Raw genomic sequence first — 576,716 nt, 5'->3', positions numbered from 1 at the left:
AACTGAGTCATACAGATAGTCCCAAATCAGATGAGGAGAGGGCCATGATGGCCAAGGTTCCTTATGCATCAGCGGTTGGGAGTCTTATGTATGCTATGATAGCTACTAGACCAGACATTGCATTTGCAGTGGGAGTTGTTAGCCGCTATATGGCTAATCCAGGAAAGAGGCATTGGGAGGCAGTTAAGTGCATCATGAGGTACATGAAGGGTACCAAGGAGATGTGCATCTGCTTTGGTAAAGGAGACATGCGTGTACTTGGGTACACAGATTCAGACTATGCAGGGCATGTGGATAGTAGGAGATCCACTTCTGGTTATGTGTTCACTTTTGCAGGTGGTGCAGTGTCGTGGATGTCTCGCGCACAGAAGTGCGTTGCTTTGTCTACCACAGAGGCTGAGTATGTTGCAGCCACAGAGGGTTGCAAGGAGGCTATATGGCTTGATCGGCTAGTGGGAGATTTGGGGATTCATACAGGTGTACCGACATTGCATAGTGATTCCATGAGTGCTATTCAGCTAGCACGGAATCCGGTCTTTCATGCAAAGACCAAACACATTGAGGTCAGGTACCATTTCATCAGGGAGGTACTTGAGGACAAGCGCATAGAGCTTGTCAAGGTTCATACAGATGATAACCCTGCAGATATGCTGACAAAGAGTCTACCTAGTCAGCGGTTTGAGTATTATCGTGTATTGATGGGCATTGGATAGTATGCTCACTGGTTGTTCTCCCTTAAAGGCACATTGTCCTTTAAGTGGGAGGTTGTGGGGGTTAAAGGTCACTGTGCCTTTACCCCGGTTATGTACAATACTCAAACACATATATAAATGAATGAAAAAGAAGATTAGGGTGGTTCTGCACCCACCAAAACTTGTGTGGCTCTCTGTCTCTCTCTCTCGTTCTTTCGTTCTTGCTTCCGTTGAGAGCACTCTCAGAGTGAAGGTCATGGGTCTAAACCATGGGTGAGAGGTCTCCCCACCCATAAATGCTCAACATGTCCTTTTGTATACCTCAAAGTACCATTGCCCCACACAAAGGAGCAATTGGTACACCTCAAATCCCTCTCTAATCCCTTGAAATTAGGAAACTCTAATTGGAGGCCCTTTTGAGACCCCAAATCTCCCCTAATGGATAGAGAAGAGGGTGAAGGCAAAGGAGAGTTGGAAAGAGAGGCTAGAAGAGGAAGAAGGCAAAGAAGGGGCTAGAAAGGGAGGGAGGGATAGGCTGAAAAGGAGAGGTTTAGGGGGGGGGGAGGGATGAGAGGAGAGGGATTGAAGGAGGAAGGGAGGGGTGACATAAAGGGGATGAAGGGGTGGGAGCAGAGAAGAGGGAGGGGGGAGGATGTAGGGGTTGAGGGGGTGGAGGTAGGGGGTGGGGGTACGGGTACGGGTACGGGTTGAGGGGGAGGAGAAAGGAGGCGGGGGTAAGAATGAGGGGGTGAGGAGAAAGGGCGAGGATAGAGGGGGGGGATAGAGTTGAAGGTGCGGGGGTAGGAGGCAAGGGTAGAGGGCGGGGGAGGGGGCTGAGGTACGGGAGAAGGGGGGCGGGGAGAGATGGGGAGGAAAGGGGACTAAGAGAAGGAGGCAAGGAGAGGTTGTCTTTAGCAAGCCAAAGGCTACAGCCAACGTCGACCAGCCTATCCTATAGCTAACTAGGGCTTGAGGATAGATTTTGAGGGTTTACGTTTGTCGCTAGTGCAGGTAGTTGGCCCCATGTTAGAATTTGTTAAGTCAAGCATTGAATAAACAAGCATGTAGATTTAAAACGTTGTGCGCAGTTAAACATGCAATCTGTTGCATTGGTAACTACCTACAGTGTTATCTCTGTGCCAACATAGACTTAGGTAGAACAGAATGTGTGTGTAGAATGACTTAGGTAGAACAGAATGAACTCCTACATGCAACTTTTACATGTAGACCAAGGCGGATTCAATGCTGACCAAGAAGAACAAATGCCACCCCAGTCACCACCGGCCTACACAACCATTTATGCTCTTTCCCAGGAAGCAACATCTTACTTAGAGCAAAGGGATCTAGGAAGTTTGCATGAGAGCCTAAAATCCTAGGAGGACAGTCCTACAATGACTACATACGTCAGGGACTTTCTCCATTCTTACCACTCTAGCAATCCACATGCTGGCAAGTACGGTACAATCACTGTACATCAGAGCCCACTCAGCATTATCCTTAACAATACAGTCATTCAAAGGGCTTTCTCACTCCCAACACACGATGCCAAAATCCCTACATGGCCTGCCGATGCAAAGTTTTTCGAAGTATAGCCTCTCCTCACCAAGGGCACATTGTTCCATAGGGACGGCATATTACTTTGCACCATCTTTAACCATCGCCTCAGGGAAGCAACACAATTCCTATCCACAATCTTGGGGGTTAAGTGCAGCAAGAATCGATCCCTTCCACTCTACACATTTGTTTTGCTGAGTAGGAAGCTAAAGCAAGACTGGATCTAGTACTTAGTCATCTTCTTTACAAAAAAACTAGATGGTTCGTTAGGCCAAAAATGGAAAATTCCACACTTATTGGCTATAATCATCAAAAAAGAGCTACAAGAAAGAGAAATGACTCTGCCCCAGTCACCAAAACCAATTGAGGAGTTGGACATACCCTTACCACCAGTATGGGAGCCGTCACCAACTTCTCCTACTATCACATTGACAAGTGTAGATGCCTTAGAAGAAATACCTATTCTGGAGGTCGGGATTGAGGAATTGCCCCATGAGATGCTACAGCTCAGTGCACAACTGCAACCAATATATCTCCAACAACAGTAGCAACCAGAGCCTAAGGAAAGATCACATGAAAGCCTGAGGCTACATCATCACTAGAACTGCCCATCGACGCCATGCCAATCGATGAGACACAAGGGGAGCTAGTGCCAAATCAACAGTATGACTATGGTACACAAGTGACTGAAATGCCATTGGAACAACCTCCCACAAGTACTACAGAATCATCAGGATGGCTACATGGGCACCACTTGTATCAGCAATATCGCCAGTCCTCATCATTATTTGTCATTCTCCAACATCAAGCTAGCCAAATGATCCAAATGTCAGAACTATTCACTAGCTTGGCCAACAAAGAATATGCAAGAGAATTGGACAGACAGACTGCAACAAAATTCGAAGACCAATTCTAGGCAATCGCCATAGAGGTTAAGACACTTCAGGCACAAATAGATGAGAAGGAGGTAGAAGAAATGTGCATGAACAAAGCTCTCCAAGCTCAAGAGAAGGCAGTGAGGTATGTGACCTCCAACCTCCACCAAAGTCAAACACAGCTGACAGCAGCAACAATACAAGCAACAGCAATCCTACAGACCTACTATAACTCCTTAACCTCCACACATGCTCAGCAGATGGAGGTAGTGGCACAAGATTGACTCACTCTAATTCACAAAGAAGAAGAGCTCCAGGATTGCAAGACAAGCTGGAAGACATGAAACAATCTTTGGCACTACAGCATTGACGAACTTACAAGGGAATGCAGAATCTTAAAGGACCAACTTGCTACAGCTAAAGAGACCAACACTTCACAAGCACAAGTCTTGGACCAATGGTCCAATACCACTGAAGACATTCCTCAATAGGCAAAGGTCACCTTGCAAATGAGAAAGCTTAAGGAGGCATATACAACCATCTACCAGAAATACAAAGAAAAAATGAATGAGATGCACTCCCAAAAGATAATCATCTCCAATCTTGAACTCCAACTGCTAGTGCACAACAATGAGACAATGGAAGACAGCACCAATAAAGCCCCACTACAATGCACAACAGTGGTATACCAAGAGCTTGTGGCTGCTCTACAAGTGGAAGATCACCTCAACGCACACGTGCTTATCCAATGGAAGCAACTCCAAATCAGGATCATATCTACTCATCCAACATTCAAATGGGAACATTCCATAGGGACCAAAACTCTGCGCATAATTTGCCAAGACTTGTTCGAAGATGAGAAAAATATCTTCTGCCTGTCTACACATGCCGGGTTTATAATACTCAGGATGGATGCTTTCATTACATATGTATGCCTCATGGGTAGTCCTCCCCTCAAGGTTATTGCTAGTCTATTGCCATTGCTACAAAGGCCATCACTATTATTTGCAAGGCATGACATAACCGACATCCCACCCATGCAGCTGATGATCCCATCGCACTAGCAAAAAGAAGTGTTGAAAGATGATAGGGCCTATCTCACATCCAACTTCCCATATCTAGCCACTCTCTCTACCAACCTCATAACCTCACTTACCCTTGCTACTACCACCCTCTTAACCTTCCCCGAGCTACATCCTAACATCTATTCCCTCTATTGTCTCTTTGCTCATGCCTCTCACCATTTTCAACTAACCCAAAAGTCACAAACTTATGAGCCCCTCACACCTAGCTTCTTCCCTTCCCTTGCTAATCCTGCCCTTGACGATTACCAAGCTGCTCAAACCATTTGCCCAATTCTTCCCCCCCTCCCCTCTACCCCCCCTTCCACAACTAACACTCTTCTATATTTCTCCCCCATGTCCCCAGATTCTCTCCCTGCCCCGTCATCACCTCCGACACTACTTATGCTTCCATTAGGAAAAAAGGAGACAGTATTTGATTTTGAATATTGTACTCCCATGCCCAGTTCCAATGATGGGTATGATTTTGATGAGATACCACTTCCCAGTAACCCCATCAAGGAATTTTGGAGCATATATCCTGATATGAAAACTCGAGGTGGATGGACCCTGCACAACTTTCCTACTACCAACCTTCGCCAGCGTCAAATTAGTGAAGGTTGGATAAGCAAGTTGGATCCACAACTTGCTTGGTGCCATCCCAAGCTCTTTGATGTAATCTTCTTGAAAGAGTACCTACATGCACCTCCATGTCTCAGAACCCATCCCAAGTTCTATGCAGTTCCACGACATAAAAAATGGAAAGCCAACATACACACTTTGGATGAAGATCGAACCATTAATTGGCCAATGATCGAACCATACTCTGGTATAGAATGGAATATCCAAGGCACAATGATCCAGGCACTTCAGCAGCATGAGCAAATAATGCGCGGCAACATTGATCGCTTCCTTCGCCTAAGTGCTATATTCTGCAAAACATTGGAATTCATTCTGGAGGTCCCATATTACCTTGATGGCCATTTGCCTCCACTCAGTTTCAATCCTAATGAACGGGTCGATGCTCAAATTACAAGCCGACTCTATCAAAGAGTGATCTTCGTAGAAGCATGCCACATATCTCTGTTCGAACAAACGATGGATACAGGCTACCTAGAAACTGAGCAAAAATTGTATGGTGCTAAGGCTTTACAGCAGGATCGATTGGCATGACACAAGTTCCATAGCCACTGGACTAAAGGCATGGCAATCCAGCTACATGCTCGCAATAAGCCATAACCCAAGGACGGGTAATAAAATGGATCTGGGAGTATGTTGTCTCTATGCCAACATGGACTTAGGTAGAACAGAATGTGTGTGTAGAGTAGCGGCAAAGCTCTGCTTATACTTGCATAAGGCTAGAAATAATCCCTCTTAGAAATCCAACTTGCATGTTCTACATGCAAGTTCTACATACGAGTTCTACATGCAAGTCCTACATACGAGTTCTACATGCAACTCCTACCTGCGAGTTCTACATGCAACTCCTACATGCGAGTTCTACATGCAAGTCCTACACACAACTCCAATATGCAAGTCCTACATGTGATTCCTACCTTCATGTTCTACATGCGAGTTCTACATGCAACTCCTACATGCAACTTCTATATGCAAGTTCTACATGTACAGAGAGAATATCTTACAATTCCTACATACAGAGAGAGAAGCTCTCCAACTTGTATAAATACCCCATAATGGAATGAAGCCCACACTCTTTGGGGCATTGTGTTGAGTTCTACTTTGGTATTCCAAGCAATTGTCTCAAGTGTCCATGCTTCCTTGTACTCCATGTCCAAAAGCATGTCCTAACCTTGCAACTCCTCCTCCCCTCTCCTCCAACCTTGCAACCCATCCTCTCCCTCTCCTCCTCCCTCCTCCTCCTCCCTCCTCCTCCTCCTCCTGCCTCCTCCTCCTCCTCCTCCCTCCTCCTCCTCCTCCTCCCTCCTCTCTCTTCTTTCCCCCATGCTCTTGTACCTTCTTCCTCTCCCACTCCTATGCTCCCCCTAAACCCTTAGTTCCTCAACCCTTAACCTCCATGATCTATGAGGGAGATGAGTTCTCCACCATGTACTCTACCTTGAATCTTGGATCCTCCTTCTAACCCTGGAACCTCTTCTAAGCTCTAGAACCTCCTAAACTTTGGAACCTCCTTCTAAACCCTGGAGCCTCCTTATGAACCCTGAATCTCCCTCTAACCCTTGAACTCCTCCTAAACCTTGCAATCCCCACAATGAAGGCAAAAGCCTTCATTACCTCAACCATGATGATGCACGTTCCTTTCACACATGCATGCACTATGTTTGCTTACCACACTTAAGCCTATTTCTCTCACCAGAATACGACTCGAGGTTCTAACCTACACATATACTACAACGACAACCCCGATATATCTGTAGGTGGACAAAAAGCCTCGAAACCTTGCATACTGAGAATACCTTGCTCTTCCTGCAGAAGCCGTGGGAAAGAGCCAACATACGGGCTATTTGAATATTCAATCAATCAATGGAAAACAGAGCTTCTTCGGATCTATGCTCCTCTCTATCCTCTTGACGTCTAGTCTCTCTCCTTAATTATGTATATCGTTTGTAATTCTCACATGGTATCAGAGTGTTTTGACCTATCTTGAGCCTAACTTCTACTAAGAGAAAGACATGCTCTAGTTCGATGATGAAGGGTGAACGTTGATATTGATCGGCGCTGATAGTTGATGCTCGTGAAGCTTGTAGACAATGAATGACGTTGATTGTTGACTTGAAGATAGATTGAATTGAAGGTTTTTCATTCAACAATTGTCATGGAGCCATTGACCCTGCGATTGGTTGATAGGTTCAATGGAGAAAACTATCACACTTGGAACATATGAGTGAAGGCAATTTTCCAAGCAAAGGATTTGTGAATGATCGTGAGACTCGAGACAATAAAAAGCCACTGAAAGAGAAAAAAGACAAAGTCAAAGACTGGGAACAAGAAGACTCAAAGGCAAAGCACGAATTGTTTCATCAATTGGAGAGCACACAAGTCCTTCATGTGAGCAACGTCAAAACAACCAAGGAAGCTTGGGATGCACTTGCATCCCTATATGAAGCGAAGTCCATGGCGAAAAAACATACTTGAGATGCCAATTAATCAATCACATGGATGGAGGAGATTTTATCACTACCCATTTGGTAAAATTCAAATCTTACATTGATCATTTGGGTTCAATTGGAATGACCATCAGTGAAGAAGAGGTGTGCATCATGTTCTTCAACACACTACCTAAATCATATGATCACTTCAAGGTGATGCTGAGCACTGTGACAGAGGAGATGAAGTTCAAAGAGTTGAAAAGCATAATACTCAGGAAAAAATTTGCTAGAAGCAAAACAAATCAAAAGATACAAGTGCACCAATGGCATTATTTGCAGGAGGAAGTCGTTTCAAGAAGAAAGTTCAGCAAAAGCTAGTGTCGAGTGCATGGAATGAAGGCAGCACTTCTCAAGTCGACATGAGCAAGCGGGAGTGCTTTACTATGGCAAACTTGGACATTTTGCTCGAAATTGTAGAAAGAAGATGGAGGATTTGAAGACCGGGAGGGCTGAAGCAAATGCAGCCACCATGATGGAGAACGACTTAGCCTTGAAATTCTTCTAAAATCTGATTACTGATATGATTGACAAATAGATAGTTAGATGGATAGTTTATTGGTTGGATGGAGATCATGCTTGTCTTAAGGGAGGGTGTTAGAGGGAGGTTGTTAGAATTTGTTAAGTCAAGCACTGAATAAACATATTGTCGCATTTGTTAAGCGACTCAATAAGCATGTAGATTTTGATGGGATATCTCAAGGTGTATGCCTCAAGCACACCTTAGGTTCTATGTGTGTGTGCTAGAGGCACAGTTAGGTGCCCATAAGCACTGTTAGGTGGTGGTAGATGCCACATAGGATGATTGAGAGACTTTAGGAGCTGATTGAGGAGATGATTGTGGAGCTTGGTGGCTCATGTAGAGGTGCCTACATATGGACCTCAACCTTCTTCATTCTATAAGCAAGCATTCTCTTGTTTCATGTTCAGCTTCAGGCTTTCCTTTCACTTCTTCAACATGGTATCAGAGCACTATGATCCTCCTTGAGCCCATTTATGCCATGTCATCATCTTCTTCTTCTTCATCTTCTTCTTCTTCACCTTCACCATTTCTTCCCCAAATTTGTGAGAGCTTGTTCTCCCTCGTCATTTCACCATTCTCCAAGTCCTTCTGGCTAGAGAGGCCCTTCGTATGGGCGACCTTCCACCTACAAGGAATTAGAGAATGATTGTCGTTGCTGGTCGCCATTCCCCGAATTCTGTCAAAGCTCTCTTTCGCGTATTCTCCTTCTCTGCTCCACCTCTTTCTAATTCCTTTTAGGGAAAGCTTTCCCATACTTTGGACTATCTTGTGTTCAAGTTTGAGCAGCAATGGTTGTATATTCAAGGAGAACAGAGCCAAAAACCAATCGACATTGATGACGTTCCAGCCAACAACACCATGCAACATTACGTCTGACCTCTGCACTAGAGATTTGCCCATATGTGCTTTCATTTGAGCCAAAAAGCCCTATTTTCTTTGCTCTAAAGAAGGAGATCTAAGCCCTCCAAGATCAGGCCTTTGTTTTGGACAGTTTTGATAATGTTGTGAGTTTGGTGCTACATTAGATGCTACTTTGGCATTTCTGATGTTTTAAAGTGTTGAATAGCATCAGTACAATTGTGGCTACAACTTTCCTTTAGGTGCTATACCTGGATTTGCCTGGAATACTTTCATTTAGCCACCTCTATGAAGCATGCAAGTTGAAGTATCATTTTCATTATGATTTTTATGGAATTTGGTTACAAGTCTTTGCTACACTAAAGGCTTGTACTTTGAAGCTTTTCAACTTTTTCTAGCCTTGAAGAGAGTAGACACTGCCCATTTTGGGTTAGACCCTCTCATGGCTACCTTCTTGAATATTGATGAGTTCAATGGTAAAGGCTTTCACACATGGCAGATGAAAGTTAAGTTTGCATTGATGAGGGAAAACCTCTGGGGGCTTATCAAACCTGCTTCAACTTCTTCTTCAACAGCCTCTAATGTTGGAGAATCCTCAGGTCCTACACGCCCAGCACGAGATCCTACTAGAGAGGAGAAAGCCTATGGCATTATTGCTCTTGGCTTAGGAGATGACTATATTCATCACATTTCTGCTTTGGAGTCTCCTTTTGAAGCTTGGCAGAAGCTTGATGTTATTTTTGGTGCTAGCTCTCACATCTCAAAATTGTCACTTAAGCTTGCTTTCTTTGAATTGAAGATGGCTAGTGGCACTCCCTTGGCTGCCCATGTCAATCACATGCGGAGTCTCATGACTCAACTTGCTTCTATCAACTCTCCAATCACTACAAATGATGCAATGGCAGTATTGCTCAAAAGTATGCCTGAAGATTATGATCATGTTGTTACCACATTGAAAAATCTTCCTAATCCTACTCTTGAAGGTCTTATTACTGCTCTTCAAGAAGAAGAAAGGCACAAGGAACTCCAGAGAGGCAATGACATAGCCTATGCCATAAAAACTCAAATGGGCAAGTTTCAACCTTGCAAACATTGTGGGAAGACTAATCACCTCTCAAAAGATTGCTTCAAGATCAATCCTCGCAAATATTGTGACAAAAACAATCACCATGAAAAGTTTTGTAAGGCCAAAAAGGAAGCAACTACAAAACCAGAAACTACCAATTTACTTTTAGTTGATGTGCCTCCACAAGATGAGGCCTCCTATGTGATTATGCTTTTTGAACAAACTCCAGATCTCTCTTTTTATGTTGAGTCAAGGTACTCTGCATGGATAGTCCTCCAAAATGAATGGAATAAACTATTGTGTTCTTTGTAAACACCTCTGGTCACCATATGATGTAGGCCATGTGTATGTGTTTAGCTCCATGGTACCTCTTATAGACATTGTGTACATGTACATGTAGTGGAGATAACCATTGGAGGGTCTTATGTATCCCTTTGTTTACTTCACACCCTTGGGAACCCTTGCTAGCATGAGATCCTAGCCATAGATTTATCCTTGACCACCATGAGATGGCATGAGAAACTATGAGACTAGATGTATCCTTGACATAGCCTGAGGCATTCCCTTGAGGGGGGGTTTGATGGGATATCTTAAGGTGTATGCCTCAAGCACACCTTAGGTTCTATGTGTGTGTGCTAGAGGCACAGTTAGGTGCCCATAAGCACTGTTATGTGGTGGTAGATGCCACATAGAATGATTGAGAGATTCTAGGAGCTGATTGAGGAGATGATTGTGGAGCTTGGTGGCTCATGTACAGGTGCCTACATATGGACCTCAACCTTCTTCATTCTATAAGCAAGCATTCTCTTGTTTCATGTTCAGCTTCATGCTTTCCTTTCACTTCTTCAATAGATTTCAAACGTTGTGCATAGCTGGACATGTAGGAGATGCAATCTGTTGCATTGGTAACTACCTACGGGTTATTTGAACGTTCAATCACTCAATGGAAAACACAGGTTCTTAGGATCTACGCTCCTCTCTGTCCTCTTGATGTCTAGTCTCTCTCCTTAATTATGGATATCATTTGTAATTCTCACATCAATCAGAGCGTCTTAATCTGACTTCCGCTAAGAGAAAGACATGCTCCAGTTTGATGATGGAGGGTGAATGCTAATATTGATCCGTGCTGATAATTGACGCTCGTGAAGCTTATAGACGGTGAATGACGTTGATCATTGATTTGAAGATAGATTGAATTGAAGGTCTGAGTGCATTGTTCATTCAACAATCATCATGGAGCCATTGGACCCTGCAATTGGTTAATAGGCTCAAAGGAGAAAACTACTACACTTGGAAGATACGAATGAAGGAAATTTCCAAGCAAAGGATTTGTGGATGATCGTGAGACTAGAGACAATAAAAAGCCACTGAAAGAGGAAAAAGACGAAGTCAGAGACTGGGAACGAGAAAACTCAAAGGCAAAACACGAATTGTTTCATCGATTGGAGAGCATGCAACTCCTTCACATGAGCAATGCCAAACCAACCAAGAAAGCTTAGGATGCACTCGCATCCCTATATGAAGCGAAGTCCAGGGCGAACAAAACATACCTGCCAATTAATCAATATGCACATGGACAGAGGAGATTCCATTGCTACCCATTCGGTAAAATTCAAATCTTATGTTGATCAATTGGGATCGATTGGAATGACCATCGCTGAAGAAGAGGTGTGCATCATGTTCCTCAACACACTACCTGAATCATATGATCACCTCAAGGTGATGCTGAGTGCTATGACAGAGGAAATGAAATTCCAATACCAACAGGCCCAAAAAGTCAGAAATGAAGGATCTAAAGAATTAAACATAAAAGCAAAGAGAATAAAACAAATTAAGAGGAACAAGTACTCCAAACATAAGCACAATGAGAAAATTGTAACCATATCCAAACCGCATATTGTAGATTAGTAATATGGATAAAGATATGTTTTGTAGATGTATGTTCATCAAAGTACTCCAAAGATAAGCACAATGAGAAAATCATAACCATATCCAAACCGCAAACTGTAGATTAGTAATATGGATAAAGATATGTTTTGTAGATGTATGTTCATCAAAATTGTATTCGATATGTGATCCACATTAATTGTTTTGTGGAAGAAGCAAAAAGAAATCGTTCACGACAGATGTCATGAGAAATCTATCCATCGTCACTGATTTGGTAAGCATGAAAGTTCATTGAAATTCACAAAAATTCATAGGGTGGAGTCCGATCCACCATACCCTATGACACACACTTGGTCATGGTCTTTTGTATTTGTATTGAAGTACCCACATTTTTTCTACATACCATCTTGAAGTTAGTGGTATCTTGGTATGTCTTTTAAATTTTGATCTTGGCATGTGTGTGTGTGTGTGTGTGTGTGTGTGTGTGTGTGTGTGTGTGTGTGTGTGTGTGTGTGTAGATTTAATAATCCCATCAATAAATGAACCATACAATTAATTCAATCATTTGGATGTGTGTGTGTGTTTAGATTTAATAATCCCATCAATAAATGAACCATGCAATTAATTAAATCATTTAGATAATAAAAAGATAAATATAATAAATGGATTGAAAATTTTTTAGAACACCAAAATTGACATAACTTTGATCTGAGTAGCAGGATTGGCAATAGAATTTTTCCTTATAATGAGGTTGCAAATTTAGGCAAAGAAATAGTACAAACGTGTCGAATCCATCAACTAGTCCAAGCTCCAAAGTCAGGGTCCACTTACCGACCACTATCCAAACCAACCAGTTGTTAGAACAATGAAGTTGAATTTGGGTAGACAAGTAATGCCTGTATCCCCTAGCTTGTTATCACTTTACCAAAGAACTTGAGCAAACCTTTTGGAATTTTAAGCTAAAAAGGAACCCTAAAGCAATTTAATAAAAAGGCGAGGGTTTACATTCTAAGAAATCCGATAAAATGACAAAAATCCAAAGGGGGATACACCACACCCGAGTGTAGAAATGTATGAAATTACTAGTTAAAGAAGGGGGGTAAACCTCATCCCTAAGTGGTACTTGAGGGCCAAACAAATCAATTGTATTAAAGATAGGGGGTAATCCATTCCCACGAAAGTTTAATTAAGGAAAAAAATAAAGTAGACAACTAAAATAATGAAAGCTTTAATTGCAAAGAGAATCCACAAGGAGGGTAATCCACATGGGGTACTCTGCACAATTGTTTGTGAAAATAGAACCAAATTAATTTTTGGAAGTGGGGGGTATTCCATGCTCATGCACTAAAAAGAATTTGAAAAGAAGCAATCAAAATAACTAAACTTTACTGAAGTCAATTAGCAATTTTTAAATTACTAAATTATGTTTAAAAACTTAAAAGGGATTAATAAGCAGTTGAAATCATAGCACTTAAAGCAAATAAAATGGATAAAGTAATTAGTTTAATAAGGGAAATCATTAAATTGAAGCAATGGAGTTAATAATTTTTTTAAAAAATAATCCATTGTCCTGCTAGAATTAGCTATCGAAAATAAATAAAGTATTTATAGGTTAGACAATAATTTTTGCATATAAGAACCAAATTTAACTAGTATAACTTAAAGGTTAAAAATGAAAATTAACATTAATGTAAATAGAAATACATAAGATTAATGATACCGTATCAGATTAGAGTGCGATTTTGAAGTCTTGAGGACTTTTTTAAGATGTATATACTTGACTCTCTCATATTAATATAAACCCGTATTTTTCACACAAAAGAAAATTAATAAAATGCACTATTAATTTAAATACAGCATTATCTTAATTTACACAGAAGTTAGCTCAATTTTAACAAGGGTCAATGAATGAACCAATGAACCATGGTTAAGGGTTAAATTTTAGATAAAAGGTGGAAGAAGGATTAAAATATAAAAGAGTCAAAACGTAATGGTTATAGATAAAAGAAAGATTAAAAAAGAGGAAAACATAATTATAAATTGCATTATGTATATATATATATATATAAAGGATGTTGCAAGCACTAAAAGAAGGATGAATGCCAAAACATGAAGTAAGAGTCAAGAAAAGCAATGCAAAGGCCATAGGATACAGCAGTGTAAGGGCTCCAAACAATATATGACGTCCAAGCAAGAAGTCGCGACTAGCGAAAGTTAGCAAACCAGTAGCAACAAAAGCTTAAAACAAGCTTGCAAGGTAAAAGACAACCTTGTAGGCTCTATAAATGGCCAAGTGCAAAGAACTATCAAACAACTACGAAGTTAAAGCTTACGAGGCGAGAGCAAACAAGAACATAAGAAATCAACTTAACCCACTGAAAGCTTGCAAGTTGAGAAAGTGATGAACTCAAAGGAAGAAGCAACTAGCGAAAGGTTGCTTACACCCAACCGAAAGGCACAACGGTAATCAAAGGGTTGCCAACCAAAAGAGCATAGAGAAGTAGCTTTAAATGGAAGGGACGCTACGTGCTATGCCACCAAGCTAAGAGCAGAAGCAAATGAAACTAAGAGTGTACCATAAGTTGAAGAGTGGTGTTTGTGCACCAACCTCTTGAGAAGAGCCACCATGAGCAGACAAACAATAAATAATGAGCTTAGTGAAAAGTGTGAGGAGGAGGCCAGCGAAATTATGTCCGTCATCACCAAATAGAAGAGACTAGTCTCGTAAGGTAGCTTCACATGTAGAGTAAGAGAACATTAGACAAGAGGATGGCCATGTAGAGGGAGGTGTGAAGGAGGCCATGAGATCGTAAAGGGAGGCAAATGGTGCAGGGAGAGCAGACTAGTGTACGTGACACCAAGAAGGTGAGGAATATATAGAAATCAAGGTAGTAAGTCTAATGAGTAAGAGTATTTATAACAGCCAATGTCTAGAGTAAAGGCAATGTAAAGGTCGACATGGGTGGTGGTACAAAGGTGGGTTTGGGGGTCTAGTAGCTTAGGTTAGGTTTTAGAGATCTAAGTCTATGTGTAGTCGAAAGTAGAGTCTAAATGAAAATACTTGCATGTGTAAGTCGAATATTTATAACTAAATAGAATGGAAAGGGTTAATTATAATTTATTAATCAAATCAAAGAGGGGGAAACAATCGACCAGGGATTAGTTAGGGGGAAATAATTGGGGGAAGACTTAGGTCTAAGTGTAGTTGAAAGTAGAGTCTAATTGAAAATAAATGTGTCTAAGTCGAATATATATATCTAAATAGAACGAAAAGGGTTAATTATAATTATTAATCAAATCAAAGAGGGGGATACATTCAACAAGGGATTAGTTGGGGGGAATTAATTGGGGGAAGAAAGTGGGTAAAAAAAGCAAAAAATAAAAAAGAAGGGGTTTAAAATGTAAATAAAAAAGTTTAATATATATATCTATATCATAATAAAATTATAAAAGGAGCCACGCAATTTTAGGGCGATAATTACACACAAAAAATATAGAAGGTAAAGAAAAAAAGAGAAGAAGAGGGGGGGTTTATAAAATGAAACATTAAAGAGGAATTAGAAAGGGAATATAAAATCAAGGGGGCAAAATGAAAATTACAAAATAAAAAAAGGTTACTATACATATATATATATCTCTTAATTAGAGTCATTTAATAAATTTATAAAAAGGGACTTAGGGGTTTAGGTTAATAGTAGGTAAAGAAAAATGAGAAGGGGAGGGGGGGTTTATGGTTTGTAAGACTCAATAAAATGGAAAAAATGGATCTCTGTGTGTGTGTGTGTGTGTGTGTGTGTGTGTGTGTGTGTGTGTGTGTGTGTGTGTGTGTGTGAGTGAGTGGGAGTTCAAGAGGGGGCAATTTTTATGGGTATCATGTATAAGACATGGGAAGTGTGTGTGTGTGTTTAGATTTAATAGTCCCATCAATAAATGAGCCATACAATTAATTCCACCAATTAGATAAAAAAGCACTGGTTTGGAAAAATATAATAAATAAATAAACCTAAATTGTTCAAAGTATAATATTGCACTACAAAACTTTTATTTTAAAAAAAGAAAAATAGGAGGAATGGCAAAAGAAATTTTCTAAAGATGAAGAATTAACGTGCTTAAAATTATCCAATGAAAATGAATTAATTGTATGGTACTAGCCCGACCAAAGGCTAGTTGGGAGATCAATGTGTGTGTTTAGATTTAATAATCCCATCAATAAAGGAACCATACAATTAATTCGGTTGGAAAATATAAATAAATACAACTAAATTGAAGTACCTTTTAACAATTTTGCAATCCAAAACTTTAAAAAAAAGGAAAATAGGCGAGCTGGCAAAAGATTTTTTCTTTATAATGAGTTTGCTGACTAGAATTAGTACAAAAAAGTTGAATCCGTTAGGTAGTCTAGGCTCTGATGTCAGGGTCTACTTACCTGCCACCATCCAAGAAAAATGAGGTATTACAATATCATCATTTCAAATGGGTAGACAAGTAATGCTTGTATCGACTGGCATGTTTATTGCTTTACCAAGGAATGTAGACAACCATCTAGATTCACAAGTAAATTTTTGAAAATACCATAATGCAAAAATAGCATTACATGTCACATGACGGGTAAACTATATCCAACCTTTCAAATTCTCATAAATAAATGAATAGCCTCCTATAACTAAAGGAAATTTTACCACAATCGATAGATATAAAAGAGAAAAATTGAAACCAGCCATGGGAACCACCACACAAAAAATATTAATGAGGGAGGTAGTCCACACCCTTGAATGAGAATCAAGCAAATTAAATTATCAATAATTTACAAGGAGGTTAATCCTCATCCTTGAAAGATTAACCACAAATAATTGAAGGGAACACCTATAGAAAAAGTATTAGTAAAATTAAGAAAAAATAAAGTACTTATTTTAATAAAGGTAATAGTGTGAAAAAAAGGGGGGTAGTTGGAATGTAAATAAGGATTTTTCTTAATACGATAAACACAAGAGTCTTATAAAGAGAGCCTTTTATAAAACCATAAACAAAAGAGAGAATAATAAAGAGAGCCTAATATAATGAAATTAAGCATATAAATTTAAGAAATACTAGTGGAACAAACCAAGGATTCTAAGAAGGGTTTAATAAGAAGGGAAAACTTTAAACATGAAGAGTAACATAAAGAGAGTAAATTATAAAGGGAAAAAATATAAATAAAATTAAAATTAAAGGAATTTAAAGAAGAGGACGAGACTACGGGGTATTGTAGAATGATAACCTAGTATAAATATGTAAATATAAATATATATATATACCTATAAATACTAGTAAAACATGAGATTTAGAGCTAAAAAGTATTACACATGTAAGAAACCAAATAACTATATAAAGGTACAAGAAAAGAGAGTTTAATCATATAAATAACCAATCCACTATAACCATGTAATAAGAATAAACGTTAGTGCGATAAATACAATTAAGAAAGACTCTTTATTAAGAAAGACAAAGAGTTAGAGGGATATAGCAATAAGTAGAAAGGGGAAAGTGCCTAAGGAAAAAATGTTAAGGGTATTAGAAGGATAGCAAATAAATGAACCTACGTATACATATATATATATATCAAGGGAAAAAAAGTTAAAAACTAGTTTAATTAAGTTACAAACCGAATTAACGGCTCTGCGTAAAGCAAGAACAAAGCGTACACAACTCAAGTGCTTTGGGAACAACGAAAAGCAAGGCGAAAAGAAGGGGAGTCAATCATCAAATTAGGGCCAAACCCAAACCACACACGAGGAGCAACCGAGGAGCTACCAAGCCAAGTAGCGACCCTATCAAAAAACACGAGAGCTGTGCCAACTTCTTTGACTGTGCAATCAATCGATGGCTTCCAAGAAGGCTTCCAAAGCTATGAACAATTATGAACTGTCGTTACGTACGAAGGCGTGAACACATCTAAGAGACCCAAGAGCAAGGAGATTTAGAGAACACAGTCGAGTCGGAAATCTGCCCAACTATAGCGTTGGAGAGGCGACTGATTGCCGCAACGTACGAGGATGAGCTTAAGAGGTGGGTTTTTTTAGCAATAAGACAGGGAGACCGTCGTTACTGGCGAGGAGAACCTGTGAGTGTGTGTGAGTAACAGCAAGTAGACGGACTAGAAAGAGAACATACATTAAAGCAAGCTATGAGAACCGACCAACGCAAAGGGCAACACGAAGCTTGCAAGGGAAGTAAGAGTGCAAGCACTAGAGATTGTAGCAAGCAAAGGAAAATCCATAACAAGATGAAAGGAGACAGAGAACTAATAAGGTGGCAAGAGGAGCCATTACAAACCAGGCATATACCCGCTAGTAGTCGTAAGTTCAAAAGCACTCAAGCTGGTCGTTGGTCATCATGCAAATAGTAAGAGCACTTTATTATGAAGAGCAAGCATGGTAAGGGCAAATCAGAAAGCTTGGAGCCTGAAGGAAAAAGTAGTAAAAACCTGAGAGAGCATAAGGTCCACGGGAGCTAGGAGGGAGCGATGAGGATCGTTAAGGCAGATCGAGACGCCCGTAAGTCACTGAGCAAGTAAGGAAGGGTACAATACGAGGGTAGGAAGTATAATAAGCATCACCTTAGCCGGAGGAGATACAAACGATGAGAAGTCCGAGACATGAAGGCAACCGCGGGAGATTATAAGGGAGGTACGGGCTCACAAGCTGTGTGGAGATCACAAGCTGTGTAGAGAGGGAGAAAAGAGCAAGTAAGAAGACCAGGGGAGGGTAGGAAATAAAGTAAAGGGAAGCGTTACAAAGAAAACCGCCATGTAAGACATGGGCGGTGGCACGAGAGGGAAAATTTAAGTTCACATAGGATGGTTTTAGGGCTACATAGGATGGTTTTAGGGCTAGGTTGTAGCATAATTAGGGATAATTAGGGACGGTTGACAAATAAATCTAGCAGAGTTTTAACAAAAGAAGTTAATAAATGCCAGGTAATGAGACAATAAAGAAAAGGAAAAAAGAATAGGAAACACTAGAATAGGGTGTCAATGTTGAGTGTTGGGGGAGGGGACAATGAAGGTTAGCATTATTACATGAAGGTTAGCATTATTACGTGTATAGGGTAACAAAAAAGGGGGATAATAGGTTTAAGGGGGGATTTGGTTAAAAGCAGGTAAATGGAGAAAACGAAAAATGTGTGTGAGTTTTAAAAACCAAAAAATAAAAAATAAAGGAATTGAAAAAGTTTTAATAATGTGTGGGGGGGGGGGAAATTTTATATGACTAAATCAAAGAGAAAAATATGCTGGAGAAGGGGGAAGTATGGAAGTGTATGAATGTGTGTGTGGGGGGGGGGGAATCCTAGGGCAATTTGTGTGGGCTTAAGAGTGTGCATTTATGGGAAGTGTGTGTGTGTGGGCGGGGGGGGAAATTGGGGAAGCAAGTAAAAGGATAATGTGGTGGTTAGAGTCAGGGAGATGTATGTGTGTGCGTGTGAAATTTTTTTGAGAAGAGTGTGTGTGTGTGTGTGTGTGTGTGTGTGTGTGTGTGTGTACATTAAAATATAAATGATGCAAAATTACATTTCTAACTTAGAAAGCACATGCATACTCAATCAAACTCTCCTTTGAAACTCAAATTTGAACTCCTCGCCTTTATATATATATATATATATATATATATAACGTAAAGAGAATATAATTCATCATCCTTTCAAATAAATATTCTTATACCAAGAGGCCCAAAAAGTCAGAAATGAAGGATCTAAAGAACTAAACATAAAAGTAAAGACAATAAAACAAATTAAGAGGAACAAGTACTCCAAACATAAGCACAATGAGAAAATCATAACCATATCCAAATTGCATACTGCGTGATGTATGTTCATCAAAATTGTATTCGATATGTGATCCACATTAATAGTTTTGTGGAATAAGCAAAAAGAAATCATTCACAATGGATGTCATGAGAAATCTATCCATTGCTTATTTGGTAAGCATGAAAGTTCATTGACATTCGTAAAAATTCATAGGGTGGAGTTTGATCCATCATACCCTATGACACACACTCGGTCGTGGTCTTTTGTATTTGTATTGAAGTACCCACATTTTTTCTACTTACCATGTTGAAGCTACTAGTATCTTGGTATGTCTTTTCAATTTTGATCTTGGAATGTGTGTGTGTGTGTGTGTGTTCTCACTATAAAAAAAAGTGTGTGTGTGTGTGTGTGCATGCGTGTGTACGCACGCGCACGCGCACATGTGTGTGTGTGTGTGTGTGTGAATTAGAGATCTTATTATTCAATCAATGCTAAAGGTTTCAGGTCCTTTTTTAGGGGGACTTTAAGAGTATGTATGCCATTATAGGTGTTCTAGGGTTTTAACTTTTTTTAAAAGGGGGCTTCCAAGAGGATTTATGGCATTATACGTGTTCTCGTAAGAGGAAAAAGGGGGAGGCCATGTTGTATTTAGCCTCTACAATAGCATAGAGTGGTCTTTCTAAAAGTTTCTATAACCAATTGCAAGTAGTAAATCACATTTAGAGCATTTTGAACATCACAAAGCAACAGGTTAATAGCCTTTTGACTTTGCTTTAATCTAGTTTCATAGAAGTTTGAAAGCCACTAATGAGGATTGCACATCATCTTTTTGGGCATCAAACACATCCAATTTTGGGTATACACACCCTCATATGCATCCTCTAGGCTAGAGCTCTTGCTCCTCCCCCTCTAGTTGTCCTCTCCCTTCAACCCCTCCCCCTTAGCCCTCCCCCTCTCAGCCCCTCCCCTTCAGCCCTCCCCCTTAGCCCCTACACCGCCTCCCTTCCCTCCCTTCCCACCTCCCCCTCTCGGCCTCTCCCTCCCCACCTCCCCCTTCCCCACTCCCCCTTCTGATCTCTCCCTCCCCACCTCCCCCTTCCCCGCTCCCCCTCCCGGTCTCTCCCTCCTCACCTCCGCCTTCCCCACCTCCCCCTCTCCCTCCCCTCCTCCTCTCCCTCTCTACCCGCCTCCCCCTTCCCCATCTCCCCCTCTCCCTTCCCGCCTCCTCTCCCCCTCTACCCGCCTCCCTCCTTCTCCCCTCCCTGCCTCCCCCTTCCCCGCCTCCCCCTCTCGGCCTCTCCCTCCCTGCCTCCTCTCTCCCTCTGCCTGCCTCCTTCCCCCCCCCCTCACCGTCTCCTCCCCTCCCGTATCCCTCCTCTCACCTCCTCTCTGCCTCCACCCTCTTTGCCTACTCCCTCCTCTCCATCTATCCCCCCCCCCTCTCTGCCTACTCCCTCCCCCTTCCACCTCCCTCTTCTCGATCTCCTTCTCCCGGCTGCCTTCTCCTCCCCAACAACCCCTCTACCACCTTCTCCCTCCCTCCTCTCCGTCATCGTCTCCTCCTCTCGGCTGCCTCCTCCTTCCTGATGACAGCCCTCCCTCTCATCCTCCTCCTCCTTCCTTCTCAACAACTTAGTACGGAAGGAACTTTTCCAAGTGTTCGAGTCGGCTTTACCCACCTCGATTGGCGATGGCTCTACCTTCAGCCAATCTTTGTCCACTCCCACCGTCGTGAAAACAATGATTTTTTCAAAAGACGAGTTGCATCAGCTCAAAAAAGACGCAGATCAAGAGAGTTTGACATCACTCTTTGCTTGCATCCATGGGTCCCACCCTTCTAGATTACAGGCCATGGACTGGATGCTCTTTGCCCTACTTGGAGACCTCTCGGGGCACCTCACAGATGTTCATCTGCTTGGGCGAGGATTCTTCCAGGTTGTTTTTGACTCCTCGAAGGTAGCAGATACAGTGCTTTAGGCTAGTACGTTAATACTGAGCTCTAGGAGGATTTTTTTGACCCCTTTCTCCTTGGGGTTTGATCCTATCGAGGAGGATAGCCAGACGACGTCACTCTTCATCAGATTTTCCGGCCTTCCTCAAGTGTACCATTGACTTTTGCATTCCATTAGAGATAGCTTTGGGATGGTTATTGAGATCCCCCCTCTCTCTAAGAGGGCTTCCTCAGTAGCTGTAGCAGAGGCAGTCAGGTCGGATGGGGTATTGCGTGTTAGGGTCATTGTCTCTGACCCTAACATCTCGGATGATCACAGTATGCTTTAGCGCCCAGATGGCTCCTTCTTCAAAAAGAGAGTCGAGATTGTAGGGAGACAGGATTAGTGTAGGACTTGCAGGACCCTTGGGCACTTTGCCCGAGATTGCCCAAGGAAAAGAAAGATGAAAATACCTAAAAGATCCACAAGTGCATCTCATAGGTCCACTCGACCTGGACCTTCCTCACGACCAACTCCTACCGCTTCACGCGCTGCTAGACCTTCGACTTCATAGTGAAGATGGTCAGCCTCTCATCTTGAAACTTCTTTAGCGCATCCAGAACCATTATTTGCAAACTTTATTTATCCCACAAGACATTGAGGGTGGCTTAAAGTAAGGGTGCCCTTTTTTTCTTTAGTAGAACTAAAAGGGACATGTCTAGACTACAAAGGCACTGTAAGGGCAAACAATTGGTACCTCAAATAAGGTCTTTGAAGATCATATTTTCATCCACATAACACAATCTACAAGTTTGGGAGGGCTTGATTATGACTTTGCAAGTGGAGATCTTGGGTGGCTCAAATACCTCAATTTGGGACATGATGCCACATTTGAATTCATAATTCGATCGAATTTGTTCAGGTGGCATTGGACCCAATTGGGCAAGATTGCCAGACATCTACTCATGCCTAGATGAAGTGGTTGCTCGAGTCCAAGGTATATGTTTCTAGCATAAGCTTGGACAATCAGGTGCCAAATTGAGAGGGATTGACAAATCTCCAATCAAGCACTTGGTCAAGTCCAAGGTCATACACGTTTATCACATAGGGATAAGTAGGTGATGAAATTGGCAAGATTGCCATGTGGCTACACATATTTAGATGAAGGTAATGTGGGTGACCGAAGTACTTTATTTCAACCAATTTGCTATCAAGGTGAGTTGCCCAGACTTGTCATCTTGAACAAGGTGGCAATAATATGTAATTAGTAGGCACACAAACCATGCACCTAACTAGGCAAGATGATTTACATGTGCACTAAACTTGATATCTCTTGAGTTTCATGAATTTTTGCATACTCCATGCTTTCAAGAATTAGACATACAATTCGGTTGGTTAGTTTAACATCATCTTTGATAGATTGTTCAATGCTTCAAACATTCTTGGCTTCTCCTTTGCTTATATATTAAAGACAAACTTAGAAAAAGTTTGCATCACAACCTTTCTATGGATATGTGTATTCTCTAGCAAAATCTCAAAACTATAGTACAAATTCTACCACTTTATCACCAATGTGATGTTCTCAAATCACCTTCCCTTCTTCCCGAACAATCCAAGCCTTTGCATTCTACACGCTTAAACAAACCTTAAGAATAAGAAAGAGAGAGGAGTTTACATCTAACGACCACAAGAAAGAAGAGAAGTTAGATAAACCCAACCCAAATATCCCTTTCCTTGCAAGTTACATATACCAAAATTTGGTGTGAGATATGCACTTCAATAAATGAACTATCTAAAGAGTGTCGTAGAGAAGTCTTTCCCTAGACACCAGTGTATCACTACATTACGTTTTACCTACCTCGAAGGTCAACTCACAAGAGGTCTGTACCATCCAAAATGATGGCCTCGAAATATAGCTTTGTGGTGTTGAAGCCCCTTACCAGGACTATGGCTTAAAGATGTTCTTGTAGTGAATTGAGAGATGACAACACGTACAATGGCATTCTCATAGCACAGGACTACATTACCACACCCCAATACCATTGACAAAGTTACAAGATAGGCATCTCTACCAGGCTAGGCATGTGCATTGAGGGAAATGGAACAAATTGCTCTGTTGCTTCATTATCCAGAATAATTAGATGGTCATTCTGCATAACAAAGGCAGAACACTTTATCCAGACCAATAAGGACCATAAAAAAATCAGCACACAAAATGTAATTTAAGACTCAGTCTATCTGCGATAATCATTCAGGCTACAAAGAGAGCAGTTCTCTACACTTTTGGATTCATGTAAAATGTCATTATACTTGCAGATCTTACTTGAATGTGCTATTGTTTCCCTCTTCGGCAATCAATATTTTTAGTCCCCTGGTGTATGAAGATATCTCAGGGAAGCAAAGTTCAACAAAACAGAATGAAGACTTGATGCAAGTTCATTGATCAAACTGTCAAACAACAAGGATGACATCACCTCTTGCTGCTGAAAAATACTCAGCCCTCACGTACAAGATCCACAAGAGGTAACATCGAGTGACAAAAAATAATTCTCAGAGAAGAAATGCAGCATCTAGGCAGCAATGAGATTGAGTGGCAAAAAATAAGCTCCTCTAGGAAGAAATGCAACCTCTTATCAGGAGCAGCTTCACCTAAAAGAGCTGAACAGTGGCATTGTGTTGCTTTTCAAAATGATATGAAGAAGCTAATGCTCAATCCGAAACAGTCATGGCTTCAGTGAGAGCGCTAACCCTAGCTTGGCACTTTTATCCAGCGCTCTCGTGTCCAGCTCACCAGACAGGGTTACCAATGATTTGGGTCTCCACTCGTGCTGAATAAGACCAGCTAACTTTCCTTGATGATTCAGTCGAGCCTTCACATATGTGAGTGGGTCCAACACATATAGGCCACCAATGGTGAAAGAGTTTTCACCCTTGGAGATGCTGTGCGCAATCTCACCAGCCACAGTTGACTTGGTTACAGGACTCAGAGTGTGCACGTATGAGAATGTAAGAGTATCACCTTTGTCAGCCCTGTAAAATCAAACCTTGGCATCAGAGCAGTGGAAGCAAGAACTCAGTATGCGAGTCTTGTAAAGAGCAACATGGTTAAAATGGGAAAAGGCACAGAGGCAACAAGAAAGAAGCTGCAAACAAGACTGAAACCATGGCCTTATAAAACATCATAGTAAACTTTCAAATGTGCATATATCTGGAGAGAGTAGTACAGAAGTACGGATGCTGTGAAATCTGGCTTTGTATAGCTCAATCCTGCATTGTACTTTGTGAGGTTTCCTGCAGCTGTATCAAATGCAACCTCACCACCCAATGCAAAGTCGCTAGAGCCAACCACTCCCGAGAATTCAGCAAGGGGAGCTGGAGTTAGACCAATGCTAGAGCTGACACCAGTGTAATCATGGACATACTGAAACTCCACCTGATGCAGACACAAGAACCTTAAGTGAGCATTAGATGGATCATCCATGTCTTAACAAAAAAAAACAAAAATGTGATTGATATAATAAGCAAGACCAAAATACTTTGCTGACGTAAGAAATGTTGTACCTTTCCTGACCTTTGATCAGGTATAGTAAAGTTAAGGATGGTCTTTAATCCAGGAGCAGCTTCGTCCCAAGTAATTGTTGCAAGAATCTGCGTGAAAAACAGTAGATAGAAGAATGATTGCCTAGTCGCATATTTCAATACAATAAATGCATATATGAAGTTCCAATCACATCCAAGAGCAATCATCCACCATAGGTCAAACATACATTTGAGCTTGTGTCCACTTTCACATCCGTTGTAATATTGTCCCTTTTGAACTTGGCCGAGACATCACCAAGAAAAGCTTCCCCCTTCTTGACTCCAGTGGAAGTGAAGGCCTACAAGGAAGCATAATCAACAAGAAGATGAGTCCACTGTATTGAAATTCACCGACCCATCCCCACTGCATACAATGCATTCATGAGTACAGGATTTCAAAGAACCATTACTTACCAATCCAGTTGAAGTGTGTGTTGTGAGACTGAACTTATAATCATTATTAAAATCCTTATAAAGCAAATCTGCCAAAATAAAAAGCAGAATTTAGCTTAGCAACTACATCATAAAACTAGCAGAACCTGCATCCATCACAATTCACAACAGACAGACAAATCTTTACATTTACAAAAATTGCAAGACAACCCTGATTTACAGAAAATATCAAATACAAAAACGGCTTATCACTGACGTTCAGTAAGCATGAAAATCTTAAGCAATGAACTATGCACACACATGCTCTCATCATCAAGAAAAGCAATGAAGAAACTCCTTGTATTCTATGATATTGTGCAGCTTGTTCCAAACGGTGAAAATACCAACAAGGCTGCAGGTGCAAAAAGTATCCTCACATTCAATGGAGTTCTTGTATTGCCCATTGTTTAAATAATTTGTTGAAAGACATTGGCAAATTGCCTTGGGTAAAAAATGTTATTGACAATGGAAGAGAGATAGTTGCATTTATTACACACCATCATTTTTCTCTCTCCTTGTACCGCAAGTTTGCAAGCAAGGAGCTCTTGAAGTATGCAGAGACAACATTTTCATACAATTATCTGATGCTTCAAAGACTCATCGAAATGAGACCTGCACATAGGCAGGTTGTGGAAAGCCCAAAGTGGGATGCATGGCCCACTTCTAGGCAGGCCCTTGGGATGTTGGTCTATGACTTGTGTATAGGCACTGATGACTTTTGGGCTGATGCATCACACATCTATGCTTTGTGTAAGCCAATTGTGTTGTTTCTGAAAAAGGTTGATGGAGATAAGCCTTACATTGGCAAAGTATATGAGGAGACGGATCGCATGATAGAAAATATCCGAGTCTTACAGAAAGATCCCCAAAGGTTGAGAGAGTTGGAGAACTTGGCCGTGAGCAGGTGGAATCAATACTACTCTCCCATTCATGCAGCTGCGTTTGTGTTGGACCCAGAGTTTCAACACAAGGGAAGTGCACAACAAAGCAATAAAGAGGTGGTTCGTGGTTGAAACCTGAATCTTCAAAAGATGGTACCAACTCTGGATGCTCGGAGGAAAGTGAAGGACCAGCTTGCCCGTTATCACAATAAGGAGGGCATATTCGCATGGCCAGATGCCCAGCATGACAGGTAATCTTAACTAATTTCCATTTTCAAATTATACTATTTAGCCACTAGTGAGTCGTTACTCATAATTTTCAGATTTTATGAGCTTTGCCATACATCTCAATTTTATGAGCTTTGCAATTTCAGGTATCGAGTTGGGTCTGTTACATGGCGGGAGGATTACGGAGCTGATTCCCCTGAGCTGCAATTGCTTGCCATTCGGATTCTTAGCCAGAGTTGTAGCTCCTCCTCTTGTGAGCGCATGAGGAGCATCTTTGCCCACATCCATACAAAGAAGAGGAACCGTCTCAAAGCACAAAGGGCGAACGATCTTGTCTTTGTTAATGCAAACTTGCGTTTGCTTAGCAAGATGAGACAGGAGTACACACATGACAAGTTTATTGGTTTTCATAAGCTTGATGATACCCTTACCGATGATGATGATGATGAGGAGGAGGAGGAGGAGGAGGAGGAGGAGGGGGAGGAGTGACACAACCCTACAAGATCTAAACCTATCACTGACCTGGAATCTCGTCCTCATCATTGCGCAGGTGCCTCAATCCTCACGACCACCCCGAAGCACATGGGCTACAACTCGACTCATCCATAGGCTCGTATCTGCGTCTCACACTGCCTGAGCCTTTCCAAAGGACCTTCAATACACCACCTATGATCCGCCATTTTGAATCAGTTAGCACTCCCACTGCTGCAATGCAGAATGCGGAGTTATGGCATGCCAAGTATGGACACATGAGCTATGGCAGCTTAATGACACTTCAAAAGCATGATATGGTTGATGCATTACCTCCTTTGGAGTCGCCTCCTCCTCATGCATATGAAGGTTGCATTCTTGGCAAAATGCATAGGCTTTCCTTCAAGAAGGATGGTGCAGTGAAAGCTACAAGAAAATTGCAGCTTATTCACAGTGATGTCTGCGGTCCCATGAAAACCTCTGCTTTTGGGGGTTATCTCTATTTTGTTACATACATAGATGACTTTACCAACTACACTTGGGTCTATGGTCTCAAGGCAAAATCAAAAGTGTTTATGCATTTCAAACACTTTGTGGCTATGGTTGAGGATGAGACAAGACTCAAGGTGCAGACACTTCGCACAGATCGAGGGGTATGTCTCATGAATTTGAGACATTTCTGAAAGAAAAAGGCATTATGCATCAGCTTACAGTGAGGCTTACACCTCAACAGAATGGCAAAGCTGAGCGGAAGAATCACACCGCCATGGAAATGGATAGATGCATGCTCACAAGTAAGAAGTTGCCTCACAGGTTTTGGCTGGAAGGCCTCATGTGTGCCAACTATACTTTAAATCGAGCTCCTACAAAGGCTTTGAAGACAATCACTCCCTATGAGGCATGGCATGGGAGAAAGCCTTCATTGGACCATTTCAGAGTTTTTGGTTGTGTAGCATATGCCCACGTCCTTGTGGAGTTCAGACACAAGTTGTCAAATAAGGCACTAAAATGCATTTTTGTGGGATATAGTTCACAAAGCAAAGGCTATCGTCTCTACAATCATGCTACATGCAAGATTTTTGTTAGTAGAGATGTCATATTCTCTGAAAATTCTGCACATACAAATGCTGAATTTCAAATTCCGGCCTCTTCAGATGATGTGTTTGAGGGGATGCTTCCTATAGCATTTGGTTCCCCTGCTGAAACTCAGAATTTACAGCAACCTCCGCCAGCTCCACAAGTACAACTTCAGCCCCCAGCTGAATTGGTACAACCTCAGGGTGTGAATGAAGTTGCCAGGCAAGAAATTCAAGAGATAAACGCAGCCAAAACAGTCCCGCATTGGTTGTTTCACACTCTTAGCAAGAGTAGGCTTGAAGCTCCATTGCCTGGTAGAACTCGTAGTGCAATAAGGCACATGGGGGGGGCTCATTCACTTGAATCAGCTTATGCAGGTACTCTTCTTGATGAGGAGGAGCCTGAGACATTTGAAGAAGCAAAAGATAATGTGCATTGGATGAATGCCATGCACGATGAGTTGCAATCCATTCATAAAAATCAGACTTGAGATGTTGTGGATTTGCCACTAGGTAAGAAAGCCATAGGTACACAGTGGGTTTTCAAAGTCAAAAGAAAGCCAGATGGGTCCATTGATCGGTACAAGGCAAGGCTGGTTGCAAAAGGATATGCTCAAAAAAAAGGCATAGATTATGAGGAGACTTTTACTCCTACATCCAGGATGACAACCATCAGGTCAGTTATAGCCATGGCTGCAAATTTTGAATGGAATGTTCATCAATTGGACATTAAAACAGCTTTCCTTAATGGAGACTTGTTGGAAGAGGTTTATGTCAAACAACCTCCGGGCTTTGAAATTTCAGGGAATGCACTTCAGTTATGCAAGCTGAATAAAGCTTTGTATGGGCTGAAACAAGCCCCACGTGCATGGTATGCCAAAATTGATGCCTTTCTGACCAGCAAGGGGCTACACAATAGTCCAACTGAGAGCACCCTCTACATCAAGAAGGATGGGGGGGATATTTTGGTCATCATTCTTTATGTAGATGACATGCTGCTTGACACGTCCCAACACTCCTGAAACCCCTGATCTGCAAAACAACCACACACAACATCAGATCTAGCAGGCTGCTCACCACCCAACCGTGACATCTACGGGATGTGATCCCGAATCAGAAGATGTCCCCTCCGAGCCACGAGCTGAGCTACTGGCACGAACTCCCAATCAGATCCAAACCAGCCTGGTGTCCCATACCACCAGGTGGCGCTGTGAAGCCCTGGATCTGCCACTGGGCCTTGGGCTACGCTAAGATGCAGGCGTGCGTCCGCGACACAATCCAGGATCAGACCTAGCACCTGGGAACGAGACTTGCTCCCAACTGCACACTGAGAACTGAACCCCCTGGGCCTCTTTTATAGACTCGGGCGCCGGCGCCAAAAATAGCGAAGACCTATAAATAGTTCGTACCCTTGCCACTCAACCCGAGAATCAAGCCTGCCTAGCTCTAAGCCTCCCCAAGCTAACCTGAGCTAGTTCTGTGTACCTAGTACACGTCAGATACGAATCCGTGCACATGACATACTCCCCCTCCTCTAAGAACTCACTCCTGAGTTCGCTAAGAAATCCGGAAATGTTCTTTGGAGGTTTTGTAATGTCTCCCATGTTGCATCCTCCTCAACACGATCCTTCCACTTAATCTTGTATTCCGTGATAGTACGATTTCGAATCTGTCTTTCACGAAATTCAAGAAGACACTCAGGTTCGTGAGGAATAAAAGTTAAATCTGTAACTTCTATAATCTCATGAGGAGAAACAAGTTGATCATCTGCACCCAATACTTCTTTCAGTCTACTGACATGAAAGACGGGATGTACTTTAACATCAGGAGGCAATTCTAGTCGATATGCAACTGGTCCAATTCTTTTAATGACCTTGAAAGGACCACAGTATCTGGGGGATAATTTCGGAACCAAACCAGTACTTAGGGTCTTGGATTCCTTAGGAATTCGCAAATATACCATCGTTCCTTCAGAGAACTCTCTGGGTGAACGATGTCTATTAGCATAAAATCTGTCCCGATCTTGGGCACTTCTAATAGACTCCTTGGCAAACTGCAACATTTCCTGCATGTCTAGCAAGAAATTCTTAGCAGCATCATTTTGAATCCCTTTTAATCCAACCATAACTGGTGACTTAGGTTCAAACCCGTACATAAGCATAAAAGGACTGTAACCTGTACTAGTATGCTTTGCACTGTTGTAAGCAAATTCAATCATAGGTAGATAATCTTCCCATGAAGACTGTCTCTTAGATACATCTGCCCGAAGCATGTCTTCAACCAACTGGTTGACCTTTTCTGTACTGCCATCAGATTGTGCATGATCCGAGGAACTCATACTTAGAGTAGTTTCCAACTTCTCAAATACAAGTGTCCAAAAGTTACTTGTAAACTTTGAGTCCCTGTCACTGACTATGTCAGATGGCAAACCATACAGCTTAAACAAGTGGTCCACAAACTCGTGAGCCAACTGAACAGCTGAAACAGTTGTTCTAGTAGGTAAGAACCTAGCCATTTTTGTCAAACGGTCGACTATGACCCAAATAGAGTCATGACCCTTGCGCGTTCGAGGCAAACCAATAATAAAATCCATGGAAATGCTTTCCCATTTATTACCTGGAATCTGTAAAGGCTGTAATAAGCCCGCGCTTCTAAGGCGTTCTGCCTTAGTAACTTGACAAACCCGGCAACCTACTACATAGTTCTCTATAAATGCACGCATCTTAGGCCAATAAAAGGTATGCTTCACAAGAGACAGAGTCCTATGTATACCTGGATGTCCCGCACTAGGAGCATCATGACACTCCCAGAGAATCTTGGATTTAAGGTCCAGAACATTAGGCACACAAATCTTTTCATTCCGGAACAGCAAGCCGTTCCTAATCATCCACTGACCTCCTGCCGCCTGTATCCTAGGTGGCACAATCCCTGAGTCCTGGTCAACCATGGAATTCCCATCCTGGACTCTCTGCCAATAAGAACTGAAATGACTATCAGTTGCGTATAGCCCTCTCAAGGATTGAAATAGGTCTGAGGATATTTCCGTAAATGACAGAGCATTTACAAACGTAACTCGACTTAAGGCATCCGCCACACTATTCAACGAACCCTTACGATAACGTATTTCGAAATCAAAATCCTGCATTAACTCTGCCCATCTAGCTTTCCTTCCTCTCAATTCTGAGCCATCACACACATACTTAATTGACTGGTGATCAGTCAATACAAGGAACTTTGAACCATACAAGTAGTGTCTCCAAACCTTGAGAGCATACACTACAGCATAAAGTTCCTTCTCAAGTGTGGGCCAACGATATTGTGTGTCGTCTAGCTTCTTACTCTCGAAAGCTACAGGTCTGCCCTCTTGGAATAGAGCTGCCCCAATCGCATAATCACTCGCATCGGCCTCTAAAACATAAGGCCGGGTAGGATCGGGTAATGCAAGAACGGGTGCTTCCTTGATAGAAAACTTCAAGTTTTCAAAAGCCTTGTTCATTGAATCATTCCAAGAGATTGGCTGGGTAGACCTGCGTCCACGACCTTTCAATATGTTAGTCAAGGGTGCCGTGATATGTGAATAATCACGCACTGACTTCCGAAGAAATACCGTAAATCCTAGGAAAGAACGAAGTTGTTTCACAGTCTGAGGGATAGGCCATTCTAAAACCTTCTGGATACGATCCAGATCAATGCTAATACCTTCAGAAGAAATCTTGTGTCCTAAGTAAATGATCTCCTTCATAAAGAAGTCACATTTACTCATCTTGGCATAAAGCTTATGCTGTCTTAGAACAAGTAAGACAACCCGAAGGTGTCCTATATGATCCTCAAGCGTTGTACTATATACCAAGATATCATCTAAGAACACTACAACAAATTTGCCCAGAAAATCCCTGAACAAATCGTTCATCATCTGCTGAAAAGTAGCAGGAGCATTGGTCAAACCAAAAGGTAATACGAGGAACTCGTAATGACCATATCTAGTCCTGAATGCGGTCCTATCTATGTGTTTAGCATAGATACGGATTTGATGATAACCCGTGCGCAAATCAATCTTAGTGAAATACTTCGCTCCGGCCAAACGGTCTATCAAATCAACAGAACGAGGTAAAGGATAGCGGTTCTTAATTGTGACTTTATTTAATCGTTTATAATCTATACACATTCCCCAGGAAGGATCTTTTTTCTTTCTCAAGAGGACAGGTGCACCCCAAGGTGATTTACTTGGGCGAATATAGCCCATATTCAGGTAATCCTGAAGCTGTAAAGCTAACTCATCCTCCTCTATCTGGCTCATCCTATAAGGTGGTACACTGATAGGTTGAGCCCCCGGGACTAAGTCTATGCGATGATCTACTGCCCGTTCTGGAGGTAAACCTTCCGGCAGTTGAGCTGGGAATACGTCCTTAAAATTATCTAACAACATTCTCAATTCACGGTGTTCAAACACACTTAATTCATTCTTGTTAATTACCGAAACAACAAATGAAGAAAGTGGAATCAAAACACACTGATAGACATCATAATGAGAATGGTTTATTATATTCCGAAGCTGCATCGCAGATACAATAGGCCCCTGAGAAGGGGGGATTTGATCACACTGAATACAAAATTGGGTGTCCTTGTCTACAAAAGAAAGCGTATGCTCCGTCCATCCGATCTGAATATTGTGGGTTTTAAACCACTCTATCCCGATCAACAAGTCTACATGCTCCAGATGCATAACATAACATGTGAGAGCTCCCGTGTAGGCTTGAATCCGGATGGGAAGCGCTTCAACCTTGCGATCCCAAAACTGCTTCCCAGCTGGAAGCTGCACCTCGTAGGTGTGGTCGCTAGGTACTGTGGACAGCCCCATCTTCTGCACAAATTTGTAATTAACAAAATTGTGAGAGCTGCCCGGATCAAAGAGAATGTGAACCTGTTGGTCCCTAACTTCTCCATAAACTCGGAAAAGATCATGGGAACCAAACAACGAAGTATTAAAGGTACAATTACAAGAAAGGGGGCAGGTAATGACATTTACTGAAATACCTGTCATCGTGACTTGGTTGGCTCCCTTGGCTGCGGTACGTGGACCCGCCTGGAGCTTCGGTCCTAGCACCAACTTTTGGTTCTTCCGCTTAGGACACTCATTCTTTGTGTGGCCCCGCTCCTCGCAATAGAAACATCGGCCTTCTTTCTTGAGCCTGAGAGTGCGAAGGAAACGGGCCTTACCATTCTTTGCTGGAGTTAAGCTTTTCCTGGAGGCGTTGTCCGTAGACTTCGTCTCCGCAATACCAGTCGTATGCTGAAAGAACTTGCGTTTGTTCTTTCCACTCATTTCGGTAACTGTGGTTGCCTTGGTACCGGCCATGGTATCATCATATATGCGCGCATATGTCATGGCCTCCTGCAACGTTGTGCACTTGCTGTTCTTGATCTGCAACTTATAGGAGTCGGGCAAACCATCCACGAAGAAACCTAATAAGGTTACTTTTAGTGGCCCTGGTTTGCAGATCCCTAAATCTTTGAAGATAACTTCAAAAGTTAAATTTAATTTTGACATATCGAGGGCCTTGAGCTTGCCGACGATATCGTAGTCATCTTCCTTCTTCAGGAACTCCTTCCTCAAGATGCCCTCAAAATCTGTCCAAGTATCAGGCTTAGGCTGGAGTTCTTTCCACCAAAGCAAGGCTTTTCCTGACATAAAACCTGCTGCAAGCTGAATCTTTTTCTCATCTGGATAGGGGTGGAATTGGAAGTGTACCTGCCACTTGTGTAACCAAGTGTCAACTACCTCCTTTGTTCTTGACTTTTGGTCACCTGGAAAAGGATCTGGAGTTATATTCGGGCCTAGCACTGAAGCCATGGCATCCACATGCGTGAGTGCCTGTACAGTGCTAGCCAGAAGAGTGAGAGTTGCTTGTATCCCCTGGAGTTGCTGTGTCAACCCCGATTGATTAACATTGACCTGCTCGAATTTTCCATCAAGAGCAGTCGTAAACTCACTGAAGGCTTTCTTAGTTATCAGGTCGTCATAGAGACCCTGATCATCCTCTCCCACTGGAGTGTAATCTAAGTCCCGCTCTCCCATGGTGAACTCGGGATTTTGAGCATCAGACATGGCTGAAATCTGATTGGATTACAAACGGAGAGAAATAACTGACTGAAACGAAGCACAAAGGAGGATGGAGCAGAAGAAAACCGTCCCGAAAGATGCAGACGGAAAGAGATGCTGAAATCTGGCGAATCGGAAGACCCAGAGTCACGGAGCCTCCCTGAACCCGCAAGCCGGATGCGCAGGCTGCAGTAGAAGCTGTACGGTCTGCTGACGCAGGCCGTACGGTTGCGGGCGTGGCCGGTACGGCTGCTGACGTGGCCTGTACGGCTGCTGACGCAGGCCGTACGGTGGCTGCAGGTACTGGCGCAGTCGCTGTTCGATACAGCAGCAGGTACAGGAGCTGGCGGAACAGTCTGTACAGGCTGTACGTCTGTTGCAGAAGCTGTACGGACTGTTGTAGGGGCCTCGAGAACCGTGCAGGACTGACGCAGGCAAGGGCAGATGCGAGAGGCTGATCGGAAGCAGGGTGATGCTGACGCAGGCTGTACGGACGAGGCTGGCTGGGCACGGATATCGAGGTAAGGTCTCGAAACTCGAGGCTGCTTGTGGGTAGCCTAGCACCCTGCCCCCACCTATATAGGGTGCAGGGCTGCCTTATTTGGAAGCTGGGCTTCCAAAAAAGGCCGAGCCCCTCCAGCTTTGGAGGGGTGCTTTTTCGAAAAAAGCACCTCCTCCCTGCGCAGGCTGCACGCAGCCCTAGGCGCAGGCTGTTCGCAGCCTGTTGCGCAGGCTGTAGTCAGCCTATTGCGCTGGCTGTGGACAGCCTGTTGCACAGGCTGTCAAGCCTCTACTGCCCCGTCTACTTCGCCCCTTCCTAAAATTCTGCATCACCGCCTCCCTTGCTGTCTTTTTCCTGCCTATCTCCTGCTTTTGCTCTCTCTCCCTTTCCTCTAAATTTCTCTCACAGACCTTCAGGAATCTCGATTCTCTCTCTCTCCTATTCTTCTTTCTTTTCCAGATATCTCTTCACCCCTTCTATCCCAGGTAGTCAGCAAAAACGCAGCAGGAAATTTCGAAATTTAGCGCATACCTGGAAGAGAAATCCGTCAAAATTCTCGCATCAGAAGTTCCTACCTCAGGAGTTGGCTCTGATACCAACTGACACGTCCCAACACTCCTGAAACCCCTGATCTGCAAAACAACCACACACAACATCAGATCTAGCAGGCTGCTCACCACCCAACCGTGACATCTACGGGATGTGATCCCGAATCAGAAGATGTCCCCTCCGAGCCACGAGCTGAGCTACTGGCACAAACTCCCAATCAGATCCAAACCAGCCTTGTGTCCCATACCACCAGGTGGCGCTGTGAAGCCCTGGATCTGCCACTGGGCCTTGGGCTACGCTAAGATGCAGGCGCGCGTCCGCGACACAATCCAGGATCAGACCTAGCACCTGGGAACGAGACTTGCTCCCAACTGCACACTGAGAACTGAACCCCCTGGGCCTCTTTTATAGACTCGGGCCCCAGCGCCAAAAATAGCGAAGACCTATAAATAGTTCGTACCCTTGCCACTCAACCCGAGAATCAAGCCTGCCTAGCTCTAAGCCTCCCCAGGCTAACCTGAGCTAGTTATGTGTACCTAGTACACGTCAGATACCAATCCGTGCACATGACACTGCTCACCGGATCAAATGAGGAAGTAATTGCAGATTTCAAGGCCCAATTGAAAGCTACATTTGATATGTCAGACTTGGGCTTGTTACATTTCTTTTTGGGGATCTAGTTTATTCAAGAGAAACGTGGCATTGTTATGTCTCAGTTGGTGTGTAGTACTAGGTGATCTAGTACGAGTCTATGTGTGTGAGTCTTGTGTGAGTGCCAAGTGTCATCATGGGACTTATCCCATATGCACTAGGTGCTAGTGTGTGAGTGAGTAGCCTATATAAGGCTTGTACTTCACTTGTCTTGATATACTTGATGAATGAATGAAAGCCTTCTTCATGTCTTCATTTGAGCATTATTTCCTCACATCCTCTCTCTCTCTCTCTCTCTCTCTCTCTCTCTCCCCCCCTTCACCATGTTTCTAACACTTATGAACGCCCTCTCTTCCCCCCAACTTCTCAACTGCAGCCTAGCTAGGTCTCTAGGGTAGGAGTCTCATCCTCGAGAACCTAGAGCAAATTCTTTCCCTAACCAGCCCACTCTCACATTCCCCACACAGCCAGTCGCATCAACAGACTAACGTGAGAAATTCTAGGGCAGAAGCGAACCATCCTGCTCAAATCGTCGAGTCTTCTTATCACCTACCCTTCTCAGGGAACCTCGATTTCCAAGCATGCACATAAAAAGGAGGCAGCAGACGATGAGGAGGAGGAGGATCTTGAGGATTGAGCTATATGGATTCTGGATTCTAGATTTTGATCATATCATCATTGATGTAGCAGATGGCCGTAAGGCTTATAGCCTAGGCTTTTTGGATTTTGTACTTTCAAGTTTCGACATATATGAAGTTTGAAACTTTGAGCCATATATTCAATATTGGCATTTTGTAGCTTGTCAATCTTTACTATTTAGCCTTTCTCATTGATTTCAAATTTGTCATTTAGTCCTCATTGTTCTAAGGTGACAAGTCACTATTATCTATCTTCAAAGTCGTAATTCTGTAGATTGTGGATATGTGTTATGCACCATGTTTTAAGTTGAAGGTAGGCTGTAGATTGTAGCATTCTAAATCTGGGCGCGCTCAGCTCAAAATACTATTTTCTAAACCCCCTTGATGAAGTGGCGCTTCCTCGTTTCAGCCCTCCTGTTACATTCCCACAAAAAGGGCTCATCAAAAGTCTCTTTCAGTGTTACATTCCCACAAAAAGAGCTCATCAAAAGTCTCTTCCACCCAACCACGATTCCCAGAGTCCCCTCGTATGTGAACTCCTCTTCGAGTTCCCTCCTTTTTCTTTCTTTTTGGAGCCTATCTCTAGAAATCTCCCTTGAACCCAGTGCTTGCCACTTGGAGTCCAATTGGGTGCCACATGTCCACCATAAAGGACCTTAGAACCCTAGTTCCCTTTAGACCTTAATATCGCACTCCATATTGATGCAAGCACTATCGAGCCCCTTGGTTTCCCGCTTCACCGTAACGACACTAGATAATACCGGGATTACGGCTAACGTAACATTCCCTTCCCCTTAAGAATGGTTTACGTCCTCGAAAACAAAATTGGGAAACCTCCTCTGGAGACTGCTTACCTTTTCCCATGTTGAACTCTCTTCAGATCTATATTTCCACTTAACCAGACATTCTTTCCATATAGTATGTCGCGTTCTTTTTTCTTGTGTATCTAAAATTTTTTCTGGTTCATGTGGTAAAGATGCAGGTTCAATAAGTTCAACTAGGACTTCATTTCCAATTAGATTATCATCATCTCCTAATTTTCTTTTTAGCCTACTAACATGAAAAACTGGATGTACTCTACATCCCTCAGGTAAGGCTATTTGTAAGCAAGTTCTCCAATCCTCTTAAGTATTGTAAATGGTCCACAATACCTAGGAGACAACTTCGGACATTTACCTGTTTTTAGAGATTCTGAAGATTCAGGTACCTTAAGGTAGACTTTCTCATTTACTTCAAACTCCAACTTCTATTCATGGATCCACTCTATGATTCACTAGGATAGCCTTTCTCGAACAATTTTAGCCCAATAGCCTCACACTCAACCTAAGCACCAAGAAAGGTGGACATACCATCAAGAATAGTTCACCCAAATATAACAATCTCAACCAATAAATTATGTTATATGATAACAATTTAAGGCAAAATTGTACAACAATGTATCCTACGATAGCATGATTGCAAGTAGCTAAAGCATACGCTTACTTCCGAAAAAAGTCTAGCACTATCATGGTCCTATCAAGACTCTACAAATTTCATGTTACAGACAATGCAAGCACGTCCGATGTGACAATATGACTTCTAAAATTCAAAGAGGTTGATCAATATGCATATTCGTACACACAAGTTTTTCAAAAGCGTAGACAACCTCATCCAAACAAAAAAATGAAAGAACGTTGCTTTAGTCCATGATAGCAACGCATTCGTAACTTTACTTGGATGATATCCATGAAGCACCAATAAAAAAATTATTTAAGATAAGATAAGCACACATAAAAGAAACGTTGCAACTTTTGCAAGAGCTTAGGTGCATAAATGCTGACTCACAAGCTGCAACAATAACCTACAAGCCAGCCATATTGTCTAATGCATGCAATAAGATATTCCTTTTCAAAGTGGATGGACAAAAACACAAAAGTGTCACACCTCTTGCTTTCTTTCCAATCTCTGAAAAAAGACCTGGACCTTTGCCCATTTCAAGCTCCAAACTCCCTAATCTTTGAGCCTTCAAAGTAGTCCGTATACATAAAACAGCATTAGAATCAATAGCATGTCAAGCTACTTTCATAAGCATACAACGCTTGTCATCGCTATACATTGTAAGACCAGGTTATAAGGACAAACAAGGTGTGTGGATTCCAAAAAAAAAGACGCTGCACCCTAGTGAACTTAAAGGAGATCTTATTTAGAATTTGAATATTTTACGAGTCCTTGATTAACATTATCAATCCAACCTAAAAGATGCAAATGCTTCAAAAGTGCCATCAATAAGGAACGCAATCACAAAGTTATACAGTTAAAAAAATGATGTCAAACAGTTGCAAAACATATAAGACGCAGCTTGTAAGGTTCAATACACAATAACAGATTTACATGTAATTCAAAATCGAAGTCAAAAAGGGGCAACAACATAACCAGTAGAGTTCCAAATTGGAGACAACTTACGCTCCGATACAAAACTGGTAACAACAGATGGGAAGCTTTTACAAGGTTAGGAAAGCACAGGTGACAATTACGAAGCATAGAGGTCCATCACTCAAAGCACTAAACACTGACGACGTAAAGAGAAGACGGCATTGTAAGAAAAGAGACAGTAACAGATTAGAAGCGCACTGGCAGTAACAGATGTGAGAATGCGAAGTACCACTAAGCACACCGCATGCAGATCATCATTGACCCTATTCTCATTGATCTGTCCATATGGCATCTAAAACCGTTTTAAATAGGTAAAGTGTGTATGAGATCGCCACTCGAGTTGGCTCGGAAATAACATTTCGACCATCGTACTACAGCCGCCAGGCTGAAACCTCCACATAGAGTCACTTATACAGTACAAAAGAGAAAGAATTACTCAGAATTGCTCTGATCGATCTAAAAAGGGCATTGCGCGTGAGTGACTGAGAAGCAATTTACGAGTCAATTCTACAAAAAAGGCCAACACAGAGCTGCTCTAGAGGCGGCAGGCAATCGCACTTGATAGCTAGAGACGGATGCAAAACAAAAAATCGGGAGGGAAGCTTACCGGGATGCGAGAGCCGAACAAACTATCCTGATCGCAGCAAATCAATCAGAGCAGCCGAAGGTCCTATTCCTCCTCAGAGAGGAAACCCTAGAACCGTTTTTGTCATTCCACGCAGGAACCTTCCACGTGGGAAGCCTTCGCATCTAGGGGAATGGACCACGGCTGGCCTTTCCGGGGAGGAACGTGCTCGAAGATGTGGCCGGAGTCAGTCACCTGATTCCCGAGCCCTTTTTTACCTAACCACGATTCATTCCCACATGTGGTAGGCCGTGGGGAGGCGTGAGGCAGTTTATGTAAAGCCTGCACACAACCAGTGTCACAAGCATTTTCTAGAAACGTTTCTCATATTTCACAGGCATTTCGTCTCCGAAAAATATGCATTTTACATATATTTTTAGAGACTAGATGTAAAATTCTGCAGATAATAGGCTATATCTATTCTTATCTGCAGATAATAGCCAATATGCTATAGATAATTCTAGAAACACTCCACATAGATCTTATTGGTTGTTGCAAGTAGATTATGCTGCACAATGCACGCATATTCGATGGCCCATATTTTAAACATTAAACTTTATAATTCGAAATCAAGATTCAAATTTCATCATGATCCATTCAACTTCAAAGTTCAAGTTTAAAGTTTAAAGTTTAGATTTTACTTTTTAATGCCAATTTAAGTTTAAACTTTGAAGATACGTATTGCAAAAGATGGTCCATGGATCAGGTTTCATTGCTCAAGACTCAAGAGTCAATCATCGTTACAAAAGACAACAAAATGTAATACATGTAACTAGTCTAAGCCTCAAAAGCCTGCAAGTAGCAGGCTACAAGCTAGCTACTACAGCCTACACTAGTCTCTAGAGCTAGGGGAGCCTAGGACCCTAGCTCCTGTCCAAGATCTGCTGCCTCATCACTGTGATGATACTTCATCCTTGGAAGAGGAAGAGGAAGTATCTCCCTTGAACCAACCTGTGGCTTGCAACTTATCTGAGTCTATGGTGTCTACCAATGCCGCCTCATTCTCTACCTCGACGTCCTCAGGACGATGATGTAAGAAGAGATACATGTGTTCCTTGGCTTCCTCGTGAGGCTTGTGCGCTGATAACCATGAATCTGAGGAAAGCCTATGATGATCCCGAGGCCATGGCCGGTGCCTCTGTAACCACGCAGTTAGCACCAGCTATTACTCGTGGTGCACGAGTTCAAGCCATCGAATGTGTCTGACGTTGGAATTAAAGTGTATCCTATCGCAGGAACTTATAGGCATCGTCGTTCTCTCAACTTCACATCTCAAGACATAGGTTGGCATTTACATACTCCAACTTGTTGAGCTACCTCACACTCTACCTGTCATCATTTATAAAGGACAAAGAGGCCAATTCTCACAACTTAAGAGCTATTTTTCAAAATATAACTTATAATCTATACTTATTGACTAAGCAGCCTGTTTCTCTTCTTGGTGTGTATGTCTGCACATATACTCCAAATCCTCTCAATTGGACCTGATGTGCAATCTTGTGATCTGATGCAAAGAGCTAGGGTCTGCAATGAGGGATTCAAAATCCTTGGTTTCTCCCATCAAATAAGAGCCAATATCATGTTGTCTATTTCCTTGGCAATTGCATGGGACAAATGACCCATGTCATTACGGAACTCCACCACTATATCATCTTCAATTGTATTGCAATTTGCAATTCAAAAAATACAATATAAATATTTGATAATATAAAGCGATTAGACTACTGCAGGCTACATTAACTTACTAACTTGCAAGCCATGCTAGCAACTAAATTGCTAATCTTGAATCCAGATTCTTAAGTCACCTCAAATCTCACCTATTCTAGACCAATGGCTTGCATACTTTGTCCAAGTACCAGGTCCATCCACTCACAAGCACATGATCATTTCATTTAGGAGGCTCCTTCCACAAGGGATGGAGCATATGTGCAACAGTGTGGATTGGCCTATGAAACCAATCCCATCTCTTTCTCCAAATCTTTAATATGTCATTTTTTCAAAAAATTTAGTATTTACCAAAAGAGATCGAGTTAGAACTTAGAGCTAAGATCTTAGAGGAATCCAGACTTAGTATTAAGTAATAAGGGCAAGTTACAAGACTTTTGTTTTTATCTCCTCAGCTTGAGGATAGGGCAACCCTCCGTGGCTTTTCGAAGCTTCAGCATGAGCTCGTATAGCAGGCCCACAGTACAAACCTCATGGTTGAAGAGTCGAAGCACAAAGTATGAGGGCTCTATGGACATCTGAATGTAAAGGGCTTCCTTCCAAAACTGATTGTCGAAGACAATCCCCTATACACTCTATCCAGTAGGCAAGCTTGAATCATTCCAATCTAGCCAATCTGAACTGGTCATCATTCGATGAAGGCTCTCTTTGGTCTTAACCAGCCTATGAAAATAGAGCCCTTTGTGAGTCCTTGGTGAAGAATAAATTTCTATGATGTGAAGGCTGGTCTGTGAAGCATCAACCACCCTCAAGAAGATGCTACCCACACAACAAGTGACCAAAATATTAATCATATGTCTCCACTTTGTCCGTCGGAGACTATGGTGCATCCATACAGACTCCAGGCTTCCTTGAGTCCCTCCATGTCTTTCTGATTTAATCCCACCTTCTTCTTCAAACATGCGGTGTAGAGAGTCTCAGAACTAGCAGATGTAAGGATGATGCTCTTGCTCTACCAGCAGCTACAAACTGCATGGTAAAACTTCATGCAGTAGGCAGGAGTCCTTGCAATATTGAAGGAACCCTGCAAGCATATAAAAATTGCTCCTTTGTAATTTTAGCCTCTTGCTTCAAGCATGGTGCCCAAGCAGCAAATATCAGAGTAACTCTCGGAGTGACAGCTGCTGCTGGACCACATGTCATCTTGGCAAGAGGCAGTGGATAGCCCATCTGACATGGATGTCGATGGAGTGGTAGAACAGAGACACTCCTATGCACTTGCGATGACGATGCAGATGGTCCCTCCTCCTCTGTGAGCGAGACATACCCAAACCCTCCACATCCCTGATATCTAACTGGGATGATGTGATTGTGATGATTGCCTCAATGCCCAACTTATGCTGTTCAATCAATAGTTTATCTTGAAGAACCTAATCTATGACCATAGGATGGGGGAGGTGTCGAATCTCAACAAATTTGGTAGAGCTACCTCCATATTCCAAGAAGATCCCCTTTGGAATGGCATGGCAAGGACCTTTACCCTAGCCTCACTCCCATAAGAAATGCACTCAAACTTGAGGAGCAAAACCCGTCAATGTCCACCGCAAAACTTGGATACTGACCTCCTTGTGCGAGATGTGCCATAAAATGGTATCTTGCCACACATCCCACCTTGTGCTTCCACCAGCACGTCTCAAGGCCATGGTATGGATAATGGGATGAGGAAGGGAGAAAGAAGGCAAGTAGAGGATAGACTCTAGAGCAAGAGATTGGCAAGGCTAGTGGTTGGAGAGGATAGAGAAGGCAAGTAGAGGCAAGTAGAGATTGGAGAGGATAGAGGACAAAGGAGAGGCTAGAACAATGGAGAGGATAGATGTTGGAGAGGATAGAGAATAGAGCATAGAGGGCAGAGAGGATAGAGGCTAGAGGAGAGGCTGGAGAGGGTACTAGGTAGAGCTTAGAAGTAGAGGATAGAGGTTGGACAGGAAGAGGCTAGAGGAGAGGGCTAGAGAGACTAGAAGTCTAGAACTAGTTAGGCAGCATGCTAGTGGGTATAGGCTGAGATAGCAAGGGGTTTAGCAAGGGAGGGCAGAGTCGGGAGTGTACAAAGGGTAGAGTAGGGAGTGCATGGAGCTACAACAAAATGGTAGCAAAAATGAGGTGAAAACGAGGAAGAATAGACCTTTGAGATTCGCGCCACGAGATTTTGTACCATGGCATTTCACCCTAGGCAGCAACATTTCAACCATTCACCAAAACGTTTCTTCTCGTTTTGTTGCCACAAAATGCATTTTTTGGTAACTTGCACACACAACAAGCTACCAAGTGGCCAGTGCGACCGCCAAGGTGAGTTGCAAGGGGTAGCATATTCAAAGTCATGTATACCATGCGTAGGCAAATCGAAGGCCTTCATCCAATGGCGCACATGCAGTGCCTGATATGAATCGTTCAATCTCATCATTCATCCAATAGCACATGTGCACCTCCTATTGTGCATCATCTGATCTAATCTAACCTAATCTAATCGCACAATGCACACACTTCATCAAGTGTTCAATGAGCACTAGATTCTAGTTTTACAAATTTTTGTTTATGTTTCATGTGTTCCTTTCTCAAACATATTGTACTTTGGTTGACTTTGTTGCAATTATAATATTCACAAAGACATGTGTTTGCAATGATTGCACAAATTCCTGTGCTTTCATAGGTACTATCCCCTTGTAGCTTTTTCTTATTAAAGAGAATACTTAGCTTTTGTAAAAGCCTAGGTATTCACCTTTGTATTGTCTGCAAGCGTACTTATTCATATTGTCTTTTATGCCTTCACAAGTGACCCCTCAGACAAGACTTCTTGCAAGCTTCCTTATTCATATTGTCTTTTGTGCCTTCACAAGTGATCACTCGTGAAAGACTTCACAATTGACCATGAGTGGCCACTCGGGAAAGACTTCTTGTGCTTTTTCATTTTTATATTGCAGTTCTACTCCTTTTCTTCTTTGAATTCTTTAATTGTACCTTCCTCTTCCTCATCATTTGACACTTGTTTTATGGCAATCTTCTCTATCCACCATCACAATTTTGGGTAGCAAAAATATTCAAATTGCTTCTTGGTCACACCTTTCAATAAAACTCTACAATGAAATCATCTATACATACTACCCTACCTGTCAGTTATGCTTCAAAGTAAGTGACACTAGGACTACATCTAGACAAGAAGGGGGAAATAAAAATGCCATGCAAATTCCACCTAATCAACAAGATGCACTTAGGTCTACTCTTAGATTCATTTCTAGTCCACCATGCATCTATATACAAGTGATACAAATATGCTAGACCATAAAGTTGAGATTAGCAAATATGCATCATAGATTGTGAAGCTTCTCTATAGAATTTACTAATGAACCTTCTACAAAGAGTTCTAAGATTGTCTAAGATCCAAACATTATGGAGACTTATAGCAATTAGAAATGAAATTATGTGGAATCCTACATTTAAAAAAATTTCATGGACAAAAATAAATTGTGGAACAAATGGTTAGAGTTAACAATTTATAACACCACATTAGCTGCACACAACCACACAAGAAAAAAATAACAAGATTCACGTGGCATACTGAGAACAACCAAATCCTATCTTGCCATGCTTGATTCAAAATCTTCAATGCACTCATTAAGGGAGATAAGGAGCCAACACATTGCGGGCACATTGCCATGCTCTCATGGTTAGGCCTCATAAAAACTTGCATGCATGCTATAGCAAATTCTTGAATTATTAGGTCTTGTTTCTTTCCACTTCAATATATGTAGCAATAACCTTCCTAATACAAAGATGTGGTTTGTTAAAAAATATGTGTAGATGAGTTTACATTCATATACTATGAACTTCTCACACTAGAGAAAAGATCATTATTAAGAGCCTTTAAAAACTCAAAATCAATTTACAATCCCTTTAGGCACTAAAAGACTCAAGTCATTAATTGTCTCCTTTTTCACACATGCATTTTCTCAAGTACATATAGATTATCATCATTACTTTTGTAAAGTAGCGCCAATAGGTTCAATTTGATCCCTCAATTTTGGTGGATGAAAACATTTGAGCATGCCTTTTTATCTTCATGGAGATGAAGTGGAAAAGGTAGCATAGTCGACATAGGACATGGCTATACAATCTTGAATAGCAAGCAACCATAAAAGAGGAGAGACTCATCAATGGTATTGTTAGTGAATCCACTAGTTATGTGCTTTGGATTATACAATCTTGAATAGCAAGCAACCATAAAAGAGGAGAGACTCATCAATGGTATAGTTCATGAATCCAGTAGTTATGTGCTTTGGATTATTTGTCTTTCACACCATCATATTACTTCTGTCAAAACTTGGATGCACTCTAGGAGTACTCGGGTGTACTATGCAAACGACTTCACCTCCTCAAAATGTGACTCCTCCTTGTATACAAAGTATTTGGTAGGAACCAATCCTATTCCACAAGTCGAGAGGGTGATGTATGAGTGTTGGTGTTGGTAAAAATACGGTGCCTCTCCCACCTTGGGACTCAGGGTCAAGGAGCAAAAGAGTTTGGTGGTTTCCTAGTCTTCCACTGCCATGTCTGCCTCACCAAAATGTAGAGTTTCCTTCACGAAACTTGCCATAGCTATAATTGGCACAATTGTATTGCCTCTTATTTTCTGTACTCGGACTGTAGTGGCACTTGAGGTCCGAGTATGGCCCCCTCGTGGTCATGATTTTTGCCAATGATCTGCCACCATCTATGGGCTTGAGGGATCTTTAGAGTAAAACTTCCGCTGATAGCTTCCTCTAAGCTCATGGGGTCAATTGAAGTGGCTGACAGGTTGTCTGTAGTTGCAGACTTGGGATTGGCCCTAGCATTTCCTTCTTAATCCTTGGGCACTTTTGTCTCTTTGATAGATTTTTATGGCTCCCCTATGGCTATGTTTTGCTTGGATGTAGATGGATTTTCTACCACGTTCTCAGCCACCTTCTTTTGCTTCTCTCCTCCATTTGTGTCAGTTTGCCTACTATTTCTACTTGCTTGATTTGTTCGTGCCTACTCCATTTCTATCAGTCTCCTCCTCTGTCAAGACCTTTTCCTATTCAAGTGAAGCTGACATAGATGCGGAAGGAGATTGCACCTCAAGATGAAGTGAAATGAGTTAGTACTTGTTGCTTGGGCTCACTTTGTGGGGATGAGTCAATTGTAGTGACAGGCAGATCCTCCAGAATTGGCTTTAGTACTTGTTAATGTAGTTAAGCCATTGTTGACTGAGTCTTCCTCAAGAAACTTGGAACAAGAGCAAGTGATGGTCCTACTCTGTAACTTCCACCGCAGACTCTTCAATTGTTGAGCTAGCCTCAACCACCTTACTAGATCCACCCACCTCCTCGGAGTTCTTGGCCACCCTGCCAAATCATGCAAAGATATAGACTTAACTCGTAGTGTGCTATGCACACCCCCTTCAACTACTTATCATATGTTTCAATAAAAATTTCTAGCCAATTGAGTCTCCATAAGCAGCTATTGCTTTGGCCACCCATGAACTTGTGATGTATGCAACCTTGGCTCTTCTTGAGTCTAATATACTAGGTGAGGAACCTATTGAATGGCTGAAAGTCAGCATTGATGGCTTTACTAATCAGATAACCTTACGATTGATGGAAGGTGTGGTCCTCAAACTTTCTATTGCAGTGAGCTGATGTAGCTCATAGACAAGACGGTGAGAAGATTTGACCAAGTGGCCAAATCTCTTTGAAGGTTGAGATGGTAAGGGGATTTGACCATGTCGGCAAAACTCCATGAGGGCACTATGAGAATGATGGTACTAGACAAGCCAAGAGAGGAGGGCCACTTGACCAAGATGGTCAAAATATTTGACCATGTGGCCAATCTATCGGATGGTTGTAATACTATCATGAGCTCTCATGGACAAGATGGGAGGACTCATGGAGGTACAAGTAAACAAGGTGGATAGATAATTTACCCACATGGCTAGATCTCTAGGGCTGAATTTCTAGGATGGTAGTAATAATGTGAGGTGGGCATCATGAACAAGAAGAGGAGAATATTTGACCATGTGGCCAAATCTCTATGGATCCTATTGAACAATACAAAGGCCAAATCATAATCTAAATCCTAGAAGAGGGATTGTGATTGAGGATATTTATAAACATTGGTGAAGATTGAACCAAGTGGTCAAATCTAAAGGGTGGATGTAATGCTATGAGGAGTTCTCTATGGAGAAGATGGTGAGAATATTTGAACTTGTGGCAAAATCTCTATAGGGTCGTATGAACAAGAAGATGAAAGGATTTGACCATGTGGCCAAACCTCCCTGTGGGCACTATGATCATGAAGTGGACAAACCAATAGGACAATGCCACATGAACAAGATTGTCAAAATATTGAACATGTGGCTAAATCTTTACTATAACTTTATGAAGAAGATGACGAGACGTTCTCACCTTGTGGCCAATTATCTATGGAAGAAAGATGGTGTACAAATCATAGTGACAAGCCTTGAGTATGGATTGGGAGTATGAGGACACTTGCAAACAATTTAAAGATTAAACTAGATGGTAAAGACTTTACATGGGATGTAATGCTATGACAAGGACTCTATGGAGGAGATAGTGAGAGACTTTACCATATGGCCAAATATTTTTGAGGGCCACTTGAAGAAGATGGTCAGAATATTTGACCATGTGGCCGAATCTTTATGATGTAACATTGGGAAAACCTGCATTTCATTTTTTTGAAATTTAAATAAGAACTAATGCCAAATCGTTTGGAATTTAAATTTCAAATTCTTCCCTTACTTCCCTTTCTACCTTCCATCCTTTTATTCATATTAATGTTTTCCTCCTTTCCTTTTGTCACTGTCGATTCAAATTTCAAAATATTTTTCCTCCTTTTGCTTTTGCCTCCGTTCCTTTTCTCCTATCAGTACTTTTCCTCTCTTCCTTTTCTCCCTATCAGTACTTTTGGCTTCCTTCCTTTTCTTCCTATTAGACTTTTCCTCTCTCTTGTTGCTTTGCTTCTCTTCTTGACTCAAAATTCAAAATATTTCATTATTTCCCTTACTCCCTCCCTTCTTTTACTTTTGCTTCCCTTCCTTCTCCCCCTATCAATACTTTTCCTCTCCCACCTCTCCCAACTTCTTTCCCCTTTCTTTCAAATTACAAATCAGAAGCTTCGAGACAAGGTGCTTACAAAAGACAAAGACCTTCAAGTCTCTTTTACAAGACGAAGAAGACTCATAATAATTTTAACATGCTATGATCTTGGGTTGTAGTAGAGTGGGAGACTAAGGGCAATTCTATCCAAATCAAACAAGCCAAGGAGAGAGGGAGACAAAGAGTGACTCTACTTGGATTGAACATGCCTAGGTGTTTTTTGTTTCTCTAAAATTTGTTCTATGGTCCTTTCCGAGAGTTTCATGCTAGTTCTTTGAAAACTTCCCTCTCTCAACAAGGTTTTGTGCTACTTCATCTGGCTCTAGGACCATTGCCAAAGGAGCTAGGGTAAGATGTAATGTTGATTTGAGGTTTGAAGTCCTAAACACACAAAGAAAAGCCACTACCCAAATATTACTACTACTTATATAATCTCTATTTGAGTTCTTTGTAGGATTTATTGCAAGCAAGTTGAGTGGCATTCTTGATTTTGTTGCAAAGGGGCATGAGGCATGCATCACAAAGATTGCAGAGGGGCTTGGCATGGGTAGCTTGTAGTACAGAGCGAGTGTGACCATTTTACTTAGATTCTCCTTAGATTTAAGACCTCCCCCCTCTTAAAAAATTGACCCCTAATTTTCTTCCCCTTTTCCCCCTTTAAAAATTCAACCTTTGAAATTAAATGGTTATTTTGTTTCCCCTTTAGCCCCCTTAAAATTGAACTAAAAAGTTACTTGCTCCCTCCATTTTTAAATTAGGTGTAGTCCTTCCCTTTTCAATTTAGGTTTAGGTCTTCCCTCCCATTTTAATTTAGGTTTAGGTCTTCCTTTCCTCTTTTAATTTAGGTTTTGATCTTCCCTTGACTTTCAACACTTTTTAATTAAACACATTTTAAATTCAGTGCTTTTTAATTTAGATTTGTTCTCTCTCCCTTTTTAATTTAGGTTATATGCTTCCATGCTTTTAATATAACCCTTAATAATAATAATTAGAGTAAGAGTAATGAGAAGAATAATAATAATAAACCATTCCCTACTTTAATTTGCACTTCCACTATTCCCCCCTTTTACATGTTAACCCTTTCACACTTCCCCCTTTCCCCCTAATTCCCTTTTGTAAAAATTCCCACATTCCCCTCTTTTTCTCCCCCTCCAATTGCCACAAAATGAAAATCAATTAAAAGTTAGTTTATATTAGTCTAGGTAAGTTTATTTAGGTTACTCTAAGGGTATATGCATGTTAAGGTGGACCACTTTTTTAAGCTAAATAGTGGGTGTTGGCTAGTGGTTGGTGGCATGAGTAACTGAAATTCAAAACTTGGGATTTAAAAAAAAAATTGTCACTAAAAGTCAAGCCCATGAAATTATGAATTGAACTATGTGGGTGTGCATGCAGGACATGACTTGATGTGTACTCGCATGAGAGCTTCCTCTTCGTGGATGCCAAGCTTTCTCTTTCTCCCACATTTATGTTTGCTTTCTTCAACAACTCTCCAACATTGAATATCTGGTGACACTTTCTCCCTGCTCAATACTCCCAAACACATTCTCCTAGATGGGTTAGGTTGGCAACCACTTCTCGTGAAGGTTTCAGTGTTTCTAGCACAAGAATTTTGGCTTGTTGCCTTTATATTTTGTTTCCCCAATTTCCTTAGCTATTATTCAACTCACTTAAGGTTGAAGTTTTGATCACGCTACGTGATATCTTGTTGTGTTGTATGATTGAATGTCCGTTTCACGCACCACATTTTAAAAATCCGTAATAGAAGCAATTTTGCAAAACAAAAGAGGACTTTAATGGCTAAGTATGGCCTCAGCTTAAGTGGTGTGAAACCCTACCACTTATCATCCTCAAATGTCTTGGATGAGCTATGGCTCTCTATTTTCAAGGAGGTCTGAAATGGGATAGGGCCAATTAAATGTAGAATGGTGGAGGTTTGACAATCACAGATCAGTTGAGCAGCAAGTTATGGTTGATATGGCAGCCATAGTACTTCATGCATCCATGACTGTGTTGAGACTTGGTTCTCACATGTTTGCCATTGGGGCTACACTTCCAGTTCTTGCTTCCGTTGCAGTGGGAGTTGGTAGCATGATTATGGTAGATTTTGGCAGTAGGGAAGCGGTTGTGGACATCAGGTCCTTATGCTTCCAGGAGCAGCATGCAGGTGATGCAGGTTGGGTAGACCAGCAGAGGTCTATCGTAGGGCATGTGCTTATGGTCACAGGTGGTACAGAGACATTTTCTCTACACAGTGATAGTTCGAGTGCTATGGACTTAGCACAGGAGCACGTGGTGGTGAGAGTTCACTCTCCCAGTGAGATCTCCCAGTGAGATCTGGCATGAGATCTTGGTTGACAGGCATCTACAGCTTGTCATTTTCTATCCTGCAAACTTGATGTCTGCTAGCAGCTTATCCTCTATGCACTTTGCACATTATAAAGTGCCGATGGGCATAGGATGACGGTCTGGTCATCTTGTTTTTCAGCCTATGGCTGATTGTATTATATGTGTACTATACTCCCTTAAAGGCACACTGCCTTTAAGTGGGAGGTTGTTGGGGTAAAGGGCAGTGTGCCCACCCACTTGTACAGTGCCCATGTATACTCATATATATATGATAGAGGAATAAGCTGGAGTAGCTTTTGCTCCACCACTTTTGGTGTCTCCTATCCCTTTGTGTGTGCTCTCCTCTCCCACACATACACCTCATAAAGAAAAAAACCACAATAGAAAAATATACAATTAGGCCTGTGTTGCGGAAGATTTTTTAAATAGTCTCGCAAGACAAGTTCTTTATGCATGTACACGTGCTGAATCAAAACTTCTTTCACGGATATCTTCCCTTTGGTGATTTTAAAATCTCGTACTCTTCCCTTCCACGACGCCAAGAAAATGTTTTTTGTCTGGGGTCTTTTTCTTTTGCTAGGTTGCATGAGCACCCATGCTCCTTTCGAAACACTAAACCTTTCCCAAGTTCCTTCCGTTTTGACTGTACTTGAATTCTCTACTGACGAAATAGAAGAAGCAGGTCGACGGGGTAAGGATGTTTGGTATAATTCTGCCTTCGTAGCATTATCATCCACAGAGCGTCTTCCACAAGAACGGCCGTGGTTTTGGTTCACCATGGATATTTTCTGAATCTGTAACAATAGCAAAGTAATGTAACTAAGATAACAATTTGAAGTTTCAAGAAAGAGAAAGTGGGCAGACAGGCAGTTGACGAGAAACATCTTACTCTACGCCAAACAGGATCAAGGGAGCAGTTTTGGAAAAGAAAGGCTGTTGCACAATGAGGCAATGGTGTAGAATGGTAGACCTTTCGCACGAAAGGCGGCACAACATTTGAAAGTTCAAAGGAAGGTGGAAGCGGGAAGGATCTTGTTAGATAAAATGTCAGTTTAGATTCTATCTTCTTGTCCAAAGATCTTCTGAGAATAAAAAACCAATCTCCACATTAATGTAGCACGCTTGTACTTACATAAAGTATTGTTTCTTTTTTCTATTTTCTCTTATTTTCGTGAATTTTCAACGTTACGTTGGCCCTCTATTGATTGGTTGAGAGCTTATTTTTCCAAACCGTAAAAGGCCCCAAAATGAGCTCCCTTTTCTCCTAATGTGAATAAGGCCCACATTCCTAGATTTGGCCACATGGTCAGATCCACTCACCACCTCTATGAGGGCATCTACAGACAAGATGGTAAGATTCACAGAGAGAGAGAGAGAGAGAGAGAGAGAGAGAGAGAGAGAGAGAGAGAGAGAGAGAGAGAGAGAGAGAGAGAGAGAGAGAGAGAGAGAGATTGGCTATGAAAAAAGGGTGTTACTCTAAAAAGACATTGGGATTGGTCAGATGGTATGGCCTCATAGTGTAAGGCTGTTAGGCCTTTCTATTGTGTTACAAGATATATTGGACTAACAAGGATGGAATAGGGATATGAGCTAGTTCTTCCTCAGCAGGTTAGGCCTGGCAAGGGAGATCATGAAAATGCTAGAGAAGTGGTGAAAAGAACATTGATACAGGAACAATTAAAGCGTAAGGGTCCCATCTTATAGTGTGCGATAGATGTGGTTAGTTTTCTACTAGACTTATTCTCAAAGAGAGCAAACATAGCATATCCTCTAAAAGAAAGGGAGTACATCTATGTGTTTTGAGAGATTAAGTTGGGAGATGTGAATAGGGAGGTGAAGTCAAATTCTGAGAGTATTTCAAATTCTTTCTCATTGCATAATCTCATGATCAGAACCCAAGGGGTCCAATGAGCCTATCGACCAGAACATTGCATGCTTATGTGATCCATGCATGCATTCACAATGGAATTGCTACATTAACAAGGCCCACATGCAACTTTGGGCCTATCACAGTATGATGTGACTACCTGATGATGCTAGAGTTAGCATAGACGAGGTAAATGGGTATGACAGTTTCATTTATGAAGGCCACCATGATGTGTTAAGTAGAACTTTGTGAGTAGTGACGCCGTTGCAAAAAAATCCAAATGCAGCAGCCAATGATGTGGATGTAGAATTTTTTCTTTATCAAGTGTAGTGCAATAAAGGAGAATGTAGAAAAGGGGTACATTGATGGATGGAAGTATGTGATAGATAAAGGCTTCTATGTTGTGAAAGGAATTTATTATAAGAAAATAAATTCCTATACCTTAGAAATAGATAAGAACTAGTGCCTTGACCACATCCTTCAAAATAGATGAGAACTAGTCCTTGTCCCTTGAGAACTTTGTCCACATACTTTCAAATTTTGTCTATTGCATCAAGATACTCGTGGAGCACATCCCAAAAAGAAGGCAAATGTAAACAATCATCCAAGAGAGTTATGAAGAAACCTATGACAGTATGCTTGGCATTATAATATCAAAAGCATTGTATATGGTCTTGGCCTTAAGGGAGGTGTATCCAGAACCCTGACAATTATTTGAATATGACACTATGATCTATGATGGATGTACATCATATTATGTGACTAAAATATTTGTTTTTTTAAATTTGTGTTCTTTCAAGTCTACCTGCATGACAATTCATAGTTTCCACCATAACAAATGTTCGTGCAACTTTTGCAATATGTAAATTGAGAACAATGTTCAAACTACTACTTTTGATGCACTATTTGCTTAGCAATATTCTAGTTAGTAGGGTATCTTTTATGTTAGTTTTCTTATTGTTACAATATACTTGTTAATGTATAAACACTTCTCTTTTAAATATTGTGTTGAGAGTACTTTGGGCAATTGTTAGAATATAGTTGTTAATACATAAACACTTCTCTTCACAAACTCACTCGCATAGGTTCAAATCTCACTGGTGTCAATCTCAGTAGTATCGGTCACATGGAGAATGGAACTATTGCCATTCTTATTTAGATTTTAGAGAATGGCAGTGGTGCCAATCTCATGTGACTAACACCAGTGCCATCATCAATGGTATTAGTCACATTGTTCTACTTTAGGTTCTAGAGGATGGCACTGGTGCCAATCCCATTGGTGAATTTTTGGAGAATGGCCCTTATGCCATCCTCATTGGTGTCAGTCACATGGAGAATGGCACTAGTGACATTGTAATTTAGATTCTACAGAATGGCATTGGTGCCAATCTCCATGCAACTAACATCATTCGGCACCAATGCCATCATCTATAAACTCAGATGGATTAAAGGAAAAATGTCAGAGATTTATTAGACTCTCACATTGAAATTTCCACCAACGCCATTCTCCACAAACTCAGTGGCACTGGTTCAAATCTCGCAAGTATCAGTCACATGGAGAATGGCACTAATGCCATTCTGAGTTAGATTTTAGAGAATGGTATTGGTGCTAGCCTCCATGTGACCAGTGTGATTGGCACGAGTGCCATCATTACTGGTATCTGTCACATGGAGAATGGCACCACTGCCATTTGAATTTATATTCTAGATAATGGCACTGATGCCAATCTCACTGGTGAGTTTTTGGAGAATGGCATTGGTACCATTCTCATTGGTATCAATCACATAAAAAATGGCACCGGTGCCATTCTAATTTAGATTTTAGAGAATGGCACTGGTGCCATTCTTCATTCTCCACAAACTGACATTGAGATTGGAACCAGTGCCGATTTCCATTTGATTGACACCAGTGAGATTAGCACCAATGCCAATCTCCTTTTGACTGACACTAGTGAGATTAGCACCAATGCCAGTCTCCACAAACTCACATGGAGATTGACACTAGTGCTAATCTCCATTTGAGTTTGTGGAGAATGGCACTTGTGCCAATCTCACTTGTGTCAGTCTCATGGAGATAGGCATCAGTTCCATTCTCCAAAAACTCACATGGATTATAATGCCACTTATGCCAAGCTCATCGATGTCACTAATGTCAAGTTCAATGATATCAGTCACATGGATTAGAATGGCACCAATGCCATTGTCTACAAACTCACATGGATTAGACTAGCATTGGTGCACATTCTAATCCATGTGATTTTGTTTGGGGATAATGGCATTGGTGCCATTCAGATAGCAATGGCACCAATGCATTCTAATTCATGTGAGCTTTTAGAGAATGACAATGGTGCCATTCTCATTTGAATGGTACTAATACCATTCTCTACAATCTAAATTACATTGGTGTCAATCTCCATATGATTTTGTGGACAATATCACTTGCTCCATTGTCCTTATCAGCCACATGGAGAATGACACCAACGCCATTCTAATACAGATTCTAGACCTTGTTTAGGTGTACAAGTGGTATCCTTTGCTTTCTCTTTTGTCCATTCCTTGAACCCTCTTGTCTTCCCTTGTCTAGTCTTCAATAGGAAATTTAGCCTTTGCACTCCCTCCCTTGCCATTCTTCTTAGTATCCAAAGACTTTGTTCAAGTGTACAAGAGATATCATTTGCTTTCTCTCTTGTCCATGCCTTGAAATCTCTTGTCTTCTGCGGTCTAGTCTTCATTAGGAAATTCACCTTCTGCACTCCCTCCCTTACCATGGTTCTTAGCCTACAATGATGCTATAACATTGCTCTATTTTGATGTACTTGTCCGCCATAGAGAAACAACATGGGGGATGAATTTGATGTACTTGTCCACATAAAGAAACAAGATCGGGGATGGATTTACTACATGTAGATTAGATAAGCTATAAGCATGATAAAAATTAAGCGAGAAATATAGGTCAATGGGAGAATCTGTCCCATGTAGAGTTATAAATATTGGTACTCCACACCATTTTTTAGGTAGATTTAAACCTCTAAAAATTAACCCATATGTTTTTTGGGGCAAAAGTTTCACATTTGAAGCTCTTAAAATTTCCTTGGATGCTTGAACTCATGCCTCTCACAAGCTCGTGGAAGTGAGAGAGGATTGCACAAGAGATTGACTAAGTGTACACCAAGTTGTATTCCATGAAAACTGAGAATATATACATGGACCCCTTAGGGTTAGGGTTAAGGTTTGTCCCATAATGCTATGGAGCAATTTACACACCATTCTCAATAGCCCCTCTTAAATTGCACTACATAAGAAGAGGGTGCTTTACAAATCACAATTTTTGGATTTTTTGAATGTTGCATAATGGCAATAGAAATAAAGATAAAAAAATATGCACAAGAGTGCAAAAAGAGCATAGCAAAAAAAAGTATGTACAAAGGTGTACAACTTAACCATCACTTCCCCCTCTTAAGTTGCAATTGGCGAAGATCAAGCTGATGTCGAAAGTGTACAAACTTATCAAGGGAAAGTGGCTTGGTGAAGATATCTACGACCTGTTCTTGTGTCAAACAATGTATCAAGTCGATTTCTTCACTAAGAACTTTCTCATGGATGAAGAAATAATGCAGAACACAATGTATTTTGTTTTGGAATGAAATACTGAGTTCTTTGCCAATTGAATGCTGCTCATCTTATTTGAATAGATCATAGTAGTGTCTCTAGAAAGTATCTCAATCTTTGAAAGAAGCCTTCTGAACCAAATTTCTTCACAGGTTGCATTGGTGGATCCTCTATACTATGCTTCGATGGAAGACAATGCCACTGTTGCATTGGTGGATCCTCTATACTATGCTTCGATGGAAGACAATGCCACTGTTGGTTGCTTCTTGCTTTGACAAAGCTGCGGAGCCAAGATTGAAGCAATATCCACGGATCTTTTGTCATTTACATTTCCTGCCCAATCAACATCCGTGTATCCATGGAAGTGTAAGTCGGATGACTTGGCATAATTTTGTCCATGATCCCATGTACCATGAAGATATCTGAGTATTCTCTATGTTGCAAGGAGGTGAGTCTTCTTAGGATTTTGCATGAACTGACTAAGCACACCAACTGCATATGAGATGTCTAGCCTAGTGATAGTCAAGTAGATCAAGTTGCCAAGGAGGTGCTTGTACTGTAGAGGATCTGAAGCTAGAGAAGTGTCAAGTGGTGACAACTTGATATTGCATTCAATAGGAGTAGGGAGTGGCTTGCAGTCATGTAGATGAAACTACTTAAGTACCTTTTGAGCGTACTTGCCCTGAGAAAGTGTAATCCCTATGTCATTTCTGCATATTTCTATTCCAAGAAAATCATGGAGTTCCCCCATATCCTTCATGTCAAACTCTGCGCAGTAAGCTGACTTTTGCCTTCTAAGATGAGATGTCCATTGGTCAAGTCATCTACATGAAAAAGTGGAGGCTCAATTTCATACTCCAGAGACCACTAAACAAGGGGCTTTAGGTAGCAAATGAAAGCGCTATCAAAGTGACTTCATATTTCAACATCACTTTTAGGTGAAGAGAGATGCTAAGCACAAGACAAAGATATGGGGCAAATTGTATACACTCCACCACTCATGTATGTTCTCCTAGAGAGGGCTTGCAATTTCTTCAATTCCTACTTGAAAGAGGTTTCTTTTTCTTATACATTGATTTCTCTTAAGATTTCTCATGAGGAAGAATAAGTAGAAAACAAAGCATAGAAATGGATCATTCTAATATTTAAGGGGAATGTGTAGCATCATTCACCATGTGGCACAATATTTCAAGATGCCAACTGGACTTGGTGGAACCCTTTCTTAGCAAAACAAATGCTAATTATAGGGAACCTAGGAATGCAATGAATGATTTTGAACTCAAAATGTTTTCGATGATGACTTGCATGCTAACTTTAATCAGCCCATGGTGAGAAGAAATGTTCTAGACCAAGAAAATGCACATTCAAGCTTGGAGAATGGGAGCAGATGGAGGAGGTTGGGAGTGGTTTGGTTCAAGATTTTATCGTAATATGGTGGCGGCCCTCACTTACAATGGCCCAAAGATTTGCCCTTCTATATTGCTAAAGTTGTTGAGGATATTATACAAGGACATTATAGAATAATCAAAGGCATTGGAAATTCAAGTTGATTGGTACTTACAACATCCTTAGATGAATTCACCAATCTTTATAATCTTGAAATGGTAGGAACAAGCAAGCACAAAGTAGAAGCAAACAAGACAAGAGTCGATAATTTGGTTCGAGCCAATGTTGATATTATGCAGTACCAACGCATGTTGTAGTAGTCATTTTGCGCACGGTATTACATGACAAAAGTGACCAAAAACTTGCTTCGTGAGCTAGATGCACAAAATGTGTCAATAGGACAAACAAGAGGATTGAATGCAATTGAGTTGGCATTTGAGCCAAATTGAGAGGTGGGTAAATGCCAAAGAGAAAGGTTTTTGGCCTTACAAGGGTCCTAAGGGATGACTTGGTAAGTGAGTTGCTAATCAGGGCCATAGTTTTGAAGTTAGTTCATTTGGTCAATTTAACCTTGCAAATTATGGTTAGTATGAGGCTTAAATGTGGGTTAGTAGAGGTTTAAGGGCTTCTAATGTGTTTAAGGTTTAAGGTTTTTATTTTCTTGTAGAGGTCCCAAATGTTTTTGTCTTTTATCCTAAAGCTTTTGTCTTTTGTCAGGTAAGTCTCTTGTATGACATTTATATTACTCTTACCAAAATAGGCAAGTCCCCACTTTTATTTAATGGCCCATCCACCACACACACACACACACACACATACACCTTTTCACCTCTTTTCTCTCCTCTCTTTCACTCATCTACCTTTACCGACATTCCTTCACCTGCACTTGCTTTTTCTCTTTTCCTTTCCAATTTACACCTATCGTTTTCCTTCACAAGTTATTCGAAATATTCATCGAGCTACTTACACTTGGACTTATAATGATACTCCAAACAGGGCCATAGTGGGATCCCCACCTTGTTTGATAAGTCTTTGACCACATCACTAAGTAGCATATAAAGCAAAGACCTAGAATCAGTCGAAAAAGTTTAGTGTGTACATGAATGATGTGTGTGTGGAGGGATAAATTTGTTTGCTTTCTTGGAGTGGAAGAAAATGAGCATTTCCCTATACCATGGAAGAAAGTGATGAAATTTAACGGTTTGCAAATTTTCTAAAAATGCAAGCACTTAAAGCTTCCAAAGATAGTTTTTTGGACAAGTGTGAAATATTTCATACCTTTTCTTTTAACTTTGAAATTTCTAACTTTTCAAACACCCCTAATTTTGACATAATCTCTAGTTATTGATGCAAATGTAACTCTGCTTCATGCCAAAAAATACAGATGACCTAGAGTGTGTACTTATGGTTTCTAACCCTACCAACACTTCAAGTTAAAGAAAACAAAAAGTAAAGTTCTCTCCCAGGTTTTTATGGTCTTTTATGGTTGTCCAAAAGATGAGAGATGCAGCTTTTGAGGTGGATTCTCCTTCCAACACTAGGTCGCACAAAGTATGTTAAAAAGGGAAGTTGGGTCAGAAAATAGCAGTACACAGCCCCCTCAAGTTTTAATTAACTACTTACAGTGAGAACCACTTGCCAACTTCCTAAGGTATTGGTAATCTGAGAAGGAGGACGAGTGTCAGTATAATTGCAAACATCATAATGAGTAATAGGTTTAGAGCTATTCCCATATTTCCTTCATAACCCCCTGTGCTTTACTTTTCTTAAGGTACTACTACCTGAGAAGGAAGAGGATTGTCAGTATTGTTGTAAACTTGCATCAGAAGAAGTTTAACGACCTTCCAATACTCTGCTTGCACCACCTTCTTGGGATCGAGCTTCGACGTATCAATAATATTAGATTTTTTGAGATGTATTACCTATACTGTAACATGTTCAGTTATCTTTGTCCTCTACGTTGCCAGTGGGATGATGTCTTCATGAACCCATTTCCGATTGCCTTCAGGATCAAGTACCTCTTCATACATACTTCATAGTTTAGAAAGTAGACAATTAAACTTCCTCCGAGGCTGTCTTCTGCTTGCCTTTATCCTTCTTGTTAGTCTGCCCTGCTCCACCAATTAAGATTCAATGTTGCAAAGTTGAATCCTTCTTCAGATCCTGATAGCGTCATGTAGGCAATGTTTAGTTTAATGACCGGACTGCTTGTAGATAAAGCAGAGCCAGCAAACTGCCATTCTGGTTCCAGAACATGCCCTCAAGGACCTCTTATGTATAAGTTACCTGGGGTATAAGTAACCTCAAGGACCTCTTAGGAGTGCTATACATATTGATCATGCCCTTCTTGTGTATGGGCACCACCAAACTCAGCGGCAAACCACTTTTCAAACTCAACAATAGGCAGGACTCTCCCCATGTAAGCTTGCAAAAGGTTAAGATGGCACATCACAGCTTCATGTAACCCTCCATCCCTGCAACGCGGCAAGCATGTTCTCCTGTTCATGAGGTGATATGCCTCCAATTACAAATTCATACACCAATTTACTCACATCAATCCAAGAGTGGCCTAGCATTTTCTTCACACCATCACCGATTGGCCTACATGTGTTGGCATGGATGTCTGCTAGCAATACATATGATGAAGAATTCCTTGCGTCTAACTCAAAAACAAACTTTGCAGCACGCACAGCCCGCTCCAAATCATTGTGAATTCTGCATGATGAAAGCAAGCTCAACCATGCTAAAGGGACATGTTCAAATGGCATACCGATGATCAGGTCCTCTGCCTCTTCCAATAATCCTCTTCGCCCAAAAAGATCAATCATGCACACATAATGCTCTGCTGATGGGATTATGCCATGGTCTCTATTCATGGCGGTAAAATATTGCCTCCCATCAGCAACCAGACCTGTATGACTGCAAGCAGTGAGAACACTTATGAAGGTGAGCTTGTCAGGCTCAAAGCCTTCAGCCAGCATTTGACCAAACAATTGCAGGGCCTCCTTACCACCCCCATTCTGAGCACATGCAGCCATCATAGCATTCCAGGAGACTATCTCCCACTTTGGCATCTCTGCAAACACTGCCTTTGCATCATCCAAGCTCCCGCACTTGCCGTACATATTGATAAGGGCTGTTCCGACAACATCTAACTCCCGTTCATTGCCAGCAACAGTAGCATGGATCGCTCGACCCTCTTCAAGGGCTGCCACACTGGCACATGCATCCACGATGCAGATGAAGGTGATCTTGTTTGGCTCGAAGCCGTCCACCTGCATTTGACAAAAGAGTTGCAGAGCTTCCTTGCCATGCCCATTCCGGGCATATGCAGCGATGATGGCACTCCAAGAGACCACATCCCACTCTGGCATCTCATCAAACACTGCACTAGCATCATCTAGGCTTCCGCACTTGCCATACATATTTAAGAGGGATGTTCCCACGACAACATCTGACTCCCAGCCATTGCCAGCAACCGTAGCATGGGTTGCTCGACCCTCTTCTAGGGCTGCCACACTGGCACACGCTTCCAGAATGCAGATGAAGGTGATCTTGTCTAGTTCGAAGCCTTCAGCATGCATTTGACCAAATAGTTGCAGGGCATCCTTGCCATGACCGTTCTCAGCACAAGCAGTGATCATGGCACTCCAAGAGACCATGTTCTTCTGTGGCATCTCCTCAAACACTGCCCTTGCATCATCTAGGCTCCTGCACTTGCCATACATATTGACAAGGGCGTTTGCCACAACAGCATCCGACTCCCATCCGCCATTGGAGACAGCAGTAGCATGAATAATTCGACCATCTTCCAGTGCTGCTACACTGGCACAAGCATCCAGAGCACAGATGCAGGTTGTTTTGTCTGGCTCAAAACCTTCTGACTGCATTTGGCCAAAAAGCTGCAGGCCCTCCTTGCCATGCCCAGTCTGCGCAGATGCAGCTATCATGGCATTCCAGGAGACCACATCCCACTGTATTATTTCTGCAAAGGCTTCTCTCGCATCATTGAGGCTTCCGCATTTGCCATACATGTTAACGAAGGCTGTCCCAACCACAACATCTGACTCCCATCCATTGCGGACAGCAGCAGCATGGATCGCTCTACCCTTCTCTAGGGCTGCTAAACTGGCACATGCATCCACAACAGAGGTGAAGGTGACCTTGTTTGGCTCGAAGCCATCAACCCTCATTTGACCAAACAGTTCCAAAGCCTCCATGCCATGCCCATTCCGGGCACATGCGGCGATCATGGCACTCCAAGAGACCACATCCAATTCTAGTATCTCTGCAAACACTGCCCTCGCATCATCTAGGCTCTTGCACTTGTCATACATATTGACAAGGGATGTCCCCACGGCAGCATCTGACTCCCATCCGTGACCAGCAAGAGTAGTATTGATCACTTGGCCTTCTTGTAAGGTTGCCACACTGGCACACGCATCTACTACGCAGATGAAGGTGACCTTGTTTGGCTCGAAGCCTTCAGCCTGCATTTGACAAAACAGATGTAGAGCCTCTTTGCCATGCCCATTTTGCGCACACGCAGCGATCATGCCATTCCACGAGACCACATCTCGCTGTGGCATATCTGCAAACAAAGCCCTCGCATCATTCAGCCTCCCGTTCTGGGCAAAAGCTGCGGTCATAATATTCCAAGAGTACAAATCCCGATCAACTATCTGATCGAACACAGCCCGTGCATTCTCCAGGCTCCCACACTTGCCGTACATTTGAACAAGAAGGTTACTCAGAAATCTGTCGCCTGTATATCCACGCCTGCTCATGTGTTCATGCACACGCTTGCCCTCAGACAGAGCCTTGGCAAGGGTGCAACGCCTCAAAAGAGAGGCATAGGTAACATGATCTATCTCTGGACCCAAGGTTTCAGGGCCGCAGTCTGCACTGCCCTGATGGGTCGTATTTAAAACACAGGCCCTGCGGTATCTTAGCTCGCTGAGCAACTCGTCAGCAAGCTCGGGCCAATTGGACTTGCAGCCACTGAGCGATGAATTGGTAGCCATCCAGGGAACAGGCAACGCCCCAAGGACCTTGTCCTTGTGCTGACCAAAGTCGATTTTCGTATGTCTAGCCGGAGGTTCCTGCCTATCCGATCCCTTGAAGCTTGCAGGGGTGCAACATACTTGCACGTATTCCACCTCAATCGCAAGCTGAGACATGCCCGATCCCGATCACCAACAAGAAGAAAAGCAACCGAGGATTGTGACTGCGCATTATGAGAGATGAAACTAGATCCGGGCAGGCAGGTGTGATGAGTTCCAGGGTGCACCTGCTAAAAGTATTCCATTTTTCTTATAAATTTGGAGAACATCTTTTGCCACTCTTCTAAATATGTATCGATGAATGGCCATGATGAACACTCGTGTATAATCGTCTTTTCTTACTCGCCTTTCAATAAATGTTCACAAAAGCTGGTCTTTAGATGTGCTTGTAGATAACTACAAGTATCAATTGCTTGCAATCCAAGTGATATTGGTGTAGATGACAAGCCATGTCAATTGATCGTAAGTCACCTCTCCAGCCTACATTGCAACTGTAAAAAGATGAGTCATGGAGGTATACAAGAAACGAAGCACACTTGAAATGCTTTCTTATTCGCGTGACAAATCTCTGTTTTATTGTTACTATAATTACATAGCATTGTTCACATCTTGTATATAACCACACATTGATGTGGATAGAGAGTTGGCATGTGGATAGAAAGTTGGGAGTATATATAACCATATAATCATGTGAGAACATGATCATCTGGGCACAAATTTCACATTACACCTAACCACAAGTTCGTGTAACTACACGTTCATGTGGGGGGAGAGTTGGCATACTTTCACTCCAAAAATTATAAGACCAAGGAATGTGCCATTCCTTGGGATCTTGTATCGTGTATTTTGCAAATTGTATAATATATGTGCGTTCTTTGGGATCATGCATTGTGAATTTTGTAAATCGCATATAATGTATTTTGCACATTGCATAATATGTCTTTTTTTAAAGAATATTGTTGTTGTCATATTGAAACGGATGGATCCATATCCAAAGGGGGAAATTTAAAACGCGAATGTTCCACGCTGAGAACCTTCACAGATGGATCCATCAATCTTTTGACTTGTTCACACAGGCTCGCCTGAGATAGAGAGTCACTTTGACAACCACCTTTCAGTTTTTTGCCCTTTGGTGCAAAACGCTGTGAACTGGTTTATGAGAACACAAACCTTGAAAGGGTGAGTTCGATAGATATAATTAAGGCATGCCTATTCAACATATGTAAAGATGGGTTTCTCACCTTCATCGTATTACTAAGTCTGTTGCGTGGCACACTCAAAGACCTCCTTCAATGATCTTTTAACATTCTTGCTTTCACTGGACTATTCAAGAAGCAATAGAGGCAAAGCTAACTTTGTTGGAGGAGACAAATTACGGATAGAACACCTCCCTGCAATAGATAAAATGCTTGGGCTGTCACACAAAGATCAATTATGCTCAAGCTATGACAGCGCAAAAACTGGCAAGATGCAGATTTGGGAATACAAACAATACCGTCAGGTATAACTTCTTTCTTCTTCCCTTCTTTAATCTCACGTGCTTTCTCACACTTCTTTAGCAATGTCAGTCTTACCTGTAGTTTCGATAAAGAGAATCAACACAATCACCTTGGAGAAAACACAAATTGATGAACTATTCCAAACACACCTGGATCTGACCTGATGAGATCTCTTGCTGTCATCTATGAGGTGTTTGAAGGTGCAAGAATGGAATGGAAAGACATAATGAAAATGCTAGAGCAAAGCAAAGATAACCAAAGTACTCACATGATGGAAAGCTTGATGTAGATGTTGACTCCTCTGATTTGACACAAGGAAGTACAACACTCTTATAGAGTGCACACACAAACTAAAGTACCTAGTGTATATGGGATACTTCCCAATATGACACGTGGCACTCTCACACAAATACTAGTTCCTAGTACACACTAGAACACTCAACTTGGCTTCATGTTCTAACACCCCCCCATGAAGGAAAGGTGAGTGATAGCATGAGTCCATAAAAAAATGCAGTTCCTTGATATTCCCAACAAATCCCCCCTCAAGGAAATGCCTCATACTGCAAGGATAAATCATAGGCTCATGGTCTCTCATGCCAGGGTCTCTGGTCAAGGATAAATCCACGGCTCTAGTCTCTCATGCAACTTGGACATCCTTGGGTAGGTACATAATATGAGATATACCAGGATAAACACACAAAACATAATAGATACCTCTAAGAGGTTCAAACAGATAAGACAAGATACCTTGGCATACTCATAGCGATTACAAAACAGGTTTACAAAATCCTTTTTGGAAACATGATCCAGGCAAGGAACCCTAGAAACAAAAATCTTTATCATCTACCATATATGCTTTTTCATCACTTGTGTCCTCCACCATATTTGCTGAATTTTTCTTTGAGAAACAGTTACTTTCAGAGTGGCCATTCTTGCCACAAATCCCACATGGCTTGATGCGAAAACAATCTTTCTCATCATGATTGTTATTGCCACAATGTCTACAAGCTTTAAAATTCATCCTTTTGAACTTGGTTGCCAAAGCTTGTTCTCCCTCCACTTGGTGATCCTTTCGCTTCTCCCGCTTCCTTTCATCTTCTTGCAATGCACTTATGATCCCTTCAAATGAAGGATCGGGACCATATTTCAGTGTTGTGACCAAGTTGTCATATTCTTCAGGCATGCTTTTGAGAAGCACTGCCATAGAATCATCTTCTGTCACCGGTGAATCAACCGAAGCCAACTGGTTCATGAGACTTCTCATTTTGTTGATGTGAGCATCAAGAGGTGCTCCAGATGTCAGCTCTAACTCAAAGAACTCAATCTTGAGTGACAGCTTAGAATGCTTGCTACTTGCACCAAATAAGTGGTCAAGCACAGCCCAAGCTTCAGCAGGATCTTCAAGATTGGCAATGTGATGCAGATAATTGTCTCCAAGACCCAATGCAATGATTGCGAATGCTTGCTCGAGACGTTGAGGTTCCTTTTCCCTCTCTTTTGATGAAGAAGTTCCCTTGACCAGATTCCACAGATTGTACTTCATCAAGTGGAACTTGATCTTCATTTGCCAAGTGTGAAATCCTTGGCCATTGAATTTTTCAATGGCAGCGTGGGTGTTCATCCTTCAAGAGCTATCAAAAGGCAATCATGCTCATCTTACAATTTCGGAAGTAAGATGATCACATCCCTCCATACACTGCTGTGTGTCGAACAATTACATTCCGTCATCGTGACCCTTTGCTGTGCGGCGAACAATTACATCCTCGGAGATAGCAAAACGCTTCACGATCCTTGAGGAGAGCTTTCCAAAGCAGCCAACACGTCTTATTCACAAACAAGCAGAAAAAAATCCTCTTCGACAAACTACGCACTGAAGGTCTTCTCACGATTGCGCTTTGAGTGCAGATTGTGAACTAATTCCTAGTACACACTAGAACACTCAACTTGACTTCATGTTCTAACAGTGTTTACATTAGGATTATGTGTTGTGTTGTGGAGGTCTTGAAGGCATGTCATTAGTGGTACCCAAAGTCTCTCTGTAGAAGATAATGTGATAAAGAATGTAGGACGTCCCAATTGTCGAATCATTGCAAACAAGTTTTTCTTCAACTTGTACTTGTAATCCAATGATGTACGGAGGCATATAGCAACGCGGCACCCTATGTTTGACTGCAAAAGCTTCTCGATGTTTGTGTCTTCTAATTTAATCCCTTGCTTTCAACATTCTTCCACGTAGCTGTGCTTTCCTCATACGCACCCAAGTCGAAGAGAGAACTTGCCGAATGAGAATTTTTACTGTCTTGAAGAATAGGTTCTCTATGCAATATGCAAGTCGACGGTCCTTAATCCTAAGCTCCCATCGAGCTACTTCTTGGTAACGTGTTCGTGTAGGGACATTGTAGTTTCTTAGTTGTCCATAGAACAAGGTTGGAAATGCTAGCTCTTCTAAAAACTTGTCTTTGAAAATGCTGAGTGGGGAGAATCGAAGTCAACAACTTGTTCTGCAGTATATATACTATGTACCAATGTATATGTGTGAACTTCATCTTCAGAGTCAATGCAGTCATTGTTGTTGGTTGTTTCTTTGTGTTGCTCCATATAGTCTTGCAATTTAAGTATGCGGTCCATCCATAATGGATTTAATTTGACATTGTTTTCCTTGTACACTAGTTTTTGTAGTAGTTCTTTCAAAGCATGTATAGTTAATGTTGGACGTACTGTCCCGCTTATGTAATTGTGTGTGTACTCAAGTTTTTGTCATATTGCGACAGCCACTGTCGAGTCGTCTGTGAGGAACTTGGGAAACATTATTTGTACTCTATCAACATCAGCGAGGACATTGATAACACAATCCATACTGTCCATCGTATAATAACTCTCTTATTTGAGTGAATGGAATCTGTATTGCTACTAGCATAGCTTCAATTTCATTCAATTTTCATGTGTATGGTGTTTTGTTGGGTAGATGCATGTTTTCTTCAGACAGTATGGGCACCTTGTGTTGTTGCAACTGTTTTGCACACAACGAGCAAAATTTCTTTTCAGATGGATTGTTAGGCTAGTCATTCTCCACGTGTCTGTTTGCAGAGACAAGGAAGTCTTCTCTACCTCTTACCAATTGGCATTTGAGCATAAATGATCTGCAACAAGCCCTCAACAATCACACAGATAGCGAGGTGTGTCACGGATGGCTTTGTCGTATTCATTTGCAAAACGGGAAATTTGTTTTCTCCAAACGCACTTTCTCGATTGTCTTGGGAAGTGAGCATGCTGATTTGCTAGTTCTGCATTGTTGGGACTCCAAACATTCTCGTTCGTAACATGTAGTGCTCTTGCCATATGCTTGCTAAGTCTGTACACTTTCCTCTCTATAGCCTTGATAGTGAACTGATTGCCTTGAAGAGTGTTATGGAATAGTGTTGCAACTTTTGAAGCAGGCAAGGAGTAGTGCGTTCTGACTAGATAACAGAGCTCTTCTTCATCCTTCTCTATCCATGTGATGTACACTCATACTTTTCCTTTTCTTGTGACTGAAAGGATTAGATGGTTTGTCAACGTTTGATCAACTAGGATATGATAGCATTTTGCACATCTTGATCTCTTTAAAAGAAACATTGTTGATAATGTTTTCCCATCGTACTTTAATAACTTAAAAAACTCATTTAATGTTATTGAGAAAATTTTCAAAATCTGAAATAGCAGCAACTTAGAATTCACAACACTTTCAAGTAGTTCATGAACATTTGCTATGGGCAATGGTTGACCATTGTAATAATTTATTGATAACCTGTACCACATAGATGTTTGACCTTCATCATTGTACATGCTCTCATAAATTAAATGGAAAAGCTGTTTAAATGAATACTCTTCCAAGAAGAATGTGATGCAATGAAGAACATTTTTATTTGACGGGTGTTTTGTCTTAAACTCGTTAAGTTTCCTAATGTCGTACTCAAGCAAAGTGTGTGTTTTCATGGTCCATTTTCTTGTTTGCGGGCACAATCACAAAGTGTACAATAGAGGAGAAGATGATAAAAGAAAAGGCAATCGTGCCACCGAAAACAACTTTCCACTTCGTACAATCTCATATTAATTTTCAAAGAATGGCAAGAGGAGCAGTATTATAGTTACACTTCCAACAAAAACAACTCTCCAATTCAAAGAATCTCAATTTCATTTCCAAAAAATGGCAAGAGGAGTGTTAGAAGTACGCTTGTTTTTTGACACATATCTTGTGATAGCTTCAACAATTTTGCCAAATATTGAACAAGTTTAAATGGCAACACTAAAATATGCTAACCCAACAACAGTACTTGAAGTATGTAGTAGACTGTACAAAATTGAAAGTGCAGTGGACCTGTCAGACCTAACACATTTAAAGTGGCAGAATCAAAGTATGCTTCACCTCAAAATTTTTGACAGCGGTATTAAAATGCAATCTGATTTTGTCCTCTCATCATGGTTTGATGGAGGATCCCAAACATCATGAATGTAATCAAGGTAGCACAAATTAACTTCATTGTTTTTGCAATAAGAGTTATCAAACAATTCAATCTATCATTCATGAGTTCAATTCAAGTGTAGACAATCCATTCCGTAAAATGTTGTATTATTTACCAAACCATTGCAACATCAACAGTGTTAGAAATATGCTTGTAATTCATCTTAGAATTTGGATAACTGAAGTAATTTTGCAAAATCTAAAAATGCAATCAAAGTGTCTAAGCTATTACATTAAAATGGCATCAATAAAGTATTGTGAGTCTCAAAGTTCAGAGCAAGAGATTGAAAATGAAGTGATAAAGTAACAGCATACTGTGGGTTCTTGCATTGAAATCGAGAACATGGCAAGAGGAGGAGGATTAACACAATGTCCCTATTACTGAGACAATCTGCTACAACACAAATTTCTTTACAAAATATTCAGAGCACTAATCCAACTTGCATTGAAATAAAAAATATCGCAAGAGGAGGAGGATTGCAACAGTATCCCGATTACTGATAGCTTGCAGCAAAAGAAATTTCTTTCACATGATATTCAGAGCACTAATCCAGCCCTAGTATCAAGTAATCGAAATGAAAGCATTTCAGTGTGTTGCATCCACAACTTCTTCACCGACATACTGAATTCACATTGCACATATAAAGTTTGTTGTGTTTGATTTTAAAAAAGTAGTGGAGATTGAAAGAAGACAGCAAGGAAAAATATTCGCACCACAAATCCAATTGTGGTGCCAGGTAATTAAAACGAAACAATTTATGTGTGTTGTGCCTCAAACTTCTTTATTGACACATTAAATTGACATCAAACAAGGGAGCGAGAAATATATTGAGAGAGGTACAACACTACCGAGGAAAATGTTAAACCTAGTGCACACAAGATCAGCGAAAGAACTAAGGTGGCTCAAAGCACACTAAATAAGACATGAGAGGGAGATAGCAAATGATCTATATCTCTTGCAATGTGTTTTCAACAATACATGATAGGCCTCTTATATAGAGAGTGCCCTTTGAATAATCAACCATGTGGGATCTTCTCATCCACATCTCTCCTTGTGGATATCCTCAATCCACATCTCCACATCATGTAGTCCACATCCTAGGGTGGCTACTTTAATACATTCCTATACCATACCTTAGCCTCTAATTATGTGCTCATGGCACCACAACTCTCAACACCTCCCCTTGGTGCCATGATCCTTTGGCTACTGCAAGGTGGTCAGATGTGAGTTACAAATCCATCACCTCCCCTTAGTGCATGCATTGCTACTTAAGGTGGTCAAGTGTGGTTTTTACATGTCAATACCTCCCCTGGGTGCTTTCATAGCCACTCTCAGGTGGTCAGGCTTGATCTACAAAACATATGGGCTGAAGGTGGAAAGGATTTTACTTTTCAATGCTTCATGTCAATGGCGTTCGCTTCTTTGCTTGACATAGCTTGATGCATGATGCTTTGTTCTTCCATGTGCCTTAATGCTTTCTGTGTGGATGCCATGCTTTTTGCTATGGTCATCTCATGCACTTGTGCTTCTGGCATGCTTTTTGCATTCATGCGTTGCTTTTCTAGTTGTTGCAAAGGTCTTACCAATTGATTTCTTTCAATATTGGCAGTGTCTAATTGCTAACAATGATTTTGACTTAACAACCATGTAGAGCTAAAAAAGATGATCATTTTTCCTTTTTAGAGCGTGTCCAAATTCCTCCTGGATTGCAACTTATGCCTTGTCGAAGTTTTTGTGAAGAAGAGGGGGCCTTGATGATGTGGCACAAGGATTTACATGTTGCTTGAAAACTATGCTTAATAGGATGCTGTGTGCTTAGTTGGCACTTGGTGATGTGGCAGTTAACTAATCCTGAACCTAACTTAACCATGGTTTAGTGTGGGTTCACCTAACCATTGACCAAGGCTAAACTTAACCATAGTCAAATGTTATCCTACCACGTGGATTTTTTCTAAGGTCTAACCTTGGAGGAGATGGTTTTGAGAAACATCGATGTCATTTGGAGAGGTCACTGCGTATGAGAGTCCTACGCTCTATAGAGTCCATCTCTCTTCTCAACTTTGGTGGGTGATGACACTTTGCAGACACCACGCCAAACAACTTTCGAAGCTCTAAAAGATCCATTGATTCGCGACAGCATCTTACAAGTATTGCTACTACAAATTTGATCCATGAAGCTCAACGAAGGACTGGAATTCCGATTCTTGTAATTTCCCCCAAGATGAAGTAAAGCAGTAGTTGTGAGAAGGTTGGCGTTTGTGCGGCTGCATCAGCTAGAGCTATGATTGTGGTGGTTCACTTGTTGAGAGGCCACATTGAGTTATGGAGAGCCTCCCATCTTGGAGTTTGCAAAGCTACTAGCTGTGGGTGGCGTAGGTGCAGAACCACGATCCGTGGCTTGGTTGCTGCTATTGCTCTTAGCCTCGTTGGAGGTCACATACCTGATGGGCGACGACCTTTGGCTATGGATCTGTGATGGAGCATGGCTGTGTACTATGTAGATGGTGCTGGAGGTATGGAGGATGGGGCTTATTCACCACCTATAATAGAGGCAGCTCGTGGCAGCCATTTAGATATGCAGTAGTGAGATCAGGCATCATTGGTCGGCATGCATGAAGGCTGAGGCTACCTGGGCTTAGAGCCATGACAGAGTTGAGGGAGCTTCCAGATCATGGTTCGTGGCCTTGGAGCTAGCCCGTAGCTAAGTGCAGTCCCATCATCGAAGGAGAGGCAAGGCTAGTTCTAGTCGCTATGGCCAAGTCTTTGCAAGAGCCCGCGAAAAGCATAGTAGAGTGCTGTTGCATCTAAGCACTGCGTTGAAGTCGCCTGAGCACATTTGAAGAGGTTGCTGGTGAGCTTCTATTACTTTGCAATCCTCAATTGCATTCAGCTGGCAAAACAAAGAGATTCGAATGGGTCCCTGGCCTCTCTGGTTGCATTTGGAGATGTTCTCTACTGCAGGCTGCTGTAGATAGGAGTCTCTTTAGAGCAAGCCAAGCAAAGTAACTAAATCTCTATGAAACAATAACACAGAGACCTCTCTCTCTCTCTCTCTCTCTCTCTCTCTCTCTCTCTCTCTCTCAAGGCAACACTCAAGAAGTCTCACAAAGCATTCTCAACTACATCTAAAACTAATCAAGACTTAGCTAAGCTGGGCTCTGATACCATGTCAAAAGAATGTAGGATCATGTTGAACCTAGTGCACACAAGATCAGCGGAAGAACTAAGGTGGCTCAAAGCACACTAAATAAGACATGAGAGGGAGATAGCAAATGATCTATATCTCTTGCAATGTGTTTTCAACAATACATGATAGGCCTCTTATATAGAGAGTGCCCTTTTAATAGTCAACCATGTGGGATCTTCTCATCCACATCTCTCCTTGTGGATATCCTCAATCCACATCTCCACATCATGTAGTCCACATCCTAGGGTGGCTACTTTAATACATTCCTATTATGGCACCACAACTCTCAACAATATTTTGCCTCCATTGGGGGTTGAAAGGTTTAGGAAGAGTTTAAGAGTTAGAGGGAGGTTCAGGGTTCTATTTGTGCCTGAAGTGCTGTGACCTCTATGGCAATTCCATGGAATTGGTCTTGGATGTCTGGTACAATCTATCTTTCCAATTCTCGAGCATGCTCCTCCTTGGCCAAGCTAGTGAATAGTTTTGACATTTGAAGCATTTGGTTGGCTTGATGATGGAGGATGATAGATGGTGATGAGGAATGGCAAAACTATTGATACAATTGGTGCCCATATAGCCATCCTAAGGATTCTATAGTACTTGTTGGGGGATGTTCCAATGGTAAGTCAACCACCTGGGTACAGTAGTCGTATTACTGATCTGACACTAGATCTCCGTGTGGCTCATTGACTGGCATGATTTTGATGGGTGGTGCTAGTGCTGATGTAGCCTCAGGCTGTAGCTGCACTACATTAGGCTCTAGCTGCTACTATTGATGGAGATATGTTGGTGCAACCATGCGTCAAGCTATAGCATCTCTTGGGGAATTTCCTCATTTCATACCTCTAGAATAGACATTTCTTCCAAGGTATCCACATTTGTCAATGTGATAGTAGGAGAAGGTGGTGACAGCTCCCATGCTGTTGATAAGGGGATGTCTAGATCCTTAAAAGCTTTTGGCAAGTGGGGTAGAGTCATTTCTTTCTCTTTTATCTCCTTACTAATGATTATAGCTAATAAGTGCAGAATTTCGCATTTTTTGCCAGATGAACCATCCAATTTCTTTGTGAAGAAGATGACCAAATGTTGAATCCAATCTTGCTTTAGCTGCCGACTCGGCAAAACAAATGTGTGGAGTGGAAGGGATTGATTCTTGCTACACTTGACTCCCAAGATTGTTGATAGGAATGTTGTTGCTTCCTTGAGTCAAGGGTTATGATGGTACGAAGTTATATCCTGTCCCTATGGAACTTGGTGCCCTTGGCAAGGAGAGGCTGTATTTTGAGAAATTTAGCGTTGGCAGGCCTCGTGGGATATTTTGCACCTTGATTTGGGAGTGAGAAGCCCCTCTAAATCACTGTACTATCGAGTATAATATTGAGTTGGCTCTGATGTACAGTGATGGTGCCATACTTGCCAACATTTGCATCGCTGGAGTGGTAAGAATGGAGAAATTTCCTGATGTACGTGGTCATTGTAGAACTGCCCTCCAAGGATTTCAGGCTCTCAAACAAACTGCCAAGACCCCTTTGCTCTAAGAAAGCTTTTGTTACATTGGAAAGAGCATAAGTCGATGTAGGTGGCCGCACAAGCTCCAAGGACTGGGCCCCATCAATGGTTGTGTAGGCTCAGGTGACTAGGGTGGCATTTGTACTTCTTGTGTTTCCATGTCATGCAGAGAATCCTCATCAGATCTATCGCTTTATACCACAAATGCATGTGGTCATCTTGGTTGAGAGGAGGTCGATGGTTGCAAACTCTAGAAAGAGTCTCGTTGGCTAAGGTGTTAGAACTTAGGCTCTTTCTTTGCATCCTCTTTAGTGGAGGCATTGTTTCTGAACTTGCATCCATGTTGATATGATGTACCATTGATCATTAGATTAGTTGGTTTGTAGGTATGATAGTTGTGTGTGTGTAGTGTGAGAGATCTTATTAAGTCCGTTAATATCTGGGGAAACTCCTAGAAAAAATCTTCATCCAACCACACTGCTTCATGGGTACCTCGATCATGGAACTTGGTGTAAAATTCCCAGATCCTGCGTCTTGACCCATGCTTGAATTTATGAAGAAGGATCTATTCTGGCTGCAAAATTTTGGCTTCATCAAGAACTTCAGGTTGTCGCTTGTCGAAAATCTCTAAAAGAGGAGGTCCAAAATATGGCTTCAACCAAGCTACATGGAATACGTTGTGCATAGTCCAAGTGTCTGGTAAGCGTAGCTTCGTTGATCTTTTGAATAATAGGGAATGGTCCGAAGCTCCTAAAGGACAGCTTAGGGCATCGCTTGCCCACCTGCTTCAATTGTTGCTTGATAATGCATAAATACACCCATTGACCCTCTTTATACTAGACATCTCATTTGGATTTATTAGCTTGGCATGTATACGATGCTTGAACTTTGGCGATGTGGCTTTTCACGGACTCCGTAATCTTTACCATGGATTCGGTGGTTTTGTTGGCTTCAAGAGATGGAGACACCATCTGGATGAGGAGTGAGGTAAATCACCATCCAAACGCTGCTTCATAATGGCTTGCACAAGCGGAAGAAACTACTCCCACTTTCCCTGAGCATCATGACAATATGATTTCAAAATATCAAATGCCATACCATTATACTTTTTCATCTCGCCATTTGATTGCAAATGGAAAGCACTGGACATCTGCAACTTAGTACCAAAATTATCAAACAAGGCTCACCAAAAGTTAGACGTAAACTTGGAGTCCCTATCGGATGTTATGGTCTTTGGCAATCCTCCAATGGGATACCAGTACTTGATAAAGAAACGAGCTACATCTTGAATGCTGGTCATTTGTTTGTAGGGAATTAGCATACAATATTTACTAAAGTGACAAACAATAGTAAGACATTGAGTATTACGAGTACTTGCGGATGTTGGAAGTGGTTCCACGAAATCCATACCTATGTCCTTGAAAGGACCGTCAGGGATTGGCAATGGCATAAGTAAGCCTACCACTTTCTTGTGGGAAGCCTTGACCTTTTGGCATATTTGACAATTCTGCACATAGCTGTATGCGTCCTTCCGCATCTTTGGCTAATAGAAATAGCTCTAACTTCTCCAAAGTCCTGTTGATACCTCTGTGACCACCGGTAAGGGTGTCATGGGCATCATGAAGAAGCAACTGTCGTTTGTCTTTAAATACACATAACCTTTTCTTATAGAAAAGCCAACCATCCTCTAATGAGTAATGGCCTGGAGCAAGCATCATGGCTAACTGGAACTACATGCCAAACTCTGCTGACTCCGCATACTGTGCCTTCATGCTATTAAGATCCTTTCCTTTGATTTCGAGCACAGTGGCTTGCTCAATGGTCTGGATAGAACCTTTCCGACTGAGAGCATCTACAACGGGGTTGTTTTTGTCAGAACGTACTCGATCATTCCCCCAAACTAGTGGAATATCTGACTCCATCGCTGCTGTTGATCGCTCCATTGCATACTAGGCATTGTCTGAAGCCACTTAAGGGCTTGGTGATCTGTCTTCACCGTGAAGGTCCATCCTTATAGGAAAGGCTTCCAATGTTTTAATGCCTAGATGACACCGAGGAGCTCTCTATCATACACTGAATAGTTCTTTTTGGCATCGTTAAGCTTTCTGCTATAGTATGCCATGGGCCTATATTCTTACTGTAAAATTACCCCTATGGCGACATTGCTAGCGTCTATGATTACTAGAAATGGATCATCCTAAGAGGCGATCTTCATAACTGGTGCTGTCATGGCCAACCATTGCAAGTCATGGAAGGCTTGCAAAGCTTTGTCTGTGACTTGAACTTTTTGTCTGCATGTCTTTACCCCCTTGAGTAAATATGTAAGAGGAGCTGCATATGTTAAGAAACCCTCCATGTGTGAGCTGTATGACACAAACCCACAAAGGATCAGATCTCCTCGGCCATCATGGGGACAGCCCAACTTGTGATAGCTTGGATCTTCTCAGGGTCCCCAATCGAATCCCTTGAGCACTAATAATATAGCCCCAATACCTAATTTCTAGCAATCCAAATTCACTTTTCTTTGCATTGAGATATAGCTGGTTATCACGTAATAAGTGTAGGGCACATCGCACATTCTTAATATGTTGCTCGGCTGTCATGGGAAAGATAAGGATATCATCAAGAAAGATGAACAGGCACTTCCCAATATACTCTGTGAATACCCGGGACATTATCTTGTTGTATGTTGGTGGTGTATTCTTCAGACCAAAGGTCATGACGATGAAATCATAATGAGCTCACTCAGTTTGGAAAGCTGTCTTTGGGATGTCAACTTCAAAAATCCAGACTTGATGGTAGCCACTCTTGAGGTCAATCTTTGGAAAAATCTTGCACCATTGAGTCTTTCCAATATGTACTCGATGCGAGGCATAGGAAACTTGTTGCTTACCATAAGCTTGTTGAGTGCTCTGTAGTCAACACATAGTTGTGCGGACTTATCCTTCTTTGCCACAAATAGAATGGGTGCAGCAAAAGGCAAAGAAGAAGGTCTAATAAACCCTGTGCATAGTAATTGATACAATTGCTACTCTAACTCCCCCTCCATAGACTTTGAAAGTCGATAAGGGAACTTACTTGGAGTTGTCAAGTCCAGAAGGAGATCAAAGTGATGGTCTTCTGGTCGGTTGGGAGGTAGCTGCGGTGACAGATCATCTTGGAGCATGATGTCTTTGAACTCCTGGAGTAGATCCACCATTGCTTGCCCCATCAGAGGAGCGGCTTGAACTGCAGTGATCTGGCACTAGACATAGACAAGTGCACACATGGCACCCTTGTGGGCGGCGCGACCTGCTTGAATATGAGAGATTAATGGAATCCCTAGTATGCTCCGATCACCACATATCATGGCAGGCTTAGGTAAACCTTCTACAATCATGAAGGTGTCCTGTCGCCAATCAGGCATCGGAACATGCTCATGGAACCACTGAATCCCGAGGATCATGTTGCATCCCATCAAAGGAGTCAATATAAAATCCCGCATAAACATGGCCTTTTGAACTGAAAAAGTGAATTGGATGGCTTTATACATGATGTGTGTGCACAAGCTGGGCGTGAACTCATCCAAAGCAAGCTTGTGAGGCACCAAGGTGCACCCCACTGTCTTGGCAAGCTGAGGGGAGATGGCATCTTCTGAACTCCCCATATCGAATAGGACAATAAACTGATGCTCGTTAGTTGTGCCGTACGCTCGAATGAGCGCCTTCTTTTGATCTGAGAAGTCGCCCTCCTTCTTACCTTGAAAGACCACCATGGGAATGGCATTCAAAGTAGGGAAGATGACATTCGTAGCTGAGGATGGAGGCGGGGCTGAAGAGCCAATACATTGGTGATGGATGAAGTAGGTGCTTTCGTGGCCTTTTCGGCAAGCCACTTTGGACAATCCTTCCTGCCATGCCCATTGATGTGGTGCCAATGAAAGCAGTGATGCTCTTGGTGGTACCACTTTTGCTCGTCGGGCTATAGATAGCCTCCCGTAATACCCACTTTAGCCTTCTCATCCAGAGTCATCTTTGGCTTGGACTCCTTCTTTTGACCAGATGCCTGGCCGTCTTTCTTTTGGAACTAGTTGTCTTTCTTCTGATCCTTACCTGTCATGTTGTTTGACTGCTACGAGGCTTTGGAATCTTTATGGACCTACTTGGGCTTTCCCCCATTTAGCATCATCTCCTAGTTCTATGCGAGGGTCAGTGCCCACTTGTAATCTGATGGGTCGAAGTTCCGAATGGTAAAACGTATGTTTGTGTCCAAACCTCGAATGAATTGCTTCATCTTGGCCCTCTTCGTCACACCCAACTATTGCATAGTCTGATGACCTTATTACTGTATATCAACACAGGCAAACCATTTTGGGAGAGACGAGCGAACTCATCCTCCAAGTTAAGCATATATTGGGGTGGGAGAAAATGGGCTTTGAGGTCGGCCACAAACGTTGCCCAAACAAAATTCGTCTTAAACGTTTTTGGGTCAGTATGCTTACTAGCCCAATGCTGCCACCAAGTCACCACCTCACCTGTAAGATGAGGGGCTGCAAGGTGGACTTTATCTTGCTCATCTTGAATCCATGCTAACAGAAAATGACCTACAAACTGATGAATAAACTGTAAAATTGTTGAATGGTCACACTTACCATCATACTTAACAAAATTTGGAGTGGACCGAGTGAGTGGTGTTACCTTTGTCAATGGCGAAGCTGTGCCAGAGACAGCTGCTGCGCTCAAACTTGCCTACATAGCAGCTAACATCTATTTGTGTTAGAGAAGCATCGCCTCTCGGTCTAGCTTTTGTTGCCTCTCTACCTGGGCAAGCTCTGCACGTCACAGTGCCTCCTCATTTTTTCATTCCTCATGCATCATCAAGAGCAGTTTTTCAAAATTTGTGGTTCCTCTTTCTTCCAGCAGCTTTCTGCTTCTTTTTCATCCAAACATTGTTTTGTCTGGTCCATTTGTCTTCTACTTTCTTCCAGTTGGGATGAATGTCCTTTGAATTGCTGCAGCAGGACCCAATTCTGCTCTAGAATGTTCGCCATCACTTTTTGAGCATTTGGCGGAAGCGTATTTTGTTGGTAGTCTTTCTCCTCTTCAAAGTCTTTGTGGTTGAAATCTTTTCCTGACCCTTCCATGGCGCTTGATTGTGTGTCCTTTCTAGATCTCAACACAACCATACACTCGCGGTAGTCAAGCTGGATACAAATCGAAGCTCTGATACCAATGTAACATGCAACGTTTATCTGATCATGTAATTCACAGCAAGACCTTCTTTAAACCTTTAGCAAGGAATGAGCATTGTTTACCATAGAGAGAGAAGGAGATGAGGGTAGAGAGAGAGTAGAGTTGACAACCGATTGGGTCCCTATACCCACTGAGGGCCCCCTCCCCCAATCAGGGGAGAAATTGCTTTATACTTGGAGAACTGAGAAACACAAAGAACACTCTTCAAGAGATCATGGAACACGCGCAAGGAAGAGGCTTCTGCTGTCTGCCGAAATGCAAGGTTACTGCGTGAGTGAGAGAGTGAAAACTAGAAGTGATAGATCCTATGAGAGAATTGAGAGATGACTGAAATATAGAGTTGAGAAGTGAGCTGTGTAAACTTGTAAAAGAGAGCTAAGAAAGCTAAGGAAACAGTGTCCAAACCTCTCTCCATTTGCTGGTCCAAACCTCTGACTATTGTGTTGCATGGTCACCTTCAGATCAGGCTGAACTGATGGCCAAGGGACTGAGGCTAGAGCATGGCCAGATATGAGGATCTTAGGGGCTACACAAGAGGCTGAAATGGAGTTGTAGGAGAACTGAAGGCAGGAGCAAACTGAATGAGAAAATAGGGCAGCCAAGGGGCCCTTTTATAGGGCTGGACTGAGCCAACCCAATCTATAAACAGATCGACTCAGTCTGTTTTACAAACTGGTTGGCCTACAACCAGCCTATAAAAAGCCCTCCCTAGCTCATTTGCCAGGGGAGTTTCTTGGGCAGCCTTTGCAGGTTGCCTTCCTTGCTTACTTGTCCAACCTTTGGGGACCCTAAAGGGACTCCTAACCTAGGCTAAGACCTAAACTGTAAGATGGAAACACTTAACCTACTATTCTCTAGTGGGTACTAATGAACAAGAACTAACGACTGACTTGACCTAAGGCTGAGAGACTGACCTACGTAGCTTGTGCCTGACTGTCCCTAGACAAGGGCTCACAAAGAGGTCACAACATATGACAAAATCTCCTATTTGGGAACTATAATGCACTTGTCGATGTAGCTAGTGTCTCACCTTGCACCCAAGTGGATGATGCAGGAGGACAATTCAATCTATGCAAGTGTCATTTGGGATGCTCCAAAGTGAAGTTATTGGGACATATAGTGTCTCAAAATGGCATTGAACCTGGTCCGGAGAAGGTGAAAGCACTTATCTTGCTACCAACTCCCTCTATATCTGAACAATTACACACTTTTGTGCTAAAAGTCAAGTATATGACAAGGTTCAGACATTTGGTCTCTCAATTGACCCTTTGCAACAAGCTATGAAGTAAGAGCCTCTATAATGGAATGAAGATTGTGAAGTAGTGTTCAATAGAGTGAAGGAAGTGTTGGGAGAGATTGCATGTGTGAAGGCTCCAAATTTCTCTTAGACCTTTTATGTAAACCCTTCTTTTGGACCAAATGCTGTGGGAGCAATTTTATTGAGAAATGAGAGGTCTCCCGATATATGAGACATGTGTATTATGCCAGCAAAGTTAAGATAGAAGTAGAGAGGAGATATTTAGAGGCAGAGCTAATTCTATTAAGTTTAGTGTATGCTTGCAGAAAGTTCAGAGCATATCTTATTTCAAAGCCTTTTGTTGTCATGACTTGCTACACTTATTACCTTAGCTGGTCAATAATTCAACACTCTCTCATAGTATGATTAAGTGGTTGGTTGAGCTACAAGAGTATAATTTCTCATTTTTGGTAGAGTGTACTTCCACAGCCACACCGGCAGATCTATTAACATACAAAGAACTTTTATTTTTTGTGAAAAAAGTGGAGAAGAGAATAGATAAAGAGGAGCATGTTGTCATTCTAGGAGCATCTGTCTTGTATTTTGATGGCTTATACAAGAAGAGTTTACATCAGGCTAAAGGAGGTTATGTGATCAGTGATTCAGAGGACAAATTGATTCAGAAGGAGGGAGTACATCTAGAAGCCAGAAGCACTAATGAAGCAAAGTACGTAGCATTATGTGAAGGGTTGCAAGCTGCTCTAAGGCTGAGAACTCAAAAATTAATGATTAAAGGGGATTCTCTATTAGTGGTGAAGCAAGTCCTGGGAAGTGGCCAAGCAAGAAATCCAAAGTTGAGAGGGTATTTGGCCAAAGTTAGAAGGCTGCTACATCAGTTTACAGCATGGAATATTCAACATGTGCATAGGGAAGATCATCAGATGGCACATTGGCTTAGGAAGTGAGTGATCAAGACCCAGGGATAGCAAAGCTTGAAGATCCATTGTAAAGAGGGAGAGAATACCTAGCCCAGATAGTAGATTTTTTACTCACTTGTCATTTGCCTTAGAAGCTTAAGAAGAGTCAGAAGTATCACTTCATAAGAAGATGCAAACAGTATATGATGATTGATGATGAGCTCTACATGAGAGGGTCTGATCAGGTTCTAAGGAGAGTGCCTTGGAGGGAAGAGATATATTATACACTATCATCTAGTCATGAAGGAGCTTGTGGACAACATTATGCTTTTAAGATTACACTGTAGAAGATACTTCTGGAGGGTTATGTGTGGCCTTCAATACAAAATTATGTGCAACATTGGTGTAGATCATGCCATGAATGCTAGAGGATGGGAAGAAGAATTCTTAAGATGGAGCTGAGGAATATAATGCTAGTTTATTATATTTTCAAGAGATGGGGTATAGATACAGTCGAGGTCCTCTACCTAGAGCTATCAGAGGTAAGTGTCACATGCTTAATGCAGTGGAATACTTATCAAAATGGGCAGAGGTGAAGGCAGTAAAGAGAGTAGACAGCAAAGGGATTGTTGATTTTGTATATGAGCATATATGCCATAGATTTGGAATTCCCTTGGAGTTGTTGTCAGATAATGGTCCTAGATTCAAAGGAGAGGTGACAGATCATTTGTTCAATGGCTTGAATGAGAATTTTAGTGGAGATTTCAAATTGATGATGACTAAGATGACAGGAAGTCACACCAAAAATTGGGATTTGGAGATGAATCGAGTTTTGTGGGCATACAAGGTAGCAATGAAGCACAATACTCAATTCTCTCCATCTCATTTGGTGTATGGAATAGAAGCAATACTACCACTGGATGTGGAAATACCAGCCTTGAAATTTTTGGTTGAGGAAGGATATGAGCATGTAGACAGTTACAAGGAGACTTAGTTGGACAGAGATTTGGCTTTTGAGCATTATACCAGAGTGCAAATGCGGAAGCAAGAGTTGGAGAATGCAAAATTAAGGAAAAGGGAATTAAAGATGGAGATTTGGTCCTCAGATACAATAGCAAACTGGATAGTATGTTTGATATTGTTTTCTAGACTAAATGGGAAGGTCCATATAGCATGGAGAAGAAATTTGAGAATGGCACTTATCAATTGACTGATTTAGGTGGCAAAAGACATAAGAAGAGAGTCAATGGTATCCATTTAAAGAACTATTTTGCATAATTGATGATAGCACTAAAAAGGAACATTGTGCAGATGATGAGATGTGACAAAAGTGACAGAAACTATCATCTCTATTCGACTCACTATTGGACATGAATGTCACAGTAGAAGGGTTGCTAGAGATGTGTGGATAAATTTGTAAATAGGGTTTTTACTTATTGCATGCTGGAGGGTAGGCACATAGTCTTGCATACTAGATAGTTTTGATTTTTGGCTTTATAAGCACCCTTCTATCAGAAGGATCTTCACTGATGTAAATAAACTCTTGAGTTTATGAATGGTTTTTTTTGCAGGGTCTCAATGGGAAATGATGATGTGCAGTGTGGAAACACTAGACCTTCCAGAGCTTGGTATCCCCTATGTGACGGTGTGTTTGTGTGGGATGATATATGCCTTTTACAATTGTCCCAAGTCATATGTGTATGAGGGCATGAGCATTTTTTGCCATGGGTGTCTTGTAAATCCAATGTGTGTCGGGATTGTATTCATTATATGTGGATAGTCGGTGGGCAATTAGGTACTGAGTGTTGGTGACATGCATTTGTGTGTACAAAGTCTATGGTTTGGGCATTTAATTGCCTTGGTATAAATTTTGAAGGGAGGATGGAAGAGTGGTAAAAAGGTAAGTGATAACGTGGCTAATTTTGAGAGAAGGCAAGCCATGCATGCAACTTGGCTACGTGATGAGGAAGGGTAAGCTTCTGAATTGTGGGAGTTGGTATCTACATAAACTTGGGGCTTGCAGAAGAATTTTGAAAGGGATCGTGGGCACACAGCCAATGAGCACATGAGCTTAGAGGCAGCAAGGGAATCGATTGTGTTGGTTGGGAGCTTCTGGAGGTGGCATCTCTACTATAGAAGCTTGGAGGCATTTTGTTTGAGTGGGTCATCGTGTGTGAGCAGGAGGACTCTATGAGCAAGAGGACAATTGTGTAGGTGGAGCTTTGAGATGTGGGAGTGTCTCTATAGGAGGCTGGAGGACATGGTGATGTGGATGCACTGTGAACAATAGAGAGGCTATGGGAGGAGCTACTATCATGGAAAAGAGGCCGTGGCTCTTGTTGGGAGGAGCTTTGGGATAGTGTGATGTCGTTACTATACCGGTTGAGTGCTCTGAGAGAAGGAGAGAAGCCGAGAGTTCGTGAGCCTTCAGTGCTCTGTGAGGAGAAAAAGCTATGGCGCAACTATGCTCACTAGCTGGGTAGCAGGCTATTTGCTTTTGGAGGGAGCTATGTGGCTGTGATGTGTTGACTGTGCAAACGTGGAGTTCCTGAGACAAAGGAAGCATGAGCTTTGTGTGTAGATGGGAGCTTCTCAAACTACGAGAGTACATGAGCTCCATGAGCTTTGTGATGATGGAAAGTCTGCTCTATTGGCTATCTTCATGTAAAGGAGATAGGAGGAAATTCATGAGCTCTACTGAAAGTGTCAACTGTTGCTCTTGTGGGGACTGGGGTACCTAGGATGAAGGAAGACATGTGTGCCTCATCTTGGAGAGAAACCGTGACGATGAGGCATCTTGGCAGTAGTACATGACTGGAGCAGCAGAAGTTGCAAGAGGGTGTCGCAGTGAGAGCATGGGATTTATAGAGGCTAGTGGAGATTTCATGGGCTAAGGTCAATCTATATGCACGGGTTTTAGGCTGGCTAGTTTTATAAGCACACAGTAGCTTACAAGGTCAAAGGTGGAGAGGCTTTAGCTAGGTGGGTTTCGATGGAAAGATTGTAGCTGTGAATAGCTCCATGAATGGCTTGAAAGACATAGTGTATGCTTACTTGGCTACAGAAAACCCAGTTCTCATTGTTGATTATGGAAGAGGCCATGCTTGTGGCAATGGGACCATGGGTAGCACATGGCTTGAAGTAATGGGATTCATGCAGTCCAAAGGAGAAAATCCATAAGTTCTTGTGCAGTATTGGTGTGGGTTCACTTACAAGGAAAGGTTATTGGCGCCAAGTGGGTTTGGAAGGTAAAGTACAAGGCCGATGGGACTTTGGAAAAGTACAAAGCTAGATTGGTTGCACAAGGATTTTCATAGGTTAAAGGGTTTGATTTCCAGGAATCTTTTGCTCCGACTACTAGAATGACCACTATACTATTGGCAGCTACTCATAAAAAGTGGCCAATTTATCAAATGGATGTTAAATCAATATTCTTGAATGGTGACCTCAAGGAGGAGGTGTACATGGCTCAGCCACCTGGGTTTGAGGCCCCCCATTCTGAGAACAAGGTATGTAAGCTGAAGAAGGCCCTATACGGCAGGCTGAAATAGGCCCCAAAAGCATGGTACCAATGGATAGACAAATTCTTTCATAAATTAAACTTCAAAAGATGTGCCTTAAATGCTAACTTGTATGTGTACAGGAAAGGTGGAAAAACTGCTATTATTATTCTATATATGGATGATCTCCTTATTACAAGTGACTATGAAGACATGATCCAGCAAACTAGAAAGGCGTTGAGCATAGAGTTTGAGATGAAAAACTTAGGCTTGATGCACTATTATTTGGGAATTGAAGTCTGGCAAGAGCCAGGCAAGATCTTCATCTCTCAGCAAAAATATGCAAGGGAGATCTTGAAGGCATTTGGTATGTCCGAGCGCAAGGAGATAGCTACACCTATGGAGGTAAATGCGAGGTTGGCTATGGAGGATGCCTCACCACCAGCAGACATCGGGAGGTACAAGAAGTTGGTCGAAAGTCTCATATATCTGTGCAACACCAAACCGAACATTAGTTTTGCTGTTGGCATTTTGAGCAAGTTCTCCAATAAGCCTCGGGAGAATCATTGGAATGCAGAGATGTGGGTGCTCAGGTATGTGAAGGGCACTCTTGATTATGGCATCACCTATGGTACGGGCACTTCCTTGGCTGGTCATTATGACTCAGATTGGGTTGGAGATGTTGATTCTAGGAAATCAGTTTCTGGATATTGTTTCTCTTTAGGTTCAGGTATCTTCTCTTGGATCAGTAACAAACAACCAATAGTGGCATTGTCTTCTACTGAGGTTGAGTATGAGGCAGCATGTTTTGCTGCATGTGAAGCAGTGTGGCTGAGGAGGATCTTATGGAACATGGGAGTGCAAGAGGATGAGGCAACTCTGCTGAGGTGAGACAATCAAAGTTGCATGGCCATTGCTAAAAATCTAGTGTTTCATGCATGCACAAAACATATAGAGATTCAGTATCACTATGTGCATGATTTGATCGAGGATGGGATAGTGGAATCGGTCTATTGTCCAACAGAGCAAAATGGAGCAGATATCTTCACCAAGGCACTCGGGAAGGATCAGCTTCAGGGTCATCTTCAGAGACTCGGCATTGGGCCGACAAGGTAGTTCACCTATGGGTGGACATTAAGGGGGGGTGTTAGATATGCTCAATGCCCCAGCCTCTTGGTAACCACTAGTGGTCCAAGGTGCTCAAGTTGTAAGGCCCCCATATGAGGAGAAGCCATATGTGAGCCCGCCCCGAGACACTGGATGGATCCTGACTTGCATGTTAGATGAGGTCTATCAATGAGACTGTTGATGGTAGAAAGGTAATTATGTGGGAACCCCTTATTCTTGCTGGGGCCTGGGGGCTAGCTAGCCCTGAGCTAGGATGTCTCAGGGGGGCTGCTGGCCCCCCTGTGGGGGTTTAGGGGTGGGAGCCCCCGAGGCGACGATATAGGGAATATTTCTTGAATATTCCATGGACGACTAGCTGGTTCCACTGACTAGGTTGACTGGTCGACTCCACCGATAAGGTCGACTAGTCGACTCCACCGACTATGTTGATCTGACTACAACCCTCATAGCTATAAAGAGGCGACCTCCCCAGTCCATTGTATCAGATCAGTTTAAGAGCTTCCAGCTAGTAGCTCTTCACCTAGTATCTGTCTAGATCGCCATCTAAGCTCCACTGTGGGAGCACATGGGTGGACGGAGCCATCATCTATAGTACATCAGTATTAAAGGAAAAGTTTGTTCCTCTCCAGTTTGCTGTGTACTCTCTATTCTTTGTTCAGTTTCTATTCCGCTATGTCGTGTAATTTAACAGTGACCCACAGTGACACATCGTCATTGAGCACATTTGCACTCCTTTTGCCCATCCACCTAGATTAAGTTGTATCTCTTGATCTAGGAAGAATTTGAGGGCGCTCTAAAAAGGAAAGTCGCTCATTTTTTTGCGCTCTACATGCTCGTCACCTCGTGCAGATTTTGGTGCAAGTTACACTCACATTTGAGGCTCACTGACAAAACCACTTCCTTCATGTACATTTGCCTCTACATTGACGCATCTGACCCAGCACTTAAAAAGAACAAAAGAAAAGGAATTATGTATTGTTCTTTCATCGATTGATAGTTGGTATAGATCTAGATCAGTGTAGACTCGATCGCCATAGAGGGGACGCTTTGAAAATCTAAGCCATCCTAAAATTCCCGACTAGTACCTACTAACAGCTCTCTACAAAGGATTATCACATTGAGAAACCAGATCAACCAGAGTTTTTGCAACAGCAGTGAAACTGGTCATGCTTATGTACTCTACATAAAAGACCAACAATCAACTTGCAGTAGCAGGAGAGACTATGGACCCCGTAGAAATGGTTCAAGTCATTTTGAATGGACTAGGAGAGGGATACGAGATCTAGTCCTGAGTATTGCCATCCAACGGCAAATTCCAACACTGGAAGAACTTCAGTCAGTTCTATGTGGTGAAGAACTTAGGACTCAGGCTATTCAAGCACATAAAGGTCATTCTAATGATCAAGCATTCACAGCTTCAAACAGAAGTAGAGGCAGAGGCACAGGTAGATCATACCAAAAAAGTGGTCATCATCATCAACAAAATCAAAGTCAGCATCATCCTCAGCAGCATCAGAATTAGCAAAGAGGAAATCATTCCAACCGAGGAAGATTTGAAGAACGAGGGAATGCATCCACCAATGTGTCAAACATTCAGTGCAACTGCTGTCACAAGTTTGGACACTATGAAAGAGATTGCCGCAAGAAGCGGTATAACCAAGGCGGTCAATCTAGCAGTAATCGAGGGAATTCCTGAGGTAGAGGAAATCATTGTGGTGGACATTCTAGTCATAGTCATTTTGCAAATGAACATGGTAGTATGTTTCTTGCAACAAGGGCATGCATCAGACTGATACAGTATACCTAGACACTGATTTCAATCCCAAAGAGGATTACAGCTATCAAGTCAACCAAGTGGAATAAGATCCTTAGTCGACAGTGGTGCATCATCTCACATGACAAATCATCAGGAATGGTTCACAGAAATGAAGCCATTAGAAGGTCAGAAAAATGTCATCTACACAACAGACAATACACCGAATCCGGTTCAAGGGATAGTCGTTATCCCTATGAACAATTTCACTGGTACGAAAGGATTAGTGAAATATGTGCTCTATGTTCTAAAGCTCAGCAAGAACCTTTTGTCAGTAGGTCAAATGATGGAACACAATTACAGAGTCATCTTCGACGGTGATGAATGCACTATCAGAGACAAATCCAAAGATGTCAGCTAGTAGCAAAAGGTGTCAAGGAAGGGCACTTATACAAAATGCTAGCTACAGTACCAAATAAGCATACCATGTCAGCTCAACTGCAATAGATGCCACTACCTGCAAAATGGCACAAGAGATATGGTCATGTCAATTTCAAGTACTTAATATGACAATTGGGATCCCGAAGCTACAGTTTCTTGGAAAAGTTTGTGAAGCATGCTGCTTTGGCAAATAAGACCAAACCAACTTTGTCAGAAGTACCTCTCGTGCATGAGGTATTCTGGATTTGATACATACAGATATATGGGTTATGCCCAGTCCCACAGCATCAATGGTTCACTTTACTACTTAACTTTCATTGACGACTCCAGCAGATATTGTTGGGTCTACTTTCTAAAAGAGAAATTTGAAGTGTTTTCTAGATTTCAAGAATTCAAAGCCATGGTAGAAAACCAGACAGGTAGAAAAATCAAGGTCATGAGATCAGATAGAGGAGGTGAATACATGTCTTCAACATTCATGAACTTTTGCAGAAGTCACGGCATTCGAAGACAATTCACATGTGCAGATACTCCTTAGCAGAATGCAAGAGCTGAAAGGAGGAATGGGACTTTAGCGGACAGTGCTAGAGCAATGCTTAGTGAAAAGCATCTTCCAAATCAGTATCAGGTGGAAGCAATAGCCACTGCAAACTATCTGCTTAATCGGTTCCTACTGAATCGATAAAGGGTATGACTCCTTATGAAGCATTCACTGGACACAAGCCACACATCGGGCATCTCCGCATATTTGGTTGCATAGCATATGCCCACATACACGATGATCATGGTTGGCTATAGTGAAGAAAGCAAAGCATACAAATTATATGATCCCATCAACCGCAAGGTCATTATCTCGAGAGATGTAATCTTTGATGAGGAATCAGAATGGAAAACCTCACCTACATAGGAGATAGAAGCATCGACTTCACAATCATCTACAGAACAGGTTGATGAAGAAGAGCAAGAATTGCCAGCAACACCCCAATAGAGCCACAGCAGCTCAGACGGTCTACTAGGGAAAGCAGACCTCCAGCTAGATTGACATATGCTAAAAAAGGCAAAGCAATTCAGGTGGAAACCACGAACTATGCTCTTATTACTACCATCATGGCTACAGAAGAACCAGTGTACTTTGAAGACGTAGTAGACAAGCCAGAATGGCAAACTGCTATGAATGAAGAAATGGATGCTTTGTATAAGAATAATACTTGGGAATTATGCGACCTTCCACCAGGAAAGAAGGCCATAGCAAACAAATGGGTATACAAAGTGAAGTACAATCCAGATGGAAGTATTCAGAGATACAAAGCTAGACTAGTTGCAAAAGGATTTGCACAGCAATATGGTCAAGACTATGATGAGACTTATGCTCCAGTAGCAAAAATGGATTCCATACGGTTCTTGATATCACTAGTGACACTCAGCAAATGGAATGTATATCAGCTCGATGTCAAGAATGCATTTCTCAACGGTTATCTAGACGAGGAAGTCTACATGCAACAACCAGCAGGTTATATTGAACTAGGAAAGGAGAATAAGGTTTGCCATCTCAAGAAAAGTCTCTACGGCTTAAAGCAAGCTCCCAGAAGTTGGTACAGTAGAATTGATAAGTATTTTGCTGATCTGGGATACATGAAATCTAATGCAGATCATACTCTCTACTACAAAGCTCAAGGGGAAGACATTACTATTGCACTTTTGTATGTAGATGACCTGATTGTGACAAGAAGCAAGGATAGCTTCATCAAAAAACTAAAACAAGACTTATCTACAGAGTTCAACATGAAAGATCTTGGACTTATGCACTACTGAGTTTTGGAGAGATTCAGATAGCACATTCATGAGTCAGCTCAACTATGTTGACAGTCTCCTGAAGAAGTTTCATATGGCAGATTGCAAGATTGCAGCCACTCCCATGGAACAAAGTTTGAAACTTACTAAAGATTCAGAAAAGCCTACAGTCAATGACAGGTACTATAGGCAACTCATCGGATCTCTTATATATCTGACAAGCACATGACCAAATATTTGTTATGTAGTAAGCTCACTAGCATAGTTTATGGCAAATCCAAAATAGTCTCACTGGAATGCAGATAAAAGAGTCTTGAGATACATCAGAGGTACAAGACAGTTTGGGATAGAATACAAAGGAAGTCATCCACGGTTGCATGGATACTGTGATAGTGACTATGTCGCAGATCATGAGACCAAGAGATCGACATAGGGATATGCATTTTTCCTTGGTCAAGGTGCTATATCATGGTTGTCAAACAAACAGCAAACTGTTTCTTTGTCTTCAACTGAAGCATAATATAGAGCACTCACTACAGGTGCATGTAAGGCTATATGGCTTAGAAGACTATTGTTAGAAATAGATTACTTTGATGAGTCAAAGCCAACAACAGTATACTGTGATAATCAATTGGCTCAAGCATTGGCCAAGAATCCAGTGTATCACTCCAGGACAAAGCACATTGAAGTCAGAGAGCACTTCATCAGAGAAAGAGTGTTACTTGGTGACATCACACTACAGCATTGTGATAGTAAAGAGAATGTTACAGACGTCTTTACCAAACCACTCAGTAAAGAGCTATTCGAGAAACACCGACTAGCTCTTGGTTTGATGCAGAGGAAGGACATTCCCATTAAAGGGGTGTGATGAATGTAATGCTCAGTCCTTCTTCAATTCCCTAGAATCATCATCTTGAGGGAAGGCCTGCTTCATGATGTTGATCTTGAGGGAAGGTGTTGAGCGTTCATGCTCAACATCATGTGATCATGTGTGCATAGCACCATCATGTGATCATATGTGTATAGCACTAACCTTATAGAGTGTTATAAAGGAAAGGGTTAGATCCCCTAACCCTAACCCTAAATGGGTTTGTATATATTCTATTTTTTCAACTAAACCTAGTGTATAGTTAGTCATTTGTGGTGTGCTCTCTAGCTGTGCCCTCTCTCCTTATCTCTACTCTTCTCCTCCCCTCTTCATATTTTGTCAATGTGTACATTGATGGAGGTGCATCGATTAATGTCATGAGTGAGAATACCATGATAGATGCTGATTTAAAATACTCTAGTACTACCTCTCCTTATCGCATCAAATTGGATGACAACACTTGGGTTAAGACCCGGAGTTGTGAAGAATCTAGAAGTGGATGTATGTGGAATTTTTGTGACGATTACTTTTCAGGTGATCCCTACCAAGCCAGATGCACGTGCCTATCCATTGATTTTGGGAAGGCCCTGGCTATGCAAGGTGAAGGCTGTTCAAAAGTGGGATACTGGAGAATTGACTTTGCAAGGAAATGATAAGAAGGTGCACTACAACATCAGAAGTCGCAAAAAGAAAGTTGTCAAGGAGGAGTCTTCAACATCAGAGAGTTCAAGCTCTGACTTAACCGATGAAGAAGAAGAGATAGGGTGTAGCTATTAGGAGTCCAACTCAGAGGGTGAGGTGGAAGGAGTGGCCTTTGGTCTTTGTCTTGGTGCTGATTGGGATGAGTTAGGAGGGAACAAGGTGGTGGTACAAGAAGATCATGTAGAGACACTTCATGTGGAGGATGTGGAGCACACTAAACGACACCAATGCAATAAAGAGCTTGATTCTCTATCAGGTAGTGAGAAGCTCCAGTACTTGGATATGTTAGATGATTTTCCATGTCTCTTTGCAACAAGCTATTCATAGGATCGACCAGTCTCTGTTCTGGAGCACAATATTGAGTTGAAGCCAGAAAGCAAGCCAGTTGTGCAATGCTTAAGGTGATTGGGGGTGATCCAAGCTGAGGCACTAAAGAAAGAGGTAACGCAACTACTTGAGGCAGGATTCATCTTTCTCGTTGATTATTCAGAATGGATATCTCCTGTAGTTGTCACACCAAAGAAAGGAAATAAATGGTGGAGTTGTGTGGACTTTCGTCCTTTGAATGCATGCACTAAGAGGGATCATTTTCCTTTGCCATTCTAAGATGAAATACTAGACCAAGTAGCAAGGCATGAGATGTATTCTGTATGTGATGGGTATTTTGGGTACTTTCAAATTTGTATTCGGGAGGAAGATCAAAAGAAAACATCATTTGTCACACCTTGGGGAGTTTTTGCTTACAGAGTGATGCCTTTTGGGTTGACCAATGCACTAGCTACATTTCAAAGGTTCATGAGTCAAGTGCTTGAGCCTTACTTGGGAAAGTTCATAAGAGTGTTTTTGGATGATTTTTGCATTTATTCTCAGCGCATAGATCACATGGAGAAGTTAAAGATGGCCTTAGCTAGGATTGATGAAGCAAAAGGGTGTCTAAATCCTAGCAAGTGTCATTTGGCTCGAATGAAAGTAGTCTTGTTGGAGCATATTGTGTCTAAAGAAGGCCTGCAAATGGATCCTGACAAGGTTCAAGCAATCATGGCATTGCCAAGTCCTGAGAGTGTCACTAGTGTTCACAAAATTCTAGGAAAGAGAGTATTATCAACACTTTTGTGATGATTTCATAGAGATAGTGCATCCCATGAACTTGTTGACAAGAAAAGGAGTTCCTTTCCAATGGGGTGTGGAGCAACAAGAGTCTTTTCACCAACTTAAGGAGGCCATGAGTAAGGGCCCAATATTGAAGCCCTGTGATTGGTCTCAAGACTTTTATGTAAATCCAAGTGTATCTTTGCATTCAGTTGGTGTTGTATTGCTACAAAAAGGGGAGGCAGGTAGAATGCAACCCATCTATTATGCCAGTTGACAGCTTACAGAGGTCGAAACAAGGTATGAAGAAATGGAGCAACAAGCTCAGGAAGGAGAAGCTCTGTGGGAAGCTTTGTGGGTGACTTTACTTGCATCCAAGTGTGCAGAGACCTTGGAGGAACCTTCAGAAAAGTCACTTTGGTTTTGCAAAGTGGTTTTGAGAGCCTGTTAAGTGTTTTCAAAGAAAAAGTCATTTTTTGAGCTTTTCCCAGTTCCGTTCGATGACAGAGACTTCGTATTGACTTGTAGAGGCAACTATTGCTTGCTTTTGGTGTCCACTTCACTTCAGGAGCTTGGAAACACCTTCATTCTTGAATCTGGGATCATTTCATTGGATTTCTGACTCACTGTGTTAGTTTCTGTGTTTCTCTGCCCGAGTTGGAACTCAAGTTTAGAGCAACCATTTGCAGATCTGTCAGTTCCAGTGGAGTCAGGAGGTCTAAAACTTCTATGTTGCTCATCATTCGCACTCCGGTGGAGTTTACAAACAGCTATGTTTCCAAAAACGTTTTTCAGTCTGTATGTTGGACCCAGTGATTGAGACCACGATTTCCAAAACCATCTGTCCCATTGCGTTCCGGACGCCCAAAAACCCCTACCTATCAGTTCTTACGTGATTTGGTGGAGGATTTTCAGAGTTATAGATCTCTGTGTATTCGATTTCCTCTCTCTGTTATGCATTTTTCATTCTAAGGTTTTGAAACCTTAGATTTATGCCACATGGCAGTGGATAAGTGTTGACTCCCATTTCTCACTCATCGATTGGGATTTTGGAGTTCTGGCAGAAGAGAGACATTTGCAGATTTTCTTGCTGAGTCCAATTATGTAATGGCACCCATGTTTTGAGGCATCTCAGGTTCTATTTTCAGTAGCAGTCATTACCGTGGGACTATGATTTCTTGAGCATACCTTATGCAGATGACTCTGGTTGCAGTTTGAGTAGTGTGCCTCATTTGTGGTGTCCATTGGGTTGTAGTGGATGATTTATAGGCCATTTGGATGCATTGCGGTCCTTATTGGATGCGCTGATAGGCCCAAATTGCCTTGTGGGATGCTATTTTTATGGACGCTTTGCACATGGATGCTATTTTCTGTTGAGGGACAGCTTTGACACATTGCAGGTGATGCACTGATAGTGCTATGCTCTCTTGGATGAGATATTATTAATGCATATGCCAGTGGATGGTGTTTATGCTTGAGTCATTTGGCACTTATTGGCATTTTGGATTGCCATTGCAGTTGGCATTTTCTTTTGGGCTAGATTTGCTCATATGGATGCATAGTATATGCACATGAGTCATATGCTTTGAGACATGAGTTTTGGTGATATTTCACTCTATTGTGGCATACACATTTGGGTGCACGTGGTATTTGGTGTGATTCTCTCTTGTAGGCACTAGCATTTGGGATTTTTGCTTCATTTGCATCATGGCATCCTCTTCCATGTCTGGAAAGGAGTTTTTTAGCATTAAAAAGTTTGATGGGACAAACTTTTCTTTGTGGAAAGAACAAATAAGGGATGTGCTTACTCAAAAGAAGCAGATTAATCCCTTGGCAGGGATTGAAGCTAAGCCTACAAATATGTCTGAGGATGATTGGAATGAGTTGGATGCATTAGTAAAATCTACTATTAGACTTCATCTTGCAAAGTCAATTTATTTCACAGTAGTAAATGAGTAGACTACGGAAGATTTGTGGAAGAAACTGTGTGCCACTTATGAAAAGGAAACTGCCTCTAATAAAGTTTACCTCATGAAGAGGTTGTTTGAGCTGCAGATGAAGGAAGGGGTCTCCATTGCTTCTCACTTGAATGAATTCAATATTATTTTCAGCTAGCTTTAGGCTCAAAAGATGAATTTTGATGCGGAGACTAAGGCAATATTTCTCTTATGTTCATTGCCATCCTCATGGGATACCTTCCGTACAGCTGTCAGTAACTCTGCACCTGGTGGAGTACTGAAACTTGATGATGTTGTGGGTAGCTTGTTGGCCGAGGAGATTAGACCGAAGTCTATGGACGGCAACAAGCAGGATGCAGCCTTAAATGTGCAAAGGGGCATATCACAGTTCAGGGGGAAGTCCCAAGAAAGAGGGAAGTCTCGTAGCAAATCCAGGGCATGGAACATTGAGTGTTACCACTGTGGCAAGAAGGGCCATATGAAAAAGGATTGCTACAAGCTAAAAAGAGAGCAAAAGGATTAGAAAAAGAATGCAAATTGGGGTGCAAATCAAAAGGAAGAGAGTCCAAGGGAGGACAAAGGAAAAGTGAAGATCGAGGAGATCAATGTAGTCACACATGATAATGACAATGACATTCTCTTCATGTCTAGTTTATCTGCAGAGTTGCTTACCACTTCAGATGATGCATATTCCCAAGATTGGATTTTGGATTCTGGTGCTTCATTCCATGTTACTCCCCATAGGGAATGGTTCTCCACTTATGACAGTGGAAAGACAGGTTGTGTGCATCTTGGAAATGACTATGCATGTGACATAGTCGGAGCAGGTGACATAAAGTTTTCTTTTGCAAATGGGTCTGCATTTATTTTGAAACATGTGAGACATGTGCCTAAGTTGACCAAGAGTCTTATTTCAGTGGGTCAGCTAGATGATGCTAGTTTTCACACCACTTTTGGCTTTCAGAGTTGGAAAATTCAGAAGGGCTCTATGCTTTTGGCCAGCGGTGCCAAGTGTGGGACTTTGTATCCCTTACATGTATCAGGGGTATTTGATCATGTTGTTGCAATAACCGAGCAGCCAAGCACTTCTTTGTGGCATTGCAGGTTGGGGCACATGAGCCAGAATGGAATGAAACTCTTATGCCGTTTGGGTTATGTACCGCATTTGAGTTTCTATGATTTTGAATTTTGTGAGCACTGTCTCTATGGAAAGCAGACTAAATCAGCCCATATAAGAAGGGGAAAGAAAGAGTTTGAAAAGCTTGATTTGGTGCCTTCAGACGTATGTGGTCCCACGCCTACACGGTCATTAGGCGGGGCTGAATACTATGTGACATTCATTGATGATGCAACTAGGAAAGTGTGGGCTTATGCTATAGCTCGGAAGAGTGATGTGTTCCAGGTATTTCAGAAATGGCTGGCCTTGGTTGAGAATCAGTCAGGTAGAACACTTAAATGCCTACGGACTGACAATGGTGGAGAGTATCTCTCTCATGACTTTCAACATTTCTGTGATACACGTGGGATTAAGAGGGAGCTCACATCCCCTCGTACTCCAAAGCAAAATCCAATTGCAGAAAAGATGAATCGTACCATTCAAGAAAGGTTGCAATGCATGCTTTCCAATGCAAGTCTTTATGGTGGTTCTTGGGCTGAGGCAATGAAGACTGCAGTGCATGTGATCAATAGATCACCTAGTAAGAGTTTGGATGGCGGTATTCCTGAAGAGGCATGGAGTGGCAAGAAGCCCTCTTACTCTCATTTGCGTATATTTGGGTGTGAGGCATATGCACATGTGGCAAAAGAGCTTCGAAAGAAGCTAGATCCTAAGTCTAGGAAATGCATCTTTTTGGGTTATGGTAAAAGTGGAGAGATGGGCTATCGTCTCTGGGATCCAGAAGCAAAGAAGATCATACGCAGCCATGATGTAGTCTTTAATGAGAAGAAGATGCATATGACACCCATGAGAGATGTGGAAATGAGAAGAATCACTTTCCAGGATGTGAATCCACTTGCATATGTTGATAGACAACAAGTTGTCCATGCACCAAATGTGCAAGAAATGGTACCACCAAGTACTCCCACAGGTATACAATCAAGGGTAGATGATGGATCATCTATTGGTGGAAATGATGAGCCAAATGTGGCTGATATGTAGGTGGGACAGCAAGCTGAAATGCCCTTGAGAAGATCATCTAGAGTGTCTAGACCGCTTGATAGGTTTGTTCCAGGGGTAGACTATGTGATGCTTACTGAATGCGGGGAGCCTTCTTGCTATAGAGAGGCTATGATGCACGAGGATCAATGCGAGTGGGAGTATGCTATGCAATCAGAGATGAGTTCACTTATGATGAATAAGACTTGGGACTTGGTTTCTTTGCCACATGGAAAGAAAGCATTGCCATGTAAATGGGTCTACAAAATGAAGGTCACAGGTGATGATGTGCCTAGGTACAAGGCCCGTTTGGTTGCTAAAGGGTTCAAGCAAGAGGAGGGTGTGGACTTTAATGAGATATCTCTCCAGTTGTGAAGATGACCACACTTAGATGCATGCTTGGACTAGTGGCATTAGAGGATATGGAGCTTATGCAGATGGATGTCAAGACAGCTTTCTTGCATGGGGATTCGCATGAGGAAATTTACATGGTGCAGCCGGAAGGCTTTGAAGAAAAGGGCAAAGAGCATTTAGTTTGCAAGCTGAAGAAGAGTCTCTATGGTCTTAAGCAAGTGCCTAGAGAATGGTATCAGAAGTTTGATGCTTTCATTCGGTCCCAGGGTTTTAGAAGGAGTGAAATTGATCACTGCCTCTACAAAAAGGGCTAAGGATAATAGCCTGATAATCTTGGCACTATATGTGGATAATATGCTATTGGCTAGCAAGAATACTTATGAGCTAGATGCATTAAAGGCCAAGTTGCATGAGGCCTTTGATATGAAGGATTTGGGACTTGCAGGTCATATTCTTGGTATGCGCATCACGCCTGATCGGAGTAGGAAACTCCTTTGGCTTTCACAAAAAGAGTATGTTACAAAAGTATTGCAGCGTTTCAATATGGAGGGGGGGAAGGCAGTGAGTACTCCATTGCCTCCATATGTGAAACTGAGTCATACAGATAGTCCCAAATCAGATGAGGAAAGGGCCATGATGGCCAAGGTTTCTTATGCATCTGTGGTTGGGAGTCTTATGTATGCTATGATAGCTACTAGACCAGACATTGCATTTGCAGTGGGAGTTGTTAGCCGGTAGATGGCTAATCCAGGAAAGAGGCATTGGGAGACAGTTAAGTGCATCATGAGGTATATGAAGGGTACCGAGGAGATGTGCATCTGCTTTGGTAGAGGAGACATGCGTGTACTTGGGTACACAGATTCAGACTATTCAGGCCATGTGGATAGTAGGAGATCTACTTCTGGTTATGTGTTCACCTTTGCAGGTGGTGCAGTGTCGTGGATGTCTCGCGCACAGAAGTGCGTTGCTTTGTCTACCACAGAGACTGAGTATGTTGCAGCCACAGAGGGTTGCAAGGAGGCTATATGGCTTGATTGGCTAGTGGGAGATTTGGGGATTCATACAGGTGTACCGACATTGCATAGTGATTCCATGAGTGCTATTCAGCTAGCACGGAATCCGGTCTCTCATGCAAAGACCAAACACATTGAGGTCAGGTACCATTTCATCAGGGAGGTACTTGAGGACAAGCGCATAGAGCTTGTCAAGGTTCATACAGATGATAACCCTGCAGATATGCTGATGAAGAGTCTACCTAGTCAGCGGTTTGAGTATTGTCATGTATTGATGGGCATTGGATAGTATGCTTATTGGTTGTTCTCCCTTAAAGGCACATTGTCCTTTAAGTGGGAGGTTGTGGGGGTTAAAGGTCATTGTGCCTTTACCCCGGTTATGTACAAAACTCAAACACATATATAAATGAATGAAAAAGAAGATTAGGGTGGTTCTGCACCCACCAAAACTTGTGCGGCTCTCTGTCTCTCTCTCTCCCTCTTCCATTCTTGCTTCCGTTGAGAGCACATTCCGTTAAAGAATTGGAAGTAAGAGGAGATTCTCAGCTTATTGTAAAGCAAATGCAAGGGCATTACAAGACAAGAAGTCCTCATTTGAAGGAGCTTAATCAAAAGGCTATGGCACTATGTAGTCAATTTAATTTTTGCAAGTTTGTTCATATAAACAGAAAAGAAAATCAAAGGGTAGATGAGTTAGCTACTCAAGCCATTGTAGTACAAGTCCTGGGGGTGGTTTCTTTGGTAGACACTGGATGGCCAAAACTACAAGATGTTCAACAATATGTGGAAGAAGGCATGTTTCCTTGAGGGTTAACTCCACAACAGAAGCAGAGATTGGTAAGGAAGGCTTGTTCCTATACTATTGTTGATGACATTCTTTATAAATTGGGAAAAGATAAGGTGCTCCATTGGGTGGTCCATCCCAGGGAGACTAGGAGAATCCTAGAGATGTGTCATGAATGCTCCGGTCATTTTGCTTCAGTGAGCACAGCTAGGAGAATTCTTAATGCAGGTTACTTTTGGCCACGCCTCCATAAGAATGTATATGAATGGTGTCGAAGTTGTAAAGTATGCCAAAAGTTTGAAAGGTGATAGCTAATTCCTGGGCCCTTGAAGCCTATTCCAGCATATGGACCATTTGAGAGGTGGTGGTTGGACTTTGTGGGACCACTCCCTCGCTCATCTCAGGGCAAGCATTATTTACAAATTATGTGACTCGGTGGGCAGAGGCCAAGGCATGGTGATACCCGGATGCACCAATGAGTATCCCCTTAAATTCTTCTATGCTCGACCACCTTGAGAGCCAGCAGACCCTCTCTGTCACTAGAGAAGATCTGCTGGGGGGGAAAGATGTGACGCCAAAAATTGATATTTTTTATTTGGCATTGGTATTGTTTTCTTTTATGTTTGATAAGAGTTTGAGTATCAGCGGCTCTCACTTATTTCTATTTTCCAAGATATTATATGGGATTGAGAGGATGAGTGGAATGGCTAAATACCATAGGTATGAATTATGAATACCTTGGTATGGGGTGAGAGTTATTTGTGTATGGGATATTATGGGGTTTTTAAAAAATAGGAAGAGTGAGTCATATAAAGAGGTGGGCTCATGCCCATGTGTTCCAATAATATAAGAGAGGCCACATGCCAAGCATGTGGAAGGCATGGGGAGGAGTGTGGAGTCAAGAGGAATCCTTCTAGAATTCCCATGTGGAATAAGGAGGACATGGACATATGGAAAAGAGAGGGTCCCTATGGGCTCCATGTGGGGAGACTCTTGACTTTCTCAATATTTTAAGAGTCTTGAGCATCTTTTGATGGGACACATGGCAAGAGTAGCCAAAAAGGACATGGATGGTGACATACGGGCTTATGTGATTGATGGGAAAAAGAATCTACAGGCAGCAATTATAAATGGGTGAAGGAGGGTGACCAAAGCCCTATAAAAGGAGCCCTCCTCTCCCTTGTTCATCATCTCTTCCACCATTACGCCTCATGTTGTTGTAGATCTAGTCTCCTCAAGACTCTTCCATGAGCCTTCTCTCCCTCTTGTAGATATTCTCTTTTGTAGACTCTTGAGTCCATCTCTCTCTAGTTCATCCTCTCTCTATGAGTAGTCTTGGAGATTCCGCTCCCTCTTGTATGTATGAACCTCTCCCTTGTGTTTGTAGTATTTTGAGTTGCATTGGAGTGGAGTCTCACTCTATTGGTAATGAAGGTCACTTCAGGTTCTCTCTCTTTGTACTTTCTTTCCTTTTCCATTTTTGCCTTTCATTGAGTGTCTCTTCCCTTTTTCCATTGCTTTCTCTTCCAAAGTGCTCAGAAGTGTTGTGTATTTGGCTGCTCATTGCACATACATGGTTAGGTAGTATCCTCCCAAGTCGGCATGAGTAGAAGGAGTAGGTGTTTTTCATGACAGTTTGACCCCCTATCAGTATTTTGCTCATAACTTTTCGCTCGGTGGTCCGATTTGGACAAAACTTAAATCAGTACGAAGCTCTCTTCAAGGAGCATCATCTTGTCTTTAGTTATTGTATTAGATGTCAAACCAAAAATTTATGTCTCTCTTTGTGTGACTATTTCTTTTTCAGATAGTTTTTACCCCTGTCTAGTAAACTGCCCATATCTTTCCGACTGCTTCTCTGTTTCTTACGAAACTTATATCAGAGCGAAGCCCATTTTAAGGCACGTCTGGATATGTGTTTGAATTATTTATATCATGTCTCTACTGAAAGTTATGGGTCTCTGTGTCTTATGATAGTTTGGAGAGTGTTTTGAGCTATGTGTAAAGGTGTCTATGAAGGAGGTGCAATGTTTCCTCGAAACCTACCCATCTGACCCAATCATCCCCTTCAAATTCCTTGATATATATCAGTTCATGTCATGTTGAGCCGCAAGATCTTCTTTCAACAACGTATCACTCTTCTCTTTGGCACAGACCAGCTTGCTAAGATTATGGCCTCCGCTGATCCTTTCCTTCTCCCTATGCTTGAGTACAACATCACTTGGGATGTTACCATCTTCATTCTCATATAAGGGAGGATAGTATGGTGTGGTATCTTAGTATAAAAGCTTTCTTTTAATGTCCCTTTCCTAGTGATGAATATCTCTATCACTCAATTCAAAAGCAGCAAGAATTGAAGAGGTGCGTGAAGTTTATTACCCCCAACTTCATGTCACACTACCTTTAAAACACAAGTTGAACAATAAAGCCTAAAAAGCATATCCTTGCTTTTGAAATGCAAATCATGACAAATCTATATAAACGTTTGAACATTTATTTCAAGAGGCATAAGCAAAGAGTTCCTCTTAAGTAATAGCAAGAATTAAGAAGCTAGAGTGGCAACGACAACAAGAATTTGTGAGAGGAGATGCAGGAAGGAAAAGAGTCTGCGGTCTAGGTTTGTAAAGCACACTTCTGAATTATTCGTCTCCTTCCTATCTAGATTCACAATTCAATAAAAAACCTGGAGATGTATGAATCTCTTAAGAGTTGAACGGAACAAATTCGCATCTGTGACTACATGATTGATGGTTAAGAACGTGAGTTTAAGATTGACCTGAGGGGATCATAGAGGTTTCACACAATGTGTGCAAAGATCAAATAATGTCTGGTGCGAATGATGAGGATCATCGTCCTCCTCGGTAGCTTCTTCGAAATCCAAGACATTGTCATTACTCTCTTTGGTGATCGCATTATCTGTTGTTTCTTTTTTGTTGTAGAATCCCAAATTCTGTTTCATATTTCTTGCAATCTGAATAGTACTGCAGAAGGGCACGTGAAGGACCTTTTAGAGTGGCATTGTCTATCACTATTGCCCTCGTCTAATGAGGTTGTAGAGACAATTGATGCCTCCTTTGATCAACAATTTTCTAATCACTATAAACGTGATGATCCAGGATTCCTAAAACTAGGCAATTGGACAAGGACAAGACGAAGTGTAGAAGAACACTTTCTATGAACACAATGTATGCATTTCTATGAACGGTTTCTGAGAACCTCATGAGTAGGCGATGACTCATATTAATATCCTCTTGACCATTTCCAAGCATACTATAACATTAGAAGTAAAAAACTGTAATTATTTGGGTGTATGTCTAGAAATTTAGTGTCATCGTCGTTGATTGGGATTGAGACTTGCTTTTCCTCTAGCTCGAAATTCAAATCTTGAACGAAATACTTTTTCATCTTGTGGATTTAGTGTCATCTTGTGGATTGGATCATCGACTTATGCGAGAATAGGAATATGAGGTTCGAGATTTGCTTCAAAGAAATAATACAAAGTTAGATGGCAAGTAGCTTATGTGTGGCATCTTGTAAAGTCTCAAGGACAAAAAATTTTAGATTAACCTTTTGCAATTGAATGATAACTGGCGGTAGCAACTAAGATGGATTAGGTCTAAAAAATCTCTGTCGACACCGCATGACAAAGGACGAGCAAGAGGAAAGAAGCATCATCGTTAATAGACCTGTAGCTTGCTGAGATCATAGGCTCTCAATAGGTTCAAAGAGAGAAGACAAAGTTGAGCATGGAGAGTGAGTGCTCAAACCTAAATGAAGCAAAACTTGCAAGTATTTCATCGTCTTGATAGGGTAGGGCCTGAAAGAAGAGGCGCAAGGAATAGTTTCGTTTTTGTGAAAGAGCTCGCAATAGCATTAAGTAGTTTTAGAAAAGCTAATGTTAAGTTTAAATTTTTTCCTTTTTTAAAAAGAAGTAGTTCATGATGACCTAGCACATGCATGCTCAAGTATATCATCCAATCATGCGTATGAAATTTTTGATGATTTTTTTTAATAATTAAATGAAGTAGTGGCTTTTATGATTCCAGGTGCGCAATTGATCGAGATCCAACCAATTGTTCGATATCAAGCAAGGGATTCGAAGCTTGTAGCTCGATATAGTAATCTTTCAATTCTTCATTGTTACATTGATAACAATGGCGTCATCAACAAGTACCGAAGAATCCACAAGTCAAAAGCAGTTTTCTTGGAAGATTATTTAGAAGTCTCTTAATGAAAAGAAGATTTATATACGTAAAAAGAAGAAGAAATCTCACGCTAATGCAAAGATGTGCAATAAAAACTCAAAGTGGGTCCCATCATCCTATCTTGAACTCCTACACTTATATGGAGAAGGAAACTTTGACTTTCCTTGCATGTAAAAATCATTAATGGATTTCATTGTCCTATCTTGAAGTCCTCCACTTATATAATACACCAAAAAAGATCAAAGTGGACCCCATCGTCCTTATTTATGTAACTGAATGATGAACTGAATACAATAGATTTTGAGCTAAGGCATATTTACTTTTGCAAATCAAATTATAAACGTATTTCTAGAAATGTTGTTTTACATTCGAACACTACATGTAGTAATTTATAGACGTATTCTCGGAAATGCCGTTTTACATTCCAACACTACATGTAGTAATTCATATATAAATTTTCGTTATAGGCTAGACCAATAATTTGTTGTTGAATAATACTATATGTTAATATTGTTTCTATTTCGAACGTATTTTTTACACCTTTTCAAAAAGTGAAGCAGATGTACATACTTGGTGCGTACAAGAATTTGGATGCTCGACTTGGAATACAAATACACCCATTGAGATTTAGGTAATATGTTAGTCTCTTATATATTCGCGACTCAATCTCGGTGCTAATATTCTTGACGACTCCAATCTTGGCACACGTGGAAGGGCCCATTCCCTCGGGTTATAACTCTTTGGGAAAGGAGGCCAGTTTGATGTTTTGACAGTCTAGGACATCAAACTTAGTCCCTCCTTTTTGCTTCTCGAATGTCTTTATACACGTACATGTCGAGAAGGCTCACGGAGAGCTAGCAACCTGTATGACTTGCAAGGCATGTGTATCACATCCATTTTGGAAGCTCTACGTTGTTCCTTACAAAGATGAGTACATACAATCGATTCTTCGGGCAAATGTGTTCCACGTGCAAATGTTGTCGATATTAGATGTCAGCCTGAATATTACAAGAGTGATGCGGTCATTGCCTTTCCCCTTAGGCGGCCTACCGCACCCTAGTTTTCCTTAATAGTTTTTGGGTATTTAAATGTGAGCATGCCATGTACATACAGGAAACAATTTACACCATATGCTTTTGTACTTTTGCGTGAGGGGCAGGCCAGAAATTTCATAGTTTTTCTCGCCGACAGATTTTCAAATGGCCTTTATTGACGAGAGTCGTCTCTACGAAACAATATTTAATATTGGTCCGTGCCCTTGTTTGATTGCCCCATCCAGCTGCGAAAATCAAGCTTCACTCACCTCACGTTTCTGTATCTTCTCATTGCTCACCTTCGCTTTTGTGATTATGAGCCGTTTTTAGACACCTCTCGTTCTGTGCTGGACAATCGATTAGCTAGCTGTAGTTTTGCGCTGGGAAATTTATTGCCTTCCTCATCGTTTTGCATCTTTGTCTTCCAAACTTAGAGAAATCACACCAATCTTACGTACCTTGGGAGTTTTACATAATGGATTCCACTTTCACGGCTGCTTCTTTGGCAACGGGTTATATGCTCGGAAGAGAATTGAATTACCACGTAGACGTTACCCCACTGGGCAAGAGGCAACGTGTTCCTCCTACTCCCGTCACTTTTGCACCCGATGCTTTTCCTAAGGAGGACCCTGCATGTCTCCCGAGGTGCCCTATGGTGTATGCTATAATAACAGACTCGAATCAGCTCGGAGATCCTACTGTTCCCGACTGGCAACCTCAAATTCCACATGGCAACAATCTTTTCAGACCAGCATTGGTGCCTTTCGATTTGTTAAGCATATCTTTGGATGTGGATTGCCAAATTAACACTGCCTTTATCACAGTGGAGGGCACATGGCAACTACATTGCATTAAGCAGGGACAACGTTGCGATTGTCTTATCGTTGTGCCCATAAATGAACAGGTATAAAATCATTTATACCCAAAATGAACTCTGCTGCACTTGTTTCCGTCTTTGTCTAACAGTCTCACAGGAATTTCAAGCCATAGTGTCCTATTAGCAACGAATTACACAGCACATACGCAAGGAGCAGTTAGATGAATACACAACGAGATGCATTTGATACCAAGAGTCGCATGGTTACAAGAGTAAGAAAGGTTTCGTTGGAACTCCGTTTGTAACGTTAAGTTACAAGTTGTTGTAAATGCATAGGAAGGTTTTAAAAGATAAAATAAAAGAGGTTACCACAAATTGTGCGGTCCCATTAAAAAAACCTTTGAGTTGATAATCGAAGTATCTCTGAAAATTTACTCACCATTCAAGAGATGTTCCAAATCATATTAGTCAAGGGGTGGAAATAGAAAGAAAGAAAGAAAGATAGATATATTAACGTCCACGGGAGGCCTCACGGGCCTATGGATGTTTGCAACTAAAGATGGCATACCCACTGTGCATCCATACATAGCCTCGAACGGGTTCATGCCAATAGAGATGTGCTTGGTACTATTGTAACAAAATTCAGCAAGTGCCAACCACTTATCCCAAGACTTCTGCATGTCATGACAGAAATGCCTCAAATACTCCTCCAACTATTTGTTCACCCTTTCTGATTGTCCATCCATCTCAGGGTGGTAGCAGTGCTAGGTGTAAGAGAAGTACCCACTGCTTCAAAGCGTTGCTTCTGCCTCTTCTTCAGCATCTTCCTACTCTTGCAGCTTTTTTGGGTGGCCTCTACATGTTTCGAGACAGGAGTTTTGTAGGCTACTCGGAATGTTCGTCTTTGTATTTTATGGGATATGATGCAGCCCGTGCCCTCTACTCTGGATCTTGATTTGGGATTTGCTCATCCGATGCGCATCAGGCTGCATTTTGCCTCTTTTCCTACAGCATGTTATCGGTGCCGGCAGGTTGGTCATTTTGCACGTGCTTGCCCTTCGGCTTCCATGACCACTCCTCTTGCTCCTTCTTCAACAGTAAAGTTTACTCTTCCTTCTCCTCCGGTTTCTGCTAAGGCTTTACTGGATAAGCCTTCTTTTACTGCTTTGAAGCATTACTGGAGGAAGGTAGAAAAATCACAGGTTAATCTTTCTCTTGCTGAAGAAGTTCAGGATCTGACTCCCGTTGAGCATCATCAGCCTCCTCCTCTAGATATGGATGTGTCCCTTGCAGAGGGGATCATACAGGATACTGCACATGCTCTTTCTCAGGTTGATCCTCGAAGTGAAGCTGAAATACCGAGTCTTGCTTTATCAAATGCAGCTCTTTCATCGGAGGATACAGATGTTGATCTAGCTTCTTTGCCTCTAATGCTTGTGCCAAAGTCTTCTTCTGTTCGGAATGCAGAAGTGCCTTTTTTACTAGAATCTTTTCATCCCATGTTACAACAGGTTTTTGACCCTGTGATTTAGAAATTTCGGGTACTAGCCTATATCAAGAAGAATCACAAGGGCAAGGGCAAAAAACAGCTGGTTTTTATTGATGGTGTGGTTTCATCACCGCATCAGTTTTTACAGAGCAATAATTTGAAGCTGGAGGATGCTGTGTTTGATCCTCCTCTAGCTTGATATGTAACTCTTTACTTGGTTGCCTCATGACTTTTGCTCTGAGGCTTTACTTGTAAAAAAAATTTCTTGTACTTATTTGGTTGGTTTTTACCTCTTTTTTACGTTTCCCACACAGAAATATAAGATTTCACTTTAAAAAAAAGTAAATAACTCGTGCCAAAAGTGACCCATAAATTTTGCATCTCTGTTATTGACAATCTCCCAAGGGAAGCCATGATGCTTAAAAACATGCTCGATGAACTGCCAAGCAACTTGTGATGCTGAATAACGGGTCTTAGTGGGTATGAAATGGGCCTGCTTTGTTGGTCTGTCAACCACCACAAAAATGCTATCCCATCCTTGCTCTGTGGAAGATAACCTTGTGATGAAATCCATAGCAATGTGAGTCCATTTGCCTTTTGGAATAGGTAATGGCTGCAAGAGACCCGCGGGTAACCGATTGTCCACTTTATTCTGCTCGCAGGAGGGCAGACATTCACTGACAAATTTAACTACATCCCGCCACAAGCCAGCCCAGATAAAGCTTTGTTTGACGTTTTCATATGTCTTAGTAATACCCGCATGTCCTGCCATAGAAGATGTGTGCATTTCCTGTAAGACCACCAGGCGGTACTTTGAATCTCGCACCAAATAAATTCTGTCCTTGCACCACAACAGCCCATTATGCAGCTTAAATTCAGCTTGCCCCTGGCTCGATGGCCTCTGTAACTCCACAAATATGGAAGCTGCCTTAGAATCCTGCATGTATTCTTCCTGAATACCATGAATCCACTGTTGGTAGATGGTAGAAATGGCAGACAAACTGGAAGCCCACATACGGGATAAGGCATCTGCAACCACGTTTTCTTTCCCTATGTTGAAATCATAAGACTGAACCTTAGCGAGCCACCTCTTATGGGATAAGGCATCTGCAACCATGTTTTCTTTCCCTATGTTGAAATCATAAGTGCGTAAGGAAATACCTGAGTGTCCTATGATCTGTCTTAACCTTGATTTTGCTATCGTACAGGTAGTGGTACCATTTTTCGAAAGCATGGAGGATAGCAAACATCTCTTGATCATAAACATGATAATCCAATTCCTTAGCATCCAATTTCTTGCTTTCAAAAGCAATTACCCCGTGTTCTTGCCTTAGCACTGCCCCTAATCCTTTGCCACTGGCATCTGCCTCCACAATGAAAGTACGTGAAAAATCAGGGCATACCAATACATGAGCATGAGTGAGGGCGAATTCCAGGTCTTCAAAGCTGCGCTGTGCCTCTGTAGACCACATAAAAGCATCCTTCTTCGAAAGGTCTGGCAGAGGGGCTGCCCTCTTGGCAAACTTGTGAATAAATCCCCTCCCTCCTCCCTCTCCTCTTGATCCTCCCCGCCCTCCCTCTCCCCCCTGCGCTGCCCCCTACCTCTCCCTCCCCACTGCCCCCTACCTCTCCCTCCCCGCCCTCCCTCTCCCCCACCCGCCAGCCCCCCCGCCCCCTCCCCCGCCTTCCCTCTCCCCCCCCCCCGGCTGCCCCCTACCTCTCCCTCCTTGCCCGCCCTCCCTCTCCCCCACCTGCCAGCTCCCCCGCCCCCTTCTTCTCCCTGCCCTCCCTCTCCCCCCCCCGCTGCTCTCCCCCCCCCCCCCCCCCCCTCCCTCCCCTCTCCCCCCCCCTCCCTTTCCCTCCCTCCTTTCCTCTCCCCCCCCCCCCCCCCCTCCTTCCTCTCCCCCACCCTCCCTTTCCCTCCCTGCCAGCCCCCTCCCTCCCTCCTAACTCCCCCCCCCTTTTCCTCTCCCCCGACCACCCTCTCCCTCCCCTCCCCCTGGTTTTTACCTCTTTTTTACGTTTCCCACACAGAAATATAAGATTTCACTTTAAAAAAAAGTAAATAACTCCTGCCAAAAGTGGCCCATAAATTTTGCATCTCTGTTATTGACAATCTCCCGAGGGAAGCCATGATGCTTAAAAACATGCTCGATGAACTGCCAAGCAACTTGTGATGCTGAATAACGGGTCTTAGTGGGTATGAAATGGGCCTGCTTTGTCGGTCTGTCAACCACCACAAAAATGCTATCCCATCCTTGCTCTGTGGAAGATAACCCTGTGATGAAATCCATAGCAATGTGAGTCCATTTGCCTTTTGGAATAGGTAATGGCTGCAAAAGACCCGCGGCTAACCGGTTGTCCACTTTATTCTGCTCGCAGGGCAGACATTCACTGACAAATTTAACTACATCCCGCCACAAGCCAGCCCAGATAAAGCTTTGTTTGACGTTTTCATATGTCTTAGTAATACCCGCATGTCCTGCCATAGAAGATGTGTGCATTTCCTGTAAGACCACCAGGCGGTACTTTGAATCTCGCACCAAATAAATTCTGTCCTTGCACCACAACAGCCCATTATGCAGCTTAAATTCAGCTTGCCCCTGGCTCGATGGCCTCTGTAACTCCACAAATATGGAAGCTGCCTTAGAATCCTGCATGTATTCTTCCTGAATACCATGAATCCACTGTTGGTAGATTGTAGAAATTGCAGACAAACTGGAAGCCCACATACGGGATAAGGCATCTGCAACCACGTTTTCTTTCCCTATGTGGAAATCATAAGACTGAACCTTAGCCAGCCACCTCTTATGGGATAAGGCATCTGCAACCATGTTTTTTTCCCTATGTTGAAATCATAAGTGCGTAAGGAAATACCTGAGTGTCCTATGATCTGTCTTAACCTTGATTTTGCTACCGTACAGGTAGTGGTACCATTTTTCGAAAGCATGGAGGATAGCAAACATCTCCTGATCATAAACATGATAATCCAATTCCTTAGCATCCAATTTCTTGCTTTCAAAAGCAATTACCCCGTGTTCTTGCCTTAGCACTGCCCCTAATCCTTTGCCACTGGCATCTGCCTCCACAATGAAAGTACGTGAAAAATCAGGGCATAGCAATACATGAGCATGAGTGAGGGCGAATTCCAGGTCTTCAAAGCTGCGCTGTGCCTCTGTAGACCACATAAAAGCATCCTTCTTCGAAAGGTCTGGCAGAGGGGCTGCCCTCTTGGCAAACTTGTGAATAAATCCCCTCCCTCCTCCCTCTCCTCTTGATCCTCCCCGCCCTCCCTCTCCCCCCTGCGCTGCCCCCTACCTCTCCCTCCCCACTGCCCCCTACCTCTCCCTCCCCGCCCTCCCTCTCCCCCACCCGCCAGCCCCCCCGCCCCCTCCCCCGCCTTCCCTCTCCCCCCCCCCCTGGCTGCCCCCTACCTCTCCCTCCTTGCCCACCCTCCCTCTCCCCCACCCGCCAGCTCCCCCGCCCCCTTCTTCTCCCTGCCCTCCCTCTCCCCCCCCACTGCTCTCCCCCCCCCCCCCCCCCCCCACCCTCCCTTTCCCTCCCTGCCAGCCCCCTCCCTCCCTCGTAACTCGCCCCCTCCCTCCCTCCTAACTCCCCCCCCCTTTTCCTCTCCCCCGACCACCCTCTCCCTCCCCTCCCCCTTCCTTCCTAACTTAGCTCCCCTACGCCTCCCCCCTCAGTCTCTCCTCTCCTTCCCTTCCCCTCTCTCCTACCCTCTCTTTCTCCTTCTTCCTGTGCTCGTGTTCCAAGGCGTCCTGGGCAGTAGTTTCACGGACGGAGCTTTTTCAGTGTTGGAATCGGCCTTTTCACATTGTTTGGCGAATGGATCCCCATTCAGCCAATCTCCGTCCACTTCCACCGGCCGCAAGAACCGTCATTTTTTCAAAAGACGAGTTGCAGCAGCTCAAGAAAGATGTGGAATTAGAGGGCTCCACATCACTTTTGGCCCGCATCTTTGGGTCACACCCTTCCAGATCACAGGCCAGAGACTGGATTCTGGTGGCGTTACCAAGAGATCTCGCCCCACACCTCAGGGATATTCGACTTCTGGGACATGGATTCTTCCAAGTGGTTTTCGACTCCCACGAGTCCACAGCCCTTGTTCTCAAAGCTAATCCCCTGGCTTTGGGTTCGAGGAGGATCTTTCTTTTACCCTACACCTTGGGCTTCGATCCAGTCGAGGAGGACAGGCAGGTCACATTTCGTGGTCTTCCTCAGGTCTACCATCGATTGCTTGCTACTATCGGAGCCACATTCGGAGTGGTCATTGAGATTCCCTCCCTTCTTGGCGTGCCTTCTTCCTCGGCAGAGGCAGTCAGTGCAAATGGGGTGCCTCGTGTTAGGGTCATTGTCTCTGACCCTAACATCTCAGATGACCACATCATGCTTTAGCGTCCATACGGCTCTCTCTTTCGACAGAGAGTCGAGATTTCAGGAGATAGGACCAGTGCAGGATTTGCAGGACCCTTGGGCACTTTGCTAGAGACTGCCCAAGGAAGAGAAAAAGACCCAAGAGGTCTTTTGGTGTGGCTCCTTCACGCACTACCCCGATTGCGCCTCCCCAGCATCCTGTACCATGCACTCCAGGACCACCAGGAGTAGCAGGGCGCCCTGCTTCGCGGACCCCAGGACCACCAGGGGCAACAGGGCGCCCAATGCCCGTAGCACACCCAGTACCACGATGGAGAGCTATCAAAGCGGCTCCCTTACCTCAGGAGGAGACCTTTGATCCTGTTCAGACAAACGCCTTCCAGACTCTAGAGGTGGATGTTGCTGCAGCCCCAGACACTACAGTTCCACATCAGGAGGGGCCTTTAGATGCACCAGCCCTAGTCACCTTGGTTTCTGACCACGAGGGGGTTACAGGTACTTCTTCCCTGCAGACTATTCCTGCCACAGTCAGGACAACCGAGAAAGTGCAGGCACAGATGAGGACTCCAGATTCCTCTTCAGCCCAGCCACAGGCCTCCTCAGCCCCCAGCTCCAGTTCTGCTGATAGAGGCCTGGCAGGTCCTCCTCCATCTTCCACGAGTGCAGGTCTTCTTCGCACTCCTCGGCCAGACTTGCTTATTAGGAACTCTTTTTCCGCACTGCAGATTCGGCGACTTTCATGGATGAGGAGGAGTTTGTGCCCTCCACCTTAGGGGTCCCGGTCATTGGGATTCCTTTTGATAGGGCCTCCCCTTCAGCAGGTGTGGGGATCCTTTCACCTGTCGAGTTTCCTGCCCTCAACAGGAGTGTTTAGGCCCAGGGGAAGTTGGTCTCCTCTACTAGGTCGGGTAAGCCTTTCCATCCATCATCCTCTTGTCGATGAGGATAGTCAGCTGGAACATACAGGGCCTAGGCGGAGTTCCACACCGTCATCGTAGGTAGTTGATCCGGAATCAGCTTCATCCAGGTGTCACTGGAGGTGCTATTGATATCCTTTTTATTCAGGAACACAAGGATGATGCCAGTGATTACTCTAAGTCTGGGAAACTGCTTTCATACCTTCTGGTCGCCTGCTATGGGCATAAGGGGAGGTACTTGCATTTCGGTCTCTCCTTCTATTCTCCCCTTGGTTGCTAGTCATGTATTATCTCCCCCTCTAGAGCTCAATGGATCATTATTTTGATTAGAGGGCATAAGATTGGTCTTCTCAATCTTTATGCTCCCAACAACAGAGGGGAGCGGATCTCCTTTTGGAAGGTTACTCTCTTGGGCCCCCATTGCAGATTCTTGGATCATTGGTGGCGACTTCGACATGGTTGAGTTGCCTTCAGACAAAAAGGGAGGCAGACCCGGTGGAATTCATTCTTTAGAGAGGGCAGCCTGGGATGCATTTCTCTTTCAATATAGTGGCAGGGACACTTGATTGGATGATGCCTTTTATGTTATGTCACAGTCACTCCTGTACTGTTGGTCGAACAGGAGAATACACATGCCCATCCATGCACGTATTGACAGATTTTATGTAGACGATTGGGCACTTGACAAAGGAGGATCTGTATGCATTTCTACTGGGGTTTTCACCTCATATCATTTTCCAGTGGTGTTGCAGATTCTTGAGCCTCGTCGGAGAGGACGCTCTGCCAGTGTCAGGATTCCGAATGCTTTTATGTAGAGGAGAGCCTCACGGAGGATATTTTATAGATTTGGGTTTCTCACATATAGGGTGGAGCTCTCCGCCCATCTCAGGTAGCTACAGCCTTATCCGGAATTAGTGACTATTATCATATAGTCGCTGATTCCAGGAGATGTGAGATTCTTAGACGTGAGATTGGTATACGCCAGCAGTTAGCGTCCCTTCATAGAGAAGAGCAGAAGAGGCCCACAAAGCTTGGATTCAGGAGTGCCTTGCTGCTGCATGGGCTCATATGCATACATTGTTGGATCAGAGAGAAGAATATGCCTTCCATGCACAGGAATCCTTTTGGATTCAGATGGGTTGTAGGGTCAACAAACACTTTTTCTCTACTCATGGGCCCAAACATAGTAGAGATAGTGTCTCGCAGCTTGTTGACTCAGACGGGGTGTTACAGTCAGATCTCGATGTTGTTATACGTGTAGCTTCAGATTTTTTTGCATCCCTTCTTACTGTAGATCCGGGCACACAAACCATAGATGATGCCAGAGAGGTTATTTGGAAGTGTGTCCCTGTATTGGTGAAGGATGAGATGTATGCTTCTCTGGATGCACCTTTCACCAATGTAGAATTCAAGACTGCATTACTTGCCCTTCACGAGGGCAAGTGCCCAGATTCAGATGGACTTACCCCTTCTTTTTTTATTACTTTTTGGGATCAGATTGGTGATCACATTACATCAGCCCTGCAGGGCATGTGGGACTTTGGTGAGATGCCGGACTCACTTACATATGGTCTCATTTATCTCATCCCAAAGGGGTAATAGGAATCTTGTGTCTCAATGGAGACCCATCACTCTATTGGGCACCTTTTAGAAGATTCTGGTGAAAGCCATCAGTCTGCGGCTACTGGTTTTTCTTCCAGATTTGATTCATGACACGCAAACAGGGTTTGTGCATGGCAGAAGTATTTTTGATAATATTTTCTCATTTTGGGAGGCCTCAGAATGGGCCATGCAGAGCCGCCAGAGATTGGCCATTCTACTCTTGGACTTTGAGAAAGCATAGGACAAAGTAGACTGGGATTTTTCAGAGGGTACTCTATCTCATTTTGGTTTTTAGATGCATGGATTAGAGGAGTATCCTCTCTCTACAGATCAGCCCATAGCCAGGTGCTCATTGGGGGGGTAAGAGGGGACAGATTTCAGATTTCCAGATCAGTCTGCCAGGGATGTCCTCTTGCCCCTTTTCTTTTTTTGTTTGTGGCGGAAGCTATGAGTATCTACATTAGATCTCAAGCTGATATTTATGGGCCGAGGCTTCCTATCCGCCGCCGGGAAGAAGAGCTCCTGGATAGTGAGTTGGCAGATGACACGGCTGTTTTTTTGGATGCCTCCCCCAGGACACTCACTTCCTTCCGAACATCCTTGGATTTATTTTGCACGGCTGGAGGTGCACACATTAATTGGCATAAATCCAATGGTTTTGGATTTGCAATGATGACACCCCGGATTGGGGTAATGATATTGGCTTCACTTGGGTACAGAGGGGTGTCTCCGTCAGATATTTCGGCTGCCAGGTTGGGGTGGGCATCTCCCCTTCACAATAGTTTGCTCTGGTGTTGGAGAGCATAAGAAGAAAGCTCCTTTTCTGGAGCTCAGCCAAACTTGACTCTGCTTCCAGGGTGGTGGTGGTTAACCAAGTTCTTCTAGCCACAGCATGGTTTGTATGCTCTTGTTGGTGCCACTCTAAGGATTGTATCACTCAGGTTAAGAGGCCTGTACGAAACTTTTTATGGAGTGGTCTAGATGGCACAACTGATGTTACAGCCAGGGTGGCTTGGGAGACCTTGATTCTTCCTACAAGAGAAGGGGGTTTGAATATCATCGACCCGGATCTACAGTGCAGAGCCTTACTCTGCAAGGTCGTTGTGAGAAGACTTATGCCAGGGCAAGAGCCTTGGAAGGATTTCTTCATCAGATGCATACAGTCTCGCATGCCCACTTCAGGAGAGGATTGGACACACAGTACCAGATGGGTTTTCACCATAGCCCACCTCAGATCTCCCTCTTCCCCTCTTATGGTTGCTATCCTGAAAGCATGGGCCAGTTTCAGGAGTACTCTTCGCAAGATCCCCCATCCACCTGTGAAGAGATTGAAAGGCAGCCTATCATGTGAAATGACAGGATTTTGGATGAGCATGGTAGACCACTTGGAGCTTCTCCTTACATGCAGTGGCCAAGATGGGAGAGGGGCCCTGCATCTACTGTGGGAGCATGGAAGCGAAGTGTTCCTGCGGGCGGTTCTTCTCCCTTGTTCGTTTCGCCAACAACAAAGTTCTTCGGACTTTAACAGAGTCCAACAGATTGATGTAGCCTTGCCCTTGGATTAGGTGGACACAGAAGACATGCCTATTACTTGCTCCACCTGGATGGGGGCATTTTCCAGATTGGGAGTTCCTTTACAGGTGATTGCTTTTCATGACACACATGAGGATGCCTTAGTCTTTGATGTTTCTTCGGGGGGCAGGCTGTCCAGATCCACAGACGATATCTTGTTGGAGGTACCGTTTCAGCCAGTCAGGATAGTGGGCTTCATGGAGCATGGCTCTTTTTCACAGTGGTACTTGGATCCTGACCCGCTTCTCATCGCCCTGGGCTCATGGAGGTTGTGGCTCTATGGAGGTGTCCCAAGTTTTTGTAGTGGGACTCTAGGGAATGGGAATGGATAGATGAAGGGCACCGAGAGAAGGGCATCCCCTTCTTTCGTTACACGGTCAGTAATGCCAGGACATTCCAGCTCAGCTGTAGGGGTTGGAGGCCTACCAGAGCTCATCATTGGGAGAACTTTCAGATTTCTGCTGACTTGCAGAAATTTTTTTGGCAAAGGCTCTGGAAATCCCACCGGAATAGAAAAATCACTCTCTGCTTCTGGCTTTCTATTCATGGTGGGATAGCAGTAAACCATTGGAGATCCAGGTTCGGAGCTGACCCTTCTTGCCCTCGTTGCCTTTCTGCTTTGGAGACAATACAGCACTGCCTTTGGGATTGCAGATAGGCGAGAATCATATGGAAGGGGATTGCAAGACTTTTCAGCACTTTTGTTTTCCTACCTTTCTATATGACCTGGGGATCAATGGCTTGGCTTACTCTTTCAGGGCCCCAGGTCTTTTTTGAGAGACTTGACTCCTCTTGGGCTCTTCACATCCGACGACCTTGTGGAGTCGTGCTCTCTAGAGGATGTTCTGGCCACTCTCTTCAGGGCTGCTCATTCCTCGGTCGACTCTCCATGGGAGGTCTTAGCTAGCATTGCAGCATGGCACATTTGGAGAGCCAGATGCACTGTGACTTTGGAGGGTTCTCAGGTGCACCCTTCTCAGATCTTGGCTAGTATTTGGACAGATACGGTACACACTCTGATGGCCATTTGGGCGACCATGCAGGGATCTCATCTCGAGCAGCCTCTTCCAAGAGAGTTACTTTTCTCAGAGATTGGAGAGACTCTCCCTTCTTTGCTGAGACTTCTACAGGGTTGAGTTGGCATTTTCAGCCTCAGCCTTGGTTTCTTTCTACCTCATTCCTGTGAGGTGTTTTTTATTACATGCTTAGCATGTTGTATTTTCGCATAGAGCTTGCTCTAGCGAGTTTCTTTCTTTCTTAATAGAAGTCTCTTTTTTGCAAAAAAAATAAATAAATCAATCTTAGTGAAAAACTAGCACCCTTGAGTTCATCCAACAGGTCATCTATCTTAGGGATTGGAAACCTGTTCTTGATGGTGACCTTATTCAAGTCTCTGTAATCAATGCACATATGGTAAGAACCGTCCTTCTTCACCAGGAGCACAGGGGATGCAAAAGGAGAAGTGCTATGAGTGATGAAACTCTTCTGAAGTAAGTCCCTCACTTGAGTTGCCACTTCCTTTTGTTCTACCTTAGAGAGTCGGTATGGGGCCCTATTGATTGGCTTACTGCCAGGTTCCAGGACTATGGCATGATCTACGTCTCTTCTCGAAGGCAACTGTGATGGCAAATCGGCAAACACATCTGCAAACTCTGAGAGCAACCTCTGCATATCACAATCATCAACACGGGGAGTGCCACCCTCCTTAGTTACTGACACTTTTAATGCATATATGGTGCTGCCCTCTTGAGCTCTTTGGCCAACTGCCTTGCTGAAATGACTTGCAATTTAGGAGCTGCAATACCATGCAATGTAACTGATCCATCCCTGTGGACAAAGCTGAGTGTTAAGGCATTGAAATCCATGCTGATTTTGCCCAGTGATTGCAACCAATCACAGCCCAGGACAACATGGGGCCATTTCAAGTGCCAAGAGATCACCTACAAATGTATAGTCATTAGAGAATTTAATCCTTGCATCTTGGCAACAAGATCTACTGATCATATGCTGTCCATTGGCCACTTCTACTCTCAGCCCATGGTCTATCTCAGTAGCAATCAGTCCCACCCTCTGTAAGGTCTTGCAGTTAACAAAACTGTGGGTGCTACCGCTGTCCACCAACACAGGCACAATCCTGCCATTAATCATCCCTGTTAATTTGATAGTATCAGCACTTTTGGCACCCATCAGGGCATGCATGGAAATAGTATAAAGTGTTGTCTGGGCATCAATAAACCTCCTCCTCGTTCACAGGAGCATTACCACCTGCATCTTCACGTGCATAAAAAGGTATTGCATGAGCTGATGAGTAACGAGGTGAAGGAGGACTTAGAAGTCCCTGCGGTGAGGTAGGAGCTGCTTGGGGAGCTCAACCCCCCGCCCGCAGCGGCCTGTTGCCCCGTTGCCCTCTGCTCGCTGCCCCTAGTTGCCCCGTTGCCCTCCGCTCCTCCTCGCCTTCCTTCCGCCTCACTCTCCTCTCAGCCTCCACTCCGCCCTGCCTCCCCCACCTTCTCGCTCTCCTACCCCCCTTGCTGCTCCTCTGCCCCCACTCCTCCCATCCCGCCTTCTCACCTCCCCGCCTCCTACTCCGCTCGCTTCGCACCTCCCGCTGCTCCCTGCCTCTCCCGCCCGAGCGCCTACCCCCACCATTCCGCCTCCCCCCTCCTTCCTTCTCCTCTATCTCCCCCCTCCCTCTTTCGCCTTCTCTTCTCCTCTCCTTCCTTTCTCCTTCCCCTTCTCCCTTCTACCTTCCCTCCCGCATCTCAAAGAACGAGGCGCCGCCCTACTTGTCTCCCCCAAGCTCCAGGTTGTTGAAGTCACCTCCAACAATCCATGAGTCTACATCCGGAAGACACTCTAACAGCCTCCTCCAAAAGACCGAGCGGTGCTGTCTACACACTGGGACATACATGTTCAGGAACCCAATCTTGGACTCTCCCGTCCGAACTCCCATCAGCAGCAGAGCGTAGCACCTGGGAGCAGTTCATTTTCATGATCAGTGGTAGAGACCCGTGGAGAGAGCCAGATTTCAGTAGGACACCTGCCAGCCTTCTCTTCTCCTTTGGACAGAGGAGACACGATGGATTGCTAGAGAGACTAGACCATTTCTATGTTGGGGACTAGGCACTACACAGAGGCGGATCTACTAGGATTCTGGCAGGTACCACGATGTCAGACCACTCTCCAGTGGTACTTCACTTGAATCAGCCTCGCCGAGGTCTCCCCCAGAAGGGGGTCCGCATTCCAGAGGACAACCTGTAGGACGAGGAGATCCAACAGGTCATGGCAGGGATTTGGGAGCAGTCAAAGATGACACCGTGCGAGGGCTGGGCTGCGTGGGTGGCCGATGCGATTTAGAGGAGCAGTGAGGAGCTGCAGGCTCACGCCCTTAGGCGGAGGAGGACCCTTCAGGAGCGTGAGTGGGCTTTGAGGAGAGACCTTGAAGGACAAATTGATGTAATGGGATCATACCAAGGGTCTATGGTTGTGAGTGTGTGAATACATGGTGTGTGTAGGTGTGACTGATGATGTGTCAGTAAGTAGGTGTGATTGAGTGAATATAGGAGTGTGGTGTGTGATTGAGAGATAATTGTGGATCTAGAGATGCTCTCTTGAGCTCACAAATGATGTCACTCTTGGATGTAACTTGTGCCTGTATATTGGGCATATCTCTCACGAATAAACTCTCCCCTTTTCATCATCTTGGTCTCTCCATCTTGTCTCCATGCTACTCCAACATGTGGTATCAGAGCCACTCAGCCTCCATGAGCCTCCTTGAGCCATTTCTAGCCACTTCATCATCTTCTTCCTCACACTCTCTTCTTCTCCATTTTTTCCTCTTTTGAGCAGAATTCCCAAGTGCTTGTTCTCCCACTATAGGCGACCATTTCCAGAATGCTTTGAGCTGTAGACTCCTCTTGTATGGTGAACTTACGGCTGCAAGCAATTAGCCAGATATGGACTGTATGCGCCGTGCCGCCACTATCTCTATTCGTCGAACTTTTGCGTAATTCCATTGACAAAGAACACACCTCTAATTCCTTCAAGCCACTTTGGGCGACGGTATAAGAAGTCTTGAGTGCAAGTCTGAGACCATTTGGTCCACTGACCAAGGAGAATTCTGCAAAAAGCCAATCGTTTTTCATCAGCTTTCCCGAGTGAAATCGCGTGCCATTTCACCCATGCTTCATACTATATACTCTCCTCAGTAAGAGCTTCCATTTCACTATAAATGCCCCTTGGGTGCTGCTCAGGATAGGTTGAATTTGATCCTCCAGTCTCTGTTTGCTCGATTTGGGGGTTTCTCGCAAATCTCCTTCATGGCTGAAGCATTGCAAGTGGTTAGATGCTCAAAAGTTTCAGTATTTTACTGTTTTTGCTTGGCATTGATGGGTGTTGGTCATTGATGGCTGAAGTATTTAATGCTCCAAAGTTGGTCTATCACTATGCAAATCATGTTTTTCAAGACGTATGCTTGGATGAAAGGTTATATTGGTCACAAGAATGCATCATTCATGATGTTTCAGACTGGTTCAGTGATGTATGCAGCCCCTTTGTTTTTCTATATGGATGATATGCTCTATGCATACTACAAAAGTTTGAGGTTAATTATGTATGGCTTTATGTTTCATACACTATGCTATGCAATATTGAAGCATATAATGGATACTCTTTATAGGTTCTCTGCCTTGGCTTTGCCTAAAATGCATGTAATGGGGAAAGGTTATGTGCTTCACTTGAGTAGTGATTTGATGAGCATAGATCTGAAGATCAAGGAAGATATTATGTGCCTCAATGGTGATATACTAGCTATACTAGCTAGTGATTCTTTTATGGAGATATGTACTTGGATGCATGCTGGTCTTGTGGCCTGAGAGCTAGTTTGGGATCACGTTCTGATAGTACTCTCACAGGATTTATGCGGCAGACTTGAGAAGCCTTTCACAAATGAGGAGCTCATGAAAGCCCTCAAGGCTCTCCCAACCCAGAAGTGCCCGGGTGAGGATGGCTTGACTTTGGCCTTCTTCCAAAACTTCTGGGAGATTATCTCCACTCCTTTCCGTTTAGCTCGCCAGGAGATTTTTGACATAGGCTTTCTCCCTCAATCCTTGAGCAGGGGGTGGATTTGTTTGATCCCGAAAGGGGGACGTAGGTCATACTTTTGACAGTGGAGGCCGATCACTCTGCTTGATACTACATACAAGATCCTCACCAAGGTCTTGAGTTTGCGATTACGGCCCCATCTTACCGACATCATTCACAACACACAGACTGGGTTTGTCCAGGAGCGCAGCATCCTGGACAACATCTTCACATTCTGGGAGGCAGTGGATTGGTCCAGGGAGGAGTCACAGCCACTGGCCGTCCTTCTCTTGGACTTTGAGAAGGCCTACGACAGGGTGGAGTGGTCCTTCCTGGAGGACACGATGAGGAGATTGGGTTTCTCGGACAGATAGGTTAGAGGAGTTTCAGCGCTATATGCAGGGAGCTCTAGTCACATATGCTTATCGGAGGACACACGGGTGAGGCCTTTTCTCTCTCTCGCTTGGTCTACCAGGGCTGCCCGCTCGCTCCCTTCCTCTTCTTGTTTGTGGTAGAGGCTTTGGGCTACTACTTGAGATCACAGGTGGCGGGTCTCATAGGGTTGAGGCTCCCAATCAGACAGGAGGAGGAGCTACTTGACTCGGAGTTTGCAGATGACACGGCCTTGTATGTTGAGGGCACCACAGCGAGTCTAGAGAGAGTCAGGGTCGCCTTGGCTATTTACTGTGAGGCCTCAGGGGCACGGATCAACTGGACAAACTCTATAGGTTTCTTCACAGGCTTTGAGGAGACACAGGATATCCGTGAGTGGGGGAGTGACTTTGGCTTCAGATGGATACCGTGGGACTAGACAGCGAGATACCTCGGATGCCAAGTGGGTATTCACATTATAGCAGAGCAGCAGATTGCCCCGGTCCTTGAGAGTGTTCGGCACAAGCTTCTTTATTGGAGCTCGACCAAACTCTCCCTAACAGGTCGCGCCTTAGTGGCAAACTAGGTCCTTCTTGCCACGGCCTCATATATCGCCTCCTACTGGTGCCACAAAGGATTCATCGGGTAGCTCCGTCGGATGGTACAGAACTTCCTTTGGGTAAGTTTAGATGGCACGAGGAACACTAGGGCCGGAGTAGCTTGGCAACGGTGATCATGCCGCAGGCACTAGGAGGCTTGGGTATCATTGATCCGGAGATGCAAAGCAGAGCCCTTCTGAGCAAGTTGGTGGTTCGTGGCCTTAGCCCAGGTGTAGAGCCTTGGAAGCTCCTCTTACAACGAGGGCTTCTAAGGAACACCCCACACACTAGGGGACAGTGGCAGCCTTCACATAGATGGATCTTCTCAAAGGCCCCCCTTATGGGGAAGGGCTCCCCCCTGATGAGGAGTCTTCACAGGGTCTGGCAGAGACTGGCAGGTTGTCTCATTCGTGCTCCACCCAGATGTAGAGAGGAGTTTGAGCGCCAGCCCCTTATGTGGCACCCAGAGATCAGAGATCAAGAGGGACGTATGCTCGCTTAGCGGACTCACATTGGTTGGGCACAGTGGGACAATGGTCCAGCAGGGTCCTTTGGCCGTTGGAGCAAATTACCTATGGAGGCAGAGGCGAGGCTTGACGCCCTAGCGCATTTGCGAGGGGCAGGGCAGCTGACGGGCGAGATTGACTTAGCCATTCCTGAGTCCTAGTGGGAAGGACTTCCTATTTAGAGAGACAACAGATGAATGGGGCATTTTTCCCGTACTGGTGTTTCCTTGAGGATGTTGATGCAGCGAGGCAGCACGCACCCCAGCTTCTTCCGTGTAGGACCTGGAGGTCTACTTCAGCCACTCATTGAGAGAGACCCCGAGATGGATGGGAGTCTTGATGGGATTCATTGGCAAATGATCAGAGTGGTGGGATGTTTGGGGAAGGAGTGGCACATTGACCCTCCCAGTATCTCAGAGCAGGACACCTCTAGATGGTGCCTTTGGCTGTGGGAAGGTAGACCCCTGAGGGAGGTCCAGTGGAATCTGGGATAGTGGTTCTGGCCCTCCAGGGGCATCCTAGCTGAGTCAGTGGATGAGGTGCCCTTCTTTTCCTACACCACACGGATTGGCAGGAGGCTTCAGATGGACTCATCAAGGTGGACTCCCTCAAGGGAGAGGCATTGGGTGACCCAGAGAATGTCTCGGGATGTTCGCTTCAGGTTTTGGACGCGGCTGTGGTCCAGCTTGCGGCCGAGGAAGATTTCATACTTCTTCTGGCTGGCCGCCCATGGAGGCGTGTCCATCAGACCGTGGTTGGAGCAGTTGCGAGTGGAGGGGCAGTGCCATTGTTGCTCCGATGGTGTCCTGGAGACTATCCCGCACTGCCTGTGGAGCTATCGTAGCGCAGCGAGGATTTGGATGGGAGCCCTCAGGATCATGACACTTATGTAGAATCTTCATAGAGACTACACCTGGGGAATGGTGGCTTGGAGAGGTCGATATGGAATTTTATATGGAGTGAACTTGATGGCACGGAGGATGTTACACCTAGAGTGGCTTGGGAGACTCTCATTCTTCCCAATTCGGAAGGGGGTCTTAATATAATATATCCAGATTTACAGTGCAGGGCCTTGCTCTACAAGATGGTTGTGAGGGGGCTTATGCCTGGGCAGGAGCCGTGGAAGGACTTTTTTATTCCTAGCATACAATCATGCACACTGTCTTCAGGAGAAGACTAGATAGATAGTACCAGATGGATCTTCACTTCAGCCCATATCAGACCTCCTTCCTTCCGTATCATGGCTGCTATCTTGAAAGCATGGGCCAGCTTAAGGAGTACTCTTCGGAGAGCCCCCCCTTTCTCTTGTGAAGAGATTGATAGGCAACCACTCATGTGGAATGATAGCATAATGGATGAGCATGGTAGACCACTGGGTCCTCTCACTACATGCAGTGGTCCAGTTGGGAGAGGTGACCTGCCTCCACTGTGGTTGCCTGGAAAGCTTTCAAAAAGCTTCCAGAGGATAGGAAAGCTCATATAGCTAGTCATCTCAGAGGGAGAGTAGGCAGAATTCAGCAGATCGATGCAACCTTGCCAGTTGATTGGGTTGAGACAGATGACATGCCTATACTTGCTCCACTTGGCTGGCCGCATTCTTGAGTATGGGCATTCCACTTTGGGTTATTGCCCTATTTTTTTATGTGCATTTAGGAGGCAAGTTGTCTAGATCTTGAGATGACATCTTGCTAGAGAGAGCATTTCAGCCGGTCAGAATTGCAAGCTATGTAGACGTTGGTTTTGACTTTCAGTGTGGTACGTGGATCCTAACCCCCTTCTCATTTCGATGGGATCATGGAGATTATGGCTCTATAGAGGTGTCCCCATAAAGTGCCTGGAATGGGACCCAGGAGTGTGGGAGTGGATTGACGAAGGGCACCGGGAGAAGAGCCTCCCCTTTTTTCGTTCCACGGTCAGGAATGCCAAGAGATTTCAGCTCAGTTGTAGAGGTTAAAGGCCCTCGAGAGCTCTTCATTGGGATGCCTTTCACATATGTGCTGATTTGCATAAAAACTTTTGGAGGAGAGTTGGAAATCCCATAGGAATAGAAAAATCACTCTCTTTTTCTAGCTTTCTATTCATGGTGGGATTACTATGAACCTGTGGAGATCTAGGTTTGGGGCTGACCCTACTTGTTCCTGGTGCCATGTTGCTATGGAGACTATTCAACATTGTCTATGGGATTGTAGACATGCCGAAGGGGGTTGCCAGGATTTTCAATTTTTTTGCTCCTTCCCCCTTCTTCATGACTTGGGGCTTAGTTGCTTGGATTTCCCTTTTGGAGCCTCATATTTTCTTTGAGAGACATGACTCATCATGGACTATAGCTATTAGACGACACTTGGTTGAGCAATGTTGTCTAGATGACGTTCTTGTGTCACTGTGCATGCCTCGGTGGACTCTTCTTGGGAGATATTAGCGAGCATTTCAGCGTGGCACATTTGGGGAGCCAGGTGCACAGAGGCTTTGGATGGATCCCAGGTTCACCCATCTTACACTATGGCCAGTATATGGACATACACTATACATACACTAATGGCCATCTGAACGAGCATGCAGGGATCCTCTCGGGCAGCTTCTGCTAGGAGGGATGCTTTCCTCAGGGAATGGAGGAGCTCTCCCTTCTTCTCTCAGTCTTCCACGGGGTTGAGATGGCATTTTCAGCCTCAACCTTGGTTATTTTGTATCTCTTCTTGAGGAGTATTTTCATTCACAGCATGATTTATTACCGCCTTGAGCTTGCTCTTGCGGGTTTTATTCATACTTAATGAAAGTCTTTTTTTCCCAAAAAAAAAGAAATTGAAGGACAAGGCCTTGGAAGGGAAAAGTCCATGTGACTGTTCTAGTCAAATGTCAATGCAAATTTGCCTATGAGCAAATGTGACTCAAAAGCCCCAATTTTTGAGTGTTCCACCAACCAAAACGTCGATAGTGTTGACTAATATGCAAGAGCAAGCTATTGAAGGAAAATGGAAGCCCAAAACACAGTTTGCCTGGAACTTTGAAGTTGGAGCAGCATGAAGAAACAAACAGAACCTGCACGGAGCTGAGAAAATTTCTGTACAGACTCGTGTTAAAAAGCCGATAGTTGTACGGATCTGTATGATTGTACGGATAGCTCTACTTGGAGTGAAAATTTGTCGAAATGAACCTGAGGCCGTCACGCTTGTACGAAATAATCACATGAGCCCTGAATTGAATAATGATACCATGGCCAACCACAAGGGAGAGAATGGTGGCTGAAACTGAAATACAAGTCCCTCCCTTGGTGCCAAGTGCAGCAAGCCAAAAATTATGACTTAAAAGCAACTTATCTGACTTGCTACTATCTCGAAGATCTAGTTTGTGCTCTTGGATAAAAAGAATACCAATGGGCCCCCCCTAAAACCCCAAAGTGCAACTGATTACGAATCAACTGTCCTCAGCGACCAACACCACCAAGACTTTGAATATTGTAGCTAACAATCCTCATCTACGGGAGGAAGAAGCCTAGAACTAGTTCCCAAGTGAAGGAAGCACATGATGTTGTTCTTGGATTTTTGTTAGCTCCTTTTGAGCTTTTTTTTCAATCATGCATGACATGATGTACTTCCGCATTTGAGCTTGCTCTTGCGGCTTTCATTCATACTTAATGAAGTAATCTTTTTGGGGGGGGAAAAAAAAAGCCTTCCTCGGTAGTCAGATTTGACCCTATGTAGTGGAAATTCTTTCTAGTTCTCAGGGCTCAATGTTCCACACCTACAGTATTTATAGATATTACATTATGCTTAGAGCCATCAATACAAAAGATACGTAGTGTCATCTTGATCCTTCCTTTTCCACACGTTTTCACTCATCCATCCTTTTCCATACTTTTTTTAAAACTCATCCATCCTTTTCACTATTTTATTCTCATACTTTCCCAAAAACAAAGGGCATACGTGCCCAAAAGGTATGGTAGGCATTTTAACTCCTCTACCCTTTACAAAATCATTTGAGCAGTATTACAAAATTGAGGCATATAGCCTTGCATATATTGATAGAATAAAATATTTCCAGGAGCTTTTTCACTCCCATTCATCCACAGCTTCATCTGTACTCAGGTAATCAATAACATTAGAAGTCACAATTGAATGCATCACACATCAATCAATTCTAATGTTATTGTTAGTAATCAAACAAACACATCAACTTGGCATCACATTATTGTATGGTGATATAAGCACACGCCATTCATATTAGTATTTACAATAGAATCACCCATGATACTAAATGGCAATATAAAACATACATGTCTAGATAGGCATCCCCAACTAAACACACAAAGTATAGATAGAACCCTTGCCACGTCTAGTGTGTTTCTATCTAATACTTTGCTTACATGATGTACTGCCCGTTCAAGCAGTAATATTGGGTAAGGTGTGGTAGTTTTGACTCGCAAGTGTCTTCTAAGGGATGTTTTTTGCATTTTCTCAATGTCATCCCATGTTGATGGTGAAATACTTCCACCCCATACTTCTACCCCATAGAGCACTGTTTGTATGACATGCATCGAATAGGATGCATCCAATGTGCCATCGCCTGGTATCACTATTACTGCAGTCATTCTCAAAATGACAATATTGGCCCCACACAACATCAATCCTCCTTTGTACGGACTGGTCCCATCTATGTTTTGTCAGCACATCAACTCAGATATTTGAGTGATTGTACCATCTCGATTTGCTGTCCATTATACATAGTGCCTGGAGAGTTGGTGGCTGTACTGTTTTCACTACCATCATTTTGGTTTTGTTAACATTAACTGCCAAGCCACTTTCCTTACAAAACTCATGAAGCACGTGCATCATCTGCTGCATGTTTGCTACCATACATGAGAAAAAGACTACATCATCTGCATATATAACAGCAATATATTGTTCAGCAGTACGTGCATGCTGCATGTTTGCTACCGTATTTGAGAAAAAGACTACAGCATCTGCATATAATAACAGCAGCATATTCACAAATCTAAGGGCCAATACATAGGCTACATTGGGAAGAAGGGTGTGGATGCCCCCATAGTAACTTCACCTAGGAAACATCAATCAGTCTGCGCTGTTTCCTTAGCCAACTCTTCCAATCAATCAATGCATAGCCCACCAATGTTGATGACAGCTGGCAGCTCTGTTTCACACCCATATTTCCATAGAACGTGGTTGACACCCCTTTTGTGCCTTTGAGTTGAAAAACTACCTTCTCATGTAGTCTATATACCGCCATCCTTATTTCATTCGGCAGCTCTAAGCACGCCATTCTCTCCCATAGGCTGTTTGTTGGCACCGTGTCAAATACTTTCTTAAAATCTATGAAGCAGCAAAGAGGGGCTTCCGTTGTTGCAAACGGATCTCCTCCATCAGAACCCATAGTGTGACCAAATGATCTGCAGTGTTGTGGTCTCTCCGGAAAACAACTTGTCCAATGGCCCTCTTCTTATTGATTTCTGCCCATAAGCTGATATCGCTCTCAATAATTGTACTGAATAGTTTGGCCATAGTGGATCCAACTATGATGGTTTTGTATTGGTGAGTTGTTTCTATCCCCTCCTCTATAGATAGGCTTTGCCCAATTCTCTTGCCATTCTGGTGGGAAACCGTGTAGTAGGAGATACATTCTTGCATATATTCTTTTTTCAACTTGACTAGCTCAGCATTAAGATGCAATGCGTCAGCTTCTTTTCCATTAGCCATTTCATCTCTTTCTGACTGTTGACCAGGCTCCATCATGGACTGTACCTACGGGACCTATTTTTGATCAAGAGACATGGAGATAGCATTCTTGGCAGCACTATCTAGGTGTATCGTAGTGCTTTGGCCTCTCCTCTGAGCTAGATACCTTTAGCCTCTTCTCCACACTAGCACTTTCCTCAGCATGTTGATTACACTGTCATTGATGCAGTTGTATATACTTTTGGATTTCAGATGTTGGATTGCCTTATTGTTACTCTCTATTTGGTTGCAGGGGTATGATTATAATTTTGAAACTACACTGCTGTACATCAAGCTTGTATTATTTGTTCAAATGAAAAATGATATAATTCTCTCGGATTTTTGGATGAGGATTGTCTGGTTGCAGTTTCATATGGTTATAATTTGAGAAGAATTTGCTTCATGATTATTTGTTTAAATGGAAAAAAAAGAGGAGTGTAACATTTGTGTTTTTAAAATTCGTTGAACGGACTGTGAATTGTTTAGGTGGAGCATGGATTTTTCAAGTTTATGAGACATCCGAGATATTTCTTAAAGCCTCTATAGATAACATGCTTGGATGAGGCAAGGCCCCAATCACGACAGTGACAGTGGCTGTGGCTGTGATTGTGGTTGGTGGCAGGTGACTTTAGCTGCTTGGACTGTGGCTGGTGTCTCTTGTTGTGGTTGTGGCCAAGCATCGATTGTGGCAAGAGATGTTATGGCTGTGGCAAGGGGCACATGCAACTATGATGCGGTCACAACAAGTCAAAACTAAGATGGGACTTGTGGTAGTGACCTGTAATTATGACAATGGAGCTCCATTTGTGGCAAGGGCTGCTGGTCTGGATGGAACTGAAACTTGCTGCAATTCAGAGCGGCATGTTAAGGACCATGATCTGCAAGTGGACATTGCTGGAGATTATGTTTGAATGGGACTTGCTTGCCGAGCCAAGCCCAAACCACATGCAAATTGGAAAATATATGAACCCATGAGATCTCACACTGATCTAGATCCTATTCAATGTATGCATACAAGCATGAATAAACCACACACACATCTGGACGATAGACCAAGCCCTTCTAGCAGCAGGCCTGACTGGTCTGTCCTTCAGCCAACCCAGTCCATGAGGGTTTATTGACCATAGAGCCGACCCAATGCGAGACCCAATGCGAGCTGTAGCCAGCAAGGCCGGCCAGGGCTGCCTATAAAGCCCCTCATTTCTTGCATCTATTTCTCGGGTCTGTCCCAGCTCCATTGCCCAATATATTGGGCAATGGAGCCATGCACTGCCTGCCTTTGAGCCCCATGTCAGGGTCCCTGTGCAGCTCATTTGATCATGGCTTCCCCAAGAACGCCACCTCTCCCCTCCCCCTCTCCTTCATCATCATCACAGGCCTCCTCCCCAGTAGCCCCATCAACCACGGCTCCACAGTACTTCTCCCGCGTATCCCCTCTACCTCCACCTCGTCCAGCCTCGCTACTCCTACAAACCAATCTCCCGCCCAGATCACGTTGTCCCCACCCTCAGTACAACCTTAGCAGCCCACCTTCATTCCCACCCGGACCAGGATATCTTAGGCCCCCACCAGATGCTTGGGACTCCCGATTGGCTGAGATACATAGCATCCGGGCCCGTCAGGCAGATCTGATACATTACACTCAGGAGCAGGCCCGACGATACACCCCGGAGCAGGCCCGCATTATACACGAGCAGGGCACCCTTATCGAGGGGCTCAGACACGACATCACACAGCTCCGAGAGGATCTTGGGACCCTAAGAGCAGTGCCTGGAGGGACCCCAGTTATAGAGATGGAGGCACAGATAGCCACGATTCAATCAGCTATAGCAAAGACGACTAGATGGGTGAACGTGGTGAAACGGGAGCCCGCAAAGGCAACCGTTTCAGCCGCCATACAGGAGCAGCAGCAGAGGGCTTCAAAGGCCCTTAACATCCGGATACGAAGGATCACGCGAGACAGCACCAGCACCACAACGACACCCCTGGAGGAGGCGATCACCTTTGTGACCACCACCATGGGGGTCCCCGACCACGGCATAGAGGGGGCATGGCATGTTGGGACAGACCCCAACCGAGAACAACCCCTAGTCATCCGCTTCAGAGATTCACATTCTCGACTAGTGACACTCCGACGTCAAGCCGCTTTACGAGAGCATCCCACCCTGTCCATGGATGAGGATTTGACACCACTACAGATTGAGGAGCGCCGAGTTTTTCTCCAGCAGCGGGATGTTGCCCTGGTCCGAGATGGTAGTTTGTTGACCGGCACCCGTCGGGCTCCCACCCGTACCCCCTAGGGGGACGGGGGTTATGAGACTCAGGTTTCCGAGACCCTAGCTTGCACCATTTGGAACTGTAATGGTACCTTATGGTCAGACCCAGGGAACTTCTCGGAATCTTACACAGGACGAGACATAGTCTTTTACACGGAGACACACCAGAGCCCAGAGCGTCCACTACCGATAGTCAGTGGCTACACATGGGAGTCAACCTTCAGGGATGAGACGAGGGATATAGGAGGAGTTCGAGGATCAGGCGGGGTTGCAGTATTGTACAGGTCTTCCCTCGTTGGAGCCATCTCCACCATTGAGAGGAAGGATGCACACTCCCGATTCATGTGGATCCAGATCCGATGAACGGCCACTCATGACCTTTTCATAGCAATATGCTACTTCCCACCAGACACATTCCACTTTGCCAGAGTTGCGTGAGAGGAGGGTGAGACATCACCATATGCACCCTTACATCCGGATATCCTGGACCTTTCATCTCACGGGAAGTTCTCCTTGTTGGGGACCTCAACGCCAGGACGAGCATGCGCCAGGCACCACTCCTGGACTTCCGAGACGACTCTATCATGCTACCAGACATGGACCTAGACGGAGCAGGTATGACCAAGATCTCATCGGACCGACACGGGCCTGTTACACCATATGGACACGCGCTCCTTGACCTGGGCAGGATGCATGATCTCATCATCTACAACGGGCTTGACCTATGGCCCTCCTCATGTGGTTTAACTTGTTTCCCACATGGGGGGGGCACTAGTATAGTAGATTACATCATGGGATCCCCTACCTTCACCTCACGTATCACCAACTTCACCGTAGCGCCACTCCCTCCAGGAGCTGATCACACATACCTATTCTTCACTATCGTCACCTCATGCTTAGCCACACCACACACACCACATATGACGCATGGCACCTACCTCGACATACACTTTGATCACAGCCTCTCCCCTGCCTACTCTAGACGCCTAAATAGACTCCTAACCTACATCGATCACATACCACTCATAGAGGACCGTGCTGCCCTAATTAGTCACACACTCCACGAGGCTGCCCTCCAAGTCTTTCCCCACACCACACGGTCCACTAGACCACCACCTCTTGGTTCTCTACCCTGCAACAACTGGTACGATGTGGAGTGCAAGGCTTTTCTCCGACAACTCCGACTTGACACTAGGTGTCACCTCCCGAACACACCAGACATGGTACGCAAGTACCGATGTCTCGTACGTCGGAAGAAGCAGGCATTTCTTTGTCGAAATGAGGAGGAGCTGCTGAACATCTTGTACAGCAACAACTCTAAGGAATTTTGGCACAGATTCCTTGAGCGTAGGTCTCCATCACCTCTCACTGACACGAGAGTTTGGCACACGTATGCATGCCATCTTTATGATGTTCCACACCAACCTACTCCAGATCTCATACACACACCTCGCCCCACCACTTGCACGTTGTTCACTAGAGGGGGAGTCAAGGACGCGACATTGAAACTGCACAATGGCCGAGCTAAGGACCACGAGGGGCTATGCACTAAGTTTATCGCATATGGAATCGACACGTTAGCCCCGATCCTAGCAAAGCTATTCAATGACGCTGTTTGGCTTCCCCCGCCTTGGATACTCAACACCATCACCACCATCCACAAGGCAGGGGATCCCATGGACCCGAGTAACTACATGACTATCATGATTGGACATGTGATGTCTAAGATCTATGCATCAATATTGGATGCGTCGGTCAGCCTGTTCACAGAGATGAGAGGGCTCAGAGCAGAGGGTCAGGCCGGTTTCAGGCGAGACCATGGGACTATGGATCACATACTCACACTCAGGAGTGTCATAGAGAAGGCTAGATCACGGAAGGAGAGGATATATTGCTGCTTTGTGGATTTTCGCAAAGCCTTTGACACAGTACCTCGAGCTCGACTCATCACACGCCTGCAAGCACTGGGATTTGGTGACCAGGAGATCATCTGGGCAATCATGGCACTTTATGAGAGTCTCAAGCAGAGTTCGGACAGGCGGAGGTTGGATAGATGAGATCTTGAGCACCATAGGGGTCAAACAGGGTTGTCCCTAATCACCAACTCTGTTTGGCCTCTACATCGATGAGCTTGAGACTTTCATGGGGGCTTCGGAGGGACTACTTGCTCACTTGCCGGGATCATCATCAGGATTCTTCTTTATGCAGATGACGTGGCACTCTTATCATCCACACCTGAGGGGCTCCAGCGACACCTGGACGCACTGCAAGCTTTTTGTTTATCCCATGATTTGGAGGTCAACCTTGGCAAGACCAAGGTCATGATCTTTAACACCTCTCGAGCAAACATGCACCGGAAGCAGTTCACTTTCGGTGGGTCACCAGTTGAGATTGTATCCTCATACACTTACTTGAGGGTCATCTTCTCCGGCCCGATCTTCACGATGAGACCAGCGATGTAGGCTAGATTGAGCAGGGGAGACGCCTCACTGGATTGGCTAGAGAGACAGTGCTTCCACTCCCACTTCCAGGACCTTAGGACTAAGGCTCTTCTCTTCAACTCCTTGGTCCGACTAGCCGGTATGTATGGCAGCCCTGGTTGGGGACCTGACATGTCAGATATAGAGTGGATATAGGTGGAGCGCCTGCATATCCTTATGCTCTCACGGATGATTTGGAGGAAACCATCTGCACCACATCATATCATTCAGGCCGAGTTTGGTGCTTCTCCACTCTAGCTAGATGCAGCCTTTCAAACCATCACATATCTACACCGGGTTAGATCATATGGGGACTGCACATCAGGGAGACAGAGGTTGCCATGGTTGGTTCTCGATTCCTCCATGAGGTTGGCAGCAGAGGGAGACGAGCGAGGCTGGTATGCACGGACTCACAGATGGTTTGTGAGACTGGGGTTTCACATCGATAGGATACCTGCTTTTCAGTATAGTTTGGATGCCCCTCCGGTACTCCCACCCACCATCCCAATTGGGCCACACACCAACCAGGTCATTCGAGAGGATCTCTTGCAACTACACACCTTTAGGACCTGGTTGGAGCCGAGGGAGCTTCCAATGAAGTTGAGCTTCTACAGAGATCACTGTCTTTGTATTTCAGAGGGATACATCACACCACCGGGGTACACTGAGCTTCACATGCCTCACTCACTACGGATCTCCATCGGACAGTTTCTGGTATCATCACACCGCCTCCGCATAGAGAGTGGTAGAGCAGAGGGGATCCCTAGGGAGCATCACATATGCACATTGTGCGACTGTCACGAGGTTGAGTCAGAGGAGCATTTTATTTTCAGGTGCCCAGTGTACTACGAGATCTGAGGTCGCTACCACTGTCTCTTCAGAGACGGCTTTGGGTTTCTTTCCAGATTCCTCGCCTACCCAGATTAGAGATGCCTAGCGGCCTTCATTCACGAGGGGGTCCGACACAGAGAGTGCTTACTCAGGCGACGGGGCTTGGCCACACCACTAGATACCTCTCAGAGCAGGATCACAGAGTTCTTCCCATCAAGTGATATTGATCGTCCAGTCTCTAGACGCAGACGTGACAGAGACCCCGACCCGACGACCGTAGCACAACACATGAGGCATCGAGGGACACACAGATCACTCTAGGGGACCTCCCGTCATTGTTTAGACCCGGGGCACACCCCACGGGAGTCACGGTGGCTCTGGTCTTGCGTCGAGACTGAGACACACGGCACCCCTTGATAGACACCAGCGTCCCATCATCGGCTATGCACCAGCTAGGGTGACATGACATACAGAGGATTCCGCTCCCGCTCCAGTCTTTTTTTTCTTTTCATTGTCACACCCAGATGTATCTGATTATGTATGATCAGACTGAGGACTCAGCACGGGTCATGATGCTCGTTTAGTAGCTCCACCCTTACTGTGATTTGTATCAGGTTTTCTTTCAGTCTCATAGACCCATCGGTCTTCCGAAGACTCTAATAAAATTTCTTTCTTTCTAAGGGTGGATCATAATCAAACATACGATGGATCTTCATGTGCTGCCCCTGTGGAAACCTGCATGCTGCCCACATGGAAGCCTCTCTCTTTCCCTCATCCATACGAATGTCGCTTCTTTGCGGACTCCTTATTTGAGGGCTCACATGTGGACCCTACATTTCCAACATAGGGTGTCACACCATACCATTCAGTTCTTTCAGAATTTGTATATATATATTTATTTAATTATTTATTTTTTTTATTTTTTTTATTTTTTTCCACAAAAAAGAGACTTCTATTAAGTAAGAAAGGAACCCGCTAGAGCAAGCTCTGTGCGGAAATACGCCATGCTAAGCATGTAATAAAAAACACCTCAGAGGAATGAGGTAGAAAGAAGCCAAGGCTGAGGCTGAAAATGCCATCTCAACCCTGTAGAAGTCTCAGCAAAGAAGGGAGAGTCTCTCCGATCTCTGAGAAAAGTAACTCTCCTGGAGGAGGCTGCTCGAGATGATCCCTGCATGGTCGCCCAAATGGCCATCAGAGTGTGTATCGTATCTATCCAAGTACTAGCCAAGATCTGAGAAGGGTGAACCTGAGAACCCTCCAAAGCCTCAGTGCATCTGGCTCTCCAAATGTGCTATGCTGCAATGCTAGCTAGGATCTCCCATGGAGAGTCAACCGAGGAGTGAGCAGCCCTGAAAAGAGTGGCTAGAACATCCTCTAGAGAGCACGACTCCACAAGGTGTCGTCGGATGTGAAGAGCCCAAGAGGAATCAAGTCTCTCAAAAAATACCTGGGCCCTGAAAGAGTAAGCCAAGCTAATGATCCCCAGGTCATATAGAAAGGTAGGTGAACAAAAGTGCTGAAAAGTCTTGCAATCCCCTTCCATATGATTCTCGCCTGTCTGCAATCCCATAGGCAGTGTTGTATTGTCTCCAAAGCAGAAAGGCAGCGAGGGCAAGAAGGGTCAGCTCCGAACTTGGACCTCCAATGGTTTACTGCTATCCCACCATGAATAGAAAGCCAAAAGAAGAGAGTGATTTTTCTATTCCAGTGGGATTTCTAGAGTCTCTACCAAAAAAATTTCTGCAAGTCAGCAGGAATCTGAAAGTTCTCCCAATGATGAGCTCTGGTGGGCCTCCAACCCCTACAGCTGAGCTGGAATTTCCTGGCATTACTGACCGTGTAACGAAAGAAGGGAATGCCCTTCTCTCGGTGCCCTTCATCTATCCATTCCCATTCCCCAGGGTCCCACTGCAAAAACTTAATTGGGACACCTCCATAGAGCCACAACCTCCATGAGCCAAGGGCGAGGAGAAGGGGGTCAGGATCCAAGTACCACTGTGAAAGAGAGCCATGCTCCATGAAGCCCACTACCCTAACTGGCTGAAACGGCACCTCCAACAAGATATCGTCTATGGATCTGGACAGCCTGCCCCCTGAAGAAACATCAAATACTAAGGCATCCTCATGTGGGTCAAGAAGAACTCCCAATCTGGAAAATGCCCCCATCTAGGTGGAGCAAGTAATAGGCATGTCATCTGTGTCTACCCAATCCAAGAGCAAGGCTACATCAATCTGTTGTGGACTCTCCCTGCACTCCCTCTGAGATTAAGAACCATCTGGTCCTGTTGGTCTGCAGGAAGCTTCCTGAAGGCTTTCCATGCTTCCACTGTAGATGCAAGGCCCCTCTCCCATCTTGGCCACTGCATGTAAGGAGAAGCTCCAAGTGGTCTGCCAAGCTCATCCAAAATCCTGTCATTCCACATGATAGGTTGCCTTTCAATCTCTTCACGGGTCGATGGGGGAATCCTGCGAAGAGTACTCCCGAAGCTGGCCCATGCTTTCAGGATAGCAACCATAAGAGGGGAAGGGGGAAACCTGAGGTGGGCTGTGGTGAAAACCCATCTAGTACTGTGTGTCCAATCCTCTCCTGAAGTGGGCGTGCGAGACTGTATGCATCTGATAAAAAAATCTTTCCAAGGCTCTTGCCCTGGCATAAGCCCTCTCACAACGAACTTGCAGAGTAAAGCTCTGCACTGTAGATCTGGGTCGATGATATTCAAACCCCCTTCTCTTGTAGGAAGAATCAAGGTCTCCCAAGCCACCCTGGCTGTAACATCAGTTGTGCCATCTAGACCACTCCATAAAAAGTTTCGTACAGGCCTCTTAAGCTGAGTGATACAATCCCTAGAGTGGCACCAACAAAAGCATACAAACCATGCTGTGGCTAGAAGAACCTGGTTAACCACCACCACCCCGGAGGCCAAGTCAAGTTTGGCTGAGCTCCAAAAAAGGAGCTTTCTTCTGATGCTTTCCAACACCGGAGCAAACTGTTGTGAAGGAGAGATGCCCACCCCAACCTGGCAGCCCAAATATCTGACGGAGACGCCCCTCTATACCCAAGTGAAGCCAATATCATTACCCCAATCCGGGGTGTCATCCTCGCAAATCCAAAAACCACTAGATTTATGCCAATTAATGTGTGCACCTGCAGCCGTGCAAAACAAATCCAAGGCTGTCCGGAAGGAAGTGAGTGTTCTGGGGGAGGCATCCAAAAAAACAGCCGTGTCATGTGCCAACTCACTATCTAGGAGCTCTTCTTCCCGGCGGATAGGAAGCCTCAGCCCATAAGTATCAGCTTGAGATCTAATGCAGATACTCATAGCTTCCGCAACAAACAGAAAAAGAAACGGGGCAAGAGGACATCCCTGGCGGACGGATCTGGAAATCTGAAACCTGTCCCCTGTTACCCCCCCAATGAGCAACTGGCTATGGGCTGATCTGTAGAGAGAGGATACTCCTCTAATCCATGCATCTGAAAAACCAAAGCGAGATAGAGTACCCTCTAAAAAATCCCAGTCTACTCTGTCGTAAGCTTTCTCAAAGTCCAAGAGTAGAATGGCCAATCTCTGGCGGCTCTACATGGCCCATTCTGAGGCCTTCCAAAATGAGAAAATATTATCAAAAATACTTCTGCCATGCACAAACCCTATCTGCGTGTCATGAATCAAATCTGGAAGAAAAACATGTAGCCGTAGACTGATGGCTTTCACCAGAATCTTGTAAAAAGTGCCCAATAGAGTGATGGGTCTCCATTGAGACACAAGATTTCTATTACCCCCCTTTGGGATGAGATGAATGAGACCATCTGTAAGTGAGTCCGGCATCTCACCAGAGTCCCACACGCCTTGCAGGGCTGATGTAATGTGATCACCAATCTGCTCCCAAAAAGTAATAAAAAAGGAGGGGGTAAGTCCATCTGAACCTGGGCACTTGCCCTTGTGAAGGGCAAGTAATGCAGCCTTGAATTCTGCATTGGTGAAAGGTGCATCCAGAGAAACATACATCTCATCCTTAACCAATATAGGGATACACTGCCAAATAACCTCTCTGGCATCATCAATGGCCTGTGTGCCTGGATCTGCAGTAAGAAGGGATGCGAAAAAATCTGAAGCTACAGGCATGACAGCATCAGGATCTGACTATAACACCCCGTCTGAGTCAACAAGCTGTGAAACCCTATCTCTATAGCGCCACCATTTCCACAATTCATAACTTCGTTTGCATCTGGATAAAAGTGACTACAGAGCTTGTCAATGAAAAATGTTAGAGTGACGTCTCTTTCGTGACATCGCAAATTGTGTGGCAAAAAGATAAAAGAAGCAGAATTTACATGAACCTCAAAAGGAGAAAACTAAAAAGAGCTACATGCTCTAGAGTCTAGATCATAAATAACAATATGCCCTACTTCACTCTCTTCTAAATCTCCCTACAAGGGAACTAAATCCGTGTATGATGGAGGAGGCTTCAAAGGAGAAAAAAAGAAAGAAAGAAAGAAAGTTTATTAAAGTCTTCGGAAGACCGATGGGTCTATGAGACTGTGAAAAACCTGATACAATGAGTTGTGGTAGTGGAGCTACTAAACGAGCATCCACACCAATGCAGAATGCAAAAAATGCAAAATGGTAGTACTAAATCCTAAGTACAACATAGTCATATCTCAACTGTATGTATCAATCAATCTCAGCATCATCGTCGACATCATCATAACCATCATCATCATCAGCAGCAGTAGCAGGACATCAGGATGGATGAGGCTGTGGAGGTGGAGGCATGAGGTCAGCAGCAATAGACCGTTGTCTCCCCCCCAAGGGTGCAGTCCTGGTACGTCTCCTAGTCGTAGCTCTGCGTCTAACCAGGGCCACTGTGACCCCCATCGATCGGGCTCCGACATTGAACAAGGAGGGGATGTCCCCAAATATGATCTGTGAGTCAACCCTCTGTCTGAGCTGTCGGGTCACAATCACGTCAAGGTCTCACCTCGTGGGGGTCTATGTGATTTGGCTGAAAGAACTCCATGATAGAGCTCTAAGAGGTATCAATCAGGGGAGAAGTCTGCTCTTGTCTCTGTACTCAAAGTATCCTATCTCGGTGTTTGAGCACCTCATGAATGAAACCGGCCAAGCATCGCTAGTCTGGGTAGGAGAGGAAACGGGCCAAAACCCCATAACTATCTCTGAAGAAGCAGTAGAAACACCCACAGATGTCATAGTAAACAAGGCATATGAATATGAAATGCTCCTCTGTCTCAATCTCCTGCATGTCACACAGTGTGCATATGCGCCTCTCCCTGTGTAACCGCTCTGCTCTGCTGCTCTTGATACGAAGTCTGTGAGAAGAGATCCGTTGTCTGAGACCAATCCAAGTCTACAGCCAGTCTCAGTGTGCTAAGGACAGGATGTCGTAAATGATGCCCACGTCTTCAATGTTTGCATTGTGAGTGGGATCCACCTGAGCAGTGGTGGAATTGAAGATGTGATAGAGCTGTGAGTAAGTAAAATGGGATAAGGGTGGTGAAATAAAATTGTGCTACAGACTAGTGTTGGGGCTACGGATGAGAATAGGAAAGCACAATTCTTCCTTGTAGGAAAACCAATGCCATTTGAAGTTTCAGGGCAGGATCTTGTTGATAAGTAAGAAGGCAAGCAGAATCCTCACACAAAAATTCTGCCCATTAAGCTACAGAGACTCCATTTAAATATGCAAGTTAGAATTCTCCTAGATGCGAAACACAAAATGCCATTCAAACTACAAAAAGCTCAAGGCCGCTAGAGGAATGACGGAAGGGAATGAAGCGACTATAGCTGTCTTCTCCCCAATGGGAATGATCAGTGTTGCAGGCAGCTGCAAAAAGAGCATGCTGTTCTCTCTCATTACACTTGCAAGAGTTTTGGCAGCAAGTTCTGGGTGGTAATAGAAGCGTTGGAGGTGTGGTTGATGAAAGATGTGTAAGAACAAAGTGGAGATAGGTTGTGAACACAAGTGAGCAAGAGTGCACACACAAGAAATCTCTAATAGAAATGTTCAAATGAAACGATACAAGTACTTGGTATATATAGTACCCAAGTACTACTGGTCAACCATAGGATTGACTTTATGCCTACAACACCATATCTTTGTAATCTCTTACAAATCCCCCCTCAAAGATATGGCTGAAAGTACCCTAGAAACATCTCAGGTATACCCTGTAGTACCTAAAGTACCATGGTTGCACAAATTCATCTAGATGGATATGCAACCTATGGGAGTACATGAAAACAATGTCATTGTGAATCACTTCACAACCCCCCTTGACATTGTGAGAATGTCTCTGATCCCCAAGCCATGTCGATGTCGTAAGAAAAGATTTGTTGACAGGGCCTTGGTAAAGATATCCGCCACATTGTCCTCAGATGGACAATAAATGAGATCAATGAAGCCATCAGAAATACAATCTCGTACATAATGATAATGATTTTCAATGTGTTTCATGCGAGCATGAAAGACAGGATTGTTGGCTATGGCAATTCAACTCTGGCTGTCACAGAAGATAGAGTTTGCTTCGCCATCCTGTGCATGATGTAAGTCATGCAAAAGCTTCCTTAACCACATTAACTCCGTAGTGGCTGAATTTGCAGCTTTGTACTCTGCTTCACTGGAGGAAAGAGAGACTCGCTCTTGCTTCTTACTGAGCCATGAGATACATGCTGAACCCAATGAGAAGCAATAGCCAGTAGTGGACCATCTGTCGTCAATGTCCCCTGACCAATCTGAGTCGGTGAAACCACTCAGCTTTAGATCACAATTTGAAGCATAATGCAAGCCAAGAGAGAGAGTGCCATGGACATATCTGAGAACCCTCTTTGCTGCATTCCAATGTGTGATCGTGGGACAATGCATGAACTGGCTCAAAAGCTTTGTGGTGTAGGCAATATAAGGCCGTGTGGAGCATAGATATATCAAACTACCAACCAACTGCCTGTACAAAGTTCCATCAAACTTTTCAGCAGTATCATGCTTACTCAGCTTGAGTCCCTTTTACAATGGAGTAGTCATGCTTACTCAGCTTGAGTCACTTTTACGATGGAGTAGCCACAGGCTTACAGTTCTCCATTTTAAATTTCTGCAGCAACCCCTTTGAATACTTTGTCTGTGACATAGAAATCCCATCATGGGTCTGCCAAAACTCAATGCCAAGACAAAAGTGCAATAGGCCCAAATCTGTCATGTCAAAGTTGTGACATAAAGCGGACTGCACTGCTGTAATTTGCTGCAAATCATTGCCAGTGAGTATGATGTTATCCACATATAGTACCAACATAACCAATTCTGATTTTTGCTGCAGAACATACAGATTTGGCTCTGTATGAGTGTTTACGAAGCCCTGGGACAGCAAAAACTGATGTATCTTCTGATACCACGCACGAGGTGCTTGCTTCAGCCCATATAGAGCCTTCCTGAGCTTGCATACCTTGTGCTCTTGTCCCTTCACCTCAAAACCTTGGGGCTGATGTACATAGACCTCCTCTTTAAGATCTCCATTGAGGAAAGCGGTCTTGTCATCCATCTGGTACACTGACCAACCATAAAATGCAGCAAGAGAGATGACAGAACAAATCGTGGTCATCTTGGCCACTGGAGCAAATGTCTCCTCATAATCTATCCCCTCCCTTTAGCAACCAAACGGGCTTTGTATTTCTCAACTGTGCCATCTGAATGGTATTTCACCTTATAAATTCATTTCGTGCCAACCACATTTTTCCCAATGGGCACATCAACCAAGTCCCATGTGGCATTCTTCTCAATGGATTTAATCTCAGCTTCCATAGCTTTCTGCCATGCCGGATTATGCTGAGCATCCTTGAAGCTCTGAGGCTCGTTTTCAGCTTCCATCACTGAGGTCATCAAAGAAAAATTCACCTTTTTCTGATTTTTCTGAGTGCTGGCCCTGGTTTTCCCCAAAGTAGGCTGATCCTTAGCATCTTGAATGGTCAACCTTGCTAAACGTGGAATAGATTTCTCTTCTATACCACTCGGAGCTGGATCAACATCTTTAGTGGCCTCACGACGTTGATAATGCCTCCAAACATGAGGCGGTCTATTCTCATTAATAGGCTGCAAATCTGAAACATTTGAGGGAGATCCATCCTCAACATGTGGCAAGCCATCTGAACTATGAGAATTAGATGGGGAAGCATCAAGAGACTCCATCTCATCATCCTCAAACTGGATGATGTCCAAAGGGGTGTCATCGTATGGTGGCAAGTCTGCACTAGTGGGCTGCATGCACTCATTCTTAGCAAAGAGAACATCTCTGCTGATTATTACCTTCTTGGTAGCGGGATTATAAAGCCTAAATCCCCTGCTTTCAGTGCTATACCCCACAAAAATGCATTTGACACTCTTGTCATCAAGCTTTGTCCGATGTGCATCTGGAACCAAAGCATATGCCACTGAGCCAATAACTCTGAAATGACTAACCTTTGGCTTGAAGCCATACAAAGCCTCAAATGGAGTCACATTAACCAAAGCTTTGGTAGGGCATCTGTTCTAAACATAAGTGGCCGTCACAACTGCTTCTCCCCAAAAAGCCTTTGAGACTCTCTTGAATTTCAGCATGCATCTCGTCATTTCCATGAGAGTACGACTCTTCCTCTGAGGGAGTGGATTATGCTGTGGTGTGTAGGGGCATGTCAAGTGATGTTTAATCCTATGTTGCTTCAAAAATCCTTGGAATGCATGTGACATGTACTCTCCCCCTCTATCTGAGTTGAGTGTTCCAATTCTAGAATTGGTTTCGTTCTCAGCCATAGCTTTGAACTCTGAAACCAATAGAACACCTCAGATTTTTCCTTCATGAGAAAAAGCCATGTGAACCTGGAGAAGTCATCTATAAAGGTCACAAAGTACCTTGCTCCTCTATGCGTGGGAATAGTCATGGGGCCACATACATCACTGTGCACTATCTGCAACACTTTGGTTGCCTTGAACAAATTCTTGCCTTGTTTACTAAATGTCAAGCGATGCAATTTGCCAAGTGCACACCCCTCACACACTTCATTTGCTGGTTGCTGCAATTTTGGCATTCCTCGAGTCATATTATTGTTGTACAAGTAGGACAATGCCCTGTGATGGACATGTCCAAACCTGGCATGCCATAAATCAGCCTGGGAAGTGTTTGCTGCAGCCAATACCTTCTGATCATAAGGCTGAGCATCGAGCTTGTATAAGCCTCTGTCATATGTGCCTGTTGCTACAACCTCATAGCCTTTCTTTGGATCCTTGATTTTGCATTGGTTATCCTGAAATTCAACCAACATATGTTGATCATGGGCAATGTTTGAAACTGAAATCAGATTTTGCCTCAAATTTGGAACATACCAAACATCTCGGATATACTTAACTTTCCCATTATCAAGCTGAATGGGAATGTGCCCAACTCCGATGATGTCTTGAGAAGCATCATTGGCACATGTAACCTATCTACCATGAACAGGTGTCACGCTCTCAAACCACTCCTGGCGAGGAGTCATGTGCTTAGTAGCACCACTGTCGATATACCATGTATCACTTGCAACAAGGGAAGCATCCCCTGATTGATTTTCAGCATTCAAATCCCCCCTGGCATCCTTCTTCTCATTAAATGCAGCAAACCTAAAATCTCTATCACCTTGGGCAAGATGAGCTTCACCATGTGCATCTGAAGCACGAGTTTCAGTGGGGTCAACAAAAGTACTGCTAGAGCTGTCCCTTTGCCTCTTCTTTTCATTGGCAATCCTTTTCTGACACTGCGATGTAATGTCCTAGCTTCTTGCAATAATTGCATTTGTCCTTTTTCAGATTTTTGCTTGAACTGCTTGCATTCCCCTCCTTGGGCTGAGGTGTATGGCTGTGTTTTGGCTCAAACTTTTTCTGAAATTTGTTCTTTCCACCCATGGCAAGTGCTTGCTCACCCTGATGAGAGGCTTTGGCAAAATTTGAGCATCTCTCCTCTTCCTACAACAAAAGCCCAAGTAACTCATCGATCGATGCCCTGAGAACAATGATTAATGAAGTGATGAATGTGCCATATGAAGGCGCTAAGCTATTGAGAGTAAGAGATGAGCTTCTTGTCTTCTATTTCCTCATCAATACTTGCGAACTGATCATGTAGATCAGTGATCTTGGCAATATGATCAGTGATGGCCTGGCCTTCCTACATCTCGAGATCCTTGAGCTGATTTGTCAAGGCAATCGCCCTTGCCTCATTCTTAACATGATACATGTTTGCCAATCTTTCCCATGCTGCCTTTGCGTCCTTGCATGACTTGATAGTTGTCACAATGTGCCTGTTCACATTTGTGGCAATCAAAAACATTGCTTGGGCACTGCGGTGGTCAAACTTCTTCTGCTCCTCCGTCGATGCTATGGGACTAGTAGGAGGGACTGTACAGTCTGCTGTCTGCCTGTAGTCTGACCCGAAGAAGCGTGCTGGCCTCACCTCATCCCCACTAACAGTATCCCACAAGCCCTTACCAACCAAGATGTTCTTAAGCATGACTGACCACAAGGCATAGTTTGGTCCATCCAGCTTGTCACCCTCGGACAAATTGCCAAAACTGTCTGAAAGAGTCGACCTGATGCAAAATGGAATACCCACAAGCTGCAAATGTACTTGTAAAAATAATTGCAAGTCCCAAAAGTGCAACTGGCTGCAAATGTTCCTGCGAAATCCCAAAGTAATACTGGCTGCAAATGCAAAGTACGACTGGCTGCTCTAAAATGCCACTGATTGCACAATGCAATCACTGCAAAAATGGCAATCATTGCACTCTGCTGCAGTCTGAAGTGCAATCCCAAACTGAAAATACACAACCCAAATCTGAAATAGCGCACCCACGAGTGCTCAAATGCATCCAACAAAGCTCAAAAGCATCCACAACTGTAAAGTAACTGCAAATGCACCCAACAATGCAGAGTATCTGCAAATGCATCTAAGAGTGCAAGAGTATGGGCTGCAAAAACAGTCCCGAAGCAAAATACACAGCTCAAAACACTTATTGAAAGTGCACCTTGGCCCGAAACACTTGCAAAACAGTCCATTGACTGTATGGACAAGCTGGAGATGACAAAGGAGCTGAAGTGAGCTGCTTGGAGCTAAATGAAGTTGTTGGGAGTACTTCTGAACACAACACACGTGTGGGGAAGAGCCTGTAGAAGTATGGAGACTCCTGGAGCTGTTGGAACACACCCAGGAGATTCTGGAGCTGAAAAGAGTCCAGATCTGAGCAAAAACGCCGAAAAATAGCCGAAAATTGCTCGAATCACCTTTTAACTAGTCGTATGGACTCGAAATCAGGTTCCAACCAGTCGTACGGACAGATCCATACAGACTGTACGGACAAAAAATAGTTCCCCCTCCCCCCCCCGCCTGCAATGGTGTGGGACAGGCTTGTTTGTATGCACAAAAAACAGTTCCTCCCCCCTCCCCCCCGCGTGCAATGGTGCGGGACAGGCTTGTTTGTATGCAGGCAGCTCAGAAATTTCAAAAAATATCGAAATCGGACCTCAAAAGGTCAAAAAACAGCCGCTGGATTGTTGGAGCTACCTCAAACGAAAGCTAGAGAGCTGAATGTGAGAACCTGGAACGCGCACTGGAGCACCAAGCTTGCGAGAGTCTGGAAGCAAGCACAGGAATGGGCTCTAGAGACGGAAGCGCTCTGATACCAAATGTGGGAACAAAGTGGAGATAGGTTGTGAACACAAGTGAGCAAGAGTGTAGAGACGGAAGCGCTCTGATACCAAATGTGGGAACAAAGTGGAGATAGGTTGTGAACACAAGTGAGCAAGAGTGCAGACACAAGAAAGCTCCAATAGAAATGTTCAAATGAAACAATACAAGTACTTGGTATATATAGTACCGAAGTACTACTGGTCAACCATAGGGTTGAATTTATGCCTACAACACCTTATCTTTGTAATCTCTTACAAGATGTCTTGTATCCTTAGAATTTTCATGATTAAAAAAAAAGACCAAGATTGACAGGAATGACAACACCAATATAGTCAATGGTTGTATTGATTAAGCTAAAAGCTTAGTAGATGTTTTACTGTTGATGATACCAAAATAAACAACAAAGCTCCCTTTTGTTATCGTTGGTACAGCCAATGCCATGGTCATCAAACTTAAAATGCATTTCAACTTACATTATACTACTTTGCTTTTGCTCCATGCTTTTGTGTATCCTGGTTTTTCCTCAAGTACGCCAAAAGCAACTTGAGACTTCACTTCTCCACTAGAAAGTGAGTCTACATTCATTCAAAATACATTTTTAGATATAAATCTTTAAAGGTGAGAAATCAGTTGTCTTTGTATGAGTTTGATATATATATGCGCATGTTGATGATGCACAAAGTCTATCTCATGTGTACAGGGTACTATGATTGGTGCTGAAGTTGAAATCAAAGAAGAATGCTACACAACTATGCTATTGCCAAGGAAAGAAACTGAGAGATATCAAAGAAAAAAGCTGGGGGTCCATGATCCAGAGCTTTGGTGCTTGAAAGTTCCACAGGTACAGTTTTGTGCTACCTTTGTTCTATTTTTTGTAGGCCTTGATCTGCACTAAAATTGACCATGCAGGCTCTCTTGTTTCCAGAAGTTTTAAAGTAGTCGATTGGGAAGGACCTAATATTTTAAAACTATAAGCAATTTTTTCAGGCCCTCATAGTCGTGCCTGTGAACACGCCTCCACGTTGCCCCTCATGGACAGCCAAAACACAAGGCATTGCTTGCCCCTTTGATCCGTACACCTTGCTGCCCTGAAAGACAGCCAAGGGCGAAGCCCTGGAAGACAGCCAAGGGTGAAGCCTGTCTCTGAGCTATGTCTGCAGCACTCCGCTCTCTCTGGCCCCTCTGGATGATGGCCCAAAGCCTTGCCGATCTGCATGCTCCAATCTGCTCTTCAGATGCTGCTCCAATGGATGAGACGTGAGCCCCCAATGGGCTCGTTTTATAGGGGCTGGTAGCCCCCCAAAATAGCCCACTGGATCAGCACATCAGCCGACCCAGCCAATAGACCCCCTGGTATGTAAAACCAACCTGTGGGGCAGCTTCTTTGCTGCTTTGCAGGTCCCGCCTGGCCACGTGGCAGGAAGCCACTGGCCCAGGTTGTCCTGCCTCTGCCCCCACTTTCTCCAGGCCCTTTCCCTGGCCTAAAATTTTCTTCAGCCAGTCACATTTCGTCTCCTAGTGTCAAGACCTGTTCCTGCCCTTGGACACCTGCCACAGCTGCGTATACTCTGCTTCAGCCCTCTGTACAGGCCCATACACATGCGCCTACCATCCGTACTTTTGCTGCAAGGTACCAGGCTGATGACATCACCTTTCAGGGTGTAACCTCTGCATAGATCTGCTCCATACATTTCCAGACTGCCACCTGGCAATTCCGTACAGTCCTAGGCCTCTAGAGGGACAACAACTTGTTAGGTATGCTATTAGGTGTGTTGCCCACATGGCAGCCTATGTGTTGCCTATGTAGCAGCCCCCCGTCTTTTGTTTTTCTCTCGGAGTACGCTGCCCATGTGGCAGCCACATCATGCTCAAGTACACCTCCTGCATGCTCTCCTCATATGGGCGCTTATAGATGAGGAGGTGACTTTTCCAACAATACTCTCACTAACACATATTGCCCCAATCCCAACTCATCGATGTAGATGATCCATCGGCACCCATGTCGAAGCACTCTTGAACAATGTGGTGTCAATGTTGATTCTTGGTCTTTCAACCAATGGCTTCTGCTCCTCCAGGTCCAGTCCCGTCGCATAAGCAAATCCTCGTGGTACACAAGTCCATCATACATAGCACCAGATGGCACCACCACCTTCAGTTGCATTCTTGCCATCGATCTTGAGCGCCCTTGATGCAAGCAATCTCCGACTGTCCCCCCCATAATAAGTGGCCAGCCTAGTCTCTTCCAAGCACTGTGCTCTCTAGGTCTGTTTCAACCCGTCCTTCCTCTGGCAAGGTCCTCCACTAAACAACCATCTCAAGAAATAAAATCCCAAGAATATCTCTAGATAAATGGACCTTAAGCTCACATTGAGCTCGTACGTAGGTACTCTTTTGGCTTCAGTACACTTTCACCATGATCACCTTCCAGCGATCTGCTTCCAAGATTTGAAGAAGCACCTAGACTTCCCCTTCTACATTCGAAGAAGGCATACACCTTCCAATCCACATTACCAGCGAAACATGAAGAGCAGATTCTCCTTACAGCATGCTATTAAGGCTCACGTCAATTATATAAAGTACATACTAGAACGCCATCTTTGCGTGTGTGCTTGCTCTGAAAGTAAACCATGCACCTCATGGAAGCACATCCAAGTGCCGTGTGTAGTCTTGTAATGTCTCCTTATGAACCACGACATCCATTTGACCCTAAAACCCTAGGCCACTCCATGGAATCCTCCCTTGTATCAATATTATCAACCAAGCACTTGGAAGGGTCCAAGCACTCAATGCTTTTCTTCACCTTCACAAAGGTTTCCAACTCCTTGTTTGGCCACATCTCAATATCAGACATCTTCATTGTGACTCTAGATGGCTCATTCCAGATCATGACTTATTTGGACGAGTCAGGCATTTTGACGACTGGATCGATAATGGAGGGCCCTCTCATCGTCTGTATAGGGTTCAGTTGAGGGAGATGAGTAGTGTTGTATGCACAAGTCTCCAGATGGTTTTGATCATAGGACATGTCTATGGATCATTTACCACCATATCAGTACTCACTAGACGCCCTTTTTCTGCGTCTAACATACAAGAGACTCATTGGATCATCCGAGATGAACTATGACAGGTATATAGCCATAGGACATGGATATCTTTCAACCACATGGAACCAAGATGGCCTTCGATAGTGTTGGGTGCTTGGGAGCAATGGAATGGAAATGAAATGCAAGGAGGCAAACAACAACTGAGGAACGAAGAGTACTTGCAAATGGATATGACGAAAATACAAGAGTGGCCACTATGTAGCCCTAAAGTCATCTGGTTGACTAGGACTAGGACCAAATGTCCAAACTAGTCTACAAGGCCATACCAGGACTAAGTGCTAACAAAAATGGAATGAAAGGAGGAAAACAACAGTTTAGGAAACCAAGAGTAAATGCAAATGGATAAGGAAGAAAGTACAAGAGTGGCCACTATATGGCCCCAAAAGTTAACTGATTGACCAAAGTGAACTAGTTGACTAGGACTATGACCAAATCTTCAAAGTAGCCTATAAGCCATATCAGGGCTAAGTGCTAACAAACCCCCGTCCATGGTATGGATGAAGTATCCTAGATGCATCTCATGTATACTTGGAATCTGTATCATGGCTGCACATATCCGGCCAAGATGGATATAGAAACCTTTGATAGTACAAGAAGATCAACATCACATAATAAATGGTGCGAAGTGTAAGGTATATCGAAAAGCCTCAAACTTGGGTTGTGGTAGAGCGTTCGTGAAGAGATTTGCTAAGTTATTGTCCGTGGGAATTTAGGACAATTGTGTATCTCCAACTGACAAGCGCTCTCGAACATAATGATAGTGCACATCAATGTGCTTGGTACACACATGAAAGACAATATTACGTGCAATGGCCTAAGCACTTTGGCTGTTCTAAATAAACATGGTAGAAGATGTTGGGATATCTCAAGGTGTATGCCTCAGGCACACCTTATGTTTCTATGTGTGAGTGCTAGAGGCACAGTTAGGTGCCCACAAGCACAGTTAGGTGGTGGAAAAGCCACATAGGATGATTGAGTGAATCTAGGAGCAGATTGAGGAGATGATTGTGGAGCTTTGAGGTCATCAGTGATGTCAGTGACCTTGTATGAGGTGCCTACTTAAGGACCTCTTTCTTCTTCATTCTATAAGCAAGTATTCTGATTTTGTGTCAACTCTACTCTTTCCTTTCAGTGTTTCAACATGGTATCAGAGCCATTTAATCCTCCTTGAGCCCATTTCTGCCACATCATCATCTTCTTCTTCTTCTTCTTCTTCACCATCTCTCCCTCTTCTCCCAAAATTTTGCTTGAGCTTGTTCTCCTTCAATCCTCAACCATTTCCCACGCCCTTTCTGCTGGAGATCCCTCTGGTTGGGGCGAACTTTGGGCTGGAAGGAATTGACGAAATTCGCGCGCTGCTCGTCGCCATTGCAGAAAAGTCGTCGAAATCCTCTACTGCAAGTTCTCTGCGCCTGCTCTGTCTTTTCCTAATTCCTTACAGGGCAAGCTTCTCCATACCTAGAGCTACCTTGTGCTGAAATCTGAGCAGCAATGGCTGCATATTGAAGGAGAAAACAGAGAAAAACCAGTCGACTTTGTTCATGAAGGTGAAGGCGACCTGACGCATATTTTCGCCTCTTCTTCCCAGAGGATCTATTGTGGTATACCAGCTTTCTTTTGCCTCAGAAAGCCCTCTTTCTTTTGCTTTGAAGAGTGTGATATGAGCCCTCCAAGTTCAGCTCTCTAGTTTTGACAGTTTTGACATACTTTTGAAAATGATGCTACATAAAATGCTACTCTAGCATTTCTGGTCATTTGAAGTTTTCAATAACTTCACTATAAGTGTTGCTTCAGTTTTGTTTTGACTTGCTAGACCTGGTTGTGATTGGAAAGTGTTTATTTCATTCACTTCTATGAAGCATGCAAAAAGTAGCATCATTGTTTGAAAAAGCATAGAAGTGAATGAAAAAAGCATATGGTATAATTGCTTTAGCTTTGGGTGATGATTACATACATCATATATCTGACTTGGAGTCTCCATCGGAAGCATGGCAGAAGCTAGATTTGATTTTTGGTGCAAGCTCTCACATATCTAAACTATCACTTAAAATCTCTTTCTTTGAATTAAAGATGGCAAGTGATACTACTTTAGCTGCTCATGTCAACTATATGCGGAGTCTTATGAATCAGTTAGCTTCTATCAACTCTCCTATCACCCCTGATGATGCTATGGCAGTGCTACTTAAGAGTGTGCCTGAAAGTTTTGATCACATTGTAAGCACTTTGAAGAATCTTCCCAATCCAAACCTTGAAGGCATTATCTCAGCTCTCCAAGAAGAAGAAATACATATGGAGTTAAGGAAAAGCAATGACACTGCTTATGTTATGAAATTCCAGAAGGGCAAGTATTCTCCTTGCAATCACTGTGGAAAGACAAATCACCTTTCAAAGGACTGCTTCAAAGTTAATCCATGCAAGCACTGTGGCAAAAACAATCATAGTGAGAAGTTTTGCAGAGACAAAGCAAAGACAGAAAATGCAAATCTACTTACAGTTAATGAGCCTCCACAAGATGAGGCATCCTTTGAAGATTATGCATTTTAAACACATCTCTATGTATGCTCCAGATCTCTCCTTTTATGTCAAGGTACTCAGCCTGGATAGTCCTCCTAAATGAATGAAAATAAACTATTGTGTTTTGTGTGTTTTGTAAACACCTCTGGTCACCTTATGATGTAGGCCATGTGTATGTTTTGCTCCATCCTGCAGACATTGTGTGCATGTACATGTAGGGGAGATAACCATTGGAAGGTCTGTTTGTATCCCTTTCTGTTTACCTTACACCCAAGGGCACCCCTGCTAGCATGAGAACCTAGCCATAGATTTATCCTTGACCACCATGAGATGGCATGAGAAACTATGAGACTAGATGTATCCTTGACATAGCCTGAGGCATTTCCTTGAGGGGGGGTTTGTTGGGATATCTCAAGGTGTATGCCTCAGGCACACCTTATGTTTCTATGTGTGAGTGCTAGAGGCACAGTTAGGTGCCCACAAGCACAGTTAGGTGGTGGAAAAGCCACATAGGATGATTGAGTGAATCTAGGAGCAGATTGAGGAGATGATTGTGGAGCTTTGAGGTCATCAGTGATGTCAGTGACCTTGTATGAGGTGCCTACTTAAGGACCTATTTCTTCTTCATTCTATAAGCAAGTATTCTGATTTTGTGTCAACTCTACTCTTTCCTTTCAGTGTTTCAACAGAAGAGGCCTAGTGGCCATCAAGATCTATGAGTAATTTTTGAAGGCAAACACACTCTACAGTGGCTGTGAAGGCTGCCTTGTACTCAGCTTCACAGCTCAAAGTAGCAATTGTAGGCTGCTTCTTGCTGAACCAAGAAATGTATGAAGAGCCAAGCGTGAGACAGTTGCCACTGTGACACAACCTCATGTCATAACAACTGCCCAATCACTGTCCATGAATGCATGCAAATCAACTGAAGGCTGATCACCATAGAACAGTCACAAATGCTGCATGGTAACGGAAGACGCAATTCACTGCATGTCAATGTTGTGTAGTGGGCTTGTGCATGTATCCTCTTAATTGGGAAATGGCATGCTGCAAATCAAGGACAGGTGTGACATCAGCAAATAAGACAACCCACAGCTAAAGAGTGGCATCAAATGGGGCACTCCCATCTCCAGAGGAGAAATGGAAGCCAAGTTAGAATTTTTGAATTGAAAGCGCTGCAAGAGCTGTCCGATATATTTGGACTGACTCATCATTATGCCCCCCTCAACATTAGCAAACTGGATGCTCAAGTAGTAGTGCAACCTACCCATTTCTGACAATACAAATGATTTTTGCAAATCTGCAATTTTTTGCGTGTCGGGTTCAATGATAAGCATGTCATCCACATGAAGAAATGCTAATTCACTCTTCCAAACATAAAGGGTGGCCTTTGTAGGGCTGTTTTGAAACCCAAGGCATAGCAAAAAGGAACGTATCTTGGCATACCATGCCCTTGGTGCTTGCTTCAAACGATAGAGGGCCTTTTTCATCTGGCATGCCGCATACTTGAGTTTCAAAACCTGCAACCTCAAACCTAAAGGCTGAGTGATATAGACCTCTTCCAATAAATCTCCATGAAGAAAAGTGGTCTTAATGTCCAACTAGTGGACCTCCCAATGCCTGTGAGATGCAATAGCAATATGGTCGTAATGCGTGAAATGGGAGCGAATGTTTCCTCAAAGTCAAGTCCATGTTGCTAGGCATAGCCTTTTGCAACAAGGCGGCCTTTGTAACAGTCAAGGGTGGAGTTTGGTCCCACAAAGTGTCATCTAAATCTGAGAAGGACGATATGGAATCAAATACATGAAAGCTTGGCTGGCTTTTACAGTCCAACCAAGGTAAAGCTGCATTCTCAGCAAAAACCATGTAGCTACCGACAATGACCTTGCCTGTGCTAGGTTGAAACAATCTGTATCCTTTGCTCTCTGAGTCGTAACCAATGAAAATGCATTTGATCGCACAGCTTATGCCTCAGTTGAGAGGGTACATGTGCATATGCAAGAGATCCAAACATCTGCATGTGAAGATCACAGGCTTGCAGGGGGCGTCCATGCTTCATAAGGGGTCAAGATCTTCCATGCTTGATTGGGTGCTCGAGAGCACATATTTGGCACACATGACGGCATCCAACTAGAATTTATTTAGCAAAGACTTTCCTTAAGCATGCACCTGACCATTTCCATAAATGTTTTATTTTTCCACTCTACAAATCCATTTTGTTGCGGAGAAAACTCATGGGATTATTATTCATGCCCTCTTGTCAGTGGAGGAGGGACGAGTTTTCCCCCATTCTCGTTCTTTGCTAAGGCAATAAAATGCTTGAAGCAAGAGAACACATCTAACTTGGTTTTCATGGGATAAATCCAAGTAAACCTGGTGAAGTCATCCACAAAGTCATCCGCAGTATCACATGTACTAGGTGCAACTTCCTAGATGCATCAATGGTCCCATCTTTTGGAAATGAGAACCTATGCATTTTCCCCTATAAGCAGCCCTCACATACATGCTTTATAACTGCATGCATAGGTGGGAAAACTACCACCATGTCCTTTGAATGCATCTTCACCAAACTATTAACGTTTACATGCCCCAATCTCTCATGCCATAAGTGTGTATTGGAAAGCACAGATTCAACAATGGCATTAGCTTCTATAGCAGCCTGTTTTTCAAATATATCAACGTGATATGGGCCATTGTCAAATGTCCCAGTGAGTGCAATATAGTAATCATGCCGGTTATCATACATGGCACAATGATGACCGTCAAAGGGAACTCTGAAGCCATGTGTGGAGATGGCTGAAATTCTTCTTGATATCTGGAATATACAAAACTTTCACCAGTGTCATTGTATCACCTGACACTGATACCTGACCAATCCCTTTATTGGATAAGGTGCATTGTTTGTACCAGTGACAATGCGCCCATGTGTAGCATCGCGTAAGGATTAAAGCAGAGATTTGCAAGAGGTAATGTGCCTAGAAGCATCACTGTCAAAATACCAGGCTGACGTGGAGTCTGAAATTGACAAAGCTAAAGCATGCATCTTTGGATTGTTGCGGCAGGTCACGACAAATGCCCACTCATCTTCAATCAGGTTTGCTGCCTCGTGAGAGAGATCATGAGCAGCAGTAGCATTTGTAACTATAAGACCTCGCTGCACTCCTCCTTCTGTAGGGCTCCTTCGCACTCCTGCGCTAGAGGTACTTCGCAGGAATTCATTTTCAGTTCTGGCAGACTTGGCTGAGTTTGAGGCAAAGGAGGAGTTTCTACCATCTACACTCAGGGAGCACATTTTTCAGACATCTGTGGACAGAGTTTCCCCCTCAGCAGGTGTGGGTGTGCTATCCCCAGTTGACTTCCCTCCTCTTGATAGGAGGAACTTTTCGTAGGAGAGGGTTTTCTCTGCTACCAGGTCAGGTAGGATCTTCCATCCGACCTCCTCCTCTCACAGATGAGGATTGTCAGTTGGAACGTTCAGGGCCTCGGGGGTGTACCTCACCGCCGCCGTAGGTAGCTGATTCGTAACCAACTTCATCTAGGTGTTGCTGGGGGTCCCATGGACATTCTAATGATTCGGGAACACAAATTGGATGTCAGGGATTGTGCCAAGTCGGGTAAGCTTCTTTTAGGCCATACTTTTTGGTCACCTGCCTTGGGCACCACGGGAGGTACTTGGATCTCTGTTTCTTCTTCTATACTCCCCTTGGTGATTGGACACAGGATCATAGTCCCTTCCAGAGCTCAGTGGATTATAGTTTTGATTGGTGGTCTTTTAAACCTTTATGCACCCAATTCTAGAGAGGATCGTGTTCTTTTATGGAAGGAACTGCTCTCTTGGTCACATATTGCAGATGCTTGGATTATAGGAGGCGATTTCAACATGGTTGCAATGCCCTCAGACAAAAGGGGTGGTAGGGAAGGTGGCATTCACTCCCTAGAGAGAGTAGCGTGGGATGCCTTCCTTTTTCATTATAGTGGTAGGGATGCTTTTCACACTCGGCCACATTCTCTCATGTTTTCTTGGTCGAACAGGAGATTGCAGATACCTATACATGCACGAATTGACAGATTTTATGTGGATGATTGGGCTCTTGACAGAGGTGGTACTGTTTGCATTGCAGCTAGGGTGTCCACTTCGGATCATTTTCTAGTGGTTCTAATGGTCTCAGATCCTCATGTGAGGGGCCGCTCTGCCAGTGTTAGGATTCCAGATTCCTTTTATGTAGAGGAGGGCCTTACAGAGATAGTGTTGAGGACCTGAGTATCTCATTTTGCAGGATGGGCAGCTTTCTCCTTCATACTTAGCCGTGCCCTCTCTGATATTAGCGACTTTTATCTTTCAGTTGCTCGTATCAGAAGGGGTGAGATCCTCAGGCATGAGATAGGCGTCCGCAGCAGTTGGCTGCCCTCGAGAGAGAGGATCAGAAGAGGCCTACAAATGCTTGGATTCAGGAGCGCCTCGCTGGGAGCAGCAACGGCTCAGCAGCAATCACTTTTAGATCAGAGAGCAGAGTATGGCTTTCATGCTAGAGAGTCATTTTAGACTCACACGGGAGGTAGGGTCAACAAGCAGTCCTTCTCTACTCTTGGCCCTAGACATAGTAGGGAGAGCGTCTTATAGCTTGTTGATTCAGGCGGAGTTCTTCAGACACATCCAGATGCCGTTTGCAACCACGTTCCGTATATCTTGTCTGTACAACGCCGTTCGTACAGTTCATCCGCACAACAATACTGTCAGTCTGTACATCCGTACAATTCGTCCGTGCTGCCAGTTCGTTTGTGTAGTTCGTCCGTACAAGCAGCCATACATAGTATTGTATTGTATTGTTTCTGTCCGTACACCTACTAGTGGTGTTTGTGAATGCACTTTGCATATACTGTGCATTCTCTTGGTGTACAGGTACAGTTTACAGGAAGCCATTGCTTGGTGAAGCAGTTTTTTGAGTAGATTTGAGCACGTTAAGTGAATTGGGCATTTTGCAAAATTTGGGGCTTTTCGTGGATATGCCCCAATTTCAGTTCAATTTCACCCCAACATTTGGGGCTTTTGGTTTCAAACTGCAAATTACTGCATAATTGGGGCTTTCAGATATTTTGCCCTCTTTTGGATGCAATTTCCCTAAAGAAATTGGGGCTTTTGGCAGTGTACAAACAATTTGGGACTGTTGCAGGCAGTTTTGAACTCATTTTGAGTGACATTGTAGAAATTTGCTAATTTTTCAGATAGATTTTGCAGATTGTTCTACTGCAGATCACGGGAGCAGCACCATGATTCTCCTCCCAGCCAATTCTTGCTAAGGCTCACAAGCAAGGCAGAGAGCTACGTTACTCAAATCCACATGAATCAAATCCTTCTCTTCTCTCTCTAGCCTTAGCAAACCCCAAATCCCTAGATAGATCTAGATGCCACATGTCATCCATATAGGGCCTTCCTAATGCAACATTTCACCCCTCTCTTGGGATGCATTTAATTCCTTGCCCCTAGGCACAATCTTAGCACTAGGCCCTTGGTCTCAGATCTATCTAGTCTGGTGCTATCAGCCCTCACCTAGGACCTTGACATTAAATCCCTCCCGATCATTTACATGAAGCGCAAACACATATATTACAGAGATAGATCCTATAAGGGAAATGTCGACTGATTCTTCCGAGGTCATGCTACCTCGGCTAGAGCGTAACATTCCTTCCCTCTTCAGACATCAGCGTCCTCGATGATAAAGTCTCGGAACACTCTCCGCAACTGATATACGGATTCCCAGGTAGCTTCGGATAGAGGCTGACCATGCCATGCAACCAACACCGTGGGTATCTTTCGATTTCGTACTTGCATTGTTCCTCGGTCCAGGATTCTTGTTGGTTTGCGTCTTGCAATATCCTCTATCTCCTGAAACAAAACCACACCTTCGATTAGTGAGTCACCTGTATGTAAAAATTTCTTTAAGCGCGAAACATGAAAAACCGGGTGCACCTTACACCCCTGTGGTAATTCTAATTTATAGGCTACACTGCCTATTCTCTTTAGAATTAACCACGGCCCACAGTATCGAGGTGATAACTTAGCACACTCTCCTGAAGTCAACGACTTCGAGTGCGAAGGAATTCTGAGAAAAACTTTTTCTCCTTCTTCAAATACTCTTATAGACCGATTTTCATCCGCATACACCTTGGCTCTATCCATAGCCTGGCGGATATTAGCTCTCGCAAGTGCTAGCATCTCCCGCATCTGAACTACAAAGTTCGCGGCACTAGGCACTTTCTGAGGTACTCCAACTATAGTTGGATTGGCTGGTCTATAACCATAGTTCAGCTCAAACGGACTGAACCCAGTAGATGAATGTTTCCTATCATTATAGGCAAACTCCAACAATGGCAACCACTTGTCCCATGTATGTTGCCTCAATGACACATATGCCCTCAGCATATCTTCCAAAGTTTGGTTGACTCTCTCCGTCTGACCATCCGTCTCAGGATGATCCCCACTACTCATTCCCAACTCAGTCCTTAGTGTCTCAAATACCGCTGTCCAAAAATGACCGGTAAATCTAACATCTCTGTCTGACACTATGGATCTAGGCAATCCATGCAGACGAAATATATGTCTAATGAACAAATCCGCCACTTGCGGGGCACTAACAGACTCTCTAGTCGGAATGAAGTGAGCCATCTATGTTAGACGATCAACCACCACAAGGATAGAATTATATCCTCCTTGTGTTGCAGGTAGCCCTACAATAAAGTCCATGGAAATGCTCTCCCACTTACTTAGTGGTATTTCCAAGGGCTGTAAAAGTCCGGGTGGCTTCACCCGCTCGGCCTTACTTACCTGACACGAGAAACACCGTGTCACATATTCATGAATATGCTTTTTCATCTTTGGCCAAAAGAAATCTCGCTTCACGAGATCATAGGTCTTCTCGACTCCTGGATGTCCCGCACACGGGCTATCATGGCATTGTCGAATGACTCTCTGCCTGAGATCATTCTGACCAGGTACTACAACCTTGCCATTTCTAACTAGCATACCATCCCTTATGGTATATCTTGCATAAGTTTGGCCTTTCCTGGATGCCAGGTCATCCTTTTCACTTTCCCGGGGTTTTAATACATGAGCTTTAGGCCATAAGCTCTGGACAAACTCGTCCACCTTTTGAGTTTCTCTAATCTCGGTCATTAGAGCACTCTCTAATACCGTGAAACTCAGGTTGTGCATAATGCGAGACAACGCATCAGCCACCTTATTATCTTTTCCTCTTCAGTACCGAATCGTTAGATTAAACTCCTGCATGAGCTCTGCCCACCTAGCTTGGCGGCCCCTCAAGTCAGGCTGTTTACAAAAATGTTTCAGAGTATCATGATCTACATCCACATAAAACTCTGAACCATACAAATAATGCCTCCATGTTTTCAAAGCATGGATAACAGCATACAACTCCAATTCATGAGTTGGCCAATTCCTTTGAGAGGGAGAAAGCTTCTTGCTTTCAAAGGCTACTGGCCTTCCCTCTTGAAGGAGAACTGCTCCTACCGCAATGCCACTTGCATCGGTTTCTAGGAACAACGGTTTCTGGGGATCAACTATTTTTAACACCGGTCCTGAGACCACAGCTTGTTTTATGGTGTTAAAACTTTCCTGTTGATTCTGTCCCCAAATAAAAGGTACTTTATCTGAGGTCAGATCAGTCAACGACGATACTATTCCGGAATATCCTTTGATATGCCTTCTATAAAACTGGACAAATCCCAAGAATGATCGCAACAACGCGGTCAGACTCTGAGGGATTGGCCAAGTTAGTATCGCAGCCACTTTCTTCGGATCCATTTCTACCCCCTATTATGAACCCTAAATACTCAAGCCTAACCATACACAGTATAGTTTTCTTTTTATTCACATAAAGACTGGCTTTCCTCAAAGTACTGAACACTATCCTTAAGTGTTCACGATGCTCAGTAACACTTTTACTGAATATCAGGATATCGTCAATAAAATGTACTACGAACTTTCCGATATACGGACGTAGTAAATCGTTCATAAGCATGACGAAGGTCGCTGGAGCATTGGTAAGTCCGAAGGGCATTACCAAAAACTCATAATGACCAAACCTGCTTCTAAAAGCGGTTTTATGCACATCCTCGGCTCTAATCCGGATCTGATGATAGCCGCACTTAAGATCTATCTTGCTGAAAATCACGGCTCCGTGTAATGCATCTAGCAAATCATCAATCTGAGCCATCGGATACCTGTGCTTAACAGTGATATTATTCAATGCTCTGTAATCTATACAGAGGCGAAACGTATCATCCTTTTTCCTCTTTAATATCATTGGTGAAGCAAAAGGTGAGAAACTTGGTTGAATCTGCCCCAACTTGAGGTATTCTTCCAATTGTCTACGCACCTCCGCCTCTTCAGCAAAACTCATTCTATAGGGAGGTCTATTTACAGGTTCCGTCCCCGGGATCAGTTCAATCTTATGCTGAACTTTCCGCTCTGGAGGTAACCCATAAGGTAGTTCATCCCTAAAACATTCAGAGAACTCCTCTGTTATAAGATTAGCCAGCTTGGCCATCTCACCACTTTGCGTAACATCAGTGCTAGTCGAAGAATCATCCATCGACTCTACCGATGCTGTGCAAAGGTACAAAAACTCTACTTGAGCCTTTCTGATTTCCATCACGGAAACCAACGGTCCCTGAGGTATATCTCTTTCACCTCGCAAGACATAAAGCACATCATTCATCTTGAATTGATATACGTGCTTTTTTCAATCAATGGCTGGATTCTTCCTAGAATGCCACGCCATTCCCAAGGCTATATCCGCATGAGCAAGCTTGGTCATTTCAAAATCAAGCTTCTCAGCATAGTCCTGAATCCGAAGCTCCAACTGGGTAACCCTTTGGTCCCATACTTCAGTTGAACTTCCATCTGCCATCCTAACTGTATACGCATAGTCAGATGGACTTGTCTTTAATTTCAGCCTCTTCACGAGCTTGGAGTTAATCACATTGTGAGTTGACGCTGAGTCAAACAACACAATGACATCATGACTGGCCACTTGCCCTTTCATTTTAATTAACTCCGTATCATTGAAGGCTGTATACCCCGTTGCTGCGGGCTTAGATAGGATGTTATCAGGTGCACTCGTCACTAACTTAGCAACAGACACACAGAACAAACAAGGTACTAACCTCCTCTGAGAAGATCCCGCTAGCTGAATCTGCATCTCATCCGCTCTGGGACTTCCCTGCATCTCCACGTCGCACTCTGAGATCACCATCTCAGCCATCCGACGATCTTTATTACGTGGACAATCTCTCCACTGATGAGGTTGAAGGCAACCAAAGCATAAGCCTTCTCTCCTCGCTTTTTCCCGCTGTTCTGGGTTCAAGGGAGATTTAGACCAAGCCCGGGCTGCCATTGGGGTTACTTTCCTCTTCACCCCAATGGTGGTACTTGGTTTAGGAGTTTCAGCCGGTCTCGCCTGCTTGGCTTGACCACTCGGCTGCGAACCACTCCCTCTGCTAGCCCACTTCTTCTTAAACCCAGACTTCTTCGGATACCCATACTGGGTTCCGACCTGTGCAAACCCACTTGGCTTGCTGCCCTTGGCATCCTCGTAGTTCAGGGCTATAGCTATTGCATCATCTAGCGTGTTCGCGTACTTAGCCCGAACTTCCATTTTTATTCGATCATTCAATCCAAATATGAAATCTTTCACTTGGATTGATTGAGGCAGGGGTTCATCAACCTTCATTACACTCTCTCGAAACTTATCAGTGTATTCTGCCACTGATAAATTTCTCTGACGAAGGTTCCTATATTGGTCCCAAGCTCGGGATGCTTCGTCAGGAGGTAAGAAGTGTTTCCTGAACTCTCTTTTAAACCCCTCCCAGGTAGTGGATGCTATGCCATCTTTTTCTGATCTCACAAATGGCGAACGCCTCGTCCCATTTGTGTAACAGGTCTCAATGACATCGGAGCTACGGTCGTTCATCCGACCAGAATACTTTTCCGGTCTGTAATTGGCAATATTTGGCACTTTAGCCTTCCTAGGCTCGACCGTATGGACACTAGACTCCAGTTCCATTACTCCAGTTCCATTGGAGCCTTACCCTTCTCTTCTCGAGAAGGTCTACCACAGACATACTCTGTAACGCTCTCCTAAGTTCAGATTGCCCTGCGTTGGCTTGTAATTGCTGCGCTAACAACTGTTGCAAGGCATCCTCCAGCAATGCAATCCTGCTAGATAAAGTGTGAGCTATTGGGCGCGATCCCTACTGGGTCGGCCGGACTCCTGATTCACTAGGGTCCCTCCTGGAAGCCCCTTCTTCTGCTTCCATTTAGTTCAATAGGTGTTTTGTTTTGGGGTTTTTTTTTTAAAAAAATACCCCTAGAACATTGTAATCACAAGCTGACACAATTCAGTGTACTGACACTCTGAACGTCGGCCTTTTCGCTTGCCTAGCCTGTTCGTCGTCACCGTCGGGTAATTCTTGCCTAGCCTGTTCGTCGTCACCAACGCTCCACCTTTCCCCTTTCGTAAACCCTGCTCTGATACCAATTGTCACCAAATTTTCCTAATCTAGCCTCTACTACAGATCACGGGAGCAGCACCATGATTCTCCTCCCAGCCAATTCTTGCTAAGGCTCACAAGCAAGGCAGAGAGCTACGTTACTCAAATCCACATGAATCAAATCCTTCTCTTCTCTCTCTAGCCTTAGCAAACCCCAAATCCCTAGATAGATCTAGATGCCACATGTCATCCATATAGGGCCTTCCTAATGCAACATTTCACCCCTCTCTTGGGATGCATTTAATTCCTTGCCCCTAGGCACAATCTTAGCACTAGGCCCTTGGTCTCAGATCTATCTAGTCTGGTGCTATCAGCCCTCACCTAGGACCTTGACATTAAATCCCTCCCGATCATTTACATGAAGCGCAAACACATATATTACAGAGATAGATCCTATAAGGGAAATGTCGACTGATTCTTCCGAGGTCATGCTACCTCGGCTAGAGCGTAACAGTGGGCATTTGCAAAGCATTCTGGTGCATTTTAAGCCTTTGATAGGCTGTGACAACAAGTTGTCATTTTGGGCAGATTTTTTTGCAGACTTTGGTTGTGCATCTTCACTTGTCAGGTTTGCTGCATTTTTTGAGTTGTCTGGCAGATATGGCTCAGAACAATCCTAATGAGGTTTTTGGTGTCCTCACAGAGGAGGATAAGTTGGATGGCACCAACTACTCATTATGGAGTTTTATGGTTCGCAACATCTTAGTTGGCAAACATCTACAGGATTATGTCAACGGAGATGAGACAAGGCCAGAAACTATGGTTGCACCTCAAACTCCTCCTCAACAAGGTGGAGGACAGGGTAGAGGTCAAGGTGCAGGACAAGTGGCAGGAGTAGCAACAGCTGCTGCCTTGGTGGCTCCCACACAGGAGCAGAAAAGGTGGGATTCACATGATGCACAAGCTCTTTTAGTCATTCTTCTTTCTTCCAAAAGGTTTATCATTCCTCACATTCGGTCTTGCAAGACTTCGAAGGCAGCTTGGGATATTTTAGAGAGAATGTTTGCAGGCAAAAATGATGCCCGGGTCTCGGTCTTGAAGAGAGAGCTATCTCACACACGTATGGATGAGGGTGATTCCATGAATGCTCACCTCACCAAGCTTCAGGATTTGAGGGAACAATTGCTGAATATAGATGATATCATTCCTGATTCAGAGATGATTACCACCACTCTGAATTCTCTTCCCGAGTCGTATCTCAATTTTCATACCTCGCTGAATTTGTCATTGAGGGGGGTGCCGGTGCCAATCCTCTCTCTTTTCACGAGTTGGTAGGACTCTTGTTGCAAGAAGAGAAAACAAGGAAGAACATGGTCACATGGGCTAGCAAGCATGCCATGCTTTCAAAAATCAGGCCCAAAGGGAAAGGGCAGCAAAAGCAACCTGCAAATCAGCCTACAGATCAGCATAAAGCTGATTCGGGACAGCCCTCTCACAAGGCTAAAGGTGATGCAGAGAAGCCAAAGAGGAAGGGTATTTGTCACTACAATAAGAAGCCGGGTCACTACATTGGTGAATGCAAGAAGAGAATAGCAAAGGAGAAGAAAAAGGATTCAGGTATGGCTGTCTCAGATGCATCAGCCCCTAATGCACATGAAGGACCAGATGTTATAGGCAACTTTGTGGAAGAGGATTATGCCTTTTTGTCTTGCATTTCAGATTTTTCAAGTGGCTTGTCGAAATACTACAGCCACTCTTGAGGATGACTCTTATGCTTTCCTGACTTGCAGCTATGACCCTTCGAAGGATGCATGCACTTTCAGTGTCAATGAGACATTAAACACATGGTATTTTGATAGTGGTGCATCCAAGCACATCACTTCAAGGAAGAGTCTTTTTGCATCTCTGCATGCACCACCCGCTAAAAAGAAGGTGACATGTGCAAACAATTCTTCTTTTTCAGTGTGTGGAGTGGGTGATATTATACTTACCTCCACGGATGGCACGGATTTCAGAGAATTACTGTTGTTCTTTATGTGCCTGGTATAAAGAAGAATTTACTTTCAATGTCCTCGCTCAATCGAGGAGGATTTCAGGTGATCTTTGATGATGCTAAGTATGCAGTCCAAGACAAAGAAAATGATTATGCTTTGATGTTGTCTGGCACTTTGTATCGGGGTCTTTTTCAGCTTGGTGTTTATGAGAATAGATCCCCGCTCCCTTGCTGCCCGATTGGGTAGACACAGATTATATGCCACTCACTTGCTCCACTTGGGCAAATACTTTTACGAGAGGTGGTGTTCCGCTTCAGGTTTTGGCCTTTCGAGATGCACAGGAGGGTGCTTTAGTTTTTAGTGTGCAGGATGGTGGCAGATTGCTTAGGTCCACAAAGGACATCTTGCTTGAGTCTACTTTTTAGCCTATCAGGGTTGTAGGTCTTTTGGTGCAGGGATCAGATTCAAAGTGGTTCCTAGACCCAGACCCCTGGCTACTCTCCACCGGGTCTTGGAGGCTTTGGCTATATGGGGGAGTTCCCATCAGGTATTTGCAGTGGGACCTTGGAGAGTGGGAGTGGATTGACGCAGGGCATCAAGAGAAGAGCATCTCCTTCTTTTGTTACACAGTCAGTAATGCCAGGAGATTTCAGCTCAGTAGTAGAGGTTGGAGATCTTCCAGAGTTCCTCATTGGGAGACATCTGATATCACTGTGGATCTGCAGAGGTGCTTCTGGAGGAGACTCTGGAAATCCCACAGGAATAGAAAGATCACTCTCTTCTTTTGGCTCTCTATCCATGGTGGGATTGCAGTGAACCTTTGGAGATCCAGGTTCGGAGCCGACCCTACTTGCCTTTGTTGCCTCTCAGCTTCGGAGACTATTCAGCATTGCTTATGGGATTGCAGACAGGCGAGGATGATTTGGATCGAGGTAGCCAGGATTCTCAGTCACTTTGCCCACTCCCCATTCTTTATGACATGGGGCTCAGTTGCTTGGCTTTCTCTTACAGGGCCTCAGGTATTCTATGAGAGATTTGACTCCTCTCGAGCGATTTCGGTTCGACGTCATCAGATTGAGTCCTGTTCGTTGGATGTGGTATCACACCTTCCTTTTACAGCTGTACATGCCTCTGTGGATACTTCTTGGGAGATTCTAGTGAGCATAGCATCCTGGCATATCTAGAGAGCTAGATGCACAGAGGCTTTGGAGGGTACTCAGGTTCATCCCTCGCACACATTGGCTAGTATCTGGACAGACACCGTACATACTTTGATGGCCGTATGGACGAGTATGCAGGGAGACTCCCGTGCAGCCTCAGCTAGGAGGGCTTCTTTCTGCAGGGAATGGAAGGATTCTCCTTTCTTTTTTGAGACTACTACAGGGTTGAGGTGGCACTTTCAACCTCTGCCTTGGTTGTTTTCCACCTCACCCTGAGGGGGTTTTATTTATCCTCATGACTCCATGATGTATTCCGCCTTGAGCTTGCTCTTGCGGGTTTTTTGTCTTACTTAATAGAAGTCTCTTTCTTGGGAAAAAAAAGAAAGAGAAGATTGGATCTTGCACTTGTAGTAAACACTCCCACTGCTTCCATGCAAAATGCGGAGTTATGACATGCCAGATATGGGTACATGAGCTATGGCAACTTGATGACATTTTAGAAGCATGCTATGGTTGTTGCATTGCCTGCTTTGGAGTCACCTCCTCCTCATGCCTGTGAAGGATGCATCCTCGGTGCATAGATTTCCCTTTAGAAAGGATGATGTAGTACAAGCTACTGGCAAATTACAGCTCATTCATAGTGATGTCTGTGGTCCCATGAGGACACCTGGTTTTGGTGGTTATTTGTATTATGTCACATTTATAGATGACTACACAAATTATACTTGGGTCTATGGCTTGAAGAAAAAATCATATGTGCTTATGCATTTCAAACACTTTGTGGCCACGGTTGAAAATGAGACAAGACTCAAGCTGTAGACACTTTCACAGACAGAGGGGGGGAGTATATGTCTCATGAATTTGATGCATTTCTGAAGGAGAAATGCATCACACATTAGCTTACAGTGAGGCTTACACCTCAGCAAAATGGCAAAGGTGAGCGGAAAAATCGCACTCTCATGGAGATGGATAGATGCATGCTTACTAGTAAGAAGTTGCCTCACAGATTTTTGGCTTAAAGGCCTCATGTGTGCCAATTATGTTTTGAATCGGGCTCCCACAAAGGCTTTGAAGACAATCACTCCCTATGAGGCTTGGCATTGGAGAAAGCCTTCTGTGAATCACTTTAGAGTTTTTGGTTGTATTGCATATGCCCACGTGGTTGTGGAGTTTCGACATAAGTTGTCAGATAACACTAAAGTGTATCTTTGTCGAGTATAGTGCACAAAGCAAAGGCTATCGTCTCTACAATCCTGCCACATGCAAGATTTTGTGAGTAGAGATGTAATATTTTCAGAGAATTCAGCTCATACACATGCTGAATTCACTATTCCAGCTTCTTTAGATAATGGTTTTGAGGGGTTGCTTCCTATTGCTTTTGGTTCCCCAGCTGATGCTCCACATGCCCCGATTCAGCCACATGCTGATTTGTTCCTCCACACACATTGGATGATCTTGTCAGGCAAGAAATTCAAGAGATACATGCAGCAAAAACAGTTCCGAACTTGTTGCTACAGACTCTCAAGGCAAGTAGATTTGAGGCACCTTTGCCTGGCAGGACTCATAGTGCAGCAAGGCACACAGGGCGGGCTCTTTCTGTTGAATCAGCTTATGCAGGTACTCTTCTTGATGAAGAAGAACCTGAAACTTTTGAAGAAGCCAAGGATAATGTGCACTGGATGAATGCCATGCACAATGAATTGCAGATCATTGAGAAAAATCAGACTTGGGATGTTGTGGATGTAGGAATTTAGTGTCTCAGTGGAGACCGATTACCTTGCTGGGTACCTTGTATAAAATCTTAGCTAAATCTATTAGCATTCGTCTGCAACCCTTTCTCCTAGATCTCATCCATGATACGCAGACGGGATTTGTGCATGGCAGGAGCATCTTTGATAACATCTTCTCATTTTGGGAGGCTGCAGATTGGGCCATGCATAATGGCCACAGGCTGGCCATGCTACTCTTAGACTTTGAGAAATCTTATGACAGGGTAGACTTGGGCTTTCTGGAAGACACACTTACTCTCTTTGGTTTCTCAGATGCATGGATCAGAGGGGTGTGAGCCATCTATAGATCAGCCCATAGCCAGGTTCTTATTGGTGGAGTCAGGGGGGACAGGTTTGAGATTACCAAATCAGTCCGTCAGGGATGCCCATTAGCCTCCTTTTTATTCCTTTTTGTAGCTGAGGCTATGAGCTGAAGCTGGTATTGTAGGGCTCAGGCTTCCTTTGATGCAGGAGGATGAGCTCTTACACAATGAGTTGGCTGATGGTACGGTTGTTTTTTTGGATGTCACTTCTCAGACACTGACGTCATTCAGGATGGTATTGAATTTGTTTTGCAATAAGGGAAGGTGCACACATTAATTGGAACAAATCCAATGGCTTTTGAATCAGTGATGAGGACACTTTAGACTGGGGGAATGACATAGGATTCACTTGGATTCTCAAAGGAGTCTTTGTCAGATATTGGGGATGCTAGGTTGGGGTGGGCATCTCTCCGGCACACTAGTTTACTCCCGTGTTGGAGAGTATCAGGAGGAAACTCATCTTTCGGAGTTTAGCCAGACTTGATCTTGCATCCAGAGTTGGCCACTGCCTGGTTCGTTTGCTCATATTGGTGCAGATCTAGAGGTTGTATTGCTCATCTCATGAGACCTATCAGGAACATCCTATGAAGCGGTTTAGATGGCACCTCAGATGTTGTAGCCAGGGTGGCTTGGGAGGCCCTCATTCTCCCCACAGGAGAAGGAGGTCTGAATATTATTGAGCCAAACTTGCAGACTATGGCCTTGCTCTGCAAGTTCGTAGTGCGTGGATTGATGCCTGGACAAGAGCCTTGGAAATATTTTTTATCATGCAGCATTTAGTCATGTACCCCATCTCATGGGGGAGATTGATTGGACAGTAGCAGATGGATCTTTACTTCACCGCATCTGAAATCTCCCCCCTTCCCCTCTCATGGCTGCTATTCTGAAAGCTTGGCGTTGCTTCAGAAACACACTTTGCAGAGTTCCACCCACCTCTCGTGAAGAAATTCATAGGCGGCCAGTCATGTGGAATGACTCGATTTTGGATGACCATGGCAGGCCACTTGGAGTGTCACATTATATGAAGTGGTCTAGATGGGAGAGGGGTGCTGCTTCTACAGTAGGCACTTGGCAGGACTTTATGAGACTTCCAGAGGATCAGAGACTTATAGCAATTGGCCACCTTAGAGGGAGTGCACTCAGGAGACAACAGATACAGGCAGCCATTCTGCCAGAGTGGATTGACATAGATGACATGCCGATCACAAAGTCCACTTGGTGGGGAGCGTTTTTAGGGACGGGCATTCCGCTATAGATTATTGCACTGCAGGATGCGCATGAGGATACCCTAATCTTTGATGTTCAATCAGGAGGCAGACTTATCATGTCTTCTGATGATATTCTTTTGGAGGTTGCCTTTCAGCCTGTCAAGATTGCAGGTTTCATGGAGTGGAGAAGGGACTCACAGTGGTATCTTAACCTTGATCCTATTCTCCTTGCGTTGGGGTCTTGGAGACTCTGGTTATATGGTGGTTCCCCTATTAGGTTCTTACAGTGGGACTGAGGGGAGTGGGAAATGCTTCCCCTTCTTTTGCTATATAGTTAGAAATGCCATGAGATTTCAGCTCAGCAGTAGTGGTTGGATGCCCTCCAGATCGCCTCATTGGGATAGCTTTCAGATTTCTGCAGTTGTGCGGAAAAACGTCTGGCATAGGCTTTGGAAATCCCTCAAGAATAGAAAGATCACTCTTTTCTTTTGGCTTTCTATTCATGGAGGGATTGTAGTGAACCTGTGGAGATCCAGGCTCGGGGCTGACCCTACTTGTCCTCGTTGTTACATTGCAGTTGAGTCAATACAACATTGCCTTTGGGAGTGCAGACAGGCGAGAATGATTTGAAAAGGTGTTGCTAGGATTTTCAGTATCTTTCATACATCGCCTTTCTATATGACCTGGGGTTCAGTGGCTTGGTTATCTCTTATTGGCCCTCAGGTGTTTTTCGATGGACATGATCCAGATCCAGCTCTCATTGTACGGCGACACTCAGGGGAGTCTTGTTCCCTCCAGGATGTTCCCTTCACTCCTTTCAGAGCTGCTCATGCCTCAATAGACACGTCTTGGGAGATTCTGGCTAGCATTGCAGCTTGGCATATTTGGAGAGCCAGGTGTACAGAGGCGATGTCCCAGGCTATGGCCAGTATTTGGACCAACACAGTACACACTCTGATGGCCATATGGGCGAGCATGCAGGGACCCTCCAGAGCAGCCACTGCCAGAAGAGTTACTTTTTTCAGAGTTTGGAGAGGATCTCCTTTCTTCTCTGTTTCTCCCTCAGGGTTGAGATGGCTTCAGCCTCCGCCTTGGTTTTTTATTAGCTCACTTTGAGCTGTTTTTTCCTCATGCATTGCATGATCTACTCCCGCATTTGAGCTTGCTCTCGTGGTTTTCATTCATACTTAATAAAGTAATTTTCTTGAAAATAAAAAAAAATTTGCAGACGTTTGTCACTTTTTGTAGATATTCTTTGCAGATTTTTGGGCATTTGAAGCGCATTATGGTGCATTTCAAGCCTTTGATAGGCTGTGACAGTAATTGTCATTGAGGGCATATTTTCTTTGGCAGACTCTGGTTGTGCATTCTACATCCCAGGAAGGGATTTTACTTCTCTAGTTTGCTGTGTTTTTTGAGTTTTTCTGGTAGAAATGGCTCAAAACAACCCCAATGAGGTGTTTGGAGTCCTCACATAGGAGGATAAGTTGGATGGCACCAACTACTCCTTGTGGAGCTTTATGGTTCCCAACATCTTGGTTGGCAGACATCTTTGGGATTATGTCAACGGAGATGAGGCAAGGCCAGAATCAGTGGCTACACCTATCACTCCTACAGCTGGAGGCAGGGGTAGAGGTCAAAATACAGCACAAGTAATTGGAGCAGCTGCTACTCCAGTGGCTCCCACAGCAGAGCAGAAAAGATAAGATTCTAGGGATGCACAAGCTCTTTCTTTGATTTCTATTTCTGTCAAGAGGTTTATTATTCCTCACATTCGGTCAAGCAAGACCTCAAAGGCAGCTTGGGAGATTTTAGAGAGTATGTTTGCAGCAAGAAATGATGCTAGAGTTTCCTTCCTGAAGAGAGCTATCTCATATGCATATGGATGAGGGAGATTCCATGAATGCTCACCTCACAAAACTTCAGGATTTGAGGGAACAGTTGCTGAATATAGATGAAGTTATTCCGGATTCAGAGATGATTACCACCACTCTAAATTCTCTTCCAGAGTCTTATCTTGGTTTCCACACCTCGCTGAATTTGTCACTGAGGGGGGGCAGCAATCCTCTCTCTTTTCATGAGTTGGTGGGACTTCTGTTGCGAGAAGAGCAGACAAGAAGGAAACATGGCGACACGGGCTGGCGAGCATGCCATTCTTTCTAAGTTTTAAGCCCAAAGGAAAAGGGCAGCAAAAGAAACATGCCAATCAGCCCGCACATCAGCATAAAGCTAATTCAAGACAGCCCTCTTATAAGGCTAAAGGTGATACAGATAAACCTAAGAAGAAGGGCATTTGTCACTACTGTAAGAAGCCAGGTCATTACATCGGTGAATGCAAGAAGTGCATAGCTCAAGAAAAGAAAAGGGATTCAGGTATGGCTGTCTCAGATGCATTAGCTCCTAATGCACATGATGGAGGAGATGTTACAGCCAACTTTGTGGAAGAGCACTATGCCATTTTATCTTGCATTTCAGATTTTTCAGTGGATAGTTTAGATACTACAGCCACTCTTGAGGATGACCCATATGCTTTCTTGACTGTCTCAGAAGCGCATAACTTAAGAAAAGAAAAGGGATTCAGGTATGGCTGTCTCAGATGCATAAGCTCCTAATGCACATGATGGAGGAGATGTTACAGCCAACTTTGTGGAAGAGCACTATGCCATTTTATCTTGCATTTCAGATTTTTCAGTGGATAGTTCAGATACTACTGCCACTCTTGAGGATGACCCATATGCTTTCTTGACTTGCAGTTATGACACTTCAAAGGATGCATGCTCTCTCAGTGTCAATGAGACACTGAACACTTGGTATTTTGATAGTGGTGCTTCTAAGCACATCACTTCTAAGAAGAGCCTTTTTGCATCTTTGCATCCACTACCTACTAAAAAGAGGTGACAGCAATCTTGGAGGAGCTCCCGTCTGCAGCTGCCCGCCACCACCCCGTCGCCATCACCCAGCCCATCTAGCCGCGCCCTGCTCTCTTGGCCGCGCCCCCCTTGCCCTTCAGGTCGCCCCCCTTTAGGCCGCTATCCAGGCGCCATTCCTGCGCAGCTATTCTGCCGGTCACCGCCATTCAGGCCGTTCCTGCAGCTGCTGTCCGCCCCTCTTTTTTGCGCTTCAGGCTGGGCTACTTCAGGGCCCTCTCCAGGGCTGTTGCTGCTCGTGTTCCGGGGTCTTCAAGCTGAGTTTGTGGGCTAATTCTAGGGCATTGGCGGAGCTTTTTTGCTTCAGCATTGAGCGGCCTGCTTTCAGTCTTGGGCTTGATCCTCATTTTGCTATCCCACGCAGGCTGAAGTTTGGGGCATTCATTGACCAAGTTGTTGGGGATTGACTAGTGGTTGGTTGCGAGTTCTTGGTGGGTATTTTCAGCAGAGGTAGCTCCTCCCCTCAGGACAACGCAAGCTGAGACAATGGAGGGCACTAATGCCACTCCCGTCGCCGAACCTGAGGAGATTGAAGTTACAGTTTCTTTTCCTCTCGACATTGTGCAGATGATTGAGGTAGCAGAGGAGGGTTTTCGTTTGATGCACATCATTGGCTTTCTACCCGGTTGAGGCCAACAGTTACGTGATTGGGTGTACACCAGCATGGCCTCATTGGGTGTCTCAGTTACGGTTTTCCGATTGCACAATACCTTCCTTTGTTGCTATGCGGAGCATCCTTTTAGACACCCCTCCCAGTACAGCCTCGTCCTCACAGCTTTTCACTCCTGGTTTATCCAGATCTTTTGCGAGTGCGGTCATAGATTTTGCTCAGTACCCAGACAGGCATGAGGATTGGGAGATCCTAGCAGATGAATTGAGCGAGATTATCAGTCACCCACGCTGACAGGCACCTCGTCGCAGATTCTTCCTCTTCCTCTCACCTATTCCAGGAGCAGAGTTAGGACGGCTCAGCCCTTTTCAGCTCTTTTGGCTCCTAGACCTGACCCCAGGATGGTTGACAGAGATCTGGCCGTTGAGTTTTGGCCCTTTTTGGCTCGAGGGGTTACCACAGACTCCCTCACTCAATTGGAACTTCTTCCAGTGTTTTGCCGACGGTCAGAGGAGGTAGAGGATACTTGGGCTCTCCAGAGAGGGGCACATTCTTCGTTTCTTCGTAGGCAGCTTTCGATCTCGAGGGAGCGAAAGCTGGTTAGCTGAGTTACTTGACAGCGAGATTGCTAGACAGCTCATGAGCATGACTCAATTTTCACCGGTTCACCGTATTGTCAGCTCGCAGATTCATTCTTGCCCTAGGACTCTCCGACCTAGCTTCAGTGGCAAGGCCTTTCTGTTTTTGTTCTTTGAGGTTCAGGGAGACTTTGATTTGCCCAGAAGTGCTGGTTGGTTTGACTTTCAGCTCCTCAGTTCGCGCGAGAGTACTATTCCCTTGGATGGAGCCATTTTACATGAGTTGGGGCAGATTTGGAGTTTGATCAGAGACCGACTTTGGATTGCGCCGTCAGAGAGAGAGATTTGTGTCGTTGCCACTGACACCCCCTCACTTCCATCCGATGTCTAGGTTGTCCATCATTTCATGGAATGTGAGAGGACTGAATGGCCGCAGATTTACCTCAGATGCAGATGGTCATAGATTGGGAGTTCCTAGATTGCAGTTGCTTAGGGATTCCCTTTCCATGGCTCTCTTTCTTTGGTCAGACTTGACAGGTTTTATGTTGGCCAATGGGGCCACGCCAGAGGAGGACATATTGGGATCCGCCTGGGTTATGTTTTATCTGACCATGCTCTAGTCCTATTGTAGATTCTTCCTACCTCTCGATTGGACTCTCGATTGGAGAGTAGAGGCTCTGTGAGAGTTCCAGACTTTGTTTTTCAGGACGCAGAGTTCGTGGAACAGTTGAGAGAGGCTTGGTTGTCAGAGGACACTCCTGTGGATCAGGGCTGGTTGATGTGGGTAGAGAGGGCTTTGGCTAGAGTCAGCATGGCCTGCCAGTTGAGGGCAAAAGAGGAGAAGGAAAAGCTCAGAATCAGGGATCCGAACGCAAGAGCGGAGGTATCCAGACTTCAGAGATTGATTTAGAGTTTTCCTCATTCTCTTTTCATCAGAGGGCAGCTTTCGGAGGCTCAGGAGAGACTAGAGGAGATTCAGGGCAGGAGGGCCCAGTTCAGGTTTTACTCCTAGCAGACGTTTTGGATCCAGAAGGGGGATAGATGCTCTAGAGAGTTCTTCAGGGAAGTGGGTCAGAGATACTCTTCGAACAGCCTTCGTAGACTTGTGGATGAGGTTGGGTCTCTTCAGATGGACCCTCACCATCTTGTTGAGATCACTTCCGATTTCTATTCCACTCTTTACACCGCCGATCCAGTCACCGAGGAGATGATCAGAGCCAGAGAGGAGATTTGGAGCCATGTCCCCCAGATGGTCTTAGACCGGATGAGTCATGTTTTGGATAGCCCACTATCACTCCTGGAGATCACGGATGCGTTACATGAGCTGCCCAGAGACACATGGCCGGGGGAGGACGGTTTGTCGCCACTTCTTTTCACAGCTCTTTGGGATACGATTGGGCCTCATCTACTCTTTGCCTTTTTAGAGGCTCTCGATACAAGATCTTTGGGCGAGACATTATGCACAGGTATGATTTGTCTCATCCCGAAAGGGGGAGACAAGACAGTCCTACGCAATTGGAGACCCATTACACTTCTAGGGCCTATCCGGTAGGAGCAGGAGCTTCTGGACACTGAGTTTGCTGATGACACGGCACTGACAGTCAGAGGAGATGCATATAGTCTTGCTACTGCTGCGGATTCAATTGACAAGTTCTGCCTAGCCTCAGGGGGACTTGTCAATTGGAACAAATCAAAAGGCATCTAGACTGTGGAGCTCAGCAGGATACCCTAGCATGGGGAGGAGACAGAGGCTTTGTGTGGATACCCAGAGGCACCTCCACGAGATATCTAGGCTTCCAGGTTGGCATTGAGGTGTCCCCGACGCAATAGTTTGCCCTAGTTCTTGAGAGTATCTGGAGAAAACTAGCCTACTGGAGTACGGCTAGACTTTCTTTGGCCGGAACAGCGCTGGTACTCAGCCAAGTTCTACTAGCGACTATGTGGTACGTTGAGTCATGTTGGTGCTTTCATGCTGACTCAATCGGCCAGGTGAGGAGATTGCTTCGGAACTTTCTGTGGAGTGGTGGTGATGGTTCTGAGGACACTAGGGCCAGAGTTTCATGGGATACTATCACTTTACCCTCCTCGCAGGGAGGACTTGGGGTTCTTGATCCGGAGATGCAGAGCAGAGCCCTCTTAGTCAAACTTCTTGTTAGAGGTTTGACTCCAGGAGATCAGCTGTGGAAGTAGTTCCTACTGCATGGGATTCACCAGTGCACCCCCAGAGCAGCAGGCCAGTGGGCAGGTAGAGTCAGTTGGATCTTCCTGTTGGACCATCATTCTCAGCCTTCCTCACCACTGGTGAAAAGGCTTATTCAGATCTGGGATCATTTTCGATAGCACCTCATCAGAGCAGTTCCCTCCTCCAGAGAGGAAATTGCCCGACAACCACTTTACCATAACCCCCTGGTTCGGTATCAGGGATCTTCCCCTAGTACAGAACTTAGGACTCCCTTGGCCCGATGGCATGCTCAGGGGCTTGTGACAGTTGGAGATTGGTTCAGAGGAGGTGATCAAAGATAGACACGGGCCACTTGGACAGATTGCTGCCACCAGATTACTGATCATGAGAGCTATTCCTCAGCAGTGGAGGGATATACTCATAGATCCAGCCTATGTTCACCCCATCTCTACTTGGTCAGGTTGTTTTAGTGAGGTTGGGCTATGCATTGGAGTTCGTTTAGGACCGGCACTGTTTATTTATTTTGAGGCGGACTCCTCTCACAGATTGTATCCTTTTCAGCCCCTGGATTGGCAGGTGCTCCTTTGGCAGAGAGTCAAGGTCATTGGTTGCCTGGGTAAGGAATGGGCCACAGATCCTTCCACGTTGACCATTGCAGAGGATACTAGATGGAGACTTTGGATTTTTCAGGGTCGACCTCTTGCGGAGCTTGACTGGGACCCAGGTGAGTGGGCATGGCGTGCTCCGGTGGCAGGCGATCGTCCTCCTTCCTTTTTCGAGTACACAACGAGGGCAGGTTATAGGCTTCAGCAGAGAGACTCTCATCACCTACCATCTGCCTCCCAGCATTGGCACGCACAGGGACTTACTGCAGAGTTCTTGTTGAGCTACTGGACTCACTTTTGGGGCATCAGTAGAGCTAGGAAAGTCTCCTACTTTCTTTGGATCACTATACATAGAGGCACACCTGTGGGTACTTGGCTTCAGCAGATGGGTAGACCCTCCTTGTGTATGCATTGTCAGCTTGCAGAGGAATCTAGCAAGCATTGTTTATGGAGCTGCCTCAGCTCTAGAGTGGTCTGGACAGGTATCTTCAGGTTGTTCTCACATGTTACATCCGAGTCCTTTCTGATGAGATGGGGCGCTGCCCTTTGGGGGAGAGGATCTGGAGCCTTTACTCTCTTTGAGTCAGAGCCAAGAGACCATGGTTTCTTCATGCAGCGTCGCCAGAGACGGGGTCCCACAGAGGCCAGCATCATGGAGCCACAGGATTTGCTTTTGGTACTTGTACCAGCTCAGGATTCCCTGCCTACTTCAGCTGCAGGGTCAGCCTGGGAGGTGATTTCCAGCATTACCCTATGGTGGATATGGTGTTCGCGATGTTCTTTTGTCCTTGGGGGCCATTTATGCACGGAGGCTGACACTCTCGCTTCCATTTGGGCGGAGATTATCTTCACTCTCAGGAGTCAGTGGGAGTGGTGTACAAGCTCCTCTTCGGCAGCTCATGGGAGACTTATATCCTTTATGAGGACATGGGACTACTCCTTGTTTTTTCATTTGACCCCTTTTGGGATGTCATGGCATTTTAGACCACCACCATGGCTTTTTTGCCACATTGTTGAGGCTAGGGATAGAGTACTTTCTCTCCCACCTGTTGTATGATTTGTTTTGAATGGAGTATATCACTTTAGATTTTAAAAAGAAGGTGACATGTGCAAATAATTCTTCTTATTCAGTGTGGGGAGTGGGGAACATCATCCTCACATCCACAAATGGCACAGATTTCAGAATTACAGATGTTCTTTATGTGCTATGTATAAAGAAGAATTTACTTTCAGTGTCCTCTCTCGACAGATGAGGATTTCAGGTCATATTTGATGATGCTAAGTGTGCAGTCCGAGACAAAGAGAATGACTATGCTTTGATGTTGTCTGGCACTTTGTATCAGGGTCTTTTTCAGCTTGACATTTATGAGAAAAGATCCGATCTTGTACCTTCTGTGAGAACTCCCACTGTTGCGATGCAGAATGCGGAGTTATGGCATGCCAGATATAGGCACATGAGCTATGGCAGCTTGATGACACTTCAGAAGCATGCTATGGTTGATGCATTGCCTCCTTTGGAGTTACCTCCTCCTCATGCATGTAAGGGTTGCATCCTTGGAAAGATGCATAGATTTCCTTTTAAGAAGGATGGTGCAGTAAGAGCTACTCGAAAATTACAGCTCATACATAATGATGTCTGCGGTCCCATGAGGACACCTGCTTTTGGTGGTTATCTCTATTATGTTACATTCATAGATGACTTCACCAATTACACTTGGGTCTATGGTCTTAAGACAAAATCAGAAGTGTTTATGCATTTCAAACACTTTGTGGCTATGGTTGAGAATGAGACAGGACTCAAGGCGCAGACACTTCGCACAGGTAGAGGGGGGGAGTATATGTCTCATGAGTTTGAGGCATTTTAGAAGGAGAAAGGCATCACGCATCAGCTTACAATGAGGCTTATACCTCAGCAAAATGGCAAAGCTGAGCGCAAGAATCACACTCTTATGGAGATGAATAGATGCATGCTTACAAGTAAGAAGTTGCCTCACCGGTTTTGGCTCGAAGGCCTCATGTGTGCAAATTATGTTTTGAATCGGGCTCCCAGAAAGGCTTTAAAGACAATCACTCCCTATGAGGCATGGCATGGGAGAAAGCCTTTAGTGGATCACTTCAGAGTTTTTGGTTGTGTTGCATATGTCCACGTGCCTGTGGAGTTTCGACATAAGTTGTACTTAAGTGCATTTTTGTTGGGTATAGTGCACAAAGCAAAGGCTATCGTCTCTACAATCTTGCTTCTCGCAAGATTTTTGTGAGTAGAGATGTTATATTTTCATAGAATTTAGCACATACACATGCTGAATCTACCATTCCAGCTTTTTCAGATGATGTTTTTGAGGGATGCTTCCCATAGCATTTGGTTCCCTAGATGAGGCTCATGTTGATTTACAGTAACCTCCTCCTGATCCACATGACCCGATTCAGCCATATGTTGATTTTGTACCTCCATAGGGTGTGGATGAGGTTGTCAGGCAAGAGATTCAAGAGATACACACAGCCAAAACAGTTCCGAATTGGTTGCTACAGAGTCTTAGGGAGAGTAGGCTTGAGGCACCTTTGCCTGGCAGGACTTGTAGTGCAGTAAGGCACGCAAGGGGGACTCTTTCAGTTGAGACAGCTTATGCAGGTACTCTTCTTGATGAAGAAGAATCTGACTCTTTTGAAGAATCTAAGGATATTGTGCATTGGATGCATGCCATGCACAATGAATTGCAGTCCATTGAGAAAAATTAGACTTGGGATGTTGTGGATTTGCCACTAGGGAAGCATGCCATTGGTACCAAATGGGTTTTCAAAGTGAAACGGAAGCCAGATGAGTCCATTGATAGGTACAAGGCATGGCTGGTTGCTAAAGGCTATGCACAGAAGAAGGGCATATATTATGAGGAGATTTTTTCTCCTACATCCCGGATGACTACCGTAAGGTCAGTTATTACCATGGCTACAAATTTTGTTTGGAATGTCCATCAGTTGGACATTTAAACAGCTTTTCTTATGTACTTACGCTCCTACGAGCCCTCCTCCTCCTCGCCATCGCATCTACCTCCCCCTGTCTCCCTCTTCCGCCCGTCGCCTCGCCATCGCCTCTTCTCTCCCCCCCAACCCCTGCCCCTCGCGCGTCTGCTTCTCCCTCTCCGTCGCCTATCTCCTGTTCGAGCTCGCACAAGCTGCCTCTCCCCCCCCGTTCAGAGCCTTGCCGCGCTTAGAGTCTCCTTTCAGCACGTCGCTGCTGCCACCTGCTCGTAGCTCAGGTGCCTCCCCGTCCAGTTGCTCGAAGCCCGCCGCCTAGTTGCTCGTAGCTTCGCCCAGGTGTTCGAGGATCCCTGCTCGCTACCTCTCGTCTAGCTCTCCATTTTGGTGGCAGCCTCTTCCTCGTTGGAGTTCTCGCAGTTTGTCTCTGTGGTATGGCGGCTCCCTGCCCGGAACCGGAGGCCCAGCTGGACCCCCCCTCTCCATTAGCCTACTGGCGTGATTCTGACAGAGCAGCAGTCTTCCCTGGTGAAACAGGCTGCCAATGACTTTGCCCACACTTCAGTTTATGGCAGAGTCATTGGACACTCTCCCTCCAGGCCAGCCATCAGGGATTGGCTACAATCCACCCTTATGCTAGAGGATAGCCACATCGAGGAGGTGGCCCTTATGGGAAGGGGCATCTTCTGGCTCAAACTCTCCACTGCGAAAGTTGCGAGCAACCTGATTGCTGGTTCCCCCACATCTGTGGATGGAAAGATCATCATGATAGTCCCTTGGTACCGAGGATTCAGTGCAGCGGACTTTGATGCTCGTTTCCGCATACCTCGCCACCCAGTAACGCTAGTATTTCCAGGCCTTGCTGCTGAGTTGCGACCGATAGTCAGGGACCTGGGTTCTCACTTTGGTTGGGTGATGCATGACACTTTTGTCGACGCGGTTGCTGCGGCAGGAGCTCCCAGAGTCCGTGTGGCTGTGGTAGATCCTGCATCCCTCCCTGCAGAGATCGAGGTTGTGACAGATGCTGGCAGCATTACTCAGAGCATGGTGGTCACAGGACAACCAGGCCAGTGCCTGCGTTGTCATGGTTTTGGGCACCTGGCTGCTGCTTGCCCGCGCTTCTCCAGCCCCTCTCGGCCCCCCCCGCCCCCTCCCCCGCAACCCCCTCCCCCCCCTCTAGGCAGCCACGCCAGGCAGAGCAGAGGCAGCAGGAGTCCGGTCCAGAGGTGGTTGGTGGCTGGACCGAGGTCAGAAGGAAAAGGGGAAAGAATAAGAAGACTTCTGACAAAGGCAAGGAGGCAGAGGATACCCAGCCTGCAGCAGTGCCTCAGAGACCTGACAGGCAGCCGCCCCAAGGTCTAGGGAGAGCTTCTTCGTCTATTACCCGCCCCCCGCAGCTTCAAGTCCCCCTTTCTCCCCGTCCCCAGTCCCCCCTCACCCAACCCCAGCCCCTGCCCCAGCCGCAGTCCCCTCCTACCGCCCCCCAGCCTCAACTCCCGCCTCTTCCCCTTCAGCCCCAGCCCCATCCCCATTCCCCCCCCCCGCCCCTCTCAGCTCTCCCGCAGCGTCAGCTTCACCGGTGGTATCTCAGCCGCGTGCAGCTCCTACTCCCCCACCTCCGTCCCCCCTGCTAGACGCTTCAGTGGAGTCAGTGTCTCCTACCCCGCAGCTTCCTCCCCCCTCCTCACCCCTGGTAGGGCACCCCGAGACTTCACCACCCCAGGAGCAGCCTTCCTTGTCTGCTAGCCCGGCCCCCTCAGTTGCAGATTCTAGCGGGCCTCAGCTCCAGGAGAGAGAGCTCCCACGCGACTTCTACAAGTCCGGACCCTGGGTTTACTTGGATGTGGTCGACCTCGGGACCTTCCCAGCTTGCCTTGACATCAGTATCTTCCTGCTCCACAAAGGGGCGGATGGGAAGATCGCAGCCTTGGCCCCGAGGGATGGACCCAGCTTTGCCTTAACTTTTCTCAGTGACGGCACCGAGAGTTGGACATACGACTCGGTCTGGGAGGCTCTCAGAGAGCAGACACACGCTCAGATTAGCTCCTGGATAGGCTCGACGGGTGGACAGCTTCTCGAGACCCAGTGGTCCGAGGGTGACGTGCGCTTGCGGTGGCGATGCGTCGCCAAGCGTTTCAGGTTGATTGTGATCCTCAGGCCCCCTCTGCCTTGGCTCCTCCCACAGGATGTTAGAGTCTGGACAGCACAGAAACTTCGCACCTTCTACGGGATGACAACCTCAGAGATCTCGAGCTGGCTCGAGAAAGTGTTCGTCCATGGCACCAAAGGCCTCACGCCTTTGCTAAAAGTTTTGAAGAACGGGCAGGATGACCCGGCCTCCCCCTCAAAACCCTCACAGAAGCGTTTGCGCCTTCATTCCGAACAACCACCCTCTTCATCGACCTCGACCGCGAGCAGACAAGTTGTTCGCAACCTACCAGTCCTCGCCATGAGCTTACACATTGTTTCCTGGAATGTGAACGGGTTTCATTCTTCTGGCACCCGTGGTCCTAGGAAGCTTATCTTGAGACAGAAACTTCAACCAGCAGTGATTGGTCGCTTGAATATGCTCCTGCTCCAGGAGCATAAGCTTTCAGTGGCTCATACCAGTAGTTGCGGGAAGATCCTCCCTGGGCGCTCTCACACTTATTGGGAGCCCTTGATCGGTGAACAGGGGAGGAGTGGCGGTGTCTGCACGTCCGTCTGCGAGTCGATTGCCCAGGGGGTTTTTGACCATGGTACGTTGATCCCAGGCCGTGCGTTGTGGGTTGGCCTAGAGTTGGAGGGCTCCAGAATAGGAGTCCTCAACATTTATGCACCCACAGATCTCCGACACAGAGCCACCTTTTGGAGGACACTTACAGAGCTTCTCCCAGACATGGATTCGTGGATTGTTGGAGGTGACTTCAACAATCTTGAGACCATGGAGGACCAGCAGGGCAGAGGACCAGAGTTTACAGGCATAGCTCAGGAAGAGCAGACCGCATGGGACTCCTTTCTGTGGATAATGTCTTCACCTTCTCAGAGGCGACGGAGTGGGCTTAGCACAGCGGGCTTCACTTAGCCATCCTACTTCTCGACTTTGAGAAGGCTTACCATCGAGTGGACTGGTCCTTTCTGGAGGGTACTTTGGAGAGACTTGGATTCCCAGTGGGATGGATTCAGGGCATCTCAGCGTTATACAGGACAGCTTCCAGCAGGGTCATCATCGGCGGCAGGATGGGAGAGCGATTTCGTTTGGCGAGATCAGTGCGTCAGGGTTGCCCACTTGCTCCTTACCTATTTCTCTTCTTCGCCGAGGCGATGACGCACTATCTTCGAGCTAGGACGACAGGGATTCGGGGTGTTCGCCTTCCCATCAGGGAGGACATTGAGCTCCTGGACTCGGAGTATGCAAATGACACGGCGCTGTATGTTCAGGATGATGAGATGACGCTGGAGAGGGTGAGGCTGGCCTTAGAGGTCTTTTGTTCGGCAGCCGGTGCGAAAATCAACTGGAACAAATCAGTTGGTTTTCTCACAGACCTAGGGGCCTGCTCACAGTGGGGGAGGTTTTTGGGTTTCAGATGGATCCCGCGGGGGCAGACTACTAGATATCTCGGTTTTCAGGTTGGCCTGGACATCACGCCAGCTCAGCAGTTTCTCCCAGTGCTAGATTCCATACGACGGAAGCTGGCTTTTTGAAGCACTGCTAAGCTCTCTCTTGCAGATCGTGCCCTTGTGGTCAATCAGGTTCTCCTGGCCACGGCCTGGTATGTCGCCTCTTGTTGGTGCTTCTCGCGGTCTTGCGTGGCACAGCTCAGGAGGATGGTTCGGAATTTCCTGTGGTCCGGAGGGGATGGTCTCAAAGATACCAGAATCAGGGTAGCCTGGCAGACAATCATTCTTCCGCAGGCGGAGGGTGGCTTGGGAGTCAATGATCCAGAGCTCCAGAATCAGGCCCTGCTGGGCAAGTTAGTTATCCGCGGTTTGACTCCGGGGGGGCAAACGTGGAAGTTGCTACTTCAGTGGGGGATCAGTTCTTGCACCCCGCGCCGAGGAGGAGAGTGGCTACGGTCCCTCAGCAGGTGGATCTTTACCTCTGCACCGCTTACCCGCCCCCGCTCCCCGCTCATTCGTAGCCTGCTCACGGTTTGGAGGCGACTTCGTCTCAGCCTCATCCAATCGCCTCCTAGCAGTCAGGAGGAGATCGACCGCCAGCCGCTCATCTGGAACGGTCAGGTCAGAGATATCTCGAGCCTTCAGCTAGGGGAGAGGTCGCATATCTCGTGGGATGGCTGGATGCGGGGGCCCGCTTGGTCCCTTCGAGTTTGGAGGGACACTTACAAACACTTGGAGACAGCTGCACTTGCAGCCGCAGCTGGGGGCGTCCGTGGAGCTCAGGCGAGGTGTACAGAGATAGATGGAGTGATTCTTGCCGGATGGTTGGTACCACCGGAGATTTAGATCCTCATGCCTGGTGATGCCCGTTGGCTTGGACAGTTCACCCCCCGTGGCATCCCACTGGTTGTCGCAGGTCGGCTAGACGACACCTCTGTCTCCTTCTTCACCGTTTTGGGTGACGGCCGACTCAGGAGAGAGGGTGCGCTCATCGAACCCCTTCTCTCGTGGCAGAGGGTTCGTGTTGTAGGCCTCTTGGGGAAGGTTTGGTAGGTCGATCCTAGAGTAGAGCAGGATCAGTTGCAGTTGTGGCATCTCTGGCTTTGGGAGGGGCGGGACCTTTCAGAGCTTGACTGGAATCCAGGAGAGTGGAGATGGCCAGAGGTTGTGGCAGAACAGGGGCCGACCCCTTTCTTCGCATACAATACGAAACTCGGCAGGAGTGTTCTCGGGAGGATGCAGAGCAGACCGCCCACCCAGCGGCCCAGTTGGTATGCTCAGGGTATTTCCAGGCTATTTCTGCAGGCCTTCTGGAAGGCCTTGTGGGAGAGTTGGTGGCCGCGGAAGATTTCCTACTTCCTTTGGCTACTCGCCCACAAGGGACTTCCAGTGGGGAGCTGGTTGCGGCAGTTTGGTCAGGAGGGACTCTGTCAGATTTGTCATGAGGACGAGGAGTAACCAAAACACTGCCTATGGAGCTGCACTCGCGCCCAGGAAGTGTGGAGGTGGGCTTTCGGGATCCTTACTCGTGCAGTACCGGAGTTAGGTTTGATCACTTGGGGCACGTTCTGCTGGTGCAGCACCATACCTGGCTATCACCAGATGTTCGAGGCAGGCCCGCAGGACCCTATGTTCCTCATCACCCAGGGGACTTGGGGGCCGCTTGAGAGCATCCCGCAGCATTTGGCAGAGGTGGACACAGGATCTCAGGTGAGGCAGCCAGTCTGGGAGATTATTAGCAGCATCGTTGGATGGCACATTTGGACCTCGCGCTGCGCGCAGATCCTCGGAGGTACCTCCCCCTCGACTGCCCAGGTCATGGCCGACATCTGGAGCGAGATTATCCACACGCTCAGAGGTCAGTGGGACCAGATCCAGGGGGACTCCCGGGCCGGCCGGGAGAAGCGGAGACGTTTCCTCTGAGATTGGGATACGCAGGGCCTCTTCTTCGAGCATACATCTCAGGGCCTTCAGTGGCGCTACTCACCGCCTCTCTGGCTTTTATTCACACCCGCCTGATCCCTCCGTGAGAGAGAGCTTTTTTTATTCCTCTTAGGGCTGCGTCCGATTTGTGAATGCAGCCCCGTCAGCCACAAAACTGACCCCATGTATTCTTGTTTTCTCGAAGTAATATAATCAGCACTGTTTTTTCGGGAAAAAAAAAAAACAGCTTTTCTTAATGGGGACTTGCAGGAAGAGGTTTAGGTCAAACAATCTCCTGGATTTGAACTTTCTGACAATGCACTTCAAGTTCGTACGCTGAACAAAGCTTTATATGGGTTGAAGCAAGCCCCACGTGCATGGTATGCCAAGATTGATGCATTGCTGCAAGTAAGGGGTTACATATAAGTTCATACAAGACAAGCGTGGCATGGTTACGTCTCAATCCAAGTATGTGCAAAAGCTCTTGGATAGGTTCAACATGCGTGATTGTAAGCCTATAGCCACTCCCATGGAGCCGGGGCTGAAGCTTACTATGTATGATGCAAGTGAATTAGTGGATGTCACACTTTACAGCCAAGCTGTTGGATGCCTCATCTATTTGTGCAATACTAGGCCCGATATTCAGTATGCAGTATCTCAGGTGAGCAGGTAGATGCACAGCCCAAAGACTACACATTGGCAAGCTGTAAAATGCATCTTCCGTTCTTTGCAAAGCACAAAGTCTTATGGCTTGATGTTTCCCAACGAGGGTGACTTGCAGATGCATGCTTACAGTGATTCAGATTGGGCTAGAGACTATGATACCAGTCAGTCCACTAGTGGTAATTGTTTCTTTTTGGGTAAAGCTTGCATTTCTTGGCTGAACATGAAGCAATCTATAGTGGCTACTTCCTCATGTGAAGCTGAGTACAGGGCAGCTTTCACAGCGACAATTGAATGTGTTTGGCTGCGTCGTTTGTTTGCTGATCTTCGTCTCTTATTGGAGGGTCCTTCTCCGATTCTCACTAATAGTCAGAGTGCTATAGCAGTGGCAAAGAATCCTATGTTTCATGCTCGCACAAAGCACATTGAGGTTCACTATCACTATGTCAGAGAGAAGTTGCATGCAGGAGAGATCAGTATGATCTATGTGTCAACACATGACAATGTTGCAGACATCTTCACCAAAGCACTTCCACGTGAGAAGTTTGAGGCATTTTGCAGTGCCCTGAACTTATCTCCTTTTGGTGATTGATCACTACCTTATACACCACATTGCCACTGCTGGGGGGTGTTAGAATTATTATTATATTCTAGGCAGTGGCCAATGTATTGTAATAAGTAGGTTAGGGGCACTTTTGCCTCTATGAGGTTTTCCCCCCTAACCATAGTTGTAAGAAATCCTAGATTTACTATATTTAGAAATGTGCTAAGGAACAGAAAGGAGACTGAAATAGCAGAAAGAAAGAAAAAAAGTTTATTAATGTCCACTGGAGACCTAAAAAGGTCTATGGGACAAAAGAGACCTGCTTATACATCAATACAGAGAGGGCCATAGGCAACCTCCCTAGGAGTATCATCAGATTCCTCCAAAAAACAAAACACATAGAACATAAAACATAAAAGGAACTAAGTACTAGGCTATGGAGTGGCCATTATATTAGTTTAAGACTAAGGGTCTTTAGATTTTGTCTTAAATTCTCTAATCACTGCAAGACCGTCATGATATACTGCCCATTTTCCTGCTTCCCTGGCTGCCCGAACCTTAGCAAGCTCGGTAGCTTTGTTCTTCAATTGGGTTCTTGTAAGCTCCTCAGCAATCCATATCTTTGTCCCCTTCAGCTTATAGGATTGTCACAGAATCCTCTTCCTGAGTGTCTTCGAGTTGAAGGTGATGACAACGTGTCCATTCCTGGGCGATAAATAAACTAGGGAAGACTCCTCTTCATCATCATTCTTGTCATCAGTTGGGCTTGCTGATCAATCAATGGCCGGGACTGCTGCCTTGATTCTGTCGATTGCCTCCTCGAAAGTGTCATCCTCGTGCTGCCAATCGGGTATTCCCCCTATTCGAATCTTCATAGCATTCTCTTTCCGAAGGTGATGTTCTTGGATCTCTACTTGGATGTCAACCTTGGGTTCAGCTGTCACTTTCACCTAGATGAGCTCTCTAACCGTGGAAATCAGCTGTGATGTTGGGGGCTCAGCTTTACATGTTTGTACGGCTCCTGCAATAATCTCCTGCTTCCCTGGGCCTTCCAAAGCTGCAATACGAGCTAGGGCTTGGGTGAGCTGGGACCTCAAGTCTCGCACTTCTTGCTGGAGATGGTAAATCTGCTCTTGCGGCTTGGTCGGTGTCGGGGGAGGTTGAATCTTATACCTAGAGCACGTCCTGTCGAAGGGAGCAGGGGTTGTGGCTACCATGGCGGAGTAAAGCTTGGGGGGATGAGGGGAGGATGGGTTGGCCATATCGACTATCCCCCTTTTGGCTGGACTAACCCCTTGGCTGGGCCTGGGGTACAGCCCAGCCAAGAGTGGGGAGAGGAAGTGGGGAAGTGAAGAGCGGCAGGCTGGGCAACGACGAGCTGAGCGACGAGGGGAGCGACGGGGCTGAGTGACGGGGGGAGCGACGGGGGCTGAGCGACGAGGGGAGCGACGGGGGGAGCAACGGGGGACAGACGGGGGGGGTGACGGGGGATTCTGCCTCTGTTTGCTTCTCGAACACAGAGAAAAAGGAATAATTGTATTGCTTGAGTGTCTATAGTGTATTTGTAGTGTGTCATCCATACAATTGGGCCTCTCTTATATAGAGAGTGAAGAGTCACACATGAAAAGGTGTGTACTCCAAAGTGTATGTGCATGAAGAGGTGTGTACCCCTTGTGAAGGGTGTGACCCTTGATGAGAGGGTACATTACAATAGGAATGTCTCTTCAATAGGATGTCTCTTGTGAAGGGTTGTGCCTCATAGGAAGTGTCCCATCGAAAGGGCATATCCTTCCACAAGTGTCCATTCATCAAACCATCCATAAGTCTAGATATAGAGAAAGGAATACGTCACAGATTGTGACATCCCCTCCCACTCAAAATAAGACCCTGGTGGAGATAATGAGCTGATGCAGAAAATATCTCGGTAAATTCTGAAAATACTGCTGTAAAATGTCAGGGTACTGCTGTAAGTCTTCATCAGATTGCCAAGTAGCATCGGAGTTGTCCAGATCTTGCCAAAGAACAAGGAATTCTGTGATAAGTCGATGTCGAGTCTCTCACTATCGATGGTCAAGAAAACGCTCAGGAATAAGGAGAACATAATCATCTTCGATTTCTGGGACATGATCACCTGCAGGAGGAAATGCTTCATTGCTTGGAATGTACGTCTTTAGCCAACAAATATGAAATGTCGGATGGATTTTGTGGGGCTACAAATAATAGCACCATGTCACCAGTGTTAAATTCCAGGTGACGTCTATGTTTGTTGGCAAACCATTGATACCGCTCTTGCGCTTTTCGCATATGATCCCTGACTTGGAGTAGAATGTCTTGCATTTCTTGAACCAGTTGATCAGCTAGGGCCACTCGATGTTGAAGTACAAAATTCGTTGGTACAATCGGAGTGTGTACATAAGCTGCTTGGAATGGAGTCATGCTGATGGCACTATGGAAAGAGTTATTATAAGCAAACTCAAGGAGTGGTAGATACTCTTCCCAAGCTGCTAGGCATGACTGAATATAATGTCGAAGCATTTCTTCCAGAACTTGGTTGACTCTTTCAGTCTGGCCATCTGATTCTGGGTTTCCTGACCTCATTCATGACACTCAGACAGGCTTTGTCCAGAATCGCAGTATCCTGGATAATGTCTTCATCTTCTCAGAGGCGACGGAGTGGGCTCAGCACAGCGGGTCGCACTTAGCCATCCTACTTCTCGACTTTGAGAAGGCCTACGATTGAGTGGACTGGTCCTTCCTGGAGGGTACTTTGGAGAGACTGGGATTCCCAGTAGGATGGATTTAGGGTATCTCAGCGTTATACAGGACAGCTTCCAGCAAAGTCATCATCGGCGGCAGGATGGGAGAGCGATTTCGATTGGAGAGATCAGTGCGTCAGGGTTGCCCCCTCGCTCCTTACCTGTTTCTCTTCTTCGCCGAGGCGATGACTTACTACCTTCGGGCGAGGTCGACCGGGATCCGGGGTGTTCGCCTTCCCATTAGGGAGGACACAGAGCTTCTGGACTCAAAGTATGCAGATGACACAGCGCTGTATGTTCAGGATGATGAGATGATGCTGGAGAGGGTGAGGCTGGCCTTAGAGGTCTTCTGCTTGGCAGCCGGTGCGAAAATCAACTGGAACAAGTCAGTTGGTTTTCTCACAAACCCTGGGGCATGCTCACAGTGGGAGAGGTTTTTGGGTTTCAGATGGATCCCGCGGGGGCAGACAGTTAGATATCTCGGTTTTCAGGTCGGCCTGGACATCACGCCAACTGAGCAGTTTCTCCCGGTGCTAGATTCCATTCGACAGAAGCTGGCTTTCTGGAGCACTACTAAGCTCTCTCTTGCAGGTCGTGCTCTTGTAGTCAACCAAGTTCTCCTGGCCACGGCCTGGTATGTGGCCTCTTGTTGGTGCTTCTCGAGATCCAGCGTGGCACAGCTCAGGAGGATGGTTCGGAATTTCCTGTGGTCTGGGGGGGATGGTCTCAGAGATACCAGAGCCAGGGTAGCCTGGCAGACTGTCATTCTTCCGTAGGCTGAGGGTGGCTTGGGGGTCATTGATCCTGAGCTTCAGAGTCAGGCCCTGCTAGGCAAGTTAGTTATCCACGGTTTGACCCCGGGGGGGGCAAACGTGGAAGATGTTACTTCAGCAGGGGATCAGTTCTTGCGTCCCGCGCCGAGGTGGAGAGTGGCTACCGTCCCTCCGGTGGATCTTCACCTCTGCACCGCTTACTCACCCCCGCTCCCCGCTCATTCGTAGCCTTCTCACGGTTTGGAAGCGACTCCGTCTGAGTCTCCTCCAGTCCCCTCCTAGCAGTCAAGAGGAGATCGACCGCCAGCCGCTCATCTGGAACGATCAGGTCAGAGATACCTTGGGCCTTCAGCTGGGGTAGAGGTCACATATCCTGTGGGAGGGTTGGATGCGGGGGCCAGCCCGGTCCCTTCGAGTTTGGAGGGACACTTACAGACACTTGGAGACCGTTGCTCTAGCAGCCGCAGCCGGAGGTGTCCGTGGAGCTCAGGCGAGACGCACAGAGATAGATGGAGCGATTCCTGCCGGTTGGTTGGTTCCACCCGAGATTCAGATCCTCATGCCTGGTGATGACCGTTGGCTTGGACAGTTCACCCCCTGTGGCATCCCACTGGTGGTTGCAGGCCGGATGGACGACACCTCTGTTTCCTTCTTCGCGGTTTTGGGGGACGGCCGATTCAGGAGAGAGGGTGTGCTCATCGACCCCCTTCTCTCGTGGCAGAGGGTTCGGGTCGTAGGCCTTGTGGGGAAGGTTTGGCGGATCGATCCTAGTATAGAGCAGGATTAGCTACAGTTATGGCGACTCTGGCTTTGGGAGGGGCGGGCCCTGTCAGAGCTTGATTGGGACCCAGGTGAGTGGAGATGGCCAGAGGTTGTGGCAGGCCAGGGGCCGACACCTTTCTTCACTTACAGCACGACATTGGGCAGGAGAGTTCTCGGGAGGATGCAGAGCCGCCCGCCCACCCAGCGGCCCAGTTGGTATGCTCAGGGTATCTCCAGGCTATTTTTGCAGGCCTTGTGGGAGAGCTGGCGGCCGCGGAAGATTTCCTACTTCCTTTGGCTACTCGCCCACAAGGGTCTTCCAGTGGGGAGCTGGTTGCGGCAGATTGGTCAAGATGGACTTTGTCAGATTTGTCATGAGGACGAGGAGTCACCAAAACACTGCCTGTGGAGCTGCACTCGCGCCCAGGAAGTGTGGAGGTGGACCTTTGGGATCCTTACTCGCGCAGCACCGGAGTTAGGTTTGATCACCTGGGGCGCGTTCTACTGGTGCAGCACCACACCTGGCTATCATCAGATGTTCGAGGCAGGCCCGCAGGACCCCATGTTCCTTATCACACAGGGGACTTGGGGGCCGCTTGAGGGAATCCCGTCGCACTTGGCAGAGGTGGACATAGGATCTCAGGAGAGGCAGCCAGTCTGGGAGATTATTAGCAGCATCGCTAGATGGCACCTTTGAACCTCGCGCTGCGCCCAGATCCTCGGTGGTACCTCTCTTTCGACTGCCCAGGTCATGGCCGACATCTGGAGTGAGATTATACACACACTCAGAGGCCAGTGGGACCAGATACAGGGAGATTCCCGGGCTGGACGGGAGAAGCGGAGACGTTTTCTCCGAGATTGGGATACGCAGGGCCTCTTCTTCGAGCATACTTCTCAGGGCCTTCAGTGGCGCTATTCACCACCTCTCTGGCTGTTTATTCACACCCGCATGATCCCTCCGTGAGAGAGAGCTTTTTGTTTCCATTTAGGGCTGCGTCCGATTTGTGAATGCAGCCCCGTCAGCTGCAAAACTGACCTCATGTATCTTGTTTTTTCGAAGTAATATAATCAGTACTGTTTTTTCTGCAAAAAAAAGTCTGGCAAACTGCTTTCAGGACATACCTTCTGGTGGCCAGCTATGGGCACAAGGGGAGGTACTTGCATTTCGGTCTCTCTTTCTATTCTCCCCTTGGTTGCTAGTCATGGTATTATCTCCCCTTCTAGAGCTCAATGGATCATTATTTTGATTGGACGGCGTAAGATTGGTCTTCTCAATCTTTATGCTCCCAACAACAGAGGGGAGCGGATCTCCTTTTGGAAGGAGTTACTCTCTTGGGCCCCCATTGCAGATTCTTGGATCATTGGTGGCGACTTCAACATGGTTGAGTTGCCTTCAGACAAAAAGGGAGGTAGACAGGGTGGAATTCATTCTTTGGAGAGGGCAGCCTGGGATGCCTTTCTCTTTCAGTTCAGTGGCAGAGACACTTGGTTGGATGATGCCTTTCATATTATGCCACAGTCACTCTTGTACTCTTGGTCGAACAGGAGAATACACATGCCCATTCATGCACGGATTGACATATTTTATGTAGACGATTGGGCACTTGACAGAGGAGGATCTGTATGCATTTCTACTGGGGTTTCCACCTCATATCATTTTCCAGTGGTATTGCAGATTCTTGAGCCTCATCGGAGAGGACGCTCTGCTAGTGTCAGGATTCCGGATGCTTTTTATGCAGAGGAGAGCCTCACGGAGGATATTTTATAGATTTGGATTTCTCACATACAGAGTGGAGCTATCCATCCATCTCAGGTAGCTGCAGCCTTATCCGGAATTAGTGACTATTATCATTCAGTCGCATATTCTAGGAGACGTGAGATTCTCAGATGTGAGATTGGTATACGCCAACAGTTAGCGTCCCTTCAGAGGGAAGAGCAAAAGAGGCCCACAGATGCTTGGATTCAGGAGCGCCTTGCTGCAGCAAGGGCTCATTTGCAGACATTGTTGGATCAAAGAGCAAAGTATGCCTTTCATGCACGGGAATCCTTTTTTATTCAGATGGGTGGCAGGGTCAACAAACACTTTTTCTCTACTCATGGGCCCAGACATAGTAGAGATAGTGTTTCGCAGCTTGTTGACTCAGACGGGGTGTTACAGTCGGATCCTGATGCTATCATGCGTGTAGCTTCAGATTTTTTTGCATCCCTTCTTACTGCAGATCCAGGCACACATGCCATTGATGATGCCAGAGAGGTTATTTGGCAGTGTATCCCTGTATTGGTGAAGGATGAGATGTATGTTTCTCTGGATGCACCTTTCACCAATGCAGAATTCAAGACTACATTACTTGCCCTTCACAAGGGCAAGTGCCCAGGTTCAAATGGACTTACCCCCTCCTTTTTTATTGCTTTTTGGGAGTAGATTGGTGATCACATTACATCAGCCCTGCAGGGTGTGTGGGACTCTAGTGAGATGCCGGACTCACTTACAGATGGTCTCATTCATCTCATCCCAAACGGGGGTAACACTCAGGATTCTTAGATGCTAGGATTAGAGGGGTTCCTCCTTTAGAGATCAGCCAGCCCAAACTTTATAATCCAAGTGATCTGAAAAAGATGTAGTAACTTCTACAAAATCTGTAAGTTGCTTTCATGCCTCTTGGATAGTGATTTTAATACCTGCATGTAAATTTGAAATATCATAGGATATAAAAAGAACTTAGACCCATGACAAGGACTTCACTGCATTGGGTAGTGAAATGCATATTGACATATTGTTGAAAACGTGGAGTGGTATTTTGCTGGGGAACGTTGTGCAGTTTTCCACTAGCAGAAAATTAGTCTACATTATTTGCTTACAAGTGCACAAAATGTCTTCAATTGTGTGCATGTGCAGAAGCAGTCTTAAGCACAGCTCCCACGAAGCTCATAGAACCTTACCTTTTATTATTGTGGTATTCACCACATCTTTTAGAGTGATCCTTCAAAGCGTAGGAGCCAATTCTCTATTATTTACACTAATTTAGTAATGTTTCTCTCTTATTCCGTGTGTTTTGTGGGGATTCGTGTATTTCTCTCCATCAGATTTAAAAGCAAAGATTTCCTGGAAGATTGCAGGCCATAAGTGATTTGTACATATGATATGTTGTTTTGTATGTATCTAAACTTATTGAAATGTTAAGGTTGAATTTATGATGCAACCTGTGGTGCATTTTAGGTCATTGCTGGAGCCGTGCTGTCTTTAAAGCTGGTATGGATCCAGTCAATGGTGTTTGTTAATGGTGCATATGAAGTTGCTGTGCCATTCACATTTCCTGACCACATTTTACCACCCAAAGTAGTCAGTACAAAAGTAAAAAACATTTCATGCAAGTTCAGTATTGGAACAGAACAAGACCTTGTCATCAGCAAAATTAGCCATCCTATGGAGGTATCCTCAAATGTCCTGAGCATTGAAAACCATCATCCAGGGATTGAAGTGTTTTCTCGAATTGATGCCTTGTGTGGAGAGCGATAACCCAATATCTACAGTTCTATCTTGGATTATGCTGCAGAACATTTCTGAGGAGCACAGAAACACTCTCCAACTAGTTCATAATCATAAGGAAGTGCCAAATTGCGATTTTTTTGTTTCATACATGGTGAGATTTACAATAGTGACAGTTTGACTTCAGCATTCCTTTTGTATACAGCAACAATGTATAAATTTACAGCAGAGGGATTTCTGACCCTGCTTGGGGTCTTATGGATGGTGCTGGTTTTTTGGGGTGTAAGGATGAAATTGTATATTAGTGTTTGGGCTTGGGTTATTTGAAGTTCTAGTTAATGTTTATTCTGATTAATGCATCTTTTGAAGCTTTGGTGGACCTTTATTAAATGTATGGCAAGGACTTCACTTGCCCGCTCCGTAATTAATGGGCCACTCCCCTTTAAGTTAATTGCTCCTCTCTTCCCTTTTCACCTCTCTACTCTTCTCTCTTTTCACTGCTATTAGGGTTCGATGATGAGTGATTGACGAGCCTAAACTTGTGCTGAGATGCCCAGTGAACAAGCAGCCCATTCGCCATGTGCAGAAATTTGACAGGTGCAGACTCCCCAGAGCGCTGATGAAGAGGGTCACATATTTTTCCTGCTGTCCCCTCACACTGTGCAATGAAGTAAAAGGTATCTGTTGTTACGCACAAGCTGATGTAACATGACCTTGGAAGGGGCATTTTGCATTTCCCTTTAGAGAACCGACAATTGTAAATAACCTACATTACGCTTTATGTTAATGGTCAAAGGGATTTAATGTCAAGGTCATCGGTGAGGGTGGTTTGCATGACTAGATGAGTCTAAAGTCCAAAGGCCTAGGTGTTCTTCTTCATAGTTTGTACCTAGGGGCAAACGGTTTTAATGAATCCCAAGAAGAGGTTAAAAAGGAGCACCTAAGTTGAGCCTTAGTTGATGGACATGTGGTGATCTGAACTCATCTAGATTAATTCGGGCTTTGTACAACCATGTGAATTGTAACGTAGAAAAGTATTCAAATTGTGTGTTTGTGTGTTGCAAAGCAAGGCCAAGAGGAGGAATACTGCAAAACACCAATGCCCCCCCCCCCCCCAAACACAACACACATTTTTTTTGTGTGGAAATTTTTGTTGCTTTATATCACAAAGTCACCAGCCCAAAATGGGGATATGCCAAAATACATCAAGAGAAGATCTCAATATATGACAAGTATACATAAGAGTCGGTGTATCGAGTTTGCAGATAATCATAGAAAGATTGCTGCAAGGATTTCCTGAAAAAATAGAAAATAGAAAAAGTAGGATCACCAAAGACTCTATGATTTCTGTCTTTCCATAGAGTCCAAAGTGCCTAGTAGCAAACCCAAGTGAAAAATAAATTAACTCCTGTCTAGGTGGGTGAATCCCAAAAAGCTATAAAAAACTTCCGAAAAGAAGTATTTGGAAATCTAGTTCTCAAACGCTGCCCAAGGAAGCCCAAGAAATCACTCTGTGAGAGCAATGCCAAAGAAGATGAGGCATTGATTCCCGTGGATCCACACATTTGTGGCAAACAACCGGAGCAATATGTCTGCGTGCCAAAAGCTTGCCCAGATGGAATAACTCCCAGCAATACTGTCCACAAGAAAAGTTGTTGTCGAAGAGGGATTTTAGAATTCCAAATCCCTCGCAGTCGCTTTGGCCACCACTTTGCAGGAGGACGACTCATTTTCCAAAGAAGATTCACCCTCTATGAAACCCAAGGCAAGGGTAAAAGAACTTTATACAAAGAAGATACAGTAATAGCCTCAAAGGACGGCATGTCGACCCTGGCAAATGAAGAGTCCAATCTTGAAGCCGGTCCTCAATCTCTAGTGGTAGTTTTGGTTGAAAATACTGAAGCGTATGAGCAATAGTGCGCCATATAGCATCCAAGACTATATTTTGCAGCAGCCAAAAGAAAAGAATGAAGGGTTCCATCATCATGAATAACATCTGCAACCGAGTGGATCCCTTTCAAACTAAGGAAGTATGAATGTCTAGGCTCGCGTAAAGCCAGCGGAGGAATGAAAACCCTTGACAAATGCCCTCCGCCGCCACTACTACATCAACCATATTCAATTGGGATGTGGGCTCCACTCTTCCATTGGGACAATCTCTGGTGTAGTGGTCATTTGTGTTGCACTGTGTACAAGAGGGTCCCCCGAACGGCTGTGTACAATCATCTTGGTAGTGGCCATACTTGCCACATCTGTAACACATGATGGGTCTTCTAAAGTTTGTACCTCTACCTGCACCTCCACGTCCACCTCGGAAACCATCCCTTCGACCACATTGATAAGGGGGTCCATAGCCACCTCCTGACATAGGTGGTTGGTACGGTGCATAGTAAGGATGAGGATAGAAATAAGGGGAACCAATTGAATTGGGCGCAGGAGCTTGGAGCGAAGGGGGAGTCGGAAGCAATGGAGGCGGCATGACAGGACGAGGAGGTGGCTCAGATGCTCGTGCAAGAGGGGGAGCAGGAGGTACTCCTGCTGGGCCAGAAGTTATGGGTACCATTCTGTTGACTGCAGCAACTAGAGGTTCCCCCGAGGTATACTCTGGTAGAAGCTTCCTTAATCCTTTGAGGTACCTACACTCAGAGGCATCATGTCCATGGATCTCACAAAATGTACAAAATGAGGAAGAAGTAGGTACCTTACGCTTGGAGGGGTACTCCCAGTAACCATGGTTAGAACCCTTGCATTCTGTGCACCAAAGACCTCTCTCTAGGACCCTAGATCACCACTTCACTTGTGCTACTCAACACCAGCAATGTCCCATTGTGATCGCCATAAACTATATGAGGGGAGGGGTTCCTATCCTTCCGGAGGTGTCACCGGAGGCCAAAGGCTGCTGGCATGAGAAGCATGAGTGTTGCAATGCTCTAATGCAATGGATCGCGCAGAGTGCACCGTGTAGTGGTGTGCGAGTGCCATATGCTATACTGCAGTGAACGACGACGTACGAGTGCACTATGCTAAATGACAATCACTTGAGAACTCCACATCATCGTACACTAGTGAACAATCCCCATATCGGGAAGAGACGAGAAAAATGAGAAAGTGACCAAGATGGCCAAAGTACATATTATTGGACCAATGTCTCCAGGTCACAAGTCGCAAGTCACAAGAACACGCAGGTCTATCCCCATAGTAGACAGAGGGTACACACAAGTCTCTCCACACTCTCTCCTTGGCAAGCTCGTAGCTCCAGCCTCTATCTCTCCTTACACTCTCCTTTCTCCCGCTCCAGTGCTGAACACTGAATTCTCAATGCTCAATGTCCCCCTCCTCTCTCCACCTTCGCCTTCATCTTCATCCCCCGCCTTGGAGGGTCCCTTCTTCGCTGAGAATCTCCCCCTTTCTTCCCATTGGTCATCCTCTTATCTCCTTAGCTGTTGAGATAGCCGTTGCACCGCTGGCTCTCTTGATGGCTACGGCGACTTCCTAACTCCCTGACTCGCCATCCTCTTCTAGTTAGGATGGTGTAAATTCTCCATGTGCAGGTGAGCTGGATCACTGCACCACTGAACCACTGAACCACTGTGTAACTGTAAATACTCTTGACTGCTCCATGTGCTAAGCTCACTCTCCATGTGCGCAGCTCTCGATGAGATCCCCTTGGGCATGATACTCCTGGTTGACCTGTGGTTGACATGTGTCGACGCATTGTTGCCTCGGATAGTACTCCTGGATGAACCCGTGTGATCAACTCCTCGTGTTGTATGGTTGACCTGTGTTGACACATGGTCAACACCTGTCGTCATGTGGTCAACACTTGTCGACATGTGGTCAATGCCTGTCGTCATGTGGTCAGGGTTGTTTCTATTGTAACAGTTTCCCCTGCCACTATCATTCACCGTCCCGGTGAATAGAAATGGAGGAGGGAACCCGTCAAAAGAAAAAAGAACTTACAAACCATTGATATGGTGATGGAGTAGGAAAAGAAAATGGTACAGACCATGTGGCTGGCCATGCGAGTAATTCCAAAATTTGTATTAAATTGAAATTGGGAAAATAAACTGCTGCTTGATAAGAAACAGCATGGAAAATTGCAAAAAAAATTGAGTACATCCTGAGATAAAACACCTTGATATTTACATTGAGAGCCAATCAGCTTGGCAAAAATCTAACAGTGCAAAAAAAACCCCAAAAAATTACTGAGGGAGGTCATCAGTAGCCTTTTCCTCTACCTTCTCCTCTTCCGCCTTCGTATGTAGCTCTATGGCCTTTTGCTCACCCATCTGCTCTACCCCAATCATATGTAGCTCTAGCTCTAGATGGTGTGTTTCCTCCTCAGCCTCAATCGTGTCCATCACGTTTCTCAGATTTTCATATTTGGTTTTATACCGGTGGTATCGTCGGTAGTAATGATCCTTTTGCCCTTGCATTTTGGATTGGGAAGTCTGGAGGGTGGTCAACTGTGTCTGAAGTTCTGTGAATTCTTCCTCCATGGATGAACGCTTCTTTTCCAATTCAGCCACTTTAGATTCTGATTTTTCCTGGGCAATCTCTAAGGAAGACAACGACTCCTTTAACTATGCGATCTCCTGTTGAAATCTAGTCACCTCTGTGACATGCTGGCTTTGCAAAGTTGCCAGAGCTGTTGCATGCTAGCTGCGTACTGTTGTCATTTCTGCTTCCCATTCCTACTTGTGACTGTGGAGGCGATCCTCAAGGGCTGCCCACTGAATATTCCAAGCGATGTCACGCTCGTGAATAGCTGAGTCGTTCTCTTTCTGCCACGTCCAATTGCATGGCTGCATGCATGGAGTTTAGGTAGGATGGCGACCACCTTATGGGAATCTATCATCGTGATCTTACCTTCTACTACTCCTAACATTTCTCCATGATTGATGCGACGCAATGCTCGGCGGTGACTAAGCTTCTCTCTTGATAATGGCTTGGTGTCGAGGTGATAAGAGGTAGAGTGTGTCTCCTCGTGTGATGGCAGAGTTGTATTTACAAGCTTGATCCTCCAACAAGCCCAGTAGGGATGAGGAAGATCCATGATGGTTGTATTGACGACTTTTCCTACATGCAATAATATTTTTAGTTAGTTATAAGAAGTCTTTATCTTCTGTGAATGTTTTTCCTAGGTTGATTTAGTATCTTCATTTGGTATCAGAGCAAAAGTCCACGAAATGGAAAGCAAGGCGGACTCTATGAAGCTGGTGATATTCGACGGAATGAACTTCTGTACATGGCAGATCGGGTTAAGGCTAAATTTCATGGAGAAAAGTCTATGGAGCATGGTCGCTGGCACAGAAAAGAAACCAATTGGCAAGGTCGCAAATGAATTTCCTGACAAGGTAAGTGCATGGGAAGGTAAGGATGAGAAGGCCCTCGGGATTGTTGGTCGTGCTCTAGGTGCCAAGTATAATCATCATCTTGATTTTGCAAAGAGTTCGCGAGAGAACTGGATTGCCATAGAAACTTTGTTCAGTGCACGGTTGAAGAATTCAAAGGTACTCCTCAAGCAAGAGTTTTTTGGGCTCCACATGAAAGAAGGATCAAAGATTGGAGAACACCTCAATCATATGAGAGCAGTACTTCATCAACCGACAGATCTGGGAATGAAGTTGGAAGATGACGTCTCAAAGGTTGTGCTATTAACAAGTCTACCTCCAACATTTGATGAAATTGTGAAAATACTTCGGGTAAATGCAGATATGAGCTTAGTAGAGATGATTGCCACCCTGCTTGATGACGAACGACGTAAAAGGTGGATCAAGATCTCACGAAGCAGCAAGCATATAGCATGGGGTCCACTAGCAATAGTAGCAAGCCAAAGCATGAAGATAGACCAAAGAAAAGGTGCGGATACTATGGCAGGCTCGGTCATCGGGAGGCGTATTGCTACAAGAAACGAGACGATACTGAGAAGAAGAATCGTGAAGCGTCCAAGATCAAAGAGTCGGCACATGCAGTTGAATTTGCAAGACTAGTTGATGGAGGAATCGTCAAGATTGTTGATGAAGAAGATGATAAGTTTGTGTTTTGAGGAAGAAGAGTTTGTAATAAGATCAAAAGTACCCAGTAGGGTTGAGATCATTTCTATCGTAGGTTATGTTTTGGGTTTAAGTTAGGTGTCTAGTTGTTTTACAGACAGAGCCTGATGATGTCTTACGCATAGCTTCAGATTTTTATGCCACCCTTCTTACTGCTGATCCTGAGACACAGGATAGAGAGGATGCTAGACAGGCTATTTGGCAGAGCATCCCTTTGTTGGTGAATCCGAATATGCATGTTTTGCTCGATGCACCTTTCACCAACACAGAGTTCAGGATTGCACTTTCAGCCCTTCACAAGGGCAAGTGCCCAGGTTCGGATGGCCTCACCCCTTCTTTTTTCATTGCATTTTGGGATATGATTGGAGACTACATTAATTAAGCCCTGCAGGCCATTTGGGACTCTCGCGAGATGCCTAGGTCACTTACAGAGGATCTCATCCAACTTATCCCAAAAGGAGGTTGCAGAAATATAGTGTCCCAGTAGAGGACTATCACACTTCTGGGGACTTGTTACAAGATTCTGGCCAAGGCAATCAGCCTCCGATTGTAGCCCCTTTTCCCTAATCTTATTTATGACACTCAGACGGGATTTGTGCATGGCAGAAGCATTTTTTATAACATTTTCTCTTTCTGGGAAGCTTTAGAGTGGGCCATGCAGAGTGGCCAGAATCTAGCCATTCTACTATTGGATTTTGAGAAAGCTTATGATAGAGTAGATTGGGGTTTTTTGGAGGGCACCCTTCTACATTTTGGCTTTACTGATGCTTGGATCAGAGGTGTTTCCTCTTTGTATAGATCAGCCCATAGCCAGGTACTTATTGGTGGGGTAAGGGGTGAGAGATTTCAGATTTCGAGATCAGTCCGTCAGGGATGCCCCCTTGCTCCTTTCCTTTTTTTGTTTGTGGCCAAAGCTATGAGTATCTATGTTAGATCTCAAGCTGACATCTTTGGGGTGAGACTTCCCATCAGAAGGGAAGAGGAGCTACTTGACCGTGAGTTGGCAAATGACACAGCAGTTTACTTGGATGCCACTCCATAGACGCTCACTTCTTTCAGGACAGCATTGGATTTATTTTGCTTGGCGGCAGGGGCGCAGATAAATTGGCATAAATCCAATGGCTTTTCCACGCATTAGTTTGCTCCCGTGTTGGAGAGCATCAGGACGAAGCTCCTGTTTTGGAGCTCAGCCAAGCTGGATCTTGCCTCTAGAGTTGTGGTGGTCAACTAGGTCCTCTTGGCCACGGCCTGGTTTGTTTGTTCATGCTGGTGCCGTTCTAGGGATTGGGGGCTTGACATAGGATTCACTTGGGTTCAGAGGGATGTGCCTGTCAGGTATTTGGGCTGCCAGGTTGGATTGGATATTTCTTCCACGCATCAGGTTGCTCCCGTGTTGGAGAGCATCAGGAGGAAGCTCCTTTTTTGGAGCTCAGCCAAGCTGGATCTTGCCTCTAGAGTTGTGGTGGTCAACCAGGTCCTTTTGGCCACAGCCTGGTTTGTTTGTTCATGCTGGTGCCGTTCTAAGGATTGCATCATTCAGCTCAGGAGACAGATCAAAAACTTTCTTTGGAGTGGGCTTGATGGCATAGCAGATGCCTTAGCCAGGATGTCTTGGGAGACCCTCATCCTCCCTAAACAGGAAGGGAGTCTCAATATTATTGATCCAAATTTACAGTGCAGAGCTTTACTATGCAAGATGGTGGTGCGGGGACTTATGCCAGGGCAAGAACCGTGGAAGGACTTTCTTATTAGGAGCATACAGAGGTGCACACCTTCTTCAAGAGGAGACTGGATGAGCAGTATTAGGTGGATCTTCACCACAGCACACCTCAGATCACCTTCGTCCCCTCTCATGATTGCCATTCTGAAAGCTTGGGCCAGTTTCAAGGAGCACTCTTCAGAGGATTCCTCCTTCCTCTCGTGAAGAGATTGATAGGCAACCCATCATGTGGAATGACAGTATTTTAGATGATCATGGCAGACCATTGGGTGCCTCACTCTACATGCAGTGGTCCAGGTGGGAGAGGGGACCTGCATCATCTATGGGGTCTTGGAGAGCTTTCCGCAGGCTTCCAAAGGAGACCAAATCAAGGTTGACAGATCCATCTCAGAGGGAGTGCAGGGAGGATCTTGTAGATTGAGGCAGCCCTTCCAGAGGTTTGGGTAGACACATATGATATGCCACTCACTTGCTCCACTTGGGCAGTACTTTTACGAGAGGCGGTGTTCCGCTTCAAGTTTTGCCGTTTCGAGATGCACAGGAGGATGCTTTAGTTTTTAGTGTGCAAGATGGTGGCAGATTGCTCATGTCCACAGAGGACATCTTGCTTGAGTCTGCTTTTCAGCCTATCAGGGTTATAGTTCTTTTGGTGCAGGGATCAGATTCAGAGTGGTTCCTAGACCTAGACCCCGGGCTACTCTCCACCAGGTCTTGGAGGCTTTGGCTCTATGGGGGAGTTCCCATCAGGTATTTGCAGTGGGACCCTGCAGAGTGGGAGTAGATTGACGCAGGGCATCGAGAGAAGAGCATCCCCTTCTTTTGTTACACGGTCAGTAATGCCAGGAGATTTCAGCTCAGTAGTAGAGGTTGGAGACCTTCCAGAGTTCCTCATTGGGAGACATTTGTTATCACTACAGATCTGCAGAGGTGCTTCTAGAGGAGACTCTAGAAATCCCACAGGAATAGAAAGATCACTATCTTCTTTTGGCTCTCTATCCATGGTGGGATTGCAGTGAACCTTTGGAGATCCAGGTCCGGAGCCGACCCTACTTGCCCTCGTTGCCTCTCTACTTCGGAGACTATTCAGCATTCCTTATGGGATTGTAGACAAGCGAGGATGATTTGGATGGGGGTAGCCAGGATTTTTAGTCACTTTGCCCACTCCCCATTCTTTATGACATGGGGCTCAATGGCTTGGCTTTCTCTTACAGGGCCTCAAGTATTCTATGAGAGATTTGACTCCTCTCGGGCCATTTCGGTTCGACTTCATCAGATTGAGTCCTATTCGTTGGATGTGGTACCACACCTTCCTTCTACAGCTGTACATGCCTCTGTGGATACTTCTTGGGAGATTCTAGCGAGCATAGCATCTTGGCATATCTGGAGAGCCAGATGCACAGAGGCTTTGGAGGGTACTCAGGTTCATCCCTCGCACACATTGGCTAGTATCTAGACAGACACCATACATACTTTGATGGCCGTATGGACGAGTATGCAGGGAGACTCCCGTGCAGCCTCAACTAGGAGGGCTTCTTTCTTCAGGGAATGGAAGGATTCTCCTTTAGAGTCTCCCTGGTGACGGATCGTTGGAGGAGCTCCCTAGCTGCTGCTGCCCACCATTGCCTTCGCCCAGCCCTTGTCCGCTAGCGCCTGGCTGCTCAGGCCCCCCCTTGGCAGCCCCGCTCCCTAGCAGATTGGTCGCGCAAACCCCCCAAGCAGCCCCGCTCCCTACCTGCCTGGCCGCGCAGGCTCCCTGGCAGCCCCGCTCCCATTCAGTTTGGCCGCGCAGGCCCCCTGGCAGCCTCTCGCTCTCTAGCTGCCAGGCCGCGCAGGCCCCTTGGCAGCGCACAAGCCACAGGTCGCGCAGGCCCCTTGGCAGGCCGCGCAGGCCCCTTGGCAGCCTCTCGCTCTCTAGCTGCACAGGCCGCGCAGGCCCCTTGGCAGCGCACATGCCTTGGCTGTGTAGACCTCTTCGACCTGCGCCCCTCGGTCGCGCTCCATCTTCAGCCTGCTTCTTCAGCCTGCTGTCCCTCTTCAGCCTGCTGTCCCGTGCCAGGCCACGTTCCAGGCCCTCTCCCTTGCTGATTGCCCACTCTCCCTTGCTTCAGGTTAGGCAGTTTCAGGGTCCTCTCCGGGACTGTTCAACTCGTGTTCCGGGGAGCTGAGATCCTGGGCTGTTTCCATGCATTGGCGGAGCTGTCTGCTTCAGCACTGAGCGACCTGTTTGCATCTCACGCAGGCTGAAGATCGAAGCATTCTTTTTACAGGTTTCTTTGAGGTTTTACTTGTGGTTGGTTGTGAGTTCTTGGTGGGTATTTTCAGCAGAGGTAGCTCCTCCCTTCAGGACAGCGTAAGCTGAGACAATGGAGGACACTAATACCACTTCCGTCGCCGAACCTGAGGAGATTGAAGTCACAGTTTCTTTTCCTCTCGACATTGTGCAGATGATTGAGGTAGCAGAGGAGGGTTTTCGTTCGACACACATCATTGGCTTTCTACCCGGTAGAGGCCAACAGTTACGTGACTGGGTGTACACCAGCATGGCTTCTTTGGGTGTCTCAGTTACGGTTTTCCGATTGCTTGGCAGAGGGTACTTTTCTTTTGGCCTTCAGTTTGCAGAGCAGGCTCAAAGAGTACTTATGAGCTCACCGATTCAGTTTCAGAGCAGAGTCATCCATTTGTGGCCTTGGCGGAAGCACTTCAGTTCTACTTCTCCTGGACCGCGACAGGTCTCCTTTTGGATCCTTTTCCCTGGACTTCCTGATGAGGTCAGCTCTTGTCGCAGAGCTGTGGAGCATATGGCTAGTGTGGCAGGTACAGTCATCTCTTCAGGTGCTAGACTTTCCTATGCTCAGTCACTTACTGGCACAGGTGTTACGAGGGTCAGACTCATTTCAGATTCCCCCCCTCCTCGACCTTTGCCTACTTTGATTTCGTACTCCACTGGAGATGGGGTCCAGATGTAGCAGAGGGTTTTGTACGAGGGTCTTCCTGATGAGTGTCTTTTCTGTCGGAAGAGAGGTCACTTTATTAGGGATTGCCCCAGTCGTCGGCATCGATCAGAGACTTCCGATACATCTCATCCTCCGAGTGACCCAAAACCTACAGCTCAGCCTCCAGGGCTCTTTGAGCCTGCTCCGACTCATTCAGCAGAGCGAGAGGAGATTCCTTTGGGGGAGCCTCCAGTGAACTCAGAGGATTTGGAGGTGCCTCCAGCGGAACAGATTTCAAGGAAAGCTCGAAGGAGACGGAGACAGAGGGAGAGTCAGCAATACGAGCAGCCTCCAGGGGTCTCTGAGCCTACTTCGACTCATTCAGCAGAGCGAGAGGAGACTTTTTTGGGGGAGCCTCCACTGAACTCAGAGGACTTGGAGATGCCTCCAGCACGGAGAGCTCAGAGGAGACAGAGACAGAGGGAGAGTCAGCAGTACGAGCAGCCCCAGGTGCGAGCTCACAGTTGGCAGAGAGTTCAGACACATGTGCAGGAGACCCCGGAAAGGGGAGATACAGAGGACCATCCGCAGGCAGGTTTTGACACTGTGCAGGAGATGGTAGCTCAGGGAGTTGAGACACATGTGCAGGAGACCCCGGAAAGGGGAGATACAGAGGACCATCCGCAGGCAAGTCTTGACACTGTGCAGGAGATGGTAGCTCAGGGAGTTGAGACACACGTGCAGGAGACCCGGGAAAGGGGAGATGCAGAGGACCATCTGCAGGCAGGGCCTCACACTGTGCAGGAGACAGCAGCTCAGAATTTGATGACTCTTGACACTTCTACCCCGGAGGTTTATTTATTGGTTTCTGAGATAGTTATCCAGCTGGAGGCTGCGGACATGGTGATGGATGCCTCTTCACAGCAGTCCAGTGAGAGAGAGGTATTTCATGACACAGGTCAGAGCCAGAGCCCGTCCCAGGATTTCATGCGCCTGTATGAGGTTCCCTCGAGACCTCTCTCTCTTCCCTGTCGCACAGTACCTTCTTTTGTTGCTATGCTAAGCATCCTCTCAGACACCCCTCCCAGTACAACCTTGTCCTCGTAGCTTTTCACTCCTGGCTTATCCAGATCTTTTGCGAGTGCAGTCACAGATTTCGCTCAGTACCCAGACAGGCGTGAGGGTTGGGAGATCCTAGCAGATGAGATTGAGCGAGGTTTTCAATCACCCTTGCGTACAGGCACCTCATCATAGATTCTTCCTCTCCCTCTCACCTATTCCAGGTGTAGAGTTAGGACAGCTCAGCCTTTTTCAGCTCTTCTAACTCCTAGACCTGACCCCAGGATGGTTGACAGAGATCTGCCCGTTGAGTTTTGGTCCTTTTTGGCTCGAGGGGTCTCCACATACTCCCTCACTAGATTGGAACTTCTCCCGGTATTTTGTCGACGGTCAGAGGAGGTAAAGGAATACTTGGGATCTGTTACTCTATCCAGAGGGGCACATTCTTCGTTTCTCCACAGGCAGCTTTCGTTCTCGGGGGAGCGAAAGCTGGTCAGCTGAGTTACTCGACAGCGAGATTGATAGATAGCTTTTCTCATCGGTTCACCGTATTGTCGGCTCGCAGATTCATTCTTGCCCTAGGACTCTTCGACCTGGCTTCGGTGGTAGGGCCTTTCTGTTTCTGTTCTTTGAGGTTCAGGGAGACTTTGATTTGCCCAGGAGTGCCGGTTGGTTTGACTTTCAGCTCTTGAGTTCGAGACAAAGTATTATTCCATTGGATAGAGCCATTTTACATGAGTTGGGGCAGATTTGGAGCTTGATCAAAAATTGACTTTGGATAGTGCCGTCAGAGAGAGTCATTTGTGCCGCTGCCACTGGCATCCCATCACTTCCATCCGCCGATGTCTAGGCTGTCCATCATTTCTTGAAATGTGAGAGGACTGAACGGCCGCAGATTTATTTCAGATGCAGATGGTCGTAGATCCAGAGTTCCTAGATTGCAGTTGCTTAGGGACTCCCTTCGATTTATTTCCTCACGGTCCCCTCCAGACTTTGTACTTATCCAAGAGCATAAGCTCTCCCAGGACAGGATTGACAGATGTAGATCCTTACTCAGAGGACAGAGCCGGACTTATTGGAGCCCAGCAGATGGTACGAGGGGTGGAGTTTGCATTTCAGTTTCAGCCAGGTGGGCCCCAGAGATCACCCAAGAGGGTACACTAGTGGAGAGCAGGGCCTGCTATGTTATTCTTCAGATTGAGAGCACAGCAGTTGGTGTTCTCAATGTGTACGCTCCCACGGATCCAGCCCACAGACGTGCATTTTGGAGACAGCTCAGAGAGTCCCTTCCTCAGGCAGACATCTGGATTGTCGGAGGAGATTTCAACATGGTTGAATTCTCTGAAGACAAGTCGGGCCAGACAGAGAGTGGACTTTCTGATAGGGAGAGAGTGGAGTGGGATAGTTTGTTTTGCATGCTGGACTTCATGATGCAGCTCGATTGGACGACTTTCATCACTTGGCTGATAGTGTTCAGTTCTCTTGGTCTAGGGTTTGCCATGGCTCCCTCTCTTTGGCTAGGCTTGACAGGTTTTATATTGGCCATTGGGGCCAGGCCAAAGGAGGATAGATTGGGATCCGCCCGGGTTATGTTTTATCTGACCATGCTCCAGTCCTATTACAGATTCTCCCTACCTCTCGATTAGAGAGCACAGGCTTTGTGAGAGTTTCGGACTTCGTTTTTCAGGACACAGAGTTCATGGAATAGTTGAGAGAGGCTTGGTTGATAGAGGACACTCCTGAGGATCAGGGCTGATTGATGTGGGTAGAAGGGGCTTTGGCTAGAGTCAGCATGGCCTACCAGTTGAGGGCAAAAGAGGAGAAGGAAAAGCTCAGAATCAGAGATCGGAACGCTAGAGCAGAGGTATCCAGACTTCAGAGATTGATTCAGAGCTTTCCTCATTCTCTTTTCATCAGAGGGCAGCTTATAGAGGCTCAGGAGAGACTAGAGGAGATTTAGGGCAGGAGGGCCCTCCCAACAGACCTTCTGGATCCAGAAGGGGGATAGATGCTGTAGAGAGTTCTTCAGGGCAGTGGGTCAGAGATACTCTTCGGACAGCCTTCGCAGACTTGTGGATGAGGCCGGGTATCTTCAAACGGATCCTCATCGTCTTGTTGAGATCACTTCATGTCCCCCAGATGGTCTCAGACAGGATGAGTCATGTTTTGGATAGCCCGCTATCACTCATGGAGATCACAGATGCGTTACATGAGCTGCCCAGAGACAGATGCGCGGGGGAGGATGGTCTATCGCCTCTTCTTTTTAGAGCTCTCTGGGATACGATTGGGCCTCATCTACTTTCTGCCTTTACAGAGACTCTTGATACAGGATCTTTGGGCGAGGATTTATGCACAGGTATGATTTGTCTCATCCCGACAGGGTGAGACAAGACAGTCCTACGAAATTGGAGACCCATTACACTTTTAGGGACAGCCTATAAGATCCTAGCAACGACCTTGGCCCTTCGTTTAAAGCCTATGCTGCCAGATATCATCAGAGCTACTCAGACAGGATTTGTCCAAGATAGGAGTATCTTGGACAATATCTTCACTTTTTGGGAGGCCACTCACTGGGCGAAGGAGAGTCAGCAGGAGATTGCAGTTCTCCTTCTTGATTTTGAGAAGGCCTATGACAGGGTGGACTTGGGTTTCTTGGAGGGCACTATGAGGAGGCTAGAGGCTTCAGTGATAGATGGATTTTATGGGTCTCCTCACTTTACTCTCACTCTTCTAGCAGGATGGTGGTCTGTGGAGGTAGAGGACCGCTTTTCAGCTATCCAGATCGGTACGATAGGGATGCCCGCTTGCACCTTACCTTTTCCTTTTCGTAGCGGAGGCTATGGGATACTTTATGCAGGCTAAGGCTACCAGTCATGGCACTTTGGGCCTTCATCTACCTATCCGACAGGAGCAGGAGCTTCTGGACACTGAGTTTGCTGATGATACGGCACTGACAGTCAAAGGAGATGCATATAGTCTTGCTACTGCTGCGGATGCAATTGACAAGTACTGCCTAGCCTCAGGGGGACTTGTCAATTGGAAAAAATCAAAAGGCATCTGGACTGGAGCTCAGTAGGATACACCAGCATGGGGAGGAGACACAGGCTTTGTATGGATACCCAGAGGCACCTCCACGAGATATCTAGGCTTCCAGGTTGGCATTGAGGTGTCCCCGATGCAACAGTTTGCCCCAGTTCTTGAGAGTATCCGGAGAAAGCTAGCCTACTGGAGTACGGCTAGACTCTCTTTGGCCGGAAGAGCGCTGGTACTCAACCAGGTTCTACTAGCGACTATGTGGTACATTGCGTCATGTTGGTGCTTTCATGCTGACTCGATCCGTCAGGTGAGGAGATTGCTCCGGAACTTCCTGTGGAGTGGTGGTGATGACCTATCATCTGCCTCATAGCATTGGCACGCACAGGGACTTACTGCAGAGCTCTTGCAGAGCTACTGGACTCACTTTTGGGGCATCAGTAGAGCCAGGAAAGTCTCCTACTTTCTTTGGCTCACTATTCATTGGGGTATACCTGTGGGTACTTGGCTTCAGCAGATGGGTAGACCCCTCCTTGTGTATGCATTGTCAACTTGCAGAGGAATCTGGTAAGCATTGTTTATGGAGCTGCCCCAGCTCTAGAGTGGTATGGACAGGTATCTTCAGGTTGTTCTCATATGTTACATCCGAGTCCTTTCTGATGACATGGGGTGTTGCCCTTTGGGGGAGAGGATCTGGAGCCTTTGCCCTCTATGAGTCAGAGCTAGGAGACCACGGTTTCTTCATGCAGTGTCGCCAGAGACGGGGTCCCACTGATGTTAGCATCATGGAGCCGACTTACTTTTGGTACCAGTACCAACTCAGGATTCCAGGCCTACTTCACCTGCAAGTTCAGCCTGGGAGGTGATTTCTAGCATTACCCTATGGCGGATATGGTGTTCGCGATGTTCTTTTGTCCTTGGGGGTCATTTATGCACGGAGGCTGACATTCTTGCTTCCATTTGGGCGGAGATTATCTTCACTCTCAGGAGTCAGTGGGAGCGGTGTACAGGCACCTCTGCTCGTGGGAGACTTTTATCCTTCATGAGGACATGGGACTGCTCATTATTTTTTCATTTGACCCCTTTTGGGATGTCATGGCATTTTAGACCACCACCATGGCTTTTTTGCCACATTGTTGAGGCTAGGGATAGAGTACTTTCTCTCCCACCTGTTTTATGATTCGTTTTGAATGGAATATATCACTTTCTTGTAAAGGATTCTCCTTTATTCTCTGAGACTACTATAGGGTTGAGGTGGCACTTTCAGCCTCAGCCTTGGTTGTTTTCCACCTCACTCTGAGGGGGTTTTATTTATCCTCATGATTTCATGATGTATTCTTCTCGCAGGTTTTTTCTCTTACTTAATAGAAGTCTCTTTCTTGAAAAAAAAAAAAAAGAGTATTCTACGTGGTCTAGGTGTGTTTTATAGTCTAGTCAGTCCTAGACATGCCACGTCATAATGGGAGTTATCCCATATACACTATGGCTTTCTAGAGTCTAGTGTCACACTATATAGTGTTGTACTTGTCTATTGTCTATCAAATTAAATTTAGTGTTGATCTAAGCAGGTAAGCCATAGTGTGTGGTTCTCGCTTCGAATTGACAAGCTTACTTTTGCCAATTACTATTGGATCCAATGACAAGGGTTTGCTTGATGTTGGGGCACTCTGTTTGGGAAATAAGATCTCATTCCATTCATATGTGTTGTGGCCCCTCTGATAAGATAACCTATTGGATCTTTTTCATTTGCAGGTGTCATCAAGAAAATTTGAGTCAATGTGCCTTATACAAAGTTCAGGTGTAGCCAATAATGAAGGGAAATTTAGTATTTTAATATTTCCACCAGCATCACAATTTTGTCAGGTTTTTAATACTTTTATCTCTTCATTCCTCATCTAATGCAGACATGTGATTTCTACTCGCATGCTCAATGGGTTTTAACTTAAAAGGCCATATTTTATGTCTCTTTAGGTGGCCAGACAAGCAGTCGTTTTTTTGCTGGACAGGAGTGCTAGTATGCAAGGACAGCCTATGCATGATGTATGCCAATCTGTATTGTTTGCACTGTCAAAGTTGCACCAAGGAGACTTATTCAACATAATTCTCTTTGATGAGGAGATCCTCTTATATTCTTCTCAGCTTCAGAATGCTGATGATCACAACCTTAATACTGCCAAAAATTGGGTCATGGAAAATTACAAACCAAAAGGGGGAACTCACATTCTTAAACCCTTGCTAGAGGTAACTAATGCCACTGTTATTAGGGGAGAGGTAGGAAATTATATTGATTCCTGGATCATATGAACACACGTTTTTTTTTTAAATTTTTAAAGTCTTTCTTTCTATGCTGACATAAACTCGTCTGCACAAGGTCAGATTGCTTATGCCAGATTTGTGTCTACAGGCAATTCGAATATTGGAAACTGCAGGAGGAATGTATTCTCACATATTCTTGATGACAGATGGATCTGTTGAAGATGAACAAAAAATTTTCCATACCGTGCGGGAAAAATTTCAGGCTTGGGGTGCTTTCACCCCTCGAATTTCAACTTTTGGCATAGGTTCCTTATTTCTTTTCTAATAGTTTTCTCTATATAAAAAGGTCTATAGTGTTATCGTGCCCTCCTTCAACGGAGTAGCAAAGTCTTCGTGATTGGACCAACTGAAATTGGAGCACATGACAATGATCATACAATTGGGGATGGAATTGTCCAAGATAGTTCCCTCTATCGGACATATTCTAGTGTAAGACATGTCGAGGCTACAACATTTTACATATTCTGGTAGAAGACATGCCAAGGCTAAAAGCTAAATCTCCATCGCTCACAAAAATGGATTCAATGTGTTTTACAAATAAGATTTTCTGATCAGGTATATAGGGAGCTTTTGCAAATAAAAAGTGTCATGCATAAAGAGTGGACTACAATGAGCATGGGAAGGAATGCCTTTATTTTAGCTATATATTAAAAAGAACTAGGACCCATAGCTCGATTAAACACACCTAGTATTTGGGATATTGCTTTCATATTGCTCAACGATACTGTCTGGCCCTCAAATGTCTCATTTCCTAATGCCCTCAGAAGTAGGAGGGACCTGGTGGAAGTTTCCGGAGCCTTTCTCTGCCAAGGCCTCCTCTTATTTTTTTGCCGAAAAAACAGTGCTAATTATATTACTGCGAGAACAAGATACAAAAGGTCAGCTTGTAGCTGACGGGCTGCGTTCACAAATCGGACACAGCCCTAAGAGGTAACAAAATAAATCATACTCTCACGGAGGGATAAGGCGAGTGTGAATGAACAGCCAACGGGGTGGTGAGTAGTGCCACCGAAGGCCCTGCGAAGTCTGCTCGAAGAAGAGGCCCTGTGTGTCCCAAGCCCGGAGGAAGCGTCTCCGCTTCTCCTGACCGGCCCGGGAATCTCCCTGAATCTGGTCCCACTGGCCTCTGAGGGTATGAATAATCTCGCTCCAAATCTCCGTCATGATCTGGGCAGTCGATAAGGAGGTGCCACCGAGGATCTGCGCGCAGCGCGAGGTCCAGATGTGCCACCCTGCAATGCTGCTAATAATCTCCCAGACAGGCTGCCTCTCCCGAACTCCTGTATCAGCCTCTGCTAGGTGCTGCGGGATACCCTCGAGCGGCCCCCACGTCCCCTGTGTGATAAGGAAAGTGGGGTCCTGCTGGCATGCCTCGAATAAGTGATGAAGACCAGGTGTGGTACTGCACCAACAAAACGCGCCCCAAGTGATCAATCCTAGCTCTGGTGCTGCGCGAGTAAGAATCCCGAAAGTCCACCTCCACACTTCCCTGGGCGCGAGTGCAGCTCCACAGGCAGTGTTTTGGTGACTCCTCATCCTCATGGCAAATCTGACAGCATCCGTTCTGGCCTATCTGCCGCAACCAGCTCCCCACTGGAAGACCTTTGTGGGCAAGAAGCCACAGGAAGTATGAGATCTTCCACGGCCGCCAGCTCTCCCACAAGGCCTTCCAGAATGCCTGCAAAAAGAACCTGGAAATACCCTGTGCATACCAGCTGGGCCGCTGGGTGGGGGGGCGGCTCTGCATCCTCCCAAGAACTCGCCTTCCCAGAGTCGTGCTGTAGGCGAAGAAGGAGGTCGGCCCCTGTCCTGTCACAATCTCTGGCCACCACCACTCTCCTGGGTCCCAATCAAGCTCTGACAAGGCCCGCCCCTCCCAGAGCCAGAGACGCCAAAGCTGCATCTGGTCCTGCTCGATGCTAGGATCGGTACGCCAGACCTTCCCCAAAAGGCCTACGACCCGAACCCTCTGCCATGGGAGTAGGGGGTCGATGAGCGCATCCTCTCTCCTGAGTCGTCCATCCCCAAAAACCGCGAAGAAGGAGATAGAGGAGTCATCCATACGTCCTGCGATCACCAGTGGGATGCCACGGGGGGTGAACTGTCCCAGCCAGCGGGCGTCACCAGGCATGAGGACCTGAGGCTCAGGTGGAACCAACCAATCAGCTGGGATCGCGCTGTCGATCTCCGTGCGTCTTGCCTGGGCTCCACGTGCACCTCCAGCTGCGTCTGCAAGATCAGCCGTCTCCAAATGTCTGTACGTATCCCTCCAAACTCGAAGGGACCGGGCTGGCCCCCTCATCCAGCCATCCCTCCTGACAGCTAGGAGGGGACTGAATGAGACTGAGGCGGAGCCGCCTCCAAACCATGAGGAGGCTACGAACGAGTGGGGAACGGGGCTGAGTGAGCGGGGCAGAAGTGAAGATCCACCTGAGGGACGGTAGCCACTCTCCACCTCGGCGCAGGACACAAGAACCGACTCCCTGCTGAAGTAACATCTTCCACGTCTGCCCCCCCGGGGTCAAACCGCGGATGACAAGCTTGCCTAACAAGGCCTGACTCTGAAGCTCTGGATCGATGACCCCCAGGCCACCCTCAGCCTGCGGAAGAATGACTGTCTGCCAAGCAACCCTGGCTCTGGTATCTCTGAGACCATCCTCCCCGGACCAAAGGAAGTTCCGAACCAGCCTCCTGAGCTGTGCCACGCTGGATCTCGAGAAACACCAGCAGGAAGCCACATACCAAGCCGTGGCTAGGAGGACCTGGTTAACTACCAGGGCACGACCTGCAAGGGAAAGCTTAGCAGTGCTCCAGAAAGCCAGCTTCCGTCGGATGGAGTCTAGCACCGGGAGAAACTGCTGAGCTGGTGTGATGTCTAGGCCAACCTGAAAACCAAGGTATCTAGCTGTCTGTCCCCGTGGGATCCATCTGAAACCCAAAGGCCTCCTCTTATCATTCTCGTGGACTTAGTTCCTCAAAGAGCATACAAGGACCACTATAGTGATGCCACACAGACTATGTTTTTATCCTCTCCTTGGGCTCAAATACTTTGTGCTAGTGTTTATGTTGATGTTTGTATTTGTCTTGAGTGCAGATGCTCGCTTAGAGGTTCCACCCATTCAGCTCATTGTATCTGTTTTTGTCAGTCTCATAGACCCTTCAGTATTTCGAACACTTTAATAAAGTTTTTTTCTTTCTTTATTTCTCATCAAAATCTAGCTAGATAATAATATATTCCTTATGCTCTCTCTCTCTCTCTCTCTCTCTCTCTCGTTAATAATAATATATTCCTTATGCTCTCTCTCTCTCTCTCTCTCTCTCTCTCTCTCTCGTTAATGAGGATTTTGGGAACATCTTTGTCAGCAAATGTTTTTGAATTTTGGGAAAATGACTTGTATTAAGTATGAACAAAATCTGTGGGAGCAAGCTGAAGAAAGAAACACATCATGCAAGCATGAAAAAACACCTTAGAAGGGGCCAATAAAAATCTCCTCAAAGCGAACAAGAAATAAACCAAGGTGGAGGCTGAAAACACCATCTCAACCTGCTGTGGACTTTGAAAAAAATGAGGAACCCCTCCATTCCCTCAGGAATATATCCCTGAGGCTGGAAGAAACTGCTCGTGAGGTCCATTGTATGCTCTTCCAATTAGCCATCAGCGTATGAATAGTATCTGTCCAAATAATGGCCAAAGTGTCCAAATAGTATTTGTCCAAATAATGTCCAAATAATGACCTGGGATCCATTCAAGGCCTTTGTGCAACTTTCTCTCCAGAGATACCACGCTGAAATGCTCGCAAACCTCTCCCAAGAAGAATCCACAGAAGCATGCACAGGCCTAAAGTGAGAAGGGAACATCATCTAGAGGGCATGACTCAACTAAATGTCATCATATTGAGAGAGCCCAAGAAGAGTTAGGCCTCTCAAAGAAGACCTGAAGCCCTGAAAGGCAGAGCCAGCCATTGAGCCCTAGGTAAAAAAGAAAGGGAAAGGAGCAAACATATTGAAAATCCTAGCAATCCCCTTCCATATGATCCTTGCTTGTCTGCCATCCCATAGGCAATGCTGAATAGTCTCTATAGCAAAACGACAATGATGACAACTAGAGTTTGCCCCAAACCTGGACCTTCTTAAGTTCACTATAATTACTCCATGAATAGAAATCCAAAAGAAAATTGTAAAATTTTCCATTCCTGAGGGATTTCTAGTGTCTTCTCCAAAAAACATTATGTAAATCAGCAGAAATCTGAAAATTCTCCCAATGAGGAGCTTTGGAGGGCCTCCAAACTGTACAAGTGAGCTGAAATCTCCTGGCATTACTGAGTGTGTAACGAAAGAAGGGAATTCTCTATCTCAGTGCCATGCATCAATCCACTCCCACTCTTCAGGGTCCCATTGTAAAAGCTTTATGGGGATTCCTCCATGATCCATGGCTCTTGCCTAGGCATAACTTCCCTTACCACAATTTTGCAAAGCAAAGCCCTGCACTCCAAGCCTGAATCTATGATATTGAGACCCCCTTCCTAGGTGGGAAGGATCAAGGTCTCCCAATCCACTCTGGATAAAGAATCTGTTGTACCATCTAGTCCACTCCATAGAAAACTTTTTATAGGTCTCTTAGCTGAGTGATGCAATCCCTAGATTGGCACCAGCAAGAACAAACTAACCAAACCATGTTGCGGCTAGCAGAAGCGGGTTAACAACAACCACCCTGGAAGCAAGGTCAAGTTTAGCTAAACTACAAAGAAGGAACTTCCTCCCGATGCTCTCCAACATGGCATCAAACTGCTATGATGGAGAGATGCCCATTGTGACATGGCATCCCAAGTATCTGGCAATGACATCCAAGTGAAGCCAATATCAACTCCCCAATCCGTAGTGTTCTCTTCACTAATCCAAAATCCGTTGGATTTATTCGAATTAATATGTGCCCTTGCTATAGTTCAAAACATATCCAAGGCTATCCTAAAGAAGTGAGGGTCTAAGGAGTGGCATCCAAGAAAACCGTAGTGTCATCTGTCAACTCATTGCCTAAGAGTTCTTCCTCCTATCTGAAGGGAAGTCTCAGCCCAAAGATATCACCTTGAGATCTAAGAAAGATACGCATAGCTTCAGCCACGCAAACAAAAGAAGAAAGGGGGCTAGAGGGCATTGTGGGAATGGAGGGAGCAGGAAGCAAGAGTGTGAGAGCAAGAGCAAAAACGTAAGATGCAAATAGAAGAGGTAAGGTGACCCTCCAGGGGCAGCCTAGCTGAGCAGGTGGATGAGGTGCCCTTCTTTTCCTACACCACACGGATTGGCAGGAGGCTTCAGATGGACTCGTCGAGGTAGACCCCTTCGAGGGAGAGACATTGCGTGACCCAAAGAGTGCCGTGGGATGTGCGATCCAGGTTTTGGACACGGTTGTGGTCCAGCTTGCGGCCGAGGAAGATCTCTTACTTCTTCTGGCTGGTCACCCACGGAGGCTTGCCCATCGGACCGTGGTTGGAGCAGGTGCGAGTGGACAGGCAGTGCCATTGTTGCTCCAATGGTGCCCTGCATGTGAGCATATGCTCATGCATAAGCATAAGCATAGGCAAATGCACATGCTTATGAAAAGAAGAGAAAAAGAGAGGAAATAAGAGAGGGGAAAAGAAGAGAAGGAAGAGGGGAAAAAGAGATTGAAAGAGGGGAAAAGAGCATAAGCATAAGAGAAGGAAAAGCATATCCATAAGAGAAAAAGAGAGAAAGCATATGCTTATGCTTATGCATGAGCATATAAGCATATGCTCATGCAATAAGCATAAGCATAAGCATAGGCAAATGCATATGCTTATGAAAAGAAGAGAAAAAGAGAGGAAAAAAGAGAGGGGAAAAGAAGAGAAGGAAGAGGGGAAAAAGAAGAGGGGAAAAGAGCATAAGCATAAGAGAAGGAAAAGCATATGCATAAAAGAGAAAGAGAGAAAGCATATGCTTATGCTTATGCATGAGTATATGAGGGAAAGAGGGGGGAAAGAGGGAGGAAAAGAGTAAAAGAGGGGAAGAAGAGGGACTAAGAGAAGAGAGGAGAAGAGAGGGTTCCTACGCCCATCACTGCAGCTAGCGCCTTAGAGAGGGTTCCTACGTCCATCACTGCAGTGATGGGCATATGAACCCTCTCTTTCCCTCTCTTCTCCTAGTCCCTCTTCTTCCCCTCTTCTTAAGGTACTAGCTGCAAGCCAATACAAATAATGGAAATAACAAAAGGAAAAAAGAAGAAGCACTTTCTTACCTAGAAAAGTCCCGCTTGGTGTTTCGTGGACTGGCTCTACAAAAGAGAGGAAACATACCATTTTTCAGATAACTAGTTAGAGGAAGGAGGAGTTTGGAGAAGCAATTTTTCAAAGGGAAACCCAGCTCACTGCCTAGGGGATGCCTAGGGGATGGGATCTCTGGAACAGGGGCTAACAACCAAGTGGGGGAACTATACAGCTAGCGAATCCCTGGCAGAGTGAAGATGTAGAAAACACTTGCAAGCCAAGCCTTGCAGAAATAGTCGCCTTGGAGCCTGGAGTCGCACGCTCCCAGGTGGACCGTAGAGTGTAAATGATATCCTACCATATGGCAGCTAGGATAACCGCGGGTGGAACCGGGTGCTCACCCATCACAAGACTATAGCGGGCCACCCAAACGTTCCAAGCCGTGATGCCACCTCCCAGACACTGTCCTCCTTAGGAGGAGGAGGAGCTAGACTGTAGGGGGGATTGCCTCATGGAGTGCGATCCTCTAGATGCTCTGACCCTGTATCTGGTAGGCTAGGGAGATCTCATCAATCTGAAATGCGTGTCCTTCCTTTGTCAACCAAGCCACCATCCCCCAAGTGTAGTCTCTATGAAGACTCTGCATACGTGGCATGATCCTGAGGGCTCCCATTGAGATCCTCACTGTGCTACAACAGCTCCATAGGAAATGCGGGAGACAAGCATAAGCCTACAAACAAGGACAAAGCATAAGCCTACAAACAAGGAGAAAGAGGAGGAAGAGAAATACCAGCCTTTTCTGGTTTTTTCCATACTCAGCACCTTCGGGGCTGTTGTCTTGTATGAAAATCTTTCAAGCATTAATAGAAGGTTCCTTTCTATGGGGGGAAACAAAAAAGAGGTAAGGTGAGTACAAGTGACAGGATAGTTTTGTCCAAGTGACGAAACTCTACTAACCCACTAACTGTGGTGAGGGGGAAAAACCTCCTAGTGAAGGAAAAGTGCCCCTAACTCACTTATGGATTACATTGGCCACTGCCTAGAATATGCCAATAATTCTAACACCCCCCTGCAATGCCAATGTGATGTACAAGGAACTGATGGTTATTCCAAACAAAATTTGCAGCCATGGTAATAATTGACTTGATGGTGGTCATCCGGGATGTAGGAGTAAAAGTCTCCTCATAATCTATGCCCTTTTTCTGAGCATAGCCTTTGGCAACCAGCCGTGCCTTGTACCTTTCAATGGACCCATTTGGCATCCTTTTCACTTTGAAAACCCATTTGGTACAGAGGCCTCGAACCTCTGTGAGCTGCTGCTACTCCCTGCTGCTCGTGCTATCCTCCCTCTTCCTGCTCCCCTCCTTGCTGCCCCCTCCCTCCCCTCCTTGCTGCCTCCTCCCTCCCCTCCCCCCTACCTACTGCTCCCCCCGCCTCCCCCTCCGACTCCCCTCCCTTTCTCCTTTTCTCTACCTCCCGCGCTGCTGCAGCCCCCCCTGCGCTGCTGCCTCCTCCCCCCCATGTGACTGTGCACACTGCCTCTCGAGAAGAGCCAAGGCGGCATACCCTCTACTGATCCTATCTCGTGCTGCATGCGTCATGGAGAAGACTGGACCTCTAAATGTGGCACCCAAATATGTATATTCCCTGACTAGCTCCACCTCCTGCCCATCAAATGTGAAAGAGAACTCGCCTCTCCTATAAACCTGGTATGACGTGTTGAAGACCATGACTTTGGTCTTCCCAAGGTTTACAGACAACCCTCTGTCCTGACAAAAGCTGTGGAGTGCATGGAGATGTGCCTGTAAACCCTGCTGGGAGGAAGAAATAAGAACCACATCATCTGCATAGAGGAGAATCGGTATCGTGGATCCTGCCAGTAAAAAACCTGTACCACCCATCGTCTGTATGTACATCTCTAACTCATCGATATAGAGACCAAAGAGTGTCGGAGACAAAGGACACCCCTGCTTCACCCCTATCGTACTACGTACTTCCCCCGACAGCCCCGCCCGTGTCCTGACTCTACCTGTGACTCTCTCATACAAGGCCATGATCGCCCATTGAATCTCCCCACTGAATCCCAAGTCACGAAGTCGCTGGAAGAGTCTGAAACGCGGCACAGTGTCAAATGCCTTTTTGAAGTCCACGAAGCAACAATAGAGCCGTTGCTTACGTGACTTCGCCTCCTCAATCAAAGCCCTGAGTGTGAAGATATGATCTAGAGTCGAGTGCTCTGCACAAAATCCTGCGTGCCCTCTAGTTCTCATACCTGTCGTCTCGGCATGGTCATTTATATGTCCTTCTAGAATGGTCGCATAAATCTTGGCCATGACATGGCCAATCATAATGGTCCTGTAGTTCGACGCCTCCAAAGGATCCCCCGACTTGTGTATGGGTACTATAGTATTTTCTAGCCAACTAGGTGGAAGACCTGTACAAATGGACTCGTTAAAAAGACGGGAGAGGACTGTAGCTAAGGCATCAATCCCATGGGTTACATACTCCGCTTGCAATCCATCATGGTCCTTAGCTCTCCCAGTCTTCAAACGATGAACTGCTGCTCGGACACTACTAGATGAGAATAAGGCAGAGGAGGTGGGTCTACGCACATGGGATAAGTCGATCTGTGGTTGGTCTGGAATATCATATAAAGTGGAAGTATAGGCAAGCCAAACCTGCGGGTCTGTAAGAGGAGTTTGAGATTTCAAGCGAAGGAATTTCTTCCAGAATTCCTTGGAATCACAGCTGAAAAGTAAACTTCTCAGCTCCTCCTCATTCCGGGCTAGAAATTGGCGCTTTTTGCGTCGCACCAAACGCTTGTAACTCTTCTTGGTCTCAATCAGGAGGGGAGACTTCTCCTGTGTCTCAAGGCGAAGCTTCCTGCAGAGTTCTTTACACTCCTCATCATACCATCCATTACAAGGCACAAGACCGACTGCGGAGAGGGAGAGGAGGGAGAGGAGAGGGAGAGAGGGGGCGGCAGCGCAGGCTGAGAGGGAGAGGAGAGGGAGAGGAAGGAGAGGCATGGAGGGGGTGGGCTGAGAGGCAGGAGGGGGCAGGCTGAGAGGAAGGGAGGGGGCGGCGCAGGCTGAGAGGGGGCGGGCTGAGAGGAAGGGAGGGGGCGGCGCAGGCTGAGAGGGAGAGGAGAGGGAGAGGAAGGAGAGGCAGGGAGGGGGTAGGCTGAGAGGCAGGGAGGGGGCGGCGGCGCAGGCTGAGAGGGAGAGGAGAGGGAGGGGGTTGAAGGGAAGGGGGCGGGCTGAGAGGGAAAGGAGGAGAAGGGAGGGAGGGGCTGAGGGAGGGGGAGGGGGATGGGCTGAGGGAGGGCAAGGGAGAGAGGGAGGGAGGAGCTGAGGGAGAGGGGGCGGCAAGGGAGCGGGGAGGAGCAGCAGCTAGTACCCTTCGATGGATTTTTACTTCCGCCCCTCTCAGATCTCCTGCCTCTCCTCTCATGACTGCCATCCTGAAAGCTTGGGGGAGCTTCAGGAACACTCTTCGAAGGGTTCCGCCCTCTACCGTCAAAGAGATTAATAGGCAGCCAATCATTTGGACCGATAGTATACTTGATGAGCATGGCAGACCACTGAGCACTTCCCATTACATGCAGTGGTCTAGATGGGAGAGAGGCCCCGCCTACACAGTAGGCACTTGGAAGGCATTTATCAGGCTACTTGAGGATTAGAGACTGCAGTCCGTGAGTCACCTCAGAGGGGCAGCACGCAGGATTCAGTAGATAGATGCAGCCATCCCGATGGAATGGACAGTTGAGTTGCCTATTACTTCCACCACTTGGATGGGAACTTTTTCGAGGACAACAGTTCCTCTACAGGTGATCGCTCTTCGAGGTCTCAGAGAAGATGCACTAGTCTTTGACGTTGGGGATGGAGGTATACTCTCTAGATCCACGGATGATATTCTTCTAGAGGTTGCCTTTCAGCCTACCAGGATTGCTGGTTTTGTGGACCATGGAGCGGGCTTGCAGTGGTACCTAGACCCCAACCCTCTGCTCTTGGCCTTGGGATCTTGGAGATTGTGGTTATATGAAGGTGCACCTATCAGGTGCTTGCAGTGGGACCTAGGAGAGTGGGAGTGGATAGATCATGGGCACTGAGAGAGGGGGATTCCCTTCTTTCGTTTCACGGTTGGTAATGCCAGGAGATTTCAGCTGAACAGTAGGGGCTGGATTCCCTCCAGAGCCCCCCATTGGAACAACTTCTTCATCATCGCAGATTTGCATAGGAATTTCTTGAGGAGGCTCTGGAAATCCCTCATAAATAGAAAGATCACTCTTTTCTTTTGGCTTTCTATTCATGGAGGGATTGCAGTGAACCTGTGGAGATCACGATTTGGGGCTGATCCCACTTGCCCTCGCTGTCATTCTGCAGAGGAGTCAATGCGACATTGCCTTTGGGGCTGCAGTCAGGCGAGGACTATTTGGAAAGGGGTTGCTCGGATACTCAGCATTTTTCATACTTCCCCTTTCTTCATGGCTTGGGGCTTGGTCGCATGGTTATCCCTTACTAGGCCCCAGGTGTTTTATGAGGGTGAGCCTTCTTCTTGGGCACTCTTGGTCTGTCGGCAGGTGATAGAGCCCTGCTCTCTTCGGGATGTACCACTTACTCCCTTCAGAGCTTCTCATGCTTCAGTGGACACCTCTTGGGAGATTTTGGCTAGCATTTCCTGTTGGCATATTTGGAGAGCCAGATGTATAGAGGCCTTGGATGGCACCCAGATACACCCTTCATAGGTGTTCACGGGTACTTGGACGGACACGGTTCATACTTTGATAGCCATTTGGGCTAGCATGCAGGGCCCTTCACGGGCAGCCTCTTCTAGAAGGACTGTATTTCTTTGAGTTTGGAAGGGTGCTCCCTTTTTCTCGGAGGTTTCTATCGGATTGAGATGGCACTATCAGCCCCAATCCTTTCTTTTTGGCTCTTGAGCTTTTCATGCATTGCATGATGTATCCCGTATGGAGCTTGCTCGAATGGTTTTCTTTAATACTTAATAGAAGTCTCTTTTTGGGAAAAAAAAAAGCCCATTTGGTACCAATGGCATGTTTCCCTGGTGGCAAGTGCACAACATCCGAAGTCTGATTTTTCTTGATGGACTACAATTCATTGTGCATGGCATTCATCGAATGCACATTATTCTTGGCTTCTTCAAAAGAGTCAGGTTTTTCTTCATCAAGAAGAGTACTTGCATAAGCTGTCTCAACAGAAAGACCTTACTGCACACTGTGTCCTGCCAGGCAAAGGTGCCTCAAGTCTACTTTCCCTGAGAGTCTGTAGCAACCAATTCGAAGCTGTTTTGGCTGCATGTATCTCTTGAATCTCTTCCCTGACAACTTCATCCACACCTTGTGGAGGAATAAAATCAGCATGTGGCTGAATCAGGGCATGTGGACCTGCTGTAAATTCTAATTTTCAACATGAGCCTGAGCTGGGGAACCAAAAGCTATAGGAAGAATCCCCTCAAAAACGTCATCTGAAGAAGCTGGAATAGTAAATTCAGCATGTGTATGTGCTGAATTCTCTGGAGAAATGACACCTCTACTCACAAACTCTTGCGAGTCGCAGGATTATAGAGATGATAGCCTTTGCTTTGTGCACTATACTCAACAAAGATACACTTTAGTGCCTTATCTGACAACTTATGTCGAAACTCCACAAGCATGTGGGCATATGCAACACAACCAAAAACTCTAAAGTGATTCATAGAAGGCTTTCTCCCATGCCAAGCCTCATAGGGAGTGATTGTCTTCAAAGCCTTTGTGGGAGCCCGATTCAAAACATAATTGGCACACATGAGGTGTTCGAGCCAAAAATCTGTGAGGCAACTTCTTACTAGTAAGCATGCATCCATCCATCTCCATGAGAGTGCAATTTTTCCGCTCAGCTTTGCCAGTTTTCTGAGGTGTAAGCCTCACTGTAAGCTGATGTGTGATGCCTTTCTCCTTCAAAAATGCCTCAAATTCATGAGACATATACTCCTTCCCCTCTGTCAATGCAAAGTGTCTACACCTTGAGTCCTGTCTCATTCAACCATGGCCACAAAGTGTTTGAAATGCATAAACACATCTGATTTTTTCTTGAAGTCGTAGACCCAAGTATAATTGGTGTAGTCATCCATGAATGTAACATACTAGAGATAACCACCAAAAGCAGGTGTCCTCATGGGACCGCAAACATCACTGTGTATGAGCTGTAATTTGCGAATAGCTCTTACTGTCCCATCCTTTTTAAAGGGAAATCTATCATTATGCCAAGGATGCATCCCTCACATGCATGAGGAGGAGGTGACTCCAAAGGAGGCAATGCATCAACCATAGCATGCTTCTAAAGTGTCATCAACCTGCCATAGCTCATGTGCCCATATCTGGCATGCCATAACTCTGCATTTTGCATGGCAGCAATGGGAGTGCTCACTGAAAGTGCAAGATCGGTCTTTTCTCATAAATGTCAAGCTGAAAATAACCCCGATACAAAGTGCCAGACAACATGAAAGCATAGTCATTCTCTTTGTCTCGGACTGCACACTTAGCATCATCAAATATGACGTGAAATCCTCCTCGATTGAGAGAGGACACAGAAAGTAAATTCTTCTTTATACGTGGCACATAAAGAACATCAGTAATTCTGAAATCTGTGCCAACCGTGGACGTGAGTATGATGTCACCCACTCCACACACTGAATAAGAAGAATTGTTTGCACATGTCATCTTAAAGAAAAGAGTGATATATTCCATTCAAAACAAATCATACAACAGGTGGAAGAGAAAGTACTCTATCCCTAGCCTCAACAATGTGGCAAAAGAGCCATGGAGGTGGTCTAAAATGCCACGACATCCCAAAAGGGGTCAAGTGAAAAAATAAAGAGCAGTCCCATGTCCTCATGAAGGATATAAGTCTCCCACGAGCTGCCAAAGAGGTGCCTGTACACCGCTCCCACTGACTCCTGAGAGTGAAGATAATCTCCGCCCAAATGGAAGCGAGAGTGTCAGACTCCGTGCATAAATGGCCCCCAGGGACAAAAGAACATCGCGAACACCATATCCGCCATAGGGTAATGCTGGAAATCACCTCCCAGGCTGACCCTTCAGCTGAATTAGGCATGGAATCTTGAGCTGGTACCGGTACCAAAAGTAAATCCTGCGGCTCCATGATGCTGGCCTCTTCGTTTTAGCTGGTGGTGCATGCAGAGATGCAAAAAGACTCTTCCTTGCACATGTCATCTTCTTTTTAGCAGGTGGTGCATGTAGAGATGCAAAAAGACTCTTCCTTGAACTGATGTGGTTGGAAGCACCACTATCAAAATACCAAGTGTTCAGTGTCTCATTGACACTGAAAGAGCATGCATCCTTTGAAGGGTCATGGCTGCAAGTCAAGAAAGCATACGGGTCATCCTCAAGAGTGGTTGTAGTATCTGGACTGAAAATCTGAAATGCAAGACAAAAAGGCATAATGCTCTTCCACAAAGTTGGCTGTAACATCCCCTCCTTCATGTGCATTCGGAGCTGATGCATATGAGACAGCCAAACCCTAATCCTTTTTCTTCTCCTTAGCTATTCGCTTCTTGCATTCACCAATGTGGTGACCCGGCTTCTTCCAGTAGTGACAAATGCCCTTTCTCTTAGGCTTCTCTTCATCACCTTTAGCCTTATGAGAGGGCTATTGTGAATCAGCTTTATGCTGATGTGTGGGCTGATTTCCATGTTGCTTTTGCTGCGCTTTCACTTTGGGCCTAAACTTTGAAAGCATGGCATGCCTTCCAGCCCGTGTGGCCATGTTCTTTCTTGTCTGCTCTTCCTACAACAAGAGTCCTACCAACTCGTGAAATGAAAGAGGATTGCTGCCCCCCCTCAACGACAAATTCAGTGAGGTATGGAAATCAAGATAGGACTTAGGAAGAGATTTTAGAGTGGTGGTAATCATCTTTGAATCCAGAATAATATCATCTATATTCAGCAATTGTTCCCTCGAATCCTGAAGCTTGGTGAGGTGAGCATTCATGGAATCTCCCTCATCCATTTGTGTATGAGATAGCTCTCTCTTCAGGAATGAGACTCTGGCATCATTTCTTACTGCAAACATGCTCTCTAAAATATCCCAAGCTGCCTTCGAGGTCTTGCATGACCAAATGTGAGGAATGATAAACCTCTTGACAGAAAGAGAAATGACTGAAAGAGCTTGTGCATCTCGTGAATCCCCCTCTATGAGCCAAGCAATCATCCCCCACATGAAGTGGCACTCCATCTACTGGGTGCTCGCTACGATCCTCAAAGCTGCTGACCAGCTTCTCTTCGTTGCCGGGTATCCCCAAAGATAGTGAGAAATTGTGTCAGTCACTTTCTTAGTACAACAATGACATATGTTATCCACCGTATCTGCTCCAACCAGGGGCCAATGTGTAAGCCTCCATGTGCCACCATCCAAAAGAAATAGGAGATCTTCCGTGGTCGCAGGTTGGATGAATGGCGTGACCAGAAGTGGGATACGATCTCTGTGGGAACCACTTTCTTGACCCAGTGGCGCTCCCTCGAGGGGTTCCACCCTGCTACCTCCAACTATAAGCATTGTCATACGGGTCATATATGAGAAGAAGGGTGCCGTACTCGAGTAGGCCAGAACCACTCTCCTGGATCCCAATGTCCGTGAGAGGGTGCGGCCTCCCAAAGCCAGAGTCTCTAGCTTGCTCCCAAGAAGCGAATCCGGATCAATAGTTTGCCCAACTGGCCCACAACCCAGATCCTTTGCCAAGCAAGCCCATCCAAAGCCTCCTCATCCCATAGGTCTCTCTCTAGCTCTGCAATCAGAAGGTCTCCCTGGCCTACCTTGTAATACCTATGCTGGAAGTGATACAGAGTCTACCCGAGGAACTGTATCCTAAGAGGTAGAAATGCCTAGACCAGTAGTGTGGTGTCCAGGTGGTCCTCAATTTGGTGTCCGGTCCTCTTATATGCTAGAGTACATAATCCCTGCCCTCATCCTCCATAGGAAGCTGTCTCTAAGTCCCAAAGGATCGCACGGTGCTAGTATCCCACTGTTTCCCATCCAATATGTGTCCATTGTCGAAGCATGCGTCCCTCAGAATCTCGAACCTCTGGGTGCCATATGAGCGGTTGCCTATCGAACTCCTCCCTGCAAGCGGGAGTGGCCTAAATAAGACCAAGTGACAAGCGCTTCCAGACTCTAAGAAGGATGCTCATCAGGGGGGGGTTCCTTCCTTGGTGCAGCTGAGAAGATCCATTTGAACGAAGTTTTCCACTAATCACCTGAGCGAGGATGTTCATAAGAATCCTATGCTGCATCAAGAGCTTCAAGGCTGAAAACCTAGAGTGAGACCTCTCACTATAAACTTGCCCAGGAGAGCTCTACTCTGCATTTCAGCATCAATGATGCCGAGGCCTCCCTGGGCTTGTCACAAAATCAGGGTCTACCACGCCAAGCTAGCTTGGGTATTCACGGTGCTATCTAAGCATGCCCAAAGGAAGTTTCATACCAGATGCCTTAGCTGCCCCATGCAGCCCCTGTGAAAGCACAAGCAAGATGCGATGTACCAAACTATGAAACCAAAATGTAGTTCACTATAGATTGTGAGAGAGGTGACTGTCTCTTATAGAAAGGGGGAGAAGGTAGCACCTTCCCTACATAAGTGGCAATCAGCCCCTACATCAGTGGGAATCAGCCCCTACATCAGTGGGACTGGCCTAAATCAAAGGAACCTCCCATGTGGGGCCTTTGGCTTACATCATCACTTAGGTCACACACTAGACACATCATAGCACTTGATGTGCCTCTACAACACACACAAACATACATGTGACTCCCCTAGATGCACACATGCACCATAGAGCAAGCCCTTGATCACACTTATCCCAACATACCCCCCCTCAAGGGTTTGCCTCTTGCAGTGTCAAGGATACATCTAGTCTCATAGTTTCTCATGCCATCTCATGGTGGTCAAGGATAAATCTATGGCTAGGATCTCATGCTAGCAAGGGTTCCCAAGGGTGTGAGGTTCACAAAAATGGGATAGACAAAACACATATCACATGGCCTACATCATATGGTGACCAGAGGTGATTTACAAAAGACAAAACATATGATATTCTTTTTGGAGTACTACTCCAGGCAGAGAACCTCAAATTTTGACCAAGTGATGATAAACAAAAATTCAAAAGACAAAGTGCTCAAAAAGCATAGTCCTTATTTTCAAAGTTTGATTCTTCATTTGCTGATGGAGTTCTTCCTTCAGCCAGATTTGCTTTGTTGTTGAAGTAGCCCTTCTTCACAAGAAATACTTGATTCTCTTTGTTGTTCTTCATGGAATAACACATTCCCTTTTCCAATTGTAGGTAAAGGAACTTAATAAGCAAGATATATTTGAAGCATTTCCCTTGTGCACCAAATACTGTGTGAAGATGATCCCAAGCTTCATGTGAAGTTTCAAAGCCATCAATGTGGTGAATGTATGAGCCACTTAATCCCAAAGCAATGATAGCAAGAGCCTTCTTGTCTTTGATCAACCAATTAGCTTCTTCTTTTGTAGGCTTATTTTCCTTTCCATTCACAACATTCCATATCTCCTTTTTCATAAGCACAAACTTAGCTTTTGTTTGCCAAGTATGGAAACTAGTTCCATCAAACTTCTCTACTTGCTTGGGCTTAGTCATGTTTACAATTCAAGTACTCATCAAAAGAGAATCACATATTCATCATTCTAAATGCAAAGTATAAGGACACTTATGAGCTCCATGATTGAGTTCTACTACTCAAGTACAATCAAAGCAATGAAAGTTTGCAGTAAATAATGGAAGCCCCAAACTTATTGTGATTACTCAACACCCTTTGACCAAAATATGCAGAATTATGTCAATAGAGGCCAGGGTAGATTGGAGGGTGCAATTTGCATAGCTCATAGCTCTATTCAAGGGGATTTTTATTCAGAAAGAAAGGCCTTATACCAGAGAAGGTCCTCAAGTATTGACCAAACGGGCTCAGACTTCATCAGCAGCTTGCTTGTAGTGTCGCCCAACTCGAGCTCAGAGGAATTTGCAAATGAGTGACCACAGAGGCGGCATTACGCGATACATCAGTCTTCTTGTTGGCACAGGCGATGGAGGCGCAATTTCGCGACAAGCTTCGAGCTGAAGGGGCGCCCTACAGAGATGGTTCTACAGCACAAAGGGCTTGGAGAATAGTTGCTTGTAGGTAGAGAACAGGCTCACACAAAATTTTGGAAGGAAAGAGGAAAAATGGAGATGATGAGGAATCTTTGAAAAACTAGTAGTTCATGCTAGAGAGAGCATCTAATGCAAGGCTAGGCTAGATCTAGAACCCAAAGCTCTGATACCAAGTGTAGAATCCCGTGGGATAGAATAGATGCATTTTGGAAGAGGAGTGAGAGCACAAGATGAAACCAAAATGTAGTTCACTATAGATTGTGAGAGAGGTGACTCTCTCTTATAGAAAGGAGGAGAAGGTAGCACCTTCCCTACGTAAGTGGAAATCAGCCCCTACATCAGTGGGAATGGCCTAAATCAAACGAACCTCCCATGTGGGGGCCTTTGGCTTACATCATCACTTAGGTCACACACTAGACACATCATAGCACTTGATGTGCCTCTACAACACACACAAACACACATGTGACTCCCCTAGATGCACACATGCACCATAGAGCAAGCCCTTGATCACACTTATCCCAACATCTTGGGCAGTAGTTTCATGGACGGAGCTTTTTCGATGTTGGAATCGGCCTTTTCACATCGATTGGCGAATGGATCCCCATTCAGCCAATCTCCGTCCACTTCCACCAGCCGCGAGAACCGTCATTTTTTCAGAAGACGAGTTGCAGCAGCTCAAGAAAGATGTGGAATTAGAGGGCTCCACATCACTTTTCGCTCACATCTGTGGGTCACACCCTTCTAGATCACAGGCTAGAGACTGGATGCTAGCAGCATTACCAGGAGATCTTGCCCCACACCTCAGGGATATTCAACTACTGGGACGTGGATTCTTCCAAGTGGTTTTCGACTCCCACGAGTCCACAGCCCTTGTTCTCAAAGCTAATCCCCTAGCTTTGGATTCGAGGAGGATCTTTCTTTTACCCTACACCTTGGGCTTCGATCAGGTCGAGGAGGACAGGTAGGTCACATCACTGTTCATTAGATTTCCTGGTCTTCCTCAGGTCTACCATTGACTGCTTGCCACTATCGGAGCCACATTTGGAGTGGTCACTGAGATTCCCCCCCTCCCTGGCATGCCTTCTTCCGCGACAGAGGCAGTAAGTGCAGACGGGGTGCCTCGTGTTACGGTCATTGTCTCTGACCCTAACATCTCAGATGACCACATCATGCTTCAGCGTCCAGACGGCTCTCTCTTTCGACAGAGAGTCAAGATTTCAGGTAGACACAACCAATGCAGGATTTGCAAGACCCTTGGACACTTTGCTAGAGACTGCCCAAGGAAGAGAAAAAGACCCAAGAGGTCTTCTGGTGCGGCTCCTTCACATACTACCCCAAGTGTACCTCCCCAGCACCCTGTACCACGCACTCGAGGACCACTAGGAGCAGCAGGGTGCCCTGCTTCGCGCAGCCCAGGACCATCAGGGGCAGCAGGGCGCCCAATGCCCGCAGCACACCCAGTACCACGATGGAGAGCTATCAGAGCGGCTCCCTTACCTCAGGAGGAGACCTTTGATCCTGTTCAGACATACGCCTTCCAGACTCCAGAGGTGGATGTTACTGCAGCCCCAGACACTACAGTTCCACTTCAGGAGGGGCCTTTAGATGCACCAGCCCCAGTCACCTTGGTTTCTGACCACGAGGGGGCTACAGGTACTTCTTCCCCGCAGACTGCTCCTGCCACACTCAAGACAACCAAGAAAGTGCAGGCACAGATGAGGACTCCAAATTCCTCTTCAGCCCAGCCACAGGCCTCCTCAGCTCCCAGCTCCAGTTCTGCTAATAGAGGCCTAGCAGGTCCTTCTCCTCCTTCTTCCATGAGTGCAAGTCTTCTTTGCACTCCTCGGCGAGACTTGCTTATCAAGAACTCTTTTTCGTCACTGGCAGATTCGACGACTTTCATGGATGATGAGGAGTTTGTGCCCTCCACCTTAGGGGTCCCGGTCATTGGGATTCCTTTTGATAGGGCCTCCCCTTCAGCAAGTGTGGGGATCCTTTCACCTGTTGAGTTTCCTACCCTCAGCAGGAGTGTTTCGGCCTAGGGGAAGCTGGTCTCCTCTACTAGGTTGGGTAAGCCTTTTCATCCAGCATCCTCATGTCGATGAGGATAGTCAGCTAGAACATACAGGGCCTAGGCGGAGTTCCACACCGTCACCGTAGGCAACTGATCCGGAATCTCAGCTTCATCCAGGTGTCACTGGAGGTGCTATTTATATCCTTTTTATTCAGGAACACAAGTTGGATGTCAGTGATAGCTCTAAGTCTAGCAAACTGCTTTCAGGACATACCTTGTGGTCGCCTGCTATGGGCACAAGGGGAGGTACTTGCATTTCAGTCTCTCCTTCTATTTTTCCCTTGGTTGCTGGTCATGGTATTATCTCCCCCTCTAGAGCTCAATATAATTATTTTAATTGGAGGGCGTAAGATTGGTCTTTTCAATCTCTATGCTCCCAACAATAGAGGGGAGTGGATCTCCTTTTGAAAGGAGTTACTCTCTTGGGCCCCCATGCAGATTCTTGGATAATTGGTGGCGACTTCAACATGCTTGAGTTTCCTTCAGACAAAAAGCAAGGCAGACAGGGTGGAATTCATTCTTTGGAGAGGGCAGCCTGGGATGCATTTCTCTTTCAGTACAGTGGCAGGGAGACTTGGTTGGATGATTCCTTTCATGTTATGCCACAGTCACTCCTGTACTCTTGGTAGAACAGGAGAATACACATGCCCATCCATGCACGTAGTGAAAGATTTTATGTAGACGATTGGGCACTTGACAGAGGAGGATGTGTATGCATTTCTATTGGGGTTTCCACCTCATATCATTTTCCAGTGGTGTTGCAGATTCTTGAGCCTCATAGGAAAGGACGCTCTGCCAGTGTCAGGATTCCGGATGCTTTTCATGCAGAGGAGAGCCTCACAGAGGATATTTTACAGATTTGGGTTTCTCAGATACAGGGTGGAGCTCTCTGCCCATCTCAGGTAGCTACAGCCTTATTCGGAATTAGTGACTATTATCATAAAGTCGCTGATTCCAGGAGACATGAGATTCTCGGACGTGAGATTGGTATACGCCAACAGTTAGCGTCCCTTCAGAGGGAAGAGCAGAAGAGGCCCACAGATGCTTGGATTCAGGAGCGCCCTGCTGCAGCAAGGGCTCATATGCAAACATTGTTGGATTAGAGAGCAGAATATGCCTTTCATGCACGGGAATCCTTTCGGATTCAGATGGGTTGCAGGGTCAACAAACACTTTTTCTCATCTCATGGGCCCCGACATAGTAGAGATAGTGTCTCGCAGCTTGTTGACTCAGACGGGGTGTTACAGTCAGATCCTGATGGTGTCATGCCTGTAGCCTTCTTACTGCAGATCTGGGCACACAGGCCATAGATGATGCTAGAGAGGTTATTTGGCAGTGTATCCCTGTATTGGTGAAGGTTGAGCTGTATGTTTCTCTGGATGCACCTTTCAGCAATGCAGAATTCAAGACTGCATTACTAGAATCCTGGCTACCCCCATCCAAATCATCCTCGCCGGCAAAAATAATTCAAGTGCTGAGCTGCTGCTCCTCCCCGTGAGCTACTGTCCCCCCCTCTCCCTCTCTCAGCCAGCCCCCTCTCCCTCTCCCTCTCTACCCCCCGCTCCCCCTACCCCGCCCCCCGCCCCTACCCCCTGCCTCTCCCTCCCTTCCTCCGCCTCTTCCTCAACCCCTCCCCTGGACTCAGCCCCTCCCTCCTTCCCTCCCCCGCTTCTCCTTCCCTACCCTACCCCTCCCTTGCCTGCCCCCCCCGCCACGCTCCCCCCCCCTCTTCAGCCCCCCCCCCCCTCTCTCTCTCCCCCCCTCTCTCTCTCTCTCTCTCTCTCTCTCTCTCTCTCTCTCTCTCTCTCTCTCTCTCCCCTTGCTCACCCGTCTGACCTCATGCGTCTGAGCTCCTCGTTGCACGACAGTTGCTCAACGTCGCTCATCGCTGCTCTGCTGCCCATCTTACGTCCGCCGCTCAGCGTCGGTCATCGGTGCTCTCTTGCTCATCTACACTAGCCTCTTCGCTAGCCTCTTCGCTCACCTACGCTGCCCTCTCCGCTTCATCCGTTGCCTCATCAGTGTAGCCTCTCCGCTTCATCCGCCGCTTCATCAGCGTTCCGCCTCATCCGCTGCTCCATCGCAGTTAGCAGCGCCAGACTCGACCCATAGCGGGTTGAAGGCCGACCTTCAGTCCTTGGAGACCCACGTTACGTCGGTGGTCACGAGCCCGTCACCCAGCTGCTGCCGGCTAGGCAAACCAGTGGTTAGACTAACCCTGGTCAACTAACTCTAGTTAGTAGGCCAGTTACAGGCTAACTAGATTGTCACCTTAGAACCAATCAGTCTGGTTAGTATAACCAGGCAGTGTACCTGTCGGAAAATAACAAAAAAATCAGAGAAAATCACAGAATTGCTGAGTTGAAAGAATGCATGCCTTTGCACAGAAAAAGGAGAAAACAGATGCACTTTGAGTGCTTTCTGTAGTAGCCAGGAAAGGGGCAATATAGGATGCTCAGGGACGCTCAGGGAATGTGTGAAGACAATGGCAGTATTAACCCGAGTGCTGGACATTGTGGACTAAGGAGATGCCACAAACAAGGAGCTCTACCATGGCCCTCCAAGGAGCAAAAGTAGAGAAAGATAAAAGCATAGGCAGCAGTACAAGAGCTGAAGAGGCAAGTTCTTCTTTACCCTTAACATCTCCTTCCCCACCACCTCCAACGACCTCCCTTGCCTCCACCCCAACCCTTTCCTACCCACCTCCTTTACTCAATCCTCCTGTGGCTCCTACCCCATCTCCTTTACTTCCATCTCCCCCATCACTCCCGGTTACCTCCCTTGCCTCAATCCCAACCCTTTCCTACCCACTTTCTCTACTCAATCCTCCTCTTCCCCCTCCTTCAGCCTCACCTCCTCCTCTTGCTCCCGTTCATTCCTCCCTAGCCCTTTCCCTTGCTTATTCCTCCCCTCCCCTAGTCCCTACCCATCCTCTTCCTTCCTCTTCCTCCCCTTCCCTATTCCCTACCCAGCCTCTTCCCTCCTCTTCTTCCCCTCCCCTAGTCCCTACCCAGCTTCTTCCCACCTCTTCCCACCTACCCTCCCTTTCAGCCCCTTCCTCCCCTAGTGTAGGCTCTTCTTCGGTCCCTGACTCCCTACTTCCTCCTACCGGATCTCTCTCTTCAGGACCTCCATTTTTTGCACCCCTCCTTTACTCGCCTTCTTACCCTCTTACCCCCTCATCCTTGTACCCCTTCTCCCCTTCACCCTCCACAGCGGAAGCAGTCCTGGCAGATAATCTGCGCTTGAGAGATTTAGTTATGCAGTGTATGGAGACTTGCAGACTTCAGGGTGCTGCGATTCAGTCTCTCACAACACAGATACACACACTGACTGCTCAGCTATCGACAGTTGAGAGTCATAGATCTGATCAGGACTCCCATATTCACCAGCTTCATACCAGAGATATTGATCGGGACATCCAGTTACGGACACATGCTGAGCGCATAGTGCAACTGGAGGCACGCATTCAGGAGCATGTTGTGGCATGCGATGATCGCCTCCAGCAGCTGCATGTAGCTCCTCCAACTAGTGCAGCAGTTGAGGAGAGGCTGGCCACACTGCAGACAGAGGTATAGAAGACCTCAGAGTGGGTGGACGTTGTGCGTAGAGCCCCACAGGCCCAGCAGACCACAGTCTCTGAGACTATTGCCGAGAGTCAGCGGCGAGCTCAGAAGGCCCTCAACATCCGCATCCGCGGAGTTGAGCGATCAGATACGAGATCAGCCATGGATCAGGCGATAGATTTCATATCTGGGACACTCGGAGTTCAGGATCATGGCATAGTAGCTGCATATCGAGTGGGCCGGGATCCAGCACGGCACCAGCCACTTATCATCAGATTCAGAGATGCTGAGGCCCGTCTCGCAGTATTACGGAGGAGATCCAGATTGAGGGACCACCCACAGATTCACATGGATGAGGACCTTACAGCTCTTCAATGGGAGGAGCATAGACGTCTCATTGCACAGAGGGATGTTGCCCGTCGTGAGGGCAAGTGGGCCGTGATCAGAGAGGGCAGACTTTTGATAGGAGCTATGCGATCTAGACCGGCTGGAGCCCACAGTTGACGACACGAGACCTATGGGACACGTAGCCTGCCAGATAGCTTGAGTTTCGCAGTTTGGAACTGTAATGGTTCCCTCACAGCTCAACCTGGCAACTTACGAGAGGCCTTTTTTGATCAGGACATCGTCTTCTTTACAGAGACCCATGAGAGCCCAGAGAGAGGCTTGCCGCAGGTGACAGGGTATGCCTGGGAGTCTGTCTTTCGACAGCAGAGACTAGACGATCAAGAGGAGTCAGAGGATCTGGCGGTGTGGCAGTTCTTTATAGAGAGCATCTCAGATCGATAGTCACAGTCGTGAGGAGAGACCATCGGGCCAGATATCTTTGGGTACGGATCAGGAGACCCCCTCTGAGAGACTTGTTTATTGCAGTATGCTACTTTCCCCCAAGACAGTCTCGTTATGCCTCAGATGGACCAGGACAGTCACCTTTTAAGGATTTGTCAGCCGATGTATCGGAGTACTCACGCCGCGGAGAGGTCATCCTTTTAGGAGACTTCAACGCGAGGACATCAGACAGACAGGCAGAGATTTTGGACTTTGCTGAGCATCCAGTCTTAGTTCCAGCTGCCCCAGATGAGAGTTTTCCACGCTTATCTTCAGATAGAGGGGTAGAGGTGACAGATCAGGGACATCGCTTATTGGAGCTTCTCTCATCGCATGGCATGGTCATTTATAATGGACTTCGACAGTGGCCGCATTCATCCACAGCCACATGTTTTCCCTTCGCGGGTGGTGGTACAAGCGTCATTGATTACGTCTTGGGTCCCCTGACTTTAATCCCTTTTGTACATAACCTCACAGTCGACCCTCTTATGCCTTCAGCCGATCATGCACGTCTGCACTTTATTCTTACCCAGATTCCTCATGCCCCCCCTTCTAGACATCATGAGCGTCAGCCATACTATGAGGTTCATTTTGACCACCAGTTAGATGATAATTATAGCCAACACCTGAGTAGTCTTCTCCGTCCGCACCTTCTCGATGCTCTACCCCCTCCACACAGGATCGGTGGGACCTCGTACATACCTCCATCATCTCGGCAGCCCACAAGTCCTTCCTCGTCACTTGCCACACATCCAGTCCTCCACCAGTCGGTCTTGTGCCTTGTAATGGATGGTATGATGAGGAGTGTAAAGAACTCCGCAGGAAGCTTCGCCTTGAGACACAGGAGGAGTCTCCCCTCCTCATTGAGACCAAGAAGAGTTACAAGCGTTTGGTGAGACGCAAAAAGCACCAATTTCTAGCCCGGAATGAGGAGGAGCTGAGAAGTTTACTTTTCAGCTGTGATTCCAAGGAATTCTGGAAGAAATTCCTTCGCTTGAAATCTCAAACTCCTCTTACAGACCCGCATGTTTGGCTTGCCTATACTTCCACTTTATATCATATTCCAGACCAGCCACAGATCGACTTATCCCATGTGCCTAGACCCACCTCCTCTGCCTTATTCTCATCCAGTAGTGTCCGAGCAGCAGTTCATCGTTTGAAGACTGGGAGAGCTAAGGACCATGATGGATTGCAAGCGGAGTATGTAATCCATGGGATTGATGCCTTAGCTACAGTCCTCTCCCGTCTTTTTAACGAGTCCATTTGTACAAGTCTTCCACCTAGTTGGCTAGAAAATACTATAGTACCCATACACAAGTCGGGGGATCCTTTGGAGGCGTCGAACTACAGGACCATTATGATTGGCCATGTCATGGCCAAGATTTATGTGACCATTCTAGAAGGACATATAAATGACCATGCCGAGGCGACAGGTATGAGAGCTAGAGGGCAGGCAGGATTTTGTGCAGAGCACTCGACTCTAGATCATATCTTCACACTCAGGGCTTTGATTGAGGAGGCGAATTCACGTAAGCAACGGCCCTATTGTTGCTTCGTGGACTTCAGAAAGGCATTCGACACTGTGCCGCATTTCAGACTCTTCCAGCGACTTCGTGACTTGGGATTCAGTGGGGAGATTCAATGGGCGATCATGGCCTTGTATGAGAGAGTCACAGGTAGAGTCAAGACACGGGCGGGGCTGTCGGGGGAAGTACGCAGTACGATAGGGGTGAAGCAGGGGTGTCCTTTGTCTCCGACACTCTTTGGTCTCTATATCGATGAGTTAGAGATGTACATACAGACGATGGGTGGTACAGGTTCTTTACTGGCAGGATCCACGATACCGATTCTCCTCTATGCAGATGACGTGGTTCTTATTTCTTCCTCCCAGCAGGGGTTACAGGCACATCTCCATGCACTCCACAGCTCCTTGGGCTTCGATCCGGTCGAGGAGGACAGGCAGGTCACATCACTGTTCATTGGATTTCCTGGTCTTCCTCAGGTCTACCATCAACTGCTTGCCACTATCGGAGCCACATTCGGAGTGGTCACTAAGATCCCCTCCCTTCCTGGCATGCCTTCTTCCTCGGCAGAGGCAGTCAGTGAAGACGGGGTGCCTCGTGTTAGGGTCATTCTCTCTGACCCTAACATCTCAGATGACCACATTATGCTTCAGCGTCCAGACGGCTCTCTCTTTCGACACAGAGTCAAGATTTCAGGTAGACAGGACCAGTGCAGGATTTGCAGGACCCTTGGGCACTTTGCTAGAGACTACCCAAGCAAGAGAAAAAGACCCAAGAGGTCTTTTTGTGCGGCTCCTTCATGTACTACGACTGCACCTCCCCAACACCCTGTACCATGCACTCCAGGACCACCAAGAACAACAGGGCGCCCTGCTTCGCGCAGCCCAGGACCACCAGGGGTAGTAGGGCGCCCAATGCCGGCAGCACACCCAGTACCACGATGGAGAGCTATCAGAGCGGCTCCCTTACCTCAGGAGGAGACTTTTGATTCTGTTCAGACGTACGCCTTTCAGACTCCAGAGGTGGATGTTGCTGCAGCCCCAGACACTACAGTTCCACATCAGGAGGGGCCTTTAGATCCACTAGCCCCAGTCACTTTGGTTTCCGACCCCTTGGTTTTTGACCACGAGGGGGCTACAGGTACTTCTTCCCCGCAAAGTGTTCCTACCACAGTCAGGACAACCGAGAAAGTGCAGGCGCAGATGAGGGCTCCTGATTCCTCTTCACCCCAGCCACAGGCCTCCTCAACCCCCAGCTCCAGTTTTGCTGATAGAGGCATGGCAGGTCCTTCTCCTCCATCTTCCATGAGTGCAAGTCTTCTTCGCACTCCTTGGCTAGACTTGCTTATCAGAAACTCTTTTTCGGCACTGGCCAATTCGGCGACTTTCATGGATGATGAGGAGTTTGTGCCCTCCACCTTAGGGGTCCCGGTCATTAGGATTCCTTTTGACAGGTCCTCCCTTTCAGCAGGTGTGGGGATCCTTTCACCTATTGAGTTGCCTGTCCTCCGCAGGAGTGTTTCGGCCCAGGGGAAGCTGGTCTCCTCTACTAGGTCGGGTAAGCCTTTCCATCCAGCATCCTCCTGTCGATGACGATAGTCAGTAGCTGGAACATACAGGGCCTGGGCGGAGTTCCACACCGTCGCTGTAGGCAGTTGATCCGGAACCAGCTTCATCCAGGTGTCACTGGAGGTGCTATTGATATCCTTTTTATCCAGGAACACAGCTGGATGCCAGTGATTGCTCTAAGTTTGGCAAACTGCTTTCAGGACATACCTTCTGGTCGCCTGCTATGGGCACAAGGGGAGGTACTTGCATTTCGGTCTCTCTTTCTATTCTCCCCTTGGTTGTTGGTCATGGTATTATCTCCCCTTCTAGAGCTCAATGGATCATTATTTTGATTGGAGGGCGTAAGATTAGTCTTCTCAATCTTTATGCTCCCAACAACAGAGGGGAGCGGATCTCCTTTTGGAAGGAGTTACTCTCTTGGGCCCCCATTGCAGATTCTTGGATCATTGGTGGCGACTTCAACATGGTTGAGTTGCCTTCGGACAAAAAGGGAGGCAGACAGGGTGGAATTCATTCTTTGGAGAGGGCAGCCTGGGATGCCTTCCTCTTTCAGTTCAGTGGCAGGGACATTTGGTTGGATGATGCCTTTCATATTATGCCACAGTCACTCTTGTACTCTTGGTCGAACAGGAGAATACACATGCCCATTCATGCACAGATCGACAGATTTTAGGTAGATGATTGGGCACTTGACAGAGGAGGATCTGTATGCATTTCTATTGGGGTTTCCACCTCAGATCATTTTCCAGTGGTGTTGCAAATTCTTGAGCCTCATCGGAGAGGAGACTCTGCCAGTGTCAGGATTCCGGATGCTTTTTATGCAGAGGAGAGCCTCATGGAGGATATTTTACAGATTTGGGTTTCTCATATACAGGGTGGAGCTGTCCACCTATCTCAAGAGTATCATGGATGAGGTCTAGAAGAAGGGGCTGTAATCGGATGCTGATCTCCTTGGCAAGGATTTTGTAAAGAGTGCCCAAAAGAGTGATGGGTCTCCAATGGGATACAAAATTCATGTTGCCACCTTTCAGGATAAGGTGAATGAGTCCCTCGGTCAGTTAGTCAGGCATCTCACCCGAGTCCCAAATGCCCTGCAAGGCTGAAGTAATATGATCACCTATCATATCCCAAAAAGGCCATAAAAAAAGGAGTAAGACCATCGGAACCAAGGCATTTGCCCTTATGAAGGGTGGAGAGAGCAGTCTTGAATTCTGTGTTGGTAAAGCGTGCATCAAGTGAGCATAACATCTCTGGGGTGACCAACACAGGTAAACTCTGCCAAACTTCATCTCTAGCCACATCTCTGGCCTGTGTGTTAGGATCTGCAGAAAGTAGGGAGGCATAGAAAGCTATCGCTAAGTGCAAGACGGTCTCCGGATGGGACTACAAAACGCCGTCAGAGTCAATAAGCTGCCTGACACTCTCTCTACTATGTCTGGGACCAAGTGTAGAGAAAAAGTGTTTATTGACTCTCCCTCCCATCTGTATCCAAAAGGACTCCCATGCATGGAAGGCATACTCTGCTCTCTGATCAAGCAAAGTCTGTAAGTGAGCCCTTGCCGCAGCAAGGCACTCCTGTATCCAAGCATCTAATGGTCATCTCTGTTCTCCCTCTGTAAGGCTGCCATCGGGGAATTTCCTATTCTAGTGGGAGCTTTCCAAAAAAATGGCTTAGTGGCCACATCGGCAGCACTGCCGGCGGATACCCATCTCCCGCCTGAGTACCTCACCTCGCCGAGCACTAGCAATGGAGTGATAAAAGTCGCTGATACTGGCAAGAGGGAGGCACCTGTACTGGATCCTGATCAAGAAGTGCTGTGGACGAGGTGCCAACAACCTGGGCTGCTGAGGAAGGTAGAGCCTGATCCAAGGGTGGAGTCGAACAAGGCTCCTGAACACTAGTCTCCTCTCGAGGCTCCAAGGGGGTAGCCTCTGAAGAGGTGGATGTGTGAACTGAAGTAGAGGGCCTAACCGCGATCGGAACCCACCGTGGGCCAGAGGTGGTGCGAGGTGCAGAAGGGACTCCAGTAGCCCTAGGAGGAGGGGGAGCCCATGTCTGAGGCGGTGCCTATAGAGCGGTAGGTCCTGCTCATGCTCTCTGTCGTAAGCTAGTATGAGCTGGTTGCTTTCTGAGCCTCTTTTTCTTCTTTGGGCAATCTCTGGCAAAGTGCCCTGAGGATCTGCAAATCCTGCACTGGTCCTGCCGACCTACAACCTCAAATCTCTGGCAGAAGAAAGACCCATCGGGTCGCTGTAGCATGATATGGTCATCTAAAATATTAGGGTCCTGGACAATGACCCTAACCCTGGGTACCCCATCCATCCTGACCGCCTCAACAGTCGAAGAGGGCTCGCCAGGAAGAGGGGGGATCTCTGCTACCACACCAAACCTCTCGCCAATAACTGAAAGAAGCCGGTGATAAATTGAGGGGAGACCAGGGAACCTGATGAAAACAGAAACTCCCTGCTTGTCCTCCTCAACTGGGTCAAATCCCAGTTGAAAAGGAAACAAAAAAATCCTCCTGTAGCCTAGAAGTACAAACCTGGCCTGTAGCAGGTCTCTCATGACGTCCAGGGAATCTAGGCACACCTGAAAGAAACCTCGTCCCAACAAACGAACATCCTTAAGGTGGGGGGCGAGCTCTTGAGGAAGCGCAACAAGCATCCAATCTCTAGCTTGTGACCTGGAGGGGTGGGAGCCATGAATGCGTACGAAGAGAGGAGGAGAAAGAAAAGAAAGAAAGAAACTATTATTATCGTCCTCTGGGGGCCTGAAATCGACCCATGGGACCCAATGGAATGTTACAAAAAGTCTCCTTCTTTGAAGAAGGGTGGAGTGGACAGCTAGCAAGTTGCTACCTGTGTAATACATTGGTCGCGGTATGCAAGGACCTTGGTAATGTAATTGCCCAAGGCTGCGAGGTGAGGATGGGAAAGCAAGCTCTCCAAACTGTTGTGATGCTGCGTGACATTGCTGAAATCTTCTCTTAGATGCTCATATCGCGGACATGTCAAAAGAACATGTGCCTCATTTTCCACTTAATCTAAGTTGCATAGCTGGCAGAGTCTTTGTTCCCTTGATACTCCTTCCCATGCTTTTTTCTCCACTTCTGATTGAGTTCGGCGGATGATTGCGATGCTTCTTCTTGCCCTGAGAGAGATAGGTGTGCATATATATTTGTGTGCTTTGTTCTCTTTCTGAGAGTATGTGGTCCAATAGTTGGGGTTGATATTCTCACAATAATATTCATATTTGGTCCTTTTCTTCGATGATTGCCATTTACTGTTGTGTAGTGCTTCTAAAAGGGCTGTAGAAAATGTCCTTTTCTCCTCTTCCCTTGGCATTGCATCTAGGTAAGAAGCAACTTCCCATCTTTGGAACCAGCCTTTAATGTCATACCCCCATCCAGATGATAGCATCTTGCTCTTGTTTGTTTTTTGAGGTCTCTTGCTTGCCTCCCATGCTCTCTTTGGTAGCCTATGTGCTTGCATGTCTTGAATCCTCTTTATATATTTGAAGACTCTTTCTAGTGCTCTCAGCTCAATGGGTCTGCAACCAGTTTCAAGAAGCATGATTGAGTATGGTGTGGTGGACTTAATTCCTAAATGCCTTTTGAGAAATGACTTCTGCAATTTCTCAATGTCATTCCATTTTGATGCTGAAATGCTGCCTCCCCATACCTCCACACCGTAAAGCACTGTTTGAATGACATACGCATCAAATAGCACACGCCTAATATCCCATCTCGTGGTGTCATTGTTTCTGCAGTCATTTTCAAAGCGGTAGTACTTACCCCATCCTGCATCAATCCTCCTTTGAACACAATCTCCCCATCTATGGTTAGATGGTACACCTATCCCCAAGTATTTGAAAGTTTGCACCCTCTCGATTTCCTTTTTATCATACATAATGCTTGGGATGTTGGCTGGCTGTATTGTCTTTATTACCATCATTTTGGTCTTATTGACATTAACTGTTAGACCACTCTCCATGCAAAATTTATGGAGGGTGTGCATCATCCGCTGCATATTCTCTGCTGTGTAAGAGAAGAAGACCACATCATCTTCATAAAGCAATAGTAGAATGGTATATCCACATATTTGGGGACTCGTTGGCTGCTCTCCCTGTAGCATCATATGAATTAACTCTTCCAGCTTGTCTATGCATAGACCAAACAATGTTGGGGATAATGGGCAGCCTTGTTTGACTCCCATGTTACTATAAAATGTGGCTGACAGCCCATTATTCCCTTTTAGTTGGCATGCTACTTTCTCATACATTCTGAAGATTGCCATTCTCAGATGATCAGGCACTTCTAAATGCACCAATCTTTCCCACAAATGGTTCCTGGGGACAGTGCCAAATGCTTTTGTAAAATCAATAAAGCAGCAAAAAAGGTGGCTGTCCTCTTAGCCTACTTTCTTCCATTAGTACCCTCAAAGTAATCAAATGATTAGCTGTACTGTGGTTCTTCCTGAAGCCTGCCTGTCAATGGCTCTTTTTCTATTCAGCTCAGCCCATAGACTCAGCTCATTTTCGATAATTGTGCTGAAGAGCTTTGCCATAATGGATCCTACCATGATAGTCCTGTAATTGGTGAGCTGACTGCGATCTCCCCCTTTAAAGATGGGTTTTATCCAATTATCTTGCCAGTCTGGTGGGAAATAATGTTTAATTGCATCATTAAGCAAGTGGGCTAAGCACCCTCTTGTATAATCCTGTGTCCACTTGATTGTCTCAGTATGAAAATGTAGAGTGTCTGGTGCTTTCCCATTGGCCATTTTTTTAAGACCTTCATTTACAGCATCTATAGTGAAAATGTCTGGACCGTTGTAGAAGAACCTCTCAACAACCATAGGTGGGGCATTTGGGTGCATGTATAATTGCTTCACATATTGAAGCATTTCCTCTGCTGTAAAATCTCCCAGAACATCCTTTTTTCTTCCCTTTGTTTTCCTCCAAGTGCCTTTCAGGTTCTTTGCAAACTCTATGGCATCTTCCCATTCTTTATCCACCAAGTATTTCCTTCTCTTCCTCCGGTTAAGGGCATGAAAGAGCCTTTCAGCCTCTCTACGCTCACTCCCATTTGGCATATGTTTTATCTTCAGTCTGGTGCTCTTACATTCTTTATCGAACCACCGATTACATGGTAGCCCTTTTGTACATGTTCTCTTATTTTTTCTCTGCCCCAAAACTGTTTGTGCAGTGGAGAATAATGCTTCCCTCATTCTATTCCAATCTAGCATGCATATGTTCTTGAGCAATGTATCTACAGCCTCTTCATAATATTCCCTTTTGTTTGTGTCCATGCGGAGGGACGAGTTTTCTGCTGTGGCTGTTTTAACTTCTGCCAAATGGGGTATGTGCATCTCAATGTAGAGAGGGGTATGATCCGATTCAGGCATTTTTGAGCCTATCTTGTAACATGCTACTAGATGTATTGTATCTGTGGAAACTAGAACATAGTTGACTACACTTTGTCCTCCACTAGCTGGGAAACAGGTCGGGACCTTTGTACGTGGAAATAAGGATGTTCCATTTAACACAATCATTTGAAGGCCATTGATCAGACTCATAAGTGCTTCCCCATGTGCATTAGTCTCCTTATCTTGAGAGCATCGATGCCAACTAGTGTCTATTTCAATTTCTTCCTCTTTATTGTATTCATGTCCTGTCAATGACTGAATTTGGGCATTTCCAATTCGTGCATTCATGTCTCCCATTATTATTACTCGTCCCTTGGAGCTGAAGTGGGCCACATCTAAGCATAGATCTCCAAATGGGTCTGAGGCATCTTTACCATATCGTGGATAGTATGGGGATTCCCGATGTGGGATGTAGCATCCCACAATGTATAATGGCCTTGACTTCATCTCTATCTTTATCCATATGTATCTTTTGTAAGGATCATCCTTGCATAAACTAACAATGTCTTGTAAACATTCCTTGTACATGCATGCAATCCCTCCTTGCCCACGAGTGCCTGCTCGTGTTTGCCATAGTGAATGTACCATGTATCCTTGAACTGCTGGTAATCTTTGCACATCTCTTTCCCATGTTTCTGCTAAAAAAACTATCTCTGCATCATCTAACACATCATTGAGACCAGAGCCTTTATGCCATGGGAAACCCCTACAGTTCCAGAACATTATTTTAAGCATTGTTTGGGTCCCATGGGCTGCGTGTCCCTAGAGAGTCTTAGCTTCCTCTACCTCTTGCTCCTTTGTACGTGCTTCATAAAATTTGCGTCTCTCTACCTGTTGTTTAGGTGTCCTATCCTCAGTGAGGAGTAGAGGAGAGGGGAAGGAGGAGAGGAGGAGTGGAGGAGAGGAGGGGGGAGGAGAGGGGAGGAGAGGGGGCCGGGAAGGGGAGGCAAAGAGAGAGGGGGGGGGGAGCAAGGAAGAGCAGGGGGGGAGGGGATGGGGCGGGGGGGGCGGGGGGTGTTGTGCAGGCAGCAGCGCGGGGGGGGGGGGGGCCGTGCAGGGAGGCAGCAGCACGCGGGGGGGGGGGGAGGCTGCAGTTGGGGGGAGCAACAGCAGGCGCGGGGGGGAGCAGGCTGCAGCACAGGAGGGGGAGCAGGCTGCAGCAGGTAGGGAGGGAGGGGCAGCATGCAGGGGAGAGGGCATCGCGCAGGGGAAGAAGGGGAGAGAGGGGGGGAGAGGAGGGGGCAGTGAGGATGGAAAGGAGGGGGCAGCGAGGAGGGGAGCAGGAGGAGTGGGGAGCAGCAGCAGTTCCCAGTTTTTGGGGCACAAATTGAAGCAAAAAATCACACTTCATTTGCTGGTTGCTGCAATTTTGGCATTCCCTGAGTCATATTATTGTTGTACAAGTAGGACAATGCCCTGTGATGGACATGTCCAAACCTGACATGCCATAAATCAGCATGGGAAGTGTTTGCTACAGCTAGCATGCAGGGCCCTTCACGGGCAGCCTCTTCTGGAAGGACTATATTTCTTCGAGTTTGGAGAGGTTCTCCCTTTTTCTCGGAGGTTTTCACCGGATTGAGATGGCACTATCAGCCTCAATCCTTTCTTTTTGGCTCTTGAGCTTTTTGTGCATTGCATGATGTATCCCGTATGGAGCTTGCTCTAACGGTTTTTCTTTAATACTTAATAGAAGTCTCTTTTTGCAAAAAAAAACACAGCCATACAACTTAGCCCAAGGAGGGGAATGCAAGCAATTCAAGCAAAGTCAGAAAAAGGGCAAATGCAACTATTGCAAGAAGCTAGGACATTACATCGCAAAGTGTCAGAAAAGGATTGCCAATGAAAAGAAAAGGCAAAGGGATAGCTCTAGCAGTAATTTTGTTGCCCCCACTGAAACTCGTGCTTCAGATGCACATGGTGAAGCTCATCTTGCCCAAGATGATAGAGATTTTGTGTTTGCTGCATTTAGTGAGAAGGTGGATGCCAAGGGGTATTTAAATGCTGAAAATCAATCAAGCGATGCTTCCCTTGTTGCAGGTGAGACATGGTATATCAACACTGGTGCTACTAAGCACATGACTCCTCGCCGTGAACCGTGTCAGACCAAATACCCATGAACACCTGTAATGGGTGTATTTGGGTGCCATCCAAGGCCTCAATACATCTGGCTCTCCAAATGTGCCAAGAGGAAATGCTAGCCAAAATCTCCCAATAGGTGTCCATTGAAACATGAGAAGCTCTGAAGGGAGTAAGTGGTACATCCTATAGAGGGCAGGGTTCTATCACCTGCCAGCAGACCGAGAGTGCCCAAGAAGAAGGCTCACCCTCATAAAACACCTGGGGCCCGGTAAGAGATAACCATGCGACCGAGCCCCAAGTCATGAAGAAAGGGGAAGTGTGAAAGATGCTGAGTATCCGAGCAACCCCTTTCCAAACAGTCCTCGCCTAACTGTAGTCCCAAAGGCAATGTCGCACTGACTCCTCTGCAGAATGGCATCGAGGACAAGTGGGATCAGCCCCAAATCGTGATCTCCACAGGTTCACTGCAATCCCCCCATGAATAGAAAGCCAAAAGAAAAGAGTGATTTTTCTATTTCTGAGGGATTTCCAGAGCCTCCTCCAGAAATTTCTACGCAAGTCTGCGGTGATGAAGAAGCTCTCCCAATGGGGGGCTCTGGAGGGAATCCAACCCCTACTGTTCAGCTAAAACCTCCTGGCATTACCAACCGTGAAACAAAAGAAGGGAATCCCCCTCTCTCAATGCCCATGATCTATCCATTCCCACTCTCCTGGGTCCCACTGCAAGCACCTGATAGGTGCAGCTCCATATAACCACAACCTCCAGGATCCCAAGGCCAAGAGCAGAGGGTCGGGGTCTAAGTACCACTGCAAGCCCACTCCAAGGTCCACAAAACCAGCAATCCTAACAAGCTGAAAGGCAACCTCAAGAAGAATGCCATCCTTGGATGTAGAAAGTAAACCTCCATCCCCAACATCAAAGACCAGTGCGTCTTCCCCGAGACCTCGGAGAGCGATCACCTGTCAAGGAACTGATGTCCTCGAAAAAGCCTCCATCCAAGTGGTGGAAGTAATAGGCAGATCAGCTGTCCATTCCACCGGGATGGCTGCATCTATTTGCTGAATCCTGCATGCTACCCCTCTGAGGTGACTCACGGACTGCAGTCTCTGATCCACAGGTAGCCTGATAAAAGATTTCCAAGTGCCTACTGTGTAGGCGGGGCCTCTCTCCCATTTAGACCACTGCATGTAATGGGAAGTGCCCAGTGGTCTGGCATGCTCGTCAAGAATACTATCATTCCAAATGATCGGCTGCCTATCAACCTCTTCGACGGTAGAAGGTGGAATCCTTCGAAGAGTGTTCCTGAAGCTCCCCCAAGCTTTCAGGATGGCAGTCATGAGAGGAGAGGCAGGAGATCTGAGAGGGACTGATGTGAAAATCCATCGAGGGCTGTCCACCCAGTCATCTCCCAAGGTTGGTGTGCAAGCCTGAATGTGTCCAAAAAAGAAATCCTTCCAAGGTTCCTGCCTAGGCATGAGTCCCCTCACCACCACCTTACAAAGCAAAGCCCTACACTGTAAGTCCGGGTCGATGACATTAAGGCCCCCTTCACATGTAGGGAGAATAATAGTCTCCCAGGCCACCGTTGCTGCAACATCTGCTGTGCCATCAAGTCCACTCCATAAAAAATTCCTGACTGGTCTGATGAGCTGAGTGATGCAATCCCTAGACCGGCACCAACAAGAACACACGAACTAGGAGGTGGCCAAGAGAACTTGGTTCACTACCACAACTCTAGATGCAAGGTCGAGTTTGGCAGAGCTCCAGAAAAGGAGCTTTTTCCTTATACTTTCTAGTACTGGAGCAAACTGCTGTGCTGGAGAGATGTCCAATCCTACCTGGCATCCCAAATACCTGATAGGAACGCCCCTCTGAATCCAGGAAAAACCAATGTCAACTCCCCAGCCTGGAGTGTCCTCATCACTGATCCAAAAGCCAAAGGATTTATGCCAGTTAATGTGTGCCCCTGCAGCTGAGCAAAAAATATCCAAGGCTGTCCGGAAAGAATCAAGTGACTGCAAGGAGGCCTGAATAAAAATAGCAGTGTCATCAGCCAACTCATAGTCAAAAAGCTCCTGCTCCTGTCTCAATGGCAGTCTCAGCCCAAAAAGCTCAGCCTAAGATCTAAGGAAGATTCTGATAGCTTCTGCCACAAAAAGAAAGAGGAAGGGGGCTGAAGGGCATCCCTGTTACGAACTGATCTGGAAATTTGAAACCTGTCACCCCTTACCCCTCCAATCAAAACCTGGATGTGGGCTGATCTGTAAAGGGAGGCCACCCCTCTGATCCAAGCATCTGAAAATCCAAACCGTAGAAGAGTGCCCTCAAGAAAACCCCAATCTACTCTGTCATAGGCTTTCTCGAAGTCCAAGAGTAAAACTGCTAGCCTTTGTCCACTCTGCATAGCCCACTCTGTGGCTTCCCAAAAGGAAAAGATATTATAAAAAATGCTCCTGCCATGCACAAAGCTTGTCTGGGTATCATGGATGAGATCTGGAAGAAGGGGCTGTAGTCGGATGCTGATCGCCTTGGCAAGGATTTTGTAAAGAGTGCCTAAAAGAGTGATGGGTCTCCAATGGGATACAAAATTCTTGTTGCCACCTTTCGGGATAAGGTGAATGAGTCCCTCGGTCAGTGAGTCAGGCATCTCGCCCGAGTCCCAAATGCCCTGCAGGGCTGACGTAATATGATCACCTGTCATATCCCAAAATGCTATAAAAAAAGAGGGAGTAAGACCATCGGAACCAGGGCAGAAAGAGCAGTCTTGAATTCTGTGTTGGTAAAGCATGCATCAAGTGAGCATAACATCTCTGGGGTGACCAACACAGGTAAACTCTGCCAAACTTCATCTCTAGCCACCTCTCTGGCCTGTGAGTTCGGATCTACGGAAAGAAGGGAGGTATAAAAATCTGTCGCTAAATGCATGACGGTCTCCGGATGGGACTGCAAAACGCCGTCAGAGTCAATAAGCTGCCTGACACTCTCTCTACTATGTCTGGGGCCAAGTGTAGAGAAAATTTGTTTATTGACTCTCCCTCCCATATGTATCCAAAAGGACTCCCGTGCATGGAAGGCATACTCTGCTCTCTAATCAAGCAAGGTCTGCAAGTGAGCCCTTGCTGCAGCAAGGCGCTCCTGTATCCAAGCATCTGAAGGTCGTTTCTGTTCCTCCCTCTGAAGGGCTGCCAACTGCCGGCGGATACCGATCTCTCGCCTGAGTACCTCAACTCGCCGAGCACTAGCAACTGAGTGATAGAAGTCGCTGATACTGTCAAGTGCTGTGGCCACATGTGAAGGACCGGCCACCCCCCCCTGCATATGAGAAACCCAGATCTCCAACACTGCCTCTGTGAGAGTCTCATCCGTGTATAAGGCGTCTGGCATCCTGATATTGTGAGACCGTCCTCTCAGATGAGGCTCTGAAATGGACAAAATTACCGGAAAATGGTCTGAAGTGGAAACACCGGGTGCAATGCAAACTGTCCCCCCTCTATCAAGAGCCCAGTCACCCACATAGAATCTGTGAATCCGAGCATGGATAGGCATCTGCACCCTACGGTTCGACCATGAAAACAAAAGTGACTGAGACTGAACAAGAAATGCATCATCTGACCTAACATCTCTGCCACTAAACCTGAACAAGAAGGCATCCCAAACTGCTCTCTCAAGGGAGTGGATACCACCTTCTCTGCCCCCTTTCTTATCCGAAGGTGCCTCAACCATGTTGAAGTCACCTCCAATAATTTATAAATCCGCAATGTCAGCCCACGAGAGCAACTCTTTCCAAAACAAAACACGGTCCCCTCTGTTATTCGGAGCATAAAGGTTGAGGAAACCAACCTTACGTCCGTCAATTAGAAGTAAAACCCACTGGGCCCTGGAGGGGGTTATGGTACCGTGTCCAATGAGCAGAGGGAGAACTGAGTTTGAAATGTATGTACCTCCTCTGGTTCCCAACGTAGGAAGCCAAAAAGTCCGGCCTAAGAGCAACTTACCTGACTTGGAGCAATCTCTGATATCCAGTTTTTGTTCCTGAAGAAAAAGAATGTCTAGGGAACCACCTGAAACACCTGGATGGAGCTGATTCCTGATCAGCTGTCTACGACAGCGATGAGGGATGCCGCCCAATCCCTGTATATTCCAACTGGCTATCCTCATCGGCGGGAGGAAGTGGGTTGGAATACCTTACCCGACCTGGTGGCGGAAATAGAAGCCTCTACCGGAGCAGACCTCCTGCCATACACACGAGGTCCGAGGGGAGGAAAGTCCACAGGTGAGAGAGAGAAGGATCTCTCAACAGGGAAGCTGATAGCTGGCTCTCCAAAAGTAGAGGGTACAAAATCATCATCTGGGAGGCTAGAGAGGTCCTCCAAAGCGGAAAAAGAGTTCCGCTGAGCCAGTCCTGGGGAGGGGGTACGAAGGATTCCTACCGAAGCAGGAAGAGAATGTAAAACCCCCTTCCCTCTGTCCAAAGAGGGAGGCACCTGTGCTGGATCTTGATCAAAAAGTGATGCAGACGAGGTGCCAACAACCTGTGCTGCTGAGGAAGGTACAACCTGATCCAAGGGTGGAGTCAAACAAGGCTCCTGGACAATAGTCTCCTCCTGAGGCTCCAAGGGGGTAGCCTCTGAAGAGGTGGAGGAGTGAACTAGAGTAGAGGGCCTAGCCGCGACGGGAGCCCACCGTGGGCCAGAGGTGGCGCAGGGTGCCGAAGGGACTCGAGTAGCCCTAGGAGAGGGGGGAGCCCAAGTCTGAGGCTGTGTCTGTGGAGCGGTATGTCCTGCTCCAGCTCTGTGTCGTAAGCTAGTACAAGCTAGTTGCTTTGTGGGCCTCTTTTTCTTCTTTGGGCAATCTCTGGCAAAGTGCCCCGAGGATCTGCAAATCCTGCACTGGTCCTGCCGACCTGCAACCTCAAATCTCTGGTGGAAGAAAGACCCATCGGGTCGCTGTAGCATGATGTGGTCATCTGAGATATTGGGGTCCTGGACAATGACCCTAACCTTGGGAACCCCGTCCATCCTAACCGCCTCAGCAGCCGAAGAGGGCTCGCCAAGGAGAGGGGGGATCTCTGCCACCACACCAAACCTCTCGCCAATAACTGAAAGTAGTTGGTGATAAACTGAGGGAAGACCACGGAACCTGATGAAAACAGAAACTCCCTGCTTGTCCTCTTCAACTAGGTCAAATCCCAGTTGGAAGGGAAACAAAAAGATCCTCCTATAGCCTAGAAGTAGAAACCCGGCCTGTAGCAGGTCTCTCGTGACGTCCGGGGAATCTAGGCACACCTGAAAGAAACCCCGTCCCAACAAACGAACATCCTGGAGGTGGGGGGCGAGGTCCTGAGGAAGCGCTAATAGCATCCAATCTCTAGCTTGTAACCTGAAGGGGTGTGAGCCATGAATGTGTGCGAAGAGAGTCGTGGAACACTCATGTTCGAAATCCTTTTGCAACTGCTGTAGCTCGTCTTTTGAAAAAGTGACAATTCTCACGGCCGGTGTGAGCGGAGACGGATTGACTGAATGGGAACCCATTCATCAATCGAGGTGTGTTGGCCGATTCAAACACAAAAAATAAAAACTCCGTCCGCTTTCTTGAATCCTAGGAGACCCCTATAGGAGAATAGGGGTAATCCAGAAGAAGGAGAGGGTGATGAAGAAGGGAGGAGGGAAGAGGAGGGGAAGATAGGGGAGAGGAGGAGAGGAGGAGAGGGGGAGAAGAGGAGTAGAGGAGAGGGGAGGAGAAGCAGCAGCAGGGTGCAGCGGGGGGAAAGCAGCAGCCGGAGCGGGGGGGGAGCAGCAGGCTGCAGCGAGGGGAGAGCAGCAGCGGGTGCGAGGGGGGAGCAGCAGGCTGCAACGCAGGGCAGCAGCGGGCGCGGGGGGGGAGGAGGCTGCAGCACAGGGCAGCAGCGGACGCGGGGCGAGGGGCAGTGCGGGGGAGAGGGCAGGTAGGAGGGGCAGCGAGGAGGGAACGGAGGGGGCAAGCAGCAGGGAGCAGGGAGAGAGGCAGCAGGGAGCGGGGAGAAGCAGCAGCAGGAGGGAAGGGAGGGGGCAGCGAGGAGAGGAGCAGGACGAGCAGCAAGGAGCGGGGGAGCAGCACCAGCAGGGAGTGAGGAGAGCAGTGAGGAGGGGAGCAGGAGGAGCGGGGAGCAGCAGCAGTCTATGGCTGTGTTTTGGCTCAAACTTTTTCTGAAATTTGCCTTTTCCACCCATGGCAAGCGCTTGCTCACCTTTTTTTTTTTTTTCCCATGAAAAAGACTTCTATTAAGTAAGAACAAAAACCCGCGAGAGCAAGTTCAAAGCGGAATACATCATGAAATCATGAGGATAAATAAAAAATCCCTCAGAGTGAGGTGGAAAAAAGCCAAGGCTGAGGCTGAAAGTGCCATCTCAACCCTGTAGTAGTTTCAGAGAAGAAAGGAGAATCCTTCCATTCCCTGAAGAAAGAAGCCCTCCTAGCTGAGGCTGCACGGGAGTCCCCCTGCATACCCGTCCATATGGCCATCAAAGAGTGTACGATGTCCAGATACTAGCTAATGTGTGCGAGGGATGAACCTGAGTACCCTCCATAGCCTCTGTGCATCTGGCTCTCCAGATATGCCAGGCTGCTATGCTCGCTAGAATCTCCCAAGAAGTATCCACAGAGGCATGTACAGCTGTAAAAGGACGGTGTGGTACCACATCCAACGAACAGGACTCAATCCGATGACGTCGAACCGAAATGGCCCGAGAGGAGTCAACTCCCTCATAGAAAACCTGAGGTCCTGTAAGAGAAAGCCAAGCCACCGAGCCCCAAGTCATAAAAAGTGGAGAATGGGCAAAGTGAATGAAAATCCTGGCTATCCCCATCCAAATCAATCTCGCCTGTCTGCAATCCCATAAGGAATGCTGAATAGACTCCGAAGCAGAAAGGCATCGAGGGCAAGTAGGGTCGGCTCCGAATCTGGACCTCCAAAGGTTCACTGCAATCCCTCCATGGATAGAAAGCCAAAAGAAGATAGTGATCTTTCTACTCCTGTGGGATTTCCAGAGCCTCCTCCAGAAGCACCTCTGTTGATTCGCAGTAATACCAAAAGTCTCCCAATGAGGAACTCTGGAGGGTCTCCAACCTCTACTACTGAGCTGAAATCTCCTAGCATTACTGACCGTGTAACGAAAGAAGGGGATGCTCTTCTCTCGATGCCCTGCGTCAATCCACTCCCACTCTCCGGGGTCCCACTGTAAATACCTGATGGGAACTCCCCCATAGAGCCAGAGCCTCCAAGACCCGGTGGAGAGTAGCCGGGGGTCAGGGTCTAAGAACCACTCTGAATCTGATCCCTGCATCAAAAGACCTACAACCCTGATAGGCTGAAAAGCAGACTCAAGCAAGATGTCCTCTGTGGACCTGATCAATCTGCCACCATCCTAGACACTAAAGACCAAAGCATCATCCTGTGCATCTCGGAAAGCTAAGACCTAAAGCGGAACCCCACCTCTCGAGAAAGTACCTGCCCAAGTGGAGGAAGTGAGCGGCATGTCATCTGTGTCTATCCAAACCTCTGGAAGGGCTGCCTCAATCTGCAAGATCCTCCCTGCACTCCCTCTGAGATGTCCTGTCAACCTTGATTTCGTTTCCTCTGGAAGCCTACGGAAAGCTTTCCAAGACCCCAAAGAAGAAGCAGGTCCCCTCTCCCACCTGGCCCACTGCATGTAGCGTGAGGAACCCAGTGGCCTGCCAAGATCATCTAAAATACTGTCATTCCACATGATGGGTTGCCTATCAATCTCTTCCCCGGAGGAAGGAGGAATCCTCCGAAGAGTGCTTCTGAAACTCGCCCAAGCTTTCAGAATGGCAACCATGAGAGGGGACGAAGGTGACCTGAGGTGTGCTGTGGTGAAGATCCATCTAACACTACTCATCCAGTCTCCTCTTGAGGAAGGTGTGCACCTCTGTATGCTGCTGATAAGAAAGTCCTTCCACGGTTCCTGTCCTGGCATAAGTCCTCGCACCACCATCTTGCAAAGTAAAGCTCTGCACTGTAAATCTGGATCAGTAATATTGAGACCCCCATCCTGTGTAGGGAGGATGAGGGTCTCCCAAGCCACCCTGGCTAAGGCATCTGCTGTGCCATCAAGCCCACTCAGAGAAAGTTCATGATCGGTCTTCTGAGCTGAATGATGCAGTCCCTAGAACGGCACCAACATGAACATACAAACCAGGCTGTGGCCAAGAGGACCTGGTTGACCACCACAACTCTAGAGGCAAGATCCAGCTTGGCTGAGCTCCAAAAGAGAAGCTTCCTTCTGATGCTCTCCAAAACGGGAGCAAACTGCTGCGTGGTAGAAATACCCAAGCCGACCTGGCAGCCCAAATACCTGATAGGCACACCCCTCTGAACCCAAGTGAACCCTATGTCAAGCCCCCAAACTGGAGTGTCCTCATCACTGATCCAAAAGCCATTGGATTTATGCCAATTTATCTATGCCCCTGCCGCCAAGCAAAATAAATCCAATGCTGTCCTGAAAGAAGTGAGCGTCTGTGGAGAGGCATCCAAATAAATTGCTGTGTCATCAGCCAACTCACTGTCAAGTAGCTCCTCTTCCCTTCTGATGGGAAGTCTCAGCCCAAAGATGTCAGCTTGAGATCTAACATAGATACTCATAGCTTTGGCCACGAACAAAAAAAGGAAAGGAGCAAGGGGGCATCCCTGACGGACTGATCTCAAAATCTGAAATCTCTCACCCCTTACCCCACCAATAAGTACCTGGCTATGGGCTGATATGTACAAAGAGGAAACACCTCTGATCCAAACATCAGTAAATCCAAAGCGTAGAAGGGTGCCCTCCAAAAAACCCCAATCTACTCTGTCATAAGCTTTTTCAAAATCCAATAGTAGAATGGCAAGATTCTAGCCACTCTGCATGGCCCACTCTGAAGCTTCCCAGAAAGAAAAAATGTTATAGCACAAATCCCGTCTCAGTGTCATGAATAAGATCAGGGAGAAGTGGCTGCAATCGGAGGCTGATAGCCTTGGCCAGAATCTTGTAACAAGTCCCCAGAAGTGTGATAGGCCTCCACTGGGACACTAAATTTCTGCTACCTCCTTTTGGGATAAGGTGGATGAGACCCTCTGTAAGCGACCCAGGCATCTCGCCAGAGTCCCAAATGGCCTGCATGGCTGAAGTAATATAGTTTCCAATCATATCCCAAAATGCAATGAAAAAAGACGGGGTGAGGCCATCTGAACCTGGGCACTTGCCCTTGTGAAGGGCTGAAAGTGCAGTCCTGAACTCTGTGTTGGTGAAAGGTGCGTCGAGTAGAACATGCATATCCGGATTCACCAACACAGGGATACTCTGCCAAATAGCCTGTCTATTATCCTCTCTATCGTGTGTCTCAGGATCAGCAGTAAGGAGGGTGGCATAGAAATCTGAAGCTATGCGTAAGACGACATTAGGCTCTGTCTGTAAAACCCCATGTGAGTCAGTAAGCTGGGATACACTCTCTCTACTATGTCTAGGGCCAAGAGTAGAGAAAAAGTGTTTATTGACTCTACCACCCATCTGAATCCAAAAGGACTCCCGTGCATGAAAGGCATACTCTGCTCTCTGATCAAGCAATAACTACATATGAGCCCTTGCTGCAGCAAGGCGCTCCTGAATCCAAGCATCTGAAGGCCGTTTCTGCTCTTCCCTCTGCAAAGCTGCCAACTGTTGGCGAATAGCAATCTCACGTCTGAGAATATCTCGTCTCCTGGTACAAGCAAGTAAGCAGAAGTCGCTAATACCAGAAAGGGCAGCGGCTACATGTGATGGATATGGCTGCCCACCCTAGACATGAGCAAACCATATCTGCAGGGCTGCCTCTGTAAGGTCCTCCTCTGTGTAAAAGGCATATGGAATCCTGATGCTGGCAGACCGGCCTCTCAAGTGAGGCTCTGAGATAGCCAGCACAACAGGGAAGTGGTCTGAAGTGGAAACCCCCGCAGCAATGCATACCGCTGTCTAGTGCCCAATCATCTACATAGAATCTGTCAATGCGTGCATGAATAGGCATCTGTTGCCTCCTGTTCGACCAAGAGAACAGGAGGGACTGTGGCTGAATAAGAAAGGCATCATCACACCAAGTATCTCTGCCATAGAAATGGAAAAGGAAGGCATCCCAAGCTGCTCTCTCCAAAGAGTGAAGTCCGCCTTCTCTACCCCCTTTTTTGTCTGACGGTAACTCGACCATGTTAAAGTCACCTCCAATCACCCATGAATCCACAATGGGGGCCCAGGAGAGCAAAGTCTTCCACATAAGGACACGTTCCCCTCTAATGTTGGAGGCATATAGGTTAAGGAAGCCAACCTTACGCCCTCCAATCAAAAGAATATTCCACTGAGCTCTAGAGGGGATAATGACTCCGTGCCCAACAACTAAGGGGAGAACCGACTGCGAAACTGAAATAGAATTGCCCCCCCTGGTGCCCAAGGCAGGCGACCAAAAAGTATGGCCAGAAAGCAACTTGCCTGACTTGGCACAATCTCTAGAATCCAGCTTGTGCTCTTGAATAAATAATATATCAATGGAACCCCCAGTAACACCTGGATGAAGCTGATCCCGGATCAGCTGTCTACGGCGGCGATGTGGGATGCCACCTAGGCCCTGTATGTTCCAACTGATAATCCTCATCGACGGGAGGATGTAGAGTGGAACACCTTACCCGACCTAGTGGCGGAAACAAACCCCTCAACAGGGGAAGACCTCCTGCTCGAGGCGGGAGGGATGGAACCAAGTGGTGGAAAATCAACAGGGGAAAGAATCCTGGCACCTGAAGAAGAAGCCCTGTCAATAGGAAACCCAACCACTGGCTCCCCAAGAGTAGCGGGCACAAACTCCTCCTCTGGGAAATTTGAACTCTCTGCGAAGGCTGAAAACGAGTTCCTGTGGAGCAAGCCAGACACCGGAGTGCGAAGGATCCCTTGTGAGGGAAGAGGATCAATAGTGTAAGCTATCCCCTTCCCCCTATCCAAGGGAGGAAGTGAGGAATGTTCTCTATCCTGTGTCTGCCCAGCCGCGGAGATCTCTCCTGCCTCAAGAAGAGCATCTGGCACTGCTGGATCTAAGGAAGAAGTTGCAACTGGGGAGGAGGTCGAAGCTTCAGCGTCTCGGACTGTGCATGGTGAGACAAGAGGGACAGCTCGAGGTGAAGCAGAGTCCATTAAGGTACCCTTGTGAACTGAAGGAGGGACCTGCACACGTACTGGAACCCACTGTAAAGCGTCGCGTGTACCTGAGGGAGGTGGGGGTCGAGGAGCAGGTGAAGGACCTGTACCAACCCCCTGTCGAGGCCGAGGAGCAGGTGCTGGACCTGTACCACCACCTAACTGAGGAGGACTGCCATGCGAAGGTCGAGGAGCAGGAGCTGGACCTGTACCACCCCTCTGTCGAGGTCGAGGAGCAAGTGCTGGATCTATACCACCCCCCTGTCCCCCCTGTCGATGCCTTGGGGCGGTAGCTGTACCAGAGGGCTTCTTGGGCCTTTTCTTCTTCCTGGGGCAATCCCTGGCAAAGTGTCCAGAGGTCCTGCAAATCCTGCACTGGTCCTGCCTGCCTGAACTCTCTACTCTCTGGCAAAAAAAGGAACCATCCGGGCGCTGGATCATAACGTGATCCATCTTGAGGTTAGGATCCTTGCAAAGGACCCTAATTCTAGGAACCCCATCAGCCTTGGTTGCCTCTGCTGCAGTCAATGGCAACCCAGGGAGGGGTGGGATCTCAGCAACTGCGCCAAAATGCTCCCCAATAACAGAAAGAAGTCGATGGTAAACCTGGGGAAGCCCGGGGAACCTGATGAAGAGCGAGAAGATTTTCTTATCTGCCTCTACTGGGTCGAAACCAATATGAAAGGCTTCAAAGAAGATCTTCCTGTGTCCCAGGTGTAAAAACTCAGCCTTGAGCACAGTGCTCGCAGCCTCTGGAGTGTCAAAAACAACCTGGAAAAAACCTCGTCCCAGAAGACGGACATCTAACAATCGTGGAGTGAGGTCTGGGGGGAGAGCCGCAAGCATCCAGTCTCTGGCTTGGGATCTGGAGGGGTGAGACCCGAAGATGCGTGCTAGCAACGTGGTAGAGCATTCAATCTCTACATCCTTCTTGAGCTGCTGCAACTCGTCTTTAGAAAAAGTGATAGTTTTCGCGGCTGGTGGAGGTGGAGTAGGATTGGCTGACGGAGTATCCATCGCCAATCGGGGTGAGGAGGCCGACTCTAACAAATTAAAGGCTCCTTCTATTCCAAAAAAGCTGCGGGAGAAAAGGGGGGCAGAAGAAGGGGAAAGGAGGCAAGGAGGAAGCAGGGGGGAAGGGGAGGGATGAAGGAGAGGGGCTGAGAGGGGAAAGGGGCAAGCTGAGAGGGAGGGAGGAGGCGCTGGAGGGGAGGGCTGAGAGGGAGAGGAGAAGAAGGAGAGGGAGAGGGAGAGGAAGGAGAGGGAGGGGCAGGGAGGGGGCGAGGCAGGCTGGGAGGGGGAGGAGAGGGAGCGGGGAGAGAAGGGAAGGGAGAAGAGAGGGGGGGGGGAGGGGGCGGAGAAGCAGGGAGGGGGCGGGGGGGCAGGGGAGCAGGCTGAGAGGTAGGGAGAGGGCTGAAAGGCAGAGAGGGGGCGGGGGAGCAAGCAAGGAGGGGGCAGAACAGCAGGGGGGACGGAACAGCAGGGGGGGGTGGAACAGCAGGGGGGAGGCGAGGGAGCAAGCAGGGAGAGGGGGCGGAACAGGAGGCAGGGGGAGGGGGCGGAAAAGCAGGGAGAGAGGGCGGAACACAGGGGGAGGGGGTGGAAAAGCAGGGGGAGGGGGCGGAACAGCAGGGAGGGGACAAGGGAGCAGGCAGGGGGAGGGGGCGGAGCAGCAGGAAGGGGGAGGGGGCGGAGCAGCAGGAAGGGGGAGGGGGCGAAGCAGCAGGGAGGGGGCGAGGGATAGGCTGAGGGGAGAGAGGGAGGGACGGGCTGAGGGAGGGGGTGCAGCTAGCGCTTGCTCACCTTGACAAGAGGCTTTGGCAAAATTTGAGCATCTCTCCTCTTCCTACAACAAAAGCCCAACTAACTCATCGCCGGCAGGTGATAGAGCCCTGCTTTCTTCAAAATGTACCACTTACTCCCTTCACGGCTTCTCATGCTTCAATGGACACCTCTTGGGAGATCTTGGCTAGCATTTCCTCTTGGCACATTTGGAGAGCCAGATGTACAGAGGCCTTGGATGGCACCTAGATACACCCTTCACAGGTGTTCCGGGTATTTGGATTGACACGGTTCACACTTTGATAGCCATTTGGGCTAGCATGCAGGGCCCTCTTCTAGAAGGACTGTTTTCTTCGAGTTTGGAAGGGTTCTCCCTTTTTCTCGGAGGTTTCTATTGGATTGAGATGGCACTATCAGCCCCAATTCTTTCTTTTTGGCTCTTGAGCTTTTCATGCATTGCATGGTGTATCCCGTATGGAGCTTGCTCTAACAGTTTTCTCTAATACTTAATAGAAGTCTCTTTTTGGGAAAAAAAAAAATGACTCTCATGCATGACTGGTATACTCTGCTCTCTGATCTAATAGTGTTTGATGATGAGCCCTTACTATAGCAAGGCGCTCTTGAATCCAAGCAATAGTAGGCTATTTCTACTCCTCTCTCTGTAGGGCTGTCAACTGCTAGTGAATGCCAACTTCCTTTCTGAGAATCTCATGTCTCCTGGTACTAGCGATCGTATGGTAAAACTCCCTAGTATCAAATGAGGGAGAGGCCACTCCCCCCTACATATGAGAAACCCAAATCTGCAAAGCTGCCTCTGTGAGATCCTCCTTTGCATAAAAGGCATCCAGAATCTTGATACCGGCAGAGCGTCCTCTCAACGGACACAACCTGAGGAGAGACGGAAGCATCACTAGTCATGACAAGAACTGGAACTTGAGAAGCCTTGATAGGGGAAGGGTCATGAACAAGTGAGGGTCCCTGCTGATTTGCCTGTAGTGGAGGGGGCGGTGGCCACAACATGAGAAGCGTCATGAGCATCACTAGTGGTGGGTGACCAAAAATGGAATGTCAGAAGCCCTGATAGGGACAGGATCTAGAAAATGAGCATGTCCGTCTTGATCTATGTGTGTCGGAGGGACAATAACTCTTACCAAAATCCAGTGAGGGACAGACAATACTAGGTGTTCAGGTGGAGTTGGACAAAGACGCGGTGCCGAAGCTACACTTTGTCGAGTGCGAGAAGGGGCTGCACCAGAATTTTTCTTATGTCTTTTCTTCTTCATAGGACAATCTCTGACAAAGTGCCCAAATATCCTGCATATCCGACGCTGGTCCTACTTACTCGCGATCTCAACTCTGTCGAAAAAGAGAGCCATCTGGGCACTGGAGCATGATGTGATCATTAGATATGTTAGGGTCAGAAATAATGACCCTAACTCTAGGTACTGCATCCTATTTGATCCCCTCTGCTTCTGAAGAGGGTAATCCAGGGAGGGGGGGATCTCAATGACCACTCCAAATGTAGTTCTGATCGTGGCAAGGAGCCAATGGTACACCTGGGGTAGACCTAGAAATCTGATGAAAAAGACGACGTCTTCCTGTCCTCCTCTATTTGGTCAAAACCAAGAGGGAAGAGCTTCAAGAAAATCTTCCTGGAACCAAGTGTTAAGGGGATGGCAGTGACCACAGTGCTCACGGCTCTAGGAATGTCAAAAGCCACTTGAATGAATCCATAATAATCTAATGTCAGTGAGGAGTGGGGCAGGGTCGTTTGGTATGGCCGCAAGCATCGAGTCCCTAGCTTGTGATCTAGAGGGGTGGAACCCATGAATGCATGTGGTGAAGAGGGTAGTGGAGCTCTCATATTCCACATCCTTTTGTAACTGCAACCACTCATCTTTGAAAAAAATACACGTTCTTGCGGTTGGTGGAAGTGAACGAGGATTGACTAGATGGTTGTCGTTTTTCAATCAAAGATGAAAGGAAAATTAAAACCATTGTAACATATGGTCATCTTGTTAGGAGAAGGAAGGAAGAAAGAGCTAGAGGTAGGGGGGAGAAGGAAGATCAAAGGAGAAGCCGAGGAGGGAGGGGCCAAGGGGAAGGTCAGAGGGCTCAAAGGGAGGGGCTGAGGTGATAGGAAGGGCTGAGGGAGGAGGAGGGGCTGAGGGGGGAGGAGGGGCTGAGGGCAGAAGGGAGAGGCCGAGAGAGTGAGGGATAGGCTGATAGGGAGGGGCTAAGGAGGGGTGGAGGCGGGGGCGAGGGAGGGATGGGAGGGGCTGAGAGGAAGGTTCAAGGATGGAGGGGCTAAAAAGGAGAGAAAGAGATAAAGAGAGAAAAGTTCAGAGATGGTGAAAGAAAGAAAGAAGGAAAGAAAGAAAGTTTATTAAAGTCTTCGAAAGACCGATGGGTCTATGAGACTGTGAAAAACCTGATACAATGAGCTGTGGTAGTGGAGCTACTAAACGAGCATCCACACCAATGCAGAATGCAAGAAAATGCAAAACGGCGGTACTAATTCCTAAGCACAACATAGTCATATCTCGACTATATATATCAATCTCAGCATCATCGTCGACATCATCATAACCATCATCATCATCAGCAGCAGCAGCAGGACATCAGGATGGATGAGGCTGTGGAAGTGGAGGCATGAGGTCAGCAATAGAACGTTGTCCCCCCCCCAAGGGTGCAGTCCTGGTACGTCTCCTGGTCGTAGCTCTGCGTCTAACCAAGGCCACTGTGACCCCCGTCAGTCGGGCTTTGACCCTAAACAAGGAGGGGATGCCCCTAAGTATGATCTGTGAGTCAACCCTCTGTCTGAGCTGTCGGGTCACAGGCTCCGGGTCACGGTCATGTCGAGGTCTCGCCTCGTGGGGGTCTATGTGATCTGGCTGAAAGAACTCCGTGATAGAGCTCTGAGTGGTATCAGTCGAGGAAGAAGTCTGCTCCTGTCTCCGTGCTGAGAGTATCCTATCACGGTGTCTGAGCACCTCATGAATGAAACCAGCCAAACATCGCTGGTCTGGGTAGGAGAGGAAATGGGCCAAAACCCCATAACTATTTCTGAAGAAACGCCCTTGGATCTCATAGTAAACAGTACACTTGAAAATGAAATGCTCCTCTGTCTCAACCTCCTGCATGTCACATAGTGTGCATATGCGTCTCTCCTTGAGTAACCACTCTGCTCTGCCGCTCTCGATACGAAGTCTGTGTGAATAGGCCCAAGAGAGATCCTCAACGAGTGGGGTAGGTGAATCTGCGTTGCCTGAAACTCGATCATAAAGTGCCATGACAGCCCAAATGATCTCTTGGTCGTAACCCAAATCCTGTAGGCGTCGTATGAGGTGGGCTCTCGGAATGGTATCAAATGCCTTGCGGAAATCCACAAAGCAATAGTAAACCCTCTGCTTCTGTGCCCTCACCTCCTCGATGATACATCTGAGCGTGAGAATATGGTCCATGGTGGTCCCATGATCCCGCCTTAAACCGGCGTATCCCGCTGCTCTGAGTCCTCGACACTCTGTAAATCTGCTGACCTCAGAATCAAGCACTGATGCATAAATCTTAGACATGACATGTCCAATCATAATGGTCCTGTAGTTCTCCAGGTTCATGGGATCCCCTGCCTTGTGGATGCGTGAGATAGCGTTGATGGTCCAGGTGCGTGGAAACCCCAAGCAAACAGTTTCATTAAATAGCTTAGCTAACATCGGGGCTAGGAGGTTAATCCCACATGCAATGAACTCAGTGCATAGTCCCTCATGATCCTTTGCTTGGCCATTATGAAGTTTCATTACGGCATCCTTTACCCCCCCCCCTAGTGAAGAGGGTGCAGGATGTGGGGCGTGGCATATGTGATAGGTTAGGGACTGGCTGATTTGGGATATCATAGAGCGTGCGTGCATAATCAGACCACACCTGAGTGTCTGTGAGTGGTGGGGGGGACCGTCCCTCTAGAAATCTCTGCCAGAATTCCTTAGAGTTGTTACTAAACAGAATGTTCAGTAGCTCCTCGTTTCGGCGCACGAAGTCAAGTTTCTTCCTGCGTACCAGACGATGGTACAGTGTCTCTAGTTCGTTCGGAAGGCTGTTTTTTGTTTCGAATCTGAGCTGACGGCGTAAAGCCTTACACTCATCATCATACCAGCTACTACAAGGTATGGTCCTAGGTAGTGGTGGGCGGGTGGAGTGGGTGGTGTGAGGGAAGGCGTGAAGAGCAGCCTCGTGTAGTGAGCGAGTGACTAGGGCAGCACGATCCTCTAATAGGGGTATAAAGTCAATGTATGCAAGAAGTATGTACAGACGGCTAGAGTAAGTAGGTGAGTGATCGCGATTAAATCGTAGATCATGGTAGGTGGAGTAAGAACTCAACGGGGTAGGAAGTGCTGTGCGGCGGGGGGTAGAAATGCTAAAGAAAAGATAGGTATGATCAGCCCCTAGAGGCCGAGGTGCTATGGTAAAATCAGTGATGCGAGATGTGAAGGCAGGGGATCCCATGATGTAGTCCACAACACTAAAGCCTCCCCCATGTGGAAAGCAAGTGAAGCCACCTGATGCGGGCCATCTGTCAAGACCATTATAGATAATGAGATCATGCATCCTGCCGAGGTCTAATAGGGCCTATCCATAAGATTATAGGAACAAAGTGGAGACAGGTTGTGAACACAAGTGAGCAAGAGTGCACACACAAGAAAGCTCCAATAGAAATGTTCAAATGAAACAATACAAGTACTTGGTATATATAGTACCCAAGTACTACTGGTCAACCATAGGATTGACTTTATGCCTACAACACCATATCTTTGTAATCTCTTACAAATCCCCCCTCAAAGATATGGCTGAAAGTATCCTGGAAACATCTCAGGTGTACCCTGCAGTACCTAAAGTACCATGGCTGCACAAATTCATCCAGATGGATATGCAACCTATGGGAGTGCATGAAAAACAATGTCATTGTGAATCACTTCACAACCCCCCTTGACATTGTGAGAATGTCTCTGATCCCCAAGCCATGTCGATGTCGTAAGAAAAGATCTGTTGACAGGGATTTGGTGAAGATATCTGCCACATTGTCCTCAGATGGACAATAGATGAGATCAATGAAGCCATCAGAAATACAATCCCGTACATAATGATAATGATTTTCAATGTGTTTCATGCGAGCATGAAAGACAGGATTGTTGGCTATGGCAATGCAACTTTGGCTGTCACAGAAGATAGAGTTTGCTTCGCCATCCTGTGCATGATGCAAGTCATGCAAAAGCTTCCTTAACCACATTAACTCCGTAGTGGCTGAATTTGCAGCTTTGTACTCTACTTCACTGGAGAAAAGAGAGACTCGCTCTTGCTTCTTACTGAGCCATGAGATAAAAGCTGAACCCAATGAGAAGCAATAGCCAGTAGTGGACCGTCTGTCGTCAATGTCCCCTGATCAATCTGAGTCGGTGAAACCACTCAGCTTTAGATCACAATCTGAAGCATAATGCAAGCCAAGAGAGAGAGTGCTTTATGTCATAACTTTGACATGACAGATTTGGGCCTATTGCACTATTGTCTTGGCATTGAGTTTTGCTAGACCCATGATGGGATTTCTATGTCACAGACAAAGTATTCAAAGGGGTTGTTGCAGAAATTTAAAATGGAGAACTGTAAGCCTGTGGCTACTCCATTGGAAAAGGGACTCAAGCTGAGTAAGCATGATACTGCTGAAAATTTTGATGGCACTTTGTACAAGCAGTTGGTTGGCAGTTTGATATATCTATGCTCCACACGGCCTGATATTGCCTACACCACAGGGCTTGTGAGCCAGTTCATGCATTGTCCCACGATCACACATTGGAATAAGAGGGTTCTCAGATACTGCACTGCTGTCATTTGTTGCAAATCATTGCCAGTGAGTATGATGTCATCCACATATAGTACCAACATGACCAATTCTGATTTTTGCTGCAGAACATACAGATTTGGCACTGTATGAGTGTTTACGAAGCCTTGGGACAGCAAAAACTGATGTATCTTCTGATACCACGCACGAGGTGCTTGCTTCAGCCCATATAGAGCCTTCCTGAGCTTGCATACCTTGTGCTCTTGTCCCTTCACCTCAAAATCTTGGGGCTGATGTACATAGACCTCCTCTTTAAGATCTTCATTGAGGAAAGCGGTCTTGACATCCATCTGGTACACTGACCAACCATAAAACGCAGCAAGAGAGATGACAAAACGAATGGTGGTCATCTTGGCCACCGGAGCAAATGTCCCCTCATAATCTATCCCCTCCTCTTGTGCATACCCCTTGGCAACCAAACGGGCTTTGTATTTCCTAACTGTGCCATCTAAATGGTATTTCACCTTATAAAGCCATTTCGTGCCAACCACATTTTTCCCAATGGACGCATTAACCAAGTCCCATGTGGCATTCTTCTCAATGGATTTAATCTCAGCTTCCATAGCTTTCTGCCATGCCGGATTATGCTGAGCATCCTTGAAGCTCTGAGGTTCATTTTCAGCTTCCATCACTGAGGTCATCAAAGCAAAATTGACCTTTTGCTGATTTTTCTGAGTGCTTGCCCTGGTTTTCCCCAAAGCAGGCTGATCCTTAGCATCTTAAATGGTCAACCTTGCCCAACGTGGAATAGATTTCTCTGCTATACCAGTCGGAGCTGCATCAACATCTTTAGTGGCCTCACGGCGTTGATAATGCCTTCAAACATGAGGCTGTCTATTCTCATTAATTGGCTGCAAATCTGAAACATTTGAGGGAGAGCCATCCTCAACATGTGGCAAGCCATTTGAACTATGAGAAGTAGAAGGGGAAGCATCAGGAGACTCCGTCTCATCATCTGCAAACTAGATGATGTCCAAAGAGGTGTCATCGTATGGTGGCAAGTCTGCACTAGCGGGCTGCATGCACTCATTCTCAGCAAAGAGAACATCTCTACTGATTATTACCTTCAAGAAGAGGCAAAGGGACAGCTCTAGCAGTAATTTTGTTGCCCCCACTGAAACTCGTGCTTCAGATACACATGGTGAAGCTCATCTTACCCAAGGTGATAGAGATTTTGTGTTTGCTGCATTCAATGAGAAGATGGATGCCAGGGGGGATTTGAATTCTGAAAATCAATCAAGGGATGCTTTCCTTGTTGCAAGTGATACATGGTATATCGACAATGGTGCTACTAAGCACATGACTCCTCGCCAGGAGTGATTTGAGAGCATCACACCTGTTCATGGCAGACAGGTTACATGTGCCAATGATGCTTCTCAAGACATCAGCGGAGTTGGGCACATTCCCATTCAGCTTGATAATGGGAAAGTTAAGTATATCCAAGATGTTTGGTATGTTCTAGATTTGAGGCAAAATCTGATTTCAGTTTCAAACATTGCCCATGATCAATATATGTTGATCGAATTTCAGGATAACCAATGCAGGATCAAGGATCCAAAGAAAGGGTATGAGGCTGTAGCAACATGCACATATGACAAAGGCTTATACAAGCTTGATGCTCAGCCTTATGATCAGAAGGTATTGGCTGTAGCAAACACTTCTCAGGCTGAGTTATGGCATGCCAGGTTTGGATATGTCCATCACAGGGCATTGTCCTACTTGTACAACAATAATATGACTCAGGGAATGCCAAAATTACAGCAACCAGCAAATGAAGTGTGTGAGGGGTGTGCACTTGGAAAATTGCATCGCTTGCCATTCAGTAAACAAGGCAAGAATTGGGTCAAGGCAACCAGAGTGCTGCAGATAGTGCACAGTGATGTATGTGGCCCCATGACTATTCCCACGCATAGAGGAGCAAGGTACTTTGTGACCTTTATAGATGACTTCTCCAGGTTCACATGGCTTTTTCTCATGAAGGAAAAAACCGAGGTGTTCTATTGGTTTCAAGAGTTCAAAGCTATGGCTGAGAACCAAACCAATTCTAGAATTGGAACACTCAACTCGGATAGAGGGGGAGAGTACATGTCATATGCGTTCCAGGGATTTTTGAAGTAGCATGGGATTAAACATCACTTGACATGCCCTTACACATCACAACAGAATCCACTCCCTGAGAGAAAGAATCGTACTCTCATGGAAATGAAGAGATGCATGCTGAAATTCAAGAGAGTCTCAAAGGCTTTTTGGGGAGAAGCAGTTGTGACAGCCACTTATATTCAAAATAGATGCCCTACCAAAGCTTTGGTTAATGTGACCCCATTTGAGGCTTTGTATGGCTTTAAGCCTAAGGTTAGTCATTTCAGAATTTTTGGCTCAGTGGCATATGCTTTGGTTCCAGATGCACATTGGACAAAGCTTGATGACAAGAGTGTCAAATGCATTTTCGTGGGGTATAGCACTCAAAGCAAGGGATTTAGGCTTTATAATCCCGCTACCACTTTTCATTGGCAATCCTTCTTTGACACTCTGCGATGTAATGCCCTGGCTTCTTGCAATAATTGCAGTTGCCCTTTTTCTGATTTTTGCTTGAACTGCTTGCATTCCCCTCCTTGGGCTGAGTTGTATGACTGTGTTTTGGCTCAAACTTTTTCTGAAATTTGCCTTTTCATATCACTCTTTATTTTAAAATAAAAAAATTTAATATCACTCTTCATTTTAAATTAAAAAATTTGCCTTTTCCACCCATGGCAAGCGCTTGCTCACCCTGACGAGAGGCTTTGGCAAAATTTGAGCATCTCTCCTCTTCCTGCAACAAAAGACCAACTAACTCATCAAACGAGAGTGGGGTTGCCCTGAGAACAATGGTCAATGAAGTGACGAATGTGCCATATGAGGGCGCTAAGCTATTGAGAGTAATAGAGACGAGCTTCTTATCTTCTATTTCCTCATCAATACTTGCGAGCTGATCACGTAGATCAGTGATCCTGGCAATATGATCAGTGATGGCTTGGCCTTCCTGCATCTCGAGATCCTTGAGCTGATTTGTCAAGACAATGACCCTTGCCTCATTCTTAACATGATACATGTTTGCCAATCTTCCCATGCTGCCTTTGCATCCTTGCACGACTTGATAGTCGTCATAATGTGTCTCTTCACATTTGTGGCAATCAAAAACATCGCTTGGGCACTGTGGTGGTCAAACTTCTTCTGCTCCTGCGTCGATGCTATGGGACTAGCAGGAGGGACTGTAGCAATCTACTGTCCTGACTCGAAGAAGATGTGCTGGATGTAGATGAGCCTGCTGGCCTCACCTCATCCCCACTAACAATATCCCACAAGCCCTTACCAACCAAGAATGAATGACCACAAGGCATAGTTTGGTCCATCCAGCTTATCACCCTTGGACAAATTGCCAAAACTGACTGAAAGAGTCGACATGATGCAAAATAGGATACCCACAAGCTGCAAATGTACCTGCAAAAAGAACTGCAAGTCCCAAAAGTGCAACTGGCTGCAAATGTGCCTGCAAATCCCAAACTAATACTGGCTGTAAATGCAAAGTACGATTGGCTGCTCTGAAATGCCACTGACTGCACAATGCAATCACTGCAAAAATGACATTAACCAATCACTGCATTCTGCTGCAATCTGAATGCAATCCCAAACTGAAAATGCACAACCCAAATCTGAAAGAGCGCACCCACGAGTGCTCAAATGCATCCAACGGAGCTTAAAAGCATCCACAAGTGTAAAGTAACTGCAAATATGCCCAACAATGCAGAGTATCTGCAAATGCGCCTAAGAGTGCAAGAGTATGGGCTGCAAAAATAGTCCCGAAGCGAAATACACAGCTCAAAACACTTACTGAAAGTGCACCTTGGCCCGAAACCCAACAAAACAGTCCACTGACTACGTGGGCAAACTGTAGATGACAAAGGAGCTGAAGTGAGCTGCTTGGAGCTGAATGAAGCTATCGGGAGTACTTCTGAACACAATACATGTGTAGAGACGAGCCTAGAGCTGCTGGAACACACCCGGGAGAGGCTAGAGCAGAAAAGAGTTCAGATCTGAGCAAAAACGCTGAAAAACAGTCGAAAATTGCTCGAATCGCCTTCTAACAAGTTGTACGGACTCGAAATCAGGTTCTGACAAGTCGTACGGACTCGCGGCACTGTCGAACAACTATAGGGACTGATCCGTATGGACTGTACAGACGTTTCCCCCCTCCCCCCCCCACCCCCCCCCCGCTTGAAATGGTGCGAGACAAATGTGTTTGTATGCGGGCAGCTCTGAAATTTCAAAAAACATTGAAATCGGACCTCAAAAGGTCAAAAAACAGTCGCTGGACTGTTGAAGCTGAATGTGAGAACCAGGAACGCGGACTAGAGCATCAAGCTTGCGGGAGCCTGGAAGCAAGCGCGGGAATGGGCTCTAGAGACGGAAGCGCTCTTATACCAAATGTAGGAACAAAGTGGAGACAGGTTGTGAAAACAAGTGAGCAAGAGTGCACACACAAGAAAGCTCCAATAGAAATGTTCAAATGAAACAATACAAGTACTTGGTATATATAATACCCAAGTACTACTAGTCAACCATAGGGTTGACTTTATGCCTACAACACCATATCTTTGTAATCTCTTACAAAGATGTGAGCGGTCCTCGTCTGTCAGCCGAAACTCGTAGCATACCTGCCTTCTCAAGGTCAATGTTTGGCAGTAGAGGGGAATCATCCCTGAAGTCGAGGAGTGGTGCCTGACGAGTGCCTGTCCTCGCGTTGAAGTCCCCAACTAGGAGGACTTCCCCATGGCTAGAGAAGTCAACAATGGATTGATAAAGAGCAACAAATGGGGATGTCTCATCCTCCCCTCAAATATCTCTGGCAAAGCAGGATGTTTTGGAGGGGAAGTAGCAAACTGCAATAAACAGATCCCGGCTATCCATGTGTTGAATCCGGATCCAAAGAAACCTAGAGTATGGATCTCTTTGCTCCACTGAGATGACCCCCAAAAATGTGGATCTGTAAAGGACTGTGACTCCTCTTGACCCTCGAACCTCTCTTGTATCCCTCGTCTCATCTCTATAGGCAGACTCCCATATATCCGCTGACTACTGGTAGTGGGCGCTCTGGACTCTGATGTGTCTCTGTGTAAAAGACTATGTTGTGACCTGTATAGGATTTCGAGAAGTTTCCTGGTTTTGACCATAAGGGACCATTACAGTTCCAGATGGTACAGGATAGGGTCTCGGATGTCTGGGTCTCATAGACCCCGCCTCCCTATGCAGGAGGAGAGGTGGGTGCCCGACGGGGGCCTGTAAGGAGTCGTCCATCTCGTACTACTGCCCATTTTCCCTCCTTGTGGACCTGATCTTGCTGCTGCAACAGAAAACGCCTCTCCTCAACCTGTAGTGGAGTGAGGTCCTCATCCATGGAGATCGTTGGCTAGTCTCGTAAGGTTGACCTACGAAGTAAAGCCGAAAGTCGTGCCTGGGCATCATGGAACCGTATGATAATGGGCTTTAGGGTCCCTCCCAACCCGCCATGCTCTCTCAATCCTGTGCTCAGTCGCCCCTTGGGTAGTGGTCACGAAGGCCTGTGCATTTGCCACTGGTGTAGCCTCAGTGCGGGGAATCCCACGTACTCTAATGTTGAGAGCCTTGCTGGCTCTTTGCTGCTGCTCCAGGAGGGTAGTCGAAACGGTTACCCTTGCAGGTTCCCATTTGGCTACATCGACCCATCTGGACGTCTCCTCAATGGCAGATTGCATGCTCGCAATCTATGCCTCCACAACTGGGGTGCTCCCTGGGACGGTACGCATAGTAGTGACATCTTGTCGGAGCTGCGAGATCTCCTATCTGAGCCCCTGAATAAGATCATCCTAGTCTCGGATAGCCTGAGACTGCTCCTGTATGAGACGTGTCTGCTCCTGGGTGAAGTGTGTCTGCTCCTGTGCGAAGCGTGACAGCTCCCTCTCGCGCTCTCGGATGCTCTGGACCTCTATCAGCAAGTAGGGGAGGGAGGGAAGCTAGCTGAAAATTTCTCTGAAAAACCACAATAGGAGCCTCAAAACCGAGGCAGGAAATGAGAACTTGCAAGTATACCAATAATTCCCAAAACAGGATTGCAGCCAAAGATGTATGGCCAAGTAAGGCCTACTGCATGGCCCAAACAGGCAGCAATGACCTCAATTTCTAGCCTATCAGTCAGCAGCAAAAGACATGAAACAGGAGCAGCAGCAGTTGTGAGATCATTCAAAGTTGGAAGCAGCAGCTGCACTGCTTGAAGTACAGCCTAATGTGGGCCTCAATTTTTGGTCTGACTACTAGCAAGCTTCTTTGAAATTTTGCAAGGTTTGGCTTGCAAGTTCTTTTTCTACATTCACATGGATTGAGGAATGGGCTGGTTGTATAGTCTACCCACATAACTGTTGGCATATTCTCCATTAGGTAGTGAGCTAGCCCCTGAGAAGCAAGCTGCAAAGCAGCCGACCTCTTTTCTGTCAGTATCCAGAATAGCTGATCTTGTATTGATTTTCAAAGCATAATACAGCAGGTTCTTTTTCCTCCCCAAAAAAGATCTCGTTGGTGCACTTGGCAGCCTATTTGGACCTAGAATAGTAGGCTGATGCCTTCCTATGGCCAGCTCTGTGATGATGTGGTGGCTGATAAAATGGAAGCTACAATCACTTATTAAGTACAGCTTGGATATGAAGTACACCTGCAAGGGGTTCTCGACAGTTCCTAAATATGTATTATCATGCTAGGAATTTGTGTAGATTACATCTTTTTTGTTTTGAGGGAGCAAGATAAAGTGTGTTGTTATTGGGGAGTTTTATAGGTTCTTTTGCTTTTGCAATAATCTGAGTAGAATATACGTTACAAAGGCACTATTTGAATGCTTATTTGTTGAACTCTAATAGTTTCAATGAGATGTATCCATGCTTTTATTTGTAGAATCAACAAAGTATAGGCACCATGGCCCTAAGTTTGGGTGATTCTTTGTGTAAACCAATGGACAGGTGGATTTTGCAATTGTTACTTCTTGAAGATGCTTGCAACAATCGGGCATGGGCTTAGTAAAGTTGTCCTGCAACCCGGTATTGTTGAGCACTGTATGATCTTGTATTATTTATATGATCTTTGAGTTTTGGTCCAGGGCATCGAAGTAACTTCATTGCTAATTATATTCAATTGCTTCATTGTATGATCTTGTATTATTTATATCATCTTTGAGTTTTGGTCCAGGGCATCAAAGTAATTTCATTGCTAATAATATTCAGTTGTTTCACTTGTAAAAGTATGTTTATTACAATAATTTTGTTATGTTTTGCATATCCAGTTTCACTTTGTTTTTTCCTTGTTAATTGGCTTGCTAGGAAAAGTAAGGGAGCAGTTGGAATGGATGCTTTTGGCTTGCTTATCACCTTTGCTTCAAAATATTTTGGTGTCAGATTTGGATCTCCACAAAGTCTGTCAGGTATATTAACACTCTTACTCTACACTTTATAAATTTCTTTATCATATCCCTAGTATCCTGCATATCATCCTCTCTTCGAATTAATTATTGCAAATTAATTCCAAAAGGGAGATTTTCTCTAGGTAATTGCAAAATGGTGGCAAATGCCTCTTAGAGGATAGTAATGGGAAGCTAAGGTTAATTGCAATATCGGATATGAATAGATAAGGGGTTCATTTCACCCATACATGAAGCAAGAAGATAACTTAATGCAGACCATGATCCCAAAGTGCACACAATGCTTGCATGGCTATCAAATGCCAATTAGCATAATGAGATCTGAGTAACTCATGCAGTTGAAAATCCAAGACGATTCACAAATTTTACCCTCAACAATCAATCAATGCAACCAAGCTATAAAATCGACTTGCCAAACTTAGATGCTCTTAAGGTAGTGTAGCTCAGCATGGGCTGGTTGGTGCAATGATAGACAACGTTAGCTTGTGCATGAGGTGTTGGTTGCTTGGCCGCACAGATAGGCTAAACATTGGAGAAGGTAGTGTAGCCTTTGCATGGGCTGGCTGGTGCGAGGATGGGCAATGTTAGCTTGGGTACGAGATGCTGGCCGAGTGATTGGACAGATAGGCTAATCATTCCCCTATTTCCTTTCATGGTATGAGAGCCAGGTTGAAGCTAGACCAGCGAATAAGCTTTGATTGGGCAAAATTCTAGCTATTGTGACTTTCCACTTTAAAATTAAAGTTCTTGTTGGACTTTGAGAAAGTTTTTCTCAGAGAGTTTTAAAGACAAGAAAACTCTAAACCCTAAATCCCTTTGCATTGGTGCATGTGCATGTTTCTATGTTAGTAAAGCGATTAGTACCATTCATATATCTAGGTTGAAATATCCATAAAGTGTGAGCAGATGCCTGCCGGTCTCCCTTGCTTCTGAGACACCGTACCATCTTTTTTCTTCCTCGTTACCACTATCAGCGTCCTTCATCCAAAGTGGGTCCTTCCTACCTTCTAGGGATTGGGGCTTATTTTGAGCCTATCTGGCATTGGAAATCTCTTGCTAGTATTTTGGATGAGCATGGCAGACCACTCACTTGGAGCTTCTCCTTACATGCAGTGGCCAAGATGGGAGAGGGGCCCTGCATCTACTGTGGGAGCATGGAAAGCCTTCAGGAAGCTTCCTACACACCGACAGGCCCAGATGGTTCATAATCTCAGAGCGAGTGCAAGGAGAGTCCAACAGATTGATGTAGCCTTGCCCTTGGATTGGGTGGACACAGATGACATGCCTATTACTTGTTCCACCTGGATGGGGGCATTTTCTAGATTGGGAGTTCCTTTACATGTGATTGCTTTTCATGACACACATGAGGATGCCTTAGTCTTTGATGTTTCTTCGGGGGGCAGGCTGTCCAGATCCACATACGATATCTTGTTGGAGGTACTGTTTCAGCCAATTAGGATAGTGGGTTTCATGGAGCATGGCTCTCTTTCATAGTGGTACTTGGATCCTGACCCGCTTCTCATCGCCTTGGGCTCATGGAGGTTGTGGCTCTATGGAGGTGTCCCAATTAAGTTTTTGCAATGGGACCTTGGGGAATGAGAATGGATAGATGAAGGGCACCGAGAGAAGGGCATCCCCTTCTTTCGTTACACGGTCAGTAATGCCAGGAAATTCCAGCTCAGCTGTAGGGGTTGGAGGCCTACCAGCGCTCATCATTGGGAGAACTTTCAGATTTCTGTTGACTTGCAGAAATTTTTTTGGCAGAGGCTTTGGAAATCCCACCGGAATAGAAAAATCACTCTCTTCTTTTGGCTTTCTATTCATGGTGGGATAGCAATGAACCAATGGAGATCCAGGTTCGGAGCTGACCCTTCTTGCTCTCGTTGCCTTTCTGCTTCGGAGACAATACAACACTGCCTTTGGGATTGCAGACAAGCGAGAATCATATGGAAGGGGATTGCAAGACTTTTCAACACTTTTGTTCACCTACCCTTCTATATGACCTGGAGATCAGTGGCTTGGCTCACTCTTTCAGGGCCCCAGGTTTTCTTTGAGAGACTTGACTCCTCTTGGGCTCTTCATATCCGACGACACCTTGTGGAGTTGTGCTCTCTAGAGGATGTTCCGGCGACTCTCTTCAGGGCTGCTCATTCCTCGGTTGACTCTCCATGGGAGGTCTTAGCTAGCATTGCAGCATGGCACATTTGGAGAGCCAGATGCACTGAGGCTTTGGAGGGTTCTCAAGTTCACCCTTCTCAGATCTTGGCTAGTACTTGGACAGAGACGGTACACACTCTAATGGCCATTTGGGCGACCATGCAAGGATCCTCTCGAGCAGCCTCCTCCAGGAGAGTTACTTTTCTCAGAGATTGGAGAGACTCTCCCTTCTTTGCTGAGACTTCTACAGGGTTGAGTTGGCATTTTCAGCCTCAGTCTTGGTTTCTTTCTACCTCATTCTTATGAGGTGTCTTTTATTACATGCTTAGCATGTTGTATTTCCGCACAGAGCTTGCTCTAGCGAGTTTCTTTCTTACTTAATAGAAGTCCCTTTTTGGAAGAAATCTCTTGCTATGATATGTTTGCTATACTCGTCAATGTCTTCTTCCCAAATACAAAAAGGGTTCTGCATTGGAGGTGTTCCTATTGTTCTCGTATATGGAGGATTGGAGAGGGTAAAATAGTAGGATGCCGTAAAGAGATTTTTTCTTTTTTGATTTCCAGCCATATGTATTCATTTGTTTGGATTCATTTCCATGACCTTCTCTAATGTGAGATGCAATCCCTCCTAATCGTCTCTGTCATTTGTAATCCTTTTTGTTTCATTGGAGTCCCATGGAGTTCTTATGGTCCCATTGCCCTCATGTTCTCATGTTTCCAATGCTATTAGTATTTCTATTTCTGCAAGCCTTCTATGCAAGGGAGATATATCCTCTTATCACAGCATTTTCCTTTTCCCCCCTTGAAATAGGCTTCTATTAGGTATGAAAGAAACGGCCAAGAGAAAAACAAACTCAAGGAACAAATACATCATGCATATCTGCAATGGTTAAGTGCCACTCATAATGGTACAAAAGAAAATCCTAAACCAAGACTGTGGCTGAAAGTGACACACCAGTCTAGAGAGAGACTTAGAGAAGAAGGGAGTGCCTCTCCACTCTCTAAGAAAATGAGTCCTCTTAGCCGATGCAGATCTCGAAGTCCCCTGCACGCTGATAGCAGGTGGTGCTCTTCTGTTAGTGTGAGAGGATCTGCTGGCTATCGTTTTAGTGTGAGAGGATAACAAGATATGAGCTTATTATGTGAGGGTAGCTCTCGATGACAAGCATCAGGTGGGTAAAACTATTGGAAAAAGTGATGAACTAGGGACGGTTCACCAAATTATCCTTGGGGTAATTCTGGGTTAGGATTAATAAAAGTTAAAAAGAGTGGTCGGTAGAACTTTGGTCTTAGGATAGGACATCCATGATGCTATGTCATACAAGGGCTAGAGATTTTCGAGAGGCTACATGATGTGCAAGACCCCACCTTACATTCATCATGGATGAAGGGGATGGTTGCCACATGGCAGCATGCTATTGGTCTATTTTGTGTGTCCTTGCCACGTGCTTCACAAACATTCGCTCACCATCTCACTCACTGTAGTGCATGTGTTTGGTGCTTTTTAATTGGGTACATCTTGTCAAAATGCCACATAGGATGGGGCTGACGCTATGGTTTCTATGAGAAGACACTGAGAAGCTTCTTGGCTTTCTTTTCCTCTCCTCCATATTTCCTCAGCCAGTTTGCTTTAATTGGGGTTCGCAGTTTAGTTGCGGCATTTTCAGTTGTATGCTTTTCATTCTAGCTAGTGTTGGCATTTCACTTTGCAGCAATTCACTTGTGTGCATATTCCTACTTGTGTGTGGAGGGCACTGCAGTCTAGTAGGCCTCCTGTTCCCATGTTTCCTTTCATGGTATCAGAGCCATGCTTGGAAGACATGCAAACACCCTTGTGGGCTCTTCCAAGAAGAGAGCACACACAAAGCTGAGCCTGCGTATTGGAGCCCTCAAGGCTCTCCGTAAGCCTTGAAGAAGAGCTGCAGTACGAGCTTGCAAGAAGATTGAAGCAATTGAACCATAGCTCAAATCTAGAGATTTCTGCATAGACCTGCTGTGTAGAAACAAGAAATACAAGAAGATGAGCGTTGGCTGATCGGTGAAGTGATGACCTACTTTAATGACAAGCAGGAAAAAAGGCCTACACATCCAAAGCAATGCACAAGCGGCAAGCTCTAAGGACTACCTGTCATTGTGTACCTACAAAACGATGAAAGGAGCAAAAAAGCCTGAAACTTGTAGCCAACGGCGACGACCTTTGGTACTAGAAGCAAGGCGGTGACAAAACGACCAATAACGCTAGTGAGAAAGAAGAAGAAAGTCTATGACACACAGATTCAAGGCAGTCTAACTTTGGTAGAAGCCCTGCATCAATGTACCTGAAGCTACTATCAGTTGTTGTCACTTGCAAAAGACACGCTTGAAAATCCCTACGAAGAAGACCTATTAGTAGAGTATTTCAGCAAAGCATATTAGCATCCAACAAGCTCTAGTCAGCCTTGAGCGACAAAATGGGCAGCCGAGATAAAGGAGCGGCAAAATCAGTGTCAGAACACCCTGCAAATAGATTGTAGCTAAGAGTATATGTCTGCATAGACAGGCCATCCACAGCAAGGCCTACAAAGAAGGGCAACCATAGCTGCAGAGAAATAAAAAATCAATGAAAGTAGAAGAAGGCTGACGGAAATAGTTCCGTCAATCCTTCTTTTTTCCATAAAAAGAGCCTGACAGAGAACTTTGTTTTAGGCCATTGCAGCTTGTTTTTTTGGCTGAGAACAAAAACGGATGTAACCATAAACCAAAATTGAACTGTGGAAACTAGCAGAGCCAATAGAGAGCTAGAAGTTGAGCTTGCAGCTCCTCCCTACTGCCCCCTCTCTCAGCCCCTCCACCCTTCTCTCAGCAATCGCCCTCCCCCTCCTCAGTCCCCCCGCCTCCCCTCTCAGTCTCCCCCGTGTTCCCTCCCTCCTCTTAGCCCCCCCTCTGCCCTCCGTACTTCCTCGCATCCCTCTCAGGCCCCGTGTCTGCTCTCATCCCTTCCATCTCCCCTTCTTGCCCCCTCACACTCCTCTCAGCCAGACTAGACTCTTTCTTTTTCTTTTTAGATCCTATGCGCTTCCTGCATTCAGAAATATCATGCCCAGGTTGCAATAATTACATCTCTTCTTCTTTTGTTATGCCCTGAAGAAGAGGTACCATGTGAATGATCAACATGAGAATAAGAGGGCTTTCCAACTAAAACTTTTCCTTTACCTTTTTGTTTGTGATGGGCAGCAAATGCTTGATCACTTGCCATAGTAGCATTGCGATTCACACGACTTTGCTCCTCCTGAAGAAGAAGAGCAACAAGCTGGTCAAATGAGAAATGATTGGCATCACCCCCTGCAACCAACCTCAATGTAGTTGATATGAATCAGGCAACCCATCAAGGGTATTAGAAACCAGCTCTGAATCAGGCATAATCTCATCAAAGTTGGCCGACTGCGCTTTCAAATCCTTCACATTAGTGAGATAGGTATCCATGTTACCACCCTCATCAAGCTTTAAATCTTTCAACTACCTGCGAAGATAGGCAACCCTCGCCTCATTCTGCACCTGATACAAAGATGCAAGCTGATCCCATGCTTGCTTAGCTGCCTTGCAAGACCGAATATGAGGGATAATAACCCGTTTCACTGAAAGATGGTAGCAAATGAGAGAAAGGCAACCTCTTAGAGAGAGAAGAGATATTGCTATCCATGTTGAATTCCAGTCTGGAAGAAGTGGAGAAGGAGGAGTATATGAAAGTCATTCATCAGTATCCAAAGCTGTTTATTACCTCACATGAAGAGATGAGGGGTTTCAAATGTGAGCCAATGCACATTGAGCTAAAAGAAGGCAGCAGGCCTGTTTTTCAGAAGTTGAGGAGGACACACAGAGAGCTTTTGCCTGTGCTGAGAGAGGAGTTGAATAAGTTGCTCAAGGCTGGGCTGATATATCCAGTGGAGCATTCAGATTGGAGCAGTCGAGTGGTAATCATTCCTAAGCACAGAGGAGGATGGAGAGTATGTATTGACTACAAGCCTCTCAATGCGGTAACTAAAAGCAATCATTATCCTCTTCCTTTTATTGATGATATATTGGATAGAGTGGCAGGGTATGAGAAATACAGTGTGTGTGATGGATACTCTGGATATTTCCAAATTTCAATTGCCGAGGAGGATCAAATCAAAACTACATTCATCACACCGTGGGGTTGCTTTTGTTACAGAGTAGTGCCATTTGGATTGAAGAATGCACCGGCATGGTATTAGGAGAATACTGATGAAGTGTTAGCTCCTTTCATTGATAAATTTGTGAGAGCATTTCTGGATGATATATGTGTGTACAGTTCCAAGAGAGAGCATGCATGGAGGCTGGATCAAGTGTTCCACAGAATGGATGAAGCAGGAGGACAATTCAACCCACGGAAATGTCATTTGGGATGCTCCAAAGTGAAGTTATTGGGACATATAGTATCCCAAAATGGCATTGAGCCTGATCCAGAGAAGGTGAAAGCCCTTATCTTTCTTCCAGCTCCCTCTACATCAAAACAGTTGCAGACTTTTGTGCAGAAAGTGAAGTATATGACAAGATTCATACATTTAGTCTCTCAGCTGTTGTATCCTTTGCAACAAGCTATGAAAGAAGAACCTCTGCAATGGAGTGAGGATTGTGAAGCAGTGTTCAATAGAGTGAAGGAAGTGTTGGGAGAAATTGCTTGTGTGAAAGCTCCAGATTTCTCTCAGACCTTTTATGTGAACCCTTCATTTGGACCTGATGCTATGGGAGCCATTTTATTGCAGAAAAGGGAGGAGTCCCGTTATATGAGGCCTGTGTATTATGCTAGCAGAGTCAAAACAGAAGCAGAGAGGAGATATACGGAGGTAGAGCTGATTCTGTCAAGCTTGGTGTATGCTTGCAGGAAGTTCAGGGCATATCTGATCTCAAAGCCATTTGTGGTTTTGACTTGCTACCCTTTATTGCCTCAGCTTGTTAATAATTTAACACTTTCTTGAAGCATAATGAAATGGTTGGTTGAGCTACAAGAATATACTTTCTCATTTCTAGTGGAGAGCACTTCCAGAGCCACACTGGCAGATCTGTTAACATTCAAAGAGGGTCCCATTTTGGTAAAGGAAGTAGAGAAGAAGATAAATAAAGAGGAGCATGCTATCATTCCAGGAGCATCTATCTTGCATTTTGATGGCTCATACAGGAAGAGTTTACATCAAGCTAATGGAGGCTATGTGATTACTGATTCAGAGAGAATGCTGATTCTGAAGGAGGGAGTCCATCTGGAAGCTGGAAGTAATAATGAGGCGGAGTATGCAGCATTATATGAGGGGTTGCTGGCTGCACTTAAGCTGAAGATTCAGAAGATAATGATCAAGGGAGATTCTCTACTTGTTGTAAAGTAGGTTCTAGGAAGTTGGCAAGCAAGAAACCCGAGGTTGAGAGGGTATCTAGCCAAAGTAAAAAGGCTGCTTCAACAATTTACAGCATGGAATATCCAACATGTGCGAAGGGAGGATAATCAAATGGAACATGAATTGGCTCAGGAGATGAGTGACCAACATCCAGTGATAGCAAAGCTTGAAGATCCACTGTACAGAAGGAGAGAATTCCTGGCTCAAATAGTGGATTTCTTACTTACTGGACATCTACCTCTGGAGCTTAAGAAGAGTCAGAAATATCACTTCATACAGAAGAGCAGATAGTATATGATGATTGATGATGAGCTTTACATGAGAGGAGCTGATCAAATTTTGAGAAGAGTGCCCTGGAGAGAAGAAATATATTTTATACTGTCATCCAGTCATGAAGGAGCTTGTGGAGGACCCTATGCTTTTAAGATCACACTGCAAAAAATACTTCTGGAGGGTTATGTGTGGCCTTCAATACAGAAGGATGTACAACATTGGTGCAGATCCTGCCATGAATGTCAGAGGATGGGAAAAAGAATTCTTAAAATGGAGCCGAGAAATATTATGCTGGTTTATGATATTTTTGAAAGATGGGGGATAGATGTAGTTGGTCCTCTACCTAGAACTGCCAGAGGGAAATGTTATATGCTTACTGCATTGGAGTATTTATCAAAATGGGCAGAGGTGAAGGCAGTAAAGAGAGTGGATAGCAAAGGGGTTGCTGATTTTATATATGAACACATATGCTGCAGATGTGGGATTCCCTTGGAGCTACTTTCAGATAGTGGTCCTGGATTCATGGTCCTGGATTCAGAGGAGAAGTGACAGATTATTTATGCAGCAAGCTGAATATAAATCATAAGTATATCACCCCATACTACCCTCAGTGCAATGGATTGAATGAGAATTTTAATGGGGATTTCAAATTGATGATGACTAAGATGACTGGGAGCCACACCAAAAACTGGGATTTGGAGATGAATAGAGTTTTGTGGGCATACAGGGTAGCGGTGAAGCATAGCACTCAATTCTCTCCATTTCATTTGGTATATGGGAAAGAAGCAATTCTGCCATTGGATGTAGAGATACCAACTTTGAAATTTTTAGTTGAAGAAGGATATGAGCCTGTAGACAGTTACAGGGAGAGATTACTAGCACTGCAGGTAATGCAGTTAGATAGGGATTTGGCTTTTGAGCATTATGCCAGAGTGCAAATGCGGAGGCAAGAATTGGAAAACGCAAAAATCAAGAAAAAAGAAATCAAAGATGGAGACTTGGTTCTCAGATACAATAGCAAACTGGATAGTACATTTCATACTGCATTTCAAACCAAGTGGGAAGGTCCATACAGAGTGGAGAAGAAGTTTGAAAATAAAGGGGTTGCTAGAGATGTGTGGATAAAAAATGTAAATATCTTTTCCACTTGTTGCATGCTGATGGATAGGTGCATAGCTATGTACTTAGCTAGTTGGTGATGGCTTTGAGCTATGGATACTCTCATAAAGACTCTACACAGATGTATAGATGGTAGATACTTCTACAGGGACATCTGGGAGATGATGGAAAGCAGTGTGGGGGCATTAAGCACTCCAGAGTAATTGGTGAGGGATGACATGTCTTTCATTGTTATCCTGTGTTATGTTATCTTGTCATGAGTGGTTCCCGATTTGTAAGTCATGTGAGCATTCATATCCTAGTTTGAGGGCTTCGGTTATATGTGGCAATCAAGCACTGAAGGTTTAGGTTGTGTATAAGGGTGTGCTTAAAGCCTAAGGTTGGGGATTAATGGACCTAAGGTTCAAGAAAACCTTTTAGAGGAGTAAAAAGCATGGATGATGTGGCTTCTTTTGAAGTAAGATAATCCATGCATGCAAGGGTAGGCTACGTGATGGCGGGTTGAATCTTCTGGCGAATGAAGTGGCAAAGTACGTGGAGAAGGCGGCTGGAAGATCGTCCTGGAAGAGGGGGGAAGGGGGACGCATGTTATTTCACGTAGGATGGATGAGAACTGTGGTGTTCAGAGGAGAAGTCGGGAGGTAGTATCTACAGGAGGCGGTGGATGAGCTTCTGGGGAGGATCTCTGTAGAAGGTTGGGAGTACCGGGGATGACGAAGGGCATACACTGAGAGTATCAGAGAAGATGCGAAGATGTATCATCACGTGAAGGTGACAGGTGACGGGGGTGGTGCAGTAAGAATATGGGCTGGCTGGTCATCACGCAGGCTGACGGATAGACCTACAAGCAATAGTAGGTTACTAGTAACATAGTAAAATTGAAACGCTCAGAGTTGGTGTTCTCGATGAGAAAGAACTGTAGAAACCCAAACAAACAAACCAAAAGAGACTTGAGAGTAGCTCAAATATTCCAACAGCAGGAGAAGTGTGCCAGGAGGTGATCCCACGGAGCCAGGACCTCAGAAGGCAAGAGCTAGTGTCCAGGTGTAGTCCAAGGTAGGGTGACCTGTTGAAGTCCTAGAAATTGCATGCCAGGAGGTGCTACAGAGGTAGGCGACCTGTTTTTGGGCTGCAGTTTGTCAGGAGAGGCTCTACTGGCATATGTGTGCCGTTGGCAAGCTGGAGAAGCTGTTCTAAGATAGGAGACCTGTTTTGAGGCATTGTTTGGAGCTGAATTTTGACTGCTTTCAGTGTGGGAAGTAGAGAGAATGTGCCATAGGGTTGTCTGGTTGGAAATTTGAAGATCTGGCAGTGCATAGAGGATGGACTGTTTAATTTTGAGCATTGGCGAGCTAGTTTTGCTGTCTTGAAATAGGCGAATTCATATACAGAGTTTTGGAGCTGTTTTTTTGCGAGAAAAGTGGCCCACTACATGGATTTTATCAGTAGGTTGAGGGCTGATGCTGTGTTTATGTTTGTGGGAGTCTGTAGAGGTGTTGGGTGCCTATAAACTTGCTGGAAATAGCAAAAATCAGAACTGTTTTGGAGATTTTGGTATGGAGTTGGCAGAAGAGGTGTCTTTTCTGGGTAAGAAGTGCCATTGAACAAGGAAAAGCAAGATTCTGAAGCTAGACAGTCTGCTGCAGCAAAGCTTACATTTGGAACCTGTCTGGAAAGGAAAGAAGAAGAACCTAAGGAAGAAGCTGACAGTTTGTTGGCTGAACTTACTGAACCAATCAGGTGGCTGTTCATTCCTTTTGATCACTGGAGAATGCTCACTTATGTTGGGATACTTTCCAGGCAGAAATAGAGTGCTTGGTTGACCATAAATGACTTGGCTGAGAGTGTTGAAATGCATTTGATGAGTATATGGAGACAAACTACAGGTGCAAAGATGATGGCAAACTGAAGACCTAAGGCTTCTATGTTGGGCACTTGTTTATTATCTTGGGATCCTTATGTCTATTCTTTTTTTGTGTCTTGATGGCTGGTTTAGGATGGCTGATTACAGCTTACGTGTTGGGAATGATGACTTACATGTAAATGTCTGATGGTTTTCCTGTGTTGGACATATGCTTTGGGTGCCAATGTAAAAACATTCATCAGAAGCCCACACAGCTACTGATCCTTCGGAGATCTTGAGCTTCAGATTCTAAGTAGGGTCAATATGTTGAAATGTATTTGTCAATTTAGTTTGGTCCAGAGGTAAAGAGTTTCTCATATGAAGGCTTTAATGCAGAAAGTGTTGTCAGTGGAACATGAATCTTATTGGTCAGTTATACTAAAGCTAGATGATGAAGAATGGGAAGGAGTAGCTATTCCCCAAGATATCCCTGAAAGCATAATGCATATTGAATTCTATGAAGAGGGAGATGCCTAGTGACTCCAAGAGTGGCATGCTATGTGTATAAAGATCTTGTGTAGTTCTGGGTATGGTGAGGTGGATATAGGTAGCTATAAAGGCCATTGCTGCTCTATCATTTTGTTCATCCACCGCTGCTGCCTCTCCCACTCCCTTCCCTCCCTCTCCCGCTGTTGTAACTTGTCCCCCCCTCTACCTCTCCTGCTACTGTCCTCCCCTACCCCCGCTACCTCTCCCTCCCTCCCTCCCTCTTGCTCCCTTCCCTCCCTACTCCCTTCTCCCCCCCTCTCTTCAACCCGTGATGGAACAAGAGAGAGATTTTCTCTCTCTCTGGCAGCAGGATTGTTGAACAGATAGAGCATCTTTGTGTTGGTCTCGGCCATTCCACCTTGATTAATGAATGGGTTCCCATTCAGCCAATCCTCGACCGCTTCCACCGGCTGCAGGTACTCATTGGTGGAGTCAAGGGAGACAGGTTTTAGATATCCAGATCAGTCCGACAGGGATGCCCTCTAGCCCCCTTTCTATTCTTATTTGTGGCTGAAGCTATGAGCCTCTATATTAGAGCTCAAGCTGATATTTTTGGGCTGAGACTTCTGTTGAGACAGGAAGAGGAGTTGTTGGATAGTGAGCTGGCAGATGACACGGCTATTTTTTTGGATGCCACTCCACAGACACTCACCTCTTTCAGGACAGCCTTGGAGTTATTTTGCATTGCAGCAAGGGCTCACATTAACTGGAACAAATCCAATGGTTTTTGGATTAGTGATGAGGACACTCCAGATTGGGGTGCTGATATTGGCTTTACTTGGATTCAGAGGGGTGTCTCCGTCAGGTATCTTGGACGCCAGGTTGGGGTGGGCATTTCTCCAGCACAGCAATTCGCTCCCGTGTTGGAGAGCATCAGGAGGAAACTCCTATTTTGGAGTTCAGCCAAACTTGACCTTGCATCCAGAGTGGTGGTTGTAAACTAGGTACTGTTGGCTATAGCTTGGTTTGTTTGCTCTTGTTGGTGCCGATCTACAAGCAATATCACTCAGCTCAAGAGACCTATCAGGAGTTTTCTGTGGAGTGGATTAGACGGCACTTCAGATGTGATAGCCAGGGTGGCTTGGGAGACTCTTATTCTACCCATTGAGGAAGGGGGCCTCAATATTATTGATCCAAACTTGCAGTGTAGAGCCTTGCTCTGCAAGATGGTGGTCAGAGGTTTGATGCCTGGTCAGGAGCCTTGGAAGGATTTTTTCTTACGTAGTATACAGACATGCACACCTTCTCAGGGAGGAGATTGGATGGACAGCCCTAGATGGATCTTTACGACAGCCCGTCTCATATCTCCTACTTCCCCTCTCATGGCTGCCATTCTGAAAGCTTGGGACAGCTTCAAAAGTACTCTTCGGAGAGTACCACCCTCCTCTCGTGAAGAAATTGACAGGCAGCCCGTCATGTGGAATGATTGCATACTAGATGAGCATGGCAGATCACTGGGCATGTCACACTACATGAAGTGGTCTAGATGGGAGTTGGGCCCTGCATCCACGGTGGGTGCTTGGAAAGCTTTCAGGATGCTTCTAGAGGATCAGAGAGCTCGTTCAATTAGTCACCTCAGAGGAAGTGCAGCCAGGATGCAGCAGATAGATGCAACCATACCAGTGGAGTGGATGGATACAAACCATTTACCTATTTCTGAGTCCACCCGGTTGGGAGCTTTTTCGAGGACAGGTATCCCTCTGCAGGTTATAGCCTTGCGGGATGCACATGAGGATACCCTTGTCTTCCGGGTTCATGCTATAGGAACAAAGTGGAGACAGGTTGTGAACACAAGTGAGCAAGAGTGCACACACAAGAAAGCTCCAATAGAAATGTTCAAATGAAACAATACAAGTACTTGGTATATATAGTACCCAAGTACTATTGGTCAATGATAGGGTTGAGTTTATGTCTACAACACCATATCTTTGTAAACCAAGCCAGACACCGGAGTGCGAAGGATCCCTTTTGAGGGAAGAGGATCAATAGTGTAAACCATCCCCTTCCCCCTATCCAAGGGAGGAAGTGAGGACTACTCTCGATCCTGCGTCTACGCACCTCTAGTGCCTCAAGGAGAGTCTCTGGCACCGTTGGTTCTAAGGGAGAAGCTGCAATCGGGGAGGAGGTCGAAGCTTCAGCATCTCGAACTGTGCGAGGTAAGACTGGAGGGATAGTCCGAGGTGAAGCAGAGTCTACTAGTGTACCCTCGTGAATTGAAGGAGGGATCTGCACACAAACTGGAACCCACTGGAATGCGTTGGGTGCCCCTGAGGTAGAGGGTGGCGAGGCAATTGAGGTAGAAGGTGGCGGTACCAAAGGAGTGCTCAATGGAGGAGCACTCTGGCGAGTAGGAGCTAAACCACCATCCTGAGGAGGACTGCCATGTGGAGGTCGAGCAGCAGGTGATGGACCTATACCACCCCCCTGTCGAGGCTGAGGAGCATCGAGTAGAACATGCATACCCGGATTCACCAACACATGGATGCTCTGCCAAATAGCATGTCTAGCATCCTCTCTATCATGTGTCTCAGGATCAGCAGTGAGAAGGGTGGCATAGAAATTTGAAGCTATGCGTAAGACATCATCAGGCTCTGTCTGTAAAAACCCATGTGAGTCAATAAGCTGGGATACACTCTCTCTACTATGTCTAGGGCCAAGAGTAGAGAAAAAGTGTTTATTGACTCTACCACCCATCTGAATCCAGAAGGACTCTCGTGCATGAAAGGCATACTCTGCTCTCTGATCAAGCAATAACTGCTGATGAGCCTTTGCTGCAGCAAGGCGCTCCTGAATCCAAGCATCTGAAGGCCGTTTCTGCTCTTCCCTCTGCAAAGCTGCCAACTGCTGGCGAACACCACTGTCACGTCTGAGAACATCTTGTGTCCTGGTACAAGCAACTGAGCGGTAGAAGTCGCTAATACCAGAAAGGGCAGCACCTACATGTGATGGATATGGCTGCCCACCCTGGACATGAGAAACCCATATCTGCAGGGCTGCCTCTGTAAGGTCCTCCTCTGTGTAAAAGGCATCTGGAATCCTGATGCTGGCAGACCAGCCTCTCAAGTGAGGCTCTGAGATAGCCAGCACAACAGGAAAGTGGTCTGAAGTGGAAACCCCAGCAACAATGCATACCGATCCACCTCTGTCTAGTGCCCAATCATCTACATAGAATCTGTCAATGCGTGCATGAATAGGCATGTGCTGCCTCCTGTTCGACGAAGAGAACAGGAGGGACTGTGGCTGAATAAGAAAGGCATCATCCTACTAGGTATCTCTGCCACAAAAGTGAAAAAGGAAGGCATCCCAAGCTGCTCTCTCCAAAGAGTGAAGTCCGCCTTCTCTACCCCCTTTTTTGTCTGACGGTAACTCGACCATGCTAAAGTCACCTCCAATCACCCATGAACCCACAATGGGGGCCCAGGAGAGCAAATTCTTCCACATAAGGACATGTTCCCCTCTAATGTTGGAGGCATACAGGTTAAGGAAACCAACCTTACGCCCTCTAATCAAAAGAATAATCCACTGAACTCTAGAGGGAATAATGACTCCGTGTCCAACAACTAAGGGGAGAACCGCCGACTGCGAAACTGAAATAGGTGCCCCCCCCGGTGCCCAGGGCAGGGGACCAAAAAGTATGGCCAGAAAGCAACTTGCCTGACTTGGCACAATCTCTAGAATCCAGTTTGTGCTCTTGAATAAATAAGATATCAATGGAACCCCCAGTAACACCTGGATGAAGCTGATCTCGGATCAGCTGTCTATGGCGGCGATGTGGGATGCCACCTAGGCTATGTATGTTCCAACTAATAATCCTCATCGACGGGAGGATGTAGAGTGGAACACCTTACCCGACCTAGTGGCGGAAACAAACCCCTCAACAGGGGAAGATCTCCTGCTCGAGGAGGGAGGAATGGAACCAAGTGGCAGAAAATCAACAGGGGAAAGAACCCTGCCACCTGAAGAAGAAGCGTTGTCAACAAGAAACCCAATCACTGGCTCCCCTCTACCTCAGGGGCACCCGACGCATTCCAGTGGGTTCCGGTTCGTGTGCAGATCCCTCCTTCAATTCACGAGGATACACTAGTGGACTCTGCTTCACCTCGGGCTATCCCTCCAGTCTTACCTCGCACAGTTCGAGACGCTGAAGCTTCGACCTCCTCCCCGATTGCAGCTTCTCCCTTAGAACCAACGGTGCCAGAGACTCTCCTTGAGGCACTAGAGGTCTCCGCGGCTGGGTAGACGCAGGATCGAGAGTAGTCCTCACTTCCTCCCTTGGATAGGGGGAAGGGGATGGTTTACAATATTGATCCTCTTCCCTCAGAAGGGATCCTTCGCACTCCGGTGTCTGGCTTGCTTCACAGGAACTCATTTTCAGCACTGGCAGATTATTCAGATTTCCCAGAGGAGGAGTTTGTGCCCTCTACTTTTGGTGAGCCAGTGATTGGGTTTCCTGTTGACAGAGCTTCTTCTTCAGGTGGCAGGGTTCTTTCCCCTGTTGATCAGCCCATAGCCAGTTGCTCATTGGGGGGTAAGAGGGGACAGGTTTCAGATTTTCAGATCCGTCTGCCAGGGATGTCCTCTTGCTCTGTTTCTCTTTCTGTTTGTGGCGGAAGCTATGAGTATCTACATTAGATCTCAAGCTGATATTTATGGGCTGAGGCTTCCTATCCGCGGGGAAGAAGAGCTCCTGGATAGTGAGTTGGCAGATGACACGGCTGTTTTTTTGGATGCCTCCCCCTGGACACTCACGTCCTTCTGAACAGCCTTGGATTTCAGCCTTGGATTTGTTTTGCACGGCTGCAGGTGCACACATTAATTGGCATAAATCCAGTGGTTTTTGGATTTGCGAGGATGACACCCCGGATTGGGGTAATGATATTGGCTTCACTTGGGTACAGAGGGGCGTCTCCGTCAGATATTTGGGCTGCCAGGTTGGGGTGGGCATCTCTCCTTCACAACAGTTTGCTCCGTTGTTGGAAAGCATCAGAAGAAAGCTCCTTTTTTGGAGCTCAGCCAAACTTGACTTGGCCTCCAGGGTGGTGGTGGAAGTATGGAGATGCCTGGAGCTGCTGGAACACACCCGGGAGAGGCTGGAGCTGAAAAAGTTCTAGATCTGAGCAAAAACACCGAAAAACAGTCGAAAACTGCTCGAATCGCCTTCTAACAAGTCATACGGGCTTGACATCAGGTTCCGACAAGTTTACAGACTCGCGGCACTGTCGCGCAACTGTACGGACAGATCCGTATGGACTGTACAGACGAAAAAAATAGAAAAAAATTTCCCCGTCTGAAATGGTGCGAGACCGGTTTGTTTGCATGCGGGCAGCTCCGACATTTTGAAAAACGTCAAAATTGGACCTCAAAAGGTCAAAAAACAGCCGCTGGACTATTGGATCTGAATGTGAGAACTAGGAACGCGCACTAGAGCACCAAGCTTGCGGGAGTTTGGAAGCAAGCGGGGGAATGGGCTGTAGAGACGAAAGCGCTCTGATACCAAATGTAGGAACAAAGTGGAGACAGGTTGTGAACACAAGTGAGCAAGAGTGCACACACAAGAAATCTCCCATAGAAATGTTCAAATGAAACAATACAAGTACTTGGTATATATAGTACCCAAGTACTATTGGTCAACTATAGGGTTGACTTTATGCCTACAACACCATATCTTTGTAATCTCTTACACATGCAGGAGGCAAACTCCACAAATCTTCAGAGGACATTCTCTTGGAGGCTCCTTTTCAGCCTGTCAGGATTGCAGGATACATGGAGATGGGTAGAGATTCACAGTGGTATCTTGATCCAGACCTCGTTGTCCTGGCTATTGGATCTTGAAGGCTTTGGTTGTATGGAGGTTCCCCTATTAGATCCTTGTAGTTGGATCTAGGGGAATGGGAGTGGATAGTTGCACGGCACCGAGAGAAGAGCATCCCCTTCTTTCGTTACACGTTCAGAAATGCCAGGAGATTCCAGCTCAGTTGTAGAGGTTGGAGGCCCTCTAGAGCTCCTCATTGGGATACTTTTCAGATTTCTGCAGAGAATTTGGAAATCCCTCAAGAATAGGAAAGTCACGTTATTCATCTGGCATACTATTCATGGAGGGATTGCAATGAACCTGTGGAGATCCAGGTTCAGGGCCTGACCCTACTTGTCCTCGATGCCACTCAACAGTTGAGTCAGTGCAGCACTGTCTTTGGGAATGCACTCAGGCGAGGATGGTTTAGAAGGGTGTTGCTAGGATACTTTGCACTTTTTATAGAGCGCCCTTCTTCATGACCTGGGGATCAATTGCTTGGTTGTCACTCACTGGTCCACAAGCTTTCTTCTAGGGACATGACCCGGACACAGCTTTCTTTGTTTGACGACATCTTGTGGAGTCATGCTCCCTTCGGGATGTTCCGTTTACTCCATTCAGAGCTCCCATGCTTCTGTAGACACATCTTGGGAGATTCTGGCTAGTATCTCAGCATGGCCTATTTGGAGACCCAGATGTACAGAGGCTTTGGAGGACTCCTAGGTTCACCCTTCTCAGACTATGGCCAGTATCTGGGTAGATACTATACACACTTTGATGGCCATTTGGGCAAACATATAGGGAACCTACAGGACTGCTACTGCTAGGAGGATTGCTTTCCTCAGAGTATGGAAGGATTGTCCTTTCTTCTCTGACTCTCCTTCAGGGATGAGGTAACATTTTCAGCCGCCACTTGGGATTTTTGTTTGCTCATTCTGAGTTGTTATTTTCTCATGCTTGACATGATGTACTCCCGCACTTGAGCTTGCTCTGTGGTTTTTATTCATACTTAATGAAGTACTTTTCTTGAAGAAAGCAGTAGGAAGTGAAGAGGTGCGTGAAGTTTATTACCCCCAACTTTATGTCACAACACCAAAGCAAGTAAGTTTGATATTCAAGCAGAGATCAAAGAACACGAAGCTAGAAGTTATAATGCGCTCAAGATTAGAATAGGGGGACTGCCAGAAGATTGGTACAAAGAGGAGGACACATATAGTGAAATATTGACAAAGATCAAAGCAAGCTTGTCCACCAACATTAAATGGGTGGATGATGATGAGCAAGATAATGACGACTCCAGGCCAACTTCTATTATGCACTATAAAGGTCATGCAATCCTTACACTGAAGTCAAAAGATATGGGGATCAAGCTTCTTCGACAATCTTACAAGCTGAAGGGTACCAAAGTATGGATAGCAGAGGAGATTACACAGGCTTAACTCAAGAGTAAGGCAACTGAATTAGCTAAAGTCAAGGCTGCCAAAAAGGATGGAAAATGGGTAGTTTACCGTGAAGGTGTCGCCCTAATCAAAGAGTTTAAATCAAAACCAAAAGACTCTCAGTCTTAAACTGATGTATTGCTGTTTACTCTTTCAGACTATTATGTAGGTACTCTAAAATAATGTGGGTTGCTTTTTGCAATCCTTGGGAGCTGCCATGTGCCCTCCCTAAAGCAGATGTACTAGATGGTTTCTTGCTGTCCCATAGACCTTTTGGTCTCCAGTGGACGTTAATAGACTTTCTTTCTTTCTTTCTCCTTACACTCTCCTCTCTCCCGCTCCAATGCCAAAAGCCAAATGCTCAATGCTAAATGTCCCACCTCCCCTCTCCACCTTCTCCTTGATCCTCATCCCCTGCCTTGGAGGTTCCCTTCTTTGCTAAGAATCTCTCCTCTTTCTCTCAATTGGTCATTCTCCTATCTCCTTAGCTATTGAGGATAGCCGTTGCGCCGCTGGCTCTCTTGATGGCTCCGGCGACTTCTTGACTCCCTGACTCGCCAGCCTCTTCTAGTCAGGGTGGTGTAAATACTCCATGTGCAGGTGAGCTGGATCACCGCACCACTCAACCACTGAACCAGTGTGTAACTGTAAATATTCTTGATTGCTCCATGTGCTAAGCTCACTCTCCATGTGCGTAGCTCTCGATGAGATCGCCTTGGGCATGGTACTCCTGTGGTTTACATGTGTCGACATGTGGCAATCTGTGGCTGACATGTGTCAACACATGGTCGCCTCGGATAGTACTCTTGGATGAACCCATGTGGTCAACCCCTCGTGTCGTGTGGTTGACTTGTATTGACACATGGTCAACATGTGGTCAACGCCTGTCGACCTATGGTCAACGCCTAAAGATATCAACTGCGTGGGGTGTCTCTATTGTAACAACACCTCCTTAGCTGGTTTGCTTTATTTGGGGTTCTTGTGCAATTGCACTTTAGTTGTTGCATTTTCAGTTGTATGCTTTTCATTCTAGCCAGTGTTGGCATTTCAATGTGCAGCAATTCACGTGTGCATCTATCCCTACATGTGTGTTCGTATTCTACTATGTGTGGAGGGCACTATAGTATAGCAGGCCTCGTGTTCCCTTGTTTTCTTTCAGAAACAAGGCCCACATAATACAATTGGCAATGTGTATTGCCCTTCTCTACGAGAATAGAGATCAACCTAGCAACAAACCAGGTTATACAAATGCAAGATTTTGGCTCTCAATATTGATTTAGATTCACAATCAATGTGTCTTCACTAGCTCTTAATGTGAGGCTCTTGTGGATATCAAAAAACACCTCAAAATGATGAGGCTAGGGAAGCGAGCTTGACAAGTACCTTAAAGGAGCAGAAAAAACAATAGCCAGGGAAATTAATATTCACCGTCTGTGCTGACTCCACTCAAAGCAAAAGTAGATCATGCATAGCAAGAGGAAAACATTGGAGAGTTAGAGCCACACTCAACATTAAAGGCCAAAAAAGAATCAGAACTGAGGTTGAAAGTGCCGCCTCAAGCCTATAGAACCCTTAGAAAAAAAGGAACAGCCTTTGACTCTTTGAGAAAGAAAGTTCTACTAGCAGTAGCACTGCCGTAAGACACTTGCATACTCGCCTGGTATGGCAATGGCAACGAATGCTTTGCACCTTCGTCCTTCATTCGTGAAAAAGCTAACGAATTGCGCGCAAAAGTAGGTAATAGCTGATCATCAAAATATGTACAATGTCTGTGTGAAAGGAGTGAGACTGGGAGCCACCAAGTGCCTTTGTGCATTCGGATATCCAAATATGAAGGAACATGGTGAAAAGAGGGAGAAATAGAGGGTAGGCTAGGGAGAGAGGAAGTGGTACTCAAAAGGAGCCATAATGAAATGGAAATGAAATGACTAGAGCAATGAACGAAAATGAGAGTACTCACATGTAGACCAAAGAGCTTGTAGCTTGATACTTGATTAATTTGACACTAGACAAGTACAGCTCTTATATAAGAGCACACACACATATGAACACCTATGCATATGGGATAACTCCCAATATGACACGTGGCATCCATAGGACACACTAGACTAGAACTTACACTAAAACACACTAGAACACACATTTTTGACTCACTTTAGCTTCATATTCCAACACCCTCCCATGAAGGCAAGGTGAGAGACTACTAGAATGGAACCAAGAACAGAACATGACAATGATGGTCTAAGGTGAGAGACTATTGGAATGGAACCAAGAACACAACATGATAGTGACGGTCATCAAACTGTGCACCCTATGTAACTCAGAGGCTAAAGTCTGAGCATGCTCAAAGGTTGATCCAAGCACTCTCATGGCTTGAGACTCAACATGCTCAGAGGCTCACGTTATAGCATGGCTACATGACCAGCTCATAGGTCTAGGAATACACCAACATCCTTGAACTCGGCCAGGCCTGATAACGAGACCTATCAAAGCCAATATATGGCTCCCACAATACATCCCCCTCTAAACCTATCAAAGCCAATACAGGGCTCCCATAGTACATCCCCTCCTGGCTCCAGGGGCTAATGAGAGACATGGAGCCACGCACCAAAACAAAATAGGAAAATACATCTTTTTAGGAGAACTATCCAAGGCAGAGAACCTTTGACTCTTCAAACATTCATTTTAGAGGGACTACTCAAGGCAAAGAACCTTTAACTTAAAAACATAAAAAAATATAAAAGATTTCATTCATTTTATGCATAGCAAGGGTAGAGAATCCATGAGCCCGAAGTAGCTACCGCGCAAGAGTGTGTACATCCTGATGCAAAGAGGTATGTTGGTGAAGAACCAGGTGAAGATGCCCTTGAATGTGTGTCAGAGAGGGTAGGCTAGGGAGAGAGGAAGTGATACTTAAAAGGAGACATAATGAAATGGAAATGACGTGACTAGAGCAATGAACAAAAATGAGAGTACTCACATGTAGACCAAAGAGCTTGTAACTTGATACTTGATTAATTTGACACTAGACAAGTACAGCTCTTATATAAGAGCACACACACTTTTTTTGTGAGAAGAAATATTTTATTGCTGTAAAATAATTACATTCATAGTTACTTCGAAAATGAAGTAACTATTACTCAACTAAAGATCTCAGTATAAGCTGTATACACATCCTGATCAATCAAACGAGTCTGAACACAATCATAGAATGATTGCTGCAGAGATCGTTTGAAAAAAATAAAGGATGAAAAAAGGGGATCACCAAAGAATCTATGATTTCTGTCCATCCATAAAGTCCATAGTGCCCAGTAGCATACCCATATAAAAAATAAATCAAAACCTTGTCTCGGTGGATGAAAACCAAACAACCAGAAAAGCCTGCCAAAAGTAACAGTAGGAAATCTCACTCGAAGCCTCTGTCGAATGAGACCGATGAAGGCACAAGTATGTGGACAGAACCAAAAGATGTGAAGCGCAGATTCAGTAGGGTGTAAGCATCTGTGACAAACAGCCAGAGCAATATGTCTGTGTGCAAGTAGCTGGCCAGATGGAAAAATGCCAAGCAGGACTCGCCAAAGGAAAAGCTGTTGTCAAAGAGGGACTTTGTAATGCCAAAGGAGACGCCGCCTTTTTCTCCACCACTTTAGTGGGCGATCCGTATGCCAAACAGTATTTGCTCTGTCAGAAATCCAAGGCAGAAGTAATAGCACTTTATACAGTGATGGCACTGTGATATGTGAGAACTTCAAGGGACGGGCTGAAGAGGAGGAAGAGCGTAAAATCCAATCCTCAAGCCTATTCTGAAGTTCCAAGCGAGGTACCGGCAAAAACGATTGAGGCATTGCTGAAATCCTATGCCAGAGAGGACGATAATGAGCTCCAAACCGTATTTGCTGGCAGCCATAGAAAAAGATAAAATTGTGCCATCCTCCTGAAGTACATCCGCCATAGATGTAATGCCTTCAAAGGAGAGAAAGTAAGAACGTCTTGGTTCTTGAATGGCCAAAGAAGGGTGGAATACTTTAGACCAATAAATATTCTCAGCCCTCAAGGAGTTTCCCGACAAAGAGTCTCGGCCATGCCATTCCAAGTGGGATAAGATATGTTTCCAGTCAAGAAGCAGGCGAGAAACAAAAGGGCAGCCTCTGATCTTGCCTTGGATAGAGCCAAATATGAAATCCCATTGAGTTGGCTGCCAATGCCCAAAGGCAGAAGTATGAATATGTAATAAGAGAGAGCGGATCATGAAAGCCCACGGCTGATCTCCTTGCATAAACTGCAACATCATTTTTCCTCTGTGAGCAAGTAAATGCATGTGAATATTGAGAATGTTTAGACCCCGTGCATCTTTGGAGAACAGAGATGATGCATAGAGAGTAATCTGAGACTTTTCTTGCCATTTTTTACACACCAAAAAATTTCCATGATAGCTGACATAAAGGAGTTCAGCTTTGCCTTAGTGAACATAATGAGAGGTAGATAAAATTGTATGTATGCTATCAAAATGGATTGTGTAATTCGCAAACGAACATGTAGTGGCCAAGTTGCAAGCTTCCAATATTCAAGTTTTGCCCTCAACTTTGTCAACACCCAATCAGTTTGTTGGGAACGGGTGAGTTCCCAACCTAGAGGATCGCCAAGATGTCGAATAAATTGAGAAGCGGGGACAATTTCCCCAGGCCATAGAAGACTGTGCCATTCCTGTTCATGCAACGGCAACGATTTTGATTTTTGAAAATTGACCCGAAGACCAGCAGCCAATCCATACGTAGAAAGTGCCTGCATAATCATGGACAGATCACTCCGAGTAATTTTTGGGGTAAAGAATGAATCATCAGCATATGCTTGAGCGATCATGCTGTGACTGCCACCAATCTCCAAACCATGCAACTGGTCAGTGTCCAAAAGGTGGTCCAGATATTGAAGCATTGGATGAGTGGCTATGGCAAAAAGTAAAGCACTTAGGGGACATCCTTGCCTAACGGAACAGCCAAGAGTCCAGGATGTAGAAATATCCCCTGAAAGTATGCAGGCAGCTTTACTATCTTGATATAGCCAAGTGATAACTTGCTGCATTTTTGTGCCAAATCCCAATGCATGCATAGTCGATGAAATAAAATCCCACTTAACCGTATCAAAGGCTTTGGCAATATCAACTTGCAATAATAAAACATCTTGCTGCGTGTACTTGGCATATTCAATTCCAACATAGGCATCAGCAATGTTATCTGTGATATGCCTATGCGAGACAAATCCATATTGGGCAGGATGCAACCCATCATGTAGAAACCCCTTTAGCCGATCGACAATCATTTTCGTAGTGACTTTGTAAATGATTGGCATAAGGGTGATAGGTCTCCAGTCTGCCAAAGATTCACAAATTTGTTTTTGTGGAAGGAGTTTAACAATACCTCTCTTCCATGTGAATTCTGCATGGCAAGAGCACACACACACATATGAACACCTATGATGATACAGATTTTGTGATTGCTGCATTTAATGAGAAGATGGATGCCAGGGGGGATTTGAATGCTGAAGATCAATCAGGGGATGCTTCCCTTGTTGCAAGTGATACATGGTATATCAACAGTGGTGCTACTAAGCACATGACTCCTCGCCAAGAGTGGTTTGAGAGCATCACACCTGTTCACGGCAGATAGGTTACATGTGCCAATGATGCTTCTCAAGACATCATCGGAGTTGGGCACATTCCCATTCAGCTTGATAATGGGAAAGTTAAGTATATCCGAGATGTTTGGTATGTTCCAGAGTTGAGGCAAAATCTGATTTCAGTTTCAAACATTGCCCATGGTCAACATATGTTGGTCGAATTTCAGGATAACCAATGCAGGATCAAGGATTTAAAGAAAGGGTATGAGGTTGTAGCAACAGGTACATATGACAGAGGCTTATACAAGCTTGATGCTCGGCCTTATTATCAAAAGGTATTGGCTGTAGCAAATACTTCCCACGCTGATTTATGGCATGCCAGGTTTGGACATGTCTATCACAGGGCATTGTCCTACTTGTACAACAATAATATGACTCAGGGAATGCCAAAATTACAGCAACCAGAAAATGAAGTGTGTGAGGGGTGTGCACTTGGCAAATTGCATCGCTTGCCATTTAGTAAACAAGGCAAGAATTGGGTCAAGGCAACCAAAGTCAGCTCAGAAACTTTCTTTGGAGTGGGCTTGATGGCACAGTAGATGTCTTACCCAGGGTGGCTTGGGAGACCCTCATCCTCCCTACATAGGAAGGGGGTCTCAATATTATTGATCCAGATTTACAGTGCAGAGCTTTACTTTGCAAGATGGTGGTGCGGGGACTTATGCCAGGGCAGGAACCGTGGAAGGACTTTTTTATGAGCAGCATACAGAGGTGCACACCTTCTTCAGGAGGAGACTGGATGAGCAATGTTATGTGGATCTTCACCATAGCACACCTCAGATCACCTTCGTCCCCTCTCATGGTTGCCATTCTGAAAGCTTGGGCTAGTTTCAAAAGCACTCTTCGGAGGATTCCTCCTTCCTCTCGGGAAGAGATTGAAAGGCAACCCATCATGTGGAATGACAGTATTTTAGATGATCAGACCACTGGGTGCCTCACTCTACATGCCGTGGTCCAGGTGGGAGAGGGGACCTGCATCATCTATGGGGTCTTGGGAAGCTTTCCGCAAGCTTCCAGAGGAGACCAAATCAAGGTTGACAGGACATCTAAGAGGGAGTGCAGGGAGGATCTTGCAGATTGAGGCAGCCCTTTCAGAGGTTTGGGTAGACACAGATGATATGCCACTCACTTGCTTCACTTGGGCAGGTACTTTTACGAGAGGCGGTGTTCCGCTTCAGGTTTTGGCCTTTCGAGATGCACAGGAGGATGCTTTAGTTTTTAGTGTCCAGGATGGTGGCAGAATGCTCAGGTCCATAGAGGACATCTTGCTTGAGTCTCCTTTTCAGCCTATCAGGGTTGTAGGTCTTTTGGTGCAGGGATCAGATTTAGAGTGGTTCCTAGACCCAGAACCCCGGCTACTCTCCACCAGTTCTTGGAGGCTCTGGCTCGATGGGGGAGTTCCCATCAGGTATTTGCAATGGGACCTCGGAGAGTGGGAGTGGATTGAGGAAGGGCATCGAGAGAAGAGCATCCCCTTTTTTCGTTACACGGTCAGTAATGCCAGGAGATATCAGCTCAGTAGTAGAGGTTGGAGACCTTCTAGAGTTCCTCATTGGGAGACATTTGATATCACTGTGGATCTGCAGAGGTGCTTCTGGAGGAGACTCTGGAAATCCCACAGGAATAGAAAGATCACTATCTTCTTTTGGCTTTCTATCCATGGTGGGATTGCAGTGAACCTTTGGAGGTCCAGGTTCGGAGCCGACCCTACTTGCCCTCGATGCCTCTCTGCTTCGGAGACTATTCAGCATTGCTTATGGGATTGCAGACAGGCGAGGATGATTTGGATGGGGGTAGCCAGGATTTTCAATCACTTTGTCCACTCCCCATTTTTTATGACATGGGGCTCACTGGCTTGGCTTTCTCTTACAGGGCCTCAGGTATTCTATGAGAGATTTGACTCCTCTCGGGCCATTTCGGTTCGACGTTATCGGAATGAGTCCTGTTCATTGGATGTGGTACCACACCTTCCTTTTACAGCTGTACATGCCTTTGTGGATACTTCTTGGGAGATTCTAGCGAGCATAGCATCCTGGCATATCTGGAGAGCCAAATGCACAGAGGCTTTGGAGGGTACTCAGGTTCATCCCTCGCACACATTGGCTAGTATTTGGACAGACACCGTACATACTCTGATGGCCGTATGGACGGGTATGCAGGGAGACTCCCGTGCAGCCTCAGCTAGGAGGGCTTCTTTCTTCAGGGAATGGAAGGATTCTCCTTTCTTCTCTGAGACTACTACAGGGTTGAGGTGGCACTTTCAGCCTCAGCCTTGGTTGTTTTCCACCTCACTTTGAGGGGGTTTTTATTTATCCTCATGATTTCATGATGTATTCCGCTTTGAGCTTGCTCTCGCGGGTTTTTTCTCTTACTTTGGGGGGAAAAAGAAAAAGCAGGGGATTCAGGCTTTATAATCCCGCTACCAAGAAGGCAATAATCAGCAGAGATTTTCTCTTTGCTGAGAATGAGTGCATGCAGCCCGCTAGTGCAAACTTGTCACCATACGATGACATCTCTTTGGACATCATCCAGGTTGAGGATGATGAGACGGAGTCTCTTGATGCTTCCCCTTCTACTTCTCATAGTTCAGATGGCTTGCCACATGTTGAGGATGGCTCTCCCTCAAATGTTTCAGATTTGTAGCCAATTAATGAGAATAGACAACCTCATGTTTGGAGGCATTATCAACGTCATGAGGCCACTAAAGAGTTTGATGCAGCCCCGAGTGGTACAATAGAGTATCTATTCCACGTTGGGCAAGGTTGACCATTCAAGATGCTAAGGGTCAGCCTACTTTGGGGAAAACCAGGGCCAGCACTCAGAAAAATCAGAAAAAGGTCAATTTTGCTTTGATGACCTCAGTGATGGAAGCTGAAAAAGCCTCAGAGCTTCAAGGATGCTCATCATAATCCGGCATGGCAGAAAGCTATGGAAGCTGAGATTAAATCCATTGAGAAGAATGCCACATGGGACTTGGTTAATGCGCCCATTGGAAAAAATGTGGTTGGCACGAAATGGATTTATAAGGTGAAATACCATTCAGATGGCACAGTTGAGAAATACAAAGCCCGTTTGGTTGCCAAGAGGTATGCACAAGATGAGTGGATAGATTATGAGGAAACTTTTGCTCCAGTGGCCAAGATGACCACCATTCGTTCTGTCATCTCTCTTGCTACATTTTATGGTTGGTCAGTGTACCAGATGGATGTCAAGACCGCTTTCCTCAATGGAGATCTTAAAGAGGAGGTCTATGTACATCAGCCCAAGGTTTTGAGGTGAAGGGACAAGAGCACAAGGTATGCAAGCTCAAGAAGGCTCTATACGGGCTGAAGCAAGCACCTCGTGCATGGTATCAGAAGATACATCAGTTTTTGCTGTCGCAGGGCTTCATCAACACTCATACAAAGCCAAATCTGTATGTTTTGCAGCAAAAATCAGAATTGGTCATGTTGGTACTATATGTGGATGACATCATACTCACTGGCAGTGATTTACAGCAAATTACAGCAGTGCAGTCCGCTTTATGTCAACTTAGACATGATAGATTTGGGCCTATTGCACTATTGTCTTGGCATTGAGTTTTGGCAGACCCATGATGGGATTTCTATGTCACAGACAGTATTCGAAGAGGTTGTTGCAGAAATTTAAAATGGAGAACTGTAAGCCTGTGGCTACTCAGGGACTCAAGCTGAGTAAGCATGATACTGCTGAAAAGTTTGATGGCACTTTATACAGGCAGTTGGTTGGCAGTTTGATATATCTATGCTCCACACGGCCTGATATTTCCTACGCCACAGAGCTTTTGAGCTAGTTCATGCATTGTCCCAACTCTGGAAATCCCACAGGAATAGAAAGATCACTCTCTTCTTTTGGCTCTCTATCCATGGTGGGATTGCAATGAACCTTTGGAGATCCAAGTTCGGAGCCAACCCTACTTGCCCTCGTTGCCTCTATGCTTCGGAGACTATTCAGCGTTGTTTATGGGATTGCAGACAGGCGATGATGATTTGGATGGGGGTAGCCAGGATTTTCAGTCACTTTACCCACTCCCCATTCTTTATGACATGGGGCTCAGTGGCTTGGCTTTCTCTTACAGGGCCTCAGGTATTCTATGAGAGACTGGACTCCTCTTGGACCATTTTGGTTCGACGTCATCAGATTGAGTCCTGTTCGTTGGATGTGGTACCACACCTTCCTTTTACAGATGTACATGCCTCTGTGGATACTTCTTGGGAGATTTTAGCAAGCATAGCATCCTGGCATATCTAGAGAGCCAGATGCATAGAGGCTATGGAGGGTACTCAGGTTCATCCTTCGCACACTTTGGCTAGTATATGGACAGACACCCTACATACTTTGATGGCCGTATGGATGAGTATGCAGGGAGAGTCCTGTGCAGCCTTAGCTAGGAGGACTTCTTTCTTCAGGGAATGGAAGGATTCTCCTTTCTTCTCTGAGACTCCTACAGGATTGAGGTGGCACTTTCAGCCTCAGCCTTGGTTGTTTTCCACCTCACTTTGAGGGGGTTTTATTTATCCTCATGATTTCATGATGTATTCCGCTTTGAGCTTGCTCTCGCGGGTTTTTTCTCTTACTTAATAGAAGTCTCCTTTTTGAAAAAAAAAAAACCATGGTTATGATCTTCGACACATCTCAGGCGGAAGCACATCAAGATTGACATGGCACTAGTTGAGATTGTTGTGTCCTATACATACTTCTGGGCTCAATCTTCACGGAGATACCATCTGTGCACACCTGGTTGAGCAGAGGGTATGCCACAATTGCCATCCATAGCAAACCATTGGTCCCATACCACGTCTCACAAGCAAAGTTTGAGACTGCCCTCTACGGTTAATGCATCCTTCTAGGTGGCCATGTAACTTCACAAAGTCAAGGACTTTCACACAACTAGATCGGGACTACTACCGTGCACGGCCCCAACCTCATCTATCGCACTAGAGGCAGAGCGTGATCAGAGAGATTGTATGCTCAGATACACATATGGTTTCCAATCTTGGGACTCCATATGGATAGATTGCCACCTTTTCCATATAGCCATGAGGCCTCCTCCATTATGATCATCTATCACGAGTTGAATTAGGTCATTAGAGAGGATACTTTTACAGCTCCACACATATAGAACCATATATATCCTTTCTTTAGTCTTTGGCTTGGGGAGATAGACTACTACGAGTTTTGATACCACGAAAGAAGACGAGAGGCTTGCTTAACTGTGATGCCCTCTCACGAATGCACATATAGGATGAATTGCTCTGCAAATGGAATGCCAATCACTTGCTACAATGGATGCACCAAACTGAAAATTCAGCAACTAATTTCAAACACATAATGAACCTCACATATAGCGAACCCTAGCTGAGGATGTGAAGAGATGAGACGAGAAGCTTCCTAGTGGTGGATTCTCAGAGAAGCCAAGGTTTCAGCCAGGGTGCCCACTTAAAATGCATCAAACACTTGCATTTGATTGGATGCCCTAGAGTGAGTGACCTGGTAAGTGCATGCCTATGTGACACCTAGCAAGGCAACATGAGATAGATGAATTGATTGGTTCCATGATTCCTAATGCTTTTAGTCAGGGTCTTCAGGTTTTCCCTTGTATACAATCTCTTCTTCAGATGATCCCTTGTTCTCGGTCTTTAGATCATCCCTTGTACTCGGTCTCTTCTAGTCTCCCTGTACAAGAGGTCTTCAGGTTTTCCAAATCCCCTATTAGCATCTACTGTCATGCAAAGCCTTTGGGTACCTCAATCTTCTGCTCGAGAAATAACTGCTTCATTCTTGTGTACTCCATCCACGACTTGGGAATTGTCTGCCCCTCAGACACCTTGTTTGGAGTGAAATTGAAGACATCTAGTAGCTAGCTAGGAACGGAATGGAAATGTGGAAAGCATAATGAAAAGCAAAATGGAAAGGAAAATGAAAGAACAAGTGCTAGGCAATGATATCCATAATACTCACATGTAGATAGCTTAATGTTGACTGATGTCCAAAGACTCAAGACAAGTACAACACTATATAGTGTGATACTAGACTCTAGAAAGCCATAGTGTATATGGGATAACTCCCAATATGACACGTGGCATGTCTAGGACTCACTAGACTATAAAACACCCCCTAGACACCTAGTACACTCATTTTTTTTTTTTTTTTTCATGAAAAAGACTTCTATTAAGTAAGAACAAAAACCCGCGAGAGCAAGCTCAAAGCGGAATACATCATGAAATCATGAGGATAATAAAAAACCCCCTCAGAGTGAGGTGGAAAGAAACCAAGGCTGAGGCTGAAAGTGCCATCTCAACCCTGTAGTAGATTCAGAGAAGAAAGGAGAATCCTTCCATTCCCTGAAGAAAGAAGCCCTCCTAGCTGAGGCTGCACGGGAGTCCCCCTGCATACCCGTCCATACGGCCATCAGAGTGTGTATGATGTCTGTCCAGATACTAGCCAATGTGTGCGAGGGATGAACCTGAGTACCCTCCATAGCCTCTGTGCATCTGGATCTCCAGATATGCCAGGCTGCTATGCTCGCTATAATCTCCCAAGAAGTATCCACAGAGGCATGTACAGCTGTAAAAGGACGGTGTGGAACCACATCCAACGAGCAGAGCTCAACCCGATGACGTCGAACCGAAATGGCCCGGGAGGAGTCAAGTCCCTCATAGAAAACCTGAGGTCCTGTAAGAGAAAGCCAAGCCACCGAGCCCCAAGTCATAAAGAGTGGGGAATGGGCAAAGTGACTGAAGATCCTGGCTATCCCCATCCAAATCAATCTCGCCTGTCTGCAATCCCATAAGCAATGCTGAATAGACTCCGAAGCAGAAAGGCAACGAGGGCAAGTAGGGTCGGCTCCGAATCTGGACCTCCAAAGGTTCACTGCAATCCCTCCATGAATAGAAAGCCAAAAGAAGATAGTGATCTTTCTATTCCTGTGGGATTTCCAGAGCCTCCTCCAGAAGTACCTCTGCTGATCCGCAATAATACCAAAAGTCTCCCAATGAGGAACTCTGGAGGGTCTCCAGCCTCTACTACTGAGCTGAAATCTCCTGGCATTACTGACCGTGTAACGAAAGAAGGGGATGGTCTTCTCTCGATGCCCTGCGTCAATCCACTCCCACTCTCCGGGGTCCCACTGTAAATACCTGATGGGAACTCCTCCATAGAGCCAAAGTCTCCAAGACCCGGTGGAGAGTAACTGGGGGTCAGGGTCTAAGAACCACTCTGAATCTGATCCCTGCATCAAAAGGCCTACGACCCTGATAGGCTGAAAAGCAGACTCAAGCAATATATCATCTGAAGATCTGAGCAATCGGCCACCATCCTGGACACTGAAAACCAAAGCATCCTCCTGTGCATCTCGAAAGGCTAAGACCTGAAGTGGAACCCCGCCTCTCGAGAAAGTACCTGCCCAAGTGGAGGTAGTGAGAGGCATATCATCTGTGTCTATCCAAGCCTCTGGAAGGGCTGTCTCAATCTGCAAGATCCTCCCTGCACTCCCTCTGAGATGTCCTGTCAACCTTGACTTGGTTTCCTCTGGAAGCCTACGGAAGGCTTTCCAAGATCCTAAAGAAGAAGGAGGTCCCCTCTCCCACCTGGCCCACTGCATGTAGAGTGAGGCACCCAGTGGTCTACCACGATCATCTAAAATACTGTCGTTCCACATGATGGGCTGCCTATCAATCTCTTCCCGGGAGGAAGGAGGAATCCTCCGAAGAGAGCTTCTGAAACTAGCCCAAGCTTTCAGAATGGCAACCATGAGAGGGGAAGAAGGTGATCTGAGGTGTGCTGAGGTGAAGATCCATCTAACACTGCTCATCCAGTCTCCTCCTGAGGAAGGTGTGCACCTCTGTATGCTGCTGATAAGAAAGTCCTTCCACGGTTCCTGTCCTGGCATAAGTCCTCGCACCACTATCTTGCAAAGTAAGGCTCTGCACTGTAAATCTGGATCAATAATATTGAGACCCCCATCCTGTGTAGGGAGGATGAGGGTCTCCCAAGCCACTCTGGCTAAGGCATCTGCTGTGCCATCAAGCCCACTCCAGAGAAAGTTCCTGATCGGTCTTCTGAGCTGAATGATGCAGTCCCTAGAACAGCACCAACATGAACAAATAAACCAGGCCGTGGCCAAGAGGACCTGGTTGACCACCACAACTCTAGAGGCAAGATCCAGCTTGGCTGAGCTCCAAAAGAGAAGCTTCCTTCTGATGCTCTCCAACACGGGAGCAAACTGCTGCGTCGTAGAAATACCCAAGCCGACCTGGCAGCCCAAATACCTGATAGGCACACCCCTCTGAACCCAAGTGAACCCTATGTCAAGTCCCCAAACTGGAGTGTCCTCATCACTGATCCAAAAGCCATTGGATTTATGCCAATTTATCTGCGCCCCTGCCGCCAAGCAAAATAAATCCAAAGCTGTCCTGAAAGAAGTCAATGTCTGTGGAGAGGCATCCAAATAAATCGCTGTGTCATCAGCCAACTCACTGTCAAGCAGCTCCTCTTCTCTTCTGATAGGAAGTCTCAGCCCAAAGATGTCAGCTTGAGATCTAACATAGATGCTCATAGCTTCGGCCACGAATAAAAAAAGGAAAGGAGCAAGGGGGCATCCCTGACGGACTGATCTCGAAATCTGAAATCTCTCACCCCTTACCCCACCAATAAGTACCTGGCTATGGGCTGATCTGTACAAAGAGGAAACACCTCTGATCCAAACGTCAGTGAATCCAAAGCGTAGAAGGGTGCCCTCCAAAAAACTCCAATCTACTCTGTCATAAGCTTTTTCAAAATCCAACAGTAGAATGGCAAGATTCTGGCCACTCTGCATGGCCCACTCTGAAGCTTCCCAGAAAGAAAAAATGTTATCAAAAATACTTCTGCCATGCACAAATCCCGTCTGAGTGTCGTGGATAAGATCAGGGAGAAGTGGCTGCAATCGGAGGCTGATAGCCTTGGCCAGAATCTTGTAACAAGTCCCCAGAAGTGTGATAGGCCTCCACTGGGACAATAAATTTCTGCTACCTCCTTTTGGGATAAGGTGGATGAGGCCCTCTGTAAGCGATTCAGGCATCTCGCCAGAGTCCCAAATGGCCTGCATGGCTGAAGTAATATAGTCTCCAATCATATCCCAAAATGCAATGAAAAAAGACGGGGTGAGACCATCTAAACCTGGGCACTTGCCCTTGTGAAGGGCTGAAAGTGCAGTCCTGAACTCTGTGTTGGTGAAAGGTGCGTTAAGTAGAACATGCATATCCGGATTCACCAACACTGGGATACTCTGCCAAATAGCCTGTCTAGCATCCTCTATATCGTGTGTCTCAGGATCAGCAGTAAGGAGGGTGGCATAGAAATCTGAAGCTATGCGTAAGACGTCATCTGGCTCTGTCTGTAAAACCCCATGTGAGTCAATAAGCTGAGATACACTCTCTCTACTATGTCTAGGGCCAAGAGTAGAGAAAAAGTGTTTATTGACTCTACCACCCATCTGAATCCAGAAGGACTCCCGTGCATGAAAGGCATACTCTGCTCTCTGATCAAGCAATAACTGCAGATGAGCCCTCGCTGCAGCAAGGCGCTCCTGAATCCAAGCATCTGAAGGCCGTTTCTGCTCTTCCCTCTGCATTTTTGACTCACTTTGGCTTCATATTCTAACACCCCCCATGAAGGCAAGGTGAGAGACTACTGGAATGGAAGCAACAACAGAACATGACAATGACGGTCATCAGAAGTGTGCATGCCGGTCTAGAACTAGACATGGTTCCCACACTATCTCAGAGGCAAGTGAGCATGGCTCAGAGGCTAGTGAGCATAACATAGAAATCTCATCTAGCATGGCTCAGAGGCTCATCATGCATGGATGCATGACCAACTCAGAGGTCTAGGAGACCAATGTACCAACATCCTAGAACTCTCAAGCCAGGTCTGATAAACAAATAGACCTATCAAAGCCAATACATATGGCTCCCACAGAAATCTCCTTATAGAAGTCATCATTAAGGTATCACAATGCCAAACACACTGTGTGGAAGTTGACATGGACATCTAGAGTACACAATATGAAGAAGACCGCCCCATTATTGGGAATGCATGGAGCTTTACCATTACAATGGCAGCATGTAGCAAAACACCTCTCCCCATTGGTAAAGCTGTTCCACCTTTTCTCTTGGATTCATGATGTGGAGCCTTTGTGTAGCTCAAATTTCCACTTGTAGAATGCTCCATTAAGTTCTTGTGGTAGTGAAATCTTGTGCTCTGTCGCCACTTGCGAGGTGACCGCCCCTCAAACTCCTCGTGGTGGGAAGAGAAATTTCCTCTAGAAATCATGCCCTTTGCAATTTAGTGCGGATCTTTATGTGTAGCTCAAATTTCCACTTGTAGAATGCTCCATTAACTTCTTGTGGCAGTGAAATCTTGTGCTCTATCGCCACTTGCAAGGTGACCGCCCCTCAAACTCCTCGTGGTGGGAAGAGAAATTTCCTCTAGAAATCATGCCCTTTGCAATTTAGTGCGGATCTTTATTATCCTCCACATGCCATTTTGGCTTAAAATCCAATGACAGCTTCTCTGTCCCTTTCCTAAGGTACCTCCATGACATCATGAGGATACCTTTGTCATACCATTGAAAGTTTATGTTTGCACCATTGAAGGTACGTCTGTAACGTTTGAGTACCTCTGTGCTCTATCCTCCGGTGTTTCCCCTGCCCCTCTGCCTTGGTACTAAGCATTCATCAATCCAAGAAATGAGTTTTGTGTCCTTAAAAAAGAGAGGAAATAAATGAATAAGCAAATATAAATGTAGAAATGTATTTATGTATGCATTTATAATGGAATTTTAGCTCTTGTAAAATCATGCCAAACACTTTGGACCTAACTTGAGTTGTCCTTTCAATGCTTCAAATACTAGTTGTGTATACACAAAATGAATCCCAGAATTTACTGTAAAAGATTATTAGTACGACAGTGTTGTGTACCGAATTAGCTTTTTGGCGACTAATTGCAGAGATTGAAGTTCTGAATATTTTGTGTGCTGCCCCTGATTTTTTTCCCGACTTGGCTGGAATTTTTTGGAAAAAGTATCCAGATTATATCCCGGATCTCTTTGCTGGAATCCCAATAGTTCTGACAGGCAATTTTCATGGGGTGTTTCCACGTGAAATAAAAGTCAGTGGCATGTTAAGTAATGGGGATGCTTGGGAGCAGACATTGCAAACACGGCAAGCAATGGATGTTGACCTTGCTAAAGTATGATTTCTTGCAACCGTTGGTTATCATAATATGATTTGATGATCTCTTTGTATTTCAGATATTCTCAGTTTTATTAACTATTGTTCCATGATGGTCTTCATTGACTGAAACACATGCACATTGCACCAAATTTTAGAATTTCTATGAATGTTTGTGTGAGGATAGTCGGACATTTAATGCCATGTTCATGTTGTCCAAACTTTGTTTTCTTCATGAAATCTACCTCTATGAAAATTGTCATAGAAATTGTAATACTTTTCAGGCGGGAAATACAATTTTAAACAGGGAGAGAAGCTGTACACTGTACCAAGTGTCTTCTTAAATGAAACACGAGTTTCTTTATGTAGATTTGTTCCACATGCCAAAGGAAGTTCTAATGATCAGGTCAATGAAAGATTGTAAATCAGACTCTTCAAGGCACAAGAGCTCTTATGCTCATGCTCACCCTCCCCCTCCCCCTCACCCTCACCCTCACCCTCACCAAGGCAGTCTGCTACGGATTGACATTCGCTGTTGCTTGAGCATAGATGCTGCTGCTTCTTGTATGTTTTTGCCTTCTCCTGTTTTTCCTCCTCCAACTCTTTCTTAAGGAAAGGGAGGCCATGAGGGCCTTTGCAATTGGTCCAAAAGTGACGCCTTGCTTGTTGACCTGCACGTTCTCAGCTTTAGGGGGCATATCTTGGAGTCACTCAAGTCTAGTAATCTATGGTAGGTTCTTACCTATATTGCGTTGGATGCTTGACACGCTTTATAGCCATAACTCCAAAGAATCTTGGATGAAACTTTAGGAAAAGAGGTCAACTTGCCCCATGTAGAGCCCTTGTCTATGGAAAACTTATTGTTGATAATGTGTAGGGCATATCAAACATCACTGATATCCCCTGGCCCACCAGATCCATTGTCTCTACTACGTCACGCCTGAAAGAGGCCATCAAAATACTGAGCTAGATCCAATAATTACAAAGGCCTTTCAAGCATAACTCTTGACTCATGGTTGGGCAACATATGCTGAGATCCAGCCAATGTCTTTACCCAGGTCTTTTGCAAAGGCTGTTCACATTTTGGATCACTGCCACCATTATTCTGATTCATGAAGCAAGAGACCCCATGGTCGATGGTGACAGTTAGACCATTCTTGATGGACATACTGTATGAATTTGCATGAGCGATGCACATCAATGAGCACATTGAGTAGTAGGTATAGAGCGACTAGCAAAGCATATTTTAGACAAGATCATTCCACTTTGGATCACATTCAGAGCTGTCATCGAGGAGACAGGACATTCGAAAACAGGAAGCATATTCCTGCTAGTTTACTAGTGACTCACCATTGACTCGTCTCATCTCACCACTTCAGACTCTTGACATTCAAATGATATTATTTGGATAGTTAGCACCCTACACGAGGATCATAGGCACAAGACAAATTGCGCAGGGCATGTCTGAGGAGTAAGTAGCACCATTGGGATGCCCTATACCCCCTATCCTCTTTGGACTCTACATTGATGACTTGGTTTCTTTGGTAGACACTTTGGGAGAACAGGGGTCGCCACTAGTATAGACTCTTGTCCCTATCTTGCTGCATAGAGTTTGGTCTCCTAGTGTGATATGTGCCTCAGTGCGCTGGCGAGTCAGCCGTGTCTCTGACTCTGGCTCGGGTCCCCAAGAGCATCGTTTCTGTGAGTCGTGCTGGTCGATACTGTTTGGCTGGAAAAACTCAGTGATCATGCTTTGTGGAGTTTGGATGTGTGTCATGATTCTCCCTGCGTGCTCTGAGCAACCACTCCCTGTGTCGTATGGTCATGAATGAAGGCTGCTAGGCATCTCTGGCATGAGAACCTAAAGCCTCTCAACTTGAGTCCACTCCATCTATGATAGATCAGGCCACTAACATGGGCGCCCTACATACCTACAAGTCGAACAAAGAGAGTCGAAGAGGAGAGACTTGGTTTGAGGGCTTGAAAGTGAGAGTCAAAGCATTGTCACTCTTGAGTCTAGTCAGCGCAGCGTACCCCCCTTGCTCAATCGACCCTGTAGCGCTAGGTAAAGATCAGGCCGGAGAACAGGACCCTCAGATAGGTGTGGGATGAAACTACCTCCACTCGTAACCTATCCAAGGTAAAATGCTCTCTGTGCATGGCTCTGCAAGGCGTGTTAAAGATCATGACCTTAGTTTTACCAAGGTTGACCTTCAAGTCATGTGTCTGATAGAAAGTATGTAGTGCGTCTAGGTGTCGTTGGAGTCCCTCAGCTAAGGAAGACAACATGACCACATCATTTGCATATAGAAATATCTGAAGCAAGGATGCGGCTAGAAAGCAACTAGTCCCCCCTAGGGTCCCGATAAAGGTCTCCATCTCATCTATGTAGAGACCGAGCAAGGTTGGTGACAAAGGACAACCTTGTTTGACCCCAATGGTGCTCATGATCTCCTCTGTCCACCCTGCACCAGTCTGAACCTTCCCTACGACTCTCTCATAAAGTGCCATGATTACCCAAATGTTCTCCTGATCGTATCCCAACTCCTGTATGCGTCTGATGAGTCGCGCTCTCGGCACCGAGAGAAAAGAAAGAAGAAAGGAAGAAAGAAAATCTATTGAAGTCTTTGGAAGACCAAAAAGGGTCTATGAGACTAAAAGAAGCTGATACAATGAACTGATGGGTGGAGCCGCTAAATGGGCATCAACAACCAGAATTCATATATAATCAGGAAAGTCCATAGTCTTGCCCATAAAGGCGTCGGTATATAAAAGCAAAAGACTCTCTGGGTGTAATCCGGTAAGAGTGTCAACTGTAGGAGTGGGCTGTTGGTGTGTGAGGGTCTATGATAGCGTGCTGGCGGCTACTGGCATATATAGCCAGCTGAGGTCTTCTGGCTGTAGCCCTACAGGTAGTCCACTGTACTTCTCCCCCTGCCATGTGGGAAACAAGTGAGCCCATGATGGCCATCTCCAGAGACCGCTATATATGATCAAGTCATGGATAGCGCCCAACTCAAGTAGATGCCTCCCATATGCTGTCACTGGTGCATCTGCATCGGCTGTCTGCCTCATGATCCCAAGCTCTGCTACATCCATCTCTGGTACTATGAGGGAATCCTCATCGAAATCTAGCAGGCCAACCTATCTGTTCCCAGTATGTGCATTGAAGTCACCAAGGAGGAGAGTGTCCCCCTGTCTAGAAAGCTCTGTGATGTCATCATGAAGAGTCTCATATGGGCTGTGCCCGTCAGTGGTGACTTCTCGTGCATAAGATGATGTGTCTGAGGAAAGCAACACACTGCATTGAAAATTGGGTGTGTATTTAGTAGCTGAACTTGCACCTACATATGTCGTGCGTGCTCCTCTCTTCGGATCACAGATATGAGTGGTCTCAGATGTGCTCTGAAAAGGACAGCCACACCCCCCGATCCCCGTATCCCATTGTCTCCTCTCATCTCCTTCATGTGGGCTGATTCCTAGATATATCTCATCACTGTCGGCAACCCTCTTTCTGGCCTTTCATGGGTCTCGGTGTAGAAGATCGTGTCTCTATCGGTATATGTTTCAAACCCCTAGGATCGGACCAAAGGGTACCATTGCAATTCCATACTGCTACTTTCAGCCCCCTTTGTGCACCCACCCCATTGGTCCGACACCGTCATAATTTCCCATCCTCTTTCTCCCCTCTGTCTTTTCTTTCTCTAATGATCACTTTGCCATCTCTATAGGCAGCCCACTTTCCTGCCTCTCTTGCTGCCATCACTCATACCATTCCCTCCCTCCTATGTTCCTGATGTAGGAGAGTGAGGTCGTCATTCAAGTATATCTTTGTCCCTTTCAAAGTTGCCCTCATAGTCATAAGGGTAGATCTATCCATGGCAGTTCGGAATTTCAGCACTAGAGGTCTTGTTGGTGTCTCCACCTTGCCTACCCTCCGAGCTGTCTCATACGTGAGATTGACGCCCATCTTAGTGAACAAAACTTGGGCATCTGCCATTGGAGTATCCCCCACTGTCAAGCCTCTCACTAGCACATTCAATGCTTTGCTGGCCCTTATTTTCTCTTCCACCCAAGTTTCTGAAATGAACTCCTTAGGGACTGTTGCTCCCTTTTTAACCACTACTGTCCGTTCAAGAATCTCTTCTTTCCTTTCACTGAGCTGTTGTGTACTTTCAGCATGTTTGCCATTCATTGGGGCCTGCATTGCAGCCATCTCTCTCTTGAGATTTGCATTTTCTCCTCTAAGTTCCTCCATGGCTTTGCAGCACCCTTCTGAGGTCACTTGCATGTCCCTCATTTACTGTAGTTCAGTCCCTAGTGCATGTGCCTTGTCTCGGAGGCTGGTTCTTTCGGTTTCCCATCCTACTTTCTCTTTTCCCCATTTGTCACACTTTGCCTTTTCTTTCCTCCATTCCTCCCGTATTTTCCCTCCTTGCTCTTGTTCATTGAGTGCCTTGTCTACAGGACCCTTCTCAGCCCCATTAAAGCCACATTTGTGGCCTCCAAACTGTTGGTCCTCTCAATTAGTGCAAGGCATATTTTGTTGATACATCGTTTGTTGTTTTGTGAGCTGTACCTGTTGACGTGAGGACTATCCAAAGCTTGTTTGCCCCATATGTCTTCTACAAAACCTCGTGTGGGCATTGTGTTTGGCACCTCTTCTGACCTACAAGATATGTGACATTTTTTTAACTGCCCTGGGTGACCTTCGAGTACGTTGGTAATCCTTCTTTGTCCTCCTGACTTTCTAGTGTTGCATTTCCGTGTATTTGCTGCTGAAACTCTCCTTTCTGCGAGCTGCTGCTCCTCCCCGCTCCCTTGCAGCACCTTCTCCCTCAGCCTGTCCCTCCCTCTCTCCCTTGCCCTCAGCCCCTCCCTCCCTTCTCCTCCTCCCCTTCAGCCCGCTCCCTCTCCTTTCCTCTCAGCCTGCTCCTCCGCCCCCTCCCTGCCTGCTCCCCTGCCCCCTCCCTGCCTCTCCGCCCCCTCCCTGCCTCTCAGCCCACCCCTTGCTCCCCCGCCCCCTCCCTGCCTCTCCGCCCCTCCCTGCCTGCTCCCCCGCCCCCTCCCTGCCTCTCCGCACCCTCTCTGCCTCTCAGCCCGCCCCCTCCTCTCCCTCTCCTCCCCCTTCCCTTCGCCCCCCGCTCCCTCTCCTCCCCCTCTCAGCCTGCTCCTCCGCCCCCTCCCTGCCTCTCAGCCCGCCCCTTCCTCTCCCTCTCCTCTCCTCCCTCTCAGCCTGCACCGCCCCCTCCCTGCCCCTCCCTGCCCCTCCCTCCCCTTCCTCTCCCTCTCCTCTCCCTTTCAGCCCGCCCCCTCCCTGCCCCTCAGCCCGCCCCCTTCCTGCCTCTCCTTCCCCTCCCTTTCCTCTCCCTAGCCTGCCCCCTCCCTCCCTCTCAGCCTGCCCCCTCCCCTTCAGCCTCTCAGCCTCTCCCCTTTACCCCTCCCCTCCTTGCCCCTTCCCCCCGCTCCCTCCTCACCTCCTTTCCCTGTTTTCTACCCCCCTATCTCCCGCAGCTTTTTTTTTTTGGATTGGAAGCAGCCTTCAAATTGTACAAGTCGGCCTCCTCACCTCGATTGGCGATAAATACTCCGTCAGCCAATCCTACTCCACCTCCACCGGCCGCGAAAACTATTACCTTTTCTAAAGACGAGTTGCAGCAGCTCAAGAAGGATGTAGAGATTGAATGCTCTACCACGTTGCTAGCACGCATCTTCGGGTCTCACCCCTCCAGATCCCAAGCCAGAGACTTGATGCTTGCGGCTCTCCCCCCAGACCTCACTCCATGATTGTTAGATGTTCGTCTTCTGGGATGAGGTTTTTTCCAGGTTGTTTTTGACACTCCAGAGGCTGCGACCACTGTGCTCAAGGCTGAGTTTTTACACCTGGGACACAGGAAGATCTTCTTTGAAGCCTTTCATATTGGTTTCGACCCAGTGGAGGCAGATAAGGAAATCTTCTCGCTCTTCATCAGATTCCCCGGGCTTCCCCAGGTTTACCATCGACTTCCTTCTGTTATTGGGGAGCATTTTGGCGCAGTTGCTTAGATCCCACCCCTCCCTGGGTTGCCATTGACTGCAGCAGAGGCAACCAAGGCTGATGGGGTACCTAGAGTTAGGGTCCTCTGTAAGGATCCTAACCTCAAGATGGATCATGTTATGAGATCCAGCACCCGGATGGTTCTTTTTTTCGCCAGAGAGTAGAGATTTCAGGCAGACAGGACCAGTGCAGGATATGCAGGACCATTGGACACTTTGCCAGGGATTACCCCAGGAAGAAGAAAAGGCCCAAGAAGCCTTCTGGTACAGCTACCGCCCCATGGCCTCGACAGGGGGGACAGAGGGGTGGTATAGGTCCAGCACTTGCTCCTCGGCCTCGACAGAGGGGTGGTACAAGTCCAACACCTGCTCCTCGACCTTCGCATGGCGGTCCTTCTCAGGATGGTGGTGGTATAGGTCCAACATCTACTCCTCGGCCTCGACAGGGGGGTGGTACAGGTCCATCACCTGCTCCTCGACCCCCACCTACCTCAGGGGCACGCGACACTCTCCAGTGGGTTCCGGCACGTGTGCAGATCCCTCCTTCAGTTCACGAGGGTACATTAGTGGACTCTGCTTCACCTCGAGCTGCCCCTCCAGTCTCACCTCGCATAGTCCGAGAAACTGAAGCTTCGACCTCCTCCCCGGTTGCAGCTTCTTCCCTAGATCCAGCGGTGCCAGACGCTCTTCTTGAGGCAGTAGAGGTCTCCGCGGCTGGGCAGACACAGGATAGAGAGCAGTCCTCACTTCCTCCCTTGGATAGGGGGAAGGGGATGGTTTACACTATTGATCCTCTTCCCTCAGAAGGGATCCTTCGCACTCCGGTGTCTGGCTTGCTTCACAGGAACTCATTTTCAGCCCTGGCAGATGGTTCAGATTTCCCAGAGGAGGAGTTTGTGCCTGCTACTTTTGGGGAGTCAGTGATTGGGTTTTCTATTAACAGGGCTTCTTCTTCAGGTGGTAGGGTTCTTTCCCTTGTTGATTTTCTGCCACTTGGTTCCATCCCTCCCTCCTCGCGAGCAGGAGGTATTCCCCTGTTGAGGGGTTTGTTTCCGCCACTAGGTTGGGTAAGGTGTTCCACTCTACATCCTCCCATCGATGACGATTATTAGTTGGAACATACAGGGCCTAGGTGGCGTCCCACATCACCGCCGTAGACAGCTGATCCGGGATCAGCTTCATCCAGGTGTCACTGGGGGTTCCATTGATATCTTATTTATTCAAGAGTACAAGCTGGATTCTAGAGATTGTGCCAAGTCAGGCAAGTTGCTTTCTGGCCATACTTTTTGGTCGCCTGCCTTGGGCACCAGGGGAGGAACTTCTATTTCAATTTCGCAGTCGGTTGTCCCCTTAGTTGTTGGACACGGAGTCATTATTCCCTCTAGAGCTCAGTGGATTATTCTTTTGATTGGAGGGCGTAAGGTTGGTTTCCTTAACTTGTATGCCTCCAACATTAGAGGGGAACGTGTCCTTATGTGAAAGACTTTACTCTACAGGGCCCCCATTGTGGATTCATGGGTGATTGGAGGTGACTTTAACATGGTCGAGTTACCGAAAGACAAAAAAGGGAGTAGAGAAGGCGGACTTCACTCTTTGGAGAGAGCAGCTTGGGATGCCTTCCTTTTTCACTTCTGTGGCAGAGATACTTGGTGGGATGATGCCTTTCTTATTCAGCCACAATCCCTCCTATTCTCTTGGTCGAACAGGAGGCAGCAGATGCCTATTCATGCATGCATTGACAGATTCTATGTAGATGAGTGGGCACTAGACAGAGGTGGATCGGTATGCCTTGCTGCTGGGGTTTCCACTTCAGACCACTTCCTGTTGTGCTCGCTATCTCAGAGCCTCACTTGAGAGGCCGGTCTGCCAGCATCGGGATTCCAGATGCCTTATACACAGAGGAGGACCTTACAGAGGCAGCCCTGCAGATATGGGTTTCTCATGTCCAGGGTGGGCAGCCAAATCCATCACATGTAGCCGCTGCCCTTTCTGGTATTAGCGACTTCTACCGCTCAGTTGCTTGTACCAGGAGAGGAGATATTCTCAGACGTGAGATTGGTGTTCGCTAGCAGTTGGCAGCAATGCAGAGGGAAGAGCAGAAACGGCCTTCAGATGCTTGGATTCAGGAGCACCTTGCTGCAGCAAGGGCTCATCGACAGATATTGCTTGATCAGAGATCAGAGAGCAGAGTATGCCTTTCATGTAAAGATAGTGGAAGAGAGGGAAGGAGTCTCACTTGAGGCTTTCTCACAAGCACAATGGGGGAATACACACAAAGGTGGAGGCTGAAAACAGTTTTCCTCTTCTTAGTTGTGAAAGCCAAAAGAACTCTAGTACAAAGAAATAGAAGAACCCTATATGTGGGTCTCAAACCAAACTCAACTAACTAAGGTGGCATACTAACTGAGCCACGAACTAGTGTAAATAAGGATAGCTGTCATCCAGCTATTATTCGTGGGCGGTGTACCAACCGCATCTGTAGCTAACAAGTCGGTGACATAAATGCACAACGGTCACCCTGGCATATCGCGAGTGGAGCTCGATATCTCAACACTCCCCCTCGAGCTCAATCCCAATTCCTTCACACCAAGCAGGTCTCTGAACTTGCGCAGCTTCTCTGCGCCCAATGCCTTCGTGAATATGTCAGCTACCTGATCCTCTGTGCTGACATAAACTAGATCAATAAGACCTAGTAAAACCTTCTCCCGCACATAGTGATAATGCACCTCAATGTGCTTTGTTCTAGCATGATAGACTGGGTTATTTGCCAAGTGTATACTGCTCATGTTGTCACAATAAATGACAACTGGCCCATCTATAGACTGATGCATATCATAGAGTAGCTTATGCAACCAAGCTACCTCACATGCAGCCATTGCTGCACCCCTGTACTCAGCCTCTGTGCTCGACAAGGAAACTGTAGGCTGTTTCTTGCTGCTCCAAGTGACTGCAGCACTCCCAAAAGAGAACACATATCCACTGGTAGATCGTCTATCAGAAATACTACCAGCCCAATCAGCATCAGTGTATCCATGCCACTGTATCTGAACCCCAGCCTCATAAAATAGTCCATACTGCAATGTGGACTTCACATACCTGAGTATGCGTCTAGCCGCATCCAATGCGATTTCCTTGGAGCCTGCATAAACTGACTTACCAACCCAACAGCATAGCTCAAATCTGGCCTGGTAATAGTCATGTAAATTAAACTTCCTACTATGCGTCTGTACATAGTAGGGTCTTCCAGAAGCTCACCTGCATCTGCGCTCAGCTTCACATTCTGCTCCAAAGGAACTGAAATAGGCTTACAGCCTGTCATCCCATATTTGGACAGCATGTCCAGTCCATACTGCCTCTGCAAGAGCTGTATCCCACTTGGTGATCTAATCACCTCAATGCCCAAGAAATAACGCAGATCTCCCAAATCCTTCATCTCAAACTTCTGCCTCAATAGCATTTTCACATGAAGGATATCTTCATCACTATCACCTGTGATGATCAAATCATCAACATAAATGACAAGCAACATAATCCCTTTCTCTGTTTTTCTCACATAGAGTGAGAAATCTGCCTTGGAAATCTGAAAGCCAATGGTGACAAGATACTGTCCTATCTTGTCAGACCATGCTCTAGGTGCTTGCTTCATCTACCTTCTCTTTTCCTTTTCGTGATACCTGCGTACCACTATTTGCATTGCTTTGAGGAGATTCTCCTGATCTCAATCTACCTGTCCATGGCGAAGTATGTGAACCACTGCTAGAGGACACTGCAGGTCCACTGATATTTTGTGATTGCTGCTGTGAATTTTGTGCAGCATTACCATTTTGTGCATCTACATCAATCATCACATTTACTGATTTATACCAGCTGCTCATCTCATCAAAAACAACATCTCTGCTCACCGTGAACTTACGTGTAGAAGGGTTATAGCATCTATACCCTTTCTGCTGCAGAGAATAACCAATAAAGACACACTTCTCAGCCTTTGAATCCAACTTGAACCTCAACTCATCTGGCACATGAACATAGGCAATGCAACCAAAAATTTTCAAATGAGAAATGTCTGGTTTCCTACCAGTATACATCTCCTCTGGCGTCATGCCATGTATTTTTTTGCCGAAAAAACAGTGCTAATTATATTACTTCGAGAGCAAGATACAAAAGGTCAGCTTGTAGCTGACGGGCTGCGTTCACAAATCGGACACAGCTCTAAAAGGTAACAAAAAAGTAAATCTCTCTCTCACGGAGGGATAAGGCGAGTGTGAATGAACAGCCATCGGGGTGGTGAGTAGCGCCACCGAAGGCCCTGCGAAGAAGAGGCCCTGTGTGTCCCAAGCCCGGAGGAAGCGTCTCCGCTTCTCCTGACCGGCCCAGGAATCTCCCTGAATCTGGTCCCACTGGCCTCTGAGGGTATGAATAATCTCGCTCCAAATATCAGTCATGATCTGGGCAGTCGATAAGGAGGTGCCACCAAGGATCTGCGCGCAACGCGAGGTCCAAATGTGCCACCCTGCGATGCTACTAATAATCTCCCAGACTGGCTGCCTCTCCTGAACTCCTGTATCAGCCTCTGCTAGGTGCTGCGGGATACCCTCGAGCGGCCCCCACGTCCCCTGTGTGATAAGGAAAGTGGGGTCCTGCTGGCATGCCTCGAATAAGTGATGAAGACCAGGTGCGGTGCTGCACCAACAGAACGCGCCCCAAGTGATCAAACCTAGCTCCGGTGCTGCGCAAGTAAGAATCCCGAAAGTCCACCTCCACACTTCTTGGGCGCGAGTGCAGCTCCACAGGCAGTGTTTTGGTGACTCCTCATCCTCATGGCAGATCTGACAGCGTCCGTCCTGGCCTATCTGCCGCAACCAGCTTCCCACTGGAAGACCTTTGTGGGCAAGAAGCCACAAGAAGTAGGAGATCTTCCGCGGCCACCAGCTCTCCCACAAGGCCTTCCAGAAGGCCTGCAAAAAGAACCTGAAAATACCCTGTGCATACCAGCTGGGCCGCTGGGTGGGGGGGCGGCTCTGCATCCTCCCAAGAACTCGCCTGCCCAAAGTCGTGCTGTAGGCAAAGAAGGAGGTCGGCCCCTGTCCTGTCACAATCTCTGGCCATCTCCACTCTCCTGGGTCCCAATCAAGCTCTGACAAGGCCCGCCCCTCCCAGAGCCAGAGTCGCCAAAGCTGCATCTGATCCTGCTCAATGCTAGGATCGGTACGCCAGACCTTCCCCAAAAGCATGCCATGTATTGCTGCAGTGGGAGTCCTGTTCATTATATAAACTGCTGTAGCAACTGCTTCAGCCCAATAATAATCTGGTAGATCTTTTTCATTTAGCATGGCCCGAGATACCTCTCCAATATGCCTGTTTTTCCTTTCTGCAATTCCATTTTGCTGTGGGGTATGACTGCATGAATATTGCTGCTTTATGCCATGCTCCTGCAGGAACCTTGCAAACTCATTTGAGAGGTACTCTCCCCCTCCATCTGACCTTAGGCATTTTATTTGCAGGCCTGTTTCTTTTTCAACCATAGCTTTAAAAGCTTTGAAGTGCCCAAACACTTCACTTTTCTTTTTCATAAAATACACCCAAAGTTTTCTGCTGAAGTCATCAATAAATGTGACAAAATAGTGACAGCCTCCAATAGATGCAGCTTTAGTAGTCCACACATCAGAGTGGATTAATTCCAATGGCTTTTTACTCTCTTGAACATGCTTAGGAAATGGTTTCCTTGCCTGTTTTCCAAATTGACAGGCTTCACACACCTTATGCATTTCTGCAACCTTGAATTTAGGCAATCCTGTAACAATATTTTGGGCCTGCATTGATTTAAGTCGTTGTACATTAACATGACCAATGCGTTTATGCCAGATATCAATATCTGCAACTACACCGGTCCCATGTGCAAACATTGCTGCACTCAATTCAGGCATGTCCGCATCCAGCGTAAACATCCTGCCTTTCTTCTTTCCTTTTGCTATCAAGCGACCATTATTTTTCATATCCTCAACAAAACATCCATGAGGATTGAATCTGACCTGCAAGCCCTGCTCAACCATTTGACCAACAGAAACCAGGTTCTTGGTGATGTTCGGGACATGAAATACATCAGACAAGTATTTCTTTTTTCCATCCTGCATAGACAAAGGAATTTTACCAATCTGCACAATAGGATGTGCAGTATCATCACCAGTCTCCACAAATCCTGGTTTTTTCATTTTCCTTGCATCCTGCATCCATTCAGCATGACCTGTCATATGGTTTGATGCACCTGAGTCAACATACCACACATCATTGCTTTCTTCTGCACTTGTCACAGAATTTGTCATATGCTATACCATAAACAAATGTTCATTTCTGTCATCACCCTGTCTACTAGAGGATGCATAATTGCCTTGCTGCAATTTTCCATTCATAATGTCATTCTGCTTTTTGTAGCAGTCTTTAGCCATATGCCCCATTTTACCACAGTAGTAGCATTCAACATTGCTGTTTGCATTTTGGCCTCTCTGCCATCCACCACGACCTCTTTGGCTCCCCCTGCCTCTAGAGTTACCACGTCCTCCTGCATAGGACTGGTTTTCTTGAGTTTGCTGCATATTCTGATTTCTACCACGGCCTCCAGATCGACCTCCTCTACCTCTGCCTCTACCCCTTCCAGCATTTGAGTAGAAGACAGTTTCTTTTGAGGTTCCTCCTGAAGAAGATGCACCACCATTTCTCTGCTCTTCAGAAATTAGAAGAGCAATCAACTCCTGAAAATCAAAAAAATTTTCACGGACGGCAATGGATGTCCGGAACTGTGCATAATCCTTTCCTAGACCATTCAAGGTCACAGAAACTAAATCGTCATCATCCACTAGCGACCCAATGGAAGCAAGTGCATCCGCAATTTTCTTCACCTTCATGTGGTAGTCATTGATGCTCATATTTTCTCTTTGCACACATTGTGCAGCTTCTGCTTGAGCTGCATTTTCTTGGCCTCCGTATTTGTGTTGTACATTTTAGCCAAAGTATCCCATGCCACCTTTGGCGTACTTGCATCCTAAATATGCACAATCATTGAATCTGAAATACTGATAGACAGCCAGTACATAACTTTTCTGGCTCTCTCATGCCATCCTTTAAATGCCTGCATTTCCTGTTGATTGGGAACATTAGGAAGTACTGGTTCTTCTTCATTTCCTGTAATGAACTCCCAGTAGCCTTTTCCCATAAGGAAATTCGTCATTCTAAACTTCCATGCTTGGAAGTTGTTCTTGTCAAGCTTTTCAGTGACAATCTGTAAAAGAGAATCAGACGCCATTACAGAACTCTGCAAAATATTCTGTCACTGCAAAAAACACAGCTTCTGCCTCACAAGGGCAAATCTGCAAACCTGACGAAAGTGGTTTTTGACCACACAGTCACTTCCTAGTGACGATTTTGCATCAACAGGCAATAAGGATGATTCTGCAACTCCCAATATCTCTGCGCACAGGCATACGATGCAATTTCTGCGGCAACTTTTCACCGACCTGTAGAACAGTGGTCGCACAGCAAAAACAGGGCCTTTTTCTGAGTGCTTGCGAAGAACTTCCGCCTCCAAAACGGGCCCCGAAATGACCTCGAATCAAAAAAATAAAGTCACCGAGGGCTCTGATACCATGTAAAGATAGTGGAAGAGAGGGAAGGAGTCTCACTTGAGGCTTTCTCACAAGCACAATGGGGGAATACACACAAAGGTGGAGGCTGAAAACAGTTTTCCTCTTCTTAGTTGTGAAAGCCAAAAGAACTCTAGTACAAAGAAATAGAAGAACCCTATATGTGGGTCTCAAACCAAACTCAACTAACTAAGGTGGCATACTAACTGAGCCACGAACTAGTGTAGATAAGGATAGCTGTCATCCAGCTATTATCCGTGAGCAGTGTACCTAGTTGTGAAAGCCAAAAGAACTCTAGTACAAAGAAATAGAAGAACCCTATATGTGGGTCTCAAACCAAACTCAACTAACTAAGGTGGCATACTAACTGAGCCACGAACTAGTGTAGATAAGGATAGCTGTCATCCAGCTATTATTCGTGGGTGGTGTACCAACCGCATCTGTAGCTAACAAGTTGGTGACATAAATGCACAACGGTCACCCTGGCATATCGCGAGTGGAGCTCGATATCTCAACATTTCATGCACGGGAGTCCTTCTGGATTCAGATGGGTGGTAGAGTCAATAAACACTTTTTCTCTACTCTTGGCCCTAGACATAGTAGAGAGAGTGTATCCCAGCTTATTGACTCACATGGGGTTTTACAGATAGAGCCTGATGATGTCTTACGCATAGCTTTAGATTTCTATGCCACCCTTCTTACTGCTGATCCTGAGATACATGATAGAGAGGATGCTAGACAGGCTATTTGGCAGAGCATCCCTGTGTTGGTGAATCCGGGTATGCATGTTCTACTCGATGTACCTTTCACCAACACAGAGTTCAGGACTGCACTTTCAGCCCTTCACAAGGGCACGTGCCCAAGTTCGGATAGCCTCACCCCGTCTTTTTTCATTGCATTTTGGGATATGATTGGAGACTATATTACTTCAGCCCTGCAGGCCACTATGGACTCTGGCGAGATGCCTAGGTCGCTTACAGAGGGTCTCATCCACCTTATCCCAAAAGGAGGTTGCAGAAATTTAGTGTCCCAGTGGAGTCCTATCACACTTCTGGGGACTTGTTACAAGATTCTGGCCAAGGCTATCAGCCTCCGATTGCAGCCCCTTCTCCCTGATCTTATTCATGACACTCGGATGGGATTTGTGCATGGCAGAAGCATTTTTGATAACATTTTCTCTTTCTGGGAAGCTTCAGAGTGGGCCATGCAGAGTGGCCAGAATCTAGCCATTCTACTTTTGGATTTTGAGAAAGCTTATGACAGAGTAGATTGGGGTTTTTTGGAGGGCACCCTTCTACGCTTCGGCTTTACTGATGCTTGGATCAGAGGTGTTTCCTCTTTGTACAGATCAGCCCACAGCCAGGTACTTATTGGTGGGGTAAGGGGTGAGAGATTTCAGATTTCGAGATCAGTCCGTCAGGGATGCCCCCTTGCTCCTTTCCTTTTTTTTGTTCGTGGCCGAAGCTATGAGTATCTATGTTAGCTCTCAAGCTGACATCTTTGGGCTGAGACTTCCCATCAGAAGGGAAGAGGAGCCACTTGACAGTGAGTTGGCAGTTGACACAGCAGTTTACTTGGATGCCACTCCACAGACGCTCACTTCTTTCAAGACAGCATTGGATTTATTTTGCTTGGCGACAGGGGCGCAGATTAATTGGCATAAATCCAATGGCTTTTCGATCAGTGATGAGGACACTCCAGTTTGGGGGCTTGACATAGGATTCACTTGGGTTCAGAGGGGTGAGCCTATCAGGTATTTGGGCTGCCAGGTCGGCTTGGATATTTCTACCACGCAGCAGTCTGCTCCCGTTTTGGAGAGCATCAGAAGGAAGCTTCTTTTTGGGAGCTCAGCCAAGCTGGATCTTGCCTCTAGAGTTGTGGTGGTCAACCAGGTCCTCTTGGCTACAGCCTGGTTTGTTTGTTCATGCTGGTGCCGTTCTAGGGACTGCATTATTCAGCTCAGAAGACCGATCAGAAACTTTCTTTGGAGTGGGCTTGATGGCACAGCAGATGCCTTAGCCAGGGTGGCTTGGGAGACCCTCATCCTCCTTACACAGGAAGAGGGTCTCAATATTATTAATCCAGATTTACAGTGCAGAGCTTTACTTTGAAAGAATGGGGTGCGGGGACTTATGCAAGGGCAGGAACCGTGGAAGGACTTTCTTATCAGCAGCATACAGAGGTGCATACCTTCTTCAGGAGGAGACTGGATGAGCAATGTTAGGTGGATCTTCGCCACAACACACCTCAGATCACCTTCGTCCCCTCTCATGGTTGCCATTCTGAAAGCTTGGGCCAGTTTCAGAAGCACTCTTCGGAGGATTCCTCCTTCCTCTCAGGAAGAGATTGATAGGCAACCCATCATGTGGAATGACAGTATTTTAGATGATCATGGCAGACCACTGGGTGCCTCACTCTATATGCAGTGGTCCAGGTGGGAGAGGGGACCTGCATCATCTATGGGGTCTTGGAAAGCTTTCCGCAGGCTTCCAGAGGAGACCAAATCAAGGTTGACAGGACATCTAAGAGGGGGTGCAGGGAGGATCTTGCAGATTGAGGCAGCCCTTCCAGAGGTTTGGGTAGACACAGATGATATGCCACTCACTTCCTCCACTTGGGCAGGTACTTTTACGAGAGGCGGTGTTCCGCTTCAGGTTTTGGCCTTTCAAGATGCACAGGAGGATGCTTTGGTTCTTAGTGTCCAGGATGGTGGCAGATTGCTCAGGTCCACAGAGGACATCTTGCTTGAGTTTGCTTTTCAGCCTATCAGGGTTGTAGGTCTTTTGGTGCAGGGATCAGATTCAGAGTGGTTCCTAAACCTAGACCCGCAGCTACTCTCCACCGGGTCTTGGAGGCTCTGGCTCTGTGGGGGAGTTCCCATCAGGTATTTGCATTGGGACCCCGAAGAGTGGGAGTGGATTGACGCAGGGCATCGAGAGGAGAGCATCCCCTTCTTTGGTTACATGGTCAGTAATACTTGGAGATATCAGCTCATTAGTAGAGGTTGGAGACCTTCCAGAGTTCCTCATTGGGAGACATTTGATATCACTGCGGATCTGCAGAGGTGCTTCTGGAGGAGACTCTGGAAATCCCACAGGAATAGAAAGATCACTATCTTCTTTTGGCTTTCTATCCATGGTGGGATTGCAGTGAACCTTTGGAGGTCCAGGTTCGGAGCCGACCCTACTTGCCCTCGATGCCTCTCTGCTTCGGAGACTATTCAGCATTGCTTATGGGATTGCAGACAGGCAAGGATGATTTGGATGGGGGTAGCCAGGATTTTTAGTCACTTTGCCCACTCCCCATTTTTTATGACATGGGGCTCAGTGGCTTGGCTTTCTCTTACAGGACCTCAGGTTTTCTATGAGAGATTTGACTCCTCTCGGGCCATTTCGGTTCGACGTCATCGGATTGAGTCCTGTTCGTTGGATGTGGTACCACACCTTCCTTTTACAGCTGTACATGCCTCTGTGGATACTTCTTGGGAGATTCTAGCGAGCATAGCATCTTGGCATATCTGGAGAGCCAGATGCACAGAGGCTTTGGAGGGTACTCAGGTTCATCCCTCGCACACATTGGCTAGTATCTGGACAGACACCGTACATACTTTGATGGCCGTATGGACGGGTATGCAGGGAGACTCCCGTGCAGCCTCAGCTAGGTGGGCTTCTTTCTTCAGGGAATGGAAGGATTCTCCTTCCTTCTCTGAGACTACTATAGGGTTGAGGTGGCACTTTCAGCCTCAGCCTTGGTTGTTTTCCACCTCACTCTGAGGGGATTTTTATTTATCCTCATGATTTCATGATGTATTCCGCTTTGAGCTTGCTCTCGCGGGTTTTTTCTCTTACTTAATAGAAGTCTCTTTCTTGGGAAAAAAAAAAAACTCTCCTTTCTGCACTTTTTTGATTTGATGTTGATTTTCTTGATGTTCTTGTTATCCTTGCAGGTTTGGGGCTAGTGATGGTGGCCTTGCTGGATAGGTTGGGGGATGGAGGGTAGATCGTAGAGAGAGAGAGATGTATTAATGTCTGCAGGAGGCCTTGCAGGTCTATGAGACAAAGTACCAAACCAAAAAAGGTAACTCATACAAGCCAATATACGCTGAAGCAAAGGGCTCACTAAGGCCCTTGCTGAAAGCTAAAGTGCTAAACTAGTGAGCAAAATAGCAGAGTAGCAAAATAGCAAAAGAGTATTAGGTGCTTAGAGCTAACGCTCCTATAGGAGTACACGCCCAAGTTCCATATATCCAGGTACTTGGATGTCTCTCTGATGGGATGTGAGGTGCTCCCGTATCTGTGCTCTATATCCGATGGGCTACATCAAGAGTGACACCTCGTCTCTAGCGGTCCCCTTTGAGGAGGGCTGAAACGTGCTCTGGTCACTCTTCATGTAGCATGTGGAGTGTGTGCCTCTCATCTGGCAGCATCGTGGTGGCGGAGACTTTCAATGCTAATCCATGATGCTCTCATCTCATCAAGCTTCTCTCCCTCAGCCTCTCCAGCAACAACTGACTCATATGCATAGAAATCTGTAACACGTTGGATGGACAAAAGCAATAGAGCCTAATTCGCCTTCACAGCCACCCTCATCCACGTTTAAGACAACAGAACAACACCATCACAAGGAAAAAAGCATCCATTCAACATCATTGTCTCTGCACATACCTTTTGATACAACTCACACTCTGGCCACATTTTCTTCGGAAGCCAGACAACCTCAAACAAAAACCCAGTGGACCACACAGCCCAACACAAGCTCCTACTGACTAAACTCAAGCTCTCAAAGCATTCAGATTCATACTCCATCCAATCCCACAACTCATTGGACAACCACCCACAAAGTGACCATGGCCAGAAATCATATTTTATCTTTCCCATAGATCATCACAAACACTCGAAATGATGTAGCCCTTCTCCTTCACGTCATCATCCAAGCACTGCAGTTCCTTTCTACTCACCCACCACTGCCCCCCATAAGGACTTAGATACCTTCTATCAGCATCCCACTGCTTTAGAAAATTATCATAAACTCAAAGTAAGGCAAGACACCGTCCGCCTTTCTTTGATGCATTACGGCCTCCTCTATCAAAGTATCAAAATTCCTTATCCACTCTGCAATCCTTAGTCCTATTACCTCAACCAAGGCCTCTTCCCTTATTCAACAATGAGCACCTTACTCGCTGTAACCAGCCGCCCTCAAGCTCCTATCAATCCTTGAAAACTAAAGTGAGAAGGCACTAGTGTCAAAGCTCACCATGAAAAGAATGGGTAGGAGACCCCTCACGATCAGCTGCAACACTAAGTGGCTACTTCTCTGCAGCCATGCACAAGCCTTTGTAAGCGCAAGCCATCACTATGCACACTTTGTCAAATCCTCTCTTATCACCTTTTGCAGTAGTGCTTCAATGGCCGAGTCCACCTACTGCTTAGTCTCTTCTCATAGCTGCTCCTTCAGCAGCCCTTGACCAATGCAATAGTCGTCCTTCAAGTTCGGTCCCCTTCACGATAAGAGCAACAGACAACTGCCTTATTGCCTTTCACAGCCGCTCTTACACATCCCAAAGCTCATGAAGATCTACCATGCCATAGCCAAGAAGCTCTTTGTACACGTAACAATCGACCTCTTCAGCCCCGTATAGTAGTGTCGCCCATAACAAGAAACTTCCTCCAAAAGCAAACGGCCCTCTGCCCAACTCACACACGATCATCTCTGTTGCCCTTCGGCCGCCATTGACCTCTCTAGCAGAATCTCGGGTCCTTTGAACTTTGTCCAAGGCTTTTTCTCCTCATGGCGCACCTAGGTACACAATTATCAAGCCCCTGCGATTCCAGAACCTACCAGCCTGAGCCATCAACTATTCTTCCCACCGGATCGACGAGCCGCTGCCGCTGCTCTTCTATACACAGAGCACCCAGAAACCATGACCTCTCCCCTCTATCAAGATAAGTCCCCCCATCCGTCAGCTTCTATCCCCTGGCGACGCCCGATCCTCTCCTTCAACCATATTCTCAACAGACAGCCCATCCTCAGAATATAACAGGACCCCGGTCCGTGCCACCTTCTTTTTTCGTGTTCATCCTCACCGAGCTCCCCAAGTCCCTCTCCCTGGTCCCCGGTCTTCCGAGGCTCCCAGCAGTCCTTTTTTGTCCTCCCTCCCTACTTGCACAATCCTTCACCTCCTTATCCGCTCCCACTGAGTTCTCCTTCTGTGTAGTAGCGATGCCTTCAAGATCAAGACCTCCTTCCTTCATGTAGTCCCCTTGCTCGTCTCTGTCGATCCTTTTAGCAAGCCCCCACAACTCCTTGAGCTCATGCCATCTCTCTCCACACAACCGCTCGCCACCATCAGCCCACAACCCCTTCTCCAGCTCACAGAGCTTACAAAGCTCACGTATCCTCCCAAGTGCTCCGACTGGAATCTCTATTTTCATGCCAGCTCGTCGACTAGAAGCTTGCCTTCTTTTTACGTAGCATGTTGCATGCATACTCCTTCTCTCCAAAATAGCCATGTCACCTTTCATTAGCCACCTTACCTTTGCCTTTTTACCACTCTCTAAGGATTCCCACAATTTCATATACCAAGGCAATTAAGCACATATTCATTGACTATGTGCACACAATTGCATGTCACCGGCATTTAGCATCTAATCGCCCACTAACCATCCACATATGATGAACACAATCCCGACCCTGGATATCACGAAGTGCCCGAAAGCTACTTACACAAAATCTGATTGAACACCAGCAAGCCCACACACAAGTTGAACATCACACATGTACATATGTACAAGACAAGTTTGGGGTTTTCAAAAATCTTCACACAACGTGTTTGTACTCTGTTGATCTCGATGACCTGTAGCATCACCCCCTTGAAGGACAAATTGATGTAATGGGATCTAGAGTCGTAAGTTCTAAGGTTGTGAGTGTGTGAACACATGGTGTGCCTGGATAGGTGTCAGTAGGTGTGATTGAGTGAATCTAGGTGTGTGGTGTGTGAATGAGAGAATCATGGAACTGATTGAGAGATTTGTGGATCTAGATGCTCTACTGAGCTCACATATGATGTCACTACTGGATGTAACCTGTGCCTATATATTGGGCCTATCTCTTTTGGATAAAGTCTCTCTTTTGCTTCACTTGCTCTATCCTTCTTGCAACTTCAATATGTGGTATTAGAGCCTTGGTTCACTCTCCTTGAGACCTCCTTGAGTGCCATCTCATCATCTTCTTCCTCACACTCTCTTCTTCTCCATTTTCTCCTCTTTTGAGCATAATTTCCAAGCGCTTGTTCTCCCAATGTAGGCGACCATTGTCCAAACCCTTTCAGCCATAGATTCCCCTCATATAGGTGCACTTCCACTCCAGAGTGTTTCTGGAAATTGTTCTTCTACAGCCCGTACTGATACTCGATTCATCCCACGCCATTTTTGTTGATACAGCTTGCTGGAGCCACCATTTTAAAAACGATATGAGCTGCAATTAGGCGACCCTATGGGCTACCTGCTGGTGAATTTTGAGGGCAAATGGTTGAGGGATGAGGAGAAACTAAAGAAAAACCAGTCGGGTTTTGAAGAAGACATGTTTTTGGACGTGGAGAAGATGCTGCTCCCTGGAGGTGTGAAGCTTCATTTGGCCCGAGACTTGCACTGAGTCTTCTACTTCCAAATACCTTTAATTGCGCAGCAAATGCCCTATGCTTGATGCTTTGTTGAGTGAGGTAACAATCCTCCAAGGTCCCCCCCCCCCCCCCCCCCCAAGAAAGAGACTTTTATTAAGTAAGAGAAAAAACCCGCGAGAGCAAGCTCAAAGCGGAATACATCATGAAATCATGAGGTTAAATAAAAACCCCCTCAGAGTGAGGTGGAAAACAACTAAGGCTGAGGCTGAAAATGCCACCTCAACCCTGTAGTAGTCTCAGAGAAGAAAGGAGAATCCTTCCATTCCCTGAAGAAAGAAGCCCTCCTAGCTGAGGCTGCACGGGAGTCTCCCTGCATACCCATCCATACGGCCATCAAAGTATGTACGGTGTCTGTCCAGATACTAGCCAATGTGTGCGAGGGATGAACCTAAGTACCCTCCAAAGCCTCTGTGCATGTGGCTCTCCAGATATGCCAGGATGCTATGCTCGCTAGAATCTCCCAAGAAGTATCCACAGAGGCATGTACAGTTGTAAAAGGAAGGTGTGGTACCACATCCAACGAACAGGACTCAATCCGATGACGTCGAACTGAAATGGCCCGAGAGGAGTCAAATCTCTCATAGAATACCTGAGGCCCTGTAAGAGAAAGCCAAGCCACTGAGCCCCATGTCATAAAGAATGGGGAGTGGGCAAAGTGACTGAAAATCCTGGCTACCCCCATCCCCCATTGTGGATTCTTGGGTGATTGGAGGTGACTTTAACATGGTCGAGTTACCTTCAGACAAAAAAGGGGGTAGAGAAGGCGGACTTCACTCTTTGGAGAGAGGAGCTTGGGATGCCTTCCTTTTCCATTTCTGTGGCAGAGATACTTGGTGTGATGATGCCTTTCTTATTCAGCCACAGTCCCTCCTGTTCTCTTGGTCGAACAGGAGGCAACAGATGCCTATTCATGCACGCATTGACAGATTTTATGTAGATGACTGGGCACTAGACAGAGGTGGATCGGTATGCATTGCTGCGGGGGTTTCCACTTCAGACCACTTCCCTGTTGTTCTGGCTATCTCAGAGCCTCACTTGAGAGGCCGATCTGCCAGCATCAGGATTCCAGATGCCTTTTACACAGAGGAGGACCTTACGGAGGCAGCCCTACGGATATGGTTTGCTCATGTCCAGGGTGGGCAGCCACATCCATCACATTTAGCCGCTGCCCTCTCTAGTATTAGCGACTTTTACTGCTCAGTTGCTTCTACCAGGAGACGAGATACTCTCAGACGTGAGATTGGTGTTCGCCAGCAGTTAGCAGCTTTGCAGAGGGAAGAGCAGAAACGGCCTTCAGATGCTTGGATTCAGGAGCGCCTTGCTGCAGCGAGGGCTCATCTGCAGTTATTGCTTGATCAGAGAGCAGAGTATGCCTTTCATGCACGGGAGTCCTTCTGGATTCAGATGGGTGGTAGAGTCAATAAACACTTTTTCTCTACTCTTGGCCCTAGACATAGTAGAGAGAGTGTATCTCAGCTTATTGACTCACATGGGGTTTTACAGACAGAGCCAGATGACGTCTTACGCATAGCTTCAGATTTCTATGCCACCCTCCTTACTGCTGATCCTGAGACACACGATATAGAGGATGCTAGACAGGCTATTTGGCAGAGTATCCGAGTGTTGGTGAATCCGGATATGCATGTTCTACTTGACGCACCTTTCACCAACACAGAGTTCAGGACTGCACTTTCAGCCCTTCACAAGGGCAAGTGCCCAGGTTTAGATGGCCTCACCCCGTCTTTTTTCATTGCATTTTGGGATATGATTGGAGACTATATTACTTCAGCCATGCAGGCCATTTGGGACTCTGGCGAGATGCCTGAGTCACTTACAGAGGGCCTCATCCACCTTATCCCAAAAGGAGGTAGCAGAAATTTATTGTCCCAGTGGAGGCCTATCACACTTCTGGGGACTTGTTACAAGATTCTGGCCAAGGCTATCAGCCTTCGATTGCAGCCACTTCTCCCTGATCTTATTCATGACACTCAGACGGGATTTGTGCATGGCAGAAGTATTTTTGATAACATTTTTTCTTTCTGGGAAGCTTCAGAGTGGGCCATGCAGAGTGGCCAGAATCTTGCCATTCTACTATTGGATTTTGAAAAAGCTTATGACAGAGTAGATTGGAGTTTTTTGGAGGGCACCCTTCTACGCTTTGGATTCACTGATGTTTGGATCAGAGGTGTTTCCTCTTTGTACAGATCAGCCCATAGCCAGGTACTTATTGGTGGGGTAAGGGGTGAGAGATTTCAGATTTCGAGATCAGTCCGTCAGGGATGCCCCCTTGCTCCTTTCCTTTTTTTATTCGTGGCCGAAGCTATGAGCATCTATGTTAGATCTCAAGCTGACATCTTTGGGCTGAGACTTCCCATCAGAAGAGAAGAGGAGCTGCTTGACAGTGAGTTGGCTGATGACACAGCGATTTATTTGGATGCCTCTCCACAGACGCTGACTTCTTTCAGGACAGCATTGGATTTATTTTGCTTGGCGGCAGGGGCGCAGATAAATTGGCATAAATCCAATGGCTTTTGGATCAGTGATGAGGACACGCCAGTTTGGGGGCTTGACATAGGGTTCACTTGGGTTCAGAGGGGTGTGCCTATCAGGTATTTGGGCTGCCAGGTCGGCTTGGGTATTTCTACCACGCAGCAGTTTGCTCCCGTGTTGGAGAGCATCAGAAGGAAGCTTCTCTTTTGGAGCTCAGCCAAGCTGGATCTTGCCTCTAGAGTTGTGGTGGTCAACCAGGTCCTCCTGGCCACTGCCTGGTTTATTTGTTCATGTTGGTGCCGTTCTAGGGACTGCATCATTCAGCTCAGAAGACCGATCAGGAACTTTCTCTGGAGTGGGCTTGATGGCACAGCAGATGCCTTAGCCAGAGTGGCTTGGGAGACCCTCATCCTCCCTACACAGGATGGGGGTCTCAATATTATTGATCCAGATTTACAGTGCAGAGCTTTTCTTTGCAAGATAGTGGTGCGAGGACTTATGCCTGGACAGGAACCGTGGAAGGACTTTCTTATCAGCAGCATACAGAGGTGCACACCTTCCTCAGGAGGAGACTGGATGAGCAGTGTTAGATGGATCTTCACCACAGCACACCTCAGATCACCTTCATCCCCTCTCATGGTTGCCATTCTGAAAGCTTGGGCTAGTTTCAGAAGATCTCTTCGGAGGATTCCTCCTTCGTCCCGGGAAGAGATTGATAGGCAGCCCATCATGTGGAACGACAGTATTTTAGATGATCGTGGCAGGCCACTGGGTGCCTCACTCTACATGCAGTGGGCCAGGTGGAAGAGGGGACCTGCTTCTTCTTTGGGATCTTGGAAAGCTTTCCGTAGGCTTCCAGAGGAAACCAAATCAAGGTTGACAGGACATCTCAGAGGGAGTGCAGGGAGGATTTTGCAGATTGAGACAGCGCTTCCAGAGGCTTGGATAGACACAGATGATATGCCTCTCACTTTCTCCACTTGGGCAAGTACTTTCTCGAGAGGCGGGGTTCCACTTCAGGTCTTAGCCTTCCGAGATGCACAGGAGGATGCTTTGGTTTACAGTGTCCAGGATGGTGGCAGATTGCTCAGATCTACAGAGGACATCTTGCTTGAGTCTGCTTTTCAGCCTATCAGGGTTGTATGCCTTTTGATGCAGGGATCAGATTCAGAGTGGTTCTTAGACCCTGACCCCCAGTTACTCTCCACCGGGTCTTGGAGACTCTGGCTCTATGGAGGAGTTCCCATCAGGTATTTACAGTGGGACCCCGGAGAGTGGGAGTGGATTGACGCGGGGCATCGAGAGAAGACCATCCCCTTCTTTCGTTACACGGTCAGTAATGCCAGGAGATTTCAGCTCAGTAGTAGAGGATGGAGACCCTCCAGAGTTCTTCATTGGGAGACTCTTGGTATTACTGTGGATCAGCAGAGGTACTTCTGGAGGAGGCTCTGGAAATCCCACAGGAATAGAAAGATCACTATCTTCTTTTGGCTTTCTATTCATGGCGCGATTGCAGTGAACCTTTGGAGGTCCAGATTCAGAGCCGACCCTACTTGCCCTCGTTGCCTTTCTGCTTCGGAGTCTATTCAGCATTGCTTATGGGATTGCAGACAGGCGAGATTGATTTGGATGGGGATAGCCAGGATCTTCAGTCACTTTGCCCATTTCCCACTTTTTATGACTTGGGGCTCGGTGGCTTGGCTTTCTCTTACAGGACCTCAGGTTTTCTATGAGGGACTTGACTCCTCTCGGGCCATTTCGGTTCGACGTCATCGGGTTGAGTTCTGCTCGTTGGATGTGGTTCCACACCGTCCTTTTACAGCTGTACATGCCTCTGTGGATACTTCTTGGGAGATTATAGCGAGCATAGCATCCTGGCATATCTGGAGAGCCAGATGCACAGAGGCTATGGAGGGTACTCAGGTTCATCCCTCGCACACATTGGCTAGTATCTGGACAGACATCGTACACACTCTAATGGCCGTATGGACGGGTATGCAGGGGGACTCCCGTGCAGCCTCAGCTAGGAGGGCTTCTTTCTTTAGGGAATGGAAGGATTCTCCTTTCTTCTCTGAATCTAGTACAGGGTTGAGATGGCACTTTCAGCCTCAGCCTTGGCTTCTTTCCACCTCACTCTAAGGGGTTTTTTATTATCCTCATGATTTCATGATGTATTCCGCTTTGAGCTTGCTCTCGCGGGTTTTTGTTCTTACTTAATAGAAGTCTTTTTCATGGAAAAAAAAAATCATCCTCGCCTAACTGCAATCCCATAAGCAATGCTGAATAGTCTCCGAAGCAGAGAGGCAACGAGGGCAAGAAGGGTCGGCTCCGAACCTGGACCTCCAAAGGTTCACTGCAGTCCCACCATGGATAGAGAGCCAAAAGAAGATAGCGATCTTTCTATTCCTGTGGGATTTCCAGAGTCTCCTCCAGAAGCACCTATGCAGATCCGCAGTGATATCAAATGTCTCCGAATGAGGAACTCTGGAAGGTCTCCAACCTCTACTACTGAGCTGAAATCTCCTGGCATTAATGACCGTGTAACGATAGAAGGGGATGCTCTTCTCTTGATGCCCTACGTCAATCCACTCCCACTCTCCGGGGTCCCACTGCAAATACCTGATGGGAACTCCCCCATAGAGCCAGAGCCTCCAAGACCCGGTGGAGAGTAGCCGGGGGTCTGGGTCTAGGAACCACTCTGAATCTGATCCCTACACCAAAAGACCTACAACCCTGATAGGCTGAAAAGCAGACTCAAGCAAGATGTCCTCTCTGGACCTGAGCAATCGGCCACCATCCTGGACACTAAAAACTAAAGCATCCTCCTGTGCATCTCGAAAGGCCAAAACCTGAAGCGGAACACCGCCTCTCGTAAAAGTACCTGCCCAAGTGGAGCGAGTGAGTGGCATATCATCTGTGTCTACCCAAGCCTCTGGAAGGGCTGCCTCAATCTGCAAGATCCTCCCTACACTCCCTCTGAGATGTCCTGTCAACCTTGATTTGGTCTCCTCTAGAAGCCTGCGGAAACCTTTCCAAGACCCCAAAGATGATGCAGGTCTCCTCTCCCACCTGGACCACTGCATGTAGAGTGAGGCACCCAATGGTCTGCCATGATCATCTAAAATACTGTCATTCCACATGATGGGTTGCCTATCAATCTCTTCACGAGAGGAAGGAGGAATCCTCCGAAGAGTGCTCCTGAAACTGGCCCAAGCTTTCAGAATGGCAACCATGAGAGTCTCTTTTTGCAAAAAAAAAGAAAGACACATGTTTATGGGATATAGCCCAATATGACATGTGGCAGGGACGAAGGTGATCTGAGGTGTGCTGTGGTGAAGATCCACCTAACACTGTTCATCCAGTCTCCTTCTTAAGAAGGTGTGCACCTTTTCATGCTGCTAATAAGAAAGTCCTTCCACGGTTCCTACCCTGGCATAAGTCCCCGCACCACCATCTTGCATAGTAAAGCTCTGCACTGTAAATCTGGATCAATAATATTGAGGCCCCCTTCCTGTGTAGGGAGGATGAGGGTCTCCCAAGCCACCCTGGCTAAGGCATCTGCTGTGCCATCAAACCAACTCCAAAGAAAGTTTCTGATCGGTCTTCTGAGCTGAATGATGCAGTCCCTAGAACGGCACCAGCATGAACAAACAAACCAGGCCGTGGCCAAGAGGACCTTGTTGACCACCACAACCCTAGAGGCAAGATCCAGCTTGGCTGAGCTCCAAAAAAGAAGCTTCCTCCGGATGCTCTCCAAAACGGGAGCAAACTGCTGCGTGGAAGAAATATCCAAGCCGACCTGGCAGCCCAAATACCTGATAGGCACACCCCTTTGAGCCCAAGTGAATCCTATGTCAAGCCCCCAAACTGGAGTGTCCTCAACACTGATCCAAAAGCCATTGGATTTATGCCAATTTATCTGTGCCCCTGCCGCCAAGCAAAATAAATCCAATGCTGTCCTGAAAGAAGTGAGTGTCTGTGGAGTGGCATCCAAGTAAACTGCTGTGTCAACTGCCAACTCACTGTCAAGTAGCTCCTCTTCCCTTCTGATGGGAAGTCTCAGCCCAAAGATGTCAGCTTGAGATCTAACATAGATACTCATAGCTTCGGCCACGAACAAAAAAAGGAAAGGAGCAAGGGGGCATCCCTGACGGACTGATCTCGAAATCTGAAATCTCTCAGCCCTTACCCCACCAATAAGTACCTGGTTGTGGGCTGATCTGTACAAAGAGGAAACACCTCTGATCCAACCATCAGTAAAGCCAAAGCGTAGAAGGGTGCCCTCCAAAAAACCCCAATCTACTCTGTCATAAGCTTTCTCAAAATCCAAAAGTAGAATGGCAAGATTTTGGCCACTCTGCATGGCCCACTCTGAAGCTTCCCAGAAAGAGAAAATGTTTTCAAAAATGCTTCCGCCATGCACAAATCCCGTCTAAGTGTCATGAATAAGATCAGGGAGAAGGGGCTGCAATTGGAGGCTGATAGCCTTGGCCAGAATCTTGTAACAAGTCCCCAGAAGTGTGATAGGCCTCCTCTGGGACACTAAATTTCTGCAACCTCCTTTTGGGATAAGGTGGATGAGACCCTCTGTAAACGACCCAGGCATCTCGCCAGAGTCCCAAATGGCCTGTAGGGCTGAAGGAATGTAGTCTCCAATCATATCCCAAAATGCAATTAAAAAAGACGGGGTGAGGCCATCCGAACCTGGGCACTTGCCCTTGTGAAGGGCTGAAAGTGCAGTCCTGAACACTGTGTCGGTGAAAGGTGCATCGAGCAAAACACCCCATGGTGCCCAAGGCAGGCGACCAAAAAGTATGGCCAGAAAGCAACTTGCCTGTTTTGGCAACCTCTAGGATCCAGTTTGTTCTCTTGAATAAATAAGATATCAATGGAACCCCCAGTAACACCTGGATGAAGCTGATCCCGGATCAGCTGTCTACGGCGGCGATGTGGGACGCCACCTAGGCCCTGTATGTTCCAACTAATAATCCTCATCGATGGGAGGATGTAGAGTGGAACACCTTACCCGACCTAGTGGTGGAAACAAACCCCTCAAAAGGGGAAGACCTCCTGCTCGAGGAGGGAGGAATGGAACCAAGTGGCGGAAAATCAACAGGGGAAAGAACCCTGCCACCTGAAGAAGAAGCCCTGTCAACAGGAAACCCAATCACTGGCTCCCCAAAAGTAGCGGGCACAAACTCCTCTGGGAAATCAGAATCATCTGCCAGGGCTGAAAATGAGTTTCTGTGAAGCAAGCCAGACACCGGAGTGCGAAGGATCCCTTCTAAGGGAAGAGGATCAATAGTGTAAACCATCCCGTTCCCCCTATCCAAGGGATCAAGTGAGGACTGCTCTCTATCCTGTGTCTGCCCAGCCGCGGAGACCTCTACTGCCTCAAGAAGAGCGTCTGGCACCGCTGGTTCTAGGAAAGAAACTGCAACCGGGGAGGAGGTCGAAGCTTCATTAAAGAAAATAGATGCTACATTAAATGCTAAGTTGATGCTTGAGGAGGTAAAGATCAGAGATTCAGAGATTACTTTTGAGGTTCAATTGAATGCATTTTTCACCTTTTATGTTGAGGATTGAGGTTATGATACTTTGAAGTCATACTATCTTGTTGACTAGTTGACTAGTTGACTAGTGTGGGTTGGCTATGACAAGAGCTTTCATGAAGGAAGAATATATCACGACTTGCATGATGATTTCCAATGGATATGATTGGAATAAAGGTTTCAACTACAACCATTATGATTCTTATTTTAAAGATGCCTTAGTTATGGTTTCAGTATCTTTCATGATGTATGAAATGTACTTGCATTTGGTTGACTATACCTTGCCATACAATCATGACCACCTCTTGTACAAGAGTAGGCACTGCCCTTGCATGAAAAGTGGTAAGACCCTCTTCAGTCCATATGATTCACAAAATGTTTTTAAGGCTTGGACTCAAAGAAGGTGAAGGACTACAAGGATCTTGTATTGCAGAATATGGACAAGATACATTAAAGAGTGTAGAGAAGAATATCTTCGCGACAAGAGGTAGGGACAGCTGGAGAGACCCGTCCTTCCGCCGTTGGCACGGGAGCTTGGACTTCTCGTGGGGCTTCCGCAGGGAAGGAGGCAGACTCCTGGAGAGACTGGATAGATTTTATGTCAGTGATTGGGCCATCAGCAGAGGGGTCAGGTGGGTATAGTGCCAGGGACGACACTCTCCGACCACGCGCCTGTGCTCTTATCATTAGACTCAGCAGCTCAGTCCCTTCCTCCCCGTTCGTGCCGGATTCCCGATTCCATCTTCTCGAGGGAGGAGGTGCGCAGTAGTATCGGTAGCCTTTGGGACAGAGATTGGGGCGAGTGCGTGGATCTGGTAGATTCGGTGGCGCAGGCTTTGCAGGAGTCCAGCCAGATTTGCCAGCTCGCAGCCCTTCAGGTTCGCCAGGAGTGGTGGGGCAGAGAGAGAGCTCTTCGTAGGGACCTCGCCTCCATTCAGCGACTCCAGCAGGCAGCCCCGGGTTCGGAGGAGCTTCGGATCCAGGCCCTTCGAGCCAGAGCCCTTCTTGAGGAGACTCTCCAGCGCCGCTCAGAGTTTTCCTATCATGCCTCCCTCTCATACTGGGCTCGGAAGGGCGACCGGATGAGCAGGGAGTTCTTCAAGATGCACGGCCAGAGAGCAGCAGGTGATCAGCTCTGGAGTCTTAGGACAGCGGAGGGGCACATCGTTACTGATCCGGGTGAGGTCTTGGGGTTGGCTACCGACTTCTACAGGACTCTTTTCCAGCAGGAGCAGCTTGCCCCTCGTACTCGACGTTCCCGCGAGGAGGTGTGGAGGCACATTCCAGCCCTTGTTCAGCCCAGCATGCAGGCGACGTTGATGGCACCGTTCACTACTGACGAGATGCTGGAGGCCTTGATGGCCATCGATGGGCAGAAATGCCCTGGCGAGGATGGGCTCTCTCGCGCTTTCTTCACCTCCTTCTGGGATCAGATCCATCAGCCCCTCCTAGCAGCCCTTCAGAGGATTTTCAGCAGCGGATATATGCCAGAGAGCCTCTCCTCGGGACTGATTTGCCTCATCCTGAAGGGAGGAGATCGACAGGAGATCCGTCAGTGGTGCCCGATCACTCTCCTCACCACTGCCTACAAAATCCTTGCCAAGATGATCAGCGCCAGAGTTCGGCCTCTACTTCCTGACCTCATTCATGACACTCAGACAGGCTTTGTCCAGGATCGCAGTATCCTGGATAATGTCTTCACCTTCTCAAAGGCGACGGAGTGGGCTCCGCACAGTGGGTCACACTTAGCCATCCTACTTCTCGACTTTGAGAAGGCCTACGATCGAGTGGACTGGTCCTTCCTGGAGGGTACTCTGGAGAGACTAGGATTCCCAGTAGGATGGATTCAGGGTATTTCAGCGTTATACAGGACAGCTTCCAGCACGGTCATCATCGGCGGCAGGATGGGAGAGCGATTTCGTTTGGAGAGATCAGTGCGTCAGGGTTGCCCCCTCGCTCCTTACCTGTTTCTCTTCTTCGCCGAGGCCATGACATACTACCTTCGGGCGAGGTCGACCGGGATCCGGGGTGTTCGCCTTCCCATCAGGGAGGACACGGAGCTCTTGGACTCGGAGTATGCAGATGACACAGCGCTGTACGTTCAGGATGATGAGATGATGCTAGAGAGGGTGAGGCTGGCCTTAGAGGTCTTCTGTTCGGCAGCCGGTGCGAAAATCAACTGGAACAAATCAGTTGGTTTTCTCACAAACCCCGGGGCATGCTCACAGTGGGGGAGGTTCTTGGGTTTCAGATGGATCCCGCGGGGACAGACAACTGGATATCTTGGCTTTCAGGTCGGCCTGGACATCACGCCAGCTCAGCAGTTTCTCCCGGTGCTAGATTCCATTCGATGGAAGCTGGCTTTCTGGAGCACTGCTAAGCTCTCTCTTGCAGGTCGTGCTCTTGTAGTCAACCAGGTTCTCCTGGCCACGGCATGGTATGTGGCCTCTTGTTGGTGCTTCTCGACATCCAGCGTGGCACAGCTCAGGAGGTTGGTTCGGAATTTCATGTGGTCTGGGGGGGATGGTCTCAGAGATACCAGAGCCAGGGTAGCTTGGCAAACAGTCATTCTTCCGCAGGCTGAGGGTGGCTTGGGGGTCATCGATCCTGAGCTTCAGAGTCAGGCCCTGCTGGGCAAGTTGGTTATCCGTGGTTTGACCCCAGGGGGGCAAACGTGGAAGATGTTACCTCAGCAGGGGATCGGTTCTTGCGTCCCGTGCCGAGGTGGAGAGTGGCTCCCGTCCCTCAGGTGGATCTTCACTTCTGCACCGCTCACTCACCCCCGCTCCCCGCTCATTCGTAGCCTTCTCATGGTTTGGAGGCGGCTCCGCCTCAGTCTCATACAGTCCCCTCCTAGCTATCAGGAGGAGATCGACCGCCAACCGCTCATCTGGAACGATCAGGTCAGAGATGCCTTGGGCCTTCAGCTGGGGGAGAGATCACATATCATGTGGGACGGTTGGATGCGGGGGCCAGCCCGGTCCCTTCGAGTTTGGAGGGACACGTACAGACACTTGGAGACCGTTGCTCTAGCAGCCGCAGCTGGAGGTGCCCGTGGAGCTCAGGCGAGACGCACAGAGATAGACGGAGCGATTCCAGCCGGTTGGTTGGTTCCACCCGAGATTCAGATCCTCATGCCTGGTGATGACCGCTGGCTAGGACAGTTCACCCCCCGTGGCATCCCACTGGTGGTTGCAGGCCGGATGGACGACACCTCTGTTTCCTTCTTCGCGGTTTTGGGGGATGGCCGACTCAGGAGAGAGGATGTGCTCATCGATCCCCTCCTCCCGTGGCAGAGGGTTCGGGTCGTAGGCCTCGTGGGGAAGGTTTGGCGGACCGATCCTAGTATAGAGCAGGATCAGCTGCAGTTATGGCGACTCTGGCTTTGGGAGGGGCGGGCCTTGTCAGAGCTTGATTGGGACCCAGGAGAGTGGAGATGGCCAGAGGTTGTGACAGGCCAGGGGCCGACCTCTTTCTTCTCTTACAGCACGACATTGGACAGGAGAGTTCTCGGGAGGATGCAGAGCCGCCCGCCCACCCAGCGGCCCAGCTGGTTGCGGCAGGTTGGTCAGGATGGACGTTGTCAGATCTGTCATGAGGACGAAGAGTCACCAAAACACTGCCTGTGGAGCTGCATTCGCGCCCAGGAAGTGTGGAGGTGGACCTTTGGGATCCTTACTCGCGCAGTCCCGAAGCTAGGTTTGATCACTTGGGGCACGTTCTGCTGGTGCAGCACCGCACCTGGCTTTCATCAGTTGTTCGAGGCAGGCCCGCAGGACCCCACGTTCCTTATCACACAGGGGACTTGGGGGCCGCTCGAGGGCATTCCGCCGCACCTGGCAGAGGTTGACACAGGATCTCAGGAGAGGCAGCCAGTGTGGGAGATTATCAGCAGCATCGCTGGATGGCACATTTGGACCTCGCGCTGTGCGCAGATCCTCGGTGGCACCTCTCTTTCGACTGCCTAGGTCATGACCGACATCTGGAGTGAGATTATACACACACTCAGAGGCCAGTGGGATCAGATACAGGGAGATTCCCAGGCTGGCCGGGAGAAGCGGAGACGTTTCCTCCGTGATTGGGATACGCAGGGCCTCTTCTTCGAGCATACTTCGCAGGGCCTTCAGTGGCGCTATTCACCATCTCTCTGGCTGTTCATTCACACTCGCCTGATCCCTCCGTGAGAGAGAGCTTTATATTTGTTTCCTTTTAGGGCTGCATCCGATTTGTGAACGCAGCCCCATCATCTGCAAAGCTGACCTCATGTATCTTGTTTTCGAAGTAATATAATCAGCACTGTTTTTTCGGCAAAAAAAAAAAAGAGTGTAGAGAAGGACAAAGAGCAAAGGAGTTACAAGATTGGCTACACCAAGAACCTCTCCAATGACAATGAACCTCACACTATGGTAGCTTGGAAGAAAAGAAGGAAAAGGACAAGATATGCCATCAAACACATCTTCCACTTAGAATGTTTTTTTGTGTCCGAAATCCCTGCTCCAAAAGGATTTAGAGCTGCTGCTCCTCCCCGCTCCCTTGCTGCCCCCTCTCCCTCAGCCCCTCCCTCCCTCTCTCCCTTGCCCTCAGCCCATTGCCCTCAGCCCATCCCCCTCCCCCTCCCTCAGCCCCTCCCTCCCTTCTCCTCCTCTCCCTCTCAGCCCGCCGCCCCCTTCCCTTCAACCCGCTCCCTCTCCTCTCCCTCTCAGCCTGCGCCGCCGCCCCCTCCCTGCCTCTCCTTCCTCTCCCTGTCAGCCTGCGCCGCCCCCTCCCTTCCTCTCAGCCCGCCCCCTCCTTGCTTCTCAGCCCACCCCCTCCCTGCCTCTCCTTCCTCTCCCTGCTAGCTTGCGCCGCCGCCCCCTCCCTCCCTCTCCTCTCCCTCCTCTCCCTCTCCTCTCAGCCCACCCCCTCCCTGCCTCACAGCCCGCCCCCTCCCTGCCTCTCCTTCCTCTCCCTCTCCTCTCCCTAGCCTGCGCACTCCCTCCCTCTCAGCCCGCTCCCTCCCCTTCAGCCTCTCATCCTCTCCCCTCTACCCCTCCCCTCCTCACCCCCTACCCCCGCTCCCTCCTCACCTCCTATCCCTGTTCTCTACCCCCCTACCCCCGCCTTTTTCCTTCCTCATCCTCCCGCAGCATTTTTTGGAGCGGAAGGAGCCCCCAAAATTGTCAGAGTCGGCCTCCTCACCTCGAGCAGTAGCTCAAGAAGGATGCAGAGATTGAATGCTCTACCACGTTGCTAGCACGCATCTTCGGGTCTCACCCCTCCAAATCCCAAGCCAGAAATTGGATGCTTGCGGCTCTCCCCCCAGACCTCACTCCGCGATTGTTAGATGTTCGTCTTCTGGGACGAGGTTTTTTCCAGGTTGTTTTTGACACTCCAAAGGCTGTGAGCACTGTGCTCAAAGCTGAGTTTTTACACCTGGGACACAGGAAGATCTTCTTTGACGCCTTTGATATTGGTTTCGACCCAATGGAGGCAGATAAGGAAATCTTTTCGCTCTTCATCAGATTTCCCAAGCTTCCCCAGGTTTACTATCGACTTCTTTCTGTTATTGGGAAGCATTTTGGCGCGGTTGCTGAGATCCCACCCCTCCCTGGGTTGCCATTAACTGCAGCAGAGGCAATCAAGGCTGATGGGGTACCTAGAGTTAGGGTCCTCTGTAAGGATCCTAACCTCAAGATGAACCATGTTATGATCCAGCGCCCGGATGATTCCTTTTTTTGCCAGAGAGTAGAGATTTTAGGCAGACAGGACCAGTGCAGGATATGCAGGACCATTGGACACTTTGCCAGGGATTGCCCAACGAAGAAAAAAAGGCCCAAGAAGCCCTCTCGTACAGCTACCGCCCCACGGCCTCAACAGGGGGGTGGTACAAGTCCAGCAGTTGCTCCTTGGCCTTGACAGAGGGGTGGTACAGGTCCAGCACCTGCTCCTCGACCTCCGCATGGCGGTCCTGCTCAGGATGGTGGTGGTACAGGTCCAGCACCTGCTCCTCGACCTCCGCATGGCAGTCCTCCTCAGGATGGTGGTGGTACAGGTCCAGCACCTGCTCCTCGGCCTCAATAGGAGGGTGGTACAGGTCTATCGCCTGCTCCTCGACCTCCACCTACCTCAGGGGCACGCGATGCATTCCAGTGGGTTCCGGTTCGTGTGCAGATCCCTCCTTCAGTTCACGAGGGTACACTAGTGGACTCTGCTTCACCTCGAACTATCCCTCCAGTCTTACCTCGCACAGTCCGAGACATTGAAGCTTCGACCTCCTCCCCGGTTGTAGCTTCTTCCCTAGAACCAGCGGTGCCAGACACTCTCCTTGAGGCAGTACAGGTCTCCGCGGCTGGGAAGACACAGGATCGAGAGCAGTCCTCACTTTTCCTCAGAAGGGATCCTTCGCACTCCGGTGTCTGGCTTGCTTCACAGGAACTCATTTTCAGCCCTGGCAGATGATTCAGATTTCCTAGAGGAGTTTGTGCCCTCTACCTTTGGTGAGCCAATGATTGGGTTTCCTGTTGACAGGGTTTCTTCTTCAGGTGCCAGGGTTCTTTCCCCTGTTGATTTTTCGCCACTTGGTTCCATTCCTCCCTCCTCGAGCAGGAGGTCTTCCCCTATTGAGGGGTTTGTTTCCGCCACTAGGTTGGGTAAGGTGTTCCACTCTACATTTTCCCGTCGATGAGGATTATTAGTTGGAACACAAAGGGCCTAGGTGGCGTCCCACATCGCCGCCGTAGACGGCTGTCAGCTTCATCCAAGTGTTACTGGGGGTTCCATTGATATCTTATTTATTCAAGAGCACAAACTGGATTCTAGAGATTAAGCCAAGTCAGGCAAGTTGCTTTCTAGCCATACTTTTTGGTCACCTGCCTTGGGCACCAGGGGAGGCACTTCTATTTCAGTTTCGCAGTCAGTTCTCCTGTTAGTTGATGGACACGGAGTCATTATTCCCTCTAGAGCTCAGTGGATTATTCTTTTGATTGGCGGGTGTAAGGTTGGTCTCCTTAACCTGTATGCCTCCAACATTAGAGGGGAACGTGTCCTTATGTGGAAGGATTTGCTCTCCTGGGCCCCCATTGCGTATTCATGGGTGATTGGAGGTGACTTTAACATGGTTGAGTTACCGTCAGACAAAAAAGGGGGTAGAGAAGGCGGACTTCACTTTTGGAGAGAGCAGCTTGGGATGCCTTCCTTTTTCACTTCTGTGGCAGAGATACTTGGTTGGATGATGCCTTTCTTATTCAGCCACAGTCCCTCCTGGTCTCTTGGTCGAACAGGAGGCAGCAGATGCCTATTCATGAACGCATTGACAGATTCTAGGTAGATGATTGGGCACTAGATAGAGGTGGATCGGTATGCATTGCTGCTGGGGTTTCCACTTTTGACCACTTTCCTGTTGTGCTGGCTATCTCAGAGCCTCACTTGAGAGGCCGGTCTGCCAGCATCGGTACACAGAGGAGGACCTTACAGAGGCAGCCCTGCACATATGGGTTTCTCATGTCCAGGGTGGGCAGCCATATTCATCACATGTAGCTACTGCCGTTTCTGGTATTAGCGACTTCTACCTCTCAGTTGCTTGTACCACATGACCAGATATTCTCAGACGTGAGATTGGTGTTCGCCAGCAGTTGGCAACTTTGCAGAGGGAAGAGCAGAAACCGCCTTCAGATTCTTGGATTCAGGAGCACCTTGCTGTAGCAAGGGCTCATCAGCAGATATTGCTTGATCACAGAGCAGAGTATGCCTTTCATGCATGGGAGTCCTTCTGGATTCAGATGGGTGGTAGAGTTAATAAACACTTTTTCTCTACTCTTGGCCCTAGACATAGTAGAGAGAGTGTATCCCAGCTTATGGACTCACATGGGGTTTTATAGACAGAGCATGATAATGTCTTACGCATAGCTTCAGATTTTTATGCCACCCTTCTTACTGCTGATCCTGAGACACAAGATAGAGAGGATGCTAGACAGGGTATTTGGCAGAGCATCCCTTTGTTGGTGAATCCGGATATGTATGTTTTGCTCGATGCACCTTTCACCAATACAGAGTTCAGAGTTTGCTCCCGTGTTGGAGAGCATCAAGAGGAAGCTCCTTTTTTGGAGCTCAGCCAAGCTGGATCTTCCCTCTAGAGTTGTGGTGGTCAACCAGGTCCTCTTGGCCACAACCTGGTTTGTTTTTTCTTGCTGGTGCTGTTATAGGGACTGCATCACTCAGCTCAGGAGACCGATTAGAAATTTTCTTTGGAGTGGGCTTGATGGGACAGCAAGAAGGGGGTCTCAATATTATTGATCGGGATTTATAGTGCAGAGCTTTACTTTGCAAGATGGTGGTGCGGGGACTTATGCCAAGGCAGGAACTGTGGAAGGCCTTTCTTATTAGCACCATACAGAGGTGCACACCTTCTTTAGGAGGAGACTCGATGAGTAGTATTAGGTGGATCTTCGCCACAACACACCTAAGATCACCTTCGTCCCCTCTCATGGTTGCCATTCTAAAAGCATGGGCCAGTTTCAGGAGCACTCTTCGGAGGAATCCTCCTTCCTCTTGTGAAGAGATTGATAGGCAACCCATCATGTGGAATGACAGTATTTTAGATGATCATGGCAGACCACTTGGTGCCTCACTTTACATGCAGTGGTCCAGGTGGAAGAGGGGACCTGCATCATCTTTGGCGTCTTGGAAAGCTTTCCGCAGGCTTCCAGAGGAGACCAAATCTCAGTTGACAGGACATCTCAGAGGGAGTGTAGGGAGGATCTTGCAAATTGAGGCAGCCCTTCCAGAGGATTGGGTAGACACAGATGATATGCCACTCACTTGCTCCACTTGGGCAGGTACTTTTACGAGAGGCGGTGTTCCGCTTCAGGTTTTGGCCTTTTGAGATGCACAAGAGGATGCTTTAGTTTTTAGTGTGTAGGATGGTGGCAGATTGCTCAGATCCACAGAGGACATCTTGCTTGAGTCTGCTTTTCAGCCTATCAGGGTTGTAGGTCTTTTGGTGCAGGGATCAAATTCAAAGAGGTTCATCGATTCTGACCCCCTTCTGCTCTCCACCGGGTCTTGGAGGCTTTGGCTTTACTAAGGAGTTCCCATTAGGTATTTGCAGTGGGACCCTGGAGAGTGGGAGTGGATTGACACAGGGCATCGAGAGAAGAGCATCCCCTTCTTTCGTTACACGGTCAGTAATGCTAGCAGATTTGAGCTCAGTAGTAGAGGTTGGAGACCTTCCAGAGTTCCTCATTGGGAGACATTTGATATCCCTGCGGATTTGCAGAGGTGCTTCTGGAAGAGGCTCTGGAAATCCCACAGGAATAGAAAGATCACTCTCTTCTTGTGGCTGTCTACCCATGGTGGGATTGCAGTGAACCTTTGGAGATCCAGGTTCAGAGCCAACCCTACTTGCCCTCGTTGCCTCTCTGATTCGGAGACTATTCAGCATTGCTTATGGGATTGCAGACAGGCAAGGATGATTTGGATGGGGTTAGCTAGGATTTTCAGTCACTTTGCCCACTCCTTATTCTTTATTATATGGGGCTCAGTGGCTTGGCTTTCTCTTATAGGGCCGCAGGTATTCTATGAGAGAGTTGACTCCTCTTGGGACATTTTGGTTTGACGTCATCAGTTTGAATCCTGTTCGTTGGATGTGGTACCACACCTTCCTTTTACAGATGTACATGCTTCTGTGGATACTTCTTGGGAGATTTTAGCGAGCATAGCATCTTGGCATATCTGGAGAGCCAGATGCACAGAGGCCATAGAGGGTACTCAGGTTCATCCCTCGCACACTTTGGCTAGTATCTGGACAGATATTGTACATACTTTGATGGCCGTATGGATGAGTATGCAGGGAGACTCCCGTGCAGCCTCAGCTAGGAGGGCTTCTTTCTTCAGAGAATGGAAGGATTGTCCTTTCTTCTCTGAGACTCTTACAGGGTTGAGATGGCACTTTCAGCCTCAACCTTGGTTGTTTTCCACCTCACTTTGAGGAGGTTTTATTTATCCTCATGATTTCATGATGTATTCTGCTTTGAGCTTGCTCTTGCGGGTTTTTTCTCTTACTTAATAGAAGTCTATTTCAGGAAAAAATAATTCTGATTCTCTGATTCCTACATTTGTATTACAGCCTCCTCTATGTAAAACTCTTGAGGCTTGCCAAGAAATTTTGTAAAATCATCACAATTTTGTAACATCTATTCGGGGACATTGTAAAATCAAGTGACGTTACTCGACATTTGTAACTCCTTCCAGCACATTGAGAGTCATGACGTGATCTCCCTTAGTAGCTGCTCCTATGGCCTTCATCGACACATCATTTGAGGGCATTCTCGCCTGGTTCTTCACCGACATACCTCTTTGGATCAGGCTGTGCACACTCTTGTGCGGTAGCTACTTCGGGCTCATGGGTTCTCTGCCCTTGCTATGCATAAAATGAATGAAATCTTTTATATTTTTTATATGTTTGAGTTAAAGGTTCTCTGCCTTGAGTAGTCCCTCTAAAATGAATGTTTGGAGCATCAATAAAGGTCCTCTGCCTTGGATTGTCCTCCTAAAAATGATGTATTTCTTTTATGGTGTGTGACTCCATGTTTCTAGTTAGTCCCTGGAGTCAAGAGGGGGATGTACTGTGGGAGCCATGTATTGGCATTGATAGGGTCTAGTTATCAGGCCTGGCATATGAGTTCCAGGATGTTGGTGCATTGGTCTTCTAGACCTCTGAGTTGTTCATGCATCCATGCTGAGACATGAGCCTCTGAGTCATGTTTGGGACGTAAAGCCATGTGAGTGCTCAGTCCGACCTCTGAACCATGCTCAGACTTCAGCCTCTGAGTTGGCATGGGAGCCATGTCTAGTTCAGACATTGCACAGTTTAGTAGTACTGTCACTGTCATGTCCTGTCCTTGGTTCCATTCCAGTAGTCTCTTACCTTGCCTTCATGGGGGGATGTTAGAATATGAAGCCAAGTTGAGTCAGTTTGGTGTATTCTAGTGCAGATTGAGTTCTAGTCTAGTGTGTCCTATGGATGCCACGTGTCATATTGGGAGTTATCCCATATGCATAGGTGTTCATATGTGTGTGTGTGCTCTTATATAAGAGCTGTACTTGTCTACTGTCAAATCAATCAAGTATCAAGGTGCAAGCTCTTTGGTATACATGTGAGTACTCTCCTTTTGTTCATTGCTCTAGTCATTTCATTTCCATTTCATTATGTCTCCTTTTGAGTATCACTTCCCCTCTATTAGAATATGAAGCCAAGTTGAGTCAGTTTGGTATATTCTAGTGTGTTCTAGATTGAGTTCTAGTCCAGTGTGTCCTATGGATGCCACGTGTCATATTGGGAGTTATCCCATATGCATAGGTGTTCATATGTGTGTGTGTGCTCTTATATAAGAGCTGTACTTGTCTAGTGTCAAATCAATCAAGCATCAAGGTACAAGCTCTTTGGTCTACATGTGAGTACTCTCTTTTTGTTCATTGCTCTAGTCATTTCATTTCCATTTCATTATGTCTCCTTTTGAGTATCACTTCCTCTCTCCACCATGTTCCTTCAAGGGCTTGAGACTCTCACAATCAAAAGATGAAACATGGAAGGATGGACCTTGGACAAGGCCATCACAATGGAAGATGAAATATAAAAAACAGACATACTTATGGTTTTGGAGACATGGGAATATGAACGCAATGAAACTCTTCATGGAAGGCATGATAGTGAGAGAGGGAGTACAGGGAGACCTCGAGTTGCAGTGTCTGGCATCTAAGGCTAGGATCAATTGGACTAAATCTGATGGACTCCTTATAACGACTGAGAAGGTTCAAGAGATCATGGACTAGGGGGCAGCTTTGGGTTTCTACTGGATCCTGCGTGATCAAACCACAAGGTACTTGGGATGCTAAGTAGGCATTGGCATCTTAGCTGAGCAATAGATATCACATGTGCTGAAAGTGTGTTGTGCAAGCTATTATATTGGAGCTCGACCAAACTCTCTTTAGCATGACGGGGCCCTCGTGGCCAATTAGGTCCTCTTGGCCACAACTCGGTATGTATGCTCTTGCTGGTGTTTTCATGAGTCAGGTTAGGTGGTTGGTGTGCAACTTCTTGTGTTTAATTCAAAACACTAGAGCCAGGAGTGCTTGGCATACAATGATCATGCCCTAGGAAAAATGAAGACTTGGCATCATCTATCCAGAGATACAAAATAGAGCCTTGTTGGGGCAAGCTAGAGAGGGCTTCTCAAGAACACCCCCGCACAAGGGGCCAATGGCAACAAATCATTAGTGTATCTTCTTAGAGGCCCGCTCACAGGGAAGGACTTGCCATTAATGAGGAGTCTACATAGGTCGTGGCAACATTTTTCTTGGGGTATCTTTGTAGAGGCCCCCTCACAAGGAAGAGCTCACCATTGATGAGGAGTCTACATAGGGTGTGGTAATGTTTGTCTGGGCTACTCCTTCATGAGTGACAGCCCATGGTGCTGGGAAGAGTGGCAGCGCCAGCCCCTTCTTTCTCATCTAGAGGTTCGTGATTAGGACAGGAGGGATACATGCTGAGGTAGCCGGTCACACATTCGTTGGGTGCAGTGGAACAATGGTTCTTTCAGAGCAAGGGTCCAGCCCCCCACGAGAAAAAGACACATGCCAGAGCCCTTTGTCACCCCAGAGGTGTGGGCGTGAGGATATCGGAGATAGATGCCACCATTCTTGATTCCTGAAGGGGCGGTTTACGTAGAGTCTTAGCTCCCCCACGGTGGTTGTGCAATTCTTCAAGATGAGGATGCCCTTGAGGATCCCCATGCATTACTTAGTGGTTCTAGGGGGTTTTCTACATCCAGAGAGATCGAGAGTTTGATGGGGCTCTAGAGATGCTTGAATGGAAGGGGACGGAGTAGTGGGTCGTCCGAGCAAGAGTTGGTCCATTGACCCACTACCAATCACTTTGGGACAGGACCGGCTTGTATTGGCAGCTTTGGCTGTGGGACGTGGGCTCCAAGAGAGTGGTTATCGCCTTCCAGAGTAGGGCACTCGGATAGGATTCTGGATGTGCCCTTCTTCTCATACACTACATGCATCGGTCGCCATATCCAGCTGGAGGTGGCCATCTCCAAGAGTGTCACGGGGTAGAGCAATAGGTGCCCAAGGAGGCCATTTCCAGATTTTGGTTGCGATTACAGACCAGCATCTGGCCACAGAAGATGACATATTTCTTTTTGACGGTGGCCCAATGGGAATTTTCCATTGGCCCCTGGTTGCAGCAGATGCATGTGGATGGGAGGTGCCGTCATTGTGTGGTCAAAGATCTTGAGATGGTCTTGAAGGCACATGAACGGAATGGAAAGGAAATGGAAAAGCTGGAAGTGAAGAGACAAGTGCAAAGCAATGATAACCAAAGTACTTACATGAATAGATAGCTTGATGTTGACTGATATGATAGACAATAGACAAGTACAACACTATATAGTGTGACACTAGACTCTAGAAAGACACATGTTTATGGGATATATCCCAATATGACATGTGGCATGTCTAGGACTCACTAGGCTAAAAAACCACACCTAGACCACCTAGAACACTCACTTTGACTTCATGTTCTAACACCCCCTGATGAAGGCAAGGTGAGGGACTACTAGAATGGAACCAAGAACAGAACATGACAATGACAGACTACTAATCTCCAAGTCAGAACTAGACATGGTTCCCACACAATCTCAGAGGCAAGTGGGCATGGCTCAGAGGCTAGTGAGCATGGTACAATGGACTCAGAGGCTCATCAAGCATGGCTCAGAGGCCCATCATGCATGGATGCATGAACAACTCAGAGGTCTAGACAACTAGAGTAAAATGAGATTTTTATCAAAGCCAATACATGGCTCCCATAGTACATTCCCCCTTGGCTTCATAACAGGACATGGTAGGAAGCCACACACAAAAAAAAACAAGACACAAATACATTATTTTAGGAGGACTATCCAAGGCAGAGTACCTTTATTGACTCAATAAAACCAAAACTCAATACATCAAATTTTGGGAGACTACCCAAGGTAGAGAACCCAAGTACATGAAGCTGTAGAATAAATATAGATCTCTTTGAGTGAGAGATGTCCTCTAAGCAGCTGGCGGCACATATGAGTGCCTATTCTTGTGTGTTGATGAAGATGTCGATGAAGCACTAAATAGGAATGCCCCAATAAAGATGTCGGTGAAGTCCATGGGGCAGCTACATGGAGCACTCACATAGTGACTCTCAAAATGTCCATCGAACAATCACTAGATGTCAAAAAGAAGCCTCAATGGGGGTTAATTTTGCTTAAGGTAGCAAAATCCCCAAATACAAAATACAAATAAATGATGATTTTACATTTCCCAATTTGTTGCAAAATGAACAGCTAATCCTCTGTGGTCGCTCCTTTGCCAGACTGGCAACTGCCCGATACGTCACACTTTCATTAGTTGCTAAAACAAAGAATCTGTGACGAGCCAAACACATACCGATTCCATCTGGTGCTACTGCCCAATACTGCCTCCTGAATTGAATGGCCGTATAATCCAAACTAAGAAACTCATAATTCATAGCTGCGTAAGAGAACTGAGCACTTGATAGGAGAAATTGTCTCTACAGATCTTCAGAAAACAAACTTCAGTGTAGCATAGGTGTTAGAAGTGACACATCTTGCTCGTTTGCTGGAGATATGGCGATGAACTTGCTCAGGAAAAGCTAGAACATTTCTTCAGCAAGTCGAATAGAGGGCAAACATAGTCATGGAAGGAGTAGAGGTTGTAGCTGAATTTTGCATCCGAAAATACTCGAAGCCTTTGATGAAACACCTCTGTAATCATAGACGTCTCTATGGTTCAATTGATCAACCGGAGAAGCCTCTTGCAATGGGCCCTAAAAAATGCTTCTCAAAAGCCTCAAATACATGAAATCGTTGAATGCTGCCAAGCGCTTCATGCAAACAGTTCCGTCGTACACATGCAATAGCAAGAACTTGCAGACATGTGAATAGCAACACTCCTAGAATCAGGTCGTCAAATTGTCGCAGAACCTTTGTGAAGCAACCAAAACCAAATCAAAGAACTCCTAGCAACACACTGTCTCCTTACAGCAACCCATAAGAGCATAGACGATGGATATCTCCATACTTCCGTGAGTAAATGTTTGCTTGAAATGGCTTGCGTTGGCAACACTAGTGCAACTATTGAGATACCTTCCCCTTTGCTTTCGCTCCCACATACGCGTCTATGGAAGGTAGGTGTGCAGCTCCACGTTGATGAAGATCATCACCTCAAGGAGAGGCTAAGGAGAAGCAAAAATCACAAGTAGCTACAAGAGGAGCTCACAAAGAGAGGGAGTGGAGGAGCCTCTCCATAGATCTGAGGTGAGCTTCAAGGCCCCCTCATTCCTTGAGGAAAGCTAGCTTTGATACCACATGAAGGCACAGGAACGGAATGGAAAGGAAATGGAAAAGCTGGAAGTGAAGAGACAAGCGTAGAAAGAAAGAAAGAAAGAAACTTTATTAAAGTCTCAGAAGACCGATAGGTCTATGAGACTGTGAAAATCCTGATACAACAAGATGTGGTAGTGGAGCTACTAACCGAGTGTCCATACCAATGCAAAATGCAAAAATGCAAAATGGCAGTACTAATTCCGAAGTACAACATAGTCATGTTGATGGTCGACTATATATCAATCTCAGCATCGTCATCAATATCATCATCATCATCGGCAGCAGCAAGATATCAAGATGGATGAGGCAGTGGAGGCATGAAGTCGGCAATAGAGTGCTGTCAGCCACTCAGAGGTGTGGTCTTGGCACGTCTCCTGGTCGTAGCTCTGCGTCTGACCAGGGCTACTGTGACCCTCGTCGGTCGGGCTCCGACTCTAAACAAGGAGGGGATGTCCCCAAGTGTGATATGTGTGTCGACCCTCTGTCTGAGCTGTCGAGTCACAGGCTCCGGGTCACAGTCATCAGGTCACGGTCATGTCGAGGCCTCGTCTCGTGGGGGTCCATGTGATCTAGCTGAAAGAACTACGTGAGAGTTATCAGCGGAGGAAGAAGTCTGCTCCGGTCTCCCTGCTTGGAGTATCCTCTCATGGTGTCTAAGTGCCTCATGAATGAAACCTACCAAACACCGCTGGTCTGGGTAGGAGAGGAAATAGGCCAAAATCCCATAACTATCCTTGAAGAGGCAGTGGAAACGCCCTCGGATCTCATAGTACACAAGACACCTGAAGATGAAATGCTCCTCTGTCTCAACCTCCTGCATGTCACACAGTGTGCATATGTCCCTCTCCCTGGGTAGTCGCTCGGCTCTGCCGCTCTCGATGTGAAGTCTGTGTGAACTGCCCAAGAGAGATCCTCAGCGAGTGGTAGGTGAATCTACGTGTATCCATGTGGGTCAATGAAACCCTCCACTGTGATATGTAAGAAGTGATCTCTGTAGAAGCTAAGCTTCACTGGGAGTTCACTCGGTCCCAACCAGGTCCAAAATGTGTGTAGCTGTAGTAGATCCTCACAGATAACCTGGTTGACCTCGTGTGGTAAGAGGGGAGAAAACAGAGCATCCATGTTGTACTGGAAGGGATGTAGTCTATCCATGTGGAGCCCCAATCGCTCAAACCATCTCTCTGTACATGCATACCAACACCTCTGGTCTCCTCCTGCTACAAGTGCCATGGAAGAGGATAGAGCTATCCATGGTAGCCTGCTACGCCCCGAGGTATAATCCCCATATTCCCTAACTCGGTATAGATACGTGATGACCTGAAATGCAGCATCTAGCTGTAAAGGGGGTGACCCAAACTCAGCCTGAATGATCTGGTGAGAAATGGATGACTTACCACGAATCACATCCATGATAACATGAGAACCTGTAGCCACTCCACATGGGCCCTCTGTATCTGACAAGTTTGGCCCCCAACAAGGGCTATCGTACATCCCCGCTGGTCGAACCAAGGAGTCCAAAAGCAACCCCTTGGTGTGTGGATCCTGAAAGTGCGAGCGGAAGCACTGCCTCTCTAGTCTAGCCAATGAAGCATACCCTCTACCCAAGCGTGCCTGCATTGCGGGTCTCATAGTGAAGCTAGGTCCGAAGAAGATAACCACAAGATAAGTGTATGATGAAACTATCTCAACAGATGACCCCACAAATGTGAATTGCTCCGACGCATGATGGCTCAAGATGTATTGAAGATCATGACCTTGGTTTTACCCAGGTTGACCTTCAAATCATGAGACTCACAAAAGGACTGTAGTGTGTCTAGGTGTCTCTGAAGCCCCTCTGCTGAGGAAGACAAGAGAGCCACGTCATCTGCGTAGAGCAAAATCTGGATCAGCGTGCCGGCAAGAGAGCAACCTACACCCCCCTGTGTCTGCATCACTGTCTCAAGCTCGTCAATGTAGAGGCCAAACAAGGTAGGCGAAAAAGGACACCCTTGTTTGACCCCATGGTGCTCATGATCTCGTCTGTCCATTTGGATCCTACCCAAACTCTACCTGAAACTCTCTCGTAAAGTGCCATGACAACCCAAATGATCTCTTGGTCATAACCCAAGTCCTGTAGGCGCGTTATGAGGCGGGCTCTCGAAACCGTGTCTTTGAGTCGGCCTTACCCACCTCGATTGATGAATGGGCACCCATTCAGTCAATCCATTACCACACACACCGGCCGCGAGAACCGTCACATTTTCAAAAGACGAGCCGCAGCAGTTGCAAAAGGACTTCGAGCATGAGTATTCCACGATTCTCTTCGCACGTATCTTTGGTTCACACACCTCCAGATCACAGGGTACAGATTGGATGCTTGCGGCGCTTCCCAAGGAACTCGCCCCCCACCTTAAGGATGTTCGTTTGTTGGGACGAGGTTTCTTTTAGGTGTGCCTAGATTCCCCAGACGTCACGAGAAACATGCTACAGGTTGGGTTTCTACTTCTAGACTACAGGAGGATTTTTTTGTTTCCCTTTCAACTGGGCTTTGACGTAGTTGAAGAGGACAAACTGGGAGCTTCTGTTTTCATCAGGTTCCCTTGTGTCCCCTTAGTTTATCACCGGCTTCTTTCAGTTATTGGCGAGAGGTTTGGTGTGGTAGCAGAGATCCCCCCTCTTCCTTGAGAGCCTTCTTCGGCTGCTGAGGCGGTCAGGATGGATGGGGTACCCAGAGTTAGGGTCCTTGTCCAGGACCCTAATATCTCAGATGACCACATCATGCTATAGCGACCCGATGGGTCCTTCTTCCGCCAGAGGTTCGAGGTTGCAGGTCGGCAGGACTCGTGCAAGATTTGTAGGTCCTTGGGGCACTTTGCCAGAGATTGCCCAGAAAGCAACCAGCTCGTACTAGCTTACGACAAAGAACAAGAGTAGGACCCTCCGCTCCACAGGAACTGCCTTAGACACGAGCTCCCCCTCCTCCTAGGGCTGCTCGAGTCCCTCTTGCACCCCATACCACCTCTGGCCCACGGTGGGTCAGGTCCTCTACTTCAGAGCATACTTCCACCGCTTCGGAGGCATCCTCCTTGGAGCCTCGGGAGGCTATCGCCATGGAGCCTAGTGTCCAGGAGCCTTCTTCCACTCCACCCTCCTAGGATCAGGCTGTACCTCCCTCAGCAGCCCAGGATGTTGACACTTCATCCGTACCATCTCTTGATCAGGACCTAGTATAGGTGCCTCCTTCTGTGGATAGAGGGAAGGGAGTCTTACATTCTCTCCCTGCTTCGGTAGGAATCCTTCCGACCCCCTCCCCAGGACTGGCTCAGCAGAACTCCTTTTCCGCTCTTAAGGACCTTTCTAACCTCCCAGATGATGATTTTGTACCTTCCACTTTCGGAAGGCCAGTTATCGGCATCCCTTTCGAGAGATCTTTCTCTCTCTCACCTGTGGACTTTCCTCCCCTTGGACCTCGTGTGTATGGCAGGAGATCAACTGTGGTGGAGGGTTCTTTTTCCGCCACCATGTCGAGTAAGGTATTCCAACCTGCTTCCTCCCGCCGATGAGGATAGCCAATTGGAATATACAGGGATTGGGCGGCATCCCCCATTGCCGCCGCAGATAGCTAATGAGGAATCAACTCCATCTAGGTGTGACAGGTGGTTCCTTAGACATTCTTTTTCTTTAGGAACATGAACTGGATACCAGAGATTGTTGCTCCAAGTCAGGTAAGCTGCTTTCAGGCCAGACTTTTTGGCTTCCTGCCTTGGGAACCAGAGGAGGCACATGCATATCAGTTTCAGATTCTTTTCTCCCTCTGGTCATTGGACATAGTACCATCACCCCCTCCAGGGCCCAGTGGATTTTACTTCTGATTGACGGACGTAAGGTTGGTTTCCTCAACCTCTACGCTCCGAACAACAGAGGGGACAGTGTTCTTTTTTGGAAAGAGTTGCTCTCTTGGGCTGACATTGCTGATTCGTGGATTATTAGAGGTGACTTCAACATGGTTGAGGCACCATCCGCCGATAAGCAAGGGGGCAGAGAAGGTGGTATTCATTCCCTCGAGAGAGCAGCTTGGGATGCCTTCTTGTTCATATTCAGTGGCAGAGATGTTTGGTCAGATGATGCATTTCATATTCAGTCTCAGTCACTTTTGTTTTCGTGGTCTAAGCGTAGGGTGCAGATGTCTATCCATGCTCGGATTGACAGATTCTATGTGGATGACTGAGCTCTTGATAGAGGGGGGACGGTTTGCATTGCACTTAGTGTCTCCACCTCCGACCATTTTCTGATAGTTTTGTCTATCTCAGAGGCCCATCTGAGAGGACGGTCTCACAGCATCAGGATATGATAGGTGATCATATTACTTCAGCCCTGCAGGGCATTTGGGACTCGGGTGAGATGCCTGACTCACTGACCGAGGGACTCATACACCTTATCCCGAAAGGTGGCAACATGAATTTTGTATCCCATTGGAGACCCATCACTCTTTTGGGCACCCTATACAAAATCCTTGCCAAGGCGATCAGCATCCGATTGCAGCCCCTTCTTCCAGACCTCATCCATGATACTCAGACAGGCTTTGTGCATGGCAGGATCATTTTTTATAATATCTTTTCTTTTCGGGAAGCCACAGAGTGGGCTATGCAGAGCACGCAGAGACTGGCAGTTCTGCTATTGGACTTTGAAAAAGCCTATGACAGAGTAGATTGGTTTGGAGGCGGCTCCGTCTCAGTCTCATTCAGTCCCCTCCCAGCTGTCAGGAGGAGATCGATCGCCAGCCGCTTATCTGGAACGGTCAGGTCAGAGATGCCGAGGGCCTTCAGTTGGGGGAGAGATCACATATCAGGTGGGACGGTTGGATGAGGGGGCCAGCCCGGTCCCTTCGTGTTTGGAGGGATACGTACAGACATCTGGAGATGACTGATCTTGCAGACGCAGCTGGAGGTGCACGTGGAGCCCAGGCGAGACGCACGGAGATCGACAGTGCGATCCCAGCTGCTTGGTTGGTTCCACCTGAGCCCCAGATCCTCATGCCTGGTGACATCCGCTGGCTGGGACAGTTCACCCCCCGTGGCATTCCACTGGTGATCGCAGGACGTTTGGATGACTCTTCTATCTCCTTCTTCGCGGTTTCTGGGGATGGACGACTCAGGAGAGAGGGTGCGCTCATCGACCCCCTACTCCCGTGGCAGAGGGTTCGGGTCGTAGGCCTCTTGGGGAAGGTCTGACGTACCGACCCTAGCATCGAGCAGGACCAGGTGCAGCTTTGGCGTCTTTGGCTCTGGGAGGGGCGGGCCTTGTCAGAGCTTGATTGGGATCTAGGAGAGTGGTGGTGGCCAGAGATTGTGACAGGTCAGGGGCCGACCTCCTTCTTCGCCTACAGTACGACTCTGGGCAGGCGAGTTCTCGGGAGGATGCAGAGCCGCCCCCCTACCCAGCGACCCAGCTGGTACGCACAGGGTATTTCCAGGTTCTTTTCACAGGCATTCTGGAAGGCCTTGTGGGAGAGCTGGCGGCCGCGGAAGATCTCATACTTCCTGTGGCTTCTTGCCCACAAAGGTCTTCCAGTGGGGAGCTGGTTGAGGCAGATAGGCCAGGACGGATGTTGCCAGATTTGCCATGCGGATGAGGAGACACCAAAACACTGCCTGTGGAGCTGCACTCGCGCCCAGGATGTGTGGCGGTGGACTTTTGGGATTCTTACTCGCGCAGTACCAGAGCTAGGATTGATCACTTGGGGCGCGTTCTGTTGGTGCAGCACCGCACCTGGTCTTCATCACTTATTCGAGGCATGTCAGCAGGACCCCACTTTCCTTATCACACAGGGGACGTGGGGACCGCTCGAGGGTATCCCACAGCACCTAGCAGAGGCTGATACAGGAGTTCGGGAGAGGCAGCCAGTCTGGGAGATTATTAGCAGCATTACAGGGTGGCACATCTGGACCTCGCGCTGCGCGCAGATCCTCGGTGGCACCTCCTTATCGACTGCCCAGATCATGGCGGAGATTTGGAGTGAGATTATTCATACCCTCAGAGGCCAGTGGGACCAGATTCAGGGAGACTCCCGGGCCGGTCAGGAGAAGCGGAGACGCTTCCTCCGGGCTTGGGACACACAGGGCCTCTTCTTCGAGCAGACTACGCAGGGCCCTCGGTGGCACTACTCACCACCCCGATGGCTGTTCATTCATACTCGCTTTATCCCTCCGTGAGAGGATGGTTTTTTGCTACCTTTTAGGGCTGTGTCCGATTTGTGAACGCAGCCCGTCAGCTATAAGCTGACCCCTTGTATCTTGTTCTCGAAGTAATATAATTAGCACTGTTTTTTCGGAAAAAAAATGACAGAGTAGATTGGGGTTTTCTTGAGGGCACTCTCCTACGATTTGGTTTTTCAGATGCATGGTTTAGAGGGGTGGCCTCCCTTTACAGATCAGCCCACAGCCAGGTTTTGATTGGAGGAGTAAGGGGTGACATATTTCAGATTTCGAGGTCAGTTCGTCAGGGGTGCCCTTTAGCACCCTTCCTCTTTCTATTTGTGGCAGAAGCTATGAGTATTTACCTTAGATCTGAGGCTGATCTTTATGGGGTGAGATTGCCGCTGAGACAAGAGCAGGAGCTTCTTGGCTATGAGTTGGCTGATGACACTGCTATTTTTGTTGAGGCCTCTTCGTAGTCACTTGATTCTTTCCGGACAGCCTTGGATATCTTTTGCTCAGCTGCAGGGGCACATATTAACTGGCATAAATCCTTTGGCTTTTGGATCAGCGATGAGGACACTCCAGGCTGGCGAGTTGGCATTGGCTTTTCTTGGATTCAGAGGGGTGTTCCTGTCAGGTATCTGGGATGCTAGGTAGGATTGGGCATCTCTATGTCTAGGACTCACTAGACTAGAAAACCACGCCTAGAACACTCACTTTGACTTCATGTTCTAACAAGTCTCACATTGCTGTGGAGCTGCCCCACATCATTGAGGATCTAGCAGGAAGCCCTCCAGATCGTGGCTAGGTCGCAGACGATGCAAAGGGACTTCAGTATGGCAACCTGACTGATAGAGGGGCTTCACACCTTCTCGATCGACATGGTTATTGTTACACAAAGTTGTTACACAAAGTTGTAACACAAAGTTGTGTCACAAAGTCGTAACACATTCTCTCTCTACATGTAGAAGTTGTAACACAAAGTTGTTAGGAGAATGTGTTACGACTTTGTGACACAACTTTGTGATACGACTTTGTGTTACATGCAGAGAGAGAAGCTCTCCAACTTGTATAAATACCCCATAATGGAATGAAGCCCACACTCTTTGGGGCATTGTGTTGAGTCTACTTTGGTATTCCAAGCATTTGTCTCGAGTGTCCATGCTTCCTTGCACTGCACGTCCAAAAGCATGTCCTAACCTTGCAACTCCTCCTCCCCTCTCCTCCAACCTTGCAACCCATCCTCTCCCTCTCCTCCTCCCTCCTCCTCCTCCTCTCTCCTCCTCCTCCCTCCCCCTCCTTCCTCCTCTCCCTTCTCTTCCCCATGCTCTTACACCCACTTCCTCTCCCACTCCTATGCTCCCCTAAACCCTTTGTTCCTCAACCCTTAAACTCCATGATCTACGAGGGAGACGAGTTCTCCACCATGTACTCTACTCTGAACCTTGGATCCTCCTTCTAACCATGGACTCCTTCTAAACCTTGGAACCTCCTTCTGAACCCTGGAACCTCCTTCTGAACCGTGGAACCTCCTTCTAACCCTTAAACTCCTCCTAAACCCTACAACCCCCAATGAAGGCGAAAGCCTTCATTACCTCAACAAAGATGATTTACGTTCCTTTTACACATGCATGCACTTTGTTTGCTTACCACACTTAAGCCTACGTCTCTCACCGGAACACGACTCGAGGTCCTAAGCTACACATATACTACAACCGACAATCCCAATATATCTGTAGGTGACAAAAAGCCTCGGAACCCTACAAACATAGAATACCCAGCTCTTCCTACGAAAGCAGTAGGAAAGAGCAAACATTTGTTTTTTTTTTGTTCCTATGGAGGGGCGTCCCGACGGCGACGCCCGGGGGTGGTGGTGGTTGCAGGGGGTGGTTTTGCAGGAGGGGGTTTTACGCAGGGGGGGTGGTTTTGCACAGGGGGGGTGGGTTTTCACAGGGGGGTGGCGTGAGCGGGAGAGTGGCGTGAGCGGGGGCGGGTGAGGTGGGTTGGGCGCGCGGGGAGCGGGGCGGGGTTGGGCGGCGGGGGAGTGGCGTGAGCGGGGTTGGGCGGCGGGGACCGAGGGAGTGGCATGAGCGAGGGAGTGGCGTGAGCCGGGGCGGGTGAGGTGGGTTGGGCGCGCGGCCGCCGTCGCTCGCGGCTTGGCTGTTGGCGGGGTGGGGGAGTGGTGCGGGCGGGGGCGGTGGCGGGGCGAGGGAGTGGCATGAGCGGGGGCAAGCGGCTTGGCCGCTAGCGGGGTGGGGCGGGGCAGGGGAGTGGCACGGGCAGGGGCTAGAGAGGGGGCGGCGGGGGTTAGAGAGAGTTGGCGGGCGACGGAGCGGGGGGGTGGGGGGTGCGCGGGGGCGGGGGGTGCGCGGGGGCGGCGGCGGCAGCTCTGCGGAGAACTCGTCTCCCTCGTAGATCATGGAGTTTAAGGGTTGAGGAACAAAGGGTTTAGGGGAGCATAGGAGTGGGAGAGGAAGAGGGTGTAAGAGCATGGGGGAAAGAAGGGAGAGGAGGAAGGAGGGGGAGGGAGGAGGAGGAGAGAGGAGGAGGAGGAGGAGGGAGGAGGAGGAGAGAGGAGGAGGAGGAGGAGGGAGGAGGAGGAGGGAGGAGGAGAGGGAGAGGATGGGTTGCAAGGTTGGAGGAGAGGGGAGGAGGAGTTGCAAGGTTAGGACATGCTTTTGGACGTGCAGTGTAAGGAAGCATGGACACTTGAGACAAATGCTTGGAATATTAAAGTAGACTCAACACAATGCCCCAAAGAGTGTGGGCTTCATTCCATTATGGGGTATTTATACAAGTTGGAGAGCTTCTCTCTCTGCATATAACACAAAGTCGTATCACAAAGTTGTAACACAAAGTTGTATCACAAAGTTGTAACACAAAGTTGTAACACATTCTCTCTCTACATATAGAAGTTGTAACACAAAGTTGTGTCACAAAGTCGTAACACATTACACAAAGTTGTAACACAAAGTTGTGTCACAAAGTCGTAACACATTCTCTCTCTACATGTAGAAGTTGTAACACAAAGTTGTTACACAAAGTCGTAACACAAAGTTGTATCTAGAAGTTGTAACACAAAGTTGTAACACCTTTCCTTTCTACATAAGTTCATGTTGGCACAGAGTCAACAGTTATACCAGCCACAATATTCAGAGATAGAGGCTCCTCGGAATAATTGAAGTTTAGGAAGTGACTACTACTCGGAAAAACGGCTAGTATCCTCACCAGAGGACAATATTTGGGGCACTGCTTGGAACATCTGGTCACCAGTTGTAGTTTTTTTTTGGGGTGCAAAAATAGACTTCTATTAAGTATTAAAGAGAACCGTTAGAGCAAGCTCCATACGGGATACACCATGCAATGCATGAAAAGCTCAAGAGCCAAAAAGAAAGGATTGGGGTTGATAGTGCCATCTCAATCCGGTAGAAACCTCCGAGAAAAAGGGAGAACCCTTCCAAACTCGAAGCAATGCAGTCCTTCTAGCAGAGGCTGCCCGTGAAGGGCCCTGCATGCTAGCCCAAATGGCTATCAAAGTGTGAACCGTGTTAGTCCAAATACCCGTGAACACCTGTGGAAGGGTGTATCTGGGTGCCATTCAAGGCCTCTATACATCTGGCTCTCCAAATGTGCCAAGAGGAAATGCTAGCCAAAATCTTCTAAGAGGTGTCCACTGAAGCATGAGAAGCTCTGAAGGGAGTAAGTGGTACATCCTGAAGAGAGCAGGGTTCTATCACCTGCGGGCGGACCGATAGTGCCCAAGAAGAAGGCTCACCCTCATAAAACACCTGGGGCCCAGTAAGGAATAACCATGCGATCGAGCGCCAAGCCATGAAGAAAGGGGAAGTATGAAAAATGCTGAGTATCCGAGAAACCCCTTTCCAAATAGTCCTTGCTTGACTGCAGTCCCAAAGGCAATGTCGCACTGACTCCTTTGCAGAATGACAGCAAGGGCAAGTGGGATCAGCCCCAAATCGTGATCTCCATAGGTTCACTGCAATCCCTCCATGAATAGAAAGCCAAAAGAAAAGAGTGATCTTTCTATTTCTGAGGGATTTCCAGAGCCTCCTCCAGAAATTCCTACACAAATCTGCGGTGATGAAGAAGCTGTCCAAATGGGGGGCTCTGGAGGGAATCCAGCCCCTATTGTTCAGCTGAATCTCTTGGCATTACCAACCGTGAAACGAAAGAAAGGAATCCCCCTCTCTCGGTGCCCATGGTCTATCCTCTCCCACTCTCCTGGGTCCCACTGCAAGCACCTGATAGGTGCACCTGCATATAACCACAATCTCCAGGATCGGAGGGCCAAGAGGAGAGGGTCGGGGTCTAAGTACCACTGCAAGCCCGCTCCATGGTCCACAAAACCATCAATCCTGACAGGCTGAAAGGCAACCTCTAGAAGAATATCATCCGTGGATCTACAGAGTATACCTCCATCCCCAACGTCAAAGACCAGTGCATCTTCTCCGAGACCTCGAAGAGCGATCACCTGCAAACGAACTGCTGTCCTCGAAAAAGCTCCTATCCAAGTGGTGGAAGTAATAGGCAACTCAACTGTCCATTCCATCGGGATGGCTGCATCTATCTGCTGAATCCTGCGTGCTACCCCTCTGAGGTGACTCACGGACTGCAGTCTCTGATCCTCAGGTAGCCTGATAAATGCCTTCCAAGTGCCTATTGTGTAGGCGGGGCCTCTCTCCCATCTAGACCACTGCATGTAATGAGAAGTGCCCAGTGGTCTGCCATGCTCATCCAGTATACTATCGTTCCAAATGACTGGCTACCTATCAATCTCTTCGAGGGTAGAGGGCGGAACCCTTCGAAGAGTGTTCGTGAAGCTCCCCCAAGCTTTCAAGATGGCAGTCATGAGAGGAGAGGTAGGAGATCTAAGAGGGGCGAGGGCTGTCCACCCAATCATCTCCCAAGGTTGGTGTGCAAGCCTGAATGCGTCCAAAAAAGTACTCCTTCCAAGGTTCCTGCCCAGGCATGAGTCCCCTCACCACCACCTTACAAAGCAATGCCCTGCACTTCAAGTCCGAGTCAATGATATTAAGGCCCCCTTCACATGTAGGGAGAATAATGGTCTCCCAGGCCACCCTCACTGCAACATCTGCTGTGCCATCAAGTCCACTCCATAAAAAATTCATGATTGTTCTAATGAGCTGAGTGATGCAAGACACCAGCAAGAACACACAAACCAGGCAGTGGCCAAGAGAACCTGGTTCACTGAGTTTGGCTGAGCTCCAAAAAAGGAGCTTTTTCCTTATTCTCTCTAGTACTGTGGCAAACTACTGTGCTGGAGAGATGCCCAAACCTACCTTGCATCCCAAATATCTGACAGGAACACCCCTCTGAATCCAAGAAAAGCCAATGGCAACTCCCCAGTCTGCTGGAGTGTCCTCCTCACTGATCCAAAAGCCGAAGGATTTATACCAGTTAATGTGTGCCCCTGCAGCTGAGCAAAAAATATCCAAGGTTGTCCGGAAAGAATCAAGTGACTGCAAAGAGGCCTCAATAAAAATAGCAATGTCATCAACCAACTCACAGTCAAGAAGCTCCTGCTGTGAGCCTATCATCTCTGGTGTGACCAACACAGGTAAACTCTTCCAAATTTCCTCTCTAGCCACATCTCTGGCCTGTGTGTTAGGATCTGCGGAAAGAAGGGAGGCATGGAAATCTGTCGCTAAATGCATGACGGTATCTGAATGAGACTGCAAAACGCCGTCAGAATCAATAAGCTGCTTGACACACTCTCTACTATGTCTGGGACCAAGTGTAGAGAAAAAGTGTTTATTGAATCTCCCTCCCATCTGTATCCAAAATGACTCCCGTGCATGGAAGGCATACTCTGCTCTTTGATCAAGCAATGTCTGCAAGAGTGAGCCCTTGCCGCAGCAAGGTTCTCCTGTATCCAAGCATCTGATGGTCGTCTCTACTCCTCTCTCTGCAAGGTTGCCAATTGTCGGCGGATACCAATCTCCCACTTGAGTACCTCACCTCGCCGAGCACTAGCAACGGAGTGATAAAAGTCACTGATACTGGCAAGTGCTGTGGCCACATGTGAAGGACCGGCCACCCCCCCTTGCATGTGAGAAACCCAGATCTCCAACACTGCTTCTATGAGAGTCTCATCCGTGTATAAGGCATCGGGGATCCTGATACTGTGAGACCGTCCTCTCAGATGGGCCTCTGAGATGGACAAAACTACCGGAAAATGGTCGGAAGTGGAAACACCAGGTGCAATGCAAACTGTCCCCCCTCTATCAAGAGCCCAGTCATCCACATAGAATCTGTCAATCCGAGCAAGGATAGGCATCTGCACCCTATGGTTCGGCCATGAAAACAAAAGTGACTGAGGCTGAATATGAAATGCATCATCTGACCAAACATCTCTACCACTGAATCTGAACAAGAAGGCATCCCAAGCTGCTCTCTCGAGGGAATGAATACCACCTTCTCTGCCCCCTTGCTTATCAGAAGGTGCCTCAACCATGTTGAAGTCATCTCCAATAATCCAAGAATCTGCAATGTCAGCCCATGAGAGCAACTCTTTCTAGAATAGAACTCGGTCCCCTCTATTGTTCGGAGCATAGAGGTTAAGGAAACCAACCTTACGTCCGTCAATCAGAAGTAAAACCCATTGGGTCCTGGAGGGGGTTATGGTACCGTGTCCAATGATCAGAGGGAGAATAGAATCTGAAACTGATATGCATGTACCTCCTTTGGTTCCCAAGGCAGGAAGCCAAAAAGTCCTGCCTGAAAGCAGTGCCTGAAAGCAGCTTACCTGACTTGGAGCAATCTCTGACATCCAGTTTGTGTTCCTGAAGAAAAAGAATGTCTAGGGAACCACCTGAAACACGTGGAGGGAGCTGATTCCTGATCAGCTGTCTGCGACGGCGATGAGGGATGCCGCCCAATCCCTGTATATTCCAACTGGCTATCCTCATCGGCGGGAGGAAGCGGGTTGGAATACCTTACCCGACCTAGTGGCAGAAAAAGAACCCTCCATCAGAGCTGTGGCCTTCTGCCATATACACGAGGTCCAAGGGGAGGAAAATCCACAGGTGAGAGAGAGAAGGATCTCTCAAAAGGGATACCAATAACTGGCTCTCCGAAAGTGGAAGGTACAAAATCATCATCTGGGAGGTCAGAGAGGTCCTCCAGAGCGAAAAAAGAGTTCCGCTGAGCCAGTCCTGGGGAGGGGGTACGAAGGATTCCTACCGAAGCAGGGAGAGAATGTAAGATCCCCTTCCCTGATCAAGAAGTGCTGTGGACAAGGTGCCAACAATCTGCGCTGCTGAGGAAGGTACAGCCTGATCTAGGGGTAGAGTCGAACAAGGCTCCTAAACACTAGTCTCCTCCCGAGGCTCCAAGGGGGTAGCCTCCGAAGCGGTGGAGGTGTGATCTGAAGTAGAGGGCCTAACCGCGACCGGAATCCACCGTGGGCCAGAGGTGGTGCAGGGTGCAGGAGATACTCGAGTAGCCCTAGGAGGGGGGGGAGCCCGTGTATGAGGCGGTGCCTATGGAGCGGTAGGTCCTACTCCTGCTCTCTGTCGTAAGCTAGTACGAGCTGATTGCTTTCTGGGCCTCTTTTTCTTCTTTGGGCAATCTCTGGTGAAGTGCCCCGAGGATCTGCAAATCTTGCATTGAACCTGCCGACCTGCAACCTCAAATCTCTGGCGGAAGAAAGACCCATCGGGTCGCTGTAGCATGATATGGCCATCTGAAATATTAGGGTCCTGGACAATGACCCTAACCCTGGGTACCCCATCCATCCTGACCACCTCAGCAGAAGAAGAGGACTCGCCAGGAAGAGAGGGGATCTCTGCTACCACACCAAACCTCTCGCCAATAACTGAAAGAAGCCAGTTATAAACTGAGGGGAGACCAGGGAACCTAATGAAAACAGAAACTCCCTGCTTGTACTCTTCAACTGGGTCAAAGCCCAATTTAAAGGGAAACAAAAAAATCCTCCTATAGCCTAGAGATAGAAACCCGGCCTGTAGCAGGTCTCGTGTGACGTCCGGGGAATCTAGGCACACCTGAAAGAAACCTTGTCCCAACAAACAAACATCCTTAAGGTGGGGGCGATTTCCTGGGGAAGTGCCGCAAGCATCCAATCTCTAGCTTGTGACTTGGAGGGGTGGGAGCCATGGATGCATGCGAAGAGAGTTGTGGAACACTCATGCTCGAAATCCTTTTGCAACTGTTGCAACTCATCTTTTGAGAAAGTGACGGTTCTCGCGGCTAGTGTGAGCGGAGATGGATTGACTGAATGGAAACCCATTCGTCAATCGAGGTGGGAAAGGCCCATTCAAAACAAAAAAAATAACTCCGTCCGCTTTCCTGAAACCCAGGAGACCCCTAAAAGAGAAAAGGGGTACTCCAGATAGAAGAGAGGGTGAAAGGAACGAGGGAGAGCGAGGAAGGAGCAAGGAAGGAGGAGTCAGCAAGGAGAAAGGGGGGGCAGCAAGAGGGGAGGAGAAAAGGGGGGGCAGCAATAGGGGAGGAGGAAGGGAAAGGAGGGGAGGATAGAGGAGAGGAGGAGTAGAGGAGAGGGGGGGGGAAGCAAGAGCAGGGGGGGGAAGCAAGAAAGAGCGGGGGGGGGGGGGGGGGGGGCTGTGCAGGCAGCAGCGCGGGGGGAGCAGGCTGCAGTGCGGGGAGAGGAGGGAGCAGCAGGTAGGGGGGAGGGGAAGGAGGGGCAGCGCGCAGGGGAGAAGGCAGCGCGCGGGGAGGGGAGGGAGGAGGCAGCAAGGAGGGGAAGGAGGGGCCAGGGAGGAGGGTAGCAGGAGGGGCGGGGAGCAGCAGCAGCGACCACTGCTTTCTGAAACTTTCAGGTCTTGATCACCAGTTGTAGTTTTGTGATGGGTGGCCAGCAAGTCCTACCCTCATTACCTTCTGGAAGGATAACATTGACACCTTGCATACCACATGGGAGCAAAGGATGGTGGGATCTCAAGTGACTGCCAAGAGGCGCACATGTATTTGCAAGGTTTGGCATGCAGGTGTCTTCTACATTTTCACAGAGCAGGCATTCGCTGATTGTACAATCCTCCACCCTGTTTGTCAGTTCTTTTTTCAGAGATTTTCCATGCAGTGAGCTGCGTTCTCTGTGAACAGGTTGGTTGACCGCCTGTTTTGTTACTTGTTTTGCTTCCAAGACAGATAACTGATTTGTATGATTGGTTTTTTAAAGCATTAATAAATTTTCCTTCTCTCTTTGGGGGGGCCAAAAAGATATATTGGTGATAACAGTTGTGCATATATGGTTATTTTGGAGACATGAGAGGAGCTTGATGCGAAACCAGGTGGAGTGGGGTGGAGCTATAGGCTCAGCTTGGAGCCAAATGGATGGGGATGAGCATTCCACTGGTATGAAGCCAAGCTGACTAGTATCAAAAGGGCAGACCAAAGGGAGTCAAAAGAACAGGGCATCACCATTGTTATGAAGTGAAGTCACATAGCTAATGCTGGATTTACAAGGTGAACACATTCTTAGGAGGATAGGCTAAGGAAAGCAGAGCATAGGCTTAGTTCATGAGGAGCACAGAGAAGTAAAACACTAGATGGTATCTCAGCTACATGGCTTCTTTACTTGCTCGCCCATCCCTAGGTGTTATTTTTCCAAGCAATGTATCAATACCACGAGGCCATTTGACTGCCTAGTGTTCCTAAGAACTATCAATATTGTTATTAAAGACATGTTTTTGTGAATCCTTTGGTTAAGCTTTTCCAGTATAGGATTGGGGCTTTTTGTACTTTCTCACGAGCTGAAATGCTACTTCTTCATTTTTCTAGCACAAATGTAATGGGAACTTTTGGCTAGATAGTGACACACTTTTGGAACAGGTAAGTGCAAAGCAAGAATTGGACTTTTTGGTTGCCCGAGCATGGCTCAAGAATGACAACGCTGCAGAAAATCAAGTAAGTCTCTTCATTAATTTAAAGACAAATTAATAGTTTTCAAAGGAAATACTAGGATTCAAACTCTTAATCATAGAATAATCTTTTGTTGTTTACTTTATCGTGCGTATAATAGCTGCACCCAGCTGCAATCGTGCCTTTTTCTGGAATGTTGAAAGGACTATAGAATGGTTGGGATATGATTAAGGCTTTAGTAGTTGCTATTTTTCCCCCCCGGAGAAGAGGACTTTCTATGAATGCTTGAAAAACCAATCATACAAATTAGCAATCCATATGGCGCTGATTGTTGAAATCTGGCTGTCTTTCAAAGAACCCATCTCACTACCTAGGGAATCTTTGAAATACGGGCCAACAACCAAGGTGGAGGACTATACATCCAACGAATGCCTCACTTATTAAATACTTAGAAGACACCTCAGGCCACATCTTGCAAAATGCTCCTACTTCTCAGTGGTTGTCTAAGATCTTGACATCCCGTGCTTCCATATGGGGCGTAGGTGTAGATAATATCTTGCCAGATGCCAACGAGGGTGGCTGCTGGGGGGACTTAGGTGCTTCCCATCACCCCAAGCTGCAATGGGCAACCTAGATGTTCCAAGCAGTGATGTTGGATACCATCTCCCAAATACTGTCTTGTGGTGGTAAAGAAACATGACGATGCCCGGTAAGAATGAGTTGCATCTTGTACCTCGATCAGGAAGACCATGCCCCAAGTGAAGTCCCGCTGCATCCTCCGTGTCCTAGCCACGATCCAGATGGATGGCCCCCTACCATTATCCTTTGTGCTGTGAGGTAGCTCCACGGACAATGCGGGATCATCTCAAGATTACTATCCACGCATCAGCGGCACCTTCCATCAACGTGCATCTGCTCCAACCATGAGACGATGGGCTATCCTTCATGGGCAGCCATCCAAAAGAATACGTAATCTTCCATGGTTGGTAGCTGATCCACAAATGCGACCAAAATCTAGAGATGACCTCCTGCAGCAGCTGCTCGATCCAATGCCTCTCTCTTGAAGGAGTTTAAGTGATGACCAATGCATGTCATGTACGAGAAGAAGGGCACCTCAACACCCTACTCGTGACTGCCAAAACCACTTCCCGGATCCCACTGCACCTCGCAAAAGGACTGGCCCTCCCACAACCAAAGGTGCCACCGCAACTTGTCTTGACCCAAAGTGACCGTCATTGGGTTGATGGTCCATCGTTGTCCAAAGGGCCCACCACCCTGATCCTTTTCCACTTGAGCAAGTCGAGGGGGTCATCCATCTCTGGGTCTCCATCTATCTCTAGCTCGAGAAGGCCTTCGAGCCCCACACTATAGTGCATGAATCTGAGGGTTCAATGCAAATAATGAATCCTCAAGGGAACTTCTATCCTAGAGAGTTGTCCATGCTCGCGTGGGGGAGCTAAGGCTCTATGCAAACCATCCCTCCAAGACTCACGGACGGTGGAGTCTAGCTCTGGCATCTTGCGTGCCTTCCCCCCTTTTATGAGAGACGGCTCACACACATGCCTTTGTCCTGGTGGGGAGACAGCTCCATGCTTCAAAATATCTGTTCGGGCCAATGTCCCATTGCACCCAACCAATGTGTGTCTACTAAACCTCCAAATGCTAGAGGAGGGGTTGGCGCTCAAACTCCTCATGACACCACCAAGGGCTGGCCGGAATGTGTCCCCCAAATAGACACTTCCAAACTCTAGACTCAAGATCTTGGCTAAGATCTTATAGGTGGTATCTAGTAGGGCGATCGGGAACCACTGTCAAATGACTGATCGATCTCCCCCTTTTGGGATCAAACAAATCCACCCTTGGCTCAATGATTGGGGAAGGGAGCCAGAATCAAAAATCACGTGGAAGGTTATATGCAAGGGTGTCTATATGCACATCCAAAAGCATCTAAAGAATAATGGTGTTAGTCCATCCTCACAGGGCATTTCTGCATAGGGAGTGCCTTGAGGGCCTCGCAGAGTTCCCTATAAGTGAACGGGGTCTCCACCTACCTAATCATGCTCGGAGAGACCATTGGCGATACGTGTGTAGAGACTGACTCCTGAGTTACAAGGTCTTGGGAGGACAACGACTCATAGTAAAACAATTGTCAATAGAATATAATGGTCGTCTCTAGATTCTCATGTGCATTAGGCTTCTCTCATCTCGCAAGCACTGTAACTGTGTCCATGCTTAACGAGGGCCAATGGTCTAGAAGAACTATCTAGTTATCCTATCCCCTTCCAATCCTACCTGGAGGAGTCATAGGAGAAGTCATCTCTGTGGATCTCAGTGGCTAGAGGTCAAGTCATGCACTCTCCTACCAATCTGCAAGCCACTAAGAGGTCGGCGGGTCCTGCTCCCCAAGATACTCCGTGGAAGCTAAATTTCGTCGCAATGCTCTCTTGGTCTAGTTCTCGCCACTCAGCTTTAGCTTCTTCATTGGCTCCAAAAAATCAGTCGTTTGAGCTTCAGCCACCCCGAAAAATCGTTCATTGAAGGTCCCCACACAGCCTCAGCCTTAGTTCATTGTTGCACAACTCCAGCCTGAGTTCAGTTCATTGCCTAATTCAGTTCATCGTTACTCAGTACCAGTTTTCACCGCAGAGTTAGTGTGTTTTTCCAATCCGAGTTCATCACAAGTTTTCAAGTCCTTTTGTTTAGGTATCCTCTTCTTAAGTCTTCTCTCTTAGTATTGTGCAATTATGAGCCTCATCAAGCCAGTGCATTTTTTGGTTAGAATGGTGGACCAATGGAAGATTGTGCCCCTAAGAGCCATCAAGGGAGTTCCCATGCAGATTGGTGGAGCTACCTTCCTCTCCAACTTCGTTGTGCTTGACATGATAGGGGATGAAATCAACCATCCCCTCTTGCCATGATGGCCATGGTTGAGATCAGCCAAAGGTCTCTAGTAATGGTCCAACAATAAATTCAAAATACCACATGGATCTATGTCCTTGTGGCAATTAACATGATAAGTAGACATGCATACCTAGACAAATAGAGATGGGTGAAGAAGGTTTCAAAGAAAAAGTGGGTGTAGAGGAAGAATGGTGGGCACTTGGTGACTGGCCCAAATGAGTGCAATTGGCTTATATCAAAGACTCTCTTGCAATGATTCTGCAATGGGTGAAACATATGCTTGCTCAGGCTAATACAGCAGAGGAGGAGGATTTCATCATAGAATATATGGGAGCCTTGGGCCCCATGTCAGCTGGTGCTAGGGGAGGAGGAGGAGAAGGCTGTCATCTTTGACTAGATGATGTCAGCCAACATGGTGGAATTGTGCCTTATAGATGACTCAAACAGCCATCTTTCTGGCTGAGGGATGGATGTGCTGCTAGGAGGCAAATCCTTAAAATGTTCATTTATACTAGGCATTTGTAAATGTCTCTTCATTTAATCTTTTTATGTCAATAATACAACTATTTCATCCTTCTCTTTGCTTTTTTTGCTTCAAATAGGCATCTATTAAGTATGAAAGAAACTCGAGGCATCGATACATCCTACAAAGCATGAAAAACCCAAGTAAAATACCATTCAAAAAGTTTGAGCAAATCAAAAACCTGATAAGAAGAGGGCTATGGCTGGAAATAACCCCTCAAGCTTGTGATGGTCTCATTAAAAAAAGGACAATCTCCATTCTCTGAGAAAAATCATCCTCCTAGCCAAAGCAAACCCACAAATTCATGCATCTTTAGCCGTTAGAGTGTACAATATATGTCTAGATACTAGCGAACATATGACTCGGTGGACCTGGTGCCATCACTAGCTCTATGCATCTAGATGTCCAAATGTAATATTATGTGCTAGGTAGTGATGCTCGATACAATCTCCCAACTAATTTCCACTTATGCATGAGCAGGTCTATGCTAGGAGATAGGGGCGACATGAAGTCGAAAGTATTGTACGTCATGGTCACAAACCATGATAGCCTAGGAGAAATCCAAAATCTTGATAAATAGCTAAGGCCTCGTAAGTGAAAAGCCAGGCCAGTGAACCCAAATTAACAAACAAAATGGAGGAGGAAAGCCTATGCAACAGTTATGATGTCACTTCCCTTCACAAAATACATGTCCACTTGCTTGGCAATTCATTTATTGCATATTTTTATTTGCTGAAATTTCAAGTTCTTTAAAAAGAATGCGTATATTCTCCTATTGGTCAGTTAGGCACTATTTGACTAGGGTCTAGCATTTAACAGTGGACCTCCATTGGTTATAGGCTTTATTGTCCCAAAGTTGAGACATACCTTGTTAAGAGACCATAAAGACCAGCAAGAGCATCCCCTTCTTTCGTTACACGGTCAGTAATGCCACGAGATTTCAGCTTAGTAGTAGAGGTTGGAGACCTTCCAGAGTTCCTCATTGGGAAACATTTGATATCACTGCGGATCTGCAGAGGTGCTTCTGGAGGAGACTCTGGAAATCCCACAGGAATAGAAAGATCACTATCTTCTTTTGGCTTTCTATCCATGGTGGGATTGTAGTGAACCTTTGGAGGTCCAGGTTCGGAGCCGACCCGACTTGCCCATGATGCCTCTCTGCTTCGGAGACTATTCAGCATTGCATATGGGATTGCAGACAGGCGAGGATGATTTGGATGGGGGTAAGCAAGATTTTCAGTCACTTTGCCCACTCCCCATTTTTTATGACATGGGGTTCGGTGGCTTGGCTTTCTCTTACAGGACCTCAGGTTTTCTATGAGAGATTTGACTCCTCTCGGGCCATTTCAGTTCGATGTCATCGGATTGAGTCCTGTTCGTTGGATGTGGCACCATCCTTTTACAGCTATACATGCCTTTGTGGATACTTCTTGGGAGATTCTAGCGAGCATAGCATCCTGGCATATCTGGAGAGCCAAATGCACAGAGGCTTTGGAGGGTACTCAGGTTCATCCCTCGCACACATTGGCTAGTATCTGGACAGACACCGTACATACTTTGATGGCCGTATGGACGGGTATGCAGGGAGACTCCCGTGCAGCCTCAGCTAGGAGGGCTTCTTTCTTCAGGGAAAGGAAGGATTCTCCTTTCTTCTCTGAGACTACTACAGGGTTGAGGTGGCACTTTCAGCCTCAGCCTTGGTTGTTTTCCACCTCACTCTGAGGGGATTTTCATTTATCCTCATGATTTCATGATGTACTCCGCTTTGAGCTTGCTCTTGCGGGTTTTTTCTCTTACTTAATAGAAGTCTCTTTCTTGGGGGGGGGGGGAACAAGGAAGGGAGGTGAGGAGGGAGCGGGGGGAAGGGGCGAGGAGGGGAGGGGTAAAGGGGAGAGGCCGAGAGGCTGAAGGGGAGGGGGCAGGCTGAGAGGGAGGGAGGGGGCAGGCTAGGGAGAGGAGAGGGAGAGGAAGGAGAGCAGGAAGGGGGCGGGCTGAGGGGCAGGGAGGGAGCGGGCTGAGAGGGAGAGGAAGGAGAGGGAGGGGCAGATGGGGCAGGGAGGGGGCGGTGCAGGCTGAGAGGGAGAGGAGAGGGAGAGGAAGGGGTGGGCTGAGAGGCAGGGAGGGGGCGGAGGAGCAGGCAGGGAGGGGGCGGAGGAACAGGCTGAGATGGGGAGGAGAGGGAGCGGGGGCTGAAGGGAAGGGGGAGGAGAGGGGGGGGAGGGGGCGGGCTGAGAGGCAGGGAGGGGGCGGAGAGGCAGGGAGGGGGCGGAGGAGCAGGCAGGGAGGGGGCGGAGGAACAGGCTGAGAGGGGGAGGAGAGGAAGCGGGCTGGAAGGGGGTGGGCTGAAGGGGAGGAGGAGAAGGGAGGGAGGGGCTGAGGGAGAGGGAGGGGCTGAGGGCAAGGGAGAGAGGGAGGGACGGGCTGAGGGAGCAGCATGGGAGCGGGGAGGAGCAGCAGCTGTATATGAGTGTTTACGAAGCCCTATGGCACCAGGAAGTTTCAAATTTTCAAAGGCACGGATGATGAAGATCCTTACAGTCACTTGCAGAGTTTTTTGTGTGTCTACCACATCAATGGTGCAAGACGCTCGACTAGTCTGTCACGTCTCCTCTGCCTAAAGGACAAGCAGAATCCTAGTAAACTCTATCTTCCTCGAGGGGTCTCTACCACTGATCGCAAAAAAAAACTGCTCCCAGGTGCTCCTCTCTGCTGCGGGCATCTTTGAGAAAGAGGTCCCCATTGCTTATCCTCTGCAAATCTAGATTGTTGAAATAGCCTCCAACAATCCACGAGTCGACATTTGGGAGGCACTCTATCAAGCGCCTCTGGCTGGTGCTATCTGCATGCTGGTGCATAGACGTTCAAGATCCCTATCCTGAGGCCTCTTGCGTGAAGACCCATCCATATGCTCTACCTGCTATAAGCTCGCCCTAATCAAAAACCTTGGAAGCCATTGGCTACGAGGCTGAGAGACAAACCCCTCCGCTCCTACCAACCGCTGGGGACTAGATCTTGAGGCGCCTTCTCGGGAGGAGGTGACGATATAAGCCATTGTGAACATATGTTCCCGGATCAAGAGGAGGTCAATTGACATTCCTACCACTGCTCTTTGCCACTCTTGGCGAAGAATCATAAGAATCATGTACTGAGATTGTGACTGTGTGCATGATTGTGAAGTCCCTGCACGTTCCAGTTCACCACTGTCTAGCTCATGAGAAAGATGTCTAGGAGAACAATGCTCGCCTATGGGTGGGAGCTTGTTCTAGAAAACAAGACTGCTGTGATTTTGATGGGGGCGTGCTGTGATACCAATGAAACCCATAAGGTAATCTGCCCTGTTGCTTAGTTCTCTACGAACAGCTCCGTGTTACATTTCTTCGTGGGAAGCGTCACGAGCAGACACTCTCTTTTCACTACACTCTCATTCTCTCATTCTCTCTCTCTCCCTACACAGTCCTAGGGCCCAAGACAATAGTCGGGCTAGACCCCCCCAAAGGATTTTATTACTTGCAAAGAGAATTATGAGTACATAGTTCAGCGTGGAAGCTGTTCATACAAAATCCAAACGTGAATGAATCCTTACATGAGCTCTTAGGCTCTCTTTCTTGGCAACAAGCCACTTGTCAAATTATACATTACTTTCCTAATTACCTACCACTAAGGGCAACTCTGGAGTCTTTGAAGCTCTTGGTCATGCGAACCGCCTCCTAGACTCTTGTTAGGCTCCATTGTGCTTAGGAAAATAACTCTTCCTAGTACCTGCAACAATTAATTAAAGCGCACCACCATGGTACCCATTAATTGTTAGCTCACTGTGGACTAATTCTAGTCACGGTGGGCATCCCCACTGCACAAATGTGCACACATAACAAATATAAAAATATATATTTATTCTCTGGTTGACCGGAGTCAATACTCTTAATTATAATTAAGAGGCTTTGGAGGCGCCTTAATTATAGTCAAGTCTCTCAGACCGAAGTTGGCACATCTTGGTTAACCGTAGTTAACCCTCTTGGTATAAACCAAGTCTTCCTGACCGAGATCAGGCTTACTTGACCGAAGTCAAGTATCTTTGATCGTAGTCAATTCTTTGACAAATATAAAAACTCTTTTGACCATAATTAACCCAGATGGAAAACTCTTTAATTATGATCAAATAAATGGTCAACTATACTTTGACTTAGGATATTTACATTGTGGTGACATCCCCTCGGCTTCTAGTCAGTTGATCTCAACTGAAAAGATTCCTTGTAAACATCCAAAAGCTGTGGATGATCGGACAACATGTCTTCATCCATCCACTTGGCATCTAATGCCATATAATTATTGAATTTTACAAGGTACCTGTAAAATTCTTTGCCTTGAGGGCCTTTGCGTATGGTATGGTACACGATCTACTCTGGCTGAAGAACCTTCTCTAGCTCATCCACTTCTGGTGGATCCTCTAATACTGGCTCTGTAGGCTCTGGCCCCTGGAATTTCTTTAGAAGACTCACATGAAATGCATTGTGAATCCTCCAATGCTCTGGCATGCCAACCTGTATGCAACTTCATTTATTCTTTCTGTAACCCTGAAAGGGCCATAGTACCTGGAAGATAACTTTGCATACACTTTCTGTTGAACTTGCGGAGCCTAGATTTGTCGAACTTCAAAAGTACCCAATCCCCTTCCTTGAGATTTAACTGTCTCCTATGCTTATCTGCAGCTCTTTTATGCTTCTCTTGAGACCTTTCAATTGCTGTCCGGACTTGGCTGTAAGCTGTTTGGAGGTCTCTCACAAATTGATCAGCTGCAAATATTTCATCCTTGGTCATCAGGATAGGTGGCGGAATCACCTTCCCATAAATGACCTCAAAGGGGGCTTTCCCTGTAGAGCTGTGTACTGTATTATTGTAAGCAAACTCTACCAATGGTAGGTACTTTTCCCAATCTAAACCTTGGTCACCCATGTAGCATTTCAGCATATCCAATGCTGTAGAATTTGCTACTTCACTTTGACCATCTGTCTGGGGATGGAAAGAAGAAGAAAAATTCAAATTCATCTCCATATTATCAAATAAAGCTCTCTAGAATAGACTGGTCATTTTGGGATCTCGATCACTGACAATGGACTTAGGCATACCATGGTGCTTAAAGATCTGTGCCATGAAAAGCTTAGACATATGATCTGCCTTTATGGTTTTGCGAACCGGAATGAAATGAGCTTGCTTGCTGAATCTATCAATGATAGTCCAAATCCCATCATTCCCTGACTTTGATCTTGGCAAATAAAAAATAAAGTCCATTGTAATACTTTCCCATGGTGCCTGAGGCACGGGAAGAGGCATAAGTAGGCCAAGTGCCTTCCGTCTATCATACTTCACTTTCTGACACGTAAGGCATTCAGTAACAAACTGATGTATATCTTTCCTCATCTCTTGGGTGATGCATAGGCAGTCATCTTTCATTAGATACCCATCTTTCAGGGAATAGTGACTGGTGGACTGCCCCTCTTGCATTTGCTGTAAAATCTCGCCAAAATCTGCATCATTAGCATATTGCTCCCTCATGCCTTCCAGGTCTTGATGATAAGCAATAGTCACATTGTTGACCTGGGGTCTTCGGGACAAGGCATCTGCCACTCTGTTCTGAATTCCTGGGGTATGGACAATCTGAAAATGATACATTGACAACATATTTGCCCATTTCATATGCTTCTCGGAAAGTTTTGTCTGAGTTAGAAAATATCTCAGACTTTGGTGATCTGTTTTAACAGTAAAATCTGCACCCAAAAGATAGTGCTTCCATGTGTTCACAGCATGAACTACAGCCAACAATTCTTTTTCATAGATTCCCAGATATCTTTCAGCATCACGCAATCTTCGGCTCTCGTATGCTACTACATGTCCATTCTTATGTAATGCAGCCCCAACACACTCTCCATAGGCATCGCAATCAACATCAAAAGGTTGATAAAGATTCGGAACTACAAGAATAGGCTCTGTAGTCAACTTCTCCTTGAGTGTATTGATCAAGACTATGATGAGACTTATGCTCCAGTAGCGAAGATGGATTCTATATGGTTCTTGATATCACTAGCGACACTCAGCAAATGGAATGTGTATCAGCTCGATGTCAAGAATGCATTTCTCAATGGTTATCTAGACGAAGAAGTCTACATGCAACAACCAGCAGGTTATGTTGAACCAAGAAAGGAGAAAAAGGTTTGCCATCTCAAGAAAAGTCTCTACGGCTTAAAGCAAGCACCCAGAAGTTGGTACAGCAGAATTGACAAGTATTTTGCTGATCTGGGATACATGAAGTCCAATGCAGATCATACTCTCTACTACAAAGTTCAAGGGGAAGACATTACTATTGCCCTTTTGTACGTAGATGATCTGATTGTGACAGGAAGCAAGGATAGCTTCATCAGAAAATTAAAACAAGACTTATCTGCAGAGTTCGACATGAAAGATCTTGGACTTATGCACTATTGTCTTGGAATTGAGTTCTGGAGAGATTCAGATAGCACATTCATGAGTCAGCTCAAGTATGTTGACAGTCTCCTGAAGAAGTTTCATATGGCAGATTGCAAGATTGCAGCCACTCCCATGGAACAGAGTTTGAAACTTACTAAAGATTCATAAAAGCCTACAGTCAATGATAGATACTGCAGGCAACTCATTGGATCTCTTATATATCTGACAATCACACGGCCAGATATTTGTTATGCAGTAAGCTCACTAGCACAGTTTATGGCAAATCCAAAACAGTCTCACTGGAATGCAGCCAAACGAGTCTTGAGATACATCAGAGGTACAAGACAGTTTGGGATAGAATACAGAGGAAGTCATCCACGGTTGCATGGATACTGTGACAGTGACTATGCCGGAGATCATGAGACCAGGAGATCGACACAGGGATATGCATTTTTCCTTGGTCAAGGTGCTATATCATGGTTGTCGAACAAACAACCAACTGTTTCTTTGTCTTCGACTGAAGCAGAATATAGAGCACTCACTACAGGTGCATGTGAGGCTATATGGCTCAGAAGACTATTGTCAGAAACAGATTACTTTGATGAGTCAAAGCCAACAACAATATACTGTGATAATCAATCGGCTCAAGCATTGGCCAAAAATCCAGTATATCACTCCAGGACAAAGCACATTGATGTCAGAGAGCACTTCATCAGAGAAAGAGTGTTACTTGGTGACATCACACTGCAGCATTGTGATAGCAAAGAAAATGTTGCAGACATCTTTACCAAACCACTCGGTAAAGAGCTATTCGAGAAACACCGACTAGCTCTTGGTTTGACGCAGAGGAAGGACATTCCCATTAAAGGGGTGTGATGGAATGTAATGCTCAGTCCTTCTTCGATTCCCTAGAATCATCATCTTGAGGGAAGGCCTACTTCATGATGTTGATCTTGAGGGAAGGTGTTGAGAGTTCACGCTCAACATCATGTGATCATGTGTGCATAGCACCATCACGTGATCATATGTGCATAGCACTAACCTTATAGAGTGCTATAAAGGAAAGTGTTAGATCCCCTAACCCTAACCCTAAAAGGGTTTGTATATTTTCTATTCTTTCAACTAAATCTAGTGTACAGTTAGTCACTTGTTGTGTGCTCTCTAGCTGTGCCCTCTCTCCTCATCTCCACTCTGCTCCTCTCCCCTCTTCATATTTTGTCATCGACCGCCACCTGGTCCTCCACACTGTAGTGATGACTCGAGCCACATATTGCCTTGACACATAGCCTATGCTTTTCTTTAGTCCGATCAACTCGACGACAGAGTAGACTGGGATTTTTTAGAGGGTACTCTATCTCGCTTTAGTTTTTCAGATGCATGGATTAGAGGAGTATCCTCTCTCTACAGATCAGCCCATAGCCAGTTGCTCATTGGGGGGGGGTAAGAGGGGACAAGTTTCAGATTTCCAGATCCGTCCGCCAGGGATGTCCTCTTGCCCCGTTTCTTTTTCTATTTGTGGCAGAAGCTATGAGTATCTACATTAGATCTCAAGCTGATATTTATGGGCTGAGGCTTCCTATCCGCCGGGATGAAGAGCTCCTGGATAGTGAGTTGGCAAATGACACAGCTGTTTTTTTGGATGCCTCCCCCAGGACACTCACTTCCATTCGGACAGCCTTGGATTTGTTTTGCACGGCTGCAGGTGCACACATTAATTGGCATAAATCCAGTGGTTTTTGGATTTGCGAGGATGACACTCCGGATTGGGGTAATGATATTGGCTTCACTTGGCTACAGAGGGGCTTCTCCGTCAGATATTTGGGCTGCCAGGTTGGGGTGGGCATCTCTCCCTCACAATAGTTTGCTCCAGTGTTGGAAAGCATCAGAAGAAAGCTTCTTTTCTGGAGCTCAGCCAAACTTGACTTGGCCTCCAGGGTGGTGGTGGTTAACCAGGTTCTTCTAGCCATAGCATGGTTTGTATGCTCTTGTTGGTGCCACTCCAGGGATTGTATCACTCAGCTTAAGAGGCCTGTACAAAACTTTTTATGGAGTGGTCTAGATGGCACAACTGATGTTACAGCCAGGGTGGCTTGGGAGACCTTGATTCTTCCTACAAGAGAAGTGGGTTTGAATATCATCGACCCAGATCTATAGTGCAGAGCTTTACTCTGCAAGTTCGTTGTGAGAGGGCTTATGCCAGGACAAGAGCCTTGGAAGGATTTTTTTATCAGATGCATACAGTCTCGCACGCCCACTTCAGGCGAGGATTGGACACACAGTACTAGATGGGTTTTCACCACAGCCCACCTCAGGTCTCCCTCTTCCCCTCTTATGGTTGCTATCCTGAAAGCATGGGCCAGCTTCAGGAGTACTCTTCGCAGGATTCCCCCATCCACCCATGAAGAGATTGAAAGGCAGCCTATCATGTGGAATGACAGGATTTTGGATGAGCTTGGCAGACCACTTGGAGCTTCTCCTTACATGCAGTGGCCAAGATGGGAGAGGGGCCCTGCATCTACAGTGGGAGCATGGAAAGCCTTCAGGAAGCTTCCTGCAGACCAATAGGCCCAGATGGTTCTTCATCTGAGAGGGAGTGCAGGGAGAGTCCAACAGATTGATGCAGCCTTGCCCTTGGATTGGGTGGACATAGATGACATGCCTATTACTTGCTCCACCTGGATGGGGGCATTTTCCAGATTGGGAGTTCCTTTACAGGTGATTGCTTTTCTTGACCCACATGAGGATGCCTTAGTATTTGATGTTTCTTCGGGGGGCAGGCTGTCCAGGTCCACAGACGATATCTTGTTGGAGGTACCGTTTCAGCCAGTTAGGACAGTGGGCTTCATGGAGCATGGCTCTCTTTCACAGTGGTACTTGGCCGCTTCTCCTCGCCCTTGGCTCATGGAGGCTGTGGCTCTATGGAGGTGTCCCAATTAAGTTTTTGTAGTGGGACCCTGGGGAATGGGAATGGATAGATGAAGGGCACCGAGAGAAGGGCATCCCCTTCTTTCATTACACGGTCAGTAATGCCAGGAAATTCCAGCTCAGCTCTAGGGGTTGGAAGCCTACCAGAGCTCCTCATTGGGAGAACTTTCAGATTTCTGCTGACTTGCAGAGAATTTTTTGGCAGAGGCTCTTGAAATCCCACCGGAATCTTTCCCTCGCTGCCTTTCTGCTTTGGATGCTTGATAAATCTTCTGTAGTAAGAACACAGGCCTAGGAAACTACGGACTTCATGCACAGTTTTCAGCTCTGGCCATTCCTGTATGGCTTGGATCTTTGCCGGATCCATCCGTATCCCATCTTGGATATTATATGCCCCAAGTAATGAATCTCTCTCAGATAAAAATCACTTTTCTTGCTGTTTGCATAGATTTCTCAACTCTTAAAATACTGTAGCAAGATGTACCTTATGCTCTTCTTCAGACTTAGAAAAGACAATAATGCCATCGAAGAAGGTACTAGTGAACTGCTATAGGGTCGGAAGATACAATCCATCATCCTATTGAAAGTAGCTGGGGCATTAGTCAATCCAAAAGGCATCACTAGATACTCGTACAACCCAAAAGTAGTGTGCAACGCTCTCTTATGCACATCTTGAGGCTGTATTCTCACTTGGTGATACCCACTCTAGTCTATCCTGCTGAAAACTGAAGCCCCATTTAACTGATCCAACACATCATCAATGCGCGGAATAGGGAATCTATTCTTGATGGTCATTTTATTTAGAGCGCGATAATCGACGCACATACGGAATGAACCATCTTTCTTTTGCACCAGCAGTACAGTTGAGAAAAAAGGAGAAGAATTGGGCTGAATCAGCCCCTTGGACTTTAAAATTTTCAAAAAACTGAAATTTATTTTGATCTACCTCACTTATTTCAGCATGCATTTCCACACCTCTCTCTTTTACAAAAACCATGTAAGCTGAAACTGCAGACTTTATTTCCTTTCCAACAAAACTATTTGATACAATGGGAATAGTTTCCCCTCTATTCCTAGCAACCACACGCTTTACTTTGCCCCTATGTACAAACTCCAACACCCTCTCAGGAAGAGTCAACTTCACTGCCTTGCGATGAAACCAAGGCATACCCAAGACTACATCGTGATGTTTCAGAGGAGAAATGAAGAAGTTTTCTTGATCCACATAACTCTATACTTGAAGACGGAGCTTCCCTATTAAGGGGCTGATTGGCACAGGGTTCCCACAGATCTGGTTAGCATCCAGAGCCGTGCCCAACTCCTCCGTCTTTATTCCCATCCTCAAGGCTAGATCCTCTTATATAAAGTTATTTGTAGCCCTTGGATCAAATAAAATCAGCGCTTCTTGGTCTCTAACTTTGCCCCATGATAGCAGCAATTCTCGTTCCTCTGGGTTTGAAACATGACCCTTTATATCAAGAATTCCTCCCACCATTGGTTTATGCAGTCCTCGTGGCTTCTCTCCTCTTTTCCCTTCGGAGTTGAAGGCTTTTCTGGGCACTGGGCCCCTCTTTGCCGCATCTGAAGCATTTACCCTCTTTCCTGAAAGTTTCAATCTGTTCAGGGGTAAACTGTGGTCTTCCCTTATTGGGCCTTTGTACTTGGTTTCCCCTCATCTTTTGAGGCTGAAATCCCCTCTTCTGAGCCTTGGGAAACTCTCTTGTTTTAGACTTGGGGGTCGTTGACTTTTTATCCCCCGGAATCCCTACCTGTAGTGAAGGCACAGTAGTAGGATCTTGCATATATATAATATTAGCCACATTGGCTGAATGCATAAGATCTGAAATATCTTTGATATCCTTAGTGTTCACTTGGACCTGTATCTTTGGAGTGTGTCCTGCCCGATACTTCTGAGTTGAGTCTAGTCATAAATTTTCTTGAAAGGTGAAACCTATAAATATGAGTCCCAAAATTTCTGATTATAAAACTCAATTGTATCTTGTGCTTTCATATGCATACTCTCCTAACCAAGGAGGACATGGCCTCAAAACTGCTTGGGAATAAACTACTTATAAAAGGCTTTCTTGAAATGCTTCCATTTCTTGGGAGCTGTATAATTAGCAGTCTTAGCTAGCCACCATGCACTGGCTGTACCAGTCAAGTGCAAACCAAACATACGAAGTTTCAAAGACACACTGAAATTTTCTAGGCTGAAGGCAGCATCAAACTGCCTTATGAATTGCATTGCCTTTTCAGCTTGGCCATTGTAAGTGGCAAATCTCACTGTTATACTGAGATCATGTAGGACCAGATATGTGCAGCACTTAGTGAGGGGATCATGGTCACAAGGATGACACAAGTCATGGCGATGACATGGTCACAAGATGACACAAGTACATGGTCACCAGATGGCATAGTCACATGGGGACATAGTCATCAGGAGGACATATCACCCAGGCACATGGTCATGCGTCAAGGCTCTTCATGTCGCACAGTCACGCTCTGCCAACCTCTATAGACCTGACTCATTGGTGGCATAGATGTTCATTTGGTGGTGCCTTGTGTCAGATACAGGGTGGCTGCAGGCGGTGCACATGGGGTAGTTACAACATCAACTCAGCGCAAGCTGACCGTTGTAGGAGACATGGAGAGACTCAATGGCGTGATGGCTAAGGATGAGGGGACAGCCAATAGGAGAGAGGGAGGGGATTTCCCATCCAGAAGGCGAGGTTGAAGAGGGGAGATGAGGGGGGTGGGGAGTCATTCAGCATTGTACGGGGATTGAGAGTGAGAAGGAGAGAGGCTAGAGCTACGAGCTCGCCTGTTACATTGTTATGATGTATTGCTACTGTTGCATTGTTGTGGATGAGTGATCTCTGATCTCTGTTCAGAGAGGCTAGTGTATGAGGATATCTTCATTCTATAATATGCATTTGTTTGCATTGTGCTCTTGTCTACCGCTTCCTCCGTTGTGCTCTTGTCTACCGCTTTCTCCGTTATCTGTTATTAGTGTTGTTCCTTCTTATCTCCTTTCTGGGTTTGTTCTTCCTGTTCTGTTCTAGTACTCAACAGTACTCAGCACTTTGTAGCATCTTCGACTAGTGTTGTGTCATAGGTTCACGCATTACGCAATGTAGTGCAGTAGAGGTAGAGTTGCGACATAGATCTACGCATCACCCACTTCATGCTCCTCACATCAGTGACTCCGGTAACACCTCTGGAAGTGAGCGGACCTCCCCCTCAGACACTCACTGACTTCCCACCATCTTTAAACACTTTAGTCTCTGCTTTCTTGCCAAACTTCTTCTTCTTCTTCTTCTTATGCTTTGGCTCTAAGAAATCTAGAAGAAGAAGATGATGTCGAGGAAAAAGAGGTAGAAAGAAAGAAAGAAGAAAGAAAGATATATTAACTTCCACAGGATGTTGAGAGTTGTGGTGCCATGAGCACATAGATTAAAGGGCTAAGGTATGGTATAGGAAAGAATTAAAGTAGCCACCCTAGGATGTAGACTACAAGATGTGGAGATGTGGATTGAGGATATCCACAAGGACAAATGTGGATGAGAGGATCCCAGATGGTTTGACTATTCTAATGGCTCTCTCTATATAAGAAGCCTATCATGTATTGTTGAGAACACACATTACAATAGATTGAGTGTTTGCTACCCTATGTCTCTCTTGTGGTGCTTTGATCCTCCTTGATCCCTCACTTTGACATGGTATCAGAGCTCCCTTGCCTTCCGCTGAGGCATCGCGATTCTTGAGAGAGTGATCGAGAGTTTGAGAGTTCTCTTGAGTGTTCTCCATGAGAGTTCATTTTCGTCCATATTATTGAAAGATATTTCCATTCATTCTATCTCTTCCACTGAGAGAACTCTTCCTTGTTCGAGTGAGAGAAAAGAGGAATTCGGTTGAGAGATCATGTGAGAGAGAGAGAGAGAGTATCATTGAAGCTCTAACTACATCTTGACTCAGGCAACAAAGGCCCTGCTACAACAAGCTCTGACTCGGTCTTTTTACTCTTGACTCCTTCATCGTGACCTCTAAGGAGAGACCCCCCAGCCCACCATAGTCTGCGAAGAAGCTGCTCTGCACTGTTGCCACTCCACAAGCTCTCGGCCCAGAAGAACTGCTACAACAGCGTCGCCTCCAGCCTCTCAACGCCGGCTTATAACCTTCTACAACAAAGAGCCTAAAACCCGTGAGTAGCCTATGCAACTCGCCTCCATCGCTACTCAACCTGCCACTATAGACTCCTTCAACATACAAGCTCCTGACATAGCTCCAACGAGTAGCGCTACACAAGCATAGCCCGGTGTCCACAGAGCATCGACTATGGCTTCAATGCGCGCTTCAGCGGCTCAGAGCTCCAGCAAGCTCTAACAAGACCATCAACAGCTCCCAGCTGGCCATCCTCGACGCTCTCCAGCAGCCAAAGCAGCGCGACTCTCCAGCCTACGAACGAAGCTCTCTGTATCAGCCTTCGCCTTCTCCTTGACGACCCCTCCGAGCTCCAGACGATTCCCACGCCATCTCTATCTCAGAAAAAGACACATGGCAGATAGAGCTTTACCCGAGTTAGGTTCGTTACCTTGGGTTAAGTGATCAGTGGTCAAGATTGGCTTGAAAGTATGCCACGTGGCAAATAAGACCTGACCCTAGTAAGGTCAATCATAGCCATGGTTGGGTTTAGGGTTAGGATTGGTTAATATGCCACATCACCTACAGTGCCACCTAAGCACATAGCCCCTGCTAAGCACAATTTGTAAGCAGCATATGAACTCTTGTGCCACATCATCAAGGCCCCCTCTTCTTCACAAAAACTTGGACAAGGTGTAACTTCCAATCCAGGAAGAATTCGCACACGCTCCAAAAAGGAAAAATAACCAGTTTTTCGAGCTCTACGCGCTTATCAACTCAGATTTTCTGTATGCAATTAGACACTGCAGATTTGAAAGTATTATCAACTGGTAAGACCTTTGCAATGGCAATCCGCACCCCAACTATTGAGAAGTTCACCAGGGAAGGATTTCACACATGGTCTACACAAATGAAATATCTCCTGATGCACCAAAAGCTTTGGAAGACTGTAAAAGAAGACATACCCACTGCACAAAATGATGCTTGGAAGGAAAAAGATGAAGCAGCACTATCACTCATTGGATTGCACTTGGGTCCAAACATAATTCATCATATAGACTCTAAGGATCATGCCAAGGATGCATGGGATGAGTTGAACACAGTGTTTGGTGCAAAAGCCAAAAACCAAGAAATCCATCTTAAGATTGAATTCTATGGTATGCACATGGGCTTCAATGAATCCATGGCACAATTTGTCAACAAAATCAAAAGCATTATTATTATTTTTTTTCCATGAAAAAGACTTCTATTAAGTAAGAACAAAAACCCGCGAGAGCAAGCTCAAAGCGGAATACATCATGAAATCATGAGGATAATAAAAAACCCCTCAGAGTGAGGTGGAAAGAAACCAAGGCTGAGGCTGAAAGTGCCATCTCAACCCTGTAGTAGATTCAGAGAAGAAAGGAGAATCCTTCCATTCCCTGAAGAAAGAAGCCCTCCTAGCTGAGGCTGCACGGGAGTCCCCCTGCATACCCGTCCATACGGCCATCAGAGTGTGTACGATGTCTATCCAGATACTAGCCAATGTGTGCGAGGGATGAACCTGAGTACCCTCCATAGCCTCTGTGCATGTGGCTCTCCAGATATGCCAGGCTGCTATGCTCGCTATAATCTCCCAAGAAGTATCCACAGAGGCATGTACAGCTGTAAAAGGACGGTGTGGAACCACATCCAACGAGCAGAACTCAACCCGATGACGTCGAACCGAAATGGCCCGAGAGGAGTCAAGTCCCTCATAGAAAACCTGAGGTCCTGTAAGAGAAAGCCAAGCCACCGAGCCCCAAGTCATAAAAAGTGGGGAATGGGCAAAGTGACTGAAGATCTTGGCTATCCCCATCCAAATCAATCTCGCCTATCTGCAATCCCATAAGCAATGCTGAATAGACTCCGAAGCAGAAAGGCAACGAGGGCAAGTAGGGTCGGCTCCGAATTTGGACCTCCAAAGGTTCACAACAATCCCTCCATGAATAGAAAGCCAAAAGAAGATAGTGATCTTTCTATTCCTGTGGGATTTCCAGAGCCTCCTCCAGAAGTACCTCTGCTGATCCGCAATAATACCAAAAGTCTCCCAATGAGGAACTCTGGAGGGTCTCCAGCCTCTACTACTGAGCTGAAATCTCCTGGCATTACTGACCGTGTAACGAAAGAAGGGGATGGTCTTCTCTCGATGCCCCGCGTCAATCCACTCCCACTCTCCGGGGTCCCACTGTAAATACCTGATGGGAACTCCTCCATAGAGCCAGAGTCTCCAAGACCCGGTGGAGAGTAACTGGGGGTCAGGGTCTAAGAACCACTCTGAATCTGATCCCTGCATCAAAAGGCCTACGACCCTGATAGGCTGAAAAGCAGACTCAAGCAAGATATCATCTGTAGATCTGAGCAATCTGCCACCACCCTGGACACTGAAAACCAAAGCATCCTCCTGTGCATCTCGGAAGGCTAAGACCTGAAGTGGAACCCCGCCTCTCGGGAAAGTACCTGCCCAAGTGGAGGAAGTGAGAGGCATATCATCTGTGTCTATCCAAGCCTCTGGAAGGGCTGTCTCAATCTGCAAGATCCTCCCTGCACTCCCTCTGAGATGTCCTGTCAACCTTGACTTGGTTTCCTCTGGAAGCCTACGGAAAGCTTTCCAAGATCCCAAAGAAGAAGCAGGTCCCCTCTCCCACCTGGCCCACTGCATGTAGAGTGAGGCACCCAGTGGTCTGCCACAATCATCTAAAATACTGTCGTTCCACATGATGGGCTGCCTATCAATCTCTTCCCGGGAGGAAGGAGGAATCCTCCGAAGAGAGCTTCTGAAACTAGCCCAAGCTTTCAGAATGGCAACCATGAGAGGGGATGAAGGTGATCTGAGGTGTGCTGTGGTGAAGATCCATCTAACACTGCTCATCCAGTCTCCTCCTGAGGAAGGTGTGCACCTCTGTATGCTGCTGATAAGAAAGTCCTTCCACGGTTCCTGTCCTGGCATAAGTCCTCGCACCACTATCTTGCAAAGTAAAGCTCTGCACTGTAAATCTGGATCAATAATATTGAGACCCCCATCCTGTGTAGGGAGGATGAGGGTCTCCCAAGCCACTCTGGCTAAGGCATCTGCTGTGCCATCAAGCCCACTCCAGAGAAAGTTCCTGATCGGTCTTCTGAGCTGAATGATGCAGTCCCTAGAACGGCACCAACATGAACAAATAAACCAGGCAGTGGCCAGGAGGACCTGGTTGACCACCACAACTCTAGAGGCAAGATCCAGCTTGGCTGAGCTCCAAAAGAGAAGCTTCCTTCTGATGCTCTCCAACACGGGAGCAAACTGCTGCGTGGTAGAATTACCCAAGCCGACCTGGCAGCCCAAATACCTGATAGGCACACCCCTCTGAACCTAAGTGAACCCTATGTCAAGCCCCCAAACTGGAGTGTCCTCATTACTGATCCAAAAGCCATTGGATTTATGCCAATTTATCTGCGCCCCTGCTGCCAAGCAAAATAAATCCAATGCTGTCCTGAAAGAAGTCAGTGTCTGTGGAGAGGCATCCAAATAAATCGCTGTGTCATCAGCCAACTCACTGTCAAGCAGTTCCTCTTCTCTTCTGATGGGAAGTCTCAGCCCAAAGATGTCAGCTTGAGATCTAACATAGATGCTCATAGCTTCGGCCACGAATAAAAAAAGGAAAGGAGCAAGGGGGCATCCCTGACGGACTGATCTCGAAATCTGAAATCTCTCACCCCTTTCCCCACCAATAAGTACCTGGCTATGGGCTGATCTGTACAAAGAGGAAACACCTCTGATCCAAACATCAGTGAATCCAAAGCGTAGAAGGGTGCCCTCCAAAAAACTCCAATCTACTCTGTCATAAGCTTTTTCAAAATCCAACAATAGAATGGCAAGATTCTGGCCACTCTGCATGGCCCACTCTGAAGCTTCCCAGAAAGAAAAAATGTTATTAAAAATACTTCTGCCATGCACAAATCCCGTCTGAGTGTCATGAATAAGATCAGGGAGAAGTGGCTGCAATCGGAGGCTGATAGCCTTGGCCAGAATCTTGTAACAAGTCCCCAGAAGTGTGATAGGCCTCCACTGGGACAATAAATTTCTGCTACCTCCTTTTGGGATAAGGTGGATGAGGCCCTCTGTAAGCGACTCAGGCATCTCGCCAGAGTCCCAAATGGCCTGCATGGCTGAAGTAATATAGTCTCCAATCATATCCCAAAATGCAATGAAAAAAGACGGGGTGAGGCCATCTAAACCTGGGCACTTGCCCTTGTGAAGGGCTGAAAGTGCAGTCCTGAACTCTGTGTTGGTAAAAGGTGCGTCAAGTAGAACATGCATATCCGGATTCACCAACACTGGGATACTCTGCCAAATAGCCTGTCTAGCATCCTCTATATCGTGTGTCTCAGGATCAGAAGTAAGGAGGGTGGCATAGAAATCTGAAGCTATGCGTAAGACGTCATCTGGCTCTGTCTGTAAAACCCCATGTGAGTCAATAAGCTGAGATACACTCTCTCTACTATGTCTAGGGCCAAGAGTAGAGAAAAAGTGTTTATTGACTCTACCACCCATCTGAATCCAGAAGGACTCCCGTGCATGAAAGGCATACTCTGCTCTCTGATCAAGCAATAACTGCAGATGAGCCCTCGCTGCAGCAAGGCGCTCCTGAATCCAAGCATCTGAAGGCCGTTTCTGCTCTTCCCTCTGCAAAGCTGCTAACTGCTGGCGAACACCAATCTCACGTCTGAGAATATCTCGTCTCCTGGTAGAAGCAACTGAGCAGTAAAAGTCGCTAATACCAGAGAGGGCAGCGGCTAAATGTGATGGATGTGGCTGCCCACCCTGGACATGAGCAAACCATATCCGTAGGGCTGCCTCCGTAAGGTCCTCCTCTGTGTAAAAGGCATCTGGAATCCTGATGCTGGCAGATCGGCCTCTCAAGTGAGGCTCTGAGATAGCCTGAACAACAGGGAAGTGGTATGAAGTGGAAACCCCCGCAGCAATGCATACCGATCCACCTCTGTCTAGTGCCCAGTCATCTACATAAAATCTGTCAATGCGTGCATGAATAGGCATCTGTTGCCTCCTGTTCGACCAAGAGAACAGGAGGGACTGTGGCTGAATAAGAAAGGCATCATCACACCAAGTATCTCTGCCACAGAAATGGAAAAGGAAGGCATCCCAAGCTGCTCTCTCCAAAGAGTGAAGTCCACCTTCTCTACCCCCTTTTTTGTCTGAAGGTAACTCGACCATGTTAAAGTCACCTCCAATCACCCAAGAATCCACAATGGGGGCCCAGGAGAGCAAAGTCTTCCACATAAGGACACGTTCCCCTCTAATGTTGGAGGCATATAGGTTGAGGAAGCCAACCTTACGCCCTCCAATCAAAAGAATAATCCACTGAGCTCTAGAGGGGATAATGACTCCGTGCCCAACAACTAAGGGGAGAACCGACTGCGAAACTGAAATAGAAGTGCCTCCCCTAGTGCCCAATGCAGGCGACCAAAAAGTATGGCCTGAAAGCAACTTGCCTGACTTGGCACAATCTCTATAATCCAGCTTGTGCTCTTCAATAAATAATATATCAATGGGACCCCCAGTAACACCTGGATGAAGCTGATCCCGGATCAGCTGTCTACGGCGGCGATGTGGGACGCCACCTAGGCCCTGTATGTTCCAACTGATAATCCTCATCGACGGGAGGATGTAGAGTGGAACACCTTACCCGACCTAGTGGCGGAAACAAACCCCTCAACAGGGGAAGACCTCCTGAGGAGGGAGGGAAGGAACCTAGTGGTGGAAAGTCAATAGGGGAAAGAATCCTGGCACCTGAAGAAGAAGCCCTGTCAATAGGAAACCCCACCACTGGCTCCCCAAAAGTAGCGGGCATAAACTCCTCCTCTGGGAAATCTGAACTCTCTGCCAAGGCTGAAAATGAGTTCCTGTGGAGCAATCCAGACACCGGAGTACGAAGGATCCCTTGTGAGGGAAGAGGATCAACAGTGTAAGCTATCCCCTTCCCCCTATCCAAGGGAGGGAGTGAGGAATGCTCTCCACCCTGTGTCTGCCCAGCCGCGGAGATCTCTCCGTCCTCATAAGGAACATCTGGCACTGCTGGATCTAAGGAAGTAGCTGCAACTGGGGAGGAGGTCGAAGCTTCAGCGTCTCGGACTGTGCAAGGTGAGACAGGAAGGACAGCTCGAGGTGAAGCAGAGTCTACTAAGGTACCCTCGTGAACTGAAGGAGGGACCTGCACACGTACTGGAACCCACTGTAAAGCGTCGCGTGTGCCTGAGGGAGGTGGGGGTCGAGGAGCAGGTGAAGGACCTGTACCACCCCCCTGTCGAGGCCGAGGAATAGGTACTGGACCTGTACCACCACCTGACTGAGCAGGACCGCCACGTGAAGAACGAGGAGCAGGAGCTGGACCTGTACCACCCCTCTGTCGAGGTCGAGGGGCAAGTGCCGGGTCTAATCCCCCCCCCTGTCCCCCCTGTCGATGCCCTGAGGCGGTAGCTGTACCAGAGGGCTTCTTAGGCCTTTTCTTCTTCCTGGGGCAATCCCTGGCAAAGTGTCCCGAGGTCCTACAAATCCTGCACTGGTCCTGCCTGCCTGAAATCTCCACTCTCTGGCGAAAAAAGGAACCATCTGGGCGCTGGATCATGACGTGGTCCATCTTGAGGTTAGGATCCTTGCAAAGGACCCTAACTCTAGGAACCCCATCAGCCTTGGTTGCCTCTGCTGCAGTCAATGGCAACCCAGGGAGGGGTGGGATCTCAGCAACTGCGCCAAAATGCTCCCCAATAACAGAAAGAAGTCGATGGTAAACCTGGGAAAGCCCGGGGAACCTGATGAAGAGCGAGAAGATTTTCTTATCTGCCTCTACTGGGTCGAAACCAAGGTGAAAGGCTTCAAAGAAGATCTTCCTGTGTCCCAGGTGTAAAAACTCGGCCTTGAGCACAGTGCTCGCAGCCTCTGGAGTGTCAAAAACAACCTGGAAAAAACCTCGTCCCAAAAGGCGAACATCTAACAATCGAGGAGTGAGGTCTGGGGGGAGAGCCGCAAGCATCCAGTCTCTGGCTTGGGATCTGGAAGGGTGAGACCCGAAGATGCGTGCTAGCAATGTGGTAGAGCATTCAATCTCTACATCCTTCTTGAGCTGCTGCAACTCGTCTTTAGAGAAAGTGATAGTTTTCGCGGCCGGTGGAGATGGAGTAGGATTGGCTGACGGGGTATCCATCGCCAATGAAGGTGAGGAGGCCGACTCGAACAGAATAAAGGCTCCTTCCGTTCCAAAAAAGCTGCGGGGGGCAAGGGAGGGGAAAGGAGGCAAGGAGGAAGCAGGGGGGAAGGGGAGGGAAGGAGGAGAGGGGCTGGGGCTGAGAGGGGAGAGGGGCAAGCTGAGAGGGAGGGAGGGGGCGTTGGAGGGGAGGGCTAAGAGGGAAAGGAGAGGAGAAGAAGTAGAGGGGAAGGAGAGAAGGGAAGGGCAGGAGCAGGCAGGGAGGGGGCGGGACAGCAGGGGGGAGGCGAGGGGCAAGCAAGGGAGGGGGCGGGACAGGGGGAAGGGGCGGAACAGCAGGGGGGAGGGGGCGGAGGCAGGGGGGAGGGGGCGGAGCAGCAGGGGGGAGGGGGCGGAGGCAGGGAGAGGGGGCGGAGCAGCAGGGGGGAGGGAGCGGAGGCAGGGAGAGGGGGCGGAACAGCAGGGGGGAGGGGGCGGAAGCAAGGAGAGGGGGCGGAAGGGCAGGGGGAGGGAACGAGGGACAGGCAGGGGGAGGGGGTGGAGCAGCAGGGGGGGAGGGGGGGGAGCAGCAGGGAGGGGGCGAGGGACAGGCTGAGGGGAGAAAGAGACGGGCTGAGGGAGGGGGAGCAGCAGGGGAACGGGGAGGAGCAGCAGCTCACGTATTCAGATTGTATCAAAAGCATTATGACTCAACTAGATGGCATAAATGCAAAAGTAGGAGAGAAAGATGCACTTGCAATTCTCCTTAAAAGCATGCCTACAGAGTATAGTGCATTGACAACCACTTTGAAGAATTTGCCAGATCCAAAGTTTGAAGAATGTGTATTCTCTCTTCTCGAAAAAGAAAGAGAGTTGAAGGCATCGACATCGACATCGACATCGACATCAACATGCAACAGCTATAATGAAGAACAAGCACTATTTAGTAAAACATCAACGAAGTGCTACCATTGCGGAAGGATGGGTCACTATCAAAGTGACTACAGATTGAAGAACAAACCAAAATGTCACCATTGCAAGAAGCTGGGACACAAGGAAGAAGATTGCAGATTGAAGAACCAACAAGTCAACTACGTGGAGTCATCATCAAGCCATGAGCAGAATGACAGGAACAACATGTATTGAGAAACAAAAAATCTTGCCAACCTTGCCTATGTTTTGTAAATCAAACATGACCACCTGAGAGTAGCCATGTAGGCACCCAGAGGAGGATTTGATCTTGTAACTCACATCTGACCACCTTGCAGTAGCCCAAGGATCATGGCACCAAGGGGAGGTGTTGAGAGTTGTGGTGCCATGAGCACATAGATTAAAGGGCTAAGGTATGGTATAGGAAAGAATTAAAGTAGCCACCCTAGGATGTGGACTACAAGATGTGGAGATGTGGATTGAGGATATCCACAAGGACAGATGTGGATGAGAGGATCCCACATGGTTTGACTATTCGAAAGGCTCTCTCTATATAAGAAGCCTATCATGTATTGTTGAGAACACACATTACAATAGATTGAGTGTTTGCCACCCTATGTCTCTCTTCTTGTGGTGCTTTGATCCTCCTTGATCCCTCACTTTGACACAGGAGACCTCGCGGGCGTGCCTATGGAACAAAGCACACAGAAAAGCGAACTCATACAAGCCTCAGTGGGCTGAAGCAAAGGTATGCTAGGACCCTTGCTGAGTACTAATCTATGCTAACAGAATCATAATCATAAACATAATCATAATCATAATCATATCAGTCAATCTATCCAGGCGCTGGGATGAAATCGAAGCCTGGTACAGTGATGGCTCTCTGGTGGGCTGCAAAAATATCTCGTATCTGCGTCTGTCGAGCTCAAGCTGTGGCGGGGGGCATGGTCTGCTCGCTCTCTGGACTCTTTGGGCTATGTCTAGAGTTATCCCTCATCTCTATCGGTCTCCTCTGAGGAAAGCTGTGATAGGTCGGACCTCAATAGAGTGTACTCTGGGGGCTCTCTATCGCACATGTGGCCTCTGCGTCCCTCTCTTAGCGGTACTGTGCCGGCTGCTCATCCAGAGTGCTCTCATATCGGCTAGCTCCTCTTCCTCCACTCCACTGTGTCCGGGGGTTGACTCAAATGTATAGAAGTCTATGATGAGCTGCTGTGCCCGGTCACCCTCTATGTCTTGTAGTGGTCTAACCAACCCTTGGTGCTCTCTGATCTGTCGTAGAAGCGCCTCCCTATGTTGCCGCATCTCCATCAGATAGAGTCCGATACAGACCTGGTCATGGAAATGGATCAGTCATGACAAAGGACCAAAGCCATTCCCTTCTAGGTAGAAACAGTGGTAGCGTCCTCGAATCTCATAGTAGGCTGGGCAAACACAAAGGAAATGCTCCTCTGTCTCAACCATCCCCAGTGTACATAGCGTGTAGATCCGCTGCTCTCTAGGTATACCCGCTGCTCTCCCTGCCTCAATCCTCAGCTGATGGGATGAAACCCGCATTTGACCAATGGCAATCCTCAGTGCATGAGATACTCCTCTATCCTTGAGGTGCTGGGGTCTGATAATGAATCCCCCCTCTGATACTCGCAGGAAGTGGTCGCGATAGAACTGGGTCTTGGTGGGGAGTTCCTGGTCCTCCCCCCAAGTCCGGGATGTGTGAAGATGGAGGAGGTCTAACCGTATAATACGGTTGATCTCATCTCGCGGGATCAACTCAGGAGGTGCATCCATGCTGTACTGAAAGGGGGGAAGCCTATCCATCTGGATACCGTGCCTGGCAAGCCATGCAAATATGCGTGCATACCATGTGTCTGCCCCGCTCTCTACGAGTCGTTTGGATGACTCTAGGGCCAATCTCGGAAGTCTCCAATGGGGTAAGTCCCACACCCTGTGGATGAAAGCCATTGTCTGAAGATGGCATCAACCTGGAGAGGTGTCATGGCGAACTCTGCCTGTACTATCTCATGTGGAACTGAGGGCTTACATCGGATTATCCTGGATCCCATCGTCGCCTGTAGCCGCTCGAAGCTCCTCCGATATGTCCTCGGAAGATCGCACCCCCAGAAGACGAACTAGATGAACTATGATGATGCTTTGTCTTTTTCTTCTTGGGAAGAGGACCTGCTCTTTTCCTCTTTTTGCTGTCCTTATGGCGACTTCTTACTCTTTCCCAATACCTCATCTGTGGAAAAAGGAGTAGGACTCAAGGATCTCTTTTTGCCCATCACTTCCTGATTTGCTCCAGAGGGAGGCTTCTCTGGCTCTTCCTCAAAGAGAGGTTGTACCATCCTGCGAAACAAGGGGTTGCTTCTTGCCTCTCCCAACTGAGTAATCAGCTCTCTGTAGGCATTCTCTTTATTTATCTGCATCTCTGCCTGCTGTACCTGATCAGATTCTACCATTCCCTCATGGGATGATTGGGCATGTTGCTGTGAAGCCATCACTGCAAAACTTGTCTGAGGTCTGCAAACTCTCACACCCACTGTGTATGCAACTGATGCACTCATCCTTTGCTTTATAAAGAGAAGATACCTCAACAAGAGGTGTATTGCACTCTCAACTTATCCCCAACTCTTGCCAACAATTCAAAGCATAAACCCCTTTTTTGGCTGTTGCAAAAAGCACTCAGAATGCATCTGTTTCCCTTTCTCTGTGCACAAAGGTATGCATTTCTTTTATTTCTGCTTTTCTCTGTTTTCTGCTGATTTTCTGACAGGTTGGTGGAAACTGATGGCAAAAAAACTCTCTTTTTTCTTGGGTTTTTTTGGACAATAAAGTAATTGGATCAGTAACCGGTTGGTTACACTAACCAGAATGGTTTGGTTAGTCTGTGACTAGACCTCTAACCAGATTAACTAGATTCTGAAGCAACTGAACCAGACTAGTTAAGAGTAACCACACCCTTAACCTAAGTCAACTAACCAGAGTTAATTGAACCAAGGTAATTGCCATGTCAGCACCTGCAAGCCTGCCATGTGTCATTGCCACATCAGCTCTGAGCAGGCATATGCCACATCATCTGTGTGCCACGTTACTGCTGACCTAGCTGCCACATCAGCACCCATGTGAAGCTTCACAACGCAGGTTGTCACACGCGCGAATGCGGCTCCTACCACAGGGTCCTGGAATGACCGCGCTGCCTCAGGGTCTGTGCTTGTGTATACACTTCTTTGTGCTTTTCACGATGCTTCTCACGAAAAATAGACGACGCCATATCCCTTCGCTTTGCACGTAGATTTTTCCGTCAAGCCTTGAATCGCCACGCGTAATCACGGGAACCTATTTGATGTTCTGTCAATTTGCTGCCGTGATCTGATGCTTTCAACCAGTAAATGTTGCTCGTTTCCCTCCCACGACATCCGGCAGCACAAGTGCTCATAGTCCTTAGGTGAGGCCACGTTGCGCTTAAGGGATTCGATTGTATAGCAATGCACATGTTGTGAACAAAACATAGAACACAATTCTTGGTCGACCGAGGTCAACCCTCTTGGTCGTAATTAAGGGGCATGACCATCAGTCAAAGTGCCTTAATTATGGCCCAGTCTCTCCAATTGAAGTTGGCGCACCTTGGTTAAAGAAATTAACCCTCTTGGCGTGAGCCAAGTCTCGTTGACCGAAGTCAACACTCTCTGACTGAAATCAGCATTTTAATTGCTTGGTTAACCATGGTTAAACATCTTGGCCAAAGCCAAATCTTCCTACCCGAGGTTAGGCTTACTTAACTGAGGTTAAGTATCTTTGACCGGAGTCAAGACTTTGACCAAATGAAAGTAACTCTTTGAACATAATTAAATAAATAAAGAACTCATTAATTATGATCAATAAATGGTCAACTTATGCTTTGACTTTGGAATATTTACAGCCTGGTGACACAGTATGAGGTGGCAACTCTGACATGTGGCATGGACACATGGCAGTGCATGAGACACCTGGTAGCATGTATGCATGGACCATGGCACCACTTGTCACTATAGGGACTCCAGCCCCCATGTAGCCCACCAAATTCCAAGGGAGCCAACCCCCACGTTAAATTGGGCACACATGGTAGCCTGTGGGGACATGTGGAGGGCCATCTCAAGGCCATGCATGAACCATGGCACCACTTGTCACTATAGGAACTCCTGCCCCCATGCAGCTGCCAAATTTCAAGGGAGCCAGTCCCCATGTGAAATTGGGCACGTTTTTGGAGCTTCCCCCTCCTACATCTATAAAAGCAACACCCCCCACCTGCATTTGCGCACAGTTTTCTCCCCCTCTTGCTGGTGCATACTCGCTTGTAGTCTCTCCTTCTGCAGTAGCTCCCACAGCAGCTCCTTCTGCCTCTGCAACTCCTTTTCAATACACCCCAGCAGCAGCCTCTCCTGCGTCTCCCTCTGCAGCACCTCTTCTGTGACTGCTCCTCCTGCAGTCAGCAACCTCTACAAGCAGCTCTTTTTTCTCCTCTGTAGCAACAGCCGCCCCTGCAGCAGCAGAGCTGCCCCAGCAAAAAGCGCGTCTGCAGCAACAGCAGCCCCTTCTTTAAAAGCTCCTCATTCAGCATCTTTCTCTGAAAAAACTCCTATAGTAGCTCTTCCTGCAGCCTCTTTCTTTGCAGAAAATCTTTCTACAGTAGCTCTCCAACATCAGCTCCTCCTGCAACATCCCCCTTGCAAGTTATTTCCCACACAAATCCTAAGCAGAACTTTTTCCCAATGCAATCCTAACAGTTACTCTCGATTTTGAGGAAAATCTATCAAATAGATTTACATTGCATAGTTTCTGAAGTTGCAACAGAGATATAGAACCACACAATTATGCTAAATCAGAATTTCCTTTTTCAAATCTTTGGCTAAGCGTTACTGATGTGTGGAAGCAGTGGTAATTGTGCAAACATCTTCACTAGGGGATGGACAGCCCTTGGAGCCTTGAACACCCTAGCTAGGCTATCTTTTGAAACATTGTTGTCTTATTGCACAACCTTGAGCTTCATTTTCATGTCTTGTACATAGCCCCGGCTATAGTCTAAGTCCTTCCAGTTTGGTCTCAAGTCTGGAAGGTGTTGATATGATTTACTTCAACAATTTGGTATTGTATCTTATTGTAATAAAGAGCCTACATAAGAGTGGGGTGGGGGGGGGGGGGTCTTGGCCCCTTAATCATGTGTTCATCTTTTCTTAACCAATATCATACGTTTCAGTTTTTGTCTTGCAAATCTATTAAGTAAAGCAATATTCCGCAATCCTATGCAAAGCAATCTTTCCTCTTTCCCTTAAGAGGGCACTGAGAGGTTTCATTTTCTACCTTTGTCCAAATGATTCTGGCTTGTCTGCATTCCTGAATACTCATCAGCTGATAAGCACCAAGGACAAGAGGGATCAGCACCAAAATAACTCCTCCATTGATTCATCACTACAATCCCTCCACGCATAGAAAGCTAGAAGAAGAGAGTAACTTTTCAAATCCTAAGGGATTTCTAGAGCCTCGTCCAAAAATATCTATAAATCTCAAGGTGATCTGAAAGATCTCCTAATGGTGAGCTATGGAAGGTTTCCAACCTCTTGCAGTAATCTGAAAATTTCACACATCACTTACTGTGAAGTCAAAGAAAGGAAGACCCTTTGTGTGGTTGTCTGCTACAATCCACTTCCACTCGCCTAGATCCCATCAAAGAAACTTTATGGGGATCCCCCCCCCCACCCCCGCACCCCACCCCAAGGAAAAAAAGGCCACAAATACTCCGAATTCCAAGAAGGATATCCTCGGAACGAGGGTATACATACCCGCCGAAAGCAAAATAACACTACTCAACAAAGTCACAACTTTGACTGTCTCCACAGGTACTCATCAAAGACATTATCAGAAAACCACTGTGCCTCCATTGGGGGGGGTTGTTGTCTTGGCCCCTTAATTATGTGTTAATCTTTCTTAACCATCATTGTACGTTTCAGTTTTTGTCTTGCAAATCTGTGAGGTAAAACAATATTCTGCAATCTTATGCAAAGAAATCTTTCCCCTTTCCCTTAAGAGAGCATTGAGAGGTTTCATTTTCTTCAAATGATTCTGGCTTGTCTTCACATTTAAGGCATTGTTGAATAGACTCATCAGCTGATAAGCACCAAGGACAAGAGGGATCAGCACCAAAAATACTCCTCCACTGATTCACTACAACCCCTCCACGCATAAGCCAAAAGAAGAGAGTAACTTTTCAAATCTTGAGGGATTTCTAGAGCCTCCTCTAAAAATGTCTCTGAATTTCCAAGGTGATCTGAAAGTTCTCCCAATGGTGAGCTATGGTTGGAAGGTTTCCAACCTCTTGCAATAATCTGAAATTTTCTGGCATTACTTACTGTGAAGTCAAAGAAAGGAAGACCCTTTGTGTGGTTGTCTGCTACAATCCACATCCACTTGCCTAGATCATCATCAAAGAAACTTTATGGGGACATCCTCCCCTCCCCCCCCCCCCCCCAAAAAAAAAGGAAAGAAAGCCACAAGAGAAGAAGGATAACATACCTGCTGAAAGAAAAATAACACTACTCAACATACCTACTGAAAAAAAGAAGAAAAAAAGCCACAAGAGAAGGTTATCCTCCAGATGAGGGTATACATACCTGCTGAAAGAAAAATAACACTACTCAACAAAGTCACAACTTTGACTGGCTACAGCTACACATCAAAGACGACATCAGAATGACCAGCGCGCCTGCGGATTTATTTTTTTTGGGGGGGAAGGGTGGGTCAGGGGGGTCCTTAATCATGTGTCTATCTTTTCTTAACCAATATTGTACGTTTCATTTTTGTCTCTTGCAAATCTATCAAGTAAAGCAATATTCCACAATCTTATGCAAAGCAATCTTTCCCCTTTCCCTTAAGAAAGCACTGAGAGTTTTCATTTTCTACCTCTGTCCAAATGATTCTGGCTTGTCTTCATGTCTAGGGCATTGCTGAATAGACTCATCAGCTGATAAGCACCAAGGACATGAGGGATCAGCACCAAAAGTACTCCTCCACTGATTCACTACAATCCCTTCATGCATAGCAAGCCAGAAGAAGAGAGTAACTTTTCAAATCCTAAGGAATTTCTAGAGCCTCCTCCAAAAATCTCTCTAATCTCCAAGGTGATTTGAAAGATTTCCCAATGGTGAGCTATGGAAGGTTTCCAGCCTCTTGCAGTAATCAGGCATTACTTACTGTGAAGTCAAAGAAAGGAAGACCTTTTGTGTGGTTGTTTGCTACTACAATCCACTTCCACGTGCCTAGATCCCATCAAAGAAACTTTATGGGGACACCCCCCCCCCCCCAAAAAAAAAAGCCACAAAGACTCCAAATACCAAGAAGGATATCCTCCAAACGAGGATATGCATACCTGCCGCAAGCAAAATAAAAATACTCAACAAAGTCACAACTTTGATTGGCTACAGGAATGCATCAAAGATGAGATCAGAATGACCAACATGCCTGTGAAAGATGCTGAGTATCCGAGCAACCCCTTTCCAAACAGTCCTCGCCTGACTGCAGTCCCAAAGGCAATGTCGCACTGACTCCTCTGCAGAATGGCATCGAGGACAAGTGGGATCAGCCCCAAATCGTGATCTCCACAGGTTCACTGCAATCCCTCCATGAATAGAAAGCCAAAAGAAAAGAGCAATCTTTCTATTTCTAAGGGATTTCCAGAGCCTCCTCTAGAAATTTCTACGCAAGTTTGTGGTGATGAAGAAGCTTTCCCAATGGGGAGCTCTGGAGGGAATCCAACCCCTACTCTTCAGCTGAAACCTCCTGGCATTACCAACCGTGAAACGAAAGAAGGGAATCCCCCTCTCTCGGTGCCCATGATCTATCCATTCCTACTCTCCTGGGTCCCACTGCAAGCACCTGATAGGTGCACCTCCATATAACCACAACCTCCAGGATCCCAAGGCCAAGAGCAGAGGGTCGGGGTCTAAGTACCACTGCAAGCCCGCTCCAAGGTCCACAAAACCAGCAATCCTGACAGGCTGAAAGGCAACCTCAAGAAGAATGCCATCCTTGGATGTAGAAAGTAAACCTCCATCCCCAACATCAAAGACTAGTGCGTCTTCCCCGAGACCTCGGAGAGCAATCACCTGTAAAGGAACTGATGTCCTCGAAAAAGCCCCCATCCAAGTGGTGGAAGTAATAGGCAGCTCACCTGTTCATTCCACCAGGATGGCTGCATCTATTTGTTGAATCCTGCGTGCTACCCCTCTAAGGTGACTCATAGACTGTAGTCTCTGATCCACAAGTAGCCTGATAATAGATAGAGCATATGTGTGAGGCTCAAAAAAAGAAATATCAATCAGATAGTGGCCAGAAGTATATACCTTAGGGAAACAGAGATACTGTCACAGGCCAATCATGTATGTGAAACGTGTCAATCCGTGTGTGGATGGGCCTCGAGGGTGCCCTATTTGACCAAGAAATTAGGAGTGACTGTGGCAAGGTAGGACGAGCATCATCAATCCAACAAGTCTCTACCTATAAATTGAAAAATGTAAGCATCACGGGAAGCTCTTTCAAGGGAGGGAATGCCACCTTGCCTTTCCCTCTTTTGTCTATAGGCAATTTCACCCTGTTGAAGTCACCTCCAATTATCTAGAAGTCAGCGATATGGGTCCACAAGAGTGATTCCTTCTAAAACATAATTATTTACCCTCTTCATCGAGGTTGAGGAAGCCAATCTTATGTCCATCTATTAATAAGATAATCCGCTAAGCCCTAGATGGAATATTGATATCATGGCCAACCACACAATAGGGAGAATGGTCGCTGAAAGTGAAGTACAAGTCTCTTCCATGGCGCCAAGGGCATTAGACCAATAAGTATGACCAAAGAGCAACTTACTAGACTCTTTACAATCCCTTATATCCAATTTGTGCTATTGGATAAAAAGAATATCAAAGATCTTCCTGAGACCCCTAAATATAACTGGCTGCATGTCGACTATCTTTGGTAGTGATGAGAAACCCCACCATGATCTTGAATGTTCCAGCTAACAATCCTTTTCAATGAGAGGAAGAAGCCCAGAACTACTTCTCATATCTAGTGATGAACAAAGAGGTGATCCGCCTATCCTCTTCTATTGACTCAAAAAACAGATTGTAAAAGGAGATAAAAACACCATCTTGGAAGAGAAATAGCTTGAAGCGATTTTGTTACAATGTCTACCAAATCAAAAACCACCTAAAAGAAACCTCTACCTAAAATCTAGACATTGAAAAGTGCCAGAGAGGTTAGGAGTTAAGGGAGAGTGCATTTTTCACTTCTTGAAGGGTGGGATCCATGAATGAGAGCAAAGAGTTTAGTGGAACTTTCTTGTTCATCATCATATTGTAGCTGCTGCAACTCATCTTTTGAGAACAGAATGTTCTCATGGCTGCAATGAGGTGGAAGAAGGATTGATTGAAGGTGAAGCCATTCGCCGACCTTGAAATGGGACTACGACTCGAAACCTTTGAAGAAAATACCACTACTGCAATACCAGAGGGAGAAACTAAAGGGAAATTTAATAGAAAGTGGGGCGGAGAGCAGAGGTCAAGCTGAGGTGAGGAGCAACAGTTTCCGTTTCTGTAGCTGTTTCATCTTATTTTTGCCGAAAAAACAGTGCTAATTATATTACTTCGAGAACAAGATACAAAAGGTCAGCTTGTAGCTGACGGGCTGCGTTCACAAATCGGACACAGCCCTAAAAGGTAACACAATAAATCACTCTCTCACGTCGGGATAAGGCGAGTGTGAATGAACAGCCATCGGGGTGGTGAGTAGCACCACCGAAGGCCCTGCGAGGTCTGCTCGAAGAAGAGGCCCTGAGTGTTCCAAGTCCGAAGGAAGCGTCTCCGCTTCTCTTGACCGGACCGGGAATCTCCCTGAATCTGGTCCCACTGGCCTCTGAGGGTATGAATAATCTCGCACCAAATATCAGTCATGATCTGGGCAGTCGATAAGGAGGTGCCACCGAGGATCTGCGCGCAACGCGAGGTCCAAATGTGCCACCCTGCTATGCTGCTGATAATCTCCCAGACTGGCTGCCTCTCCTGAACTCCTGTATCAGCCTCTGCTAGGTGCTGCGGGATACCCTCGAGCAGCCCCCACGTCCCCTGTGTGATAAGGAAAGTGGGGTCCTGCTGGCATGCCTCGAATAAGTGATGAAGACCAGGTGCGGTGCTGCACCAGTAGAACGCGCCCCAAGTGATCAATCCTAGCTATGGTGCTGCGCGAGTAAGAATCCCGAAAGTCCACCTCCACACTTCCTGGGCGCGAGTGCAGCTCCACAGGCAGTGCTTTGGTGACTCCTCAACCTCATGGCAAATCTGACAGCGTCCGTCCTGGCCTATCTGTCTCAACCAGCTCCCCACCGGAAGACCTTTGTGGGCGAGAAGCCACAGGAAGTAGGAGATCTTCCGCGGCCGCCAGCTCTCCCACAAGGCCTTCCAGAAGGCCTGCAAAAAGAATCTGGAAATACCCTGTGCATACCAGCTGGGCCGCTGGGTGGGGGGACGGCTCTGCATCCTCCCAAGAACTCGCCTGCCCAAAGTCGTGCTGTAGGCGAAGAAGGAGGTCGGCCCCTGTCTACGAACGAGTGGGGAACGGGGCTGAGTAAGCGGGGCGGAAGTGAAGATCCACCTGAGGGACGGGAGCCACTCTCCGCCTCGTCGCGGGACACAAGAACCGACCCCCTGCTGAAGTAACATCTTCCACGTCTGCCTCCCCGGGGTCAAACCACGGATGACTAACTTGCCTAACAAGGCCTGACTCTGCAGCTCTGGATCGATGACTCCCAGGCCTCCCTCAGCCTGCGGAAGAATAACTGTCTGCCAAGCAACCCTGGCTCTGGTATCTCTGAGGCCATCCTCCCCGGACCAAAGGAAGTTCCGAACTAGCCTCCTAAGCTGTGCCACACTGGATCTCGAGAAACACCAACAGGAAGCCACATACCAAGCCGTGGCAAGGAGGACTTGGTTGACTACCAAGGCACGACCTGCAAGGGAAAGCTTAGCAGTGCTCTAGAAAGCCAGCTTCCGTCGGATGGAATCTAGCACCGGGAGAAACTGCTGAGCTGGCGTGATGTCCAGGCCGACCTGAAAACCCAAGTATCTAGCTGTCTGTCCCCGCGGGATCCACCTGAAACCCAAAAACCTCCCCCACTGAGAACGCGCCTCGGGGTCTGTGAGGAAACCAACTGATTTGTTCTAGTTGATTTTTGCACCGGCAGCCGAACAGAAGACCTCCAGGGCCATCCTCACCCTCTCCAGCATCAACTCATCGTCCTGGACATACAGGGCTGTATCATCCGCGTACTCCGAGTCCAAGAGCTCCGTGTCCTCCCGGAGGGGAAGGCGAACACCCCTGATCCCTGTAGACCTCGTCCGGAGGTAGTAAGTCATAGCCTCGGCGAAGAAGAGAAACAGGTAAGGGGCAAGGGGGCAGCCCTGACGCACTGATCTCTCCAAGCTAAAACGCTCACCCATCCTGCCTCCAATGATGACTCTGCTAGAGGCTGTCCTGTACAAAGCTGAAATACCCTGAATCCAACCTGCTGGGAAACCTAGCCGCTCCAGAGTCCCCTCCAGAAAGGACCAGTCCACCCGATCGTAGGCCTTCTCAAAGTCGAGAAGTAGGATGGCAAGGTGTGATCCGCTGTGCTGAGCCCACTCCGCCGCCTCTGAAAAGGTGAAGACATTATCCAGGATACTGCGATCCTGAACAAAGCCTGTCTGAGTGTCGTGAATGAGGTCTGGAAGTAGAGGCCGAACTCTGGCGCTGATCATCTTGGCTAGGATTTTGTAGGCAGTGGTAAGGAGAGTGATCGGGCGCCACTGACGGATTTCTGTCTATCTCCTCCCTTCAGGATGAGGCAAATCAGTCCCGAGGAGAGGCTCTCTGGCATATAACCGCTGCTGAAAATCCTCTGAAGAGATGCTAAGAGGGGCTGATGGATCTGGTCCCAGAAGGAGGTGAAGAATGCCCGGGATAGCCCATCCTCACCTGGGCACTTTTGTCCATCGATGGCCATCAAGGCCTCCAGCATCTCATCCGTGGTAAACGGTGCCAACAGCGTCGCCTGCATGCTAGGCTGGACCAAGGAAGGAGTGTGTCTCCACACCTCCTCACGGGCACGACGAGTGCGAGGAGCAAGCGGCTCCTACTGAAAAAGGGTCCTGTAGAAGTCGGTGGCCAATCCCAAGACCTCTCCCGGATCCGTGACAATGTGTCCCGCCGCTGTCCTGAGACTCCGAAGCTAATCACCTGCAGCTCTCTGGCCATGTGTCCTGAAAAACTCCCTGCACATCCGGTCACCCTTCCGAGCCCAGAAGGAGAGAGAGGCGTGATAGGAAAACTCTGAGCGACGCTGGAGTGTCTCCTCAAGAAGGGCTCTGGCTCGAAGGGCCTGGATCCGAAGCTCCTCCGGGGATGCCTGCTGGAGCCGCTGAATGGAGGCGAGGTCTCTCCGAAGGGCTCTCTCTCTACCCCACCACTCCTGTAGAACCTGTAGGGCTGCGAGCTGGCAGATCTGGCTGGACTCCTGCAACGCCTGCGCCACCGAATCAACCAAGTCCGCGCACTCGCCCCATTCTCTATCCCAAAGATCGCAAATACTGCTGCGCACGTCCTCCCTCGAGAAAATGGAGTAGGGAATCCGGCATGAGCGGGGGGGAAGGGCCTGAGCTGCCGAATCTAATGATAAGAGCACCGGCGCATGGTCGGAGAGTGTCGTCCCTGGAACTATACCGGCCTGACCGCCTCTGCTAATGGCCCAATCACTAACATAGAATCTATCCAGCCTCTCCAGGAGTCTGCCTCCTTCCCTGCGGAAACCCCACGAGAAGTCCAAGCTCCCGTGCCAACGCCGGAAGGACGGGTCTCGCCAACAGTCCCTTCCTCCTGTCGCAAAGATAAAAGAGTCCCAAGCGGACTGCTCTGCCTGAGACATACCTGTAAACTCCGGTCCTCTGCCCTGCTGGTCCTCCAAGGTCTCCAAATTGTTGAAGTCACCTCCAACAATCCAGGAATCCATGTCTGGGAGAATCCCTGTAAGTGTCCTCCAGAAGGTGGCTCTACAACGGAGATCTGTGGGGGCATAAATGTTGAGAATTCCACTTCTGGAGCCCTCTAATTCCAGGCCTACCCAAAGGGCACGACCTGGAATCAACGTGCCATGACCGAAAACTCCCTGGGCTAGCTGCTCTCCCACGGAAGTACAGACACCACCACTCCTCCCCAGTGCGCCGATCGAGGGCTCCCAATAAGTGTGAGAGCGACCAGTGAGGATCTTCCCACATCTACGGGAGTGAGCCGCCGAAAGCTTGTGTTCCTGGAGCAGAAGTACATCCAAACGTCCTATCACTGCTGGCTGAAGTTTCTATCTCAAAATGAGCTTCCTGGGACCACGGGTGCCAGAAGAGTGAAACCCGTTCACATTCCAGGATACGAGGTGTAGGCTCATGGTGAGGACTGGGAGGCAGCGAACAACTGTCTGCTCGCGGTCGAGGTCGAAGAAGAAGCTGACATTTCGGAGTAGAGGCGCTGGCGCTTATGGGAAGGTTTGGAGGGGGAGGCGGGGTCGTCCTGCCCGTCCTTCAACACCTTCAGCAAAGGCGAGAGGCCTTTGGTACCATGAACGAAGGCTTTCTCGAGCCAGCTCGAGATCTCTGAGGTGGACATCCCGTAGAAGGCACGGAGTTTCTGAGGTGTCCAGGCTCTGACATCTTGGGGGAGGGGCCAAGACAGGGGGGGCCTGAGGATCACAATCAGTCTGAATCGTTTGGCGGCGCAGCGCCACCGCAGGCGCACGTCACCCTCGGACCACTGAGTCTCGAGAAGCTGCCCACCGGACGGGCCTATCCAGGAGCAAATCTGAGCATGCGTCTGCTCCCTGAGAGCCTCCCAGACCGAGTCGTCTGTCCAGGTCTCGGTGCCGTCACTGAGGAACGTGAAAGCAAAGCTAGGGCCATCCCTAGGGGCCAAGGCGGCTATCTTCCCATCCGCCCCTTTGCGGAGCAGGAAGATACTGATGTCGAGGCAAGCAGGGAAGGTCCCGAGGTCGGCCACATCCAGGTAGTCCCAGGGGCCAGATCTGTAAAAGTCGCGGGGGAGCTCTCTCTCCTGAGGCTGAGGCCCATCAGAGTCTGCCACTGAGGGGCTAGCGGACGGAGAAGCCTGCTCCGGAGACTCCGGGTGTCCTACCAGCTGAGGGGGAGGGGGAGGGGGAGGAGGCTGGGGAATAGGCAGCTCAGACTCCTCAGGGGCGGCTGGCGGAGGAGAAGGAGGAGGGGGAGCGGGAACTGCCCTCGGCTGAGGAACCGTCGGAGCAGCTAGCTCTGCGGGAGAACTAAAAGAGGCGGGGGGGGGGGAGGGATGGGGCTGCAACTGGAACTGGGGCTGAAAAGGAGGGGGAGAAGACTGAGGAGGACGAGGGGGCTGAAGCTGCGGGTCGGGAGACAAGGGGTGCCGTTGGGGGATGGGCTGGGGCTGGATGGGGAGAGGCTGGGGAGAGGAAGAGAGGGGGACCTGAGGCTGTGGAGGGCGGGCTACCGTCGAAGAAGATGCTCTCCCAAGTCCCTGGGGCGGCTGCCTATCGGGTCTCTGAGGTGCAGCTACAGGCGGGGTAACCTGTGCCTCCTTGCCTTTATCAGAAATCTTCTTGTCCTTTCCTCTTTTTCTTCTAACCTCAGTCCAGCCGCCAGCTATCTCTGTGGTCCGGGCTCCGGCTGCCTCTGCTCCTCCTGGCATGGCTGCCCGGAGGGGGGAGGAGGGGGCGGAGAGGGGGGAGGCGGGGGGGGCCGAGAAGAGCTGGCGAAACGTGGGCAGGCAGCCGCCAGGTGTCCAAAGCCGTGACACCTTTGACACTGTCCTGGCTGTCCGGTGACTACCATGCTCTGGGTGATGCTGCCGGCACCTGTCACGATCTCGATCACTGCCGGGAGAGTCGCAGGATCCGCCACAGCCACACGGACTCGGGGGGCTCCTGCCGTAGTCACCGCATCGGCGAAAGTATCGTGCATAACCCAGCCGAAGTGGGAGCCCAGGTCCCTAACAATCGGCCGCAGCTCAGCAGCAAGACCAGGAAAAACTAGCGTCACTGGATGGCGAGGTATACGGAACCGGGCATCAAAATCTGCTGCGCTGAATCCACGGTACCACGGGACTATCATAATAATCTTTCCGTCCACTGACGTGGGGGAGCCAGCAATTAGGTTGCTCGCAGCTTTCGCACTGGAGAGTTTAAGCCAGAAGATGCCCCTTCCCATAAGGGCCACCTCCTCAATATGGCCGTCCTCTAGCATGAGAGTGGACTGGAGCCAGTCCCTGATGGCTGATCTGGAGGGGGAATGTCCAATGACTCTGCCGTAGACTGATGTAAGAGCAAAGTCATTGGCAACCTCCTGAACCCGAGATGATTGCTGCTCAGTCAGGATGACGCGGTAGGCATCTGGAGAGGGAGGGACCGTCTGGGCCTCCGGTTCCGGGCAGGGAGCCGCCATACCGCCAAGACAAACTGCGAGGCTTCCGATGAGGAAGAGGCTGTCACCCAAAAACGGGGGGGGGGGTAGAAGCGGGAGGGTGGAGCCTGGGTGTGGCGGGAACGGAGGTGGCGCGAGGTGAAGGCGTGGAGGCGGGAGACTGGTGAAGTGGCGGTGGGAGCGGAAGCGGGGGCGGGGGAGAGGCGGAGCGGGGACGAGGTGGCGGACGGGGGGCGGGGGGGAATGGAGGGGCGGAGGGGACGGGGTGGGGCGAATGAACGGGGGCGGGGGCGGGGGTGAGGGCGGGAGGGGAAGGCGGAGGTGAAACGGGAGGGCGGAGAGGCGGGAGGGGGCGGGGCGGGAGGCGAGGGGTGAGGGGACGGACTGGCGGTGGGGGTGAGCGGAGTGGAGCGAGGGGGTAGCGGGCTGGGGCGGTAGCGGGGCGGGGGTAGCGGGACGGGCTGGGGCGGTAGCGGGCTAGGGCGGTAGCGGGGCGGGGGTAGCGGGCTGGGGCGGAGGGGGGTAGCGGGGCGGGGGTAGCGGGGCGGGGGTGAGCGGAGGGGGTAGCGGGGCGGGGGGGTGTGGAGCGAGGGGGTAGCGGAGTGGAGCGGAGGGGGTAGCGGGGCGGGGGGGAGCGGAGGGGGGTAGCGGACGGGGGGGTGGAGCGTGGCGAGGGGGACGGAGCGAGGTGGGGGTGAGGGGGGAGGTGAGGGCGGAGGGGTAGGGGCGGGAGAGGCGAGGCAAGGAGAGGCTAGGGGGAGGTAGAGGTACGGCGGGGGAGGAGGGGAAGCTCGCACGAGCAGCTGTTTCATCTTATATTTGGATAGCTAATGGGATCAGATAAGAAATAACTATTGCATGTTGCCGACCATACGCATCTTGCACTTTCAATGGTTTCATGGAGCATTTTTGCATTTGTTGACAAAACTACGATTCTTTCTTTCCTTTCACTTTAGAAAATCATGGTACATTTGACAATGTAGTCCAAATCCTAGTCTTGTTATCTATTGTCTCAACAGAATCTAGTACAGCCCAATAAGATTGTTCCAATCCATGAAACATTTTATCTGAAATATGGATAAAATAAGACTTCATACTTGGAGAATTCGACACCGTTGAAAATCTTCTATAATCAACTGATGCAATGATGTGCTTGATATTGCAGGCAATTAGTGTGAGTTTGAGTGCAAATATCCAGTGTGAATTCACTCAGATGGTGGCCCTTAAATCACGAAGAGCAAAGTCAAAATCCTTTGCGGATCATGGCAATCAGGTATTCTCAAGCTGAACTCGTGTGTAAGGCATATCTTTCTACCTGTGGCCATGAGTTGGCTTGCATTTCGTAACCTCAATGCTCACTTCTAATTCATGCTTACGTACTTGGAGTGTTCTTTGGGCTTGAAAGTGTTGCTTCAGACTTCTAAAAATGAATTATTGAGTGCTTTTTCATGTTTTTGTTAGGTAATATTAGGGTTCCTTTTCCAATGTTTCAAGCCTGTGATGCTTGCAGAATTGAGGAAAAAGAAACTTATGTTAGCTTCATTGTATGTATTGCTGTGACAGGGCCATAGACTTGATGTAAGAGAGGACATGAAAGGTACTGTAATTGCTGTGGTGGAAGGGCATTCAGTTGGATTTGGCAGCGTGGAGGCCACAAAAGCTAATATTCCCCCCTTCAGCAGTGCACAAAAGGTGCTTATTAATGGCATGGGGGATTCGTCTAGGAAGGCTCTTTATTGCTGTGACTGGGGATTGTGTGGTGATTGCTGTTGCTGCTGCCTCAACCAAGAAAGGCTTTCTTGTGCTTCATGTTTACTGAACTTCGTTGGCTATACCTGCCAAGCCTTTTGCACATTGCTTTGCATTGAAGGGTGCATGGAGCTATGCGGTGCATGCTGTTCTTTTTGATGCAATGATCCACTTCTCCTTTCATTTAATTAAGGCCTCTTGAGCCAATATGATCTGTATTTTAGAGCTTCAGTTTCTGCTTACTTCTTGTGTTATTGGCACAACCCGCTTGAGCAGAATTTCCCCTTTGTACAGTGAGAATTTCAAAAGATGCACTCTTTTGTTTTACATGCCATCGACACAACAATCTTTTAGAGTCCTTGCAGGCAGGAAAGCCATGGGTAAAAAGACTTCTGCCTTTAGATCATGTAGTTCGTTCATAAATAGGCAGCTTTTATCATAATCCTCTAGCAATGTGCCACTTGTCATGGGAAATAATTTTTCTTAGAGGTTTCATGAACGTTAGTAGATGGATGAGAGAGTTGACATACACTGACTCTCCATCTATTCTGGTCGCATGGTTGTATGGGTGAAGTGCAAGCAAATGTTTGTCATGGGATCTAAAATGATATTTAAGATATTCTTTAGAGAGAGAGTTTTTCTCCTTTGTCTTTTAACTTATTAAGGACGAATTTGAAAAGAATAAATGGAAGGTAAAGTTCAGCTGCATTATATAAAAGCTATTCAAATAATGAAAGCTGTTTCTGCATGTGCTCACATCTGTTGTTTCTGCATTTTTCTGTTTTGTCTCAGCATTAGGACCTACCCATGCTGGCTTTCATCTGATGCGCTTTTATTCCTTATTTCGTATCAGGATAATAAATGTAACATATTTCTTATTTCTCAGAGATTTGTGAAGTAAAAGCTTTCTGTAGCCAATGTGAAATTTAGCTACGTACAATTGAAGATGATTGCCCATATGCTATACTGTACCAAAGACCTAAAGGGCAACATCAGAGATTCTACAAAATGTGGTAACTTATTCCATTCAAAACAAATTATACAAGAGGTGGGCGAGTAAGGACGCTATCCCTAACCTCAACAATATGACAGAAAAGCCCAAGGGGGTGTTCTCTAGTGCCATGACATCCCAAGTGGTGTCAAATGAACAAAAGGGGGAAATCCTAGGTTCTCATCATGGATGATATCAATCTCTCTTGGGCCGCTGCAGAGGACCCAGTACATCGCTCCCACTGACTCCTAATGGTGAAAACAAGGTCAGCCCAAATAGAAGCCAGTATAGAAGACGAAGTTGATGGCCAGCCACCTAAAACATGTGCATATCTTTAGCATCAGATCTGCCACAAAGTAATGCTTGATACCACCTCCCAAGACGAACCAGCTGGTCAAGAAGGAAAGGAATCAGGCCTGAGCTGGAATAGGAATAAGAAACAAATCTTGCAGATAAATGATGCTAAGCCCATAGGATCAAGTCTCAGGTTACGCTACATGAAGCAAGCATGGTCACCAGGCTGAGACTCATATAAAGAAAAGGAACCAGAACCTTTACCCCATATAGCTGCTCCCCATGTCACAATGAAGGCTCATATGTGACATAAGAGAACAATCTCAAAACATCGGTCCAAAACACCATGGCAATGTGATACAAAAGGGGTCAAATGAAAAAATAATGAGCAGTCCCATGTCCTCATAGGCCAGCCTTTTGTAGCTAGGCTCAGTTCTGTGGCTCCTCATCATCTAAATACAACTTGAGGTCCAAAAAATGGAAGATATCTACGATTAATGATGAAACTTCCTGTTGTGCTTTGTCCAACTTTGATTTAGTTGCCTCTTCCATTTCTTTCACAGTTTCCCATGCTTTATCCACCCTTGATCACAGATTGCGTGGAGAAGGAAAGGAGACTTTGCATTTCATTGCCATAGATGCTGATACAATGTCGGAAACCATTTTGTTTGTGGATGTTGAGCTTCCTACCTTTGTCAGAACTTTCTCTATCTCTATTTGAGGGTTTCTGATGCACCTCGCATGTTGGTAGCTTGCAAATTTGAAAGGATTATTTGCACAAGAGGGTTCAAGGTGTGCACTATGAGTATTTCCAATGGGTGCAGGTTTGAAGGACTTTTAAATTCAAATGTTTGAATAGTGAATATTTGTAAATGCCAAGTGTCACACATGCAACTACGGGGACCCTCTGTCATTTATAGTGCTTCCAATGCCCTGATGATAGTTACCCGCCGCTGGCTGTTTGTCATTTTCAATTGATTGTTCACTCTTCTGGTTATTAATTATTTTGACTGATTGCTTACTATTCACCTATTCTCAACTTATAGTTTCATCCATAATCCATTCATCATAGTAGGAAAACATTACCGTGCAAATTTTCAATTCAAAAATGTCCCTATCCTAGGCCATGTACAATCCAAAATGGCCCTTCATAACAAAGCTTCAACTTGCCTGGAAATCTTCCCAAGAAAGAATTTAAATTAGGACCAAATCCCCTTTCTTAAAAAGCTTAAACTTACATTGCAATTGACCCAAGCTTTCCATCTTTCCTATATCACCTACATAGTGCACTAACTTTTGATCTAGTCCTCATCCAGCTAGAAGGTGATACCAGTGAATTCAATCGATTCTTGTGGATTGAGTTTCTATGTCACTATGCACAAACTAGAAGAAATAGAATCCATAGGTATTACGGCTTCCAATCCGTCTACTAACTAGAATGGGGTCATTTCTGTACTCACCTTATATGTTATTCATAATGCCCAAAGTTTCATATCCTAGCTCTTCCAATTTTTGGATATAGTGAGCTTTAGGATATGCTTCATGACCTTGCTTGAAACCAAAAGGTATTCTTTTCAACACAAAAATTCACCACTTAATCAATTGGAGAAGAAGAGCACAATCACACCACAAAAGCGACAGCAGACTGGGTACAATCTCCCCCCCCTAGATGAGTGGCTCACGCTTCCTCATCTAGAGTATTTATGATATTTCAATAAAAGCACGAAGGAGCCAAAATTATCCGTCTCATCCAAAAATGAGGGATTTGCTTTACATAGCCATCTTAGGGCCCAAAAATGCATTATGTCCACTACAAAATATATATTGCTCAAACTTGCAATAATAGAACAAATACAAAATTGGCCCATGGCCATATATAATGCGATGTGCGAGGCAATTACATTAGTTATTAACAATCGATTGAACGAATCACCGAATCAACCGATCCCAACATAACCGCGCTTAAAGCACAATAATCAAGCACAACACCAATAACACTAGCTACATTAGTATTAACATGGAATCACCCACAATACCGACCATCTAGCATGGCAAAACACAAGCTAGTCAGGCGTCCCCAACTAACCACACAAAGTATCCACGAGGACCCCCGTCACGTCCGGTGCGCTCCTATGGAGTACTTTGCCATAGTCACACTCGACTAAAATAATAATGTCCAAAGCAAGATATATCAGAAATATAATTTTCGTAACATCTCTCTTGCTTGGATTGGACCTAACCTCAGTTGCGTGTTTGATTATAGGAACTAAGGAGGTTTGGAAAAGTTCGAAAGAACCGTTCGGGCATCCATTGAGCATCGTCTCTCGGATGGTTCTTAAATTTGAGCAAGTATTTAGTATAGACATTTCCTTTTCGGGTCGAGGTCTGTTGATGATCAACAATGCATTCGGGTTCTAGAATTTCTTCTTCATCAACAATGAATGGAGCCTCTTCACGGATAGGATGAATAGGTAAAGGTCCTTTGAAAGGCTTTAAGAGGCAGATATGGAAAGCAATATGTATTTTCCAATTATGGGGTAATTCAAGCCTATAAGCTAGATCATTGATTTTCTGAATCACCTTGAATGGTCCATAAAAACGTGGGGACATCTTGATTACTGGCCATTTCTCAACACTTTTCAATCTTCTTTTCTCAATTCGAAGAAGTACATAATCACCTTCCTTAAAAAGCATGTGTTTTCGTTTCTTATTAGCTTGTTTTGTGTACTTCTTTTGAGCGATTACAATGGCTTCTCGAACCTCTTTGATAATATTTTGATAGTCATGGGTAAATGCATCTGCTGCCTCCACTCTATGGGTCAATCATGTGATAGGAATAGGTAAAACCTTCCCATAGATAATCTCAAAGAATGCTCTTCCAATTGCAGAATGACGAGTATTATTATAAGCAAACTATAAGAGATGAATGTATTTGTCCCAAGTCTTTGGTTGACTTCTCGCATAAGCTCTTATCATATTCAGAATAGTACTGTTTGTAACTTCAGTTTGTCCATTCGATTCTGGATGAAAAGCTGATGAGAAATCTAACTTAGTGCCTAGATTCTGAAATAATGCAGTGCAGAAATTACTGCAAAACTTCGAATCTCGATCAGACACTATAATCTTTGGCAAGCCATGATGAACTTGGCTTTCTGCTAAGAGCATCAGCAACTACATTCTCTTTTTCAAGTTGATACTGAATCATGGGCTGAAAACTCTGTATAAAAGATGCCCACTTGATATGCCTATCGGATATAAGTGGTTGAGTCAACAAATGCTTGATACTTTGCTGATCAGTTTTGATAAGAAACTCAGATCCCATCAAATAATGTTTCCACATTCCTAAGGCATGCACAACATCGGTTAATTCTTTATCATATATACTATAATTGCATTACGCTGGTTTTAATTTTCGGCTCTCATATGCTATTGGATGTCCATCTTGCATAAGTACGGCTCCAATTCCATATCCACTAGCATTGGTTATGACTACAAAGAATGGTTTGGAGAAATCGGGTAGTTGCAACGTAGGAGCTTGTGTGAGAGCTTCTTTCAAAGCTGTAAAAGATTTATCTTGACGCTCGGTCCATAAGAAATGCTTAGCTTTTCTAAGAAGGTCTATCAATGGGTGTGCAATGTATGCAAATTTCTTGACAAACTTTCTATAAAAGCTACACAATCCCAAGAATGATCTTTATTCATGTATATGTCAGGGTTTAGGCAATGTGACTATGCACTCAATCTTCTTTCGATCCACTTGAATCCCATCAGCGGACACAATGTGACCCAAATACTCTATCTAATCTTGAAAGAAACTACTCTTTTCAGGATTTATGTACAATTGATTTTCTTTCAAGAGTGAAAAGACTAGCTTCAGATGTTCCTTACACGCTCCTCAATGTCTTTGCTAAACACCAAAATATCATCGAAGAATACCATCACACAATCTTGGTGTTTAAGAAAGATTTGGTTCATCATTCTACTAAATAGCTGGAGCATTAGTTAGCCCAAAAGGCATAACTAGGAATTCATAATGTCCCGTTTGAGTTCTAAAGGCAGTCTTGTATATATTCTCTTCTACCATACGAACTTGATGATAGCTAGATTTGGGATCTATCTTACTGAAGCCCTTGGCCCCTTTTAATTTCTCCAAAAGATCATCAATCCTAGGATTGGATATTTGTTCTTCACTGTGATTTTGTTTAGTGCACGATAATCTATGCACATTCGATAGGTTCCATTTTTCTTTTTGACTAATAAGACAGGTGCTCCATAAGGAGAACTGCTGATCAATCCTCTCTCTATCAGTTCCTCCACTTGCTTTTGGATTTCCTTTTGGTCTAGTTGATTGACTCTATAAGAAGCTTTGCAAGGTGAAGTATTGCCCGGTAAGATTTCTATCCTAGGATCTTCAGGTCGAGAACATGGTAGTCTAGGCGGTAAATCTTGTAAGAAACAATCAGAAAATTGAGAAAGATACTTTTGGTGTGTAGGCTTAGTGTTTGGCTGAGTAGCCGTTACTATATCACCAGAATTAGATATGTCTTCTCACATTTTCTAATTGCTCTTTTGGCTTGTATATGGTTGAGTAAAGGACTGAGATCCCAGGTCTCATTGAGCTTTTCAGAGATATTTCTTATCTGTCCTTCTCAATCCACATCTGATGTGAATCGTAATCTATCTTAGGATTGTATTGATACCTCCATGGCATTCCTAAGATGATGTCCACTCCCTATAGGGGTGCCACTAGAAAGTCTCGTGTATCCTTGTAGGGTTTGATTGAGATTTCAAGATTCTTGACTTCTCTAGTGCAATTGTACTTTGTTTTGGGAAAAACAGCTTTAACCTTATAGTTAGATGGGAAAGACTCTAGGTTTAGCTTTGCTAACATTCTTTCCGAAATGAAATCATGTGTACTGCCATCGTCATGCAGAATAACAACCTCTTTGCCATTAATGAAACCTTTCATCTTTAGAAGAGCATGACAATTATACTTACCTCCCTCTTGCTTGGCTGCTTCGTCATCGATCATATGCATTTTCGCCATCGGGGTCTTCTTTCTTTCAGGACACTTAGTGGCTATGTGTCCCACCTTGTTGCATTTGAAACAACTTATTTCTTTCTTTGGAAAATTTCCACCGTTTGGCTTCAAAGAAGGATCTGTCTTCTGTGGAACAAAACCATTTTTAGATTTAAAGAAGGGCTTTTTATCAAATCTCTTTTTCTTATGGAAAGGTACATGCTGTTCTAAATATTTTCCTTCTTTTGGAATCCCATTCTTCCTTTCACAATTCATTGCAAGAGAGATTGTAGAGCTCAGTGAGCGAGGATAAAACATGTTAATCTTGGCTCTCAACTTAGACTTCCAAAATCTATCAGTATATGTGGAGATCGTTTTCTTATCGAATTACCTAAAAGTATCCCACTGTTGTCTAGCTTTTGCTTTGAAGTGTGAGGGAAGAAAATCTCTCCTTATGAGCTTTTGAAAAGACCAGTGCGTGCTTCTTTCTTTCCATTGGAATTTTGAAATGAGAAAGCTTTTCTACTTATCTTACTCTCTTTTCTTGAATTTTGTGCTCTCAGTTTGTCTTTGACTATCCTGATAATAGTATCATCATCGGAATCATCGTCGGATGACTCATCGTCAGATGAATGCCTCTTTCTTTTTTTACCATTGATTTTCTTTTCCAATCTCTCCCTATGCTCACGCTCATCGGCCAACCATGCATGAAGTGCGTCTAACTACTCTTGGAGCGTGGATGGTTGTGGCTGATTCGCCATGATAATGTGATAAGTACAAATAAAGCAGAACGGAGGAAAATAAGGATACTAAGTATATGAGAAGCAAACGGATGAAAAAGTGTAATTCGAGTGTATGGTAAGAAATGGATGGCAAAAGATACTAAGTGTATGGAATATAAAGCAAAAGAAATCACTTATCTCACTCTTTGATCGGAGGTAGAAAAGACTAGAGTGGGAGATATGTGACCAATGATGTCGCTCATAGTCGTCTTTGCGCTCGACTGATCTCCAATTAATTGCTCGATGATTCGTGGTTCCAATCGCCTTCTTGATTCGAGCTTCTTTAGATTTTGCCTTGCTCTCTCTTTTTTTTTTAAAAATGCGCCTTCGTTGGTCGGTGGAGTAGGCTCGCACTTTGTGTTGCAGTACACCAAGGAAAGGGAAAACATCTCTCTTTTTTTTTAATTCTTAAAAATAAATAAATAAATAAATCCTTTTTGAGGGCCTTTTGAAACTTAGGGTACCTTTGTTTGAAGTCAAAGCATTTCCTTTGACTTAATATGTTGTCTTTTTACTGTAAGAAAACAATACAACGTCTGTGCTCGACAGATAACAGGATCTCGTACGCAAGAGAGAAAACAGATAGTATGGAGAATAAAAAATTTGATTATTGTAAAACTGATACAATAGATGGCGCTACCTCCCAGCCGTGCGCTCCTGTGAAAGAAGCTTTGATGGCGAGCTGGAAACAATAGAAGACGGAGGCTGTATGTTAAGCAATCAGGGTTGCTGTAGCCAGTTGATGAAATGGGCTTCACGGGCTTGCTCTTATATAGCCACCAGTCATAGTCGATTGGGCTCAATTAGGTGACCGACCCAGTCCGCCCAAAACGGTCGACTGGGAGTCGGTCCGAAATAGGCCATCGACCACACGATAGAACCGGTGCGTAAAATAGAGCAACTGACCTACGTTCTTCGTTCGGCCTAGAGCCATCCGGGATCATTTAAGGCTCCAAATGGGCCTCGTAACCCGAGAGTGGGCTGTCCTGGGAAATGCTCCGTCTACCCTTAGCGCGATCAGTCATGGGATGCCTTCTCGCACTTGCATATAGCCTAGTTGGCGGTGTGCCAACTCTATCTGAAGCCGTCCAGCCATCAGGCCACACATGGCCCCCATTTGGTGTCCGAACCAAGACCTACCGGATAACCGAGCTACTCAAATGCCTTCTCCTCATATGGGGGGCTTATAAGTAGAGTTAGCTGGTTCCCACATAGTTACACGAGAGTGGAGCATTGATATTTAACACCCCCCCTCAATGTCCACCCGCAAGTGAACTTACTTTTTCGGCCCAATGCCAAGTCGATGAAGATGCCTCTCCAGCAAGTCTCTTCCAAGAGCCTTCGTGAAGATGTCCGCAGCATTCTCTCTAGTCGGACAGTACACCAAGTCGACCTCTCCATCCATGATGAGCTCGCGTACAAAGTGATATTGAATCTCAATGTGTTTTGTGCGAGTATGGAACACCGGGTTCTTTGCAATCGCCATGCAACTCTGATCTGCGTAGGCTTGTTCTGCACTGCACCCATGTCCCCTAAAATCCTCCTCAATTACACTGCCTCGCAAGAAGCAAAGCATGCTGATTTTTACTCAGCCTCGGTAGAAGAAAGAGCAACTGTGGGTTGCTTCTTGTTGACCCATGACACAGCTCCAGATCCAAGTGAGAAACAATAACCTGTCACTGATCTCCTGCTGTCCACGTCTCCTGCCCAATCCGAGTCACAGAATCCGGTCAAGATGTTGTCCTTGATATAGGTGATGCCATAATCAAGTGTGCCTTTGATGTATTTCAACACTCGCATCCATGCCCTCCAATGGGCTTATTGGAAAACCTGCTTAGTACACCAGTTGCAAAACTGATGTCCGGCCGTGTGTTGCACAAGTAAATCAAGCTACCCACAAGCCTTTTGTACTTTGCTTCGTCCACCAGTGGTGATGAATCCTCGTTTGAGAGCTTCACGTCAACCTCCATAGGGGTACCAAGTGTCTTGCACTCAGCCATGCCAAATGCCTTCAGTATATCTCGAGCATACTTCAGCTGTGAAATGAAGATCTGTTTCGGCTCTTGCCAAACTTCAATCCCCAAATAGAAATGCATCAGTCCGAGGTCTATCATTTTAAACTCTCTTCCTAGCAAATGCTTTGTCTGCGAGATCTTCTCTTCATAGTTCCCTATTATGACAAGGTCGTCCACATAAAGGACCACGATCATACACTTGCCTCCTTCTCTGAAGATATACAAATTTGCATCAGATGGGATCCTCCTGAACCCGTTTTGCAGAAAGTAGGCATCAATTAGCTGGTACCACGCTCGTGGGGCCTGTTTCAGCCCATAAAGTGCCTTCTTCAGTTTACAGACTTTACCTTCTGAACCGGGGATCACAAAACCTGGTGGTTGTTCCACGTATACCTCCTCCTTGAGATCTCCATTCAGAAAGGCGGATTTTACATCCATTTGAAACACGGGCCAACTTCCCTGTGTGGGAGAGGAGAGCACACACAAAGGGGTAAGGAGACACCAAAATGTGGTGGAGCAAAAGCTACTCCAGCTTATTCCTCTATCATATATATATGAGTATACATGGGCACTGTACAAGTGGGTGGGCACACTGCCCTTTACCCCAACAACCTCCCACTTAAAGGCAGTGTGTCTTTAAGGGAGTATAGTACACATATAATACAATCAGCCATAGGCTGAAAAACAAGATGACCAGACTGTCATCCTATGCCCATCGGCACTTTACAATGTGCAAAGTGCATAGAGGATAAGCTGTTAGCAGACATCAGGTTTGCAGCATAAAAAATGACAAGCTGTAGATGCCTGTCAACCAACATCTCATGCCAAATCTCACTGGGAGAGTGAACTCTCACCACCACGTGCTCCTGTGCTCAGTCCATAGCACCTGAACTATCACTGTGCAAAGAAAATTTCTCTGTACCACCTGTGACCATAAGCACATGCCCTACAATAGACCACTGCTGGTCTACCCAACCTGCATCACCTGCATGCTGCTCCTAGAAGCATAAGGACCTGATGTCCACAACCGCTTCCCTACTGCCAAAATCTGCCATAATCATGCTACCGACTCCCATTGCAATGGAAGCAAGAACCGGAAGTGTAGCCCCAATGGCAAACATGTGAGAACCAAGTCTCAACACAGTCACTGATGCATGAAGTACTATGGCTTCTCCATATTGAAACAACCAAGTATCTGACAAAAATTTAAGACCATGCAGCTCCCACTGCAAAGCATCCCTATCCATAAGGAACCATATGGCAAGTAACCTCAGAAGGATAGCAACCTCTTGAATACTGAGACCATAACCTATCTCACTACGCATCACATCCTGAGCTCTCATAACGGTATCAAACCTATGAAGCCAAGCTCGAGGGGATTGCTTTTGGCCATGGAGGCACTTACGAAGCAAACATATCAATGATTCCTACCCATGCGCAATATGACCCGAGTCAATAACTGCAGAAACCACATCTGTCCTAGTATAACCAGCCAATGGATCATACCGGGCATCATTAGCCAAGGTATCCTCCTCACCATGCATAGCCTCATCCTCATCTGCAAGAGGCACTCCGCATCCTGGGAGTAAATCCTGGGAGTAAACTGTAACTGTCCATAGAAGATGCATCAACAATCTCCATAGGAGTATAAACCTGTGGAATACTCGAGACATCTGACCGTCTCTGACCAAAATCAGGAAGTAATCGTGGTTGTCCCAACTTTATAACCTGCTCACCATGGGAAAAACCTCCCACTCCAAGGGATATGGGCTGCCCCTGCAAAGAATTCGGAGGTATCAGTGCACTTACACCCTCCTGGAATACCACTCTCCTGCTATCCACAGTCCTGGGCTATCTAAACATAGCATCCTCTCTAAAATAGACATTATGGCTGCGTATCAACTCTCTAGTTGAAGAATCCCATAACCTGTAGTCCCTATTGGAGTCACTGTATCCAAGGAAGATACACCTCCTCGATCGGGAACCATGAGCATAAGCCTCGCAGCCAAACACACGTAAATGCTCATAACATGGTGCCCTGCTTGTCAAGAAGTCAAATGGCACTCTACCATTCAGAGATCTCCTCCTGTCCAATAGAATCTGATTTATGCCTTCTGCCAAGGCATCGTGAGCAGAAAGATGAGGAGTGGTCAACACCCTCCTGATACCAAATGTATCACATAGATGCTGAAATCTAGAAGAGGTAAACTCTGCATCACCATCAGTCATCAAGCTCAATAGCTTCTTTCTTGACTGATTTTCAGCATTACCCAAGAAGCACTGAAATGTATCATATACATGATGCTTCTGCCGAATCGGATATACCCATATGTACTTTATAGCAGCATCAATAAATGTCACAAAGTAAGAGGTGCCACCTAGTGAAACGGTAGGCATAGGCCTACAAACTGCACTATGAACCAACTGCAATGGCTCAACATACCTCTCACTGACTGTCTTCCTCACAAAAGAGGATCCTGACTGCTGACCATCATCACAATCATGACACAAAATTTGAGAGACATCCATAACAGGAATGTATCTCAATGTTGTAAGGGCTTCCAAGTCTGGCATACCATAAACTAACTAATGGCTGCTTACTAATCATAAGCATCTTATCCTGGACACCTGATACATGCAATGCATAAGAGAATCCAACCCGTGATCCCTTAGCCATAACTAGATTGCCACTAGCAATCTTCCATGCATGATCACCCAAAGAGACATGATAACCTGCCTCAATCAACTGTCCAGTACTGATCTTGCTCGTAGCAAGTCCTGGTATATGTCTAACCCTTTGTAGAACAAGAATAGAGCCACTAGGCATAACAAGGTGGATATCCCCATAACCATAGACATCCATAGAATGATCAATGCCCATCAAACCACTCTCCACAATGCATTCCTGATATGCACTGAACCATGACCTATGAGGGGTCATATGACATGAAGCACATGGATCTAACATCCAATCACCAAGAATGGGTACATCAGTGGCCAAGAAGGAGGTGTCAGACATAGACAAAAGAATGCCTTCATCACTGCTACTGTCAGTGGAAACCCTGGCATCCACGCCTTGAAGCTCAACATGCTTCTTCTCCTTCTTCCTGTCATTCTTAACCTTGCTCTTTTGGAGTTCGTTATTGTATATATCCAAAAACCATCCTCTTCCAGAACTAAGTCCATCATAAACTGACACCTCTCGAACCTTTCTCTTTCCCTTGCTAGCCATTCTTGCAATGTTCTATTAATAAAAGAACCAAGGACACAATGAAATGTATAATAGAAAATCATAACTGTAGTAGGAGATATTACAACCACAATGCAACTTCTATTAACAAAATAACCAAGGCAAAGCAACTTATATATGCATTATGAAAAACTACACCAACACAGTAAGCAAATATACACAATATCAAAGTTAAGATGGTTATAATAAAGAATGGTATTCGTGCCATTCTCCAACATAAGCTGATGAGAAATCTAACTTAGTGCCTAGATTAAGAAATAATGCAATCCAGAAATTACTGCAAAACTTCGAATCTCTATCAGACACTATAATCTTTGGCAAGCCATGATGAACAAAGATATGCTTGATGAATAAATGTGTAGCTTGCTGAGCTGTTAAAGTCTTCTTGCATGGCATGAAATAAGCTTGCTTACTAAAGCGATCTACTATCGTCCATATCATATCATTTTTGTTCGCTGTAGTAGGAAAACCTGTTATGAAATCCATGGATATTTGTTTCCAAGGTTGCATAGGAATAGGCAAAGGCATTAGCAATCCTGGGGTCTTTCCTTTGTAACTCTTGATCTTCCGACAAGTGATGCATTCGGCTACAAACTTAGCCATATACTTTCTTATAATAGGCCAATGAAATTCTCTTGCTATCACTTGTAAAGTGGCAGTCACTCCCCTATGTCCCATATATGGTGGTTGGTGCATTTCCTCCATTACAATTTGTCTAAAGGGTCGAATGAGGCATAATTTCTTTTGATAAAAGAGGTATCCATCATTGTATGAATAGTCCAACATAGGATTCCAATTGTTATTGTCTAATTTGTTCCATATATCAAAAAAGTCTGGATCCCCTTGATAAGAATTCTTTATACCTTCGAAAGGTTGGGTCTCTACATGAGTGATGTGACTAATACTTGGCTTTTTGCTAAGAGCATCAGCAACTATAATCTATTTTCCAGGTTGATACTGAATCATGGGCTGAGAACTCTATATAAAAGATGCCCACTTAATATGCCTATAGAATAAAAGTGGCTGAGTCAACAAATGCTTGATACTTTGCTGATCGATTTTGATAAGAAACTCAAATCCCATCAAATAATGTTTCCACATTCGTAAGGCATGCACAATAGCGGTTAATTCTTTATCATATGTACTATAATTGCATTACGCTCGTTTTAATTTTCGGCTCTCATATGCTATTGGATGTCCATCTTGAATAAGTACAGCTCCAATTCCATATCCACTAGCATCGGTTACGACTACAAAGAATGGTCTGGAGAAATTGGGTAGTTGCAACATAGGAGCTTGTGTGAGAGCTTCTTTCAAAGCTGTAAAAGATTTATCTTGACGCTCGGTCCATAATAAATGCTTATCTTTTCTAAGAAGGTCTGTCAATGGGTGTGCTATAAAAGCTACACAATCCCAAGAATGATCTTAATTCATGTATATCTCGGGGTTTGGGCCATGTGACTATGCACTCAATCTTCTTTGGATCCACTCGAATCCCATCAGCGGATACAATGTGCCCAAATACTCTATCTGATCTTGAAAGAAACTGCTCTTTTCAAGATTTACGTACAATTGATTTTCTTTCAAGAGCGAAAAGACTAGCTTCAGATGTTCCTTATGCTCCTTAATTTCTTTGCTAAACACCAAAATATCATCGAAGAATACTACCAAACAATCATTATGTTTAACAAAGATTCGGTTCATCATTCTACTAAAAGTAGCTGGAGCATTAGTTAGCCCAAAAGGCAGAACTAGGAATTCATAATGTTCCGTTTGAGTTCTATATTATTGAAGACCTTGGCCCCTTTCAATTTCTCCAAAATATCATCAATCCTAGGGATTGGATATTTGTTCTTCACTGTGATTTTGTTTAGTGCACAATAGTCTATGCACATTCGATAGGTTCCATTTTTCTTTTTGACTAATAAGACAGGTGCTCCATAAGGAGAACTGCTGGGTCTTATCAATCCTCTCTCTATCAGTTCCTCCACTTGCTTTTGAATTTCCTTTTGTTCTAGTTGATTGACTCTATAAGGAGCTTTGCAAGGTGGACTATTACCCGGTAAGATTTCTATCCTATGACCTTTAGGTCGAGAACATGGTAGTCCAGGCGGTAAATCTTCTAAGAAACAATCAGAAAATTGAGAAAGAATCTTTTGATGTCTAGGCTTAGTGTTTGGCTGAGTAGCCGTTACTGTATTCACCAGAATTAGATATGTCTTCTTATGTTTTCTAGTTGCTCTTTTTGCTTGTGTGTGGTTGAGTAAAGGACTGATCTCAGGTCTCATTGAGCTTTTCAAACATATTTCTTGTCTGTCCTTCTCAATCCACATCTGATGTGAATCGTAATCTATCTTACGATTGTATTGATGCCTCCATGGCATTCCTAAGATGATGTCCACTCCCTGTAGGGAAGCAACTAGAAAGTCTCGTGTATCCTTGTAGGGTTTGATTGAGATTTCAAGATTCTTGACTTCTCTATTGCAATTGTACTTTGTTTTGGTAAAAGCAACTTTGACCTTATAGTTAGATGGGAAAGACTCTAGGTTTAGCTTTGCTAACGTTCTTTCCAAAATGAAATCATGTGTACTACCATTGTCATGTAGAATAACAACCTCTTTGCCATTAATAAAACCTTTCATCTCTAGAAGAGCATGACAATTTAACTTACCTCCCTCTTGCTTGGCGGCTTCATCATCGATCATGTGCACTTTCGCCATCAGGGTCTTCTTTCTTTCAGGACACTCAGTGGCTATGTGTCCCACCTTGTTGCATTTGAAACAACTTATTTCTTTCTTTGGGAAATTTCCACTGTTCGCGTTCGAAGAAGGATCTGTTTTCTCTTTTTCTTATGGAAAGGTACATGCCGTTCTAAATCTTTCCCTTCTTTTGGGATCCCATTCTTCCTTCCACAATTCATTGAAAGAGAAATTATAGAGCTCAATGAGCGAGGATGAAACATGTTAATCTCAGCTCTCAACTTAGACTTTAGACCTGCCACATACTTCTTGCGTTGATCTTGCTCATTAACTTTCTCTAAGGACTGTAATTGGATCAACGCTTGCCAAAATCTATCAGTATATGTGGAGATCGTTTCCTTGTCGAATCGCCTAAAAGTATCCCATTGTTGCCTAGCTTTTGCTTTGAAGTGTGAGGGAAGAAAATCTCTCTTGATGAGCTTTTGAAAAGACTTCCAAGATTTTGGTTGCCTTTTACTATGCTTAGTGATGTTCCACCAAAGTGCAGCACTCTCTACTTAATGATTTGCAGCACATTTTATCTTGTCTTTTTCAGAGAATTTCTCCCTTGAAAAATAATCATCTAGCCGATTGATCCAAGACAAGACAGTGCATGTATCTTTCTTTCCATTGAAATTTTGAAATGAGAAAGCTTTTCTACTTATCTTACTCTCCTTTCTCGAATCTTGTGCTCTCAATGTGGCTTTGACTGTCCTGTTAATAGTATCATCGTCGGCGTCAGATGAATGTCTCTTTCTTTTTTTACCATTGATTTTCTTTTCCAATCTCTCCCTATGCTCATGCTCTTCGCCGAACTGTTCCTGAAGTGTGTCTAACTGCTCTTGGAGCATGGGTGATTGTGGCTGATTTGCCATGATAATGCGATAAGTACAGATAAAGTGGAACAGAGGAAAATAAGGATACTAAGTATATGAGAATTAAACGGATGATAAAGTGTAATTCAAGTGTATGGTAAGAAATGGATGGAAAAAGATACTAAGTGTATGAAATATAAAGCAAAAGAAATCACTTATCTCGCTCTCTGATCGGAGGTACAAAGGACTAGAGTGGGAGATATGTGACCAATGATGTCGCTCGTAGTCGTCTTTCCCCTCGACTGATCTCCAATTAATTGCTCGATGATTCATGGTTCTAATTGCCTTCTTGATTCGAGCTTCTTTAAATTTTGCCTTGCTCTCTCTCTTTTTTTAAAAAATGCGCCTTCGCTGGTCGGTGGAGTAGGCTCGCATTTTGTGTTGCAGTACACCAAGGAAAGGGAAAATGTCTCTTTTTTCTTAAAATACTTAAAAATAAATAAATAAATAAATCCTTTTTGAGGGCCTTTTAGACCTTAGGTTACCTTTGTTTGAAGTCAAAGCATTTCCTTTAACTTAATACGTTGTCTTTTTACAAGCCTTCAATTGTCACGCGACGTGCGATGGCAAAACCTTCCCAAGGGCGGCGCGATGGAGACTGTGAGGCTACAGAGTATACTCAATGCACTAGGTCTTCTTATAAAGGCAGTGCTGATGCAGACACGGATGGATGAGCCGAAAGTGGGCTGCAGTAGCTGTTGGTGGTCCTGCACTCTACAGATAGGCGTGCAGACAAAGAAGAGACTTCCAAGGTCTCTAAAGGGCCTGCCAAAATAATAGAGGCTCGGACAGCCTCTGACATAACGGGCTGCTGCGTAGGTTTCGATGATGATGGCGATGGTGCGCTGTTGTTGTAGGCATCAACGTTTTGCAGGGGCTGAAGGTCTGCAGACGACGAGCTTCTGTTTCCAAAGTAGACCACTCACAGAGAAGCTCTTGTCACACACCTCTTCTTTTTTTAAAAAGATCCGTGACCTTAGATATAGGTCTCGATAAATCCGTCCTTTATTGCCTCCATAACTTAGGATTAGTTCCTTTTCAGGTGGTGGCAAAGCTATTACATCCGTAGAGAACTTCTCGTTTCTCACGAGCTGTGTACTTTTTAAACGTGTCACTTTTCCCACATCCTTGATTCCTTGAATTCTCTCTGCGCAACTCAAGAGAGAGCTTCCCCTCTCCAAACCTTAGAGCGTACCAAAGCTCTGATACCACTGAAACCAAAAGGTATTCTTTTCAAAACACAAATTCACCACTTAATCAATTGGAGAAGAAGAGCACAATCACACCACAAAAGCGATAGTAAGACTGGGTACAATCTGTGGAGGTTAAAGGTGAGTGTGCCTTTACCTCGGTTATGTACAATACTCAAACACATATATAAATGAATGAAAAAGAAGATTAGGGTGTTCTGCATGCACAAAAACTTGTGTGGCTCTCTGTTTCTCTCTCTCCTTCTGCCGTTATTGCTTCCGTTGAGAGCACTCTCAACTGGTATTAGAGCTTGAGTGATCTAGCTGAGCGTGCGTGAATGCTTGGAAGCTCAGCAGCTCTGTGGAGGAAGGAGAAGCTCTGTGGGGAGCTTTGTGGGTGATTTTACTTGCATCTAAGTGCGCAGAGACCTTGAAGGAACCTTTGGAAACTCACTTTGGTTTTGCGAAGTGGTTTTGAGAGCCTGTTAAGTGTTTTCAAAGAAAAAGTCGTTTTTAAAGCTTTTCCCTGTTCCATTCAATGACAAAGAGTCCGTATTGACTTGTAGAGGCAACTATTGCTTGCTTTTGGTGTCCACTTCACTTCAGGAGCTTGGAAACACGTTTATTCTTGAATTTGGAATCATTTCATTGGTTTTCTGACTCACTATGTCAGTTCCTACGTTTTTTTGGCCGAGTGTTGGAACTTAAGTTTGGAGCAACCATTTGCAAATCTGTCAGTTTCGGTGGACTGAGGAGGTCCTAAAACTCCTATGTTGCTCATCATTCGCACTCTGGTGGAGTTTACAAACAGTTCAGTTTCCAAAAACGTATCTCATGATTGGGACCACGGTTTCTAAAACCGTCTGTCCCATTACGTTCTGGACACATAAAAATCCCTACCTATTAGTTCTTGCATGATTCAATGGAGCATTTTTAGAGTTGTAGATCTCTGTGTATTGGATTTCATCTCTCTGTTATGCATTTTTCATTCTAAGGTTTTGAAACCTTAGATTTATGCCATGTGGCAGTTGATAAGTGTTGACTCCCATTTCTCACTCATCGGTTGGGATTTTGGAGTTCCAGCAAAAGAGAGATATTTGCAGATTTTCTTCCTGAGTTTGATTATGCAATGGCACCCATGGTTGGAGGCATCTCAGGTTCTATTTTTAGTAGCGGTAATTGCCGTGGGACCATGATTTCTTGAGCATACCTTATGCAGATCACTCTGGTTACAGCTTGAGCCGTGTGTGCTCATTTGTGGTGTGCATTGGGTTGTAAAGGATGATTTATAGGCCGTTTGGATGCATTGCGATCCTTATTAGATGCCCTGATAGGCCCAGATTGCCTTGTGGGATGCTATTTTTATGGACGCTTTGCACATGGGTGCTATTTTATGCTGAGGGATAGCTTTGACACATTGCAGTTGATGCACTGATAGTGTTATGTCTTTTGGATGAGATATTATTAATGCTTATGCCCATGGGCAGTGTTTATGCTTGAGGCATTTGGCACTTATTGGCATTTTGGATTGCCATTGCATTTGGCATTTTCTTTTAGGCCAGATTTTCTCATATGGATGCATAGTAATGCACATGAGTCAGTTGCATCTTTTGATGCTTTGAGCTTTGAGTTTTGGTGATATTTCACTCTATTATGGCATACACATTTGGGTGCACCTGGTATTTGGTGTGATTCTCTCTTGCAGGCACTAGTATTTGGGATTTTGTTTCATTTGCATCATGGCATCCTCTTCCATGTGTGAAAAGGAGTTTTTCAGCATTAAAAAGTTTGACAAGCAGGATGCAGCCTTAAATGTGCAAAGGGGCAGGTCACAGTTCAGGGGGAAGTCCCAAGAAAGAGGGAAGTCTCGTAGCAAATCCAGGGCACGGAACATTGAGTGTTATCACTGTGGCAAGAAGGGCCATATGAAAAAGGATTGCTACAAGCTAAAAAGAGAGCAAAAGGATAAGAAAAAGAATGTAAATTGGGGTACAAATCAGAAGGAAGAGAGTCCAAGGGAGGACAAAGGAAAAGTGAAGATCGAGGAGATCAATGCAGTCACACATGATAGTGACAATGACATTCTCTTCATGTCTAGTTTATCTGTAGCGTTGCTTACCACTTCAGATGATGCATATTCCCAGGATTGGATTTTGGATTCTGGTGCTTTATTCCATGTTACTCCCCATAGGGAATGGTTCTCCACTTATGACAGTGGAAAGACAGGTTGTGTGCATCTTGGAAATGACTATGCATGTGACATAGTGGGAGCAGGTGACAAAGTTTTCTTTTGCAAATGGGTCTGCATTTGTTTTGAAACATGTGAGATATGTGCCTAAGTTGACCAAGAGTCTTGTTTCAGTGGGTCAGCTAGATGATGCTGGTTTTCACACCACTTTTGGCTTTTAGAGTTGGAAGATTCAGAAGGGCTCTATGCTTTTGGCCAGGGGTGCCAAGTGTGGGACTTTGTATCCCTTACATGTATCAGGGGTGTTTGATCATGTTGTTAAAACCGACTATGGCGCATATGGGGCCTGTTTGACAAATGGTAAAACCCACTATGGCGCATATGGGGCCTGTTTGACCAAGTCAAACAGGCCCCATACGCGCCATAGTGGGTTTTACCACTTTTGGGCTCCCCGCGTGATGCTGAACACATTTGCCTTCTGTCGCACGGTGAAAAAACATCATTTGACCACTCAAATTCACACTAAACTTGCATAAACTGATGGAAAGCATCACGTAACATGTATAATAACATGGGAACAGTAATAGAACATAAAGATATCTTTTATTCATTGGCCTCAAAGGGCAGAGATTTACAAAACGATTCAGGTTACACCAAATGAACCTAGACAACATCTAGGGCATAAGGGAGGGATCAGAGCGGATCAATAAGGGTTTCTTTTTGTTGAGGATCATGTAACATTTGTGTACATAAATTGTGTTTCATTATTTCAGCTCTTTTTTTAATTGAGTACTTCATGATCTTCATACTTTCTCATGACTTTCTTTTTTACGTGTGCCCATTGTAGGAGAATCATTTGTACTGAAGGACTCCTAATTTGCAAATTTGAAAAAATGGAATGAGCCATCGTTTTATGCACACTGAATGCATTGCAAGCAAAATAGATGCTCGTGGATTGTGTATGCTCCTATTCGATGCTTGTGGACATTACAAGGAATAATAGTTGATTGTAAGATTATTATGACTAGAACTTGGATGGGTTCTCTCAGACTTTACTTCGCTTGGAAAATCTCGCTCGAAAAATGGGGAAACTCCCAATAACTAGGTAGCTAGTTAGTAAGTACTACTTGGTTGCTAAGTAGTAGCTAGGCGGTAGCTAGCATGTAGGTGGTAGCTAGTAGCTAGCTCATAAGTAGTAGATAGTTGCTAACTAGTAAGTAGTAGTTAGCTAGTAAGAAATAGCTAGCTACTAATAACGGGTAAGTAGTAGGTAGCCAGTAAGCATTAGCTGGTAAGTCGTAACTAGCTAGTAAGTAGTACCTAGATAATAACTAGTTAGTAATTAGGTAGCTAGTTAGTAAGTAGTTCTCATTGCTAAGTAGTAGCTAGGTGGTAACTAGCATGTTGGTGGTAACTAGTAGCTAACTAGTAAGCAGTTGTAGCTAGCTGATAACTAGTAAGCAATAGCGAGCTAGTAGGAAGTAGCTAGCTAGCAACTAGTATGTACCTAAGTAGTAGCTAGCTGGAAAATAGTACTTGCCTGGTAACTAATGCTAGAGTTGGTACCTTGCCAGCTAGTAGCTACTACCTAGTGTGGGGGCTAAAGGTGACTGTGCCTTTACCCTAGTTATGTACAATACTCAAATGCATATATAAATGAATGAAAAAGAAAATTAGGGTGTTCTGCACCCACCAAAACTTGTGTGGCTCTCTGTTTCTCTCTCTCCCTCTTCCATTCTTGCTTCCGTTGAGAGCACTCTCAACTGGTATCAGAGCCCGGTGATCTAGCTGAGCATGCGTGAATGCCTGGAAGCTCAGCAACTCTGTGGGAGGAAGGAGAAGCTCTGTGGGAAGCTTTGTGGGTGACTTTACTTGCATCCGAGTGTGTAGAGACCTTGGAGGAACCTTTGGAAAAGTCACTTTGGCTTTGCGAAGTGGTTTTGAGAGCCTGTTAAGTGTTTTCAAAGAAAAAGTCATTTTTAAAGCTTTTCCCTCTTTCGTTCTTGCTTTCGTTGAGAGCACTCTCAACTGGTATCAAAGCACTTTCAAGGATGTGAATCCACCTGCATATGTTGATAGGTAGCAAGCTGTCCATGCACCAAATGTGCAAGAAATGGTACCACCGAATACTCCCACAGGTATACAATCAAGGGTAGATGATGGATCGTCTATTGGTGGAAATGATGAGCCAAATGTGGTTGATATGCAGGTGGGACAGCAAGCTGAAATGCCCTTGAGAAGATCATCTAGAGTGTCTAGACCGCCTGATAGGTTTGTTCCAGGGGTAGACTATGTGATGCTTACTGATTGCGGGGAGCCTTCTTGCTACAGAGAGGCTATGATGCACGAGGATCAATGCAAGTGGGAGTATGCTATGCAATCAGAGATGAGTTCACTTATGAAGAATAAGACTTGGGACTTGGTTTCTTTGCCACATGGAAAGAAAGCATTGCCATGTAAATGGGTCTACAAGATGAAGGTCACAGGTGATGATGTGCCTAGGTACAAGGCCTATTTGGTCGCTAAAGGGTTCAAGCAAGAGAAGGGTGTGGAATTTGATGAGATATTCTCTCCGGTTGTGAAGATGACCACACTTAGATGCATGCTTGGACTAGTGGCATCAGAGGATATGGAGCTTATGCAGATGGATATCAAGACATCTTTCTTGCACGGGGATCTGCATGAGGAAATTTACATGGTGTAGCCGGAAGGCTTTGAAGAAAAGGGCAAAGAGCATTTAGTTTGCAAGCTGAAGAAGAGTCTCTATGGTCTTAAGCAAGTGCCTAGGGAATTGTATCAAAAGTTTGACACTTTCATTCAGTCTTAGTGTTTTAGAAGGAGTGAAATTGATCACTGCCTCTACACTAAAAGGGCTAAGGATAATAGCCTGATAATCCTGGCACTATATGTGGATGATATGCTATTGGCTAGCAAGAATACTTATGATGCATTAAAGGACAAGTTGCATGAGGCCTTTAATATGAAGGATTTGGGACTTGCAGGTCATATTCTTGGTATGCACATCATGCATAATCGGAGTAGGAAAGTCCTTTGGCTTTCACAGAAGGAGTATGTTACAAAAGTATTGCAGCGTTTCAATATGGAGGGGGGGAAGGCAGTGAGTACTCCATTGCCTCCATATGTGAAATTGAGTCATACAAATAGTCCCAAATCAGATGAGGAGAGGGCCATGATGGCCAAGGTTCCTTATGCATCAGTGGTTGGGAGTCTTATGTATGCTATGATAGCTACTAGACCAGACATTGCATTTGCAGTGGGAGTTGTTAGCCGTTATATGGCTAGTCTAGGAAAGAGGCATTGGTAAGTGCATCATGAGGTACATGAAGAGTACCAAGGAGATGTGCATCTGCTTTGGTAAAGGAGACATGCGTGTACTTGGGTACACAGATTCAGACTATGCAGGGCATGTGGATAGTAGGAGATCCACTTTTGGTTATGTGTTCACCTTTGCAGGTGGTGCAGTGTCATGGATGTCTCGTGCACAGAAGTGCATTGCTTTGTCTACCACAGAGGCTGAGTATGTTGCAGCCACAGAGGGTTGCAAGGAGGCTATATGGCTTGATCAGCTAGTGGGAGATTTGGGGATTCATACATGTGCACCGACATTGCATAGTGATTCCATGAGTGCTATTCAGCTAGCACGGAATCCGGTCTTTCATGCAAAGACCAAACACATTGAGGTCAGGTACCATTTCATCAGGGAGGTACTTGAGGACAAGCGCATAGAGCTTGTCAAGGTTCATACAGATGATAAGCCTGTAGATATGCTGACGAAGAGTCTACCTAGTTAGCGGTTTAAGTATTGTCGTGTATTGATGGGCATTGGATAGTATGCTCATTGGTTGCTTTCCCTTAAAGGCATGTTGTCATTTAAGTGGGAGGTTGTGGGGGTTAAAGGTCACTGTGCCTTTACCCCGGTTATGAGCAATACTTATCAATGAATGAAAAAGAAGATTAGGGTGTTCTACACCCACCAAAACTTGTGTGGCTCTCTATTTCTCTCTCTCCCTCTTCCGTTCTTGCTTCCATTGAGAGCACTCTCACCTAGCATCTAATAGCTACCCAACTAGTAGCTAGCTTACCCTAGGAGTAATTCCAAGTACTTCAAACTCACTAGGTAGTGTTGATTAATGAAGCAAATTGCAAGTGCAAGTCAAACAACCCATACAAACATTCATCTTCAAAATATCCAAGTGAAATACCATATAATGCTTACTCTTAGGTATTTTTTTGCACCCAGGTGGGGAGAACTAGGGGAGAACCCTATGATTTGTGCCCTTCTAGCATCCAATATTGGCTAATTTCATGAAATTTTGACACATGTGATCTCCGTCTAGCACATAAGAGCAAAGCATGTGATATGGTAGGGGTGTTTGCAAGAAAGCATGCAAACACCCACCATATCATCATCTGCCTAAATCAAATGCCACACCCAACACATGCACCCACTGTGATGAAAAGAATCCTTGAGCCCAAGGCATGAACCTTGGGGACAACCGAGATGAATGCTACATGCTGGTTGGTTTCTACAAAATGCAACATGCATGTTACAAAGTCAAAATCCAATTGAATCTTTTACATCAGTTCATCCTGTGACTTCAACAGCTTCTATGAATTCAAACACATATTAAAGACCACAATAGAAATGACCTTTATAAAAACAACAGAAGTGAGAGTTGTACATTTACCTGTGCATCAACAACTTTTTTGTTAAGATCCTTGGAAAGATTGTCGACTTTGAGCATGTTGCTATGAACACTCTCCAACATTCCAATGTCATCTTGCAAATTTTTTTTCATTGCTTCATCAATAGTAGTTTCAAGGTTTTTTTGAAGGGATGCAATCTTCACATTTGGGTTGCCAACAACCATGAACATGGCCTCTCTTTGATGGAGCATACCTTTTTCCTCCTCCATCTACACAATTGCCTTTTTGGATTCTTCCATTGCTATAATCAGCATTGCCTTATTGTTAAGAATCAACTCTACATTCTTTATATTTTTAGGTGCTAATTCATCGGCCCTAGAATATGGCCAAAAATCTACCCCACTATTATGTTAAATGCTAGAGGTTGCCCATGAAGTCAAGTTTGTTCCTTTAAACACTGCTTGTTGGTTAGGATGTGATCTCCATCCTTGGAGAATCCATTTGAAATACACCACCTCTATAATGAGGCAGTCGATAGAGCGAGCAAGGAAAAGCGAGCGGGCCCAAAAAAGCGAGCGAGCTTTTCCACAATTTCCTTATCGCGGTACTCAACATAGCTTTGTGCAAACCACTATTTGGGAAGATTCTCGAAAATAAAACTTATGTTACTATGTGTAACTATACCAACATTGTGAATTATAGTCTACCTTAACTTCCAATTGGAGCCATACTCACATTATGCAACAATAGTATGCGGGTTTGAAAGAAACTGAATTTCCACTCCAAAGCGGATTCCATTATTGATACAACAATTCTTTTGCATTTGAAATAGGTCTTATTATCACAAGTTCTTCAATAATCAAAACAAATGCGTTGCTTGATATGTTGAACTTAGTAATGAAACATCACTTCACCCATATGCAGGGAAAAAAAACTGTCTGTAGACTTCATAGCATGGGATTGCATCAACACTTATGACATTCAAAATGGTTCTTCTTATTAAAAGTGTTATCAACCATGAAAGAAGTGAATGTTTAAAAATAGTTCACACGTATGTTGAAAAAACCCAAGTGTCATTGATGACATTCAAAATTGCAACCATCCTGTAGTTCCTAGAGATTTTGCCCATACTTCCAACCCCTTCCCTTCAACCACTAAGAGGTATCTAATAGTTTTGTAGAACACTTGAGATATCATCACCTCCTAATACAAAACCATTATTACTATTTGTAGAACACCTGAGATATCATCACCTCTTAATACAAGACCATTCTTACTATTTGTAGAACACTTGAGATATCATCACTCATTTCCTTCAGCCACTAAGAGGTACCTAATACTTTTGTAGAACACTTGAACCATTCTTACTATTTGTAGAACACTTGAGATATCATCACCTCTTAATACAAAACCATTCTTACAATTTGTATAACACTTGAGATATCATCACCTCTTAATATAAGACCATTCTTAGTATATCAACCAAAAAAGTCAAAGGCATGATCAATGTATGGACATTGAATGTTCTTTAATAAGAATATATTTTTATCAAATGAATTTATGTCTATTATGCCAAAGTAGATGAAACAAATAACAAGAAGTCTATTCATTTTGTAATGCAAGAAATCTCTTGCTAGACTATATATATTGAGTGCAATGTTTTATGCATATCCTATCAAAGATATATGCAAAACAAAAATCACTACAAACTATCAACCACATTTAAAAATGCAAGGAGTGTCCTCGAATCATATTAGATCATATTATTAAGAACACCATGATCTATACCTATCTTCTTAAACAATGTGTATCATAATTGAATTTCACATAAGAAGCTACTGAATGCTATTCATCCTAAAGCATGGCAAGTGACTTCTACATAAATAATAGTAGAATTTGTACTTCATATTATAATAGATATCGCTTTAATTTGGAAAATATCACATGAGTGCATATATACATGAATCATATGGGTGTTTGAAAGGCTCAATATATATATAGTAAACTCATTACCATCCTAATCAACAAGATCCAATCGAGCTCTCTTGGCACTAGCAACCTACACAAGGGGCTCCCAACACTACCCTCAATCAAAGTATTATTATCAAAAGAGAAGCATGCATCCCATTTGTCAAGCATTCTCTGATGAGAGGTACAATACCACATCCCATCTCCATTCATAGTATTATTATCAAAAGAGAAGCATGCATGCCCATTTGTCAAGAATTCTATGATGAGAGGTGCAATAACACATCCCATCTCCATTCATAGGCCACCTAGAGGATACAAAAGGATCAAATTACATTCAATGAAACTAGTGGATCCCTTGCTTTTTATTGAAAATGCATGGTGGATGATGCTCCAGGTTCCTTCTATACCTCAAGCCTAATAATGAGTCCACTAGTTACTCATTTGTTGTATATTTAGCTTCTCAAAGATAAGTTCAATATACACAGTAAATATTGGAGGTGTATGGCCTAAATGCATCATAAAACCAAGTATATTTGATCTCTTGCATCACACAATGATTCAAAGGAGCTTTCTAAACAACATATCTTCTCCTTCTTATTTAGGTAACCATGTAGAATTTTATCTAGAACAACACACAATGATCCACTCCAATAATTGCATGCAAACGGAGATTCCATGTATTTTGGGACCATTTTGCACTGCATATTAAGACTTGGTCTCTACCACCCCTCAATATTTATGATGAGATATGGATATGACCTTGGAATAGTGTAGATGAGCTTGAGTACTACAATTTTGGTTCTTACATCATCTCGATCAGAGGTCTGTAGAAAAAGTTATGGCCTCTACAAGCGAGATTTTGGGCCTTCTAGGACCATTCTGCACCGCGTATTAATACGCGGTCTCTACCAACCCTCAAGCTTAATGTTGAAATATGAACTTCTAGTGGCGTAGATGAGCTTGATTACTACAATTTTGGTTTTTAAATCATCTGGATCGGAGGTCTGTAGCAAGAGTTATGGCCTCTATAAGCAGAGATTCCGAGCCTTCTAGGACCATCTTTGCACAACAGATTAATATGCTATCTCTACCACCCATCAAGTTCCATGTTGAAATTTGACCTTGAAGTGGTGTAGAGGATAAGGTGTACATGACTATGGATTCTAAGTAAATTTTTAAAAAATTGGATATCCTTAAAATAATACAAAATAATTCCCTCTAGTTTTTAATTTTATTTATGATGCAAAAGGCAAAGGAAAAATGTATTTTCAGAGTCATGCGAAGTGGGGTAAAAAGAGAAGAGGTTATGAGAAAAACATAAAGAATTGAGGTCTTTTGGTGCCGCTACCATTTGTTCTAAATGAGGAATAGGTGTAAAGAAATAGAGATTCCACTCCTAGAGGCAAGAGGTAATAAAGAAAGGTAGCTACAATAGGCAATAGGAGGCCAGGAGGCAAGAGAGGCGCCAACAACTTTCAATAAAGATTTTATATGTTTGAGCAAAGGAGGAGGAAAGTTAGACTTTGGTTATATTGATTGAGCTTCAATTAAATTTATGAATTGAAAGTGTCTCATATAATGGATGGTTTGCTCGTTTTTCATCGCTCGGTTCAATTACTTTGCTCGCTTATTTTCGCTCGCTTTTTGGTAATCCTCCTCTATAATTTGTTATCCAAATATTTTTTCTTCTTTGATTTTTGAATGCTCCTCTACAAACTCTGCCCATGCCATAGGGAGCACTATTTCACTACCATGGGCATCTCGCTTGCCATAATCATAGGCAAAGCCCCTTGCAAATGCAAGGCATACTTTGTTGTTGATGTGCCTCTATGTAGTCTCGACAGTGACTCACATGTCATGGGGATCTTGAAGGAATGCCATTGGAGCCTCCACTCCAAGCTACTTCCTTGTGAGAGCAATGCAAGCATAAGCCATCCACTTGTGTCATGCAAGCGGCTTCCAAAGTGTTGCATTGTGTTTCCACGAGAGAAAGAGGGAAGAGGGAGAGGGGAGAAGAGAGGTTACAAGGGAGGGGGAAGGAGAAGGAGAGTGAAGGGGGACCCCCACTACAAAGGAAACAAGAGAACACACAAAGACACTCTTAAAGAGAAGATAGAGCTTGTATTCCAAACTTGTGCATACAACATCGAGGACCAAAGTCAACCATTTGGACTTTTATACATGTCACCTTTTGAAGGGAGGACCAACCCTTTTCCTTTTAGCACTCTCTCTTTCTTTACATTTAAAAGGCTCTTGGGCCCATAGGGTGCCAATGCATTTTTCCTATCCTTTCCATCTCTCCCCTACTATTCCACTCTTGTGTGTCGGAAAGAGCACTTGTGTTAACCATATAAGAGCACTAAATAGCACTTGTGTTAGCCTCGAGCCTCTGAGGTTGAAACTATTTGGGGCTCAAACCCCCTGTGTGAGGCTCAAAACTTGGAGTGGCGAGGACAATCTTGAGCTACTTGTGGCTTGACCCTCGTGAGGCAAATAACCACATAATGTGTTTGTGGCAATTTGTAGCTTGAACCTGTGACCTTTGTTGTAGATATTTGGGGCTCAAACTCCCTGAGCTTGCATTGTACTCATTCCATGGCTACGACCGTTGAAGTAAATCATGAAGCCTAATCACCTCTAATCACTGGTTACAATGCATTCTATGAATGTACTCTATGGATGTTAACATGTCTCCCTTGCTATTGCTGAGCCGCCCTCTCAGCCGTGTTGGAGGAGGTGTGTGTGGAGAGGACCGCCATCTAGAGGACTGCATAGTAGTCCAGTTGTTGTGGGGTGAGCCAAGTCAAGTATGAGCAAAACTTCCAAAAGTGGATGGTGTGCATGTCTTTGTACGTGTGGATGTGGTGGCCATAGAGATTGTGGACACGGAGGTAGAGCGAGGTCCTAAAACTGAGTGGGATAGATGTTGGGATTGAAGACAATCTGATTGGTTAGGTTGTGGAGGTGGTCGTCAATGAGCTGACTGTGGGCGGGAAGGAGTAAGAGGAGAAGGGAGTTGAAGTGGACCGCTACAAAAATGACCGAGCCATATGTGTCGTTGAAGGACTGGAGGTGGAAGCAAAATCCCTCCTCCATCATCTCTTTCGAGAAGTTGTACTTGGGAAAATTGTACAACATGCTGGGGTCCTATTGCTGGAGCTCGCAAAATTCGGCCCAAGTCCATCGATGTTAAAGATGAGCATGTACAAGGGCTGGATCTGGCGAGATTGATGTGGGAACTATGGTAGTAATGCCAAAATTGTTCCTTTTTTAGGAAGGGAATGTGCCAGTGAGGTCATAGAATGGCATCAGCATTGCTCAAGGGAACTGGAGCATCGGGGGGGAGGTGTTAGCCTCCTCTTGTGCACTTTGGATGGGTGCTCCGAAGGGCTGGGTGATGAAGTGCGTGAGGGGGCACACCTCCAAGATTTCATAGAGGTGGAGGTGGGAGCCTTCGAGTTGCTGCTTCCAATGGTGCATGAGGGCACTATCTAACAGTTCTTGGAATGATTGCATGGGTCTCCATTTTATATTTTTAGGTGAGGAGGAGGGAGGAGTTTGAGGAACCTCATCATCTTCAATCCACATTTTTTTCCTCCTCCACCGTCTCTATAAGCATGTATCGGTGGGTGCATGTACTTGGATGCCTTAAGCAGCGTATTAAGGGCCTCTTTTGGCAGGTTGATTGGAGTAGTAGATGAGATGGATGGGGAAGTCCCGTGCTGTGCGGTGGTCGTGTTAGAGGCATTGGAAGAGTACTCAGGTAGATTGGTGCGAGGAAGGGGGGGTGGAAGGTGTCTCGAAGGGGTTGGGTGGCTTGCTAGGTGGGATCTAGGGGAGGTGGTTATGGAAGCTCAATAGGGGGGGTGATAGAGTTAAGTACTGCAATGCTTCTTGGCCTTCCTCCTCAGCTACTTCCTCAGGGTATGCTACATGGATTGTTTCAAAATTTTGTCACCAAGGACTCAAGTGAGTCTTGGAGAGCTTGTAGCACCTGGTCATAGAGAATTGTAATGCCGAGGGGATTGTAGGCAATGGATTGGTAAGCTGCGAGATGCCCTTCCATTTGTATTATGGAGGCTCGGCCATAGGTCTACATCCAATTAATGTCAACTTGCAGACTATTTGGGATGCAGACCCACAAGTTGAGCTCCTAGGGCTTTGCTAATTGCATCACATCATCGTTTGTAGGATAACTTGTGGACATGACATGGCACCATGCTTGGAAATTAAGAAAAATGGGATGGGCAGTGAGAGTTTGGAGGTCAGAGGGGTAAAGGAGAGAGAGGCTAGATGGTTGAAGGTCTAATGAGAAGTAAGACATGGCTAGAATGGGGCCACAATGATTGGGATTACGATGAAGGATGGTTTGGAGGGCGTTAGGAGGAAGTGGGGTAGTGAGGGTGAGGTGGAAAATGAGATTTTGTGCATGGAGTGCATTGAAGTGCATTTGGAGTGTTTGGGAGATAGAGCGTGGGGTGTCTGTAGGTGGCTAACTATTTAGAGACCTCCTTGTACATCCAAAATTCCTATTGATCATGGTCTTCCAACCCTAAGTCTTCTGAGTGGACGGGGGTACACAGCCGCTTATTTTGTTCCTGTGCAGAGACATGGTGAGTGCTCGTTCTTGTGTGAAGAGATCCTACAATGTCTATATCTGGCATTTGTAGCCTTCCTAAGTCCATGCATGTTGTGCCTATGCTTGTGCCTTTTGCTCTATTACCATTCAGAGGCCAGCCTTTGCTTTGTTGGCCTAGTCCATGAGCGTTTGGACCAGGGATTTGCTTGTGTGGAGTGCTCAATCCTTGAGCTTGGTGACTGACAACTCGAGCTCCTCAACTTTTGTGTGGTACTCCTCTATTTGATGTAGGACCTTTTGCCCCATGGCTTGGGTGGTGACCATTAGGATGTGGCTATCACTCACGGAGATCTGTGCCTAGAGGAGAGTTGTGGAGAGTTGCGAGGCCTATTCTTGCCACGTTTGGAGAATTGTTTGTGCCACTTGTGGGAGATGTGCCATTGCCTTGAATAAATTCTACTCCATCTGGTCTGCACAGGAGAGATTCTCTACTGTCATGTGGCTATAACCACTTGGTGCGGGTGCTCTGCAAAACTATATGGCCTCTGTGAGGCTTGCATAGGGAGAGGAGGAGGAGCCAATGATGAAGGAGGTGGTCTCCTGAGGATGGGCTGTGGCTGAGGCCAAGGCCTAGGGCGCAACAAGGGTTGCCAAGATAGCTTGAGCTAGGCTAATCATGATTGTCTCATCACCTGGGAGGTCATCCACCAAGATGGGCTCCTGTTGTACACTTTTGCCCTTGTCTTGAGGATCTGATTGCTCAAGGCATAACTGATGGAGTAGGAATGATTGTAGCAGTAGTAGCTGGTGATCCTCATACTATGCGAGCGATTGACTTGGATCTGGTTGCATGGGACGGTTGGCCGAATTGGCGATGGCCTCTATTCTTGATCGCTTTGGCTTGACCTTGACTTCTTCTTATTCTACTGGTACTGATCTTGTGGCAGACTTTTTAGCCAACCCATATCTAATATGCAGATGCTGCTGCAGAATATGATATAGAATTAGCATGTATAGCATTGGGTTGTCGATGACCCCTCCATGTGTTTCGAGGTCCTCCCTCATTTGATTACAGAAGTAATCAGCCCAGTTTGTGAACTAGGGTTCTGCCACCTGTAACAAAATGTTTGGCACGATCGACTGGTGGTGGTCAGTGTGCCTAACTTGAGTAAATCGCTACAAGGCCCTTGTTGGCCTTTCCACCTCTGGCTTGATGATCTTTGTGAAGTGGATGTGCCCTTTTCTCTTTTTGCGGTCATAGTGGCAAAATTTATTGAGGGCCTCAGGCATCTTCTTCTTCGTTTCATATTTGTCGCAAAAGGTGCCTGACACCACATCCACATTGAGGTGGTAGAAGTGGAGAGTGCCCATTGCATCTCGAAGAATGCCCACATTTGTGTTGGAGTTATAGGCCTGGAGGAACTCTCCCAAGAGCCTCATGTCCAAGTGGCAAGGACGGCGGACTTCCACCATGGATCCCAAGCCTGTCACATTGTGAGCACGTCTTGCAATGTCGGATCCTTTAGCACCTCATACGCCACTGCGGTGTGATAACAGAGGGTATAATCATACCCCTTGTATGCATAGCGGGAGTGGATGGTGCCGCCCCATCATGCATGGCTTGTTGACCAAGTATAACATTGCTTGGTGGTCCACAAAGAAGATGAACTTGTTGGCCAACAAGTAATGCCTAAACTTCTTAATTGCATAGACCATGGCCAGACCCTCCCTCTCGATTGTTGTGTAGTTGACCTCAGCCTCATTCAGTTGCTGACTTGCAAAGTACACCGGGTAGTCCAGATTTTGGTCCCCTGGTTGGGCTATCACACACCCGATAGTAAAATTGGAAGCATCTATATGAACATGGAATATTAGATCCTAGTTTGGTGCTCTCAACACTGGTGTGGTGGCTAGGGCTAGTTTGATGGTTTTAAAGGATTTTTGGCATTCCTTGGTCCACTCAAAGAAACTAACAGCTTTTATAAGGGGCGGGCTAAGCGTAGGACAAGATGAACCTTCTATAGTAGCCCATGTGGCCATTTAATCACTGTACTCCCTTAGCGTTGGTGGGGGGTGGTAATTCCAAGATGAGTTTGATTTTGTTATGGTCCATGGAGATTCCATTTCGGGACACTATGTGGTCAAGGATTACACCATGTTTGACACAGAATTGGCACTTAAGGGGATTCAGGGATATGCAATACAACTAGAACTTTTCCAAGACGAGTCTTAGGTATTTCAGGTGATCATCCCATGTCGACTTCATGCATATGTCATTCAAGAAGACTTCACAAAGTCCCTAAGGTACTCCTTGAAGAGCGTGATCATCATCCATTGGAAGGTGGCAGGTGCATTGGTTAACCCAAATATCATTACTCTAGCCGCATACACACCCCACTCGATTTGTGAAGGCTATTTTGTGTTGATCCTATGAGGCGATGGACACTTGGTTGTATCCAAAGAATTAATCTAGGAAGCTATAGGCTTCCTTTCCATCTATCCTTTCCAGGACATGTTTCATGAATGGAAAGGGGTAGTGGTTGTGCCTGGTGGTGGCGTTAACTTTTTTCAAGTCCATTGATACTCCAATCTTTCTGTACTTCTTCAAGACTATCATGATGGGTGACACCTAGTCGGTGTGCTCGATCTCATAAATGAATCCTACATCTATGAGTTTCTAGATTTCCTCCCTCAATATGAGCGCTTATTTGGGATTCATAGGGTAGGGACATTGACATACCGACCTGGCATCTTCCAAATGGGTATCATGTGTTGCAGAACTTCAGCAGGCAACCCTTTCATATTGGTGTATTTACAAGCCATACAGTCCTTGTATTCTCGTAGGATAGCTATTAGAGCAGGGAGAGATCGTTGGCGACAAATACAGATTGGGGATCTTGCCCTTCTGGAGCCAAAGATCTCTTGGCCTATTGATAAGATCTTGTGATCCTCAATTGTGTAGGCCTTGTAGTGGGCTAGTATCTATCATAGGTCTTCCTTCTCTTCACCTTCCTCCTCTATTTCTTCAGGAGGAGTGGTCCTCTTGGCCTTAGGTGAGCTTTTGGATAATGGGAGTTTCGGACCTAAAGGGGGCTCTTTCATGGCACTTATAGAGCCAACTAGGGATGTTACCTTGCTTACCCTAGCTCCCCAATTGGAAGAGAACTCATGGTGAGCGGTAGTGGCACCAACATGTGCTAGCCAGTGGAGGTCTAATTTGACCCTTACTATCCCTTTGCTCACCTCGCAAGGTTTGAGCATGTTAAACATTCTAAGGGGGACCACCGATGTCATTTTCTTGAGCTCGAGGGTTGTAATTTGGAACCCTATTATCTCTGGAACATCAATGTTGGCCAGGATGTTCATCCAGTTCTGAGAAAATTTCGTCTTGGGAAGAGGTGCATACCAAAATTCATCGGACTCTTTTTTTTTTTTTGGTAGAAAGAGTTTTTGTTATATTAGGATATCGTCATCATCATAAGTATTTACATGTTCTTTGGTAAATAACAACCAGCCCCCATGGGGAGAGTTTCATCAAAACATTTTTTAGTAAAACATAAATAGTAGCAGCAAAATCAAAAGAGAGGGACATAGGAGTCCTCAGTGTCATCTATATTGTCATCATTGAAGTAATTAGGGTAATTGAAACTCTCTAAATCTCCAAAGCTATCAGTGTCATCTGCCTGGGCTTCACAAGGTGAGTCAAGTTCCTTTTTGACCTTTGTGGAGGGTATCTAATTAAGAAACTTAGTGATCTTAGCAGGGACTTCAAAGGGTGTGGAATTATCAATCCCAAAGTAGCTTTGAGTGTGTTCTTGTAAGTCAACATTGAAGATGGCAACCTCTGCTTGGAAAGTGTGGATTAGTTCTATGATTTTCTTTTGGTCCTATTCATCTAGTTAACAAACAGTAAGGCAGCTTGCAAAATAGCTTAATTAAACTGAAGATTATTCTTGGTTACCGATATAAACAAAAGTGCATGTGCTCTCAGGGGTGACCAGGTGTCCTGTTTTGTCCTTGAAGAGTCTCAAAGCAAGATGGCCTTCCAATTCAATGGCTCCCCTGTCTCAGTTGGACTATTTTCCATACCTTTCTGGCCACTGGACAAGCCACAAAGAGATGGAAGATATCTTCATTAGTAGAGGGACAATTCATACATTTACCATTACCCTTCCCAATCTTGAGTCCTCTGATATTGCTCCACACAACTTTATGCAATATGAGCCACATAAGGGCAGATAGTTTGTTTGGAATTGAAGGAGACCAGATGGTACAGAATTTGAATTTCCATTTCTCTTTGGAGTCATGAAGTTTCCATTTGTCATTAAGAACCCTACGAAGATCACCCATGTCCTTGCTTGGTGTGGGTATGGGGAAGAAAGAGGGACTTTCCACCTAGCTAAACTCCCTACTGTACATAAGGAAAGATCCCTCGTTCCACTGTTGGATGCTAGTCCAAAGTTGTAATCTACTCATAACAAGTGACTGGCTTTTGTTGTTTAGACTGAACTCTCTCCTAATCTCTACCCAAGTTTTCCACCTTACTTCAGATCTGTTCCACAGCTGCCCCCAGCTTTGCAAACCCTTTTTAAATATAAGAGCTACCTTGGCGATCTCTTCATCAGGAAGAACAACTTTGAAAATAACAGAAATCCAAATTGAGTCCAAGGTCATAAAGGCACCTTTACCTAAAAAGACAATTTGGCTTTTAATCCCTTCAAAAGATGTCCAAAGAGAGACCCAAAGCTGGCTACCTTTAGGTTTGTAGGATTCTGGGTTACAAATAGCTGATAGCATGGGGTAGTTTTTCCACTTGAGGACTCTGAGGGGTCTTAGGAAGCTAACATTCCTAAGGAGAAGTTGAGCCTAGTCTTCAATGAGGTTTAGGAGTGCCTTTAAAGTCCAGGTTGAGGAGAGTTTCAGACTTGTTCTATGTCAATAACTCCTAATCCACCCTCCTGCTTGGGTTTGATACAGAAGTCCCACCTGACCTTGGGTATCTTGCCTCCCCATAGAAAAGATCTACAAATTTTTATTAATCTATTAATTCCAGCTTTGGAGGGGGACCAAGCTATGAGGTAGAAGATAACAATAGGATAAATGCAATGGTTAAGAAAAGTTCTTCTTCCTACCAGACTAGCCTAAAATCTTCTCCATTTCTCCATCTTGATTTGGAATCTGTTTATGAACCAGCCCCACCTTTGGTTGAGTGAAATATCAAACCCCATGGGGATACCCAGTAGCTTGAAGATTGAGCCATGCTTGACACTCTGGCATCCCATTCCTTATAACACTTACTGTTCCTCACCTTTGAGCGTTGCATATCCAATTTTAGAGTGATTGATTTTGGACCCAGAGGCTTTGCAAAAAATATTTAAAGACTCCATGGCCACCTTGATATATTGTGACTCATTCTTGAGGGTTAAGTTTGCATCATCAACAAACTGCTGACAGATAAGGTGCTTGCTCGAGGGTAGCTCAATACCTTTCAACTTGTTTTCTTGGCTTTGTTAATGGAGAAGCCATCCCAGGGAGTCTGTTGCAATTGCAAAGAGTAATGTGGCAATAGGGCACCCTTGCCTTATATTTCTTTTAAGCTCAAATGGTTGGCTCATGATCCCATTAACACAAATCTTTGTTGTAGCATTTGTGAGGAGGACTTTGATAAAAGAAATGTAAAGGGGGCCAAGACCCATATCAACCAGAGCTTGGATGATGAACTCCCATTCAAGTCTATCATAAGCCTTGTCAAAGTTAACCTTCAAGAAGCATATATCCTATTTTGTTTCTCTAGCATACTCACATTCCTCCCAAATGTTGATGATAGCTTCAAGTAAATGTTTGCCCTTTATGAATCACGGGGGGTTCACTCATAGTAGAGAAGACATGTCACCTGCGTGCAAGGACTTCTAAAAAACCCCTATTTATGAAGCTTGTGAGACTAATATATCCCCCTATTTAAGCTTATAAGATATATACGTGTATGACTTTTTATGTATCCCCTTTCTTAAATGTAAGTCTTCATAGAACATATACTAACTTTCTTTTTAAAAGTTATAATTATCCTAAGCAATTAAAATGATCAAAATGGTCATATCACAAAGTGATTTATGTATAGGCACTAGAGAACGCATAAATATTTAACCTTATAGTAAACTTGATGATTAAAGGTGTATTATATCTTAGAATAATATGAAAGCTGATCTTCTCTAATTAGATGATAAATATTAGAATTCACTTTCACATGAGGGAGGGAATACAATAACGAGATGTCTTCGTAATTAAATTCTTAAATGACACCCTTCAAATGACAAGTATTCTTTCAAAATAAAAGGGTTGTTTTTCTCAATAAAACTATCACAATATACTAGCAATATTCAAAGTGGTAGTCTTCTAAATTATCACATTGATTAAGACAAAATCCAAGTATTATCTTTGACAATGTCACTAATACATAAATTACAAAAAACTTTGTTCATGCATGCTATTAAAAAGACCACATTTCTTACTATCATGTACAAATTGAAAAGCATCTTCAATGATAACATAAAGACCATCCAAAATTAAAATAATCATGAATTTAGGCAATTTTTGATAGTATAGTAGATAGGAATCAAGCTTGGATGATGTAACCTCGAATAAGCTCATCTCCAACATTGTGATTTGCAATCTCTGACGTTGTTGTCGATGGTGAGGGCCCCAAACTACAAGATCATAAAGAGCACCAACACCAAGATCATAAATCATACTGCAAAGACTTACATTCAACATTAACATTATATTCAAAAATCCATTAAATCAATTCAATTGCAACAACTATTATTTAAGATTGAAAGCTTCATGGCATCAACCAATGGTGCAACAAAAAGAGTTTGACCATGGTTTTGAGTGGCTGTGCCCCTTTACCACATGAGGAGAGAGAGTAGGGGAATTGAACCCCTTTACACTTAAGTGGCTACACCAAGCAGACACCAAGCTCTCTTTGGGAGAAGGGGAGTTGGATCTCTCTACCAAAACCATGGGAGAGAGCCGACTCCCCCTCTCCCACACTACGGTTAATACAAATCAAGAAAAAAAATCAAACAAAACATAAAGATTTAATTTTTTGCTCTAAGAAAAAACTTGGGTTTAACCTTTTACCAAACACCTTGAAACTCATGATACTAAAATCTAGTTAGTAGTCACAAATTACAGTACACATGAATGAGTGAACTTAGCAAAGAGTAGCAACAACACAAGCATCACATGTATGTGTTTAAAAGTACTTCCCTTCATAGATATCCTTGAATGAAATACATATTGAAGATACCTCCAAAACTATAATGCTGCAATGTACTTTGCTTCATCACCATAAGATTATCAATACATATACTTTTCTTCACTATCAAAGTATTACCAATGCAGCCATATGCCTTTTCTATTGCATATTGGTGGGTGAGATGGACCCAAAACTACTGGTTGTTGCCAAGTATGGTTGCAAGCTACTTCATGCATGAGTGATGGAGAGAGTTTATGAGCTTAAAACTCAAATTACACCCAAAATGGTCATAAATGTTCATGACTCTAAAACTCAAATTACACAATAACTAGATGACCACAAAAGTTCTTTGACATTTCTTGGTAGCATGTATGATGTATCCATAGCAGCTTTCAACCTGCAAAGAAAAACAAGATTATTAATTTAATACTAATGCATAAGGACAACACATTAAAATTATTATAGTTTTGGTATTTTACTCAATGTGATTCAAATTAACTTATGTATCTCTTACATAGTCATTGAAGATCTTATAGTCATTGGCATCATGTTGATATTTCTTTGATATTGGATCATAGCTCAAATTTGCCAGAGCAATTATAGATTCCAAGGACACTGATTGATTATCAACAAGATCATATGTGTAGCATCTACTTCCTTTGGTTTTTTGATACAATGCTAGATGAATCTCCACATTTGGAGGATGATCCAGAAGATCAAAAGGACCCTTGTCTCTTTCATACCATTTCCCAACTTCATTCTCATACTCATTAGTTTTCCTAGGTACCATATGCCTTTCTTGACCCCTTGACTAGTATTTGCAACCTTTCCTTTTCTTTTGAGCTTTGTATTATCTCTAAGTATAATATCTTCAAATAGAACTGCACAATCAAATCCTATTCCAAAACAAGTACTTGTTTAAGGTTTTGACTTCATCCCAAATGAGAAATATACTCCACTTTTTACCCTTGTTAATCTATCCTTTGATAACGTTTGATTTCCATTCAATTGGCTCACAAGTGTGCTCTTGCACAGTCTTCCCATCAACTTCCACAAAAGGTGATATTTGGCTCACCACATTCTCCTCATTGTCAACTATAGAATCCATGACATGGCGAAGCTCACTTTGTGCAATTGTATCCTCTTCATCAACATCCAATACTGTATCCATGATTACATCTCCAACAAAATCATCCAATGAAACTTCTTCTTCTTCAAGATTGTCATGTGCATTGTTTTCAAGATGCTCTAAGATATCTTTTTCTTCCCATGAGGCACCCCATGAAGCTTCACCTTCCATACCAAGATCGTGACACATGACCTTTACTTCTACTAAACCCTCCTTTGATGCATATACAATCTGCTCATCGATACTCACAACCGTGTAGTCATTTAAATTTGCCAAAGGAATGCCAGGCATATGATTCATATCAACCCATATATTTTCTTGCTTTGAGTGAGCTGCTGGAAAACTTAGATTTGAACTTGCTTGAAACTCTGAAATTCTATTCAATGCTCCTACACTACTCAACAAGTCACAACCATCATAACACCTCTCATTGCTAACCATTCCACCTACTTTACTAAAGAAGTTCTCACAAGCATCAGATCTCGTAGAAGATAAGGGAACTGCCAAGTGACTATATCTATCTCTGAGGATCTTTATGAGAAGAACCACAAAGTGACATGAGAATTGGATGTCCATGAAAGTTTCTCTACTAATGAAGTTATGCTTGAGCGTATATACATCATGCTTTATGATCCACATGCGCCAAATCCTAATAAAACATCATAAGTCACTTGTTTAATAAGACATAATGGTGCTAAGATGGTGCTACCATAGCAACAACATGAACATACAATATCAATTAATTATCTATATATGTTCAATAGATAACATGAATTATGTACCTGAAAAATAATGATACCATTCTGGCAACTTTCACACGCTCATACAAGTTGAGCGTAGGAGATAGAAAAATATCAATGTATGTTGCCACCATTGAGAGATACACCTTTGTACCAAGTGTTCACCCTTGATGATGATTGGATCCCATCTACAAGAGCTCTAAACAATTTTGAACTTTACGCCAGGCTATCCTCTGTGCTGATCTCCAATTTTGTCTATCTTTTCTCTCTATATCTCCTTCTTGCAAACCATGATCATCAACCTTGAAACTTTGATATAACAAGGCTACATGATTCAAGGTGACAAGATCATTACCAAGCACTAATCTTTTAGATGCATTATCTAGAGGATTAATCATCTTCTTTTCATTGTGTATATAATCTTGGTCATGTAATCCAATGATGCTTCCATCATCTTCCATAGAAGCTATGAATGGCAGTATCGAACACCTGCAAGGAGCTATAATCTTCAACCATAAGCTTTCTTCACCTTGAATCTCCATTAGAAGCATGACCAAGTATTGGTCCAATCACATCCTTCACATATATATTCCAATGCAAATTGAATTCTTTCCATTGCTCCTTGATGGACATAGAGTCAAACCTATTACAAGTTAGTTGTATAAGAAGAACTAAATTTGGCAAGCATTCAGCAAGAGGATTTGCAATCAATACTCTTGCATAGTGGGCAATCACATTATGCTCAAATGCATGAACAATTCTATGATAACCATTCTCACCATCTCCAACAAGCACTACAAAATTTGAAATGCATGTGTGATCTATCTTCTTCCCACAAAAACCAACAAGTTGGTCATCTCTTGCTATCCACCTCACCATCCTCTTGATCATAGTCTCATCTTCAGCAACAATGATAGGTACACTTCCCATGCAAAGCCCATTTTTCAAAATATGATGCTTATATGTTTCTGCCACATGCTTGAATACATCCTCTCTCAATCCGATCCTATAACAAAGAGCTTTTCTCATAGCCCGAGATGTAGTTGAAAGATGTGGACCTTGAAGATTCATGGAGAGAAAGTTATGCAATCTTGTACCTCCCCAAATCTTTACAGCTTCAAAGAGATTTTTTGTTGTATCAGAATATTGCTTTCGTTGACCCACTCTTCCTATGTTTTGAGAGATGTCGATGAAAAAGTCCCACAAAGCTTTCTTCCCCTCAAATAAGCCAAGCTTATGTGCATTCACAATATCAGTGCAAAACTTCTTTACATCTCCTCGTACGAAGGCTTCAGAAACACTTTCTTGAAGACACCTCTCCTTTAGTGGCACTTATCACGGCCAAGGCTGTGGCAGAGGATGATTCTCCCCTGAAGGGATCTCCAATCTATTTATGCTCCAATCTGCTCCTGAGGCCTGTGAACTCGCTCCTCCTCCTACCGTCTTCCCTGTCTACGTCTGTTTCATTCATGCTTCATCTCCCGACTTTGTCTTCTCCATACCTCTCAGAATCGTTCTCGGTTCACGCTGCTACTCCGTCTAGTCTTAGATCTATGTTCTCTTCGTCCTCTGTCCATTCTGCCCACTTTGTGTCCTTCTTTGGAATCATTCTCGGTTCACGCTGCTACTCCGTCTAGTCTCAGATCTACATTCTCTTTGTCCTCTGTCCATTCCGCCCACTTTGTATCCTTCTTGGTATTAGAGCCTTGATATTTCTGTGTGTAAGTAGGTCCAAGAGAGCACTGCAAGCTCCCCTGTTGAAGGCCGAGAGAGCTGTGTTGAGGTTGAGCTGCCCCGCTTGAGGACATCTTACCCCTAGACCACAAAGCTTCATATCCCAATATGGCCAAAGTGATCCGTTCCTTGTCTTCCTGTTTCTCTACTTCCCACCCTGTTTCCTCTGTTTCCTCCTCCACTGAGCTTACTGATAGCAAAGCTACTTGGAACATGCCAATGATCAGCCTCGAGGATATTTACAAGTTCTCCACATTCCACTTCAAAGCTCTAAAACATGTCAAGGTATCCGAGGTAGTGATTAACATTGCAAATGAGGGTCCATAGGTGTACACCTCCCTCTTTTCACACCCCGTGAGATTGATTCTTTCCAGTCTTCAGGATACTAGTACATACATTATGGTTGCTTCATTCTCGCCATAGAATCGCTATTTTGTATGGGCGTTAATGCAACCTGCATGGCTAGCTTAGTTGATACTTGCCACCTTCATCTTCATGATGCTCACATAGGGCTTGTACACGGCAGCCTAAATCGAGAGCCTATATATACAGTGGTGTATCCCAATTTTAAGATGCCTTTGATTGACCCCCATTTTTCTATTGCTTTACGGCTATATGTCGAGATAAAGGGTCTAGACATGAAGCCCAAATCTATGTACTGTGCAATACATGTCAGATCTATTAATTATCTAGTGTCCACTATTGACCCTGTCCCTCGTCATGTCAATGACAGTGAAGAATGTGCTATATATGGTAAAACTAATGTTGAGGTGACCAGGTTTAAGTTTGATGCACTTCCTATCCCGAAAGAATGGGAGAGGGATTATCAGTAGGTTCTTGATGAAGCTTCCTCATCACAGCAGCCATCTTTTCAGATTGAAGATGCCCCAACCAAGTCCTTGATCCTCTGGGCTCCCAGTGAAAAGGGTAAGCACGTCATGCATTTATCTTTTCCATCTTCCTTGCATGTCTCTATTGCTGGTATTCCCAATGAAGCTCCACACAATGCATCTGACACAGCGACTACTCTGCCCCTCGAGAAGATTGATTCTATTCGAGATGGGTAGGAACTGCATCATCACGTTATCCTTCCAATGCTAGTTTTTAGTATCGTCGCTCCAATGCAGTCAATCCTCCTGTACAGACTCATTCCAATTTTGATAATATTACTGCATCGGTTGATCGCATCCATCCTATTTTGATAATATTACTGCATCGGTTGATCGCATCCATCCTATGTTAATGCTTCGACCCATAAAGTGGCCACAATCAAAAGGATTTCAGGCAACAACCGAAGACGGTTTATTGAAGTCTGTCCACGCTCCATATGATTTGATGGACAAGGATGATGACAACATGCTTGTTGAGCAACATCAGCTAAATTGGTGTAACTCTCACAACCTTGCTACCATAGACTTCTTGTACACTTCTTGAGCTTGCTGAATATGTGATTTAACCTATGTAAGTATTTCCTACACATCTTCAGCAAATTAATTAGTAGCCAAAATCCTATCTCCTAAATGTGGAACGGGTGTGGGAAGGACTTGGCCATAGATGATCTCAAATGGTGCCTTGCGGGTAGCAGAATGGGTTGAGTTGTTATATGCAAACTCCAATAGAGGTAAATATAATTCCCATAAAGTAGGATTGTCATGGACATAGCTACGCAACAATTGAATAATAGCTTGGTTAGCTATTTCACTTTGTCCATCAGTCGATGGGTGATATGTTGTTGACTCTGTGCCAACATGAACTTATGAAGAAAGAGAAGGTGTTACAACTTTGTGATACAACTTTGTGTTACAACTTCTAGACACAACTTTGTGTTACGACTTTGTGTAACAACTTTGTGTTACAACTTCTACATGTAGAGAGAGAATGTGTTACGACTTTTTGACACAACTTTGTGTTACAACTTTGTGTAACAACTTTGTGTAACAACTTTGTGTTACAACTTTGTGTTACAACTTCTACATGTAGAGAGAGAATGTGTTACAACTTTGTGATACAACTTTGTGTTACAACTTTGTGATACGACTTTGTGTTACATGCAGAGAGAGAAGCTCTCCAACTTGTATAAATACCCCATAATGGAATGAAGCCCATACTCTTTGGGACATTGTGTTGAGTCTACTTTGGTATTCCAAGCATTTGTCTCAAGTGTCCATGCTTCCTTGCACTGCACGTCCAAAAGCATGTCCTAACCTTGCAACCCTTGTCCCCTCTCCTCCAACCTTGCAACCCACCCTCTCCCTCTCCTCCTCCCTCCTCCTCCTTCCTCCTTCTCCTCCTCCTGCTCCTCCCTCCTCCTCCTCCCTCCTCTCTCCTCCTCCTCCCTCCTCCTCTTCCCTCCTCCTCCTTCCTCCTCTCTCTTCTTTCACCCATGCTCTTACACCTTCTTCCTCTCCCACTCCTATGCTCCCCTAAACCCTTTGTTCCTCAACCCTTAAAACTCCATGATCTATGAGGGAGACGAGTTCTCCACCATGTACTCTACCCTGAACCCTGGAACCTCCTTCTAAACCCTGGAACCTCCTTCTAACCCTGGAACCTCCTTCTGAACCCTGGAACTCTTTCTAAACCTTGGAACCTCCTTCTGAACCCTGGAACCTCCTTCTAAACCCTAGAACTCTTTCTAAACCCTGGAACCTCCTTCTGAACCCTTAAACTCCTCCTAAACCCTACAACCCCCAATGAAGGCGAAAGCCTTCATTACCTCAACAAAGATGATTTACGTTCCTTTTACACATGCATGCACTTTGTTTGCTTACCACACTTAAGCCTACGTCTCTCACCGGAACACGACTCGAGGTCCTAAGCTACTCATATACTACAACCAACAATCCCAATATATCTGTAGGTGACAAAAAGCCTCGGAACCCTGCAAACATAGAATTCCCAGCTCTTCTACGAAAGCAGTAGGAAAGAGCCAACATTTGGTGCCGTTGTCGGGGAGACTAGCGTCTCAAGTAGTGAGTAAACATACGTAGGTATGTGTAAAACAACAAACTACTTGGAACTTTCACGAACATAACACTCAAGGGCAAGGAGAGTAAATTTTTTTTCCCAATTCTAGCCGAACATATCAACCCCAAACATCAACTTTGGGTTCTACCTTAAGAAATTTTCTTAATTTCTTAAATAGAAGCCACATGATATACAATCAGGCTAGGCAGTGGACACGGATGCATAGAGCTTGCAATTTCGATCATTTTACCTTTTTACAGAAAAGCAAACCGAGCTCTCCATAAAGAGTTATGGCTCGGGAAGAGTTTAGGGTTAAACCCTAAACCTAAACCCTAAACCTAAAATCAAATCCTATAAAAACCTACTCCACCCCCTCATTCTTCATCTTTCACTTTTGGCCTCCATTCTCTTCTTCATTCCGAGCCCCACGCAAGACACTCCTCCCTCTCCATCGACCACCCCCTTACTCCTATCCTTGCATTGTAAGTGACTTCGAGCCCTTCTCGGAGCGATAACCTAGCCTTCCACCCACCGTCCATTGTTCCACAACAATCCTGTTACATCGAGAAAGACTTGGAGAGCGTTCAGGTGACCACTTCTCCCTCCTTTTCGATTTTCGTCCGTCAAGTTTTTGTGCTCTTTTTTTTTCCCCCTTCCATCTCCACCACCACCTCCCCCCTCCATCTCCACCACCACCTCCCCCCTCCATTTCCACCTCCACCTCCACCTCCCCCTCCCCCTCCCCCCTCCATCTCCACCTCCCCCTCCATCTCCACCACCACCTCCCCCCTCCCCCTCCATCTCCACCTCCCCCCTCCCCCTCCCCCCTCCATCTCCACCTCCCCCTTCCCCCTCCCCCTCCATCTCCACCTCCCCCTCCCCCTCCCCCCTCCACTTCCATCTCCACCTCCCCCTCCCCCTCCCCCCTTCCACCACCATCTCTCCCTCCCTCTCCCCCCTCCCCCTCCCTCTCCACCTCCCCCTCCCCCTCCCCCCTTCCACCACCATCTCCCCCCCCTCCCCCTCCATCTCCACCTAACCCTTCCCCCTCCCCCCTCCCCCTCCATCTCCACCTCCCCCTCCCCCTCCCCCTCTACCACCACCACCACCACCACCTCCCCCTTCCCCCTCCCTCTCCCCCTCCCCCTTCCCCCTCCCCCTCCCACCTCCACCACCCCCACCACCTCCCTTTCACTCTCTCTCTTTCTTTCTCTCTCTATCCCTCCCCCTTTCTCTCTCTTTCTCTCTATCCCTCCCCCTTTCTCTCTCTTTCTCTCTCTTTCCCTCCCCCTCCCTTACTCTCTCTCTCTCTCATTTTCTCCCCATCCCCCTCTCTCTTTTCTCTCTCCTCTCTCCCCCTCCCCCCCCTCTCTCTCCTTTCTCTCTCCTCTCTCCCCCTCATTCTCTCCCCCACCCCCTCTCTGTCTCCCCCCCTTACCCCTGTCAACCCCACCCCCCCGCCCCCCTCTCTCTCCCTTCCCCCCCTCTCTCTCTCCCTCTCTCTCCCCCTCATCCCCCCCCCCACCCCCTCTCTCTCTCTCTCTCCCCCTTATCCCGGTCAACCCCCCCCACCCCACCCCACCCCCCCTCCCGCGGCGGCGCTCCGCAGAGCCGCCGCCGCCGCCCCGCGCACCCCCAACCCCCCGCCCCTGCGCACCCTCCACCCCCCGCCCCGCCGCCCGCCACCCCTCTCTAACCCCGCCCGCCACCCCTCTCTAACCCTCGCCGCCTCCCTCTCTAACCCCACCCACCACCCCTCTCGGCCGAGCACTTCAATGAATTCGAACGAGTCCGATCAAGGATCGTCGAATTGTACCTTGCAAAGTTAGCTCCCTCAAAATCAGAACCACCGCCTCTTGAATGGTCCCCTGAGGGACTGGAAGGAGCATGTGCAGCACATGAACCCTTACTTGGAAACACCTTACCAGTGGAAAAGTTACCCCACAGTTCCCAACGTAAGAAGTTTCGGAAATATAAGCCACATGTGCGGATGAAGCTCGATCAAGCGACTTCAGAAAAAGAAAGAAAAGAAGAGCCTAACAAATTAATAAATGCAACTATGCCACCCAATACACATGACACATGTCAGGCTAGTTCAACTCCATTAGAGGCCGATCTTCGAGAAGTACCGGAATACTTTAAGAATTATACAAGTGGTAGTGCACCAATAGCAATGCCAAGACCAATCAGAGAATCTGAATTTCAAGAAATCGATAGCATTGGAGAAACTCCAATCTATGAGGGACCGGCAAAAACACGCACAATAATCCTGGCCCTTGAAGGGGAGGAAGAAAAATTGGTTTTCATTGGGAAACAGCTCCGTCAAGAAGATGAAATCAAACTCAAAGACCTCCTAATGGAATACCGTGACTGCCTAGCATGGTCATACAAAGAGATGAAAGGAATTTCACCAGAAGTGGCAGTACACACGATACCTATAAGGGAAGGTGCTCACCCTAAGGTATGTGGACCTTATCGCACAAATCCTAAATATGGCACCATGGTTTATGACGAGCTGGAAAAACTCCTAGATGCTGGATTCATCTACGAGATAGAGCACACTGATTGGGTTTCACCCATTGCCATTGTGCCTAAATGCAACAAGAAGCTCAGAATATACATAAACTTGAAAAATGTGAATGCCGCCACAGTTAGGGATCACTACCCCCTACCCTTAACAAAAATAGTGTTGGAAAAGGTGGCAGGATCCGAAATATATAGCTTCTTGGACTCCAGCAATGCAAAGGATGGCAAGTACGGTACAATCATTGTACAACAGAGCCCATTGAACATTATCCTCGATAGTACAGTCATTCAAAGGGCTTTCTCACTGCCAAAACAAGGTGGGAAATACCCTAAATGGTTTGCTGATGCCAAGTTTATCAAAGTACAGTCTCTCCTCACCAAGGGTACCCTGATCCATAGAGATGGCATATTGCTTTGCACAATCCTTGACCATCGCCTCAAGGAAGCAGCACAATTTCTATCCACAATCCTGGGAATGAAGTATGGCAAGGAACGCTCCCTTCCACTCCGCACATTTGTTTTGCTGAGTAGGAAGCTAAAACAAGACTGGGTCCAGCACTTCGTCATTTTCTTTACCAAAAAACTCGATGGTTCTTCAGGCAAGAAATGTAAAATTCCGCACTTATTGGCTATAATCATCAAAAAAGAACTACAAGAAAGAGAAATGACTCTGCCCCAGTCACCAAAGCCAATTGAGGAGTTGGACATACCCTTCTCACCAGTATGGGAGCCGTCATCAACTTCTCCAGCTATCACATTGATAAGTACAGATGCCTTAACAGAAGTACCTATTCTGGAAAGCAGGATTGCAAAATTGCCCCAGGAAATGCTACAGCTTGGTGCACAACTACAACCACTAAGTCTCCACCAATAGCACCTCGAGACAAGGTTGGCACCCGAACCTGAGGAAAGATCAGCACCAGAGCTTGAGACCACATCAGCACTCGAACCGCCCATCGACGCCATGCCAGTCGATGAGCCACAAGGGGATCTAGTGCCAGATCAGCATTATGACTATTGTACACAAGGGACTGAGATGCCATTGGAACAACCTCCCCCAAGTACTACAGAATCATCGGCATGGCTACATGGGCACCACTTGTATCAGCAATATCGCCAGACCTCATCACCATCTGTCATTCTCCAACATCAAGCTAGCCAAATGATCCAAATGTCAGAACTATTCACTAGCTTGGCCAAGGAAGCATATGCAAGAGAATTGGAAAGGCAGACTGCATCAGAAATCGAAGACCAATTCCAGGCAATCGCCATAGAGGTCAAGGCACTTCGGGCACAGATAGATGAGAAGGAGGTAGAAGAAGTGCGCATGAACCAGGCTCTCCAAGCTCAAGAGAAGGCAGTAAGGGATGTGACCTCCAACCTCCACCAAAGTCAAACACAGCTAACTGCGGCAGTAGAAGCAACGGCAATCCTACAGACCTACTATAACTCCTTGACATCTGCACATGTGCAACAAACGGAGGTAGTGGCACAAGCTCGACTCACTCTCATTCACAAAGAAGAAGAGCTCCAGGATTGCAAAGATAAGCTTGAAGACATGAAACAATCTTTAGCAGTACGTGCCTTCAGCATTGATGAGCTTACAAGGGAATGCGGACTCTTAAAAGACCAACTTGCTACTGTTCAAGAGGCCAGCACTTCACAAGCCCAAGTCTTGGACCAATGGTCCAATACCACTGAAGACATTCCTCAACAGGCAAAGGTCACCTTGCAAATGAAAAAGCTTAAGGAGGCATACACAACCATCTACCATCAGTACAAAGAAAAAATGAATGAGATGCACTCCCAAAAAATAGCCATCTCCAAGCTTGAACTCCAATTGCTAGTGCACAACAATGAGGCATTGGAAGACAACACCAATGACGCCCCACTACAATGCACAACCATGGTGTACGAAGAGCTTGTGGCTGCTCTACAAGTGGAAGATCACCTCAATGCACGCGTGCTTATCCAATGGAAGCAACTCCAAATCAGGATCATATCTGCTCATCCAACAATCAACTGGGAACGATCAATCGGGACTAAAACCCTGCGCATAATTTGCCAAGACTTGTCTGAAGATGAGAAGAATATCTTCTGCCTGTCTACACATGCCAGGTTTATAACACTCAGGACGGATGCTTTCATTGCATATGTCTGCCTCATGGGTAGTCCCCCCCTCAGGGTTATTGCAGGTTTGTTGCCATTGCTACAAAGGCCATCCCTATTATTTGCACGGCACGACATAACCGACATCCAACCCATGCAGCTGATCATCCCATCGCACCAGCAAAAAGAAGTGTCGGAAGATGACAAGGCCTATCTCACATCCAACTTCCCATATCTAACCACTCTTTCTGCCAACATCATAACCTCACTTCCCCTTGCTGCTACCACCCTCTTAACCTTCCCCGAGCTCCATCCTAACATCTATTCCCTCCATCGTCTCTTTGCTCATGCCTCTCACCATTTTCAACTTACCCAATAGTCACAAACTTACGAGCCCCTCACACCTAGCTTTTTTCCCTCCCTTGCTAATCCTACCCTTGAGGATTACCAAGTTGCTCAAACCATTTGCCCAATTCTTCCCCCCCTCCCCTCTGCTCCCCCTTCTGCCACTATCACTCAGCCATATTTCTCCCCAATGTCCCCTGATTCTCTCCCGGCCCTGTCATCACCTCCGACACTTCTGGTGCTTCCATTAGCAGAAAATGAAGCAGTATTTGATTTTGAATATCAGGATCCGGATAATCCAATTCGTACGCCCATGCCAAGTTCCAATGATGGGTATGATTTTGATGAGATAGCACTTCCTAGTAACCCCATCAAGGAATTTTGGAGCAAATATCCTGATATGAAAACTCGCGGTGGATGGACCCTGGATAACTTTCCTACCAACCTTCGTCAGCATCAAATAAGTGAAGGTTGGATTAGCAAATTGGATCCACAACCTGATTGGCGCCATCCCAAGCTCTTTGATGTAATCTTCTTAAAGGAGTACTTACGGGCACCTCCATGTCTCAGAACCCATCCCAAGTTCTATGCAGTTCCACGGCGTAAAAAATGGGAAGCCAACATACACACTTTGGCTGAAGATCGAGTCATTAATTGGCCAATGATCGAACCCTACTCTGGTGTAGAATGGAATATCCAAGGCACCATGATCCGAGCACTTCAGCAGCATGAACAAATAATGTGCGGCAACATTGATTGCTTCCTTTGCCAAAGTGCCATATTCTATAAAACATTAGAATTCATTCTGGAGGTCCCATGTTACCTTGATTCCCATTTGCCTCCACTCAGCTTTAATCCCAATGAAAGGATTGATGCTCAGATTTTACAAGCCGACTCTATCAAAGAGTGATCTTCTTGGAGGCACGCCACATATCTCTGTTCGAGCAAATGGTAGATACAGGCTACCTGGAAATTGCGCAAAAATTGTATGGTGCTAAGGCTCTACAGCAGGATCGACTGGCACGACACAAGTTCCACAGCCACTGGACTAAAAATATGGCAACCCAGGTACGTGATCGCAATAAGCCATAACACAAGGATGGGTAATAAAATGGATCCGGGAGTATGTTGACTCTGTGCCAACATGAACTTATGAAGAAAGAGAAGGTGTTACAACTTTGTGATACAACTTTGTGTTACAACTTTGTGTTACAACTTCTAGACACAACTTTGTGTTACGACTTTGTGTAACAACTTTGTGTTACAACTTCTACATGTAGAGAGAGAATGTGTTACGACTTTGTGACACAACTTTGTGTTACAACTTTGTGTAACAACTTTGTGTTACAACTTTGTGTTACAACTTCTACATGTAGAGAGAGAATGTGTTACAACTTTGTGATACAACTTTGTGTTACAACTTTGTGATACGACTTTGTGTTACATGCAGAGAGAGAAGCTCTCCAACTTGTATAAATACCCCATAATGGAATGAAGCCCACACTCTTTGGGACATTGTGTTGAGTCTACTTTGGTATTCCAAGCATTTGTCTCAAGTGTCCATGCTTCCTTGCACTGCACGTCCAAAAGCATGTCCTAACCTTGCAACCCTTCTCCCCTCTCCTGCAACCCTGCAACCCACCCTCTCCCTCTCCTCCTCCCTCCTCCTCCTTCCTCCTTCTCCTCCTCCTGCTCCTCCCTCCTCCTCCTCCTCCTCCCTCCTCTCTCCTCCTCCTCCCTCCTCCTCTTCCCTCCTCCTCCTTCCTCCTCTCTCTTCTTTCACCCATGCTCTTACACCTTCTTCCTCTCCCACTCCTATGCTCCCCTAAACCCTTTGTTCCTCAACCCTTAAAACTCCATGATCTATGAGGGAGACGAGTTCTCCACCATGTACTCTACCCTGAACCCTGGAACCTCCTTTTAAACCCTGGAACCTCCTTCTAACCCTGGAACCTCCTTCTGAACCCTGGAACTCTTTCTAAACCCTGGAACCTCCTTCTGAACCCTGGAACCTCCTTCTAAACCCTGGAACTCTTTCTAAACCCTGGAACCTCCTTCTGAACCCTTAAACTCCTCCTAAACCCTACAACCCCCAATGAAGGCGAAAGCCTTCATTACCTCAACAAAGATGATTTACGTTCCTTTTACACATGCATGCACTTTGTTTGCTTACCACACTTAAGCCTACGTCTCTCACCGGAACACGACTCGAGGTCCTAAGCTACTCATATACTACAACCGACAATCCCAATATATCTGTAGGTGACAAAAAGCCTCGGAACCCTGCAAACATAGAATTCCCAGCTCTTCCTATGAAAGCAGTAGGAAAGAGCCAACATATGTAGTGGAGAATTGTAATTTAGTGCCTAAGTCCTCAAAAAGAGCTTTCCAGAATTGGCTTTGGAACTTGGGATCATTATCAGATGTAATGGAATCCATGTAATCTAAAAATTTCTTTAATAAATAACTACGCAGTTTCCATGGCAGTGATGTTCTTCTTACATGGAATGAAATGGGCTTGTTTACTAAGTCTATCTATAATAGTAAGGATTTGCTCATTTTGTGTCCTTGTCTTTGGAAATTCGGACACAAAATCCATAGTAATATGCTCCCATCTTTCACTAGGTATGGGTAACGGCTAAAGTAGTCTTGGTGTCTTACCATGATCACTCTTAACTTTTTGACAAGTTAAGCACTGTTGGACTAAAGTAGTTACGTCTTTTCTCAATCTTGACCAATAGAAATATCTTTCAATTCTATCAATGGTTCCTCTAATACCTCTATGTCCAGAATAGAGACTATTCTGCATCTCTTCAAAAACTAGGGATCTAAAAGTGGAGGGTACACAAATGAAACGTCCTCTAAGAAGATATCCATTATGAATTGCATATCCTTCTAAGGAATCACCTTGTCCTTGAAGTAATGCATCATAAATAGTCCCAAATTCTTTATCACCTTTGTACTAAGTTGCATTAATTCGTTCGAATTTTTTTTTCGATTTGAAAAAATGCAAAAAATCATGATTTTCTCGAATTAAAACGAGTAACAAATTTTCCTAATTTATTCATACAAATAGGTTATTCGTACGAATAAACCTTTATTCGTACGAATAAAATGGTTATTTGTACGAATAACGTAGTATAAACTTGAAACAATTGTTATTTTTGGTATTTGTACGAATACATCCAGCTCTATTCCTAAGCCACCTGCTTGCCTACCTGACACCTCCTGCTTGCCTACCTGCTACCTCCTGCTTATTTCCATACCTACCAGCTCTTGTCATGGGTACCTTACTGCACCTTACTTCTGTTATAGTCTTTCGTTAGTAATTAATGTCTCTCTCTGTTGTTTCATGGGTACCTTATTGCACCTTACTTCTGTTATAGTCTTTCATTAGTAATTAATGTCTCTCTCTCTTGTTTTGTTTAGGATTGGCACTCATCTCTCTTAGAAGACTTGTGTCTTGCAATCTTTTTAAATTGTTTAATATTTATTTTGTATTGTATTTAAGTGTGTAGATAGGCTGGCACTCATCTCTCTTGCGAGAGTTGTGTGTTGCGGTCTATTTTTGTCATGTGTTGCAATTTTAATTTAAATATAAATAATTATCTTTTACCTGAGGCTGGCACTCATCTCTCTTAAGAGAGTTGTGTGTTGCAGCCTCAGTTTGTATAAAAATGTTTGTTTGTAGGAACTCTTGGGTTGGCACTCACCTCTCTTAAGAGAGTTGTGTGTTACAGTCCAAGCTTAGTGATGTTTTCATAGATGCTTATTCTGGCACTCATCTCTCCCTTGAGAGTTGTGTGTTACAGTCTAAGTTTAGAGATGTTTTCAAGTACTTAGTCTGGCACTCAATGTTAGATATCAATGCTCCACTCTCGTGTAACTATGCGGGAACTAGCTAACTCTACTTGTAAGCCCCCCATATGAGGAGAAGGCATTTGAGTAGCTCGGTTATCTGGTAGGACCTGGTTTGGACACCAAATGGGGGCCATGTGTGGCCTGATGGCTGGATGGAGTTGGCACACTGCCAAGTAGGCTACATGCAAGTGCAGGAAGGCATCCCATGACTGACCGCATTGAGGGTAGACAGAGCATTTCTCTAGGCAGCCCACTCTCAGGTTGCAGGGCCCGTTTGGAGCCTCAGATGATCCCGGATGGCTCTATTTTGTGCACTAGTTCTATCGTGTGGTCGGTGGCCTATTTCGGGACTGACCCCCAGTCGATCGTTTTGGGCAGACCAATTGGGTCTAACTGACTACGACTAGTGGCTATATAAGAGCAAGCCCGTGAAGCCCATTTCATCACTGGCTATAGCAACCCTGATTCCTTAGCATCCAGCCTCCGTCCTCTACTATTTCCAGCATGCCATCGAAGCTTTTTTCACAGGAGCACACGGTTGGGAGGTAGCGCCATCTATTGTATCAATTCTACAGTAATCAAATTTTTGATTCTCCATACTATCTGCTTTTCTCTCTTGCGTACGAGATCCTGTTATCTGTTGAGCACAGACATTGTATTATTTTCTTACATGGTATCAGAGCCTAGAATCTAGTAAGAAGATTTGGTAGTGTGTTTCTGTTTGCGAGCAGATTGTGAGAGTTTGGCAAAAGCGAAAAGTTGGACGGTTCTAACTATCCACTCTGGAAGTTCAAGCTGAAGACCATCCTAAGCGCATACGAGCTTTGGGACACTGCTACAGGGGTGGACGTGAGGCCGGTTGTGAGATCGGATCCAGCCAATGCAGGACAACAGATAGTACCAATTGCAGATGAGATTCTCGCGTGGACAAGAAGAAATGCAGATGCACTGTGTTCTATTGTCTGTAGTGTAAGTCATTTCTTCATGGTGTTAATTCAACATATCACCATAGCGAAGGAGGCATGGATGGCCGGTCTTGAAAAATTAGTACGAGACCACAAATCAGACACGGATTTAGAATCTAGAGACTCAACTCACGAACGAGAAACTGTCTGAGTCTGAAGCGGCAGAGAAGTTCATCATTAGAGTGAAGAATCTGCGTGATCTACATGACTGCGATTGGCATCACCATCACCAGCGAGAATCTAGCACGAAGGTGCATATGGATTCTCCCACCAAAGTACGATGGTCTTGTTACGGCGCTGAATACACAGAATTGAAATCCGCCCCTCAACTTTGAGGATTTCAGCGCGATGCTTCTGGAGGAGGAGATGCGTCAAAAGATGAGGATTGGAGAAGATTCGGCTTTCTACGCTGGATCAAAGAAAGGTAAGGGTAAGGACTCTGGTAACCCATCTTCTTCTGATGATAAAAAGAGAAAGAAGAAGATCAAGTGCTTCTATTGCAACAAGGCAGGGCACAAGTAGAATGAGTGCCGAAAGAAGATTGCAAATGAGAAGAACAAAGTAAAGAAAGAGTCCAGCAACAGCGCGTAGGCAGTACCAGTAGAGCTGTTCGTAGCAATTGAGGAGATTTGCACGGAGGCAGTTCATGTACCTGCGGATGAACCTTGGATCATTGACAGTGGTGCATCGTGCCACATGACAATCGGAAGGATTGGTATACCTCTCTACAGCCGGTAGGGAATGACATCGTCGACAATGATGCAAAATGTCCAGCAAAAGAAAAAGGTACGATTGCTCTCAAGTTAGATGGAGTTCTAAAACAGTTGTCCGATGTTCTTTATGTGCCAGATATCAAGAGGAACTTGTTGTCCGTTTCTGCGATCACGGATCGGGACCTCAAAGTTCAATTCGATAAGAATGGTGCACAGATTTTGGATCTTCAAGGGAAGGTAGTTGGTAAAGGTACACGGCGCAACAACATCTACGAACTCTCAGCTTTTAGTGCTCGAGCCGATGTGAAGAACACTAAGCTGTGGCATGAGAGGTTTGGTCATCTAAACCTTAGTTCTTTAAAGGAGATGCATAAAAGTGAAATGATTACAGACGTACCAGAAATTACAGATCTGCCCGATGTATGTGAAGCTTGCATAATGGGCAAGCAGCATCGGCAGCCCTTTCCTAAAGAGGCCAGCAGGGCAAAGGCTCCTCTAGAGCTCATTCACACGGACCTCTGCGGAAAGATGGAGATGGAAGCTTTGGGTGGTTCCTACTACTTCATGATGCTGATCGATGACTAGTACAGTAGAAGGATATGGATATACTTCCTGAAGAATAAAGACGAGGCTTTTAGCAAGTTCAAGGAATGGCATGTAATGGTCGAGAAAGAAATGGGGAAGAAGGTGAAGAAGTTGAGATCAGAGAGAGGTGGAGAGTTCACATCAACCGAATTCGAGAGTTACTGTAAAAGTCACGGAATCAAGAGGCAGAAACCCCCGCCACATACATCACAACAAAATAGAGTAGCAGAGCACAAGATGCGTGTCATCTGCGAAATGGGCAGGAGTATGATGAAAGGGAAAGATTTGCCAGACTTTTTGGGTTGAAGCATGTAACACGGCAGTTTACATTCTCAATCGTAGCTACACAAAGGCTGTGAGTGGGATGACTCCACTGCAAGCCTTTTCTAGTAAGAAACCTTCAGCTGCACATTTCAGAGCTTTTGGATGTGACTATTTTGTGCATGTCCTTGATGCTAACAGGACCAAATGGGAACCAAAGAGCCAGAAGTGTATTTTCTTGGGCTACAGTGAAGACGCGAAGGGTTACCGTCTCTATAACCCTATTACCAAGAAGGTAATAGTAAGTCACGATGTAGTCTTCTCAGAACAGCCGCATCAATTGGAGGAGGTGCTTCCTTCCCAGACAACTAGGACCAGGATATCCATCCAGTACAACCACGAACAGCAGACCGAACTCCCCCAACGGTGCTTGGGAGGATTCAAGATAAAGAAGAGGAAGAAGAGCTTGCAGAACCGCCATTCCCGAAGTGGGTAAAGCAGCTTTTGGACGGCAGAGAACCTCCAGCCATTGAGGAGGAACCATCCGAACACCGCCGGTCCAAGAGATTAGAGGAGCAAAGAAGGGTGCAGGAACACTTGGTCAACTATGCATTGATGACAGAAGTGATCGGTGCTGATGAACCCAAGTGTCTGCCTAGAGGCATAGGGTGATGATAGGTGGATGGAGGCTATGCAGTCCGAGTATGGCTCCATAATGAAGAACAACACTTGGGACCTTGTGGATTGTCCACCAAAATGCAAGGTAATCGGCACCAAGTGGGTGTACAAGACCAAGTATAAGTCCGATGGCACATTGGATAAGTACAAGGCTCGGCTCGTGGCAAAAGGATTCGCCAGGTACATGGTTTTTTTAAGGATACTTTTGCTCCCACAGCTCGACTAACCACAATTCGCAGTGTTTTGGCTTAAGCAACCCAGGGAAGTTGGCCCATGTTTCAGATGGATGTAAAATCTGCCTTTCTGAATGGGGATCTCAAGGAGGAGGTATACGTGGAACAATCACTAGGTTTTGTGATCCCTGGTTCATCCTCGGCTCAAAAGGTAAAGTCTGTAAACTGAAGAAGGCACTTTACGGGGGCTGAAACAGGCCCCACGAGCATGGTACCAGTGAATTGATGCCTACTTTCTGCAAAACAGGTTCAAGAGGAGCCCATCTGATGCAAATTTGTATATCTTCAGAGAAGGAGGCAGGTGTATGATCGTGGTCCTTTAAGTGGACGACCTTGTCATAACAGGGAACCATGAAGAGAAGATCTCACAGACAAAGCATTTTCTAGGAAGAGAGTTTGAAATGATAGACCTCGGACTGATGCATTTCTATTTGGGGATTGAAGTTTGGCAAGAGCCGAAACAGATCTTCATTTCACAGTTGAAGTATGCTGGAGAGATACTGAAGGCATTTGGCATGGCTGAGTGCAAGACAGTTGGTACCCCTATTGAGGTTGACGTGAAGCTCTCAAACGAGGATTCATCACCACTGGTGGACGAAGCGAAGTACAGAAGGCTTGTGGGCAATTTGATTTACTTGTGCAACACACGACTGGACATCAGCTTTGCGACTGGTGTACTAAGCAGGTTTTCCAATAAGCCTCGGGAGAACCATTGGGGAGGGCAGGGATGTGGGTGCTGAAATACATCAAAGGCACACTTGATTATGGCATCACCTATACCAAGGGCAACATCTTGACCAGATTCTGTGACTCGGATTGGGTAGGAGACGTGGATAGCAGGAGATCAGTGACAGGTTACTGCTTCTCATTTGGATCTGGAGCTGTGTCATGGGTCAGCAAGAAGCAACCCACAGTTGCACTTTCTTCTACCGAGGTTGAGTACAAATCAGCATGCTTTGCTTCTTGCGAGGCAATGTGGTTGAGGAGGATTTTAGGGGACATGGGTGCAGTGCAACAAGCCTACACAGTTATCATGTGACAATCAGAGTTGCATGGCGATTGCAAAGAACCCTGTGTTCCACGCTCGCACAAAACACATTGAGATTCAATATCACTTTGTACGCGAGCTCATCATGGATGGAGAGGTCGACTTGATGTACTGTCCGACTACAGAGAATGCTGCGGACATCTTCACAAAGGCTCTTGGAAGAGACTTGCTGGAGAGGCATATTCATCAACTTGGCATTGGACCGAAAAAGTAAGTTCACTTGCAGGTGGACATTGAGGAGGGGTGTTAGATATCAATGCTCCACTCTAGTGTAACTACGCAGGAACCAGCTAACTCTACTTGTAAGCCCCCCATATGAGGAGAAGGCATTTGAGTAGCTCGATTATCTAGTAGGACCTGGTTTGGGCACCAGATGGGGGCCATGTGTGGCCTGATGGCTGGACGGAGTTGGCACACTGCCAACTAGGCTACATGCAAGTGCGGGAAGGGATCCCATGACTGACCGCATTGAGGGTAGACGGAGCATTTCCCAGGGTAGCCCACTCTCGGGTTGCGGGGCCTGTTTGGAGCCTCAGATGATCTCGGATGGGCTGAATGGCAACCATAGGTTAGTTGCTCTATTTCGTGCACTGGTTTTATCGTGTGGTCAGTGGCCTATTTTGGGACCGACCCCCAGTCGGTCGTTTTGGGTGGACTGGGTCGATCACCCAATTGGGTATAACCAACTACAACTAGTGGCTATATAAGAGCAAGCCCGTGAAGCCCATTTCATCATTGGCTATAGCAACCGTGATTCCTTAGCATCCAGCCTCCGTCCTCTACTGTTTCCAGCATGCCATCGAAGCTTCTTTCACAGGAGCACACGGTTGGGAGGCAGCACCATCTATTGTATCAGTTCTATAGTAATCAAATTTTTGATTCTCCATACTATCTGCTTTTCTCTCTTGCGTACGAGATCCTATTATCTGTTGAGCACAGATGTTGTATTGTTTTCTTACACTCAATTGTCCCTTGATAGTTGTGTGTTGCAGTCTAAGTTAGATATCATGCGATGTTGTCGTAGACACTTAGTCTGGCACTCAAGTGTCCCTGGATAGTTGTGTGTTGCAGCCTAAGTTAGAAATCATGCGATGTGCTTTTAGACACTTAGTATGGCACTCAACTGTCCCTTGATAGTTGTGTGTTGTAGTTGAAGCCTAGTGTTAGATGGTGAAGTCCACGATTAGGTTATACCTAGGTCATTTTTTGTGTTTTGATTTTCTATAGTATGTTACATGATTTGAGCTTGAGTTGAGAGGTTATACCTAAGTAATTTCTTAGACTGCTTGCATTGTTAATTGCACTGCTTGCATTGATTTTCTTATTGCACCCGGCACTGAATTTTTTTTTGAATTTTGTGTTGCAGCTTACTGCATATGAGATGGCTCACGCATGTGAGAAGAGGAAGTGTCAGCAACCTGATCTCACAAAGTCTTAGAGGAAGGTGCTGAAAAACGAGAATGTACACTTCTTAATGAATGTCAATTAGGACATCATTGAGACAGCCTTCCAAAATGGTGAAAGTGGTATACAAAATTTGGTGAGGACAATGTCAGAGCATGGAGGGAGAACCTTGCGTGATCGATTTCCAGATGTTTTCACAGTAGAGTCTATAGACCAGTATTTGTACCACTTAACGATGAAGGGTTGATGATGCCTCGGTCAAATAGATTGAGACATAAACTCATGTGACACAAAGTGGGAGGGTCCTACTGTAGATGCCAAGGTTACGTACATCAAGAATGCGTGGGGAGGTTACAAAGGCAAAGGAGCTGCCTCAACCTCCCTTCCATCAATGCACCCATGCCCCCAAGTACAGCTGCAAGCACAAGCATCAATGCACCCACGCCCCCAGTCAGATGTTGCATTACATCCACCACAACCACAAGCACCAATGCACCCACATCCCCAGTCATATGTCGCATTCCACCCAACACAGCCGTAGGCACCACTACAGCCATGCCACGCATATGCACCAGTGCATCGACCAGAACATGTCGAACCTTGTATCCTTTTTTTCCAAGATCTTTCATACCCAGAAGTTCCTCCTTCTTTTTCACATCTCCCACCACATGCACGATCACATTTCACATCTTTTGTGCCTCCATTTGTGCCTCCTACCGCATGCACAGACCAGTTTTCATCTCCCATATTTTTGCATGCATCACAAATGCACAATCTATCTGCACAAGTAGATAGATTCCCATCTCCTTCATTCTCGCCTGCATAAGCACCATGCACATCACATGGCTTGCGTGATCATGTAGTAGTGCCAAGACCCATGCGGCCCATATTACTTCAGTGACGAGACATACGATTCATGCCTAGTGCAGCAGTAGGACGATGATACATTGACCCCCAACGTATCCATGTAACTTAAATAAATCGTATTGACCAAAGGTGTAATGCAAACTAGCATTATTGCTCTTTTTATTATTTTCAATATTTTTACAAGAAGGCTCACCCTCTTACTTAGGGAGAGAAGTCCTAGTTACATTGGTCTTACCCATCTTCTTCTTTAACTCCAGACAATCATAGAATCTATAATCTATCGCCTTTTTGCACCCAAAACATTTTCTTTCCTTAAACAATCTATCCCTTTCTTGAGGAGACATGAATGGAAGTTTCACACATCCTCCTAGAGTAGGTTTCCGTGTTGGTTTGCTATTAATTGTTCGTACTCCCGCTTGCCTAGGAAAACATCGTCCATTGCGTTTAGAGTTAGTTGATCGAATAAAGGGTTTGCTTTGTGAAGTTGACGCCTCATATGTTACTTCTCTCCTTCTAGGATTGACTTTCCTTTCTGCTGCCTCGGCCAATCTAATGGCATCCTTTAATTTAGTCGGACTTAGGAGTTCCAATTCATGTCAGATGTTGGGTCTAAGACCCGAGAGATACTTATATAATTTATCCTCTTCCGTCTTCGTTGTGAACTCTAGAGATAAACACCAAAATTTTGTAGTGTATTCGCTCACTGTCTCCCTATCAAATTGTGGTAGTTTCTTCCATTTGAACATTTGGTCCTCCTTATACTTAAGCGGGAGAAACGTCGTCTTTAATTCTTTCAAGAATTTAGACCACTCCTTGATTGGATTACTTTCCAATTGGCATACAAACCACCAAAGTAATGCATCCTTCTCCAAATGTAGAGTAGCTAGTGCTAACTTCTCATCTTCTGTACGATCAAATTGTACAAAGTACAATTGGGAATGTCTAATCCAATCGAGGAGTTTCTCCGGATTCCTAGCCCCATCATACTTTGGAAACTCAAGCCGCTCCTTAGGATCAAACCTTCTTTTCTTAGTCTTTTCTAAAGGATATACTTGATCCTCAAATAATTTCCTTTTTAAGGGCATTTCCCTTTGAATTGTTTCACTTATGACTGCCGACAATCCTTGAAGAAATTCTTGGATTGCGTTGTCCGACGGTATCCTTGGTGGAGGTTCGGTAGGTGGCTGAGGGTTATCTTATGATGGATAAAATAAATTTTGGTAGATAGGGGTGTAAGGTGTTGTCCCTATGAGGTTTAATGTGAGTTCAAGAATGTTGCCAAGTGTGAAATCTTGATTATCTTCCATGTTTAGAAATATAAAGTGGAACTAATCAAGTTTTCAACTAAGCTTCATGATGAGCTAAGAGTGTGTGAAATGAATTTAAGTGTGATAGAAAGAGGAAGTTCAAGATTAGAGCTACTTCCCCTCACCCGTTCGATGACGCGCCCACTCTACAATTTTGCCATGACTCTTCGGTGCTTACATGACCCTCGAAATGTACAAGGGCCCCTTCTCCTTCTCTTTCTCTTTTTTTTTTTTCTGATTTTCTTTTTTGAAAATAACAATATAAGGGGGGGGGGGGGGGGGAAGGGACAAGGGAAGATGACAGGTAATATGATTAGGCAATTTCCTAGAAGAGGAAGGGGGAAAATTTTTGAATACACATGGAGGGGAAAGTTTTTTTGAATTCGAAAAAGGGGGGGGCAAGTAATGATGAACGGGAGATTATTTTGTTTTTTTCGAAAAGCAAAGGGGGGGGAAGGTAAGTAATGATAAAGGGGGGGGTTAATTAAGTAATGATGAAGGGGGGGAGTTTAATGCGGACTGCGGCAAGGGGGGGCAGAGGCGGCTGGCAGGTTGCAGATGGCGGTTGGCGATGGCGGCACGTGGCGGGCTGCAGATGGTGGGACAACTTGCAAGGGTAGCGAGGCAACACGTGGCAGCAGCTACTGGCAGGGCAGAAGGGCTGCAAGGGCAGCGGTTAGATGCTGACGGGGATGGTTGCAGAGCTGGCAGTCCGCAGGGCGGCTAGGAGAGGTGGCAGCTGCACGCGACTCCCAAGCATGGGCCGCGGTGGAGATTGCAGTGCCGCTCGCCACACGCCACGCAGACGTGGAAGCCCAAGGCCTACACAAGGCCTTAGCCCTTTTATTAGGCTCCCCGCATTGAGGACTACGTCCAACGGGGTAGTTAATGTGGCCGCGGACTGCATAGGGACCTCAAGGCCCACGATTGGCAGTGCGGGGCCACAAATGATTTTTTTTTGGCCTATCAACAGGAAAAAAAAAAGAAAGCGACTTTGAGAGAGGGAAAGGAAGCCCCTTGGTGATTTCTTGATGGGAGGATCTTGATTCTCTTCGATGACTTCACGCTGATGTCAGCGACTGTTGCAACTTCCACATGGCAAGCTCTCACAGTCAGAGAATCTTGGCTCTGATACCACTTGTCACGTTCTTCAATGCAAAAATGCACATGTGTGTAGATGATGCATAAATTGAGAAGAATTGGCCCTCCAAATGGGGTGGAAGGAGTGCCCATGTGAGTGTATTTTTGCTAGACTCTTCTCTACATGCTCCACACAAGCCACAAACCATATGCATGCAAATGCCTATGCTCATGAATGACACGAGAGGGTGCAACCCTCATGCCTCTTGGAATCACATCCCTTTGGCATATCCCATTATTCTTCCCTTAGCCTATGACTCTTTATGCTACCATTGATTAATGCAATACCCATGCACAATGCTAGCCTTTCCTAACCATCCTAAGACCTAATGCATACATGCTTATTTTATTATATTCAATTGGCCAATTTACAATGTTACAACCATAGGGTAATCGCCAGATTCTCTAGAATGATCCACTAGGACCTAATACAAATAATCATGTTGTGATAACTCATCTAGGTAAATAGCCACAAATATGGTCAAATACTCCTTGAATGTTTCCACCATGAACCATTTCAAAGTTTGTTGCATGTTCTTTAGTCCAAAGGGCATGAATTTGCATGTGTGTGTGCTCAACTCTACCCATTTTAGCATCCATCACTGATGCTTTCACATTTGACACAGAGCATACCTTAGACATTGTTTCCACAAGTACTTCAAATTAGCAGAACAGTCTTCAGGAAATTCCAACATTGACTCAGTCATGCTGCATTGCAACACCCTTGGATCTATTGATCACAATCTCTTTCCATCAACGGATTATTCCTATGCATCTTCGTGGTCCTACCCTAGTGCAATAGACATCATGTAGTTCATAGCTCAACCCGAGGAACCTCATTGTTTCATCCTGCACTTATGGTTGTAGTATACAGTCCTTACTTGATGCAGATTAGTGGCTGGATCTAGGATTATTGATAAATCCCGACATCAACAATCGGCACCTCCTATGCCCTCGGGATATCTTATGCCTTCTCAGTTGTATTTCAAGGTTCTAGGCCTTTTCACTATCATCTCCTTCTTAATGAGCCTTTGACAAATGCTAAATCCCATTCAGACGGATGTTTAGCCATGCACAAATCATACGGCCTTCATCTCATGATAGTTGAGCATATAGGTTTGATAGGTTGCTATACCTTGTTAGTTTTATGGCCCTCTTCATCAGTAGAGCAGCGTATCATACCTGCACCTTCAGCCCCAAATCATATGCAACCCCTTGATCACTCTGTCCACACCGATTATGCGGTCTTCTTTGACCCCGCATCATTTGACAGAGGTTATAGTTCTACTGTGGCATACCTCTTCTATTGTTGTTAGTTCTTTTGGATTGGTGACACCCTTGTATGTCACAACCTACTAGATCAAGTCTTGATAGCTTCATCGACTAGCTTCACATCAGGATGCCTCTTTTATAGAGTAGTTGTACAGTCCACGGTGACACATGAGATGCTCAACCTTGACATGTTCAACATGCGGCAGTCATCTTTCGATCTACCAATCTCTTTGATCTAGGTGGACTTTATGTTCTGCACATTTCCATTCTCTTCCCTTCAGCCTATCTTTAGGACATTATTCCCAAAGTCAAAGGATGACCCACAACTTAAGAGGGAAAAATGTGCATTTATGTACAGGATCTAGTAAGTTCTACTCATTTTACATGCTTCGCTACATAGTCACTGCGCTCATAGCTCATACATGCACATACTACTCTGATTCTTTTCAAGTTTCTTTTTAGTTTTGGATGCTAGCATATGAACTAAATGAAATCCACAAAAAGATCTTGTACATGCATCCTCTACTTACCCAGTGCAATTTAAGAGGGGGTGTTAAGGATAGTGTAAATTAAACTATTATCTAGATAGGGCATTAGGGGCAAACCCTAACCCTAACCCTAAGGGGCTCACATGTATTCATGTTTAAGTTCAATACAATATAGTGTGTAGGTAGCTATATCGTGTGCACTCCTCTCTCTCTCCCTCTCTCACTTCCGCTATCAATCTTTTCTTCTGTGTCAAAGAATGTTGCTCGGCAAAGTCACGGTACAAAAGGGAGTGGTCCAAGCACTATGTGAAGTTTCTAGTTGAGCTATTTCAAGTGGTATTTTTGGTCCAAATGTGGGCCACAGTTGACCCATGGATTTTTGTTGGTATGTCTATGACTTGCTTCATATTGTGCATTTTTGTGGGCTAGTGGAGTTGTGTTGCACTTGTGCTAGTATTGTTGATGTTAATATTAAAGTCTCCCAAGATGTATATTGGATTTATTAGGATTATTGTCGATTTGCTAACAAAGGACTATTGCTGCTAAAATGCTTCTACTAGAGAGTATGTCTAGCTCATGTTCGCAAAATGGTACTATATTGAGGGATTGAACGATTGGTATATTGTTTTCCCAATTGAGAAGCCAATATTTTACAATGTCCAAGCACATTGTGACTAATCACTCTATCTCTTGGAGCACTTCTGGGTCCACCTTAATGTGCGTGTTTCTAGTTTGTGTAGGAGGAACAGGTTTGATGGGCCACAAACTTGAGATAGAGCGATGTACACAAGGCCATGCGATTTAATATTTGATGGGTGAAAGGCTTTTGAATTCATTGAAAGGCCTAGCACATAGTCAATGGCCTTGGCTATAGCTGGTTGGATGGGGAATTGAGTGTGGCATATAGTATTAAGGTGGTTTTTTCCAATTTGGAACTCATGATTTATCTATCAAAGTGGAGTCCATGTAGTGGGAGTGTTTCTTGTGTACAAGAATTTGTTGTTGTAACATTCTTTGTTTCCATATCGTGCATCATGGAATTTGATCCAAACAATTGGTGGATGTGTGCTGGTTTGTGAGTGCCTAAAAATATCTCTTGCCATTGACAATATCATCGCTGATGTCAAGATTACATGAGCAAATTTCCAGGAGCATGCTAGGTTCAAATCTGATTTGAGGTTGGAGGCCACCAACGGCTTTTGGATCCTTAGTGGTTTTGGCTGTTTCGCTACAAGTTCTTAGTTTCTTGAAGGATGTGGGTAGGAGTGTCAAGAATGTTGAAAACATCGTTGTTATGGTTGTCCTTTGCAATGTTTGTGTAGAAAAGGTGTGCCACATTTTGCTTTTGTGAGGGCACACAAACATATAGCTCATTCAAGTAAGTGAGGTTGGTGCGTGTGTGCTCATTAATATGTATCCTATTCAAGACATACAAGAAGAACATGTTTTCTTGATTCCTTGGTTGTTTCAGTGCATAGTAGCATGCGTGGTTTCTCCATAAAGAAGGTGGCATTGCTAATAATGTCAGTTTGTCCAAGAAGATCCAAGAGCCTTGGTAGGGCTTGATTGACATAAGTCACGACAAAGAAGATGTCCACACCTCTGAAGGGTTGTTGGTGGTTGTGTTTGATCTCATGCAATCACATGTCTACAGTGAATGTGTTTTGACCTACTAATGAGACTTCATCGAACACAGCTACCAGTAAGTTCTTGTACATGTGGACAATGTTTCTAAATTTTTAGCTAAAAGGCTTGTGGAGTTAGTTGTCATGAGGGGAAAATACAAGGTCGAATTTATGGGTGTGCCACCTACCTTGTACTCTCTCTCTTTGAGAACACCCTTCAAGAATAGGTTCGAACATCTCATAAGGAGTTGGCCACAAGATCAGACCTTGTCCATGGCTACAAGGTGAAAGTTTTTTCACATTTTGTTAGCATCAAAAGATTTGGCCACAATATTTCTACAAAATTTTGATCTTATCATCAAATATTTATGGAGAAGGTTTGAGCTTGTGGCCAAATCTTTATAAGAGTATTCCCCTCAAAACTTTTGGCCACAAGTCCAAAGATTTTCTGCATCCTATTCATGAGGTCATCATCAAGAACAAATTTGGATACCCCTCAAAAAGTCTTAAAATTGTGGCCAAATCTTGATGAGAGTGTTTCCCTCAAAAGATTTGGCCAAAAGGTAAAAAACTATCCACATCCTATTAATGAGGAAAAGATTTGACCATGTGGCCAAACCTTTTGAGACCAAAAGATTTGGCCTTGTAGCCAAACATTTATGGAGAAGGTTTGGTGGTCTTGTGGCATACTCTTAATTGAGAGTGTTCCCCTCAAAAGATTTGGACACAAGATCAAAACTTTTGCACATCATGTTCATGAAGTCATTCCTCAAGGACAAGTTTGCACACCCCTATGGGAGATTCCATCATGGGATAAGATGAGGAAAAGATTTGACTTGTGGTTGAATCTTTATGAGGAAGGTTTGGTCTTGTGGCCTACTCTATCTGATGATGTTTTCCTCAAGAGATTTGGACACAAGGTCAAAAAATTTGCACATCGAGGTCATCCCTAAAAGATAGGTTTGACCACCCCCATGATGGATTCCATCTTGAGACACTACGAGGAAAAGATTTGACCTTGTGGTCAAATCTTTTGAGACCACAAGGTCAAATTTTTTGCACATCCTATTCATGAGGTCATACACAAATGATAGTTTTAGACACCCCCATGAGGGATTTCATCATGGGACAAGTTGATGGAAAGATTTGACATTGCAAACAAATCTTTTGTGGCAAAATAATATTTAGCCTTGTGGTCAATCTTTATGGAGAAGGTTTGGTATTGTGGCATACTCTTTATGAGACAGTTTCTGCCAAGAGATTTGGCTACAAGATAAAAAATTCTACACATTGTATTCATGAGGCTATCCTTGAAAGACAAGTTTGGACACCAGTCATTCCATTATGGGATATGATGAGGAAAAATACTAGACCTTGTGGCCAAATCTTTATGAAGAAGGTTTGGTATTTTGAACTACTCTTCTTGAAAGTGTTCTCCCTAAGAGATTTGGCCACAAGGTTAAAACTTTTGCACATCACGAGGTCCTTCCTAAAGGACATGTTTGGACACCCCCATGAGGGATTCCATCATGAAACAAGATGAGGAATAGATCAAACCTTGTGGCCAGATATTTATGGAGAAAGTTTAGTCTTGTGAACTACTCTTCTTGACAATGTTAACTCTAAGAGTTTTGTACACAAGGTAAAAAATTTTGCACATTATGTTCATGAGGTCCTTCCTAAAAGACAAGTTTGGACACCCATATGAGGGATTCCATCATGGGACAAGATAAGGAAAATATTATATCTTCTGAACAAATTTTTTGGGATGCGAAGATTTAGACTTGTGGCCAAATATTTATGGACAAGGTTTAGTCTTGTGAACTACTCTGCTTGACAGTGTTGTCTCTAAGAGATTTGGTGACAATATCAAATTTTTTGCATAGCTCATCCTGAAAGAATATGTTTAGACACCCCCATGAGGGAGGGATTTCATCATTGGACAAGTTGAGGAAAATATTTGACCTTGTGGCCAAAAGATTTGGCCTTATGGTCAACTCTTCATAAAGAAGCTTTGGTCTTGTGCCCTACTCTTTATGAGAGTGTTTCTCCCAAGAGATTTGGCCACAAGGTCAACACTTCTACACATCATGCTCACGAGGCCATCCCCAAAGACAAGTTTGGACACCACCATGAGGGATTCCATCATGGGACAAAAGGAAAAAAATATTAGACCTTATGGACAAAACTTTTAAGGCCAAAATATTTGGCCTTGTAAACTACTAGTCTTGATAGTGTTTTTGTCAAGAGGTTTGGTCACAAGATCCAAATTTTTGCACATCCTATTCATGAGGTCATCCCTAAAGGATAGGTTTAGACACCCCCATGATGGAGTTGAGGAAAAGATTTGAATTTGTGGCTGAATATTTTGCAACCAAAAGATTTGTCTTTATGGCCAAAAGATTTGGCCTTGTGGTCAAATCTTCATGGAGAAGACTTTTCCTTTTGGCCTACTCTTTATGAGAGTGTTTCTCCCAAGACATTTGGCCACAAGGTCAAAGATTTTGCACATCTTGTTCATGAGGCGATCACTAAAGGACAAGTTTGGACACCCCCATGAGGGATTCCATCATTGAGGAAAAGACTAGACCTTGTCGACCATGGTCAAATCTCTATGGAGAACGTTTGGTCTTGTGAACTACTATTATTGATAGTGTTTCTCCCAAGAGATTTGGACACAAGGTCAAAACTTTTGCATATCCTTTTCATGAGACCATCCCTGAAGGATAGGTTTGGATGCCATGAGGGGTTCCATCATGGGATGAGTTGAGGAAAAGATTGGACCTTGTGGCCAAATCTTTTGAGGGCAAAAGATTTAGCCTTGTGGTCAAATATTTATGGAGAAGGTTTGTTCTTGTGAACTAATCTTATTGAGAGTGTTTCCCTTAAAAGATTTGGCCATAAGGCCAAAACTTCTTCACCTCATGTTCATGAAGTGATATGTGAAGGATTAGTTTAGAGTTTGAACCATGCCTTGAGTCGATGGTTTCCATCCCAAACCAGAAATTTCTTTCCCTTTAGGTTGACCCAATCTGGTCTCGTATCCAATTCATTTTCAAATTCATGGTTTACCAATTCCCATGTAGGGTTTGCTTGCTGTCGATTCTCATATGTCCAAGTGAGCCCCGGCTCACCTGGACGCCCGAGTGACACCAAGAAGTCACCCCTACTATCAATGTACCCCTGCTGGTCAAATATCTCTACCAAGACACCTACGTTGTCTCCCACCACCCTGATGGCCTTGTTTATGATGAGCCTACACAAGGGTATCAGAGGCACCTCCATATCTTTCTTGACAACAAGTGTGTCTATGACCTCCTGTAACAAGTGCACCTTAATGCGCTTTCCATATCGGTTACTTAGCTCTCTAGGAAGATGGATATCTCCTGCCTCTTTACCTTCAAGCAAATGTCAAATTTTAGAAAATCATTCAATTATCAACCTCAATAACCAATAGCATCACATGATCAATATGATATAATAAATAAGATTTTACCATTTTGAACAATTTCATAACCTTTACCTTGAAGCTCATGTGTTGCACCGCTACTCTCTACTAGTCCCTTCAATTTTTCAGATGCCTTACTTATTTTTGATGCAGGAGGATTAGGCACATCTTCCTCACTGATCCTCTCTAAGGAAGATATCTGAGATGCAGGCACTGCTCCAGAGGTGATCTCTGGACCTTCTGACATTGTAGTCTCTAGAAATCTCCGCTGAGATCGCAAGGAATAGTGGGATCCAAGTCCACTGCTAGACTCCATCTGCAACAAATTAATCAGGAGTTCTTATACAATTAGGCAAAACAATATGATCTGCTGGTTCACATGGCATCAATCTTGGGATCAAAATAATGATTATCCTCTCTAAAAATCCTCATACTCAAAGATGTGGCCTTTGTTGAAAACTTAGATTAGAAAAATACCTTTGCTACTATATTGTCGCTGCATCCTTGCTACTACATGTGTTATTGTATTTACTTTATGTAATTGCTATTTCTAAAGATAAACTGGAAAGTGCCACCAAGATACATTATTACTTATCCATGGCACTTTTTTAATGCAGGGACAAATCTGTTCTACATTTGTTGGTAGACAAGAAAGAACAAACCAGATAAGATAGAACAATGTATTCAACAAAACCCAAACCTCTGTGGTATGTTAAGGGGTTACGGAACTGGTACTGAGATCTATCAAGGCCAGATTAAGTTTACTGACTCCATACTTCACTCCTTTAATAGTGGTGAGATTAAGTAGGAAGAAGAACTTGATAAACAGCTTCAAGCAATAAACCCATACAATCAAAGATTAGGGAAAAAATGAGTGTGGTGGCTGCATCCCAATATGGAATTTTGAAAATCTGCGAGTGACAGCTTTCCCTGTCCTCTCTTTAATTCCACAGTGAACGCCTCCTGCTTGTCCTGGATTCAATCTGCCATTTTTCCAAGAAAGGACTTTAACAAAAAATGAGGAAAAATCACCAGCGTCGAGCCAGCGTCCTAAACTTTTCTGCCTTGGTCAATTGAGAAAATGCAAATTTCCCATGGGCATTTGGATATGGCAAAAATTGTGATCCACGAGTGGCTTATGACTTCATGAAGCCTTGAAAAAATGTCATTTCATGCGTGAATCCACAATGCTCCAAATGCCACCAGCAGTGAAGGCTATGGCCAAGACCATGACACCAATAGCAGTACATCAAGGCACTACTATTCCAAAGAGTGAAACAATCAACCTCGACTGCTACCTCTAGGCTCAATATTAGTCATAGAAATCTAGCAATTTTCTCCCCTACACTGACATTCTATGTGAACAGTTAAAGCATTGCTTTAGAGCGAGTAACTAACGAGTGCACTCGACTCTTATTGAACATCACTATGTTCCAAACTTCATGTAATAGCTTGTAGTTGCATAGGGAGATAGCGCTCCACCAGACACTCGAGGTGCATACAACATGAGCAAGGATGGCAATGCAGGGTCAGGGAGTCGTGACATCGAAATAATATCAAGTGGAACAGAGATGTGCTCGAAGCTATGCTAGATCACGGCTTCTCGGAGGTAAGGGACGTGTAGTACTCCTTTATGAATGATGCACTGAATCTTGATAGCGGCTAAGAAAAAGCAAAGTAGTGGAAGGAAATGATGAAGGAGAGGGATCCACAATAGATGAAGATTATGCTTGCCTCGATTTCGCATAGGGATTGGTAGACCAGGGATGTCCTAATAGCTCGTAGTGCACTACTCCCTTGTTTTCGACTCCAAAACTCAACTAGTAATTTGAAGCTAGCACTAGCTGTGCTTTGTTAGCAACGCCATACAATCCTGCCAAAACAAAGATGGCACACTCGTGAGGCCTCCTAGCAACCCGGCCAAGCTCCGTTTGGCCCCTTACTATGTGGTTTGCGTCTAGCGCAAACCTGTCATCCTCAAGCCGCATGGCCATCTTTTGCCATTTGGCTGTGGCAGAAGTGGTTTGCGCCCAGCGCAAATGCAGAGTGGACCACCTTCAAGCCATATACGGCCATTTGGCTGAGGCAGCATGGATTCGCAAATGGCTTGTTGAGCCACCAAAAGGCCTTTTTGGGCCATTTGGCTCTGCCAAGTGCAACTTTCGCCCAGCGCAAACGCTGAAGCAGGAGAAAACAGTTCGGGATGAAGGAGGAACCAAGCAGAGAGTCGAGTCGAGTCGAGTTGTTGGAGCAGAGAGTCGAGTCGACTTGTTGGAGTAGTTGTTGGCTTAAAAAGATAGAAGGCCCAGAGGTATAGCACTTTACCTTTTCAGCCATTAAAGCGATGATGGACTACTTCCAGAACAATGTCACAAGCCATTGATCTTGCCTTGATACAGAAACTACTCACTCCGCATCAGCCCACACAAAGCTTTTCAATTGTAAACTAAAAAAGTGCAAATGCAAACTGCACCCCTCAGTACAATGACTCTCAGTGAGTGAAGGCGGAACGTTCACGACGAACCTGATCGGAAAAGCCTTGCGGTTTTAGCCAGTCGTGAACTCTTGCAAGTCAGCTTCTTCTGCAGCGTCCGGGGTCCAGTTAGCGAACGCGATGGTGGAGAGGCGTCTCCGACATAGTGGGCAACCCAATGATAATACAGAGGCAGTGCACGAGGAGTGTGGAATCCATTATTGTGAAGTGGGTGGAGTACCGACAAATGCTAAGGTGGAGTGAGACGATTGCTATCTTAGGCATATGTATGCAGACCCACCGCTGCAGGCGTATGTATCCCAATCCTTCTCTTCATGAAAAATGGCTGGATAGGATAGGATAGGATTCCATATGTCTACAAGTCAAAAGATTCTTTTTGTTTCTCTACGACTAGAAAACAAGCAAAACAAAAACACAAGCGTGGTGATTTGAAGGTGTCACAAGCCCATGATTCATATGTAGCACAAGATTGGTGGAGCTGCTATAGCAGTTCGAAACAAGAAGGCATGGCGAAGAGGCAAGGGAGATTGAAGAGGAAGGGAGCACGACAGGGATGAACGTTGACGGTTATGTCTATTGATACAGGGAGAATGAGAGATTCGGTGCTCAACAAAGAGGGAGAAAAGGTGAATTCATGCAGGACGTGAGGTGGAAGGAAAGTACATCAATTACTTTCCTTCAAGACCACTAGTCCCTTCCATCGTGTGTACAAAAAGGGATGTTTAGCGAGGTTGATATTCAAGACCACTAGTCCATTCCATCATGTGTACAATAAAGCATGTTTAACGGGATTACTGTTTTCATTGGAACTCTAGACCATGTGCCCGATCAAATCCACTACTCAAACATGTTAGGAAATCATATATTCACTTGTATCCATGTATTTTAACCCATTGTTTTTGAAAGAGAATAAATATTTATGATATCAAAATATTATATTTAAACAAAAATAATGTAAGGCAACACTAATTTTTGAGACAATTTTATTTAAATGCAATGTTAATAGATGAAAAAAAACATTTTCTACACCATTAGATAAACATTCTTTAGTGAATAAGTATATTTGTATTTTTGTAAGGAAGCACATAAATTAAAAATTTAATAATTTCCTAAGGGCAAGCCCCTTAGGAACAAATATATTACAAATACTTGATTGTTCACAATTTAATGATGGATGCTCAAGGTCCAAAGTATTAAATAGTTATCCATTTGTATGAGATCATATGATGGATGCTAAGTGTCCTAACTCTTTGACAGTTTTGCAGTTGTATGTGATCAATCTTTCACATTGTAATATATCTTTTGCAAGTCAAAAACATTATAATATTTTTTTCAAACCCCCCTTTAAAATGTTTCTTAATAACCCCCTTAAAATTTAATAGAATAAAGACATTTGGTTGAGCACAAACAATGGCATGAAGTATGTGTCATTGTATGATGCATGCATCACCGACATGACTATAGCAATCTTGCAAAGTAGTAAACAAGTATCCTACATGAGAGGCAAACATATTGGTGAAGGTTCAACAGTGCAAACACTAAGAAGAAGAGAGTATGTATGCAGTAAACAGTCCTTTTCGAAAAGAAATTTCATTGACCTTACAAATGATGTAGCTACAGAACTTGGAGTGGCACAGGAAGGTGGGATTGACCTTGGAGATATTAGAACAGTGCGAAAAAAGAAGACCAAAGTCCATGACCTCTGCAATCCATAAAGATGACTCCCACAAACCTGAGTATCAAACAGTTAGCACACCAGTGCCAAGAACAAGACATTCAGGTTCAGTTGTAATTGACAATAACAATCCTGATGGTTGTGAATAGGGTGTGGCAGAGGTGAAAATACATCAGACAAAGTGGGCGATTTAACGTACGCAAGCAAGGAGTCAAGTCCGCTGCCAAGGGTATTTGCCTGGAAGGGGGGGGAAGTGTAACAAGTTAATTGACTCAAAGGGCAGAAGAGGAGCTTTGGGAGTCCTTGCACCGTCATTTTTTGGGAGGATTGGAACACTGACAGTTGTAAAGTCACAAATGATTTGGTTCTATTGGGATAGCGTGGACCACTCTTGGAATCCAGCAACAGCAATTGAATCATTGCAAGAACCAGCACCACAGCAAAGTGGAAGGTTGCTAAAGGAACTAATATCAGTTTGGAAGAGTTGCAGACTCTTATAGGAGGAGGATTTGTCTTGGAAGAACCACTTCCAAAAGCATCAAGGAGATATGGGGAGGGTCATTAAAAATGTTTGGAGACTCAAGTGAGACCTGAATTTTGTAGTATTCTATAGATAAAAACAATTTTGTGCCGAGGCGCTACTCACTACTTTGTGTTTTTATGTACTGTTTGTGGTCATGACATGTTTACGTGGGTCTTTCGCAGCAGTTTTGCACTACCATTTTGTTACTATTAGGTGTACCTCAAATTGCCACTACATAAATGGTGCAAGTGAATTATTGTCTACATAATGTAATTTTTGACAATTTTGTCATTTTATAATATAGCTCACTTTGGTGAATGTGTTTTAAACATATAACAATGAAAGATTCCCTGATATTTTTAAGTGTTGGTTCTTTGATATTTTGGTTATCTTGCAATATTGATGGGTTTGGTACATGTCTTTTAAGCATATTGCGAAGAAAGATTCCCTCACATTGAATAATTAAATAGTAAATATACATATTCCTTGGAATAATACTGGTGACATGATGTACTACATTTAGGTCCAAGAACAATGTTTTTGGCCATATTCTCTGGCATGCCGCTCATCGATCACTCGGGGTTTTTTGCTCGAAAAATGGAAACCCCTGTGAGATTCATAGTAGAAAGTATGATTTCTCTTTGCCATGTTCAACATACATTGGTGTTTGTTGTATGTATAAAATTTTGACATCTAAATAGTAGAACTTCCATTTTACTAAGTGTGGCTAGAGATACCTGATGAAGTCCATCTTGGCTCTAGCAACAAGTTTGGCTTTGTACCTCTCAATGCTTCCATTTGGATTGTAGCTTACCTTGTAGCACGCTTGTTTGCAATTGTCTTCTTTCTTGGTGGTAGTCACATAAATTCGAAGTATTTTTCTTGTACAATGCATAATGATAGTTTACCATTTTGACTTTTCAATTGCATCCTCAAAGTAACGTGCTCTTTTGTAGACACATTGGTAGTCTTGAGGGCATATATGGTGCTTTTAGCTTGGGTAGTTTTGTCTTTTTGTGCATATGTCAACTTGGATGATGGCCTTTTTCTCTTGTAGTTTGTTTGAGCTATTGCTCTTATAGTGGGATCTAATGGCAATGCTAGATGTGATTGAGTTGTTGGTGTGATTATCTCTTGTAATATATAGACCAATAGATGATTAAAAAGGACGTGAATTATCCCCACGTGAGGAGTTCCCTTAAGATGAAAATGCCACAAATCGTCTCGGTTGAGGAGGAGGGAATCTCTCTCTATGGCTTTTCGGTCAAAAAACATAAAATATTAAGTTGATGATAACTAAAGGTTTCAACTATGGATTATCAAGAAAGCATTAAATGGATTTGTAATTAGCCAAAGCTTAAAGGTAGAACAGCTAGATGGGCTGAGTTAATGCAAGAGTTTGATATACAATTGACATATAGGAAAGGGAAGTTTAATGTGGTAGCAGACTCTCTTAGTCGAATGCTGATTATCAATGAATTGAGTTTTACTCAATTTCAAAATGATTTCCTAGAGTGCTTAAAAGGGAAATGTGAATTTGATCCTCACTTCTCTGAAATATGGAAAGCAATTAATAACAGGGATCCAACTAATCCAGAGGCTTTCACTGAGGAGTCGCATGGAAATGGCGACACACCACAGGTTGGTGATAAAGGACTCAAGTGGAGAAAATATACTATTGAAGATGGCTACCTTCTCTACCAGGGCAGAGTATGTGTCCCGGATGATAATGACATTAGGCACCAAATCCTTTTTGAATGTCATGATAGTCCGAGTGCTGGACACCCGGGAATTCAGAAGACATATGTACTTCTGAAAAGACAATTCTTTTGGCCTAGAATAGGAAAGGACGTCCAAGATTATGTATTGAAGTGCCAAAAATGCCAGGTCAATAAGGTTGAACGCCTTAAGGTAGGAGGTCTCGAGATTCCATCTAGCAAATGGGAAAGCATCTCCATGGATTTCATTGTGGGACTACCTAGGACACAGAGGGGGCACAACTCTGTGTGGGTAATTGTGGATCGGTTGACCAAGATGGCTCATTTTGTTCCTATCAGTGAAGATGTTAAAACTCCAGAATTAGCTAGGCTATTTGTGGAGCATATCTACAGACTGTATGGGCTACCTGTCGTTATTGTTAGTGACCGGGATAGCAAATTTAACAACCATTTTTGGAGGGCTGTGTTTAAGAGGTTGGAAACTTCATTGAATATGAGCACCGTGGATCATCCACAAAGTGATGGTCAAAATGAAAGGGTCAATCAAATCATTGAGGATATGCTCCGAGCATATGTAAGTAAACGGCAAACTAATTGGGAACAGTATTTGCCCATATTAGAATTTGCATATAAGAGTGCCAAACATTCAGCTATAGGTTTCAGTCCATTCATGATGATGTATGGATTTCAACCTAGAGCCCCAATGACAGTGGGACTTGAAAAAGAGAAGGTTCAAGCGGCCAAAGACTTTCTTGAGGATATGAATCAAATGATTAAATTAGCTAAAGATAGCATAAGAAGAGCTCAAGATAGAGCACGAAGTTATGCAAACCCCCACCGTAGAAAGTTGGAGTTTGAAATAAATGAGAAAGTCTACCTTAAGGTACCTGAATCTTCAGAATCTCTAAAATAGGTAAATGTTCGAAGTTGTCTCCTAGGTATTGTGGACCATTCACAATACTTAAGAGGATTGGAGAACTTGCTTACAAATTAGCCTTACCTGAGGGATGTAGAGTACATCCAGTTTTTCATGTTGGTAGGCTAAAAGGAAAATTAGGAGATGATGATAATCTCATTGGAAATGAAGTCCTAGTTGAACTTATTGAACCCGCATCTTTACCACATGAACCAAAAAAAATTTTAGATACACAAGAAAAAAGAACGCGACATACTATATGGAAAGAATGTCTAGTTAAATGGAAAGATAGATCTGAAGAGAGTTCAACATGGGAAAAGGTAAGCAGTCTCCAGAGAAGGTTTCCCAATTTTGTTTTCGAGGACGTAAACAATTCTTAAGGGGAAGGGAATGTTATGTCAATTATAATACCGTGTGACCACGGTATAAGGCGGGAAGCCAGAGGGCTTGACATCACTTGCATTAATAGGGCCTAAAGAGCTTAGATCTAGGGTCACGCCTAGGTGTAGGCATTTATGAGGTGGTGCATAAGGAGTCCTAGAGAGGGCTATAAAGAGAGGAGTCCCTTGTGGGACATGTGGCACCAAAGTTGGAGGCCAAGTGACAAGTGCTGGGCTAGGAGGGGGGATTCTAGAGGGAGCCAAAAAAAGAAAGAAGGTTGAGGGGGCTCCAAGAGAAAGGAATCCGTGGTCGGGTGGAAGATTATGAGCAGAAGCCCTTGAGGTTTGAGGAGACTCAACAATTCAAAAACATTTGACCCATCAAATATTAAATCGCATGGCGTTGTGTACATCTCTCTATCCCGAGTTTGTGGCCCATCAAACCTGTTCCTCCTACACAAACTAGAAACAAGCACATTAAGGTGGACCCAAAAGTGCTCCAAGATATAGAGTGACTTATAAGTGTTAGTGCTATGCACATATAATCACACGATGTTGAGTATGATATCTCAACACACCAATGCTAACGGAATACAAGACTTCATTATTCAGGGGGAAAAGAGAGGACTAAACTAGCAATGCTTTGTCATAAGGAAGAGCTGATGTTTACAGAACGTTTGAGATATTCCTAATATGGGATAGAATACACTTCTCTCTCTCTCTCTCTCTCTCTCTCATTGCTTTAAGGAAAGGGGAGAAAGACATGAGGTATTGCATCTCTAAAATATTAATAGAGATACCATAATATGCAGAATAGATAGTAGTTAGAACTATATTGTCTTCATTTATAAGAATTGTCTTTCTTAGTCTATCCTTCATGTTCTTGCTAAATCTGATTTGGTAATTGTCATTTCAATTACAACCTCTAATAGTAACGAGGCTTAACTATTCTAATACTAAAGTCACGTTACTTATTTGACCCATGAACAACCTCTTACATTGATCTCTTGTCAGGTACTTTGGCATCATTCCTAAACTCATAAAGTAAAGCAAAAATGCAAAGAGGAGAAAGGGAGAGAGGGACAAGGCAAAGAAGAAAAGGGCACATATGAAAAAGCCAGACAAGGAAGAAGTAAGTGGCTATAAGGGAAAGAAAAGGGCAAAAATGGAAAAGGCACAATAGGAAAAGGATTACAAAAAAAAGGAAAAAAGGGAAAAGTATACAAGGAGAAGGGAAGAGCTGAAAAAGTCAGAGAGGGAAAAACATGACAAGAAAAAGCAGAAAAGAGGATTGCAAAATGGGAGAACGACTAATCTGAAAATGTAAAGAGGAGAAAGGGAGAGAAGGAAAGGGATCTAAGGGGGAAGCAAGGTAAGGAAAGGGAAGAGGGAAAGGTAGATCCACAACAAGTGCTTGTTTGGTATGATTTGATTGGAGAGGTTTTGAAAGAAATTAAGGCAGAAATAGAAAAGACAAAAATGGAAAAGGCTGAGGGTGAAAAGGAAAACGTAAAAAAGAAAAGAGAAGAGGTAAAGACAGATGAACAGCAAGTGCCTAGCTCTAATTTTGTTGAGGAGGTTATTAAAGAAATTATAATAGATGAGAATCCACGAGATCAATAGTGCCATGCACTTATTCTTGACATGAATGGGGTCATAATGTTGACCTTGAATTCAAGGAGTCATGAGCCAGAGCCAAGTTATGCATGTTGATTCAAAAGTGTCACTGAATATGGAAAGTATATAATTTTTGTACAGGAGGATGCACAACAATTCATAGTATTGGCTCATGAAATCTGTGATGTTTGGATATGGATTTGTGCAGTGGGAGATAATGTATCCACAAGAAAAGATCTATGTTTTAGTGAGGTAAAGAGCAAGTTAGCAGGCTAGTTGTGCTAGGACCTCTGTTATGAAGCTGATTTCAAGCTCAACAATGGAAAGCATGTCTACTTTTATAACCTACAAACATTCTAGATCCGTTCTTTAACAAATCAAATACATTATTAATCGATGACAGCCTGCACAAATGGCAGATGATCAAGCAGGGCACATATTCAGTTGTGCCTAAATTGAAAGATCACATAGTTGAACACCTTCACACATTCTTGATCATCAACCTTAAAGTATGGTTATATAAATCGCTCCACTCAACTAGTAGATCAGCATTGTCCAGGAAGGCTCAATATACTTGGGAGGACACCACCCCAAAAAATGTGTCCATAAAGGAGACCTTGCGGCATGGGGACAAAATTAAGGAGCCCAAATTAAAAAGAATTTTATACATTAAGACCCACTTTTGTACACATACCTACTATACAATTGGCATTCCCTTCCTACCACTCTCTCTCTCTCTCTCTCTCTCTCTCTCTCTCTCTCTCTCGGGGCAGTCAAGGTGGAGATGCTATCTCAGTTCCTCGGAAGTATCTCAATGAGTTGATGCCACAAGCAAGTTCTTCAAGATTTGATCCATATCTCAATAATTAGAATGAGTCCTAGTTTATTTGGGAGAACCTTGGGACAAAATGTATCTCAATTCCCTAAGAAGCTAACTCAACATGATGAAATTTTTATTGGTATATGTACAATGCCCACCTTTCATATGTAACTACCAATGTTCCATAGGGCCCTTTTGTAAGCCTCCCATTATGAGGAGAAGCCATGGTGTGAGCACTGGGACATTGGTAGTATCCTAGTTTTGACACTAGATGAGGTCTCATGGTGATCGTTTGATGGTTAGGAGATGGTAGAAGGAAAAATGCACTCCTCGAGAGTTTGGGGGCATCTCCCTCGATCTTGGGGGTCTGGGGGCAGCGCCCTAGATGGGGGTGTGGGGGAAACACCCCCAGCGGTGGTATGCCCTTCTTTACATGTGCTCGATCATTCGCGTGTGTATTTGCCCTTGCACGCATAATAGATGGTCGGTGGTCAATGGTCTCTGGTTGGTGGCAAATTTCAAGCAAACATGTGCCAGCATCCTCTTACTTAGTCACACATTGTGCTAAGTCAATATGCATGTGCCACCGCCAGCCCACCAATGTGGTGGAATTGGTCTACTACGAAGGGCTATATAAGGAGGCCACTTCTCAAGCCTCAACCTCGAATGCAAATACCCCTACCTCAAGTCCTTCTCCATCTAGAGTCTGTCTAGATCACCATCAAAGCTCTACTAGAGGGCACACGGGTGGATAGCACCATCAGTTGTATCTGATAAAAAATTTGTATTTTTCTCTATTGGATCTATTCTTTGGTTATTGTACTATTGTTGTTGTCAAACGATCTCTCCACTGCATCGTATTTCTACATGATGGTATCAGAGCACTAGGACTTTGACTAGCGATAGTGCAAGAAACTCCATTGCAGTAAAGCTTTAGCACTTAGTGTGATGGCTGCTGCTGTTGGTGGGACTTCTGGAGTATCTGTTGTTTTTGTTGCTGCTCCTACTCCAACGATTTGCATTCGACCACCTGCCTTCATGAAAGGAAAACTTGATGGTACAAACTATACTCTTTGGAAGTTCAAAATAAGTGCAATTCTAGACTCATATGAGCTACTGGAAACCATTCTCGGGAGTGATCCAGAACCAGTTGGCGCTGTCGATCCTGCAAATCCCAGCAACATAATTCCTCCTGATGCTATTCTTCTTCAAGCATGGAAGCGACACAATGCTAATGCACTTTGCGCCATCGTCACAAGTGTATGTGATTCGGTTCTCACATTGATTCAACACGTGTCCAATGCATCCAGGGTGAAACATCTTGAAGAATCAGTACGAGACCCATAATTAGACTCGGATTCAAAATCCAAAAAATCAACTTGTCAAAAAGCTTGTAGAAGGGAAGACTGCTGAGACATTCATCAACGAGGATCAAGAATCCACATGATCGAATGGCTGCTGTGGGCATTGTAAAAACTAGCGAAGAGCTAGCTCAAAGGTGTATTCGAATTCTTCCTTAGAGATTCAATGGTTTGGTAGTTGCACTTAACACTCAAGTTCGAACTCTTGCACTTAATTTTGAAGAATGTGCATTACTACTTGAGGAGGAGATGCAGCTGAAAAGTCGTGATGGTGGGAGCGATGCTACTTTCACTACTATTACCAAAGGGAGAAGTGCCAATTATTCAAAAAAGAAGAAGTCAAAGAAGAAGAGGTTTCAAGGGTCGTGCTACTATTGCAACAAGAAAGGTCATGTTGCCAAAGATTGCAGAAAGAAGCAATATGATGAGAAGAACGAGACCTTGAAAGCTTCATGGAAGGGCAAGGACACTGTCAACAATGCTGAAGTTGAGCTTGAGCTATTTGTGGCTATAGAGGAGATGTGCTCCATGGCTCAATCTTCACCAAGCAACAGTTCATGGGTATTGGATAATAGCACAACCCGACACATGACAGCTATGAAAGAATGGTATAGTTCTCTTTAGCCTCTACAAGAACCCACAAATGCCCTGATTGGGAATGATGCAACATGTGTAGTTTAACGGACCAGTACCATCTCACTTGTGGCAACCAATGGTGAGTCTAAGAAGCTGTCTGATGTAACTTTTTGTTCCACAAATCAAAACAAATCTACTTTCTGTTGTTGCAGTAACTGATCAAGATCTTGAAGTTCGATTTAGAAAATTTGAAGCCCAAATATTAGCTGCAAAGGGCAATGTTGTGGGCACAGGATCTAGGAGAAACAATTTGTATGAGTTCATTGCACTTTCAATCACTTTAGATTTGGAGACAAGAAGGCTTTGGCATGAGTGGTTTGGCCACATAGGCTATGCTGTGCTGAAGGAAATGCAAAAGGGATGGTTGCATATTTTCCTGCATTGACTAATAAGTGGGAGCCATGTGAAGCTTGTTTGATGGGCAAGCAAGCCAGGAAGCCATTTCCACAAGAGACTAGAAATCAAGCAAAGGCACCTCTAGAGCTGGTGCATGCCGATCTCCAGGGTAAGATGCCTACTACTGCTTTGGGTGGATCTATCTACTTTGTGCTAATAGTCGATGATCATAGTAGAAAGATGTGGGTGTATTTCCTTCGAGATAAGGCTCAAGCTCTTGAAAAGTTTAAATTGTGGCACAAGGTTGTAGAAAATGAAACAAGAAAGAAGGTCAAAAAGTTTCACACCGAATCGAGGAGAGTTCACATCAGACAATTATTGCAATAAACATGGCATTAAGCATCAACTTGCTGCTCCCCATACACCTCAATAAAATCCTGTTGTAGAACGTCCGAACCGAACAGTTGTTGAGGTGGGACACTGCCTATTGAAGGCGAAAGGGCTTCCCAACACTTTTGGGGTTGAGGCAATAAATACAACAGTCTATATTCTCAATCGGTGCTGTACAAAGGCTCTCAAAGGGGTGGCTCCACAAGAGGCATACTCGGGTAAGAAACCTTCAATTTCTCATTTTCATACATTTGGATGTGACTGTTATGCACACATTCCAGATGTAGTGAAAACCAAACTAGATGCCAAGAGCAAGAAATGTATCTTCTTGGGACATAGCATGGAGTTAAAGGGCTATCGACTCTATGATGTAGAGGCAAATAAGATCATTGTAAGCCGAGATGTGGTGTTTGTTGAGCGATCATACTCAGTGGTGGATACAATTCCATCCACTTCATCATCAACTGAAGAAATAACTCGCCATTTGATGACCTAGAAGTATGAAGAAATTATTAAGGAGGAGGTGTTCTCTAATAGTGAGGACCAAGAAATCCAACCTATTGCACCAATCACATGATAACGAAATCCACAAACAAGGTGGGTGCAGTAGCTCTTTGATGATCAGAACCTAGAATCTATGGAAGAAAGTCCACAACTTGACGGACCTCGAAGATCAAAGAGAATAGAGGAGGAATGCTGACTAGCTGATCTCATAGTTAACATGGTCTTGATGGTTAAGATTATGGAGATAGTCAAGGAGCCAACAAACTTGGAGGAGGCACTGGAAGATCCAAAATGGAAGGCAGCTATGTAGTCAAAATATGATAGCATAACGAAGAACAAAACTTGGGAACTTGTAAGTCGACCTGCAAAGAGAAAGGTAATTGGTACAATGTGGGTATGGAAAGCCAAATACAAAGCTGATAGTAGTCTAGAAAAGTATAAAGCTTGTCTTGTTGCACAAGGCTTCTCACAATTGGAAGGTTTTGATGTAAGAGAAACTTTTGCACCCACAGCCATAATGACCACTATCCATACGGTGCTTGCTATGGCTGACCATGACAAATGGGTAGTTTTTCCAATGGATGTTAAGTCTGCATTCTTGAATGGGCATCTCAAGGAGGAGGTGTATGTAGCTCAGCCACTAGGTTTTGAGTTGCCCCATTCACGTAATAAAGTGTGCAGGGTAAAGAAGGCATTATACGGGCTGGAACAGCAGGCCCCACGAGCATGGTACCAAAGGAAAGATAATTTTTTCCTAAACTATGGTTTTCTAAGAAGTGCTTCTGATGCTAGCCTTTATGTAATGAAGCAAGATGAAAAACAACTTGTTATAGTCTTGTATGTGGAGGATCTTGTCATCACAACTGACCATAAGAAGATGATCTGGCAAACACGCCAACTATTGAGCTCTGAATTTGAAATGACTGATTTTGGGCTCCTGCACTATTGTTTGGGGATTGAGATCTAGCAAGAGCCGGGTAAAATATTCATATCTCAACAAAAGTATGCTCGAGAGATTCTAAAGGCATTTGGCATGACTAAGTGCAAGCATGTGGTCACACCCATGGAGGTGAATGCAAGGATTTCTACAGAAGATCACCATTGGTTGACATCAAGAAGTACAAAAGGCTGGTGGGAAGTCTAATTTTCCTTTGCAATACTAGGCCTGATATTAGTTTTATAGTTAGTGTCTTAATCAGGTTCTCGAATCATGCTCGAGAGAACCATTGGAATGTAGGCATGCGAGTTCTAGTGATAATTAGTAAAAAATGGAGTGTGTGGTGCATTTGACCATCCAAAGCATATTCGATGGGAATGATACTTTGCAGAGACCTAAAAATAGGTTGGATTGACATGAATGCAAAGTATTATGTCCATCCAGTATGTCCACGTTCGAATAACACACCTTAAACTCTATTATTTTTTTGCGATTGTGGATAACACTTGATGAAAAAGGCGATTTGTGATGACTTTGACCATCCAAAGCATATCTAATGGGCATAATACTTTGCACACAACTCAAAATAGATTGTATTGATGCATGTGAAAAGTATTGTACCCATAGGGTATGAGAACATTTGAATAATACACCTCAAATACTATTCTTTGGTAGTTGTGCATAACGCTTGGTAAAAAAAAGGGTTTGTGATGCATTTAACCATCCAATGCATATCCGATGGCAAGATATTTTGCATGCACCTCAAAATAGGTTTCATTTTTACTTGTGCAAAGCATCGTACCCTTTGGGTATGAGCGCATTCGAATAATATACCTCAAGTACTATTTCTTAGTGGTTGTGCATAACACTTCATGAAAAAAGGTGTTTGTGGCGTGTTTGACCATCCAAAGAATATTCGATGGACATGATATTTTGCACACGCCTCAACACAAGTTGTATTGATGTGTGTGCAAAGTATCATGACCATTGGGTATGAGCGCATTTGAATGACACACCTTAGATACTATTTTTTTACGGTTGTGCATAACACTTAGTGAAAAACGAGGTTTGTGGTGACTTTGACCATCTAGAGCATATTATATGGGCATGATACTTTGAAGACAGTTCAAAATAGATTATATTTATACACGTGTAAAGTATCATGCCCATCGAGTATGTGCATGTTCGAATAATACACCTCAGAGCATGTTTTTTGGCGATTGTGCATAACACGGTGAAAAAAGGGGATTGTGGCAGGTATAACCATACAAAGCATATCCGATGGGTAGGATACTTTGTACAAGCCTCAACATAGGTTGGATTGACATAAGTGAAGATTATCATGTCCATCGGGTATGTGCACGTATGAATAACACACCTCAAATAATATTTTTTCATGGTTGTGCATAACACTTGATGAAAAATGGGGTTTGTGGCGACTTTGACCATCCAAAGCATATACAATGGGTATGATAATTTGTATGTGCATTACCATAGGTTGAATTCATGTGTGTAGAAAGTATCATGCCCATCGGTTATGTACACGTTCAAATGACATACCTCAAATACGATTTTTTGATGGTTGTGCATAACACTTGATGAAAAATGGAATTTGTGGAGACTTTGACCATCAAAAGCATATCCGATGCATATGATACTTTGCACGTGCTTTAAAATAGATTTTATTGATGCATGTGCAAAGGATTGTGTCCATCGGTTATGTGCACGGTCAAATAATACACCTCAAATACTATTTTTTGGCTTAAGGTTTAGGATATATGATATAGGGTTTAGGATTTAAGGTATAGGTTTTAGGGTTTAAGTTATAGGAAATAGTGTTTACGGTATAGGAATTTGGGTTTAGGCTATAGGGATTAGGGTTTAGGATTTATGATATGGGGTAAAGTTACAAATATTAGCCATGCTATAAATATTAGCCTGTGAATTTGGTTTAAATATAATTAAACATCATTCACAGGATTTTTATAAGCTGGAATTTGAAAATTCTAACCCTATAGATGACTTAAGATGGCTTATGCCGATCGATATGAGTACTTGGAGGGCTAAATTTGGACCTCATATGATAAAGTTATATTAACTTTTGGGCGAATTTATCAAGTATAATTAAACTTCCTTCACAAGTTTTTAATAAGTTGGAATTTGAAAATTCTAACCCTATAGATGACTTTAGATGCTTATGCCGATCTATTTGAGTACTTGAAGGGCTAAATTTGGACCTCATACGATAAAGTTATGTTAATTTTTAGGCGAAGTTATCAAATTTCAAGATTGAAAGATTAGCCACACTAGTTTGGAGAAGCTCCTAAATTCTTCTTTGGAAAAATATTCTCCCTTAAAATTTTATCTTGGGGAGGGTAGGGAAGAAAGGAAATTACTGGAATGGAGGAGGAAAGAGAGGAGGGGGAAAGGGGGAGGAGGAAAGGGGGAGGGGGAGGAAAAGGGGAGGGGAGGGGAAAAGGGGAGGTTTTTTTCATTTCAAGATGGATTCCTTCTAAATCCAGTCCATATGATGAGGGAGGGGGGGGGAAGGATGCGTCAATTTTACGAGCAAAAACCTATGAGCAGGTTTATCCGAGCGTGTTTTTCAAGAGATTTTTAAAAATGTTTTTCTTTAGGAAACATGGTTTTTACACTTTTATTTTCACTAGAAGTAGATCCCTTTATCATAAAAATATACAGACTAGTCACTCATTCATTTTTACACAACATAATTTCCTTATTTAGAGACATCCCTTTGTACCCCTGTTATTACCTTAAAAAAGTGTTGATTCCTTTAAGAAACATTCCTCATAATCACTCTCAATGTAATAATACTATGCATATATAATTACTTATTAACACATTTATATCATATGGCAATATTTTTTTAGTGTTTTTATAGCATATTTATGGACATGTTTCTAAAGAAGTTTAAATTACTATAAATAAGTATTAACTTGGGCTTATATATCACTCTCATAAAATACATGTAATATTTAATACTATATATGAAAGATTTTCCAAAATATAACTCCATAGATGTGCTCAAATAGGGTGTTCCGATCAATTTGAGTGGTTGAATGACTATATTTGGACATTGGGTATGAAAGTTATGTCACTTTTAAAAGTGCTGTCCAAGGTAGTTTCGCCAGCGAAACTACCTTGGAAGACTTGCTTCAAAGGGGTTTCGCTGGCGAAACTACCTGGATGGCTTGCTTCAATGAGTTTTATTTGAAGAAACTCTTTCATGAAGATAGGTTGAGAGAGGGTTTTCAATGTCACCCCCTATTAAGTAAAAGTTGTAAGAAGGATCATAAGGGAATTTTCATAGAGAAGTCTACTCTACATGTGGGTTTCTTCAAAAGCCATCCCATTATGCTCTCACCATTCCTACAGATTCACCTAAAGATTTTTGTATAAAATAGGCATAGCTATAATACTTTGCATATTTCTAAGTGAAACTATGTTTTCTTCTGATCGATTTTTGCCATATTTATGCATAGTTGGAAGCTTTTTTTTTCCTTCGCTCGGACGCTCGGAAGATTTCGCTCAGAAAATGCTCGTCCCCCTCATGCATAAGCATAAGCATAGGCAAATAGGCAAATACATATGCTTATGAAAAGAGGAGAAAAAGAGAGGAAAAAAGAGAGTGGCAAATAAGAAAAGGAAGAGGGAAAAAGAGATTGAAAGAGGAGAAAAAGAAGCGAGGGAAAAGAGCATAAGCATAAGAGAAGGAAAAGCATATGCATAAGAGAAAAAGAGAGAAAGCATATGCTTACGCTTATGCATGAGCATATGAGGGAAGGAGGGGGAGAAAGAGGAAGGAAAAGAGGGGAAGAATAGGGAATAAGAGAAGAGAGGGAAAGAGAGAGTTCCTATGCCCATCACTATAGCTAGCACTTAAGGCGTTAGCTGCAGGCTAATGCAAATAACAGAAATAACAAAAGCTAGAGTATGATGATGATATAGGAGATCAACTCGATAAAGAGTTAGAGGTAGACTTGTTTGGTGCATTGAAGCCGTTGATGTAAATGCTCTTCATTGACTTTTTCATCTCAAACTTGGACATGAATATATGAGCTTCAAACTTGATGTACAAGCTCTTGTACTTTTATTCTCTCAAAGGATCAAACATGGTTGGGGTAGTCATGATAGCCTAAGGCGACAGCTCTATCATCATTGCAGTCTCTTGCACATCCCTCAACACTAAGTGGGCCCAAACCTTCATTTTATAAAATGAGTAGTTGGTCTTGTCGAGCTTGCCTGTATCACTAAAATTCCACCATCTCCTGCACAGTGTCAAGACCTGCCTGTGGATGGTCCTCTGCATCTCCCCTTTCCGAGGTCTCCTGCACATAAAATTAACAGAAAGGGGTAAAGGGTTTAGAGTGTTGTACATATATCTAAACCTAAGCCTACGACTTGTGTACAATCTTTTAGACACCATCTTGAACCTAAGCCTCCCACCTGGGTACAACCCTTCAAACATAAAAACTTATTCATCCGATCAAAGAATCATGGTCATCCTTCATAAAGTTCCTTGCCTTCAAGCTTGTTGAGGGGTCTTTAGGCACCTTGGCTAAGTCATAGTCTAAGTAGATTCATGTGGAAGTTGGAAGGTCACAAGTCATATAGATGAGTGGCAGTTACCAAGGACCACTATGGAAAGTTATAACTCCTTTTGGATAAAGGTATCCTGATGTATAGAAGTCAGTGATTGACCAGGATTTCAGACCATGTATTCCCCTTTGGCAAGTTGAATACTGATCCCATGCACAATTCTCCATGCTCCTGGCTATGTGTTGTTGGTAGAGGAAAGCCTTTTCATGTATCTTTCTCTACTATATCTACTTTTGTCTTGAAAGATACATTTTGAGCTCGTAATACAGTCCGACTTCTATCCAACTAACTTCTGTTTTTGCACTATCTTGTTGTCTTTGCATTGCTTATGCATATTTCTGTTATGGTCAAGTTTAGTCCACAACACATTTGGTGATCTTGAATTGGTTTGTTCCTTAAAAGGCCTTGTTATTGAGGTTAAAGGGCTTACGCAAGTTGCTACTATCCAAAAGAAGTTGTTGAAAAGGATGTTGCTACAAAAATAAAGAATGATGCTCTTAGAAGAAGAAATTTAGATGTTGAGATTGAAGGCCGTTGCAAAGAAAAGGAGTTGTTATTCCAGAATGAAGAGATGTTGCTCAAGATGGAAAGACTGCTACAGCAAAAGATGCTGGTGAAAACAAAAACGTGCCTAGAGTTATTGATGACAAAGACATAGGCAATGAAGAAAAGATAGTATCCCATGAAAGTACTGCCAACACAGGAGTCCACCAATGAGGCGGCACTTTTATGTGGCCGACTTATATGAGTAGAAATTCAAAGTGTGGAGTAGCCAACAACCCAAGAAGAAGCTATAGATATTCTATGTGGAGATGAGTGAAGGAGCTTTGTAGCTTATGGGTCAGGAAGTCAAGAATATCTTGATAGCTATGTGCAACTTAAAGATCGCAACTACAGTGTTTGGTGCAAAGGTTTCAGCAACTAAGCTACAAGTAGTAGTGAGAAATATTGGTTCGGGGTGGGTGACAAGTAATACAGAAGCCAGAGGGGTCAATATGGTTATGGGAACCTCTTACTTGCACCAGTTGTAGTGTGGATGGCAAATTTTTGATTGGGAGAAAGGAAAACAAGGTGCATTCTGCTAGTAGCAAGGCCAAGATGAGACATCAGTTAGCTGTTCAAATCATAAGCTCAATTCCAAGGTATGATATAGTTTGATAAAAAAGGAATGTAGAAGCTCCTGTGAGGTGATCAACATTATGACAATTAGTTGAGACAACACCGGTATTTGTGAAGCGCCAAATCTTGAAGGGTAGATAGGCACTAAGAATTCGATGGTGATTTCTTCCATAATGTTTATTGATGGGCTGCTATGAAATTATTTGAGAGATACATTGGTTTAGATTGTTTATTTATCCGACACAAGTAGGAGAAAGTGATGATCAATAGTAATGGATTTCTGTCATGCAACACGTACATGAGCTCTCTGTGGCTCTGTACTAATAGACCTGTAAAAGTGACTGGTTGTTTGTAGAAGTTTAGCTAGTGTATGAGTTCAAAAAGCATGAAGTTGCACAGAGTCCACATCTCACTTATAGTTTTTTCTCATAGGCTATAGATGAAACACGAATGACATCTAAATATTTGGCCAATAGCATCACACAAGGCTTAGAAACTGAGGTTCAATTAAATAGAGACGTGAAATTACAAGTACACATTGTGATCCAGTCAAGACTCAGGACTACATAGGAAACGGTGACAAAGAGAGAATCAAATCACAACGGTGACAAAGAGAGCATCAAATCTCATCCAACAATGAAGTAGATTGGCCATACTTGGAGGAAATTAATGATGGATTGTGATAACAATCATCCAACACTAAAGCACTAATTCTTTGAACAAATCCTAGCAAGAAGATGAAGTTGTGATTTCAAATCAGCCCAATAGATCATTAAAACTTATAATCACAAAGTCAGTTCAACAAGAGTACCTATGCCTTGTTTAATGACAAAGATCAATTTTTTTTGGGGCTGATTCAAAGTGCAAACTACAAGTAATTGCCACTTTCAAACATCAGATTCAGACTTGTTTTGATTATCCGCAATCATGTAGTCCAACTTTGTTCGACAATGGTCTAAATGGCTCTAATCAAGGTCTGATTCCAACAATTTCGAGCATGGGGAGCACTTATAAAGATGGTGGAAGCAATTATGACTATAATTCGATTGCTACAAGTCCAAGCATAGTTGGAGCGAGTTCTATTTGGATAGATATGGTAGAATCATGGTTCCAAATATCGTTCGACTTAAAGCATGATCAAAGCATTACTTCCTGAAGATTGAAGTCTTTACTAGATGATCGAAAGTGCAAGTTGAGCTTCCAAAATCAAATCCAGAGCAAAGGGAATGTGTGTCAAACAAGTGGATGCAATTTATTATCTTTGAGTTATCGGAAGACAGTCTGACCGTGTATCGGAAGAAAGTTTGACCATGTAACCTGACTGTGGATGCAATTTATTATCTTTGAGTTATTGGAAGACAGTCTGACCGTGTAGTCTAACTATGTAGTCCGACTTACTTTGACAAGAAATAGTCCAACCTGCTACAATCCGATAGATGTCCGAGCATTTTTCTCTCATTTCTTATCTATTCTTTGAAATCCAAATTCACAACATGATTCTACATTATATGATCTTTTAGTATATGTTTTTGGATTCTTAAATGGAAATGATTTGCTTGTCAAATTGAGGCCGACTTGTGTTTAGTTTGTCGGAAGACAATTTGACATAGTTCCAAATGACAAATTTTAAAGTCCGAGAGGTTTGAAGCATAAACCCAAACTCTGAACAAACTGAATCATGTATTTGAGGTACATTCATCTCAATATTTTTTGATTTGCCTCAACAAAAAGTTTCATTATTTTCTGACCATCATGGCAAATTCAAAGCAAAACAAGTGTTGCAAGATGCATTATTTGTTATCTGGAATTGTTGATCATAAAGACAAATATTGTTATCTATATTGGTGCAAGCATTGCAAGCAACATGGTCATCAAATAAAGTATTGTGTTGATCTAAACTAACATATGCACTTGAGATCAAGAAGAATCCTAGGAACTGACTCATAGCACAAAGATAGTTATGTCTAGCTACATGCCAAGTTTCACAACTATTCAGTCAGGATCCTCAATACTTAGTGCCCATAAGTGCACAGACTGAGTTGTCTAGCTCTAAAGATTCAATGAGATTAATGGATAGATGGGTGAAAATCCCAACATTAGAGAATCTGTTACTCCAAAATCTAGTTCAGTATGCCATCAATCATCTACTCCTTCCATAGCATCTCAAATATGGGACTCATTTGTAAACATGCTAGTAGGAGGTTTGGCCTCAATAACCCAACCAGAGAAATGGTCAACCCATTTTTTGGGCATAGTAGGGCAACAAAAGAGCCTCAAAGAGCAGCCCAACCACTGTTATCACAAGCAAAACTCAGGGAACCAAGTCCCACAATAACTACTAGCAATCAACCCCCACTGTACCAATTCCTTGATGATAGACAATCCTATGGGGATAAATTTGGACATGAAAATAGAAGAACCCTATATGTGGGTCTCAAACCAAACTCAACTAACTAAGGTGGCATACTAACTGAGCCACAAACTAGAGTAGATAAGGATAGCTGTCATCCAACTATCATTCGTGGGCGGTGTACCAACCGCATCTCCAGCGAACAAGTCAGTGACATAAATACACAACGGTCACCCTGGCATATCGCGAGTGGAGCTCGATATCTCAACACTCCCCCTCGAGCTCAATCCCAATTCCTGCACACCAAGCAGGTCTCTGAACTTGCGCAGCTTCTCTGCGCCCAATGCTTTCGTGAATATGTCAGCTACCTGATCCTCTGTGCTGACATAAACTAGATCAATAAGACCTAGTAAAACCTTCTCCCACACATAGTGATAATGCACCTCAATGTGCTTTGTTCTAGCATGAAAGACTGGGTTCTTTGCCAAGTGTATGCTGCTCATGTTGTCACAATAAATGACAACTGGCCCAGATGCATATAAAAGAGTAGCTTATGCAACCAAGCTACCTCACATGCAGCCATTGCTGCACCCCTGTACTCAGCCTCTGTGCTCGACAAGGCAACTGTAGGCTGTTTCTTGCTGCTCCAAGTGGCTGCAGCACTCCCAAAAGAGAACACATATCCACTGGTAGATCGTCTATCAGAAATACTACCAGCCCAATCAGCATCAGTGTATCCATGCAACTGTATCTGAACCCCAGCCTCATAAAATAGTCCATACTGCAATGTGGACTTCACATACCTGAGTATGCGTCTAGCCGCATCCAAATGCAGTTTCCTTGGAGCCTGCATAAACTGACTTACCAACCCAACAGCATAGCTCAAATCTGGCCTGGTAATAGTCATGTAAATCAAACTTCCTACTATGTGTCTGTACATAGTAGGGTCTTCCAGAAGCTCACCTGCATCTGCGCTCAGCTTCACATTTTGCTCCAAAGGAACTGAAATAGGCTTACAGCCTGTCATCCCATATTTCGACAGCATGTCCAATCCATACTGCCTCTGCAAGAGCTGTATCCCACTTGGTGATCTAATCACCTCAATGCCCAAGAAATAACGCACCTCTCCCAAATCCTTCATCTCAAAATTCTGCTTCAATAGCATTTTCACATGAAGGATATCTTCATAACTATCACCTGTGATGATCAAATCATCAACATAAATGACAAGCAGCATAATCCCTTTCTCTGTTTTTCTCACATAGAGTGACAAATCTGCCTTCGAAATCTGAAAGCCAATAGTGACAAGATACTGTCCTATCTTGTCAGACCATGCTCTAGGTGCTTGCTTCAAGCCATACAAGGCTTTCTTCAACCTGCAAACAAACTCAGGATGAATAGCATGAACATAACCTGCTGGCTGCTCCATAAAGACCTCTTCTTGCAAATCACCATGCAAGAAGGCATTCTTTGCATCCATCTGATGTAAAGACCATCCCTTTGATGCAGCCATAGCAATGACTGCTCTTACGGTTGCCATCCTTGCAACTGGGCTGAAAGTTTCTTCATAATCAATGCCATATGTCTGTGCATACCCCTTGACAACTAATCTTGCCTTGTATCTATTCACAGAACCATCTGCATTGTGCTTGATCTTATAAACCCACTTACAGCCAATTGCATTCTTGCCTTTAGGCAAAGGCACCAATTCCCGTGTAGCATTAGCATCCAAGGCATCCATTTCTTCATCCATGGCTTTCTCCCATTTTTCATTTCCCATGGCTTGCTCAAAAGAAGTGGGTTCTGGTTCCTGTATCACTTTGACCATATAGGCATAGTGAATGGCTGTAAATCCATCATATTTCAGCCTATCCACAGGATACCTAACCCTGGTAGACCTACGTAAAATAGGCTCACTTCCAGGTGCTCTCAAAACATCCCTGGTCTTCCTTACTCCAGGTGTAACAACAGAAGGAATACCCAACTCATCATCAATGCTCTGCTCTGAGCTACTGGATTCACCATCCACATAAGAGTGACCTGCATTCACATCAAACATGGGCTGATCTACCTTCTCTTTTCCTTTTCATGATACCTGCATACCACTATCTGCATTGCTTTGAGGAGATTCTCCTGATCTCAATCTGCGTGTCCATGGCGAAGTATGTGAACCACTGCTAGACGACACTGCAGGTCCACTGATATTTTGTGATTGCTGCTGTGAATTCTGTGCAGCATTACCATTTTGTGCATCTACATCAATCATTACATTTACTGGTTTATACTAGCTGCTCATCTCATCAAACACAACATCTCTGCTTACTGTAAACTTACGAGTAGAAGGGTTATAGCATCTATACCCTTTCTGCTGTAGAGAATAACCAATAAAGATGCACTTCTCAGCTTTTGGATCCAACTTGGACCTCAACTCATCTGGCACATGGACATAGGCAATGCAACCAAAAATTTTCAAATGAGAAATATCTGGTTTCCTACCAGTATACATCTCCTCTGGTGTCATGCCATGTATTGCTGCAGTGGGAGTCCTGTTCATTATATATACTGCTGTAGCAACTGCTTCAGCCCAATAATAATCTGGTAGATCTTTTTCATTTAGCATAGCCTGAGATACCTCTCCAATATGCCTGTTTTTCCTTTCTGCAATTCCATTTTGCTGTGGGGTATGACTGCATGAATATTGCTGCTTTATACCATGCTCCTGCAAGAACCTTGCAAACTCATTTGAGAGGTACTCTCCCCCTCCATTTGACCTTAGGCATTTTATTTGCAGGCCTGTTTCTTTTTCAACCATAGCTTTGAAAGCTTTGAAGTGCCCAAACACTTCACTTTTCTTTTTCATAAAATACACCCAAAGTTTTCTGCTGAAGTCATCAATAAATGTGACAAAATAGTGACAGCCACCAATAGATGCAGCTTTAGTAGTCCACACATCAGAGTGGATTAATTCCAATGGCTTTTTACTCTCTTGAACATGCTTAGGAAATGGTTTCCTTGCCTGTTTCCCAAATTGACAGGCTTCACAAACCTTGTGCATTTCTGCAACCTTGAATTTAGGCAATCCTGCAACAATGTTTTGGGCTTGCATTGATTTAAGTCGCTGTATATTAACATGACCAATGCGTTTGTGCCAGATATCAATATCTCAACTACACCGGTCCCATGTGCAAACATTGCTACACTCAATTCAGGCATGTCCGCATCCAACATAAACATCCTGCCCTTCTTCTTTCCTTTTGCTATCAAGCGACCATTATTTTTCATATCCTCAACAAAGCATCCATGAGGATTAAATCTGACCTGCAAGCCCTGCTCAACCATCTGACCAACAGAAACTAGGTTCTTGGTGATGTTCGAAGACATGAAATACATCAGACAAGTATTTCTTTTTCCCATCCTGCATAGACAAAGGAATTTTGCCAATCTGCACAATAGGATGTGCAGTATCATCACCAGTCTCCACAAATCCTGGTTTTTCCATTTTCCTTTCATCCTGCATCCATTCAGCATGACCTGTCATGTGGTTTGACGCACCTGAGTCAACATACCACACATCATTGCTTTCTTCTGCACTTGTCACAGAATTTGTCATATGCTAAACCATAAACAAATGCTCATTTCTGTCATCACCCTGTCTACTAGAGGATGCATAATTGCCTTGCTGCAATTTTCCATTCATAATGTCATTCTGCTTTTTGTAGCAGTCTTTAGCCATATGACCCATTTTGCCACAATAGTAGCATTCAACATTGCTGTTTGCATTTTGGCCTCTCTGCCATCCACCACGGCCTCTTTGGCTCCCCCTGCCTCTAGAGTTACCACGTCCTCCTGCATAGGACTAGTTTTCTTGCATTTGCTGCATATTCTGATTTCTACCACGGCCTGCAGATCGGCCTCCTCTACCTCTGCCTCTACCTCTGCCAGCATTTGAGTAGAAGACAGCTTCTTTTGAAGTTCCTGCTGAAGAAGATGCACCACCATTTCTCTGCTCTTCAGAAATTAGAAGAGCAATCAACTCCTCAAAATCAGGAAATTTTTCACGGACGGCAATGGATGTCCGGAACTGTGCATAATCCTTTCCTAGACCATTCAAGGTCACAGAAACTAAATCGTCATCATCCACTGGCGACCCAATGGAAGCAAGTGCATCCGCAATTTTCTTCACCTTCATGTGGTAGTCATTGATGCTCATATTTTCTCTCTGCACATTGTGCAGCTCCTGCTTGAGCTCTGCATTTTCCTGGCCTGCGTATTTGTGCTATACATTTTAGCCAACGTATCCCATGCCACCTTTGGCGTACTTGCATCCTGAATATGCACAATCATGGAGTCTGAAATACTGATAGACAGCCAGTACATAACTTTCCTGGCTCTCTCATGCCATCCTTTGAATGCTTGCATTTCCTGTTGATTGGGAACATTAGGAAGAACAGGTTCTTCTTCATTTCCTGTAATGAACTCCCAATAGCCTTTTCCCATCAAGAAATTCGTCATTCTAAACTTCCATGCCTGGAAGTTGTTCTTGTCAAGCTTTTCAGTGACAATCTGTGAAAGAGAATCAGATGCCATTACAGAACACTGCAAAATATTCTGTCACTGCAAAAACACAGCTTTTGCCTCACATGGGCAGATCTGCAAAACTGACGAAAGTGGTATTTTACCACACAGTCACTTCCTAGTGACGATTTTGCATCAACAGGCAACAAGCATGAATCTGCAACTCCCAAAATCTCTGCACATAGGCATACGATGTAATTTCTACGGCAACTTTTCACCGACTAGCCGAGTAGTGGTCGCACAGCAAAAACAGGGCCTTTTTTTGAGTGCCTGCGGAGAACTTCCGCCTCCAAAACGGGCCCCGAAATGACCTCGAATCAGAAAAATAAAGTCACCTATAATCCCGCAGCATATAATGCCCTCTCGCCACACCGCGAAGGGAGTCTCAATCTGAGACAATGCACTCTTGCACTTCCGGCTGTGCTACCTGCAGAGATTTGCTCCCAAACTCGAAAAAGGAAAGCAACACTTGTCCTCTTACCAGGACACTGCGAACTTGGTTTGCTTTCTTGAGCTCCTTACCACGAACAAGGCTTTGATACCATGTGAAGATAGTGGGAGAGAGGGAAGGAGTCTCACTTGAGGCTTTCTCGCAATCACAATGGGGGCATACACACAAAGGTGGAGGCTGAAAAACAGTTTTCCTCTTCTTAGTTGTGAAAGCCAAAAGAACTCACTTACAAAGAAAATAGAAGAACCCTATATGTGGGTCTCAAACCAAACTCAACTAACTAAGGTGGCATACTAACTGAGCCACAAACTAGAGTAGATAAGGATAGCTGTCATCCAGCTATTATTCGTGGGCGGTGTACCAACCGCATCTCTAGCTAACAAGTCGGTGACATAAATACACAACGGTCACCCTGGCATATCGCGAGTGGAGCTCGATATCTCAACAACAAATGCTAGAACAAAGTAAGCAGATGAGTAACCTCAAAGGCCCACAATTAAGACCGTCCACCTTGGAACCCCCTATGATTCCTCCCTGGTGACAAATCATGGAAGATATTCCCTACCTAACTATTGCCCCTTATAGTCCTATGCATACAGGAAACATACCACTCCCTAGAGAACCACTAGTCCATCTTGTTAGGCCCAACCAAACCCAAGTCACAATGCAAATGCCTAATGGGCCTACATTCTTGCAGCCCTTCTTTAGGGGATGAGGAAAGAGAGGTAATGATGGCTAAACAGGGGCGTGGTAAAGCAAAAGAAGAAGAAGAAAGCAAGGAAGAAGTAGATGAGGAACATCAGGAAGAGGAACACCGTAGTAAGAAAAAGAAGGCATCTAGAAGGAGAATTAACTAGTCAGACTTTCCTTTAGGACAAGGAATTGGAAGCTATGACTTGTTGTCCGACCTTAAAGAAAAGGAAGCTCATATCACCTTTGATCAATTACTTGCTTTGTCTCCAAAACTATAGAAGGAATGGGGAAAGCTAGCAAGCACAAGAGTGTCAAAGAAGAAAAAGAAGAAAAGTGCCATTCTTGTTGTTCAAAAGGTAGATATAGATGTTGGTGATGATGTACCTATGGTTGATGTGATCATTGATGGTCAAGTGATTTCTAATGTGCACATTGATGGAGGTGCATCGATTAATGTCACGAGTGAGAAGACCATGATAGATGCTGATTTAAAATACTCTAGTACTACCTCTCCTTATCGCATCAAATTGGTTGACAACACTAGGGTTAAGACCTTGGGAGTTGTGAAGAATCTAGAAGTGGATGTATGCGGAATTTCTGTGCCGACTACTTTTCAGGTGATCCCTACCAAGCCAAATGCACGTGCCTATCCATTGATTTTGGGAAGGCCTTGGCTATGCAAGGTGAAGGCTATTCAAGAGTGGGATACTCGAGAATCGATTTTGTAGGGAAATGATAAGAAGGTGTGCTACAACATCAGAAGCCGCAAAAAGGAAGTTGTCAAGGAGGAGTCTTCAACATCAGAGAGTTCAAGCTCTGACTTAACCGATGAAGAAGAAGAGACAGGGTTTAGCTCCGAGGAGTCCAACTCAGAGGGTGAGGTGGGAGGAGGGGCCTTTGGTCTTTGTCTAGGTGCTGATCGAGATGAGTCAAGAAGGAACAAGGTGGTGGTGCAAGAAGATCTTGTAGAGACACTTCATGTGGAGGATGTGGAGCACACTAAACGATGCCAATGCAATGAAGAGCTTCTTGGTGATTTTCTCTATCAGGTAGTAAGAAGCTCTAGTACTTGGATATGTTAGATGATTTTCCATGTCTCTTTGCAACAAGCTATTCACAGGTTTGGCCAGTCTCTTGTGGAGCACAAGATTGAGTTAAAGCCAGAGAGCAAGCCAGTTGTGCAACGCTTAAGGTGATTGGGGGTGATCCAAGCTGAGGCACTAAAGAAAGAGGTACCACAACTACTTGAGGCAGGATTCATCTTTCCTTTTGATGATTTAGAATGGATATCTTCTGTAGTTGTCACACCAAAGAAAGGAAATAAGTGGCGAGTTTGTGTGGACTTTCGTCCTTTGAATGCATGCACTAAGAGGGATCATTTTCCTTTGCCATTCCAAGATGAAATACTAGACCAAGTCGCAGGGCATGAGATGTATTCTGTATGTGATGGGTATTCTGGGTACTTTCAAATTTGTATTTGGGAGAAAGATGAAAAGAAAACATCATTTTAATTTTGAAATAATAAAGATAATGCTATCTAGCACATCATGTGAACTCTCTTTTTTTCACTCACACATCTCCACAAGTATGATCACACACATAGTTTGCACATCACTTTGCATTTGCAAGCAATTGCATTATAGCACTCAAGCTTTCCACATGGTTCCATTGCAAGTGCTGCAAAGTAATCATCCATTCCTCTTCACAATCATTTGCATTTAGCAGAACCTAAGGCAGTGCTCATGTATATTTGTACTTGCTTTTTGTCTTCCTCACATTTGTACAGGTGTGCTTGGTGTTCCTTGTGATTGTTCCTTATTTTTCGAGGTTCTTAGATATGGAGAGTCACTATCTATTAGGTGTACATCTTGGTTTCTCATACTAATTTGGTATCAGATCTCATATTCAAATATTATGATTATAGTGTCACATAGTAGAATTATATTTTCAATGATAAGTAATGATTGATGAGTTTGATATTTCTAGCTATTTTGAACTAGATACATAGTTCTCGTTTACAAAAGTGTAGGATTATTAATCCTTGCCTTGTATTTCAAAGATTATGTATTTTGTAATTCACATGATGTAGTTTTGATAGGTCAATATAAGTTCCACGAAAGCTATTCTATTCATCAACGTAAGGACAAATCATGTATGAACTTTGTATTTGATCTACATGTTTTACATTCATTCTGGCATGAGTTCTTTCTACTTGTAATTTTGAAGTCTTAATACCCCCTAAACAAGTCTGAGTTTTTCCTACTTGTGGCTCAACATGACATGAACTGATATATATCAAGGAGTTTGAAGGGGCTGATTGGGTCGGATGTGTAGGTTCCGCGGAAACATTGCACCTCCTTCATAGATACCTTTACAATTATCTCAAAACACTCTCCATGCTTAGACTTCATCAATGATCCAAGTCCCATAGAGGTCGCCTAGGAGGGAAGGAGAGCTCCCTTTATGGCTTGGGAAATAGATAAACCATGTATGCGCAATGAGCGGCCAAATAGACAACACTTTTGAGGACTTAGGAAGAGAAAACAATGGAAAAAGGGAAGAGACACTCAAGAGAGAGAACCTGAGGTGACCTTCATTACCAATAGAGTGAGACTCCACTCCAATGCAACTCAAAATACTACAAATACAAGGGAGAAGAAGAGATTTCATACGTACAAGAGGAAGCGGAAGCTGCAAGACTACTCATAGAGAGAGAATGAACTAGAGAGAGATGGACTCAAGAATCTACATAAGAGAATATCTACAAGAGGGAGAGAAGGCTCATGGAAGAGGCTTGAGGAGACTAGAGCTACAGCAACATGAGGCCTAATGGTGGAAGAGATGATGAACAAGGGAGAGGAGGGCTCCTTTTATAAAGATTTTTTCACCCTCCTTCACCCATTTACAATTGCTGCCTGTAGATTCCTTTCCCCATCAATCACATAAGCCCGTATCTCACAATCCATGTTTTTTTTGGCTAATCTTGCCATGTGTCCCATCAAAAGATGCTCAAGACTCTTCAAATATTGAGAAACCCAAGAGCCTCCCCACATGGAGCGCATAGGGACCCTCTCTTTTCCATATGTCCACATCCTCGTTATTACACATAGGAATTCTAGAAGAATTTCTCGACTCCACACTCCTCCACATGCCTTCCACACACTTGGCATATGTGATCTCTCTTATATTATTGGAACACATGGACATGAGCCCACCTCTTTATATGACTCACTCTTCCTATTTTCTAAAAACCCCATAATATCCCATACACAAATAAGTCTCACCCCATACCAAGGTATTTATCATTCATACACATGGTATTTACAATGATCCATTCCACTCATCCTCTCAATCCTATACAATATCTTAGAAAATAGAAATAAGTGAGAGCCTCTACTTGATACTAAACTCTTATCAAACATAGAGAAAAACAATACCAATGCCAAATAAAAAATATCAATTTTTGGCGTCACATCTTTCCCTCCCCCAGCAGATCCTCTCTAGTAATAGAGAGGGTCTGCTAGCCCTCAAGGTGGTCGAGCATAGAAGAATTTAAGGCGATACTCATTGGTGCACCCAGGTATCATCGTGCCTTGGCCTCTGCCCACCGAGTCCCATAATCTGTGGCCACCAATAAATAATGCTTGCCCTGATATGAGCGAGGGAGTGGTCCCACAAAGTCTAACCTCCACCTCTCAAATGGTCCATATGCTGGAATAGGCTTTAAGGGCCGAGGAATCAATTGTCCCCTTCCAAACATTTGGCATATTGTATAACTTTGACACCATTCATATACATCCTTATGGAGGTGTGGCCAAAAGTAACCTGCATTAAGAATTCTCCTAGCTGTGCTTGTAGTCTTAAACAAATATAAATACTATTCGAATTTTAACCTTATGCAAAAGCTTTTTTTTTAACACAAAGTAAAACTTGATTATACATATAGATGGGAATCAGGTCACCATTGTAAGTATGTATTTAGTAATTAAGTTGAAAATATTCCCTTAGAAAAATAGCTCAATCAACATAGTACCCATATTATATATCCAAAATTTACAAGATCTCATTCATACCATTAGATTGTTTTCATCACTTTTCATGAGTACTAACCTCAATTGGCATTATGTATTTGGGTCAAAATAGTTTTTAGTATAGGATATAATGGAGCAATACATTTATGTAATATCTAGTGATCATAGTTTCTAATATAGGATAAAATGGAGCATAGAGTAATGTTGTCATTCAAAAATGATAATATACCTTCCTTGACCATATACAAGTATCATGCATTCATAAAAAAAGTTAGTTATAAACTGCAATAGAATGTGCCCATAATGCATGTACATTAAAATGATCGGAGAATTCATGACACATTTCTAGGATTCTCCTAGTCTCCATGGGATGGAACACCTGGCGGAGCACCTTATCTTTTCCCAATTTATAAAGAATGTCATCAACAATAGTACAGGAACAAGCCTTCCTTACTGAATCTTTGCTTTTTTTGTGGAGTTAACCCTCAGGAAACATGCCTTCTTCCACATATTGCTGAACATCTTGCAATTCTTGCCATCTAGTGTCTACCAAAGAAACCACCCCTTGGTCTTGAACTAGAATGGCTTGAGTAGATAACTCATCTGCCCTTTGATTGTCTTTTCTATTTATATGAACAAACTTGCAAAACTCAAACTGACTACATAGTTCCATAGCCTTTTGATTAAGCTCCTTCAAATGAGGACTTCTTGTCTTGTAATGCCCTTGCATTTGCTTTATATATAAGTTGAGAATCTCCTCCTATTTCCAATTCTTTAACTTGACTTCGAAGACAACCCTCCAAACCAAGAATCAAAGCATTATACTCAGTTGTGTTGTTAGTTGTGATACTTGGAAGCTCTTGTCCTCTTGCCCACACCTCTTGACCTTCGGAATTTATCAAGACTATCCCCCCGGCTCCTTGTTGGTGTGAAGGACTATAAGCCCCATCAAAATACAAAACAAAAGCTATTGGTGGTGTATCCCTTTCATCTTTAATGTTCTCCTTACATTTCTTTTCTTCTCCTAGATCCTCCCGTCCTGTGAGCAAATCTGCCATTATAGTGGACCTAGTGGTATTTTCATTAACAAAAGAGAAAGAGAACTCTTGAAGCTCTGACAACCATTTTTCAAATCTCCCCCCAGGATTAGGCTTGCGAGCTAGATATGCTAATACAGACTGAGAGGTAAGGAAGAAAAATGGTCGAGGTAATAAATAGGAGCAAAATTTTGGACTGAAAACACCAAAGAGAGAGCTTGCTGCTCCATTTCTTCATACCTTGTTTCCATCTCTATTACTTGAAGGCTGGCATAATAGATGGGTTGCATTCTACTTGCCTCTCCTTTTGTAACAATACAACACCAACTGAATGCAAAGATGCACTTGGATTTACATAAAAGTCTTGAGACCATCAGGGGGCTTCAATATTGGGCCCTTACTCATGGCCTCCTTAAGTTGCTGAAAAGACTCCTGTTGCTCCACATCCCATTGGAAAGGAACTCCTTTTCTTGTCAATAAGTTCATGGGATGCACTATCTCTGTGAAATAATCACAAAAGAGTTGATAATACTTGCTCTTTCCTAGAATTCTGTGAACACCAGTGACACTCTCAGGACTTGGCAATGCCATGATTGCTTGAACCTTCTCAGGATCCATTTGCAGGTCCTTCAGACACAATATGCCCCAACAAGACTACTTTTTTTAAAGCCAAATGACACTTGCTAGGATTTAGATACCCTTTTGCTTCATCAATCCTAGCTAAGGACATCTTTAACTTCTCCATGTGATCTATACGCCAAGAATAACATCCAAAAACACCCTTATGAACTTTCCCAAGTAAGGCTCAAGGACTTGACTCATGAACCTTTGAAATGTAACATTGGTCAACCTGAAAGGCATGACTCTATAAGCAAAAACTCCCCAAGGTGTGACAAATGATGTCTTCTTTTGATCTTTCTCTCGAATGCGAATTTGAAAGTACCCAGAATACCCATCACATACAGAATAAATCTCATGCCCTGCAGAGATTTGCTGCCAAACTTGAAAAAGGAAAGCAACACTAATCCTCTTACCAAAACACCGCGAACTTGGTTTGCTTTCTTGAGCTCCTTACCATGAACCAGGCTCTGATACCATGTGAAGAGAGTGGGAGAGAAGGAAGGAGTCTTACTTGTGGCTTTCTCACATACACAATGGGGGAATACACACAAAGGTGGAGGTTGAAAACAATTTTCCTCTTCTTAGTTGTGAAAGCCAAAGGAACTCTCTTAGTACAAAAGGAATAGGTGAACCCTATATCTGGGTCTCAAACCAAACTCAAGTAACTAAGTGGCATACTAACTGAGCCACTAACTAGAGTACATAAAGATAGCTGTCATCTAGCTATTATTCATGGGCGGTGTACCAACTGCATCTGCAACTAACAAGTCGGTGACATAAATGCACAACGGTCACCTTGGCATATCATGAGTGGAGCTTGATATCTCAACACTCCCCCTCAAGCTCAATCCCAATTCCTGCACACCAAGTAGGTCTTTGAACTTGCGCAACTTCTCTACGCTCAATGCCTTCATGAATATGTCAGCTACCTGAACCTCTCCTGCACATAGTGATAATGCACCTCAATGTGCTTTGTTCTAGCATGATAGACTGGGTTATTTTCCAAGTGTATACTGCTCATGTTGTCACAATAAATGACAACTGACCCATCTATAGACTGATGCATATCATAAAGTAGCTTATGCAACCAAGCTACCTCACATGCAGCCATTGCTGCACCCTTGTACTCAGTCTTTGTGCTCAACAAGGCAACTGTAGGCTGTTTCTTACTGCTCCAAGTGACTGCAGCACTCCCAAAAGAGAACATATATCCACTAGTAGATTGTCTATCAGAAATACTACCAGCCCAATCAAAATCAGTGTATCCATGCAGCTGTATCTGAACCCCAGTCTCATAAAATAGTCCTCTGAACATATCTTTGATGTAGCCATAGCAATGACTGCTCTTACGGTTGCCATCCTTACAACCGGACTGAATGTTTCTTCATAATCAATGCCATATGTTTGTGCATATCCCTTGACAACTAATATTGCCTTGTATCTGTTCACAGAACCATCTGCATTGTGCTTCACCTCATAAACCCACTTGCAACCAATTGCATTCTTGTCTTTAGGCAAAGGCACCAATTCCCATGTAGCATTTGCTTCCAAGGCATCCATTTCTTCATCCATGGCTTTCTTCCATTTTTCTTTTCCCATGGCTTGCTCAAAAGAAGTGGGTTTTGGTTCCTGTATCACTTTGACCATATAGGCATAGTGAATGGCTGTAAATCCATCATATTTTAGCCTATCCACATGATACCTAGCTCTAGTAGACCTACGCAAAATAGGCTCACTACCTGGTGCTCTCAAAAAATCCGCGGTCTTCCTTACTCTAAGTGTAACAATAGAAGGAATACCCGACTCATCATCAATGCTCTATTCTGAGCCACTGGATTCACCATCCACATAAGAGTGACCTGCATTCACATCAACCATGGGCTGATCTACTTTCTCTTTTCCTTTTCATGATACCTGCATACCACTATCTGCATTGCTTTGAGGATATCCTCCTGATCTCAATCTACATGTCCATGGTGAAGTATGTGAACCACTACTAGAGGACACTCCAAGTCCACTAATGTTTTGTGATTACTGCTGTGAATTCTGTGCAGCATTATCATTTTGTGCATCTACATCATCAATCACATTTACTGGTCTATACCAGCTACTCATCTCATAAAAAACAACATCTCTGCTCACTGTAAACTTACGAGTAGAAGGATTATAGCATCTATACTCTTTCTGTTGTAGAGAATAACCAATAAAGATGCACTTCTCAACTTTTGGATCCAACTTGGATCTCAACTTCATCTAGCACATGAACATAAGCAATGCAACCAAAAACTTTCAAATGAGAAATATCTGGTTTCCTACCAGTATACCTCTCCTCTAGCATCATGCCATGTATTGCTGCAGTGGGAGAGTCCTGTTCATTATGTAGACTACTGTAGCAACTGCTTCAGCCCAATAGTAATCTGGTAGGTCTTTTTCGTTAAGCATGGCACGAGATACCTCTCCAATATGCCTGTTTTTCCTTTCTGCAAGTCCATTTTGCTGTGGGATATGACTGCATGAATATTGCTACTTTATGCCATGCTCCTGTAGGAAAATTGCAAACTCATTTGAGAGGTACTCTCCCCCTCCATCTGACCTTAGGCATTTTATTTGCAAGCCTATTTCTTTTTCAACCATAGCTTTAAAATATTTGAAATGCCCAAACACTTCACTTTTCTTTTTCATAAGTTACACCCAAACTTTTCTGATGTAGTCATTAATAAAAGTGACAAAATAATGACAGCCTCCAATAGATGTAGCTTTAGTAGTCCACACATTTGAGTGGATTAATTCTAATGGCCTCTTACTCTCTTGAACATGTCTAGGAAATGATTTCCTTGCCTGTTTTCCAAATTGACAGGCTTCACATACCTTTTGCATTTTTGCAACCTTGAACTTAGGAAATCTTGCAATAATATTTTGGGCTTGCATTAATTTAAGTCGTTGTACATTAACATAACCAATGCGTTTATGCCAGATATCAATATCTGCAACTACATCGATCCCATGTGCAAACAGTGCTGCACTCAATTCAGGCATGTTTGCATCCAACGTAAACATCCTGCCCTTCTTCTTCCCTTTTGCTTTCAAGCGGCCTTTATTTTTCATATCCTCAACAAAGCATCCATGAGGATTAAATTTGACCTGCAAGCCCTACTCAACCATTTGACCAACAGAAACCAGGTTCTTGGTTATATTCGAGACATGAAATACATCCGACAGGTATTTCTTTTTCCCATCTTGCATAGACAAAGGAATTTTACCAATCTACACAATAGGATGTGCAGTATCATCACCAGTCTCCACAAATCCTAGTCTTTCCATTTTCCTTGCATCTTGCATCCATTCTGCATGACCTGTCATGTGGTTTGACGCACCTAAGTCAACATACCACACATCATTGCTTTCGTCTGCACTTGTCACAGAATGGTCATGTGCTACACCATAAACAGATGCTCATTTCTGTCATCACCCTATCTACTAGAGCATGCATAATTGCCTTGCTGCAATTTTCCAGTCATGATGTCATTCTGCTTTTTATAGCAGTCTTTAACCATATGACCCATTTTACCATAGAAGTAGCATTCAACATTGCTGTTTGCATTTTGGCCTCTCTGCCATCCACCATGACCTCTTTGGCTCCCCTTGCCTCTAAAGTTACCACATCCTCCTCCATAGGACTGGTTTTCTTGAATTTGCTGCATATTTTGATTTCTGCCACGGTCTCCAAATCATCCTTCTCTACCTTTGCCTCTACCTCTTCCAGAATTTGAGTAGAAGACAGTTTCTTTTGAAGTTTCTCCTGAAGAAGATGCACCACCATTTCTCTTCTCAAAAATTAGAAGAGCAATCAACTCCCCAAAATCAGGAAAATTCTAATGGATGGCAATGGATATCCGGAACTATGCATAATCCTTTCCTAGACCATTCAAGGTCACAGAAAGTAAATCATCATCTTCCACTTGCAACCCAATAGAAGCAAGTGCATCTGCAATCTTCTTCACCTTCATGTGGTAGTCATTGATGCTCATATTTTCTCTCTGCACATTATGCAACTCCTACTTGAGCTACATTTTCTTGGCTTGCGTATTTGTGCTATACATTTTTGTCAAAGTATCCCATGCCTCCTTCGGTGTGCTTGCATCTTGGATATGCACAACCATAGAATCTAAAATACTGATAGACAGTCAGTACATAACTTTTCTGGCTCTCTCATGCCAGCCTTTGAATGCCTGCATTTCCTATTGATTGGGAACATTAGGAAGAACTGGTTCTTCTTCAGCTCTAGTAATAAACTCCCAATAGCCTTTTCCCATAAGGAAATTTATCATTCTAAACTTCCATGCTTGGAAGTTGTTCTTATCAAGCTTTTTAGTGACAATATGTGAAAGAGCATCAGATGCCATTAGAGAACACTACAAAAATATTCTATCACTGCAAAAAACACAACTTCTGCCTCACAAGGGCAAATCTACAAAAGTGATAAGAGTGGTATTTGACCACACAGTCACTTCCTAGTGACAATTTTGCATCAACAGGCAATAAGAATGATTCTGTCACTCCTAATATCTCTGCGTAGAGGCATACGATGCAATTTTGTGACAAATTTTCTCCAACCTGCGGAACACTGTTCACACAACAAAAATAGGGCACTTTTTTGAGAGCCTACGGAAAACTTCCGCCACCAAAATGGGCCCCAAAATGGCCTCGAATCAAAAAAATAATGTCACCGAGGTCTTTGTCCATACCCACAGCATATACTACCCTCTTGTCACACCGCGAAGGGTGTCCCAATCTGAGACAGTGCACTCTTGCACTTTTTGGCTGTGCTACCTGCAGAGATTTGCTCCCAAACTCGAAAAAGGAAAGCAACATTGATCCTCTTACTAGGACACTGCAAACTTGGTTTGCTCTGATACCATGTGAAGAGAGTGGGAGAGAAGGAAGGAGTCTCACTTGTGGCTTTCTCACATACACAATGGGGGAATACACACAAACGTGGAGGCTGAAAATAGTTTTTCTCTTCTTAATTGTGAAAGCCAAAGAAACTCCCTTAGTATAAAAGGAATAGGTGAACCCTATGTGTGGGTCTCAAACCAAACTCAACTAACTAAGGTGGCATACTAACTGGGCCACTAACTAGAGTACATAAAGATAGCTTTCATCCAGCTATTATTTATGGGTGGTGTACCAATTGCATCTGCAGCTAACAAGTCGGTGACATAAATGCATAATGGTCACCTTGGCATATCATGAGTGGAGCTCGATATCTCAACACTTGGTCTAGTATTTCATCTTGGAATTGCAAAGAAAATGATCCCTCTTAGTGCATGCATTCAAAGGACGAAAGTCCACACAAACCCGCCACTTATTTCCTTTATTTGGTGTGACAACTATAGGATATATCCATTCTGAATCATCAGTAGGAAAGATGAATCCCACCTCAAGTAGTTGTGTTACCTCTTTCTTTAGTGCCTCAGCTTGGATCACCCCCAATCACCTTAAGCGTTGCACAACTGGCTTGCTTTCTGGCTTCAACTCAATCTTGTGCTCCACAAGAGAGACTGGTCGAACTTGTGAATAGCTTGTTGCAAAGAGGTATGGGAAATCATCTAACATATCCAAGTACTGGAGCTTCTCATTTCCTGACAGAGAATCACCAAGAAGATCTTCTTTGCATTGGTGTAGTTTAGTGTGCTTCACATCCTCCATATGAAGTGTCTCTTCAGGATCTTCTTGTACCACCACCTTGTTCCCTTTTGACTCATCTGGATTAGCACCAAGACAAAGACCAAAGGCCACTCCTTCCACCTCACCCTCTAAGCTGGTCTCCTTGGAGCTACACCCTGTCTTTTCTTCTTCATCGGTTAAGTCAGAGCTTGAACTCACTGATGTTGAAGACTCCTCCTTGACAACTTCCTTTTTGCAACTTTTGCTGTTGTAGCGCACCTTCTTATCATTTCCCTGCAAAATCAATTCTCCAGTATTCCACTTTTGAATAGCCTTCACTTGCATAGCCAAGGCCTTCCCAAAATGAAAGGATAGGCACGTGCATGTGCTTGGTAGGATCACCTAAAAAGTAGTCGACACAAAAATTCCACATACATCCACTTCTAGATTCTTCACAACTCCCAAGGTCTTTACCCTAGTGTTGTCAGCCAATTTGATGCGATAGGGAGAGGTAGTACTAGAGTATTTTAAATGAGCATCTATCATGGTCTTCTCAGTCATGACATTAATTGATGCACCTCCATCAATGTAAACATTAGAAATAACTTGACCATCAATGATAACATCAACCATAGGTACATCATCACGAACCTCTATATTTACCTTTTGAATAATAGGAATGATACTTTTCTTCTTTTTCTTCTTTGATACTCTTGTGCTTGCTAGCTTTCCCCATTCTTCTGTAGTTTTGGAGACAAAGCAAGTAATTGACCAAAGGTGATATGAGCTTCCTTTTCTTTAAGGTCGGACAACAAGTCATAGCTTCCAATGCCTTGTCCTAAAGGAAAGTCTGACTGGCTAATTCTCCTTCTAGATGCCTTGTTTTTCTTACTACGGCATTCCTCTTCCTGATGTTCCTCATCTACTTCTTCCTTGCTTTCTTCTTCTTCTTTTGCTTACCACGCCCCCGTTTAGCCATCATTACCTCTCTTTCCTCATCCCCTGAAGAAGCTTCTAACAAGGATACTTGTTTTTCTTCTTTCTTTCTCAATCTAGGACACTCAGGGTGATAGTGACCTTTTTTATTACATTCATAGCAAGTGACCCCACTCTTATATCGAGGCCTATCCTCAAGTGCTCTAGGTTGTCGTGCATTAACCAAATGCAATTTCAAATCAGCAAACTCTGCCATCAATTGGGAGATATTATGATCTAACTCAGAGGACTTTGGTACCTCAGGAGTGCCCATTACCTCCACCTTAGAAGTTGAAGCTGTTAAAGACACAAAAGAGGATTTGATCTTTAGAGAAGCTTCTTTCTTGGTCGCAATGCGAAGTGCCTCCACGTATGCTGTTGGATCTTTACTCATTACTTTTGAGTAGAGGCAAATGTGTGTGAAGGAAGTAGTTTTGTCGTGAGGGTAAAATGTGAGTGTAACTTGTGCCGAAATGTGCATGTGATATGGATCAACAATCACAACTTGAAATTAATCCTAATATTGATCTCAATGATGATGATGCTATTTTAGCTCACAATGTTCCTAATGTTGATATTGAAGTTGACAAATATGTATGTAAGAAAGATACTGTCATTGAGCAGTTTTTGTTGTTCATCAAGGATGAGAATTCTATATTGGACAACCAACTTGTTCAAATGATCAATGCAAATGGTTTGACATGATTCCTACACAATCAAGAAGTTATTCTAGATGACCAAGAATCCATTCTCAATGTTGAGAATATAAGCATGGTTCAGCTTGAGAAGAATGGAGAAGAGCAAAGCAAAGAAAAGAAGTCAGATGACAAGAAGGTTGAAGATCCAACTATCGAATGTTGTCCTGAAAGAATCCATAGATATGCAAGGTGGTTTAATGATAGAGATTCAGCTTTTAGATTATGAGGTAAATTTTAATTCCATTCAGTTGTTGGATGATCAAAATGATGATGAAAGAATCTCGCAGGAAACACCCTTTGAGGTAGTTTCACAAACATAAATTCCAGAATTGAAAGATGATATGTCCAAAAAAAAAAATGATACTTGTACTGATTTTGAGGATGACTATTTTGATGCAAATGATGATGCTATGCAATCAGATTTTGGCTTATATTGAGATCCGATTGTTGGCAAAGATCCTATTGTTTGGGAGGAATTAAGTGCAAAAGCACAAACTCAAAATGCAAAAACAAATGTAAACAAATATGATGATGATGTTATGCTAAGGGTTCATGAAATGATAAGGATGAAAGATGAAGGGAAAAGGAGGAGTTTAACTTAGAGCTAGAAGAGCCCAAAATGGAGCCGAAATAGCCTGAAGGAGGCCCCTAATAACCTATATTTCATACCACAAATGATCAAAAACTTGGCATATGATCAAGGTTGACAAATGAAATCTTGCAAGCATGATAAAAAGCAAACAGAAATTCAGCAAACATTCCGACAGAAATCAATCCGAGCATGTTTAAGGTGTCCGATGATGGAAGTCGTATGCATTTCGAAGGTTTAAAACTGTCCAAAAAGATTTTCAGTATGATCTCAGTAAGAGGAAGTTCTAAAACTTTTAAGGTGTTTGTTGTGATTTTTAATTCAGCATGTGGTGATCAAACACTTGGCATAAGGTGGACAAACTGTTTGACAATTCAACTGCAGCACGATGATAGTATGAGTATCTATTCTCCTATTACTGATGCTTTTTTCAAAATCCAATTCAATAGAATATTTTTGAATTGTGTAATCTTTCTCAATGTGTTTTTGGACTTTGTCATTGGAAATATTTTGACAATTCATTTGCAATCCGACAGTAATCTGATGTCAGTCAAACTAGTTCTGACTGTCTGACTGTGGTGGATGCTAAACACAAATCAGAATTTAGAATTTGGGATGTTTAATCAAGGTCAAATTAAGATTTTTTAGAGAAGCATGAAGGATTTCTTTGAGGACTTTACACCAACATATGTTGTAGATGTTGGAGCTTCATCCACATATTGCTTTTTGCTTGATTGGAGCAATGTATCCACCATTCCGTACCAATGGAATGTGTGGCGTGTTGATTCATGCATGGTTCTACTTATTCATTTTGTATGAACTATCATGGATGACATTACATTTCATGGGTTCCCAGCATTGGCATGTAGCCATGAAATGGTACAATTGTAATCAGTAGGACCTACACCATGGAGGTTAAGAAGAGTCATGTGTAATTTGAAAGGTCACAAGTCATGTGCCAAGTGTTGAGGGGTATTTAGACACCTAGGTTAAGTCATAGGCTAAGTAGAGTCATGTGTAATTTGAAAGGTCACAAGTTATGTGGAAGTTGGAAGGTCACAAGTCATATACATGAGTGGAAATTCTCAAGGACCACTATGGGCAGTTATAACTCCTTTTGGATAACTGTATCTTGATATATGGCAGTTAAACTTCTATCTGATCAGGATTTCAAACCATGTATTCTCCTTTAGCAAGTTGAATTCTCATCCCATGCACAATTCTTCATGCACTTGGCTATGTGTTGTTGGAAGAGGAAAGATTTTGCATCTATCTTTCTCTGTCATATCTAACCTAATCCAAACTGCCTACTAGGCTAAAAGGACCTTGGGTGTCTCCTCTTTATACTATAATAACTGTCAGTAGAAATACATGGTCATTTGAAGGATGTTGATTTGGGCCTCCTGGTATGATATAATTTCCTAGTCGTCTTATTTCCATGTCGCACCCATTTAATGCAGGAAGAATGATACAAGAACTCAGCTCATCAGACCCCCATAGCCTAGATGCCTAGCTACTAAAACTCAGCTCGTTAGGAGCGTGGTTTGACCTCATGGTAACTACTAGAATCCCTATGGAGCCCCCTCTATGCATTGTCTAATCCCTAACATAGAGCTCATCTAGGAACTCCAATAAACTATCATCTCTCCTCTGGGCCCTGGCCAAAGGAGAAGCCTACCTAGAATTATATTGAACTCAGCCTCTCTCCACGAGTCCCTGTTGGTGGCTGCAAAGATGAATTCCTCCTAGGTGATCCTTTTGTTGTCAGAATCTCTACCTATGAAGCTCATCTTTGTTTGTCTTCTACAAAATGTAAGTTGTTGAAGTCTCCCCCAACAATCCAAGAGTTGACATCTAGAAGGCCCTCTGTTGATGCCTCCAAAAAGGCAGTTGATCCTTCCTATAGTCTGCTGCATAAACGTGTAGGATACCAATCCTGGACTTGCCCATGAAGAGGCCCATCCAAACTGCTCGACCTGGGATCAGATCTCTCTTATCATAAACCTTGGGGTCCAGTACCTAGGATGCCGAGATGTAGGTCCCCTTGCGAGGGGGGGAGGGGGAGGGTAGTCTGTATCCATGTTCTTGTAGCGTGTCAGGGGCATGATCGGCTCAATCCATGCCTAATGCATAATGAACACATCTATTCTAAACCTACTGGCACACTACTAAAGTGACCAATTGGATGGATGCGTGATCTCCACCTCTAGGGGTAGATGGAATCATGGCCGTAGTGGCAACTTTAGCAAAGAACACCACAATCAATAAATCTACAAACCATGATGAACTATTTTCACTTCAACTTAGAATTCATATGACTCTCATTTAGACCATATGTGGAGCAACATTAACAAACGCAACAGACAAGTAGGTACCTCATTCTCATACTAGACAAACCATTCCATTGCATACATTTGCACATAATGCACACTAAAACTTACACCTACAATAACATTCCAAATCGTAGGGCCTTAGTGGAATCCCTAGCTTTTTTTTATAATACATGTTGTAGAGCTCCTAAGGCTTGCTTCACTACCCCCAAGGATGAAAGTATAGCATGGAGCTACCTAACCAACATTGGATAAAGTTATCCCCATGCAGGCTTGCTTTGAATACACAAAAGAATTAATGAGACATAAGAATTATTTTGTATGCTTTTTCAGCCAATTGGTTGGACATTCCAATGGTGCTAGCAAGAATTCAAATGAAGCTATTAGGTTCGAATAGTATAGTTGGAAAAAAAGGGTTGTAGTAGTGAAGCCATTGTGGGACAATTCAAACTGGGTAGCAGACGTGGGGAGGCACTCAGCTCCACTTGCTATTATCAACAAATCATGACTAACTATTGGGTTCCTTCCAATTGCATGAGCTATAATTTCAATTGCCAATGCCTTGATAGCACAATGGTAGGGTTTCTACCTACCAACATGGTATCGTGTGTTCAAACCTTGCTATGCGTAGCATAGGTCTGGAGCCTTGCCCCACAATATAACCATGAGTGAGTGAGTTAAAAAAAAGAAAAAAGAGGACATCATTAAAAAGAAACTATAACTAAATCCACACACTTTTTGGATATCTTCCCACTTCCATCAAGATAAATAGGATATATTTTCTAGTCAAGTATCTCATCGGTTCATGTCTTCCCTCTCATTTTCCTTGAGGATTGTGTTGCTCCTTTCACTCAATCAAGAATCACCAATGGGAAAGTCAAGAAAATTCATCTAGAAAGTCAAAATGAAGATAACTTTTACTGATAAAATAGAGTGGAAAGCCATTCCTAATGTGGATGAGCAACCCATAACACATCATGGATGACTAAAAACTCCTTAAAGAATAGTGAAAAAATTATTAGGCTTTATGTCGCAATCTTTCTTTGAGTCAAAGATTCACAACTCACTTACATTTGAGACTTTGGCACAAAATTTACTCGGTATGTATGCTTAGATATGTATAAAACATGGAATTTGCTTCACCTCCTCTATATTCATCAAACATTATTCTCCTTGAGGATAAGATAATGAGTACACATCAAAGACCATGCATGTTGTAATGTCAAGACTCTTAGAATAAATTGTTGTCTTTGGAAGCTACATTATATTCTATTTACCACCTAACATTAATGATTGTCATTGGTAAACTTGTACCTACCAAGGCATGGTTGTTCATTCTAGATGCAAGAGTAAATGCAACACCAAATGAAGTCTCCAGCAAAATTGTGTCATGCCAAACCACTCAAGAAAGAACAACAGCCATGGAGGAGCCCATGAGAAAACTACTTGAATGAAGCACAACTTTCAAAAAAATTCACACTATTGTGGCAAGTTCAACATATCATGCATTGGTTTGTGGATTTTTGACCCACTCAAGACTCTTAATACTACATAAAGACTTAACCTTGACACTTTGTAGCGATTCTTTTTCAAATACTTAGACTATTTTTTCTCTTGCATGAACAAAAGTTTGAACATTAGGGAAGTTTCGACTGGAAGTGGTCCTTGTAAATGGGAGATTAGTAAAAAGGTCAATTCTTTAATTTCAAGAGAAAATGGTTATAGTCAAGGAAAATTTTGAGTGTCATAATGAGGGTATGGAATTTGTGGATGCCAACTAATAGTTCACATTTGACACCATCTCCCAACTATACATCTATATTATGATCAACTATAAGGACACATTCAATGCATTTTTTAGACCATTGGATCAACTCCTCAGGGGGTGCACTAGTAAGAAAACCTATGTATCACATGCGTTTAAGAGGTATTTAAAAAACCCCTCAATTAAAATCCCCCCCCAATAAAACCACCCGTCTTTACTTGTGAAACTAATGGCATTTTTTCTAAATTTGAATTAAAAAACCCCTACTGTTATTGTAATTCTGTTAAATTTTTTCCAAAAGGTGAATTAAACTACACCTCCTTTTGAATGCACGTGGTACACTAAATTCTTTAATGTGAACCTCCGAGATCAACTCTTGATCAAATGGTTCACATGAGACCATGGCGCCATATGTGGAAACAACCCTTAGATCATAGAATCCAATCTAATTATGGGCAATATGCACCTCTTCTAAATAGTAAAACTAAATGCATTGAAGGGCATGCAACACATACCTCTTCTACACTATTAGATAGGAAGCTAAAACTGAAGGTCCAAACTCCATTTTGCAATCCCACTATCATATTTAAGACCCCACCTTATGCCTATGCACCATGCATAGTATGTCATTTTGCCATAGCTATTGGATCAAAATGCTATCCTAGGGCTACTATATATAACCAATTGAGAGACATTAGATCATCTAGCATCCAAAGGTAGTGATTGGAAGGATATCATGGGTTTCCAACCATGGGATCAGATTTGATCCAACCATCTAAGATGTCTGCAAAGGGTTAGAAAAGCATTTAGTTCAGTTATTTGATTTATTTAGAGTAGGTACTGTGACGCCAAAAATTGATATTTTTTATTTCGCATTGGTATTGTTCTTCTCTATGTTTGATAAGAGTTTGAGTATCAAGTGATAGCCTAGCGGCTCTTACTTATTTCTATTTTCTAAGATATTGTATGGGATTGAGAGGATGAGTGGAATGGATCATTGTAAATACCATGTGTATGAATGATAAATACCTTGGTATGGGGTGAGAGTTATTTGTGTATGGGATATTATGGGGTTTTTAGAAAATAGGAAGAGTGAGTCATATAAAGAGGTGGGCTCATGTCCATGTGTTCCAATAATATAAGAGACATCACATGCCAAGCATGTGGAAGGCATGTGGAGGAGTGTGGAGTCAAGAGGAATCCTTCTAGAATTCCTATGTGGAATAAGGAGGATGTTGACATATGGAAAAGAGAGGGTCCCTATGGCCTCCATGTAAGGAGACTCTTGATCTTCTCAATATTTTAAGAGCCTTGAGCATCTTTTGATGGGATACATGGCAAGAGTAGCCAAAAAGGACATGGATGGTGAGATACGGGCTTATGTGATTGATGGGGAAAGGAATCTACAGGCAACAATTGTAAATGGGTGAAGGAGGGTGACAAAATCTCTATAAAAGGAGCCCTCCTCTCCCTTGTTCATCATATCTTCTGCATTAGGCCTCATGTTTTTGTAGCTCTAGTCTCCTCAAGCCTCTTCCATGAGCCTTCTCTCCCTCTTGTAGATATTCTCTTATGTAGACTCTTGAGTCCATCTCTCTCTAGTTCATTCTCTCTCTATGAGTATAATCTTGGAGCTTTCGCTCCCTCTTGTACATATGAAACCTCTTCTTCTCCCTTGTGTTTGTAGTATTTTGAGTTGCATTGGAGTGGAGTCTCACTTTATTCGTAATAAAGGTCACTTCCGGTTCTCTCTCTTCAGTGTCTCTTCCCTTTTTCCATTGTTTTCTCTTCCAAAGTGCTCACAAGTGTTGTCTATTCGGCCACTCATTGCGTATACATGGTTTATCTATTTTCCAAGCCATAAAGGGAGCTCTTCCTTCCCTCCTAGGCGACCTCTATGGGACTTGGATTGTTGATGAAGTCTAAGCATGGAAAGTGTTTCGAGCTAATTGTAAAGGTATCTATGAAGGGGGTGCAATGTTTCCCCGAAACCTACCCATCCAACCCAATCCACCCCTTCAAACTCCTCGATATATATCAGTTCATGTCATGTTGAGCTGCAAGATCTTCTTTCGACAACGTATCACTCTTCTCTTGGTGCAGACCGGCTTGATGAGATTATGGCCTCCGCTGATCCTTTCCTTCTCCCTATGCTTGAGTACAACATCACTTGGGATGTTACCATCTTCATTCTCATATAAGGGAGAAAAGTATGGTGTGGTCTCTTGGTATAAAAGCTTCTTTTTAATGTCCCTTTCATAGTGATAAATATCTCTATCACTCAGTTCGAAAGTAGTAGGAAGTGAAGAGGTGCATGAAGTTTATTACCCCCAACTTCATGTCACATCTTTTTGGTGGAGATGCCGGGAAGGGTTTGGTATTGGATTCATCCAACCTTACTAAATGGTCTTGGGTCTACTTGATTGCATGTTATGCCTAGTATAGGCATGTGTTTTTTGATGTGATAAAGAAGATGCCTAGAAGAACTCTGTTAGAAGAGATTACAACCCGCCGTTTAAGAGAACTAGAAGATTGTGAAGGTGATGCTCAAGCTATTTGCACGGTGGTCATCATGATCATATCCTTTATGTTTGCACTCTTGAATATGTTGGTGAATCGACCATTCCAGCAGTAGGCACAATGATAGATTGGGGATTGTTTCATGCACCGGCAGCTTGGTGTGAAGAAGAGTTGAGTCTTCGGGTAGTTTTTGACTATAACAATGGAGTGGTGATTCTCAATGCTTTCAACTTCTTTTGCTATGCAAATGATGAAGAGTACAATATCTTGAAGTTGTTATGTGCACTTCCAATTGTCACAAGGGTGATTCTTGAATGCATGTATACACAATATTTTCATGGTGCTGGTTGGTCACTTATTTTTTAAGATTTTGTTGAGGATCACATTGTGGAGGGTTTTCAACAACTGGTTATGCATAATAAGTTGGTCTTGGTATACTAAGGCTCTGTGGGATTTTGTTTGGATCTTGTTTGGGATATTATTTGGATCTTGGTGTTTCCTTTTTGTGTTTTATCATGGTGAAGATTCCAGTGTTTCGAGGGACCCAAGGGGAAGACCCGGAGTCTTATCTTCGAGATTTTTTTCAAGGATGCCAGCTTTTTGGATGGTCCATGAAGGATCGGGCGGAGATTTTTCTTGATTTTCTTGAAGGTGTAGCCTTGAGTTGGCATGAGGCCTTGCCAGGCTCTACCAAGGAGGACTGGGACCAAGTGGTGGCTACAATGAAGTAGAGATTTGGGACAGTGGAGTCGCCAAATGCTTTGATGTTGCAGTTGGACCGGTTCTATCAAGGAGAGGGTGAGATGGATGGTGGTCTCTGCATTGGCAATCCGATATGAAAATTTATGGACAAAGTATGAAAGGGTAGCTTTGTGAGCTGTGGCATCTGCATGGTTCTCCAACTAGTCAGCATAGTCCCATGCAGTCAAGAGTCACTTCTCCAGCTATGAGTGGACAATGTACTAGCTCGACACGACACAGTAATAGGCATAGTAGCAGGGAGAGCGGGGGGGATGCATGGCACAATGCTTTGTGAGGGGTAATGGTGGGGACGGGGATGATTCAAATGATGCAGACGTGCCAGAGGGTGATGGTACGATCTACTATGACATCACTTAGACAGGAGGCATCTGATGGATGCACGGGGGAAGGACATCATGGCCTTCATGCACTTTGTAATTGCTAACTATTAGCACTTTCCTACTACTTTCATAGGAAGAGCTACGTTTTCTTAGTATGCAGGGTTCCGAGGCTTTTTGTCACCTACAGATATATTGGGGTTGTCGGTTGTAGTATATGTGTAGCTTAGGACCTAGAGTCATGTTCCGGTGAGAGATGTAGGCTTAAGTGTGATAAGCAAACAAAATGCATGCATGTGTAAAAGGAACATAAATCCTCTTTGTTGAGGTAATGAAGGCTTTTGCCTTCATTGGTGGTTGTAGGGTTTAGGAGGAGTTTAAGGGTTAGAAGGAGGTTCCAGGGTTAGAAGGAGGTTCCAGGGTTTAGAAGGAGGTTCCACGGTTAGAAGGAGGTTCTAGGGTTTAGGAGGAGTTCTAGGGTTTAGAAGGAGGTTCTAGGGTTTAGAAGGAGTCCAGCGTTAGAAGAAGGATCCAAGGTTCAGAAGGAGGCTCCAGGGTTTAGAAGGAGTTCCAGGGTTTAGAAGGAGGTTCCAAGGTTCAAGGTAGAGTACATGGTGGAGAACTCGTCTCCCTTGTAGATCATGGAGTTTTAAGGATTGAGGAACAAAGGGTTTAGGGGGAGCATAGGAGTGGGAGAGAAAGAAGGTGTAATAGCATGGGGGAAAGAAGAGAGAGGAGAGAGGAGGAGGAGAGAGGAGGGAGGAGGAGGAGGAAGAAAGAGGAGGAGGAGGGAGGAGGACAGGGAGAGGATGGGTTGCAAGGTTGGAGGAGAGGGGAGGAGGAGTTGCAAGGTTAGGACATGCTTTTGGACATGGAGTGCAAGGAAGCGTGGACACTTGAGACAAATGCTTGGAATACCAAAGTAGACTCAACACAATCCCCCAAAGAGTGTGGGCTTCATTCCATTATGGGGTATTTATACAAGTTGGAGAGCTTCTCTCTCTACATGTAGGAATTGTAACACAAAGTTGTATCACAAAGTTGTAACACAAAGTTGTATCACAAAGTTGTAACACATTCTCTTTCTACATGTAGAAGTCGTATGTACAAGTTGTAACACAAAGTTGTATCACATAGTTGTAACACATTCTCTTTCTACATGCAGAAGTCGTATCACAAAGTTGTAACACAAAGTTGTATCTTAAAGTTGTAACACAAAGTTGTAACACATTCTCTTTCTACATAAGTTCATGTTGGCACAAAGTCAACATACTCCCGGATCCATTTTATTACCTGTCCTCGAGTTATGGCTGATTGCGAGCACATACCTGGGTTGCCATGTTTTTAGTCCCCAGTGGCTGTGGAACTTGTGTTGTGCTAGTCGATTCTGCTGTAAAGCCTTAGCACCATACAATTTTTGCGCAGTTTCTAGGTAGCCTGTATCCACCATTTTCTCGAACAGAGATATGTGGCGTGCCTCTAAGAAGATCACTCTTTGATAGAGCCGGCTTGTAATCTGAGCATCAACCCTTTCATTGGGATTAAAGATGAGTGGAGGCAAATGGGAATCAAGGTAACATGGGACCTCCAGAATGAATTTCAATGTTTTACAGAGTATAGCACTTTGGCGAAGGAAGCGATCAATGTTGCCGCGCATTATTTGTTCATGCTATTGAAGTGCTCGAAGCATTGTGCCTTGGATATTCCACTCTACACCAGACTAGGGTTTGATCATTGGCCAATTAATGACTCAATCACATCATTGGAATGCCCAACCGATTGGCTAAAAAAGCCTACAAAATCATTGTTATGTCTCATTAATCCTTTTGTGTAATCAAAGCAAGCCTTCATGGGGATAAATTTATCCAATGTTGGTTAGGCAGCTCCATGGTATACTTTTAGCCTTGGGGGTAGTGAAGCAAACCTTGGTAACTCTACAACATGAATTATAAAAAAACGTTGGGGATTCCACTAAGGCCCTATGATTTGGAATGTTATTGTAAGTGTAAGTGTTAGTGTGCATTATGTGCAAACATATGCAATGGAATGGTTTGTCTAGTATGCAAATGAGGTACCTATTTGTCTATTGGGTTTGTCAATGTTGCTCCACATACGGTCTAAAAGTAAGTTCGTGGCTCTTTAAATTCTAAATCGAAGTGAAAATAGTTCATCATGGTTTGTAGATTTATTGATTGTGGTGTTCTTTGCTAGGCCGGTAGGTTTAGAATAGATGTGTCCATTATGCATTGGGCACGGATTGAGCTAATCATGCCCCTGATGCACAAGCACATGGATACAGACTACCACGCCCCCTCGCATGGGGCTGTACATCGCGGCATCCTAGGTAGTGGATCCCAAGGTTTATGATCAGGGAGAGATGATCCCAAGTCAAGGAGTTTGGATGGGCCTCCACATGGGCAAGTCCAGGAATGGTGGTATCCTACAAGTTTATGCAGCAGACTATAGGAAGGAACAACTACCTTTTTGGAGGCATCAATAGAGGGCCGTCTAGATGTCAACTCTTGGATTGTTGGGGGAGACTTCAACAACTTAAATTTTGTAGAAGACAAAAAAGATGAGCTTCATACGCAGAGATTCTGACAAAAAAAGGATCACCTAGGAGAAATTCATCTTTGCAGTCAACAACAGGGACTCATGGAGAGAGGCTGAGTTCAATATGATTCTAGGTAGGCTTATCCTTTGGCTTGGGGGGTCCACTAGGGTTTATCATATGGTACCACATGAGTGTAAGGAAGGGGGTTATATAAGGGAAGGAAGGTACATTTTATAAGGTAAGGTCCTGTAAATAGGGGGTAGATAAGGGGAATTTTCATATATTTATTGCACATAGGTGACGTCTCCTTATTACTACTAGTGAATCCCCCGTGTCCTTTGGCTAGGGCCCAGAGGGGACATGATGTTAGGGACTAGACAATGCATAAAGGGGGCTCGATAGGGATTCTGGTAGTTACCATGATGTCAAACCACGCCCCTGACAAGCCAAGTTCTCTCCAAGTTCTAGAAGCTAGACATCTAGACTATGGCGGTCTGATGAGCTGAGTTCTTGTATCATTCTTCGTGCATTAGATGGGTGCAACATGGAAATAAGATGACTAGGCAATTATATCATACCACGATGCCTAGATCAACAAAGGAATGTGCTTCACCATGAGCAAAAATAGATGCACAATGACCCCCCAGAGATCCTTTAAATGAGCATGTAGTTCTACTGACAATTATTACAGTATAAGGAGGAGAAGCCCAAGGTCCTCTTAGACTAGGAGGAAATTTGGGATCAAGTTAAATACAACGAGAAAGATAGATGCAAAATCTTTCCTCTTCCAACAACACATAGCCAAGAGCATGAAGAATTGTGCATGGGATCAACATTCAACTTGCCAAAGGAAAATACATTGTTTGAAATCCTGGTCATCTGACTACCATACATCAAGATACAATTATCCAAAAGGAGTTATAACTACCCATAGTGGTCCTTGATAATTGACACTCATGTATATGACTTGTGACCTTCCAACTTCCACATGACTTGTGACCTTTCAACTTACACATGAATCTACTTAGCCTAGGTGCCTAAATACCCCTCAACACCTGGCACTTTCAGTCGGTAGCTCTTTTCGGAACAAAAATGCATAGACACAAACCCTTCTTAACCTCCATGGTGTAGGTTCTATTGATTACAATTGTACCATTCCATGGCTACATGCCAATGTTAGGGACCCATGAAATATAATGTCATCCATGATAGTTCATAAAAAATGAATAAGTAGAGCCATGCATGAATCAGCATTCCACATATTCCATTGGCACGGAATGGATACATTGCTCCAATCAAGCAAAAAGCAATATGTCGATGAAGCTCCAATATCCGCAACATATGTTGGTGTAAAGACCTCAAAGAAATTCTTTATGATTCTATGAGAAATCCTAATTTGACCTTTATTAAAAAAACCCAAAGTCTAAATTTTGATTTGTGTTTAGCATCCATCACAGTTGGACTGTCAGAGAACTAGTAAGACTGACATCAGATTACTATTGGATTGCAAATGAGCTGTCAAAATATTTCCAATGATGGAGTCAAAAAACACATTGAGATAGCTTATACATTTCAAAAATATTCTATTGAATTGGATTTTGAAAATGCATCAGTAATAGGAGAATAGATAGTTAGACTATCATCAGGATGCAGTTGAATTGTTAGACAGTTTGTCCACCTTATGCCAATTGTTTGATCACCACATGCAGAATTAAAAATGACAACAAACACCTTCAAACTTTTAGAAATTCCTCTTACTGAGATCATACTGAAAATATTTTTGGATAGTTTCAAACCTTTGAAATGCATTCGAGTTCCATCATCAGACACCTTAAACATGCTCCGACTACTTTCTGTCGGAATGTTTGCTGAGTTTTTGTTTGCTTTTTATCATGCTTACAAGTTTTCATTTTTTAAACTTGATCATATGCCAAGTCTCTCCCTCATGTTATCCTTGAGGTGTATTGGGCCGTCTTGCTGGATAGCTCAAACAATGTGGGATTCATATATCAAATAGATGATCAAGCAGCTTAATGTCCTCTAGCCCTATGAGGAATCATGGTAAGAGTTGAGCATTGATCATCCTCTTGTGGGGTTCACATCGTGAGTTCAAATGTTTAATCTTGGAAATATAATCTCTTAAGGACTCAGTATCCTTCTGCTTTACCTCATAAAGTCGGTTAATCAAGCTCCACTTGAGACCACTAGGGGCAAACCCACAATGAAATATTTATGCAATGTGTCCCAATTTATTTTTTGCTCAGGGTTTAAGGCTCGAAAACATTGTCCAGCCTTGCCATCAAGGCTTAAGCCTAAAGCATTGGTCTTGTCTAGATCCTTGATATCACCAAATTTCTCACAGATTTGTTCAAATCTCTCAACATGGGAGACTCGATCTCCTTCTCTTACAGACTTTGTGATTAGCTTGGAGATTTTGACAGGCTTGTTTCTTAAGGGGTTGGTGTCTCTTCTTGAAAATGAGGAGGTGGTGTTGTCGCCCTGCTTCCTAGTGCTTGCACTAGGATTCTCATTGCTTCATCCATAAGGACTGTTTGTAATACAATGGGAGGTTGTGGAATCGTGGGCGATGTCCCATACTTTGGTGGTCTGATGAAGGGTTCCATGGGATTTGATGGCACAAAGAATTAAACTGGTGCCATTCTCCTAAACCCACATGGAGAATGGCCCCAGTGCCATTGTACATCAAAGATTATGGAGGTTGGCACTGGGCACCAGTGCCAATCTCCATAATCCCTAATGTACAATGGCACTAGTGCCATTCTCCGTGGTGCCAATCTCCATAATCCTTGATGTACAATGGCACTGGTGCCAATATCCATAATCCATGATGTACAATGACACTCGTGCCATTCTCCGTGTGGGTTTAGGAGTATGGCAGTGGTTCCAATCTCCATAATCCCTGAAGTAAAATGGCACTGGTGCCATTCTCCGTCTAGGTTTAGGAGAATGGCATCAATGCCATTCTTCACAAACCACATGAGGTGTTGGGATGAAGGGCTCATATGTGACCATCATTTATATAGGTGGTAGGTGTGATTGAGTAGGCGGATGATGATGTTGTACATGTGATCTAAGCAGTGAGGTATAAACATGACCAAATTCATTTATAAGTATATCATTTGCAAGTATGGTTGTCTAATTGATTTATTAGTGACCACGGAATGCATTTTATGAATGAAGTTTTTACCTATTTGATGATGGAGTTCATGGTCATACAATGGGTGCAGGCAACCACTTCTTATCCTTGGTGCACCAAACAAGCTAAGACAACCAACAGGTGCTCAATTCTGTTCTCACAGCACACATTGTTGAGATTGGGATACCTGGTTGCACTCTACATTATGGGCATATTGTATAGCTTACATGGTGACTATGAACTTGACTCAAACTTGGATGGCATTGGGTCTACAAATTTTGGTTCCTTTGGAGTTCCTTATTCTAATTAGTCTTTGAGTTGCTACTAAAAGCATCATCTCAAAAAACCAAAAGCTATCGCTAAGTGCCTATAGCAACTCATAGAGCTCTATGAACTATGAATCAAAGGAGCCTAGTCACAACAAGTCATTCAATGATGTAGGAAATCTTGGCATGGTAGGAAAATTGTTCCAAAGAACTTGAGTAAGGGAATGGTGAGGGAAATTGGAGAGTGGAGAGCCAAGAGTCAAGCAAAATTGAGAGTAGCGAGGCTCAGACTTGTTTAGGGGATATTAGGACTTCAAAATTGCAAGTAGGAAAAACTCAGACTTGTTTAGGGGATATTAGGGGGTATTAAGACTTCAAAATTACAAGTAGAAAGAATGCATGTCAGGATGAATGTAAAACATGTAGATCAAATACAAAGTTCATACATGATTTGTCCTTACGTTGATGACTATAATAGCTTTCATGGAACTTATATTGACCTATCAAAACTACATCATGTCAATCACAAAATACATAATCTTTGAAATACAAGACAAGGAATAATAATCCTACACTTTTGTAAACAAGAACTATGTATCTAGTTCAAAATAGCTAGAAATATCAAAATTACTTATCATTGAAAAGATAACTCTACTATGTGACATTATAATCATAATATTTGAATATGAAATCTGATACCAAATAAGTATGAGAAACTAAGATGTACACCTAACAGATAGTGACTCTCCATATCAGAGAACCTCGAAAAATAAGGAACAATCACAAGAAATGCCAAGCACACTTGTACAAATGGGAGGAAGACAAAAAACGAGTACAAATATTCATGAGCACTGCCTTAGGTTCTTCTAAATGCAAATGATCGTGAAGAGGAAAGGATGATTACTTTGCAACACTAGCAATGGAACCATGTGGAAAGCTTGAGTGCTATAATGCTACTGCTTGCAAATGCAATGCGATGTGCAAACTCTGTGTGTGTGCATACATGTGGAGATCTGTGAGTGAAAAAAAGAGAGTTCACATGATGTGCTAGATAGCATTATCTTCATTATTTCAAATTTTAAAGCTTTTATGGAGCATTGGAGTATATCAATAGAGGAGGATAATGCTAATGAGTTGAGTGGAGGTAGGGTAGAGAGAGAGAGAGAGAGAGAGAGAGAGAGAGAGAATTGATTGGGGGAAGGGGAGAGAGGGGGAGGGGGGGAGGAGAGAGAGACTAGAATAGGCATGAGGTGTCCCAAAATGTATTGGGAGGACACTTTTTTGAAAGCTCTAAGTAGAACCGGGCCTTTGCAAGGCAGTGCTAAAAAGAGTGCCAAAAAAATGCCAAAATTCCATATTTTTCTCTTTAACAACCGAACGATTACTAAGATCCTTATGTCGCACCAAGGGAAAACCATCCAAAATATGCTTTTCCATTTGAAAAACAAAATAGCCATCCTTATTTCCTCCTTAATATGTAGAATTTGAGAATGAATAAATTTTAATAAATAGGATGGAAATTGTTTCTCTTTGTGGCACTCAAGTAATGAAAAAATAATAGAATTTTAAAGTACTTGTGTCGATTACTTTTTTAAATGAAACATAAATCTATTATTTCATTTTGTCAATTCATCAATCCTACTCTTAATATCAATTAGTCTAAGATTTCGTTCTTGGATTAATTCGTTCGTAAGTATTGATTTGCTTCACCAATCTTCGCACATAAAGATGTGAAAGCTAAGACGTTGTTGTAAGCACATATTGAACTTCAAAATTGATGACTTATTGCATCATTGTTGCTCAAGAGACTCCATAAAATGTTTGGAGGTCTTCTTACTTTAGATAAGATTACTCTACCATGAAAATAACAAAATATTCCATATGAAGAGTCCTTTTTTTTTTGCCTGATTCAATTCACCTTTCCACAACATTGCACCGTAGTATGAGCACTTGTATTGCATTTGTCCAATATCCATCTCTATACTACTTAAAAGGAAAAAAATTGCTAATATGTTTTAGTAGATATTGACATATCTTTACATATAAACTAATAAATATCTATCAATTTCTTTTTAAAAACATGTAATATAGAATATTATTTAATTAATGATCATAATATATAATATTAGATTCATTCTCTCTCTCTCTCTCTCTCCTATCCAAATTCATCAATGTCTAGGCTTCCTTTTTTTTGCATGGAATTGTTCAATTTTTTTTCAAGGTTGTTACATCTATGTTGTGAGATAAAGGTTGAATCTTGTATCGTACATTATGCAATGTACTATGGGGTGACAGAATTCTTTTCCCCCCTTTCTATTGCCCCCCCTCTTTCTCAAACTTACTCGCTTTTCTCATTCAATGTCACTATCATAGGCACTCTCACTCTCAATCTCAATCTAAGCTGCGTGTCCCATGCATCTCTGTCTTGCTATTTAGCATGAGTAAGACGTGTATGAACAGCCCGCATAGATCAACCTCCACATGTAAGGGCAAGTGGGGACCCAAGGCAAGGCAGCTTTATGGTTGAATGATGCGTTGCATTGGACAAGGTGAGGAGTCGAGCATCTAAAGGGTGACCCATTTGGAGTGTTATGTGGTGGTGCGATCTGTAAAGGCATGAAAGCATTACAAGAGAAAGGTCAAAGAGAATTATGGTTTTGATGGAACCCAGTATCAGTAGTCTAACTAATGCAACTGCACCCCATAGATTTTTGATTGTATTGGCCTCCCATCATCACATCAAGGAATCTTTGCAATACTTGTTTTTTCAGGATAGTGGACTTATTTTCAAAAGACCCGGTCAGTTGACATACAATCCCTTGCGTTTGAGAGTCTTTCACTGGATTTCAACAGCTCACCATTTTCCTCTCAGCAAAAGACATCATCCAGCAGCATGCCGAGTTGGAGCATCCCAACAGTCCCTAGGGATGCAGATACTCCTTATAGAAAAAAAAATGGTCCTATGTCAGTGACAGAGTCAGGCCAGCTTATATGGAGTCAATGAATGTCATGAAGAAGAGGCTTTTAACTTTTCAGGATTATTAACAGACTACAATGGTGTGTTTGGGCATCAACAAGGGGGTTTTTCCTCTCTCTTTGTGGAAAACAGAGGTCAATCCGTGTCCAGGGAAACCTCAGCAAAGGACCTTGCCAAATGTTGGTATGGGGAACTTAAGGCCTCTTATCCTAATTCACAAGCGCACCAATGCATGCGATATAACAAGAGAATTCCCAATTGTGGAGTTGAACTGCTCATTTCCTAATCCCATAGCAACTGGTGGTAGCAACCAGGAACTTGCAAATGCTGAGAATGTGCTGACTGCGGCAGGGCTTTCAAACCAGAATTTACCCATAAATCCATGTTAGGGAAAAGCTCTCACAATTTTCAAAGGAGTTACAAGCCACAGCACAGACATCACGTGCTAAGTTTGATGACATTGATGCAAGAATACATAATAAACGTCTCTTTGCAATTTTTGATCCAGTTTCACATCAGCTAGCTCAACAGAGTCACCCAGTGTCCATGTCTGGTTCTAAAGAGCCTAATTCCATAAAGATACCAGTCCATGGTACTTACAAAATATATTACAGAAGGCAGTGCAATTCATACTTTAAAGCTTACCTTCCTACAAGGACTTATATATAAGATCCATATATGTTGAATGCAGCCTGGATGTTTTCCTCCAAGATTACCAGGGTAGATGCAAGCAGCAATAAAAATTCAAATGGTTGTTTTCCTAGCGCCAATGAGAATGCTATGGCACAGTGTAAATCAGTCTAAGATATTAACAACCCCATCCACTACGACCAGGAAACCCATTATTGCAATCAGACACATTTCGACCACGGAGCTCTTTATTTGTGAACATGAGTTCATATTCATCTTTTGGCACCAAATACCTGAGTTGGCAACATGATAAACTGAAGGGGCAGTCATATTTCATAACTGGCACAAGCATTTGTTCTCAGTGTGGGTATCCTGTCTCCAATTCCAGTCCTTGTAACAGTCCAAGGTGAAGGGGATATTCATGGGCTGTGCAACAGGACAATGCGACTGATGGCAGTCACTGATGTGGCCGATTGTTAGCTAATTCAAATTTGAATTACTCCATTTCAGCGAATGCCAAAACACTCTCATCATGGCTATCACTCTGTCAGATGCAAGACCAAATGAAAGGAAACAGCAACCAACATACATAATCATTATTGATGATGAAGATGATCCGAAGGTTTCCTCTGAAAGACCGTTGAACTACGAATTCAAATATTGAGCTGGTCAATATCCTCGAGCATCATCTACTATTGCTCTACATCATGCACACATGGGCAGCTCCTCGTGGCTTCAAATCCTTCCTCTACCTTCTACAGCGCACCCAGGCCTATGGGTATCATGATTACTATCGCTGCTATGTTCAGAAGCTCACAACTGCATTCCCCAGTAGAATCCAACTATTGAAAACAAGGATCCATTCTCTTTCCTCCCAAAGCTGATATCACTTTTACTGCCAGCCTTTTGTGTAGTCCATAATACTCCACAACTGTAAGACTGAAGGATTCAATCATAAGGAAAATAATGTCCTTCATGTATCCAAGAATGGAAGAAGAATGCTGTGATTACCATTTGATTTCCCTCGGTCATCGGCGAAATGAAAATTCAACTCAAGACTTCAAGCCTGTGACTATCTGTTAATACCATCCATGTCTTCGATGATTCTCACTAATTTCCACACTAGGGATACATAAAATCTGAAGCATCCTCCTCCATTTGGGCGACCAAGGCGACCATGCAAGGATCATCTCGAGCAGCCTCCTCCAGGAGAGTTACTTTTCTCAGAGATTGGAGAGACTCTCCCTTCTTTGCTGAGACTTCTACAGGGTTGAGATGGCATTTTCAGCCTCAGCCTTGGTTTCTTTCTACCTCATTCCTCTGAGGTGTTTTTATTACATGCTTAGCATGGTGTATTTCCGCACAGAGCTTGCTCTAGCGGGTTTCTTTCTTTCTTAATAGAAGTCTCTTTTTTGAAAAAAAATATAAAATCTGAAGCATCCAGCGACAAAAAAGTTTATAGTCCCCACAAAATTTTCATTTTTTTCACAGTTTTTTATCCACAGCAATCGTACGGTCTTGGTGGCAACCTGAGACCGGTAGCTGCTCGGCCAAGGGAAGGGATTGAGAAGTTTGACATGGGCTATAGTTTTAGGACTATGAGTAAAAAAAGTTGGAAGCTGCAGCACCAAGAAGAAGAGAGTAGCTAGTGAGTAAAAGACAATTGAATGAGGGAATTTGATAGATCCATCAGGCCAAGGAGAGAACCAACCACTAATAGCTGCAAATGGAAAGATCAAGCAAGGAATTCAGAGATGATGGAGAGGTGTAGAGCAGCTAAGTGATCAGCATCCTCTGGTTTGCAAGCAGCTTGCAAGGGATTGTTATAATGTGGTTGTGGAGCAGATATCAACGATTTTTTTGAGGGTATTCATTGATTTCAGTGAAGATCAAAGAAGACAAAGTGGTGACATGCATGATTTTGGACATGTGCATCCCCTCGTGTAAACCCTTGTAGTTGAGGAGCGATTGCAAGAAGAGAGTAGACGCCTCCAAAAAGGTGTTTGGCTCATCAAAGCTCAAGGCCAAACCATCTGGTAAAACAATCCAATGGACCTTCTTGCACAAAATCTGCACAGAGCTCCTTCCGTCGAGAGAGATCCACCTCAGGAGTGGTATCCTTTGTCATCCGAATCTATGGGGTCCAATCGGGAAAGCATCCAACCTCCAGCCTACAGGCTTCTCACAATTAAGTCACCCGAGACCTGGCCTCTGCAAGCGTGGAAACTCCCAATGCAGAAGAGCACATCAATAGTTGCAAATACTGCTTCAGTAGAAGCAGGTCTTACTCAACAAAACGATGCCAGCATCTTTGGTGATCCATTCGGGGAGAATCTTGTCACAGACCTGGGTGTCGACTCTCCATGCAGACTTGTAAGAAGACAAATCTTTCAATTATACTTACCTATCCATCCAGCTCGCATTTAACATCATCTTCGCCTGCTTGCTGATGTGCTAGAAAGATCTCCGATTACATCCTCAAATTAGTGGTTCAAGTTGTAAGAAAATAATACAACGTCTGTGCTCAACAGATAATAGGATCTCATACACAAGAGAGAAAACAAGATAGTATGGAGAATCAAGAATTTGATTACTGTAGAACTGATATAATAGATGGCACTGCCTCCCAACCGTGCGCTACTGTGAAAGAAGCTTCGATGGCGTGCCGGAAACAGTAGAAGTGGGAGGCTGGATGCTAAGGAATCAGGGTTGCTGTAGCCAGTGATGAAATGGGCTTCACGGGCTTGCTCTTATATAGCCACCAGTCGTAGTCGGTTAGGCTCAATAGGGTAATCGACCCAGTCCGCCCAAAACGGTTGACTGGAGGTCGGTCCCAAAATAGGCCACCGACCATACGATAGAACCGGTGCGTAAAACAGAGCAACTAACCTATGGTTATTGTTCGTCCCACAGCCATCCGGGATCATCTGAGGCTCCAAATGGGCCCCGCAACCCGAGAGTGGACTGCCCCGGAAAATGCTTCGTCTACCCTCAGTGCGGTTAGTCAAGGGATGCCGTCCCGCACTTGCATGTAGCCTCGTTGGCGGTGTGCCAACTCTATCTGAAGCCGTCCAGCCATCAAGCCACACATGGCCCCCATCTGGTGTCCAAACCAGGACCTACCGGATAACCGAGCTACTCAAATGCCTTCTCCTCATATGGGGGGCTTACAAGTAGAGTTAGCTGGTTCCCGCGTAGTTACACGAGAGTGGAGCATTGATATCTAACACCCCCCCTCAATGTCCACCCGTAAGTGAACTTACTTTTTCGGCCCAATGCCAAGTCGATGAAGATGCCTCTCCAGCAAGTCTCTTCCAAGAGCCTTCGTGAAGATGTCCGCAGCATTCTCTGTAGTCGGACAGTACACCAAGTCGACCTCTCCATCCATGATGAGCTCGCGTACAAAGTGATATTGAATCTCAATGTGTTTTGTGCGAGCGTGGAACACCGAGTTCTTTGCAATCGCCATGCAACTCTGATTGTCACATGATAACTGCGTAGGCTTGTTCTGCACTGCACCCATGTCCCCCAAAATCCTCCTCAACCACACTGCCTTGCAAGAAGCAAAGCATGCGGATTTGTACTCGGCCTCGGTAGAAGAAAGAGCAACTGTGGGTTGCTTCTTGCTGACCCATGACACAACTCCAGATCCAAGTGAGAAACGGTACCCTGTCACTCATCTCCTGCTGTCCACATCTCCTGCCCAATCCGAGTCACAGAATCAGGTCAAGATGTTGCCCTTGGTATAGGTGATGCCATAATCAAGTGTGCCTTTGATGTATTTTAGCACCCGCATCCCTGTCCTCCAATGGTTCTCCTGGAAAACTTGCTTAGTACACTAGTCGCAAAACTGATGTCCGGCCGTGTGTTGCACAGGTAAATCAAGCTGCCCACAAGCCTTCTGTACTTCGCTTCGTCCACCAGTGGTGATGAATCCTCGTTTGAGAGCTTCACGTCAACCTCCATAGGGATACCAACTGTTTTGCACTCAGCCATGCCAAATGCCTTCAGTATCTCTCCAGCATACTTCATCTGTGAAATGAAGATCTGTTTAGGCTCCTGCCAAACTTCAATCCCCAAACAAAAATGCATCAGCGTCATTTCAAACTCTCTTCCTTGCAAATGCTTCATCTACGAGATCTTCTCTTCATGGTTCCCTGTTATGACAAGGTCGTCCACATAAAGGACCACGATCATACGCCTGCCTCCTTCTTTGAAGATATACAAATTTACATCAGATGAGCTCCTCCTGAACCCGTTTTACAGAAAGTAGGCATCAATTCGCTGGTACCAAGCTCGTGGGGCCTGTTTCAGCCTGTAAAGTGTCTTCGTCAATTTGCAGACTTTACCTTTTGAACCGAGGATCTCAAAACCTGGTGGTTGTTCCACGTATACCTATTCGTTGAGATCTCCATTCAGAAAGGCAGATTTCACATCCATCTGAAACACAGGCCAACTTCCCTGGGCAACTAAAGCCAAAACACTGCGAATTGTGGTTAGTCAAGATGTGGGAGCAAAAGTATCTTGATAATCAAAACCATGTACCTCTGCAAATCCTTTTGCCATGAGCCGAGCCTTGTACTTATCCAACGTGCTGTCGGACTTGTACTTGATCTTGTACACCCACTTGGTGCCGATTACCTTGTGTTTTGGTGGTCGATCCACAAGGTCCCAAGTGTTGTTCTTCATTATGGAGCCATACTCCGACTGCATAGCCTCCATCCACCTATCATCGCCCTGTGCCTCTTCATGACACTTGGGTTCATTAGCACACATCACTTCTATCATCAAAGCGTAGTTGACCAAGTGTTCCTACGCCCTTCTTTGCTCCTCTAATCTCTTGGACTGGCGGTGTTCGAATGGTTCCTCTTCAATGGCTATAGGTTCTCTGCTGTCCAAAAGCTACTTTACCCACTTCAGGAATGGCCGTTGCCGTTGTGGTTCTACAGGCTCTTCTTCATCTTCTTTGTCTTGAATCCTCCCAAGCACCGTTGGGGGAGTTCGGTCTGCTGTTGGTGGCGGTACTGGATGGATATCCTGGTCCTGGTTGTCTGGGAAGGAAGCATCCTCCTCCAATTGATGCGACTGTTCTGAGAAGACCACATCGCGACTTACAATTACCTTCTTGGTAACAGGGTTATAGAGACGGTAACCCTTCGCCTCTTCACTGTAGCCCAAGAAAATACACTTCCGGCTCTTCGGTTCCCATTTGGTCCTGGTAGCATCAGGGACATGCACAAAACAGTCACATCCAAAAACTCTGAAATGTGCAGCTGAAGATTTCTTACAATAAAAAGCTTGCAGTGGAGTCATCCCGCCATTCACAGCCTTCTGTAGCTACGATTGAGGATGTAAACTGCAGTGTTACATGCTTCAACCCAGAAAGTCTTTGGCAAATCTTTCCCTTTCATCATACTCCGGCCCATTTCGCAGATGACACGCATCTTGCGTTCTGCTACTCCATTTTGCTGTGATGTATGTGGCGGGGGTTTCTGCCTCTTGATTCCGTGACTTTTGCAGTAACTTTCGAATTCAGTCGATGTGAACTCTCCACCTATGTCTGATCTCAGCTTCTTCACCTTCCTCCCCGATTCTTTCTCGACCATTACATGCCATTCCTTAAACCTACTGAAAGCCTCGTCTTTCGTCTTCAGGAAGTATATCCATATCCTTCTACTGTAGTCGTCGATCAGCGTCATGAAGTAGAAGGAACCACCCAAAGCTTCCGTCTCCATCTATCCGTGTAAATGAGCTCTAGAGGATCCTTTGCCTTGCTATCCTCTTTAGGAAAGGGCTGCCGATGCTGCTTGCCCATCATGCAAGCTTCACATACATCGGGCAGATCTGAAATTTCTGGTAGGTCTGCAATCATTCCACTTTTATGCATCTCCTTCAAAGAACTAAGGTTTAGATGACCAAACCTCTCATGCCACAGCTTAGTGTTCTTCACATCCGCTCGAGCACTGAAAGCTGAGAGTTCGTAAATGTTATTACGCCGTGTACCTTTACCAACGACCTTCCCTTGAAGATCCAGGATCTGTGCACCATTCTTATCGAATTGAACTTTGAGGTCCCGATCCGTGATCGCAGAAACGAACAACAAGTTCCTTTTGATATCTAGCACATAAAGAACATTGGACAACTGCTTTACAACTCCATTTGACTTGAGAGCAATCGTACCTTTTCCTTTTGCTGGACATTTTGCATCCTTGTCGAGTGCTACCATAATGTCATTCCCTACCGACTGTAGAGAGGTATACCAATCCTTCTGACTGGTCATGTTGCACGATGCACCACTGTCAATGATTCAAGGTTCATCCGTAGGTACATGAACTGCCTCCGTGCAAATCTCCTCGATTGCGACGAACAGCTCTATTGGTACTGCTTGCGTGCTGTTGCTGGACTCTTTCTTCACTCCGTTCTTCTCATCTGCAATCTTCTTGCGGCACTCATTCTGCTTGTGCCCTGCCTTGTTGCAATAGAAGCACTTGATCTTCTTCTTTCTCTTTTTATCATCAGAAGAAGATGGGTTACCAGAGTTCTTACCCTTACCTTTCTTTAATCCGGTCCAGAGAGCCGAATCTTCTCCAGTCCTCATCTTTTGACGCATCTCCTCCTCCAGAAGCATCGCGCTGAAATCCTCAAAGTTGAGAGGTGGATTTCTGTTCTGCGTATTCAGCGCCGTAACAAGACCGTCGTACTTTGGTGGGAGAACCCGTATGCACCTTCATGCTAGATTCTCGCTGGTGATGGTGATGCCAATCGTAGTCATCTGATCACGTAGATTCTTCACCCTGGTGATGAACTTCTCTGCCGCTTCAGACTCAGACAACTTCTCATTCGTGAGTTGAGTCTCCAGATTCTGAATCCGCATCTGATTCGTGGTCTCGTACTGATTTTTCAAGACTGTCCATATCTCCTCCACTGTAATGACATGTTGAATTAACGCCATGACGGAATCACTAACATTGCAAACAATAGAACACAGCGCATCTGCATTTCTTCTTGTCCACACGAGAATCTCATCCGCAGTTGGTACTATCTGTTGTCCTGCATTGGCTAGATCCGGTCTCGGAATCGGCCTCACGTCCACCCCAGTAGCAGTGTCCCAAAGCTCATATGCGCTTAGGATGGTCTTCATCTTGAAATTCCAGAGAGGATAGTTAGAGCCGTCCAACTTTCTACTTTCACTGAACGGTGGGATTCGCAGTCTTGCGGGCTGGGCCATCTCTCACAATCTGCTCGCAAACAGAAACACACTACCAAATCTTCTTGCTAGAGTCCAGGATATAAGAAAATAATACAATGTCTGTGCTCAACAGATAACAGGATCTCATACACAAGAGAGAAAACAAGATAGTATGGAGAATCAAGAATTTGATTACTGTAGAACTGATACAATAGATGGCACTGCCTCCGAACCATACGCTCCTGTGAAAGAAGCTTCGATGGCATGCCGGAAATAGTAGAAGAGGGAGGCTGGATGAATCAGGGTTGCTGTAGCCAGTGATGAAATGGGCTTCACGGGCTTGCTCTTATATAGCCACCAGTCGTAGTCGGTTAGGCTCAATTGGGTGACTGACCCAATCTGCCCAAAACGGTCGATTGGGGATCGGTCCCAAAATAGGCCACCATACGATAGAACTGGTGCGCGAAACAGAGCAACTCACCTACGATTTTTGTTCGGTCCACAGCCATCCGGGATCATCTGAGGCTCCAAACGGGCCCCGTAACCCGAGAGTGGGCTGTCCCGGGAAATGCTCCATCTACCCTCAGTGCGATCAGTCAAGGGATGCCTTCCCACACTTGCATGTAGCCTCGTTGGCGGTGTGCCAACTCTATCTGAAGCAGTCCAGCCATCAGGTCACACATGGCCCCCATTTGGTGCCCAAACCAGGACCTACCGGATAACCGAGCTACTCAAATGCCTTCTCCTCATATGGTGGGCTTACAAGTAGAGTTAGCTGGTTCCCTCGTAGTTACACGAGAGTGGAGCATTGATATCTAACACAAGTGTGGTGCTACGTGATAGATTCGTGATGACCATCCTAGCATCCATGCTCTACGTATTCCTCTTGCCTCTCACATAACTTTCTTTCAGTCAATATCAAGAACCTTCCACACAATATGCCACAAAATTTGTCATTTCGATCGATATGCCACAAGGTTTGTCATTTCGATCGATCTCAGTCCATGATGCAAAACCACACCCTTTATTGCGTCTGTTAGTATACCTTGCATCTTGTAAGACGTGAAGCTCTGTCTTCCATTCCACTTGATCTTGTCCTATTCTCGACACCTTTCCTTCCGACTTTAATCCCCTCGCTTTCACACTTCCAACGGAGAGGAATTATCCCCAAAAACAAGCCGTGCTTGGAATCGTGCACAATAATGCGAACAGTAAAGCCATATGACTGAAAAAACAAGAGAATCAAAGACACCGAGAAGAGTTGAGAAGAATACCCGGATGTCTACCAAGTGGGTTCATTGATCCAACCACTTTCAATCTGCCTAACTAATTAGTGTCGTTAATATATAGATAGATAGATAGATACTGTTAATGGGATTTATAACTATTGGTGTGGGCGCAAGCAAGCCCTCATGGAAACCCACTCCTAGATCCACTGCAAGGCTTCTTGAGGTCTTTGTCGGGATAGAAGGCCACCCGAAACCGGAGTCTCCTAAGCTCGATGAAGGTTCCTGTTTCCTGTAAGGCCGGCCGTCTTTGGAGGTTAAAATGGTGCATGCTTCATGCAGGCAGTAAATCGTTCTCAAACCTTGTATCTTGCCCATCTCTTCTGCGTGTTTCATTTGTCCACGCGCTTCCTTGATTTTCTTTGCTCGATTTCTCATGGCGCCTAGCTTTACTCGTATATCCTTTCATCTTGTCGCTCCTGTCCTTCTCCTCCTAGTGCTGAGTGCTCCATCACCAGCATCTGCTCGTTCCCATCCATGAGAGCCTGAGAAGACATCCAAACTCGAGTATTACGTGCACGTCTTGGTGGGCGATGCCAGCTTGGCCATGATTCTCCGTCCCCTCAACCCCAACCACACCCACTCCTTCGGGGCAACCGAGCTCTTCGCTTTCAATGTCACCAGCCACCCCGACCCATTCTCCAAGCGCTTGGGCTTCGTTAGGGGATACTCCATTCAAGCCGCCTATGATCTGATGATGGTCGGTGTGGAGGTGGAGACGCTTTCCTATGATGATGGGGTCTTGAGTGGCACCATTCAGTTGTAGGGCATGACCAGCGGCCCCACGAATGAGATCTCGGTGGTGGGTGAAACTGGGGATTTTCAGGAGGTACAAGGGTACACCATCATCTCCACTGTGAACCACACTGGACTACTCAATCTCTACCACCACAGTCTCCATTTCCTGTAGATCAGACAGATGTGGATGTTCTGCCATCGCTGCCTTCGCAATTTGCGGACCAGTGGGTTGAACCAGGGAAAAAAATAAACAGGTATCAATACCCCGTAAAAGGCAGTTTTGCTCAAATAAGACGGTGATGCACTGTGAAGGTTTTGGATGCCTGTGAAAGTAGTAGTGGAAAGCCCCCACATTGCAGGGAGTCAAGAAGACGCAACATAATGCCTTTCAAGCCCTTATCTTGTGCAGTTTTGGACTTAGAAGAATGTCTATCAGAGCGTCATTGTATTACATTGTACCGAGAAGAATGTCAATCTAAGTATCATTGTATTGTAGGTAGAAGAACGTCTATCAAAGTATTACGAGCGATGCCTTCAGCAACTTGTTCACATTATGAAATTATGCATGAGACTCATAGCTACGAACCTATATCCACGCTATAGAGATTGATTTGCTATGTCAAGATTTAAGTGTCCTACATAGACAAGAAAGTGGATAAACAATAATTACATTGCTTTCCTCCAACTCCCTAAACTTTTGTCTCATCTAAGCTATCAAGATTGGTTGACTTTGGACTCAAGCCTTCGTAGGAGCATTCCTAACACTTGGAAATGAGCACAAAGACTATATTCTATAAACAATACTTATTTGATAAATTTATTCAACATTGTTATAATATCCTCACACACCTTTAAGGGTAATTTGGTAGAGTGGGCTCTCTCTTATTCTTGTAGTGCCTTACAACAAGTGCATCTCCTTAGGCACTTACCTATAAACAAGTAGTAATGCAAAGCAATATAGGGTTTTAAAGAAAGGTCTAGCCTTTTTTTGCACCATATTTGAAAGCATATGTGAGATGCTCTATGATAATTAACTACTAGACCACACCGTATGTTGCATATACTCATATTAGCAACACCCTATGCCATGTTAGTGCTTAGTTTTAACAAAGCTCTATGTGAGGGCTTCCCAACTGCATCTAGTCCACAAACGATCTATCTCCTACTTAAAGGTGGGTGATCCATGTAGTCAGCCAACTACATGACGGTCCCATTCTAACCTTTTTTTAGCATTGTATTTGAAAGCATATGTGTGATTCTCTATGATACTTAACTACTAGACCACACCGTATGTTGCATGTACTCATATTAGCAACACCCTATGCCATGTTAGTCCTTAGTTTCAACAAATCTCTATGTGAGGGCTTCCCACCTACATACAGTCCACAAACGCTCTCTCTCCTACTTAAAGGTGGGTGATCCATGTAGTCATCCAACTACATTACTATAATGGTTGGCCACATCATGGCCAGGCTATTTGGATCTGTACTTGAAGCTGAGTTGAGTCTCTTTGCTGAGTCACAAGGATGCAAAGCCATGGGACAAGCTTGGTGGTTGAGGGGGAAGGGGGTGGGAGGGGGGCGGGGGGCTGGCGAGAGGGGGGGGAAGGGGGGAGGCGGGCGGTCGCCGCCAGCCCTGTGGAGGGAGGGAGGGAAGGGGGGGTGGCGCCCCCCTCCAAGGGGAAGGGGGGCGGGGGGAAGGGGGGATGGGGGGTGAAGGGGGAAGGGGGAAGGGGGGCTGGAGGGAAGGGGGGGGCGGGAGTGAGGGGGGGGCAGAGGGGGGGGAGGGGTTATGGCGGCAGAGGGAGGGGAGGGGAGGGGAGGAGGGGAGGGCGGGGTCGAGGGGAGGGGAGTGAGAGAGAGAGTGAGGGGAGGGAGAGAGAAAGAGAGAGAGAGAGTGAGGGGGGAAGGTATGGGAGAGAGAGAGAGAGAGAGAGTGAGGGAGAGAGAAACAAGGGAGTAGAGGGAGAGAGGTCGAATTCTTACAAGAGCGACAAATAAGATTTGACTTAGGAAAAGAATGAAAGGGACTTACCAGAAGAAAGTATCAAGAAGAATGTTGAACACAAATTTGAATTCTTACAACTAAGAGTAGAACTATCACGAGCAAGAGCGACACATAAGATTCTTGCTCAAATAAGATTTGACTTACTATCACAAGCAAGAGTGACAAATAAGATTCTTGCTCAAATAAGATAACTATCACAAGCAAGAGTGACAAATAAGATTTGACTTACGAGAAGAATGAAAGGGACTTGACAAATAAGATTTGACTTACGAGAAGAATGAAAGGGACTTACGAGAAGAAAGTATCAAGAAAAATGTTGAACACAAATTTGAATTCAAAAGGAATGTACGAGAAGAAAGTATGAGAAGAATGTTGAACACAAATTTGAATTCAAATTTATAATGAATTCAAATTTCCCTCTCTTTTTTGAAAATTCAAATTTATGCATAGGAGGAGTGGGCTAGGTTTTCTTATATATACTCTTCTTTCCACATTGAAGACTTTTTAGTTCTCTAATGTAAAGTTGTAATAGACAAGAGAGACAAAGATGACATCTTCGACAAGAGAGACAAAGATGACATCTTCTAGGCTGAGCTAATGGAAGGTGTTTTTTAACACCATATGGCTTTGAGTTATATGATCTACTTCTTGTACAAATGTGTCATGCTTTTTTTTTAATGTACTCTAGTTTTTTAAATGTACTCTAGTTTTTTTTCTAATTTGATTTTTTAAAATCTTACTTTTTGTCTCTTTTAACAACATGAAGTCCTCTTTTTTTAATGTACTCTAGTTTTAATAACATGTCACGTCATTTTTTCTAATTTGCTTTTTTAAAATCTTACTTTTTGACTCAAAGTTTTGTTTTATAAGAGCCTCTTTTTTTAAAATGCTTTATCCAAAATTATCTCACAAAACGAATTTGGACAGTGCACTAGTCCAAAATTAATGAAATAGGTGTTGGGTGTACAAGACCAAGTACAAGTTCGACGGCACGCTGAATAAGTACAAGGCTCAGCTCATGGCAAAAGGATTTGCACAGGTACATGGTTTTGATTATTAGGATACTTTTGCTCCCACAACTCGACTAACCACAATTCGCAGTGTTTTGGCTTTAGCAGCATAAGAAAATTCGTGTTTCAGATGGATGTAAAATCCGCCTTTTTGAATGGAAATCTCAAGGAGGAGGCATACATGGAACAACCACCAGGTTTTGTGATCAATCCTTCAGAAGGTAAAGTCTGTAAACTGAAGAAGGCACTTTACGAGCTGAAATAGGCCCCACGAGCGTGCTACCAGCGAATTGAATCTGCCTACTTTCTGCAAAACGGGTTCAAGAGGAGCCCATCTGATGCAAATTTGTATAACTACAGAGAAGGAGGTAGGTGTATGATCATGGTTCTTTATGTGGATGACCTTGTCATAACAGGGAACCATGAAGAGAAGATCTCGTAGACAAAGCATCTGCTAGGAAGAGAGTTTGAAATGATAGACCTCGGCCTGATGCATTTCTGTTTGGGGATTGAAGTTTGGCAAGAGCCAAAACAGATCTTCATCTCACAGCTGAAGTATGCTGGAGAGATACTGAAGGCATTTGGCATGGCTGAGTGCAAGACAGTTGGCACCCCTGTGGAGGTTGATGTGAAGCTCTCAAACGAGGATTCATCACCACTGGTGGATGAAGCAAAGCACATAAGTTTTGTGGGTAGTTTGATTTACTTGTGCAACACATCGCCGGACATCAACTTTGCGACTGGTGTACTATTAAGCAGGTTTTCCAATAAGCCCCAGGAGAACCATTGGAGGGCAGGGATGCGGGTGCTGAAATACATCAAAGGCACACTTGGTTATGGCATCACCTATATCAAGGGCAACATATTGACTGGATTCTGTGACTCGGATTGGGCAGGAGACGTGGACAGCAGGAGATCAGTGATAGGTTATTGTTTCTCACTTGGATCTGGAGCTGTGTCATGGGTCAGCAAGAAGCAACCTACAACTTCTCTTTCTTCTGCGAAGGCTGAGTATGAATCAGCATGTTTTGCTTCTTCTGAGGCAGTGTGGTTGAGGAGAATTTTAGGGGACATGGGTGCAGTGCATAACAATCCACGCAGTTATCATGTGACAATCATAGTTGCATGGCCATTACAAAGAACCCTGTGTTCCATGCTCACACAAAACACATTGACTCAATATCACTTTGTACGCAAGCACATCATGGATGGAGAGGTCGACTTAGTGTACTGTCCGACTGTACTGTCCGACTACAGAGAATGTTGCGGACATCTTCACGAAGGCTCGTGGAAGAGACTTGCTAGAGAGGCATCTTCATCGACTTGGCATTGGGCCGAAAAAGTAAGTTCACTTGCAGGTGGACATTGAGGGGGATGTTAGATATCAATGCTCCACTCTCGTGTAACTACGTGGGAACCAGCTAACTCTACTTGTAAGCCCCCCATATGAGGAGAAGGCATTTGAGTAGCTCCGTTATCTGGTAGGTCTTGGTTTGGACACCAAATGGGGGCCATGTGTGGCCTGATGGCTAGACGACTTTAGATAGAGTTGGCACACTGCCAATTAGGCTACATGCAAGTGTGGGAAGACATCCCATGATTGACCGCACTGAGGGTAGATGGAGCATTTCCCGAGGCAGCCCACTCTCGGGTTGCGGGGCCCGTTTGGAGCCCCAAATGATCCTAGATGGTTGTGGGCCGAACGTGGACCGTAGGTTAGTTGCTCTATTTTGTGTCACAGTTCTATCGTGTGGTCGGTGGCCTATTTTGGGACTGGGCCGGTTTGGGTGAACTAGGTCGGTCTCCCAATCGAGTCTAACCGACTACGACTGGTGGCTATATAAGAGCAAGCCCATGAAGCCCATATTCATCACTGGCTATAGCAACCCTCATTCCTTAGCATCTAGCCTCCGTCCTCTACTGTTTCCAGCATGCCATCAAAGCTTCTCTCACAGGAGCGCACGGCTGGGAGGCAGCGCCATCTATTGTATCAGTTTTACAGTAATCAAATTTTTGATTCTCCATACTATCTGCTTTTCTCTCTTGCATACGAGATCTTGTTATCTGTTGAGCACAGACGTATTATTTTCTTACAATTTCGTCATATCTCATATACTTAGCAACAAGGGAAAGACCATGGAGGATGTTCGTGAATGGTTTAAAACACTAAACCTAAATGACTTATGAGTTATTTTTATGCCAATATAACGAGCTATAAGTAATATCACAGAGTTGTTTTTACTCTCTTGCTTTTGTAACATTGTGTCAAACAGTAATTGTTTGTAAATGGGCATGTAGGTCACATTGGAGTTTACTGGCTTTTGACCTTGAAACCAAGCGATGTTATTTTGTTAATTCACTTGTAGGCTATCATGGCACAGTGATAGCGTAAGTGTACTCTTACTCTGTTATTACTTCCTTATTATGTATATTATGCAATGCACATATTCATTTGTACATCATGTTATTATGTGCAGGTCGGCAACAAATTTGCTATCTGCACTAGAAGATGACTTGCTAGGTAAAATGGATTGTACATCCAATGCAGAGTAGTGGAGAAAAAGGACGCTCATAGCTGTGGGTGGAGAGTGTGCTACAACTGCATGTTTCTCCTATCTTTATTATTTGAGCTGAGTCCTCATCCCTCAATGTCAACATATATGGAGATGGACTTGCATGCATTTAGGGCTGAGACAGTTCAAGACATAATTACTACCATTGGGGAGCACGTTGCAATTGAAGTAGAGAAGATCCAATCTACGCTAACTACATCACAGCAACTAGCGAAAGAAGAGGAGATGTCTACACCAACTGCATTACAACCTCCAGTGAAGGAACAGGAGCTCTTGTGTATACCAATAGCATCACAGCCTCCAACGAAAGAAGAGGAGATGTAGTCTACAACAATAGCATCACAACCTCCAACAGATGAAGAGGTGATGCAATCTACATAAAGTGCATTACAACCTCTAACAGAGGAAGAGATTATACTGTCTACACCCACATCATCACAATCTATAGGAGAAGCATGACACGACTTCCTTCGTAGAAAAGTTATAATGATTCTTATAAATTATGTAGGTGGCAATGAAAAAACACTTTCAATGCAATAGAATGGGTTGCCATGATGTTATGAATGTGTCATGATATTATTTCGTAATCTTATTAAATGTCTAAATAAATTAGGAGCATGTTCTCATGATGTTTCATATATGGTATCAATGTATTAGAATGGGTTCCCATGATGTTATGAAATGTGTCATCACATTATTTTTTAAGCTTATTAAATGTCTAAATAAATTACCTGCATGTTCTCATGGTGTTTCACATATGGTACATATTATTTTCTAATCTTAATAAATGTCTAAATAAATTAGGAGCATATTCTGATCATGATGTTTCATATACAGTATCGGAGCATAAAAACAATTACAATTATATAACTTTCCTAATTATATTAAATTTCTAATGATGGGAATACAATAATTGTATATCAATCCTATCCCTTCCATATATCTCAACTTTCATCACTTTGCGTCAAATATTTCAGTCCAACTTATAAGTTATTGTATATAATGTCTCCCTCTCACTTTAAAGCTACCCCACATGCAGTTGCATAGAAAAACTTTTGGTGTAGGCTCTGGAAATCCCTCAAGAATAGAAAGATCACTCTTTTCTTTTGGCTTTCTATTCATGGAGGGATTGCAGTGAACCTATGGAGATCCAAGTTTCAGGCTGACCCTACTTGTCCTCGTTGCCACATAGCAGTTGATTCATTACAACATTGACTTTGGGAGTACAGACAGGTGAGGATGATCTGGAAAGGTGTTGCCAGGATTTTGAGCATCTTTCATACAACATCTTTCTGTATGACCTGGGGTTCACAGTAGCATGGTTATCTCTTATTGGCCCTCAGGTGATCTTCGAAGGACATGATCCAAATCCAACTCTCATTGTATGGCGACACTTAGTGGAGTCTTGTTCCCTCCAAGATGTCCCCTTCACTCCTTTGAGGGCTACTCATGCCTCAGTAGACATATCATGGGAGATTCTAGCTAGCATTGCAACTTGGCATATTTTGAGAGCCAGGTGTACACTCGATGTACAAAAGCAATGGAGGGTATCTAGGTTCACCCCTCTCAGGTTATGGTCAATATTTGGACCGACATAGTACACACTCTGATGGCCATCTAGGTGAGCATGTAGGGATCCTCTAGAGTAGCCAGTGAGCCAGTGAAGAAGAAGACATGCATTCATTTATAGACATTTCTATATATTTGATACACACATTTCTAGATGTGCATGACCAATAATGAAGAAGAAGACATGCATTAATGACCAATGGACAAGCCTAAGAAAATACCAACAAAGTCTAGCATTAGGAAGGTGAGGAAGAAGACATGCATGAGTGGTTAAGGTGAGTAGGTAAGGAATAATATGTGCATTTGCAACCAATGTAAGCACATGACTAATATTGAGGAAGACATGCATGACCAATTCACCACCCTAAGAAAATGCCAACCAAGTCCCAAGTCTGCCTACAAGGTCAGCACCAACTTAAAATATTTCTCTTCTTTTGTGATTTGATATTGCTTGGTCATGGGACATTTATTTCTTCTTTGTAATGTTGAGCTTAAAACTACCTTCTAATATGCATTCGCTCTCTTTTGTATATCTGGGATTCGTTTTCATTGAGCTATACAAATTCAGGAGTAGCTCTTTGTCGGCATGATGCAATGGGCTATAGTGGTGCTTCACTGATGTATTCGTGGCTACCCTCTCTCCCGTCCTCACGAACACATCAAACCGACCCCGGCAAGACTTATCTCATTGTCTTTCAGAAACACCAAATCAGTTGGATCATCTGCTTCTACGGGCTTGGATACTACTAGCCCATACGTCTTCTTTAATAGCCTAGACTGAATGAAATCATGTTGCATGCAGAGACAAACTGCTCCGTTACAGATTGCACTCCTTGGTTCTATTGGAACGATGATATGGCCGACTTGCTTGGCGAATTGCTTTTGTATTCTCTTTATTAGATAAGGTGAAGAAGCAAATCCGCCTACCACTTCCAGTACTACTTGTACCCGATGATTTGTTGCTTGATCAAATTGAGCACCTTCTCGACCTCTGGATCAAATATTCCCCTCATATCGGCATCGCCTAGTCTCACCTCAACATAGTCTTCATCGGGCCATGTTGTCCCATTTCTTCGATCATGTTCCTTCCATGCCGTGATTAGCTTCCCTGGAAGCGACAAATCACAATGAGATCCATCTCCATCAAACCCCGTCTTTATGACTTGCCATGAACTTAAGAGGTTGACAGCTTCGGATGGGTTTTCATCACAAAATTCGATGAAGCATGCAGGACCCATCTTTAATCTCCATCATACAATTTCACATTCTTCCTTTTCAGAAGTTAGCATGGAGAGACTTGCACATCAACGTCAAGTGAGGCATCACTTTCAAGCTTGGAAGATTGAGAAATGGTTGAATTTTACAAGTTACCATACACTTAGGTGTGTAAAGAGTCCCCACTCTCAGGGATTTTCAAGAAGGGTCCCTTCCCCCACAAGAAGTAGGGCTCATGAGAGGGTGAGCCGAGGGTGGTGCTAAATATTTTCTTTGTCCTTGCTAGCTAGGAGAGACTTGGTATTTGGTTGTGTGTCAGATGGATGTTCGTTGGTCTTACTAAACATGGAAGGTTCATTCATTAAAAGCTTTTGCTTGATACATAAGGTTATTGGGTACTATTTTTAAATATTTATTTTATAAGGGACATCACAAAGAAGACATAAATGCCCATGACCAAGCAATATCAAATCACAAAAGAAGAGATAAATATTTTACGTTGGTGCTGACCTTGTAGGCAAGAATTGGGACTTGGTTGGCATTTTCTTAGGGTGGTGAATTCGTCATGCATGTCTTCCGAGTGTCTTCCTCAATATTTGTCATGTACTTACATTGGTTGGAAATGCACATATTATTCCTTACCTACCCACCTTAACCACTCATGCATGTCTTCTTCCTCACCTTCGTAATGCTAGACTTTGTTGGCTTTTTCTTAGGCTTGCCCATTGGTCATGAATGCATGTCTTCTTCTTCATTATTGGTCATGCACGTCTAGAAATGTGTGTATCCTTCCTCACCTACCCACCATGGATGATTTTTCCCTGTTTTTTTGTAAAGAGGCCACCTTGGTCATCCAACTATGAACCTGGATCAGATGCCCAAACTGCAACAAATAGACCCTCTTCAATCTCATTAGATGGTATAAACTCTGGTAAGGGTTTGTCTCCCTTCCTGCCACAATATTTTTGAGGTAAAAGGCATTCCTCTGCTTCCTCCACATCTACTAACATATTTATATCCAAAGAAAAACTTGGTGACCTAGCTTGTTCCGGCCAAAAGGATTCAGAGTATTCAATGCTCATTAAGTTTTCTTGTCTTTCTAAAGATTGGATAAGTGCTTCAGTTGATTTGATTGTCTCCAAATTCTTAGTTGATTGCTCAGGATATTTCTGCATCATACTTTGAAGATGTTTAATGAAGGCTTTCAAGCCTTTCATTTCATCTATGTCAAGTGATTTGTTTTTTGCAAGAACAAATCTAGTTTCCTCCAATGGAATTATTCGTTGTAATAAAGCATATGACTCACTCCATAAATGATCTCCATCTACTGAGTAGTGCTTCCATTGCATCACTGTAATATTGTTATGCATGTGAAACCGAAAGTAGTGTGGATTTGTGTGTCCTATTAGGGCATCATCTCCTGTTTGTAAATGTGGCTCTATGAATGCTCTCCAATCTACCATCCTCTCTAAGATAGCCACTTCGAGGCCACTTCTTATTCTTCCTTGCGAGAACCTCCAATTTTTTTCCCAATTCGAAATAGCATATCCTCCATTGTCAAAACATCCATTGCCTTCAACTCACCAGAGATAACACTGAAGATTTGATCTATGTCTTCATGTGTATGGCCGACAAGAAGAAAGCCAACTTCCACTTCTTCAAATATTTTCAAACCAACCAGCATAGAGCATAAAGAAAATATATATTTATTCTTGTTCTCTCTCCAACAATTATCAGCTTGTATTCGCAATGTGTTAGGCAAACATCCGCGAGCATCTCTGACCTTTCTTATTGCTTTCATGATTGATGTAACAACCTGGTTACTATCATGGTCATGCAAACTATCAATCCATACATCACAAAAGATTCAGTATCCATGTACTAATACTCCACATAAGTGTGTTTTTAGTCCACGTTTGCCCTCCAATGCCAGTGGGATACGTCTATATCGTGGCAAAGTGGTTGTATTCTGGTCCATGCCATCAATGGTGATGCACATGGACTTATCGACATGTGAAATAGCTTCCTCTCTCCAAGAAGCATACAACTTTCGAGCATCCTACACATGACGTAAATGGATTGATCGCCATTTAATATATCTTCCTCGCTGCTGCTCACATTTACTATGTTCAATGGCATTTTTTAATTCATCACATGTCTTACATTTTGACATCCTTTGCTTTGATGGTGTCTTGACATGGCAAAAATCTCTATGCCAAATTTTGTACCCATTAACCATGGGTTTCAATCTAGGTTTACAGTGTCCTGTGCTCAAATCTTGATTAGTGCCTTGATGAAGAAAGCATGAAAACTCTTGAAGAAGATAGTTATGTCTATTAGGCACTGTCTTACTCCAAATACCAAGGCGTATGGCTACACAATCATCTTTCCCAACTTTTCTAATGCAAAGTCTCTTGCAACAAACTCGCATAAGCATCCTTTCCATATTCTCCTCGGATAGCATCACATGTCTCTTTGGTTCTGGAATTGATGCCATGATTCTTCGCCTCTTCACACTCACATACTTTCTTTTTGTAAATAGTGTCTTGCGTTTTCTGGTTGTAAGACCATCAAACCTCGAATCCATTTCCCTTGAATCTTCATCTTTATAATCAAATGCTGTGTAGGCTTGAGAATTATTTGGTACCTTATAATATCCTGGAAATGGCAATCTGGTCGACATGTCCATTGATGTCAATTTGTTGCCAATGCCTCTTGAATTTTGTGGTTGAACTGTTTCTCCTTCGTAACTCAAGATTCTCCCATCTATATTCTCTGGCATGCTAGCAACAATATTAAGAACAACATGACAAGTCTCAGATTCTCTGCCCCTTTTGCCTTGTATTTGAGTGGTAACATCATGATCATTGTCACTAATATCATCAATTCCTGTTATTGCATCACTTATCCCATCGATCTTTGTGTGTATTTTTCTTTGTGGTCCCATCTTATTATTCTCAACACATCTTCTGTCTTTTATATCAATAAGCATGTTTGAGTCACTTGCAGCACAATACAAGTCTTCTATACCAGTGAGCCTATTCGAGTCACTTGCAACACAGGATAAATCTTCTATACCAGTGAGCTTGTTCGAGTCACTTGCAACACATGACAAGTCTTCTATACCAGTGAGCCTATTCAAGTCACTTGCAACACAAGACAAGTCTTCTATACCAGTGAGTATATTTGAGTCAGTTGCAACACAAGAAACCTTTTCTACATCAACATCTGTTACTATAATGTCCTCAATACCTGTGAGCATGCCACTATGATACTCTTGATTACTACTATAGCTTCTTATCAATTTGGATCCCATTTGTGTTATAGTCTTTTTCTTCTGATAATATTATGTTGTGTCTTCCATGACATTGAAGGAAACTGTCTTGGGCAAACTTGATTTCAAGAAAGCTAACCCCCATTTACAAGTACTATGAACTTGTAGTTGAGACATAGTATTATGGACGTCTAATTGTGAAGTACTATCCATTGCATTTTGAATGACACCTGCCTTAGTCAACTTAATTATCTCCACTATACAGAGAAAACTCTGAGCATAGCCCTTAAAGTTGCCAATTGTTAAAACTTCTCTGGAGCAAGATAACATCTGTACTTTTTCCCGCTGGATATAAGTTTTCTTGATATCTTGAAAGTATGTCTTTGGAACAATTTCGTCTTGGTCCCAGAGTATTCTGTGTGCTTGCATATCAAATATGTCACATTGTAAGATATCTCCCAATGTTTCAGAGTCTCCATGTGGATATTTTAAATGTACTTCAGGATTTACAACGTTGGTGATTATCACTACACATCTTCTCTCACCACAATGTTGAAAATGACACACATTCATAGGATCAAGACTATGAATTCGTCCAAAAGCCACCACTTCATTCTAAATATAACACCACATCCATACCCTTTGTTAGGGTGAATACCTGTTTTATGTATAAAAGTAAATTAGCAACTCAAAATGAACATTTAATAAATAATCATTGAGCTTATTATTACTTAATAACTTCTATATCAAAACTAGCAGAGAAGGCATTAACCTAAACCCTACATCCTAAACTTTAAATAATTAATACCAAAACATCTTAACCACCGTAAATCCTAAACTTTAAACATTTAATTCCTAAACCCTAAATCCTAAACTCCTAAACAATAAATCCTAAACCTTAAACCCTAAACTCTAAATCCTAAACCCTAAATCTTAAATCCTAAACCCTAAATCTTAAATCTTAAACCCTAAACCTTAACCCTAAAATACAACCAAAATTTAATGAATTTTTTTAATTTGTGCAATAGGTTGGATATATCCCCCAACCTGTTGCTTGAGCAACCGGTTGGATATATCAAGCAACAGGTTGGGGGATATATCCAACTTATTGCACAAATCAAGAATTTTTCTTGTTTGTGCAACAATTTGATATACAATTTGGGGAATATATCCAACCTACAACTGAAAAATCTTGATTTGTGCAAGGTTGAGCAGTAGTTGGATATATCCCCCAAGCAATAGGTTCAACAGTTGGATATATCCCCCAAGCAAAAGGTTGGAGGCCTGTTGTTGGATATATCTCCCAACCTGTTGCTTGAGCAACACGTTGGGTGGTATATCCAATCTGTTACACAAATCAAGAAAATTCTTGATTTGTGCAACAGGTTGGATATACCCCCCAACCTGGAGGCCTGTTGTTGGATATATCCCCCAAGCAATAGGTTGGAGGCCTGTTGTTGGATATATCTCCCAACCTGTTGCTTGAGCAACAGGTTGGGGGTATATCCAACATGTTGCACAAATCTAGAATTTTCTAGATTTGTGCAAAAGGTTGGATATACCCCCAACCTGTTGCTCAAAAATTCTCGATTTGTGCAACAGGTTGGATATACCCCCAACATGTTGCTCAAGCAATAGGTAATATCCCCCAACCTGTTGCTTGAGCAACAGGTTGGGGGTATATCCAACCTGTTGCACAAATCGAGAATTTTCTTGATTTGTGCAACAGATTGGATATACCCCCAACCTATTGCTTGATTGCACAAATCAAGAAAATTCTCGATTTGTGCAACATGTTGGATATACCCCCAAGGTTGCCGTGTAGGAAAAGTATTGTCACCATCGGATATCCTTTGCATGGTCGATCGAGCATTAGATACTATTTTTGCTCGTGTCATGCACATCCGTAAAAAAAACACGCTGCTAGGTATGTTATCCGATCAAGCACTTATGGGATGGGTGTGCGACTTTGCATGTAATTCAATTCCACCTAGTTGAAGGTGTGTGCAAAGTATTGTGCCCATCGGATATGCTATGCATTGTCGATCAAGCATAAAACACCGTTCTTGCCTTAGTGTCATGCACAACCATGAAAAAACGCGGTCCTAAGTGTGTTAATCAAACAAGTACTTATTGGATGGAATATAAGCTGATAATTGTTGGCGAGAAAATAAGAATGTACTCATGTTTGCATTCTGCTCCATGCTAGTTGCTCATCGAGAGGTCGAATGTGGATTTTTGTATGTTGGGCATACACATGAGGATATCAATCAGGTTTTTAGCACAGTCTCAAGGGAGCTTAAATGCAAGGATGTGGAGACAATAGATGACTTGGTAAGAAGATGTGGCAGGCAAGTTGGTGGTCGTAAGGAAAGTACAGTATGTGAGAGGCTCGAAAGAATGTATGATTGGAAGAGCTTCATTCTACCTTTCATACAAACGGGTGGTGATGCATTGATAGGTCATACCAATCCACACTACTTTTGGTTTTTTTTTAAAGATCGAGCTTCATTGTTCACAAATCAAAGAAAGCTCGATAAGATATTGGCACACAAATTGTATGAAGATACAAGGAAAACAAGAACTCCAGTTGCCACTAATATCACTCTTCGTCCTATGGCGTTTAAGAGACTTCAAGAAGATGATCCTACATTGCTTGATGTCACATTTCAAAAGCGCGTGGACTTTCTTGATGCTTTTGAGAACTTTAGAAGGAGTGACTTTGTTCGTGGAGAGGCTTTGTACCAAAGCCGATATGGGAGTGACATCGAGAAGAGATACATGCTGGCAAAGAATAGATTCTTGGAAAGATGAAGGTTTGAGCCCATTGATGGGCAACACTTTTGTGAAGCTTGCAGGATCGCCCTTGATGAGGGAAGAAAAGGAAACTTGCCACAGATTGAGTGGATGGAAAAGTTTCAACGAGTCATTTGTCATATATGCATATTTAACGATGACTCGAAGTACATTCTAGAATCAGAGAGGCTGAATTCTGCTCCATTTAGGTTGAAAAAAAGCTCTTCTCTTTCTGAGATCTTGATAAAGGCAAGGGAGTTATGGATGGGCTATGGAAAGCCACAAACAGTGAAGGGCAGGAGACCTACATCGGAGTACATGGCAAAGAGGACTCGATTCTATAGATGCTTGAAAGGTGTTGTAAGCAATACGCAAGGCATACCAGGTAATAAGGTTGAGGAAAAGGATTTGAACACCGCCGTTGCAAGATACAGGGATGTTACCTGCATTGTCTTCTGTGAGGACTCAGTGTTTCAGAGCATCGTGGATGTTTGCCAAGCATATGAAACAGGGAAGATATCCTTTGAGGCACCAGAGCACATTGCAACTCAGAGGAAAGAAATAAAGAAACCGATGTCTATTGTTTGGTGGAGAGCTTTAAGGTTTGTTCTAGATGCAATAACAGAAGAAGTATGCAAGAAGATCCTAAGTGGTGACTACTTCTTTGGAAAGAAGAGCAAGCATAGCAACTTAGATGAAGTGGTCACCCGAATGATTCAAAGTGAGGCTGCTCTCTCGGCACTATTATTTTTATTGAAATCTGATGATGAGTTAGCTGGCAAGTCAATTGATGTGGATAAGAAGAAAGCACTTAGCCTAGGTCAACTCCTTGATAAGACATGGGCTAGAAAGTGGTTGGCTTCAATGGATGCAGATGCCACACCAACAAAGGATCTAAGAGCTAAAATGCCAAAGGTTATTGAGACAGAATATATGGACATCAAGAAAAGGGCCTCGCAGTCCACTGCCCAAGGTAGAGCAATTGGTGGTTTAGATGATGGTTCTCCATTCAGCTTCTCTTATGATATCCTGCTATCAGAGAATGATACAAAATTTGCACACATCAATGGCATTGATAGAGAGCATTTCATAACAATGAGCGGTCATACTTGGGAGAAGCCATGCGTATTTTTCATAGATGAATTGCAAGACCTTGCAGTGTCACGGATAGTTGAACTTGTGCGGTTTATCGTAGAAGGTCCTATGGCAGATAAGAAAAGATCAACGTTGGTCCTGTTCGTGACAGAATCACAAAGGGATGCCCTAAATGCGAGTTTGACATCTTCATTTGGGTATTTACTTTCAAAAGTATACCATGGTATAGTCCTGCGTAATCATATGACTGTCTTGGAAGGCACTGCCATTCAAGTCTTGCAGCCTTTCTTGATGTGCTTCTTATCGAGGGGTGGTGGTAATCTAATCCAAACTCCTTTAAGGACTCTCAAGCTTCATTACTTTGAGGACAATAAGGTTAAGCTTGATGCAGCAATGGTGGATTACAGAAAACCGATGGATCCTGATGTGATACTAGAGATGACAAAGAATTGATTGAATGATGGGTGGGAAGTAGCATTGTATCGAATGGGTTTTGCTACTGAGAAATTGCTACGCCAAGGTAGAAATGTAAATGTCATTGATACCCCCCATCAAATTGAGTTCTTTGACACATATTACAGTTGCACTACTTTCTTTGAGGAGGAAAATGTCAAAGAAGAGGGTAGTGAGTCTGAGGGTGATGATTCTAGCTCAAGTGATGATGAGGATGAAAGCTCTGCATCCGATGACTTACGGCAAGAAGAAATCCGCACAAAGAATAAGGGTGATCAATTTTCAACTAGAGTCAAGGAGGTTCCACTCATCATACGGGAAGGTTCGCGGCAGCAAGAAGTTACAGTAGTACAGCACGTCACAGGTAAAGGTAAGGCTAAAGAGGTGGAAGCACTTCCCTTAAAATTAAAAGTGAGGAAGGCACCCTTGATCTTGGATGAAGGACAGGCAAGTGGATTGATCTTGGGTGAAGGACAGGCAAGTGGATCAAGCAAGGAAGCCTTACTCAAAGAAGGTATGGACGAGGCAAAGCATGACCAGGAGGAGTTACCAGGAGGCATAGATGGTTCTTCAACCATGACCTTACAGACTCCAGAGTAGCCTACTAGTCAAGAACCTAGTAGCCGGGTCCCTACTTACCAAGAACTTGGTCATGAGACTCTAGAGCAGCCTACTAGTCAGGTGCTTGGAACTGAAGAGCAAACTACTAAGGACCTTGCTACTGAGACTCCAGTCTTAGAGCAGCCTATTAGTCAGGACCCTGGTAGTCAAGGGCCTGGCATTGAGGACATTGGTACTGAGTAACATGATGGCTAACGGCTTTGTAATCACAAGTTTTGAACTTCTATGTAAAGCTAATATCTAATAAAAAGTTTACTACTTTTTTTATTTCTTTTCTCTCATTATTGTGTATAAAGATTATTTATGAGGGCCATTTTATACTTAACGGTGTTTTTTAATACCAAGTGTGGTGTATATGTACACTACTTACACATAAAAGGATTTATCTACACTACCTTTCTAAGGGCTTTATGTACACCACCTTTCTAAAAGAAATGGTCATAAAGGTGTGTGCACACCACTTATACATAAAGGTGTTTATTTACACCACCTTTCTAAGAGAATTGGTCATCTATTATTGGTCATCTATTGATGTTCTTAGGTGATTATGAAGATGTTTATGTAGACCACTTTGTAAGAGAATTGGTCATCTATTGATGTTCTTAGGTGATAGTTGCTCAATTCACAAGAAGTTATGAAGATGTTTATGTAGACCACTTTGTAAGAGATTTTTGTGAAGTTATGAAGATGTTTATATAGACCACCTTTGTAAGAGATTTGGTTATGCATTGATGTTCTTAGTACTTAATCATTAAATCTTTTGTTTTGAGTTGGCAAATCTAGTTCAAAATCATTAAATCTTTTGTTTTGAGTTGGCAAATCTAGTTCAAAAAACAACATTACTAGTATATTCAAAATTTTTGGACTGTTTTTTAGTCCATTTCTCAAATTGGACTTTACACAAGTCCAAAAATTTTGAATAGTGTGTTATTCGCCAGGATTTGAAACTTTTATGAGAAAAAACTTGAAGTTTCGCCACGATTTACATGTTTTTCTTCAAAATTAAAAAGAAAACATTAAAAATTGTAATATATTCTATCACTATTATGAAACTAAAAAGACTAACTCAATAAACTTTCGCTAGGATTTTATATTAATATATAAGTATAGGTTCTATAAAAACACATTTCTAGACGTGCATGACCAATAATGAAGAAGAAGACATTTATAGACATTTCATATTTATAGACTAATAATGCAAATTTATAGAAATGTATGACCAATAAATGTATACAAATTTATAGAAATGTATGAGCAGCCAGTGAGCCACCACTGCCAGGAAAGTTACATTTTTAAGAGTTTGGAGAGGATCTCTTTTCTTCTTTGAGTCTTCCGCAGGATTGAGGTGGCATTTTCAGCCTCCGCCTTGGTTTTTAATTAGCTCCTTTTGAGCTTCTTTTTCCCCTCATGCATAGAATGATGTATTCTCGGATTTGAACTTGCTCTCACGGTTTTCATTCATACTTAATAAAGTAATTTTCTTGAAAAAAAAAAGATGCCTCACTCACTTTATTCCACTTCCCACTATCCAGTATGCCATACTCGCATCCTCCTTACTTTTAGGTGAGCTTCCTCTCTCGTTTCTTCTACCATCTTGCCTTCTCTCCGAACCTTTATCTGTCTTGCCTTCTCTTACTCTGCTATTTGTTCTATCTCCTCACTATCTATTATATGTTCGCTCATCTCCTCTACTATCTCCTCACTATCAATTCAATTCTCATTTCCTATCTATCTCCTTGCATACTTAGTTCTCCTCTCCTCTCCTACATCTCCTTGTTTCTTCTATCCTGTTTCAAGCTGAACAAGTTCTTGCAATTATCCATTCTCTTGAGATTTCAGTCAACACCAACTTATTATGGATTGCAGACACAAAAGAAATCAAGATGAGAAGACGAGGCAAGGACCATTGACCTAAGATGACAAAGATGAGTTTGCATTGCAGAAGCAGCCAAGAAAGAGAAGAGAACAAGAAGATAAGACATCGTAGAGAAGAGCTATGAAATCACTCTTTAGTAAGAGAAGAGCTTGCACGTCTGTTTGAAGAAATGCCTTTTAGAGGTGCTCGTGGTAGGGGATTTACAGCAGGCTGCGCTATTGAAAGTATTAGGAATAAATAAGAAGAATTGAAAGAAAGACTCTTTGAATCTTTGTGTATCTTTGCATATCATAATTACATCAATGAAGATGAAAAAAGTGATGCTGGTGTAATCAGCGAGATAGAGATGGCCAATTTCATGGCAGGATTGTAAGGTGTTTTTTGACACCATATGGCTTTGAGTTATATGATAAACTTCTTCAAAAATGTGATCATGACCTCTTTTTTTAATGTACTCTAGTTTTAATAACATATCAGCATATGGCTTTGAGTTATATGATAAACTTCTTTCATAAATGTGATGACCTCTTTTTTTAATGTACTCTAGTTTTAATAACATGTCACGTCAGATTTTCTAATTTGAATTTTTTAAATCTTACTTTTTGTCTCAATGTTTTGTTTTAGAAGAGCCTCTTTTTTTTCACGTTCTATCCAAAATTATATCACAAAATGAATTTGGGTAGTGCACGAGTCCAAAAGTAATGAAATAGGTGTTAGATTCCATAGCATGACAAAAGAAGAGACATAAAGAAGCTAAGGGTGTGCAATGATATTAATTTAACAGGAAAAAAAAAGAGCCTAAGATCAAAAGATTGGTTTACCATGGATATAAATATTCTTTTCAAATGTCAACAAACATTGCAATCTTGACTGGATTGCAATAAACGACTTTGAGTCCACAATCCTACACAATACCAAGTGGAGTGCACCAAATAGGTTACACTCCTCATTTTCTGAAAATTAAATCACAGTGACATAGCCAGATCTCATGCATACGGTATACCAAAGGCTAATAATAAATTCATATCCATAAAAAATTTTGACATGCACAAAATACACACAACATACATTCTCTCTCTAACTATGAAACTAAACTAACATAGCCTAACTAATCTTAAGCACACTGCAGCATCGCTACACATATAGCCAAACACATGCATAGACACACTAACACGTGCATATACATAAGGACAAATAACGTGTAATTAGACACATAGCCGCACTCATAAAAACAACATATACACTTATTTATACCCTTATTTGTATATTTTAACTTGTATGCCTTCGCAGAAGGTCTTGGAGCATCTATTTCTTGGGGGTTAAATTGTCAAGCATCTTTAACATGATGTTAAGAGATTTAACATAAGAAGATCCCCATGAATCTCAATCGGAATGCACTCTTTCTTTCAAATCCTTAAGTCGTGTGTCTTAAACTATGGTAGTGTAAACAGTCCTTAAGGAAAGTTAGCACCTCAACGAGACTTTCATGGGGGGTTTAGGATAGAAATCTATTTGTAATCATTACTCCCATCCTAGACCTAGTTGTCCGAAGAATAGCTACAGCTTTTTATTCCATCTTGGACCATGGCCTCAAGACCCTAGGAACTCCAATCCTTGTTTCGAGTGATTGAAAAAGCATGGAATGATGACATTTGTCTACACATGAAATGAGGCCATGTGTCGTGCATAACTCATCCCTAGTTCTTTTAATTGTTGGAAAAAGAAGCTCCATCCATTCTAAATGTATTTTTATCATTATGAGATGAGAAGACTCTTACTAATTAACTAATTGAATTTGTATATGTTTTGGAAATGGAAGAAATTGGTTACGTCCATATTTAAATGTATTTTATTATTATTCTTCTACGTGGAAGACCAACTAGTTTTTTGAGTCACATCGTCGGCCTCCCCTCCCTGGTTTTCTTCCTCTCCATTCCATGCCCTCTTTGACACCTTTGCTGGCAAGCATCATTCAAAACCTGCTCGCATCCAAGAGAATCCAACAATCCCAGACCCTGAAAGTAATTAAGCCTTTTACCATGTCATTCCCTGCACGGAGCTGATCTCTTCGGCAGCGTTCGAATTTTTCCAATTAGTGTTTGAAATTATTAGGATGGCAGCATTCGGCGGTCTTGCCGCACTCGCAATTTTTGCAGTAGCAATTGAGACTACCTTCATCCATCAAGAGTTGATGCAGGTGCAATATAATGCAGTGATTAGCATTGGAGCGTTGGAAATCTAGCTGAAATCATCGTTAAAATCTTTTTTAGCAACATTATCGATGCTATTGGATTGGCTTTTGCTCGCCGGGATAGCAGGCAGGGGTGATCGAGTTGTTGTCTGGATTGCAGGTGGGAGTTGCAGCTGTATCTCCGACACTAAGATCCACGACGTCGTCCAGAAGGTTTGCAAATTGGGTTGACCATTGCCATGAGGGGTTCAGGGATGTAATTTCTCTGCAGCCCGATCGGCAATTAAGCAATACCGATGATTTCCAGGTTCTCACAAATCAGACCAGGGATGCAGCAATTCTTTTGCAGTTCAAGCAACATATGGACGATCGCCTAGGAGCCCTGCAAGGTTGGGGGACGTCCTATGGGAATTCGCCTTGCAACTGGACTGGCGTTTCTTGCAATATCATCAACTCCTGCATCACAGCACTCACGCTTCCACAGCAACAGTTGCTTGGCACTATCCCCCCCATCCTAAGTACTTTGCCCTGCTTGTCCCTCTTGAATCTCTCTTCAAACAACTTCTCTGCATCCATTCCTCCCCAACTTGGGCAACTCCCTTCCTTGGAAACCCTGGACCTTAGTGCTAACCAGCTACAAGGGCCGATTCCTCCTGCTTTGGCTTCCTCCTCCAACCTTACCTACTTAAATCTTTGCTCCAACCAGCTCAATGGCACAGTTCCTAGCGAGTTGGGTTCTCTAGTAAATTTGCAACACCTTTCTCTGTGTAGAAACTACTTGAATGGGAGCATCCCATCGTCTCTAATGGCTGCCCTTTCCAACCTCCTGTACCTAGATCTCAGCGCCAACAACTTAACTGGATCGATTCCTACCAACATTTCACGCTTATTCAAGTCCCTTTCTTACCTAGACCTCAACCAGAACCAATTGACCGGTAGCATCCCCATTGTATTCGGCAACTTCTCGGCCTTGTATCACCTGAATCTTGCAAACAACTTTTTAACTGGATTTATCCCTTCTGGGCTAGGAAAAGTGGCATCCTTGGAATACCTGTGGCTCAATAATAACGCTTTGTCAGGTGAAATTCCTGCTGAGCTAGGACAACTTACGTCTCTGACGATCCTGCAACTTGGCGTCAACAATTTTTCTGGCAGCATTCCTCTTCAACTCGGCAACTGTACAAATCTGACCTCTCTCGTATTCGTCTCCAATCTTGGCTTGACCGGTATAGTGCCTCCTGAGCTGGGAAATCTCGTTCAGCTGACAGTTCTCGATTTGTCCAACCTCAATATCTCAGGCAGTGTTCCTGCATCTATAGGGAATCGCAGTAAGCTTCAGTGGCTAATCTTCTCAGGAAATCTATACTTGACCGGGAAGATACCTCCTGAATACGGAAGGCTTCAACAACTCTTATATCTGGGGTTCCGAGGGATTTTTGGCATGACCGACAGTATCCCAGCGGAACTAGGCAATTGTACAAACCTAGAAGAGTTGTTCCTTGATAGAAATAAACTCACGGGTGCAATACCTGGAGAGCTCTCTCTCCTTCAAAACATGAATTTTCCTTCACTTGGCGGACAATAGGCTGAATGGCTCCATTCCCCCTTCCCTTGGAAACTACTCCCAACTTATGCACCTTTACCTTGACACCAACAATCTATCAGGTCCAATTCCTCCTGCTCTAGGTCAACTAGGCAAACTCATTATCGTCCGCCTGTCGTACAATTCCCTACAAGGTAAAATACCCCTTGAGCTTGGCAACTTGAGTGCATCCGCGCTGGTGGATTTGTGTATTTCTTCCAACTCTCTAACCGGTAGCATTCCCTATACTCTGGGCAACCTGCTGCGTTTGGAAGGCTTATATTTGGACAATAACAAGCTAACTAGAAGCATTCCAGAACAGCTTGCGTCTTGCAGTGGGCTTACTTACCTGGGTCTTCAAGACAACAGTCTAACGGGACCTATCCCGTCTCGGCTGACTGAACTGTAAGTTTTGAGTCAATTGTACTTGCAAGGAAACATGCTTTCTGGTATGATACCAGACTCTATCAGCAACTGTCAGGCGCTATACGATTTGGACCTCTCCGACAACAATTTCAGCGGTACAATACCTAGTTCTCTGTCCAAGATAAATCTGCAGGTAGGCCTGGACCTCTCCCATAACAATCTTTCAGGAACGATCCCAACGGCAATATTGTGGTCGTTGTGAAAAGGATAGACAAACAGAATGCAGCTATGGGGGATCGAGCCTTCAGGAAGGAATTGGGAATACTGAGCAATTTAAGACATAGAAATTTAGTGGGGTTGAAAGGCTATTGCATCGGGTCACAAGTAAAAGCTGTGGTTCTTGAATACTTAGAGAATGGGAGTTTAGAAGCCCAACTCTACCGTGAGGGACAAAGAGGTTCATTTGACTGGAGAATGCGCTTTGATATTTCCATTGATGTTGCACAAGCTTTGGTGTATTTGCACGAGTGCCAAGAGCCCGTGGTGCATTGCAACATCAAACCGAGCAACATTCTGTTGGATGCAGACATGACTGCTCATGTAGCAGACTTTGGCATTGCAAAACAGTTAGATCCGGTTGCCGTCAGTGCAACGAACTCCAGTACATTCAAGGGCACACTAGGCTATGCTGCGCTAGGTGAGTCTCTCCCTTCTTGTTGATGCTCAGAGTCTCAGACGTATACAAGTGGATCCTACAACTATTTTGTCGAATTTGGTAGTTGTTATCCTTTTGCCGATCTCGCTACTGAATCGTGATCATCTGAACATGTTGCCAGAGTACACATTTCAAGCTACCTACACTACCAAAGGCGATGTTTACAGCTATGGTATAACACTATTAGAGATGCTCACAGGCAAGAGTCCGACCAACGAGATGTTCAAAGCGGACACGATGGACCTGCGGTTGTGGGTGATGTCCACGTTCTCGACAGGGGAAGCATTGGATGCAACGCTCCGATTGGAAGGTGACAAAGAAACGCACCTGCGAGATGAGATGATGCAGGTGATGGAATTGGGCGTTGCGTGCACGAGGAGAAAGCCGCAAGATCGGCCTTGTATGAGGGACATAGTGACACATCTTAATCACATCAAGCTTGGAAACATGCATCAGCAACTCCACAGTACTCAAGCATCTCTCATACAAAAGCAGCTCTACGATGACGATGCCACCACTGATCAAGAGCTTCCTTTTGAAAACCTCTAAACCTTTTGTAAATATAAAAAGTGGGGCAATATTATGCAGACCTCCAGCTTGGCCAGTCTAGTTACTGTTTATGCATGTGTATATAATGGTGATCAGTACAACAAGCATAATTGGAGAACTTAAAGTTTTTGGCTTTCAACTCTTTAGTTTTTGAACCCCATTTGAGGGTTGTTTGGATAATATTTCCACCTTAGGAGACACATTCATAATCTTTGAAAGATTCAGCACAAAAAGAGGCTCTTTTAAAGAAATTAGAGAGGTGCTTTACTTGTGAGTAAAGGCTTTTCCAAAATGAGCCAATCAGGATGAATGATCATTGATATTCATGCAGCTTGCCTTAAATAATTGTAATGTATAGTAGGGAGTGGTGAGACCAATATATGATGTTTGCTCCATGTGGAAGGTTGTTATTAGGCATGTTGGTCCAAATGTGGTCCAGAGTCATACAATGGGCTGTTGTAGATGTTGTAACAAGTTGTAGCTTGTGAGGTGACATGAACTGGCATAGCTTAGAGTTTCTCGCACTTGTTGACTTGTAGCCAAACTTGAATCACCAATGACATATGGAGTGTGCCATGGTATACATAGCAGCATTTTTTGCAGAATGTTGAAGAGGATTTGCAGTGGATCCTTTGGAGCCTTATAGACATTGATTATTGTTGCAAATTGTGTAAGGGTCAAAGAGCCAACTATGGAGAGCAAGCACAAGCACTTTGTTGATTTAAAGAATAACCCTTTTCTTGTAGGAGGTGGATATCCCAAGGTCTTGTCTGTATGTAATAATGCAAAATCTGAGAACTCAGATACTTTGGTTTGATGGCATGTGTGTTTCTTGGAGACAAAGCACTATTGCTGCAAGCATGCTTGGGGTGGACATGATGTCTCTTGCATGGGACTGGAATGACTTCGTATTGAGGGATTGCATGTTTGATTTATTATGATTTTATGATGTGAAGTCCATGTAATCATGGAGCCATTCACAACTTCATTTAAGGTAGTCAATATCTACATTGATGTGCTTTTGTTCAATTTTGCGAAGGAGCTAGAAATTTGCAGGGTCACGAACTTGTGAGAGAAAAAAATATAACGAGTCCATGTGCTTTGATGTTTTACGGGTCGAATGCAAGAAAATCCATTGAAAGGCCTTCCAAGTGGTGTATTGTTCGAGCGGCAACCGGCTGGATAGACATTGTTTAGATGGTTTTTGCCCACTTGAAATTCGCACGCTATCGAAAGTATTGGGTCCATGTTTCTGGAGTGGTGGTTTTTGTACAAGAATTTATTGCCTATGCGTGCTTGTCCTCCTAAAGCCACTACGGGTGGGTGGCGCCACCGCACGGGTGCTAGGTAGGGTGGGCACCGCCATCGTTTTTTGAGAACGAGCGATGGGTTTTCGTTACGAGCGATTGAATTTTGCAGGTGGGCAAATGGTTTTTGAGGCGTGCGTCGCCACTAGGCGATGCTGTGGAGATGCTGCCACTTTAGAAGAAGGATACAATTGAGAAAGCTAGCTAAGGGTTCCAGGGTTTATAAGGATTCCAGGGTTGAGGACTGGAGAGCATCTCCTTCATTGATTCACGGGGTTAAGGGTTTAGAAGGAGATACTAGGGTTTAGGAGTATTGGGCTCATGGAAAGGTTTCGAGTTGGTGTGGGAGTCCTTGAAGATGCCATCCACACACTTCACAAGACCATCAAAAATGTCTAAGTTGCCTGAGCAAATCATACCATGCTTGAGCATTAAGTCTACATGAAACCCACCAGTGTTCCTCAACTCCAACAATATCCTTATTGTTTTCTTGCACGATTTATGGGTCAAGTCATCTGCTTTGAGTATGTGTCATGAAGTATGCAAGAGGTTGCAAACATCATTATAGTGTTTGTGTTTGGTGGCATTTGTATACTATACGTGTCATATTGCATGCCTTTGATATGGTTGTTGAAGGTAGCAAACATTAATTGATTCAAGGTCATTGTTGGACTGTTGGCTAGTACCAATTTTGCTTAGAATGGTGATATAGAACATGTCATTTTGGCACGTCAACATTGTGAGCTCATAGTATTGTACATGTGTTCTCCACAAAGAAGGCAAGGGGGCCATGGAGCTAGCGCAATCCAAGAATATCCAAGCATTACAAAAAATTTGGACTCAAAAAGGGGCCCTTTGAAGAATTACTAAAATATTAGAGGCTTGAATAAGGGAATATGGTATCCATGAAGGAGATTATGCCATGTGGACTTCTCTGTAATAGAGGCTCCCTAAATCTAGGGGAAATTTCAGTTTCTTTTCAAAATACCCCAAAAAACGTCATTGGTGGTTCATTTAAAAAAATTATCTTTGACAGGCCTGCCTTGACCCTGTCAGGCGTCCCATGTTTTCCTCCCAGGGCAAACTATCCCCTAGCTAAAACTATGCTCACGTTTTCCATTTGGTTGAACCATTTGGCCCAAACTCTCACTTCCTAACCAGCTCTCCCCCTATTCTCTCTCTTCCAAAATGTTTCAAACATTCATTCCCGCCACTTTCTAGCAGCTGGTTTCAAAATATCTTCTTTCCACTCTTGCTTAGTCATTCTCTCTCCTCTTTGCTCACGTTTTTCTTCCACATTCAAAAATCTCTCATAGAAACTTATGTCAAAGCTTTGTTTATTCCTCTTCTCTTCCATTCATTCTCTACTTATTTCACTCTCTCTTAGAAACCAAAGTTGTGACCTAAATCTGCTTGGAAGGAGTGAGAAAAACGGGGGTTCTCTCATTTTTGGTTCTTTCCTCACCTTTTTGGAGTATAGAGAGTCACCTCCTGAAGTTGCGACCTAAATCTGCTTGGAAGGAGTGAGAAAAGCGGGTGTTCTATCATTTTCGGCTCTTTCTCTACCTTTTTGGAGTATATAGAGTCAACTCCAGAAGAAGGAACACATACTTTCCAGGTAATGAAGTGATTTTGTCTTGAAAGTTTTGTTTGTATTAAGTAGATACGTTTTTGTATCACACTTTGTCTATGTTTGTTAGAAGAGACAGGGAAGAGGGAGAGATTGAGGTAGATGATATATAAAACTACAAGACGATTTTTGACATTTTTTTCTTCAATGGTATAGGAGGGATAGATAGAGGAAGGGGGGGAGAGAGAGAGAGAGAGAGAGAGAGAGAGAGAGAGAGAGAGAGAGAGAGAGAGAGAGAGAGAGAGAGAGATTATTTCAAACTGCTATGTTGTTTTCTATTTGAAAGGATGAGTGAGGGAGAGAGAGACATAAAATAGTAATTTTTTTCTTCATTAGTATAGGAGGGATAGATATAGGAATGGAAAGAGAGAGAGAGAGAGAGAGAGAGAGAGAGAGAGAGAGAGAGAGAGAGAGAGAGATCATATTTTGAAACTGCTATGTTTTTTTATCTGTTTGAGGGGATGAGTGAGGGAGAGAGATAGAAAATAGTCGTTTTCTTATTTGCTAGTATAGGAGGGGTAGATAGAGGAAGGAAAAAGAGAGACATAGATTATATTTCGAACTGCTATGTTTTCTTTTGTTGAGGGGATGATTGAGGGAGAGAGACAGAGATTGTATTTCAAACTGCTAGGTTTTAGAAGTATTTGAGAAAGAAGGAAGAAAAAGAGATCCTAATCAAAGAGTTTTGGGAGGGAGAGAGAGAGTGATATGATATTGATAATGTTTTCTTTGTTTGTGGAGAAACAGAGCAGGAAGAGAGCATATCGTAACTAAGTATTTCAAAAAAATTTGATGTTTGTTTGTGTGAGGGGTACCTTGGAAGACAGACTGAGAGAGAGAAGTATTCTATGATTTTTGTAATAATATTTTGCTTGTTTTTGTGAGAGGTTTAGTTAAAGGAGAGAGGGAAGGAGGGGGAGGGAGAGGGAGGGGGAGGGAGAGGGAGAGAGAGAGAGAGAGAGAGAGAGAGAGAGAGAGAGAGAGAGAGAAAGAGAGAGACTTGCAAAGAAAGAGAAAGAGAGGGATAGAGAAAGAGAGAATAGAAGACATAAATTTGAGGGTCTTTGGAAGTAGAAACAGCTAATTTTAATCATATGGTATAGGGGCAGAAACTATGGAAGTAGAAAATGATAGATACAGAAGTAGTTTATAGTCTATTGTATTGAAGAATGTTAAGGATGAGCATGGGGAATGGATTCCTCAGCTCTGCAAGAAATATTCTTGGATCACAATGCAACCCACTAATCGTGGGTGCTGCAAAGTGGGTCGGAAGGAAGCAATAGACTTCTCTAGATTTTGGAAGGGAAGGATCTTAGATTTTGAAATTTCTCCTAGCAGTAACATAGTGACACAAGTATATATTTAGCATGTCTTTACCCATGCAAACATATATGTGCATCCGAATGCAGGACTTCCATATCGTAGGGCCAATTGTAAGTTTTTCAAAGTGTACTAGTACTTCATTTGCTTTTTAGAGTATTTGCATTTATTTGGGGACGTTGACACTACTGTCTTATGCCTTGTATTTGTTTTACAGACTTATATCCATCTACTTACAAAGAGTGGGAGCTTGTAGCATGTGTAATCGGGGTGTTGCATGTCGTCCATGTTGAGATCGGGAGTCTTCAGTATGAAGATCACACACCACCAGAATTAAAAAAGGACGGGATCTTCTTCTCTGACTCAATTTTCATTGTGCTAGATGAAGAAGGACAGTATGGTAGATTAGAATCTCTTTCCTTACCCTCTTTTGATAGTCCAGAATGGCCGCTTCCAATGGAAATAAGTGAATCATATAGAAATAGAATGTTATGATGTGAGAAATGCTATGAAGCCAACTACTAGTGGAAGAAATGCTAGGTTGAGCCGGTTTCTTCCATTTCCATGCTTTGTTGATTTCTTTCCAAGTTGTAGGCAATTAAGGAAAACAAAGATTACTTACACTTGCAAGAGCTTAGAAATGGACTAGCTATCTGAGCTATTTGACAATGGATGAACAACAACAACATGTCATGACAAAGATTTAGTACAATGTCGATTGAACACTTCAGATATGACATTTCAGTGAGCAAATCTTACAATTCTTGTTTGTATAAAAAATGATAAGGATACTATGTATTAATAGATCCCAAATTTTGCAGGTATTTCATTGGAAGGCAAAATCTTTGCATGACTTTCACATATAGAAGGTTTAGATGGAAGAACCTTCAATGGGAAGCAATGGATGATGATCTACGTGATGGGACTCATAGTCCTATTTCAAGGTATCAATTTATTGACAAGGACATCCTGATCTAATGTTGGAATTGGAAGAGGAGTGGACCATGCGATTTATCAGGAAAGAATCGCAATTGGCAATAGCAAGCCCTCCCCAAGACTATTATTTTAGACTTGATAATCGCAAAGTTAGATATAGGGATGAGATAAGTATCCTTTGTAAGAATTGTTGCCCCCCCCATACTCTAGAGATAGTAGAGACAGAAATCATATATAATACAAAGTGTTGTTTCATTTATTGTTAAGATTTTTTAAATTAAGTATGCACCTCTAGATTGATGGCTCTCTATGGTCTATGAATGATAAAGCGATAAATATTTGTAATTTTAAAATTGTGTGGGTATTTGTATATCTGTATTGTGCAAGACATAGACTGTGTGATCTCGAGATAGATAGCAATTAGAGCATGCAAGAGAGACTGAAAGAGAGAGAGAGAGAGAGAGAGAGAGAGAAGTTGAGAGAACAATAAGTGACACAAATAATGCACTTGGCCATGAGACAGAGTTAGATGTATGAATAGAGAGAGAGAGAGAGAGAGAGAGAGAGAGAGAGAGCAGTCAGGGACATAAAGGGAGGGAAAGAGACATAGGGAGGGGGAGGGATACAAAGGGAGACAAAGAGAGTTAAGATTGCATTTATTCATTTGCACCTCTAAGTTGGGAAGGAGAAAAATATGAAAGTTAATTAAGGTCTTTGAGAGACTAAGAGATTGAAAAAAAAAAACCCAAATACAACTGATCTAAAGGGTGGATCTGCTAACAAAATACAAAAAGTGTATACATGAAATCAATGTCCATGACAATGGAGACGGGGACAGAAAGAGAGAGATGGACATTGGGATAGAGAGAGAGAGAGGTAGAGAATGGGAAGAGAGAGAGAGTTAAGATTGCATTTATTCATTTTCGACTCCAAGTTGAGAAAGAGAAAAATAAAAAAGTTAATTAAGGTCTTTGAGAGACTATGAGATTGAAAAAAAACCCAGATACAACTGATCCAAAGGGTGGAGCTACTAACAAAATACAAAAAGGGTATATGTAAAATCAATGTCCATGACATAGATAGCTAAGGGCAACATGGCAACAAGATGATCATCGGGTGTCAGAAAGAGAGAGAGGGAGAGAGAGAGAGACTAAGAGAGAGAGAGCAAATAGGGACACAAAGGGAGGGAAAGAGATAGAGAGAGAGAGAGAGAGAGAGACAGGGAGAGAGAGAGAGAGAGAGAGAGAGAGAGAGAGAGAGAGAGAGCAATGAGGACACAAAGGAAGGGAAAGAAAGAAAGATTTATTAACATCCTTGGAAGACCTTGTGGGTCTATGAGAGAGAGAGAGACAGAGAGACAGAGAGAGAGATAGAGAGAGAGAGAGAGAGAGAGAGAGAGAGAGAGAGAGAGAGAGAGTGAGAGAGGAGAGGGAGATAGCTAAGGAGAGAGAGAGAGAGAGAGAGAGAGAGAGAGAGAGAGAGAGAGAGAGAGAGAGAGAGAGAGAGAGAGAGAGAATTTCCAAAGAAAAAACAACAAATATAAAAATATTGTAATTAAGAGCATTTTTAAGGGCAATGTCCATTTATAAAAGTACACTTCTAAGGTCATTTTCACATTTTCAATTTCCCACTTGTGAGTAACCTTGCATTCCACATCCTTCTCTTTCATCTTCCCGAGCATCCTCCTACACTCATGGCTTCCCTAAAGAGGATTTTGACCAGTGGATTTCATCCACTGATTCCCATGCCTCTGCAGATCAGGTTTATCCTATCTTCTGCAAAACATTATATCTTGAGTCACACTTGAGAGCTCTCCTTCTTGCTGATAATCCCTCTCTTCAATTTTCTGATAGACTTATCCATGGGCAATCTGTTGCGCGATTGCTAATTTCCCTCACCAATGGGTTTCATTGGATATTTTGAGCTCTTTTGACCAGAGAGCTAACTTCAAGAAGACACTAGGTAGGGCCATGGATAATGTCCCTATCTCTCTTCATGAGTATGCTATTCCCATCGAGGATGATTCATCTTCCCCAATTCATTTGATCGAGAGAGATGCAGCCCTTACCGTTCTCCTTGCAAATAGCAAGTTTGATGAGGATGTTGGCGAGCAGCCCTAGGGTTGTGCATCCACAAGTGGTGGAGTAGGTCCATCACCAAGTGGTGGAGGAGCTAACCTAAACCTAGACTTGGAGCCTGAGGATCATACTATTAGCCTAGCTGAGGAGCAAGTTGAAAGCGAGGTCATCTTATATTCATATCCGACTCATGCATATCCATCCTCTACCTATAATCCAGATGAGGCAACAAGCAAGCCACACCTTGCTTGGATTGATCCAATCAGTATTGAAGGTGAGGAATACCTTACCCTAATATTGGAAGTGATGGAAGAAACCGGTCTCCGAGAGGACGAGGTGCTCTGTTGGCTCTCGAATGACACTTTTGATGATGTCATTGACTTTGATGCTCCAGTGAATCTAGCAACCGATGAGATTGCATGCTTTGATGACTCGAGCCTCACCGATCTGGAGGTAATTCAACTAACACAGAAGGCAATCGAGGATGCCGCACTAGAGTATGACATGTCCAATGAGCAGTTCATGAATTTGAAGAGGGAATTGTTCAGGGACAGAGATGAAGAAGCTGGCACCTCAAGCCAACATGAAGTTCAAGATCAACCACAAAAGGGAGTCTAGTTGGGCACTGTAGCCGATGCACTCCACGATGAGGCAGAAAAGGTATGTAGCTTTGCGAGCTTCATCATGTAAT

The 576,716-nt window shown here is 45.0% G+C and overlaps 4 protein-coding genes across 6 annotated transcripts; 1 reads left to right on the top strand and 3 right to left on the bottom strand.

Moving 5' to 3' along the window:
- Positions 1–23,569: 23,569 nt before the first annotated feature.
- Positions 23,570–39,642, bottom strand: LOC147900453 (mitochondrial outer membrane protein porin of 36 kDa-like). The gene is made up of 7 exons (XM_087376970.1): positions 39,481–39,642; positions 38,385–38,463; positions 25,348–25,415; positions 25,122–25,232; positions 24,916–25,002; positions 24,579–24,787; positions 23,570–24,384 (listed from the first exon to the last, which is right to left on the bottom strand). The coding sequence occupies exons 2-7, from the start codon at positions 38,431–38,433 to the stop codon at positions 24,078–24,080; spliced, it is 831 nt and encodes a 276-aa protein (XP_087233096.1). The 5' UTR covers positions 38,434–38,463; positions 39,481–39,642; the 3' UTR covers positions 23,570–24,077.
- A 20,375-nt stretch (positions 39,643–60,017) lies between these two features.
- On the bottom strand, positions 60,018–62,741 carry LOC147900452 (pentatricopeptide repeat-containing protein At2g13600-like). Its single transcript, XM_087376655.1, has 3 exons — positions 61,283–62,741; positions 60,877–61,132; positions 60,018–60,777 (listed from the first exon to the last, which is right to left on the bottom strand). The coding sequence occupies exons 1-3, from the start codon at positions 62,739–62,741 to the stop codon at positions 60,018–60,020; spliced, it is 2,475 nt and encodes an 824-aa protein (XP_087232781.1).
- Positions 62,742–103,772: 41,031 nt separating this feature from the next.
- LOC147900451 (uncharacterized) lies at positions 103,773–407,960 on the top strand. Of its 3 annotated transcripts, XM_087377088.1 has the most exons (13): positions 103,773–104,385; positions 144,535–144,675; positions 190,526–190,738; positions 190,863–190,949; positions 207,349–207,459; positions 207,568–207,837; positions 208,001–208,157; positions 268,259–268,336; positions 268,616–268,716; positions 304,027–304,194; positions 365,010–365,084; positions 406,791–406,898; positions 407,189–407,960. In XM_087377088.1, the coding sequence occupies exons 1-13, from the start codon at positions 103,957–103,959 to the stop codon at positions 407,531–407,533; spliced, it is 2,283 nt and encodes a 760-aa protein (XP_087233214.1). In that variant the 5' UTR covers positions 103,773–103,956; the 3' UTR covers positions 407,534–407,960. The 3 variants fall into 3 exon arrangements, with proteins under 3 accessions (XP_087233214.1, XP_087233216.1, XP_087233217.1); XM_087377090.1 differs by lacking the exon at positions 304,027–304,194; XM_087377091.1 differs by lacking the exons at positions 190,526–190,738; positions 190,863–190,949.
- Positions 407,961–476,147: 68,187 nt separating this feature from the next.
- Positions 476,148–479,227, bottom strand: LOC147900450 (uncharacterized). The gene is made up of 4 exons (XM_087376539.1): positions 479,163–479,227; positions 476,714–476,954; positions 476,524–476,588; positions 476,148–476,446 (listed from the first exon to the last, which is right to left on the bottom strand). Exons 2-4 carry the CDS (start codon positions 476,952–476,954, stop codon positions 476,381–476,383), a joined length of 372 nt encoding a protein of 123 aa, XP_087232665.1. The 5' UTR covers positions 479,163–479,227; the 3' UTR covers positions 476,148–476,380.
- Positions 479,228–576,716: the final 97,489 nt, after the last annotated feature.

Source organism: Dipteris shenzhenensis, chromosome 7 (assembly GCF_047967505.1).
Source record: "Dipteris shenzhenensis isolate YYH24624 ecotype China chromosome 7, Dip_SZ_1.0, whole genome shotgun sequence".
Lineage (NCBI taxonomy): Eukaryota > Viridiplantae > Streptophyta > Polypodiopsida > Gleicheniales > Dipteridaceae > Dipteris > Dipteris shenzhenensis.
Note: the sequence above shows the minus strand (reverse complement) of the source record. Positions and strands in the feature narration are given on the sequence as shown.

Excerpts from the sequence above, each read along its gene's own strand:
- LOC147900453 (XM_087376970.1), bottom strand. The coding sequence starts at position 38,433 with ATGGGCAAAGGTCCAGGTCTTTTTTCAGAGATTGGAAAGAAAGCAAGA. Across the intron at positions 25,233-25,347 it reads CACACACTTCAACTGGATTG|GCCTTCACTTCCACTGGAGT; the intron begins GTAAGTAATGGT and ends GCTTCCTTGTAG. Across the intron at positions 25,003-25,121 it reads AAGTGGACACAAGCTCAAAT|ATTCTTGCAACAATTACTTG; the intron begins GTATGTTTGACC and ends TTTTTCACGCAG.
- LOC147900452 (XM_087376655.1), bottom strand. The coding sequence starts at position 62,741 with ATGTCTCAGCTTGCGATTGAGGTGGAATACGTGCAAGTATGTTGCACC. Across the intron at positions 61,133-61,282 it reads CGCCCTTGTCAATATGTATG|GCTTCGAACTAGACAAGATC; the intron begins GCAAGTGCAGGA and ends TGCATGCTGAAG. Across the intron at positions 60,778-60,876 it reads GCTGCATATGCCCGGAATGG|TGTGGCAGCCCTTGAAGAGG; the intron begins GCATGGCAAGGA and ends TGCATGTGCCAG.
- LOC147900451 (XM_087377088.1), top strand. The coding sequence starts at position 103,957 with ATGGATTCCACTTTCACGGCTGCTTCTTTGGCAACGGGTTATATGCTC. Across the intron at positions 208,158-268,258 it reads AATTTCAACTTTTGGCATAG|GTGGATTTTGCAATTGTTAC; the intron begins GTTCCTTATTTC and ends ACCAATGGACAG. Across the intron at positions 365,085-406,790 it reads ACAACGCTGCAGAAAATCAA|GCAATTAGTGTGAGTTTGAG; the intron begins GTAAGTCTCTTC and ends TTGATATTGCAG.
- LOC147900450 (XM_087376539.1), bottom strand. The coding sequence starts at position 476,954 with ATGGAGTCTAGCAGTGGACTTGGATCCCACTATTCCTTGCGATCTCAG. Across the intron at positions 476,589-476,713 it reads TGCAACACATGAGCTTCAAG|GTAAAGAGGCAGGAGATATC; the intron begins GTAAAGGTTATG and ends ATTTGCTTGAAG. Across the intron at positions 476,447-476,523 it reads GATATGGAAAGCGCATTAAG|GCTCATCATAAACAAGGCCA; the intron begins GTGCACTTGTTA and ends ACCCTTGTGTAG.